Source organism: Canis lupus, chromosome 1 (genome assembly GCF_003254725.2).
Source record: "Canis lupus dingo isolate Sandy chromosome 1, ASM325472v2, whole genome shotgun sequence".
NCBI lineage: Eukaryota > Metazoa > Chordata > Mammalia > Carnivora > Canidae > Canis > Canis lupus.
The window spans coordinates 18,660,864-19,237,579 of NC_064243.1; the positions used below are offsets into that span (position 1 = coordinate 18,660,864).

The window sequence follows — 576,716 nt, forward strand, 5'->3', positions numbered from 1 at the left end:
TGTCTCATGAATAAATAAAGAAAATCTTAAAACAAAAAAGAAAGAAAACAACTTTACAAGTAAAAAAAATCAATGTGTGTCAAACAACCACCACTGTGATCATTATAGGCAGGAATCATCAACGGATGGTAAAGTTAGTAGGTAAAAATACAGGAACAGCAAATTTGCATAATCCCAAAGCATCTCCCCACAAAATACTTACTACTTACAAAATAATAGTTCCATAGATCACAGTGGAGAAGCCTGGCAGACATGCCTTATTCTGGTGACCCAAGTGGACATCACCAGGGATGGCGCAGTGACTTCATGCATGTGCTGACACCAGGCGCTGAGAAGGACGCAACATCACTATTGGGATATTCTTGCAGAAAGGTACAGTATGAATCTAATTATGGGGAAACATCAGGCAAACCCAAATTTGGGACAGTCTAGGAGATACCTAGCCTGTACTTTTCAAAAGTATCAAGGTCATGGGGGCGTCTGGGTGACTCAGTCCATTAAGCACCCAGCTCTCGGTTTTGGCTCAGGTCAGGATCTCAGGGTGGTGAGACCGAGCCCCTCATGGGCCTCCACGCCAGGTGTGCAGTCTGCCTGAGACCCTCCCTCTCCCCCTACCCTTCCCCCCTACTCACATGGTCTCTCTCTCAAATAAAAAAATAAATCTGAAAAAAAAAAGTGTCAAGGTCATGAAAGACAATGGAAAACCGAGGACCTATTACAGATTAGAAAAACAGAAAGAGGCAGGACGACCAAAGAAAACTGGACCAGATCCTGGACAAAAACAAAACAAAACAAAACAAAAAAACCCCACAAAACACCAGTTAGGACGTTTTGTGAAATTCAAGGTCTGTGGCTTAGTTTGATAGTGTTGCTCAGTGTTGACCTACTGATCCCGGTCGCCGGGCTGTGATTAGGTCAGATGTCAATATCTGGAGATGCTAAGGGCACATGGGAATTCTATTTTTGTAACTTGTTTGGAAGCCTGAAATTATTTCAAAGTAAAGAGGTAAAAAAAAAAAACAAAAACCTTCATAGTTTGCTAAATACTTTCATACTATGGACTTGATTTGATCCTAATCATAGCCTCCAAGGATGGTAGTATCTAAATTTCCTGAGGAGGAAACTGGGGATTGAGAGGTAAGTGACTTGTCCAAGGTCACCAGCTGGTGAGTGGTGTGTGACCAGGAGATGATCCTCAATTTCCTATTCCTATTTCCAAATCCTGCTTGCTTTTCCCATTAAGATAAATTGCATTTTACTTAATATCAGACACTATCACTCCTTAATAACCAGCAGGCAGCTGTGGGGAGCCCTGGTCCTAACCAGGATGTAGTGGACAGTCATGCTCCAGGGGCTCTCTCATTTCATCTCCCTCCCCCCCAGTCCTCCGCCCCCCTGCACACAGGGCATCATCAATGACCAGAGACAGACAGGCCTGCATTCGCCAGTGACCCCGGCCTTCCAAGGGCTGAAACGGCCTCCTCTGCCACCTGCAAATAGTGTCACACAAGCAGTGAGGGAAAACAAGAATGCACTGGGAGCACAATGAATGCCTGCAATGTTCTTAGTGAGCTGGGAGTTGAATTCCCTGGGTGCCTTGGATCCATGCCATCCTGGTTACAAATCAGTTGACTGTAGGTCCCAGGCCATATGGGAACTGTAGAGAGCTGGGCCACTGGACTGGGGGTGGGTCTGGAGCAGAGACTTCCAGGGATTGTAGTCCTGGTTGCCAAGACTGACTTGGTTTACTCCTGTTGTCCGGGTGGAATTCCTGGTTGTTCCTCCTTTCACTCTCAAGAGTGTCCTGGTTAGGACAATCACCTAGATGGTTCTCCCGTTTAGAGAATATCTGGTTGAAACTCTTCATCTTCAAGAAAAAAATGGAGGCCCAGAGAGGTGAGTGAAGTAGCTCGGGCCCACACAGCATTTAGTGGCAGTGTCTCATGAGGCTGCGGTATTACTCCCACGGGTGACCCAATTTCAGCCATTTGGGTTGAGGCTTTGGTGGTGGCACCTTCCGTAGAGTCAGTTCTCAGTCCACCTGTTCTCAGTCCACTTCCTCTGGGGCTCGGCCTCTTTCTTCCCACGGGGAAGGAGTGGCCTGATCTTGGTCGTCTGTCTCAGGATGGCTGCGGTGGCCGTCGAGGTGGTCTTGCTATGCCCCTTCTCATCCTCCCCCATGTCACGTGCCAGCCAGTGGGCTCTTCAAGGTTGAAATCTGACCATGTCCTCAGCCTGCTAAGCACGGCCCCCCTGGCCACCCCAGCTAGCGCGAGGCCCTTGCTGAGCCGACCCCTCTCGCAGACCGCCCCCCAGCCTCCCCTCCACTCCCCACCCGCCACCTGGACCCTCAGCCATCCCGGCTTCTGGTTCTACATGTTCCTCAAAATAGCCGCGCTCCCTCCTGGCACAGGGGCTTCGCACATGCTTTTCTCCCAGCCTGGAACATTCTTCCGTCATTTCCCCTTTTGCCTAAAGGCCCGACTTTAGGGCCTGTATGTCTTGCTCAGTGGAGTGCAAGCTCCAGGAGGGCAGGGCTGGGCCTGTCGCGCTCCACACCACGGCTCCGGTGCCTCGGGACGCCAGCCACAGGAGGGTGCTCCAGAAGGTGACCTGCGCCAGTGCAGCCGGCGCACCCGACCAGCTCTCGCGGCGGAGTCGGTCAGGAGCCATCGGGGCCGGGGACCCCGGGCGCGGCTGATCCCCTAGCATTTTCTTGTTCTGAGGAGAACTAGAAAGAATGACCTCACGGAAGACGCTCCCTGTAAAATGAAACACGAATCCAGCGACTTAACCCATCGCTCTCATCTGGAAGCTGCACGATCCTTTGTCCTTTTTCATTCTGACCAACTGTATTCGCAGAACCGATGACCTTGTCACCCCCCCCCCCCCCCCGCCCAACAAAAACAAGAAGAAATAAACAGAAAGAGACACAGAACAAGGCCATCTGGCAGAGCCGCCCCGGCCTTCTGCTGTCAGCTCTTCAAGTCCCTTCCCTATACAGATGGGAAGCCAGAGTCTCGGACAAGCTAGAGGCGGCCCTTGAGGACTGGGGCGTGGAGCCCCCGCCTCCTGCGTGCCAGGCCTTTGACCCTTTGACGCCCGGCCCTGGGACGTTTCCTGGGAGAGCAGCACCCCCAGCGTGGGACACTGGGCCTCGGCCGGGACACACACCGGGTGCAAGTGCCCATCCCCGCGCTGGGACCCACCGAAGCTATTAACACTGGTGACAGTCCCACGACGGCTAGGAATGCTTCTCAAACGGAACATGCACGCGTGCCAGGCGGGGGCTTGTCAAAACGCAGACTCCGGGGCGGGGGCTGGGGGGCCCGAGGCTCTGCATTCCCAGCTCGCTGCCGGGGACACCATTGCTGCTGCTGCCGAGCACCCCGAGGGGTACGGCTCCCGCTCCGCCGTCAGCCACCTTCCCCTGCAAAGGGCCAGACAGGAAATCTTTTAGGTTTTGTGGGCCAAGAAGCAAAATAGAGACTATCACCCGGGTACTTCTATAACAAAAGAGAAAACAAAATTCCACAGATTTTTCTTATTGATAGCATTCAAAATATAATTATGAAACGGAATACAATTTTGTTTCTGTTCTGGTTTTGGTTTTGGTTGGGTGGGTGGGTGGGAATACAGGTCTGCTAATGAAAAGACAGATTCTTTTTTGGGAAAGATAACACTTCATTTGAATGGGGCTCAGAGCCAGATGATGCTCCCTATCATCCTGTCCACTGCAGATGTTGATCTGTTAAAACCACTTTTAGCTCAAGGGCCACACACAAAAAAAACGGGTGGCAGGCTGGATTTGGCCCACAGGCCTTAGTTCACCAACCGTGGCTCCGGCCCAGTGGTCAAAACCATCCAGGGAGATTTTTTCATCTCTGTCCCCATCTTGGACAAAGAACAGAGATTCGGGGGCCTGGCTGCATGGGGAGTTGTATCAGCCTGTCAACAGTTCTGATGCCTTCTCATACCTCAGTTTACCTAAGGAAGCTCTGGGCAAGGTTGCACACCTGAAACAAATATACTGCCTTTGCCTCTGAATTAACTTTTTTTTTCTTAAAGATTTTATTTATTTATTTATTTTTTTTTTTTTTAATTTTTATTTATTTATGATAGTCACAGAGAGAGAGAGAGAGAGGCAGAGACTCAGGCAGAGGGAGAAGCAGGCTCCATGCACCGGGAGCCCGATGTGGGATTCGATCCCGGGTCTCCAGGATCGCGCCCTGGGCCAAAGGCAGGCGCCAAACCGCTGCGCCACCCAGGGATCCCAGATTTTATTTATTTATTCACGAGAGACACACAGAGAGAGGCAGAGACACAGGCAAAGGGAGAAGCAGGCTCCACGCAGGGAGCCCGACGTGGGATTCGATCCTGGGTCTCCGGGATCACGCCCAGGGCCGAAGGCAGTGTTCAACCGCTGGGCCACCCATGCTGCCCTGAATTAACTTTTGCTTCGAAGTTTGCAGTCAGTCCATGCGAGCCCAGTTCCCTAGAGTTGGTTGTCCTCAAGGCCACCCGCATGTTCCCCGGGGTGATGCATGCTCACAGAAGGGGCGATGACGCTGCCATCTGACTTGTTCATCTTTCTGTCCCATCAACTGTGAGCTCTCAGACTGGAGTGATCCCGGGTCAGCCCGGAGGCCCGGTGCTCACAGGCCACGACAGGGCAGTAGAGGCGGTGGTGGTCGAGGCTCAGGTTTACACAGGTGTCTCTACCGTCTCACGCTCTGCCAGTGGTGCTTTTTCTGGTCGTTTCCAACAGTGTCCCCTTAGTCTCTGTCCTCTTCCTTATGTGGGTCGGGGATGGGTAGAGGTCACCTCCTCTGGTCCAGCTTTGGCCCCAAGCGATGAGTTAGGGGAGATCCCGGCCCTCCCGGCCCACAGCTGACAAGTCAGACGGCCACCAGCTGGCTGTCCACTCCCTCCATCACTTACGCTTCTCATCATTCAGCACCAGCTCCCGGGGACGCGTGACTTGACCAGCCGGAGCCCCTCGCCCACTGTCAAGCAAGACTCTTCAGCTGAATTCAAAATGTTGCCAGGAGTGAGAGAACAGTCATGAGAGCTGCTGCCGAGCGGGAAAGCGACCGTAAGCAGGTTTCAGGGTGAGGCCCCTGCGCTCCACTCTCCCACGCCAGCCCCCTCCTCGCTATCTGATACTGTATTTTACGGAAAACAAGGACTATGAGCCTTGGGAGGTGAAACACAAGTGTTGTTCCAGGTGCACCTCGGAACTGGCGCTGAAGGTCAGGCAGCCTTTGTCTTCGAGAAATAGACCCAGCGGGAGCCGGTAGCTTTATATTCTTTGGCCAAGTGGATTCCCCCAGTGGGTTGAGGACGGGATGGCGGTGTTCGGAGCGTCTTCTGAATACGGTTTGTGCGGGTGTTTCTCCCTCCTGGGGCTTCTGCTCCGGATCCACGTCCTGCAAGCCCAGTGCTGTCAGTGCCATCGGATTCCCCTACAGCAGCAACGCTGTGGTGTGGGATCGTGCGAGTGGAAGGCCCCACGGGGGAGACAACAGTAGGAATAAAGGCATCGAGGTGTGAACATGGTGGTATTTTCCAGGAACGGTGAGTCGTCTGGGTGGGTGGAGCTGTTGGCCACAGTCTCCCCCTCATTCCTGACATTTAAGCTCATTAAATCCTCCAGCTTCTGCCTGGAAACATCCCTCAGACCTTCCTCTCCGTATCCCCTGAGCCGCTGGCTGTCGTTCCGGGTCTGAGTCTCCTGATCAGGCTCGCAGTCATCACCCCCCTGGGCTTCTGGTCTCAGTTCCCTCCTGTCTCTGATCTACTCACCACCGGCCACCAGGACCAGCCAAGAAACAGGACTGTGCCCTCCCTTAAGGTTAGAGATCTCGCCAGACCTCACGGCTAAGAGCTGAACCCCTTGGCACTGGCGTGAGGGTCTTCACGCTGGCCTCGGCCCGCAGGCCTGCTGTCATTCCCTGCCATGTCATGGGACATTGTGCGGTCTGTTTTCAAGCTTCAGGGGCAGATGGTGTGACCTGTGGGGGGAGGTCAGTTATATCAGACAGTGAGCGTCAGAGATGGACAACTACAGGATTGGCCACTTCTAGAAGCCCAGGGGTGTCTCCCAAGGCTCCGGTGTTCTCCAGCTTTCTGCTCTGCCGTCCCCAGTGGGTTGGCTTGGGCCTTCGTTGGGTTCCAGTGTAGACACAAGATGGTTCGTGTGGCCTCAAGTATCACAAACTCACCCATATATGCTCACACATGGGAACTTCTACTTGGATGTTTCCTTTCTGTCCAGGAGGAAAACCTTTCTCAAGAGCACCACCTCCCGAACATCCCCCTCACGTCTCGCTGTCCAGAATGGCATTAAGGGCTTTACCCAACCACCACTAGGAACTGAATTAGCATTATTGGCTTAAAATAATCAAGCATCAATCCCCAGGGCTGATGAGAGATTCCACCCTGAGCGCACGGTCACGTGGCATGATGAACAGGATCAGATCCAGTTGTATTACCAGGTAAGAAGGGGGAGACTGGCTTTCGGGCGAGCTGTCGGCCGCACCTGCTGTTCTGGAAAACACCAGCTCTTCACACCTCCATGCCTTCACTCACCATCTCCCTTTGCCCACATGTTCCTCCACCACGGGCGACTCCGATTAATCTCTCAAGGTCTAGCCACGAAGCCCCCATCGGAGCAGGTGGCTGTTGGGAGATACCCTGCCCCTCATGGCAGAGAACTGGATGAAGCCTGCCAGGGCCTCCAGCGACAGTGAGCAAGGAGACGGGGCCTCAGTCCTACAACCAGAAGGAATGGATTTCTGTCAACTGCATGAGCTTGGAAGTGATTCTTCCCTAGAAGGGCTCAGATGAGAGCACTGTCCCAGCCAACACCTGTGAGAGGCCCACGGCAGAGGTTCTGGGGAAGCCATGCCGGACGCGGGGCCCACAGGAACTAGGTAAGCTCCATGAACGTGCACAGCCTTGTACCGCTGAGACTACTGATATTGTTGAACAACTTAGATAATCCGCCATCTTGCTCCCTGACCTGCCCCAACCTATTCTCCACGTGGCAGCTGAATGTTCTCTAGCTAAATCACGTCAAACCTCCCCACTGAAACCCTTTAAATGGCTGCTGAGTCCCCGACAACACCTCTGACCATTGCCTGTGTGTTCTGGAACAATCCGGACTCCCTGCTCTTGCCACCACTGCCTGCAGAACCACTCCACAGTGTGCTACTTCCTTACCTAGAACGTCTCCCTGTTCCCGAATGCCCCACAGTCCCCAGATCCTGCTCTTCCCTTAGAGCCCTCCTGTGGACCCTGCCACCACCACCATCCCCTTCCCGGGCTATTAGGTGTTAGGCCCTTCCTTCCCTAGCTCCTTCTGGAGTCTGTGCTTGGTTTACCCTCTTGCCCCATGGCCCCCATCCAGCCCCTGGACAGGCAGATACCAGGATTGCTCCACTTGCCACTATAATCCCAATACCCCATCCGCTGCCTGACACACAGTAGATCTCCAAGATTCACCAACTGCATGAATGATTTTCAATCAAATATGCCAGAACGTATATATTCAAGTAGATGTTTATCTCAAGGGTTCACTATCACTAGTGTCATTCTATAGTCAAAGGACACACTAGCAGGGCCAGATGTGTTTCTCTTTTCCTTCTTCCTTTGAGCTCCCATTGGGTCACTGTATCCTGGGGACGAGGCTCTGGAGACATGGGCTGGAAGAGGAAAGGAAAAGAGATGAAGTCAGGGACCAGAGGGGCTTGGGTAGCTGGGATCCAGGGGAGCACAGTCTGAAGCATGTCAGAAAGCAGACGGAGTCCCGGTGGGAGAGGGGAGGCCACCCAGGACCCGGGGCCTGGGAATGTACACCCTGGGGACCCTGGCTGAGCAGTCAGGGAGGGCTGCTCTAAGTTAAATCACCCAAAGGAAGGGGCTCTGTGTGTGTGTGTGTGTGTGTGTGTGTGTGTGTGCGCGCGCACAGGCATGCAGGTGTGCAGGCATGCAGGTGTGTAGGCACGCAGGCACACAGCATGTTGGGCTTCACAAATACACCACGTTAGCTACATAGCTTTTCAGATGCATAAGCGACGTGAGTGCCCGGGCCATATTCATTTAGGCTTCTCTAGAAATGCCTGGAAAATAATAGGCATTCGATGAGTCATTGTGGAATAAATGAAGATCAAATTTTGCGGTCCTTGGTTCTTTACTGAGGTCAGTATGAGAATGAAGCATGTCCCTTTAGCTACTATAAGACTCGCCTTGAAGATACCATCCGTCCGTGGGGGGAAGAGCACTTGGATCTGAACCCTGGCTCCTCCTCTAACCGGCTGCGTGGGGCAGCCAGCTACTGCACCTGCCCGTAGGTGTTTCTAACCTATAGCCTAGAGATTAACTCTTCGGAGTTTTGAGAGCCTTAAATGAAATCATATATGTCAAATGCCTAACGTGGTCTCCATAAACATTACTTCTCCCTTCAAGTTCTTTTATCGAAAGATCTGGGCAATACATTTCACTCTGAGTCTGAGGGTAAGAAGCTGGTCTTTCCTTAGGCCCCGTAGGGGTCCTCCTTCTATCAGTTCGGATGATCTAATTCACCTCCCCTTTAGCTAAGAAATCTAGCCCTGGGCTGAATGGTGAGTTGTAGTTCATCATTTGTCGATGCTTTCTGGAAGCCTCACCTATCCCGGCCCCTGAAACGTTTGGAAGCAACAAGCAGAAAGAGAAACATGGGGAGAAAGCGGATGATACAGGAGCAGATGTTCCACCAGTAACGGGACAGGCGAAGCACATCTGGACCCTATTAGGAAAGACACCAAAGATTTGTGTGTCATGGAGTCAGGGTCTGGCATGTGCTCTAGGGCCAAGCTTGAGGCTCATGGATGTGTGAGCATGATGGTGGGTTCTGGTTTGCTCTAGAAAATTCTGATACATTCTAATATTTCCCAGAACAAGATCACCAGAGACAGGAGAGCCTAGGCTATGAACACCCAGTCTGTGGCAACAGAGGCCGGAATGGCCCCTTGTCCTGTCAGGGAGTCCTCTTTGGTGAGTGCTGGCCATGCGGTGTATTTAAGCTTTGTACTTCTGGTGTCTAGAAGGGAGTTCAAGTCACCCAGGAGGCGTGTCCTAAAAACTTGAGTTTTTGTTCCATTCTTATAACCTGAAGTTTGTGTAGCATGTTGTATATATGTCCGTGACTCTCAGCTTGTTAGAAAATGCTTGACGGGAGAAGAGGATCCTAAGGAAGAAAAAATGCCAGCAAATCAACGGGGAGCCGAGGTCAGAGAGACGTGGCCCCGAGGAGGCAAGGAGAGAGAGCAGATCACCGAGCATTCACCGTGGCACCAGGTGCTACGAAGTCATCAGTGGGAATGAGGACCCTTTTCCGTAAGTCCGAGTCTACTCTCCAAATATACCCACGTCACGGGAGAACACACTTGTACCCGGTTGTAACACAATCACTCCGTGGAACGAAGCACATTATAAAGCTCACGCATCGCAGCCCAGCCTTTCCACGGTGGGAGTTGTCCCATTGTTCCCAGCCAAGAGTCGACGTGATTCCTGTCCTTTGCGAATTTGGCACAGTGGCCATAACTCCAAAGGGGAAAGGTAATGGCTTTAGTGGCTTCAATGAGCGAAAGCCGTTTTGCGATCTACTACGTTGCCTTTCAGGAGTGGCCGGTGGCCACCGACGGCTGCCTGCTCGTCTCACCCCTCGAGGGACTGGAAGCGCAGAGACGCCTGGGCTTTGGTGACAGAGTCTGGGACTCAACTGCTAAATACGCCTTTTATTAGCTGTGTGATCTCGGTCATTTATCTCATGTGACCGGCAATTTTTTCATCTGGGAAAGGAAGGTAATCCGTGGCTTTTAGGATTAAGAATTAAGCAGAATAATGAACGGGGCTAGTAGAGTGCGTGGCACAAACGAAGTAGTCAGAAATGCCCGCCCCCTTCCCCTTCCCTCCTTACTTTCTAAAAGCAAGCACTTTGATCTGGGTTGAGGGAAGGAATGAAACCCAGGAGAACAAGGACAAGTGGATCCTCCTGCAAGACGTGTGCAGGACATGAGGTAGGAGACCTGGACATCCCATACCTACCCCTGACGATGAGAACAGAGGCATCGTTACCATTTACTGAATAGTTACCTCGTGCCCGACCCCGTTCTAAGTGCTCTACGTGTGTTGGCTCTTCTTTTAACAAGCCCGTGAGGTCGGTCTGATCATTATTCCCATTTTGCATATGAGGAAATGGGGGCCCATAGAGAAGTATGGGGTTAATAAAGTGGCCGAGTCAGAGTTGGCCATAGGCAGGTTCATTTCTTGGGAAGGAGACCCTGAGATGGACGTCCGAGAAGGTTCTGGAGATACACCTAGGGGCAGGAGGCTCGAGGGGGCGGAAGGAGAAGCTGGGCCGCAATGCAGTGGCAACAGAGGTCTCGGCCAATTCCCGGGACCAGGAAGCTGGCCTGGCCCTTTGGAGATGTCCCAGTGGAGGCAGGAGGGTGGCGTCTTTGTACCCCTTGAGCGTTACTGGGTGCAGCTGCCTGCTGGGAGGAGAGCGGGGCCACGAGAAAAGCGGCTGGCTCAGGCCCGGGCGCTTCCTGCACATGGATGCCATTGACAGATGTCAACTGCCCGCGCCCCGGAGCCGGGCCCCTGGCATCCACGACGGTCCCCTGTGCCCCCCGAAGATGAACTTGCTTTGATTCAGCGCTGGGAGCAGCTCTCGCAGGATGTTGGAGGGAACTTATAAAGCAAGGAGCAGTGGAACAAGCACGGCCGTGACGGCGCCACTGGCCTCGTGGGCACCGCTGACACACGCTGGCCCCCTCCTCCCCCAGCGCCCCCGCCCCCCGCAAGAGCCCGTGCGAGTCTTGCCCGACTGGCTGCCTCGCTCCCCGGCCCGGGGGCACGAACCCCTCCTACCCGCACCCTCCAGGTGCCAACCAGGCCGGTGCCTCCAGCCTCCTGCTACGCCTCCCGAGTCCTGCGGCGTCGGTCGAGCCCTTGCTGGCTGCCCGGGGGATGACAGGCTCCATCGATCCCGACCGAAGACCCCCCAGGTCAGGCCCTCCGGCTCCCGGCCCCCCTGGGTCCCCAGCACCCTGCCCGGTTACCGGGCGCAGCTGTTACAGGCCTCTCCCCTCGGCCCTGGACACAAGGTGCCCTGTGGCCTCTCTTGGTCTGGGGGCTTCTGACCTCACGCATCCGCTCCCCCACTGGGCTCTGTGGTTTTCTCCTCCGCCACCTGCCACGGCCGTCTGGCTTCCCTTCCTGGCTCAGGTCAGCCCCCAGTTCCCCCCGGCCGGGCCGCACCTGAATGCCTCGTCCCCGACTCCCGGCCGGGCCACAGCGGAGCAGCGGAGTGCCTCGTCCCCAATGCCCTGGCTGGGTCGCACCTGAGTGCCTCGTCCCCGATCCCCCGGCCGTCCGTTCCAGCCTGGCCAATAGGCTCTTCTGGTCTCGCTTTCTCTTCCCTCTCCCTTGGCCCAGCCCTGGAATCTGCCCCAGTTCCTGCAGCCCCTTTGGGATTCGCTTCTTTTCCAGTCTTAGCGGAGCCAGAGTCCCGCGTGGTGGCGTCAAGGGAGAGGCCTGCATCATCCGCAGCGAAGGGGAAGCACTTGCTCCAAGCAGCGAGGGGCGGGACGCTTAGGCGGGTCTGGGGACAGTTGCCCAGAGTCTGAGGACTCAAGGCTGTTCAAGTGCCTCGACCCAGGTAGCCCCAACCATCCCGATTAGGGGTCTGCCCTTGGGGTAGCAGACCTTGGGAGGCCAGGCTCCCTTTGGATCCTGCCAAGGGGTCTCTCTGGCTTTCAGGCTTAGCCTTTAGTTGGTGATTAATCCCACTCGGCTTTTCATTGTGCCTCTCCCGCATGTCCGGCACAGCCCCCCAAGTCCTCTGCCTTTATAGTTCTCTTTTCCCTTGTGGACTGGCGCCCACACTCCCATCGGCAAGTGGTCCGGCCACCCCCGGGCCAAGTTGAACGGCTGCATTCCATGATCACCTGCTGCCCGGGACTTTCCTCCTTGGCAAGGCTCAGTGAGTGACCCGGCTCCCAAACTACGCCTCGGATTTCCAAGATCCTGTTTCTGGGGACCACCCCTGGGGGTGGGAAGCTGACCCGGGCTCCAGCCCATCATCCCAAGGGGAGGGCTGGAGCCCGATGGCCCTTCAAAGTTGTTCTCAAGTGGAGCCAGGGGGCTGGGCCTTTGCAGCTCCTCCTGGACCCATCTGGAGACGTGGTCGCCCCCAGGAAGGAGAGCAGGACCTTGGAAGAAAGGACTCCCTGACTGCAGGCAGTCCCCAGGGCTCCCTGGAGGCTGGAGGATAAAGGCTCCAGGACCGGTGTGGGGCGCCTGCGACAGGCCTCCCCTCCCCGTGCTCCCAGCAGAGCAGCACACACCATAAGGAGCATGGGTAGTAGATTTTTAAAACAAAAAAAATATATATTTTTTTTTAACAGAAAATGAGATTTGGAGAACTAGTAAAAGAGAAATCTTTTATTAGGGTTTTGCAGACACTTTTTTTTTTTTTTTAAAGAATTTTTGCCTTCCAGCTCTCAAATGTCCTTTGGCTGAGAAATCTCGTTTCCTGTAGGTGCAGTAACAGTTGCAGGTGAAGGGCACTGCCCACCTGTGCCTGTCGGGTTGTACGTTTGAAGTACTTTATATCCATCAGATCACATAACAGCTTGGACTTCTGTAAATTCCTACCTTAAAACATCCCTTCATCCATCCTAATTAATTTGTATTTATTCCTCAGGGCTCAGCCCAAGGCCTTCCTCTCTAACTAGGAGAATGAATCACTTCCAATGTTCTCATCGCTCTCTGCCACCTGTTTTTGGCACTTACTCCATCGGTGTTGTGGCCCTTGGCTCACCAGCCAGGATGCTAGAATACGGGACGTATGCTGGGCATATACTAAGGTTCAATAGATACTTGCAAACTGAATAAAAATGTTTCTTCGTATTATCTATTTGAATTAAAATTCAAAAATTTTCACTGAAACCTTACGTGCCACTGGGTGGGTCAAATGTTAGGCCAGACATTTCACATTTGGGTAAAGTGAGGCGCTACGTCATTTTGATACCAGTCAAGACAAGAAGAGGTTGGCAATAGAACCTCCAACATTCAATTTCCCGTGCTTTTGGGATTCCACGAAACCTCCTCTATGATACTTTGTATAGTTTGAAGACAGTCACTCATATTAGTAAGCCAAAACCAACCCTGATGCTACTGTGAGTCCTAAATTTAGTATGAACTACTCTCTTTCGGAAGAATCAGTTATAACTTCAATAGCTGTAAATCAAGCGGGCCCATCCGCCGGCATGTATTTTGGCATTTCTCAGGGTCCACAAGTTTTGACAAGAAGACAGTCGCACACAGCAATGTGGTGAATCCAGGGAGAACCACAGACTCCCCTTTGGTAAATGTCCAGACCTCTTACTGGAGTCTATTTTTTTTTTTTAAGATTTTATTTATTTATTCATGAGAGAGAGAGAGAGAGAGACAGAGACACAGGCAGAGGGAGAAGCAGGCTCCATGCTGGGAGCCCGACGCGGGACGACTCCAGGATCACGCCCTGGGCCCAAGGCAGGTGCTAAACCGCTGAGCCACCCCGGGATCCTCTTACTGGAGTCTAGATAGAGATAAAAACACAAAATGAAAATCCAACGTTTTCCAAAGAGCACAAATAATTCACGACCTTGTTGACGCACGTTCAGTGAGGCCTTCTAAACATCTACTAAACACTCTCAGCTCACACGCACTGGATGCGTACTTTGTGCCACTCTTAACAAGCATTCTATAGGCGTCGTCTCACGGATTTAACAAATGCAGTACATATTTACTTGATACCTACTACAAACCGGCCATGTGTTAGGTTCTTGTCCTTCTCCGAGAGACTGAAGAATACAAAGGGGCTCTTGGTTTTTTGTGTCCTCCTTTTGAAACAAATACGATTTGAAATCCCCAGCCAGATCTATCTTCTCAGAGTAGAGTGTAATTTTTTAATGAGAAGGAAGGCATCCACATTAAGGCTCTATTTTTTTTTTCCACTGTTATCTTAATACTCACATAATTAGCCTATGTTGACAGCACGCCTGACGGGGCACGTCCGGGAGAAAACAGGGTCAGATACTTAGAGTTACTCCAGATTCCTTTGTCCTGAGCTTGGCTGCAAGGGATGGGCACCATCTGACTTCGTTTTCTTATCTGTGGAAAGAAAAGAATCTATATCCGTTTGACGGAGGAATCTGTCCCCAGAATGAATGGATCTAATCTTGCTGGTAAGAGTGGAGCGAATTGCTTACCTTCTTCCTAGAGATGCATCAGCCTCTCACTCAGCGGGGCACTAATTACAATACTTTTATGAGTAATTTGCTTAAAGGGACTCGGGAAACTAGAGACAATTCAAGTTCGGTAGGTACCGAACTCTCTTCTCCTGCAAATGAATGAACCAAATATGAAGGGGGCCTTAAGGCTTATGGAGCCTCCTGGCAGGACCAGCGTGAATCGAAAAACAAGATGCTGGGATGGGAGCACAAAACGATGTAACTGCTCAGAAAACAGTTCACGTCCTTAAAAAAGAAATGTACAGAACCACAAAGTCTAAACACCCTTTTAGGCATTCACTATTTATCGTGCTGCCTCCAGAAACGTAAGGTTTGATTAAAGGGGGATGATAACCTCCAAACACGCATTGTGGGCTTGGTTCATTTAAACAATTACAGGCACACACCTCTCTGCAGTCTTTTTTTTTTTTTTTTTTAGTTTGTAAACAGCAAAAAGAACCGAACATCTAATTTTTGAAATTCTTCTGGCTTTTCTTTTTGACCTTTGGTATTTGTATGTATTGACAATCTCTAAACCATCGTACAAAAACACCTTGAAGTGTCAAGCTTTAAAAATGAGTCTTCTTTTCTCTTTCTCCTGTGCAGCTTGGATTATCTTGGCCTTGTCAAAATACATTCTCTAGTTAGAGGTTGGAAATATTTCCCTCCTGGCTCCAAAGTATTGATTTTCTCCAACACTCAGCTCTGTCAGTCAGCTGAAGGGGTGAAAGGTGAAAGTTCACCCAGCACTGCTTGGCTTTACCTTCCTATTAATGTCATGCCCTTTCCACATTTGATCAGTTTATGTGATCACCAATCATACAGGACCGGAACGGCCCCTACTCTCCCTATAAGGACACACTGCAGTCACCAGGAGACGCTAAAGCAATTCCCCGGATGGACACTGGGCCTCTGAATAGGGCCGAAGATGTGGCCGGCAGTTCCTTTAATGTTTACCCTTTTTTGAAAGAAAATCACAGTTACATGACGGCTGGCTCGGTGTAGGCCGTTCTACATTCTTATGTGAAAATTAAAGACGCACATTCGCCACTTAATGAGCCCTCAGCGATGACCTATTTTGTTCGTCTTGCTTCTCCTGGAAACCAATGGCACCCATTACCTCAGGGATTCACATTCAGCTCCAAACTGAGTCCTAAATGAAATGAATCTAATGATCTCCGCCCGGTACCCCCGCCCCCCGACTCCGGGGCAGCCAACCCACCTCAAGAAGTCTGACAGGATGGAATCCGGTACAACGAAGCCTATTTAGGAGCAAGTTTGGGCGGAGATGGAGCGACACGCGTGCAGTTCCCTTGCCCAAACCACAGAGGGTGCTGTTGAGTTGCTTGCAGGAGTCGGGTCACACTTGGGCTGCGTCTTCCGGGTCTTCTGTCCCGCTGTCCTTTGTGACAAGTTTGCCTTTCCTGAAGCTAGCTCTCCTCGGGGGAAATGAGGAATTGTGCACAGACAGAAGGCTTACTTTGGTACCGAAGGGAGGCGGGGGAGAAAGCATATGGATTTCAACTGAGAATGTTTACGAAGAGTGAACAATGTTTTTAATGAGAAAAACAATCTTCAGAACAATTCCGTTTTATTTAACACACGTATGTACACAGGGACATTCAGCACATATAGAATCTATTAAGTGGAAATGTCTTGAGAGGCAGACATTTTAATTCAGTCGCTGCACACAGCGAGCTCAATCATCACATTTTCATACAGGTGTCACGTCATGTCATCTTCTGCTTGTAAATCACCACGGAAGCCACATATGTCTCTACGTTTACAAGGATAGGTCCAAATACGGTGCCGACGAAATCAATAAGACACTAAAAGCATACACTGGGATGACAATACAAAGTTTACCTCAGTGCTGAGAAGTCTAAGCTGTGATCAAGTCTGGGACAGTAGTTGTCAAAAGAGCCAAGGGGAGATTTGTGGTAACAAGAAGGCAAATGCTCATTTAGCGGTTAGAGACGTCTAACCCTCAGGTATCATCCGCCCCATGTGTATGGTAGGGCTATCCTACTGGCCAATGACAGCATGTGGGATGGGCTGGCCTGTGGCCACTGCCCCGATGTCTGGCCCCTGGGCCCCACGCTTGTTCGAGGCCTCCGTGGTGCGGGCCACGGTGTGTCTGTGGTGGCCTGCCACTGTCTCACACCTTTTTCCTGATGCATCTTGTTTTAAAAAACTCTCTAAGGTATACTTTTGCATCATCATTCCGAAACAACTTTGTAGTCTAGAATAAATTAATCCCTATTTAAGTTCATAAAGTAAACATGTGCTGGGTATCGAGAAGACTCGGGAGCCCACTGGAAAAAACCAAGCGCGTCTTTTGTTAACCGCAAGTTTCTTTACCTATATTGAACACAACAGGCATGTTCACCAAATGAATACATCTACACTGTATAGTTCTTTGTTTCTTCCTTGGAAACTACATATATAATCTTTATAAATACAATGTACATGCATGTGGCATAAATTCACTTTTAAAAGAACACTCAAAGTCTTAAAACCAAGAAACAGTACAGGTTCGCCATCAATGCAAATAACATACTTCATATCAACAGGAAAGAGACGTTCCAGTGCTCTTAATTTCTTAACATGTTCTTTAAAAATCTGTTTCAATAAAATGACACATGTATTTGTTCCTGGACTGTGATCCTTTTTTTTTTTTTTTTTGTATATTACATGAACTCTGACAGTCTATGCTTTTCCAATTAAATGTTCCCATTATCATTTTGGTTCCTCTGTAAACTTCATATTTGCTCTGAATTTAAGAAGTCATTTTGTTTTGGTATTTAATAAACCATTGTGCCTAGCCAACCAATCGACTAACCAAACCACCAAATCCCCAACTATGTACAGATCAAGATTTGTTAGGAGGAGCAATTCATACAAAATGTTATTTTATGGATTTTTTTTTCCATCACCATGAGCAAGAACCAGCATAATTTGACAGAAGGAGAAGAAAGCGACCTAGTTAAAGCTTCCTTTGAAGTATGATGAACACCCTCCTTGCAGTGTTGGCTCAAATAACTTGAGAGCCCTCACGTTTTATACGTACTCCTGAAGGCTTGTGCCGTAGTTACTAATTTTCTAGGATACTTGTGTAAAAGGGATGCTTTGTTTTTAATTGATCAGTTCGAAGGCTGAACTGTAGCTATTACATAACTGACGTAGGTCGTACATGTGGGGACTACAGGTCTGTGAGGTTTCTGGAGGGATGGGATAAGGTCTTTTTTAAAAGGACCTGTAGCAACAGACATAGAATCTTATTTAGTATATATGCTATGCTTCCAAACTCAGTTCTCTATTATAAAAGCCCATTTAAGAGATTATACTGACTGGATAATTACATTAACTAGATCATAAATAGTGATGATTTTTATTTCAAACTACTAAATATACTATTGAGCAGGATATGAGCATTTTAGAAGGCTAGGTGTCTGGGAAACTGTATTCTCTTGTGAGGAGGAACTTTTTTTTTTTTTTTTTTGGTCTATTTTCTCATTAATCTCAAATCTGTTAGGTGTTAATAAAGCAGTAGTGGCTAAACCCTAGGAAATTGTAGTGAGTAGTTTCCTAGCAATCATAGGGCAGGGGGGGGGGGGGTGGGGACCAACCATGTAAACACCGAATCTTTTTGGTAAACAATAATGTATTTCAGGAAATCCAAAGGAAAATAACTTTGCTAATTAGGACTGCCACATGACCTCCAAACCCAATGTCAACACCACCAGGTTCAAGCAGCAGTTCGGGGGGCGGGGGGGGCGGGGGTAGCTCTATGAAAATGCTGATCCGGGCTGGGAATGCAATCACAGTGTTTACTGAATTTGAGGCTTCTGGTGCACCAAGCAACAGGGGTGCTCCTAGGGACCGGACACCCCCCCACCCCGGCCGGGGGAACAAAATGACCTAGTGTCACGGACAGGCCCCATCCTGCAGCGCGGCGTGTGCAGGCCTCGGCGTCAGACAGGGGACACGAGCGGGAGTGTGCCCCGAGAGCCATGCAGGGGTGACAGGGCCTCGGCCGCACCCCGGGTGACGCGGGCGGGCACTGAGGAACGATCCGCGCGGGGAAGGACAGAGCAACCCGGCAGGCGGCCGCGTCAGACCATGAAGCGATGCTCCCGCCCGTCGTGGGCCATGAGGATGACGTTGCGGTTGGAGGTCCAGATGAGCCGGGCCAGCCGGAGCGCGCCGTGGGAGCCGGGCGAGGCGGGCTGCACGGGCGGCACCTGGTACGTCTTGATGCAGCGCAGCTGCGGCGCCGAGTTGAGCATGCCGATGCTCCCCAGCAGCGAGGTGTTCATCTGCGGGGACAGGGGACGGGGGCACACGTGTCACTGGAAGGACGCTGCTGCGGCCGCGAGCTCTGCCTGGGCTTCCCCTGGGCAGCAGTCCGAGCCCGGCCCGGAGGGGCGCCCGGCGGGGCGGGAGGCCGCTCGGGGCTGTTACAAGGACGCAGCACCCATCCGGAGAATCCTACCCTGGGCAGGCCCTGCCACGCGGGAGGCACCCGTCTGTGGGAAGGGGGCTGAGATGCCAACGCCCCTTCGGCCGGACGGTGTCTGGCCGCGCCGGCTCCCGCGATCGGGGCGCCGTCGGGACACCCCTGGGCCCTTCCCGACCACCCAGGGAAGCAAAGCCACGCGGGGTCCGCCCCGGGTCGGGGCTCAAACCTCCCCCCTTCCCGCCTCACCTGCTTTTTACAGAATTCAGTCTCGGGAAAGCTCTGGTTCATTCTGAAGGGGAAAGCCAGAGCCAACCGCATCTCAGCACGGTTATCTGTGGCTGTTTTGCTGCCTCGCTGAACAGAGAGCACCTGAGTGCTTTCCTGGGAGTGTATTTTTATCAGCTGATTTCTGCTTTTTTGGTGGCTTTTCGGGATTTGATTTGAATTTTAAGTTCTCTTAATCCATTCACGGTAGTGAAAAATAACGTGGAAACTATGGCTGGTGAACGACCATGCATTCGGCCCAAGGGCTACACACCAAGTGCAGGGCAGTTATCTCAGTGAACTGTTACCTGAGCAACGGGGTCGGAAGAATCCTGCAGATTCTAAATGTTACTCAACAATGTGTTTCAATAGATACCTTTTGTGCTATTGCAAATCACATGGAAAACATACTGAAAATCAGAAAAGAGGTCTCAGAAATACTATTTTTCTTTACGCTAATTTTCATTTCCAATTCTCTTCTTCAGTATAGCCCCCATCTAAATTCATATGACTCTAGGGTTTTGCGTAAAGCATGCAGATTATGATTCAATGTATACAAATGGTTGACACATAAAACCTTGGCAAATCCTGTAAGATGTGTTATTGCTGGTATCATGCTCTGCATTTGGATCAGTGCAAAATATAAGCCATTCTTTTTTCTGGCCCTTCTCAGCAGCACGATGGTGTCAGAGGGCGTAAATCATGGCATCTCTAGCAGGATGCGTGCAGGCTCCACTGACATTTTCACAATTTAAATCATCTTGAGTAATAACCCTTTTAAGATGACTAATGTTACTGATTTTCCTGCATTAATAATAGTGCCGAACACAACACAGAGGTGAAAAAAAATCACTAGTGTACGAGGTCACATTTTAAAACCAAATGTATGGTTATCATTAACTCTTTCTGTTAAAGTTAACATTTAAAACTAGACAGTACTTTACTGTCATCCTCCAAAAACTTCTTTCCCTGCTTCTTTCTCCCCTTTTTCCAAAAACGCCATAAAAGACAAAAATCAATGTCTTGTTGCTTTCTGAAGGTTCCCAAATAGCTTAAATATAAATAGTGGTGGTGAGCTTGATTTGATAGTTCTCACTTGAACAAAAAGTAACAGTACATAATAATTTAGTTCTCTAACAGAACAGATCCAAATGATCCAGAAAATTGGTGGTTAAAATTAACTGGCACCAATAGGCATACTGTGCTTTAAAAACAACAACAACAACAACAACTCATTTCTCAGTTGATAAATAACTACAAAGTGTTTTTCATTCTTTATGGATTTTCTATGAAAATATGTATGAAGCCTGAGTTCTGCTGGTGGCTCCAAGTGCTAAGGGTATCCAACATGCTCAGCCACTTCCTTATTTTTAATTATTTCCTGCAAAATTTAGCCACATAAAAGACATGGGGTGAGGGCCAAGGGGAGACAGGGAGAGAGTACGTTACTGGAATGCTACAGATGGAAAAACGATACCAAGAAGCCCATCATTCCGTTTGGGTTCTCCATATAAGCTGAGCCAGCTCATGAATGATTGATACAACATTTGATGATCTGATAAATACCCCTGGAAGGGTTGCACAGCCTCTCCGCCTCAGAACAGGGCTAGTGAGGTTCTAGGCGGGACTGCACTGCTACACTTGCGTACAGCTGAAACGATGAAGACCCTCGGGTGACAATAACGTGATGCTCCTCAGACCATGCTTTCCCCGTGACCTCTTCAGTTTAGAGATAATCTGACATAGTAAGGGTGAGTATTCCTTTTCCCAAAAAGCTCAGCCAAAGAACACTCACCGAAACTACAAACCGTGCTGTTACTCGATATTCATGTTTTCCTGACCAGTGACCGACTTACAAACAACGTGAAAGGGCAGTCTGAGCTTTGAATGAGTACGAGCTACCTGGAGTTTGAGTATTTGGTAACCTTACATTTTTTTCTTGATAACAAAGATAATACTCATTATGGAACATTTAAATAATAAAGAGAAGTATAAAAGGAAGAGCAAAAGTCCCCTGAAATCTTACTTCCCAAGGACAATCACTAACATTTTGGTGAACTTCTTCCCAGACCTCCAAGTATAGGTCTGTATAAGGAGAAGCGAGTTTAAGGGTTTTTACATAAAACAGGCTCATATTAGAAGGCAGTTTTACAATCTGCCTTTTTCATTCGACAAAATGTTGAGAACCATCTTTTCATGTTAATGGCCACAGATTTACAGTATCCTTTCTAAAGGGCTGAATAGGATTCTACTTCGTGATGGAATACACAGCCATAAGCGATACCAGTGTCCATCTAATTTACTTTCAGCATTTCTGAGGAAGGATACTCACTAGTCGGACGGTAGTGGGTAAAATTTAGATGAAAGAATCATGGCTGTATTTGATTTCGTTGCTCAACTCCCCTCGTTCAAATACCAATGGCATGATACTCTGATGTGAAATATTCAACTAATAGGAATATGTTGTCAGAGGATCAAAGGGCTTGGAAGATTGCTGAGTGATGTCATTCCATAGCTGAATTTGTAAATAACTAAAAGGCAACTTTGGTTTTTCCCTTCCCTTTAAAAATAATGCTTCACAAAATCAGTTCTGTGAAGATTATTTTCTGAACACACAGAAACACATACAGATGTAATTCATCAAAACAGGAAGTGTTTTAATGCAATTCTCAGTGTAAGTAATGCTGCACACAAGCCTTTTACTAAGTCTCACTTGAGTAATTATCCAACCAATATTTCTCATTAACACTCATTTCTCAGCAAAGATTTTAATAGCTCATAGCTTTTGTAAGGTCCTGTATTAATAAGACTTCATTAAGTTTTCAAAATATATTACAGTACATTTACTGGAATAATATAAAAGTATTATCATACATCATTAGAACAAAACAATATGTATCTAAATAAATCAGCAAAGCCCATTTTGAGAGAGCAGCAGGAGATCCAGCATTGCTTTCTGGACTCTCTTTAATTCAAATCAACCTCCCACCCCCAACCTCTGGAAGAGGTTGTATTGTATTTTCTTGATGAAGCTGAAATGCTACTGTGCCTTCCACTTAAATTTCAACACCTAACAGGGTACAATTTAAGAAATGGGCTGTGTTTTACATCCTGACATTGGGTTTGGGGGCAAAAAGACTTGGTGTCGTCTGGGCTGCCCCTGTGCTCTGTGCACTGCCCACCCACAAGTGCGGATGGCACGAGGTGCCCTGGGAGCGGAGAGTGTGTGCGCCAAGGAAGCCTGCTGTGGCTCCAGTGTGCACGGACACACGTACAGGTGCACAGGTTCAAGTGTGCTTGGCAAAGCCCAGATGCAGCAGCAGGAGCCTGAAGAGGGGAACTGGAAGATGAGAAGTATCTCGAAAAGCTACCATCTATCTAATGAACGATCTTGAGCTCTGAGGTAAGAAAGGATGCTAACCGTAATTCCCTCAATGTGCTGTGCAGGAACTCTGATAAAGATAGAAAAAAAAAATTCAAGGAAGGGATGAATATATCGAAACAGTACCCTGAACACCGAGGTAAGGGGAAAAAGCTTTATCACAGAAAACATCAGGAAACTACTGGAAACAGTTTCATATTAGGAGGCATTCCTTTATAAAACAAATTTTCTGAGAAAGTCAAATTGGACAAAAAACCAAAAAGATTTGTTTTTGCTTATTCCACAGAAGGAAGCATGGACCAAGCCAAGCTCTTGAAGCAGGGACTGTGGTTGCTGACTTGGGATCCTGAAGGCAGAGGCCAGCATCTGGCTCTTCAACGCCCAATGAGTACCAAATGAACGTGGAGCTTTATATAAACACTTCTCTGGGATTCCAAGAGCACAGGAAACAGCAAAAATCTGTATCAGAGTACATTTCGTGCAGAGAGGCCACTGTGTAGAAACACTAGTTGGCGGGAAAACCCTTTAGAGCAGCGCTGTTGCGAGGGTCTGCTTTGTGGACCCCTAACGGGCTGGTGGTGGGACTGTTGGGGGTGAGTGCAAACCTCAGGCCCCCGGTGGCCTGCTGTGGAAACGGGCACTGGTGAGACTTCCAAAGAAGAGAGTTTAATATAAGCCAATTAAGATGCTCAGAGATATATTCTGGGAGAAAAGATAATGAGAAAATAAACTGGAAAACTAAATTAGAGGAAGGGCAGGAAAAGTCTGTGACAGATTTGGAAGTTGTCATGCTTTAATAGCATGTTGTTAATTAAGCAATTTATTGTATCTGTTTTACATTTTATTAGCTATTGATTTTTTTTTAAAACCATCATCAAGTTGTGCTGAAGTCTTATTTAAATTTTCATTCTTTTTTTTTAAGCTTTCAAGGCAATAAACTGAATCTCATAAAACATACTTGCATTCTAGGAAAGTAAAGGTAACAACCTAATTTTAAATTGGCTTTTCATGAGGGAGGGAGTTGATCATGTTTAATATTTTTTAATAATTATCAGGAGGAAGAGAATGAAAAAGATGGGATGGAGATTAATCACTGAGGATACAACAAGTTCTATTGTAAAAATTAGGCGCTCAAAGATAATATGCATTTTAATTAGAATTAAATACAGGCATTGTCATGAACTGCCATTCAATGATACTCGGGTTTTTGAAAAGGTTTTGATAGTTTGGGAAGGAAAAGCATTATATGGGGAATTCAGAATGCAAACAGAAGTGAGATAATATAAAAGGGGATCTGAGGGTGATATGTGGCTGCCTTTTCCCTGTGCCCTCTGCCGTGCTGGGGTTGCCTGCAGCCTTCGGCAGTGCCTCCCTGGCCAGGCCCTGAGGCATGCTGTGCCCTTGCTTACCACTGAAAGGCTGCTCCCTTTCCCTACACACCCGCTCGGCCCTACCCTTACCATCTGGCCCTTCCTCAGCATTACCCTGTCTCGGTTCAGACGTCACTTCCTCTTGTGAATCAGCCCCACCACCTTATTCTCAGGCTCCCCTTCTGTATCATGATTGCTTGCTTATTTACACGTGTCTCCCTCAGACTGCAAGCGCGGGGAGAGCAGACCCCACTCTCTCCAGATGGCTAAATATTCTCAGTGCACCCTGCATGCTAGCATGTGGCACACAATCAATCATAATAAATACCTGATATTTGTTGAAAGGAGAGAGGAGGGCAGGAGGAAGGGCTGGTGGGCAGGCATAACAGGAAGTCTTTCCAGCAACAGCAAATCATGCAGCATACTTCAAGACCCTGTAGCATCAACGCTTACCTGCCAGAAAGAAATGTGGCTGTCCGTATTTGAGTAGGTGGCAAGGTATCGTCCATCAGGAGCAAAGGCCACTGCAGTGATTGGTCCCTTGTGTCCATGGATTGTCTAAAATAAAATTCAGTCATTAATGGTCTGCATGCCACAGAACTATTACACACACACATGCTAATGCATTCAGTGCTGAACAAGTTATGCCATGGAGATTAGCAACCCTTATGTTCTTTACTTATAAAATCAGATTAGAAAGAGGGGAAAAGCAACCGAAGTTCTCTCAATGATATAGCCAAGGGCTTTATTTAATCTTGTTCTGAAGAATCTACCTGTATCTGAGTTGGGAGAACAGCATGAGTCCAAAGGGAAAAGCATAGATTACTGGGTAAACCAATGTGTTAATTCATTTATTTCCATTAGAAGGAAGAACTTTACAATTAATAAGGAAGGTAAGCAAGTGATCACCAAGTCTATGTAGGAGCCTCACTCATCTGAAATGAAAAACAAAGCTGTATCATAACATCCCTGTTCTGGAAAGAGTTAAAAACTATAATTTCAGCCCTTAATAATTATACATTTTTCATGTTTTATGCTTCATTTCCAACCAATAACACTGTGTTTAAATGCATATGGCTGCAATTAGTAAACACATAAGGGTACCTGCTGGAGGCTTGAGCACATATAAATCAAATACTATTAAAAACAAGTTAACGGGGATAATTTTGGACTTTTGCCAAATAGCTATCATTGATTTAACCATGAATTGAAAAAAGGGAGTTGTATTTTAGACTAGGTCTATGATAAAAGGTCTTTACTAATAAAAAATAATACTCCAGTTTAATCATATTAAGTTCTCAAAAATACTGGCACACTAAGCAAATTAGCATAATACTGTATTAATATCCTTTTACTCAACTATTTAAGATCATACCTCTATCACATTAGCCAACATGCAGGGTGCTTATAAGTTATGGGTTGGTCTCCTTCCTTTGTCTGAAAGGAGTGGAGAAATACGTTCTCTTAGACTAGGACACTAGGAAGGTTCATTTCCATCTGCTATTTTTTGATGAACAGTTGTGAACCTTGAGTCTTGGTGGGAACATCAGGCTCATTATGTGACTCAGCCCCATACACACCGTAAATTTCAGGAAGAATATTCTCATGATTCAGAGCTGAGTGATTAAAATGAGGTAGAGACGGAGGAGAGAGGGATGGGTATACAGCCTGTTTTCTCAGTGCTCTTTGGATTTTGTTCTTTTCTGTCATTAGACTCTCAGGGCACTGTGAGATCCAAAACAATGCCTACTTTTCCACACTCAGAGAAAACATGTTATACTGGTAAAAACACGAGGCCTTGGGCTGGCAGAGAACACTGCTCTGAGTCAGGCTGCCTGGCTTGCATTTGGGCTCTACTATTTGCTGAAGGACCGAGGGCAAATGATGGGAGTTATTTAACCTCAGAGCACCCATGTCTAGAAAGCAGGAATGATGAGGAGGGGGATATTGATAATACCTGCCTCAAAGAGCTTTGTGAAGATTAAATGAGCTACTATATATATATATGTAGCACTCTGCATGATGGCACATAAGAACCCAATAAGTAATATTAATGCTTGTATTTCTCCTCCTTTCTTAAAGATGGCCAGATATATATATATTTGAAAGGTGCTAAGAGAGTAGATCTTAAATGTTCTCAGCAACAAAAAAGAAATGTAATTATGTGACAAGATAGAAGTGATAGCTAATGCTATGGTGGTAATCATTTTTTAATATATAAGTTTATCAAACCATCACATGTATACCTTAAACATATATAATATGTCAACTGTATCTCAATAAAACTGGGAAAAAATGATCAAATGTAAACAATCACAAAATTCGATTACTTGAGTATACAATTTAAGGGGAAAAAAATGCCCTAATCACATATCCCAGAATCAGTGTCAGCAAGCATACTAGGTAGTCTAAAAACAGATTTCATTAAACCTGTCATTAAACAGATATGGTAACTATCCATGGTGCTAGGCACTAATGTGCTAAATCAAGCAACAGGGTGAGTGTGGAGAATAATTATTCGGCCAACCACACTAAAGGGAAAATATTGTGGATGAGGGTAAAGAGCTTAACCAATTAAAAGGGGAAAACTGACAATTCCCACTTATTAGGTCAATTTAATGAGCTCATTGGAAAGTATCTTTAATTGTTTTTTAAAATCAAGATTCATTTCTGCTAAAAGTCTGAAAGCTTATGGGGCCAATTTAAAGCTATGTAATGGTTAAGACAGTTGATTGGTAAGGCCTTGCTTTAAAACAGAGGTTGCAAACTGAAGACCCATAAGCTGAAACCAGATTGTAGATGTGTTTGGTTTGGCCTGAAAAATGTTTTAAAAAATGTTTTCTGGGTCCATACTCTAATTCGTCAGATATCACGTAAAATTAAGATTTCTTGCCTCTCCTGAAAGACTGGAAGCTCTGGGCAATCCTGGACCTTTGTTTGTACATGGCCACAACAGCCAGGGATGAGCAGAGGCGGCCCCTTTGGGCTGGACACTTGCCCTCCAATTTCCCACACACGAGGGGGCCTGCGCAACTAACACCCGCTGCCTGGCTCCCTTATTTTCTGCTGGTCTCTCCTGGCATTTAATGCAACCCTTCCATTAATAATACTTGATTCAAAATATTTTCTTCTGCAGGAAATAAAAAGTGTTAGTGAGGATGTGGAGAAAAAGGAACCCTCACTACAGTGTTGGTAGGAATACAAATTGGTGTAGCCATTGTGGAAAACAGAATGGTGGCTCCTCAAAAAATTAAAAACAGAAATACCATATGACCCAGTAATTCTACTACTGAGCATTTACCCAAAGAAAATGAAAATACTAATTTGAAAAGATATATGCACCCCTATGTTTACTGTAGCATTATTTACAATAGCCAAGATATGGAAGCAACCTAAGTCCTTCAGTAAATGAATGGATAAGATGTGGTGTACATGCACATGCATGCGTGCAAATGCACAAATATTACACAGCCATAAAAAAAAAGATGAGAACATGTCACCTGTGACAACATGGACAGACCTAGAGGGCATATGCTAAATGAATTAAGTTAGACTGAAAAAGACAAATATCATATGATTTCACTTATATGCGGAATCTAAAAAATATATGAACAATGAAAAAGCAGAATCAGACCTATAAACACGGAGAACAAACTGATGCCAGAAGACAGAGGGGCGGGGAGGCCTGAAGGGAGGAGGGAATGGGTAAAATGGGTAAAAGGGAATGGGACATCTAAGCTTCCAGTTACTGAATATGTCATGGGAATAAAAGGCATAGCATAAGAAGTACAGTCAATGATATTAAAATAGTGTTGTATGGTGACAGGTACTCACTTGTGGGGAGTACAGCATATGCATAAATTTGTGGAATCACTGTGGTACACCCAAAACTAATGTAACATTGTATGTCAACTGTACTCAGAAAATCCAAAAAAAAAAAAACCCCAAAATAGTTTCTTCCATGCTCTGGGGTCCTGGTGTGCATCTAAAAGTGTCAGTAGACTAAAAGCTCCCCTAAGAAAAGCTGGCCCTTCTTGCAAGCCCCCCGAAGCCCAACTCTGTGTAAAGTGGATGATTCTGGTGTTTGGGCTCCTTAAATCTCAAAACAGAATGCTAAACCTGCCCTCTTTCACATTAGTATCCCTCCTTAATCAGCAGCCAGGATGTGCTTCCGACAATAAGAATGCAACAGTGAGTTGGCCGTAAACCAGCAGGTCCAGAAAAGTCTTCAAGAAATATTTTCATATTACGCCTTCATCTTTTACAGAGGGTGGGTATTTAAAACATCCACTTGACGATTACTTCTGGGTCGGCTGAGGACATCATCATTATGCTATCCAGTGCCTCTAACAGTAGACCCTGTGAATTAGATGTCATCTTGGACTTTTCTGGCAATACTATGTTTACCTTTCCAGATAAATGTCGTTGCTTTATCATGTAACAATAATTTCATAATCTTAACATGTGCTTGCTTTACTGCCAGGAGACCCAGAACTAAATGCATGCTCCTTCTAGGTGTGCAGTGGTCAGTACTTTCTCACTTCACAATCATTGTTCTGCTTCCACTTGTTGTGACGTCCCATTAGATACTGAACTTCATTTGTGAGTTTCTTTCAAGTCTGTTTTGGGCAAAGGGGGACTACTCTTAAGATCAGAACACACATGTGCACGTGCACACATGCTTAGATACTGCTAGGCACCCCACAGGGCATCTTAAAGCGGCCTAGAGAAAACCCTGGAACACTGACTGCAGCGTCCGCTCAGAGACCTGTTGTCTTGTAAGAAAGCAAGTACCACTCATGGTAGCTCAGGGAAGCTCACTGTTTTCAATGGTTTGCTACATCTGGTGAGTTCATTAAAATCTCAGCCTAAGAGGTGCTTCAGAACACAGTGTAATGGAAATGTGGCCATTGTCTTTTGTTCAGAATCTCTGAACTTCTCAGATCTGTGCAGGCACCACCTGAACAGACTTTAACCTCGCTTCGGCATTAGAGATGCAGCTGTGCGCGGATCACAGCGAACCTGTAAGCGCTCTGGATGGGCGAACCCCATGGCTGGCATCTGAAATGCTGAACTGTAAAGAACAGTTCCCAGGACAACAGGTTTCAAAATAAAAGAAGGTGTGGTCTGATATTTATATGCGAGTAAGCATCATGTCTTGTTATAGTTGTCGTCAAAGTAATTGCTATCTTGGAAAGACAGAAATGGAATATAAAGAAATTATTCTAATTCAAGAAGTGCTATGAACAATAAAAAGAATCAAGCAATTACCCTTCGCAGAAGACAGAGTGTTGAACTGTTAAACATCCCTTCCTGTTTTTCTTACCAAAGAAAAGGAACTGAAAGGCAGGATTAATAATGAGCAATACTTGCACTTGCCAAGCAGTTTTTAACAGGCACTTTCCACGTGCTTGGCAAAGAAATAAAATTAACCTTCCTGTACAGAGAAGGAATTTCTGTACACGGATTTTCAACAATGATATGGCCGGCGCCGTTGGAAACTAGGACTGTTGAGGATATCGTCTTTAAAACGGCTCTTTACGTGGCCTCTCCCTTGATACTCGCCTTCCAAATGACAAGTCTGAGAACTGAAACCAAATCGTTGGACTCTATTACACCTACTTTATAAGACTGAATGAGATCAAAGAGAACATTTTATATTTACTTGTAGGTCTCACTACTTCTTGAAAGGGGAGGAAAAAAACCCCAACCAAACAAAATACTTTACCACTTTTGACAGAAATTATGAAGAAAAGTACCTTACTCAAGTACTCAAGTAGGTAAGGTTTTACCATCCTGCGCACCATCCCAAGGGGAAGGTTTATAAACCATGGGCCTTGTATTTTATAGGACACGTGCTAAAACAACCTGGGAAATAAAAAGAGCTTGGACTGCACTGCCCTGGCCTCACCCGAGGTGTACAGGGGCTGAGAGAGAAGAAGGCCATGTCGACCGTAGGCCTTCTCAGGAAGCAGCATGGCTAGCTTAGGATTCAGACAGGCAGCTGTGATTTGGGGGTGCTTGAAAGGTCTGCTGAGCTGCAGATATGTCCCCACTTGGCTGCACATGGTCTCTGACATTTCTAGAAATACAATGAAGCTATTGGCTGAGCTCTGTTCTCTAGAATGTGTTCTGATGGAGACCACAAAGGGGATAAACATGCCTTCATGAAGCACAAGCATGGCCGGTGTCCTCAGTTCAAGGAGAGCCTGAATGAAGGGCGCCTACAGAGACAGCACACAGGTTGGAGGTGGGCCAGATAATCCGGGAAGCGAGTGCCTAGGTAGTTGGATGAGCCCGGAGGAGAAAAGGAGACTAATACCAAACGCCTACCAAGACCGACCTTTCCTAGTGCTGGTTCCTCTCAAAGATAACAGGCAACGCCATGGGAGGTTGAGGACATGCTCACCTCTGCCCCTCGGGCACCAACCATACATTCGACATCTCTCACAGATCGTGCCAAAGTCAGAGAAGGGCCGATGAGGACAGGGAGCCAGGCTGACGGGCATGCCTTCCTGACATCCCAGGAGCGAGGCCACTGATTTCATGGCTGGCTGGCAGGGAGGCAACCGCTCAGGGCAGAGACACGACAAAGACATCGCTCTGACAGCTCTGTTTGTCAGGCGATGCAGAGACTCATCAAAAAAGAGCCGTTTCAAAAGAGTTGAAAAGTTAAGAATTAATTACATTCCAGGAAAAAAACCCGCCTCCTTTCTTTTCTTTGAAGCAACCGATTTGTGAAACTTTATTATATATTCAAGGTTCAACTGCTCAAAAAACAATAATTTAGGCAGATAATGGTATTAAAAAAAAAAAAGTTTCACTTATGGGCGATTAGAAGACCCAAGTAAAATGTAATTACTGCTACGAACTAAGTCTTTTCCAGCCTTTTAGCACGTGGGCCCTTAAGGCCATATGACGTTGCTGAGAATGCTGAAAGGTCACCTATTCTCTTCTGTACGTGAACAGGGCTCCTTAAAGCAGGCCAGATGGATGAAAATCTATTCTGTTTTCAATATCTCTAGAGAGGATTCTAAAACCTCTCCTGAGAACCCTTTTCTGTGTTAAACAGTGTATGTTGTCGGGAAATTTTTCCTTGTATCAAATCTAAATCCAAAATGCTACGGTGTAAGCCTGCTTCCTCTTGCTCTAGCCTCAGCAGAGATGGGGAGCACCCAGTCACCTATCAGCACCATAACCTTTTATAGACTGGAGGACTGTTAGCGCAACTTGCGCCCCCCCCCCCACTTTTTTGAAAACTTATTTTGTATTTTCAGGATTAAAAAAAAAAATCTCAGTGACTAGAATATTTCAAGTCTTATTTTCCAACTTTTTAATCACATCTGTGGCTTTTCCTTAAACTCTCTCCAAGCTTTCCCGATCATGCCATCTTAGAGTTGGATGGTACCTGAAAGCCACCTTATTTAACCACGTCTGAAAATGTGGAAGTTCAAACTGACTGAGCTGGCACTAGCAACTGGGTGTCTTCGTAGTTTCTCAGGACACCATGCAGGAAGACCCACACTGGGCTTATTTTACCAGAGCACTGCAACTGTGGCTGGTGAAAGCTTTGGTAAAGTTGCTGGCGTGCAGATGGCTGCCATGCAGAGTACCCCCAGTCATCCCTAGGAAAGCGAGGTGGGGACACCTGCGCCCAGTGGGTGGCCCTGGCTTGGGCCATATGCCGTGAGGGGGTTCCTCTGACAAGACCACATATTGCCAGTCCCTGTTTTCAATCCTTTTCCTCTCCGCTTTCCAAAAGTCATTTGTCCTAATTTTTGCTTCTGGCTCTTTATTTTCTTTCTTTCTTCTTTTTTCTTTTTCTGGCTCTTTATTTTCATTTAAAAATGTATTCCCACTCAATTATTGTCCAATGAGCCTATGCTGTTATTTGCTCTCTACAAATGTCTTGACACTTAAAACTATCTCTTTGGTGCTTAGAGAACACAGCTTCTAGCTTATGACTGTGATCACTGATAAGAATGATTTCTACAACTTGATACCTTAATTTAAAACAAAAAAAAGTTGGATTTATCAAAGGCCAACTGCAAAGCAGCTTTTGTCATCCTTCAAACAGATTCTAAAATTGTGCACCAAAAGGTACATACGTGTGCACTGCTGTGCTAGGCACTGCAGGGGATCCAAAAAGCATAAGGAGAAACGTTCACAGCACATGTCCCATACTTTTATATAAACTTCTTTGTCCTTACAGATTAACCCTATAAGAACACTACATTATCTCCCACCTTAAGAATGAAGAAACTGAGGTACAGAGAAGTGGAGTAACCGATTTTGCTTAGAATCCATGCAGTCTGGCTCAGCAGTCTGTTGCCTCACAGAATACCAGGTAAAAGAGAACTAACTATAAGCTGCCACGCTTCAATATCTATACACCTGATTTTCATATAACTGGTATTAGGTACATTACATTATACACCAATATTTCTTTTTTTTTTTTTTTTAAGACTATTTAGTTTGGGGGGGAGGGAAGGAGGGAGAGAGAGAGAGAGAACAGAGAGAGAGACAGAGAGAACGCACAAACGAGGGCAAGGGGCAGAGGGAGAAGGGCAGAGGGAGAAGCAGGCTCCCTGCTGAGCAGGGACCCCCGCCCCCCACCCCCCCCCCCCGATGTGGGGCTTGATTCCAGGACCCTGGGATCATGATCTGAGCCACCCAGGTGCCCGTATACACCAATATTTTGACATGACTTTCCTGGGCCTGGCAACACAGATTTGGGGGGCTGTGTGGTGGTAACAGCAGGCTGCCTGAGAGCAGGGGCCACAGTGGAGCTAGGCCTTGCCTGGAAAGTGCCCACCGTCCCCAACACCAGGGGACAGGTGGCTTCCATATCCAGGGGTCCGGAGGAACATCCCTGGACTGCTGCAATCTCCCCTGCCCTCCGAGGACTGTGGACTGACAGCACTGCCTGGCAGCAAAAGGCCAGGTCTCCCAAGGGACATCATTCACCCGGGTGGTCCTACACAAGTGGGAAGAAGCACGTTCCTTGGCCCCCATACCAGTGGTAGGTGAAGAGAAACTCGTTCCTTGACCCAGTTCCCAGCAGTTTAAACATCTGAAGCAGAGGCTGAAAGACTAGAAGCTGCCATCTTTCTTCACTGGCTGGGAAGGAAGAGGATGGCCTGTGCTGGCTCCCCCGGGACACGCAGGCCACAGAATTTGATGGTCTCATCTCTCTCATCAGCAGCCTCCCTCCCTGGCCCTGGGTCCCATTCGCTCGACTGTGCCCCAAGGAATCACTATAAAATTAGGGGCCTCTTTCTCACTTGGGACACAAACCACAGAAACTGAAAGTACTGACCAGTAGGAAAGTAGGTGGTAAATATATCCTTTAAACTCTCTAGTATAAGAGAGACCAGTGTTTCTTATTGGCCGTACTATCTCCTACAGTGTAAGCACATAAGCCTAGATGCTGCCCTTTGGCAATTTTATAATGATTTTGAACAGAGATTCGAGGGTTGAAAATGGGTTGTTTATCTCTATAATTTCTTTCCTTGATGGAGGGCTGAGGCAATACTTGTTATTCACATTATGCCAACTCTATGATACAGACTCAACCCGTAGTGGCGGCTTCCCAGCCAAAGGGTATTGAAGCTATTCGACGAATTGAGTTTTCTATCACTATCTAATTGAAAAGAATATACATTCAGGGTGAAAGACAAGTAGATTTGGTATCATTTTAACATCTAAATGGAAAATAGATTTAAGGATAAATGTAATAAAGCGAGCTACCTTAAGTCTGATTATAAGATATAGTGTCTTTATTCCTAAACAGAGCTGCAGCATATACTGTCCATCTTCACGGACTCAAAGCTCCTTAACAGCCATTTGGGGATAAGCTAACTGACATAGATGAATTAAAGGAGCTTTTCAATATCTACATATTGGTAATCCTTATGACACAAGCAATAGTTTTTGAAATTTCTTTTGTGGAGGATTATACACCAACAAGCACATGCATGCATGTGCGTGTGTGCACACGCGCGCGCACACACACACACACACACACACAAACACCTTACCCAAGAACAGTAAAAATCAACATAAATGCTCAAGATGGTTTTACTATTGTAATCTAGGCATTAGTAATAATTTCAGATTTTTATGATATGGAAGCTTCGATTTTCACCAATATCAATTATAAATGACCAAATTTGGGGATCCCTGGGTGGCTCAACAATTTAAGCACCTGCCTTCAGCCCAGGGCATGATCCTGGAGTTCTGGGATTGAGTTCCCACATTGGGCTCCCTGCATGGAGCCTGCTTCTCCCTCTGCCTATGTCTCTCTCTCTCTCTGTGTCTCATGAATAAATAACTAAAATCTTTAAAAATAAATAAATGACCAAACTTGACTTCTATTTTTTAAGATTTTTTATTTATGAGACAGCGAGAGAGAGAAAGAGAGAGAGAGAGAGAGAGAGAGAATGCGTGAGCATAAGCAGGGATGAGGGGCAGAGGGAGACAGAGGGAGAAGCAGCCCCCCCTGGAGCAGGGAGCCTGATGTGAGGCTCCATCCCAGGACCCCAGGATCATGACCTGAGCTGAAGGCAGACGCTTAACCAACTAAACCACGCAGGCACCCCCAAAATTCACTTTAAAAAGGAATAAGCAGGGGGGCACTTGACGGGATGAGCACTGGGTGTTATTCTGTATGTTGGTAAATTGAACACCAATAAAAAATTAATTTATTAAGAAATAGAAAAATAAAAAATGCTAAAAAAATAAAAAATAAAAAGGAATAAGCAAATAGAGAATAAACATTTAAGCTTTAGTTGCTTTCCAATCTTAAAATGTTATGGTCATCAAAACAACAGTCTTATAGTTAAATATATGTACTGGTTTTAGGGGTTTCACCCCCCCTTCTATTCAATTGAGGAACTTTTTCAGACTCAAAGAATAAATTTTCCATAATTCTCACTTATTAATATTTAGGCGCTTCTTCCATCTCACACATGTTCATATGCACGCATGCACACACCCACCCCTCTTCTGCTTTAGTAGACCAAATAGTTTCAGGATGAAGTAACTATAAAATTTCCAATTAAGCTATACATAACTGATATGTTCTTTCTCTGCATGCTGAAATGATCAATTTTATATAGTCATACTTTGAAATGACATTTGCCAAAAACCCCAGACATCACAAACTTCCAATTATTTTAAAACATAATTATCACTAATTTTGGCTGATGAAATGACAGTAGTGCATCAGTATTGTGAGACGCTCAAGCTCAATAATGATATATCACACTAAAAAGTCTAAAGATGTAACTCAAACCATAACATTTTCATCAACATTTAAAAATAATTAGTCATATTTAAAGATGATTCATGGATACTGAAATATGGAATGCTGATGTGATTTAGATTAATGTGGTTCAGTTTTAAATAAAAAGAGTGAATAAACTGTCAAATATTCACATTATTGGTATAAAATAATTATAAAATGATTAAAGTGTATGACTCACATATGCTTCAAAAGTTACAGAAAATGTTTTCTTCAGATTTGGACAGACCCAGAGCTAAATGTTTTTTAAATCAGTATTTCTAATATAAACCTATTCAAACACAAGCTAGAAATCTTCAAATGAACAAAGTTTTGTTTTTATATTCCCAGACTGAAAACTGTGTTGTTAAATATTCAAAGGATTCTTAAGAATTGAACATAAAATGGTTAGATGATTTTTCAAAGAAGCTTGGAGAAAGTATATTTTTTTTAATAGATATTAATTTTTTAAAAGATTTTATTTATCCATGAGAGACACAGAGAGAGGCAGAGACACAGGTGGAAGGAGAAGCAGACTCTCTGAGGGGAGCCCAATGTGGGACTCGATTCTGGGACCCTGAGATCATGACCTGAGCCAAAGGCATATGCTCAACCACAGAGCCACCCAGGTGCCCCTAGGAGAATGTATCGTTAAAGGTAATACTGGGCCACAAAAGGAAAACCCAGTTGCTTTCGCTTGGAGCTCCCTAGAACAGGCAACTGTGCTGTTCATCTCGATCTCCTCTCAAATCCCTGTTGGCCCTCACACAGCAGGCCTGAAGCAGACACGTGCCCACTGTTAACTGGCGAACTCAGCACTTTTCGTGGGTTCTGATCTGGGACAAGGTAAACAGAAGATGGCTTTTGGCCTGAGTAGCAGGACACGGCCTTCACACATGTGCTCTCTTACCTCTCTTGCCAGGTATATACTGCCTGGTGATGCAAAACTGTCTTACATAGATTGTACTAAAGCTACGGAATTTATATTATTCAAAAACACATTTCGTATAGATTGACTTTCTTACCATTCCAAAAAAAGAAATCACCTAAGAAGTGTTCTAGGGGGTACCTGGTTGTCTCAGTCAGTTGAACGTTTGACTCTTTTTTTTTTTTTTTAATTTTTATTTATTTATGATAGTCACAGAGAGAGAGAGAGAGAGAGGCAGAGACACAGGCAGAGGGAGAAGCAGGTTCCATGCACCCGGAGCCCGATGTGGGATTCAATCCCAGGTCTCCAGGATCGCACCTTGGGCCAAAGGCAGGCGCCAAACCGCTGCGCCACCCAGGGATCCCGAACGTTTGACTCTTGATTTGGGCTCAGGTCATGATCTCGGGGGTCCCATGTCAGGTTCCACACTTACCATGAGGTCCGCCTGAAATTCTCTCTCCCCCTCTGTTCTATCCTCACAATTGAATAACATGAATATACTTAAAAATGTTTACTAGGAGTTTATGACATCCTAGGGCTGTGTCGGAGTATAAAGATGAGGAACAACACCTGCCAGTGAATCTGGGAAAGGAGAGAGACTGACAATAAGCAGCTAATGTATAGTGTAATTAATGGCATAACAGACATGTGCGTAGGGTGTCAGGGAGAGAGAGAGAGAAGCAGGCCCCCCCGGGGCAGGGAGCCTTATGTGAGGCTCCATCCCAGGATCCCAGGATCATGACACCCCAGTAGGGTGTCAGGCACTATTTGCTGTTCAGGGTAGGATTTGTCAGAACAAGGTACAGAGTTAAGGTGGTGCTTGAGTTGAGCTCTAGAGGAGAACAGAAATTGGCCAGAAACAGAAGGCCATCCTATGTGGAGAGATGAGTCTAGCAAACACGAAAGAGGTGTCCAGGAGAGCAGCGGGCGTTCCTGTGTCTCTCTGCCAACACAAGTGCAGGGGTCAGGGACACTAGGGAGAGACAGGGTTTGCAGATAAGACAAAAAGGCAGCTATGGCCAGGCTACATACCACCTTTTTGTTGTGCCAAGAAGTCTGGACTTAAGTTCACAGTCAACAGGGAGTTTCCTGAAGTTTTTAAAGAGAATGGTCAGATCAAATCTGTTCTAAGACAATGCTGGTAGAGGGAAAAGGGGAAAGGAACTAGGAGAGAAAACGACAAGGTAACAGTAGATGTAGTGGGTCAGTTAGGAATCGAATGAGGAACTGGATGCGGACACACACTGGGTACACAGGGATACCAGGACCTGGAAGGGAGGGTGTAAGAGAAAGAACATGTTTCTAGGTTGGGAGGACAAGAGAGAGCAGGTGGGAAACTGTAATGAGCTAGGTTTGGGATAGGCAGACAGTAGCTTGAGCAAGTAGTTGGAAATATGTCAGCAAGTTAGAAAGACGAATGTGGAACTCAGGAACAGGCTTAGGGAAGGAAAGACAGACTTGGGACTTACTAGCACACAGGGAGACGCTGTGGCACTGACCTGGCACTTGCCACTGGGCCTGGTGCCCAGCAGCCTCTCCGTGAGTATCTGTGAAATCACATATAAGTGACTAAGGGAACCCATGAGGAGCAGATGGCGAAAAGACAAAGATGAAAAGGACAAAGATGAAAAGGTAGAGGTCCCTACCACTGGAAGGGCCGGGCAGAGAAGAAAGAGCTAAATGAAACGGTTTTGGACTATGATAACATTTTATCTTTTAAATAACAATCCTTTATCAAGTAGTAATTATCCAAGTTGGAGATCAGGAAATAAATTAATAAACGGTCAAATTTCTAGAATCAAACACAGGTATGTGAATTAGAATTAAATTTGTAATTAACTACCAATACTAGTTAGTTGCCCAAACTGATAGTCTAATTTCTCTAATTTTAACTTTGCTTATTAATTTCATCAGTTCTCCACAGCTTTCAATATTTTAGAAAGATCATTAAATGAAAGATGTCTCCAAATATAATTACAAAGAGACAAAAAAGATACATTATTAAAAAGCTAGGAAAGACACAGGAACTTGTCTGAAAAATGGAACTTGTACATATTGGTGTGTATGTGCCCATGTTTATGCACACATGTACTTTGGTTGCTCCTTTTGATTTACAGATCTTTTTCAAAAGGAGAAATAGCTTAACCAAATTAGTGATTTGATAAAGACTAGTATTAATGATCACAATCACTAAGTTTGTTCTGATAGAAATTTCAATGATTCACTAGATTCATAAATCAATCTATGCAAGATATCAATGCAAGACATACTGTATACTTTATTACTAAATATAGTCATACAATGCATACTAAACAAGCTTTCCCTACCTATAGTTTGGCTAAGAGCAGTTAACTTAAATGCAAAGGAAAATGAATTAAATATCTCACCGCCGAGATTAAATTCTATGGGAATACCTGTTTGACGTTCTTAGAGTAGATGATACGTTGGCTTAAACCTCTGCATCTTTTAATGCAGTCATACTGCCTAATGATAAGCAAAACTAAAAGTCCAATTCACTACAGGATTCAATATTGGGACCATCGAACTCTTTAGCACTTAAATAAGCAATTAATATTTGTCAATGAAAAATGTTTTAGTAACAGGTGAAAATCCATTAACACTGGCCCACTTGTTGCACTCCAGCACTGACAAGGTATCCAACAATCCTTAAGGGAAAATAACTGCTTTGATGTTTTAATTTACGTTCTTCCCAAGCAAACATGAATCCTTCTTGGAAAATATTTTTGTTTCTAACTCAGAATGCACATTGCTAGCATAATGTCTATAACTGCTATCATGTATGTAACACGCAGCGTGCCTTAAAATAACATTCTATGCCTTACTACAGGTACAGTTTTTATAAAAACATACTTAATACTATACATACTAATTTTATTCACTTTTAAGCAAAAGCCTTCTATTTAATATTTCCCTTTAGGAGTATGTATGTGTATTTAAAAAGACAGTTTGGACACATTTCTGAAGGCTTAAGAGATTTTGTTTTTAAAAGATTTTATTTATTAATTCATGAGACACACAGAGAAAGAGAGACAGAGACACAGACAGAACTTGATCCCAGAACCCTGGGATCACGACCTGAGCCAAAGGCATATGCTCAACCACTGAGCCACCCAGGTATCCCAGGCTTAATAGATTTTATAAGTGAACTTCATATTAGCAAAAATGATTTTTAACAGAAGCATGATTTTTATTTTGGAGGGTATTTTTTTAAAGTTTATTTATTTTTAAATTATTTTTTAGTAACTTCTACACCCAAGATGGGGCTTAAACTCACAATCCAGCAATCAAGAGTCACATGCTCTTCTGACTGAGCCAGCCAGGCACCCCTTTGTTTAATGTTACTATTATTTTAATATAGAGAACAACTCCAAAAAGGAAACTGAAAATTACCTAAAATCCCACAACTTTTTTTGAAGTACCTATAATAAAATTGGGATACCCAACTATTCTTACTCATCAAATCCCAAGCCTTATAGGAACCACCATAAATCTTTTGCCATTTACCTGTCCGGACTTTCTATTGATTTGTCTTTGAAATCATTACAGTTGATCAGTTTTTCCTAGTGTGAACAATCTGGTATGCCTCTGCATTATTTTCTTTTTTCATAAATATATTTTATTTGCTCAGAGAGGAGATTCACCATTATCAGATCATTTTATTTTATTACTTTATTTTTTTATCAGATTATTTTAAATGTTAAAATAAAAATTGTGCATTCCATAGTAAGTGCATATACCCCCCAAATTTGCTTCTACTTAAGAAAAAGAACCATTACTTAACAAAGAAAGATTTTTGCCACATATTTAGTTGCTGGTACAAACTGGAAATGATAGAGACTCGCTAACCATTTCTGTAAAACAAAAGGCAGGTGTGCTCTTTTAAAGGGGAAGGTTCTTTCAAAAAGAATAATACAGCTGAGGAAATTTATCTTTTTAATAATATGATAAAAGCTTCATTGTAAACATTCTGCACGTTAGGATGGTCTTGCTAAGGCACTATGAACTACTTGCACTTACAGGCTTTAAATCTATAATTATCCAGGTGTCAGAGTTTATAAGTGCTTTAACAAGGGACCTAAACTAAAAAGCAAACAATTGGTAAACCTAAGAGTACTCCTTAAAACCCCTGCAAATCTTCACACTCAAGGTTTGAGTACAATTTAATATAGAACAGAAAATACCGGGATCCCTGGGTGGCGCAGCGGTTTGGCGCCTGCCTTTGGCCCAGGGCGCGATCCTGGAGACCCAGGATCGAATCCCACATCGGGCTCCCGGTGCACGGAGCCTGCTTCTCCCTCTGCCTATTTCTCTGACTATCATAAATAAGTAAAAATTAAAAAAAAAAAAAAAAGAAAATACCATTTCTGGATCTTTGGAAAGTTTAAAATTTAATGAGAACTCTGATTCATACTTCCTGTTATACCTATGACAAAGTCAGAGTCCAAAGTCAGAGCTCACAGAAAGGCAAGTGATGCATGTGAAGTTCAAACAAGATCAATGCTATAAGAACTTTTTTTGTTTTTTAAATTCTTTTTTTTTTAAAAAGGATTTATTTATTTATTCATGAGAGACACAGAGAGGGAGAGAGGAGAGACACAGGCAAAGGGAGGAGAAGCAGGGTCCCTGCCGGGAGCCTGCTGAGGGACTCGATCCCAGACCCTGGGATCAGGACCTGAGCCAAAGGCAGACGCTCAACCACTAAGCCACCCAGGCGTCCCTGTTTTTTAAATTCTTAATCATTTTTATTACATATAAAAAATATGAAACCATTCTATTTGTGGTTCTGTGTATTCACAACAGACAGTGTTCCGCAGGCACCCAGTAATGTCACAGGCACACACCAGTGACACTTTCCCAGTGGGATGATGAGGTGCTTCCACAGAGGCAGTCGTCAAATAAGAGGTCTGTCTGGAGTTCAGTTGCTTGGACCTCTGAACACATCTATTCAGTGAAACAATCCCACAAATAGCAGTTAGATTTCCAGGCCAGCTCTCAAAAGCCTCTAGAACTCTTAATGTTTCAGAATTTATAGTGCCAGTTCAATCTCCCAAGCACTATTTATAACAGTTTCTATGGGGAAAAGCATTTTGAGGTCCAAGTCAGGCCCTAGGAACCTAATTATCTGCTGTAGATGCCAGAAACTTCTCTGAGCCCTAGCATCTTTAGGTGTATGGGGGGCATATACATGTGTTACCACATCAGTGGGAATGTGTGTGGGATGTCGGAGGGAAGCATGCAATTACTGGTCTTGGACCCTTACACTATGGATTCACTAAAGTTCTAAGCTAAAGCGGGGGAAGACACTAATTTTCCTGCCTTTACATGTACACCTTCGGGTAGAAATTAAATTGTGGGAATACTGTAGGAATGCACAGCGATCTTTTGGGTAACAGTCACCAGTGGCCACATACGGCGCTGCGTGTGTGTGCACTGCAGTCAAGTGGGGAACCGCAAGACCTAAGGCGTGTCCCGTGTAGAGGCTGCATTATGATCAAAGGCCCAGAGAAAGAGAAAGTACCCCCTGAGCAGAAAAACTAACTTTCAAAATGACTGGATTTATGGTGAAGGGATGAAGTGGAGAAAAGTAAAGGTGGATGGAGAATTAGATGCAGGTAGATCACAAGAGCCTTGTGATTTTTCAGGGCATATATACTAACTGGAAACACATTTTGTGACGAGGACTTTAGGACCCAATAATATTTTTAAAAATATTTACTGAAAGACATTGTGCAACCCAAACCATCGCATTTTCCATATAATTTAACTTTTAAAATAACTTTTAAGATCAGATTCCTATCTAAATCTTTCACTCTATATGGCAATTTTAAAAGTTGGGTAACAGGGACGGCTCAGTGGATTAAGTGTCTGCCTTCAGCTCAGGTCATGATCCTGGGGTCCTGGGACTGAGCTCTGCAATGGGCTCCCCGCTCAGTGGGGAGTCTGCTTCTCTGTCTGCCTGTCACTCCCCCTGCCTGTGTTCACTCTCTGTGTCAAATGAATAAAAATTTAAAAAAGAAAGTTGGATAATAATAGTTTTGGTCATTTAATATTTAGATAAGTATGGTTCAGTTTTGAATAAAACCGGGTGAATAACCTGATCACTTTTTCTCCAAATAATTAGAGTCCATGTTCAAAAAGTTAGTAATTACATTTTCTTTGGATTGGGGTAGGTCTAAAAGCAAAATATTTATAGTATTTTTAATATGAAATCTACTTCAAACATACAGTACAAGTCTTAAAATGAAGGTAGTTTTGTTTTGGAATTCTAAAATTATAAGTTCTTTAAATTTTTAAAAACTGAAGAACCACAAAACAAAGAAGAACTGATTACTGGGGCTTCTCCACATTCAAGTTTGGCTTCTGTGAACACTATAATAAATCTATAGATATATACCTCACAACTACTCACAAATTTATGTATTCTTTGGTTTCTGGTCAACTTTCAACAAAAGCAAGATAAAACCACAGTGAAAATATAAAGATGTTTAATTTATCTAAGTGCTGTATAAAATTAATGGCTGATTTTTTTTTAAGTAAGGCATCTTGGCTCTGATGATCAGAACTGTTTAGAATGTGAATTGCATGATTTTTGGTGGCTGCACACTCAAGGATAACAGTGAATGACCTTGAACAGCAGTGTATAAAAATACATTTATCACTGAAATGGCATGCTGGCTGCCAGTCAATATATGCCTCTCATTTGTTAGGAGGTTCTCCTGCTGTGATTCCCTCATTACAATTTGCTTTTACTTCCTGGGCAAATGACAACTAGAAAATGAGGCAGCTTCTTTCTTGACCAAACTTAATCCAGAAGAAATGAGATGACAGCTGCAGCCACTGAAGTGTTACAGGACATTTTACACAGGTTTGTAAAAGGCGTGATGATATATTCTAAATATTACATCACCTATTGCCACAGCCAACAAGTCATCCCGCTTGCTTAGTCTATTTCATTTGTGGGAAGAGAGGTTTCATTTCTGCCTATAAAATAACTTCTTGCATCCTATCCAATCTATTTTTCTAAATAAATAATTTGAGGTGCAGGACGCAGATAAACGCTCAATTTAGAGGCACGCTATAGAAAACATTCTCAGAGAACTTAAAAAAAAAAAAAGATCCAGTTGAAAAGTCTGACTGTGGGAATAACTAACTTCTGGGAAGCCATAAAGGGTACATTTGCTTAGATAATTCACTTGTACTAGAAAAATATTCCTAGCTGTAAAGAAAATTATAGTACAGTCACATATACGTTTAAGTTGTATTTAATTTAGTTTTTCATATAAGAATTTTCTGACCCACTGATTTCTAGTCATGAGTTGAGATACCTCAGGGCACACAGTACATTACTACAAGAGCTGTGAAATTATCACAAAATGCTGAAAACAAAAACAATTTTTCCTTTTAATTTAAAAATACAGATACCAGAAAGCACCCAAGGAGTCAGAAGACAGCGGCAATAAAAATCCCAATGACAAGTCAGAGGGACTAGAAAATCAACTTCAAAAATAAAGACTGCTCCAGGAATTGTTTTTGTTTTTTTTTCCTCTATTTAATGTGGCTGAACAATTTCTGTTCCCATACAGACGGACCCCTGGTCTTGTAGCTGGGGTTCATACTTGGCCTCTGTATCGAGAAGTTTAGCATTAGTGCTTAGTAAAGAAAAACAGACTAGAAGCACGGTGAGGTCAATGAAAATAAAAATGATGCTAAGTGAACTAGGCCAGACACAAAAACCACATACCGTATGAGATTCACCTTATGAAATTCTCAGTAAGGCAAAGCGACAGTGACAGAAAGAGCAGTGATGACGAGAAGGAAACTTCTTGGGGTGGTAGATATGTTCTCATCCTGATAACAGCGGTGGTGAGAAGACTGGACGCATTTGCTGTCACTCGTCGAACTGTGCATTTACCATGGGTACAGTCCCTACATGTAAACTGTACCTCATTAAATCAGCTACAGGTATGTGTATATAGGAAAATAGATCTATTACGAAAAGGTGTGTAGTGTAGTGACTGATGCTTTTGTCGCTGTTGTCTGGAAACCCCCAGGCCCGGACATGCAAAAAGCTAATTACTTACAGCACGAAGCTACAGCCGTTCCCTGGAATGCATTTCCTAGCTGTTCATCAGATCTCAGTGGAGGGTGCGCCCACACTCTCCCTTGGGGAACCTTAACCACAACCTATCATTTCTCAGTAAGGACACTTTTCCTGTAAATCCACAAGACGCGATCTTTAACTTGAATTCTTGTGCATCACTCTAGTACATCTTTGTATGCCAAAGGCAACATTTCTTCCTTTTGAATACCAGCTCTACCTTCTTTTTTTTTGGTTCACGATACTGGCGATTGATTCAGGATTTCTGATCCAAACAATTCTTAAATTCTTTTTTTTAGAAAGTCCTAAACCCACATTTACATCTGTTATTGTTCATAAATATTTATATTACTTTCAAAAGATGAAGGATTTAGTAAAGTATTTTAGAAATTTTAGAATCTGCAAATATAGACTTTTATGCTAAATATTCTGTCAGAAATCTATTAATTTATATTTAATAAATGGCATAATACTGAAACAGCCTAGCTTTTACATGAGGAAAACTTTTGAATGTTGTCTAGAAGTACCACCAATCTATAAAAAAAGAAAAAAAAGCTGCACACATCACATGTGTGTCACGATGCAGTTCTAGAAGGGCTTTCCACTTTTCCATGGCTGTGTGAGAGTGACAGACCAAAGGACCTGCTGCTGGAGTTTATCAATTTTCAACACACAATCCTTTCCCAAAAAAGTTAGATTAAAAAACACTAAAAAACAAAAATGCTTACGGTTTATTTGGTCAATTTGAAAAAAATCAATCTGTCTACAGAATACGGGGCATACAATTAAGATAACACTCAAGAAAGGGGTGTGGAAAACACAATATTCAATGAAAGAAGGAAAACAAATCAGTGTTTTTGAATCATTCTTCATTCACACTTTCTTAATTAAGAAACACAGGAAATGAAACAATACAGGATCTGTGAAATCAAATACGAAAAAGCTGGAATAATATTTTTAAGACTTTTCTTCTTGGCCACTGAAGAAATTCTGGTTTATGATAGGCTTTTAAAAATATAAATGTGATTCTGGCTAATTAAATAAAAACACAAATAAATCTCTTTAAAACTACTTTATAAACTACAGGATCATACTGTCAGGATTTTAGCTTACTGACATTTTTCTGTGTCCATACTATATTTGTTAATGTAGGGCTCTCTAAATAGTTTGGTACTCTCAGTTCTTCACGTCGAGATGGTTGCCAAACACAGGAAATGGTGGTCTGCCAACCAGCTGTAGCACTATTCCACGTCCTGATTACAGAAATCTGCTGCAGGGAATTCGGCCCCAAATCTAAAGCAGTACAAGGAATGCTGCCAAAGGACAAGAGAGAAGCTCATGGTGGCCAGAGGGAGACAGAGATCCCTTCTTTTTAGGAAATTGTTGTGGCAAAGCCAGGGAACGGTTCATGCTCTAGGAAGGGTTTCTGGAGTCCTACTTCTGCCCTAGTTAGGTAGTTGATTTGCGGTTTTCTATTTTTCTTTCCATCTTCTCTTCTATCTGTCTGTATTGTTAAATTTATTGGATAAGATCATAGCGCAAAAGCATTAAATTCTTCTCATTAGTCTTGGTCATTTTTCCTTGATTGTTTTCTCTGCCATAATGTATCTCTATCTCTTCTTGGCTGTCAACACAAAGAAAACCTTTGCTATTTTTTTTCCTGGCCTACATTTTTTCTGAACACTTTTTCTTCTTCTGAGCCCTTTGCCAGATATTTTTCAAGGACTCTGATGCCCCAAACTAATATAGGGGCTGATCTCATGGAAAAGGTTTAAAAGAATTCTTACTTTCCTTTCTCATTATTTTAGTCATCTCAGAACAACTGGTTTAAAAGAATTCTGTGGGTTACTCTTCCTGCCCAACTGAGGCCATATATATATTTAATATAAACATATTAAAAATATATAAATATAAAATTCATCACCATTTCATATGACTATTTCCTAATATTTATTATTGAAATATTTATCTCTATTATCTCCACTTATCTAATGGACTTAGCTTTTTTTATACTTCTGGAATCACAAACATTCTCCCCACCCTAAATCCTTAATTGGGTTTCTTCCTACACAAAGACGGGTATTGTAGAATATGGGGAGATTTAGAACTCTGCTGTTATTTGTCATTAAGTCTTACATTAAACTAAAGGATTTCACTGTCAGGATTTTATTTCACTGACATTCTCTGTAAACTTTTTCATACTGTGTTTTCTAACAGAAGACTCTATAAGTATTCCCATAACTCTGATTGCTTCATGAACAGGCTATCCCCAGATATTTGAAAGTACAGAATAAATTATTATGCCTCCTATATGACACATTATCCACACTAGTATTGGGTGGGATATTGTTGCTAAAAGCTTATTTTTCTGGGCTACTAAGTACTATCAAGAACTCAGAACAATTAAGAATAAGGCCTACAATTTCTCAACTACTCAATATTTATAAATTTTTTAAAGATATTTTCTTATTCTGTAACTAGAATATGCTCATTTATTGCTTCTGGGTAAACAGCCACTTAAACCACATTCATATCTACAAAATTTGCTCTTCTTTGGGTAAAAAAAATGATGATTTTCTATGTGCACAACTTACTGTATTTTTGTGTGTGTGTGTGTGTGTGAGACTTGCTTTTAATAATGACATTTTACAGCTGTATCATTTGATGATTAGCTCCCTGAAATGGACCTCCCAGCTTCAAATCATCCTTCCTTAATAGAATTCTATATGGGAGGAGTTACAAAGGCAAGCAGCATAATAAAGGAGTGTAGAAGTGATTAATTCAAAGCTGCTGAAGGCCATGCTGACTTCAAGTATGCTGACAACACAACCCTTTCCCTGTAGACCATTTTGTCCCATGAAATACGCCTGCCTCCATGTTCTAAGGGAGTCTACGCCAACCTGATTTTAGTAAGTAGGACCCATTAGAAACCTGCATTATGCCTACAATGTAGCGTCAAACATACATGTTGAGAGATGGCACACTTGACCTCTGCCTCTCTGAGGCCCAGTGAAAGAGTTCCAGGAACATGCACAGCTCCTGAGAGGCGGGAGGTTTAAACCCAGTCTCTCGTAGGTCTGGGGTGGGGCAGGGAGGCCCACGAAATGCCAGAATAAGGGGGTTTTCACTACATAAACACTGGGGCTTTAGATATCAGACTGTTCTTTTCAGGAACACCCTGGGACCTTGGCACCCTCCTGCCCACCTCTTTGGACAGGTCCTTTGGTGCAGGATGCCCAAAGGTACACCTCATTTGCCTTCATTCCTTTGTTTTTGTTTTCCACAGAACATAAGAAAGCAACACCATAATGAGGAGGAGGACTTTCTCCCCTGCTCTTCGCTCTTCCTGTAAAGATCATCAGGAAAAGCAGCTTCTCTAAAACTAGAGTTAGAGGAAAGTGAGTTCTAAAACGCACATCACGCACACATTCATTATTTAATTAGTATTTATTCAGTGCAACTAAGAGAACACACTGAAAACCAGGCTGGTCTCCTTCCCCACTCACTTGGCTCCTGCTAGCAACACCGCACATCCCACTGGCACCAGCAGCTGTTTGGTCCTGTGCTTATAACCTACGTAATTTACTCATCTTCCTTCTGAAAAGGCTGGGCTCTAGGGACCAGCCCGAGAGCCAAAAAATATCCTAAGATGAATTAGGAAATATTTTTTTTACAAGGAGTGGAATGGGTTTTAAAGGCTTGATTGTATTTGTTTGTTTTTAAGAAGCCACAAAAGGCAACTTTCCCCTAGCTCCCTCTGGTTGCCAAGATCTGTGTTATCTGTCCATATGGAAATGAAACACCCTTTGGACAATTCAGCAAAGTTCCTTATTTCACTTTGCCAGGAAACACACAGATATTTATGATAAAAATGAATTGTTAGTTTAATTTCCGGTTTTAGTCATTAATACTCAGCCTTACAGATCTAACAGTAAATGCCCCCCAACCCCCGCCCAGATCTGACCCATGGGGAAATTCAAGAATGGATGTTGTCTTTTCAGTAAATACTTCAGCTTTGCCTCAGATGTTTACAAGTGTGATAAACATTTATTCTTTTCTATATCTGCCACTACTGTGAGGTTATTGATCAAATCATACTTGAAAACACTCTGCCAGAGACCATGGAGAAGGATGTATGTTGTTTCTGAAAAGTAATTGCTTCTTTTCCTCTGAACAATTCATTGTTTAATCCAGGTTTGTTTTAAATCTGATTTTTTTTAAAGGCCTCATGCAAGTCACAGTTTCTTATAAAATGCTCAAGCAATTAAGTATTTACATACATAACTTTCATTCATATTAATCTCATATGACAGCGCTTATGGTTTAGAAATGTGATTCTTTCTGTATTAGGTCTAGAAAAGATCCAGTTTCTTTTTTTAAGGCTATTTGCAGGCAATTTAAAAAAAAATATTATATGCTCTTTACCTCTCAGGTGAAATATTAAAGAAGCTTTTAAAAATAAGCTTAAATGCTTACATGGCCATTGTAGGGTGCAAAGAATAAAGAATATTATATAACAGTCTGCTGATTCCTGAAGCCTCAGATTTTGAGCACCATTTTGTACTGGTTGACAAAGCAGAAGGAATAAATGAGGCTGTTTCCCCTGCCCTCTTCTAAATAGTTCTGGTCATTTCTAATTCCCTTGGGGTTCTCCCCTCTACTGGACCAACTGCCTCAAAGTTGAAAGGAACACAAAATTTTTATCAGGGACCAACTAATTCTACAGAACTTTCTAACCTACCAAGTAGCCTAATTTTATTTATATACCAGCTTATACATTTTTGGTTGCATCTATCGGTCAAACTGCTATAATTTTCCATTTTCAGCTTAAGGTAAATTTGGTTATAAGAGCATTTTAACTTTTTTTCCTGAAAATTTAATTTTTAAATATTTTCAGTAATTTGTGAACTATTAAACTATCTCTTTCAAAGCCCCAGAATTTAAGAGAAGTAGCCATATATCTTCTCTAAAGTACATGTGCAAAGAAAATCCAAGCTTTCCTTTTAATTTAGATGCACCTGAAAAAGAGCAGTGACCAGCCCTTGTGCAGTGTGCAGAAGCTGGGGACCAGCTCCTTAAGAGAAGAAACAGATTCTCAATTGATTTGTATTAGAAAATAATATTTAATACATGGATGAATAAATGAGAATGGGAAGGGATTACAGTCAGCCTCTTATGAACTACTTGTGGACTCACTTTAAACAGCAGACATGCGGATGCTCCCACCCCTCTGGCAGTCCTCTCAATTTATTGCTCTATTCTTTGATTTGAAATTAGTAGGCCTCAAAGCAGTAAGTGGCCCAGTTACCGAATGTGTGTTAATTCCAACTGCCTCTATGTCTGTATGAGACAAAATATCTCGTTGGACAGAATATCCTTTCACTAGCAGACCAGGTTGTATCCCCATGACGATGTGCTGCGGAGGGAATCCCCAGATGTGTGCACATCACACCTGCTAAGGCAGCTGACACTGTGAACCCAGGGATCGGGAAGAAAGAGGATGTAGGGGGAGGAGGGGGTCAGAAATTCAAAGTATCCAGGTGGATTCTAGAAGTTCTCATGAACCCAAGTGAAGGAACTTTGTTATATTTTCTGGCAAAGAAGAATACATTTTAGGATTTTGAGGTGAATGCCTAGAGGCAGCAGGAGAGGAAAGAAGGACAAATCTGTGAATGCTGGAAGAACTGGGCATGGTGTACAAACAGACAACTTGGGCGTGATTTAGAAGAAAGCTGTAATTCATATAATCCCAGTGGCGTTTATTGTAGACAGAATGAGTTATGCTGGAATATACTTTTAGTATATGACAGAGCTAGTTCCAGGAGGATGCAGTCCTTATCCGTCAGGTTTTTTTCCCTTAAGAAATAAATGCTATAATTCAGTAATTACTTATACTATGCTTTAAAAAAAAATCACAAATTTTATACCTTTAAACTTGTTTTTGCCAGGAAATACCCATTATGAAAAGGAACCCATCCTCTGAACTAAAATGTGGGTTTCTGAGGAAACTGGCAGGATTTTTGCAAAGGCAGTTTTCTCAAGGTCCTTTTCTATTCCCATTTATCCTACAACTACAGGCAGATGGTAGGCACACCAGCCATCACCTTCAGATTTTTATATCCTTAGCATTATACCAACTTTGAGAATTTAATTCATCTGAGTTATGTACCATTGTTTCTCAAAATAACTGTTTAATGAATTAATAAATGACTAGCTACCTCCTAGAGATTTAACACTGTCTAGCAGGTGATCAGTTTGGTAAAATTCCCTGCTTATGATCCTGAAGTCTAGAACTTTTTGGATGCTAGAATGAGGGGAGGCTACGCTATTATGAGACTTGAAAGTTTAAATATGTTCTAGAGTGGCATGCAATTGGATTTTTTTCTTTAATATAATGGGCACTATGGGGGTATGGCTGATAAATAGTCTATCAACAAAGGATACTGAGAATCTTGCTACTCTTTATTTTAAAATCACAGAGTCCATTAAACAATGCTCTTGCAAATGTAAACATACTTATCCAGTATCATGAGAGTTTATAATTATTCTGGGAAAACTTTAGAAAAACAACAACACAAAAGAGGTAAAAAAAAAAAAAATTCCCAGTATGGAACAAATTCTTATTCCCAGTAAGATGAGAAACTACATTTAGTCATCAAAAATTAACAGAATAGTTGAGAAAGAAGGAACTCAGAAATGCCATAAGCATAACAAAAGTCATGGGTTTCCCAGGATTTCCATCCACTTACTTCAACAGAGGATAAAGACAGATGTAGAATGCAGTGAGATGCCCCTTAAATAGTAACGAATGAACAGTCTTACAGGTTCCATTGTAATCAACAAAAAATGTAAAGTAGGTGACATACTAGCAACAAGGTCTGTTTCCCTCGGCAATTGCCATATAATTGATTGACAGCAATTTACCTCCCCAATCACGGCCAAATATGTATCCAGTAATCAGAAGATTATCCTGGGAAATGACTGATCCCTTTACAGGAAAATGCCATTCCTGTGAAAGGGTTTCCTATAAATTATGGTGAACAGGAAAAACATACCCCCCCCCCATCCCACCAACATCCCTAGACAGAAGCTCCGTTTGACAGCCTCAACAAAAGTGCTTTGCTAACACTTTTAAAATGGAGCGTTTACAGAGTTAAGAGCTGAAAAGGCCTATCCAGGGAGACAGAGGTAAATTACATACATTTCTGCATTTCTTTTGATACAAATTCAATTTTTTAAGAGCCTTTACTCAGACACGACGTCACACTTTTTACAATAAAAATTTAAAATCATGGCATGGGGCTTCACAGAGTGGTCAGCAGGTTTACTATTTTTCCAGGCAGCCCCATCTCATTATAGCAAATGGCATTATTCCAAAAGAAATAAAAGAAAAAAATTAAATTGATTACTAGTCAAACTTGGCATCCATATGCCAAACTTGATAAGAGTTAAGCATTAGAAACTTGAGAAAAACTGTCTCCTTTACTGAATTCCAAATTCTTGTTATCAGATACAACTTCCGAAGCTCATGAATGTCTATTTAAACAATTTGAGTATTTCCAAAATAACTCCAGAGGTTTTTCTACTTTGCTTCTTAGGAAGTCAATTTATTAGCCTGCTAAGTATGTCTCCTTCCCTCTCCCCCCCAAATTACTCTATATCATTCAAACTATTTGACAAATATGTAAACATAGATATACTATGTAGTCAACTACCAGCAACATTACTATGATATAGATTTGAGTTTTGGAGGTACATAAAATTCCACAAAATACGAGGCAATTATTATAGTAGTGAGGGAGCTTGCAGTTTGGACCGGCATGAAGGAGAGGTGAGTCATAGCTGTAACACCAGCTGTGGTTTAGCTTTCTCTCATTCAAGCTCCAAATAAAGGACAAACAACTGTCCAGAGCTGGGACATGTCCCTTTAATGACAACTTTACCCAAGGGATGCTGCAGGTTCCCTTGACATACTATCCTTGAACTCCTGGTCCAGGGGAATATTTGGGGATAGGTTGGACTGGCTTTGAGAACTCACAGCAGGATTGGGGAATACAATGCAACCAGGAAAAGTCACTTGATTATGTTTACACATTAATTACATTGTTTTCTTTTTTTGAAATATTTATTTTTTTAAATAAATTTATTTTTTATTGGTGTTCAATTTGCCAACATAGAGAATAACACCCAGTGCTCATCCCATCAAGTGCCCCCCTCAGTGCCCATCACCCAGTCACCCCCACCCAATTACACTGTTTTTCAAAAAAAATTACCACCTATTACTTGGAATAGTTCTCTGTTACCATCCTCTGCTCCATATGGCCCTAACCACAAAACTTTTCATTTCTACTCTTCAGACCTTTTCAGAGCTACTTATTACTTAATATGCTCAATATTGTTAGAAATATATTATTTTCTACTTTTAGATAAAACTCAATTTTAATTTTAAAATTTGCATAAGAAAATTCACTCCTTTGGGAATAATCTCTGTGTGTAAAGGCCCACTCAATCTCATATTTGTCTTGATCCTAGGTCTATCATTTTTGAGATACCTTAGTTTATTAAGAAACATTCCACACAGACTTCTCTTTATAAAGATATTCTATAATCTCTTCCAACAGATAGACTTTTTAAATTGAAGTATCATTGACACACAATATCCTATTAGTTTCAGATATACATCACAGTGATCTGATATTTTTATGCATTATGAATTGAACCCCATGATGAGTCTAGTTACCATCTGTCACCCAAGTTATCACAATATTATTGACTATATTTCCTATGTGTACCTTATATCCCCATGACTTATTTATTTTGTAACAGGAAGTTTATACCTCTTAATGCCCTTCACCTACTCTGCCAATCCCCACCCCCACAAACTCTAATTTACAAGATGCTGAGCTGCTATGTAGTGTTGCTTGTTCCACAAAGAAGGCAAGCATCCCCATCTTCCTGGCTCTAAAGCAGTCATGTTAATGCACTTTTGCTACTGACGCATGTCTAGCTTGGAATGGATTCTCAGGCTGCAGGAATGATTCCAGAAGACCGGCTGCCTTAATCAAGATAGGTAAGGAGAAAGGAAGTTGTTATTTGATTAGCTGAATTATTCTTTTTCATTATGGGTGCTTTATAAAATTAAACAACATGGGCTTGAGGTTACTTTACACTGAGCAGGCCTCATGGCTTCAGTTTTAATTGATTAATATGATTAATTAGAAGAAGAAATGGAGAATGTTAAAAATCTGGCAAGATATATTTATAACATAAATAATAATATGTTTTGAAAGGCATGAATAGTCTGAACATTGCATTAAATTATACCTGAACTCATAAAGAGCAAGTGAACTAAAACGTGGGGGTCTTTTCTCTCATTAACATTTTATTCCTCTGAAAGTTTTGTGGAATCACATTTTAAAGCAGGGTACTGGTATTCATAGTTTAAATAATATTTTGGACTGCTATTAATAAACCATATTTTATTTTATTTTTTTAAGATTTTATTTATTTATTCATGGGAGAGAGAGGCAGAGACACAGGCAGAGGGAGAAGCAGGCTCCATGCAGGGAGCCCGATGCAGGACTTGATCCCGGGACTCCAGGATCATGCCCTGGGCCAAAGGCAGGTGCTAAACCGCTGAGCCACCCAGGGATCCCAATAAACCATATTTTAGATAGAGGTATAAGATACTGAGAGTTCTACAGAAACAGATTTTTCTTTTTTACCCCATAATTACTCATGCTTTTATCCACATCTGTAGATTGCCTGCAGGCCCAGGGTGGCCTGCAAACTTGCTATGTTTGGTCCATGTGATACCTAAAATTTTTAGAGTTCTTCACCCTTGCTCTTCAGGGAAGCTGGTATTTTCCCACTTTACCATGGTCTTTCGTCTCTCTCAAGATTAAGCCAAATCTCATTTGACCAGTTTCCCCCCGTTATTTATAAAACAGAGGAGGACGACTAGGGTAACAAGTGAGGAGAGGTACAATCTTCATATGTTGTATCCAAAGCTGAGAAAGGCATCTGTCCTGATTTTAATCACAAGATAACAGAAGGTGAGCAACTGGGCTTCTGGATGGGTACCGGGCTGAATGAGAATCCGTCTAGTCCCCAATAGTACAGTTGTTGTATCAGTGACCACTGGGTTTAGGAACAAGTGAGGACTTGTTTCTAAACCCATTGCTCATTTAGAGCCGTTAATTTAAGTGAGGGAGGGTGATGGGATATGTCAGCCAGAGAAGAGAGGAAAAATTATGTGCAAAGGTTCTGGGTGTGAGAGAGGAGGAGACACTGGAGTACTCCCTTTCCCCTCCCCACAAAAACAGTTTGGTCTAAGCAAAGAAATTGAAGGGTAGCCTTCAAGAAGGATGAGGGTGAGCAACAGCAAGAGTTTAAAGGAGAATGACTATGAAATGAGTATATATTACCACACAAGTATTATTATCAGGGATATTAATATTTACACTAACCCAATATATAGTTGTTTATATTTAAAATTGTTATGGAAAATTTCAACATGCACAAAAGCAGACAGAAGAGTATAATGTACTCTATATACCCTTCACCAACCTTAACAATGATCAATTCATCGTTATTTTTGCTTCAATCAGACCTATCTTCTCTTCCCCTTCCCATGTAGTTTTCAAGAAAATCTTAGAAATCATAATATTTCATCAGTAGCATATTTTATTTTAAGATAACTTCCTACTGGGATGCCTGGATGACTAAGCATATGACTCTTGGTTTCAGCTCAGGTCATGATCTCAGGGTTCTGAGATCAAATCCCATTTACGGTTCTACTCATCGAGGAGTCCGCTTGAGATTCTTTCCCCTTCCTCTGCTCTCTCCTTAGCTCCACACCCCTGCTTGAGCTCTCTAAAAATAAATCTTTAAAAGAACTTCCTACCGCTATCTTAAAAACAAACACCCCCCCCCCCAAAAAAAAAACAAAAACCTTGCTTAAAATTAGACATAAAGGTGGAGTATGGTGGTTCTTATTAGGAATCCAGAAATGCAAAAGGATTCCCAAATGTGCTTTTTGCGCACAGATCAGCCCCTCCAATCCTCTGACTGCCACATGTAAAAGGAGGAAACGCTTCCTTCCCTCTGGACTGTAATGGCAGCAGCTTCTACTGCTACTCACTGCTATTCACCCAAAGAACTATCTAGAACTTTGTTTCAAATATAGTTTTATTTGCCATGAATGGCAATGCAATTCATATAATGAAAGAGGGCTCCCTCCCTCACACACCCTTTGATTTCATGGATTTATACTAAATGCATTGGCAATTTTGTTTACAGTTGTCTCCCTGGCATGCTCTAATCATATTTTTAAAGACTAATGAATAAAAATACAAAATACCAACAAAAATAGTAATTATATCAGCCTATGCTTTAAGAAATGTTTATTTTCCACTTAAAGAAAGACACTAGTTTTACATGTTCCTGTTTGCTCATTTAGAGGACATTCACCTACAGACTGGGGCTTGGTAAATATTTTAGCTTAAAAGTCAAAGGTGGTTTTAGGAATGAACAAACTAAGCTATGGAAATGAGAAAGCCTGGACTCACCAACAGAGTTTTTGAGGTTTAAATAATATTCTTGACCTTTTCAAAATAGGAAACTGTACCTATAAGAAAAAAGGCAGGCTTGGACATTCGAATTCTAATTAAGAAAAAAAAAACATTTTCTTTCTACGTGATAAATAAATAAAACTACATGGTATGATCAAAGATTAGGTCTTTTAATAAAGAGGCACAAAAAGTCCCAGCATTTTGGTTGGCAGAAATTCTTCCTAAAGTGTTTCACTTTGCCAGGGAAGCTATTACTTTAATTTTGCAACTAGTTTAATTGTTTGAACATGCATCAAAAACTTAACTACTGGTCAGGAACTTCTTTTGTGTTTTTTTTTTTGGAGGGTTTTTTTTTGTTTTGTTTTGAAGATTTTATTTATTCAGGAGAGAGAGAGAGAAAGAGAAAGAGGCAGAGAGAGAAGCAGGCTCCATGCAGGGAGCCTGATGTGGGACTCGATCCCAGGACCTAGGATCATGCCCTGGGCTGAAGGCAGGCGCTCAACTGCTGAGCCACCCAGGTGTCCCTGGACAGGAACTTCTGAAAAACTGAATATGAATTAGAATAGAAGTTCTGCTGAGGAGAATTTTAGGCCTTGTAAAACTTAGACATTTTCAGTTTTTACTTAAACATTATAATTTTAAAAATTATAAAACAGACTAATTCCTTGGAAAATACTCTTTTAGGCCACAAAGTCATTCATTTCTCAGTAATTTTCTAAGAGGAGCTCAAGAAAGACAAACTTTCAGGGATTTTCTTTTTTACTTGAGAACTAAGCTATTCAATATATTAGTCATCAGCCAAATGCACCTTTAAATTTAATTAAATATAATAAGAAATTCAGGTCTTCAGTATCATTAGCTATAGGTGCTTAATGTCTACTGTATTGGAAAACATTGATATAGATCATTTTCTTCATCACAAAAGAGTTCTAGCGAGTAGTTTTGTTTTAGAATGCATGATTAACTTAAATTCATACTGAAAATATTCCAAAGTTAGCCATGATATTTTCAATATTTCCCCTTTTTCAAACAAAAGTATGTATACACACACATTCCTGAGAAGGTAGATCATTTAAAAGGTGGTCTCTTTTTCCCTTTCACATGTCAATGCTACTGTCGATAATCCCATTTTTCCTTTTAGATACCAAATTAGGGCCTATGCAAGAAAATAAAAATTATTTTTCCCTGAAATATTACCAATTCACCAGACATCTGAACTAAAATAAAATTCTGAAACTGCTATTTTCTCTTCTCCCTGCACTGGTCTATTTTTAACTGTGACAGTTACAAGTGATAAGGTGAAAGAGATTTTCTAAACCAAAATTCCAATTAATATTTCCTAGAGAACTTTCAACTATTTAGTATCTTCATTTACATGAAAGCACATGCATGTCTAATCCTTAAGCGCTTCTTGGTATGGTGTCCACTAACTGCTCAAAATTACAACATCAAAAAATATCTTTGCTTTCCATGCAGCCTTTCTTCTGAAGAAACTTTACCTTTAAAAAAAAATCAATTTATATTTTATTCAAAGATGTACTTGCAAGTCAACTGAAACTACTTAAATAATAAAAGCTTATGGGCTCACATTTTTGGTTTATAAGTCTGAGATCTGAACCAATCATTTTATAAAATCAACAATTTGAATGGGTAAGAAGGTGGGCAAGAAAGTGTCAATTTTATCCCAACTCCAGCCATGCGTATATGCAACGATGGTATCAATGAGCAGCAACGTGGCATGTTTATCATGAGATAATCACACCCCTAGAGGTTTAGAAGCACTCAGCTGAACCTTGTGCCTCACAACACACTTGGGGTGTCATTATCTCATGATAACCATACTCGCTGTCAAGCCTTATTGCTTAATTAAGGGTTACGGAGGTGATAAGACTAAAAGAAATCGGATGAACAGTACCTAAGATGAATGATACCTTAATCAACTTAAACCTGGTGACGGAAGGGAGCACGATGAACATACTATGAGTTAGATTTTATTTTTAGAGAAATTTGTTAATAATAAATGAGAAGCCCAACCTGCATTCACAGATTTGAATTGTGTTTGCCATGAGACATGATGTTTACGATCAATAATTTAAATTGTGTTTTCATACAGCATGTAAAATGTTCACGAAATTAATGATAACATGAAATTTAACTTTGACCTATGATACCAGGTTTATGCATGACAGTGATTCATCATAATCCAAACACAGAATTTAGGTATTAAGTCTGCAAGGGAGCTGATCAATAACACCCATGCCATGTCAGATTTTTAACAATCTAACCTGAAACCCAAGAGGAAAAATAACATGATATGCCCCTTCCAGTACCCCTACCCAGTAAAACTTAAAATAATCAAACATGAAAAACAAAAGAATGAAAAAAAACCAGCACAAAATGCTCTACAAATGCCATGTCCAAATATTTAATTTTAGTTCTTTTGTTCTATTTTTATAAACAACTGCCATATTTGTGGATAGAATGTAGCTCCAAATATGGTGCACTTGAAGCTGCTTTCCAATTCACTGTGAAACATCAATTATCTTTATCAAATAACAGTATCTCATCTCAGTCCATTATCAAGATGGAGTCTTATTTTAGCTGGACTGCAGCCCTATCTGTATATCAGGGCTGGCCGCAGTGGCAGAGCGTGAGTGAAAGGCTGTGAAATAATCAATAATAATCATCAAATTGTGGTCGAAAGGTTGTGAGGATGGAAGTTTTTGATGAAACCTCACCTTTTTTTTTTTGGTGCAGATGATAAGGCTTAACCTTTGCAGTACCTGATAACTATGACTTGGTTAGAGGAAGCCTTCAGTATACCTTAAAGTGCTCTGAATGCCCAAAGACTACCCTGAAATACTTATGCTTAAGTGGAACACAAACCTCAAGCTATCAGAAATCATCAGGTGGGAGGGCTCAAAACCACTGTGACCAAGGTTTACTGTAAACTTGGTACTTGACTTCAACACAGGGAATTCAAACTTGACATACTGTGGGTGTAAAATCCACATAGGTTGGCTCTGGAAGAAAGCTGCTTGCATAACAAGGGGTCCCATGTACCTGGTTACTTCCTCCAGAGGTGAATGAAATGTTGCCCAAGCCTGGGTACCCAGATTTGAAAAAGGCCTCAAAGAGTTGAGAGATTTTGTCAGGTTCATCCTTATCACATGTCCCAAGCTTTCTGAGGTATGGCATGAAGAATCATGGGGAATTAATTTTAATTTTAAAGTACACCACTAATTTGGAGGGATGAGAAATGGGACACCCTTCCTCTGACTCTCTGTCATTGGCTCCTATTTACATCAATGGACGTAAACCCAAAATGAATTAATTGAGAAACAAACCAACTTGAATTAGAGACAACTTAGCTGCTTGGGGTTTTGTGTGAATCTGTTGGAGGCAGTCTACTAAGTCTATGCTATATCCCTCCACCAGCCCCAAACAATACTTGCTAAAAACTTTAGTTAAAAAGCTCTTAAAAAAAAAAAAGCTCTTATTTTATGACAATTTTATATTTTAAAAAAGCATATGTTTAGATTAGATAAAACAAGAAAATACACACTAAGTCCTCCAATGCAAATGAATTACGCTTTCAAAAATGTTCAAAAATTCATTGGCAAAGTTCACTGATAAAAATCGTCAAACAATTAACATGTTTCCAGTGGTGAGGTACTATTAATTTAAACATACTGCTAAGCAGTTTTATAGCAAACAGTTTTGAACCAGACCTTAGTTAGGGAATTTGTGAAATTTGACATGTACTAATAGAAATGAGCCTAATTATAATTCCCCAAATCTGAATTTATTAAAAATAGGCTATTAAAGAAATTTTAGTTTGCTCTTTCTAATGAAAACTCTCTTAAAACAACTTAAATAAAAAGTAACCAACAATATTAACCTAACCTATAACTCTTGCTTTTTGACTTATCTTTTCTATAAAAATATCCAGATACTTCTAGAAAGAATAATTACTTTCTTTTAAACTATTTTACCACTTATACTCATACCAGTACTTATAGTGGGTTAAAATATTTAAAGTATTTTTATGAAACACATTCATTTTTATCCTCTCCATACCAGCAGAATCAAAACCTATTTCTCAGGATCCCTGAGATTTTTTTCTTTTTTTGGAAACCTACACTATGAATCAACACTAAGGATACAAAGGAATTACAAATGCTGATTGCAGATTAGGAAAAAAATGGGAAATAAAAATTAAAATAATCTGATATTTCAAAAAATAAGAAGCCTCCAAAAGAACACACACAAAAAATATGCTCAAAGAAATCCACTGTCTACTAATTACAGCTTAAATTTTAAAAAGTCTTCCAACATAACTAAGAAAGGGTGTCAAGGTATAAGAAATGACATAATACCTATTAGAAGTCAAAATGTATTTTGGAGAACACATTGGAAATAGCAAACTAGAAGCATTTTATTCAAATACAATCAGAAATCTGAAAAAGCTATCATTTACTATACAGTACAAGTCATAGCATAATCCTCATATTTCAAAATTTAGCTTTGAAAATGAATATTCTAGCAACATGTCAAGCCTAATGTTAAAACATAATATTCCTTTTATTATCTCAATGCTCTAAAATTAATTTTGTACTAATAATATAAAACGTCACGTTAACAATATATGCAAAGCCGGTATTGGCTTTTTTAAAACAACAAAAATGTAATAGTGTGTGTGAAAATCTTGCTATAGAGGTAGCTATTAAAACTATACAACACGGAATCCTAAAATTGCTACAACACTTTATCCCATATACAATAAATGTTCTCCAGAAACACTGTGATCTTCTAAGGCTGAATCAGTAGGCTTCCGAGCTGAGTTGCAATAAGATAGTATGTTTTATTATGAGTGTCATGGAGACGGTGTGAAAAATCAAGAGCCACAGGCAGTCAGCGGCAATGGGTCAATAATGCTCCCAGAGACACTGTGTAGATAATCAACAACAAGGCCCGAGGTTCTCTCTGCATTGCACACAGCTGAAGGGCAAATCAATACAGCCAGGGGAAGGACACTGCCCTGCTCCACTTCCCACAATACACCATGGCTACTCTAGGAAAAACACCCCCAAAATGGAAATAAAGCAAACTTGCTGTGCAACTAACAATCAACTAACCTTTAATGTATTCACAAATTCACCCTTCAAATAAGCTTCCAGAAAATCCAAACAGAATTCACTGTAAAGATTGCCTAAAAATGAAATCAGAGGAAGGGAAAAAAACACTACCCAAACAGGGGCTAGGGGGAACCACTTGGGTATAAAATGGGCAAACCTGATCTTAGGACTATCTCAGTTTATAATCCTAAAATTAAAGTTTAACCAAAATTTTTATGAGCAAACTATATATCAGGAGCTTTCATTTGCTTAACTCTAGACTCTAATATTGATGGTGTTTGAGCAGATCATGTCCATGGTTATGATGGAATAAAAACAAGGAATAAAACTACTCATTTCAGAAAATTGTAAATTATATTTGAATCACTTTAATTGTTATATAAAAAGAATGTAACATTTTAATGCAGTCTACTGGTTATAAGGGCAACATTCTGTCGACAGCTTTTGTATCTGACATCTCGTTAAATATATGCTGCTAATATTTCACATTTTTCAGTAAAAATTTATGGGTAGGAATATGTTGATTTATTATTTCTCAAGAAAAAGGTGATTCATCACATCCATCATTCTGTTAATCATTAGGTGTTATTTCTAAGTTACTATGTAAAGCCATCTTTCTTGAAACATGGAGAAAATATGCTGGAAGAAAAAAAGAACAGTGGAAAGCATTTTGAGGTTTATTTCTTATTTTATTATTACTTGGCAATTAATGCTTCTTTTTCCCCCCAACAGTTAAAATAACATCTTTAAGCATTAAAATGTGCACTAGATCAAGCGTGAAATACTGTAAGCATTCCTCCAACATATTGTCATAGGAAGGACCGCAATATGTTTCTATTGTTATAACATCAAAAGAATATTAAAAAAGAAAAACAACAATTGTGTAAAATGCCTTGTGAGTGAATTTAGGAAACAAAGCACTGATCTCTTACAGGATTTTCATCACACTTTAAAAGAATGTTATTTTTGCAGCCTATTGACATGAGACTTTCCTGTTGTCTTTTTCTTTATTCATGGGCAATTATTTATAGGTATTGAAGAAAACAGTACTATATTGTTCAGTAAGGCGATGCCATAATACTCCAAAATTATGATGATTCTGGGGACACATGATTTTTAACTAGAGAGAATATGAATTCAAAAACAACAATTCCTTTGTTGGTGCTTACTATGTTTTCCTATTAGGGGACTGACAGAGAGTTTACTCTGTGTGTGTGTGTGTGTGTGTGTGTAATTATTGAAATCCGATGTCTATCAATTAAATTTAGAGTTTAGGTAGGAGAATAAGCATAAATTGTCTACTCTAAACTCTACATTTATGACTACTTTGTTGGAAGACTATGGTTAAAAGCAGGTTTTCATTTTGGAAAAGTTATATTATATAGTCACCATGACAACAAAATTGAGGTACTACAGCAAGCCTTAGAAGAATACCTGCCTTAAGAAAAGTTGGATTCTTAAAGTAGTTGGAATCTTTATAAATATTTACTTTGTTAAAGCCCTAATCTTATAATCTAAAGAGTAATTAACAAAAAATAGGAAGTGTTTCATCCTCAAATAAGCAGGTTCAGACACAGATGCCACTGATGATGGGAAATCTGAAATGAAAAGCAGTAATATCAGCAGTCTTTAAAAAGCAGTTTTCCTATGGGATCCCTCTTTGTCCTTTCACATCTACCTATTATTAAAGAATTTGTGTTGACCTATTTAATTTTAGACCTTCCACCTCTTTGTCAAATCTGGTTGAGATCAGCTTGCCTAAGTCCTGCTGTTGTCCTGTGAACGAGGAGTGTGTGACATGACAGCTGGCTGGTTTGCATAGTGTCCTCTCATTGGCTGAGGAAACTGCCTAGGCAGTGAAACACTCCAAGAAGGCCGAGATCTTAGCTGCTTCCTCATTTTGAAAACTAGGAACATTTCTACGTGCTTAAGAGCATTTACAAAACCCCAGACACTATGCATTAGGACAGTGCTTTTTCCCACCTGACATGAGCAGAAGGTTCAAGATAATCTAAAATGTACTCCTATAGACATTATGCTGGCAGATTAAAAACCCCTCAATTCTAATTGTGTTCAGAGGCTTTGGTGTTTGGTGGGATTTTTTAAAGTCCCATAACCACATGATCAATCCAGGTGATTTAAAATCAATGCCAAAGCCAGACAAAGGCTGTTGTAAACAGCTCTCTATTTGCTTTATGGAAAAGGTGAAAAATCTGAGTTGCACTGAAGCTTTCTTCAGTAAGATGGCTAAACCATAAGAGAATAGCTCAAGCCTGTGAGGCCACTTGCATTCCCTTGGTGGAAATTCAGAAATGCAAACTGAACCCTGAGACTACCTCTCTCTTGTCCAGAGAAAATTAAGAGAAAACCTTTATAAATTGTGCTTATCAGAAGCTGTTTCTCTTTCTTGCTACTTTGAAAAGAATGCTTTGGCCATGCGTATTTATATTTATATATTTGAGAAGTCAAATACATAGCCAAATAGAGCTCTATCTGTGGAAAAAAAGATAAGCCCTTTAATCTTAGAAGCAGAGGATTATTTGTAATTTCACTTAAGAATACTCAGAAGTGGAGCGCTTTTGAAATCCACCAAATTTTAAAGTAACACATCTTTGAAATCCCTGGACACATGTCCCTCATTAAAGTTAGATATGAAGGTATTGCTCTTTATCTTGGTCTGTGATTTCAAAGGTCTCTTAGTGGTCTTTCATTACTTACTCTCCTTAGCATAGATATCATGCCATTTGTATTCTCTAGATTGGCATTAAATTGATATTAAAATGACTCAGAATAATAGTTTTAACATATATCAGGATATAGACAATGTACAGGAATGTTTTTTTCATAGCCCATCCAAAACAGTATCTTTCAAATCTGTTTAAAAATCTTTCCAACTGCAAAATGTTTTAGTTCTGTGAACCATGGGACAGGCGAATATTCCCCTTAAGCAGTCAAATATTCTATGGCATGGTAAGAGTGTGTGTGTGTGTGTGTGTGTATTCATTCACATATATCTTAAAAAGTGAAACTCTCATGATGCCACATTTACTCTTAGCTGTGTCTCTTCTCTTATTTTTCCAACCAAGCTTCTTGAAGGAGTGGTCTACACAAGTCTGCCTGCCCATGGCTTCACTGCTGCGAGGCTTCCATCCCCACTACACCAAGACTTTTTTTTTTTTTTTTTTTTTAGTCATCCACTGATGACTCCTTCTGTTGACAAATCCGATGGACTTCTTTTAATTTTTATCTTACTTGACCTTTCAGCAGCATTTCTCCATGAGACCCTCTCCTCTTTTGGAATCTAAGGCACCTGAGTCTTCTGATTTTCTTCATGCCCTCCAGCCATCCATTCTCACACTTTTGCCAGATGCATCTCTTCCATCTCACCCTAAATGGTAAATTTTTTGTAGGGCTTTGTCCCAGCCCTTCTCACTCTATCTGACCTTCTCTTCTCGCTATATACTCATCCACAGCTATGGCTCTCAACACACCAACATGTCAATGACAATGACGTCTGTTTATCTCTAAAGCTATTCGATAGCACCACATGAACATTTACCACCAGGCTTATCAAAGTTAACACCAACAGCTAAGTGAGTAACTTTCTACCACTCCTTATTCCACGAATCTGCTTCTCTTCCAATGTTCCTCACTTACTGACTTGCTAAAACCAAAAACCTAGAAATCATCCTCAGTACCTCAGTCTCTCAATGACCATACCACCACATTCATCATGAGTTCACCTTCCAACTTATCTCAAATTGGTCCATTTCTTTCTATCTTCACTATTCTTGTTCCAGTTTAGACTGCAGTCATCTCTAGCCCGAAATACTTCTAGAATAGCCTTGTAAGTGGTCTTCCCATTTCCACTTTTGTCTTCTTTCAATCCATTCCCTGTACAGTAGTTAAGTCAGATCAAGTCACTTGCTTAGAATGCTTACTAGTTTCCCACTGCATGTAGGATAATATAAAATTTTTCATCAATGACTTTCATCAATGGCTTCTGTGACCTAGCTCCGGCCCATCTCTCCAGCCTTGTTGCTCTGCCATCAAATCTCCTTGGTGTATATTTTTTTGTATATTATTAAGGATGTATTGATACAGTACAGTGCTTAGTGTTTTTCCCAAATATGGAAGTGATTCATATCCTGGGGATTTCACCGGATTCACCATTTAGAAAAGCAAGGTAGCTAAGAATGCTCCTGCAGTTATGTTTCTGGAGGAGGCATTAGTTTCCTCATAACCATTAAATAGAAATATATTATTTTAGTAGTTTGTAGCACTAGCATAGTAGCTAGTACATAGTAAATACTTAATACTTGTTAAATTAATAAATTATTTGAATGGATGCTGCAGCAAGAGAAAAGATCCTACCATATTGTGAGAGATATTCAGAGATAGAAAAGTCTTGAATTGTGTGTTGTATCGGAGTAGCTGCAGAAATCTCCCAATTAGAGACAAAGCTCTAAGGAGTTAACAAGATATTGGTGACTTCTGTAAGCACATTTTCACTTAGTGATTTTATCTGGTAAGGCTCCCTCTTGTTGTAATTTGAAGAACAGAAAATCATCAGAAAGGGGACTCTGGAGAGAAAAGGAGACTGACTATACATGCACCCAACAATAGCTGCTTAATGCTCTGTCAGGGTGGGCTGGCCTAACCCAATGGGAGAATTCTCAAATGCAATATGAAAATTGAGAATTCTGGTCTCAGCTCAGGACAGTAAGAGAAATTTCTGCACAGAAAGAAGTAACTAAAATCTCATAAACTGTTATGATTTTATGTAATATTTCAAAGCAAATGTAGGGATATGTAGGCCATGACTACAAAAACCTACAAGTAGCTATACCCATGAAATAGCAGCATATAAACATAAAATCTGTGTGGCGTGTGTGTACGTGTGTGCGCGTGTGTGTGTGCGCATGCACACGGGGTGCAGGTGGAGGGACTGTGACGGATTTTTCTCCTCTAAACCTTTCTTCAATATTGCTACATTGCCTTCTCAATGGTGATACCTCCCCACCTAAATCAAATTCCACTAAGGCCATCCTAAAGTTCCATTTTAGTCTATAGGATTCTAGATCTAATGCAAGCTATTCTTCTTTATTTTTAAATGACTTGATTTTACAGAGCATGGGAACTTCAATATAAATTCACAGATTATTTGTGCTTCTTATTATCTGCCATTTTATTCAGTAAACCCAGAGTTTCTCAACTCCCGGCCGCCTTAGAATTACCTGGCAGCGCCCTATAAAAATGTAGATATCTGGGTCTCGGACTCAGAGATTCTTGTTCAGAGGTCTGAGGTACTAAAATTCCATTCTGAAATTTCCCACATGATTCTGACAGGTCACCTGGCTTAGAAAGAACAATGCTAAGTGGCAGCACCCGGTGAAGTTATACGAGAGGAAGGAACTCCTAGTCCTAGGCAGGTGGAAGCACCAGGACTAAGCACATACACCATCATATAAAGGAAATGTTGGCTTTGTATTACAATCAAAATTATTTCCCCTTGTATGCACTTCACAATTTTCAAAAATCCTTTCACACACTCTGTAAAGTACCTCATCTTTCTGGCCTCACTTTGCTTTCTAGCAAAAATATGGATGTTATTAGCCTCAATTATTTCTTTCAGCCTGAAAAAATAATGTGTGCCTGACATACAGTAGGCACTCAATAAATATTTGTTCAACAAATGAATGAATGCATGGCTACCTCACAAAAACCACGCAGTGTGTGCCGAGGGTGGCATTAACAGGTTTTGGAAAATCCAGTCTGCAACCTAGTAAACTTATGCTTGGAAAAGTTCAGTGACAGAGTTAGTAACTGGAGGTAAGACTAAGTTTCAGCATTCTTGCTGAAATTTGCCGATTAGACTGTGTTGGGTGAAGGACGGTCCACCTGCTGTATTTCGTATTCCGCCCACTACTGATGAATGACAAACTGCTGTATATGTATAATAGCATGTAAGTTGTTACCTTCTTCTTTAACCTCTGTCTACCATAGAGGCAGTAATTCCAGAGGCTTGATATATGTATCTACAAGTGATAAATCTGTGTGAGTTACAGCTGTGTCCTTGTAGATTTACAACTGTACGTTTTAATTCATCTCTGACAACGCATTTACATAAATTACAGCAACACAGTAACAATGCCATATGCTGGGATGTTCGCCCAGAGAAATGCAGGAGGCTTATGGGAGCTGGCTTTCTTCTCTTACAAAGGGCCACTTTCGGTATATATGAGAAAGCAGCTTCTAGTTGGTGTGGTGGGCATTATATGGATGTCTTCTTGCTCCTGACATTCCTTTGAAAGTAAACTATGTTTCAACACTTTTCAACAGATTAAGGAATTTTCCACATTAAGTTGTTATTTTAGGGAATGGAAAATTACCTAAGTAGTTAAACATTCAAAGGAATGAATGTGAATCATTTCTGAGCATCTACTCTGTCTTCCAGTGTGGCTGCTCAGCAGTAGTCTGAAGCAGGTGCCCCTGTCAGCTGAGGTGGGACTGAAGAGGGACAGAGTGAGGTAATCTAGGGTGAACCTCTCCTTCTGGTGCAATGAAGGGAAAGGCTCTTGGATTCAGACAGGACAGAACAGAACCAGACCTCTGGAGGCTTATCCTGTACTATTCCATCCCAGCTCACTATTCCTACAGGTATAAAAGGACAAGTTGATTCTTTGAGTAACTTTATATTAGTCTACTTAGTTTTAAAATGTTTCCTTTAAGAGTTTTACTCCTTAATTTTTTTCCCAAAATTTTATTTATTTTTTTAATTTTATTTTTTTTTATTGGTGTTCAATTTACTAACATACAGAATAACCCCCAGTGCCCGTCACCCATTCACTCCCACCCCCCGCCCTCCTCCCCTTCCAACATCCCTAGTTCGTTTCCCAGAGTTAGCAGTCTTTACGTTCTGTCTCCCTTTCTGATATTTCCCACACATTTCTTCCCCCTTCCCTTATATTCCCTTTCACTATTATTTATATTCCCCAAATGAATGAGAACATATAATGTTTGTCCTTCTCCGACTGGCTTACTTCACTCAGCATAATACCCTCCAGTTCCATCCACGTTGAAGCAAATGGTGGGTATTTGTCATTTCTAATAGCTGAGTAATATTCCATTGTATACATAAACCACATCTTCTTTATCCATTCATCTTTCGTTGGACACCGAGGCTCCTTCCACAGTTTGGCTATCGTGGCCATTGCTGCTATAAACATCGGGGTGCAGGTGTCCCGGCGTTTCACTGCATCTGTATCTTTGGGGTAAATCCCCAGCAGTGCAATTGCTGGGTCGTAGGGCAGGTCTATTTTTAACTCTTTGAGGAACCTCCACACAGTTTTCCAGAGTGGCTGCACCAGTTCACATTCCCACCAACAGTGTATGAGGGTTCCCTTTTCTCCACATCCTCTCCAACATTTGTTGTTTCCTGCCTTGTTAATTTTCCCCATTCTCACTGGTGTGAGGTGGTATCTCATTGTGGTTTTGATTTGTATTTCCCTGATGGCAAGTGATGCAGAGCATTTTCTCATGTGCATGTTGGCCATGTCTATGTCTTCCTCTGTGAGATTTCTGTTCATGTCTTTTGCCCATTTCATGATTGGATTGTTTGTTTCTTTGGTGTTGAGTTTAATAAGTTCTTTATAGATCTTGGAAACTAGCCCTTTATCTGATATGTCATTTGCAAATATCTTCTCCCATTCTGTAAGTCTCCACCCCAAGATTGCTAGAACTCATACAGCAATTCGGTAGCGTGGCAGGATACAAAATCAATGTCCAGAAGTCAGTGGCATTTCTATACACTAACAATGAGACTGAAGAAAGAGAAATTAAGGAGTCAATCCCATTTACAATTGCACCCAAAAGCATAAGATACCTAGGAATAAACCTAACCAAAGAGGTAAAGGATCTATACCCTCAAAACTATAGAACACTTCTGAAAGAAATTGAGGAAGACACAAAGAGATGGAAAAATATTCCATGCTCATGGATTGGCAGAACTAATATTGTGAAAATGTCAATGTTACCCAGGGCAATATACACGTTTAATGCAATCCCTATCAAAATACCATGGACTTTCTTCAGAGAGTTAGAACAAATTATTTTAAGATTTGTGTGGAATCAGAAAAGACCCCGAATAGCCAGGGGAATTTTAAACAAGAAAACCATATCTGGGGGCATCACAATGCCAGATTTCAGGTTGTACTACAAAGCTGTGGTCATCAAGACAGTGTGGTACTGGCACAAAAACAGACACATAGATCAGTGGAACAGAATAGAGAATCCAGAAGTGGACCCTGAACTTTATGGGCAACTAATATTCGATAAAGGAGGAAAGACTATCCATTGGAAGAAGACAGTCTCTTCAATAAATGGTGCTGGGAAAATTGGACATCCACATGCAGAAGAATGAAACTAGACCACTCTCTTTCACCATACACAAAGATAAACTCAAAATGGATGAAAGATCTAAATGTGAGACAAGATTCCATCAAAATCCTAGAGAAGAACACAGGCAACACCCTTTTTGAACTCAGCCATAGTAACTTCTTGCAAGATACATCCACGAAGGCAAAAGAAACAAAAGCAAAAATGAACTATTGGGACTTAATCAAGATAAGAAGCTTTTGCACAGCAAAGGATACAGTCAACAAAACTCAAAGACAACCTATTTATTTATTTTTTAAGTAAACTCTACGTCCAACATAGGGCTCAAACTCATGACTCCAAGATCAAGAAGAGTCACATGCCCTACTGACTGAGCCAGCCAGGTGACTCAAGAGTTCTATTCTTAAACCAAGACTAAAGTCTCTTTCAAGTTCAGAAACTCAAAACTTTAAAGATGACTATCAATCAACCTAACTACCATTTACTGAACACTTAAAATGTAATAGTCATGACAGTAAATATCTTATATATGTTAGCTCAACTAATCTTCAAGAAGACCTAAAATTACTCCCATTTTACAGGTGCTCAGGGAAGAGGACAGCTTTTGCTATTCTCAGGGATGAATTTCAATTAGTCACTCGTGATTATTCCATTCTTTTTGCCAACAATAGGTTGCAAAATGTGATGTAATTCTGGTCAATTGAGACACAGAGAACAAAGCTTTCTCAAATGGTGTATTTGCTTTAAAAACTTCTCCTTCCTGTCTCTGGATGGATCCTGTGCATCAGAGGCTATACATTATCATGGTGGTCCAGCCTGAGACCAACTACTAAAGGTAGCAAAACAGAGAGATGGACAGATGGCTCCTCAACCATACCACTGAGTCACTCACTTTACCATCTACCTCTGGATGTCTTGTTATACAAAATAATAAATTTCAACTTAAGACTCTTTTGTAGCCTCTATTACTTTGTAGATGAAATATCCTATTAAATCTTTCCATAGATTTCACAATTCTTTTCAAAATTCCTCTCTATGCCTAACCTAAATCGTTTGTTCTTTAAGATTTTAAAGTAATCTCCACACCCAACGTGAGACGTGAACCCATAACTCCAAGAGCAAGAGCTGCACACTCCACCAACTAAGCCAGCTAGATGCCCCCTAAATCTTTCTTTTTATGTGACTAACTTCTCTACTGGTTTATACATAGCCCGTCCCCGCTCCTCAATTTTTTTTCATAAAATATTGTTTTTACTTTTTCATTATGGCATCACTTTACATTTTAATTTAGTATATACATCTGAGATACTAAGTTTTGAGGCTTATCAGAGTCTACTTGTTCTCTATTATGCTTTCTACCTCTTTTCTTCACTCAGCCACCACAGATTCCTTCTGAGCCACATCAACTGTTGCCTGGACCACCATCACCAAAGCCTCACAGAGCAACTTTCCTCAATTCATCCTCTGTAGCCCTGACCTTCTAAAATGGAAGATCTGATCCTGTTGCTTCCCTGCTTAAGACTCCTCAAATGGTCTCTGAATGTACCACTACACATTCAGCATAGTACTGATTTATGCACTTTAAAAAATTTTAAATCCATCACTAGCACTGAAAGACTAGGAAGCTTAAAAACAAAAACCCAGATTTTCAGCAATCTTGTAAAGTCAGATTAGGCAACACCAGGTCTGTAATTCCACGTGGCATCGGCTGGCAGGATCTGAGCTGTGATGACCCCACTACAAGGAGTGCATGCTGTCCAGTCGGCCACAGCTCCTTGGGCTCCCCAGTTCCATCCCTGCCGCTCCAGTCGGCCACAGCCCCCTGGGCTCCCCAGTTCCATCCCTGCCGCTCCAGTCGGCCACAACCCCCTGGACTCCCCAGGTCCATCCCTGCCTCTCCAGTTGGATACAAACCCCGCAGGCTTCCTAGTTCCATCCCTGACACTCAAGGACAGTAGCATGCTGCGTTTTACTAAAGGCTTAAGCTGCTGGTTTTTAGAGAGCAGTGTTAAAAAGATAAACATTTCTTGGAAGGTGTTACCAAAAATGGAAAAATGACAGATAAACCAAGAGGGTATACCTTGTTCTATTAATTAATTCATGCCACCTGCTTCATCCATGTAGGTGTCTGAGTTTGTCTCTGCTGACCTATGAGACAGACTATGAAACAATCCATCTAGGAAAGGCCTACCATGATCTTGCTCCTCCTAACCACTGGCTTTCTCTCTCTTCTTTTCTCACTTCCACACTCCTTTGCAACCTCTGCTCCCAGCAGAGCCAAACCCTAACAGTTTCTGGAATGCACTATAAGCTAAGTGATGCCTTTATGCCTTTGTGGATGCTTCATCCTCTCTCTGATGAGACTCAGCTCAAATGTAACCCTCTTTATGAACCTTTTCCTGTTCTTGTCTCTTACCTCCACAGGATTCACCCTTTCCTACCTTGTGGCTGTCACGCTCCGTTGTGGCACCGAAACACTTTATGGCACTCACTTGTTTCATCTTTGTTACCCCTGCTGGATTGCAAATACCTAGCCCACATAAGTGGTCATTCTCTTCTGTATTTCATAGTGTCATGTAAATACTTCTGGGCACCATGCAACACAATCTCTCTTAGCAGACTTTGATTTTACTGACACTGGGTGTTAACCAATGCTCTCTATTCCCTCTGTAAGGCATCCTGGCTGATGCCCACCACCTGAGGAATGCCAGTGGCTAACAGGCCCACTCACTACTGCCCCCACCAGGTAAGCACTCTGACCTAGACAGAGTTAACCAAAGCCATGCTGGCTGTGTTTGTCAATGTGAATATGTACTTGAATTAAATATCAAATGAAATTATTAAATAAGAGCAGGAAGATGGCTTTAGAAAGACATATATATATATATACACACACACTCGTGGAATTAGGTGTGAGACTGGGCAAAATGTAAATATCTAGGATTATACTCTGAGCCTGCTTTGTATGTATCTTTAATTTCCCAATGCACTTAAACAGAAGATGGTGCAGTTTAGGAAGAAAAATGTTCTACAACTATAATCAATGGACCAATTATAGAAAGAAAGGCCCTGGTCTCACATCAAGAGATGAAAAATAAAATTATTTTGATAGGATTTAAATTAAAATGAAATGTTTAAGATACCTATCATCTTACATGATGCCACACTTGAGCAACATTTTTGAGTAACTGAGCAATTTCTGGGGCTGACTGTATCAGATCCAGGTGCTTTTATGATGCCTCCTTCCACCTCTTCCTCCACCAGATGTGAACTCCATGAGGAGTTCTATTTAGGATAGGAGTTACCAAATTTTAACAGCAAACTCATTTAAATCATCAACATCTCTTTAAAACCTATCATGAGCTATAGACTCACGTCCTCATTATATGTGTTTTAGAGTACTTATGAATCACATTTATTGAATGACTACTACATGCCAGCCCTGATTCGAAGTACCTTTTATATCAAGAGTGGATATAAAGACTACAAGGCAGTGAATCCAGAACAAATTCAATATACCGTGACTCTCCTAACATTTTCTAATTTTATAGACTAATATACATGGGATTTCTAAATATATGAACACACTCATACATATACACGTGTACTTTCATTTATTTTTAATGTGTAGAGAGGAAAAAGAGAATGGCTAGGAAGGAAACTGAATGGCATTTAGAAATGTATATAAAATGTGAATTTTGAAAATCAAAATAAATTTTAGTCTACCTAATGCTTTTGGCAAGGATGCTGAAATGCTTGTAGTAACTGATGGGTCTGTAAACAGTAGAGTCCTCTGACTCATGTATTTCCAATTACAGATATTGCCAAATATTTTAATTTTCTTTATTGGTGAAAAAATCTTGACTACCACCATTGCAAAGTAAAACACAAATGCAAGAAATATGCAATGAGTGATAGAGTAGATAAACAACAGAAAAATACGCAGTCAGTTCAAAATATTCTTTAAAAATGTTTAAACTTTCAGAATAAATGATGGTCTGATTTCAAGGACTGTTCTAGATATCTGTTTCTCTTCCTAGAAATTCCTTTCTAAAAAGCATTTCACTTTCAAAGCAGGAAGCTTGTTAGGTAATTCTTCAACACAGTGTCAGGAAGCCATTGTCTTCCCCAACCATTCATCTTATTATCACCCCCGATGCCATATTTCTGGTTGGTGCTCCAGAATGTCATAGGAAGCACCTGCCATAAAACCAGCTGCTGAAAAGAGCAGGAGGAAAATACCTAAAATGTCACAGTCTGACTAAGTACTGTAGTCAATTCTCACTGCAATTTTTGCAATCACCACATAAGTGCCCTTGATGTATAAGCGTTATAGACTTCTGCTCAGTGAAAACTGTGCCTGAAGCTTCAAAACTCTGCCTTAAAGAAACATCAATCTTACTGTCCACCAGATCCCTAAGGTCCATTGCTCCTTCTAACTACAAGTAAAACCTTTGTTATTTTTAGAGAGAAGAACACATTGTTTTCCAAACTTCTATTAATATAGGTGTGTTTGCTGACATTTCTGTTGAATCTTGAATATTAGCTTTCTTTTGATATATAGTAGCCTCAGAGTGCTTGCCAGAATTAAATGTATTATAGAAAATTAAATTGGTTTATGTTTATTAGAGTGCTTTAAATCTCATGCTGAAAACATTTTCATATCTTACCAAGCCAGTAGTATTTTTCCTAAAAATATTATTTATGGAAAATGCCAGCATTCAGTTGTTTAACACTCTGCTAACACCCTGCAACTTTATTTACAAAATTAGTTACTTAGAATTTAATAAGTCACAGATAAGAGGGTGTCTCTATGTCTCTATTGGAATAACTGTTTTTCATCTAAGATTTGTGCAATTCCAGGTGTTATGCTAATTTGAAAACTGCTATAAATGAACCATTCACGTATGCCCAGGAAAACAGCTGTTAGTTTTGGGTAAAGATTCTTCCCCTATGCTTTCTGGCTCCTCTGCCCTTTGCAGATGTTAAACCTTCTGCTTGGCATAACGTCCCTTGCCCTTCTCCTTCTTTGCCTAACTCTTAATTACTGATGGCTCAGTTCAGATGTCTTCCCTTAGAGAACCCTTCCAGACCATAGTCCCTGGACTCCTAGGCAAGTCTGGGCTAGTGCGTCTCCTGTGTTCTCTCACAGCGTTGTAGAACGCGCTGCTGGCAAAGGATGATCACAGTATTTCAGCCACCAGTTTATGTCTTGTCTTTCATACCCGATTATAAATTCCTTGAGTGTAGGAACAGTTCATATTTATTTTTTAATGTCCTGTATATAATATGATGTCTGAAACAGAGAAGACCCTTCATAAAATTTTTTAATTTTTATTTTTCTGTGTTTAAAAAAAGAAAATGATTACTCCTGAATAAATAAATAAACAGTCTGTTGCATAAGATGACAAATACAGGAGGCAAAATAGAGCAACTGTGGGGTTTTACTTTTTATGAGAATAATTGCAGTTCAAGAGTCATTCTGTTATTCACAGGAATGCTGGGGAGGGTTTGAAGAAACATAAACTGTGGGGAAATGGTCTCAGAGCATTCTGGCAATCAAATGCACAAATCTTCTGACCTACCACTGTACAACCAGGAATTTACCCCCCAAATCAGATAGGCATAACAAGTTACATAAAATCAGGCTATTCAACGTGACACTGTTTATTATGGTGAGAGGTGGCGGGGGGGGGGGGGGTCTTCAGTGTTGATTGATAGAAGACTGGTTAATGAATTGTCCTACTTCTGTGTTTCAGAATACTATGTAGTCTTCCAAACAGTTTAAAATAGCCCTTCGCATTTAATATGTACAAGGTGGTGGAGTCCTGAACTTTATCCCTACTCCTTGCCTGCTTTTCTCCCTGTTGTTAGGGCATCAAAATCCATCTGAATCACCCCTGAAATCTCTCTCTCACTACCGCCTCCCCCTTAACTGTCCCACACACTGCATCTACATCTGAACAATCATTAAGACCTGTTGGCTCTCCGTCATCTGTCTGCTTTTCTCTGTCTTTACTGCAACAATCCTAGTCGCAGTTCAGCAGCAAGCAGTTTTTAAAAAATAAAAACGGGTCAAACCAATTCTGATTTTTAGACTCTATCCTACAGAGAAAAAAAAGCACTGGTATATAAAGACATATATTCCAAGATGTTTACTGCAGCCTTGTTTGTAAGAAGGTAAAGCTGGATTCAACTTGAATATTTCATCAAGAGGAAAATAGTTTTATAAAGTAGCTTATGTGTTATAAGGAACATGCTAGATTAATGGTTTTCAACTGGGAGGTGGAGCTATGATACGCAATTAAGATTTTAACTCTTATGGTGGTGTGTTTGTTAGGATTCCAACATTGTGAAATAAAGAACAAAAGCCTTCCAAGACCGACAAATAAAAAATATGTTGAAAAACCAGACCATATAATTTCCCTACTGAAAATTCGTTAATGGCATCCCATCACACTCGAATAAAATCTGAGATCCCCACCCTGGCCTTCTGGATCAGACCCTTGCCTTCCTATCCAGCTCCACCTCAAACCTATCTTCTGCTTGCTCACAAAATCAGTGCCCTCTGCATTTACCTTTTTTTCTGTTTCCCAAACTTTTCTTTTCTTTTAAAGATTTTATTTATTTATTCATAGGCACAGAGAGAGAGAGGCAGAGACACAGGCAGAGGGAGAAGCAGGCTCCATGCAGGGAACCCGATGTGGGACTCGATCCCAGGTCTCCAGGATCACACCCCAGGCTGCAGGTGGCGCCAAACCGCTGTGCCACCAGGGCTGCCCTGTTTCCCAAACTTTTCAGGGACATTCCAATCTTACTCTTTGTACCACCAGCTCCCTATAGCATCCTTCTTCTAGATGGTGGCGCAGTCTGAGGTTAAGTGCCATGCCCTCAGTGTGTTCACCCCTGAGTGCTCAAAGCAGCTATCCAGTCATTCCCCTGTATTTTCCTACCACCACCTGACATTTCCTTGTTTAGTTTGTCTCCTCTCACTAGGACAGAAGCTCTTTGAGGACAAGATCCATGCCTGTTTTATTTGCAGCTCCTAGTAGGCATTCATCACATACCTGCCATTATTGAATGAGATAGATGGACTCACAGGAAGAGATAATACATTGCTAGTAAAAATACAAACATGTTGTAGAAGACAATTCTACTGAGGAAGAGGGAGGGGATAGTATTATTTGTATATTACAGAAACATGACTCAAAGGATTTGCAACAAACAGCTAAATAGGCATTAACTCTAAGGGACAGGTAACGGTGGACTTTAACTTTCCACTTTAAATATTTTGTTACCATTTGAGGTTATGTTTAAAATGAGCACGAATTACATTTATAATCAAAGGAAGCAATCAATATAATTCATTTTGGGAAAAAATGGAATGCCAAAGAAAGAAGCAGGTAGGCTTCCTCCTTCACCAGCTGCTCCATATTTTCCTCTTCTCTTGTTCTCATGTAAATGCTAATCATTCAAACATTATATCTAGACTTCTCATGGGGAGGATGGAAATCACACAAATTACTCAATTCTGACTGGCTAGGCATCAGTAGATCATTACTGTCAAAGATGACAAAACACTTCTGTCAGAAAACAGTAACAACACAACTGTTACAGGAAGCTTCCTGTTGACAAGAAGAAGAAAATGAACTGGGCACTGGCCATAGCTGCCAGATGCAGAGATGAAACAGAATAAAAAATTTTAGACCAAATCCACACCTAATAAAAATCAAGTAACAACAAACCTTAAGATGCTAACTACAGTTTTCTTTGGATAATAAAAGTAGCCACCTACCTATGCAACATAAAAAGGGCTTCTAATTTACATAAAAAGTTCATAAATAGGGATCCCTGGGTAGCGCAGCAGTTTAGCGCCTGCCTTTGGCCCAGGGCGCGATCCTGGAGACTGCTGGATCGAATCCCACGTCGGGCTCCCGGTGCATGGAGCCTGCTTCTCCCTCTGCCTATGTCTCTGCCTCTCTCTCTCTCACTGTGACTATCATAAATAAATAAAAATTAAAAAAAAAAAGTTCATAAATAAGGTAGACTGAATTTCAATAGATAAGTAATGAAGGGATAAGTAATACATGATATGCAAATGAGGGAGAATGAGAACACTCACAACTATTCCAGTTGAAATCAAGAGAAACTACAAAAAATTATGCTAATACATGCGAAACTGAAAATAAGAATAATAATAAAAGGGTTGAATTATTGATTTAATCTTTTATATTTTAAAAAGAAGAAAACAGATGTAGAAAATTACATAGGGGATCCCTGGGTGGCGCAGCGGTTTAGCGCCTGCCTTTGGCCCAGGGCGCGATCCTGGAGACCCGGGATCGGGTCCCACGTCGGGCTCCCGGTGCATGGAGCCTGCTTCTCCCTCTGCCTGTGTCTCTGCCTCTCTCTCTCTCACTGTGTGCCTATCATAAATAAATAAAAAAAAAAAATTTAAAAAAAAAAAAAAAAAAAAAAAGAAAATTACATAGTAATAAAGTGGTTTTTTTTTGTTTTGTTTTTTTTGTTTTTTTTTTTTACAATTTTATTTACTTATTCATGAGAGACACAGAGAGAGGCAGAGACACAGGCAGAGGGAGAAGCAGGCTCCCTGAGGGGAGCCCAATGCGAGACTCATCCTGGGACCCCACGACCACGACCTGAGCCGAAGGCAGACGCTCAACCACTGAGCCACCCAGGTGTTCCAGTAATAAAGTTCTTTAAAAAAAATCCAGTGGTAGTTAATATAAGACTGAATATATGCAAACAGGTGGGCCAAAAATCAGACATACTGGCAGCTTAGAATATGATATTACTTTACACAGAAAGATTCCAATATAGTAGCAACACTAAATGTAACATTTGTGATGATTTCAAAAAAAATCATTGAAGGGAAACCTATCAGGACAACAGATTAAAGGTACGAAAAATTAGGATAAAAAAATATAACTAGATGAGGACAGATCAGTATGTATAATCTTGAAATCTGCTAATTACTTGGTTTGATATTCTATTCATTCTACTTATAAGATTAATCAAGTAGTCTGGAAATAAGAGCAGCAAAGAAAATCGTAAGAAAGAAATTGTGATAGATCTACCTGGTATGAAGGTTAACATATAACAGCAAGAGTGAACAGAATAAGGTTGACTGATTTTGTCTAATTTAACCAGTGCCTAAATAATCACCATGATGTCTAAGAGTTTTCAACCCTTACTATAGGCTGACATTTGCTTTATATTTATTCTTTTAATCTTTACAACATAATGTTATGAGAGTTATTGAGCCTGTTTTATAGATGAATAAACTAAAGCATCAAGAATTTAAGGTCCTTGCTCAGGCCACAAGGCTAATAAGGGCTGAGCAAGGATTCAAAACCAAGTCATTTGGGTTCTGGAATCTGGTCTAATACTGCCTTTTCTAATAAGTAAGAGAAAATATATAACTTGGTAATTAATTTTAATATCAAATATGGTATGTTGCAAATACTATCAAAGAAATAAGCGTAATTTATCTGAGCCAGATACATGGGTCCAAGTGAAGAATTTGAGAGGGCCATAGAACTGACAGTGGATGTAAGGTAACCAAACGAAGGTCAAAGGAGAATTAATTCAAAGGAAAATAAGTTTCAATAGAACTGTTAATGAAAATAGGGCCAATTTTCATTATTTTAATGTGGATTATCCGCAGCATTTTTGTTAATCAGGAGTGCTTCCCCTACGAGTATAGCAACTGTATATATTCAGTGAAGTCAGACATTTCAATATAATCTAAAGACGAATGTAATTGGAAAGGGGCCTTTCTTGAAATCTTCACTGTGTTTGCAACAAATCATCCAACAGATATTTCTGAATGCTTCCTATGTGTACACTGGGAGAGGACCATGATAGGGACAAGAGAGGATAGTATTATTGAATAAAATGGAGCTCAGAGGAGGAGAGGATTATGTATGATGATCAAAGCCAGAATCTCAAAGTCCCTGAAGCACAGGTCCAGGGCCGAATTTAGGTTGTTAGTAGAGGACAAGGCAGATTTAGGTACATTGTTAAAGAAAGTTGACTGAACTGTGACTGGGTATAGATGGGTAAAGGACAAGGAGTAAGAATTGTGATATAAATAAATAAATAAATAAATGAATGAATGAAAGAAAGAAAGAAAGAAAGAAAGAAAGAAAGAAAGAAAGAAAGAAAGAAGGAAGAAAGAATTGTGATGTCATTTTTGCACCATTAACTGAAAAAGGTAGGTTAGGAAAAAGACACTGGTAGAATGTAAGCTTAGATTTTCTAAATCATTGAATTTGAAATAATGACAGGATAGTGAAATGTAAATGTCTAGGAGATAAAAGCCTTAAGGCTGGAGTTTAGGCTGAGCCCAGGGCTATAGGCCTGATTTGTCTCACTGGCTAAGAGGAATAAACAGGATCAATTATAATGTATGGATTCTTAGTCAAAGTCAGGAAAAAGAACAGATGAGTGAAGGAACTTGTGCTCTGGACAGCACAGTAGTAAGAATTAACATTAGGATACCCCAAGAAATTAAGAAAACCATCAAAGGTTTCAGTAAAATGAGAAATCAAGACAAGTGATAGAACTATGGAAGTTAAGAGAAGACAAAATTTGAGAAGACCCCTTGCTAGTAGTGTGGCCAGAGAATTCTAGTGATGTCCGTATGTGGGATTTCAGTTGCTCTGTGAAAGTGGAAGCTAGAAGGTGTGGGGCAGAGGGGGGGCTACAGACCACTTGTTCAATACGTACAACAGTAAGAGAAAGGACAGGAGCAAAATGGTAGCAACAGAAAGGATTATGAAATGCATTTTTTAAAAGGAGCCAGTAAAGATGGATTTACCATGAAGGTGTGTGCATGTGCACGTGTGTGTCTCTCTACACACACAAACACACACACACACAATCCCCCAGGCCTCTGATTTTTTTTCTTCAATAGAAGTTCCCCAAATTATATATGCTCCAAGCCCCAAGACCTGGAGGCCTAATGAATGAAGCAGAGATATATGCTCCCCACAAGCTAGTAAGTCTAGTTTTCAAAATTACTTTGCTCTTGAGGACAAATGGGAACAAGAAAGGAAGGGAGCTGGATAGGAAAACAATGAAGCAATTTTCCTTATATTCCATATTCGTTTTATTGCACTTATTCAGGCTTTCTCGTTAGTTTATTAGAGGCCTAGCAGATGTCAGTACCTAACACCACAGCGGAAGAATGAAGGGAAGCCAGGCTGGACCATGATAAAACAAATCAAGGTATAAAGACTGGTAAAAGTGGAACAAAGTTCACGGTTGTTTTCACTTCAATACCACTGAATTAGCAAAAGAGCAGAGTGTTTAGGAGATAAGGATAAAATAAGTGGATGAAGCACCCTGTGGCCTCCTTCCCTGAGTTTAGACGGGGCCCAGGCTGTAGACCTGATTTGTACCCCCTGCTCAGAGGGAATAGTTGGGGTATAATTATAAGGTGACATCTGAAGTTCAATGCATCTATCCCACATAGAGTAAGGACCAGAGTAAGGCCAGAGGAACTCAACATGCAGGCTCATTACTTCTTATAGCATTAAGCAAGATGATGGGTCACACATCGGCATTCCAGAATTTACCTTCTGCTCTAGAATGGATTACAGCTAGACTTCAGTTGTCACAGTACTATGAATACAATCAATCTTTGCTTCTATTTTTTCTTTCATTATCTGGCCTATGGCAGGCTTGGTCATGGTCCACTACAGAAATATAGGTACCTTTCATGACTCATAAGAAAGAGGTTCTCCATGCTATTTCTAAAAAGATATAAGATATCCCTTAGAAACAACAACTTGACAAGGTGTTTCTGGCAAATCAAAGTATAGCTATGCCCAAAATTACACATATATTTTTGATATAATTAAGGTAATACTTTGTTTTCATTTACCATGTTATATAATGTTCATTATATGTTTTACTCCAAAGACCTACAAAGAGGTGTTTTATTTGATCAACATGTATTGTATTATGCGTCCAACCATGTTCTAGGCACTAAAACAAAAATTTTTAAAGGAACTTACTTAAAATTTTCAATAATAAAGTCCTTTTAAATAATTTAAGACCTAGGCAAGACTTCTGCTACACTTTTTTGTCATACATCACTGTGTTTTTTGGAGCACTATGAAAAAGGAAGTAAGTATCCAGATTTACCAAAGTGGATCAGATACCTCCAAGGGACACAGTACAAACTTCAAGAAGAAAACTAGCGGGATCCCCTGGGTGGCGCAGTGGTTTAGCACCTGCCTTTGGCCCAGGGCGCGATCCTGGAGACCCGGGATCGAATCCCACATCAGGCTCCCGGTGCATGGAGCCTGCTTCTCCCTCTGCCTGTGTCTCTGCCTCTCTCTCTCTCTCTGTGATTATCATAAAAAAAAAAAATTAAAAAAAAAAAGAAGAAGAAAACTAGCTAACATGAGCCCAAGAGAATCATGCACAGAGCTAGCAGTTAATCTATTACAAAGAATGTGTTTCAAAAAGATTGGAAAATCAGTGAGACATAATATCAAGTCTGCCAAACCAAAGGCAAATATTGCTAGAGGGAGGATTTTCATTGCTGATTGAACCACACACAAACCTGTAGCTATAAGGATTCATGGAACTTAATTAGCCTGCTTATCAAGAACACTGCCTACCAACAAAATTTAAGTACTTCACAGGGAGTTACTTTTCTTTTTTCTTTTTTTTTTTTTAATTAAGCAAAATGTGAGTTAGGTATATTCTTAAATTGTTGGCAGTTGCTGGGTAAAAGAGAAGTCAGAGGCACAGCTGGATTTTTAACTACTGAGCTGCATCAAAGTTCTGATTTCCATAATTAGAGTCAGCCCAATACCACGGGCAAGAGCTGCCTTTAGGAAGGAAATCTACATGGCCCAAGGCAGCCCTGCTTAACTTGTCCCCCAAAGTGCTCCCCACTAAGGACCCTGAACTAGCCCCAGAGGCTACAAACACCCTGGTGTCTCAAGTGTGACCTTTCACGTTCTCTAAAATTAATGTAACTCAATTGCAATGTGATGTTTTTCCAAGTTTGTTTGAACGAAACAACAACCAGGGCTTACTGAAGACTGTTCAGCAGGCACTGTGCTAAGAATTTCACATCAATTATCTTATTTACTTCACAAGCAAGAACTGGCATTAATTCTATCTCCATTTACAGTAGGGAAACCAGCTCAGACAGGTTGAGAAACTTCTCCAAGGTTATGAAATCCACAATCGGTGGAGAAGGGATGCAGGCACAGTTTCTAATTTGTCTTCTCAGATACATTACGCTGCAATGTTTTTTGTTTAAAGATTTTATTTGAGACAGAAAGAGAGCGCGTCATAGAGATGGCACAAGCAGGGTGGAGGGGCAGAGGGAGAGGGAGAAGCAGACTCCTCATTGAGCAGGGAGCCCAATGCGGGGCTCAATCCCAGGACCCTGAGATCATGACCTGAGCCGAAGGCAGATCAACTAACTCAGCCACTCAGGCGCCCTCACTGCAGTGTTTTAAGGGACTTTGCAGTTAAATTTGCTGACTCTTCCTCCTCGGTGAGGTAAGGCATGGGTCAGCAAACTTTTTCTGTAAAGGGACATAGTAAATATTTTTGCCTTTGCAGACCATGTACTGTCTGTGATAGCTACAACGACTCAATCCTGCTGTATCAGTGTGACAGCACCACACGCAATTCCGCTATTGTAGTGTGACAGTACCACGCACAGCCCTCAAAGCAACGAGCATGGCTGTGTTCCAGTAGAACTTCATTTGCTGAAATGGGCAGCAGGCAGATCTGGGTAAGAGTTTGCAAATGCTCAAGTAAAATTCATGTTCTGGGCAGATACGCGTATTTTTCCTGTGGCTTTGTATAATCCCCCACTATGATTGGGAATAACAAGTAGAAAGAAAATGGATTTTAAAAAATTTTAAAAGCAGCAGCCAATGCCAAAAAGTAAGGGAAAGGGAATTAGTATTTATACTCTATCCTTTATCAACCAATCAGGTTAACAACAGCAGGGAATCTACATGCCCTCCCTCTACTCCTTCAGTCAAGGCAGTCTGCTTCCCCTGGGACCATGGATATTCTAAGCCTCTGGCATCCTGGAAAGGCCTCAGCATATTTTCCCATCAGCTGTGGCTCTCTCTTATGGTGGTTATGCCTTATCTTTCCACCTAATTCGAACTCTAGCCCCTAGAGTCCAGTGAATTTACTAATTATCCTCTCTACATGTTTTATGTCCTGTATCTGTGTCTTTGCTCATGCTAGGAAAACACTCTCTCTGTTAACCGATTCCAATAGCTGATTCAGGAAATGTATGACTGCATTCCCAGTTCAAAATTCCTAGTCCTTGGATTCACCTGTAACACATCATTTCTGTGCTCACTTCGGCAGCACATATAATAAGACATCATTCCTGAACATGCCAATTATACTTATGTATTCTGTTTCAGCTGTTGACTTACTTATTTCAAATACTACAACACTGACCCCCCCAAAAAGAGTTAAGAGAATCCCCGGAGTGTCATTGTCACTAAATATGACTGGAAACTGGCAAAAGTAGTTAAGACTGAGTTTAGAGATTTAGCTTCATTTTCTTGTTCTGAATGATTAGAATAAAAGGTAACCTTTACTTTCATATAGAGCTGGAAGGTCAAAGTTATTCAATCACATAACAATAACGGTAATTTGGGATATCAAAATCAAGAAGCTGAAGTAGAAAAAAAACATGGGGCACTAAAATGTCTAAATGTACTAAAATGATGTACAGAAAGTAAAACGGAATATGAATGACATTACAAATTCCTGTTAAGAAGGAATGCCTTTGATTAATAAGTGTCTCAATAATTTAATTAAAAAGAATAAAATATTCAAATTATTATGTTTTTTGCATGTTCCCAAGACCTTCATTGAGAACACTTAGGAGGAAGAAAACCGTCAAGAACATATAGTTCAGGACAGGTCCTTAATCCTTAACTGCTTTTCTTCCTTCACTCGGACTGCTTCACTGTACCCACAGGACATCACGTTTCTGTTTCTCTCTGCTGGTGGCAACTGTGTCTTGTCCAATAGCAGAGTCTTCTGATTCCTGTATTTCAGTTTTAAAGAAGCTTGAAAAAGTCCCTGTGTTTTTTTTTTTTTAATGTGTTTACCTTGTAGATGTTTGTGATTTATTTCTCTTAAGTCTGCTAGTAATAATATACTCCAATTTTTTTGTATATATTTTTATTGGAGTTCGATATGCCAACATATAGCATAACACCCAGTGCTCATCCCGTCAAGTGCCCCCCTCAGTATAACTCCAATTTTTAAAAACAGCCTTACTAAAATAGATTCTGGAAATGCTATCTGAAGAATATGTCTCTCTTAGGAGAGAATCTTATAAATAACATGGATCTTAGTTTTTAAACAAGTATTTAGAGTGATTTCACTGTTCCAAGTCAGAGTTCAGAGTAAAAAAACAAAAAATACAGCCACTGAGGAGTTATGTCTTAAAAAAATTCACAGAAACAAAATTCAACACTTACACAAGTAAGGCAAATGGTGATCCTCTACGCACACACAAGAAATGTGCATTTACACATTAGAGACAGAGTAGGTCTGCGTAAAGAAACGTGTTTAATATTACAACAGTACTTCCTAAGCTTGTCTGACCCCTGAGATTTTTACCCCCAACATCTGTTACTAGCTCTGAGAACTACTGTTTTCACAGAAAGCAGCCAGGGAAGCTTTTGGAGAATTAACAGCTTATTATATTTAAGGGGCTGTTTAAAATTTTAGCTATGTCCTTATGATTTCTTCATATTCTTTCTGATACAACTGAATATATACTTATCTAATACAGTCAAAACATAATTCCTAATGTGGTTGAATAGATCAGCATTGATAAATGCTGTAATGAAACCTAAGAAGTTATGGCTTGGAACTATTTATCAATGAACACCATAAATTCACCATGATCACAGGGGAGCTTAGCCCTGGTTTTGCCATTTGTTAACAGTATGACCTCTGGGATAAAGAGATTTCAGGTCTCGGAGTTTTGATTCACATATATCTAAAGTGGGGCCAGACTTGCCCTAACCAACCAACATTTTGAGAATCAAGTGGTCAATTTGAAAATCAAAATCAAGAACAATTCTTCATAAATAATAAAGTGTTAAAAAACATAAAAAGAGTTATAACAGTGGGATGCCTAGGTGGCTCAGTGAATTGAGCAGCTGCCTTCAGCTCAGGTCATGATCCCAGGGTGCCCAGATCGAGCCCCATGTTGGGCTCCCTGCTCAGCAGAGAGCCTGCTTCTCCCTCTGCCTCTCACCCTGCTCGTGGCTTTCTCTCTCAAATAAATTTTAAAAGAATCTTTAAAAAAAAAAAGTTATAAAAGTATAAAAATAATACATGATTTCATTAGCTTCTTTTTTATACAGCCATGCTAAATGCTCTTATTTTCTCCTCTTGAACTCTGGCTAGAATGCTTAGAATTGCCAAATCCCTCATTTTACTTAGAAAATTAATTTTTGATTAGTCATCAATCATAATAATGTATCATCAAACTTTTTTTCAGAAAATGTATGGCAGGGGTGCCTGAGTGGCTCAGTCAGTTAAGCATCTGCCTTGGGCTCAAGCCATGATCCCAGGGTCATGGGACTGAGCCCCATGTCGGGCTCCCTGCTCAGCGAGAAGCCTGCTTCTCTCTCTCCCTCTGCCCTCCCCCTGCTTGTGCGCTCTGTCTCAAATAAATAAAATCTCAAAAAAAAAAAAAAAAAAGAAAGAAAATACACAGCAAAAATAGGAGAATCAGAAAAAACTGTTTAAAAGAAGAAGAGATTTATTGCAAAGTAGTTGGTGAGCAGAACCACCTTTCTCTGGGCTCTATTATGAACCCATCTGTGGCTGCCCTTCGATGCCAGTGAATAAAGACAGTAGGGCTCTATATTCTTTGAGTCCTTCATTAAACTATTGATCCCTTTAGCATTATCCATAATGTTCCAGCAGCTCAGCATGTCAACTGGTGAAGTGCTAGTCTCTCACTCCTTTCAATAACTTCCACACTTTATGGAGAGGAAGTCACAATGATTTATTTACCTGACATTTTCCAGTCCGGATGTCGTACAGGGCCACTGAACCATGGCGAGCTCCAACTGCTATTCTGTGATTCCGCTCATAATAGCTGACCATGTAGAACCTGAATTGAACATTTTAACAACAACAAAAACAAAACAAAACAAAACAAAAAACCCAGGTGAGATGACCTGCACATGGAAGTGGATACAATATATTTCAAAGATGGAAGTCAGCTCTATATTTTTAAATAAATATTTCTAGAATTAATACATTGAGATTTTTCAAAACTGTTTCATTTTAGTAACTCTTAAAATCAACTGAAAGAAAAATGATGCAGAATACCACTTTGGCCTGTTAATAATTATTTTCAGTAGAAAACAACTTCATCATTACAAACACTTTTGAATTTTCAAGCAAGAAATACAGTCAAATACAAAAAAGATTTAATATGAAAACTCAGTTTTACTTAGTATTATGCAAATGCTTCTATTTGAACAGAATGGAAAAGATGAAAAGGCTTACGTATTTAACCTACTTATATTCTCACATTTTATTATAGTATTAAGGAGTGAAACATACTTTCTAGCAGAACAATCATAAAAAAGCTACATTAATGTTATGCTTAAGTTCATATCAATAATTTATCTAAAAGAAAAAAGTTATCTGGCAAATTCCATAGATTTTTCACATTCACCAGTTTAAACAATAGCTGTGACTATCAGTATAAGTAAGAACATTTGGTTTTTATTTGGCAATACATGTAAAGAAAACTTAGGATGATTCGAAGGTTTTAAGAGGTTGATTTCTTTTTTTCCTAAGGTAATTTACATGAATAGATTGTGTATCTGAATTCCTGATGTATATTTTGCCATAATGATTTCATGGTCACATGATTAAAGCCTGGGAAGATATGAATAAACATTATTAGAAGTGTAAATAAGGTATGATTTTATATCCCCAAAGAATTTTGAATATATCTTCCCATTATCTAGTGCTATTGTCTCTGTGTGAGTTGCCCAGATGCACAAGTGGCCTACCCTAAATATTTACAAGGATATTACATCAACTCTACCGCATGTTCCTTGCCTTTTTACTCTGAGGTGTGTTGTACTACCAACCTAACTTTTCTGTTGTTATCTTTATTTTTTTATTTTATCTTTTTACAGATGGAAAGGGGAGATGACAGCAAGAAAATATTTCTCTAATGCCGTCTTGAGTTGGCTTAAAAAAACTACTAGGTCATATGACAACATTTCTGAAATTCTGGTAAGAGAGGCTGAGAGAGAAAGAGAGAGAGACAAGAGGTTTGAATGTGTGCATCTGGAACCCAGAGACACTGTGATAAAGCCATCTGGGCATGAGATGACATTATGACATTCATACACATTTCATAAATCTGGAAAATGAAATAATTCAGTTTCAAGACTTTTTGTTACTTATTAGCAAGTGGTGGATTCAATAATACTTCTATCCTGTCCCTAAGCCTTACCCATCAGTGCAATGCCTTTCCCTTCAGTGAAAGATTAATGCTTCATTGTTTAGTCACATGAGACACACTAACGTAGGATGTACTGCTAGTTTTGCTGTGCTCAGGCATGGGATATCCTCTTTGTATGCTGGTTTGAGGGCAGGAAAAGGTACTAAAGGCTCCTGACATGTATGAAACTTCTCCACTATTAAGTGGTTAGTAAAAGTTTGATTTCTTAAAGCTTTTCCTGTCTGAATCATCATATTACTCTATCTCAATAGAGAAGGTAGGGATTAGCATTCAAAATCCAATGTTCCTATAATTGAAAATAAAAAATGATCTAGAAGAGTTTAGAAACTTTTACTATTTTGTTATTCAATAATTATAGTGGTTTAACTATTGAGCATCACTATATATCTACACCTACATCTATATACACATATACACACACAATTTATTCCTAATTGTAGTTGCATGGAACATAATACTGAACAAATGCTTTAACAAATATTCTGTTCATATTAACAGGCACAGGAAAATAAAACTTCCAGAAGTATGTATTTTTAAAATCTGTTATTGAACTTTGCACAGGTGTAGCAGTGATGTTGCCTTAATCTTTCTGCAAAACCTATTATTATCTGTCAAAATAATCCTCTTCAAAACACATCTGTGGTAAAATATATTTAATGTGGACAAAATTTACTTAAACTAGAATCTTAAAATTTTTTTGTTATACTGGCCATATTCTATGCTCTAGATATCAACCTCATCCTTCTATATCATCTATAAACACTGTAATTTATGAAAGAAAAAAGATCGAATCTATTCTTGGTATCAAATCTTTAGTTTTCCTGAAAGGACCATAGGCCTGCATTTATCATTCTTTGCAATTTACTGCTAGAGTAATACTTCTAAACAAGATCTTAAACAATTCTGGGCAGTGAAGGTCTTATGGCGTATTTTTATCTTTGGATTTCTTGTTAGACTTTTTATTCCTTTAGCAGTGTCTCTTTCAACAGAAGAAATCCGTGGTATGAAAAAAAAAATTAAAAAAAAAAAAAAAAAGAAAGAAAGAAATCCGTGGTATGTATGCAGTCACAAGTATCCACTCTGGGGAGACTGGCTGCAGTGAGCCTACCTCTGCCAAGGGTTTCCAGAACCCACCGTACCCCTAAACTACTCTTCTCCTAGAACTAGTTCTCCATTGAGGGATTGTCAAGACCAAAGATAGTGAGATATGCATTATTTGCCAATACCCCCAAAGGTATCAATGGATTGAAGAGGAAGATTCACTACAGTTTTAAAGATTTGGGGGGGGGTTGTTCTCAGAGTAAAGACTGAGGTGCGCGGAGTCTTCCGAAATGCTATTTCAGTCCCCACCCAGTTCACTACGTTGATAACATGTCACTTGGGCAGCTTTCTTGGGTAACAACCTGACAAGAATCCTTTCATTATATTCAAATCAAAACAAGGATCTCCTCTACTTGGCATATCACAAGGAGACTCTGCTAAGTTAGAGAGAACACTACCACCCAAGTGTGTGGAAGAATAAACTGGAACTGAGTCATGTTACAAAATATATTTCTTACTGGGGTTGGGGTGGTCATCATCCAAGAAATTTAGTCAGATCCCACACTTTCATTACTACCCACATGCAGCCAGGGTGATACTCTTCAACCATAAATCAAATCACCTTTCTCTTAGGTTCACAACCATCCTTCAAGACCCTACATGATGATGTAGCTCCATTTCTCACACTTCATATTCTTTCCTCCTGCTCACTCTGCTTTAGTCATATCGATCTCCTTGTACTTTCTCGAATATGCCAAGAATGTTTCTACTTTGGAGCTTCAACACTTGCTGTTTCCTCTGCCTAAAAACCTCATCTGCCGGCTATCTCCATGGCTCATACTCTCACTTCATTTAGGTCTCTGTTCCAAGGTGATTTTGACAAAGGAGATCTTCGTGGGCCATCTTATCCAATACAGCAGCCCTTCCTCATTATTCTGTAGCCTCTTATCCTTTTTTCCTTATTGTACTCAATCATCTCTGATATTAAACAATATTTTGTTTATAGCTTATTTCTCTCTACCAGAGACTCTTTTGTTGAATGTATGAGAACATAAATGTGGTCCAAGTGAGCAGTAAAAAGTAATGCAGTAAGAAGTTCAAACACTATGCCTATCCTTCAGTGGCTAGTGTATAAACCATGCTAAACATATTGATTTTTAAGACATATGAATATTTTATAGGATCTAAAATAATAATTGAGATGAGGAAAGGAAACAAAAACTGTCCAAAACAGGCAGAAGTCAAGAAACAAAGAACTGCTCATGATCTCTCTAAAAATTTATTTTTAATTGAGACAAACAACTGGAGATTTATATGAAATTCTCTGTAAAGGTCCTTGTGACCTGAGTATGTTAGTATGCGGGTGACAGTGGCTTAATGGAAACTACTGAATTATTCCCAAGATTACTTGAGCTGAAATTAAAAAAGGCAAATATAGTCTAAATAATGAAGTATACAAGAAATTATGTATTTTTGATAGATATTATTATGGAAATAAAAATGCTAAGAATTTGATAGATGTATCACCACACATAAACGTCCATGAATATAATACTATTACACAACACATAATTAAAAGAAATAACTATCAATCATCAGTAAACTGGAATAGGTTATTTCTCCAAAGCCCAATGTGTAACTTCATCTCTTTAGGACTAAGTCACAATGGGGTGTCATCCACCCCACAATGGGTGTGAAACATGAAACGTAAATGTGAATTGACTGGAGGATCCTGGAGCAAATCACTTTGCTTATGAGTCTGTCAAGCACCCAGTGCCCAAGTCTCTAAATAACTTTGGTACTCTCTATTTATAGTCTCCTTTGAATTGATGACCTTTTTATCTTTATTAAAAACGGCCTTCAAAAACAAACAAACAAACAAAAAAACGGCCTTCAAATAAGAAAAAACTGATGTGAAATTTAAAAGTCAATTTGGAAACACACAGGAAAAGGAAACATCCAACTCTAGGCAAAAATATGATTTGGGAGGAAAACAGAAACCTGCAAAATCACTTTCTTAACTACGACTTCAGTAATCTCCAGTGACCTCAGGATGTTAAGTTACTACTGTCTATCATATCCTTGAGCATTAAAAACAACAGGAAACATTCTTCAATAATCTAAAATGAATCTCCAGCTTAACATGAAGCCCTCTAAAATCTAAGAATGTAGGACAGAATGTATGGAATAGAACCACTTACAATGTAGAACTATCTACAGTTCACTAACTACACGACCTCAGCTAACATTTACTGAGGACTGGCTGTGTATCAGGCATTGTCCCAAGTACTTGGCACATGTATTCTCACAAGCAGTTGAAGTATTAGGATTATTGAGTGGCTTTTAGACATTCTTGATATTGATTTACAATGGTTCACAAACTTTTGACTCTGTTTGTTAAAAAGGTATTAAGGCAATGTGTACTTGGAATAAACTCAAACACTGCCAATGTGTATATAGTAAAAAGTAAATCCTCCCCCTCACACCCTTCCCCCACCTCTCACCAAGGATTAACTACCGTTAACAACTTGGTGGACCTTCTGAGAGGTTTTTCAATTTTGATTACACAAATGTTATCATATTATACGTGTTATTCTGCAACTTTCTTTTCTTCTTTCAACCCTTCATGGAATATCCCTCCATGTCAGTAGACATGATCCCATGTCATTCTTTCTCATCCCTACATCGTACTCCTGTGTATGTATATTCCATTATTTATTCCCATTCTGACAGTTAAGTTATATTGCATATGGATCTTATATATATAGATGACCGTTTTTGTAGGATAGAATCCCCAAAGCAAGATTCTGGATTAAAGTATACACACATTTTTCATTTGATAGGCAATGTCAATTTACTTTCAATTCCCACTGTGCCCCCAGTTAGTACTACCAAACTTTCTACCTTTTTCACCAACACAAGGGAAAAAATTGTTATCACATTTTTACTTTAATTTGCATGAAATAACTTTTTAGATTGATTCATTCAGTTGCATTCTGCTGGATATGCATGAAGGTTTCTTTATTAATGTAAACAAAAATTATTTAAAAACTAATCAACACTGTGCTTCCCTGTACTCATCGTGCATTCTAAATGAGGGCTGAGACTCCTCAACATCCACAACATGTTCCCAACAACCAACAAAAAAGATTGGAGCCCAAAAAAGATTGGAGCAGGCAGACCTGCTCTGTGGGAAAGAGTAGGTGGGCCGCCTGCAGTGGAGCAAAGTACAGTCCCACTGACCACAGGAGGTCCCACTGCCAACACCTGTCCCAATCCCTTCTGTCCAGTATGAGATGCCAAAGAGCTCTTCTGAGGGGCACCATATGAGGGCTAAGGAAATAATACGGAGGAGGTTTTCAAAGCACAGGCTGAGGGCTCTGACAGATGCACAACTGCAATCAAAGGCAGGGGCCACTCTGTAAATCAGGAGGTATTTTAGAGAACATGTTCCTACACAGACCCCAGAACTCCAGGCTGCTAATGTGTTTGAAAAATCTACGGACGTGAAAAGTGACTGGCGAAGGCACCAGTTCAGGGGGACCTGTGTTAGTTTTGGCGGGGGGTAGGTGGGGGATGTCTTCTAGAAGTGGTTCTTTCCAGCACAAGGTACCAGTTCAAAAGACAAAAAGGAAAAATCCCTCATTCTGGGATGGTGATGGATACTGGTGAATTCCATCTAAAAGTCCCCAGAAGGGAGCCTGATGCAGACTCAATCCCAGGATCCTGGGATCACGCCCTGAGCCAAAGGCAGATGCTCAACCACTGAGCCACCCAGGCATCCCACATCAGCTCCCTGCATGGAGCCTGCTTCTCCCTCTCCCTGTGTCTCTCTGCCTCTTTCTGTGCACCTCTCATGAAAAAATGAAATCTTAAAAAAAAAAAAACTTCCTTATATCGTTTCAAACAGTCTGAAAAGTAAATATTCTTTCTGTTATACAGTGAAATGGAATACTCCTGGAAGCTTTAGAGTTTTGTTTTGTTTTATGAAGAAATTTAATATTGAAAGACTGTTGTAGAGTTTTCAGGAGTAGAGAAATGGACTAAAATGGTTTTAGAGTGACTTCTACTCACCTGAGTACAGGAGTAACATCTGTAATTATTTATTACCGAAAGTAGACTATAATATGGTAACCAATTTAAGAATCTTCCTGGAAGTTAGGATAGAAGCTGTTTTATATCCTATTACTGTTATCACCATATGGGATAAGAACAAACCACAGGTTTGAGGAGTTTTTTAAAAAATGAGCTCATGCACTGTTCTAAAGTAGACGGTGTTCATTTCCTTACTGGATTTTAAGTGCCCATTTAGGACGAACAGAGCTGATTCAGCTATTCACTTGAAAAGCAGAATCAATCAGTCTGTCTACATAATAACAAAGTTTAAGAAAAGGTAAACTGGCTCTGAAAATACAGACTTTTTAACTCTTCTTTCTAGATTTTTTTTATCCTATTCAGTTCAAAAGTTTACTTATTTTACCTTGAGTTTTTGTATCTTATCTATGTTATAGTGTTAATGTTTTCCCAGTGATCACTTTATTATTTATTTGACTTTTTAAATACATATCCAATTTAAAATAAATACATGCTTGTAAAAAAGCAACACAGAAAATATAGAAAAATAAAGTTAAGGAAGGAAAGTTACCCTTTACTACCAATCCCCTCCAACACCCCAGGTAATCATGAGAAATACTTTGTGGTATGTCCTTTCTAGATGTTTTTCCTCTTCATATATATGCACATACATGCATGAATATTGATTCTGACATATAGTTTTCTCCTTCAAAAATGATTTTATTTTACATGCTCTTCTGAAACTCTGCTAATTTCTCCTTAAGTTTCTTTTCTACTGCCATCTTCCCTTATCATTAGTAACAGAGTAACCTTAATCTTTTTAATGGCTGTATGGTGTACTGCAGTTCTAGTATCATTTAATGGAAATAACTGTTGGGAAACAGTAATTACCTTTAGAGGACATGAGTAAATCAAAGTGTTTTAATATAAAGTAAATTTTCTATATAAAATCATACTAAGAGATTCCCAACAAAGGTCAGCTGAGAGATAATCAGTTAAATCCAGCAAAACCATAAAATGTTTTAAATTTCTATGTCAATACTACTAAAATGCAGGTGACTTATCCATTTACAGTAAATTAGAGAAATTTATATCCTGAGCCCTTTAGTTTCCTCCATGCCACTACTACTATCTTTTTAGTATCTACCAAGAAGTCCAAGTATTGAGCCATTAAATATGTTTAGGCCTCTGCATAGACTGAGAACTTCATTCTTGGTAATGAAATATACAATGTAAAAGAATACAATTTACAATTTTTGCAAAGTGATTGTTGACTTATTAGTCAGAGATTCACAATTGCATTTGACATATTTCATTCAATGACAGCTAATTCTACATTTGGAAGTAGCTCAGATTTTGGGATCCCTGGGTGGCGCAGCGGTTTGGTGCCTGCCTTTGGCCCAGGGCGCGATCCTGGAGACCCGGGATCAAATCCCACATCGGGCTCCCGGCGCATGGAGCCTGCTTCTCCCTCTGCCTGTGTCTCTGCCTCTCTCTCTCTCTCTGTAACTATCATAAATAAATAAAAATTAAAAAAAAAAAAAAAAGGAAGTAGCTCAGATTTTGGAGTCAGAAGGATCTGTCTGCCTGATAAACATTTATTCATCTTCTTAAATTCGGCTAAAACATCACCAATTCTCCTTTTTCCTCCTGTACAGTATTACCTGGTCCCTCCTTTGTGTCCTGGAGACCCCTTTATTGTTGCATTATGACATTTTTCTGATTTACCATTCTGTCTCTGCCAAACCAACTTTAATATTTTGGAGAATAGTGTGGTGCCTGATTGACCAGATGTAGCTGAGCAGCCCACACTGGCCAAGCACTGCACCATACACAGAGCAGACACACATTAAATGTCTGCTGAATAAGTGAATAAATTCTAAAACCACTTTCAGAAAATTTTAATCAAGAAAAACCACACAATTGCTTAAAAATTATTTTACTTTGTTAAATCACCTAAAATCCATTTATTGATTCTTATTTCTTCAATGACTTTTTTTCTTCTAATTTTGGAATTAGGTACTGTGATTTATCGTTATTTGGCAAAATCCAGTCAATTAAAATATTTTCTTTTCATATCAATTTTTAATTCTAACAATAAACACCATCTAGCATTATTTAAAATAATCGGATGATATAAACCATAATAGAGTGACTAATTAATTAAAATTTCTCATCACTGAGTGATTGAAAATGATATGCTGTCATCAAAAATAATTACTGAATGTTCACCATTACACATGACTTAAGTTCATATTGATTTCTTGACTTTTTATAATAGATTATATATTTTTTTAAAAATGGACTTTACGGGCAGCCCCGGTGGCTCAGCGGTTTAGCGCCGCCTTCAGCCCAGGCATGATCCTGGAGACCCGGGACGAGTCCCACGTTGGGCTCCCTGCATGGAGCCTGCTTCTCCCTCCGCCTGTGTCTCTGCCTCTCTCTCTTTCTCTCTCTCTCTCTCTGTCTCTCATGAATAAATAAATAAAATCTTAAATAAAATAAAAAAATAAAATTAGGTTCATAGTCTAAATTTATTAAAAAAAAAAAAAAAAAGGACTTTGCAGAGTCCCCACTGAGCAGGGATCCTGATGCCCCACCCAACACAGGGCTTGATCATCCCAGGACACTGAGATCATGAGCTGAGCCAAAATTGAGTCCAACAGTTAACTAAGCCATCCAGGCACCTCCAAAATGGACTTTACTTTTTAAAGCAGTTTAAGATTCACAGCAAAACTGAGCAAAAAGTACAGAGTTTTCCCAAATACTCGTGGGCCCCCAACATGCACAAACTCCTCAATTATCAACACCCTCCTCCCAAGAGTGGTGCATTTGTTACAGCTGATGAATTTACATTGACACATTACTATCACCCAGTGTCTGTAGATTACATTAGGATTTACTCTTAGTGTTGTACATTCTATGGATTTGGACAAACACACAAGGACACATTCACTGTTCTAGCATCATACAGAATAGTTTCTCTGCCCTAGAAATCCTCTGTACGCCACCTATTCATCCTCTCTTCCCCACTAATTCTGGTAACCACTGATCCTTTTATTGACTCCACAGCTTTGCCTTTTCCAGAATGTCATATGGCTGGAATCAAACAGTATGTTAGCCTTTTCAGATTGGCTTCTTTTACTTGGTAATAAGTATGTAAGGTTCCATCCTTCTCATGGCTTGATAGCTTATTTTTTTTTAGTGCTGAATAACACTTTATTATCTGGGTATAACACAAATAATATGCTTTTAAAAGCACAGTGGTGATACTATGTTAAAATTATGCTCTGATTTCTACCTAATTGACAGGTTAAAAAAACAGCATAATAAAATAGGTACTTCTTGTTTTTTCTTTTTACAACATTTAACTTACATTTCATATTGAGCATTTTGTTCATTAAATAATCTAGTGTCAGTTCAGCTTTACTAGTTAATTACTTCAAAGAATATTAGGGAAAGCACTAAAGAAGCTGTGGCATTCCTATATTGTGAGCCTATGTTATAACATGTTTCAGAACTTATGATGAGATAGAATGATTAGTAATCATATATCAATAAATTAGCAATGGGGAGAGGTTTTAACATCTTTGAGCTGTATCTTGCCCCAGGTTATCAGGGACTGGAAGCCCCTCATTTCGCAGAGGAGGAGACAGAAGCCTCCTCAATCTAGAATTCATCTGCCACTGCAGGTAGTCCCACAGTCATGCTTAGAGCAGGAGTTCATAAAGCATGCTCTGCATCAGATCCGCTTTCATAGGAACACTAAAATGCTATGTTCTCTTTTCACTCTCATTTTCTCATGAGTGTGTAGCTGACGTCCAGATTCTACATGATGTGAGCTACCACAAGCAGAAACAGATAGGAGATTCTGGGGGACTTCTACTGCAGACATGGTAGATTGAAAAAAAACATAAAACAAAACAAAGGCATTCTTCTAATTTTCTCTGTTTTGGAAAATATAATTTTTCATTAAAATATTATTTATGTGAACAATTAATAGGCTACTTTTAAATTTCTTAATTCTAATTTCTAATATGGGGAGGGAGGAAGGAAAAAATAATTTCTAGTATGGCAAATATTGACAGTTATAATCCATATAAATATTCTTTGGGGTCCTTGGATGGCACAGTCCATTAAGTGTCCGACTCTGATTTGGCTCAGGTCATGATCTCAGGGTCATGGGATCAAGCCAAAACAGAGTCATGCTCAAAAGAGTCTGTTTTAGATTCTCTCTCCCTCTGCCCCCTCTCGCTCATGCTCTCTCTCAAATAAATAAATTAATTTAAAAAAATTCTTGTGGCCTTCAATAACTTTTAAGTATAAAGGGGTCCTGAGACCAAGAGGGTTGAGAATTGTTGACTCCTATTTCAAAAACAGGAGACTCAGTCTCTCATTCTCTCTCTCTATATATGGTACATATGTGTATGTGTGTGTTGGGGGGGTATATAAAATACGTATCTTAAAGATTTCATATACATTCTATACCTTTTGAGAATCTGGTTTCAATGAAATAAAAGCAAGCTAAACACTTAATAGTGCTCAGGCTTCCAAGAAGAGGCTACATGATAACTCTGGAATCAATAGGATGAGATGAGATTTAGGATTAGGAAGAGGTAGCTGATGGGACGCCTGAGCAGTTTAGCATCTTCCTTCAGCCCAGGGTGTGATCCTGGAGTCCAGGGATCAAGTCCCACATCTGGCTCCCTGCATGGAGCCTGCTTCTCCCTTTGCCTGTGTCTCTGCACGCCCGCCCCCCACCCCCCGCCATCTCTCATGAATACATAAATAAAATCTTAAAAAAAAAAAAAAAGGGAAGAGGCAGCTGAGAAAGAGAGAAGGGGAGGCTCTGGCGGCAGAGGTGAGAGAGGGTGAAGGGCAGGCCTGAATGTGCCTGCCCTGTCAGATCCTCTGAAGCCTTGCTGCAGGCAGAGGGTCTCTGAGTGCATTTTTTCAACAGCTTGGGTTGCTGGAAACCTAACAGGAAAGCAACCAGACAGGGTCCCTGTTCTTAAGCACCTCATGAGGAAGTGCAAATATGAACAAGGTGACTTCAGATGACATACACGCTATGAAGATAAAATGGCAATGGGGTAGTGGTGGTGAGGGGGCTGTGTGAGACAGGGAAGTAGAGGGAGTGGACCTGAATGAGGAGACCAGATGGGCCATGTCAAGATCTAAAGGGAGTGTTCCTGGCAGAAGGAAGAGAGGGAACAAAAGTCCTAAGGAGAAATAAGTGTGGCTCTATTCAAGGAACAGAAAAAAGACCAGTGTCTTCAGCACAGTGAATGTTGAGATTGGGATTTGAAGAATGCAGGTCTAACCCATTTCATATAATACCATCTGTAACGTGAGTCCTAAACGATGGGCAGTTTTGCTGCCAGGTATGATATATTGCAGTGCATTGTATAACACGCAAAGTCCAGGGTTAAGTAGGCCCCCTTCCCGGAGCAGCAGCACCGGACTGTAGGGAGAGCCAGGAATCCCTAGAAAAGCAAAGGGTCCTTTAAAGTAAGTAGAATCGATTTCAGGATTTGTACTGAGCCTCAGAAAAACTAATCCCTGGTATTCCTGAAGTCTAGCCTACCTCCTCCCTGGGCACTGGATCCCAGGAATGGTTATGATGTAACCTATCTATCAATCTTTGGGATTTAAAGGGTGCAGAAAGCAGAAGAGCTTTAATTAAGAAGAAAAATGTTTCACATTTCATTGCAACCAAAAGCTCTGCTAAATGAGTGGTTCTCAAAGGGTGATCTGCAGACACCCTGGGGGCCTCAGGCTCCTGTTCGGAAGTTTGTGAGATCAAAACTACTTTTGTGAGATACTGAGACAGACATTGCTTGATCTGTTATTTGTGTTGACCTTGCACTGATGGTGTAAAAGCAACGACAGGTAAAGCTGCCAGGGTGTCGGCCTGGAGCACAGCCGGGGCACCGCACTCTACCAGCAGTCATTATGTCTTCATGGCCATGCCCTAGTGAGTAAACAGAACTAAATAAACCACAAGGCATTTTCACTTAAGAATCTCCCTGATGTGGCAATAAAAATTATTAACTTTACTTACATTTTGACCCTTGAGTACATGTCATTTTAACAATCAGTATGACAAAATGGGAAGTGCACATAAATAAAGCATTTCTACTGTACACTGAAATCTGATGGTTGTCTCAGGGAAAAAGAGTTGTGGGATCCAGGTGCAAGCTAAACCAGCTGGGTTTTTTGATTTTTGTTTTTTGTTTTTTCATATGATACCATCTGTACTTGAAAGTATAACCCAGAGACAAACTGCAGTTATGTGGACTTGGGTATCTGGCAGACGTTTTCTTGAAAATCAACTATTTTATTCCTCAGAACATAACTGACAGAACTTGTTGACAATAATAAAATTCAAGCTTTCAGGTACAAATCAGAATTCTGGCCTCCCAATACTCACTGACTTTTTGATATCATCAGTAATATTAGCAAAAAGTGATTTTTTATATCATATGTTACAAAGTGACAATATATGGACAACCCACATAACTCAGTGACCAATATTTTCCAAAGATAAATGCATAATGTTACAAAGTTACACATGGGAAAAAGACCTACTCAAAGTGCAAACTATACCAAGGGATTAAATACGATAGTATGAAAATCAGTTCGTTATGATTACATACTCTACGTTGTGGCTAACCTTTAAAAAGGGCCACATGTTAATGTTTTGGTGAACTATTAAAGAAGATGCAACAGGATTTTAAAAGGCTATTGAAACACTCCTCCTATTTGCAACTCTAAGTGAGGCCAGATTTTTCACCACATACCCAATTAAAACAACATTCCAGGGCTGCCTGGGTGGCTCAGTAGGTTAAGTAGTCTGCCTTTGGCTCAGGTCATGATCTCCTGGTCCTAGGGTTGAGCCTCACATCAGGCTTCCTGCACAGCATCCCTGCTTCTCTTTCTCTGCTTCTCTTTCTCTCCCTCTGCTTCTCCCCACTGCTCATTTTCTCTTTATCTCAAATAAATAAAATCTTAAAAAAAAAAAAAACATACGGCAAAGATTAAAGACGGGCACAGATATGAAAAACCACCTGTCTCCTATTAAGTCAGACATTAAAGAAAAATCTGCAAAAAATGTTAAAGAATGCTTCTTTCTCAGTATTTTTTTTTGTTTTGGCAAAGTAGTTATTTTTCATAAAAATATGTTTTTATATCAGGACACCTGGGTGGCTCAGCGGTTGGGTGTCTGCCTTTGGTTCAGGGTGTGATCCCAGATTCCCAGGATTGAGTCCTGCATCAGGGTCCTTGCGTGGAGCCTGCTTCTCCTCTCTCTGCCTGTGTCTCTGCCTCTCTTTGTCTTTCATGAGTAAATAAACAAAATCTTTAAAAAATATGTTTTAATATCAACATGAACTGTATTTAGTATTTCATTTTTTTAAAAGATTTTATTTATTATTCATGAGAGACTCAGAGAGAGAGAGAGAGGCAGAGACACAGGCAGAGGGAGAAGCAGGCTCAATGCAGGGAGCCCAACATGGGTCTTGATCCTGGGACTCCAGGAACATGCTTTGGGCTGAAGACGGGCGCTAAACTGCTGAGCCACCCAGGGATCCCCTGTAGTTAGTATTTCAAATAACTTTTGGGTCTTTAAGTTTTAAGGAGTTCTGAGACCAAAAAGTTTGAGAATCACTAAAGACTGAAAAACACTGGACAATCAAAAAAAATTGTAACCAGAGGGGGAGGGAGGGAAAGAGAGAGAAGGGGAGAGAGAGAGAGATGAGCAAAATAGTGGGAGAAAAGATCAAAGTAGGTCGAGAGGACACAAGAGGTGACAAAATGGACAGAGTGCTGACTCCTTCTCCTGTAGGAGAAGAGATGAGAGACCAGGAAATAGAGGAGATGTAGAGGTAAGGGAGGTTTGTCCAGTGAGACACAACAGAGCCCACTTTCAGGCTGAGGATGAGGTGCCAGAGAGAAGAGAGGATAATGGGATAGCAGGTCCTCTGGAGAGCAGAGTGCAACAGGAGGGGAGAGAGGATGGAAGGAAGAATGCAGCAGCAAGAGCCTGGGGCCTGGAACATAACAGGAGCCATCCTGTGCACTGACGGGATGACACAGCTGTGTGTGTTGCCTCGCACGTCCACGCCTGTGGACTCTTCCCGGGCAGCACACAGAGCAGGTGTGAGATCTGTTCAGCAGAGCTGGGCTTCATGGTCATCTATCAACATAAAAATGTTCTTAAGTTTGTCCATTTGGTAAATGAAGGACAGGAATACATGATGCTTACACTGCTTAAGTGAAATAATTGGTGCCATTTATTTATTTTACAAAATAAGGCCTGAACATATGAAGTGGCATAGCTGGTATTATTATTAAACCTCAGTTCTGGGATCCCTGGGTGGCGCAGCGGTTTAGCGCCTGCCTTTGGCCCGGGGCGCGATCCTGGAGACCCGGGATCGAATCCCACATCGGGCTCCCGGTGCATGGAGCCTGCTTCTCCCTCTGCCTGTGTCTCTGCCTCTCTCTCTCTCTGTGTGACTATCATAAATAAATAAAAATTAAAAAAAAAGTTAAAAAAAAAAAAAAAAAAAACCTCAGTTCTTGAGTGTCTATACCAAATGTTCATACCTTCTTAACTAAAAATTGGGACAGAGCCCACCAAAGGATTTCTTTTGAATCTGTGAGTTTAGTTGACAAGTCTTTAGAAGGCATAAAAATTAAATCACTCTTAGTGATATGTCAAATCAATTGCCTCAACTTAAAAGAATAAAAATGCATGAAATAAGGACCTATCTGGGAATTCTGGGGCATATGGTTTTTGGCCAGAGAAGCCCTCTCCTACTTGCTAAAGGGCACCATACAGGAAGTGGATATAAAAGCCCCTTCAAGCTACTGATAATCTGCATAACTGAGGAGTCATAAGTAACTAAAAATTGCATTTAGAGGCATATGTATCTAACTCTTGCTATAAAAAAATCCTGAAACCTTTATATCTCTAAATATAATCATATTTTCCTATCAACCTACAACTTCATTACTCAATCCCTAATCTTTCATTTGCTGTGCATTATGTCACTCCTAGTCCACAAGAACATAATAAAATAGCCTCAAATTTAAAAATTACATTATAATTTCATTCTACTTCTGGAGGTATTTAATCTTCCTTTCTAACTGAGTTTTGATAGGCGGTAGCTTACAAGAACTTAAATTTTTTATTCTGAGACTAGCAAAAGAATATTTTTACAAACTCATAAGAAACCTATATTCATTTTAGAACAAGTATATGACACATATATGTGTTCTATACTGCTTTTCCTTTAGTTCAGTAACATCTGTGTATTTCTACACTTTGATTTTTTTATGCTGCTGTAACAAATATAGTCATGTAAAGTGAGTCAGTGTTTACAAGGTGACCAAAAGAGGAAAATTATTCAAACCAAGTCAGGTATGGCATGTTCAGTGTTGACTGGTCTGTTGTTGGCGGGGGGGGGGGGGGGGGGGGGTTCACAAGGATATCCAAGTTCAGCAACACGGCACTTGGTAACCACGTATTAACAAGGAATTCTGAGAAAACTCCATTGAAGTTTATCTTCCACTCCTTGAAAAAAGTTAGTTCTACTCTCTTAATGTCTAGGGTACGTTTAACTAAGGACACTGTATTATTTATAAACTGGCAATTAAATGTGGAGTCTTCTGTACTTTGCCTCCAACAATTATCTATAGAGTGCCAGATGAGGCCTCTTTGAAGATCATTCCTCTGTGGAGGAATTCATTTCTTCAACAAGTTACCTGATTGTACCTCTGTAATTCAATGTTTCAAGAATCCTACTGCTAATGTATCTGTGCTTACTTCCTCTAACATAACAATATAGCCTTATTTGTTATAGTGATGAAAAAATCTGGCAGCAGAACTATTTTGTCAATTAGTTTTTTGAAGGATATATGTTCTACAGTCTCTTGAGGGCACTGAAATTTAAGGAATTTTCTTTTATTATTAATAGATGCTTCTATATTATTAATAATATCCCTGGACCTAAAATGTAAAGTATTAGGAAATATTTAAATCTATGACTATAGAGTTTATACAGCAGTTAAAATGACGTGATTTTTGTATCTTTCAGTAAATATATAAAGAAAAATATCTAGATATATAAACTACTCCGGGAACATCTAGGATACTTAAAAGAAGGACTTTTAAAAATAGTTTTTAGAAAATAATTATAGTTGGTATTCTGTGTACAATTATTTTTGTTTCCATAGCTTTTGAAATAAGTTTTAAAATATGTATCCATTTCACATACACACATACATAGATATATATTCACATATTACATAAAGGACTTAGAGAAACTTCTAGAACACAATACAGTAAAAAGATGGAAAAGAAAGAGTGGTCTGAGGTGTGATGGTAGGGGAAGGACAATGGGGGTCTAAGACATGACTTTCTGAGAGTCAGGCAGAGATCTGGCTTTGAGCTGCCTAAGATTTGGCTTTGAGCCACACCAAAATTTTTAGATTAACCCCCCGGTTATGTGGAAGAAAAAACAAACAAAAACCAAAACACATACTAGCTCCTTAAGACAAAATAAACAAAAAAATTCTTGTTATCTGTGTTCAAGAGAAATGTCTTGAGTCTTCACAGAAGGGACACTAAGCTAAGTGCTACATGGCATCAGCAACATGAGCCCTACAATAAATGCACTGGCAATATTCCCACGACACTCTCTCAGAAGATGCCTTAATGCAAATTGCAGGCGCAATCCTGACAAGGAGCTTCAGGGACAGAACTGCAAAGGAGACCAGGCACTGTGGTCCGAGCAAGGCAGCTCCCCTGATGTAATTCACTCTCGGGATAGAAACTCAAACATGTAGAGGAATAAATGGACCATGTGTTTTGGGTTGTTGGTTTTTTTTTTTTTTTAAATCATGAATAGTATATTCTCCCCCCCCCCTTTTTTTTTATTGGTGTTGAATTTACCAACATACAGAATAACCCCCAGTGCCCATCACCCAATCACTCCCACCCCCCGCCCTCCTCCCCTTCTACCACCCCTAGTTCGTTTCCCAGAGTTAGGAGTCTCTCACGTTCTGTCTCCCTTTCTGATATTTCCTACCCATTTCTTCTCCCTTCCCTTATATTCCCTTTCACTATTATTTATATTCCCACATGAATGAGAACATATAATGTTTGTCCTTCTCCGACTGACTTACTTCACTCAGCTGGGTTGTTGGTTTTATTTTTTGATGGACTATGTGTTTTTTTTATTTTTACTTATATATTTTTAAAGGCTTTGGACTTATTTATTTATTTTTAAAGACTTATTCATTCATTCATTCATTCATTCATTCATTCATTCATTCATTCGAGAGGGAGCGAGAGAAGGCACAAGAACCAAGAAAGGGCAGAGGGAGAGGGAGAGACAGACTCCCTGCTGAGTGGGGAACCCGATTGGGGCTGGATCCCAGGATCCCAGGACCATGATGTGAGCTTTAGGACAGACCACATGTTTTTCAAACAAGCTCTTTAGTGTTCTGTTTCTCCCAAATGAGTTTTAGACAAAAGCCAATCGATGACCAGTTTGAAGTTAAAACTAATGGTGCATCACTGGAACGGAGGCAGTGAAGCAATGTCTTCAGGTGTTTCCTTGGCCTTCCTCTGAGTTTAGTCCATATAGAAACATGTATTCAAGGATCCAAGGTTTTATATAACAGGACATGGTCACCAAGAACAATGACTCAGGTTTTGTGTTTCTCAGTTTTGGATTATTAGAGTATTCATTTTCATACTTCAGTGTACTTAAAAATCACCAGGGAAGGCTGCTAAATGCAGCTTCCCAGGCTTCGTAATCGTCTGAGGTAGAATCTCTGCAGGGGAGCCTATAAATCAGGTAATTCTCTTAAAGATGGTCTAGGAACTGCACTTAGAGATCATTATTCCTCATAGGGCCTACCTGGGAGAGAACGAACCCTCAATACCAGTTTTTAAACTTCACCTTCTTATCTGTGTCCTTAGTTCTCTCAACTGTCTGTGCTTTAATATTCAGTTGTGTGAGCATCCTTCTAACATGCCCTTGAGAGCCACAAAATCTCTAAAATTCTAGCGTCTACAAACTACGTACACATTTTATTATGTCTTTTATATGAGGACCCTCAATTACATGTTGATCTCAGGCTATGAACAGGAATGTTCTTCTGAACTACTGTTCTACCCTATGAACACTGTGACTTAGGTACTGATGGTCTGTGCCTCTTTGCATGCTAGCTGCTACATTTAGATTTGAACGGCCTACTTCTGGCAAATTATGCATTTATGCTTTGCTGTAACCTCATGTTTTACTATCAGTAAGTGAGCTTTGGTCAGTGATAAGAAAGAATGTCTATCAAATTTTACTGGCATGTGTTCTAATGCATCCCTACTTTCAAGCAGAAGATATTAAAAGAAGTTTTAACAGTTGAAAGAAAAGCTATTATATAAACCAAATTAGATAAATCAAACTTTTTGTATTACTCTTCGTTTCTTTCAATGAATTTACAATTTATAGCTTAAACTTTAAATATGTTTTGAATAAAGATGTCAGAGGACAAAAATTCAGTTAACAACATAGTAGATGAATCCACCACTCATTAAATTATTTATGGAGTCATATAATCATGAAATAAACCTGAATAGATAAATGAATAAATAAGCAAACCTGAATAAAATGGACTCTTGGTATATAACAACACACAGAGGTCAGACTAAGTTAAAACCCTTGACTTTCATTACAACAGTAAAATGGAAATTTTATTGTAATATGCAATCTGAGAAATAGCTGCCAAATTACCAACAATAAAGAAAATCTTAGAGAAACTACCAAATGAATATTTGTTAAAGCTTTAAAATCCTGAACTGAAAATTCAAAATGTAGATGCATATCAGAATCATTAAGCCCAGTGGTCAAGGTTAAAAAACTAAGCAAAACAAAACACCAAGAAAACCAATCTCAGGATTATTCAGCATTCAAGGATGCTACTTTGTCTTGGTACTCACAGAAAACTGTGAATTTTATGTATAACCCAACTCAAGAGTACTTTTGATTTTTAAATACTTGATGACTTCTGGATACCATATTAGCTCCTAATTGAATTAATACAACTTTAGATGTGAAGATCACCTTTATAACATTGACTAAAAATTAGTTAATATTTTGAGAAGTAAACCAACTTTTTCACATCTATGAAAATAATGCCATTTTGTAGTCTGTATGTATATAAAATACTTTCAAATTTTCATTAATTTCTTATATACATTTCCATTTTCCACATTATTATTAAGATAGACCCACAGGAAACTAACATTCTCTGAACATCTAAATCATGAGCATTCTGCTGGGTGCTTTGACAAATATTTCCTTTAAAATCAATACTTAAAAAAAAAATAAAACGAATACTTAATGAAGTTTTTTTAAATATATTTTTATGATCTGATCTACCAACCGTAACAATTGAGTATTGGTATACAGCAACATTACACAGTTTCGCCTAAGTTAAAACCCACAGCATCTTTAAAATAGTATAAGGGAATAAATAAAAATAAAAGAAATAAAAAAATAGGGTAAAAAAAAAAAGAAAAATTAACAACAAGACTACAATATTATATAAAGATTGTAAAAACAAATGCCACATGACCAGACCGCAGATACGTACGTCCTGACTTTGACTAGAGTTTGATATCTAGTGAAAGGCATTTATAAGTAGAGAGCTCACAAGTGCTGTAAGGCACCCAGGACAATGGCACAGACATGGCAGATATTCAATAAAATAATTTTAGCTTCTGTTGATATGTTGGTATCCTTGTTGTTGTTCATTTATCAGCCTAGTACAAATCAGCTAATAGGTAGCATGGCATCGACCAGTAAAACTTCTGAGGCCCCATCTAAGTTTAATGTTCTCTGACATTCTCCATAACTTACTGCCTGTTCCAACTAACATTTAGCATAAGCAACAACCTTATAGTGCTAATCACCCTTCTATGCTTATGGACTAATTCTTACATAAATGGGCCTCTGTGACTTATATTCTCACAGTTGTATAACATCTAACCTAATCTCATAGTGAACTGTTATAAATCTGAAGTTTCATTAGATTAGGTCTTACCAACTATGTCCTGGCCAAAGAATTACATGCTTTTGCTTAAACACTGCTGATTCTCCATTGTTTACAGAATAATGGCCAAAATCCTTTGTATGGAATTCAAAGCCCTATCCCTCTGACACTGTATCAGATTCCCATCCTCAGCCTACATTCTAGCCACTACCACAGGAATTTGCCAAGCTCACCATATACTTTTGTGTCTCTAGACATTTGCTGATCTGGTTCTTTCTGTAATTTCAGATGTTACACACCGGTTCATTCTGCAAATCTTGCTCCATCAACTCTTCTGTGAGGCTCTTCTAGAATCCACCACCACCAACCCAAAACCTTGTGGGGGACAGATCCTTCACTCTGATTAGCGGTCACTTTTATTAAAACATGTTCCTCTTTGGGATCCCTGGGTGGCACAGCGGTTTGGCGCCTGCCTTTGGCCCAGGGCGCGATCCTGGAGACCCGGGATCGAATCCCACGTCGGGCTCCCCGTGCATGGAGCCTGCTTCTCCCTCTGCCTATGTTTCTGCCTCCCTCTCTCTCTCTCTGTGTGACTATCATAAATAAATAAAAATTAAAAAAAAATGTTCTTCTTTTAATAAAAGGAGATTATTATTAGTCTGCCTTCTCTTCTGTGAAACTTTCTAAGAATCTATTATTACTATTATTATTATTATTATTATTACTTCTCCTTTATGAAGCTTTCTAAGCCTCCTCCACCCAGAGTTAAGCACCGCCATTTATTGCCCAACCTTGTCTCTGGTATGTTATTCTCCTCCAGCATAGAACATAGCACCCTGGAATTATTTATCTTAATAATCACCTACCCTATCAGACCCTGTGTGCTCCTCAAGGAAATCATCTTATCCCCATCATTGTTCCCTAAGGCCTAGCTAGTACTTGATGCACACAGTAGGTGTACAATAGGTGTTATTAAATTAATAAACAAAATACAATCGCTTTCGGTCAAATCAGAAAAATCTGGTAGTGAGCATGCCTCTTAGCATCCGAGCAGAATCCTTAGCCTCTGGCGAAGAAACAACAGCAAACAAAAGTGTACACCAGCAGACTAGGGTAACTTAAGGAACTGAGGGTGCCACTGGGTGGCAGGCAGGCTTCCAGCAAGGGCAAAGACAGGCCCTTGAAACACTCGACCATTTCCTCACATTAACTTCCAGGAAGCTTAGTTTATATTGCCAAGACTGGTGCTGTAAGGAATCCTTTGCTAACACTCAGCTCTGTGATAATCATCGCCTCTATAAAGTCACAACCCAATGTCCATTTTCACATAGGCATTTCCTTAGAGAAGGACTGACTAGGAATACAGCAGCTACATGTACTCTCATCAGTTAACTGCATAAAAAGATGTTATATGTACAAGTTTTAACAAAAAAGAACACAAACCAGACAATGTGGCATGATGTTAAAAAAAAAAAAAATGACTGGATTCTAACACACCTAATCTGTACCACAAGAAAATACATCTGTGCACATGTATATTTTAGCATAATCTTTTCCTTTTGGGTATTCAGGGTGGCATGACTCAGCAGCAGCAAAAACGAAGAGGTTACAATATGAAGCCTACTGTAAATATGGAAAAAGATACTGGAAGACTCATGGAGTACAAGTAATTCAGCAAACACCTGCTGAAATGCCAGGAGATACAGAAGACAACGATGCGTCATATACCATCACTGCTCTCGGGAAGCTTATAGTCTAAAATAAAGCTTTTTTCTACTGTATGTGCGTAGAACTGAGAAAACATAAGTAAGGAGGTCACGGAATTTGTCTTAAAAAGAAAACTGTTATGTAGCTATGACTAACTGGTTGTTCTGTTTTCTTAAAAACAATGATTTTCAATAGATTTAAGCACTATTTCCACTGACCACTTGGAGGTAAAACATTTCCTAACAAAATGTTCCCCAAGCTATACACATTTTAAGAACCATAAACTACTTTAAAGGGAAAATAAACACTACTACATTTGACATTTAAAAAAAAACCCTTCATTTCATAACAATTACATGCTATACATGTTTAAAATTATTGGTTATGCTTAACATATGCAACATTATTTATGTCAATTCTAACTGCTCTTGGCCAGCCTTCTCATAGGGAAAACACCTACACTTAGTAAGACAATATGAAAAATGCTTTTAAATTAAAAATAAAACTTAAAATGTGAAAATGTGGTAGGAAAGGTTCCTTTGACTGAATAGTATACTTTCTAAGTCAGAAGCTTCCTAAACTCTTCCTTTTATAATGTAAATGCTAATTTCAGTGATGAATATATGAACACACACATACTAAACAGATGCTATCTCTTACTCATTTTTTTAAGTTTTGAAAAAAATTTCATCAGTACCCAGTTTCAAATACTAGTTCTATTATACCTGTGCTTTTTACTATGATCTGCCTAAATTGTTTTCAGAAAGTAAGCAGATATTAATTTATAACCGGTTTTCTAACTAACAAAACTACTAACTCATCCTGCTAAAAATTTTTTCAAAATTGTTAGTAAAAATTATTTATTTTGCATGCTATTGAAGGCTTCTTTACCTGCAGATGGCTGGGAAACATTCTTGAAGACCTTTCTTTTTAACTAAAGATCCTTCAAGGCAGTACATAATGATGTCCATTACCTTTATAGAAAAGATGTAAATCCAAAATTAATTTCAAATACTTAATTTTCCAAACTACAAATTATTTAAGGCCTCAGCTGCATGAAAATTCTAGATGGTTTGATCACAATATTTACAACTATAGCATATTTATTGAAGTTACAATATAGTTACTCTATAAGATATTCTCTCTCTTATCTGTGAAAATTATAAAAAAAGAGCAGTAACATACAGAAACAAAACTTGTTGACTTCAAAGCCAATGCATATTTATGTACAATATAGGTACCTTTTATTCACGCACACTACAAGTTTTTGTTTAGTTATAATGCAAGAACATACCCTTTAAAAAGTACTCCAATACAGACTACTTCCCTATGAATGATAAGTACACAGTTATCATTTTGACTTTTAATGAAATTTAAGTAAGGTCCCTAGAAATGGTACAAAAGTTAATTCATTTAATTATCTCCCTCTCTTTCTTTAGATAATTCTATTAAGGCTCTCTTTTTATTTCCTTGGAAATAAAAATGCTGATTTATATTACTACATGGACATTAAATATCGGCTGTGCTGTCACATTTAAAGCAGGATATCTTACCTCCACAAGAAGATCCACAACATCTGTGGGCATCTTTTCAATAAGAATCTCAATGACTCTCAGAATTTCCCCTTTAGCTCGTGCAAGAGTTGTCGTGTGCATGTTCTGTTGTGACTGGGTATTTGCTGCAAGAGCCGTATGTCTGTGTACCTGTGAAGACATAACCATGCTATAGACATGGCTGATACTTGATTCAGTTATGCATTTCTAGCCAGTGGTTTATTTTTCACTTGTTAATACAACTGGGGAAGAAAAAGAGAATCAACAAAAACAAATCTCTTGGGGTGGGTCAGGAAACACTTGATTGCAAAAAACAAAAAACAAAAACAAAAAAAACCTAAAATATAGTTTTTAGTAAAATAAAAACTAAGTATTCTCTAATAAAATCCTGTAAGTTCTTGGGTATAATAGGAGACTTTAATATAATACTATCATGACATTTTTCAAAAGACACACTGAAGGTTTGTGGATTTGGCATATCTGATGCTGAAGTCAAGACAGCAGTTAGAAGACACCAGCAAGTGAGAGACATGAGACTTGCTCTCAAGTAATAACAGTAAATGATGCTTACATAAGACTTCTGTGTCCCAGGTACCATTCTTGGTGCCATATAATTAAGTTGAGAAATTCAAATGAACATGCCTCCAAAAATAATAAGCATTGTAAATATAAGTTCACTGTGATTTTTCTTCCCTGTACAAATTGTAAGTCTTAATCATTCAGAGGAGAAAGAACACTGGTAGGTGCTGGGCTAGCCATGGAGGAGTGGGCATGACAGGGGAGGAGGGGGGGAGAAGAGGACAGAAACAGTGAGAAATAGAAATACTTTAGGATCTAAATCTAAAACTCTAAGTGGAAAATTTATTTTTACAAGATAATAAATGTGAACTATCACATTGAAATATTAGAACACTAAGAATGTGGAAATCAACTGGCAATTAGTAAAACATTAACATTAAAAAATATTTTTTAAAGATTTTATTTATTTATTCGTGAGAGACACAGAGAGAGAGAGGCAGACACATAGACAGAAGGAGAGGCAGGTTCCTCACTGGGAGCCGTATGTGAGACTCGATCCCGGGACTCCAGGATCATGCCCTGAGCCAAAGGCAGACGCTCAACCACTAAGCCACCCAGGCGTCCCTAAAATATTTTTAAAATACCTTACTAGCCAAATGTTGGAGTAGAATAAATCAAAAGCATGGCTATTCTAACAGTTCATTTAAAAATACTCATATTAGAGCCTGCTTCTCTCTCTACCTATGTCTCTGCCTCTTTCTCTCTGTGTCTCTCATGAATAAATTTAAAAAAAACTGATGTAGAAGGTGAAAATTAAGTTCAAAAACATAATCAACACAGATACTTGCTTACTCTTTAAAGAGGCAGTTTTATGCCTGGTACTTTTAGGACCTTGTATATGAGACCAGACTTATTCAATATATTCAATATTACTGTCTATGCATACTCAACTGATAAGAAAAACTGGTAAGAAATTCCAGGCTAATAAATCTGCTCATTTATAAATATATACTTCATATAAATATTAATATCTACAAATCATAGATCTATAACATACACATGCATATTTTAAACACAATGCAACCTTTCTGTAACACTATGCACTAACAGCAGAACACACCCCCTTTACTCTACAAATTTATTTTAGGTATGAATTCAAAGTCCCACCACCTCATATAAACCCATACAATCTGCTATTAACAAGACCTTCCTTCCTCCCTTCTAAAGCTACTTTCACGTCACAAATACTTGCTGCATGCCTATTAAGAATGGCTCTAGGTAGACACGGGCCCAGCAGGCTTCAGGTCATCAGGGTAGACTCAGAGGTATTCATTTAGTATTTTAAAAATTCATCATAGCTACAGGAAAAACAACTCGGACAGAGTTCATACCCCATGGACACCAAGTGTGCACATTATTTATGCTGAAATGGAACAAACCTTTAAGAAAAAATGTAGGGGCTTATCATCCTTTGCTTTCTCTCCCACTACTAAGACCTACAGGAAAGATTCTATAATTGGTTCATTGTTCTTTACTAGTTTTTCAGTTAGATGTGGGCAATTAGTTAGAACACTAAGAATGTGGGAATCAATTGGCATTCAAGTCTTTATCTGTGACATGTAATAGGAAAAACAATTAGCAAGTTTATGACTTACATTTTTGTTTACAGTTGAAGAGCCAATGTTAAATAAGTTCAGTGTTGATTACGGGAAGATATTTACACTTATAAAATGTGAATATCTTTAGTATATTTTAATTTGAATAAGCCTGTTATATTTCAGATTGAAAAATTGATTTCAAATATTTGCAAGAGAGTTAACTTTGAGAACAGAAATGAATACAAAAAGCACAAGTAAGGAATGCGTTGCTGTGGAATTCAGGGTACATGCATACAGGTACGCATGTATTCATTTTAGCACTAAATTATTAACTTGCACTGTTGTAGAACAAATTGGAAGGATTATTTGTGGATACGGACCCTCAGCTCACAGTACGTAATAATTCCTTTAAATGAGAAGATGGAGCACACAGAGAGGCTCTGCTCACCTCTTTGGCTATAGTTGTGATGAAGGCGGGTGGTCTGGCAGTGGCGATGAGCGAGAGGGCATGCCTTGCGGAGCGGGCGGAGTCAGCTGCAGGGCTAAGAGGCAGCCCCATTGTGATGCTAAACAGGGATCAGGAAAAAAAGGAAAAAAGAAAAGAAGCATTTGAAATATAGACTGAAAAGATTAGACACAGCTTATAATGTCAGTTCAAGGTCAATGGGAGCACTCAAACAGTTAGAATATAATGGACTTGCAACAATGAGCAGTGATTAGGAGTCAGGGTGTTCTGGCATCAAATACAAAATCGAATAATTAACCGTGAAGATTGAAAACAGTATGTGCATCTGTCCAAAGTGTTAAAAACGCCTTGTTAACAAATTATCAAGAACTAGTACTGAATGCATATCACAAAGCTCAGAATCAGGCAAGAAAGAAGACTGTGCTGGGTATTTTCAAATTTTTTGCCAAAAAAGAAAAAAAAATTAGAGGTAATAATTTGTTTATAAGGCCACAGAAAAAGGCTTCATTTAAGGACGTGTACCTGAAAGGAAGCAAAATTCACTTCCATCCATATAATTATCAAAAGAACTCAAAACTGCAAAATTATTTTTAGTTTTTAATATTATTTTTAGTTTAAAATATCCTCAGTACTGTTAATTTACCCCATGCTCAATACTTTTAGAACCAATCTACAATGTTCTGCCAATAGTTATTTTGTGTTGATGCAAAAATTATTAATGGACACTTATTTTCTCTCTATAAAGATCATGGGCAGGGCATTGTCCAGGTTATTTTTAAGAGTATGTACATGACAAAATAAATCTTTCCAACTGTGAGAACATCCTGATCAGGATAGTGATGTTATATTCTTTTGCTACCCACCCCTAAAACATAAAAATGATATTCTGTTTGTAAGCTTCCTGTATATTTTATATAATAGACTCCTGTGAAAACTAGTAAGACTCTTCATTAAAATGTGGAATGTGATCTACTCGTCAACTATACACAAGGAGCGTTTTGCTACTCAGTACGTGATCCATTATAGTTTCTCCCTCTAGTCACATAATCTTCATTCTTAAATATCCATATGAAATTATATGAAGATCTGTACTGCTCTAATTATGTAAGTCTGTATACCTCGTGTAAACTGGATTGTTTACTAAAAATTCTCAAAATGTTTACAAATGTTTTTACAGATTCGTCTAAGAATCATTATTTTAACTTTTAGATGAAAGTAAGTACGCATTACATGGACATTCTTATCACTGTTTAAAGAAGGTGAGTTGATTCTAGGAAATTCTGCCTATAATTTCTTAGTGACTGCTACATTGACTGATAATAACTGAGAGTAGATACAAAGCAGGAACTCAGGAGGATGGAGGGGGGTCCTCTGATATTCACCACTAAAAAGGAAGATGTTAGGTGACAAAACACACACATTCTGAACAAGAAACAGAAAGGACGCCGTCGGTGCCCACATCACCTCCACAGAAGATCTTGATGCTCGAGATCCAGTAGGGGACTGGAAAAGGGGCCTTCAGCGGTATAGCAGGGCGGAGTAGGTAGCCAGGTTCTTTTCAGGATTAAACATTACTACTGAGATCCCACAAAGGCATGAGCATGCTGACCTAGATTGCTTAATTATTATAGAGTTTAGATCATAGTTTAAGTTTTAAAAAATTCAAAAGCTAATTACATTTTTAAGATATTCTATGTTTCTTTCGTCAGCATGAAAAGGTGTTGGTAATACTGAAAGGCTGAAACTCAAATGGTATGTTAACTAAATTCTGAGCAAACCTAAATCAAATTTCCTAAGATCAATAAAATCACAGAATGCTGGGAGTTGGAAAAGATCCCCAGGCAACCTCCCTGCCCAACAGCCAGCCATCCAGCAGGAATGTCTACCTCCTGGGCAGCCTGACCTACGCGTGGAAGGTGTGACAGAGAAGAGAAAGAACTGGAGGTGGAACTGAGGGTCTAGGTTTGAAATTGAGCTTTCCTGTGCTGTTTCATGTCTTCCTGCACCTGCCCAGAACATCCCTAAAGAGGGCAATGGTACCAGCATTTTTATGAAGGAGAAAACTGGGTCCAGAGTTCATCGAGGTGCCAAGGTATGATGTCTTCTCGGACAGCTGAATGGTGGTATAAATAAAGGGGAGGGGGCTCGCCCACATTATGGTTAACTGGATTAATGAAATGGTAACATGACTAAACTCAGCGACTTTGGGTGAGTAGCTAGATGGCATCCCTGGGTGAGGTTTCCAGTGGTCCATTGTGACACGCGGACTTCATCTCTGTTCTTTCCAATGTCAATTGTGAATAACTGAAGATACAGTTGCACGGTTATCAATTGGTGTGGAAATAAAATTGTAAGGGAAAGTAACTATACTAAGTGGCAGAACTGGGATTCAAAAGTCAGAAAGATCAAATTCAAATTGGGCTCAAGAAAGAAGTCTTTAAAGTATTTCTTTTAAAGATTTTATTTATTTATTCATGAGAGACACACAGAGAGAGGCAGAGACACAGGCAGAGGGAGAAGCAGGGTCCTCACAGGGAGCCCAATGTGGGACTTGATCCCCAGGCTGGGACGATCCCCAGACTGCCTTTGGCTCACGCCCTAACCATGGAGCCACCCAGGCGTCCCAAGAAAGAAGTCTTATTGTGTGGGTTCAAATGACCAATTTTAAGGGAATGGGGCAGGCAATATACTGCTTGACCAAGTTTAGGGAATGGCACTGAGGGCTGTAGCTGAACCACACCGATGTGTTAATAATGTGGCTTCCCTAAAGGGCTAGGTTGTAACAAGGGAAATAGGGTGAAAGACAACATGTTGACCCTGCTGAGCTTCATGGTTCTGGCTGCCTGTCCACACTCCCTATGGGTGGCTATACTATCTCCCGAGTTTCTAAGAGATGGGATCTCCCTTTTGCAGACCAAGTGTTAGAGCATCTCCTGGAGTCCAGAAAAGTCCCGTCCATTCCCTGCTGTGTGCTGTTGTGATGGCTTGCAGTTGGAAACCAGAGTTCTACTCACACAAACAGAATCCTACCAACTGCACCACCCACCTCTCTTCCAGACCTTCTTTGTTCCTTCAGGAGTAAAAAGTTTAATGGGAAGCCAAGAAGGGAGTGGAGGGAGAGAAAGAGAAGGAAAGAATGAGAATGAATGACTCTGCATGTATGTGTTCACCTAAGGATGACAAATGGCTATTGTCCCCCGATCCTTATGCTGTGCCCTGTGGCCAACCTGGCCTGAGTAAAGCACAACATCTGTAAAATGGGTCTATTAAAATAACAACTTCCAAGGCTGACGAGATGATTAAATGAGCAGGCAAATGTAAAAACCTCAGTCCTATGTCTCACCTATATGTATTATACAGACAATAGATGTTTGTTGTGCCCAAGATGACTCTCATAAATAGAAACAAAGTGAAAAGAAAATGAGATCAACTTGCAGCAGGTCACTGGTTTCAAGTTAAAGGCATCATACAATACCCTTAATCCATCTCAGCAAACGATCTTGTGAATTTGGGAAATAGGCACACTTCTTGTGGTAGGAAAAATGGTAAAAGTTTGGCGTCTGGAAGAGAAGCTGCAGCAAGTAACCAAAGACAGTAAAAGTATTGCTCATGAATTCAGTGGAAGTTGGAACATCCAACAATTCGTAAGAGGCATCAAGAGGGTACATTTGAGTGATTCTCTTGATCAGCGTCTGATGGCTGCAGTGCAGGACTTCAGGATGCAGACACATCTATTGCTCTGAGGTCAGTCGTCTGCACAGGTTCATTCAGCACATCCATGGTACACAGGCAGGGGGGCTGGGAGTGTGGGAACAGAGAGGATTTGCCAAGGCACAGGGGAAGACTCCCCTCTGTAGCCTATTTAATGCATCACATCAGAGTAATCTTCCAAAAGCACTAACTTTACTTCATGGTTAAAGTGCTTAAAAACCTCAGTGGGGACCAGTGCTTCTAAGAAAAATCTTAAAACCTTGGCTTGAGGTTCTAGGCCGTCCATAATCTAGTTTCACTAATTTATGACTCCGTCTTTGCAACACACCTCTGTTCCTGAGGCCAGGCTAAGTTCAAAGCTGGTCCCTAGAATTCCATTCCTCTTCTGACTAGAGTACACGGCTTACGCTCCTCCACTACCACTGCCCCCATTAGCATGCTCTCCTCACCCCTCTGTTCAGTTCTTGTGGAAGCCAAGAGTTGTTCTGCAATTGCTAGAGCATTCAATTACAATCTATTGAAACAAAACCAACAACAAAACCCGTTTATCCTAGGCTCTTAGCACTAGATCTGCTTCTGCCAAGCATTATGAATTAGTTTTGTATCATGAACTCTATGCAGACTGGTACTATGCCTTCTAATCCTGTGATCCCCCCAAAGTGCCCAGCGCAGCCCCTTGGACGTAGTGGTAGCTTGAGAGTTATGCGCTAAATGAAGTTACCTGGAAAATCCAGGAGGAAAAAAAAAAATCGCTTAAGCCAGTTATTTGACTGAACTGACCAGGCAATGAAGTCAAAGTAATTGATCTAGTCGTCCCAACAGGCAAAGTCTAATTCTACACGTAGTTATCTTCAAAGTCAAAGGTGCGCTGTGTATGTGATATATTTTAATGTGGGATTCTAACTGAATGAAGGAGGATTCTACTATCAGAGGTGTGAAATTAAAGGGGTGTCTGTCTTATTCTGGGATCTTCATCGCATCCTGCTTATTTGGCTGTTATGCAATTCATTGGTTATATAGGGTTTTAAGATGGGTCTTTAGTTAAAAAAATAGGATAGGACATACTCTCTATTTTACTCAGCATTTCAGTATACCCGTCCCACATGAAACGCGAGTGATGACAGATACTGTAAATAAAAATCATGAATAGAGAAACAGTCCACTCAGGCTGAGCTCATTCCTCACGTGACTGCTCATTAATCTGCTCTAACCCTTACTCCATCGTGGTAAAAGCATTTTAGAAGTCACACGTCAGACCACTATAGTTAAATGTCACCATCTACAATTGTCAGACTTCCCCATCTGTCAAATTCAGGAATACTGTAAGAGAATATTCAGGGGGAAGAACCACTTAATCTTTCATAGAATAACCCACAAATCATGGCCAAACAGTATTACGAACTAAATGTTTGTGTCCCCTGAAAATTTGCTGTGACAGTATTTGGAGATGGAACCTCAGGGAGGTACTTAGGGTCAGAGGAGCCAGGTGGGTGAGGCCCTCATGATGGGATCCCTGCCGTATAACAGACCAGAAAACGTGCTCTGGCTCACTCCCAAAGGAGTTGCGTGAGCACGCAGCGGCACAGCGGCCATCTACAGGCCCAGAGAAGAGGCCTCAGAATGAAACTCACCTTGTGAGCACCTCCTTCCCGGAATTCCCAGCTTCTAGAACTCTAACAAGTAAGATTCTGTTGTGGAAGCCCCTAGTCTGTGCTATTTTGTTACAGTAACCCAAACCAACGAAGATACACAGTAACAGGGCACGGAAAACATTCCTCATGGAAAACAGGGACCAGAATTATTTTGGAAATGCATACTTTGTTTCATAACTGAGAATTCCATCTTACCCCTTCCAGACACTTACTAGCAAGTGTCTTTAATGTATCAAGGAATCATCAATTCTTGTCTGTTATATTAAACCTTAATTTGATAACTCAAATGTAGCATTAGTCTCCTAAACACAAATGTGATTCCCCCAACAAGTGCCCAGCTTTTATATCTATTTCCTATATGTTGTATACATTTACAACTATGAGTTGTAAAAACTATGCTAACATAATTTAGTTAAGTGGTTTCCTCAGATTATACATTTCCTATTAAAAATAAATGTCTGGGGCACCTGGGTGGTTCAGGCAGTTAAGCGTCTGACTCTTAGTTTTGGCTCAGGTCATGATCTCAGGGTCCTGAGACTGAGCCCTGCATTGGGCTCTGCACTGGGCATGGAGACTGCTTCAGATTCTCTTTCTCCCTCTTCCTCTCCCTCTGCTCCTCCCTCCCCCTCCACACACTCTGTTAAAAAAAAAAAATTAATAAAAAAATTTAAATAAATAAAGGTGAATAGGAAACATAGTTTAAATATAAAATCCTAAAAATACCTTAGTGTTTATATGATATATTCTCTACCCCCTGTCTTATAGTTAAAAAGTATGGTTAAAATTTGAGTTAAAATGTCAATTCTTTTTCTCCAAGTATATGGTTCAAAAATAACATTTCTTTCTAACATATGGGGTTTATCTGTATGTTAATCAAAGCACGGGGTTTCTAGTTGACTATATGTTTCTCTTTTAAAGTTTGGTAAAGGGATGCTTGGGTGGCTCAGTGGTTGAGCGTCTGCCTTCAGCCCAGTACGTGACCCCACAGTCCCGGGATCAAGTCCCCCATTGGGCTCAATGCAGGGAGCCTGCTTCTCCCTCTGCCTGTGTCTCTGCCTCTCTCTCTCTCTCTGTCTCTCAAGAATAAATAACATCTTAAAAAAAAAAAAAAAAGTTTGGTAAACTGAATATTGCAGAAAAGCAGTGGGCTTTTGGTAATTCATTAATATTCTTCCATCATAGCCATAGGAGATGAGAGATTGCCCCCCTCAGCAATGGTAGCCAGCACAGCTCTGCTGTTCTCTTTGAGAGCAAAGGCCCTGCAATATGAACTAGGAAAACAGAATCAGAATTAGACCACAACATGTACAGAAGGGAGTTAGTCTTTAAAAAGCACAAGGATTTTTCTGTTCTTTTACAGGGTAGGATTTTCTATTGTTTCTAACATTTTATCCATATGTACATAACCATGGTGACCAAAAAAAGGAAGGATCTATAAAATTCATAATACTGCATGTTTCTTTTTTTCTCACAATTAGCTAGGAATGGTTCTATCTAGGATTTCAATGAGAGCAGTCTGCATTCTCTATTAAACAGTCCATCAAAAAACAAAAACAAAAACAGTCCATCACAAATGAGCAGCCCATAATCATTAATTTAAAAAATTCCTCCGAGAGTCTCCCTGTGGATCACTTGTCACATAAAGGGTGGCATGACAATACAGGTATGGGAGAAGCAAAATGGGAGTCGGGAGACCTGGGTGATCGTTTTAGCTTTTCTAGTACTGGTGAGATCTCAGGTAAGTTGCATCATCTCTCTAAACCTTGTTTTTATTGGATAGCATACTGAAAGCACTGGATTGAATACTGTTGAAGATGCTCATCTCTAAAATTCTTTGACATTATTAAATGTTTATTAAATGCAAATCATGTGACAGGTGTTATGAATAAATATGAATAAATGCATAATACATGAACCAGGCACTCAAGGAGCTTAATGATATTTAAATAGGCTATTAATTTCTAGAAGGTACAAAATTTGTCATGGAAATGATTTCATTCAGTATACTTTTAAAATCTGAAAGTACACTGACAATTGAGTTGGCAGCTTTTATATCCTTTGAATAGGCTGTTTTATGCTTAATATTCTCTTGATCTGTAGCTGTGTGGGTGCAAGATGCCACAGGGGTAGGAGCAGAGCTCTTGGGGTCAGTGAGACCTAGGTCTGAAGCTCACCTTTTCCAATGACCAGTATTTCTGTGGACAAGAGACAGAACCTCTTTCAGATTCATTTTATAAACTTCTATTATCATTTTATAATCATTTTATAAGATAAAAGAGAAAATCCTCTCTTTAACCCTGATTCTATTCCCCTGAGATAACTGGGAAAGAACTTATGTTCAACTTTTAGATGGGCACTCCCCACAGTTTAAGTTCTGCAAGGAATGAATAAAATAAAATTGGTTAAAAACCATGTTTACAGTCATTTGCCATATGTTTTAAAGAGCTCTTCGGCATCTGTGGGGCATGCTCATACATTTCCACCTCTGTCCTTTTGCCTTTCCTCAAAATTATTCAAATGGGAGATGCAAATAAAACTCTTCCTGGCATCCTTTCTGAGCACCCAGCTGTGACTCACCTCCCCATCTTCTGAGTGTCCCTACCTTTTACTCTCCTTCTCTTTTTGCATCATCAGATCTTATCCTTCCTTCAGATTGCAAGTACCTTGGAGACAGAATCTTTGTCTGATGCAACTTTGTAACTAAATATAATACCCAATATTGTACCTTCCATATATTAACTACTGAATAAAAGCTTGCTTAGTTAATAAACATAGTTTAAAATCTGGTAAAATAGCTAAACACATTAGAAAACTGGCATTATTTTGATTTCAAAGATGTAAAATTCTCAGTCCTATTTCTAAAATAAAGGCATTTTAATTCTGGAAAAATGCCCTATCAATTAAGCCATCTATAGTTTCTCAGGAGACCTCTCAGGAATAATCTCTGACAGAGGTTGTCAATACATGGGAGAGAGAGGAAGAAAGAAACTCTGCTATCATATGTGTCTTACAGAACTAGGTAGCAGTCTGAGTTAGCTCCCCCTTCAATCCCCTTTTTCATAAACTCACAAGAACAGTATTAAAGAGGGAAGGACTCTGTACGTTTTTTCTTTTCCTTCCCTTTTTTTATTTTTTTAAGACTGGATTTATTTATTTGAGAGAGAGAACACAAAAGAGTGAGTGAGTGAGCGAGTGCATGGGGAGAGGAGGGGCAGAGAGAGAGCAAGAAGCAGACTCCCCACCCAGCAGGGAGCCTGACTCAGAACTCGATCCCAGGACCTTGGGATCATGACTTGAGCTGAGGGCAGATGCTTACTCAACTGAGCCACTCAGGTGCTCCTGTTTTTTCTTTTCCAGTTAACATGAACTGAAATTTTAAAAAGCACAAGCCTAACATAAAAGCTTCTTCATAAAGCGAGCCTAACGCAGCAGTTAGAGGCAAGGTGGCTGAGCACTGTCATCACATACAGAGTAAATCAGGCACAAAGGGGAGGCACAGTAGGCACCATCATGTGGGTAGGAGGCACACATCCCTGCTCTGTTTCACCCTGTCTCAGTCCTTCTACAGCCTGTACCAATGGTGTCACGGATGTAACAGGCCATTTTCAATCTACATCTTGTTATAGATTAATAAGCAAACATTTTCTTGCTTATTATGCAATTTATCATGATGAAAATTACATTGGACTCCTCAAGGCTACATGCTGATACATTCATTTATTTAGAGCTGTGTATAGAGTTATACTAATCTTCATGACAGAAAAGGATGTAATAGCAGGATTTAAATTATCTACTGAAGAACTAAAGTGTCTATGGACATACTACATGTAGATAAAGCACAGTATATCTTTATGTTTGCTGATATAAGCTTCATGTAAACTGATTTAAAAACAAAATAAAACAAAATATTAAATACTATGTCTAAAATAAAGCCTATCACTTCTCCTAGGCAACAAAACAAGACTGCATACTATTGAAATGGTGTTTAGATCAGCTTTGAAAATAGACTATAAAATTAGGTCAAAACAAAATTGGAAGGTATACAGGCAGTTGCAGAAGAAGGCAGAGGGTTGAAAATATGTTCTGGGCTTTGCACAAAGGCCAGTTGCCTCTTACTATTGCTTCAAACTCACAGGCTCAGTTTCCTCCGAATTCTTAAAGTCAATCAAGAACCTTCAGGCCTTCTGCATCCAAAAACTATCCTGGCTGCCATTATGTCAAACTATTCATTCTAGAACCAGGCAGCTCTTGATCTGCTGACTCTGAAACAAGGACAATGGCATCACCACTTTTACTACCACCATACAGGGAATTCCCATTTAATCTTTTAGTATGTGCTAAGTATTCTTCCAAGTGCTTTGCAAACAGAAACACATTTAATATCAACTTTATGAGGTAGGTATTTAATTAGCCCCAACTTGTAGATGGAACTGAGGTAAGAGGTGAAATGACTTGCTGAAAAGCAAACAGCTAGGAAGACACAGAGTAAATGTTTAGGAAATGTGGCAGTATGATAGGAGGTAGGGGGCGGGCAGCTGCCTAAATTGGAAATAAATACCACCTTCTACCAATCCATCTTGGGACTTTGGGCTGAGAATGTCCAATCTGTAGACAAAGCCACAGCATCCCAGTCTAGCCTTTTAATAACTTCTTTGATCTCTACTCCCTGAGCCTAGAGCCATGATGGATCATAAGAGAACTATGGGATATAAGAAAGACAACCATGAAGAAAAGGACAAAAAAAAAAAAAAAAAAGAAAAGAAAAGAAAAGAGCAGAGAATTCTAGTTTTTTCCAAGGTCAACAAAGATAAGATGAAATGCCATTCAATGAGAAAATCAGAGGTGATAACATTTACATTTAGAGAGGCACCATGGGCCAGTTCAAAGATTCCTAACACTAGGATGGCGATACTGAAAAAACAAAAACAGGGGCACCTGAGTCATGAAAAAACAAAAACAGGGGCGCCTGAGTGACTCAGTTGGCTAGGTGTCTGACTCTTGATTTTTGGTTCAGGTCATGATCTCACAGTAGGGGGACTGAGCACTGCATTGAGCCCCAGCCTCCGGCTCTATGCTCACCACAGAGTCTGCTTGTCTCTCTTTCTCTGTTTCTCCCCCTATTCTCTCTTTCTCTAAAATAAATAAAATCTTTTAAAAAATAAAATCGCTGGGATCCCTGGGTGGCGCAGTGGTTTAGCGCCTGCCTTTGGCCCAGGGCGCGATCCTGGAGACCCGGGATCGAATCCCATGTCGGGCTCCCAGTGCATGGAGCCTGCTTCTCCCTCTGCCTATGTCTCTGCCTCTCTCTCTCTCTCTATCATAAATAAATAAAAATTAAAAAAATTTTAAAAATAAAATCGCAAAATTAAAATAAACAAAAACCTTCCTCCAAGAATTAGGAAGCTGAGTTCTCAAGTCAACATGAACCTCTATCATCACACCCCCAACTGCCTTCCCATCATTCTTGGCCACTTGGCTACCAAGGGCTTCCCACTTACTTCATTTCAGCAGCTCCCTCAGCTCATCTGCCTTTCCCTCTACTCTCATCACTCCTTCTCTGGATCTCTGCAACCTCCTACAGCTGGTCCTTGGCTGTGTGCAAGTGAAACCTCAATAAATTTAATTTAAAAATTACTATGAGTGTGAAGGAATAATTCCCCAAACTATCTGTCATGTATTCTATGAGTAAATGTTTGAGCAGGTATATACACAATTTTCCTTGTAAGTGATATGTTTACACTATTATTAGATAATAATATGTCAAGGCACAATAAGCACAATTTAGAAACTATGTCACAGATCAGCCATTCACTGGCTCAATGCTAAATCTTAAGTGTGCCCAAATTACATAAATAGATTTCCCTTTCCTTATCTATAACCAAAATTTCATATATTGAGATATGTGGGGTTTCATTATCTACTAAAAACACATAATCTATCAAGGGCAATCAATGACCTCAAACAAAAATAAAATACCAACTGACAGAACACAAACAAAATCTCCACAAATTAACTGGAATTGAGCACGTACTTGGCGAGCTGTTTCTCGGCATCAGCACAAAGTTCAAGAAGCCCCATGAGGACAGCAGACACATCCATGTAAGGCTCCCAGACCGTGAAACCACGTCCAATTAGATCAATGGCTGTTCTTCGGATCGTACTGTGTGGAGGAAGTTTGGGGCTGGGGGGCTGCAGCAGAAGAAATGTCAGTGCCTTACCTAAAATTACAAAATAAGAAGCAAAGCAATAAAGTAATTTTACTTTTGTGATTTTTTTCGAAGACATTTTCAAAGTATAAATCACTTTTGATTTTTTCTCTTTAACTAAAAGGGGTTTTTGAGCAGTAAGACTATAAAAGATCTCAAGTTTACAGTTCGCTCAGCCACATACTTTAAAGAAGATAAGTTAGGTTACAATATTTTATACCATATTCTAAAATGCTTTAATTTCATAAGAATTATGTATAAATAAGTATATATAATTTCAAAATATATCAGTGATCCTAAATTCCAAACAAGGTCTCTTCCTACTCAGCATTCTGTAAAATGGAGATGGTTTCAAATAATGTTATATTTGTTATATCCCAACAGGGATCAGGGATGAAGGCACAGATATAGTTTTAAAAAGTTTCCCCCACAAGCATCTATGTTTCTCCATATTCTGCTATGCTGATCCAGTACAATGATGTGAAGTATGTGGTAAATTCTTCACACAAGTTTGGTAAAGAAATGAAAAGACAGTTTGATATTACTTTTAAATCTGATGAAATCATCTAGATTCTAATTAACATGTATTTCTTTATGTCGAAGATAATGCTAACAATTTGTATACATAAGCCTAATGGCCGTCAAGCTGTAAAAGCTCACCTATTTCAAAAGGCATTTTGACATTTAGAAAACAGGGACTGTGAAGAGCAAATATCAATTTAGAAGAGGCTGTTTGTTTCTTGAGGGGAAGAAACAAAACTGTTTACACATCATAGAACAGTATAGCGGACTGCTTAAGGGATACACAGGCTTCAGATTTAAGACAGGGAAGTAACCAGTTTCATAACTTAGTAGGGGCAGGCCGAAGAAGTTATCATGAGCTTCAGTTTCCTTGTCTGTAAAATGAGAAAACAGCTCACTCTCACAGAGCAAGAGTGTTGGGCTGATCAGACAAAGTGCACTGCCATGTGCCTAGCACCCGGGAGGGCTCCTCAAACGGCAGTCACGAAAAGCATGTTGAACTTGCCTGTTTTCAAAATTGAGAACGTGGCATATAAACTTTAATGCAGTTAACAAATAAAGGCATTTACTCATTTTTATGTTCTAGCCAATTGTTAAACGAGAATGGATTGAACTGGAGGTGAAGAGACATGAAGGATGCTGTAAAGCCCAGACTCTTGTCTGCCAATGCACTGTTTGTTCGTGGTTCAGAATACCTGCTGCTGTAGAACCCTTGAAAAATCGGTTGAAAACCATTGGTCTTTTCCCCAGGAAACTACATATAATACATGTACATATCCATCAAATGACACACACAAAAAAATTTCCAGGAGGCCACGGTTCTTGGGTTAACAAGTCTTGCAGGAAGCTGAAAAGGTACGTATACGTGGAAAGCCTCCTGGAGGAGACATCTTGATATTCATGACTTCATTCATACACGTATTTGAAAATTTTACTCTCCCACTTAGCCATGTCCTACATTAGCTTCAAGTTTTGTGGATCATAAAAATATAAACCCCTTTTAAAAATCGTGACCCACTGTTTTATATTTTCTGCCAGCACTTACTCATCCCTTACCACACGATATTTTTAAATATAAGCCTTTCTGTGAATTTCCCTTTTCCTCATCAAGTTTGTTGCTCCTGGAGGGTAGGAACTATGGTGCATGTAACTTTACATCTCCCAGATCACCAAGCACAGCACTCTGCACACATTACAGACCTAAGATGGAAATACATCTGCCTTTACTGCATGTACATCTCTAATGCAGTTCCCTGCTCCAGTTTGTCAGAATGGTATTTCAAAATGTCAAGAGATCCACCACTTTTCTGTCAGTCTTTACTTCTAGGAAGTTTTAAGAGCTGCAGAGAAAACCCCAGTGCTGCTCTCTGCAGACATCCTGAAGCACAAGCAGCAATGGCTCCAGTCTAAGGGACAGGGCTCCCTGAAGCTGTGTCCTTGGGAAGCAGTTTTGTGAAGGGGCAAAGGTTTCCTAAGTACAATGTTTTATAGCATTTCAATCATCATTTCCCTTAACTGCACTCCACTATTCCTGTATTCATTACAGGCAGGAGCATTCTGGCAATCCCAGGGAGGGCTGATTTCTTGCAGCCTCTGTGTGGGAACTCTGGAGGCAGCTTCCTCACCACTCTGACAATTTTATCTTGAAAGCAAAAGTAAACCATTAAGTGGCCAGTTTCTTGATGTTTTCCATCATTTTTCTAACAAAGTAGGAAGGACAGCATAGGGGCTGTGATCACTCACCTTGCAACGAAATGACAGAAAAGGAAGACTCAGTAGGCAGACTTCAAAAGACCCCTGGCCTTGCAATGGTCCTCGGGGTATCTTCTGCTCCCCTGCAAAGTATGGTCTACCCTCACAGTGAGGATGCCACCCAGCTCAGCAGGAAATGCAGGTTCCTTCTGGCATGCCATCGCCTCTCTTAAATCACTATTTCATTCAGTGATCTTATAAGTAAAATTCTCCTATAGCACCTCTCCTTCTTTAGTTCAGATCACAGTCTCTGGGTAACATATAGTAAAAACCCCCACAGTTCTGGCAGGCGATGTAGGGGGCACCAAGAAAAGCCAAGAGAAGAATGGTCTGTTTAACACACACATTTTAAATCCACTAACTAGAGTCTGATTATTTTTCACTGGTCTGTTTTGGAATTATAAAGACAGAAGAATGCTATATAATTCCACACCTGACAACTTATTCCAAGCAAAATGTGTAAATAAGAGAAGATGAAGAGGCTTTTCAAGTAAACATTTTGATTTCTAGCCTTGTTGATTAATAAGATGCTTATGACTTTAATGCTACCAGGAATAATGACACTGATGTTCTGGAGGAGCACTCTCGGATGCCTAAGGGTTCAAACTTCCTAATCACAGATTCCTTCTGATGATATAAAGGAATGAGCCTTTAAGAAATAGTTGTTACAATAATAAAAAGGGATAGGTAAATTTAAGATTCCTTTTTTGACTTATACTGTATTCTCTACTTCAGGGTTTATCTGACTTATGATTCCATAACAGATAGCAGCTCTGCAACATGGACCAAGGTGATAAAAAAAAAAAAGCTAAAATTAAGATACCTACGTACTTCTCTTTTGCCAGAAAAAGTCTCATGACAATTTTATGAATTTTCTCTCTCAGAATTTTCCTTAAACCTTTGGTACCCAATAATAGTTATATTTTAATCTGTGCAAGAGGAAATCTAATTTTGTACCAAAATAAATAGTAAGCAAGGCACAGAATGATGCTCTCATCTGACACCATGACTGATTGTATCATAAAAGGCTCCCTAGTAGCAGTATGAAAAAGTTCAACAAACTGGACTGACATTCTTCAAAGTCTTCCACAATTTGGTTCCAACCTAGCCATCCAAAGATTCCTGTGATAACTATATATAAAATAAATATAATAAAAAGTTCAAGGACACGGATTCTAGTTCAGGAGATGGTTGAGCAAACAGGTCATTTCAATATATTCCGAGTATTGTTAGAGCATTTAAAAGCATAAGGTATCCAGAGAGAACTTAATAGGGGCACTTAACTCCACCAGAGAGTATGAGAAGGCTTCCAGGGAAAGGTGACTTCTATACCCAAACCTAAAGAGTACGTAGGAGTCAACTACTCAAAGGAGAGGACTATGGAAAGAAAGCATTCCAGACAGAGAAAGAGTACGTCTCATGATGAGGAAATGAGAAAGAACAGGGTCAGATCAAGGGATTACACATAGCTCAACATGGCTGGTGATCTTGTTGGGGAAAAAAAGAAGAGGTTGAGGTGATGGGCAAGGGAGAAAAGAGGACAAGTTGGATGAACCAGAACAGTGAGACATGAGGCAGGACAGGTTACTAGAGCCCAATCACAAAGGGCCTCATATGTCATGCCAGAAGTTTGTTTATTCTGGTGACAATGGGGAACTACTGAAAGTTTTAAGCAAAGGAGGTTTGATTAGATTTTCATTTAGAAAGATCAACACTTGGGTTGTCTTATGCTAGAAAGGGTAAGACCTATTACCTGTTTAATTCTGATCTGTTCATCCCCAGCCAAATGGATTAATTAGAATCCTAGAATTTTCAGACTGAAAGGACTTTAGAACAATAGCATCCCTTCCTGTGCTTCACATGAGATAACTGAGAACTGTAGAAGGCAAGGGGTGAGCTGCAGGCCTGGGAAAGGAGTCCAGGCCTCTGTGGCCCAGGCCATGTGTCATAGGGCCAGTACAGGTCTGAACACAACTTGCTTCTTTATTCATGACACTCTACCCAACTAGGGATTCAAAACTATAACCTTCCACCTTCTGAATTAAGGCATGATTTCAACTGCAGTTACTAGTGTCTCCCGCAAACAGAAGATTAAATGAATTAAATGCTTCATCTTTTCTTGTATAATGAGAAAGTTGCTGTCACTGGATCGACATCTAAATATAACCATAGTAAGATCCTCGCAATCATCTTGGCTCTAACTTAGTTGCACCGTGGTCACAAAACAGTCTACTGCACATCTAGCACTGCACTCACCTTGCAGGCAGGAAGTGGTAGAAAGCTGACGGTATAGAATTCAGCATTATTCAAATAATTCTGGGGCCATATTCAAAGTCCATTTATCAAATTACTAGTGTTTCTCACCCATGAGATAAGTAATACATACTGTGGCAGCTTTATAGTGGGAATCTAGCATATAGCACACCACCATCACCATACGGATGTCTAGCCAAAAGTATAAATGAACTACCAAAAATGCACACATGCTCAGAACAGTAGAAAACAAATCAAAATACAACAAAACGCTTTGAAAAGCAGAAAGCACTAAAATCTAGCATTGGATAAATCACAATTAACTTAGGCCCTCTGGCTGTTTGAATTCTGTTGTCGGGCAGTCAAGAGTAATAACAAAAGCTCATATATTAGTGCCATCTTATCTCAAGCTTTTTAACTCAAGCAATTTTTTGAAAACGGTTCCAACTTTATTCTTACTGTTTTTTTAAAAGTGCTACATAAAAGCAAAGTGGCAAGAAAATATTTATGCTTTGCTGTAACAGCAAAACACTAAAAACGAGAAAGGATTGAGACAGAGCAAAATAAAGCCTACGAGAGCAGTGATTAAAGAGCTGACGGTTTTCTACCATGACTAAGTTGTTGCTTTTGCAAAATAAATATTGTCTCATCATGAAATGACCAGTGAAGACCCCAATTCAAAACATTTTTGTTTTATCTGCCTGGTAATGATGACTAGCTCTTTCAAAAGATTAGCAAACAAGCCATCTCTTTCTCCCCCCCCCCCCCAACGCAATTACTTAGGTAATAACGAATTTGTCTTCTGGGGCATTTATTCATCCTTACCACAAAGTGTAGACTTACTTTATTAATGTACCCTAAGCATTATGGAATACTTATTCTACGAAAATATTAACCATAAAAAACTATAGTTATATATTTCTATAAGCACTGGGTATTATTTTAAGCACCATTTGATAACAGATAACTTTTATATTGTTATCTCACTTTTTTCCCCTTCTTGCCTTTCTAACGAAGGTAGGGACTGAGCCTGATAGGAGTACCTTGAGTTCTCTACAGCCTATTAGACTGTCTTTATTTACACACACACACACACACACACACACACACGATCAACGGCCAGTTACATACACCAATATTAACACTTGCAATACTAACTCAAACCTTTATTTTTATACAACCACAGATCCTACTAACATGACATGCTCATGACATGAACTTGAATCATGCAGTAGTAATTTTTACTCAGTTCCTAATTGTCCTGCAATAGCACTAAATAGGAAAGGATCACCTAAAAAGTTGTAAAATTGGTACTTTTTCCCAGCTTTCCATTTGTAATTTTTATTTCCTTTAGGGGAAGGCTGTTTCCTCTCATGCTTCCCTTGAAGCTTGAAGACCTCATAGGCAGATTCCAGAACGAGCTATTACAAGCCCTCTAGCAACCAGTATGTCCCTGTACAAGGAAATAGCACTGGATAAATGAAAGCACTGGAACAACTGAGTGTAAGGACAGAAATGGGGACCTACTTTATGGAGTGTCTCCTTGCTGCAGGCAGGGGAACTTGGATTTTATGGCAGCCAATGCTTTCAGAAAACTAGTGGCCATAGGAAGGAGTTTTAAGAACTGGAAACTAAAACAGAAGCTAGAGTCATACCATATTTATCAAAGGAGAATGAAATTTTCTTACTGGAATTACTACAAAACCATAGCATTTCAAAGAATTTTTCAGAGTCCTCGGAGGTCCTTCATAATTATTATGGCTATCCCATTGGTAGGTTATATATAAACTATTTTCTTGAGCTCTGTCTGGTCCCTCCTAGGCCAGTCATCGGGCCTAGTTAGACCTTTGTTCCTTTTACTTAAGAAATATCATAAATGAAGAAATGGCCACTAATCACCCTTAGCTCTGAATAGCACAGGAGGGGGAAAAAAGGTCATATTAAAAAAAATGCATTAATTAATAGTTCAATTACAAGGAAATTCCTATGGGAGAACACATTATATGCACTTTAAACCAAATGAATTTATGATGATTTATGCCATTACAATGAGTGCAAAATGAATTAATAATGATTGGCCACTTATTTCAAAGTGTAACCAAGTGAAGGAAGCCTTTTCCCACTTGTTAATGTCCATCAAAGAACAAGGATGGCAGAGTGCCATCTGGAATTCCACTCCTTTGCTTTATACAGAAACCTGACTTAATTAAAAATAATTCCAATGTTGTGTGCGTTATTCATGGATATGGACTAATTAACAAACACTTCTATAACTAAATGCCTTGTATTAATGCAGTTGTTAAAACTGCTTGTTAAACAGTTTACATCCTTCATTGCACAGAAGCTTAATTTTTTAAATAAAAAGTGTAAAGTAACTCTGAAATTAGGAAGCCAATTTAACAAAGATATTTAAAAACTCATTCATCTATCAGTTTTATCAAAAACAGTCCTATTTCAATGTAATTCACTGTTTCTTGTTCTAGAATCAGAAGACTCTAAAATGCAAACATTCTTTGATTCAAAGTATGTTTTTTGTCGGTTTTACTGAACTTCAAATTATGTCATACAATGATATTTAAAGTCATTTTGGCTTTTTTAGTATTTTATATATTTTGGATGGCAAACTAAAATTAGGGAATCTTACCTTCCTATAAAGAAAGAGATATTACTTACTGCATATAGTCTTTTTCTGCCTCGTGAATGTAAAAAGTCCTGACTTTTGGACAGTTTGAGGGTCAGTAATAAAGAAGTAAAATAATAGAAGTGGGTGTTTATGATATCAAAGAAGTAAAATTTTAAAATCCATTAATCTAGGGAATCTTTAATTAAATCTTTAAATCTTTAATTAATAGAGGTCCAAATACCTCTATGTCCTGATCCTAAAAGGTGTAGGATGGTTAAACAGCATGAATCAGTGGGTTGGCGGCCATATGGGTGGGTGGCAAAAGTACTCTAGGGTTGAAGTTCTAGCTCTAGTGCCTACTAGCTAAGTGATTACCTATTCATTCAAAATTTACTAGTACTTGCTATGTTCCAGGCATTGTTTTTAAGCACAGGTCAACAAAATCTGTGCTCTCACAGAACTTACATTCCAGTTGAGCCAGACAGACTAGAAGAACAAATAGATATGTCAAGCAGAACTAAGTCCTGTAAAGAAAAAGCAAGAGTAAAAGCCTAAAAACTGACAAGAGGAAAGGACTCTGCAGAAGGTAACATTTGAACAAAGGCCTGAGTGAAATGAAAGAGAGGCATGGGGGCACCAGTGGGAGAAGCATTCTAGGCTAAGAGAACAGCACCAAAGGCCCTGTGGTTGGACGGGATATCTTCGGGCCAGCAAAAGTCCAGAGTGGTTAGATGGCAGTGGACAAGGACAAAAGTGGAAGGATATACAATAAGAGAGGCAGCTGTGGGATGGATCACATGAGCATTTCTCCTGTGGGGTTTTAAGTATTATGAGAAATTCATGGAAGTTACACGGAGGAGAGTGACATGACCCGCTGTCAACCAGGAAGTATCAGGATGCTGTATACAGAATAGACGGTCACATCAGGAAGGCCAACTGGGAGGTTCTTAAAATGGTTCAAGCAAGAGATAATAAAGGCCTGGACTAAAACGGTAGTGACACAGTTCTTACACCCTGTAAATTCTAGATTTTTGAAGTAACTTCAGTAGAGCAGACAAGATTCATTTAGGGATTGGATGTGAATATATGATATAGAGAGAAGTAAAACGGATTCCAGGCATTTGGGCAGGAATGGCTATGTTAATGACGGTGGCACTCACTAAAATGAGTAGCAACAGGAGACAAGGAAGTTTTTTATTTGTTTTTGAAGTGGAAGCAATAATCTAAATTTTAGTTTTAGGCATTTCCAATTTGAGATACATCTGAAGGTAGAGTTCAAATAAGCAACTGGACATATGCGTCTGGAGATTGGCATGGAAACCAGGGTTGGAATCAGAAAGTTAAAAATCATCTGTATATGCTGCACTGAAGCCACGGGACTGGCAGTAATTGGTAAAGAATGAGGGTAGGTACAGAAGAAAGAGGGGGAACACCAAGTCTGGGTACAAGTGGCTAATGAGGTGGGAGAAACAGGAAAGAACAACGTCACAGAAACTAAGCAGAGTCGCAGGTTTCAACATAGCTGGAATTACTGGCTACCAAGAGAAAGAGACAAGAGCTGTGACTTGGGCAACACATGAAGTCCCTGGTTACCTTACTGAAAAGGTTTCAGGAGAGTGAAAGTCAGAAAAGCCGGACCGAAGCAGATTCAGGGAAAAAAAAAAGGCTAAGAAAGCCAAGAATGTAAACATAATCAGAGTATTTAGTGCAGAATGTGTACAATTATGTAGACTAGACTATTTATAATTTCCGGACTTCTGAATACCTACTGATAATAATGCAGCGTTCATGTAACCTTCTGTAGATACAGACAATGGAGGAAACAGATAGGAGTATCTGGTTTATGGGACATACTTCTCAACGTGTTCCATGCATAGCTTCTACAGCCTTCTCTGGATCTGATCACTTCCAGGAACCAACCAATGGTCTTTCCAGAGACGAACCCCCTCCCCCCATGACGGCAGCTTCATTCATGTCTGAACAGGAATGCATCGTAACCTTTCCTGGTCATCTGTACACCATTAAACATCCTGTGAGAGGGGCTCACCAGATGGATTACAGGGTTCTGAAGGTGCTGATGTACCTCTCCAAAGTAACTGACTTACTGCTCGATCAAAGACTCATGCTCAGTTATTTTACCCATTTGTCTAGGGCTTTTAGAATTATTAAAAAAAATACATGAAATAAAAAACAATGACATTTTCCCAAAAATACCATTAAAGTTAATCAAAACTATGGCAAAAACTGAAATGCTTCATGGTAATTTCATAATTGCATACTCTTTTTAAATAATTCACACAATTAAGTTAATTAAGTTAGCATAATCTCAAAGTAATTTTATAAGTAGTCTAGTGGAGATGAAAATCACAGGCAGGATTAGTTAATTTCTTTTCTAATAACGACAGTAAAGCGTTCACCTGAACATGGAACTGCTGAATGTTTAACCCTTCACAGATAGATCATCAAAGATGAGAATCAGTTGTCCTTAGTGGACACTAAATATTAAGTAAACTGTGAGATGAAGACTAGAGTAACCCTAGGAGAAATTAATTCAGAATTGCTTTACATGCAAGCAAATAAACAAATGCCAACATTCTCACTGCGAGCACGCTAAATGCTTCCTTTCTACACATTTATTTTATTGAAGTTGAGTAAGGGAGGAAAAAAAAGATGAGCAAACAAAAGTCACTCTGCTGCCCGTTTCTCAGTCTGGACATCTTTGTTTAAGCTTTGACTTGGCTTAAATGAACGAATTAATATTGACAAAAACATCAACTAAGCTAATGAGTTGTTAGTTAAGGCAATAAACATGTCACATTAGAGTCAGCGCAGTAAAGAGGTAATTAGCCCTGGAAAAGCCCTGCTGATTGGAGCTGTTGAGATCCTCTGCTCTTAACCTTTGAGTCCATTATCCAGCCCAGGAGTGGTGGCTATGTTAATGGGAACTCGCTAGTAAACAGCAGCCAGGCTACAGCAGCTAGACCTGCGTCAGAGTTCTGGGATTCAAGGGGCGCCAGGAGGAGGGAGGCTTACAAAAGCCAACAACAGAGCCCTGGGAAAAGCGGAAACCGAGCTCTTTGAGGAATAGAAATTAATGTCCAACGGAGGAGGCAAATATATTTCCAAAGAAATATCTATTTCCAAATAAAATATTTTTTTAGCAACAACAAAAAACTTTGCAATATACTAAGTAACATACGATGAGACAAAGGAAAACTCACTCTAATCACAAAATATGCTCCCATCTGCAAAATAAGGATGCCCCGACCCTTTCAAGATAAAGCGCAAGACACTGTAATATGATGAGTTCCTAAGCTGTAGAGGCAATCGTGGTCACAATTAAAAATCATAGCAAATAATTTACATTAAGACAAAAAAAGAAGCACACATGCTATTACACTTCTAAAATATACATGTTTAGGGGCGCCTGGGTGGCTCAGTGGGTGAAGCATCTGCCTTTGGCTCTGGTCATGATCTCAGGGTCCCAGGATCAAGCTCCGCATTGGGCTCCATGCTGAGCAGGGAGTCTCCTTCTCCCTCTCCCTTTGCCCTTCCCCCTCGCTCGTGCTCTCTCGCGGATAAATAAAGTAAAATCTTAAATAAAATACATACATTTACATGAGTAATTATAAATTGTCCTTCAGAGGGCAGCCCGGGTGGCTCGGTGGTTTAGCGCCTGTATTTGGCCCAGGGCGTGATCCTGGAGACCCGGGATGGGGTCCCACGTCGGGCTCCCTGCATGGAGCCTGCTTCTCCCTCTGCCAGTGTCTCTGCCCATGCCGCCCCGCCCCCACCCCGTCTCTCATTAATAAGGAAAATCTTTAAAAAAAAAAAAAAAAAGGCCGTTTGCTCTGTAAGTTCTTCTGTGTGTGTTCTTTTTTAAACTTCTCACTAAAAAAAATAAAAAGAAAAAAGAAAAAAATAAACTTCTCACTAATTTACTGATTTGGCTTTGGGACAATCAACACTATCATTTCAAAGTCTATTCTGAAAAAGAAATCAGATTCTTATAGAAAAATCACAAATAGCAGGACAGAACCTACACAGGAGTTAAAACACAACATATATAAATAAAATGCCCATTCTCTCAATTAGTGGATCATTTCTGAAATAAAGCAAAAGACCATGTTGGAGAGTATAATGTGAATTTGTATAATCTTCATAACTTCCCAAAAAATTGTCAAATGGGCTAAGTTTTAACACTGCTTCTAAAACTCTACATGCCTATAAATGTATTAATTGGTACTAGTATTTGCACAGAAGTAGGTTAGACTGAGACCATATTACCAGAAAATACATTTTCCTTTGGAAACTTGCTTTCTTTTAAGCTTAAAAGCAAACACATTCAAGATAAATACTACACTGCCATTCATTTTACGTGCTTTAATAATTTTATGCTATTGTGTTTTACAAAGGAAGAAAATGTTCTATCCCAATTCTTCATTACGTAAGTTTGATGGTAGAGGTGGTTAGATATGCAGTTCCTTGCCACTCCTGTTGTGTGCATATGTGCAGTATGTGTCTGGGTGTTAGAGGAGGAGAGACATGGGACATTTACTATATACAGTAAATCAATATGTGCTCTCTTTTCTCAGGCTGAGTAATTTCGAAAGGGACAGGAAGCAATTAGCTTCCTCATACCTTATTGGGCAGTGTATGGTTTAATATTTTTCCCCCCATACAGCTTTCTACTAAATTTGCAAAACAGCTGTATACGGCTTAATTTTCCTTAGTTAATTCTTCTACATAATTAGGTTTAGATCGAAAAGCACTATAAACCAGTTTTCATTTTCAATGAAAGATGAACCAAGAAGTAATGCTGCAAACTAAAATAAGAAATACATGTTTTTGTTATTTTATTGTCACTGACAGGTAAGTGTAACCTGAAAAAAATATACAGTATTTACTACTTCTTTTATACAGAGAACATATAAAGACGTCCAAATATTTCTAAATTGTCTAGAAGCAGTAAAGAAAAATAAGGTGGTCAGAATATTTTTAGGACTACATCCATACATTAAATCCATACTTGTAATTATGTATATAATTTCATATCTAGGCAGTGTATCACAAGACAATAGTGTTCAATCTTTTTTCTTTCATTTATCATTCATTCATTCATTCATTCATTCATTCATGAGAGACACAGAGAGAGAGAGAAGCAGGCTCCATGCAGGGAGCCTGATATGGAACTCGATCCCGGGTCTCTAGGATCACGCCCTGGGCTGAAGGCAGGCACTAAACCGCTGAGCTATCTGGGCTGCCCCTCAATCTTTTTTCTACCCCAACATACTTGCAGAATGTGACATATTACCAAACCATTTCTTACTGTGATGGAATGGGGGTAGCAAAATTAGAGGGAAGCAGAGTGCCATAAGCATAATTTGAAGATGCCCTCCAGGTGATTCAGATGTGTTACCCCACTTCATACCTTGCCCTTGCCACTTCCAGGCAGGAGGCCAAAGTCAACCCTATCCCACCCCTCACACCGTCCCATGACTGAAAATCCATGGAAAGTAATACAGAGCTATGAAGTATGATCTGGATTCTAATCCTACACCTACAAACTCAAATAACATGAACTGGGTATTAGTTTCCTCATCTGAGATCAAATGAGATGGAGAAAAGACCTATTTTTGAGTTGACAGGAATACTAAATGACAGAACATGCATCATGCCTGGAATGAGGGAAGCTCATGATAAATTCTTCCTCCATCTTCCTGAATATAATTACACAGAAATTAATTATTTTCCTTAATCACAGATATTTATTTCTATATTATCCTAAGACTACAAAAAATGGACTTTTTTAAAAGAGGAAAACTAGTGGGACTCTAGTCCTTTTAAAAATATGTAATATCAAGGGGCACCTAGGTGGCTCAGTCAGTAAAATGTCTGACTTTGGCTCAGGTCATGATCTCAGGGTCATAAGATCGAGCATGGCATTGGGCTCTAAGCTCAGCGTGGAGTATGCTTCAGAATCTCTCTCCTTCTCCCTCTGTCCTTCTCCCCCATTTAAACTGTCTCTCAAATATGTAAAATCCTAAAAAAATTTTAAATATATGTAATATCAAGCATTTTACCCAACAGAAAAACCAATAAAATGAATGAATGAATGAATGAATGAATGAAAGCAAGGAAAGGGGTAAGAAGGGAAATTATATTCATGGTCTGGTGGGTGGCATGTACTGTTTTGAATGCTTTACCTACAGGACTTCATTTAATTCTGAAAATAACCCTGAGAGGAATATATTAGTTTCAGTTTTGAAGATGAGGCAAACCGTTTCTCAGAAACCTTAAATAACTTATTCTAGATCGTACTATGAATAATGCCAAAATAGGGTTTACCTGACATAAAATCCTCTATTCTGTCCATTATATTCCATACAATTATTACAAAAATAATAGGCTATGCCATATTTCAGACTTAAGATGATATCTGCAAATGATTTTGTTTAATATTGCAAATGAAATACACCATATTATTTCTTGCCTGGTAATCCCAGAAACCATAAATTGGCTTCATGATGATGCAGCAACCACTGAATCCTTTTAACATGTATGGAAAGTGAAAAGCCTAACTGGCAGAGCCACTTAAGGAATGCTGAAATTGTTTATCTGAGTAATCTGCATATATTAACACATAACAAGATGAGAAAGGCAAACAAGTATTATAACACTAGTTTTCTAACCTTTTCCCTGTTAACTCTGGGCTAGTTAAACTGGGCCAGCAATGCTATTTTTCTTCCTCTCAAAATCTATAGAGGGTGAATCAAATGTGAAAGCAAGATCAATTCTGTCCTAAGACAGTAAATGAGTTTAAGATCAGACCTGTTTCAGTTTATGGAGAGAATCTAATTATGCTAGCTTAACTATATGTTCACAGAACTATATTACAGAGTCAGGAAAAAGAGAAAATACCCTCACTCACCCCACTAACAAGCAAATTTCATGGGCACTAATAGGGTTAAAAAAAGAAAAAAGAGTCTCACAGACCTCACCATCTACACATAAAGTGAAAGCTACAGAGCAAAATACCTTCACCCATCACATTTTCATAAAAGTCACGAGCTGGAATGGTCCAACCTCATTATGATAGATCAGAAAAGAGAAGCTCAGAGAGGTTGTGTGGCTTCCTTTACATTACAGAGCAAGTGCTATGGCCTGTCCAGAAGCTAAAGTTCCAGCTTCAAAAACCAGTATTCCCTCTAGGGTAACAGAAGATCTCTACAACAAATGAGGTTCAAAATGATCATCATCGTAACTGCATCAATCACAACCATATCTCAGCGCCTGGCATACTACATTGTCTGGCACTGAAGGAGCATTAAAAATATTTGTGGAATGAATGGACCTAATTCACACTCCACTATCCACATTTCAACTACTTTTCAAAGTCTCCTTTATTTACCAAGCTTTGCTGGTCACTCCTAACTACTGTGTCCCTGAGTTTCTTGAGTACATCTTATTGATACCATTCCAAGAAATACTAGACTTAGAAAGCTCAGAATTAGATGAGACTTCAAAGATAGTCTGGCCCTGAAGTGTCCAATCCTGATATTTAGGATCACTTGATGAACTTAAGGAAAACCCAAATTTGTGGCCTCATGGAGACCTACAAATTTAGAACGCAGAGTCAGATGGCATGGAATTCACTACTCTGTGGGGCAGTCAATTCCACTGTGACACATCTTGTTTATTACGTAAAATTTCAAACATATACAAGAAGAATATAGTAAACCTTGTTGTAACCATCATTCAGCTTCCAGAATTGTTAAGTCCTGGCCAATCTTGTTTGCATCTATACCCTCACTCACTCTCCCCAGCACCCTGAATGACTTTGTAGTAAATCTCATCTACAAATACTTCATATATATGTCTAAAAGATTGGCACTTATAATAAACATAATCACAATACTATTATCACAGATAAACAAAATTATCAATAATTCCATTATCATCAAATAGTCTATCAGCTTTCACATTTTATTGATTTTCTGATTTTCTCTTCCCTATTTCTCATCTTTTCCCCTTCCTTCACTTATCTACATTTCTCTCTCCAATCATAATCCAAATATGTCTCTTAAATCTCAATCTAGGGGCACCTCAGTGGCTGAGCTGGTTAAGTGTATGACTCTGGATTTAGACTCAGGTCTAAATCGGGGTCATGAGATGGAGCCCTGCATGCCCCTACCCACCCCTTTGCGTGCAGGCACACACCTTCTTTCTCCTCCTTTAAAAAAAAAAAATCTATAGGTTACCTCCCAACTCCTGCTTTTCTAGAAGAAATCAGTTCTTTTGTCCCACAGAGTTTTCTAAAATCTGGATCCTACACATTATTCCTTTAATTTCCATATTCGTCTAACCTCTGTATGTCCTATAAACTGGCTAAACAGATTCAGGTTTGAATTTTTATTTTTACTATTTCTTAGATGTTATGCACTTCCATCCAGAAGTATACAACATGTGACTGTCTCTTTTTGAGGGTCATTAGGAGTGATTGTTCAGGCCCATTAACTGATCAGGGTGGCAAAGTGGTGATATTCTATAACCCCTTTTTCATGTATTGGCTAGAACACTGTTCTCTCGTCAACCATTTAGATTATGCTGAGTTATATCTGCACAGAAAACATAGGATAAATATTTCTCTTTATTTACCAAAATTTTCAAAATTATAAGCTAATTCTCTTGCATCATTCAAAAGTGACACGGAAGTTTGCGTGATTCCTCCCCCTCAGGATCATTTTGAACTCTTGAATCAAAATAAATCTATGTGTTTCTCTGTTTCAATCCAATGCTGCTATTTTTGTTGCTTCTTAACTTTGTTTATGGTATCTTATACAAATACATAAATACAGAATATGTTTTTGGATTCTGAATCATTGTGTACAGAGGTATTTCCACATCAGATTAGTTTTCTGTGAGCACTTGTATGATTTCACAACAAATATAAATAAAATCTCAAGTAGTTAGCATTAACACTAAATAGAAAATAGCTTGCATGTCTTAAATTCTAAGTTCTTAGGGACTAACATCTGTATTTTTATATCCATCAGAATAAAAGTTGTTAGAAACAAAACAGAAATCCTAATACCACCTCCTAAAAATTATCTATAGTCAAAAAGGGAATTAATACATCATAAAAGTTTCTCAATTGTTTTAGATATTTCTTAGATTTTAGGCTTAATTTTAACTTTCAGTCTTTTTTCTGCACTCAGAATATTTGCCCTCTTCAACCTGTTTCATCCCTTCCAATCTTCTCAATGTTCTACAAAACAAGTTAAAAAAAATTTTAATGACCATACCACAAAGATTCTTGCATTTTGAGGTAAAAAGCCAAAGAAAAGGATACTTGAAAATGAAGTTTCCTCAGTATGATAATGCATTTAAACATGAATTTCCACAGTCATTTAAAAATTACAATTGAGAGAAAAAGATTCTGCATACTAGATTCCTTTCTCCTAGTAATGAACTTAACTTGATTTCCACATGGGGAAGCCAAGAATAACTGCCAATCTCTAATTTCCACATGGGCATGTTTTGTGAAAATTATGATAATGCTCCGTGTTAAATCATTTGAGTATCTTGGAATCAAAAGGCCATGAAACATACATAATTGCCAAAAAAGTTAGGCAAATGTCGTTACCAAGTCTGAAAGCGATTAAGGGCAAAACACTTCTAATTAATAGCTTCATTAACAGCTGAGGTTTTGAAATATAATACTGCATTAAAAGTTAGTCTTTGCATTTTCATACTCAAGATAAAAGTTCTACAAATTTATCAACCCATTAACTTACAAACATTGCATTAACTGCACATTAAATGGAAAACTGTGAATCATTACAAAGGAGTTCTCTGGATAGCTCACTGTAATTTAAATATATTGTGAACTATTGTAAGATTGAATCAGACTAGGTCCCAATAAAAATTTTTAAATAAATTACTTTCTGGACACTAAGAAAAAGTGACTGCTCATTGCCAGTGAGAGGGCAGTTGGGCCTAACGCTGTCTGTAGCACTTTTCTTGAAGTTGACAGAACCCCAAAGCCACCTTCTATAAAAAATGGCCAAAAAAAAAAAAAAAAAAAAAAAGGCAAACCGCCCCCCCCCCCCCCACACACACACAAAAACAACAAAAAAGGCAAAACAAAGGGCATCTGGGTGGCTTAGTCTTCTGTCTTGGGCTCAAGTCATGATCCCAGGGTCATAGGATCTGCCTAGACCACATGGTCTGTGCTCGGGGCGGGGGTTGGGGGGTGCAGTGTCAGTCTTCTCCCTCTCCCCCTGCCCTTCCCCCTACTCTTGCATGCGCTCTCGTTCTCAAATAAAATTTTTTTTTTTAATGGAAAAACAAATATGTCAACTGGTCACTGTTTTACTACTGGCCATACCAGTATGGCCATTTACTATCCATAGTTCAATTCTTCAAATTCTACATCTCACCACAAGAATGAAGATTATTGAAAATTTCAAACTAATTTCAGTTTCATTCACATAACTAAAAGACCCCACTGACTCTCATCATTAGAAAATATCAGGAGATAAAATCAGACCATCAGAAAATCCACAGCCTCAAAAGTGGATGAGGTACTTTCCACTGGCATCTTTTCAGGTAAGACTGTCATTAACTACACAAGTACCACCTGAGGCACTAATATACAATACCACCAAAGGGCAATCACCTTGGTATATAAGTCAGAAAGACAACAAAGAGTACAGAAATAAATATCTGCTGGTAGGTATGTCAAGATGGCAGCCACGTAAGCAAATGTGAAATAACTTATGTGCAAGGATTTGCATAATCCTAGACATAAGACACATTGTTCAGAGACTGAAAAATCTGTTGACCAAAATATTTTCTGCCAATATAGTGATGAGGATCACACTTCAGTTCTGCACCGTGGTACAGGACTGTCATAAACTACTTGTTAGCTGTATTTTCCTTTATATCATTTCTGTCTCTTGTCCAGTTGTTAATTTGGGTTCCAGCTTATATAATTTGCTTTAATAACTTGGTGCTCTTCTATATCATAGCAGAGTTGATACTTTATTAGGATGAACCAGGTGAAATTGCCAATATCTTACCTCTTTGACTTCAGAGTCAATTTTAAGGAATGGCAACTTCATGTGATACAAGCTAACACTTGGTACTGCACAGTCCTCACTATCACTACACCAGCCAACACATACATTTAAAGAGAATAATCAAATGAAACTTCCTTTTGTTTGCATTTCAGTGACTATAAGATTTAAGGGTGCAGTAAGTCTGAAAGGCAGTAACTTTTAAAGCTTTCACATCCATGAAGAAAGCATATTATATAAACATACATACATACATACATATATATATATATATATATATATATATATATATATATATCCTATGTATAAATGTCCACAAAGGCAAATTCTACCTTGCAGTTCCCAAAATTAACTTGATTGACAACCTATAGGTTCAGCATAACGATTTCTGGGCAATGAAAACAGCTTGAATGACATACTGTATATAACCCATATAACACTGCTATACTTGCGGAGTGGTCACATCAATATTTTAGGACTCGCGCGGAACTCTTCCTTCCCAGAAGCAGAGTGTCCTGCTCTACTCAAGCTAGCTGCTGCAGGAAGCTCTGGGAGGTCACAGAAGCAACACTGGATATGTTCTGAACAGACTGTTCTGTAATGTGATGGCTGGTCAGACAAAGCAGAATTTTAAATGAGCTTGGGCTTAATACACTACTTTCTGTTGGCCCCAAATTATTTTCTAGTGTGAAAAAGTCCAAAGAATTCTCTCTTCATCTGTCCATAGAATTCCCCCTTTAGGCCACTTGACACGAAAACACTAGTAAATCCCCTGCTTGCCATTTTTATTTATTTATTTTTTGCAAGTCACAGAATGCTGTCCCAGTGAATAGACAACTGCTGCTAAAATGGATGGCACTGCAACATTTCACCACATATAATGGGACTGGGCTGCCTTTTCTGTTTTGGAGAAAATACACTGTAATGTCCACTGGGTCTGAGGATGAGAGATTATAGGAACCATGTCTTCAGTCTGATAAAGTAGCTAGCAGAAAGCCCGGAAATCCATAGCAATTAAAAGGCAAATAAAAGTTAAATATAGAATTTGTACATCTATTGTACATAATTATCAAAGATCTGATCTTGTTAGTAAATCATTAGTTATTCCTTATCACTAACATCCTGTGCCTTGGTTGGTAAGTGATGGGACATTACTGGGCCATTGAAATGCAAATCTGGGACAATAGTCACCAACCATCATTTATTTATCTGTAAATGCAAAATGGGGTTAGTCCAGTTACCCACCCACAGGCGGGGCTCAGGGTTCAGAGGCCTGGTCTAGTTCTCCGTTTTAAACCTGCTCCTTCCAGCTCTATGATATTGCCTAGAGATCTATACAGCAATGATAAGGGTCCCTCTCTGAAAGAAGAAAGGAGAACAATTCCTTTGTTGCTCTAACAGAACTTAAAATACTACAGTATTGAGGGGGGCTGCATTTTGCTATCTTAAAGTTTACATTTCTACAACTTAGAAGCTATGTGCTTTTCTGAACATAAAAATATATGAATAATGTTTGAGTGTAGGAAAGTATTAAATATATTTACAGAGGACATAATAACCTCGTTATAAAGAACCGAGCAGAGAATGGCATTTTAGAAATTTGACTGTCCTGACTTAGGAGACTATATCTTAGAATTATGATAAATGATTCCTTCTGGGTCAGTTTTCAATTTGTAGTAACAGCTAAAAACCCATTGTTTTCATCCACTGCTTCGTAATACTAGAGCTGGCCTCTGAAAACACCTCCTTTGTCAGTTAGTGCAAAATGTTAAGCTTTGGCAGTGGAGGTCAACAGTGATCCTGCAAGGGCACAGACACTTCCCTGTCTGTGAAAATGGCAGACTGCTCCTACAGGCTAACTTAGATCAGCTCCTGCCCTCCAGCTAGGCTGCCTCTGGGCCCCCATGCCTCCAGCAAGGTCAGGACCAGCTCTAAGCTGCTCCCTCCACTGCCCCTGAGGCAACAGTAGGCCATTCTCGACCAGGACCATTGGCAAGTTTCTCCACCTCCCGTAGGCCAGGTGCTTCCCTCTTTGAAGAAGTCTAATCTTGGAGAAGAGGCCTTAGTTCCTTTGTTATCTATTTTCACCTCTCCATAGACTAAGATAGTAGCTGCTGTCTCACATGTGCTACTCCCAGCAGTTTACCACTTTCTACCAGGAAGCAATTCTTTATGATTTTCTTGTTCAGATAAATGACTGATGTATTTCTTCTTTGTCTTCAAGAGTTGTCAGGAAAGAACACCATACTATCCCAAAGTGTCTGCTTTTACTGCTGCATATGGAGACAATTATACAACTTCCCTGGTCTTCAAGATGGTTCTACTTCTTCCTTTCTTCACACAATCTAGAAGTAGCACATTTTAGACACTATGAAAATTCTCCAAAATGTCTAGCTCAATTTAACTTACAGATGACAAAACGAAATTTCTGGTAACAATGAAAATTTACTAAAATTTACTAGATGCCTAAATCACAGTCCCATTCACAAAACTGAATGATGTTCTTTTATACATACATATACACACACACACACATATATATACACACACACACATACATACATACAGGGATGAGTTTCACTATGTACATATATATGTATAAAAGAACATATAAAACATAATTTGTATATATAAATATATAAAACATCATATATATATGAGTCTGAATTCTCACCATTATTTCCCAATATATTTGTTTCTTAACATGTTAACACTTTGACAATGGAAATGAAACACTCCTTGTTTTTGGATATTATATGATGATTTAGAAACTTAACATAAAATCCATCTAGTTATTACACGTTAGGTATGGTTCAAGATCAGTTTCTCACCTGTATAATTTAGAATGGTCTTTTTTCCATTTTTAATAAGTTTTTAATTTTAATTCCAGTGTAGTTAACATAGAGTTTTACAGTAGTTTCAGATGTACTAGAATAATTTTTTTAATAGTAAAATAAAAAGTGACAATAAAAGAGAAGCATACTGTACTGGGACCTATTTTCACAGGCAATCCTTCATGAAGGATTCAAGAAGCACAACAATTAATCGAACAGGCTCAAGTGGAAGAAAAACTTGTAAATATAAAACAAAAGGTGCCTTAAAATGTTCAGAAATTGGGATGCCTGGCTGGTTCAGCGGTTGAGTGTGTGCCTTTGGCTCAGGGCGTGATCCCCGGAGCCCAGGGATGAGTCCCACATCGGGCTCCTTTCAGAGAGCCTGCTTTTCTCTCTGCCTCTCTCTCTCTCTCTGCCCGCCCCCCTCCTCTGTCTCTCATGAATAAATAATCTTTTTAAAATTTTTTCAGAAATTTAGGGTCATATCTTAGAAGCACACCATTATAACTCTAATAAAAGACCCTAAAAACTTTATTGAGAATAGCATGAAAGATTTTTTGTTTTCCTTATGACTAGCTATAAACAAAATTCAGCTATGGAAATATTTATTCGATACTTTCTTTCAAGTTAATTGCATATAATACTCCAGGGACAAACACATCTAGCTAAACAATGAGTTATAGGTAAGAAGCACTGAGATTTAATGAACATAGAATAAAACTGAATGTGAAAAAAAATCTGTTTTGCCTTCCAAAGCTTATCTATTAATATAATGATATATGCTAATAAGAATCTCTAATCCTTATGCTTTTATTTTTAAATCTATAAATAAAACCGTACTAAACTTTCTGCCCAAGAGCTGTATAACACTCGGAACCTGGGGAAGGAGGGATATTGAAAATGAAAGCCAGAAAAAATAAAATTGCGATTTCCAATTCTGAACATCCTCAGCTAATTTAAAATACTGTATTACTTATACCACTATAAAACATAAATCTATCTTTATACTACCTCCTAAGAACAGCTTCTTAAAAACTTCCTAGTTTGAAATAATATTTTTAGACCTATAGAAAAGATGCATACATAGGACAGAGAATTCATATAAATCCTTCACCCAGCTATTCTCTAAGGTCAACAATTTACATAAGCATCCAATGGAGGACAGTCTGAGGAAAGCAAGCAGGGACAATCCCTGCTTGGGGATTGTCCAAAGAGGAATCTACCCTTAAAAGGAAAAGGAACCTGTCCTGTTATTCTTCACCACCTCTAAAGGAAGGAGCCCTCTACCCTTTCCTATGTCAGCAACTACCTGGTAGGTAGATGAACACACAGACAAAAACTTGGAAGACAGGTGCAGGGAGGGTTAATCAAATTAAAACAGCCCGGCAACAATCTCATAAAAACCCTAGACTGAGAAACTCTGACACCAACCCTCTTGGGTCCCCTCCCTCTTCAGGAGCTTTGCACTATTGCCCAATAAACTTTGCTTTGCTGTCACCCCTCTTTGTCTGATCTACCTCTTCTTTCTTCGAAGCGGCTAAACAAAAACCACGAGCACGAAAGGAAAAGGAATCCTGAAACAATCATATGGTTATCAAAACTGGGAAATTCACACTGGTAGACTGACTACAGACCTTATCTGAATTTTGATCATGTCCTTTTTCTGTTCCAGGACCCACTTCAGGATCTTGCATGTATTTATTTAGCTGTCATGTCTGTAGCCTCCTCCAATCTGTGACTGGTCCTTCCACTTGTCTTTCATGACTTTGACACTTTTGATGAATGCTGGTCAGTTATTTTGTAGACTTGTCGCTTACCTGAGGTTCATCTGATCTTTTCTGATAATTACACCAAGGCTATGCATTTTTGGCCAGAAGACCACACAAGTGATGTTGAGTCCTTCTCAGTGTGTTATATCAGGATGAGCATCTTATTACTGATGTTAACTTTCATCACTTAGTGAAGGTAACCAATTACAGTGGAGTTCCAATTTCCCTTTCTAATTGATAAATATCTTGAGAGGAGATAGTTTAAGGCTGTGTTAATATAGTGATTTTAGCACCTACTAGTGGATCTGGTCTGCGACAATTATTACTATGGTCTTTGCCTAATGGAGATTTAGTATTTTCCTCATTACTTCTGTATTTCTTAACTAAAATTCTTCTGCAAGAGCTGTCTCTTCTTTCTTGATCAAGTTACATTAGTATGGATGCATTTATTTTGTTCTATGGGTTATAATCCCATAAAATATATCATTTATTTTATTGCCTAAATTATTCTAGTTTTGGCTACTGAAAGCACCTTCCAGTTGGCTCCCATGTCCTTATGACATGCCTCCATCTATTTTAAGCCCTTTCTTAATTTTTTTTTAAGATTATTTATTTATTTATTCACTCATGAGAGACACAGAGAGAAAGAGAGGCAGAGACACAGGCAGAGGGAGAAGCAGGCTCCACCACAGGGAGTCCGATGTGGGACTCGATGCCGGGACTCCAGAATCACGCCCTGAGCCAAAGGCAGATGCTCAACCGTTGAGCCACCCAGGTGTCCCCCTTTCTTAATTTTTGACATCATAGATGTTTCAGGGTCAATTTGTACCTTCCCTGTGCCAGCCCTGGAACCACCACTTCCCCAAGGAGTCCTGGGTCTTTTTATTCGAGAGTGGTATTTAAAAATCAATTATCTGAGCTCTGGGTATACATACACTGTTACTGCTCCCAGGCCCTTTCAGTGACCAGAGCTAGGAAATCTATGTATACATAGTAACCAACATATACACACATATCTATATTTCTGTATTTATCTTCATGCATACCAAAATCCATGAGTTCAACTGCTATCGCAAGGTTTATTCTAGTATTTTCCCTTACTTGTAACTGGGAAAACCACTTTTATTACCTTGGTCGCTATTATCCCACACTTATATATAAGTAATATATATTACTTACTACCAAATTGAACAAAAATGTATATACTTATGTCCCTTATTTTTTTTGGTTCAATATAAAAGTAAAAATCCGGGTACATAAAAATTATAAATGTCTATACAAAGAATCAGAAAATGTAAATAACTGAAAAAATATTTGCAATATAGATAATACAAAAGTAAAGAATGATATAAAAAAAACATGAGGGATGAAGGATGGGCAAATGGTGAAGGGGGTCAAAATATTCAAAATTCAGCTATAAAATAAGTTATGGGGATGTGATGTATAGCATGGTGACTATTGTTAATAATACTGTATTGCAAATTTGGAAGTCGCTAAGAGAATAGATCTTAAAAGTTCACATCACAAGGAAAAATATAATTTAATAACTGTGTGTGATGGGATCCCTGGGTGGCGCAGCGGTTTGGCGCCTGCCTTTGGCCCAGGGCGCGATCCTGGAGACCCGGGATCGAATCCCACGTCAGGCTCCCGGTGCATGGAGCCTGCTTCTCCCTCTGCCTGTCTCTCTCTCTCTCTCTGTATGACTATCATAAAAAAAAATTAAAAAAATAACTGTGTGATGTGTTAATTAGGCTTACTGTGATGATCATTTAGCAATATATAAATATAAAAAATCATGTTATACACCTGAATCTAATATAATGTTGTATACCCATTATATCTCAGTTAAAAAAAACAACAACAGAATAAGCAATTCACAACTAAAAAATGGTAAACACGAAACAAGAAAATCAACCTAAAAGGTCTAAAATGCAAATTAAAGTAAAAATAGATATCATTTCTTATCAATCATATTGGCAGACAAGGAAAATAATACCCTCAGAGTTAAAAAGGTATAGAGACACAGCAGAAGAGTAAACTGATACAACTCAATTGGAGGACAACCTGGCATAAGTATCCAGATTAGGGCAGGGTTAAACTTTCACATGGGGATTTACATCTAGGAAGTTATCACACCCACAAGCACAAACACAGAAGTGGCAATTGTAACAGGGCATCTCTAATTGTAAAAACTGGAAACAAGTTGCACATTATAACGTTTCCCAGTACGACTGTCTTAAAGTTTGCTTAACTTATTAAATCTCTAAATTTACATATTTCAGCAAATTTGGGAAAGTTTCAGCCATTACTTCTTCAAATGTATTTGGTGTACTAGCCATTTTTTTTTGACCATTCTGTTTTCTCTTCTACTGAGATTCCTAAAGGTCTCACAGAGAATTAACCACAGAAAATACTACTGAGAGGAATAAAAAAAGGTATAAATGGTGCAATACACCACATTCACACATTGGAAGATAATATTGTTAACATGTCAATTCTCCCCAGATTCATCTAAAGATTTAAGGCAATTCCAATCAAAATTCCCTATAGGCTTTTTGCTTTCTTAAACAAAAGTAACAAGTAGATTCCAAAATTGTTATCAAACCACAAATGACCTAGGCTGGCCAAACTAATTTAACAATAGAAGAACTCAATTGGAGAACCTATGCTACCTAATTTCAGTACTTAACTCTAAAGCTAAAGCCATCAAGACAGTGTAATAGTAATGAATAAACAAGGATTAATGAAAGGGGATAGAGGATCTAGAAATAGACCCAAACACCCAGGATTAAGTGATTCTCAAAAAAAAACTAATTTAATGGGAGCAAAAAAAAAGAACAATGCTTTCAATAAATGTTCCTGGAACAACCGAATTTCCGTACATATGTTTAAAAAATATTTTAAAATATTTACTTCACATCATACTCAAAAATGAATTCAAACAGCATACACTTAAATGCCAAAGCTAAAACTGCCAGAAGAAAACACGGGGGAGTGGGAGGGAATCCTTGAGACTTTGGAGTACGCAAATACTTCTTAGAATACAAAAAGCATGAACTACAAAATAACTGATAAACTATACTTCATTGAAATCAGAGAACTGTGTTATTTGAAACACACTGGTAAGGTAACCAAAAGGCAATCCACAGGAGATTTCTTATTTCACAGGTGGAGTGGTTTCACACACTCTTTTCACAGGTAGAAAGGTTTCTCTACAAGAAGTAAAGAGCAGACCCACAGGGATAGTACACCAAATTGTTTTCCAAAGCTTAAGCCAATTTGCACTCCACGGTAGGTGTAAAAAAACAAAAAACAAAAAACAAAAAACAAAAAACAAAAAAACCCTTCTATTTGCTTCAAATCCTCACCAAAATTTGGTAACATCAGACTAAGCTTTCAGTTTGGTAGATAAGAAATGATAGTTCATTTTGCTTTTAATTTGCATTTCCCTGATTACAAGGCTTGGCATCTTCTCATAGGTTTATTAGCCATTCTAATTTTGACTGTAAAGTGCTTTTCCAATCTTTATGCATTTTTCTTCTCTATATTTTTTTCCTAATATAAATGTATTTAAGAAGCTCTTGTCAGTTACCTGTGCTAAAAAAAGACCTTTCGACCTTTCCCTTTATGTGGCTTTACTTTTCACTTTTGTAAAGGTATTTTTGGTTATAGAAATTTGTAATTTTAATGTACTTCAATTAGTCACCTTTTCTGTTTGGTTACACTATCACCTGTTTACAGAATGATGCCCCATTCCGAGGTCATGTTTTCCTGTGCAATCATTTTAAAGTAGTATGGTTCTAGCACTCATATTTAACTCTTTCAATCCACATAGTTTTGTGGGGTTTTGCTGTTGTTTGTTTTTGGGAGGCTGGCTATAATGGGCATTAGGGATCCAATTTTATTATTCTTCCTAGGGTACCTCTACCATTTATCAAAAATTCTATTCTTTATTTCACTGATCTACAATGCTAGGTCTGTATGAAATCAAATTCCTATGTCGACTTAGAACCATTTCTGTGCTATTCTGTTTTATAGATTAAGTTTTTGGTCTGTTCTGCACCAAGATAATACCATATTAAGTACTATAAATTTATAATAACTTTTGATATAAAGTAAAGGAAATCTCTCCACCTTGCTCTTCTTTAGAAGTGTTCTGGTTTGGGGAGCCTAGGTGGTGTAGTCAGCTGTCTAACTCTTGGTTTCAGCTCAGGTTGTGATCTCCCAGTTCTGGGACTGAGTGCCGAGACAGGCTCCACACACTCAGCATGGAATCTATTTGGGATTCTCTCTCTCTCTGCCTCTGTCCCTCCTCTTTGCTGGCTCTCTCAAATAAATCTTAAAAAAAAAAAAAAAAAAAAATGTCCTGGTTTTTATTAGCTCACTGCTCTATCCCATAAACTGGAGAGTCAGCTTGTCAAGTTCAATAATGAAAACAACAAAGATCCTGTTGGTGTTTTGTTTGGAATGGTACTGAATACATAAAAATTCCCATTCTGATTATACTCCAATCCATAAAACTGTCTATCTCCCTATTTATTTAGGTCTTTAAAAATGCTTTTAAACGTGCAGCCCCCATGGCTCAGCTGTTTACCACTGCCTTCAGCCTGAGGTGTGATCCTGGAGACCCGGGATCAGGTCCCACGTCAGCCTCCCTGCATGGACCCTGCTTCTCCCTTTGCCTGTGTCTCTGCCTCTCTCTCTCTTTCTCTGTCTCTCATGAATAAATAAACAAAATCTTTAAAAAAAATGCTTTTAAACAAAATCAATTTTTTTCTATAACAGTCTTACATATTAAGTTAATGCCTAGTATTTTATATTTTTACAGTACTTCACTTTTTAAATATAATTTTAAACTTCAAAGGATTATAAATGAGATTTAAGAGTTAATTTATTTGTAAAGTCTAAAATAGTGACTGGTATACATGTGTTTATTGAATAAAACAAAATAAATCAAATAATTGCAATTATTTCTGGTATGTTAATTTTAGGATAATTTTGATTACTAAAAAAATGATGTTGAGATTTTTTACTGTGTTTGTGTAAAATTTACACATTAATTTGGGAATAGCTGAGATATTCACCACATGGATTCACCCATCAAAGAACTACATGCTTTCCTATTTACTCAAATTTTATTTCCCTCAGTAAATTATTATAATTTCTTCTATATTTCTTAAATTTATTCTTAGTTATGGGGCTTCTTTTAAAGGACATAATTATTGAGATTTTAATTTGAAATATAAGCATTTATCATCTTCATTATATCAATATCCACTTACTGTTAAAATTCTTTTAAACAAACAAGTGAAAAAAAATAAAAAAATAAACAAACAAGTGTTTCTAGCAAATTCTTTCTATCCCCCAATTCCTTTAATTATTGGGTAAGTTGGCTATTTTTTTGGCATCTACATTCTTTCCATGCTAAATGCCTAACAGTAGTCTTACTCCAGTTTGTTTGTTTCTCTTGGTTTTAGGGTCTTATTAGTTCGACGTGTCTTTCAAAAAATCATTGTTTTCTACATTTTCTATTTTGTTCACTAGTAGATTAAAAACCTACTGATATTTGAGTATTTGTCTTGCTGATTAGTCATCTGGATACCCGTGAGTGAGAAGACCTACTTTTGGTTTTAAAAGCATTACTACTGGGTCACCACAGTGGCTCTGTCAGTTAAACGTCTGACTTTAGCTCAGGTCATGATCTCAGGGTCCTAGGATTGAGTCCTGTCCTGCCTGAGTCATGCTCAGCAGGGAGTATGCTTGTCCCTCTGCCCCTCCCTTCACTCCTGTTCTCCCCCTCTCTCTCTCAGATAAACAAATAAAATCTTTTTAAAAAAGTAAAGCATTACTACCATGTTTACTATGTTAAAAAGCTAGTACTATAAGGGAGATAAGGGTAGTTGCTGGAAGGCTTGGCAGTAATGGTGAAAAATGAAGTTAGCCAACCAAGGTGACAGCAGTGAAGGTAGTAAGCTGAATGTTTGCTGTATTTTGAAGATAGAGCCACTAACACTTACTGATGGATTTGATGTTTCTCTGTTTGGTAGAGTCTAACCCTGCCTTTGACAGTTTCTCTTTGCAGGTACAAACTTCAACTTCTAAATCACTGTACTTTAAGTAGTGTTAAAAGCCCAGACAGCCACCAAGCCTCCTCTGTGGAGCCCTAGGGCTCTGCAGAACATAATTTGAAAACCCAAAGTATCAGGAAAGAACTTTACATGTATCGATTTCATACAAGCATTCAGGTCTCCTCTAGTGGCCTGGGTGGCAGCAAGATGTTCACCAGCTCCTGCCATATGATCACAGAGGCCAGAGTGGAAAGCAGTAACATACATCTGTGCATCTGACCATTTACTAGAGTCCTAGAAATGGTGTCTTCTAAGGATATGGCAAATAAGTTCATAAAATGTTCCTGTTCACTTCTTACTGAAAGGCTTTTGTTTAAGGGGAGAGGGCAGAGGGGAGAGAAAGAATCTTAAGTAGGCTCTAACCCAGGCACAAGGCTCTATCTCGAGACCCTGAGATCATGACCTGAGGTGAAATCAAGAATCTGACACTTAACTGACAAACCTATCTGCCCCTTATAGAAAGGCTTTATACCAGAAAAAAAAAAAAAAAAAAAAAAAAGAAAGGCTTTATAAGAGAACTATCAAAACTTCTACAGCTTGTGTGTATGTGCATGCATTCACTATTTTTTTTTTAAGTAATCTTTATGTCCAGTGTGGGGCTCAAACTCATGAACCTGAGATTAAGAGTCACATGCTCTGTTGACTGAGCTAGCCAGGCACCCCAAGTTCTACAACTTTTGAAGAGATTAGACTAGATGTTCTCCATTGTCCCTTTCTGATTTAAAATTGTTTGAACCTATAGAATTAAATATATTAATTACAGTGACACTGGAACACACATAGTAAGACACACAGATGTGAAAAAACCATTCTGCAGAGCTATCAGAAAACTTCAGATCAGGATTATTTAAAAACTACAATGTCCCGTGCAAAACTAAAAAAAAAGACAGGAAAAAAAAAAAAAAGACAGGGGCTTGCCACTGGCAATAATGCTAAGACTTGTCACTGAATCTACAATTCAGCCAGTGCAGTGATAAGAAATCAAGAAAATTAAAAATTGAAATAAAATTGAAAACTCAATTCAGGTAACTAGTATATACATTAGATGGTTGGCAGAGTTTTATGCCAATGTCACATCACATTCTAGACCAAAAAATTATTGTAATGTCTTTGTACTATATTTCTATAAGGTTATAGATCTCAAACTACAACAGATGTTACATTTATCTACTGAAATAAATTCAACACAACACATGTCCAAAAAGCTGGATATGTGTAGAGAATGAATTTTACAGAAACAACTGTGGCCTGTAAGTTGATACGAGGCACCCATAAAGAAGGATGGTAGAAAAATACTCTAAAGATGCTCAGCTTCAATGGTGTGGCTGTTGACTACTGGAGCCTAGATAAAAAACTGGTACAAAGCAATCAAAATAAGATAGTCAAATTCACATGTCAGCAATAAAAACAAGCACTCTATATAATAATAATGCAGTAATAATTTCATGGAACCCTATAATTTTGGGAGAAATAGGGGATCCCCGGGTGGCTCAGTGGCTTAGCGCCTGCCTTTGGCCCAGGGCATGATCCTGGAGTTCCAGGATCGAGTCCGAGTCGGGCTCCCTGCATGGGGCCTGCTTCCCCCTCCTCCTGTGTCTCTGCCTCTCTCTCTCACTCTCTATCATGAATAAATAAATAAAATATTTTTCAAAATTAAAAAAAAAAAGAAATAACCTTGTCCAACTTCCTTGTTCTATGGTAGAGGAATCTAAAATAGTTAATTAACAACAACAAAAACAACTGCAAATTAAAGTTATTTTTGGGGGATCCCTGGGTGGCGCAGCGGTTTGGCGCCTGCCTTTGGCCCAGGGCGTGATCCTGGAGACCGGGGATCGAATCCCACGTCGGGCTCCCGGTGCATGGAGCCTGCTTCTCTCTCTGCCTGTATCTCTGCCTCTCTCTCTCTCTCTGTGTGTGATTATCATAAATAAATAAATAATTAAAAAAAATAAAGTTATTTTTGGACAACAAGGATAGGATTACATCACTGACCAGAGTCTATAATTCAAGTGTCAGATCTCAATTAAAAAAATGATAAAGCTGTTATGCAACATAAATTATTTACAAGAAAAACAATGGAGAAATGAAAATTTCCATTTGATCTTAGTTCACTGATGTGGTTAAAATAGGAAACAAAGTGATAAGCATTAGGAAACTTATCCCATTACACATAAATAATTACAAAAATACTCAGTGTTTTATTTAAACATGTATATAATAATATGACCCCAAAAAATGTATTTTTACATAAATCCTCTAGGAACTAATAGGCTTTTACACCAACAGAATCAGCATGTGTTGTATAAAAGGATTTCCTGGACCCTTTGTGGGAAAAAAAAATGCATCTGGATTCAAATCCCTTACAAGACAGATAATTTAGAGGAATTTGCTAATTTTTTTTAACAGTTCATTCATATAGAAAATGTTGATAGTAATACCTTTACCAAAAGGTCCTTAGGAAGATTTTTTTAAAGTAGTATGAACACTATAAATGTCCTAGCAAAGAGCTGTTAAACAGAGTTATTTCCCTTCTTTATTCTTCGATAGGCATTTCTTTTAACATTAACATGTACTAATTTTTGGCTAAAGCTTAAATGCCAGGCACTTTAGGTGCTTTACATGCACTAATTTACCTGATCCTCACAATAAGTCTGTGAGGTAGGTGCTATTGTTATCACCATGTTTAGTTAAAGAAACTCAGCCATGAAGCAATTAAGGCAACACAGCTACTGAGTGGTGTTGAGATTCAACCCCAAGCAATCCAGAATAATAAAATTCCAATAAAAAAGCCGAACTACCTGAAGAATTAGCTTTGAGAGTGATATAAATGTCATTTATTCACTCAGATTAGTTCCCATTATCTCTTCCATTTTAAATATAAAGAAAATTACAATATATATTGTGCATTAAGGTAGTTTAATGACCAGAACTACCAGAGAACACTCAATTTAAAAGAACTAAAGGATTCCATATTCTCTGGGTGTCTCTACTCTGGCTATACATGAAAATTACATGTGAAATTTTAAAATCAAATAGATACCCAAACCTCATTTCTGACTTTTTGAATAAGAACTTCAGGGTAAGGCTCATTTTTAAAACACTGTACATAAGATTTTAGTGCACAGGCAAAGCGATGACTTACTTTTCCTAACAGAGAAGGTGTACTAGCAATGCAAGACAAGTGGCATCTGATGATTTCAAAGGTAAAATTCCAAATGAGAAGTGGTGGTGAGGAACAAGACACTAAGTTCATGCAATGAGAGGAATGAATGAATCAGGTGGATAGTGCAGTAAGAACACAGAAGGCAGGATTACTCCCCAGGGCTAGGAAGCCCAGTTTAACAACAGAACGGAAAGCAAACACAAAGACAGTCTCTGTGGCGCAGCAGCAGTTTAGGAACACAATCTGATGACTTGTTGGTGAACAGTGAAAATACCCATTTTTGTCACTGTTTTTCCTTGTAAATGGCATGATGCGTTCTTCATCTTTGTCGCTACTTTTATTCATTATGTGAAAATACCACTAGTTTTGCTCTTAATTGCATTCAGTGATTTTGTCCTAATCTTGACAAAACATCTGAGATTTGGCCTAACTTTCTTACCTTAAAATTTAGGAAATAAGTTCATTATAAAATCAACCTCAACCAGTATTAATATAGTCATTAAATAAAACATGCATGGTTAGAAAACATATGAAATACTGGAGACACATTTTCATGATGTAGATTATAACAAAGCAAAATCAAACATAGTAATAGTACTAGAGTATAAAAGTCTAAATATAAGTTTCATAGAATTAAAATATTCCTATGGTAGTGTCTGAGGCGTCCTTCCATTTGGTGGTATTATAAACTAATCAAGATGAATATAATTCTGTTGTTTAAAAGATTCATTTTCTCTAATTGAAATATTTCACACTATAGATGTAAGCCATTGCATTAAGTATAGAGATGAAAATTTTGTGCATTTTTATCTCCAGAATATCAGCACATCCCCAACGAATGAGTCAACAGATGTCCCTATTTACAAGTGACCTGGTACTTGCTGACTTCCCTCTCTTTTTAGCAGCACTGCTTCTGAGTCTTATTTGCTTATAACATAAGACAACTATGTGAAATGATGATAATGCTTTGATTTAAAGTTGCAAAATATGTGTTTAACTCCAGGTTCAGCAGGATTTTTTTTAAAGATTTTATTTATTTATTTATTCATGAGAGGGGGAGGGGCAGAGACATAGGCAGAGGGAGAAGCAGGCTCCATGCAGGGAGCCTGATACAGGACTCAATCCAGGAATTCCAGGATCATGCGCTGAGCTAAAAGCATATGCTTAACCAGGCTTCCCTCAGCAGTAGGATCTTAACATATTTAACCTACGCCCTCATTTAGTGTCTACATGAAGACAGTTTAATCCAATCTCACAAAGCTTTGGTGAGTACTGGGCAAAGGTTCAGGTTCCTCCTCTGCTAAATGTTAACAGTAACAGTATCCATTTGATAGGATTAGAAGATTAAATAAGATACTATATGTAAAGTGCATAACAAAATGCCTGGCACAGAGTAAATGTTCAATAATCAGCTATTATTAATGGGCCTCCTATTGTGCTAGGAGTTTAACAGCTGTCTTGCAGGGTTATAAGAGATACATTAAGAGTTAAAGTAAAAAGCATGTTCAAAGGTAGTCCCTCTTTCCATTTCTGATGATAGAAGAGAGAACTGGGATGCACATAAGTCAGTAACATGCTGAGTGGAAGTCTGGAGAGGCTGTTCATCTCCTCTCCTCCACAACTGAAGTACTCACTCTGTCCCCAAGTTCTTGGCAGTGTCAGTGGCTGGTAAGCTTCAGCTGAGTTCCCCCTGTAGGATTTGTGCTAAGATGAAGAAAGCTACCTCATCCAAGGTCACACTCCCTTCCCAGGACACCCCAGATCCACAGATTGAATATGGGGATATGAAGGCCAAGCCCTTTGCTCCAATTCAAGGACAACTTTGAAGGGCCATCTCAGTTCCAGAGTTCCCTGGGATGAGCTGAAGCTTTCTAAGTAACTGAAATACTATTCAATGTTTTCCTCTACCCAGTCCTTCTTCCACTTCCTAAAACTACTGATCCCGAGAGTATTCCTGCACACAAATCTGTCTCAGAATCCACTGCCTGGGGAAATGACTTATGCTACTTGTCCAAGGTCAAAAAGGTAATGAGGATTCAAAATGGGATTCACTACACATGTGCCAGCATAATTCCACAATTATAGAATAAAGAAGAAGAGGCCAAATGAAAGAATGAACCAGGGGTACTGGGTGGTGCAGTCGGTCAAGCAACCAACTCTTGGTTTCTGCTCAGGTCATGATCTCAGGATCATGAGATTGAGCCTCAAGTCGGATTCTGCACTCAGCACAGAGCCTGCTTAAGATTCTCTCTCCCTCTCCCCCTCTTGCTCTCTTTCCTCCAAAATAAGTAATTTCTTTTTTAAAGAATGAACTAAAAGACCTATAGGCAACATTTTAAGTGCTACCCTAAAATATCCCAACAGTGACTCATTTTTTGATCAAAATAAAAATGAAAAGTGATCTCTACTGAAGTTGAGTTGAAATAAGTGTGTCTATCCCTATAAGAAGGGGAAAATGAGAAGGTCATGAAGGTAAATTTCCTGAGATCCTCTCTATTTCACTTCAGAAGCAGAGACTAACTGGACCAAAAGGGGCTTTGAAGACAGAACAGTTCTGTCCTTTATTTTATACAAGAGGAAACTGCAACTCCCACCAAGGAAAGAGTGGCCTAGTTTAGGCTTTTCTTTTTCTTTTTTTAAGATTTTATTTATTTATTCATGAGAGACAGTGAGAGAGAGAGAGGCAGAGACACAGGCAGAGGGAGAAGCAAGCTCCATGCAGGGAGCCTGATGTGGGACTTGATCCTGGGTTTCCAGGATTACAACCCAGGCTGAAGGCAGTGCTAAAACGCTGAGCCACCCGGGCTGCCCTCTAATCTAGGCTGAAATTCCAGAGTCCTTCAGCTTGGGCTTCAATATGTGATTTTGATATTTTATACAAAGTGTAATTTTGCAGTGTGAAACTTCTGCAAAATATTTATATATATTCAGGGCAGCCCGGGTGGCTCATCGGTATAGCGCCACCTTCAGCCCAGGGCCTGATCCTGGAGACCTGGGATCAAGTCCCATGTTGGGGCTCCCTGCATGGAGCCTGCTTCTCCCTCTGCCTGTGTCTCTGCCTCTCTCTCTCTCTCTCTCTCTCTCTCTCTCATGAATAAATAAATAAAATCTTTTTTTTTTAAAAGACAAGATTTATATATATTCAAATATAAGTATGAGATGCATTATAAAACAAAGTATGACTTTTGAATTAGGCATCAGTGTAGTATCATCTTCCCTCCTATTAAGGTGGGTAATTGGGAATTGACTACATTAAAAGTATTCACAGAACAGAATGGTTTTACAAGGAAGGTTAGAATTCACTATCTATACACCTCTAGCTACATTAGCAATTAAAATTCATCAAATATTGTGTCTTAATGGCCTTATCTCAAAATGAGGATAATAATTATTATCTCATTCAATAGGATGCCATGAAGACTAAATATTTAATGGTTGCAATGCATTCTAAATGTCACATAAATAACATAGCAATACATATAGTGACTTCTATCAGGTGAACATTGTAACAAGTTAATATTATACATAACTGATCAAAAAGAGCCAAGAAGGCACAAGAATATTTAAGACCTCTGATTGCTTCCAATCATGAGAGCAAGATTTAAACTGATAAATATTTTATAATTATTAAAATAAAATAGAGCAGTCAGGCTCACTAATCAGTGGGGAATCTGCTTCTCCTTCTCCCTCTGCTCCTCCCTCACTGTTCATGTATTCTCTCTTTCAAAATAAATAAAATCTTTATAAATAAATAAATGAAAAAATAAATTAAATTAAAATTAGGGCAACTATAATAAGGACATTTTACACATTTTAAACTGGTTCTTTATAGGTATTCATTTGTTTTTAAATTAAAAAAAAATTTTTTTTCAAGCAGGCTCCATGACATGGGGCTCAAACTCATGATCCTGAGATCCATACCTGAGCGGAGATCAAGAGTCAGACATTTAACTGACTGAGCCACCTTGGTGCCCCATATCATTCACTTTTATTCTTATAATCTTTTTTAAAGATTTATTTATTTGAGAGAGAGAGAGAGAGCACATGTTGGGGATGGTGGAGAGAGGGAGAGAAAGAATCCTCAAGCCAACTCCCTACAAAGCACAGAGCCTGATGATCCCAGGACCCCAAGATCACAACCCACACTGAAATTAAGAATCAGACACCCAACCGACTAAGCCATCCAGGCGCCCCTCATTCATTTTTATATACTGTTTCTCACTGGCTGGAAATCTCTCAGAATCTTTTATTTCAATAAAATAATTGTAAATAATATTTGCTAAAGAAGCATTACCATCTGCCCTTCCCACATCTAGTTCTTTGAATAAAGAGTTTTATTTTGAATAAAATACTCAAGAAACAAACGTGGCTTTAAAATACTTAAATATTTTCAATGTTTGGGTAAATTCTATTTATTTTGCTTGGGAAAGCTAAGATGTCATTATGCAAAAGTACCTCCTTGTAGAAAATCCCAGGGTTTCCCTTCTGTCAGAAATAGCCTTTGGGATCTCCTTATATGTAGTTCAGCTCCCCGTCCCCTAACAAACCCAAAGAGTAGAACACTGACACCCTATCATTTTTTTAAAATCAATTTCCAAGGCTTCTTTGAAAAATCTCTATTTCTATGTTGCCACACCTTTTTAAATTCCTGCTTTTCTACTAACCTGTTTCCTCTTTTTGTAGTTACAGTAGACACAATTTGCAAGTGAAATTATTACAGTTAAAAGAAAACTCTGGGATGCCTGCGTTACTCAGCAGTTTAAAACCTGCCTTTGGCCCAGGGTGTGATCCTGGAATCCTGGGATCCAGTCCCACATGGGGCTCCCTGCTTCTCTCTCTGCCTGTGTCTCTGCCTCTCTCTCTCTCTGTGTCTCTCATGAATAAATAAAATCTTTAAAAATAAATAAATAAAAAGAAAATTCATGAATATCAGAATTTTGCATAAAGATGAATTGTAGTTAGAAAAGGATGGTAACAGTACTGGCCTAGATAACTAAGAGAAAGTGATGTAGACCAATCTGCCCAGCAACTAGCCAATGACTTAGGTGGAGTCAGTCAGCAATTTATTAATTTATGATGTTTCTATATTTATGTATAAGTACTTCTATTGAGCTATGTGAAAATTCCTGAGAAACAGCATTTATGTCCATTTTCCTTTTCCATTTATGTCCAGGAAAATACAAAACACACAAAAAAACCTCTTAAGATATTATACCACAAAGGTTGGACTAATTTGTAGTCTTCAAAATAAGGAATGTAACCCCTGAAATGAGGGCATTGTAAGATTTTTCAAGAATACATGGTTTTAAAAGCACAAATAGTTTTAAGATCTGTTAGTTTGAAGGAACTGATTTTTGGATGCTAAATATGCAAATAAATACCTTTCCTAAAACTGCGAGTGCGTAGGGCAGAACTTTTCTAAGGAAAATAATCAAGGATGTAGGATTTGACTTTTTTGAGAGAGAGAGAGGGAGCAAGTGTGTGCACAGGTACATGCAAGAGCAGGGAATAGCAGAAAGAGAGGGAAAGAGAATCACAAATAGGCTTCACTCTCAGTGTGGAGCCAGATGTGGCACTTGATCTCATGCCCCTAAGATCATGGCCTGAGCCAAAATCAAGAGTCAGATGCTGACTGACTGAGCCACCCAGGCACTGGGATTTCTGACTTTTAAAGGTAAGTCTGTCACATTTTTTTTTTTAAACATGAATGATGATGGTTAACAAATAGTTATGGTAAATATTCTATTGAATATAAAAATAGTATTTTATTTTTAAATGTCAATATTCACACTACCCTCAAAATAACATCTTTTGCAAACGCTTAACTTTATTGTTGGAAAGTTTCAGCTGTCAACATAAAAACATGCATGGAATCAGACATTTCTTGATCCTCATTAGAGAGATGGTGAGTGGGGGGAAAAAAGTTTGAAAGCCACCAGACTAACTCGGGCCAAAGTTTCATTAACCTCTAATATTCTAGTGTCAATACTCCAAGTAAGAAGCTATACACATAAATTTTATATACATAAATCCTGGAATGACATAGAGAGGTGAACCTTTTGTAGAGTGGGTGAGATTTGAGCAGGGTTTTATGAATTAAAAGCAGAGAACCTGCAGAACTTGAGAAAAGATAAAGATGCTAGAGCTGAGAGGGAGGGGCCCACAGCTGGCAGGACCACAGGAGAGAGGCAGAGCAGATGTGTGCAGGTGGAAAATGCAAAGGGCCTGGGTTTTTAAGTCCCAAGAAGCTTGAGTTAAATTGAGATTGTACCACCTTTTGGCTGAGCTACTTTGAAGAAGATTAAACGAGGGGATGGAAAACTCTTCTTGTATTTTGGAGTAACAGCACAGGTTGGTCAGTAAGCCCTTCTCAACGAGGAGCCATTGAACAGCAGCAGTGTGCATTAACAGTCAAAGCACCAGCTCTGGGCCCAACAGATTGTGCTGAAACAAAAAGTGCCATTTCCTAGAAGTATGTTCTCAGCCTGGATGACTAACTCTCTGTGCCCAGTTAGCCTTATGTGTCAAGTAGAGGTAATTGAGGTGCCCACTTAACAGGGATATTATGAAGATTAAGTGAGTTAATGTATATAAACGAGCTTAAAATCATGTTCAAAGCATTAGTTGCTTTATTGGTGGTGGTGGTGGTATTGTCATGATTACTCTCTGATTCTGAATATCAAACAGGGATCAGGAGAATACCAACCACTAATAAGTCTTTGTTGTATTAAGAATCTTAAAAAAAAAAAAAAAAAAAAAAAAAAGGAGGTGGGCAAGGACAGGCAGCTAAATCTATAGGAGGGTTTTAATAATAAAAGCTTAGTATGGCTCCATGATTTTGTGGCATAAGTACAGGACAACAATCCAGGGAAGTTTTCTGGTTTTCTGCTGTTGTAACTAACAAAGTAACAAATATCTTTTTCCTTTCCTTAAAGGGCCCAAACCCCAAAGCACACTGCAATTTGTTCTATAAAGAATACCTGCAATATATTCAGTAGGACTATATTTGGTTCTTACAATGACACAATTTGTTAGAAATAATTCTGCAATATGGTAGGAATATTTTGACCTTACCTAAAGGAGTTCCAACACTGAAGTACCAAAAGACATTTTAAAATATCTTTAACCTGTTATTAAACACCCCAACCACAGAATACAAGGTAGCAGTACCATACAAGCTATTTGAGCTCTAATTGTAACTAATCCATCCCTACTCCTGACTTTTCAAACCTCATTAAGGACATATTGCATAGTTTTATAGAAATTATTTTAGAAATGAGAAGTTTAGGTTAAAATCTTAACCAAAATATGCAAACACAAAGATCAGAAATGTGTTTTTTAAGAAAAGCATTTTCAAGACCATGTTTTAAATTTTAAAAGGAAGCTTGGATAACTACAACCAAAGGGTAATGTGCCAAACAGATTGTACTGCTTTCTGATTTTGTCGGCATCCTATTGAAGTTAAAACTCAGAATATGCATTCTGAGGTTTTGTTAACAAAACATATATATTGAAACTAATAGATCAGCATTAGGAATTTTATAACTTACAAGTATGTCTGGCCAGTGAGTAGTTGGATCCACCACTAGTCAAGCCAAATCCCTCAGGAATTTGACTAGAGCTTCGAGGTCTGGTCAACAATTTAGGAGGTTCAATTTCAGCACCAAATTCAGCTCCTATTACTCCTAGTAAAACAATAGCAGTAGCCTGCTTCCGTCTTTCTTCATAAGATGTGGAAATCTTCTTCATTTGTGGAATACTTGACAAGCAACCTGAAAACAAAGTTAAAAATATCAATACACAAAAGACATGTAATAATAAAAAAATTCAAGATTACTCTTTCAGGAAAGAATACCATTCGACAAAGGGTACTGAGATGACTTGTTATCCATCTGCAAAAGAATTAATTTGGGCTTCCACCTTTCACTACACAAAAAATCAACTCAAAATAGATGCACAGTACTAAATATAAGAGCCCAAACAAAATAAGTTGCAAAAGAAAACAGCTGTACCTTCATGATCTTCAATAATTTCTTTAAAAAAAAAAAAAGATTTTATTTATTTATTCCTGAGAGACACAGAGAGAGGGAGAGGGAGAGGGGGAGAGAGAGAGAGAGGCAGAGACACAGGCAGAGGGAGAAGCAGGACCCATGCAGGGAGCCTGACATGGGACTCGATCTCAGGATTCCAGGATCACACCTTGGGCCAAAGGCAGGTTTTAAACCGCTGAGTAACCCAGGGATTCCCGATCTCCAATAATTTCTTAAATATAATACAAAAAGCACAAGTAATTTTTAAAATTTCTTTAACTAGATTTCATCAATATGACAAATTTTTACACTTGAATGACAGAATCAAGAAAGTAAAAAGACAACACACAGACTGAGAGAAAGTACTGTCAATTAAGTATCTATAAGGGATTGTATCCAGAATATACAACAAACTCCTACAACTTTTAAAATGGGTAAACAATTTGAATAGATATTTGAAATACAATGATATATGAGTGGCCAATGTGCATATCAAAGATGCTTAACATCACTGGTCATTAGGAAAATGCAAATCAAAACCACGATGAGATACCATTTCACATCTACTAGAATAGCTGCAATAAAAAGGATTCTAAGAGGTGCTGTCAAGTATGAACAAAATGAATGGACTGCAGGTGAAAATGTAAAAAGGTACTTTAGAAAAGTTTGGCAGTTACTTATTCAGTTTGGCTTTCTATTTCTTCTTGAGTCATTTTTGATAGCTTGCACTTTTAAAGGAATTACTTATTTGATGTGAGATTATCTGTAGTATTCTCTATAATGAAAATATTTCAAATGTATCATTCCTATGGATCCCTTTAACTATTTTTTTTTAATTTTTATTTATTTATGGTAGTCACACAGAGAGAGAGAGAGAGGCAGAGACACAGGCAGAGGGAGAAGCAGGCTCCATGCACCAGGAACCCGACGTGGGATTCGATCCTGGGTCTCCAGGATCGCGCCCTGGGCCAAAGGCAGGCGCCAAACTGCTGCGCCACCCAGGGATCCCTCCCTTTAACTATTTATGCCTTCTCTAACACTTGTTATGCTTTCCTTGATCAGTTTTGCTAGAAATATATATTTTACTAGATTTTCAAAAAATACTTTGGTGGGGTGTCTGGTGGCTCAGACTGTTGATCATCCAGCTCTTAGATGATGCCTTCAGTTCAGATCATGATCTCAGGGTCATGAGATCAAGCCCCTGTGTTGGGCTCCTCACTTAACAGGGAGTCTGCATGAGCTTCTCTCTCTCTCTCTCTCTCTCTCTTTCTGCCTATGCCCACCCACTCATATGCTCTTTCTTTCTCAAAAAATTTTACAAATATTCCAGTTTTGATCTTAATATTTCATTTCTTTTATTTCACCAATTTCTGTTGTTATTTTTATTATTCCTCCTTCATGTTTTCTCTGTCGGTTCTTTTTTTTAAGATTTATTTGACACACAGAGAGAAAGAGAGAGAGCACACACACAAGTGTGGGGTGGGAAGCAGAGGGAGAAGCAGACTCTCTGCTGAGCAGGGAGCCCAATGTAGGGTTTGACCCAGGATTCTGGGATCATGACCTGAGCTGAAGGCAGAGGCTTAACCAACTGAGCCATTCAGGAATCCCTCTAGGTTCTTTTTAAAAATCTACTTTTAAAGTAAATTCTACACCCAACATGGGGCTTGAATTTACAACCCCGAGATCAAGAGTCACAAGCTCCACCCACTTAGCCAGCCAAGCACCCGTTTTGTTTCCGGGTTCTTAGGATAAACACAATTCACTTATTTTCATAACCTATTATGGTTAATGTTCCCAATCACAGTATCAACATTCATTTTCCTCTCCTTTAATAATACAACTTCAATTTTTACTGAGTAGTGATATGTTTACATCTTCTCAGGGTCCTTCCAAGAACTGGCAAATCTACAGCCTAGATCCTGGCTTTAAGCTTTACTCATGATATATCTTAAGTCCTTTTTAGCTCACAGGAGCCAAAAGCCTGCTTCTGGAAAGCAGCTAGGGGTTTCAGCCCAGATCATTTCTATTTTATTACTTGTCCACAGAGATATCTATCTTTCTGGAGACTAGTTATGTCTTTTTGATTTTCTGTTTGTATATCTTATCCATCATCGCTATATATTTGGTACAGAAAAATTTTAAAAAGTGAACTTCTGGAGACACCTTCACTGGAGGTCAGCTTTCTACTCTTTTCAGCCATCCATCCAGCTTTTCTGACCCCTTTCAAGTAGCCTGTCTCTATATTAATAAAATCAATATAACAAAGGGCCCTCAGAGCTCAGAATGCCAAATAGGAAATTAACAGCAGGAACCTCTGAATGCTTTTAGATGTTATTTTATTTTGTCTCTTCATTTACTTTTTCAATGTAAACTAACTGGAGGTAAGGCAAGGGAATGACAATATGAGAGGCTATAGGTAGACCAACCAAATCAAGAGAGACTTTTGCAGGGCAAGCTGAAGACTTTTAACTTTTGGTTAGTGGAAAGGTGTTGAATAATTTCATATAAGGTGGTGATATCAGATTTATTCATTGTTAGAAAGATCATGATAGTGGCAGGTGGGAGGCAGATTATGAGGTAAAATAAGACATGTCCAGTAGAACCAAAAGAAGACTCCTGCAACGATCAGGTTAAAAATAGTAAGTACCAGTAGTAGTAGGAATTCATTAATTCCATCAGTTACTCAGTCTCAATATAAGAACTGAAGATCTGGTGTATTCGTGGCATCATGCTTGCTGTGAAAAGACATGTGAAAAGCAAGTTCACTGTCCTCTTTGAACTTAAAGGCTACTAAATAAGAATAAGAAATAGGTTACAGAATCAATGAGAACATTATGAACTGAGAGAATAGTATGTTTAAGAACCTAAAAAAGGAAGCAATTTGTTGACTTCTATTTCAAGAAGCAGTAGTTGGGTTGCAAGCCTATGAGACAAGAGAAAGACAGAAAATGGGCAAGGGAGGCAGGCAAGGGCCAGACCACAGATGGCATCATAGATATTCACATTTTAATTCTTATTCTATAAACAACAGGAAGGAAGATACCCAAGGTAGGATTTAAGCCACAGAGTGATGTAATTAGATCTAGGGGTTCAGAGGATATTGTGGAAATCAAAGTGAGAGATTAAGAATAGTTTGGTCTTGGGATGTCAAATAATGCTAAGTAAATAGGAGATGCAGAGAAGTGGGTATCTTTAAGATCCACGGTGAGTCCTGAGTAAGTTGGTGAAAACACTGCAGATTTTAGATGTCATGCCTTAAGTTCTTTTAAAAATCTAAATTAAGACAATTAACAAAATTAATTAAAACAAAATTAGAACAAAAAGTAAAATATTTAGTAAGAATTTTGGCAAAAGTTAATTAAAACAAGAGTAAAAGCAAAGCAAAAGAAATCCTTTCAAGATAAGTAGGTATGGCCTTTCCAGAAGCTTAATAAAAAAACCACCTAGAGCACAAAGTTCTTTAATATAAACTTTAAATTGCATTTATTTAGCCGTGCTGAAAGGCAGAATGGGTGTGAGCGAGCAGACCTAGTTGAGCCTTAGAAAAGGAAGTGGCAGATATTACAAAGAATTTAATAGTTGGAAAAGAGTAATTGTGTAAGAAAGTGGCATTAAAGTACTTATAAAAAAAACTAAGAAAATTAAGATGGTAACATCAAAGAGTGGTTACTGTTTATCTGGAAAATAAGAAGAGTTTGGTTCATCGGAGTACAAAGAAAGATTTGTTGTTCCTGTTGTAGTTTCTTAGCTTCTGCATGTCACTTTTGCTTAAAAAAAAGTTCTGAAAATTTGCCATTAGTTTTCACGCACTGTATTAGAAAGACAAAAGCCAAAATGAGTCCAGAGAATACACTGATCTTTAAAAATATTGTAATTCTTTCATGTAAAACCTTAGTTATTATTCATTACTCTAATTTGTTAAATTTTTTTGTAGTCTATTTCAAACCACTTGTAGGCTACAAGAATATTCCTTCCAGCCTTATAATATTACTTTATCACTTCCAAGGTCATGATCACTCTTATTTCATGAATTCACATTTCTCATAAAAAAGGCTCAATTAACATTTCAAAAATATTTAAGTAATATTCAGAAATATCTTCTAAACAGATACCACTGATTCTCTCTCTTGATGGTTTTCTTCTAGTTTTTTAAAGGTAAAAAAGTGTTAGTAAGAGTGTTAGTTCTTATGGGCAATGACAGATTCCAAGTGTGCCACTGATCTGTCACAGTTCCAATAACGAAAGTAGGGGAGAAAGCTAAAAGCTTACCCATACTAAGAAGAAACAAAATCAATAACCACTGCCCCTGTGTTTAGGAGGGTGAAAACGAACCCAAATTCTAGAGAAAGGAATATCTAACAGATTGATAATTTGTATCTCAGTACATGCATTTAAAACCAACTTTGTTTGAGTACAAGCACACACACACACACACACACACACACACACACACGAGTGAGAGCTCGGCGCAACTGCATCTAGCTTCATGTAGTAGATATTTCACTCTTTCCATAGTAGTCTTGAAACAGGAAGCAAATCGAGTTCCCCTCCCCCCATGTCTCAGCAAGAGCATGCTCCATAACAATAGTTCAAAGGAAAGCTCTATTCTGCAGTTGCACTGATTGTTCTGTCAGCTGACCTCTGCAGAAGGGAATTGCTAACCGCTGCCTTGCTCCTTAGCTGACAAATGAATGATCGCAGCTCCATCTATTTTCACTATGGCTGCCTCTAGCCCAGGTGCTCAGACAGAGAGCCCGGTGTGACATCTTAGATCAAGATGAATTGGCACAAACTCCTGATCCAAGATTGTTTTATACCATTTAATTTAGTTTCTTCCCCTGCTTGGATGAGCACAGCTCTGGTTATGGATTTCTATTCTAATGTACTGAAGCAGGCCCTGAAAGAAGCCAATGAAGCAGCTGCTGGAGCAAGGGACTGCAGGGATACTGATCAATAGGCAAGGCATTGACCCCAGCCGTTCAGCCTGTGCAACGGCCACTGCTTGAAGGGGGAGGGGGCCCCAGAAGCACACATGGGCTGCTTCCAGTAGGAAATTAAACAACAGGGGCATTTGGACAGCTCCGCCTCCACTCTGGTCTCCTACCTTCCCTATGTTCCTTTTGTTTAATTACCTCAATCTTGTCTTAACTCCCACTTCTCGGGAAGGAATTAAGACTTTAGGGAAGTTTAAACAATGTGCTTTAAAACAGCCATTTCTAAATTTTATCCTGAAGCTAATAGAAAGTACCATAACAGGTGCTCTCTGCTAAGTGGCCAAAATATGAAATCTTAATTAGCTGTCAAGCACATCACTTGGTGTAATTTAAAGTTTGGCATGCGCACAGGCTCAGAAGAACACTGTCCAACTGGCTATTAATACTACTGATGGTGAAATTCTCTGGTATGTAATTTTTATCAGTACTCAGATCTGAAAATATGATAGTTCTTTGTTAACAAGGAAAAAAGAGCAAGAAAAGGATCACCTAAAAAGAGACACTGACTGATTAGTGATTATATAAGGTATAGATGCCCATCCTACTACTATTCCAACAGCAACATATAGCAATTTCTGATTCTTTGATTTTTCAGATTTGGAAACATTTAAAATTATTGGCTTTGCCTGGGTTTGCTCTTAAATAATACAAGACACAGGCAATTAGCTGCAATGTTTTCCTATAAATAAATTGACACAACCAAATGGGAGATTTTGAGATATTAAAAATAAAATAATTCTGTAAAAGTAGACCTTTCTACAATTTCATTTGTCTCATGAAAATTTGGTATTTTTTCACAGAGACATGCCTCCATTTAATCATGCTAAAGGGTGACATGGAGATCCATTTTCTTGACAGGACGGTTGATCACCCTATCACAGTAAGAAAATTAATACCTTCGACTAGCCCTGTGTGGAAAACAGAAGCTGGATGCAGTGGTAAAGGACAAAAATGTTCTACATTTTAAGTTGCAAATAGGATACCTGTTCCGTGTAAAAATAGCAGCTTTCTTCATTATTGGGTTTCTTTAAACAAAATATGAGCCTTTGATTTTTATTAAAACAACCATTTAATTCATACAGTGTTCCTCAAAAGTACTTAATTGTCTTTAGATTTAGCATAATTGACTCTACATTTACACGAATAGGAGTAAACACTTTACTTACAGCTTAACTAGAACACAGGTAAAATATTTGAGAAGTTTAAGCTATTTAAAGGGCTGTGAGATATTGATTGCCTCATTTAAAAAGCAGTCAGAGAGTGCAACCAAGAGGTCAAGATAAATTTAACAGTTTGAAGCACTTTACTAAATAACTCTAAAGATCATGTTAATTGGCTTTGTGCAGTTCCAGGGTAAAATTAATTTTATCCTAGCTTACAATAAAAGGATTAAAAGACATATTAAGTTCTTCAGTTTTAACTGGAATAGGAATCAATGGATTTGAATTAAGGCTAACGGCGGTTTTATGAGAGATGGACTACCAGCAGATACTTTATATCTGCGATTAGCCATATATTGATGGAGCTCTGTTATTGTATTAGGTATTAAGCCTTAGATAAGAAGATACTACCAATTTACTACTCTGAGAATATAGTGTAAGAACGGTGAGGTTTGACCTGGAAAAACCATTATCAAAAATTTGATTCTTTGTTTAGATAGAGTATCAGAATGCTTTCCATAGACGACTTACATATGTTTGATATTTAAAACTCTAATAAAAATTAATGAAATAATGTGTTTGAATTCAGGCATAATTCACTTCATGATCATGACTATACTTAAAACTGTATCACAAACACATCACTAGGGTTTTTAAAATCAAAACATTACATTCAGATTGGCTTAGCATACTAATTTTATGCCAGAAATTTCTGCTATATGATACAGTCCAAGTGACATTCACAATGATATCAACGTTTTCTAAATTTGGTATAAATTTTAATATACTCCAAAACACCCCTTTGGAATTTCAGTAATATCTATTTATTCATGATAAATGAGAATAAAAATTTAAATACTTTTCTTTACTCTTTCAGTATTTAATCTATTTTAGAATTTTATGTATAGAAAAACTGCTGTTACTATGTACTGCCTCAGAAAGCAAAAAAATTGTATTCAATAAGGTATATATCTTATATATTAATAACTGTGACTTTGTAGGATTCTATATGAATGATCAGAGAATATGTTGCAATATCTTACAGCAGAGAACTAAAGGGCAGCATGTAAAGACTATTTAAAATAGTAAGTTGGATTAAGCTAGATAATAGTCTCTATTATGATTCTTTATAACTTTGTTTTATTTGCCATAAAGCATATTTCCTAATATTAGGTTTTGATTATTAAAAAATAAATTTAATAAAGTGAACTTTGTTAATATTGGCAATCTTGAGTACAGAGAAACTCTTTTTTTTTTTTTTAAGATTTTATTTATTTATTTATGAGAGACACACAGAGAGAGAGGCAGAGCCACAGGCAGAGGGAAAAGCAGACTCCGTGCAGAGAGCCCCACGTGGGACTCGATCCAGGGACTCCAGGATCACACCCTGGGCCGAAGGCAAGGCTAAACCGCTGAGCCACCCAGGGATCCCTGGAAACTTTCATAATTAGGACATGATTTACTATTTACAAAGATTGCATACAGCTAGAATAGTCAGCATATATATATTCAAAGCTCTTATAAATGTCAATAAAACTATAAAAATTTTTAAGACTGGTGAAATATTCTTCCAAATTTTTATTTTTATCTATTTCTCTTTTCCTAGCCCTAAGGATACTTTATGTGGCATTATAAACTGATACTATGAAAAACATTAAGATGACTTTACAATAGTATGATGGTGAAATATGTCCAAAATATATTTTAATACATTACTGAACATAAACAGAAGTATCTAAAAGAAATTAGATCTTCAAAAGCAAACTGAGTTCAAATTGTTTTCTAGATGTACTTTAAACAAAATAACTTCAACTGTCTCCTGTTATTGAAATTGATAAATGTGGTTGCCTAATGGAATAGTATTTTTAAGATATGCCTTTTTAATAATCATTATAAGGTGCTAACCAAATATGCTTTTACATATACAAGACATTAGAATTTAAATCTGAGTGAGCTACAACTGTATTTCTGAGATATTAAAATGTGTTATCCAAGTTTTAGAATCATAATGAGAAAAATGACCCTCAGTGGAGTTTCCACAGTGTAAACTGTTTCCACATATATTTGGCCTGAACATTTTCTATACCTACTTGATATTTTTTTAAGATTATTTATTTATTTATTCATAGAGACACAGAGAGAGAGAGAGGCAGAGACACAGGCAGAGGGAAAAGCAGGCTCCATGCACGGACCCTGACGTGGGACTCGATCCAGGGTCTCCAGGATCATGCCCTAGACTGCAGGTGGCGCTAAACCGCTGCGCCACCGGGGCTGCCCCCTACTTGATATTCTTAAGTATAAGACTGATAAAGTACAATGCCATAAAGATGTCAACTCTTAACCAAATAGGTAACAGTAATCTTCCAAGAAAGTATTAACAATAGGGTGTGAGGAGGAAGTCTTTAAGCAAAAATCTTTTCATATTAATATATTTTAGAAATAATTTTTAAAAGAATTTAAAATGCTACAGTATTCTAACCAAATTTCAGTTATCCATTATATCCCAATTCTTAGTCAAATACTTTAAAGAAGAATCTGTTAAATGGAAACATAAAAAGACATTGATTGGTACAATCTAATGGGTGAAAAAGGACTCAAAGACTTCAGTCTCTTCGTGGTGAATCTGGGTTTCATAAGCTCATAAGGAGAATCTATGGGTCAACACCATTGTAAACGTAATTAAGTTCCTTTTTTCTCCAGCCAAGTGCTTTTATATGAATATTGCATAGTATTTTCATTTGTTGACACAACTTAGAGCACTGCAAATCCTGCAATTTTTATACATAATAAGGTGCATAAATTCCAATGATATGTGGAAAAAAAACTGCAGATTGGTTATATGGCCAACATGTAAATTTCTGCTGCACCATTGAGTAAATAAAACGTGAAAGTTTTCTGAATCTTCCAATCTACCTCTTTGGGAAGAAAGATAAATTGATTAAAAATGACAATCACGAGGCACCTGAACATTTACTTCCAAACTTTCACATTACCACCAATGCAGGTGCATGTACATAGACTACTTTCAGAATTCACCTCTCTTACCAACATAGGTTTCCTCTGGTACTTTAAAAACATTTTAGTTTACTTTTTGACCCATCTGTCAGTGTTTTCCTCATACCTACTGGGGTTAGGGATATGGAAGCTGCTCCCCCAAGTCTATGAGGCTTTCCCTGTTTTTGCTGCTGCTGCTGCACTATGTCCTGCCCCCCTCCCTTGAAAGCTGAAGTAAACAAACAAGCTCTTCATTTGTATGTATGCACGATAGCCCCCTGCTGGAACACAACAGGTTCTGCAAACGCGTATCTCCTGTTGCTGCCGATTAAGCCATTTTAAAATAATGTCTCTTGCAAATATATATGTGCATGAGCACTTGACAAAATATATCAAATCCATTATTCACAAAATCAGATAAATAAACACTCCAAAATGATTTTCCTTTAAAAGGCAACTTAATCACGATACTGCTTGCAGGTTATGTTGATAATTTTGATAAGCAGAAACTTTAAACTTTGAAGGCAACTTGTATTTTCAAGTAATTCTTGTAACAGTTTCTTATTCTTCACACTGACAAGTTCTTTATCCTTTCCCCCCATGATCTGCATTATTTTGTTCCCCCCCCCATTCTCTACTTAAACATCTGCAAGCCAATTTGTTTTTACTTTTAGTGCAAATACTCTGAGAGAAAATTGCGATTCAAAAAATTCCAAAGATCTATCATATCCATGCACTCAGAAATCCTGTAGTTAATAATTACCAAAAATAATGTTCAAGTTCACTTTACCTTTCAAAGCTGAATCTGAGATAACACGTCAAGTCTTAAAAACTATGAATTGTAACATTAAGACCATTTTAGCTTTTTCATGAAGAAAGAAATATTTCAAAAACAGTGGTTAGTGGCATATAAAGTCATAGAAATTTGAAAATATGACAAATAATTCTCATAAATTCTCATACAGGTAATGTGCAGAATAAAACACCTGCGGTGAGATTCACCTATAAAAATACCGGAGTAGATATGATGTGTTTCTTTAAGAGATCAAATGGGACACATGAGACTTAACATTTGGGGCACTGTTAGGGTGGATCCATGACAATTTCACACCCGGGCATTATGGACAGTGAGAAATAGACTGTTACATCTGAGGTCACTGTTATTCATAAAATGACAAACCATTTATTAGATTCTTAAACTTAAAAACTATTTTCACCTAAGTTATTATCTTTATCAACTTGTTAATACAAAACCAGATAAAAGGGGATCCTTGTTCTACTGAGAAGTAGAACATCAGCTCATTTATAGGAAGTATTTGTAGTATTCGTTTTTCTGAATTATTATACATTTGGTCACAATAATGAAACAATGCCATGTAACCCAAAGTTACCATTTTTAACAGGTTTGTTTGCAGTAAGTTAGAACCTGTATGGTATTTCTTGCTTTTATTTTCTTAGTAGATTATAATATTATCTCTGATTTTGAAAAATGATCACCTTATTTCACAGGTTATTTTTTCTTCTGCTTTCTTTTTATAGGGTAAGTTAAGTAAAAATAATGGAGCATGAGGGGCAACAGAATTCCAATATTGTGGAAATTAATGGCCAGGCCTTTGAAGTAGTAATAGATCTGGAAAAAAAGTTGTGGTGGTTAATCCCAAAACGTTTTATAGCAAAGATTTTAATAAAACAGTTGACAACTAGCAGAAAAACATCAGATTTATCTCTTTTATGCATCCTGTGAGTTATTAAAACTTGATGTAGATTAACATATGGTACAGTTCTTAAAAACTAAAAAAAAATAATAAAAATTAAGGAAAATTGTTTAAATTTAAAGAAGAAAAAATGAGAAAAGAAGTAAGGAGAAATAAATTTACAGGAGAAATAAAAAGGTCATTGACAACTCTGACTTAATTTACTAATCATATTAACAGATGAGCAAGAAAGTAAAACTTTGAAAAAGAAAAAGACAAATAAGCAAAGACAAACTGAGCACTTGCGCTAAAAGTCTAAAAGCCAATGACAAAATAAACCACAGCCTCAAACCATTAAAGGTACACTTGTTATTAGCCTAGAACCTATAGAAAAAGTAGTCCATTTATACAGCCTAAAATACACATGTGTAAAAGACATTTTAATTTTAGCTCATTTTCAAAGAGATTTCTAAATAGCTCCAGAGAGCTTAAAAACATAGAAAGCTTGAATTTATCAGATAGTTAAACAGGATTGCCATTTCTGATCTTGTTACACATTCAGGCTTTTATCATATTTTTTTTTTTTTTTGATAGAGAGAGAGAGAGAGAGAGGGGCAGAGACACAGGCAGAGGGAGAAGCAAGCTCCATGCATCGGGAGCCCGACGTGGGATTTGATCCCGGGTCTCCAGGATCACGCCCTTGGGCCAAAGGCAGGCGCTAAACCGCTGCACCACCCAGGGATCCCCGGCTTTTATCATTTTTAAGCTCCATGAAGAGAGAACTATGTGCCTTTGAAATTATTATAGATTAGTTTATTATAGATGATTTTAAAATTTTTACATTTCCTCATTTTATGAAGAGGATAACTAGTCTATCAAATTGCAGTTATTTAGCAAATTTATTTTTCTCAGACCTTTTTTTCTGGTTATATGACATATTCTCAGGTATCAAATATATTGATATTAAAATTCCATGTAGTTATTTCATATGATTTCCTATTAACTAGTAAATTCCATTTATAACTTGGATCTGAGTTGCCTAACCTGTATGTATCAAATCGAAACAGTCCTTGAGCCTTGAATTTTTACATAATCCTTCCAGTGTTTAACCCAAGAAAGCTAAGTACATATGCCTACAGATCCTGAAAATCGGTCATTGATTTGTTACTACTGTGGATTTGGAAAAGCCACTACTCTTGAAATGAACACTAAGAGAAAAATTTCATATTTTAACCTCTTTATGCATGTAGTCAGATACTCTGGTTTGTAAGATGTCATACTATATGAAAAGACTGGTTTTCAAAAAATCTGTTTCTTCTCTAACACATAATCATCTCCTCAAAATTTTTCCCAATTAGCTAGTCATTAGGTTACTCAGGAGTTACAAAGAGATAGTTTTATAGTCTTATCTTATTCATCTTTATTAAGACTAGGGAGATACTGGGGTGCCTGGGTGGCTCAGTCGGTTAGGTGTCTGCCTTTGAGTCAGGTCATGATCTCAGGGTCCTGGGATCAAGCTTTATGTCATGCTTCCTACTCAGCAGGGAGTGCTTCTCTCTCTCCCTCTGCTCACTGCACCACTCATTGTCTCTCACTCTTTCTCTCTCAAGTAAAATCTTAAAAAAAAAAAAAAAAAAAAAAAGACTAGAGAGATACTTTCACATGTAAAAACCTGGAAATACATGCAAATAAATAAAAGAGGGACACATATATCCAGGATGGCTCTTATTGTACTTAATTGCTCTGAGACTTTTTGGCAGAAGAAAAAAAGGAGAATAAAATCAAAAGACAGTAACATTTACTGAGAACTCCTCCCACCACCACTCCCACACCATGAGTACCGATATCAAGGTCATAACATAGCACAGAAGAGTTGAACACAGGCAGATGAAAACAATCCTAAGCAAGAATTATTATTATTATTATTATTATTATTATTATTATTATTATTTTAGATTTTATTTATTCATGAGAGACACAGAGAGAGAGACAGAGACACAGGCAGAGGGAGAAGCAGGCTCCCTGCAGGGATCCTGATGTGGGACTCGATCCAGGGACTCCAGGATCACACTCTGAGCCAAAGGCAGGCACTCAACCGCTGAGCCACCCAGGTGACCCCCTATGCAAGAATTTAACATGCTTATCATTTTTCTCAAGACAGTTTCTCTTACTAGCAAAAGAAAAAAACTGAATAATATCTCTAACACTTTATCCTCTGTTTTTGATTTTTACAAAATACTCAATAAGAAACAGCATTTACTCATGTATGAAAAAAAAATGTCCAAGGTAAAAGATTCCCCATTTAGAAAACATAAAGCAACAGAAAACCTGAAGCCTATCCTTAAATAATCAAAAGAATGTTAGGTCCATACAAATTCCACCTGCTTACTTAGGGTGTTTCACATATCCACTGATACTCTTATTTGTTATAATGACATAGTTATGTGTCTACAACACTTTCTAAATTCTTTCACAAAAAAAGATATACCATTAAAAAGGAAAAGAAAACAAATCAGAAATGTGTAAAACATTTCCTAGGTCCAAGACTAGATAACTGTTAGGACATTTTGGAATTTTAGAGAAAAAGGGTATTACAGAACTCTTTTAACCAAACCAATATTTTTATTTTATAGATAAGGAAGGTCAGGTAGGCTACGTGTTCAAGTGACAAGGTGAAGGGCACGATGAGAGTGGGCACTCATAGCAACACCATCCCAGATCGATCTCTAGAATCTTCATTGGTCTCTAAGTCAGCATATGTTGCATAGAAACTAGCTACTATTTGACACCAACTCCAAGATGAATCTTTATTAGGTATCTCCAAATCTTGTATAATTAAAAATGTTTCTCAAAGAAGATAACAAACAAACAAAATTTATAATTAAAAAAAGTTTAAGTTTTGGTCTGTACTATCTAATAATATTACATATATTTCCTACTTGGGCAATCTAGAACAAATAAAAAACTAGGGGGAGATATTCTATCAAGCATATGAAGTTAACTAGTTTCAAGTGGGTTTTATGTGGGGAAAAAATACATGAAATAAGCAAATAGACAAAAAAATACAAAGTACTAAGCATAAACATTATTACCATTCAGAGACCAAAAACTTAAATAATGTATTATCTAACAGGATAATAAAATTGGCATAATATCCACAGAAACATCAACGATTTCCAAAGAAAAACTCTTCAAATACTACAAAGGAAAACATTAATTGAAAATATAACTTTAGGTTTAGTTACCTCTCCATAAGTCTCAGTAAAAGTTAATACCTGCTATAAGCTCCCATGAACAAAGGTTTTCCAAACTCAGATACCAAACTCCAAATATTGCAAATAAATTCATGATCATTTCCGAAGTTCATGTTGTAATATCAGAGAATAGCTTAGAGTCACCATAAGGGTTAAGACAATCATTTTCTACTGCATACTAGTGCTATTCTAAGCCGATAGTGTGTTTAAATCCACACCAATGAAATCAATACAGCACTGTTCTATTCAAGGTGAGACCAAATAAACCTGTCTGAAGCTTTGAGAAATAGGCTTTGCAGTATACTTTGAGTGCTAAATGCCTTTCAGTCCAGAGATCTGTCATTAAATAATCATTAGCCATCATTCACTCTTCCTAAAAAGCTTAACATCTAAACTTGTTCAGCATCCACTAAAGCATTAGTATAGACTACCAAGTAAGTACTCATTAGCACTTAGGGATGTTTCAACCACTCTGTTTAACTGGGCACTGTCTTATCAAAAAAAAAATACCCCCAAATATTAACCTATAATTTGCCACTAGATTAGAGGGCAGTTTATATAAATGATTAGTAAAAAGGACATTAACATAATGATCGGTCTCTTTTGGATAACATGGCATAATTCATAAAGTTACAATAAACTCTTTCCTGTTTGATCTATCCAAATAAAACCTGATGTCTTTCCTACCATTCAGCATCATATATAATTCAGCATCACATATAAGCCAAATAAAATCAAGTTAATCACAATAGAGAATTCATCAGGAAGTCATCTTGGCTTTGATCCTGAATGTATTTTAAAATAATGCTTCTTCTATCAATGCTATTCATGTTTCACTTTCAATATATGATCATCTCAGCTGCTGAATATCTACTATAATGCACCATGTATTATTTTAGATATCACTAAGTAGAGAGAGAAAATTCAGATACATTTATCTTCTATTACCTGGAAGATTAAGTAAATAATATAGAATGATCCATATTTAGTAATGTTATTGGGTCATATGCATAAATTTGATGGTCAAAGTAATTTTCTCTAAATTTATCAGAAGTTAATCCTTGTAGGCATTACAGTAATCCTCTCAATTTCAAGCTAATACTAATGAAGATGTCATTTCTGAAGACATTAATTCATTCTTCATTTTTAAAAGCTCAAATAAAAATATACGGCCAGATACTTAGGATCTCATCTCCAGTTTTACAACTTATCACTTTCAATTTTAATATAGATTTCAACCTAAATGAGAGTCATGATATTATATGGACATTTTATTTAACTGGATGACCTCTGATATTTTCCCAGAAGTATTTGGGTAACTACATACAAAACAAAAATATTCTTTCAGCTATTAGGTACTTTAAAATACACTGAATACAACCTGTTATATTTAGAAACTTTATAGTATTCTAATTATCATTTTATTTGATCTATAATGTTTTTATTTTTTATTTAATCAATACCCCAACATAAAATTTCAATCGCTAAGATCAAACAAGTACAATATTACTTGGATAGTTAGGTAAATGTAGTATCATACTATATCATACTATATTCTAATTATAAAACATTTCAAGACTCAGAAATTAAAGAAGGTAATATAAAACCAAATCTCACCACAGATGGTCAAATTTTCACTTACATGCTGCACTGAATTGAGACACATTTTCAATATACTCTCGAATATTAAATGGGACATTCCTTTTCACTGGTTAAAGTACAACAATAATTATACCAAACAATCAAATAGTTAACTAAAAACAAAGTAAGAGTTTACTAATTTTATAAAGGAGACAGTTTTTTTGGGAAAATGTAAGAAAAATAGTAAAACTAAAACTCACTTACTTATGTAAAAATATAATTGCAAATAACAAGAAAAACGGGGAATATCCAAAGTTAGCATGAATATCATGAATGCAAGTTAGTCACACGTTCCTAAGAAAGCCTTGAATTTCAAAAAATTGAAAATAGTGTTTTGGAATAAATAAAAATCCAAAGTTTTGCAATTATCATCATTTGCCAGAAAATGCAGTATTTTTTTTAAAAAATGCATCATATACAAAATTCGCACCACTGTACTTGACACTGATCTAGTCCTCCTCAAAACTGGTAAACTCTTTCAGAACCTCAGGTAAATTCTCCCTTTTTCAGCTATAAAACAATGCTGGCAAAGTCAGTAAGGCCTGACAAAATGCTTTCATTCCCTGCAGAATCTGTACCAAGAATTTCTTACTGCTAATCTCTTACTGACTAAGGAATCAATATTTCAACATACCATACTATCTTTCTGAAATTTTAAGTAATAAGTTTTGCTTTATAATCATTACAATTACTTAAAACAAAGTAGACTTACTATCTTTATGATTAAATTTAGCCTCTTTTTTTTAAAGGTAAAAATAAGAAAAGGAATTTATTTGCTCTTCATAACAATTGTTTTGTATATACTAAACTGCATTATGAAAAAGAAACAAAATGTTTTCAAATCATGCCTTTAAAGATATGTTAGATTAACTGTTAATACAAAAACATGATCAATAAAAGCGATTCATTCTTAACTGTCAAATCTCACTGGGTATAGGTAAAACTTCAATAAAACCAGTACTCTTCTGGATTTTATATTTTGAAGCATGATTACTATTTTATTGTAAAGTATACAGGAGTAACACACTATTTTAAATTATAGTCATTTTGAAACTAAGTTGCAACTTATCCTGATTCTTTATGAATAGACTAGATTCTTATTGGAAATCAATTGGAAGGCAGGTAAAATTAGATAGTCATGGTTACCAGAATATCAATAAGAGATACAGCAATATTCAGTTCTAACTCTGATGCTAAAATAAAAAGATATTAAAATAAAAAAGACAATATTTCTGCAGGACAATATTTAAGACGCAGAATATATTTTAATGCCATTATATTGAACCTGAAACACAATGAAAAAAATTTTCATTATTTCCAACAATATTATTGAAATTGGATTTTATTTTATATTTGTCATTTGAATGTCCTAAAAACAAACAAAAACCTATACTAAATTGTAAGGATATAAAATAGGCAATTTAAGCTTTATCACATTTCAAATATTTATTAACATAGACATTTGGTAAATGAGAATATTTTGAAAAAAAAAAAGTACCAAATTTGCTATGCTGAATTTAAGAGTTGACTGTAGAAAATTAAGAAAAAGTAGGGGAAAAAAGGAAGCAAAAAATAGAGTGCATCACAAACATAAATACATTGCACACAGATCCAGAAAAGTCAAACTTAAGCATAAGCATTACTTGTGAAATATCTTCAAACCACATTACATGGCAAACTTACATCTTTAAGTTATTAAATAAGTATCAGATCAAATGCCTCACATTTAAAAAAAAAAAGCCTACAGAGTTCCAAGATATATAAACATAATAATAGATGACAATAGTAAAGTGCTTCTGAAAACTGTTTAAGCTCTGCTTCTAAATTTTTCATTATTGGTTAATGCATATTTACATGCAAACTGTCTTGTACTTCTATACAACTGCATCTACAAACGCTTTTACAAAGGCATAACTATGGAAATTATAAAATATACTAATATACTAATAATCCATCTCATTTATTCCTTAAATATCAATTTTTTAAAAAGAAATGCAGCTACCTAAAAGATACAATAATCACTGAAATATTTTTGGTATGGAAGTATTGAAAGCATCTGACAGTGTAATTGTTGCTGTAATGTAATAGTTTACATTACACACTTGAGGCTATTAAGCATGCATTCCTTATCCTAATTAAATGCTCAAAATGGCTAGATTTAATTTTCATAAGAGAGACAAATCAATATCATACTTGTCTTTCTTAAAATATTTTTCAAAATGCCTAAACCTACATACCCTGCTCTTTCCTAAAATGACAAATACAGAAAATCAGTAGCTTCTAGAAATATGCTACAAACAGTCCTGTTCAGAAATGAAAGGCCAATACTATATTAAAGGGAAAAAAATGAAACCACAAATAAGTAACAGAATTACAGCAAGCCCCACTGTATTGTAGAAGCTCAATACTGGACTGCTCTGCTGCTGGAGGAACTCCAGAGAGAGTTAACCTGGTGTGATAAAAGACTTGACAAAGCAATTCTGACTGTGTAGCAATGCTAAGTTGTGGACTAATACAAGAACAGGGGGCCCAATCGCTGTCTTTCACCACGCGCAATTTACACATGGCTTTATCAATAGCCCTAGTGCTGAATACAGAACACACTCTATTTGGCTTTCAGTCAATTAAGCTTTAAGCTGTCAGCAAACAAGACTTTTAAGTTAATTTTGAATCACCACGAATCAAGTTGAAGGTTGTGAAAGGGCGGCACACATGCCGGCATGAAAAAAGGCAGTTTAATTGCCTCTGAATAGCTATTATATGCTGCAATTGGCCTATTGAATCTTAGATGATCTATTTATTTATCCAAGTGCAACCATCAAAGATTAGTGAAAGAGTGAATAATAAAAAAGTGTATATTCCCTATTTTGCATAAGCAATTGATGTGTTTGCAAAGGTATAAAGAATTCAAATTTGAAACATATTTTATTTTCTAATGTAAAAAGTTCATGAAATAGAAAATTACTAACTCTAAGTAGGCAGCAGCAAAATAGAGCAAGTATATTTCTAGGAAAATAAAGATAAACTTTTCTAAAAAAAAATATGCTGTCACCATAAAATATTTTCATTTATTATTTGAAATGAAAGTGATAATTTAGAATGCAAATATTCCTTTATAAATTCATCAAATACAGAAAGCCAGAAAAACAATTATAAAACTGAATTGCATCAGAAATTTTAAAACATCTTAATTTAGAATTCTTTAGATTAACTGCATTATCAATTGTATGAAGGGAAAGAACACCATACATCATTTTAATAAAGATTTTAATTAGGATTAGGAGTTTCTCAAAATGGTATAATCAAATTAAGAGGATTATTATAGGGATCCCTGGGTGGCGCAGCGGTTTGGCGCCTGCCTTTGGCCCAGGGCGCGATCCTGGAGACCCGGGATCGAATTCCACATCAGGCTCCCAGTGCATGGAGCCTGCTTCTCCCTCTGCCTGTGTCTCTGCCTCTCTCTCTCTCTCTCTGTGACTATCATAAATAAATAAAAAAATAAAAAAAAGAGGATTATTATATTCCTAACACTGCATAACCTCTATTTTTAAGAAAGACTGTGGTTGAACACAATCCTAATCAGTTTTTTCCTGAAATTACTTTTTTTCAATTGCATGTACTCTGTTTATTATTATAGGGTTACTCATGAGTGCTGGATGCATATATTGATTTTTTTATTAGAAGAGAGCACTGAAGCATTAGGTCGAGGGGGGAAATGCTCAGATTTTATAAACAGATGTAAACATAGATCAAATTTAGGGATAGTAAAACTGAACCATTTTGTTTTGGCCAGAATGACCTATGACTCTTTTTACATGTTAGTCTTTCAATAGTAAATGTACTGAACTATGCATCCATGGTTGATTTACATAGAGGAATCATATGGAGATTAGTGGTTATAAAGTATTAATGGTTTATAAGAATTTGGATAGAATACAAGCTAATTTTAGTATTCCCTCAAGGACAGTCACATATTCTTGGAAGCCTGGACCCATCACTCTGTATTTCCAGTCAGCAAGGGCAATGGGCTTGGGGAGGAGTCCTGACTAACCATCATTCCAGGAATTACCACATAGTCAAGGGGCTGAAATTCAATGCAAGTATGGAAACTCTTTCTCTTTCTCTCTTCTCCATTCCATTATTATAAATTACATTTTTGCCTTTATAATCACAAAATACCTTATAATCATTTACTAGTTACTTCTAACAAAAATCAATGTAACTAACACCATGAAGACATTAATGTAGAGAATGCCTCTATGACTTTTATGAGCAATAGGAGAAGGAAAAAGATTAAGTGGAAGAACCAAGACTTCCCAACATAAAACAAAGTAGAAGTTATGTGAAGAAGGGATATTATTTTTCTTCATTACTGAGTATTGTAAAAGACTTCTTTGTGTTCAATGGTCCCGAATGCTCACTGCACATCTCCTACCATATCTGTGGGTTTTATATATTGATGTAAAATACACAGTGTTCCAACACTTTCATATTACTCCTGCAAACATGCACGGCTTCCCAGTGAGAGGGCAACATAACAGAGAACAAGACAGCCAGCGTTCTCTCCGTTTTGCCGCAGCTTACATTCAGGGAACGGAGGCAAACACATGGACAGGTGACTACAAATTGCAAAGTGTGATAATGTAAGAGACAAACAAGAGACCGAGCTAGGAAATCAGGCAGACAACAATCAACCTGAGACAGAGGGCTCAGAGAGAAGGAAGCCGAGGCAACGAGCTGGAATAAGCTGCCCGGGTCTCACTAGTAAGCGATGGAGCCAGGATGCAAACTGGTGTTTTTAACCCTACCTTAAAGAAACAATAAAAGCTAGGTATCAGATCCCCTTTCTTCAGAGACCTCCGCACTTAATAGGGAAACAAAGATAAACTAACAAAAAACGCAAGCAGAAGGAAGAAAACAATACTTGTCATTAAGCAAGGGCAATCGCAATATGAAGTTATGGACCTTCAGAGGAAGTTGACCTCTGCTGGAAGGACAGTATGCCTCCCAGAGGAGGTGCCATTAAAACAGGTACCCAAATCCATTTGGATTTGCTAAGAAGAAACGGGCGGCACAGTAAAAGAATAAGAAACTATACAGAAGTAGGCCTGGCCCAACCACTGCTCCATCTCACCCCCTCTTGCTAATGGCCTCCCACTTATTCCCCTTTATTTATTCTGCTCTATTTTCTCCATAGTACCTACTATCTTCTAGCATACTATAAAACATACTCATTTCTTATGTTTATTGCATCCTGCCCTCTGCAACCCCCACTCCCTGTTAAAATGTAAGCTGCCTGCAGACAGGAATTGAGATTTCTGTCATTTTATTTATGGATGTTACTCAAGGGACTAGCACAATGCCCAGCATATAGATGCTTAAAAAATATTTGTTGAATTAACAAAGAACACAAGCAGAACAGTTCTAGTCACACATGGGAAACAGGAACCAGTTTGCTTTTGGCCCAAGATCATAAAAGTAGTAAGTGGGACCTAAGCCTAGAATGTTAAATAGTTTTAGAATAGAGGCTATGAATCTAGGCTAAGACAATTAAATTATATCCTAAAAGCAATGAAAAGCCAGTGAAAATTTTCACATTGTGATTATTAGGAAGATCCACTGACAAATGCACATTTAAGAGATCTGAGAGGTATGTGAGACAATAGACAGTAAAGGCTACAAAGTAGGATAGTGGCAGTGAAAATGTAAAAGAAAAGATACTAATTAATGCAGCAATAGATAAAAACTTTATATTGTATCTCTGTGTTTAATAGAATTAAGAGGCACAAGTGGGTAGAGAGTCAAACAATTTTAAGGTTTCAACTCTGATTGAATGGTGTCATTAATAAAAATATGCTCATTTTAAACACAATGAAATTTAAAATATCTTATGGGTATTTAGGGAAGCACCCAAAAATAACAGCCTAGATGGAACTCAGCAAAGATGAGTTGTGGAGAGAGAACACTGCACACCACTCCTGGGCAGGTAGTAAGTAATGTGGTGAGGCGAGTGGAGCTTACTGGAAATAAGGACAGAGATGTGGACTGAGCAGAGAGAACTCTGGGAAAAACCTAATTACTATTACACTTTAGAAGACAGAAAAGGAACATAGAGAATGTGGGAGAGGAAGATCCCTTTCCTACTCTCTTATTCTGACAAATCTTTACATAGCCTTTCTTTTTTTTTTTTTTTTTTTTTTACTTTTTTTTTACTTTTTTTTTTTTTACATAGCCTTTCAAGCTGCACCTGAAAAGTCAGGTCTGGTAGCTGGCCCGACCTCTGCGCTCCCACACTGCTTAGTGCAAAGCCCCATGGTAATATTAAAAGGCCTTTCTGTGATTTGCCAGAGCCTACTGCAGAAGCCCCCAAGGTGTGTGCATGTGCACACACATCTGTGTGTGTGTGTGTGTGTGTGTGTGTGTAAATGAGTATAGAAATGTCTGAGTGTGTGTAAAAGATCTGGTGTTGCCAATATGTATTTATTTTTGTATGTGTGTCTGAATATGTGCACAAGAGTTTTCTGCTGCCAAAATGTCTCTAGTTTCCATGGAGGACCATGTTCCAAGGGAAATACATATCAGAAAGCACTATTTAATACTTCCTTTTCTCTCTAGTATAAAAGAACCAAGAGGGCAGCCCGGGTGGCTCAGCAGTTTAGCGCCTGCCTTCAGCACAGGGCCTGATCCTGGAGTCCCGGGATTGAGTCCCACATCAGGCTTCCTGAATGGAGCCTGCTTCTCCCTCTGCCTCTGTGTGTGTGTGTGTGTGTGTGTGTCTCATAAATAAACAAAATCTTTAAAAAAAAAAAAAAAAAAAGAACCAAGAAGCTCTACATATTGCCTGAAAGGAAGATAATTATTCTTGAATTTTGGTAATGAACCAGTAGAGGATTTTACAATTATAAAGCCAACACTACCCACAGAATTTGTCTCCTTCCCGGGAGATTCTAGACATATTTTCATAGGGTCCTCAGTGCTAACTTAAGCTGACAAAGAAGTACTTACAAGGTATAAAGGCAGACATCTCCTTCATATGACATAACTTTCTCCTTCTAGGTTACAAAAAGAATTACATGATGGGGAAAGACAGCCATAAGCAAAATTCTAGAATAGCTCTGGTCTCAGCTAATAATCTCTACTTCTCAAAAATGTACCAGGGAAGCGTGAGGAAGAACAGTAAAATGCCATTAACCTCTGGCTTTAAAGTAGTGTTTTTTTTTTTTTCTTAAATTTTAGGAAGTACAGAACGCTATTCAGTACTTTGTTATATGTCATAGGTATCAATATGGAAAGCCTTAGTAATTATAGGTTAACAGTCTAGAAATATAAACTAACAATAAATCTTCTACTTAAGTAAAATGTGGATATTCCTATTTAAATCAAGGAAGATGTTATAGAAGTTACAAGATCCTCACCAAAATGGAAGTTCATTTCTTCAGTATAACAAATACACATAACGGGCCAATAGCTATAAGCCAGAGAGGTCAGAATATGTCAGGGCACAGTGATTATTTCCACAGAGTCAGTCTTAGAAATGTTAGGAAATTATTAGAAATTAGGGGGAAGTCTTACCCACCACTTCTCTAGTTTCATTCAAGAGATTTTCCCTAAGCTCCTCACAGCTTGCTGGTCCATCCTTAACTCAGTGCTCCCAGGTACTAAGATGACTTTTCTGGGATGCCTGGGTGGCTCAACAGTTGAGTGTCTGCCTCTGGCTCAGGGTGTGATCCTGGAGTCCTGAGATGGAATCCCACATTGGGCTCCCCGCATGAAACCTGCTGCTCCCTCTGCCTGTGTCTCTGCCTCTCTCTCTCTCTCTCTCATGAATAAATAAAATCTTTAAAAAAATAAAAAATAAAAATAAAATTATTTTTCTGATGGATGAGTCTAGGACATGGAATTTGTCTTAAGGAGTTTAGCTCCTTCCACTCTCTTTGGGATATCTTGTAAAGAGAGGGCATTCGGCTCTGTTCTCCAACTTATGAGTTTTACAGAAGCAGGTGCACAAAGGCAAAAGGCAGAGGTTTTTCAGCATAGGCTGTGATGAATAATTAATTTCACTGTAAAATGTACTATGAAAGAACAAAGGGCCAAGAATAACGAAGACACTTCTGAAGAAGAAATTGAACGAAGATATGTCCTATTGGATATAAAGACTAGTTATAAAATTAGAGTAACTAAAACAGCATGGTATTAGTGCAAGGATAAATTTACAAACAGAATAAAATAAGGAGCCAAAAAGCAGAATCCGAAAAAAAAAAAAAAAAAAAAAAAAGCAGAATCCGGATAACATACACAAATATCACGTGAAAGAAAGGGTTATTTATATGAGTAAAAATAAAAGTGGAACTCTACCTAAACCAGACACAAAAATCAACTACAGGTGGATTAAAAATTTACATGTCAGTAGCAAAAGTTTAAAACTTTTGGACAAAAACACAGATGATGATATAGGGAAGAATTTATTAAGTTTCTAAAAACACTAGTCAAAAAAGGAAAGAAGGATGAATTTTATTACATAAAATTAAGAATTTTTCATCAAAGCACCTTATAGAAGTGAAAATATAATACACAAGCCAAAGGAAGATACATGCCGTGAATAAAGTTACAAAAGATTAGTATTCTAACCATATAAAGACCTCTATTAATTGAAAGACAATGACCAATTAAAAGAAATGGGCAAAAGACTTGAACAGGCATTTCATGGAAAAGGAAACATATGCTTAAACTCATTAGTAAGCAAGGACACCAAGGCCATGGTAAGATACCATTTCATAAAGTTGATCATTTACATAACTTAAGACATAGCAATTATAGCCCTAGGAATACACTCAAGAGAAAATCGTATGAATGTGTATAAAATACATGGATAAGGATGTTCATAACAGCACTGTTTATAATACTAAAACCAAACATAAAACCCTAATACCTCAAATGCCCACTCACAGAAAACTATTATTTTTTTCCAATTTACTATTAGTAAGTAGCAAAGATGACTGAACTGCAGCTGCATACAACATAAATGACTCTTTGTAACACAATGTTAAGTGAAAAAAAGCAAGTACCAAAGATTATATATACTGAAACAGCTTTCTATAACATTTAAAACAAGTGAAACTAAACAATATATTGAGGCAACTCTGCATGAGACAAACAGAAAGCAAGGAAACAATACATATGAAATTCTAAAGAATGGTTACCTCTAAAAGCAGGCAGGAGGATGGGACAGGGCAAGAACACACATGTAGGTATAATTGATTGGTAATATTTTGAGTGGTGTGGTGGGTTCAGGTGTGACAGAGTGATTAAAATTAGCTAATTGATAAATAGAAAACTATATTTTAAGTTAGATCAATGAAACAGGCCCTTTAATTTAATGCCCCAATGATGATGGTTTCTGTTGCATTTGGGTGTCTGAGTTAAATAGGGAAAACATCCTGAAAGAAAACAGGAAATGAAAGGCAAATTATTTACATACACCATATACAACCTTTTAAAAACATTAAAATCAAAGTTAAGAATAATGCTTATGATACAAAGTTAAGTAGGGGATAAAACATTAGGACACAGAATTATAAATTCCCTATAATAACTTTAAAAATACATAGGAAAGAAGATGGGGAAATTTATCACTATGTTAACAGTTATTGTGTTGAGACAATAGTATTCCATATTTCTTTATCTTTTCTGTTTTCTAAAATTTCTGCAAGGTAATTTACATTCCTTTTGTAATTTTAAGAAGTATTTAAAACTTCATACACACAAAGGGAAAACTTTTTAAGGAAATTTCATATTTTGCCCAAGTCCTTCATTTTCCCATAAACCAGTAACTAACATCTACAACTTCACTAATAATTCAATGAATTTAAATCTACTTGCATATTTAAGGAGCAAACAAACTGTGTGACCATGATAACTTAATGTTAGAACCTGCCAACACGTATAATCCAAAGTGCAGAATGTTAACTGGAACTAAAATTTTAAAAAACCCACACACAATAAAGTATAGAAAACTTTTTGAAAAATACAATCATACTAAGGTACTTATTAGTTGAAGCCTTAAGATCATCCGCAAACGTGTTTACACTTTTATTTCAAATGAATGTAAATATCCACAGATATTCAGTAAGCTAAATACTCTAGTACAAATGTACATATATGAATATGTACATATGTATTTTTCATAAACTACATGAACTACATTTATACTTGCAATATACTTGTTTAAGCCACTACATCAATGTGCCCCCAGAATGGCCTAAAAATTTAAGGATTATTCTGGTAATAGTAAAAGTAATGCTAACTTCTTGATATTTAGGTGAATATTAAAATGTAGTAAATATCTAAGATGGCACTAAAACAGACAGTAATTGTTATTTACTATAAAGGAGGTACCCTGGACGCCTTCTTATAGGATACAATGAATGAACCAACAGGATAAGAAACTTCTAATCTGGGCAGCCCGGGGTGGGGGCTCAATGGTTTAGCGCCACCTTCAGTCCAGGGTATGATCCTGGAGACTCCCTCTACCTGTGTCTCTGCCCCCACTCTGTGTCTCTCATGAATAAATAAATAAAATCTTAAAGAAAAGAAAAGAAAAGAAAAGAAAAGAAAAGAAAAGAAAAGAAAAGAAAAGAAAAGAAAAGAGAAAAGAAAAGAAAAGAAAAGAAAAGAAAAGAAAAGAAAAGAAAAGAAAAGAAAAGAAAAGAAAAGAAAAGAAAAACTTCTAATCCAAGCTCTCTTGCCAGCTGAGGCCCCAACTGTCTAGAAAGAGGCTACAAGTATTTCTGTGCCATTCCAGGGTTACTTAAGTGAACATGAGTCTGTTTGTATGAGAACTTAGATCAGTTTCTCCACCATTGGTGGAGAAAGAAAAGTCTTTTTTGAACTAGCTACCATGTCCTAGGCTCTATATCAGGTATTTTACACATATTAGCTGCTATGGCATAGAGTCCAAGCCCTGGCATTGCCAGCCCAAATCTGAATTACAGCCTTGCTGCATACAAGCTCAGTGAACTTGAGTAACATACTTAAACCCTCTGACCTTGAGATTCCTCATCACTCAAATGTGGACAACATATATCTGATTAGTTTGTTAGGATTAAAGAGACAAGCAACTAGTTCATCATACTGAAGATATAATAAATGGTAACCATTATTATTTTATCAGCAAATCAAAAAGACTGCCCCCTATATTCAGAGTTTTTAGAACATTAACAAAATCAAACAAACAAAAAGATTACTGGCAGAATTAAGTTCTATTTAAATCTTTAAAAGTGGGCAGCCCGGGTGTCTCAGTGGTTTAGCGCTGCCTTCAGCCCAGGGTGTGATCCTGGAGACCCGGGATTGAGTCCCATGTCGGGCTCCCTGCATGGAGCCTGCTTCTCCCTCTGCCTGTATCTCTGTCTCTGTGTGTGTGTGTGTGTGTGTGTGTGTGTGTGTCTCATGAATAAATAAATAAAATCTTAAAAAAAATTAAATCATTAAAAGTGATAAGCTTCATTTAGTTTAAGTATAGGTAAAGATTTGTTTTTCCCCAAATGAGAAGAGCAACACTGCTTATAATCCTAAAAGGTTTAAGCTGGTGTTTTGTCAGCATAGAGTTTCCTAATGCACACATTACAGTTATGCTGTCATGCAGTCAGACACAACAATTGTTTTCCAGCAAACTCAAATATCAAAATGAAGACAAAAATTCCTTTTCTGCCCTGTTTAGGAATGACATAGTTTTGTTTTTTTTTTTTTTCTAATACCATCATATGGCAGGACTTCACAGTCATAATTCTGATGAAAGCAGAAACTAATGCCAAATTTTGAAGTAATGACCAAGTTTCCTTTGGCTTGGACCTTCCTCAACTTTTGAGCCCCAGTGAACTTAGAGACATTGAGTAGTTAAGTCATGAAGTTCGATTGTTGAGGTACCCATCTGGTGATTACCTGGAGGTAGAACTCCTGTTTGTAGTCTTACAAAAAATGTTTTCCTGTGGTGCCTGGGTGGTTCAGTCAGTTAAGCGTCCAACTCCTGGTTTCAGCTCAGGTCATGATCTCAGGGTCCTGAGCATCCTCACATTGGGCTCTGCAGTCACCAGGGAGTCGGCCTGAGATTCTCCCACCACCCCTTGCCCTTCCTCCACTTACTTTCACACACTCTCTCTCAAATAAATAATTTAGAAAGATGTTTTCTCTGTGAAGATGACTGGCAATAACAGGAACTAAAGTCATAGCCTGGAGCCCTTCAGTAGGTCCACTTTTAGAGCATTGGTTTAAAAGATTTTTTTTCTCCTTTCCACCTTTCTCTCTCTTGATCATTGTGGTTCACTCATTATTTTCTATACTTCTCCACTGCACTTCCATTTTAGAATTATTCATTTCTCCAGAGAAACCCACTAATCCAGTGTCACAGACACTTCTCTTTTCACAATCCCTCATTGTCCTCTTTGTCTCTGTCTTGGGCTAACCCCCTTCTCCTCTTGGCTCCTGACCTGGTAGCAATGGTACACAGCTTCCTTTCTTGCCATCACAAATTCTTTTGTTGTTGTTCTTTTTTTTTTTTTTTTCTTTTAGTCTTCTATTTCCATATGTTCACCTCATCATTTAAAAATACTTCATATGGAGAAAACCGTATCATACCAGGGGCATCCAATCATATGTCATAAACAGTTTGTCAACCTCAAAAGTAAGTGGCTAATTATCATAGCTTTAGCTTTTTGCTTTTTATTGTTATTTTCTTCTTTAATGAGATTTTTCAGGTACAGAAGAATCTAGATTACTACAGTTTGACTTATTCTGCAAAATTTGGCCAACTCTATGACTAGGTTTTAGATAATATTAAAGAAAGAATAATTCTAAATAACCCCATTGTGAGTGAGGGTTATTATGAGCAGGAGGTACATACAGAAGTATTAATGATAAAACAGTATGACGTCTGAAGTTTGTATTAAAATAGTCCAGTGGTGGAAAGAATAAATAAAACTGGCTACAGGTTGACAATCATCGGAGTAGGTAATCAGTAAAAGGACATTCATTACACTATTCCAATTTTATATGCTTAAAGATTTATATAATAAAAATACTTTATGCTGAATTAAACTGGGTTTCTGTGTGTTTAGCTTCATTAAATAAGCATAAACAAGATAGGGAATAAATATATGCCAATTACAGAGAAACCTTATAACCTTTAAAAATAAGTGTATACAGTCTTTGCATGAAAATAATAAAAGTCTGACTTTAATATATTCCAAATTTTAGATATTGCTAGATTTTTTACTTAATCTGGGTATCTCACTATAAAATAAAAATTTAAAGCTGATGAAATAAAATTTCAAACCATTAAAGTGATGTTTATGGTTAACATGTGGTTCTACATATCGAATATGCAAAATAATGAGAATCTGTGCATCTGACCTTAAAACAAAGCCTATATCTCATCTTTTTCCAATTTTGAGTACATGCACCAAAACGGAAATTAGCACCAAATAATTTAATCAGTGAAAACTTTTAAAAGATTTCTGCGATGGGGACAATTTTGTTGTTCAAAATGATGAGTATGCACTGGAATCAAAATAAATAAATAAATATAAATTATAAACTCAGAAGCAGATACATATTTAGTCATTAAAATTCTTGTATTCATACCCCACCAGTAGATATCCAAAACTGTCAAAAGAAAATCTACACTTACCTTCCTCATGTCATTTAATTATTCAAAGGTGGTAGGTCCAGTATGGTACAACCACCATATACTATTCAATAAACATCAGAGAATCTTAACTCTGAGCAGTACACTCATGCTTAAGAATAAAGTGCCTAACGATCAAAGAACATGCTTTTGGGTATAAAAAAGTAAAAGGCAGGCAAAATAAAGCTGTGTTGATACAGAAATTTTAACATATACTCCCCACACTGTTTGCTGAGTTCCTTAAAATTCATGCAAACCTAGATTTTCTTTTGTACATCATCATCATTGCACAGTGTTTTGAAATAACCTTATTTTTGTTTGTAACATTGGTAATTAGGATGCAAATGCTTAAATATCTTTCTCTAAATTTTGCCTGAATAGAAATGTTCTAGTTTTTTCATTTTACAGATATACATCCATATCAGTATGCCAGCTTGTCTTTCTATTCTTAAAAATGAATCATATTTTTCACTTTAAAATGGTTAATTTGTGTTACATGAATTTCACCTATTTAAAAAATTTAAATCTTCCAATATCTAAACTTATTCCCAAGTTATTTTTTTTCACTTATTTTTCCCATATGTTTTTCTTAAGTCTATTAGTAATGATCTGATAAAGGTAGAATTTTTAATATACTAATCAAAATTAGAGGTTATAAAACTTGTTTAAAATTTTACAATAGTAAATTGTTAAACAGATTCAGTTTGTGACATTTTTACTTAAATTTGTTGGTGATTACAGCTGATGAGAAACATTAATAAATCCAATAACATTTTTCTACACGGCCATTTTGAAATGTCAGCCATTGCTAATCGATAGACTTCTTTTCTCACTGGTCACAATGGCTCACAAAATGGTCACAATGACTAACTCTGAGATCCCTTAATTTATAGGCCATACCCACAAAAGGCTTGACCCAGATAGTTACTAGTGTTGTGTGTTTATGCTTCTTTACTAAGGAATCAATTACATTAACGGCAATAGCTGCATGTTTTTAAGATGCAAATGACTAAAATGTGAGCCTCTTTTAGATTAATGCCCCCAAATTAAACTGCATCTTAACTGCTCTGACATCTGTCATTCAAGCAGATGTCAACTCATAAACCTGACAAAGTACAAGCTGCTTATATAAGTTTGTGATGTGACAGATGTTTATCAGTCACAGCTCTGAGCAGTCACCTCTGATTAGAAGATACTTTGTAATTTTTATTAAGCTGTAAAAATTCACAAAAGAATACACAAAGAAAAATTATAACCCTATTAAAATTCCAATGAATAGTCTCATGAAAATGTTATTAATTTTTTCTAATTTGAAATTATATGTTGGTATAAAAATTCCCTTTGACAAACAGGCGAGGCTAAACTATCTTCTTAGAGGTTTTATTTGAAAGATCTTTCTCAAAGAAATGAAAATTATTACAAAGCATTAATCACCTAAAATTAATCCTTTCTCTTCATATTATCTTACTATTTTCTTTTATTTATAATTTTATTAAGATTAAGAAAGATGCAAGGAAGAATATATTCATATTTCATATTTTTAGAGGTTAAGTCTATTTCAGATATCAATAAAAGTACATATTTGTGTGGTTTTTTATACCATAGCTATTGCTGGATATGATGGATAGTTTCTCAAGGAATAGACGCAAATTAAAAGCTTCTTTGAGGTCTAACTGGCTGGTGAGGGAATCACGTCCCAAAATGTGTGCTGACAGGATCTGCCCTAACCCCCTGAAATAAGGCCCAGCAGGAGCCTGTCCATGGGCTGACTCATGTGGCACCAGCATTGTCCCCAACAGTGGGCTAGGGTCTAGTTGGCTGGGAGAGGCAGATGGTTTCATTTGTTCTATATTTTCACTCTTCACTAAAGTTTAGGTGAATACTGGCCAGTGAGAAGAGGAAAATACTGTTACTGCACCTGTCACTTTTATTTCAAAAACAACCAACTCCAGTTGGAAGAGAATAAGGAAAAATCTGCTAAGTTCGGCTTTACTGTGTCAATAAAATGTAGGTTATCTGACGACTTTATAAATGACTATATAAAGCTTTCTATTAGTCTTCATGCTTTTCTTTCCAGTTAAACTCATAAAGCTTTAAAAATATACCTCATATTTAAAGAAAATATTCTCAACCAGTATATGGTATATTTACAAATATATAAGCTCCTTTACATATTTCATGAATCATATGCCGTCAACTGCAAATATTTAAATATTAAAAAGAAACAACATATTAACACCAAAGGGCCTGGATTCTTTTTTTTTTTTTTTAAGATTTTATTTATTTATTCATGAGAGACACAGAGAGAGACACACACACAGGCAGAGAGAGAAGCAGGATCCATGCAGGGAGCCTGACGTGGGACTTGATCCTGGAGCTCCAGGATCACACCCAGGGCTGAAGGCGGCGCTAAACCTCTGAGCCACCCGGGCTGCCCAGGCTTGGATTCTTTTCTTCCTTTCCCAAACCAAGTTTTCTTAAAGTGGTATTTTAATACAGTACATGAATAATCTTACAACTATTTGAATTACTGGGGATCCCTGGGTGGCTCAGTGGTTTAGCACCAGCCTTTGGCCCAGGGCGCGATCCTGGAGTCCCGGGATCGAGTCCCGCATCGGGCTCCCGGCATGGAGCTTGCTTCTCCCTCCTCCTGTGTCTCTGCCTCTCTCTCTGTGTCTCTATCTCTATCATGAATAAATAAATAAATCTTAAAAAAAAAAAAAAAAACCAACTATCTGAATTACTAAGCCTTTTTGCTAACTTTAAAAACAGTAAGATCTAAGCTTTAAATCGAGCAAATCAAGCATTTGCACATTCTTATACATACCCCATCAATAAATATTTGTCATGACAATCACAACATATGCAAAGTCAGAAATACTTTTTACATATTGTTGAGATATATATAAAATTTCTTGATATCTATGGAAGATCGCTATCTCTGCTCTGTCCATGACAATCATCCAGTCAATAATGCTTGAGATGACTCTTAAAGATCTAGAGGATGGTCATGCTGTTGGTTGCTAATTAAATAATTATATAACTCCAATGTCATTGCAACTCAGTGCATTTCAAGAATGATTTAAAATCACTTTAAATGCTTCTAAGTTGACTCACTACCACATTACTTAAAACCGATTCTGTCCATAAAAGCAAGTACTCTGACATCAGCAGGGCATATGAAGAAACTCTTGGAGTATTCTCTTTTTTTAAGGATTTTATTTATTTATTCATGAGAGACACAGAGAGAGGCAGAGAAATAGGCAGAGAGACATAGCATAGATGCCCTCTTGGAGTATTCTCAAGAACAAGATGGAGAGGAGCACTTGGGTGGCTCAGTCGGTTAAGTGCTTGCCTTTGGCTCTCATCATGATCTCAGGGTCCTGGGATCAAGCCCCATGTCAGGTTTCCTGCTTAGCAGAGAATGTGCTTCTCCCTCTGTACCCCATCCCCTGCTCATACCTTCTGTCTCTCAAATAAATAAAATTAAAAAATAAAAATCTTTTTTAAAAAAGGAGCAAGAGGGAGAAATCTGAGTTAGGTGATACCACAAAAGTCATGTATTGAGTTAAAAAAACTGAAGCTATATAGTAATGTTAGGGTTGGTAATTAGGTAGACTAGCTCCTAGCCATGTGCAGCAGCAGTCTCACTAGGGTGTGGTGCACAATGAATTACTTGGCATTAGGACAACACAGAAGTTTGTTCAGCACAGTTATGGAGGATATAAAGCTGGAGTAATAATTAATCCACTGGACAGCAAAGAATCTTTGTTGGGACGATGGCTGAAGCCAACAAGAAACAAATCAAAAAGGATAAACATCAATTCCTGTTTTTACATTGTAAAGACTTGAATTAACATCACTTTATGTAAGAAGAGTTTAGGTGATTTCCTACTTAGTAGAAGCCAAAAATGTGGACATTTTCTGAAGAAAACCAACTTACTTTCAGAATTACAGGACCCAGATAAAGGAAAGCAACAGTCCCATAATACTTATACTAGTCTGCTAGTACCAAGATCTAAGGAGTATCACTGATAAACCAGAGAAGGTACAGACAACTAGAAGAGGGAAGGGTCTAGAAATTGTATCATCTGAGAAGTTGCTGAAGGAAAAAGACGACACAGGAGGAGAAATGCTTTCCCACATACATGTACACACACAAACAAAACAAGTGAAAGATGGGAGGAATGAAAGTGTAAGCAGTAAGTCCCACAACTGCAAAAGTGTGTGTGGTGGGAGCAACCAAAGGTGACTCACACCCTTGTATCATTCCCACCCTCTGAGTGTGGGTGGGATCTGGGACGTGCTTCTAACCAATAGAATACAGCAAAGTGATGGGATGTTAATCTCATTAATTTGGTTATGTTGTATGAGCACTCTCATAATTAGGTTACGATAAGCATGCACAAACTCACCTGGTGACTTTGAGGAAGTAAGCTGCTATGATAGGAAATGCCCATGGAGGGCCATGTGGCAGGGAACCATGACAGCCTCTAGAAACTGAACGCCTCAGCCCTACACCTGCAAGTAACTGAATTCTCCCAATAGACTGAGAGACTGGAAGAGGACCCCAAGCCTCATATTAGACCCAGCCGCAGCCAACACCTTGACCGCAGCCTTGTGAGACCCAGAGCAGCAGATATAGCTAAACTGTGCCTGGACCCCCTGACCTTTGGAAACAGTGAGATTATTTTAAACCATTGTATTGGTGGTAATTTATCATGTAGCAATTGAAAAGCAATACAGGGTATAAGCAGAGGTTGGATACCCTTTGTGACCAGTGATGTAGTACGAGGAATTCCTTGCACTAGGCAAAAGACTGGTCTAGAATCTAGCTACTAGATTATAAATTAGGTCTTTCCAATCCTGTGAAAATGTAGCAAAAATGAGGCAGGGGGAGATTTTTATATGGCACATGGAGGACACTAATATCTCTATACTAAATTCATAATAAGCACTTACACAACAACAGGAATCCCTTTACTTCAGCTGACATTTGTAAATATTAGCATTCTTTTTATTGGACTGTGTTAATATTAAGGAACAATTAACTTATTTTAATTATAAACCTAGAGGAATTTAAATAACCAGAATGTCTTAAATAAATTTAAATACCATTGCAAGAAAAGCAGCTTAGAGTGTTCAGTTTAGATCTTCATATTCTATATACGCATCTATTGAGCTGCTGCTGCACTGCCTTAGCTCAGGCCCACATCAGCTGGCTGGAGGACGACTGCAACATTCTCCTCCTAACTGGTCTCCCTGTTCTCATTAAGAGTATACCCCCCCCTCGCTGCAGCACTGATCTTCAATATATTCAGCACTACAGCCATAGTGCTTTGACTAATGGAAAATCAGATTACACCTTTACCTGGCTTAAAACTCCTCAATGGTTTCTAATTGTCCCCTGAACAAAGAGAAAGCAGCTCAGCATGATGCACAAAGCCTTTCATCATCTAGCCTCCCATTCAGTCCTTCATGAAGTCCCTTTAGTCTTTGGTCAGTCCTGGCCCTGCCCCACTCTACAGGCATTCAGACTGAACCACTGACACTTCCACCAAAATGCTACACCACCTCTGGCTCTCTCCCTCCCAAGTCCTGGCTCCAGCTTGGAAAATCTCCCTGCCCATGCTTTCTGCCTGTTTCAAACTGAAGGTCAAAGATGCTCAACTAGTGTGTCATGAAGCCCTCGTGGGGACTGACTCCGCCAGACCTATGGGGCCACCCTGAAGACCACCTGCTTCTTCAGGTGCAGACATTGGCCAGACACGCCACAATGCTGCAAAGAATAAATGCCACTTTCTGCACCTTTTAGAGTAAAAACTCTGCTTTGACATCAAACTAGCTCCTTTTAAATAACATGTGTTTACTGGAATGTGCCAAGATTTCCACATGAATACAAGTCAGACATACATCTTGGTATCACAAGTACCAAAGATGCCAAGTCCAGAGGTGACGATCTGGATGTGACACTGGCAGTGATTCCTACTACTGATATGGATGTCTACTGTGCTGCTGTTTCTTGGGCTGTAATCCTAGGACCTCCTTTATAGATTATTTTTTATTTTGCAGAAGTTCTCTTCCCTATCCCTAAGTCAGTCAATAATTTCTCATTTCATGAGAAAATAATGAGTAAAGCATTAATAGCAGAAATACTTGTGCAAATAGTAACAAATAATATCAAACCAAATTCTAAAAATCCCAAATTTATCATGAGAAATAGCTTCCCATGAACAGGAAAATGACTCATTTCATTGTGGTGTATGCAGTGAAAACCCACAGAAGAGTATAAATGTCATTGTACGATGAATTGTTTACATCTTACTCCAAAACATCAAAATTGTTTTAGGTGATAGATGGTAACAAAACTACTACAACAGAAACACGGGGATAAAATTCAAGGGTGTGGGGAAGCTCGGGGCATCTGTACAGATTCTCACTTTTTCTTCTAAGTGTCCCCAAATTGTATTTAAAATCCATCACATTCAAAATAAATAAAATAAAATAAAATAAAATAAAAAAATAAAATAAAATAAAATAAAATAAAATAAATAAAATAAAACAAAACAAACAAAACAAAACAAAACAAAACAAAATAAAATAAAATAAAATAAAATAAAATAAAATAAAATAAAATCCATCGCAGATTTTTGGTATATCTGAACAGTACACTAACCTGCTCAGAGTTTCTTAGATGTTTATTTATCTTCATTTTTAATTTTTATTTATTTAAAGATTATTTAAATAAAGATTATTTAAAGATTCTATTTATTTATTTTATTTATTTATTCGTGAGAGACCCAAAGAGAGAGAGGCAGAGACCCAGGCAGAGGGAGAAGCAGGCTCCATGCAGGGAGCCTGACGTCGGACTAGATCTCCGGGACCCTGGGGTCATGACCTGAGTCACCTAGTTGCTTTCATTATCTGATGTCCTCCTAGCAATGGACCGATTAACTATAGGAGCAGGGCCAATACCGAAGTCCTACACTGTGCCCCCCCACCCCCACCCTGGGCGGACAGGAAGATCCAGTCTTTCATCCCTGTATCCAACAGTCCTAACACTCAAGCTGCCACCCCTTCTCAGCCCTTTTGCTGCCTTCCCAGATAGGACATCTAACAATCCCTGGATGTTTTGGGGGGCATCCCTGAACTCACACACTGGACTGAAATGCTCAAAATACCTGCCCAAGTCACCTCACCCCTTCTATCACCTTTTGTTATATGCTTCCTTGTTCTATTTTTTAGAAATTTAGTGCTTTTAAATTTAGTTTTATGAAACTACACACTGTTTAAAGAGTCAAACAGTTCTATAAGTTAGTACAAAAGCAGTAGTTCCCTCAACCTCATCCCCATTTTCCACTCTGCAAAAACAACCACTTTTGGCTCACTGAGAAAATCCTACATTGCCACTTTCTTTCTTTTCTTTTCTTTTTCTTTTTTTTTTTTTTTTTTTTACATTGCTACTTTCTAATTTTTTTTCCTTTTTAGGCTTATCTTTAAGCTTAAAATTCCTTATTACAGTCAATGAAAATTGAGTTCTCCCTCACATATATGCAACTTACTCGCACACATCACACACACACCCATGTCCACTCACACACATTCATGTACATAGTCTGCCTTCTTTCTCTGCTTATTCACCACAGTTATTATATAATAAACATTTAGTATATTTTCACCATAATGTGCATGCTACTCAGAGCTCAACCACGTGACTTATCATGGTTAAGTTTTTCAATACTACTTTCCCCCCCTGCCCTATATATAGATAATAATTATCTCTTGTTGGTGATGGTTTTCTGTATTTTTCAATAATTTACCTAATTGTATAAATCTGGAACACAGGGAAGGAAGTAAGCTACAGAGCAGAACAGAGCCCAGAGCCCAGCCTGGGAAGTGAAACAGTCAGATGTTGCAAAATATCTGGAACATGGTTTGATACATTCAAAGAAACCTTAGTGAATTTAATCCAGTCACTGATTAAGATGCTTCTCATAAAGGAAGGGCTACCACACCTTGAAACACAAAAGCCAGTCTCCCAGAATTCTCTTCTCCATGCAATCCACAGGGTGGCTAGGTGCCTGAGGTTACATTCCTAAGAGGTACCAGCTCATGAAAAAGTGGGACAGGGTTTGTAAGCATCGATCAGGGGCCAAACCTTATAAGGCATGTTATCTGGATCCCTGGATCCCAGTCTGCCTTCTTCTTAGTTTACCCCCTTATTTTAGGGGAACACATCTAGAGGAAGCTCTGGTTCCTGATAAAAGAGAATGGAAGGTACATTTTTTGGAGATCTTGAATCTCTGAAAATGTCTTTATTATACTCTCATAGTGAATTTATATTTTTGTGTGGTATACCTTATTCTATTTTTGAACACAGTCTTTTAAAAACTGAACTAATGAGTAAGCATCCCTTGCAAGTCTGAGGGCTGTGAATTTTTCTCCTCCTTGGGCACCTCGATGGCTCAGTCAGGCATCTGCCTTCAGCTCAGGTCATGATCTCAGAGTCCTGGGATCAAGACCCGCATCACGCTCCCTGTTCAACAGGGCCTACTTCTCCCTCTCCCGCTGCCCCTCCCCCCAAACTTGTGTAATGTCACTCAAGTAAATTAAAAAAAAAATTCTCCTCTTCTTCCTTGGCAAGACTTTTAATGACACTGCAATGGAAGTTTTCTTTTATTCTTTAGATTCATTTTTAAAATATGCTTTTCTAAGTCTAGTAGTGACTCTCAACTGAATGGCTATATCAGAGTCTTCAGACAGCTTTTCTTTTTTTTTTCAGACAGCTTTTTTATATCATTATATCCTTCCCATGATACACTGATCACCATTGGCCAAACATAGGTATAATGTGCAAATTAACTCTCCTTCAGCTACTATAAGCATAAATTAGTATTTTCTTTTAAGGCTGTCCTTTCCTATTCATTAAATGATTCACTCTTCTTGGTAAGATTCAATTCAGACAATAAATGTGGTAAAAAAAAAAATAAGTCAAATATAAAAGCGCTTAAGAAATTAGAATAATTTGAGATGCCTAGGTGGTTCAGTGGTTGAGCATGCCTTCAGCCCAGGGCATGATCCCGGGATCGAGTCCCACATCGGGCTTCCTGCATGGAGCCTGCTTCTCCCTCTGCCTGTGTCTCTGCCTCTCTCTCTCTGTGTTTCTCATGAATAAATAAAATCTTAAAAGAAAAAAAAAAAGAAATTAGAATAATTCATCAATATTTCCTGAGGCAGCTTTTAGAAACTTCTGAAAACTTGCATGGAAGTTTGGATGTATCTTTTATCTATACATAGAGTATAAATTTGTCTAGTAAATTTGTATCTCTTGGAGTGTTCAACTACACAGAATAATTATTAAGTCATCTAAAAGAACTGATTTATAAATGATTTCTAAGTTAGTTTCAGATCGTTTATTCTACTTACTAAAGCAAATCACTTAGTGGTGGCAATGAGGGGTCAGGAAGCAAGGAAGGGGGACATACAATACTTCTCAAGCACTTAATATGGGCCAGTTCCTCTGCTAAGATGGTTGGAAGCATTATCCCATTTAAACTTCACAACAATCTTACTATCCTCATATTTCAGGCGAAAAAACAGGCTTCTCACCATAAAGTATCTCTCACAGACACACAGTTGAATAAGCAGGGAAGCTGAGATTTGAACACAGACAATGAGACATGAAAGCCTGTGCCACAACCGTATTTCTTCTAAAATATTCTAAATATATACTTATTATTGCAGACCAACTTGTCAATTCAATTGACTCGACTGTGTTCCATTTTATTTTTCTGATTGCATGAAATCAATAGATTCGCTCGTAGACAAACATGAAGTGTTAAGTTCTACATCATGGTAACATGGATTTATGAAACCTTCAATGATTAAGAGTGTTCTTCAGGGAAAATTTTCCCAACAAAGATAACATAGCCTGTCATCAGTCTTGCCATCTGGAGCATGAACTTCACTCTACCCCCCGTGTCTGCTAAGTGCTCAATGCCTAGTAGGTGCTCAAAAATACCAGCCGAACTGTTCTCAGCCTCACTCTCAAGAGTCTTCATTTTGAAGTCTCTACACTGCCTATCCACCCCTGGCACAACTGCCATGATCTACCTCATATGTAAATCCTAACCCTAACTCATCCCTGGTGCCTGGAATTCTCCTACCTAAAGTCTATCTCATGTACATGTATGGAGTGTGTGTGTGTGTGTGTGTGTGTGTACCGTGCATATATATACAGCCTCTCTTTCAACTAAAGTCATCAGCTTCTCAACTAGCTGCTTACTTTATCAAATCTTCCCTAGAATGTGACAGAAAAATACAAGGTGCATATTAATGTTTTTGTGGAGTAAAACTGAGTATTCCTTATACTTCTTTTAGGTTGTATCAGCGACACTGAAAAAAAAATGTATATAAAGGGCAAACAGAGTAGCTGGTTTAGTTTCCCAGAATCCTTTTAAATTACGTTTACTCCATTTTGTAAACAAAAATACATAGTTGTTGCTACTGTTTTTTTTAAGATGAAATATTCTCATTCGATTTTTATCCTATCTATCTATGAGTGAGGACTCCTCTTTCTATATATCTACATGAGGACAAATATATACAGGTTCATGACTGTCTTCACCTCAAATACTTACATTTGTGATTAAAAATTTCAAAGTAAGAGTAAAAAGCCTTTATGCTTCACAATTTTAATCTCAGAAATCATGGGGAAACTCAAGAATGCTAGTCAATTTAATTATCCTTTTGTGTAGTAAAAATGATTATAAAGTATCATGAAGAACTCTTCCAAACTCCACATCCATTTTAAAACCTGTTTTCCCCCTTTAACGTGGTTTGCACAGTAAAAGTAATCATTCACAGGTATGACATAAAGTCTGTGAATTATGAGACATTGTTGTCATTACTTTTGTGAATTACAACTTTTGGTCATATGGGTTTGATATCAATTATAAGGGCAATTTATGTAATATACAGATATATAATAATGTGCCACAATCTAATGCAATTCATTATCTGAGAGGTATTATTACATAGCTCACAAAAAGGCCAAACTGGAAGTTCATCCTGAAGGTTATTCACTCATACGGAAGGCTTAAAACAACAAACAAACAACAGTTCCTACATTCTTATCCAACTAAGTATGTCTCCTTTTTCCTATTCAGTATAAATTTATCAAAAAGAATATATAATATTAAATTGAAATGTGTATATGTACTGGTGTATTAATGTGTGTGGATTTATATGACTGTAAAATAATTTTTACTTTATCTAGAAAATATGTAAAATTGCCTTCCTATACTAATTGTCTATGGGTGGGTTTTTTTTTAAGATTTTATTTATTTATTTATTTACTTATTTATTTATTTGAGAGAGACAGATCGGGCACAGGGAGGAGGGCAGAGGGAGAAGCAGACTTCCTGCTGAGCACAGAGCCAGCCAGCCATGGGGCCAACTCCAGGACCCTGATATGATGACCTGAGTAGAAGTCAGATGCTTAATTGACTGAGCTACCCAAGCACCTCTTATGTTTATTTTTTTAAGAAAACAGGAAGTCTTTTCTTCACATATTAAATATTTCTTTGCACTATATAAAATAAACTATATCACAAATTAAAATAGAAGTATCTATATTTCAAAGAGAAAATGATGTTTCACAATAAATATATGTTTCCTTTTTTTCTTATGAGATTTTTTTTTTCAGTGACTTGGTTTTACATAAATTACTTCTATTTAAGAGCACAAGATATAGAGGCAAACCGCCTGGATTCAAATCCTAACTCTGCCATTTCCTATGAGCTTTATGTGGAAGGTTACTTACTTTCCTCTCTCATAAAATGGAATTGATAATGAGGATTTATTACAATTAGTTGTGAGGATTAAAAAGAGCCTAGAGTACAGCCTGACATATCAGGTACTCAATAAATACTAGTGAGGTGTGATACTTACTACTTTAAGTCCCTGATTTTTCTTTTTTTTAAGATTTTAAGTACTCTCTACACCTAACATGGGGCTCAAACTCACAATCTCGAGATTGAGAGTCACAGGCCCTACTGACTGAGCCAGCCAAGCACCCTAGTCTGATTTTTTACATGTATTCTTTTAGATGAGTTTGTTTAAATGTTAAAATGATGTCATGGAACAGCAGGGTACTCTGGGGAAACAAAGTTCAGTGTTACCATAGCAGCCAGGCAAGCTCGAGATAGGAGTGTCTTTGTGCCCTTTGTAGGGCCTTAGACACCTCGTTAAGGTGTTTGGATTTTGTGCTATAATAAATGGGAGGCTATTAAACAGCACTTAATGAGGGTGAAGGTTGATGGCTTCCAACACTGAGCAATGGAAGGCATAAACTAAAAAGGAAAGCAAGGGAATGAAGATAGGGAGATGGTTGCAGGAGAAAATAATAATCAGACATAGAAAAAATGAAAGTCTGGATCTATGCATTCTTTATGGAAATGGAGAACAAGGAAATCACCAGAAGATATTTAAGAGATGCATTTTACAAGAACTGGCACTAACTACATGTGGACATTGTTGGAAAATGGGAAAGCCAGGATTATCTCTTAATTTGTAGTTTAGGATGGTGGGTGGTTGATGGTACCCATAGTGACGCCTTTAAATGAGATATTAATATAAAATGAGATAAAAATGTAAAAGGAGATGAGTTTTAGTAAAAAGTAGGGCTCATCTGAGACCATACCTAGTATGTATACCTTCTAAGCTCAGCAGGTATGTCAAGTATAACAAAATAGGAGTTTAGTATAATAAAGACTTTGGATAATTGTAAATTAATATACAATAGGTATCTATAGGACAGTCCAGCAGGTGATATGTTAATATGATATGTAGAAGAAAAGCCTCGGTTGGAGACACAGATTTGATAGTTATTAACATAAGTGGTAGTTAAAAAACAAAGAAAAGGGAAATCCAATCATCCAGAAGGGAAGTATGAGAAAACAAATGACTAAAGGCTATAATTTGGCTGTATTTTAATATTCTTATCAGAAACTCTCAAATACTATATTTAGGAATGTTCTATTTAACACCCTAACAACATACAACTAAAGCCAAGTGTTAAATACCATACAAAATTTTAATTCACATTTTCTTCCCCCTGATTAAAGGTACAGAAATGTAAATTATTTGGAGTGGTGTATTTCACTCAGAAATCTACACTTTTGTTTTTCTTGATATCTGTTTTCATGAGAACAGCATGGTAAATAAACCTGAGTGTTAGTAATTTACACTCATTCAAAGACCTTAATATAGTAAACTGATTTTGTAGCAGGTAACATTCTGAAGTCAAAAGCAAGGGCAGTGGTAACAATTTAGAATAAATGACTTAAAATTCACATAGATCTAGTACTGTTTTTCAGACCATAAATTATAAATTAAAGAATGAGAAAGGAAAAGGGTGCAATGCAGAAGGTTATTCTAGTTTAATAATCATAAGGCCTCTGGCTCTGTGTTGGAAAGTACTTCGGATTTCTAAATTCATAATGCCCCAAATTTTGTTCTTTGGAACTTTTGTGTATTTTAACAGGATGAATTTCCCATCTTTCAGTCAAAATAAATGTATAGATATTTTATGAATAAGACCCTTAGTAAAATGCACAAACCAATATTTAGTCTCAGACTAGATGTCCTTTTCAGCTCTATTTCAATATACTAGAGATGTTGACTTTAGTGTATGAAGACGTGTTAATGTGTCAGCTTTATATTGATGACTTCAAAAAGCTAGACAGAACAATAAATATCGCATTTTACATGTATGCAATGTTTAGTTATAAACACTACTTATATTTAAGTAGTAAGCAGTTAATATATAAATATAAGTATTACTTATATTTACTTATACTTAATTATTATACTTATTATACTTATAAATAATTATTATAAGTAATACTTAAGCACTTATATTTAAGTAGCCTTATGTTGCAGTAGTCCTACATAATTTAAAGAACAAATTTAAAAAGAACATTTAAAGAATATGTGATGATTTTTCCTAAAGGAGATAATCTTTTGGTCTAAAATTAGAATAACACATTTATATTTTAAATAATAAGGGCAGCCCCAGTGGCACAGCGGTTTAGTGCCGCCTGCAGCCCGGGGTGTGATCCTGGGGACCCGGGATCGAGTCCCACATCGGGCTTCCTGCAAGGAGCCTGCTTCTCCCTCTGCCTGTGTCTCTGCCTCTCAGACTCTGGCTCTGTGTCTCTCATGAATAAATAAAAAATAAAATCTATAAAAAATAAATATAAATATAAATAGACATCCAGCAATTATCAGGCTTATGTCTGATATCAAAAGCTTTATAAAAGGTAGACTGTGACATCATCTCACATTTGAAAAGAAAGAGATGCTGAAGTTCAATGAGTTTAAGAACAGGGCAGCCCGGGTGGCTCAGCGGTTTAGCACTGCCTTTGGCCCAGGGTGTGATCCTGGAGACCCGGGATCGAGCCCCACGACGGGCTCCCTGCATGGAGCCCTCTGCCTATGTCTCTGCCTCACTCTCTGTTTCTCATGAATAAAAAATAAATAAAAATTTAAAAACCTTTAAAAGAACAGTAAGCAGTGTGGATTGGAGTTTTGAAGTCAGGCAGGACTCATTTTACATCCCAGACCTACCATTTCTTAAAAATGTGATGCTGCACAAGTGACCTCTCTGACTTTGTTTCCTCATCTATATATCTGGAAAAGTATCAGTATCCACTTCAAAGACGGTTGTTAGGGTCAAGTGTAAAATGCTTGGTACGTAGTAAATTTCCAATGAATGTTATTTTCCATTTCCTTTACCTTCTCTATTTTGTCTTTTTTCCATGGCATTTCTCATTCCTTTTTTTTTTTTTTACAAATTTCATTTATTTTTTATGAGAAATATAACAAATACAGTCAACGCACCCATTCAAATCCACATATCATTGCTGTTTTTGTTGTAAGCGGCTGAATGTGTCAACTGTCCTGCTGATCTACTATCAAGCAATCTCTTTTTGACAATGTCAGTGACTTCTGACCCTTTATCACTGGTATATGGACAGTGTGTCCTGCTGTATTGAACAAGGCATGGGATACTGCAGTTTGACCCTCAGAAGAATTTAGCGACTTTCTTAAAGGGATTCATGCAGGTTTGTGAATACAATCTTTCCAAAATTCTTTTCAACTACAATGAGGGGTAGGTTTTAAACCGCAATATTTAAGGGACACACAGCTTCACTGTCACTCAGAATGCCACCTTTTAAAACCGTTTTTAAAACGCAATATTTAAGGGACACACAGCTTCACTGTCACTCAGAATGCCACCTTTTACCATGATAAAAACTACATAAAGATAATTAAGTCCACTAAAAGGTCTATCTTAAAAAAAGATTATAACTTATGTAAAATTTTTTCTATATGTCATTTTTTAGTGAGATTTACTCTATTAATATAATTATGACCTATTTAAATATTGTAAGGAAAACAAGAACATATCATTTACAAATGACCATATATCTAAATAAACATTTAAGCTATACTACTAAAAATAAAATTATACTGTACAAACAAAACAATCACACATATACAGCATATTTGTGTGATGCTGAAATTATAAGCTAAAAAAAATCAATGCCATTCTTTTTTGCTGTAAAAAAATACCATTATTGTTGTTAAAACAGATTTTTATAGAGTATTGCAAAACCTGAAGCAATTCCAATGAAAAAGTACATTTCCCATGCATACTATACTATAATATATAAAAAATTACACGAAATAGGTTTTAATATTTTTTCTTCATAAAAACAATATTAATCTATGAAAATGGCTCATATAGGCTTTGATCTGTAATTGAAAACATTTGGTTAAAGGAAAGAATCTGATGAACCTTAAGATAGAATGCTGAGTAAAACTGAGTGTGTGTGTTGACCAAGGCACACTGCCTTCCTTACTTTGTAGAGCCGATCAATAGATATTAGCTTTAAAAAGAAAGATATAGAAAGAAGCTGCCGCATATTTTTTAAATGACAAGGTGAAGGTTTAAATTGTCTCAATCAAGACTCAATTTTTTCTTCCCAGTTTTTCCAGCTGTTCTCTTCCAGTTAAGACACTTCATTTCAAATAAATTTAATTAGTTCCAATTGATCATAGCTAACACTTACATAGCTTTATCCATGCTTCTCTACTTTTATAAAGCAAACACTAACAAAGCCTGCTAGGCTCAGATCCCTGTCATAAGACAACGTTCATACCTCATTCTTTCTTACTCAAACAGAAAAATTTCAAAAATAATTATTCTGTCTAAAGCACTAAATTATATTTCATATTTAATTGGTATCTTGGTCAGTTGTTTAATTAAGGTAATTGAAGAACTAAGCCCCAGACTGCTACAAATATAAAATTAATATAACTATGTATATTAGCCTACCTAGAGATTCCAAATAAGAATGCATTCAAAATATAGGCAAATATGTTGCCATGATAGGATTTCTATTTATTTAAGAGAAGATATTAGTGGAGCAATTTCTTTTAAGTAACCAAAGAAACCCCAGATTTTTCAAAGTGAATGGCTAACTAACCTGCCCAGATCTCCCTTCTGTAGTACACTTGTGCTCTACAATGGTGGAGATCCCAAAATAGGATTATTGTGCCTGAAACAGGCTTCTCTCAAAGCACCTACCATATTTTTCATAATGTAATTTATATAGAATTCTAGTCAATAAAAAGAAATATGGTTTTCTTCTAAACCCTCACAAAAATCTATACCACATCTTAATCAAGTCACACAATTCAAAGGTAACCTAAACGATCTACAGACTGCATGCTAGTTGCTTTGACAACATGTTAAGGAAGGCTTTTTTAGTTATCTAAATTCTTTGAACATTCTTGCCTCTAGTAGCCATGGCATGAAATGAATAAATCAACTGATCAAAGCCATTCACCACATATGTTTAACTTAAGTTCGTACAAATTAAAATACAGTTTATGTAGCATTGATTCTCCAAACTAGATTTTCATTTTTAAGCTTCTTGATTTTTTTAACAATAAAATAAAAGCACAGTCCTGTGCTATTTGCAGTCTTATGACTTTGGTAGTGCATAATTCAAAATTCCAATGTACTGACTTAAAAGTGCTTGAGGACTCAAAAATTTAGCTTTTATTCCAGAATGCAAATTGAGTTATTCTACTGTTTCAAAGGCAACTTTGTTTCCCCTGTGAATAAACCAGTCTTTATTAGAGGGCCTTAAAATTAACAGGGAATTAAAAGATATCTACAACATTTAAAAAAGCAATGGAAAAAAAAAAAGACAAAAGCAATGAAAACAGAATAAAGAACTAGTTTTAAAAGATCCACAAGTGAAATAATTTCCTCTAATAGCTACTGATGCAATTCCATAATTGCGAAGTGATAAATTACTTTCAGAAAAGTTGGAAATTTCTGGAATCATTTCTATTTATACTGAAGTTAAATTTTTTTAAATCACTGAACTGACACATTAAAAGGATTAAAAAGTAGCAAGTAATAAGCACCACCATTTTTACTGAAAACCAGATGCTCCCCACTTTAGTCAACAAGTTATTTGCAGCAGTAGCACAAGGCTCCAGGTTTTTTATTACATGCTTTGTAAATTTTCAAGAGAGATCATTAGGCTCCCTCAACTTCCTTCCAGTGAAAAAAACAGTAAAGAACCTGCCACACAGAGCTTTAGAAGAAAAAAAATCAACAAATTGTACTGATGTTTTCTAGGCATGCTTCTTTTCAAATTATTGATTAAGTTACTATTTGTTGCTTCACAATAATTATAGATTTATATGGCCAGATTTTATATAATAACCATCCATACAAAAAAGTGTATCTTTCTTAATACCAATAAAAATATTTATAGTGGGTTGTTTTTAATCCTCTGTACATTAAAAGAAATTGAGCTGAATACATTTGGAGATCTGGTAACTGAAACTGATGTAGGTCTACAAAAAGATAGGCCGAGCATATATGAACATAAAACATATGGAATATGGAACATATTTGGTATATGGCTAAATTTCATTTTATGTCTTTATTTACGTAATAAATAATACAGGTAAGAATGGTCAATATCTACACAACATAAATAACTTTAAAAAGCAGCAGTCACCTGTATACCTAAGCTATAGGTAAAGAGAGTATCTGTAGGTTTCCCTACACAGCCTATATTGCATATATTGCCATTAGGACTGCAGTATTCTGCAGCTTACCCTATAATTGCAAAACCTTTCATAACATAATAGGTGTATTCCTCTACACGTTTCAAGGCTTTAGTAATGATCCTAGCCTCTGAATTAGAAGGTCTTCAGGAAATCAAATGCACAGCTAGCAGGTTCATTGTTATAGCAACAATGAGCAAACCTAGACCAAATAAACAGTTCTGCTTTTTTCCACTTCAAGATCAAAAAGGACATTAAGGAGTCTCATAAAACTAAACACTCCATCAATACAAGTTTCCATCTTTCCCATCAACATATTAAATTCCCTTATAAATGATCTAAAAGCATTTTCCAACATTGGACAAAGCTTGTCTATGTTAAAGATGTCCCTACTTACCAGTTGTGATGTCATCATCTGCAAGGTCATGCTCTTCCTCCTGGACTTTGGCTTCTGGCCCCAGGGCATCAGGAGCAGTGCTGATAGTCTGCATGGCTTCTGCTGAGACTCCAGCTAGAACAAATGGAATCACAAGGTTTAGTCTGAAAAAACTAAAAGGAAGGTGGACCAAAACTCTTAAAGCTTTTTAATTACTTACTGGGTACAAATGCAATACATTAAAAAAAAAAAAAAACTATGTTCACTGCAATCAGGTGGAGACCTAAATTAACAAAATATTCATGTGTACTCTATTTCTTTATATGTATATATGTATATGGGTACAAACTTTACCAACTTACCCGCGATCTAGGAAAAACAGAAGAAGAATGCTTCAGTAAATTACATTTTACTTAATTCCTTTCAACATCTTTGCTTCAGTTACTTTAGGTGATCTAGACATGATTATGCTGCACAGAGAAAAGAAAACCTAAAACCTAAAAAACCAAGACCATTTTAAAAGTTTACTTCTTTGGGGGTGCCTGGGTGGCTCAGCTGGTTAGGCACCTGCCTTCAGCTCAAGTCATGATCCCAGGGTCCTGGGATCTGGCCCCAGCATCAGGCTTCCTGCTGAGCGTGGAGCCTGCTTCTCCCTCTGCCTGCCACTCTCCCTGCTTGTACTCTCTCTTTCTCTCTGTCAAATAAATAAATAAAATCTTCTAAAAAATAAAAAATTTTTAAAAATAAAGGTATACTTCTTTTTAAAATGTTTGTTTATAATTGGGGGGCCAGAAGGAGGGATGATGACAAGTGCTCTGGGTCTCTGTAAGAGTCCTAAAATGCACTGTCCAACTATATCTCTGTCTATGGAGGAATTAAATACAAGATTTGATAATTATCACACTGAAAGAATCTTATTGAAGCAGATGGCTGCACCAGATCAGGGGCCAGAAGCTTCCATTCTGTAAATCACCTGAGAACTTGCCAACTGATACAAGTATCTGTTCATATACTATTTTCTGCCCTTGAAGGTGTACTTTGTTGTCTACTACATTATTTCTAATTTGGTAATGGATAGTAGAATGTTTTTATATTTTTCATACAGTTATCAACAGGTATTACTAAAACACAAAATACAGAAATTTCACCATTGGAAGTTACTTTAGAAATTAAGCCTTCTAATCAATCTTTTAAATAAGTACTTCAATAACTGCATACACAGTACCTGTCAAAATATTTTAAAAATCAAAAGCTATAAATATTCAAGGACTTCTTTTTTCCCCAAGGTGTATTAACTTAAACATTTCTATGTGAAATTCAGTCTTGCTGCCTCAGGTTTACCAAAGACATCAAGAGAGGAAAATCTTCATCTTGAACCATTTGAAAAACCCAGAACTAGATCTACCAGTAGATAGTTCCAAGGCCTATTGACCTCAATTTGGGGAGGAGGACACACTATGCTAGTATCACCACTTTCTTCAGATTTCCTCTGACAAAAAAATGAACAGTGCTAAATCAATAGTCGCTGATGAATGCTAAATGGCAAAGCCATCCCTCTGCAGTATCATCTTGTTGGGTTTTCAGGATAAAACTTCTAAAAAAGGAGGGAGATTACTAAAACTATATTATAAAGTTAATTACTTAATTAAAGATGGCTTTCAGTAAAATAACCGCAAGGGGCAGAAAATTAGGTAAATGCCACATTTCTAAAGATTTATTGTTTAAACACAAAATCAAAGATTATGTCATATTAAAATACAAATCTCTGAAACCTCTCAGTCTTGTTTCTTAATACTTGATAATTTTGAAAATGATCAGAGAAATGGGGAAAAGCTGTTAAGGAACAGTTTATTTATTTTTTTTTTTTATGATAGTCACACAGAGAGAGAGAGAGAGAGAGAGGCAGAGACACAGGCAGAGGGAGAAGCAGGCTCCATGCACCGGGAGCCCGACGTGGGATTTGATCCCGGGTCTCCAGGATCACGCCCTGGGCCAAAGGCAGGCGCCAAACCGCTGCGCCACCCAGGGATCCCGGAACAGTTTAGATAGTACCAATCTTTTATTAGTATTTTCCTTTCCTAAAAAATTAAAGGATTCAATAAAAAGAAAGCTAGTATGTATGCAGCAACAAGTTTATGAATCCATTTTTTAAAAATTTTTATATTTTTTTAAGAAATTTTTTTAAAAGATTTATTTACTTGACAGAGAGAGAGACACCATAACCAGGGGGAGCAGCAGGTAGAGGGAGAAGGAGAAGAAGGCTCCCTCCTCATCCTGGGCCATGACCTGAGCCCAAAGCAGACGCTTAACTGACTGAGCCACCTAGGTGCCCCTGTAAATCCATTTATATTAATCTCATTTAATCAGAGAGGTTAAGTATTCGACATAACACAGCTACTGAATTTGGGAACCGGTACTGACACATAGGTCTTTCGATTTCAAACCCCCAAATCCTTTCACCATGAAGTTCTTCCAAGGACTGAGTTGCCCAGGGCAGGGTAGGAGGCATGACACAATATCACAGCATAGCATGAAAATTCACGGACTCACACAATACTGAGTACCAACGTTGTCAAAGCCCTGGACGAAGTTCTTGTGCTGCACCTGGTGACTAGTCAGCTGTGGGTAGTCAACACTTGGGACAGAGCTTTTTTTTTTTTTTTTTTTTTTTTTTTGGGACAGAGCTTTAAGAACAAACATGCACTTCTCAAAGTAACCAAGGTTTAAGGAAAATGCAAAAAAAAAAAAAAAAGAAAGAAAACTACAGATCAATATTGCTTAGTCCCAAAAGTCCCAGCAAAAAGTTAAGGAAATCATATTCAACAACATAGACAAGGAATTATACACTGTGACCAACTGAGATTTATTCCAGGGATGCAAGTGTGGTTCTATGTTCAAAGATCAATCACCCTAACCCAAAATATTAACATGCTAAAGAAGAAAAAGACCATATGATCATGTCCATTATTTGACAAAATTCAACACCAGCCCATAATTAAAAAAAGAAAACTCTCAGAAAAGTAGAAATAGAAGGGAACTTCCTCACTTAATAAAGAGCACCTGTTAAAAATCTATAACATTGTACTTAATGGTGATAGATTGCCTTCCTCCTATTATTAGAAATGAAGCAAAGATGTCCATATTCACCACTCTTATTTAACACAGTACTGGAACTTCTAGCCAGTGTAATAAAGTATGAAAAGAAAATGGATACTGTTTGGAATGGGTAAGATAAACTGACCCTATTTAAGGATAAAATATCTACACAGAAAATCCAAAGGAATATACGAACCCCCCCAAAAAACAAAACAAAACAACCCAAACCTGAATAGGTGAGCTCAGTAAGTTTGCAGAATACAAGAAAATATGTTTTATCAATTATATTTTATATGCTGGCAATGACACTACATTAAAAAATACTAATAATAAAGGTTCAAAAAGCTGAAATAAATGTAAATCTAAAAGGAACACATATAGGAGTGCCTGAGTGGCTGGCATTAAGCCTCCAATTTTGACTGTGGATCCGGTCTTGATCTCAGGTTGTGAGATCAAGCCCCACATTGGGCTTTGTGTTCAGCGAGAAGTCTACTTGAAATTCTCTCTCTTCCTCTCCCCCTACCCCTTTCTCCCTGCATACTTGTTCTCTCTCTCTTTCAAATAAATAAATCTGAAACAAAATAACAAAACAGGAATTGTATGCTGAGACTTACAAAATACTGATGAAAAAAAAATCAAAGACGACCTGAATAAATGAAATGGAAAGACATAACACGTTTATATACTGGAAGATTCAATAAACAGTAAAGATGTCAATTCTCCACAAGCTGATATATAGGTTTAATGCAACCTGTATCAAAATCCTTGCACAATTTTTTTGTGGATACAGGCAAAATTATTCTAAAATTATATGGAAAGACAAACTAGAATAGCTAGGAGAACTTAGCGGGAGGGGGAGGGTAGTAGGAAAAAAACCCATCTACTCTATTTCCAGACTGATTATATAAGTTTATTAAAACTATGTGTTTTCAGGTAAATGGAACAAAAGAGAGAACCAAGAAAAAGATACATGCAAATATGTGCAATTGATTTTTGACAGAGGTGCAAAAACAATTCAATGGAGGAAGGATAATCTCTTCAACAAGTGGCCTATTATAACTGGACATCCATAGACAAAAATATGAACCTCGACCTAAGACTCACACCTTACATAAAAATTAAAATGGATCATGGACTTAAATGTAGAACATAAAATTATAAACTTTTAGGAAAAAAAAAGAAAAGTCTTTGAGATCTAAAGCTGGACATGACATCAAAAGTACAATCTATAAAAGAAAAAAATAGCAAAGTGGACTTCATTGAAATTAAAAATTCTTGCCCAACAAAAGACCCCATATTAAGAGGATTAAAAAGCAAGCTACAGACTAGTACAAAAGATACATAAATCACATATCCAACAAGGTAGTAGTAAACTATATAAAAGGAACTTTTTATTTTTTTTTAATTGTTAAAGATTTTTAAGTAATCTCCACACCCAATGTGGGGCTTGAACTCACAAGCCCAAGATCAAGATTCACATGCTCTATGGACTGAGCCAGCAAGGCATCCCTCTATAAGGAATTCTGAAAACTCTACAGTAAACAGGCTGGCAGTTCTTCAAAAGGTTAAACAGTGTTATCATATAACCTAGCAATTGTACTCCCAGGGAATGAAAACTATGTTCAGAGACTTGTACATGAATGTTCACAGCAGCACTATTCATAAAAGCCAAAGAGTTTAACAATCTGAATTGTTCATCAAATGGTAAATGTATGAATGTGATATATTCATACAATAGAATATTTAATAGCAATACAAGGAAATGAAGTATTAATACAAGAAGCCAGTCACAAAACAACACATGTTGTATGATTTCGTTTACATGAAATGTCCCAAATAGGCAAATCTACAGAAATAAAGTACCTCTGTGGTTGTTTAGGGCTTAGAGGACTGGGGTAAATGAGGAATGATATAGTATGGGGTATAGAATTTCTTTTGGGGGTAATGAAAATGTTTAAAAATGAATTGTGGTGAGGGTTACACAATGTGAATATACTAAAAAACCCCGAATTACAAACTTTCAACGGTAAATTTAATGACATGTGAATTATGCTCAAGAAAGTTATTTTTAAAAAGTCTGCCTTCTAACATTCTAGATGAACCACAGAAACCAAGCTACTTCTGTGTACTCTCTTGGTACATTTTCCACCACACAGCTGAAGAAAAAAGGAGGGAAAAAGAGTCACAGAGAACATTTATGCAGTAAGAAAACAAAATTTGCCATGAATATTTTGTGTTAGGAAGCAGTAATGTTCCATTCTTAATTTTTAAAAGATTTTATTTATTTATTTGACACAGAAAGTACACAACAGGGAGAGCGGCAGGCAGTGGGAGAGGGAGAAGCAGTCTCCCTGCTGAACAGGGAATCCAAGCAGGGGCTTAATCCCAGGACTCTGAGCCAAAGGCAGACACTTAACCAACTGAGCCACTCAGGCACCTCCCATTTTTAATTTTTTAAAAAATTAGATCATATTCTTAATTTTGACCATTTGTATACCTCAGTCTATTAGTCTTCACAGTCAAAATACTGAGCTATTTTGGTACCAATCAATAAGAGATATTGATTTGGTTATTTCAAAATTATACAGATTTCACTTTTTAAAGATCAGATAACTATCCTAACTTCAAACTGGGCACTGGGTTGGTAACAAAATACCTAAGATCCCTAACTTGTTAGGAGATCACAAGGGAAGAGATGATGGGAATGGGGGGAGGGGAACCACAATACTACCATCAACTCTCAAATCCAAATGTTACAGATCACTAAAAACTAAGTTTAACAGTTCACTTTGAGGGAATGATAGAAGTGCCTTCTGAACTTTCAGACCACACAGCTACGGCAAAAGACAAGCAAAACTATTATTTAATTCCTCTAAGCATGGTAATCATCATCTGCAAAAAAAGGAATAACATTAAAAAAAAAGTCCCAGTCATATCTTCTCTATTTCTAATCTCCACAGTATTTAATTACATACTATATTACCATCTTATGTTAGCAGACTGACATTAGAGCAGACATTCTGTAAAAGGCAAAACTGCAGGACTGAAATCAACCCAATGACTGCTGGAGGCTAGGGGTATGGGTAAGAGACTGACTACAAAGTGGTATTAGCAAATATTTTAGAGTAATGAAAACAATCTATATGGGTTATTTTTTTATTGGAGTTCAATTTGCCAGCATACAGCATAACACCCAGTGCTCATCCCGTCAAGTGCCCTCCTTAGTACCCGTCACCCAGTCACCCCAACGCCCCTCCTACCTCCCTTCCCACCATCCCTTGTTTGTTTCCCAGAGTTAGGAGTCTCTCATGCTCTGTCACCCTCACTGATATTTCCCACTCATTTTCTCTTTCCCCTTTATTCCCTTTCACTATTTTTTATATTCCCCAAATGAATGAGACCATATGTTTGTCCCTCTCCAATTGACTTACTTCACTCAGCATCATACCCTCCAGTTCTATCCACATTGAAGCAAATGGTGGGTATCCATCGTTTCTAATGGCTGAGTAATATTCCGCTGTATACAAAGACCACATCTTCTTTATCCATCATCTGTCGATGGACACCAAGACTCCTCCCACAGTTTGGATGGTGTGGCCATTGCTGCTATAAACATTGGGGTGCAGGTGTCCTGCTGTTTCACTGCATCTGTATCTTTGGGGTAAATCCCCAGCAGTGCAATTGCTGGGTCGTAGGGCAGGTCTAGTTTTAACTCTTTGAGGAACCTCCAGGCAGTTTTCCAGAGTAGCTGCACCAGTTCACACTCCCACCAACAGTGCAAGAGGGTTCCCCTTTCTCCACATCCTCTCCAACATTTGTGGTTTCCTGTCTTGTTAATTTTCCCCATTCTCGCTGGGGTGAGGTGGGATCTCATTGTGGTTTTGATGTGTATTTCCCTGATGGCAAGCGATGCGGAGCATTTTCTCATGTGCTTGTTGGTCATGTCTATGTCTTCCTCTGTGAGATCTCTGTTCATGTCTTCTGCCCATTTCATGATTGGATTGTTTGTTTCTTCGCTGTTGAGTTTAATACGTTCTTTATAGATCTTGGTTATTAGCCCTTTATCTGATATGTTATTTGCAAGTATCTTCTCCCATTCTGTAGGGTGTCTTTTAGTTTTGTTGACTGTTTCTTTTGCTGTGCAGAAGCTTTTTATCCTGATTAAGTCCCAATAGTTCATTTTTGCTTTTGTTTCCCTTGCCTTCATAGATGCGTCTTGCAAGAAGTTGCTGTGGCCAAGTTCAAAAAGGGTATTGCCTGTGTTCTCCTCTAGGATTTTGATGGAATCTTGTCTCACATTTAGATCTTTCATCCATTTTGAGTTTATCTTTGTGTATGGTGTAAGAGAATGGTTCTAGTTTCATTCTTCTGCACCATTGGCTGTCCAATTTTCCCAGCACCATTTAGTGAAGAGACTGTCCTTTTTCCAATGGATAGTCTTTCCTGCTTTGTTGAATATTAGTTGACCATAGAGTTGAGGGCCCATTTCTGGGTTCTCTATTCTGTTCCACTGATCTATGTGTCTGTTTTTGTACCAGTACCACACTGTCTTGATGATCACATCTTTGTAGTACAACCTGAAATCTGGCATTGTGATGCCCCCAACTCTGGTTTTCTTTGTTTAGGTTTTTTTTTTAAGATTTTATTTTTTAAGTAATCTCTCCACCCAATGTAGGGCTTGAACTCACAATCAAGAATTGCACACTCTACCAACTGAGCCAGCCAGGTGCCCCGAAATAATCTATATGTTGATTGTGAAAGTGAGGACAAGACTATTCACATTTGCTTAAAACCCAAAGAACAATAAAATTCCCGAAAAAGGGTAAATTTTACTATATATACTTTAAACCTCAATATACCTCCCCTAAAAAAGAAACAGATACAATAGAAAGTACTACATCACTGTCACTAAAGAGAACAGAGGATTAAGCCAGAATATAATGCTGCTTTCCATGAAACACAAGGACTAGAGAAAATTGTTTTACTTTCTTCTTGGTATAGAAAACTAAATTTTTGAAGCATAAAAGTCAGTTCATCACTGTCCACTGTCAAATAAGATGATGAACTATTCCTGAGAAATATGAAGTCCACTTAGAAAATACTTATACAGGGATGTGTGGGTGGCTCAGTGGTTGAGTATCTGCTGTCAGCTCAGAGCGTGATCCCAGGTCCAGGGATCAAGTCCCACATCAGGCTCCCAGCGAGCAGCCTACTTCTCCCTCTGTCCATGTCTCTGCCTCTCTCTCTGTGTCTCTTATGAATAAATAAAATATTTTTAAAAATACTCATATGGAAAGCCTCAGTTTCTTGCATATTAATAAGAAAGATTACAAAGGTTGTCAATTAATTATATGGTGGTATTTTGCTATTTTCTTATACATGTGATGTAAGTGAGCTTATTTGTCAAACCACACCATAAAATTTAAGACTTAGTTACTTCCCAAATATCCCCAAAATATGCGGCAATAATGAACATAAATACATCTTGAATAGAACTGAATACTTTCAGTCCCATGACACAAATTGTGTTATTTAAATATACTAAGAAAATAGGAGTTAAGTAGTAAGCTTTGGGGGAAGATATACAGTAAAAAGGTACAATAAAGAGATGATGATGATGAAATAAAGTAAAGAGATACCATAACAAAGGAGATAGAATAGAAAGACACGAGATACTTAAAAAACCAACTAGTCCCTAAATCCAGATTTCACAAAATAAAATACATGAATGTATATTATTGCTGGACAATAGGTGCCTATAAATGGATCCTATGCTGTGAATTGGCAGGAAAACAAGGGAAGAATGGGATGGAACAGAAAACAGGTCTGAGTAAGTTTGGACCCACAGTGAAAGGGGCAGAGTAGCGCTGAGCCTGGGAGCAAGAAGTAAGAAACAGAGGATAGAGAAGACCTCCATATCTTCTGGATTCTAAACACTGAGATCACTTTCACTGTGAGATCATATATACATGTGAACACACATGCTCCCACACACACACACTCTTTCATATTTGTAAGCAGTATTTTTAATCACTTTAGAAAAAACAATTTTTAAAATGTAAATATGGAATACAGTTTTCAAAATCAATGGAATAAAACACTTGTCTCTCCACATCAGCAAAATCAGGTACCTTATTCTAAAATTTCTCTTTCAAAGGCTTATAAATTACCTTCAAAATATTTTTCATCCTCCTGGCTAATGCCATCTGAGTAGGGGGTAAATAATACGAACCCAGAAGATCTGTGTCATGTGATTAACTTAATAATCAAAGATTAAATACTAAATTTTAATTGAGTAACATTTAAAATACAGCACCTTAATCCATATTGGGATATAAAACCATTTGAGTTCATTATAATTTTATTATTTTATTGAAGACTGGATGGATGAAAGTGATAAATAACATTGTTAGGATTCAAGAAAATATATACCACAATATTTATAAATATTAACAAAAATGCAATTTCTCATTCCCGTAGTGATATAGATTTGCACTGAGGGTGAAAAACAGATCTAAAAGAATAGCTGGTATATTTAGTTCATCACTTTCTCACAACTGTGGCTTTCCAGTGGTCCAATTAAAGTATACCAGAGGCGATAATCTGATAGGAGCATTTACTTTGAATAAAGTACAATTTAACAATAAGGAAAGGAGTATGTGTGCACCTAGAGTTTCTTTTCAGGCAGAAGGCTCGAATTTATTGGAAGCAGATCTCTGCAGTGACTGACCACACTGCCCCACATTCCCCACAATCCTTATGACAGACAGACGGCCTGCCTCGCATTAATTCACTTCACACCACTTCTATCGATCCACAGCGGGTTCCCTAGTCTCTCTGCACACATTGCCTGTCTGGCTGCCTACATCCACATCAGCACATACACACAAAGGCCAGAGAAAGATAACCTTTTGCTTTCCATTAAAGACACAGTATCCACTTTTCCTTCTGCAATAACATCAAAAATATAAAATATAACAGCACAGATGTCTCAAAGAAAAGTCTTCCTATAAGAAATTTTGAGAGTATTTACCCCTTATTCTAAATAGAGATCATTTCAATTTATCAAAAACAAGCTAGTTTATTAAAGGCCAGAAAGTAATTAGATGAAAAAATATAGATAAAATAAGCAAAATGTCTTCAAGCCTGAATAAGAATATAATAATCATTTGGTAACATGAGTTTTGATAGTTATTTCTGAGGAAATGAAATACATTCTTCCTATTGGCATTTTGATTTTTTTTTTTTTTTTTTAGAAAATTGTTCTTACACGAAATGTAATTATAAACAATTCTGGAAGCAACAAAAGAAACACTTACTGAAATATACACAAGGAATAGAAAACACAGGAATTGTATCAGCAGAATAATGATATGAGTATAAAGCTTTATTGTTCCTCTTTCCCAACAAGAACCTGAAAATGATCCACAGTAAAAATCACACCTAATACTTTTAATTCATTGCATGTACTTTTTCAAAGATTTCTGTTTGATTTGCAGGCTATGAGCTGACTCAACACCAATTTTGGTTTCAGAAGACACAATAAAACAAAGATTTATTGTTCAACCTACAACGTATTGAGAAACAAAGGCAAATCTGTCTTGACACACAACTGTACTAAAGTATAAACTTAAAATTACGACCTTGAATGATTTAGAAACCTAAATTATAAGCAGAATTCTGTATATTAGAACTGGGCAAGATATATTCTTGTGGAGAAGAAACTATCTTTGAAACCTTTTATGAATTTTCACTCTTCTGCTAGGATTACCCAGGCAGAGAGGTTATACCACCAAGTGGTAATAACACAGTGTACTAAATACAGTACAATAAATATGCTGTTCTTTTTAATAACAGCATGCTGCTTTAGAAACCAAAGAATGGGAAACTGATGAATGCTGCAAAAGCTAAGGAGAGCTTTAAAATAAGGAAGATTTGCCTGGCCCTGAATACTGGGAAAGATCTGAATGAGAGAACTGGTGGTACTGCCAGTATGAGTAAAGCAAAGCCATTAGAATGATGAAGATAGGTAACCATGCAAAGTTCCTTCCATTCTTTTAAATAATGATGGAGCACCCAGGCTACAGGGTACCTAATCCAGAGTAGGCACTGAGACATGGAGGTGAGAGAGACATAGCATTCGCTCCCAAGCACCTCACATGTTAGGTGAGCCTATGGGACTCATTAAAGAAATATAAGCATTAGAAATAATTTTATTTGTGTTTTAGAAAGATCCCTCTTAAGGCAATGTGAACAACGATTTGGAAGAACTCAAAAGCAGAGGCCAATAATTTAAAAACTATACTGCTTGGAGCTCCATGAGTTCTCTAGCCCCCCATCTTTGCCTTTTAATATGTGGGTATATGTGTACAAGCACATACATATACGTATTTTATAAAAGTTTCATTTGTAGAATGACCACCACTGGAAAAAAAAAAAAAAAAAGAAAACCACTGATGTAGATTTTTTTTAAAAAATACAGTATAAATGGGGAGAAAATCAAGGTTGTTTCACATAAAACATATTGGAAGGAGAAGGGGCTCTGAATATAGGGAAGGACCGACCAGGAAGATTCACTCATCAACTTTTTTTTTGAATGATGGTTCTGCTGGACAAAGGGAATAAAATGAAGGTGGGGGGACAAAGGACTTCACACTAGAGAAACTTATAGTCATGTGGAAAATAAAGATTTATAAGTGCGTAGTGAAAACCGTGTCCATCTTAAAAAAAAAAAAATCAATTAACTCTGTTTGGGAAGAAGTGAGGAAAAGACTACACGTCAAAAACAACCTTATGGGGAGGAAGCATTTGAGTTGAGTCTTGAAGTATGTATGAGAATTTATCATGGAATGATACTAAGTGAAGAAAACTCCAGGGTAGACAGGACAATGTTAGAGGACCCTGATGTTTCTACAGAACTGGGCAGCAGAAGTGTAGGAAGTGTGAGGAGACGCAAAAATTAGGCAAAAAAGGACATTTAAGGTCAGGCCTAAAGGCAGTGAGAAATAGGGTGCCATGAGAAAATATCAAGCAGGAAAGAAGTATGTTTTTATTCTTTAAAGCTTCATCGTGCTATGTAGAAAGAACAGGTCACCAGGTAGTAAACATAATCACAAGATTGCCAGGATTGGTAGCTATGTAATGACAATAAAAGAAACTTACATATTTGAGATTTTAGGATAGGTAAGGATAACCCTATAACTTCTGTTTCTTATCATCAGAGTAGACTATGAATTCAGTTGGTGCAGAGCCAGAAGTAGCTGTTTGAAGAAATTATGAAGGCAGAGAGTTTGATCTATACTGGCAGACAGTCTCAGAGAGGCAACCAATGAAAAGCAGTAACTTCTGCAACCTAGCCAAGATGCTTTGTATCCTTGTTTACAAGCCAATGAATACAGGATAAAACACCATGGTGTGTTATCTACTAAATTCAATGACAAATATTAAGGGGCATAAGTTAGCCCAACACCTAGGATATAGAAGTGCTCAATAATAGCACCATAATTAATATTACTATTACTTTGTTATTTTTATTTAATTTTTATCTAGAAGTACTTTAATACCATCAGTATTCAATATTCAACCTTTTTTCTCTTTGATGAACCCATTTATTTATATCTATTTTTAACTTGATTAAGGATCACTTTCCAGCTTTTAGAGATATATTTCCAGACCTCATATGACATCTGTTTAAATATAAGCCATTTGTAGCCAAGAACAGAATATTTACATTTCAAAGAACCAACTTATCTTATGATTACTTGTTACCGCCAAATCGTTATTTTCAAGTATCTACATACACATAGGAGTAGGAAAGCTTTTGACCTCTTAATGTCTTAACACACAATGATTAATGGATTTGAAAATAAAGACATAGGTATCTTGTTTTAATATCCTAGTGGGTGACACACTTAATTGGCAGCAATATGCTATAAGATCATACTGTAAGGCTTTTGTGAAATGTCAATACTTACTCAAAATAATAACTAAACATTGTGATGTGCTGGTCTGACTTCATTATTTGAGAATATTAAGTTCTCCTTAGATAACAAGAAAAACATTCAGATGGATGAAACTTGTAAGACCTATTAAGTCTAGAAAATAAATAAATAAGTAGCTTGTAAGACTAGGCTAACTCTTAAGATGTGTTAAGTACAGATAGTAAGTCAATGACCTAAAAGATACATTGTGTGTTTAAAAGGATGAAGAAAGAATGCTACTTACAGAGAGAAATCAATATAAAAACCAAGTCATAAATAAATATAAAGCTATGTATCGCTTCTACAAGAAAATCTGCATGGCCTTGGGTTTGCCAATGAATTTTTAGATACCAAAAACATGAATTATGAAAGAAACTGATAAATTGGACTTTACAAAAAACTTTTGTTCTGTAAATGACAAGTCACAGACTGAAAGAAAATATTTGAAAATTACACATCTGTCAAAGGACTTGTACCTAGTATATATAAAGATCTCCTAAGACTCAACTGTAAGAAAAAAAGCAACCTAATAAAAAAAATAAGGTAGGCAAAAGGCATAATCAGATATTTTACCAAAGAGGATATAAAGATGGAAAATAGGGGAGTTTGGATAGCTCAGTCAGGTAAGCGTCCAACTCTTGATTTCGGCTCAGGTCATGATCACAGGGTCCAGAGGTCAGGCAGGGGCAGTTGTCCCTCCTCCCACTCACTCACTAAGATAATATGTGTTTTAAAAAAAGATGGAAAATAATCATGTGAAAACTTGCTCGACATCATTACTAAGGAAATGCAAATTAAAATCACAGTTGAGATATCACTACACACAACATAAAATGGCTAAAGAAAAAGAAACCTGACAACATCAAATTCTGGTAAGGATACAGAGCATCAGGAAATACCTACTGCTCGCTGCTAGTGGGAATGTAAAATGTTTCAGCTACTTTGGAAAAACAGTAAGGCAGGGGTTTTTTTGTTTTTTCTTTTAGAATTACACTCACATTTACCATATGATCTAACAATTCCAATCCTAGATATTTGTTGACCTGAAAGAAAATCTCACGATAATGAAAAATCCTGAACATGAAAACTATTGCAGTTTATTCATAATTACCAAAATCTGGAAACAACCCAGAAGTCCAGAAACAGGTGAGTAAACTGGTGCATCCATATAACAGTACACTATTTAGCAATAAAAAGAAATGAACTACTGATCCATGCAACAGTATGCATGAATCTTAAACATATGTTGCTAAGTGAAAGAAAACAAACCCAAAAGGCTACATGCTGTATGATTTCATTTATGCAGTATTTTGGAAAAGGCAAAACCATAAGGATCGAAAACAGATTAGTGGTTGCCAAGGGTGGGTGGGTGGGACTGATTGCACAGGGGCTACAAAAGGTAATTTCCAAGGTGTTAAGAATGTTCTGTATGGTACTGTGATGGTAGATACCTGACTTTACTCATTTGTCAAAATCCAAAAACCTATACACCCAAAGAGTAAACTTCACTGCATGCATATGAAAAAATAATAATAATAATGGATTAACCAGAATACCAGAGAACTCAGAAAGAACTGCAGGATGAATATAACTATATTATAGATGTATGACATAACCTCACTGAAGGCTATAAAGGAAAAAGGAGTTGACCTGGGTAGCTGGAAAATAGGCCAAAACACTGCTTACAGTGAAGCTAACTAAAGACAAAAAGAATTGTACAAAAATCCTGTGTTCCAGTTGGTAAACTGGTTTTTCACAGAGGTACAGGTTAGCAATTCTAAATTATTCTTCATATCCACCAGGGTTGAAAAAACAAGGAAGTCTATTGTAAATAATGAGAGTCCGGTTTTCTCACGTTCAGAGAATAAAATTATCCATAAGCTAAATGGAAGAGGACTGAATCCAGTGTCACTGGATTAAAACGGAAGATACAAGGGTGAATTCATATCAGCTTGAGTATATAGACAAATACAGAAATCATTACAGATGTGGGTATACATGTGTGGGTATACATGTGTGGGTATACATGTGTTAGTAGTCTGCACATATACATCTTCCAGTTCTGTCCTGTGAGAGGACCTGGCAGCAGCGAAAGTAAAACAAGCACACCCAGCACCAGGATCTTAGTTTCTAATACTTCTATTACAGGGAACCAGGGTGCCCTCAGGGAAGGAGCTGAGTCTAGGATTTGGGCAGGGAAAATACAAGTTGAATGAGGTGCTCTAAGCCAGAAAATAAGGAAGTACTTTTAAAAAGACAAGACCGTATCATATCGACACTTAAGCCAACTTAAGAGAGCTCCCTTCGGCCAATGATGGAATAATCTGAGCAACCACTGGTATTATAAAGTCTATTCCTCGGGGAAGTGTCTGCCAAGGGCTTGGTGCTGGGTCATGTGGAGACCAAAAATAAGGCTGTGGACCTTGACCCCAAGATCTCAGCAAAGTACATACTACTGTATAGAGTACAGTACGTAGATTCATTTTTTGAAGGTTGTGTAGCTTCATGATCACAATGAAATACAAATTATGTCTGAAAATATAAATATATATTCATATGTGGAATATAAAGAAGTAGAATGGTAATGCTCAAAGAAAACTAAGTAAGCAGGTACATGAAATATAGTACTTATTTCAGCCTGGAAACATGACAAAATGGTATCAAATTGCTGAAGATATACGTATTCATACACTGTAATGAGCATAATGCATCTATAGAAGCACATCATTATTCCACTACATTACGCTGATTAAATCTCACAATTCATTTTAAAGACTATTCATATCTAACCAATGATTTAGAAGTGGATGGAAAGTTGAATTAACTAAAAGAGCACCAATCATTGCCTCTGGCAGAGCTTTTAAAGAATTAATTTGCAAACAAAGTTATAAAAAGAATGAAAAATGAGTCAGAGGAAGACTAAGATAGTGGAGAAATTAATTACATTGTGTAGAGAATAAAAATTTTCATTTTCTAACCTAATCCCACAAATAGAAACAAAATTTTAACTATGTTTTTAAATTAGGCAGTCACTTCTGGATTAGACCTTGAAAATTTTCCCCTTGGTTTGGTGGTGGGAGGTGGCCAGGAATGGGGAAGCACCAGGAAAAGTAACCCAGAATCACTGAAAATAAACCTATCATTAAAGAAACTTGAGAGGATTAACAAAAATAGATCAACTACTCTTACAGAGAATGCCAACAAAAAATAACCATGCTCCAGACAGGTTAAAGGAATGATTCAAATCCACTTGGCGTTCATGAGAATGCAGGATATCTGATTTTGCAACCACTCCACCTCCCAACACTTAATTTCCCTTGGAGGGTTTCACAGCACATCTTAAAAATAAGTTTAATTCTTTCAGCATAAATACATATATAGCGACATGTTATCAGGCTGGCATTCTTTTCAAATGTTCTTCAGTCATGGGCCAAATTTCGTCATCTTTGATCCATCAATCACCATGTAATAGGTTATAGAAACATTTCCAAAATTGTGTATATTTATTTCCCTGGGACATATAAATAATAAAAGTGATGGCAGTGCCAGGAAGTGGTAGAAGAAAAACAGAGAAAAGAATTTATTGGTAAAGATGATAGGTTTGAAGTGCCTATAAACATCCAAGTGGAGATGGAGACTACTGAATTAAATGGGATGTTAAAAAAAATTTTTTTCCCAGTATCTGGAACAATGCCATACTCTGAGTATGTGCACATTGCAATTTGGTCAAATGACCTAACGCTGTTTTATGTTTTAGCTGACATGTTTTTTAGATAAATTAATAAAACTTTATTCTGATGAATCCACAAGATGGGATAGTTTCTTTGGAAATGGGGAAGTCTATTACTCTAATCAAGAGATACAGTACTCTGAGAATAATCACCAACCTGGTAAAGAAATTTGAAATGAGAACATTTTAATGAATTTGGTCTTCAATCAGAATTCCTTCTTCTCATTTCCTATATGTCCTGTTTATATCTGCTTTACGGCAATTATGTTTTTAAAACTATGTGGAACTAATTCCAATCAGAAAATGAACCTCTAAGTTTTCCACTTATCTTCAATAAAACCAGTAGAGAACAATTTTTTTTCTCCCTGTAAGATTCTATTTAGGTTCAAGCAAAGTGAAGACTATATAATCTTTGGGGGTTCAGTTGCAGTTTTCTTTCTTTCCTCTTTTTATAATTAAAAACAAAATAACAAAACATTTGAAACAAATAATTCTAATAGAAAATTTGAAGATGATGTTCACTTTTTACCTTTTAATTTGCATTCCATGTATTTTCTTCTAGATCACTCATTAGCACACTTTACTTATATGAGAGAGACAGCATGCATGTGCATGTGGGCAGGGATAAGGAGAGGGAGAGAGAGAGATGATCCTAAGCAGTTTCCACACCTAGCATAGAGCCAGATGCAGGGCTTGAACTCCTGACTAGAGACCATGACCTGAGTCAAAATCAAGAGTCAGACATTTAACTGACTAAGCCACCCAGTGACCCTAGATGACTCATTAGGACACTTTTATCTAAAAAAATTAATGAGAATGTATAAAGCATCTGCCACATTGCATGGATTTAGTAAGTATTCTTTTTTTTCTCTCCTTTTATATTATTCAATCTAATTACTGAGACAAAGCTATCCTCCAGCAAGAGGACATACCAGATAAATTCTATCAAATTTTTAGTAGTAAAACACTATAAAGTATTTTAGTAGAGAATAAAATCTTAGAAAGATTAGCATACTTTGAGTAAAATCCCACCATATTATCAGTGTAGAAATCTCTCTATATCAGCTGAGTCTTTGTTGAATTTTCTAAAAAAGATGAGTTTAAAATCAGTAGTTTTGAGTAACCATGTATATAGTCAATAGATCTGTGGTTCCAGGTACTCTGTTTTTAAATAAAAATAACAATATTTACACTTCCCCAAAGTCATGAGACCATTTGAGTAGAGGGAAATGGGTTAAATGGTGAGGTAATAAAGAAATTTTCAAGTGGAGATCAAATTAGATACTCTCCCAGTAAAGTCCCTAAGTAGAGACGACTTTTTTAGTTGTACTGTGTGTATTGGTGTCTTATGAACCCCACCAACTGGGAAAACTATAGATAACAAATTATAATTACATTTAATTTTAATTAAATTTACAATGTAAATGTAAATTTACATTGTAATAAATTCTTATTTATTGTAAATTTACATTGTAAATGTTAATTCTATATCTACAAAGTACATTGTTATATAGTATATCCTATAATCTGTATGATTCTTGTTATAAATATCCTCAATGAGTTAGCCAAATGGTAGTTTTAACTTCAAACTGAAAAATTTTACCTTCAAAATACATTCATAAGTATTACATGATAAAGTTTTTGTTATATTCATAGTTTCTATTTAACACTGTGTTGGAGGTATTAGCTAATCCAATTGCATACAAGAAAGCAGCCAGATGCATAGTAATTGAAAAAGAAAAGGTAAGATTGTCTCTATTTCCAAATAATATGATTACGTATATCTGAGAAACCCCAAAGAATCAATGGAAAAACGCAATTAATATATATATATATATCTTATATATATATATAAGAAAATATAATAATTTTCTTATTATATACATCAGGCTATATAATTAACAAACATCAATGGCATTCTATACAAATAAAAACCAGTTAAAGGATGTAATGGAAGAACAATAAAATTAACAACTTAAACAGAAATATAACAGATGTCCAAAATTATATGAGGGAAATTTAAAATCTCCTAAATAACAAAAGAGTAGACCTGAACAAATGAAAAGACATTACTATGTTCCTGGATGGGATCCAACTTAAAGATGCCAGTTCTCCCTAAGTTGGTTTCTAAATTAAATAGAATTCCAATAAAAACACCATCACATTTTTCTGTTCCTGGAACTAAACAAGTTGATTATAAAGGTCATTTGGAAAAACAAGCAATAGTCAAGAGAACTTTCAAAAAGGGGGCTAGAACCTTCATGACTATGAAAATGTAAATTAGCCACAGGCCAAAGGAACAAAATAGAAGATAGACAAAACTACAGAAACTTAGTGTATAGTAAGTGCTCTGGAGACAAGTATATAGCTATCTAGGGAAAGATAATATCCATTCTTCACACCATTGAGCAGGACCAATTTCAACTGACATGTATGAGGAACAATACTGGAAATGATGGAAAATATGGAGAATTCCTACAGCAAGGTAAACTCCCAAAATTTTGTCATAAAATCATGCAACTATAAGACAAAAAGGGTCAGTAATTGGGTTGTGAGAAAAATAAGAAACACATAAGCATAATAAGAAGAAAAATAACCAAAAAACATCTGAACCTTATAGATAGATAAAGGTTTAATCAAACCATCCCATATAAAAGTAAGCCAGAGATATGAACTGTTAGTTTCAAAGAATTACAAAAGATACTTAGGTGAAAAGATGCAAAACCCATTCCTAACAAGAAAAATACAAAATAAGACAATTTCATTTCTTATTTATCTGAGTGACAAAATTCCAAAAGTATGACATATGCTCTATTGGAAATGATGTAAAGAAACAGGTCATCATATACATAGTTGCTAAGAATGCAAAATGGTACAATTCCTATGGCAAATAACTTGGCAATCTCTGACAAAACTAGACATACATTTATACTTGGACTCAGCAATCCCACCTTTTGAAATGTATCCAAGATATACTGTCAACAAATGAAAAGACATATACACAAGTCTATTCACAGCAGCCCTATCCATAATATAAAAAAATTGGAAACAACCTAAATATCCATCAGTAGGAAACTTGTTGGAAAAAACATGATCTGCCCACAAAATGGAATACCACACAACCAATAAGAGGAAGAGGGGATGTCCCTAGTACATGATCTCCACGATATGTTCTTAAGTGAGAAAACACAGGTGAAGATATGTGTAAGTACGTCATCATTTAGGAAAGGGGGTATATGGATAAATATATGTATTTGCTTATGTTAAAAAAGTGAAGAAGAGTCTTTTCAATAAAAGCTGATGGGAGATCTGAATATCTACGTGCAAAAGAATGAAACTGACCCTTACCCCACATAAAAAAGTAACTCGAAACGGTTCGATGGCCTAAATATAATACCCAAAACTACGAAATTTTTAGAGAAAACCTACAAGGAAAGCTTCATGATATTGGATTTGATAGTAATTTCTTAGGACACACAAAAAAACAGGCAAGTAAAAATAAATTGGACTATATCAAACTTAAAAACTTCTATGTGTCAAAGAACACAATCAACACAGTAAAAAGGCAACCGATAAAATGGGAGATAATAATTATAAACCATTTATCTAATAAGGGGTTAATGTTCAGGCTACGTAAGGACCTCCCACAACTCAACAACAGTAAACACAAATAATCTAATCAAAAATTGACAAAGGACTTAAACAGATATTTCTCCAAAGAAGACATACAAATGGTCAGCAAGCATATGAAAAGATAGTCAACATCACTAATTATCAGGAAAATGCAAACCAAAACCACAAAGAGATAGTATTTCACACCTCTCAAGATGGCTCCTATCAGTAAAACAAAAAACTACAAGTGTTGGTGAGGATGTGGACAAATTGGAACCCTGTGTACTGTGATAGGAATGTAAAAGGATGCAGCTGCTGTGAAAAACAGCATGGTAGTTTCTCAAAAAAAATTAAAAACTGAATTACCATATGATTCAGGAATTCCATTTCTGGGTATATATCCCAGAAAAAAATGAAAACAAGGTCTTGAAAAAGTACCTGTGCTCTCATGTTTATAACAGGATCATTTGTAAACAAGTGGAAGAAGTGACCTAAGTGACCACTGACAGATAAGTGGATAAACAAAATGTGGTCTGTACATAAAATGGAGTATTATTCAGCCTTAAAATGGAAAGCAATTCTGACAATTGCTATAACATGGTTGAACCTGGAGGATACTATGCTAAGTGAAATAGGACAGGCACAAATACTGTATGATTCGGGCCGTATGATGTATCAGAGTGGTCAACCTCAGAGACAGAAAGAGAATGGGGTGGGGGAGAGATGGGGAGTTTCCGTTTCACTCTCACAAGATGTAGATGTTCTAGCAATTGGTTTCACAACAATGTAAACATATTAAACACTACTGAATTGCACACTTGGAAATGGTCAAGATGGTAAATTTATGTCCTATTTATTTTATCATAATTATAAATACTACAAATGGGAGGTAAGGAGAATAACCCCTACACTAAAATGAAATGACTATCTTCAGAAAGAAAGGAAATAGAATAAAGGGCAAAGGAAAGAAAAGAAGCTAAATTTCTCTGAATGTATTTTGTTCTTTGACTTGGGAATTAAGTAAATGTTTCATATCGCCATAAAAAATACATTTTTTTAAAAAGTCAACCTAAAAATTGACCTATATAATTAAGACTAGAAAACATTCTTGAAAGACATAAATATTTGAAAAACCAAAATAAAATAAAATTGAAAGTAAAAAATAAATAATTGAAAATGAAATGAAACAAATGAACCTAAATGTGTATCACATGGATAGTATAATCAGCATAATTCATCTATTCTTCTTTAATGAATTACACACTAGGGAAAAGAACTGCAAAATAAATATAAAAACACCACACAATGTTTATGGTAACCATATTGTGGTAGTGGTGACAATATTCTGAACTGCTGTGTGCTTACTGTGGAGGAAAAGCAGATTAATGATTACACAGACGTCATCTAGAGACTATATTGTAAAAACTGGGTAAGTAGACACAGGTGTAACCTTAAGAAATTAAGTAAAAAATCTGTAATACTAAATTTAATAGGAAGTATCAATATACACTCATGATATTATATACATTTTAAATCCAAACAGAAATACGTAGATATGTCCACCAAAATGACCAAATAGCAAAGAGCACCTCTAGCACTCAGTTTGTGAGTTAAAATACCATTTCCCACTAAAAGGATGAGGGCTCCTACATGCTGACTCAAGTATGAGTCAGGAAATGCACACAGTGAATCTAGAAATCCTATCAGCAAGTCACCCATAAAGAGTACTGTGGTCAACTCAAAAGGATTCGGAAGTTAACTACAGAGGCTCCCAATGACCAAAGACAGAAAAATTCGAATACTCGTTAAAAAAATAACTAAATGGATCACAACATAAATATGTTTCACTCCATGAATTCATAATACTGCTAAAAAATAAAACAAATCACCTCAAGCATTTATCCTGTCATTCCTGAAGGGAAGCTCGGGGTATCAACCAGTTAAGGGCGTAAAATTCTCCTTACAGAAGTACTCTGGCTAACAAATGAAAAAGGCATGTTAGAATTCAGAAAATCGGGATTCATCACTCTAATGAAAACAAAGTACAAACTTTAATGAAAATAATACAAACTTCCAATTTATACCACAAACATATCACGAGGACGAGCACAGGAAAGAGGTGGCCAGAGACAAGTAGATAGATGGATTGTTTGTTAGGAATCCAATGAATTAAAAGAAATATAAACGACATATAAACCAACTACTGCAATATATGGACTTTTATTTGACCCTAAAACAAATGAATTGTAAAAAAGCAATTATGAGACTACGAGGGAAGTACAAATACTGAGTTATCAGATAATATTAAGAAATATGTTTTAATTATTTTTGGCATTCTAATGGTATTGCATTCGTGTGTGTGTGTGTATACACATATATAAAAAGAGCCCTTGCTTTTATTTTTATTTTTTTTTAAGATTTTATTTATTTATTCATGAGAGACACAGAGAGAGAGAGAGAGAGAGAGAGAGAGAGAGAGAAAGGCAGAGACACAGGCAGAGGGAGAAGCAGGCTCCATATGCAGGGAGCCCGATGTGGGACTCGATCCCGGGACTGCAGGATCAGGCCCTGGACTGAAGGCGGCACTAAACGGCTGAGCCACCTGGGCTGCCCTAGCCCTTACTTTTAAGATACAAACTGAGATATTTACAGATAAGGGGATATTGTATCTGAGAACTGTTTAAAATGGGGGGACAAGTGTTTGGAGGGGTACAGATAAAAGAAGACTGTCCATGAGTTAGTAACTGTTGAAGCTAGGCACCAGGTATACGGAGGTTCATTATATTACTCTCAACTTTTATGCATGTTTGAAATATTCCAAACTACAAAGTTTTTAATACTGAATAGGAAAACACATATATATTTTATCCAAAACTAATCAATAAAGTTATGCTTGGCATTCAAACAGATCATTTCACAACCCATCATGACATCTCTAGGCAGCGATTCCAAGAGGAATTAAGAAAAAAAGATTTACTGATTAGTGGTAAAGGTTAATACAATTCCTTTAAAACAATCCCTATTTGATGTATTTTCTCCCCTCTACCACTCAACTAAAGATTCTAGGCACATAATTTAAAAAAAAAGGAAAATGGTAAGCCTGCTTTTAAGAAGCATTTAAATATGCTTTGGCCAAAAGCGAACAAACAAAAAACTCATCTCTGTTATCCTGCTCATATGACTGAATGGTTAACTTCAAGAATGAATATTCCTGTTGTGCATCATGATCATCCCATGCAAGTCACAGGGCCACAGGCCATGTGGAGCCAATGTTTTTTAAAAAATAAAATTAAATTAAAAAGGCAAGAATGTAAAGAATTACATAAGAATTCCTTAACCAAAAATTCAATCTAAAACAAAATCTCTTGTAAATGGGTCTTTAAATATTCAGCATGAATGAAAAAAAAATCAAAACTCAAATAACATGCTTAAGAAGGTATACAAGTAAATTTACTGATTACATACACTTATATAGAAACATTACTGCATTTATGCCTGGGGGAGGGGAAAAAGGCTATCTAAATTAACATACTGAGCCTCATCCAATGACTATTCATTAAGGGACATGGGCAAAAAGTGATTACGATAGAGGTTTGTCAAGCAGATCACAGCTATTAAAAGATGACTGAAAAAAAAAAAAGATGACTGAATATATATAAATCCATACTCACATTATACAGATACGTTCTAAAACCAGACAGTTGGCCAATCATATCTGAAAGATTAGCACATTTTAAATCAAAATAATAAAGTACGTATCAAACATTAATGTCGTATATTCAAAATTATTTCTGTGCTTCCAGGAGACAACTATTTCAGGCAATACGTTGAAAGCACATACTATGCTAGCACTCCCCTAGGTACAAGTGCAATGAAGCTCCGTGAAACCCCAAGCATTTGCTGGAGAAGCAGCAAGACTATTCTTCACAGGTTGCCATACAGAATCCTAAGAGTTCTATAGAAACTAAAGGTTGTCCCGCATAATAACAAATTTTAGGAATTGCCAATATATGAGGGAAAGTTTGTAACCCCGCCCTGTATCACTGTGTATGGTGTGGGGGGAGGGGGGAGTACGATAGGGGTGTCATTTGTTAGAAGCGTTTAGAGAACAGATAGTGAACCAGTGTTTGGCTGTGCTAGGGAGAACCTCAGCAGTCAAGAGAACAACACGAAGGTTTCCATGTACAAATTACTTCTTTTTCACTTAAACCATCCCCCACCGAAGATTTAAACTGCCTAAAGAAACTATTTATCTGTTTTATAGACTGTGACTGTGGTTAAGATTTCATATATAAATTTACTATCTGAAAAGCTTGAGAAACATAGATTTGTTCATTCCCCTCCTTTTGCATAAAAAGTGACTGAATTAGGTAAGGATGTACAGAAGCTTATGATCTCTCTGGCCCTCATACAGCTCTCACAGGGTGAAGCAGGACAGTGGGCCAGATCTTCTGATACCCCTTTCCATTGGACTTCCCAGCTAGTAATCTGATTCAGTAAATTAGTTGCTTATCTGTCATTAGAAAAATCATCTGAAAAAACAGGGATCCCTGGGTGGCGCAGCGGTTTGGCGCCTGCCTTTGGCCCAGGGCGCGATCCTGGAGACCCGGGATCGAATCCCATGTCGGGCTCCCGGTGCATGGAGCCTGCTTCTCCCTCTGCCTGTGTCTCTGCCTCTCTCTCTCTCTCTCTCTCTCTCTCTCTGTGACTATCATAAATAAATTAAAAAATTAAAAAAAAAAAAAAAAAAAAAAAAAAAAAAAAAGAAAAATCATCTGAAAAAACAGTATTTTTCTCCCTAATTATTGTCATCTGACTGAGAAACTATGAAATGAATGCATACAGATCCTCAGTTGAGGAGAGAGTAATGTTTGGGATAATCACCTTTTGAATTTCACCTCTCCTGTCTCTCACCCTTCCATCTGAGAATCACTACGCTGGAATCTCTTCTCTACAGCAGTGGCAGGTGATGAAAGGAATGGGAAAGGCTTCCAGCTTCCAAGTGCTCAACCAACTTCTATACAGGGAAATCTTGGGATGGTCTTGGAATCCTGAACACATCTTAAAATAGGTCACATCTGAGATTATGTGGTCACTTAAAACCCTACATAGATATGTTTTAAGAAGCACCACAATGCTTCAGGTTAAGACTACAAATGCTCAATCTTCTACCTCTCACCCAGAATTCAGGTGAGAGAATTCATTTCTAGTTCACTTCCTCTGACTTTGATATTATTTGTTCTGAAGACTAAGCTTTGCTTTAGGGGAAAGAGCAAACAAGCAAAAATCAAAACCAAGCCAAACCGGAGTAAGACCAGCCAGCCACCCTCTAGCAGAGAATAAAGAAAAAGCCTTCTTCACTTCACATGTGAGATAGAAAAATGTCTCAAGAATAAGCTAATTTATGTCTCTGCCCCCATGAGCTATGCCAGAATTTAATATTGTTTAACTATTAGAGGGATATTATTTAATTAGACATCTTAAAATCAGCAGGAATACTTGTGTAGTACGAACAATGCCCATCCCTTCCATTTCCATTCCCTACAGCTGAGTGTTCTTTAGTACAAGTACATACTTCAGACAGAAGTCTCATCATCATTTCTCAGTAAAATGTAAAGTCCTTTCATAAGGCTTCGAGAAACAGAACTGTGATTACAGCGCAGACACTAACTATAAGCAACAATTTTTTAAAACAACAAGCAATAAAATTGGTGGTTGCAGCTGTTTTCATCTCTAAATCAAGCAAGGCAAACCTTTTCAAGTGATGGGTAAGTTGTATAGAACAAACACAGAAAATATGTACAGAAAAATTACAAAAATACTAAGTATTGTTACAGATGACTGGATTGGCATTTAACAGGCTGAAAGAAACCAGATCAATCTCAATCTTGCTGGGGTCAATTCGGGTGCTCAAACCAATAAAACAAAAATTTTTTTCTTTATGTTTGTGTACTAGAAGTGCTAAAATATTAACCAAGTCTGCAAATGTCATGCACAATAAAACCATTTATAAATATTAAAACACTTACTTGTATCAAAATCTGCTTAACAAAAAATAGATAGCAAAAGTAATAAATCATTAGGACAATATTAAAAAAAAATAAAATATAAAATACCATACTTCCCCCCCAAAAAAAGCAGGAAAAGGAAGGGAAGAATGGATTTAGCAGACATTTTAATATACTTTGATCATTTTAATCCCAGAACTTAAAGGCAACACTTCTAATCTAACAAAATCTACAATTAGCTATTAAAATCAAAATATCACAGGTAAAATAAGTTCACATAATTTTCTTGCAATACCTAAATTAGTTTCCTTCCAAACTATAAACTATTCTGTTACATGCAGATCACAACAAAGCTTCGAACTAAAATATTAAAACAACGCGCTTACATATAATATTCAGTCAATATAAAGAGATAATAAAATTAGAAATACGGCATAAAATTATAAATGTCTCACAATCCAATCAAAATTGGATTTGTGCATGCACATTAGGTGACTGGAATTTAAAACATCATAGGGTAATCAACTCTGCTTTTTGTTCTGTAAAAACAAATTGAACAGGACTCTGAGCTCCTCTACAGGCATAATCTGTACTAGAATAAGGAAAATTTATATTTGAAAGCTTACTAGACACTAGTTCTATTACAAAGACATGTTCCGGTATTCATGGGCAGTGTTTTGTAAAGTACTTTATTTCCATTAGCATTATAAATTTTTTGTTCCTCAGCAAATCAGCAAGAGACTAATGGCACAAATCAATATCATACTCTTCACAGCAACTAATATTAGGTCATTTATTATAGCAAAGGCCACTAGAAACTCAGCTAAAGGTATATCAGGCATTTCAATTTGAACACCATCTTTTTTTTAACAGTGTGTCACAGGTTCAATGAGTTTCTCTTTTATAAAGTAGTCTTCATAGGCTTAAGAGCCTTTGACTCCTTAAAGCAGGTAGTGAGTGCACAAATACCCCAAAGAAAGTCAGCCATGCCTCCTAGGGGTCTTGCTACCAACTGCAACTCCTGGAGAGGTAACCAATTTCCGCACTGAAGGGAGGAGGAGGAGGAGGTGAGAGAGAAAAAGAAAGAAAGGGGTGTGAGAAAATGACTAAAACTTATTGCAAATCCTTTGGGCTCCAGAAGCTTTTCTACAGCGGCCAGTGGGATGAGACAAAGAAGAGGGCAAGGAGTGCCACACTTAATGCAAACCCCCAATTCCTGTTATTTATGCAAGGAAGAAATTAACTCAATTTCCTTACACTCACTCTGGCTTTGTTCCACAGGCTGGAGGCTGTCCTGGGGCTCCCAGTTAACTGGAAACCAGGTTGCTGGCTACATTAGCATACAGAGGACTTTCCTAGCAGCATAAAGTTCCTGTGGAGTTCCTAACCTACAGCATTACCTGATAACAGAGTTCTGTTTACTTAGAGGTAAAGTCCAAATAGCCAATTGATCCAGTAATGCTTTCATTTTTAATTTGCCATTTTACTACCCTAATTTCCAAGACTTGTAAAGGATTTAAGGAAAATTGTAAGGATGTTACATATCACCTCCAAGAACTCAAGTCACATGGAACTAAAGGATTTTCCTTGAAATAGTTGTTACTAAGAAGAAATTTTGTTTTCTATTAGGTTAGTAGCCAAATACAGATAAGTACAGACAGTTTTGTGCTGTTAAATACATGATGAGTTTAGAGTGCTTACACTTAAGCCCCATAGCTCTGACACTCTAGAAGAAAAAAGAGAAACAAATCCCTTAGGTCCCGACTTAACACTGCAAACAGATACGCATAGATATAGCGCACTTTGCATAATAGTTTGTCTTAGGACAAACCCTTCTGCCTCTCAATACAAAAATTTCCACAGAACATCAAGTACTTTTTCTATAGATCACTTAGTCATAATTTAATACTTTCCCTTCTTAATGACAATGCACAATCACTTCCAACCGGCTCTGTGAACATGACAAGGTAACAACCACAGATATTTCTGAGGAAACATCATCCTTTCGTTTCAGTGGATGCGCAAAGTAGGCATTAATTACACAAGGACTATTTTAGAATTCTTTGTTCTTTGTGAGCAACCAAATGATTTTCCCTTTCTTTCCCCAAATTTAATTAGAATATTTCTTCTGAAAAAGAAAGATACACCCAGAATGCAACAAAAGACCTGAGAAAGTAGTCAAGTAAGCACAATGTGAGGAGCCAAGAGAAACACCACAAAGTGCTTACACTAAAGCTCAGGGATTTGTTTCCCATCAGAGAGCTCTTATTCTTAGCCAATTTACTCTTATTTTATATTTAACTCCAATAAGTTTGGCTGCCTGGCGTCCACACTCCCGAAACACTGATAACAATAAATTAGAAACCAGGGGCAGAAGCTCCTAGGGGTGAGACATAACAGCCCACCAGCAAAAACTGGTAACAATTCCTAGACAATAAAAAGAGGAAGAAGGAAAGTTATCTTTTAAAAATAAGAAACGTGAGAGGCATTTCAGTCTGGGCCCTTTTATGTTTAGATAAACAGGTCTGCACTCTTCAATAAGCAAATGATGGTAATTTTACAGCATGGACCAAAACAGCAACTGGCTATCGAGGAGATGTTTAAAAAGCCAGAGATATTTTGAAATATTTCAACAGGAAGGGTTAACATTTTTCAGAAATCCAAGCATTTAGTAACTTTTAAACACTCAGTTATCTAGAAAATCATCCCTGAGAAAGCTGTTAGAGAGTTCCAAATAACTGAGGCATATATACAAAAGAAAGAAGGAAGGAATTCTGTGTTGATTAAGGCCTTTTGGGGGGTGGGGGGGGACTCACTTAAATCATATTTAGCAAACCCCATTCCTAGCCTTTCCCCATCCTTTGCCCAGCAAACCCTGAAAATATCTGCCTAACACAGAAGGCATTAATATTTAAATTTTTCTAGCTACAAGAGACTTATCCACTACCTCTATAATATATAGTTCCATCTTACCTTCTTGTATATTGTTGGTCCGTCCATATTTGTGCTCAGAATGACCACTACCTTATAATCATCAGAAAGTGACTTCAATTCCAGGTTAAAATAGGTACTACAGTGTGGCTTGTTGAAAGTCAAACCCAAAACATTTACTAGGAGTGTCTTTCACTGAACAAAGAAATCCTATTCTGTTTCCAAGGGGGATAAAAAAGAGGAGCCTAACCCTGGTAACCTTAGCACAAAAGGAAGCTAAAAAGGCAGGGACTCGATAAGAACAAAGGATTGTTCTTTCTGATGACATCAATACATATTAAACACGATGTGTTACACATCCTTCTATCAATATCTGAGATGATAAATTTGCAAATTAATACTACATTGGTCATAACTGCATAAAATTACAATAGCACCCTCTTTAGAAGAGATTTTGATTTATACAATGGTAGTAACTTTTATGTGTTTAATGTTTCTGAAATTAAAGGAGAAGATGAGCCACAGTGCGCAAGCAGAATACAACGTTCGAGAAATAATTACGCTTGCGACCTTATGCCCTGTAAGGTCACTCTGCATCACAGGCCAAACGAAATCAGGAACCATCAGCATTTACCTCCGAGTAGTCACTGCCTGGAATGAAGGGCAAGCGCGGGTATATTTCATAAACTAGCAGGAGCCTGACCTCATAAAAAAGTCAATTATCAAAATGCTACATGTAGAATGTCACAAAAAGAAATATATAAGTCGGTTCTACAAAACATCTTCCCTTCAAAATAAATCTGAGACAACTTAAACATTTCATTTTCATCTGAATTATAACACATTTCACAAAATAAAATTAACCCTTCCTTGGTAAAAATAGTCCAAAGAATTTCTAAAAAGTATTTTGTAACATAAAAGTGATTATAAATACATGAGAAAGACGGTGACTCAGAAAACATTTACACTATTTATATAAGTCACTATCATAAGAATGTATGCAATATTTATAATTCTGGTCCTGTTACCATTACAGTAAGAATCACAATGCATCTATCCTCAAATTTTCTATCAGAAATTAGGCATCAAAAGTTTACATACGACCTGCATTTGTAAGGAATAAAATGTTTTCCTAACATGTTCTGGGATAGAACTCCATTACCTGAAGCAAAATTCTCATATCACTCCAAGAGGACTTGGTTTTTAAGAAAATTTGTGAACCGGCTTTTCAGTTAAGGCAGACTATTGCTCCTTTTTCCTCCCTAGTGATTTCTGGTCTACTGCCAGAATCTCTGAGCAATATAAATTTAAGTGAACTCTGAGGCAGTGACAATAAGGAGAACAGAACTGCAGATACCAGCACAGCAAAGGCAAGGGGACAGTTAGCCAACATTCACTACGCGTATAATACGCCGTGCCGGATGCTATACAGGAAGCTTCTCCTTTATTTTACTCAGGACTGCTCTTTACAGTCCTAAGAAAAGCAACCTGGCTTCTGGCCCATTGTTTTCCTTAGGCTCTCAGACAAACCCACAAAAGGCTTTTATTACATAATGTATCTAAATAAAATTCCAGAAGACCCCAGTCAGTAGGATCAGTTGACTTGAGTCATCATCCTAGCCCCAGCTCACCTACTGGCTGTGAAGTCAGAGGAAGGTACTTTAAACCTCAGGTTCCAGATCCCTACGATGAAGGGCTATCACACCCCATCAGCCTAGGAGGGCATTCTGCTCCTCAAGCAAAAGCATTTTCTGAGTCTCAAATATCTAACAAAGGGACTCTTAGATCAAGCTCAGTCGTAACTTAGGAGCTGTCAATATTGCTTAGGCAATTACTGCACATGTTTAAATGCTTAGGCGGATTAAATTGTTAGAAAATATCTGATGAATGGTGTATTTAACATAGTGCTTAATATTTTACCTAATTTACTAAGAAGATTCCTATGCTGAAAATGGGTTTTAAGTTCCTAAGAGAATGTTTTATGCTGTTAACTTGCTACGATAATCATCTCTTCAAACATTTAATGACCATGGTAGAAGCGATTCCACTACAAGCACGTTATGGCAGGTGTGGGCTGTCCACCAGCTGGCTCCATAACCTTTTGATCCCTTTGGACAGCAAATCTGTTCAATAGCCCTATGTGGTCATTTCTTATTTGTTGTATGCTTTCTTCTCCTTTCACACATTCAGAATCCTTACTCCTTCAGTTTGACATTCTTTTATTAAAGTAGAAAGCTCTCAGTAAAGCAAACTAAAACTAATTTTACTCAGGCAATGTAAAAGTTCCAGGATAGATTAACATACTATAGAAAGAGTTCTTAGTGTAAACTCTTTTAGTTATGTGTAGATGGATGTTTATTCTTTCACTAAAATACAGTAACAGGAAATGATAAGATTAAAATTTTAAGTAAGCCAACATCCAGTTAATTTATAAGGTACTCCAAGATACTATAACTAAATGCCAGGGACATTATGTTATACAAATAGAAAGGTTTAAATCTGACCCAAGAACAACCTAGTTCATGTTTACTTAAACAATGAAAAGAGGGGATGCCTGGGTGGCTCAGAGGTTGAGCCTCTGCCTTTGCCCCAGAGCGGGATCTTGGAGTCCCAGGATTGAGTCCCACATCGGGCTCCCTGAATGGAGCCTGCTTCTCTCTGCACGTATGTCTCTGCCCCTCTCTCTGTCTCTCATGAATAAATAAATAAAATATTTTTAAAAAAATAAACAATGACAAGAACCATTTTCTGACAAGAGTAATTTTCTTACAGTTACACATTTCTGCTCCAACATGTTGCTGTTAAATTTAATACGGCGAAGAAATGACATTGTGGGAAAACAGGATTAGCTCAAATATCTACTCATTCCTCTACCCCCAACACCATTTTAAGATCTAAGTATGCTGGAGGAAGCAAGACGGAATAAATGGTGGTTAAGAAAATAAGTGTTGTAGTCTGACAGTCACTTAGTAATTGAGGGGACCTTAAGAAAGTTCTTTAATCTCTCTTGGCCTCAACTAACTCATCTGGGGGGGAAAGGGAGAGGGTAGTGACACTAGTGCCTACTTTACAGGCTTATTGCAGTGGCTTAATGAAATAACACAGACCAGGCACTTAGCAAAAGCCTGACAGAGAGAGTGTTCAATTAATGGTAGGTATTGTCATTATTTTACTTATACTGTATCCTCTCTGGGCCCTCTAATAGACCTCTCATCTAGCAACATATACATTTTCATCATTGCTTCAGGGAGTAATCTGAGACCACATTACACCTTTAACTTGTAGCTAACTCATTCCCTTCTTTCCAGGAAGAAATCAAATAAAACGGCATTCACCACCATTGCTGATGATTCCTTTCTTTCCAAACTGTCAAGAATACAATGCTGTACACATCTTTGGTGTTTTCCTAAAGCTTTTACATGTAATCTATAATCAAGCCTGAGAAATACCTTTCATTCCACTCTATCTACATTCAGGCCTGGGTCCTACATCCCCTCTGTAGTAACTTCCCAGCTACTTATTCTACTTCAGTCCACTTTCCCACTGTGGTCCATTTTAAGTAACAGTGTCCTGAAACAGTTTCTTATACTTTCATAGCAGTGTTGTCCTTTCAAAAGGATCTCTAATGATTTGCTATTGTTTCACCTTCAATCTAGTCTGCAATATTTTACTCATAGTTTGTCCTTAAATTGAGAGTATCCTTTATTCAATAAGGTTATGATGAACTGATGAGCTAATTCTGTTTTTCAGAATATGATGAAGCTAAGAGCCACAAGTGACTAAACAAATAGCACTGTTCAAAGTTCTTCAAATACTCAAAAGCAAAGCTTTCTTCATCCTAGTCTTATGCCTTCAAGCATTTTTTTTACATTGTAGAAGATATTAAAACCTATGCACATTTAAGAACTTTAAGCCTAATACCTTTCAGAGTCCATGTTTAAAGACTCTGGTTTTTAAATTTCCTTTTATTAAAATGGAAAAACTCCCAGTAAGCAAATAAAAATCAGTATTATCTCAGGAAATTCTGTAACCTACACAGACTAAAGAATTTTAATTAGAGTTGTTAATGTGTGATGCTATGGTTATATGTAAAACCCATATTTGCATTTTTACAGATTATGAATGTATTTAACATAAAGTGCTTACCACAGCCTAGGCATTGTTCCATGTGCTTACCAAAAATTACCTTATTCCAAAGTCAGAATAACCCTACAGTCTACCATATTTATTTCATCTGTGATAAAGTGAAGCTGAGAAACATTGAGTGTCCAAGGTCATATACACCTATAAACAACCACTAGAGTCACCAATGACAAACACTTGGGAGACTGCTACCAGGTATAACAATTATAGTCCTTTCTGAATCTTGTTTTCATATCCTTATTGTATAATCATGTATTGTCTTGACATGTATAGTATCTTCTTACCAAGAATTTGCTATTGGCAAAAATCATTTAAAACGAATCCATCTAGGGCAGCCCGGTGGCGCAGCGGTTTAGCGCCGCCTGCAGCCTGGGGTGTGATCCTGGAGACCTGGGATCAAGTCCCATGTCGGGCTCCCTGCATGGAGCCTGCTTCTTCCTCTGCCTGTGTCTCTGCCTCTCTCTCTCTCTCTCTCTCTGAATAAATAAATAAACAAATAAATAAATCTTTAAAAAAATAAAATAAAATGAATCCATCTAAAATCTAGACCAAATTTTCAATAGTAAAAAGTTTTAAGTTTCATTGAGAATTTAACTTAAAAAGTAAAATTGATTTTACCATATACTCAATAAAACAGTTTAAAACTTTAATTCTGAATTCTTTGTTAGAAGAATAATCAAACGAATTGGGATGAAGTATATTTTTCTAAAAAGAAAAAACTACAATAGCATAATACAACTTTTTTTTAATGACCATCTAACCTAGCAGCAGGATCACTAAGGTTTGATTCTGCAAAAAAGCCTCAAGCACTTCAACAAATTTTCTCAAGCCTTTCCCAATCCATTCAAATTATATTCTTTTGAAAGATCTGTCCATCAAAACCTTGCTAATTTTCTTTTCCAATAGTACATTGTTCTAACTCTACCCAATATTTACCACTTAAGGATCCAGAATTCCAACTTCAACATGGAAATTATCTGCTTTATACTACACTTGCCCATCATCAGATCACGGTCTACAAGTTGGCATCCACAAGCATAATCATGCCAAAAAGACAAATGCTACTGTTAAACATGGTAAGATTTTCTTATTGAGGATTAATTTTATAAGGGGTCAGTCCATCAGAGTATTTAGATATATTTTTTTATTTTTTATTTTCTTTAAGATTATTATTTATGTATTTATTCACAAGACACACAGAAGGACAGAGAGGCAGAGACACAGGCAGAGGGAGAAGCAGGCTCCATGCAGGGAACCTGACATGGGACTCGTTCCCAGGTCTCCAGGATCACCCCCCCGGGCTGAAGGCGGCACTAAACCGCTGAGCCACCAGGGCTGCCCTAGATATATATTTTTAAACCAAATTCCAAACCACATAGATTTGGAAAATGAATGCAAAGAATTCAAGGATTCCCTTATTTTCACTTTAATTTTTTTTTTTTTTTTTTAAGATTTTATTTACTTGACAGAGCATGAGACAAGTGAGGGCAGGGGCAGCAGGAGAGGGAGAAGCAGACTCCCCACTGAGCAGGGAGCCCCAGTAAGGGCTCTATCCCAGAACCCTGAGATCATGACCTGAGTCAAAGGCAGACACTTAAATGAATGAGCCACCCAGGCATCCTTTATCTTCACTTCAAGTGACTCACTTTTGTTGAGAGGTAGTAGCAAGCATATCTGGGAGTTTTAAAACTTTTGTATGTAAGCATGGAAAGCTCTGTAGAGAACACTTACGTGATATGACGTGGTCCATATACTGTGGTAAATAAGGGGCCCAGGCATCGATGGCTTCTTTCCTCCCAGCCTGCTCAATTCTTCTCAATTCAGCTAGAAGCAGGGCCTGTGCAGCTTCCCTGACCTGAGAAGGAAACGGATCCAAACCAAAAAAACAGAAAGCAGATCAGTTGGTGAGGTGTTTAAAAACTAGAAAGTTCATCATAAAATAAAATTAGAAAATATACAAGCCACATTTATTTACAGGAGAAACACTACAAACCAAGTAATGAATTAAGTACCGAATAAACCGGCTGTGAGCAAAATCAAAGACATTTAATGAATGATTGCACTGAAAATTTTAACACTAACAGACAAAATTATGTTTGTAGATTTATGCAGTGTTGGGTTTAAAACTTTATTTTCCAAAGCTTTTAATATTCTTGCACTTTAATTTTCACTTTAAAATTTTCACATATGGGACGCCTGGGTGGCTCAGCAGTTGAGCGTCTGCCTTTGGCTCAGGGTGTGATCCCAGAGTCCCAGGATGGAGTCCCACATCAGGCTCCCCCCATGGAGCCTGCTTCTCCCTCACCTGTGCCTCTGCCTCTGCCTCTCTCTCATGAATAAATAAAATCTTAAAAATAAATAAAAATAAAATTTCCATATAATTGTTACTGTTAGAAGTCACTGTTAGAACTGTTATATTTGTCTTCTCTTTTAGCCTGAAAAAACCTTATCCAGTGAATTTCTTTATATACTAAATAGGTATTTGCACAAACATTATGTATAAATCTGCACGATACCTAAGACACATTTAAACAATTTGTTTGAAAACAAATAGGCAAAATACATTCCTCTGTAATGGCATTAATTCTATAGAAAGAAAACAGTTTTCAAAGTTACATCACTTCAGTTTGTCTTTCAATGCAGCACATGTTTATTTTGCAGTTTTTGTGGAATTTTATTTTAGCAAATTACCACAAGCATGGGGTCAAAGAAGTTAGTTAATTGTCAAGTGGTGTTATCAATTTATTAACTCTTTATCATTGAAAAGGATATGATAAGCAATGCCTGATATGAGTTTGAATGAAAATTGTTTTTAATTATAACTGACTTTTGAAGTGAATTCAAATACAATTCAATGCAAAACCATGAAAATTTTAGTATGCTACAATTCCATTTATAGTTGAGGGAAGGGAAACGGGATGAGGGAAATATTTATATTTGATAAATTTAAAATCTTGAATAATACAAACTGCTATAGCTAGACAGGTCAAATGCCATAATAAAGGAAATCTCTATCTATAAAACATTTCCAGTCCCTGGTGATATTATACTCCAAGCAACGTCTAATACAGCATAAGTCCATTAACACAAAATAATAGCTACCATTTATTGAGCTCCTACCATGTGTCAGGCTCTGTACTCTTTTACTTGCATTATCTGATTTGATCCTGACAGCAATCCCATGAGGAATATATTATTATCCTCACTTTACAAATGAGCTTCAAACAGGTTAAGTAAATTGCCCAGGGTCACAAAGTTAATAATTGGCAGAAATGATATTTAAACCCGAGTCTCTTTGAATTCTAAAGACTTTCTCTTATTATAACACAGTATCTTCCATTGGACAATGGCTATTCACTTAGAATTTGATTGATGTGATTATACCTCAGTGTGTTATTTTGGAGAAAGTGGGTGTATGTATGTGAACATGCATGTATGTTAATCTATATAGAACAATCTATACAGAAACCAATACTCAAAGAAATAGTCCCATAAGTATATGAAACCTTGGGTCAGATACTCACCAGATTAAAAAGTAAGCAAATATGCAGCTGGAACATTACTGTTCAGTATATAAAGTGAAAAAAAATCATGAATCCATATTTTCTATGACATACAAACAGGTGAAAAAAATTAGATAAACATTAACTATTTCGTTTCAAATTTACACTTGCCTATTGCTTTCATGTTTTTGTTTTTTATCCATATCACATTAATATTACCTCCAAGCATCGATCTTGCCATCTCCGAGCCAGCATCTCTAGAAGTGGAGGCCTAAATTTGTCTAATCCCAGCAGGTCTGGCAGCATAACACAATGCATAGCAGCTAACTGACTCCATCCTGTTGAAATGTAATATATTACAAATACTTTAAACATTTTGGCATTTCCTAATTCAAAGATTTTTCTTTAAATATATTAAAAACCAAAGGATTTCCATTAGATATTTTATACAAATAACTCTATCAGATGTATTTCATCTCTAAATCATGTAACTGGTACTCATAAAGAACTCTTTTAAAGTCTTAAATAAACTTTCACATGAAGTATATACAAAGTCTATAGGGAAAACATATTTCTAAATAATCCCTCTAAAATAAAACATACTCAGGGATGAGAACACAGAAATAAACATGCATTAGAGTTATAGATTTGAAACCAGTTAAAAGGGCATTCACACAGATATCCAAAGATAAGCTCCTGTCACTTCAGGTCTGGCCATCTGTGTATGACCATCTTTGTCAGTCAACAGACAGGTCCTTCCCTTGTCTGTCACAGAGCCTTTCATTAATACTTATTGATCTCTTTTCTTACAAAATGAATCAGATATTTAATCGCAATCATAACTAAGTAACATAACATCACCTTTGAGAGGAAAAATACATGCAGACATTTCATAAAATAAAAACCAGATAATCCAAAATTTACAAAATCTTCAGTACCATTAACTTTAAATCTATGGGAATAAAAGTTATTTTTTTCCAAAATTCTAATCCATAGTTTGGAATTTGATTATGTAAAGAAAACAAACTGCAAGCCACTGCAATATCTAAAAGTAACTGTATTCAGATAATAATTATTTCAACCCTGTTTTAAAGGTGTCAGAAAAATATAAGCATAATAAATGCCTCACTCTTTCCAAATCATGTATGAAGCCACTATTAATCCACAATAACTACCATTACCTTCTGGGGACAACACTTAAAGACAAATAATCAGGATGAATGCAAAAAAAAAATCCCAATTATCTACTATTATATACAAGATTGAGTTATCTGTGATCACAGAATTTTAACAAATCACTGTCCTGAAATAATCTAAACTGCAATCTTCTAAAACAACAAAAACCCTATCATAAAATTCAAAATAATTACTGAGATCAAAAGAAAAAAAAGAGAGAATGAGTGAAAGACAAGCCACCTATCTAAAGATTCATCCTTTCAGTAAGGAAATTCTCATCAAATGAGAATACATAATTAAATAATTAAGGTATGAGCAAACACATTTTAGATTTCAATTTATTTTCAATAGAGGATATATATACTTATATAGAGGATATATATACATATATACTTATACACACACAAATATATATATAAATGAAAATTACAACCTAGGAATTTCTTAAAGTGCTTTAACATCTCTTAAAAGTTTGAAATGTATTTATGAGCTGAATTTTAATAGGATGATGATTCTCACCATGGGCCAAAGTCAACAGCCTTTTTTTAACTAACAAATTCCTATCTTTCACAGTAGCTTAACAAATTTGTCCCTAATTATAATGTTCAGTCTTAGTATATTAACCTTAGTATCTGTCTATGACAGGGAAACCAAACAAAAAATGAGCTATACTTTCGTGCTCCCACATTTTCTTTCCAAACATGGTTTCTGTACTTTACAGATACTGTACCATTCTTTCTTTTTGAATGGACTGGTAATACTGCTTTTTAGTGAAGAGTCAAAATCAATCTGATTACATTTTAGATTCTGTAAATTTCTTCCCTTTTTATATTATACATACTGGTGAAGACGGAACCCACAATGAAGACAGTGGATATAATGCAGAGCTCACGTTAGGCTTCCAGGCAGAATAAATAATCATATAATGGCTCTTGGGGAAAAAAGATTTGTGGATTCCATTCACATTTTCAGAGTTCCAAAAATACTTTCAACTAGTGTAACTCCATAGGGATAATATGATAGCCTAACTACATCTTAAAAACCAAAAAAATAGATTTTTGCCTCCTCCAAAAACACAGAAATAGTAAGGAGAATAAACAGGTGAATTCCTCTCATTCTATAATCACTGGTGCTAATCAACATTCTGAAGACTTTTCAAATGATTATGTCAAGGGACCCCTCACATCTCCCTCTAATCTCAGAGTAATGATACATATAAAACAGATTCATTAGTTCTAACACCAGAGATCACATGGCAAATATCATTATGAAAACCAATCCACCTTTTAATACCTACTTCACATCAAAGAGTATCCTCTTTGCACTACTTTAATGACATTCTAGATTACAAGGAACAGTTTATACCAGCTAGGAGTAGCATTCCATTTTCATAACTGGCCCTTATCATTGATATTAGCAGAAAAAGTTTAAAAATGGAAAATTTAGGATCTCATATATAACAAAGCAGATAAATGTATAAATTGGATAAAAAGAACATGTCATACCAGAATAAAGCACAGATTGAAAGGGAGTTGTTAGAAAGTTGAGAGAGAATACCTTCATTTACTAAGAAACAGGTATGTAAAGCAGGAGTAGAAGCAGAGTCAGAGCCAGAGTGATCAGCATCAGACCGAGCGGAAATGACAGGAGCAGGAACTTGCAGAGAAAACAGAAGAAATAAAGAGAAGAGAATTGAGGTACAGCAGCTTCTGAAAAAAAGCTCAGTATTAGTGAAGAATGAAAAACAAAGTTGGCAAAATATAGTAAATGGAGAACTGAAAAATGATGTTTTAATCAAAAGGGCATGATCATTGAGGATTACAGCAAAGAAATGATAAATTTTACTGAACAGCAATCACCGTGTAGTTCAAATTCCTCTTAAAACCAAAATATATTTAATAATCTAATTTATCGATGTACCAATTAATACAGAAAACAGTTCTAAAACAAGGAAGGCTATAAGGAAAGAATGACATATTCAGAATTAGCAAAATGTAATTCAATTTTTAAAATGTATCATATACTAAAAACTTTATATTGGTCTTCATATTGCCAATTACGTTTTTCTAATAATTTATTTCCTAATCTTATGTGTAAATTATTTTTTAATATCTCAGACCAACATCCACTGAGATCATTTCAATTTTCCATACTTGTTTTATAAAAACACAATTTAAAATCTGTCAACTTATAAAGTATATACTAAACTTATGTGAGAAGAACCTTAACATAGCTTCTTTCTTAGAACTTTAAAAAAGTACTTTTATGATACCAGTGTTTTATATTATAAAATTATTGTGAACGTTCTAATCCTCATAAAATATATGCAACAACTCCACCCCACCCCCAAAAAAGTTACGTTACCAGGAAAATGTTTCGGCTTAAATTATCATATGAAAAGCCAAAAAGACCGTATGGCACACACATTCTACAACTGGAGGTCAATGTTAAGATTTAGAGGTCACCATTTGACACTTCCTTCCTATGGAGAAATTACCATATGTCATGCACAAGCATCTTCAAATTAATCCCTCTCCTTTCTTCTGTCATTGAACAGCAATAGGTTTGGGCTCCTGAACAGATTAAGCATTGTCCACTGAATGATATGTTTGTTTTTCATGCAGTGAAGTTCCTTTGTAACTACAGGACAGCTGCATGAAAACAACTTTTCATAATTTCCACACGAATGCATCATAATGTCAATCAGGCACGTGTGAGGCAGTAAACAGTAGAACTAAAAGAAGTACATGAGCAGCAATAAAAAATAGAAAATCCAACTCCATAAACTCTAAGAAGCACATCTTTGCACACATGAAAGTCTCATCTGGGAAATTATAATTGCTTTTATTATCACAGATCTGTTTTTTGTTCCTTATAAAATTACAATGATTTTATAATAATATGTTTATGAAAGAAACAGAGCTTTTCTTAACTGCACATTTTCTAAGATACAGGAATTCTACTGTAATCTTGGAAAGAAATCTCAAATATTTTTAAGTTCCACTAAATAAATTTATTTTAAAAATCATCTTTAATTACAAATTCAATTATTATGGCCTATAAAATATTCACTTCCTCATGCAAAAAAAAGTTGGTAAGCCTGGATGTCACAGAGTAAATTTTCAGGTTTTAGCTTTCATGCCAACAAAATTGTTCATAAAGTTCCTCTGGTGGTTTCCAAGAACTGGAACTTTTCTATAATTTCACTTTAAAAAAAAAAAGGAGAAATTACTATTATTGAAATTACCGAAAAGGCTGTGGTACCTGTATCTGATTTTACTCTTCGATGAGAGAACAGTAGAGTGAAAGGTGAGGAAATTCAATACAAATGAATAAAAGTTCAGGACTGAGTAATCATTACCCTACAGGTCAAGTAAGTAGTGGGATTAAACTCCATCTTCTGTGAGTCACAAGCACAAAAGAAACTAGAAATGCTACTAAAAGAACTGCTAGAATAAGCGTAATAGGTCTTAATAGAATAATGTTCAAAATATGTAAACTAATTTTTAATGAGAGAAATAAACAGTCTCTGTTTTGGAGTCCTGTTTAAATAAGAAAAAAAGCTATTTAGGGATCCCTGGGTGGCTCAGCAGTTTGGTGCCTGCCTTCAACCCAGGGCGTGATCCTGGAGTCCCAGGATCGAGTCCTGAATCAGGCTCCCTACATGGAGCCTCCTTCTCTCTCTGCCTGCCTGTCTCTCTCTCTCTCTCTCTCTCTCTACCTCATGAATAAATAAAATCTTAAAAAAAAATTTTACATTTTCCTTTAATAAGTTCTGCGAGAAAAAAAATCAAGACTACTATAAGATCAAGGAATCAGATTTACTATGCTTTAAAAATCTTGGCATCACCACCAAAAAATACTTCATTCAGACTACCTCATAGCTGAGATGGGAGAATCTGGAACTACTTTTTTTTTTTTTTTTTTAAAGATTTTATTTATTTATTCATGAGAGAGACAAAGAGAGAGGCAGAGACACAGGCAGAGGGAGAAGCAGGCTCCATGCAAGGGAGCCTGACGTGGGACTGGATCCCAGGTCTCCAGGTCGATCCCGGGTCTCCAGGATCACGCCCTGGGCCGAAGGCAGGCGCTAAACCGCTGAGCCCCCCAGGCGTCCCTAGAACTACTTTCATAATTAACTGAGAATATTCAAATTAAACTCTCATTGAGCTTTTAAAACTTTCCACATATAGAGAAATCAGCAAAAGAAATTTAAAAAGTACTACTTCCAAATCAAAAAGCTCAAGACTTAATGACAATAAACCTGAAAGAAGCCACACGTAGCACTGAATATTAAAAAATTTACATCATAAAGCATAAGTGAGCATTTGGTTTTTAAAACAGAAAAGCTGCAATGTCAATTATCAATTGGCTTATCTTATTAAGGATTAGTAAAACATAAGGGCAAAAGTCTCAGCATAGCTTCAAGTGATGACAAACGTGGCACAAGTTCTATTATTTAACCTAGAAAAGTAAACTTTGCAGCTAAGAGTCTCTTCAACTACTTACTATCACATGAAAAGACAAAGACAAACGAACCTGTGTGACAACATATACCTGCACATATCTGCTCTGGCCTCCCCCTTAATAGCATATATTTAGCATTCAATGTTACAACATCCATGGTTTTCAGTTTTTTAATAGGTCTCTTTCAGTCTTCATTTGAAATGTGATTCTGAACTCCTTTGTTCCCTACTGCCATTTTGACATGAAAAATATATAAAGCACAAAAAGTGAACGTACTTTAGGTAGCAAGTTATTGGTCTAAACCTCATTAGCCTCCTGGTACATGAACACAAACAGCCTTTTCAATACATTTTTCAGAAAGGAATAATGAAAATCTAGAAAACTTTCTGTAAAACCAAATGTAACGCTTAAAGAAGTTTTTCCAAAGCTTAACACTAGTAAATAAATAAAACTATTTAATAATGAATCATTTTATCTGAAGCATTACAGGATAATCACAAAGCTTCAAGAGGGGAAGACAGAGGAGGCATTCCACACTAGGTCTGCCATTCAGTATAGAGATCTTAGAGAGCAACGTCTGCCTTTTTATAAACTTTATGTCTATACTATCATGTCTTGGGGAGATGAGCATTCTCGTCATCTTTTAAGTCAACATTAAGCATTAGGATAAATCATTAATCAAACATTCTAAGGAAAAAGGATATCCTTAAAATGCTATGAAGGAAGAGCACAAAATGTCGAAGGGCAATAGGGAAGTAATAAGGTTCCAGGAAATAGAAAGGATAAGGACTTACTGTGAAGCAGAATGAATTAACAGCCCAAGATGGCATTCTGATAGACATACATTAAGGCAAAATACAAAAATGCTAATAATGTTTGAAAAATACAGTAACTATTTACCCTCCAGATCAGAATTGGAATAAGTTGAGATGCAATGAGAATTTTACCTTGGCCTATAACTCTAGCTAGAATCCAAATATTAAAATTAAAAAATTTTTAAATCTTGCTTCTGTAAAAGGTCTCCTTCATTACTAACATCTAAAATAAATAAATGAGCCAAGACCAAGTACCATGGGGGAAGAGTTTATTATAGTGAAAGATAAAGTGATAACATACTAACTTGAATTAGACATTTGAAGGCTATTACAATTTTTTATTTCATTTAATTAACAATAAGCACCTACTATGTGCCAGATGTTGGGCTAAGTATATAAAACGTAGTAAAGACCAAAGATGCTGCTTTCAGTTACTGAGTCTGGTAGGAAAAACAAATAATTAATTAAAATATTATAAACTGCACTCCTCTGGATCTATTCCACTAGACATAAACTCCTTGAAGGCAGAGAACTGTTTTGTCAGCCTTATAGTCTCAGCACCTACTTACTGACATATTAACACTAGAAGCATAAAAAGAAGGTATCTACAGATTCATTCAACCAAATATTTACTGAGTGTATTCTATAGATCAGCTACTGTTCTAAGAACTTGTGCTAAATCAGTGAATAAAACAGAATAGAACAAATGCTTGCCCTTTGAGCTTCCAAAGACCAAAGTCATAAGCCAATTTTTTAAAAGGCATAAAAGTTCAAACACAAAATTTTAAGGAGTTTTGAGGTCCATCCATTGACCTGATATATGTACTCCATATTTCTTGCTATAGACTCTGGAAAAGGATGGTGAGAAACTACTGATTAGTTAATTGATTAAACTCTTAATTTAATAATGACTACCTCCTACTTCTAAATCCATTTCTGAAAAATAAAATAGCAAATACTGTAACATAACCTTATATATTTAAATTGCTGAGACTGGTTTCCAAACCTACCACTGAGTAAAGATGCTACTAACATAGATATAGGGTCAAGAGAACACTAAAGACATAGACCAAAGGCTTATGCCATAACATTACTGAATTGATCAAGAAAAGTATGGTATGTCAGAATGTAAAAAAGCCTACAGCTATGGGCGGATTTAGGGCTGTATAAGCATGAACAAAAACCCAGTTTGATATTTCTGATCTCTTTCTCAAGTGAGATGTTTTATAAAGTACACAATCATGTATTTAATAAGTAAAAACTATCTCTATCAAAAAGTACATGACTGTCATAAATGTTAATTATTGGCAAACACTGCATTAACAAGCCCACTGCTAGACAAAATTAAGCTCTTGTGAAGAAATTATTTTCCAATGAAATACCCTGATAATGTGTATGAGAAATCATGTTATCTGAACTATCTATATTATCTTTATTCTTAGACCCAAATGTCTATGAAAGGTCCAATCCCCAGCTAAAGTCTTTACTCCATATAGATTATTTTGCAGCTGAACGAGTATTAGCCAACATATAAGTGACAGTTTATCGAAAAGGAGCATATTCATGTTTGCAGTCCAGCTTGAAAAATGGATTGTGAGTCAATGTGCACTGCAGTGGGAGTCAGGAAAAGAAAGCATAAGAGGAAAATGTTTACAAGGCAAGGAAACCAATATAAGAGAAGTCAGAGCAGAAGGACAAAAATATAATATCCTAACCACTGAAGTGTAATCAGAGAACTCAGAGCTTTTGTCCATTCTCTTACCCATTTCTTACCCTAAACCAGTTGTTTATGTTCATGAGTTATCTGCTAGATATAAGTAAACTACTCAAGAAAGTATACATCAGACTAATCTTTCTAACCTCCTAACTAGAGTTGTTTAGAGGGGAAAAAAGGCTTAACAAATATTTGTTAAAGAGGTAATTATTCCATATTTTCAATATTCAAATACAAAGTGGGTTTCATGATGCCATCCTATAGTATTTTACCACGTAACTCTCACTACAGACTGCTAACTTCTACTTACTTTAAAAGATAAGCAGCTGTGCTATTTCAAATGAAAATTCCTAACTCTACTGCCTTAAATAAATGCACTGGAAAAGACTCAATCCTCAGTGCCTTCTTCACTGCTCTCAAAACATGATGTTTTAGGAGAGGAGCAACGTTAAAGCATTCTAACTGTAACATCCTCAGACTTGACCAGGTGAGTATATTCAATATCATAATGGTGGTGAAGTACACAGTGCATCATGCCAATGTCACCAATTAAAGTGGATCACTTCTATCTGCTAAGATTACAGAGGGAGAAAAATGTAATCCGAGAAGAAACATCAACTATACAGAATGATAATGAAGATGGTAATGATGATGACAACAAATAATATCTCTAACAAGAACTGATCTTTTTTTTTTTAAGATTTTATTTTATTTATTCATGAGAGACACAGAAAGAGAGAGAAAGAGAGGTAGAGACACAGGCAGAGGGAGAAGCAGGCTCCACGCAGGGAGGCTGATGCGGAACTCGATCCCAGGACCCTGGGATCATGCCCTGAGCTGAAGGCAGATGCTCAACCGCTGAGCCACCCAGGCATCCCAGGAACTGATCTTAAATGAAACTTTGAACTAACTAAATGGAGGAGAGTATGCCCTGCCACTGATTTTGTATTATATAAGCTGGAAGGTATTTTCAGCAGATTTAGGATATATATACATCTTATTGTAGAAAAAGCACAGATCTAGAGTTAAAAGGTGCTGTTGTAGCCTAATCATACCACCACAACTAACCATATTTTAAACAAGTCTCTTACTCTTGTGAAGCTGTTTGTTTCTCTCTTTAGTAATGGCTCTAAAAATACTAAAACTCTATACAACATAAAGAATTTTTAATTTATGAAGTAATAGTATATTTAGAACATTTTTTAAAAGTAAAGAGAGAGGAACTTCCACTTCTGGCCAAGATGGAGTAACACGAAACAGATTCATAATCCCATCTAAAACAACTTGCCCACTACCATCTAAGCACATAAAACAATGGTCTCAAGCCACTGGACATCAAATGATGCTGAACTGAGAGTCAGGAGTTGGCACACAAACAGCAATATGATTGCCCCAGTTTATTGTTTGGTGGGAGTTTCTAGACCAAAATACAGCAAGAGGGATTAAGGAAGAGCCCCCACAGTTTCCCTGAGTTGAGAAGACAGAGCTGAGAGTTTTAGGAAGCAGAGCAGAAAGAATCCATAGGACAGAAAAAAGATCAAAGTTCTTCAGACATTCCCCTTGAATATTCAGAGCACTGATCAGTTCAGGTGTGTGAGGAAACTATTAAGGGCCAGAGACCGTGTTGCTCCCACCAGCCAGACTGGAAAATTCATAATTCATGGGACACTAGACAGAGTACTCAGGAAGGTCTGGCTCAGTAATGGGAAATTAGCCTTAGACAGAGCATGACTCCAAACTCACCGAACAAATCATAGAAGCAAGACCAGAAAAAGATCAAACTGTTTCCAAGCATCTTAACTGCATCCAGAATATAGCTTTAAAGAAAAAAAAAAAAAGATTTACAATAATATAAAAATCTTCAGATCTTTAGTACCCAACCAGGTAAAATTCAAATATCTGCCATTTAACAATGATCACCAGGCATGCAAAGAAGTAGGAAAGCACAGTCCATAATGAGGGGGAAGAAATCAACCCCAAACTGACAGATGTCAAAATTATCAAATAAGGGTATTAAAACAGTTTGTTTTTTAAAAGATTTTAGTTATTTATTCATGAGAGACAGAGAGAGAGAGAGAGAGAAAGGCAGAGACATAGGCAGAGAGAGAAGCAGGTTCCATGCAGGGAGCCCAATGTGGGACTTGATCCCGAGACTCCGGGACCACGCCTTGGGCCAAAGGCAGGCACTAAACCACTGAGCCATCCAGGGATCCCCTAAAACAGCTTTTATAACTGTAACTCATATATTGAAAAAAGTTACATAGAGACAATGAGGAAATAAAAAAGACCCAAATCAAAATTGTAGACATGTAAATCATTATGTGTGAGATGAAAGATACACTGGTTGGGCTTAATAGCAGATTGGATATTTCCAGGAAAAGATGAATGAACTTGAAGACATGGCAACATAAACTACCTAATGAAAACACAGAGAGGGAAAAAAATTCCAAAAATAAAGCACCAGTGTTCTATGAAACAACTTCAAGTGGCAAATATGTATAATTTGAGTTCACTAAAGAGAGAAGAGAGGAAAAGAGAATATTGGGAGACTGACAGATTCAAACCTAACCATGTCAACAACCACATTAAATGTAAATGGTTTAAATACTACAGTAAAAAAGCAGGCCATATTACCTATAAGAAACACACTTAAAATATAAAACCCAAAATGGGTAAAAAGAAAACAGGAAAATATATATCATGCTAATAACAATAACCAAAAATGCTGAAATGGCTATATTATTATAAACAAAATAGATTTTTTTTCTAAAAAATATTTATTTATTCATGAGACACACACAGAGAGAGAGGCAGACACAGGCAGAGGGAGAACCAGGCTCCCCATAAAAAGCCTGATGTGAGACTCGATCCCAGGACCCTGGGACTATGACCCAAGCCAAAGGCAGATTCTCAACCACTGAGCTACCCAGATGCCCCAACAAAGTAGATTTTCAAAGCAAAAGATATTATCAAATATAAGAAGTCATTTCATATGACAAAAATTTTTAAAAATCAGTAAGAAATAACAATTCTAAAGGTTTATGTACCTAGTAGGAGAATTTTATAACACATGAAGCAAAAACTAATAAAAAGGGCAGCCCCCGTGGCCCAGCAGTTTAGTGCTGCCTTCATCCTAGGGCATGATCCTGGAGATCTGGGATCGAATCCCACATCAGGCTTCCTGCATGGAGCCTTCTTGTGTCTCTGCCTCTCTCTCTCTCTCTCTGTCTCTCATGAATAAATAAAATCTTTAATAAAAAAAACTAATAAAAATGCAAGGAGGAATAATTACATCCACAATCATTGGCAGACTACTCAGGAGAAAAGAAAAATCACAAACTAAGTAACAGAAATGAGAGAAGGATACCATTTCAAATCCTACAGACATGATATTAAAAGAAAAGAGAATATTAAATTTTGCCAATAACTTTGACACAAACTTCCAAAATTCACCCAAGATGTAATAATAAAACATCTAAATAACCCTGTATCTATTAAAACATCTAAATTTGTAGTTAAAACCCTTCCCATAAAGAAAATTCCATACCCATATACTTTCACTAGTGAATTAGATCAATAAGGAATAATATCAATTCTACACAAACCTTTCCAGAAAATATTAAAAAAAAACAAAAAACAAAAACAAAAACAGGATAACATCCTAACTCCTGTGAGACCAGCATTATTCTGTTACCAAAACTGAACAAATAACATTAACAGATATGAAAACTGTAGACCAAAATCCTTCATAAACAAAACATAAACTCTTAACAAATTTTAGCAAATTACATTCAACAATCTATAAGAATAAATTCAACATGATGAAGTGTGGTCTACTCTAGGATCTCAAGATTGTTTTAAAATTCAAAAGTTCACAAAAAAATAAAATAAAATAAAATTCAAAAGTTCATGTATTTTGTCTTAAGAAAATAAAGGAGAAAAATCATCAACTAATTTCAACAGATACAGAAAAATTATCTGACGAAATCTAACATCCATTCATAGTAAAAAAAAAAAAAAAAAACTCAGCAAACTAGGAATACAGGAGAACTCTCTTAACATCCATCTCCTAAGAAAAACCTACAGCTAACATCAAACTTAAATAAAGACTGGATGCTTTATCCCATGGATTGAGAATGAAGCAAGGATGTCTGCTCTAACTTCTTCAATTCAACATTATTCTCTAACTCCTTACCTGTGCAATAAGGTAAGAAAAATAAAATGGAAACTGACTGAAAAGAAGAAAAACTGTCTTTATTCACAGATAACATATTTTGGACATATACTCCAAAGGAAGAAGGGCTAAAAACTGGCAAGCAACCATCCATCTTAGAAAGTTAAAAATAAATAGCTTATTAACTCCAAAAAAACACAGGAGGAGACTTCAGTGAAATAGGAAAAAATATGCACTAGAAAGGATAAAAAGCCACAAAGGATTCATTAAAATAACTAATAATATTCATAAGTCACTGATGAGACTGATCAAGAAAATATAAAGAGAAGACACAAATCACAAATGATTAACATAAGGAATAAAAATGGTGGTACCAATACAGATATTAAATAAATTTAAAAGATAATATATTTTCAAATGACAAATTTAAAAGAATAAAATTGCTAAATATGTACTATGTAGTGAAATTGACACAAGAAGAAACAGAAAAACTGAAGTGTCAGATGACAGTGAAAGAGATTAAACCTATAATTTAAAAACTTTCTACAAAGAAACCTCTAGATCTAAATCCAGCAAATTCCACTGCACATTTATGGAAGAAATAATGCCAATCTTGTATAAATTCTACCTGAAACAGAAAAAGAGAAAAGATTCCTTAATCCTAACACTTTATACATTAGAAGAAAGGAAAACTAGGGCATTTGGGTGGTTCAGTTAGGCATCTAACTCTTGATCTCAGGGTTATGAGCTCAAGCCCTGCACTGGGTTCCATGTCAGGCATGGAGCCAAAGGAAAAGACAAAAAAAAAAAAAAAGGAACAGGAAGAGGAAGAAGAGAAAACTTTTTCCTGAATAAAAAATATTAAACCAAATTCAACAACATATAAGGTGATAATACATCACAACAGAGTAAAAGGAAAAATTACATTATCATCTTGATGCAGAAAAAGCATGCTAAAACTCAACAGACTTTGATAATAAACATTTAGCAAAGGAATAATGGAGAGTTAATTTCTTAAAATTCAGAGAAAGACAATTATCTTATGATCTAAGTCATCTATGGAATTTCAAAAGCAGAACAGAGGATGATAGGGGAAGATAGGGAAAAAATAAAAAGACGAAATCTGAGAGAGAGACAAACCAAAGAGGCTTTTTTTTTTTTAATTTTTATTTATTTATGATAGTCACACGGGCGGGGGGGGGGGGGAGAGACATAGGCAGAGGGAGAAGCAGGCTCCATGCACCAGGAGCCCGACATGGGATTCGATCCCGGGTCTCCAGGATCGCGCCCTGGGCCAAAGGCAGGCGCTAAACCCCTGCGCCACCCAGGGATCCCCCAAAGAGGCTTTTAATCATAGGAAACAAACCAAGGGTCATTGGAGGGGAGGGGGGTGGGGGGATGAGGGGATAGGATAACTGGGTGATGGACATCAAGGAGGCCACATGATTTAATGAGCACTGAGTATTATATAAGATTGATGAATCACTGACCTCTATTTCTGAAACCAATAATACATTATATGTTAATTAACTGAATTTAAATAAAATTTAAAAATTATCTGCAAAAAGCATACAGGAAAATATAATAATTATGAAAGCTTTCCCTTTCCAAAGGGAAAATGTTGGGAATATAAAAAGTAGCCTACATGATTGTCCATATAGTCAAAGTAATCCACAAATAAAGTATTACAAATAATGGGTGAATTTTAGCATGACTGCTAAAGGTCACCATACAAAAATCATCTGCATTTCTTTGCCAGAGGCACAGAAAACAAAATCCAATACCAGTTACAAGAATATTTTTTAAATCTCTAAGAAAAAAATCTAAATAAAACGTATATAAGGCATCTTAACAGAAAACTATAAAGGAGTTACAACAGCTAAATAAGATCTAAATAAAGGAATATACTGAGTTGAATACATTGAGTATATTGAATGAATGAATGCCACAAAGATATTAATTCTCCCCAAACTCACCTATAAATTCAATAAAACTGCAGTTGAAATCACAATAGGTTCTTCTAACAATTGAGAAACTGGTTCTAAACTGATGATTGAGAAATTCAAAGAAACAAGAATAGCCATGACATTTTTTTTAAGAATAAATTGGGAAGACTTGATCTACTGAATACCAAGTCTTACCATTAAGCTACAGTAATTAAGGCACATGGAAACACAAGCAAATCAATGGGCTCAAACAGCCCCAGAAACAGATCACGTAGAAGAACATTTTATTTATGACAAGGATAGCACTGCAAAGCAGTGGGGAATGACTCATCTTTTTAATAAATCATGCTGGACCAATCTGGTATTGTGTGGAGGGGAAAAAAAAAAAGTAAACAGGACCCCTGCTTCCCATTATACCCAAAAATGAATTCTAGGCAGATTATAGATCTAAATAAAAAGGGCAAAACAATAAAGCTTCTAAAATAGAAGACTATCCCCATGATATCAGGGTAGGGATATCAGGGTAATTTCTTAAACAGGACACAAAAATATTAATCATAAATGAAAAATTGATATATTAGATTCCATTGAAATTGAAAGATGCTGAATTTCAAAGATAGTGAAAGGCAAATAAATATTTGCAATACATAAGACAAAAGGTTCATATCAAGGACAGTCACAGATCAACCCTTAGAAGTCATTTTTTTTTAAAAGACAACCTAATAGACAGAAGAGTTGAATACGCACGTCACAGAAGAACATAGAGAAAAGAACAATAAACATACCAAAAAAGCATTCAACCGTAATGGGAAATGGGGAATGTAAATTAAGCACATGAGAGAAAACTACATATACATCAAAATGGCTAAAGTGAAAGAGATGGTAAATATTCAGGGTTGGCTGGCCCATCTCATCAGTGGTGTATCAGAGTTCTTCCCATTCTATATCCCAGCCAACCCAGTATTTTCCATCTTTTTTACTTTAGCCATTTTGATAAATATTAAGTCACTCAGGAAAATATGATAGTATTATCTGCTTAGGTTTAAGATAAACATATGCAGAAATTCCCCTTTTAGTTAAAGACACAACAGAAATACTTATAATGTACACAAAGATTCAAATGCAAGAACATTTGCAGAATTATGAAAAACACTGGAAATAATTCAAATGTCTACTGATAGGAAAATGGATGAAGAAACTGTGGTCTCCTCATTCCACAGAATACTATACAGCAATAAATGAACAATGAAAATGAGTAAACTTCAGTCAAATGCAACATCGTCAATAAATCTCACAAGAGAAGCCAAACACAAAAGAACACATACTCCATGACTGACTGAATTCATATAAAATTCAAAGCACAGAAAAACTAAACTATAGTATTTAGGAATTTAAACTTAGATGGTGTAACTATAAAGTAAAGAAAGGAAGTGATTTTCCAAAAGTCAAGAGAGTAGTTACCTTTGGAAGGAGGCATACAATGATTGGGAAGAACACACTGGCAACTTCCGGCAGGATAACAATGTTCGAATTCTTATCCAAGGACATAGTTACAAGGAAGGTAGGCATGTAAAAGTCACTGAGCTACATTTTTCTGTTTTGCGCCCTTTTCTATAAATATATTTCACACGTACACAAGTATAAAAAGTTATCTAACCAAACCTTTTCTGTAACATACAATCATTTCATAATAGTTTATATAAATTTCAATCAGAGGAAGGGTAACAAAGGGGTGAGCATGTGGGGTTAGATGAATGATGGGAGTGGGGTAGAGAATGTGGGAGCTTATCTTCCATAATGAGAAGCCAAAAGACAGTGCCTAAAACTGAAAATCAGGCATATATTTAAAGATATTAAAGTAAATACCAAATAATAAGCTAAGAAAGAGAAAAGGACTTGTTCTAGGGAAGAGATAAATTGTAAAAAGCAAAACAATTTTAAAACTTAAAACAAAAACAAAAACCTATGGAAAAAAGAAGACCCTAAAGTCATCACCTACAAGCAAAACCTTCAGCATCCCTTCTCTTGCTCATTTCTTCATTTCTATCACATTCTGAGAGAGTCAGCATTAACTCTCCACCTGAAGGAAAGCTCTCTAAGCAGAAATGACCCCCCACCCTCCAACTCTGGTTGCTTCATTTGCCACTCTTGTAATGAATATAAAAGATAATAATGGAAGAAAAAATCAACTTTCTCTTATATCCGCTAATGAAAAAGAAAGCTGTAGACAAAAATTAAGGTATATAATGATGTAAATAAAGGAAAGATTTCCACTTGTGGATTACAAGGCATGAACTACTGGCAAACAGTAGAATAGCTACAGTATGAAAATATGAATTTAAACATTTCTAAATGTAGTTTAAAACAGGTATAACTTTTAGACTCAAGATACACACAATTAACGCACTAGTGTTGTCGAGTTAAGGTGCCCTAATGCATAAAAATTAGGTCAAAGACAGTACAATAAAATTATGTGAAATATGTTCATTTATCAATTTCTAAATAAATCTGATTTATTTTTAACTGACATCTTAATTATCCATATTTACATCTGGAATATAACAACTTTTCTCTCTTTTAACAATCTGAGACAAACAAATGTTATGATTATACATTAGCTAAGCCTCTTCAGTTTCTACAGCTGAAATGTCAGGTCAATTACTTAATAAGATTTAATTTTACCTTGTTTAATCTGTCCTTGTACAACATTACTGGATGTTGGAGGGGAACCCCTTGCCTTAGAAAGGTCTGGGGTGCTTGGTCGAGGTGGCCTTTAAAAAGAAGAAAATACACGTATATATACATTCATACTTTCAAGAACCATTTAAAATATTAAACTTTCTAGTTCCAAATGAACTGCAAAAGAAACACGTATGGAACATTTTCAATTTACTATTCCAAAAAGATCTTTTTTTCCCTCTTTTTCATCTATTAACATTTTCCTTTCCTATTTTTAATATATTAAATGATTAGCAAACATCAAGTAAAAATTTTACATCTATAATTTGTGCTTTATACTAATTTAAGAAATATTTCTGAGCAGTTTAATATACTACCACTTGACAAATATCATAATTAGTCCTTCATTCTTCAATATTAGCATGCTGAGATTTCGGCCCTCCCTATATCATTAGTCCAAATGAATTCATGAATACACTGAGCCTAAAAGAATTCATCCTTAAAATCTGAAAAAGGTAATAAGGCATCAGGAATCTTGGACTCCAGAGGCAATGTGCCTCATTTTGAATTCTACTGATACCACTTAACTACACCTGTGTGATCTTGGGCACATTACTTAATCTCTGTGTCTCAATTTTCTAATCTGTAGTAAAAAGATAATAACAGTATCTATCTCATAGGGTTAAGAGCATTAATGAAATACTATCTATAAAGTACTTACAAACAGAACCAGATACAAGGTAAGTACTACTTAAGTATTTGATTATTTAAAATTTCTCAAAATGACCAACTCTCAATAAAGTATAATAAAATCACAGTTTAAAAAGTTGTCTTGGGATCCCTGGGTGGCGCAGCGGTTTGGCGCCTGCCTTTGGCCCAGGGCGCAATCCTGGAGACCCAGTATCGAATCCCACATCGGGCTCCCGGTGCATGGAGCCTGCTTCTCCCTCTGCCTGTGTCTCTGCCTCTCTCTCTCTCTCTCTCTCTCTCTCTCTCTGTGACTATCATAAATAAATTAATTAATTAATTAAAAAAAATTAAAAAAAATAAAAAAGTTGTCTTCATGACTTCTGAAAATAGGTAATAACAAATCAGGTTAGATATTCCTGAAATATTAAAATGTACTCTCCTACAATTAAAAAAATTGTTTTCTCTCTTCCAATTGAAATTTTCTGATCACACTTTTCACAAAATTCTAATCACTGAACACCTATCATTCATTACATATAAACCATAAAGTATTTCAACCAAATATACATTTTGAATGAAATGTCAATGCAAACTTTAAGTATACAATTCTAAGATTCTATTTACTGAAGAGTTAGTCTATAATTCACTTATTTTTCTTAAGATTTTTAATTTATTTATTCATGAGACACAGAGAAAGAAAGGCAGAGACAGAGGGAAAAGTAGGCTCTATGCCGGGAGCCTGACGTGGGACTCGATCCCAGAACTCCAGGATCTTGCCCTGGGCAGAAGCCAGGCACTCAACCATTGAGCCACCCAGGCATCTCTATTAATTCACTTGTTAAGCTTAACTGGTATCTATGCCCTCATTCCAAAATTGTTTTTAAATAGCTAAGTAGTATGTTTGAGTAAAGATTAAACTATATAATTTTATCATGCTTTAAATCATGCACGTTGTGTTTTAAAATTTCAAGGGGAAACACTGAGATGACACAAAAACGCTAAGGTGGGCAGAGCCAAAAAAAAAAAAAAAACAGTGAGAAAAATAAAACAGGTTTTATTCTTTTTAAAAAAAAAAATGTGAGAATAAAATCAAATCACACCTGGTAGGACCCTTCTTCATATGATCACCAATAAAAGTTGCATTGGTCATGCTCATTAACGTATTTGCCAAAGATATGATAGACAGGAGATGTTGTGTGGTGACAGCTCGGGATACTCCGTAAGTTCCCTTTCCTACGCTCTCAGTTGCTGGCAGCTTCCTTCCTATTTCTGCTTTCTCATGTGACAGTTTACAAGTGGGCTGATTATAGCCAGGAAGCATCAGGGACATATGACCTCCTCTTGATAGGAGACCAAAAGATACTGTACAATGCGGTTTCAGCATGCCAAGGCGATCAAGACAAACTTCATCCAGAACTTCATTTAAACCCCAGGCATGAAGACAGGACATGAACAATTTTGCCGTGTCCATCGTTAAATTATATTCTAATAGGGTTAATGGTTTAGATTTGCTGGCCCGATACTCTGGATCACTCTCTTCTCTTCTCTGCCTCATCATCTCCTCGTCCTCCTCTTCATCATCAAGGAGATGTTCCTTTATGTTCTCTTTGATAGTTTCTTTCACTTGTTGGAAGAGAACTGCTGCTCGTTTTCCAGTTAGAAAAGAGCCCCCTTTGTCTGAACTGCCAGATGCTTTTTGCAAATTCTCTGGGGAAATAAGCGCAGTATTCGGCCTAGAGGCTTCTTCAGTCAGGAGTTGAATAATCAACGCTTCCACATCAAAGAAAAGCACATGTATGTCCGGGTCTGTTAGGTTTGTCTTTATTGCTTGAACCATCAGGGAGTTATGAGAATATTTAGGCAAATTTCCCTGTAATAAACATTTTTAAAAAATGGTTATAATATGAAGTGTTTAATTGCATACATTCATTAATGAGTAATAGAGGAATTTGAATGCTTATTAGACTGTCTTTTTAGGTACCTCTATCTTTAAAAGTAACACGTGAACTTTGCCACGTAGCAGCACATAAAAGATATGAATTTATACAAGAACTTTATACTGAAACAATTATAAAACGGTCAATTTTTAAAAAACAAGAAAAATGTTTTATTGAAGCAGGTAGTCTTTTTTACTCATAGAAGAGATTAAAGTGTGTTTCAAACACCTGTAAGCAAATTCTCTTTCTGCGAATGAACTACTGGTCCATCTGAAAGAATCCACTTATCATGGCTACTCACCCCTTTAAGTTGCTGTACCATCAAATTCCTCCTTTTTCTACTTTACCTTCACTCTCTGTTGACAGATTCTTTTCCCTCAATAGAGAACATGCTCAAGTTTACATAAATTCTAACAAGAAGTGTTATCCTTTAACCATGCTCCCTCTTCTACTGACCTCTCTCCCCCCACCTCTACTGCCCCTTTTAACCAAATGTACAGAAAGTAGTAAGCTAATCCAAGGAAACACTCTTTGCAGTATCTGACATTCTTATTTTTGTTGGGTGAGTGAGAGAAAACCCTAAGTGGAAAAAAAAGTTAAAAGCCACCTCTCTGGGCTTCCCTTCCCAGTGAACCTTCTAATTCTGACCATTCTACTCAGCAGTCAGCAAACCTGAAAAGTCATCCTACTCCCACATTAAGACTAACACCTGTGGCTCCCTAATTTCCATCATCAGAAGGACCAACCTCCTGGAGTTTCAATCCTCTACTTAAAACAGCTTGTATCTAGATGTCCCATAGCACCTCACAGTCTAAATGTCCTTATGTCCACGATGCCACTGAACCCGCTGTGCCTCCCAGACCATCAGTGGAGAATCATTCCTCTTCCATTCTATCCCCACTATCACTGTACCACATTTGGATACTTATTTTCTCCTCTCACTAGTGTTCACTGCCTCTAGTCTCTACTCCAACACAACTCCACAGAGCCACAAAAGCACAAATCCAACCACATCACTCTTCTGCCAAAAAGCTGCCATTCTCACGGGTTATGAAGAGAAATGGAGAATACAAATTAAAAGCTAAATCAAAATATAGGTGAATATATCTGATCTCAAGATGAGAAAGCTTTTGAAACTCTTAAACTCTTAAATTTAAAATTCACTACTATAAAAATATTAAAAAGAAATCAGAAAATGTCCCAGAAATAAGACTGAAAGAGTTACAATCTATATAAATATTTCTTAAAATCGGCAAGAAAAATACTAATGCCCAAGTAAGAGGGAGAATACCATAAAGATCAAGGACAATTCACAGTAAAAGAAACAGAGAGTCAATAAATATAGGGAAAAACCAGCTCAAACTAGTTGTCAAGGAAATAACTGTTAAAATAACTACAAGATATCATTTATAAAATTAGCACACAGTAACACTAAAAACTACTTAGATCAGGAGTACAATGAAAATCAAACCCACACACTGCTGGCGTGAATTTAAATAGCAGCCTTTTAGAAGAGCAGTGTGGCAAAATACATTGCAAGGCTTTAGTCAGTTTGATCCAGTGCATTTATTTCTAGAACTCTCTCCTAAATAATCAGAAATACTGACATGGATTTATGTACAAAGATGTTCAGTGAAATGGTAGCCATTATTTTAAATTGAAGCCTAAATAATCTAACAATAAGGAAAGATAAATAATTTAAGTGTAGCCATATAGTAGAATAAATACTGCAATCACTACAAATCATGCTTTCTGGGCACATTTAACCACATGGCAAAATTTCCTGTTCCAATTTTTTATATATATATTTTATTTATTTGAAAGAGAGGGAGAGAATGTATGCACAAATACGTGCAAAAGGAGGGGAGCAGAGAGGAGCAGAGGGAGAGAAAGAGGCACACTCCTCACTGAGCAGGGACCAACTCGAGGCTGGATCCCAGGACCCTGAGCTGAAGCAAATGCTTAACCGACTGAGCGAATGAGGAACCCCTCCTGTTCGAATTTTAAGTGAGATAAAATTACACACACACACACACACACACACACACACACACAGAGTGTGGCTCTGATTTCATTTATTTAATGCTTAAGTATGTATATGACCATGGTGAGAAACACTGGGAAGAAATACATGAATATATTTGTAATTATATTTTGTGATGGAATTATAGAATATTTTTTTCTTTATATTTCCCTATATTTCTTATGGTATACAGTCAATATATATTATTTTCATAATCAGAAAATATGACTCCAGGATAAAATACAAAATCCTTCAGCACAACATTCAAGGCCCTTTACAGTCTGATACCAAATATTTTTCCAGCTTTAACAAACAAGCTCTCATACCATAACCACAGTCCCCTATCCATTAATCGTTTTACATATTCCTTTGCGCAAAATATTCTTCTTTGTTCTGTTCTCATCCCTTCTCTTCCACCAAGACCCTAATTCTTCCAAGGAAAATTAGTCCACAATGAATCCAGCTCCCATAACATTTTATATCTACTATACATCACAAACACATATGCCTTGGCTATGTTGATATAGTTAGGTATTTTATATATTTACATTTTCCTGTACTCTATGGGAACTAACTATGTAACTAACTATGTCTTACTCGTCTTATGTAAGACAGAATACCTGGCAGAATGAACAAAGGACATCATTAAAAATTTATAAAATTATTTTAAATTGTTAATCAACTCTTCCACCATAAAATTATAACCAATTCCCGTAACTGGTTTTTCTTCTGTCTCAATCTTCGTCCCATCTGACTATGTTTCTTCCTAGCTGAAGAGGCTTCAATAGCACTTTCTAATCCAAGGATACAATCTCTGCAAAGCAAACACTTCTCTGCAAAGCCCAAAATATCCTCTAAAATATATTGCTGCCTACTCCTCCAATTTCATCTCTACCCACAACACCTATATCTTCTACTACAGCCCAATTAAATCACTTGTATCTTTTTTCTTTTGGATTTTTTAAAATTTATTTGAGAGTGCAAGCATGAGGAAGAGGAGGAAGAGGAGGAGGAGGAAAGGGAGAAGCAGACTCCCGGCTGAGCAGAGAGTTCGATGTAGGGCTTGATCCCAAGACCCCAGGATAATGTCCTAAGTCAATGGCAGATGTCTAAATGACCGAGCCACCCAGGCGCCCCTAAACCACTTGTATCTTCCAGAACCATGCAGTGTCACATGTTTATGCTTTTGCTTATGCCAGGATGATGCTCCTTTCTCATTCTCCTTACAACCGCTTAAGTCAAATTTTACCCATCCTTCAAGAGGCATTTCCCAAATGTTAACTAGATTTCCCATGGTGATCATTCTACAATATATACAAATACCGAATCATCACGTTGTAAACCTGAAACTAATGTAATGTTGTACGTCAATTATATCTCAATTAAAGAAAAATGTAAAAAAAGTCTCAAGTGGCTGCTCTTTCAAAAATTATTTCCATAATTATTATTAATTCTGCCTCCTTTGCTTAAACCTCTGCTCTGAACTGAATCAGTTTAAAGGAAAGTGGGAAATAATTTCTATACCACAGCTGAAGAATCTAAAGAGTATAATATAAATTTATAGTATATAAAATATGACTTAAAAAAAATCCAAGACCTGCATTTTATTCCCATATTTAATTCATTTGTTAGGCATTCGCCTGTGTTTGTGCAAGATACTGGAGATACAAAGGCAAATAAGATGACTTTCTAGTCATGGAATTCAAACCTCACAAATAATGAATGACATGTAAAGACACTATGACAACACAGTAGGAATGGTCCTCTAAAGAGAGGAGGATTGCAAGGTACAATAAGGGACACAACAGAGAAAGCACCAACTCCACCTTGGGTGACCAGGGAGAGCTTCTCTGAAGGGGTAACTATGAAAGGGCAGAAAGATAGCAAAACGTAAAAAAGGATTAAGGCAGGAGACATGACAGGATGGATGTTGATGAAGCCACAGATGACCAAGAGAAAGAATGCTGACGAAGGGTCGGTTCACTGAGAGCACAGAGGTTCACACAAAGGCTTCTGAACTTCATCTTGGAGGCTCGGGAGCCATTAAAGCAGTGCTTCTCTCAGAATCATCAGGGCTATTTGTTAAAATACAGGTTCCTGGGCCTGATACCAAGCCTGGATCAGTACGAATAGACCTGGATGGATCAGAATCTGCCTAATGAGAACTCAAACAATGTCATGCAGTAAAGTTTGAGAACTATCACCTAAAAGCCTTAAGAGAGTGGAAGGACATGATCAAATTTAATTTAATAGATGTTTATCCACCAGCAATGTTGGCTGAAAAGAAGATCAGAGTCATGAATATGAATTGGGAGGAAACAGAAGCCATCCAGATGAGGGAAGATAAAAGTATGCAACAGTACTGAGAATGTAGAAGATGGGAAGGGGTGAAGAATGCGTACATTACTCTTTTATTTCTAACACCACTGTGCTTCGTATCTGTTTTTTCAAACGCTGAAGGTGTAATACAAAAATTGACGTTAATCTGAATGATAAGTTATTTATAATACATTATATCTAAAATATTATTGATATAAAAATTATTAATATTGATAGCTAAGTTGCTGCTATAGCCCCAGCACTATGCTGGGGAATACAGTTCATTATATCACAGAAAAAGATAAAACATTCTCTTACATCAACTTTAGGTAGACAGACATGTCACTATGTATGAGGGAACATCACATAAAATTGAGAGCCCACCACAGTACATTAGTAAATACTGTCTTTCCAGTAAAGATCTACAAAATTCTATTAGGAGAAAGGGAGATCATTACTACCAAAAAATGTAAGATCAAACATGTTTGGTAAGGAACTTATTGAGGCAGCAAGTGTGGCCTGAAGAAAAAAGAATGCAAGAGTGAGGATACAAGGTCGGCTTTTAATCTCTCTCCTCTGATGTCAACCACATCTGGGCCCCTTTCAGCACCCCGAGATCTGCTCTGGTACTGTCTCTTTCCGGAGGTGCACCAGAAGAAAGCCCATGTGTGTGGACAACTGAAAGGTTATCTAGTGTCTGGTACCAAGATATCTGGATGTGATTGTGTGCAACTCCTCTTATCACAACCTCTCCGTGCTGATTGTGTCACTGTGGCAAAAATTACCTACAATTTACTAATTCTGCCTCCTTTGCTTAAACCTCTGCTCTGAACTGAATCAGTTTAAAGGAAAGTGGGAAATAATTTCTATACCACAGCTGAAGAATCTAAAGAGTATAATATAAATTTATAGTATAGCAAGCCACAGTCTGAAAAAGAGAATGAAAACAGAAAGCAATAATAAAAGCAGGTGAAAATAGAGGGAGACTGAAGGGAAAAAGGAGAAAATGACTCATCCCCCCAAGCCCTGCATATGACCTCAAGTACCGGACAATGGATTTTACTGACTTACAGGCTTATTACAATAAAATGTAGATAACCAGCAAAGTTGTAAGGCAAGACTTTAGCTAAATGCATGGAGATGGCAGTTGATCACAGATACACTTGATATTCTAATATTTCACACTAAGATTAGCTACAGGCAAATGAGCAGAAATATCTATCAAACTGCAAGGATCTCTTAGCTTAATCATAAGATACACAAATCCAGAGCAAATGAATTTATTCAAATCATCTTACAGTTAACAATTTCACATATAGGCTACCTAATCCTGGAAAGTCTTTAAAAGGAATGTTAATATGCTTGTTAATATGTTTCAAATGTTAAGAACATTTGAAATGTATGCTTGCAAATTCCCTTTTACATCATCACAGCAGAAGACTAAATTCAACGAATATTTGTGGAGTGTCTATTATATGTAAGATGCTTGTAAGAAAATAAAGCCTTTGTACTTACTTGAGAAAGGGCAACAAGAAAAGCTAAATTATAAAATATATACAAATGAAACAGTCTCATTTGCTAGTAAATTTGCTAGTAAAATTCAATAGTAAGTGCAAAAGACATACAACGTACTTAAAAAGCTAGTAAGACAGATGTATCTGACATTTTCATTTTAAGGGCTAAGCCCATTACAGCGTTATATTTTCTGTATAGAGGAAAATACAGATTTAGCCATTTCAAATACTAAATAAAGAACTTGACTTAAAATATTACATAAATGCAACAATAGAAAAAAAATTGTTGGATTGCTTGTTCAGCACTGCAAGTGAACCTGTAGCAATCACATTAAGAGTAGCAAGTAAAATTGTACTGCAAGTGAAAAACCCAAGGAAAATGACAGAACTATGAACAGGAGATGAATCTTTATTCAAGCCCAGCATTTTTCAGCATATCCACACACATGCATACCATAAACAGCACCCCAGCAACAAGAAAACAACAACTTACAATCTGCAGAGGAGAAAATGATGCATCCTTGTTATAACATTTATTATTATTATGTATGTGAATATATGCTAGGTTAAATCATGTCTGCTGAAACACCTGGTAGCTTTGTCCCCTAAAACCAACATTAAAATTATATTTTAAGCATATGTCATTTTATCTGATGATTTAGAAAAATTTAGAATGTTGGCAATAATTTTACTCTTGCATCATTCACTTCAGCGATTCTGATTTTTAAACTTATTTATTTCTGAATCATTTTCTAAAGTCACAGTTTTCAGGACTATTTCTAAAGTTACCTAGTAAGATAATTACTTTTCCTGAAAAAGTGTGGAGTCCAACCTATAGTACCAAATAGTACAGATTTCTACCTAAAGTTGATTTATACCAGTGAGCATTAAGCATCAGCTGATTTTGATGCTGTGTGAAGCAGATGAGTAAATAATTAAAAAAAAAAAAAAAAAACTAATTCTAAATCTGCTTTGAAACCAGAGATCAAGGATACTAAGACTAGGAAATGTTATATATATAATCTAACACACAGAGGTACATGCGTCTATAAATAGCAACCAAGCCCTAAAATAGAATATAGGAAAAATATGTACTTGACAAATAATAATATAGCGTTTTATAAAGTAATGATTGAGGTGTCATATTTCTAATGCATGGTCTAAATAATTTTTGATTTCTTAAGTATAGTATAAAGAACTGGTTTATCACCTAAGAATATTTTGGTAGGAAAAATTAAAAATTTTATTCTTGATTATAGATAGGATATTCTACTGAATAAAGATCTTTAAAAGAATTTGATACATAATGTTAAATGCAAAAGGTTTGAATAAAAAAACACACTGATATCTTAATGTGCTTTTAAAATGTTCTAAAATTAGCCAAGGGAAAAATCCCACCATTTACTACAAAAATATATGGTTTAAATATTAATAATTTTAAGTACAGTTGACACTTGAACAACATGAAGGTGAGGGGCACAGAGTCCCCTTTTCTCCTCATGTAGCAGAAAATCTCAGTATACTTCTGATCCCCAAGAACTTAACAATTAACAAATATATTGTATGCTATATGTATTACTGTATTCTTGCAATAAAGCTAGAAAAAAATCATAAAGAAGAAAAAACATTTATAATATTGTACCATACTGGAAAAAAAACACATATAAATTGACACAAACAGTTCAAACTCTTGCAGTTCAAGGGTCCGTTGTATTAGAAAAACGGAAGGGAGGGAGGAAGAAAGGGAAGCGATCAAGAAAATGTGTTAAGACTGAAATGGATATTTGGTGCCCTCTGCTGTTGTACTGCTGTTACTTAATACTCACAGGTTAATAAGAGTTCTTTCTCAGAAAGTTAAAATTAGACCACATTAAAAAAAAATTAGACCACATATTTATCTTAAATATTTGATTTGGAATAGGAGATTTTATGAATTGGCATGGATGACAATATACTCATTGATGTTATTTGACTTTCATGTGTTTTCATTAAAAAGCATAAACCAAAAAGGGATATTTAACCTGTTGAGAGGTTTTAAGATTTGATACTATACAATAATTTATGTCACATGACATAAATAAAATGTAAATTACCCAAAAGTTAAATATATGTATTAATATAAACACTTAGATCGTATCTTTTATAAAGATAATATCTTCTAAAGGTATTTGTATAGGTCATCGCTTACTAAATAATGTTTGAATAACAATAATATCCAAATGGTATTAATATATTAACAGATTAGAAGATTAATATATTAAAGTTCCATAACACCAGCACAAGAGAGTAAGCCGCAACTCGTCCCAAATGGCCAAGTCACCAAAGTCACAAGACCAGGAGCCATGGGGGCTGGGGCACCCCCCTCCTTCATTAGAGAAGTCTTTGTATGATTCACGTAACATCCCCTGCACCAATTCTTCTGTCTCCTAAACAGAGGAGAGAGGCTACAAACAGAGAACAGGTAACACAACAGTATTCCCTTCATTGGTAAAACAGGGACAATAAAACCCAGCTCATTTTATCTCAAATGGATGTTAAAGACACATGTGAAAGTAACTGGAGTAAAGAAACTGTAAAAAAAAAAAAGAAAGAAAAGAAAGAAAGAAAAAAACAAGCAAGCAAGCTGTCAAAAAAAAAAATGCTCCTAGGCTAATTATCCTCCTGGGTATTCCAAATCCTTAACACATTTGTGAATGACTGAAACGAGAGGATATTCTGGAAAGCCAACTTGCTAAGAAAAAAGCTAAGACTAATAACGGCAAAATGTACAGGAGAAAAAGAAAACAGCTTTAATCCACCCACAGTCACGGTGGTGAGCAATCTCAAATTTCAAAAATACACCCAAGCAGATTCTTACCTGTTTTTCACCCTCTTCTCTCATGGCTGCCAGCCTGGCATACATCTCCCCATGCTCTCTCTGGGCACTCACTGCTCCCACCCACAGGGCACAGCGTCTTCTCTGCCTGGGATGCTCTTCTACACTTTGCCTTTTGAAACCAAGCCTCTACACAAATGACTCTCTTCAGAGAAGCCTTCCCAACATCTCATCAGGTCAGTCTTCTCCCAAGGGCTCTCTCCCACTTGGCTCATACCTTAGGTAATATAAAGCTCATCACAATTCTGCTCATGAGAGCAGGAACTCCTCAACACCAGGACCTGCTGGGTGTGGAAGTGATTCATGCCTCTCCAGCTGTTCCAGCTCAGGGACCAGCTTATACTACACACTCAAGTTGTGCAGAATGAATGAAACAATCACTCAATCAAGAGTATTAAACTAGTGCGTGCTGAATACATATTGTGCTAAATGTGTGAAAACATGTTGCCCATTTGACTTCATTACAACCTTCTTGCCTCCACTTTAATGGAAGCCAAGAGGCAAGCCAGTCCATCACACAGGTTGCAGAGCTAGTAGAGGGTTAGGATGTAGGAAGTCAGGATCCTCTGGTATCTGCCAGAAATGTATTTCTAGGTATCAAGGGCTTCTCAGCATTAGTTCTGCAGAGATTTTAGTGATGGAGGTGAGGAGAGATGAATCCACTCCATATTAATCAACCTTCAAATTCTGGGTTATTCACAGTGATTGAATGAACAGTTTGTGCCAGGCACTGGAAATATAAGGAACAATATCAAACAGTCCTCCGAGATCTCAGCCAGAGATGACTTACCCCTCGTCCTCAAGGGACATCTGGCAACGTCTGGAAACATCACTGTCAGTCACAACTGGGAGAGGGTGCTAGAGGCATCTAGTGGGTAGAGGCTGGGGATGCTGCTCAACATGCCACAGGGTACAAGACAGCTCCCAGAAAAAGAATTATCCAGCCACAAACGCCAACAGTGTTGAACTTAAGAAACCCTGACGCAGAAACAGATGTGTAAACAAACTGATCTTGTTTCAGGTACTGGTAAAAAGAATTAATACTGGGACAGAGATGTAAAGCACATGCCAGATGATCAGAGAAGATCCGAATGACTGCTAGACATGGTGGCATTACCTGAAAACTTCAGGCCTCTTTCCAGAGACAGTGGTCACAGAACTGAGGCCTGTGGGAGCACAAGGAGGTAGCCAGGTGAGTGGGAGCTAGCCAGGGGAAGCTTCCCAGGTGAAGGTGGTGGAGGAGGCACCGATATTCCAGGCCCAGCAATTGGCAAGTACTACATTTATCAAAATACAGACCAGGGAACCAAATTACAGGGCACTGTGGAAAACTGAAATCCCAATTTATGCTGACAAATCCCCTCCTTTCTTCTTTTTCCTACCTCTTTCTTCACACCCATCCACTGCCATGAGAAAACAGCACTCTCACCCAAGGCTGACTACTTCCGAGTATGAGTGTAATTATGAAAAAATGGGCATCTTCATACAAACTCAGAGAAAGATGTGTGGAAGATCACAGAAAGACCCCTGGATACATTGCCAATTCCAGGCTACTGAGAGCACAGTATGGAATTTCAACCACAACCACTACAACTAACCATACTTCCTATCCTTGGACACTGCAATGAACCGCCTCCCTGAGATGACTGTCTGATTAATATATTTCTATCCAAGGTTAACTGTAGGGCCTGCAACCCCAAGTCAGTGATTTTCAACTTATGGTCTGGATCCATGGGTGGGCAAGGGGCTTCCTAATGGATTTAAGGAGAATTCCAAGTCCAAGGGCAAATGACACAATGTTAAACATGGAAGAACCACTTAGTAAAAAAAAGTGACTTACTACAGTTACATGTGCTAATTATGCTACAGGTGCTATTTTTATAGTTTACTATTTATAATTTGAAATTAGTAGAGGACTACAGCTTTCTAGACTTTCAGTACTAAATTCAGATGTCACACAGTCACAAGATGCAGAGCACTGGTACAAAGATTCTACTGCATATGAACATACGAAGTGCCCATAAAGGGACATTTTGATATCAGCACATCATAAGTGCTGGTTTTCGACTGCTGTTATTCTTGCTTCTAGATAAGTTCTCATTAGCTTCATTACTTTGTGGGGTTTTTTTATTTGCATCAAAGATGTTTTGCACTATTAATTTCTAAAAACAAGAATAAGACATGTTTGTCTTATTATTAAATCAGATCCTCAATCCCTGTTCCCCAATCAGCAGGCCAGAGGGCACTGCCCTCTCTTCTCACAGAGTCCTCACCCACTGAAAAGCAAGTAGTACTGGGAAAGTGGGCTTCAGGGTCTTCCGGGCTGAAGACGGAGACCATACTTGCCCTCCCAACTCCATGGCTGTCTCAACTCCAGTCCACTTCAGCTGAATGTGTCCTCACCTCAGAAATCTTGAGTGTTAGTATCTCCACACTGAGCACAATCTTCTCTCGTTCCAGATCTTCCACCTTACCTGCTCTTCCACCTTCCAGAGCAGTGGTTCACATACTGCTGCATGTTAGAGTCACATTCCCAATGTGCAGGCTGCATGAACACCAATTCAATTACAAAGCTCGTAAGGAAGAGCCAGGCACCAGTAGTTTTTAAAGATCCTCAGATGATTGCAATTTGCAACAGTTTGGGAACATTATCATAGTGGCATTCAGTTCTCGGATTCCACAATTTTTTCAAAAACTATCATCAGCCTCATCCTCTTTCACTAACAGTCCCAGAACCTCTGGTTAATCATACCAATCTCTTACAACTACCCTCAATGCCCTTTAACCTCTGAATTACAGAACTGCAATTCAGGAGCAGTAAAATTACCTTCGACTTTTTCCTGTATCTTTTGCTATAGCTAATTACAGCCCGTTACAACTACAAATTCACAGTCAATCCTCCTACTCATCCCTAGCTTCCCCTCTCCTTTCCTCATCTCCTCCTCTCTTGTCAAGTCCCTACTTGGGTTCTTACTTCCTCCCCACAAACAATCTTACCTATAACTTCTTGGAGAAATGTGAAGGTTTTAGGAATATTCTCTCTTCAACTCCCAACCCCTATGCACAGAAATATATACCCACAGAAATATATACCCACTCAGACATCCAGTCTGCCCTCCCTCTCTTCATTTCAGAAAATAAAGTTTTTCTACTCCAGGTCAAAGCCAATTGCCTTCCCTCAGCCTTTGCAATCTGCCACTCTCTCGTCCCCTGGGAAGCTATCGTCATCAATTACCTCCTCTCCTTCCTAATCCAGATGTTCCTCTCTCTACTGTCTCTTTAACCCGAATCCACAAATATTCTCACCCCTTCCAAACTGCATTTTCCTCTAGCTATTCTTTCTCCTTTCCTGATCAAACTTTTCAAAAGTATCCTACATGTGCTATTTCTATTTCCACACTTCCCATTCACTCCCAAACCCACCACACTCAAGTTTCTGCCCCCAACACCCTGAAGAGATGTTCCTGGAAAAGAGTACTGATGACCCCATTGACAAACACATTTCAGTCCTTCCAATACTGAACATTTATTGCATTTGATACAGTAATCACTCTCTACCCTTCTCAAAACTCTGGATCCCCTCAGTCTGCAAGTCAGCACCTTCTCTCGACTCTTCTCAAACTCTTCACCCTTCTCCAAATCGTTTCCACTTTCTCCCCTTAAGGTTAGTATCCCAAGAGTCTACCTCAGCCCATTTGCTACCTCTGAATAATCTCATGGGCTTCCACGGTCTTAAGTACCAAGTGTCCATTGGAGATTCCAACACCACATCCTTCCATCATATACAAAGTAACTCATCATCATACCCCACAAAACCTGTTTCTACATTCAATATTACACTCAATAGACTCAAATCCTATTTAATCACCCAGTCAGAAAACCTGTGAGTCAACCTCATCACCTGTACCTACTCACCAGGTGCTGTCAAATATCACTCCCAAACAATTCTTGAATTTATATTATTCTACATTCTCTACTATCTGTTGCACATACTTGCTCTCATTTAAATTTTGAAGGAAGGATTCTAATGCTCTTTTGTTTTTTTAAAGTATGAAAGCCAGTGAGGTAAAAAATAAAGTTTAAGCACCTTCGCATGGTAAGCATGGATCGGCCTCATTTCACACCACTTCCTGTCTCTCCTCTCTTCAATCCTCCAGCATTGCTGAACATACATGATATTCTCCACTTCTCTCTTTGCATCTGCCATCCCAGAACATATTGCAAACCCACCTCCATCCATCACCTGACTACATTCTACTCATTCTTCAACGTCCCCGCCTCCAAGAAGCCAATCCTGATCACCTCAGCAAGTCCAGGTCTCTGCAATATTTTCTGCATTTCTCACAGCTATCTCACTTACTCCACTGCATTGTATTCATCTATTTATATTTCCTGAGGGTAAGTATCATGTCTTATTCATTTTGGCTCTCCAGGGCCAAACACAGTACCTAGTAGTCAATAAATGTTTACTGAACTAGACTGATTCAATTATTTTCTAACAGAGGCTATAAAAGTCAAGAAGTTTGAAAATCTTTTATATAGTCTAATAAAGAACAGATATTTCAAGTATATTAGAAGAAATTATCTCTTACCCAAGGTACTAACACATTAATATGTAGCTACAAATATTTATATTTCTAACAAATTACTTCAAAATACCTTCAAGTTCCCAAATAAGAGTTAAATATAAAGTATCATACACAAGGGCTGGAAAGATCTGGCTATTGAAAAGGTCATAGGGTTAAATCTATCTAGTGTTCCTATTCTCTCAGCAGTCTGCCATTTGATTTATTATGTGAGATGGTAAAAGGAATTTCTCCTTCGCTGTATCTCACATACATTGCACAACAATCTAAATTTCTTCTCGAGTACAGTGTGGTTTGTTAATGTACTTCCAAGGAGAAACAAAAGTGTTCTGAAATTAAAACCATCATAGAAAAGATCATTTATTTCTTGGTTCAGAATAATATGATGAATTACACTTAATATGAACTATGAATTCCACCCATAAATCCATTGAACACCTATCACGCACAAGGCAGAGGGCCAACAAGGCACTAGAGCCACAGGGCTTGTTAAGTTTCAGTAAACGGGGGTTCCCTTATATATGTCATATTTGATGGTATTATGCAATGGTCACAGTAAATTTGGTCCTAATATATGGATCCTTAAAAAAAGGGAAGAGAACTAAAAATCCTATAATCACCAAAAAGTAAGTTCAATTAATTTGTTCAATTAAAGAATGTAGTTAGTTTTGAAAGTTTACTTTTATTCCTTAAGGTATTCATAGTAACAAACTTTGTTACCACTCAACTGGAGAAAAAGTTGGAAAAATAACCTGAGTTGGAAATCTTCAAAGCATTCATTCCAAACTCTAGGAAATATCCACACAAGATGCAAGTGCACATGGGTGCGTGCGTGTGTGCGCACGCACGCACACACACACAACCTACATGTAGCATACATTCTACACATGAGAGTCCCATGAATGTGGGGTAAATATGGAGAGAGAATAAGGGACAACAGAATCAGGACAGAAATACGTGAACCACCTGTACAGAGAAGAGGAGAGGAGGAAGGATTAACGTAATATGATGGATGGATTGTGGAAGGAGGATAGAGAAGAAAGAAAAGAAAGGAGGAGATAGAGCCAGGACAGCTGGATTTTGCTAACTTTCTTGACTTACTGGTGCCTGTGATAACAGCAATGTAATAACACATGTTCAGAAACTGATCCCAATTACCTTACCTATATGCCTGTGCCTAATCAATAGCCTTAAATCTTTTATATCTGTGGTTCCAAAAAAATTTTTAAGCTTATTATTCCTTAAGGAATCTCTTTCCCAAAAGCCTCACATTAAATTCTAAAATTTCATTCTAGAAATGTTTAGATACCAACTGACAACACAGAGGGAAGAAGTGGGGGAAAAAAAGTCACTAACTGTTCACTGTAAAGTCTGAAGTCCTTCTCCCTAACTACTATGTTGTGAGACTGTGGGCACAGGCAGTAGGTGAGGCAATAATGAGGAAATCTCTAGGCTAGAGTGTGTCACCTGCTGGCAGGCTAAGGATGTTCTCACATATACACTCCCTTAAATTCAAACCCACAACTGATCCAGATGGGAGTAAACATATTCACAGATATGCCTCATCTAGTTCAATTATAAATACACAATTAAAATTTAAAAACGAATGCTTAATATAATTTCTCCTTAACTAATTTATTACTGAATTTTACAATTAACATCAAGAATATAGAAGCTCTAAGGGATTCTGGAAAGATCATGACGCTGATGGCAACACGGTTACTGTATTTTTCCAAATCCTCACATAGAGAGAAAAAAGCAATTATAATAATTCAAACATATGGAGAATATTTTCAATCAAATGAGGTGACAAAATGTATCCACCAATCCCAAAATTCAAGCAGATGGAAAACAGCTACAAGACCTATCTGGTGGGCAGCCCGGGGGGCTCAGCGGTTTAGCGCCGCCTTCAACCCAGGGTGGGATCCTGGAGACCCAGGATCAAGTCCCCCATTGGGCTCCCTGCTCAGCAGGAAGCCTGCTTCAGCCTCTCCCTCTTCCTCTCCCCTTCTCCCCTGCTCGTGCTCGCTCGCTCTCCCTCTGTCAAATAAATAATCTTTAAAAAAAATATTCAGCAACAGAAAAGTACTGAGGTCAAATTATTATAATTAAAAAGAATAAGAATGAGAAGGAAAACAACAGACTTGCTAAAAGAGCATGAATATGCTGATTTCAAAACAAGCTGAAGAACATTTTTAAAATGATAGTCAACATGAAAGAACAGCATAAACGAGCATTAGAAAATTCAGAAATAAAATGACAATTCAAAAAGAATTAGAAATAAAATATCACATTAGCAATGAAGCCTCAACTGAAAGAAACACAAGAATGAATCCACACAAGCAATAATATCTCAAGAGAAGCAGAAGGTGAAAAGAAGAACAATGTTAAGGACACAAAAGAAATGATGCTCTTTCCCTTTGAAAAAAAGGTGCTAGCACACCTAAGGGGGCTTGAGGTGTGTAGGAAATTATTTACATAAAGGGTGAATTGAGCAAATACAATGGCCCCTGTCTTACAATTCTTTGACTTTATGATAGAGTGAAAGTGATACTACTCAGTGGAAACTGTACTTGGAAGTTTGACTTGTGATCTCGCCCTGGGCCAGCGACATGGGGTGGGACTCTCTCTGGTGACGGGAGAGACGACCTGGCTCCCACTCAGCCAGTGGGCATGAGGGTCAGTGGCTGACATGCTGCCAACGACCTGCGCCCATCAGCACTCTGTTTTTCATGTTCAGTGCAATATTCAATATGTTACATGAGATAAATTTAATAGTTATAAATAACCTTTGTGTGAGATGATTTTGTCCAACCGCAGGTGAATTTAAGTGTTCTGAGCACAGGTAAGGGTGGCTAAGCTAAGCTACGATGGATGTCTGGTGGGCCACATTAAATGCATTTTCAATTTAAGAGGTTTTCAATTTACAGTGGGTTTATTGGAATGTAACCCCATTGTGAGTCAAGGGACAGTAAACACTCTGAAACAATGAGAATGAGGTTTCTCACAGCTGGAGAAGAGAGTAACAGTGTATCAAGAAGGGAAGCTAGAACAAACACTGTGGTGTCTGATTAGACGTGGAAGTAACAGTGTTAACTGATGGTATTTAATATATCTAGGAAAACAGAGGAACACAGATGTGTGCAGATAAACAGACATATTATCTAGCTCCGTCTCCTAAGATGGCTTGGATGCAATGTCATCCCGGGAGCAATGAATGCATGCGGCATCCAGATTTGGTTTCTAATTATTATTCCCATTAAAAGAGAATCACCCATCACACAGGCACTCAATGAAGTTTATTCTCCTCTTACAGAGACATTTACCACTTTGTTTTCTTTTTTGTTGTTGTTTTTAAGATTTTACTAATTTATTTGAAAGAGACAGTGAGAGAAAGAGAGAGAGAGAGAGCATGAGCAGGGGGAAGGGGAGGGGCAGAGAGAGAGAGGGAGAAGTAGACTCCCCACTGAGCAGGGAACCTGATGTGGGACATCATCCCAGGACCCTAGCTAGAATCATGACCTGAGCCGAAGGCAGACACTTTAACCAACTGAAATACCCAGGCACCCTTACCCCTTTGTTTTCTTAAGACTAGACAGCTCACTAAGGTTCCTTTATTTATTAAAGACTTGACAACAATTAGTATAATGTGAAATTTTTATTCTAATAACCACTTAAAACAACCAAAAACTAAGTCTATATATACTTCTAAAATAAACAATCAACATATTCTTATTTCCTATTAAAATATTCTTTAAAGTTTTGGAGTAGAATGTTAAGCAAGTTTAATTGATTCTTCAAAGGTCAGACATATCATAAGAATTTTTCTAAGGCCATAAATGGTTCAACAGACAAGGCCTGGTATCCTGTATATAACGTCATACGGCTTGTCCCTGTCCGTACCTTACAGTGCCCTTTTCACAATGAATCATAAAGTCAATTCAATCAGTATAAAATTTTTTTAGAGTGAATTTTGTAAGCAAAAAACACGGAGCATGTTCTCAGTAGGTTAGATTTGACTTCTAAATTCCATTCTCTCACCTAGTTACACAGAATACAAAGCTACTGACCTTTGCAAATATAGCCCATGCATTTTTTTTTCAGGCTTTTGACTAATTAGACAACAGAGAAAAATGTAACATAAAAGATAAATCATCCTGGTCATTTTTCAATTTCTTCAACCTCGTAATTTTTCAATGTAAATAGGGTGACTCTGATTGGTACACAATGCCTAAGATACAAAGGCACCATATAGAAAATTGTACACACTAGGCCTAAGAAATGAATTTCATGGCAGTAAAGGCTTTCTAGCTTCACTAGTAAAATTCCATTGACCCAAGGCATCCTTCAAGATCTCCCCACCAAATACCAGTGTTTGTGGCAAATGCTTGATGAGAAAGTTCATCAAAAAGATCACCTGATGTGCTCAAACCATCTCTTTAACGTATTTCTTTATGTGTTCATCAAATATTACCACGTGCTATCTATGATTTACTAGTTATTCATAGTTTACAAATCTTGTAACTCCCAGTACAGGACATGACTTATATTGGGTGTTACAGGGCATTAAAATAAAGATGACTCTGCCTTCAAGGGATTAAAAACTACTTACTTCCTTTTAGTAGATACTACAGCCCACTTTTCTCCTCTTCCACTGAATATCACTTGGTTATAATTCACCTCCATCTCTTTCATCAATACCAATTAAAAGGAAGCAATATCTAGTCAGAGTAAATTCTTCAGTTAACTCTATCATCAACACATGTCCTTCTGATATGGCTCTACCAACTACCTCCTCCACTAACGTAAATGTTCAGTGAGCTCCTAACAAAGTAAAACTCAGCTCTTACCCTGTAGCCAATGAAGCTACTACTCTTTTTTTTCCCCTCCAAAAGAAACATCTTGCACCTCTCCACTTCTACTTTAGCTCATCCTCACTCTTACCTCATTGTACCATGATTTCTGACCTAACTAAATCTGCCAAAGCAGCTCTTCTAATGATCACCAATGACATCCCTAACTACTAACCACTCTTTTTTATTCCCCAAGTCTTAATGATATTTCACATCTCTGATCAACTGATAACCCTTTGCTTCCTTTACAAAGATTCATTTTCAGTTATATGTGTGACCTTGGCTATTGCAGGTTACTTGCCCAAGGTCACCCACAGGCAGCAAGTTACAGAGATGTAATTTAAACACAGATATGCCTATCACTGGAACCCAGGTTCTTAACCACTCCTTTGAACTGGTTTTCAAAAATGAAGCAAAGGCTATTCCATGGAAGAACTTATCCACAGCCTTGTGGATAAGACAATCTCTGATGCAGGGTTCAGCAAGCTATGACCCAGAAGCCAATCCAGCCCATTGCCTATTTATGTAAACAAAGTTTTACTGGAAGTCAGTTATACTCATTCTTTTACCTATTGTCTGTAGCTGCTATCACACTCTAATGGCAGAGTTGAATCTGTGGTTCAGAGATTGTGTGTTCACAAAGCCTAACATTTTTATTATCTAGTGCTTTACAGAAAAAGTTTGCAATGCCTGTTCTATCTGTTTTTTTAGGTTTATCATCTGAAGATGATAATAACTAACTCACCTATCTGTAGTAAGAATTAAGGAAGACCCCATATCTGGAATATCCTAATGAAAGCACACACACCCAAAAGGTTACCTATTGTGTAACCCATGCTCTATAATCCAGCATTTATTTTTTTTTTTGGGGGGGGGGGAGAAATCCCACCCCGCCTCTATCTCATTATCATGCCCCTTCTTTACTGGAGGAATTTTGCTCTCCTTGTACTCCATCTCCCAACACTATAAGAGGCAGATGTCTCCTATTACAAACAATCGCAAAGCCTATTCTGTGAGTTGTTTGTATCTGTTAACATCTCTGCCATTCTCCCTTCAACCAGGGAAATCATCTTGTCTCTGAAATCATCTTGTCTCAACTCTTCTCTTGCTCATCAGTCCTATTTATTCAACCCACAAAATAGCTTCGAAGCCATTCCCTCTTCAACATTTCCTCTCCCTACTCCTACCCTGGGCCCCACTGATTCCATCAACCCAACAGCCTCACAATTCATTTCCCAAACAATATATGTATGTGTCCTGCATACAAATGTCAGATGTGGCAAAATATTTCTTGAACAAATATCTCCTTTTAGGACTCTTCAATATCATATTGCTGCCCACTGAGGTAAGTCCTTAGCTTTGCATTCTAACAGACTCCACAACATGATTCCAAGCTACACCTCCTCACTAACTTCACACTACATTTCCTGGGTATTTTCTATGCTTCATGTACTACGTAAAGCACTGAAAATAAAAATATGAGAAACTCAGCTCCTGTCCTCAAAAAACTCAAAATCCAATAGGGAAGACAGTCCTTAAACCTAATGAAAGGGAAAAAAATTACCCATACAAAGTAAAGTGATTTAAGGAGCACAAAGAGAATGCAAGAACTAATTCTGCCACAGGAGGCAGAGAGGCTAAGGTTTAGGGGTGGCTTCCTTAACCTCAGAGGAGAGGGATTAAAGAAGAAAGGGTAACGACAGGAAAGGAAACATAGGATATGGGATGTAGGATCTCTACCATTTCTGTCTACATTTCTCAACCTTTTTTTTCTAGAACAGTGGTTTTAAACCAGAGGCACTTCTTCCCTACACAGGGCATTTGGCCATTACTGAGAGCCTATTTGATGGTCATGCCTGGGCAAGAGAGGCAACTACTGATATACAGCGGGTAAAGGAAAAATGATTCTCAACATCCTACAATACACAGGACAGCCCCTCACAACAAAGAATTATCCAGCCCAAAATGTCAGTAGAGCTGAAGCCGAGCAACCCTGCTCTACAGCCTAAAGGAGAGGGCCTCGCGGACATAATTGCAAGATGTGTTGGACTGCTGACAATACAGAGATAGCAAAGGAGGATGAGTTATGCCTGGACAACCTCGCTCACCAAAACCAAAGGGGAGAATGCAAAGCTGAATGGAGGGCAAAAGGTGATTAATAAATGTTCCACATCTAAGGCCTCGTGAACAGGAATAGATCTGATCATCAGGCCAAGACAATCAACTGTGAAGGAAGGGAAAAGACCCGGGCAAAGAGGCTGAAGCAGAGGCCATCAGCGCTTTCTGTTACACATCATCCAATTCAATGCATATTTATTGCACAGCTGCTACTAGATGTCATGAGGGAAACAGCAATAAATAAGTCACAATCCCTGCCTGCAAGAAGGCTGAATTTCAGTAGGAAGACTCAGAAAAGTATGTAAGTTAATACAGTACAAGAGAAATTAACATACTTGTCCTAAGAGAAACACACAGGGGTTCAGATACACACATCTTGCAAGGATTCAGTGCAGTCGTAAAGAATAATTCCACTGAACATCCTCTAGATCTTCCAGTGAAAGAGAAAAATCAGAGGAAAGTAAATCCCCTATCTTTGTTTGCAAGGCTCTACATGCCTGGCATAATTAACAAAATTAGCAATATACAATATGTGTTACTCCCAAATAGTCCAACTGTTAACATTAGTCTAACAAAGAAAAGGTAGGATTCTTTCTATAAAGTACTCCCATGGAGATTTTACTTTTTATTGAGAAACCCATGAAAAAACTTAGTTCCAATATCCTAGAGGCAATCCTACAGCACTGAGAGGCTCTTAGTTATGTTTTGTTTTGTTTGTTTTAACTTTGGGTGGGTTTTATTTCTGAGGTTAAAAAGCCGTCCAGAGGACAGCTCTTTAAATATTCCCCTCAAAAGGAGTCTCAAATCCAACATGAGAAAATAGAGAAATCCCTAATGGTCCAGCCAACATACATTTTTCATAAAGTGATTACCCTCTGCAGCCTCAGCTTCCTAAGCCTTCCCCCTTCTATAATTGTTTTCCTTGTAGGCCAGGCAACAATTACCACTGCTACAAGACTGAGGAGGTTCACAGACAATATATTTTACAATACATAAGTGTAGTGTCTCTGATATCTGGTGCTTTTATCACTAATTGCACTATAAAATGCGCTATTAAAACAGGGACAAACAAGATTGTAAAAATCACATAATGGACCATGACCACTTACAAAAGCCATTCATAAACGTTACTGTACCACTTATTTTTCTTTAATTTTTCAGTTGTATAATTATTTTTCCAAATTTCTATTTCTAGGGGATACCAGCAAGAAAAAACATATATTTGAAAATTATATAACATACATACTTGCCCTTGCATATATTATTTTATAAATGGGCAAATAATTAAAAATTTTGGAATATCAGACAATGTGCTATGAATAGTGAATTCCTAGGGATAACTATGCGATCTCTTGAAAGAAATTATAAGCACAGCAAATGCATTTAAGCCATGGTTTCTATTCAAACTTCAGAACATAGGACAGAAAATATGAAAGAAAATGCAGAAGGATTTCATAATTCTAATCTATGAAACATATAATACAGCAAAGCCAATAATGCATTTAATATCTTGGGGAAAGATAGAATGATCAAATATTACTGCCAATTACTAGAAGACATGGGTCACTGGAACCACCAAGAGCATTTTATGTCATCAGCTCTCAGCATTAATTCGCAAGCAAATTTTCAAGTTTGTAGATAAGCCTTTCAAGTTGTTCGTTATGTAGCCACATGTCTACATTTAAAAAAAAGGGGGGGGGGGGATTCCGGAATAAGAGAATGAAAATAACAGTATTTGTGTTACCCACTAATAAATTCTAATGAATACTTGGATGCACCTGGGAATTTTAAGGTGTGACTCAGATGAAATGTTGGGACTCTCTGTAAGTTTCATGTAGCCATTACCAGAGACAAGCGAGTTCTAACCACAGAACATAAATGCCACAAACCAAATAGTGGCTAGCCTCTATAAAACTAACGGCAAGTAACCCATTAATGAATTGAGATTGTTCTTCTTTTCATAGGATAATCTTCTGTTAACTGAAGAGATAACTGCTGCCATAATGTGAATATCAGAGGGAAAGTGTGATTGATCTCAGGTCCCAGAGCACTTGCACAAGTCTACCGTACCTCAAATATCCTCCCTAAATCCTTATAATGGCCTAAACTTACTAAAATCAGAATCTTTTGCTTTTAAAACAAATGAGCAGTCACAATTAGAAACATCTTAATTGTACTTAAATTATTGTTTTCTTTCTAGAAATAAAAGTTAGTGCTCAATCTTTCAACGGGAAGAGAAAACAGCAAAAGGACAGATAAGAGAAATATTTGCTCTCATTTAAGAAATGGAAGTCACCTGACTCCAGAATCATTTTTTTTTTAATAAATTTTTATTTATTTATGATAGTCACAGAGAGAGAGAGAGAGAGAGAGAGAGAGAGAGAGGCAGAGACACAGGCAGAGGGAGAAGCAGGCTCCATGCACCGGGAGCCCGATGTGGGATTCGATCCCGGGTCTCCAGGATCGCGCCCTGGGCCAAAGGCAGGCACCAAACCGCTGCGCCACCCAGGGATCCCCAAGAATCATTTTTAAATATTTTAAGTGGTAAGTATACTTACTTTTTCAAAAAAAAAAAAAGAAAAAAGTCAAATACTTGAAATAGCAAGAACGATGTTGAATAGATAAAAATCAGAAGCTTGTTTTTCAATGTCCTCTCCCAAAAGGTATTCCTTAAGACATGCCAAACTGTGTTATAAAATGGAGTGGAATGGGGACTATACACATGAACCTACATACACAACTTACTTTGTCAGACGCCTCAGAAGCCAAGAGGTTAGTTGCAAGAGTCTGCAGCTTATGATGGGCCATGTTTTTAAGAGCGGCGAGGCTACGCCGTGTCATGGCTTGCTTTAGGTTGACCGCCGGATGACTGAGAGAGTCCACTGCAGCAGGAACGGCTTCATCGCAAGCATTCAGTATCTCCACTGCTGTGATCCCCATCACACAGCGATCCAAAGCACCTGGAAGACGTATACATTCACAGTCAGTGCACATAACACTATAACTGCTTCTGGCCATTTTTTAGGAAAAGAAAATGCTTTGTCTTTTTTTATGTGTCAATACTTTCCTCAGGGCTTCCCTCCTCTGATGACCTTCTATGCAGCATTATCTTAATCATTTCTCCTGTAATGCCCCAACCACAACTTCACAAGAAAGCCAAGTTTATTTTTTTAAAGATTTATTTACTTATTTATTTATTCATGATAGACACAGAGAGAGAGAGAGAGAGAGAGGCAGAGACACAGGAGGAGGGAGAAGCAGGCCCCATGCCAGGGAGCCCGACATGGGACTCGATCCCGGGGCTCCAGGATCATGCCCAGGGCCAAAAGCAGGCACCAAACCGAAGAAAGCCAAGTTTAAAGCCGAGACCTCAACAACTTCCCCTAAATTTTCCCACTGTCAACTTCCAAGACGGTCTTCTTGATACTCCACATCATTACTCTACTATATCAATTTCTATGACTTCAACTTCCCCTAAGTTGTCTATCAATCCCAAACAAAAGAGGTAAATTTTGCTATTCTCATTTTTTCTACCTTAATAATTCCCGGAGCTTCTCTTTCTCTAGGAAATCTCTGTAAAACAAGGAAAAATTATAATTTCTCATTCTGTCTGCAAATGTCTTGACTTTTATTGTTTATACCCATTCAAATGTTTCTCTGTATATTTGTGAAAATAACTACTATTCCAACTTATAACCACTTCACAGCTTCTTCATTTGGCCATTGTTTCCATTGATCTCTATCTATGCATTTCATGTCTAAGTTAGGCACAACTCCTTCCTATAACGCAGACAGCTTTTCTGTACACTTTGTTTTCTACAGTACACAGCCATCACACCAGGCAGAGAAGGGTCTATTCTATGGATTTGTACATAATCTTCTGAAGATTATAATAAGAACAGTGAAATAATGATTAAGTTTACTTTAATTCACTGGGCATTCCTCCAGAGTCATTCTAAAAGAGGACAAATCAATTTTGAAAAATAACCATAGAGAACACCAGAAACTTAAATGTCAACAAAATACAAGAGTTTTATTGTGTCTTTGAGCTAGTATCCAAACATATATTATTCCCGATGCTGAGTATTTATATACATGCCACTCAAGTTTGCCCTTCCACTTCCTTAAAGGGCTTAACTTTGGACTCACTGTCCCCTTTCCAATAGTAGTCCTGGAATTAATTCATGGTGATTTTAGTATTAACACAAATCACTGTTTTACTAACCAGTTCATTGAATCTTGACCAATATATTTTGGAAGGCAAAGCACAGAAAGGACTTGTGACCTGAAACTTTTTGTGTATGTATGAAAAGGAGAGTATGTATACTCTAACAGGATTTATAAGTTCAAAAGTGTTCAAAAATCACCAGCACATATGATTCTTCCACACATCCTGATCTCTTGGCTCTTTGAGTTCCTCTACTCCAATAAATTTTGCCCTACACTTGACCCCAGCCAATGGCCACATTATAATCTTCTTGTTACCAATAACTAAATCCCATTATGATCCCAACTTCAAAAATGCCACTCTCTGATAGTGGCTTCCATTCTTTACTTCAATCCTCTGATACAATAATTCCTCATTCAGCCCTGACTCCTTAACAGTTCATTAGCCTATCATGCTTGCCCTGTCCCTCACTTCCCTATGTCCCATAAACTAAAATTCCATCATCCATCCTCATAACTGCAGCTCTGTTCTTATCTCGCTTCCTTGCACCAGCCAAGCAAATTCCAACCTTGGTTTGTTTTTTTTTTTTTTCCAACCTTGGTTAAATCCAACTTTCCACCTATGCCAAACCTGTACAATGAAGATGAATATGAATGAAGAACATGCTAAAAGATCCACTTGAAATTCATGACCACTGATCTCAAGGGGTCCTTAATAGTGACCACATTTCCACAGATCTTTCATTTTCCTACTCTCCTAATTATTTTATACCTTTTCTCTCCTCCAATCTCCAACACTCCATTTTCCACCCTCACCTGGCTGAAAAGTTGTTTCCTAGCTCATTTAGAAAGAAGCAATTAAAAAGAAGTCCTACCAGCTCCCACTACCATATCTCCACTCATATTACTCTATAATTACACGTGAACTATCCAAACACCTAATCTAACACACTTGTAGCTTAAACCTGATCCCTCTCATCTGCCCACAGATATCATTTCAGCAATTCTCCCCTTTTTCATCATCTATTTCCCATACCTACTTGATCATTCCCACCAGCACATGATCATTTCCATCAGCATATAAACATGCAATTATTTCACCTGTTAAAAAAAAAACAACACAGACCAATAACAACAACACACTTGACCCAATATCTCTTTCCAGCTGGTATCCCATTTTTTATATCATCCTCTGTATTTGCTACCTACAAATTTTTCTCCTCCCATTTTTCCTTAAACTTACTCAAATCAGATTTCACCCAAATATGCAGAGAACCTCCTCTCCATGTTGCTAAATCCAATGTTTAGTTCCCAGTCCTCATTTTACTATCATTCAGAATCAGCAATACTTGTTCTTCCTCTCTACTCCTTGAAACACTTTTTTTTTTTTCACTTGGTTTCTAGGCAATCACACTCTTCATTTTCTTTTTCCTGGCAAGTCCATTTTAGTCTCCTTTGCTGATTTCTTTCACATCACAGAAATATATCTAAGCCCTGGAGTGCCCCAATTATTATCTACTTGTATCCTCTTTATAATGTATCTAATGTCATGACTTTGAGTATCTTCTCTGTGCTAAGAATTCCCATATTTACATCACCTGCTCTGATATCCCCAACTCAACCCCTGACTTCTATATACAATTCACTAATCAACACCTCTACTTGAATGTCTAATACTCAACTCAATATAAAAAAAAATTTAATTCTTCTTTCCAAAATCTACTCTTCCCATTGTCTTCTCAATGTCCAGAAATGAATTCCATCCTTTGAGTTGCTCATGATTAAAACCTTGGATCATCTTTAACCCATCTCATTCTTTTATGCCCCTTATCCAACTATCAGCAAATCCTGTTCACTCTCCCTTCAAAATATACTGAGTTCAATCACTTTTCACCAGCTCCACAGCTACCACTCTGGTGTAACAATCCATCATCTCTTATTGGCTAGAGGAAATAGCATAAAAGCTAATCTCAATGCCTCTACTCTTTAACCACTTTCAGGCTATTCTGGAAAAAAGCAGGAAAATAATAATTGATAGGACAAAATTCAAATCAATAAAAATCAAACCAGAACTGCCACAGAATTTTTAAATAGCAAACGAGGACACCGAAACTTATTATAAATGTATTCCAGATGTTCAAAAGTTTGAATAAAGAGACATGGAAGATACCAAATGACCAAAATCACACTTAAGGAGATGAAAACTACAATGTCTGAGATGAAAAATACACTAAATGGGAACAATGGCAGATTACACATTGTTAAAAAAAAATAAATAAAAGACTAATAAACTTGAAGACTGAGAATAGCAACTATATAAAATAAAACACAGAGGAAAAATAACTTTAAAATGAAAAGACAATCTGGAATCTGCGGGCAATTTTAAATAGCTTAGTAAACACATAACTATAGCCTCTAAAGAGAGGAAAGACAGGGAAGGATTGAAAACATATTTGAATAGAGAATGGCGAAAAAGTTTCCAAATTTGTTGAAAACCACACACCCACATATCCAAGAAGTATGACAAACCCTTGGCAAAAATGATATGAAAAAAACTATATTCAACTTCTCAAAATAAATAATAAAGAATAAAAGAAAAAGCCTAAAACTGTTGGGAAAAAACAGACATAGCACATACAGAGGAACAAAGCTAAGAGTGACAGCAGATATCTCATTGGAAATAATGTTAGCAAGAAGACAGTGGAGTATTAAAAGGAAAAGAAAAAAAAAAAAAACTATCAATCTAGAATTTTCCAACCAGAAAAAAAAATCTTAAAAATGAAGATGAAACAAAGAGTTTTATAGACACAAAGAAGTTGAAAGAATTCACCATGCCTAGACCTGCACTACAAGAGATATTATATATTAGGCAAAAAGAAAATCATTCCAGATAGAAATTTGGATCTATGCAAAGCAACAAAGAGCAATAGAATGGTAACTACACAGCTAAATATACAAGATTTTGTTATTATTATTCAAATTTTCTTAAAGAGACTATTTAAACAAATAAGCAAATAAAAAGAAATAACGTTCCAGGGCATTGTCTGGCTTAGTTATGGGAGTATGCAACTCTTGATCTCAGGGTTGTGACTTTGAGCCCCATTCTGGGTATGATTACTTAAAAATAAAATCTTAAAAAAAAAAAAAAAAAAAAGGAAAGAAAAAATAATCAAAGGATGTTCCAAATGAGTGAAAACCCCGAGCAACATAGGGATAATATAAAAGATAAGAAGTAGTAGAGAACAGCCCAATTATTCTTGAATAGAATTATTCTTTGCAAAAAAAAAAAAAAAAAAAGAACTGTTCTTCACACAGAGCAACTGGTCTATGTAAAAGAAACAAGGACAAAGGTAGGAAGATACCACACTGCTAAGGGCCTTGTCATAAAAGCTATAGGGAAGAATTTTTTTTCTTTAATTAAAACAGTACATGAACCAAAGGTTGTTGCTGTTGTTGTTACACTTCCTAAGATTAATTTGCCAGCACAGTACAGGATGGATTAGAAGGTAGATAAAGAAGACAGGAAAACCAATAAAGATAGCCTACATGTGAAAAAATAAAGTCCTGAGTTAGGATAATACTATGGAAACCAAAAAGGAAACTGATGGGTACCTAACTGGAGGGACAATTCTATAGGGAGCTCCTGGTGGGGAGACAGTCATATTTCCACTATAAGAACCTCTTCCTTCAAAATTCCAGAGTGAATCATCCATAGGGAAAAAAGAAACTGATTATACTGGTTTTACCATGATTTTGGAAAGGTATCATTTTTTCTTAATCATTTCATCCTCTGTGCCTTTGCCTGTCCAATGGTATATTTTTGTAATAAAATACAAAACAAAAATGTAGGAGATATGGAAAAGCTGATGATAATGCCATACAATGTGAAACAGAAACATAAAATCAAATCTCCACTGTATTAATACTGCAGGCAAAGGGTCAAAATGTGAAGAAAATACTTGCTACTAAACTCTTCCTCTAATACCAAAAGATTGGGCTGAAGTGCCACTTCCTGATTCTCTTTGGTAATTTTAGTAACAAGACAAAATTATCAGTTTAAATAAGTAAAAATGTTTAAAAAGGAAAATATTTATAAAACTTACAGACTAAACTACACAAATTGCACTTATAAATCCATTAAAGATACCATCAATTGACTAACAGGCAAATGTTTTGCATAGGATTGAAGTATACATTACCAAGGACTTTCAGAAAATTTATGCCATCTTATATAATCAATAAAATGAATTGACAATTTCAAATAAAGTATTAAGCAAGAATAACACATACTAAGGCTTTACTTGCGTGAAAAATCCAATTGACACTTATGCTTTTGATTATCCAGTTTTACATGTTTTTAGCAGACATGAATACCCTTTGGTTCACAATTCTCTGCTACCTTTTATTAGATAATTAAGTTTTTACAAAATGACTTTAATGCATATTTCATAAAGGAAACGTAAAAACAAGAGTATTTCAGAAAACTCAGAGACAGAAAACAAACAAACAAACAAAAAAGATAACACAGCAAAGTGACAGGACTTCCTACACTAATTTCTAATATATATGGCAAGCACTATTGGCATTTGCATCTGTATGAGAACACCTAGTGACTGTCTCTGCATGATGTCTTTGATGTGAGAATCACTTTTGTTCTGTAACAAACATGATAAAAATAGACACATGAAAATGCTATTTTAGCTTGGTAATGGTGAGATAAGAGCATCTTATATAATCAGTCATTACTAACAGCATGCCACTGTTTCCCAAACAGACCGGATTTTGACCTTGTCAAAGGCCTATGGGAAGGACTCTACTCTCCTACTGGGAATGTCAAATATGAAGAAGGAGAGGAGAGAGCTGGTCCCTGAAGCACATCAACAGCTCCATGCAAAAGCAGCCACCACCTAGGTCAGTGGGCCACCTGTAATAAGTTCCTAAGTAAAAGTCAAGAGGTCCAGCCGGCCAATCTTTGTTGCTAGTTATTTGACTAATTTTCTAAGTACCCAAGAAGTGAAAGAATAAGAATTTTCCTGGCCTCCACATCACTATTAATTGTTATTACATATAATAAAGACGACATAGGTAAAGAGCAAAAGATTCTGGACTTCTGTCTTTCTAATGAAATTTTGTTTTACTAGCTTCAACTTCATTTTGTTGGAAAATAAATACTGGAAATAAAAACTACCCATTTGAAGGGGAAAATAACTAAATGAAAATGCTGCATAAAAGTACAAAGACATTTTTAAGTGTTTATAAGCTAGAAACATCAGTAAAATTCAAAATAGCAAACAGAAAATTGCACACCATGCATGAGTTGTTTTAGTGTATCATTTGTAAAAATACATCCCCAAAATGTTAAGAAGAGAGATAAAGTGTCTCCTCAGAGTTTAAATACATTTCATACATCAAACCTTGGCTGAATCTGATTTATTTGGCTTCATTTTTTATTTATTTAATAAATAAATAAATTTAATAAATAAATAATGTCAATACCTTCAGGATGTGCCTTACTCACTCCCCAGGGGCCTTTATATCACTAGCTAAAGCCTGAGCAGCAAGGAGGAAAAAGGAATGTACACCTCACCTCCTATTATGGTTAAATCCAAAACAAATTCTGCTTCTTTATCTTTTGATTTAAGAATACCACACTGACTGATTGTTTACCTAAATCCTCTTGAAGGTAAGATAATTGTGAAATTTCAATATATATATTGTGTTTAATAAGAACGGGCTTAATTACACTAAACTGGTTATAAGAGTAATATCCTCCAGTACACCTATAGTTAAGAGGTATTTGTCATCTCCTACTAGGGAAATTACTAGAAAAGTAACTTTGCCTTTCAGTAACAGCTCATTTGTAAAGAATTTCATATTCATATTCTTTACAAATGTATTTAAAGCACCTGAAGTATTCAAATAAAAATTATTTAAGTACTGAAAAATTCAGAAAAAATGATATTCTCTTTTACAGTATTTTAATTTTTAAAAGTCCTAGACAAGTTTACCATATTCTAGTATTTGTGCTACAACGGTTAATATTTATAGTATTTTAAAATAGTGCTTTCTGAACATTACTGCTGTAAAAACTTATTTTAATATTAATCAGTGTAAATATTTCTAAATGTAAGATCACATTCCCAAGTTCAACAAAGTAACAAGGAAAGCAGGATTCTTGTTATTACTGTTATTAATAACATTATTAGCCAATATGAACACGCACAAATTTCAATTTCACATACACACATTTACATATGTCTACTATACAGCAGGTAAGTATCTCATTTTATTCTCCCAGCACTACCATAAGATAGGAACTATTATAATCTCCATTTTACAGAGGAGTAAGTTGAGAGACAAAAGTCCAGTAAGTTACAGCAGATCTCATTACTAGCAAATAAATGGTCAATCCTAAATCAAAACCAAGTAGTCTGACTCCAGAGCCCAACACAAACTCAGTATATTTAGTTCATGGGGCAGACAAAACCACCAAATATGAAACAGTGCTGCCCACCAGAGGGAATACCACAATATCACTGAGTAATGAGATTTCAGTTCATCTCTCTTTTCTAATACACTTGTGATTTAAATTTTGACAGAAAGTATGACCTCAATCAGACAACAAAAAGAAAAATTAAATATAAAAGTAAAGAAGTCTGACACTCTCCAAGATGTTCCCTCTTGGCAAGATTGCCTATGCACTACCAGCTAAAACAAGGACCATAAATAACATCCCTGAAGAAGACTGCGACTATTTTTACAGAAGGACTTAGCAGAACTCCCTATTGCACCACAGTCCAAGCAGAAATATGTTTATAGCCTGATTTGGAAAAGGACTATTTAAAACAAAGAAAGATGAAGAAAAGAAAATTTGGTAGAAGTATTCTATAGTACAACTAGGTATATAAGGGCTTTAATCACTGATAGAAGATGACTTAAAAGAGTAAAAGTAGAATAAAATGTGTTTTTAAAAGTCTAAAGCAGAAAATGTTTAGTTACACACTTAAAAATTTCCCACGGAAAATCTTAAGATTCTGTGTATAAACATTACACATAATTGCGTGTGTACTTCTGAGCTACACATGACTTGTTCTATATTATGCCCCATATGTAAAATTTCTGAAACTTGAAATTTTAAATGTTCTCTCTAGATCTTGAAACGTTTGTTTCAATTACCTCCTCTAATTAACTACTTCATACTGCTTTCCTGCTGTTTAAATAAAAGAATTTTTTCTTCTTCCACTGTTTCTGAACTTGATACAAAATGGGTTCCTTAATCTCGCTCACATTTTCCATCTTGAATTCTATAGAAATCACTTATTTTTTAGTCTGTTGCCTTTGTCTTGTTGTAGTCTGTATATTGTCTTCAACTGCATTCCTTTGAAGATCAGTGAGCTACCCTAAAGTATTTGGCATAGTACAACAAATGAGAGGAAAATTTAAATAGTTCTTTGTTGACAATGATGATAACACTCAGAAGTAAATGCAGCAACCATTTTTACATCTTAAGGCTATTTTCCTCACATAAAAGACTTTTTAATTTCCAGGAAATCAAATTAATTTTCCATTTAATTTTCTAGTCTATCTCTTAACACTTGTTCTTACCAGTGTCCATTTGCCAGACGTATACAGAGCCATCTGAACATCCCACTACTAGGTAATCATCAGAAGGCCTCCACTTGATTACTTGAATAGGGAAAAGATGACGAGATGCCAGCATAATGCATTTCTTCTCTCGCAGACTTAGGAGTCCCACTGAGTGGTCACTGGCTACAGAGCAGATGCAGTGCTGCACTCTTGCCTAAAAAGAAGAATGATTATATTTTAGATTAAATTCAGAATAAAATGGATCTGGCCCTCAATAACATAAACCAAAATTAATTATACATTCATCACTGCTGAAAACCCACCACAGTATTACGTTGTGTCAAGAAATGTGCTCCTTCACATTATACATGAAACACCCAGTTCAATCATGACAACACTTTAAAAAATGCTAAATTAATCCCAGATTAAAGATGGAAAAGATGCCTTGGAAAATCTGCTGTTCAAATCGGAAGATGACCTTACTAAAACGATCGCCATACAGGGGGCAGGCGAAGCTGGAAAAAAATTGATCTGTTATTATGCGTTCTGCTTCCACTGGTACGAACTTTCCTTTGTTAGCTGCTAGAGCGGGCTTTCTGCAGTGCTTCCTTCTGTTTGTGACTGTCATTTTGGACCTATGTTCTTCCCTGCTTCTTGGCTCAAAAACAATACCCTCCTGGTCCCTCAGCTACAATCATGCCTTTCAAGAGCCACAGATATTTTGTATTATGTGTAGATGTGCTTCACAGCTTGTCTGTAATGTCAGCAGGTGCACCCCCTCAATGAACACACAATAGCCAATTAAACATTCTGCTGTGTATTCTCTGCTCATCTCTAGTTTTCTGCCTTTCAATTCCTTTTAAAACAAGATGGAATATAAATAACCAAAGAACGTAAAGATGTTCACTAGCAACAGAAAACTGAATTCACGATCTGGACAATTAAAAAATTAAGGTATTTAAATTTTTAAGACAATTTATAAGCTATTTAAAACAGAACCTTATAGTGATTTAATAGACTATGCTTTCAGTTAGTTCTGAGGTGAAACCATATGAAAACAGCCACACATCGCTATATATATATTGTGAATAATATTGAGGATGAGGCCCATTGCACTACATATATATGGCTCATCCCTTCAGTGGTATCCAAAGGAGAAACTTTTCAAATCTCATTGGGCTGGGCTTCACCAAAGCAAACATTTTTAGCTAAAGAACAATGCCACGTTGATTGCTACATCTCAACGCCGCACTGAATGGGAAATGTTGACAGGTATCAAATCAAAAGAGGTAGGGGTGGCCAAATGTGCTGAGAAAACTCAAGTTACAGTTGTTGATTTTACCACAGAACTTCAAAGAACCTGTAACAGGCTGATGTGAATAGAATTATCTCTATGAGGGGAACACAGTTATCACTCATCTCAAAGTTTATTTTCCACGGTAGTCTTAGAAGACTGAGTTTTGGAGGAACACACTTTGGAGAAAACTGCTGTAGCTGATTCCTTTCACATTCTGGCTACTAAGACACCTAGGCCTGAATTTTCTACTCATCACAGTGGGGGTGAGGAGGACACGCACTTCTGCAGGAGGACTCTTGGCCTCCTCTTCCTTCTCCTCTCAGTTTCTCTTCATCATTTAGCTTCATTTTTATCTTACTGAATAATGTTTATTTTTGTAAACAACATAAAATCAATTTTTGAATGAAGCAGAGCATGAATAAAGCAAAGACAGTAAGATTTAACTATCTACTTTGTTCTCAAATTCAGGTATGTTAATCTTTTATTCCGTGTTAGCTTTATTTGTATTTTTTGTTATACAATGATTTAAATACTATAACCAGCAACCAGCATAGCAGGTATTTACTAATTTTAAGTTAAAAAACCAACTTCAGAAAAATCATGTTATAAACCTTTATTAAAACATCATATAGAATTTTCCTAAACAAGCATTTTTTAAGCTTAATCTCGTTCTCTGATAAGCATTCAACTGTAACATAAAACATGATTTCTTCCTTTATTTTTTTTTAATTTTTTTTTAATTTTTATTTATTTATGATAGTCACAGAGAGAGAGAGAGAGAGGCAGAGACACAGGCAGAGGGAGAAGCAGGCTCCATGCACCGGGAGCCCGACGTGGGATTCGATCCCGGGTCTCCAGGATCGTGCCCCGGGCCAAAGGCAGGCGCCAAACCGCTGCGCCACCCAGGGATCCCGATTTCTTCCTTTAAAAAGACATAAGGACTGAGGGGTAGCTGACTATGGCATACAAAAATTAGCTTTATAATTAAATAATAAATCAAAATAAAGTGGCAAACTACAAAAAAATAATTTAAATATGGCAAAGTTAGGATAAAACAGGGCAAAGATATTTCAGACCACATAAAATGAGTTCCACCAGATATACATTGCTAACCAAAGATAACAGTTTGATACATGGATTCTTTTGCATTTCTACAGATTACCGTTAGTAACAACTTTGTATTTATCAAATATATCCATCCTTCAATTCACAAAAAGGGATGGTTGCCACATTAATGGTTAACTACTATTACTATTTAGCAACATCAAATTGCCAAAAAGGAATCATTTTATTTCTCTCATATAGGAAATAAATGTTTGCAGGGATCTTTTCCTCTATGTATGATTTACTAAAAAGAATGCCTTCTGGAGAACATTTCTTTTCATCTGTCCACGCCCTTTAATCAGTTACCGATCTGCCACAGTGCACACGACACCGGCCACTGCTTGTGACTCTGCTACTTTGACTCACAAGCTCCTCATCTTTAAATGAACTACTGTGGGCCCCTGGGTGGCTCAGTGGGTGAAGCGTCTGCCTTCAGCTCCAGTCATGATCTCGGGGTCCTGGAATCAGCCCCCACTGGGGCTTCTGCCTCTCCCTCTGCCCCTCCCCCTGCTCGTGTGCTCTCACCCCTTCCCTCTCTCTAAGATGAATAAAATCTTTTTAAAAAATAAAAAATGTTTAAAAATGAGCTAATGCTTCACTGATGCCATATACCTCACTAGCTGACTCGCTGGCCCCCAAGTCCACAGTCATCTCATCTGAGTCCAGGTGCACTCTTGGCATTCCATTTCAAACAGAGGCAGCAGTTGGGGTGAAGTTTCCAACAACAGGTGAATTTTCACCAAGATTCTTTACTATGTTTTGTGCTCCTCAAGCTATGATCTACGGGTAGATCTTAACATCCAAGGGGATACAGAAGTACTGGCAACTATTGACCAACACATTCTCTCTGCCAAATGTCTTATGGTAGGATGGTTTATAACTTAGCAGAGAGAGGACTGCAGACACTTAGTAAACAAACAAAAAAACGCTTCCCCATTCCTATGAGGAACTTAATCTCCAGGCATCAACTCCCCAAGAGAAGTTTCAATTTTCACCCTCCCCATTTATATACAAGTGGGAAAATTTAAAAATTCAAGAAAATGTAATCCACCCTCAAGAAAAGACTTAAAAACTCTACATCATCTTATCACTGTTATTAGTAAAAATAAAGGACAAAAGAAATACTAAATAACAGCAAAGGATCTTCTTTTAAAAAGTAGCACTGGGTGTTATTCTATATGTTGACAAATTGAACACCAAAAATAAATAAATTTATAACAAAAAAAGTAGATTAAATCATATTCTGAAGGGGAAAAAATAAACTTAATTCAAAAAACTCTAGCTTTTCATTACCACACGAAAAACTAGTACCTCAGTACCACATATACACTTACACAAACATGCTTTGAAGAACAGTTCTGTTCCTCTTTCACACAGTGCAATAATGATGAAAATAGGAAAATGACATGCCCCACCCCCCACACACAAAAAAATGTGTGGTCCAAACTAAAAATGACATACCATCCCTGTAAATGAAAATAAGCATCTGAAGAGTTAACTCTAGCTTTACTGTAATAAGCAACAGTCTGGAAATAGCCAAAATAATCAAGACTGAAAACAAAACAAAACAAAAAAATCAATACTGCTAAGCCCAAGAAAGCATAGTTATTAGAGGTACTTAACTCACAAGAAAAGATGGTTCTCTGCTTTTTAAATATGGATTAAAATAAATCTAATTTTTCTTCTTTCAAAAAAATGCTAGTCCAACTCGTGTGAAGAAAACTGGCCTATAGTGGAAATAGCCCAATACAGTAAAACCTCATTAATTTTGATTCCACTAATTAATTGTGGGTTGATGGTTACCTTCACAGGCTGTGTGAAAACAAATTAATGGTATAAACAAAGCAAATGTCTAGCCTATTTAAATGTAAAAGGAAAAAAGTCCATTCTCAAGCACCACTTTGGTATTAATTTTAATTCAAACAATGAACAGAGTAATGATAAATAATTCTCAGCTATCTGTTAAATGAAAGCACTTAAAAGATTTGCTAAAATGCAATTAACTTGGTTTCTTATCTGTCCTCAAAATTACTAAAGAAGCACTTCTTAAATAATATTTAGTAACTCCTATCTCTGATTTAGACCCAGCTTCCCCACAAATGAACTGAATTACCACAATTCTTTTATTATTAAATTATTAAATTCCAGAGATCTTGGTTCTTGAACATCTACTTCACCTACAATGACTCATTCCATAATTCAATTAATTTCATTCTACTTAACTTTGTTCCACTTTAACCTGGAAAAGTCACCTAAATGTGACTTAACGTCAAGGACACTGTATGGGGATTATGCATAAGACATTTAAATTGTGTAATTAAAATAATACAACTAAAAAATGTGAACCTCATGCATCTATGCTACTTTTTTGGTCACATTTCCATTCATTAAAAAAAACTTTGTAATGTATTCCCATTGTATGTATATTTAAAAATTATATATGTGCTCCTGTGCCAATATACCATGTACATTGTAAACCACACACAAAAAATAGGTTTTAAAAGAATGACTCAGAGGTACACCTGGGTGGCTCAGCTGGTTAAGGGTCAGTCTGCCTTTAGCTCAGATCATGATCTCAGATCCCGGGATCCAGCTCCCATGTTAGGCTTCAGCTCAACGGGGAGCCTGCTTCTCCCTCTCCTGCTACCACTCCCCACTGCTCATGCTCTCTCAAATAAATAGGATCTTTAAAATATATATAACAAAAAATGACTCGGGGCACCTGGGTGGCTCAGTTAAGCACCTGACTTCAGCTCAGGTCATGATCTCCGAGTCCTGGGATGGAGCCCCACTACCCCGTCCCTGTCTGGCTCCTTGCTCCATGGGAGTCTGCTTGTCCCTCCCTGCTCATGTGCTCACTCTCTCTCTCTCAAAAAAATAAAATTTAAAAAATAAAAAATAAAACATTTTTATTATAAAAACATAAAAAATAAAACATAAATATAAACATAAATTGTAAAAACATAAATAAAATATTTAAATAAACAAATCTGAGATGAAAGGAGACACCTTCTTGAGTGTCTAAGGTTAATTATGTCAGCACTAACCAACACCTCAAAATATAATATACAGCTTTAGAAGGATTTCATTGCTAATGATTGTTGGATGTAAACACAAACATTATATAAATACACATTTTCTGGCCACCCTCCCACCAAACTGACCAAATGATCGCTGCCTTAAACCATAAAGTTGCTGATGAAAAGATACTGAAGTTTCATCGGAAATATGTTCCATCATTTTCTGTGCCCATTTTGTGGTAGCCGGGTGAGGAACCAGACAAGCACACCTTGCAAGAGCAATGCTGTTGCCTCCTCTCAGTAGCAGGTCTGCTCTTCCCCCAGGTAATATGTGCCCACAGAATGTAAGAAGTAAGTGAGATACCAGTTTCCTTCCATCTACTAAATGTTCAGAAGCTCAATTTCTTAAAGTTAAAAAAAAAGGATATAAGCAAGAGCTTTAGTATTTTATTCCCTTACGCCAGTTAAATGTCTCACAAAAGACACTCCACAACCACTGCTAGGACAGACTTACAGAGTGTGACTCATGAGCACCATGTACATTTTTTCACTGTTTTGACACTCAAAACTTGTACAGCATGGACTGAGCATTCTATCAACTTGGCCAGTACTTTATAGGTGATTGCATCAACATGATTATTCATGTTGAATCTGAATAATTCTGCACTATACTATTTTTTGCCCAAATACTATTAATTCTGCCCTAGAAGCAATACATACCAATGACATCAAAAGCTAATTAAAAGCAAAGGCTAACAATAATAAACAGAATGTTTAATGAAAACTGTATTTTTATTTGATGAAAAAAATTAAGATAACTGGACAAGGAAATGGAGGGAGATACTGGACCAAAACATATATATTGCAGGGCTAATTTTTCTTTCTAGATAATTTTGATCCTCAACCAAGGTCTCATTGAGTTTGCCAGTAAATAATCCTCACAATACATTAGTGCTGAGCAGCAGAATGCCACAAACTATCACAGAATCTGATAGAGTCAGAATATACCACCTAGGTCATCCAACCTGACCTTATGCATTTTACAAGACTTCATTTTAAACCATTCCCAGAAACCTCTTATGTAACCAGTTCCTAAACATCTGCCGTGAATTACAGAAATTAGAGACAGCTAGTTTATCCCTTCCACTAGCTCTCTGGGGAGATGATTCTGCATTCTAACAGTTCCCAATATAAATTACATACATATATTTTTCCTACTTTTACTAATTTATTTTCTAAATTATTCTTTTTCATTTTGTGAGCAATCACTTAACTCCTCCCCAATTTTACTGAGTATTCTCTAAATATATGATAGCTACTGTCTTTCCTTTTAAATATGCCCATCATTAGACAAGCTATAAATGACCAGCTTCTTTTAGTCATAAATCAATCTCGCTATTCTCTTAATCATTATTTCTCATACTTCCCAGAACTCTTTATATGGAACATAAATGTGCAGTTAAGATGCATCATTTATCACTTTTAAATATTCTACCTGAAGGAAAAAAAGGGCCTAGAAGTATTCATCTCATTTCCATATTTTCATGAAACTAGTTTAAAAATTTTTTTTTTTTTTTTTTTTTTAAGGAAAAAGAAAGGTAGAGAGCTTTTTCTTTGATAGCTGTTGTGGAAAATAAAGACCAGTAATCCAACCAAAACAGTGACTAACCATCTCATGTTTATGTTCTATATGAAAATAAGACTTCAATATTTTTTAAAGATTTGTGAGAGAGAGGAGTGCATGAGAGATCATGAGCAGGGGGAGGAGCAGAAGGCAAAGCAGACAATCCGCTGAGCAGGGAGGCCAACACAGGGCTTGATCTCAAGACCCTGGGATCACGACCTGAGCTGAAGACAGATACTTAACTGAGCCACCTAGGAGCCCCAAAAATAAAGCTTTTAGAAACAAGTTTTAATTTCCTCATTCACTATATACAATTGGTAATAGTGGGCTAATCTGAATTCCATCTTTCTTCAACTGCTTCCTTATTAATTAAACAGCCAAAAAAAAATGAATTTAATGTAAGATGGGGCACCTAGGTGGTCCAGTGGGTTAAACATCTGACTCTTGACTTCGGCTCAGATCAAGATCTGAGAGTCATGAGATTCAGCTCTGTACTGGACTCCACGCTAGGTATGGAGCCTGCTGAAGATTCTCTCTTTCCCTCTGCCTCTCACTTTGGCCCTTCCCTCATCTCTCTCCCTCCCTCTCTTAAAAAAAAAAAAAAAAAAAAAAGTCCATCAGCCTTCTTTTCTCACCCCATAATTTCTGATAAAGTATTTGATGTTTGTTCTTAGTCCAGTCATTGTTTTTAAATCAAATTTCATCACATTTCTGGAAGGGAAAGATTCCAAGCTTCAAAAATATGCAAGAAGCTACACAGAAAAAGGATAGATTATGTAAGAACAGGAGAAAATTTGAATAGAAAGCACATATGCTTAACATTTCAATTAAGTTAAGCATTCATACAAGCACTAAAATCCCCAAGAAAAACAAATAAGCAAAGGACAAAAAATGTCTCAAAAAATCATTAAAATCTTCATAGAGAAATTTCAATATCTCAAGTAACCAAAAAAATGCAAATTGAAACAAGATATTCTTTCCACCTATCCATTTAGCCAAAGATTTTAGAAATTATAATAGCAAACAACCAGCATTTATTGGGTTCTTACTTTGTACTGGGTATTATTCTAAATAGTTGGCTAAATTCCAAATGTTATAATTCATCAGTCTCACTACAACCCTCTGAGGTAGGTATAATTATTATTTCCACTTTACAGGTATGGCAACTGAAGCATCGAAGTAAATACAAACATTTTATGCTGGTAAGAGACAATGAAGTGGGCATGGGGGTAGAAAATAATTTGCTACTATACCTCAGTCACCTTAAAAACACGAAAATTCTGAGGTTCTAATCTTAAAAAAATTCATGGAATCTATCCAAGGGAACAACCATAATTTTAATTTAAAAAGATGGTATAATACATATGTTCAAGTTAGGAACAATCTACATATCGAAAGTTGGAGAACTGCTAAGTAAATATGGTATCCTCACATAAATATGGTAGGTTATACAATCATTAAAAATTACTTTCATGAATAAGTATAACTTGGAAAAGTTAACATTAAATGAAGATGCAATGTGCTCAGATAACTATATCTACAATATAATCACAAGTATACAGTAGGCAGATTTCAAAAGGCCACAGGGAAAGCTATCAAAATGTTCATTGTGATTCTCTTATATGTACAAGGATAATAGGTGACCTTTTACCTTCTTAGCTATTTCTTCTGTGTCAAACATTTTCAGTGTTGTGTTAAACATGTAAAATTGCAGTTAAAACATGTTTTTTTTTTTTTTAAAGATTTTATTTATTTATGAAAGACACAGAGAGAGAGAGGCAGAGACACAGGCTAAGGGAGGAGCAGGTTCCATGCAGGGAGCCTGATGTGGAACTTGATCCCGGGTCTCCAGGATCAGGCCCTGGACCAAAGGCAGCACTAAACCGCTGAGCCACCGGGCTGCCCCTAAAACATGTTTTTAAAAAGCAAATAATGTATTATAAATAATAGGAGGCAAAAGGAGTTTAAAAAACTCCAAAGCTGAATGATCAAAGATGAAAACTAAAGGGTAAATACAAGAGAAGTAGGCAATCCACAGTTCTCTAAAAGAAAAGTAGGATATAGGAATTTGAAAGAACGGCTGTTTATTTTTATTTATTTATTTATTTTATTATTATGGAATTTTATTATTTACTTATTTTATTTATTTATGTTTATTATTATTTATTATTTATTTTCTGAAGGAGTTGCCAATGTTTAGGCATCTACCAGGAAACAGAAAGATATTTATAATTCTTCAATATATTAGTTTTCCTCTTCTGTATTTTCTCTTCATATTAGTATCTCTGCTTTAATCTAATCTGTATAGTTCTACCTGCATAATCATCACTGTCACTCAAATACTACCTTAAAATTACATTAACAAAGTTTTTAGCACTTTTAACAATGTAAGTCAATATAAGTATTCAATCCAACAACTCAATGATCACCTTCCACTGTTCCTGAATGTTTCCTCACACTGTTTTGAATTTACTTTATAACTTTTCACTTCATGTCTTTAAAATGTTAACAAGCTTCCTTTAACTTCACTTACATATTGTTGGGTCTTAAGAGACTGAGAAAGTCAACACTGCAGACTGAAAATAATCAAAATTCCTTTTTTTTTTTTAAGATTTATTTATTTGAGAGAGTGAGCAAAAGAGCACACATACAAGCAGGGAGAGAAGCCAACTCCCTGCTGAGCTGGAGCCCAACCCCTTGGCTGGATCCCAGGACCCTGAGATCATGACCTAAGCCAAAGACAGACGCATCACCCACTAAGCCACCCACGAGCCCAAACTTTGGGTTACACACATTCAAGAGTTAAAGTCTCCTGTCACAAAGGGCCCCCCTTCTCAGAGGTCAGGGACTTTCGACTCCTAGTGGCTGTTGGTCCTGGCCTTCCATTTTCTGATGTCTCATTCAGAAAGGTGAAAGGCACTAATCTATCTCACCTAGTGACTGTGAATCTGTTGGCTCAGCCTCAACCTATTTACCCCAATTACACCTGCATCCTTACAAGAAATAAACACTGAATTTATGCCTCTGATGTAATTATGGAATATCTTTTTACCTTCTCATGAAAATAAGTGGGTTCATAGATACTGACTCCATTTTTAAAACTGGAGATACTAAAAGAATATGTGTACCTCCTACCAGTAAACTACTAAAAATATATATACTAAAAATACTTTTTTGTTTCTGGCTTGCTTTTTAAGTCTCTATCAAAGAACACTAGAGAAACCTGACCTTCAGTGTCCACAATTAAGCAAGAAATTTGTGCCTCGCCGATAATTTATGCCTAAGTAAAGCAGTAAATTAGGGTCAAACGTCCCCCTTGAACATCTGGGGTCAAGCTGCCAAAGGCTTCGCAAGGGTAATAGTCAAGCTCTTCTGTAATCTGCCCACAAATTTCCATTAGAAATGAGACAGTTGGGGCCACTCAGACAAGAACACTAATGTTCGGGTAGTGAGCAGGCAAAGCACAATACTCGAGTGCAATTTCTAGGAATTAATTGCTAATCTCCTGAAAGTTCTGTCTCATGCAACAAAAAGATGCAGTTACACTGAGAGAGAAAGGGAACTCATCCCTCATTTGGGCAGATCCTAAAACCACCTGGCCATCAAGGAAACGAGGAAATGAAAAGCCGTTCCTGATACAGGAACAAAGTGTATCTATAATGAAGTCATTATAAAGCTGGAAATGAATGCATTCCCCAGATTTAGACCTTTATCATCCAAATGAGAATGTAGGTAACTGCAAATAGAAATAATAAAATGGGGTGTCTGGGTGGCTCAGTCCATAAGTGTCTGCCTTTGCTCTAGCAACACTTTCTGTAAAGTGTTTGGAATTAATGCCCAGCCTATGATAGGAACTCATTAAATTATTATTATTCTGTTATTATTATTATTATTTTTAAAGATTTTATTTGGGCAGCCCGGGTGGCTCAGTGGTTTGGTGCCTGCCTTCAACCCAGGGCATGATCCTGGAGACCCAGGATCGAGTCCCACTTCGGGCTCCCTGCAGGGAGCCTGCTTCTCTCTCTGCCTGTGTCTCTGCCTCTCTCTCTCTGTATGTCTCTCATGAATAAATTTTTTAAAAAAGATTTTATTTACTAGAGAGAGAGTGTGTACATGAGCCGGGGGGAGGGGCAGAGGCAGAGGGAGAAGCAGACTAGCCACTGAGCAGGGAGCCTCATGCAGGCTCAATCCTAGGACCCCAGGATCATGCCTTGGGCTGAAAGCAGGCACTAAACCGCTGAGCCACCCAGGGATCTCCAATTTCTGCCATTTTAAGATAGATTTTAACTCATTTTAAAATTACGTTATGATTAAGTTACTCAAGAAAAATTAGTCTTTATGTCATACTGTATCTTCAGCTCAAAATAAAAATTCAAATTAATCAACCACTTCATTCACAAAGCTTAGCATCAAATGACTTCTATTATTAAAACTAATCATGCCCGATACAATCTTCTCTACTCCAAAAAAATATGACTTAAAAGCTAAAAAAAGCCTTTCTAAGATCAAGGGAAACTAAATTTCTAGAGTGTTTAGCACAATATAAGCATAGCCTGAATAGAAGCATGCAATTTTTGTCATTACTATCAAAAAGACCACACACTAACAGTCTCTTACTAATTTTCTCAGCTTCCTACATAACAGGGTGTATTATATCTGAATACATAAATATTATAATATGAAAAATTATTTATCTTGAATAAAATAATATGCTAGCAGTAAAAATCTGGAAAACATGAAGTTATAAAGAATAATAAGCTAATCAGAATGGATAGCCAAATAGTACTGATATATACATTACTGCATTTGTGTCTTCAAAATGAGAATTGGTGCTATTCATGTATACATACTCTGCATACATCCACTTAAAAGCCTGAATATTAGCAAGGCTTAAAAGATAACAAGGATGATGGAAAGTAAGGAGGGTTAATAGGTGGTAAAAACCTATCCCTAAGATTTTAAGGGATAATTTAGCAATACCTATTTAAAAGACTTTAAAAAATCAATATGCCCTTTTATACAGAAATTCCACATCTACAAATGTATCTTAAGAAATCATCTCAGATGTGCAAAAATATTTAGGTATACTATTTTGTATTCTCACTGTTGACCAGAGAAAAATTTTTTCAAGCAGCATTCTAAAATTTCTGATAAACTTAATTAACCAAATATTAAATATGATGTTGGAATACACTTTGTGACACAGAAAGATGAACAGAACATCTCTTGAAAACATTTGTATTCTAACATTTAATTTAAAAAAATAAAAATTAATTTCAAAAAGACAGGTTGCATGCATAAAAATGTGAAAAATGGTATCAAAATCTAAGAGAAGTAAATGTTAAAGGAAAAAAGATTGTTACAGCACATTATGTGCCTTGCGATATATTTCAGAAAAAATGTTATTTCGGCCTCTTCATTTTGTTTAATTTGTACTACCAAAGTTTACTCTGCTTGGCTTTAGAGACCATGTCATAAACACTGCTTTTTAAATGTAACACTCAAATTAATGACAAAAGCCTAAATTCAAAAAGGTGATAAGAGCTAATTCAGGCAAAAGCTCTTTAAAAAGGACATTAAAAAGAAACCTAATTTGTTCATTGTTAATGGCTGTGAACATCAGCTATGCTAGCATACGTATAGTCACATACACCATTCATGTTATCATATCTCTGTCTCTAAAAGCGGGGGATTTTAACGTTGCCAAACAGAGGCACAAACAGGTTAATGCCTGACATTCCAGTTTTCACAAACCCATGCTGCCCCCTTCTGGATACTTTTGGAGATTATGGGACAATACAAATTTATTAAGATAAATGAAATGTAATCATTTTTAAGTAATCTATTAAAGAAGTTAGCCTATATATTCATATAAAGAAACATATATATATATATATATATATATATATATATATATATATATATATTTATATTTTACCGGTACAATATTTATTTGGAAACATTTTCCAAAAATTCCATTTTGGATAAAGTTCTGCTAGAAGCACACAGCTTATAATCCAATCATCCATGCCAATGACGTAAATAAGTATTATATATTAAAAGTAAATAAAATATAATACTTAACAAAGTCACTTTTTTTGTTCTCTTCCATATGCATTCCTCTCACACCCAAAGCAAAGCAGAATGTGAATTTGGAACTTACTTTTTCAGTTCAATTTGATAATTTTATTGCCTATGCATGTAACCATAAGTACATAGTTTGGACTTGTGTGGTTTTTAAATGTAAATAGTATCTCACTGTATCACACACACAGATGTTCCATGTCACAGGGTGTACTTCGAAATGCAGCCACTCCCTCTAAGTACAGATTAATGAGGAAATATGGAGAGCTCCATGCAAAGATGTTGGTACCATTCTACAGGTAAGAAATATTCTACTGGGTCACTAGTGTTATTTTTTAATTTCTGCGTTTTCATGCCTATCAATAATCTTGGCCTGGCTTACTAGGGAAAATGTTTTTTAAAGCTTTCCTGACATCTTAAAATTATTTTCTTAGTACTTTATTTTTATTTTTTTAAGTACTTTTTTTTTTTAAAGTCTAGTTCCTTTCTCTGAAATTAAAATATGTGGAAATAAAATATACCTGGATCTTGGAGAGTAGAATCCTTTATACTAGAAGCTATAGTGTAAAAAAAAAAAAAAAAAAAAAAAAAACAACAACAACAACAAAAGATGAATAAGAGGGGAAGCTGGTTGGCAGGGAGGTGAAGGAAAGAGGTCAAATCATGCTTACCTAGGTTACTAATCCTAAAGCCAGAGACTTGGAAGGAGTTTCCTGCTGCAGCATACCAGAATCCTTAAGAAAGCTGCCCTCCCTTTCAAGAGCTCTCCTCCTCAAACTCCCTGGGAATTTGATGTATTCTTTGGCCTCCTCTAGCCTACAGTTCAGATATTGGAAATTCACCCAAGCCTACCTCTGACAACTACCCAAACCTGGAAAGCATTCTATCTCTAACCACTCTATGTTGCTTAAATTTCTCAGTTATTAGAATAAATTGATCTAAAGTGCTACATTTCTAAAGCATTAAAACATTCTAGCATTGAAAACCTCTGAAGGGTTGTAAGATACTACACTCCAAGTTAAGGGAATCACACAGTTGGAGAACGGGTGGGGGGAGGGGAGAGACTTGCATTTCATTAATAAGCTTTAATACATTTTGTATTCTATATAGCTATTTATAAAATATTTTAAGATACTACAATAAGTAATATTCTCAGTGCAAATGAAAAGTCAAAATTAAAACCTCAAAATTTTAGCAAGCCTATTTTTAAAAGATTTTCCTAAAAAGTCTTCTATATGAGTAAAGTTGCAATCTAATTTTTTAATAATTTAAGAGTTCCACTTTAAATTTGAATCCTATTAAAACTGCCTCAGAGCTTTAACTTCTGAACAGCAACATACAAGGTGAAAACCACTCTTTTAAAAACAATAAACACTGGGCAGCCCAGGTGGCTCAGTGGTTTAGCACCGCCTTCCGCCCAGGGCGTGATCCTGGAGACCCGGGATCGAGTCCCACGTCGGGCTCCCTGCATGGAGCCTGCTCTTCCCTTTGCCTGTGTCTCTGCCTCTCTCTCTCTCTGTCATAAATAAATAAATTAAAAATCTTAAAAAAAAAAAAACAATAAACACAACTTGGAATGACTAACAAAAATGGTGTAAGATCATATGCTATGTTATAGAATTCAGATACTAGTTAAGTCATTTCAGTTTCCTTCCAGATGTATCTTTCATATGCATAAATAGCACACACGTTATCTTTCAAATATACACAGTGCATGTACATGTACCTTTCCTGTGTACTCACAGCACATGTATATATACCTTTCTTGTATACTCACAGCATGTGCATATGTATCTTGCACATGTACACACAGCACATGTGTATGTACCATTCATGTGTTCTCAAAGCACATGCATATGGACCTTTTGCATGTAGATACAGCATGTGTACATGTATCTTTTGTATGAACAGCAAATGTGTATATATCTTTCTTATGTACATATAGCACATGTATATGTTTCATTCACATGCATATACAGTACAGGTACATGTATTGTTCATCTGTATATATGATACATTTTGTTTCATTAAGAAACCAAACCACCAAAAAGAAAAACCACCTCAAACTGAAGTTTTTCCCTTTATATTCAATAACCTTAAAAAGAAATAGAAGTGATAACCTAATATTAAAGATCTCAAAACTACCAATTCCATCATCACTCCCAAAGTTGAAACAGTCAAAGCTCACAGCATTGAGTAGTTTCCCAAAGCTACCCATTTCTCTGAGTACCTAAAATACTCCCCTCACCTTACCCTTCACTGCACTTTGTTAGTATCTCCCCTTTACCATTTATATAGTAGACCTTGTAGGAGACTTAAAATGCAAAGCTATATTTCTGGGAACACTTAAATACATTACATGGCAGATAGTAACACTGCCCCCAGAAGCTTTATGAATTGTTCTCAGTAACCCTTTAACACTATACAATCCTAAAGTATTTCAATATTTCATGTCTCAAAGGATACCTTCAGTAAAATTTTAACTTTCTTACTATATTATAATTATTTAAAATAATCTATATCATATACAGAAGTTAAATCTCAGTTATCTGGACTATCTGATGAATCAAACTCAATTTCAAAGCACTCCACCTACCAAACAAATTTTTACTATTTTGGGAAAAAATTTAAATCCCTTTAAAAAATGAAAAACAAAAAATCTTCAAAGTAAAATAAAAAAAAAAAAATCTATTCAATTTAAGTACTCCGCATAATCAATACTTGTAATTAGGCCATATTTATCACCTATGAACATGTCAAATTTTTAAATAAACTCCCATCATCATTAAAAAATAGAGAAATCATTTATTAAAAATAAAGTATACACAGGCACTGAGCCTGGCATCAAATTAACGCTAATTTAAAACAAGAATATGGAAAGGTTTTTTGGTTAAAAAGATGCTCAATGGGACAAAAATGATGATGGGGAACAGGGGAAGAAAGGATGATAAAGAAATAGCTAGAGAGTAGGAAAGAAAGTACATGTCATTGGTCTGCTAAGGCATGTATGTAGAGTTATGAAGGAGCATACAGTCCACCTCAGAGCAGCCTGCAGCTTTTTCTACCTGGTAGACAGGATCTCATTCCTTCTTCACCATCTTCCTAAACTAAGAAATGATGATTTGCTTCTATATATTGGTAAACACGAAATGACTATAAAATAAAGGAAAAATCATCAACTTTATATATTCTTGATTATAATTTAAGTAAATTTTAAAACACAGTTAATATTCCTCTGTTTTAGGACAGCTTTTCCTGGGAAAAAAAAATTGCAAGAAAAAAAAAATTGCAAGAAGTCAAAACTCAACTTTCTGATTCTACCTACGGTAAAAAAAAAAAAAAAAAAAATACAGCTCTATTCTAATCTAAAAAGCAGATGACAAACTTTTTATCTTTAGTCATTATGTTTGTCTCCCAAGGACCAGATACAACTCTAAAATAAAAATATTTTCTGCTAAAAGAAAATGACACGAGATCAATTTTTGCAAGGGACAACTCAAGCACTGACCCCTCATTATGTCATCAACTCTAACTTCAGCGAGATAGTCATTTGCTAAATATGTAGCAAATATCAAATTCTTAGTTTATTAATCATTTAGGCTCTTTGACCTGTAGACATATTACTTCACGTCCTAAAGCCATCAGCTAATTGAAAAAATTATTAACCAGGTAGTCACTACTTGTTAAATTATCACAAAGCTAAAAGCAAAGTCTGTCTTAATTGGTACTTTTGAATGTCAATTAAAAATAAGAGAATTTCTGTTAAGTCTATAAACAAATTATGAGTCATACGTTATCTTCCCAGTACCAAATTTCCTGGTCTGTGTCCTTCTTCCTCCAATTAGTGAGGCACCTGGGCCAGCCTCTTGTCTAGTAAGGAGCCCATTTCCTATGTAGTTTGCATGTGTCTACTAGGTACCGTTCTACTCACTGACAATTATTTCTAAAAGCAACTGGTCAAAAACAATTTCTTTTTTAAATATCCACTTGGAGTTTTTTTAAAACAAAACAATGCTCTCATACAAAATACAACCTAAAAATAGTTATATATTAATATAGGTTCAAACAGAAAATGTGATCTTATATAAACCACTCCAAATTCTTTTAATTATATTTGTAATTTAAAATATATATTTCTCTTATATTTTAAATGTTTTATTCTTATAACAACAGAAGTCCTCCAAATCAGAACTGATTGTTCTAACCTGGTATAATATAAATAATCAACTTCAGCATCAAAAAATTAGTTTAACAGATTTGCAGTCAGGGATGAAAATTCTCATGTTTCACTATAGGGCCTAATTACTGCAAAATGAAGTTTAGGACAGGGGTAACAGTGCTACAACTCACAGTGCAATTATGATGATATCTTTTTTACTAAAATAGACATAAGATTAGTCATTTAAATAAACACATAGCAACTGTTTACAGTGATGGAGATAAGAAACTAACAACCGGGACACTTGGGTAGTTCAGTGGTTGAGCAGCTGCCTTCGGCTCAGGGAGTGATCCAGGGGGTCCTGGGATCGAGTCCCGCATCAGGCTCCCATGTTTCTCCCTCTGTCTTCTCCCTCTGTCTATGTCTCTGCCTCTCTCTCTGTGTGTCTATCATGAATAAATAAATAAAATCTATTTAAAAAAAAAAAAGAAACTAACAACCAATTTGAAAAGAAAGAAAAAGGCAGGAAGAAGAAAGAAGGAAAAAAATGATTAAGAACCTGAATTTGAGGGTGTCTAGGTAGCTCAGTTGGTTAAGTGGCCAGCTCTCGATTTTGGCTCTGGTCATGATCTCAGGGGTCCTGGGATTGAGCCCCACGTCCAACTCCACATTCAGCTGGGAAGTCAGCTTGAGGATTCTCTAATAAATTAATAAATCTTTAAAAAAAGAACCTGAATCTCCAAGTCTGACAGAAAAAAAAAGAAAAAAAAAAAAAAAGACAACTGGCAATAGGACTTCCTACATCACCAATATCAAATCAAAACAAATCTAGCTCTGGCGGGCGGGGGTGGACGTGAGTGGGTGACGGGCACTGAGGGGGACACTTGATGGGATGAGCACTGGGTGTTATTCTGTATGTTGGTAAATTGAACACCAATAAAAATTATTTTATTAAAAAAAAATCTAGCTCTGGCAAAAAAAGAGGAGATAAAATATATTATTGGGAAGATTAAGTAAGCAGAAAGGCCATGGAAAATTTCTTGGGTTTTGAAATGAAACATCTGGGGAACTCTGCGTCAGATACGCAAGTAAAATGCTTTTCCATCTCAGTAAAAGCATAACTTGTGAGGCTGAATGGTTTTGATAAACATGAAGCCCGTGTGTAAGACAACAGCATGTGTGCATGCACACATATGTGGATGCTGGGGAATGGTGAGTGCACACACAAAGGGAGCTAATCACAAGAAAAAGTTCACGATTAACAAAAAGTAAAATTATGAAGAAAAATTATGAGTCTGTTATTTATCAGTCCTAAAGTCTCCTCAGACCTCATTACTAAAATTATTAGGTTTTTTGACATCACTACACACCCAGCAGTAAGAAAGCAATCTGCTTTCACAAAAATGGGTACAAAATCTTCCAAAATCATTATCAGTGACTTTCTCTTGTCACAATAAGTGTTTTTTTAAACAAATGCTATTAATAAGTGTTGATAAATATTTACCTCTACAAAGTATGCACTCACCATCCTTTTGCTCAGATAGAGCTGAAAATAAGAAGAATCCAGAACATCTTTATGAATATTTAAATTACTTTAAAATGGAAAATTGAAACTTCAATAAACATATTCTAAACTGCTACTATGTTCCAGAGATAAGCCATCCTATTTAGAAGAGAGTAACACAAAAAAACACTAATGTGCATCTTCTATTTCTGTACCCAACAGCAAATAAGTATAATTTTGTTTAAATATTATATATTAACATTATCTAGTTTTAAAATTGAAAGGGTTTTAATATTTTCATCATATTTTAAATTACTCTAAATTCCATTTATATCATGCCTGGTAGCAATATAACTCAGGGCTACCACAATAAAATAATCTTTTATGATCAACTTACACTACAGTTTTCGGGTGGAACTAGAAGTTGAGTAATCTCGCCACCATGCACACAGAAGATATGTTTCATTTCTCCAGAAAATATGTCCCAAATTATGACTGAAAAATCCACACCTCCAGAAATCAGATATCTTTGATCATAACGAGCTGAGACCTGATGAGGATATAGCAAACATGTGACTTTGTTCCGATGACCGCGGAGTGTTCTGTGAGGTGGCCAACCTGTGAATGAGGTTTTGGATTTAAAATGGGAAAACAAAAGTCTTACAAGGCTTCAACAAATAAATGTAAACATGAATTATCAGAAGAGATATAAATTTTATCATAGAAAAAACTTCTAATTTTATCTTGTAAAATAACTGTAATACACTAGCTACTAGCCACATGAGATCACTGAGCATTTGATGTAGCTAGTCCAGACTCATACGTGCTATAAAATATACAGGAGATTTCAGAAATTTAGCACAAAAAAGTAATGTAAAATATCTCCTTTGTAATATTTTATAGTGATTGCAACTGATTTTATATTATAAAATTGAAATTTTATTCAATTTTTATGAGTTGAAAATAGTTTTGCTATATTAGGTTAAAACATTATTAAAATTAATTTCATCTGCTCCATTTTTACTTTATTAACATGAATATAGAAAATCATGCATTGTTACATATACATATTTCTACTGAACAGCACTATTCTAAAAGATTGGCAGTATTGTTAATATAGTTACTTAGTAAGCTATAGAGATAACTAGTGATAAATGAAGCTGTTAACATATACCAAGAGGTAAACTCAGACTCTTTTACATGTAGTCATCACATGGTATATATCCCAATAGGTACTAACTGTGTCTTACCCACACATCAAAAAATTCTACCAACTTCTAGCAGGCTAACAACTAAGCTGATGCATTGTACTTGTTACAAACAAAAAGGGCAAATACTAGCAGTATCACAATTATAGGTTACAGAGTTCTCTAAACACTTTAGACATCTTCAGCATACCTCTTCGGAGCATGTGTTCCCCCTGCAGCAGCTGTACTATGGCTGTCTGTGTGGCAGGTACAATAATGATGCTTCCGTCCTCACGGCCACAGACAAGTCGTCCATGTGCTGGTATGTACACACTTGCAGTTACTTTAAGAGGCTCATTACTATTGGGAATCACACTCAGCTGATCTATAATTCCAGCAGGACAAGGATTCAGTTTATCAAATGCTTCTTGCAAACTAATAGAAGTTGTCATTTTCAGTTCTGTGGAGGTTTTGTTTTGTATTAGAAAAAAAAATTGTTCATGTTAGAAAAAAATTAAACATTTAATGTTTAATTAAATACATTATTATACATTAAAATTTTAATGTATTAACACATTAAAATAAATGTACTTATGGTTGATTCAGTCATACTAGAGAATAACTGTCACAAACTATAATTCTAAGAATAAAATGACATATGTACATTATGGATTTATTATGCAGTGGTTAGTATTTAGGTTGCTAAATTAAAAGAATTAAGAAATTGCTGCACATGATTTATTACTATCTTCTTTACCTTCCTGTTTATCAGGTGTGTCTGACAGGTTCCAAATATTCAATCTTCCTGAAGAATCACCTTGAATTAATAGTTTATGGAGGTGTTCCTTGCATCCATAGAAGAACCGAGTAACAGGAGGACAAATAAGCAACTGCAAAAAAAAAAAAAAAAAAAAAAAAGGTTCAAATATTTTTAGCTGTCCTATTTGGTTTTTTTTTTTTTTTTTTGTAGGTAATCTCTACACCCAACATGGAGCGTGAACACATGATCCCAAAATCAAGAATCACATGCTCTACCAATTGAGCCAGCCAGGAGCCCCCATGCTGTCTTTTTAATCAAAATATTTCACATATTAACATTTTTTTCAGATAAGGATGTTAAGTACTTTGTCTCAGTATCAGAATAAAAAACAATATTTTAATGTAATTGTATAGCATTAATTACATTAATGTCAACTAACATTCAAATCCAGTAAAATACAAACATGCAACAAAATGAAAACTATATTATATAGTCCTTCTCTGGAATTAGTATTTATATTCTTTTTTCTCTACTTCAGAAAAACTGACTATTCATCACAACCATTCTTTACCAAAAAGAAGTCTCCACTTTAAAGGTCAAAAGTAGAGAACTCACTAATCCTAGTTTTTTGCCCATTCCTGCTTAGTCACTAAGAGTAGCAGCAAATTAAACTACCAAGATTGTCCAAGACTCCATTTTTTAAGTAGTATATTTTCAACTAATAGCATATTTTACTTGGTCACATTTACATAATCAATTTGAACCTAGCCTGATATGTTAACTATAAACCACTAGGAACAAAAAACCATTCATTAGCCTCTTGTGTATACTTTTTTTAAAACAAATGATTTTTCTGCTTAAGATCTTATGCCTTCAATATCACTTATTTGAAAATACTGAATAGGGGTGGGCTCATAAAATTAAAGGTTTTTTTTTTCTTTTTTAAAAATTTCTTTATTTATTTATGACAGACACAGAGAGAAAGAGAGGCAGAGATACAGGAGGAGGGAGAAGCAGGCTCCATGCCGGGAGCCTGACGCGGGACTCGATCCCGGGACTCCAGGATCGCGCCCTGGGCCAAAGGCAGGCGCTAAACCGCTGCGCCACCCAGGGATCCCCAAAATTAAAGTTTAGATTATCAATTCACAAATACTTGAATATTAAAGCATAGAATCTTATCCTGAAAAGTAATAAAAAATAATATCAGTTTTGACAATTATAATTAACAAGTAATTGGGACACCTGGGTGGCTCAGCGTTTGGGTGCTTGCCTTTGGCTCAGGACATGATCCTGGGGTCTAGAATCGAGTCCCACATCGGGCTCCTTGTGGGATGTCTGCTTCTTGCTCTGCCTGTGTCTCTGCCTCTGTGTCTCTCATGATTAAATAAATAAAATCTTTAAAAAATAATAATAATCTAATTACTGTATTTGGTGGTGTTTCTGAAAAATCACTCACCTATAGAAACTATATACATTATGCATAATCAATTTTGTGATTTAACTGAAGTCAGAATATTACTGAATATTGTAACTGATAACCAATATGCTTAACATGAAAAAGTTGCTACAGCAGCTATAATAGCCAATATTCCATATTCCAAAGTGTATCTCACACCACATAATACATGTATGTATCTTAACTTAAAACATAGTGGGGAACTGGTATTTTAAAAACATAATATGTACTTTGTTTTATCTAAGATTTTTTTTTAAGATTTTTAAAATTTAATTATTCATGAGAGACACAGAGAGAGAGAGAGAGAGAGAGAGAGGCAGAGACACAGCCAGAGGGAGAAGCAGGCTCCATCCATGGAGCCTGACGTGGGACTCGATCCTGGGTCTCCAGGATCGTGCCCTGGGCTGAAGGCAGGCACTAAACCGCTGAGCCACCCGGGCTGCCCCTTATCTATGTTTTTTATACCAGTCATCACCCTTTAGTTTACCTGGAAATGACTGGTTGGAGAGAAGTATATGTTCAAGTTAGGAAAATAAAGAACAGGTTACAGAGCATCTTAACCATACATAAATGTATAAATTCTGTAAATTCAAAATATTAAAAAAAAAAACTCTCTTTCCCTCATCATCCCTTCACATAAAGATGGAACAAAATGTTCAAAATGAAAAAGCTGTGCAAACCCAGAATATAAGTAAAGGAAATTTAGTCCTTAATGTTCAAAAAATATAGAGGTAAAAACCTAGTACTCACAGTGCCATTATATTTCAACTCTAAATTGATATTAAGTAGGTTTTTAGAAGTCATAATAAACTTTGGTTTTTATATAGGAAATATTTTTATTATTTTTAATGCCTAAACATTTAAAATACTGTATGATCTTGAGGAGATACTGTAATGCCTTATCCAAGTAATGAACTACTATCATTCAGCAGTATTCTATGATTATCTTTGTCCTCCTAAAATTATACCATGTCACTAGGAATAAACCTAACCAAAGATGTAAAGGATCTATACCCTCAAAACTATAGAACACTTCTGAAAGAAATTGAGGAAGACACAAAGAGATGGAAAAATATTCCATGCTCATGGATTGGCAGAATTAATATTGTGAAAATGTCAATGTTACCCAGGGCAATATACACGTTTAATGCAATCCCTATCAAAATACCATGGACTTTCTTCAGAGAGTTAGAACAAATTATTTTAAGATTTGTGTGGAATCAGAAAAGACCCCGAATAGCCAGGGGAATTTTAAAAAAGAAAACCATATCTGGGGGCATCACAATGCCAGATTTCAGGTTGTACTACAAAGCTGTGGTCATCAAGACAGTGTGGTACTGGCACAAAAACAGACACATAGATCAGTGGAACAGAATAGAGAATCCAGAAGTGGACCCTGAACTTTATGGGCAACTAATATTCGATAAAGGAGGAAAGACTATCCATTGGAAGAAAGACAGTCTCTTCAATAAATGGTGCTGGGAAAATTGGACATCCACATGCAGAAGAATGAAACTAGACCACTCTCTTTCACCATACACAAAGATAAACTCAAAATGGATGAAAGATCTAAATGTGAGACAAGATTCCATCCAAATCCTAGAGAAGAACACAGGCAACACCCTTTTTGAACTCGGCCATAGTAACTTCTTGCAAGATACATCCACGAAGGCAAAAGAAACAAAAGCAAAAATGAACTATTGGGACTTCATCAAGATAAGAAGCTTTTGCACAGCAAAGGATACAGTCAACAAAACTAAAAGACAACCTACAGAATGGGAGAAGATATTTGCAAATGACGTATCAGATAAAGGGCTAGTTTCCAAGATCTATAAAGAACTTCTTAAACTCAACACCAAAGAAACAAACAATCCAATCATGAAATGGGCAAAAGACATGAACAGAAATCTCACAGAGGAAGACATAGACATGGCCAACATGCATATGAGAAAATGCTCTGCATCACTTGCCATCAGGGAAATACAAATCAAAACCACAATGAGATACCACCTCACACCAGTGAGAATGGGGCAAATTAACAAGGCAGGAAACAACAAATGTTGGAGAGGATGCGGAGAAAAGGGAACCCTTTTACACTGTTGGTGGGAATGTGAACTGGTGCAGCCACTCTGGAAAACTGTGTGGAGGTTCCTCAGTTAAAAATATACCTGCCCTACGACCCAGCAATTGAACTGTTGGGGATTTACCCCAAAGATACAAATGCAATGAAACGCCGGGACACCTGCACCCCGATGTTTATAGCAGCAATGGCCAGGATAGCCAAACTGTGGAAGGAGCCTCGGTGTCCAACGAAAGATGAATGGATAAAGAAGATGTGGTTTATGTATCCAATGGAATATTACTCAGCTATTAGAAATGACAAATACCCACCATTTGCTTCAACGTGGATGGAACTGGAGGGTATTATGCTGAGTGAAGTAAGCCAGTCGGAGAAGGACAAACATTATATGTTCTCATTCATTTGGGGAATATAAATAATAGTGAAAGGGAATATAAGGGGAGGGGGAAGAAATGTGTGGGAAATATCAGAAAGGGAGACAGAACGTAAAGACTGCTAACTCTGGGAAACGAACTAGGGGTGGTAGAAGGGGAGGAGGGCGGGGGGTGGGAGTGAATGGGTGACGGGCACTGGGGGTTATTCTGTATGTTAGTAAATTGAACACCAATAAAAAATAAATTCAAAAAAAAAAAAGAACAATGGGAGAAAAATGAGATTTTAATAAATGCAAGCGCTAAAAAAAAAAAAAAAAAAAAACTAAAATTATACCATGTCACTATGTTTATAATCACATGATAGCATAAATCAATACCATTAAATTATACCATCAATATGAATTCTATCAAAAAGTCATTCCCACTATGTAATCAGTAAAAGATCATCTATATCCTCAGAGAAACGAGAACACTCAAAGTATATGATTAAGATATGTACATTTTACAATTGTGCTTATAACTAACCATGTCAAATTATTTTATGACATTTAACAGAGCAACCTGAATCTTTCAAATTCTTAGCTAAGAAGAGCCACCGATAAATGTAGTTGTGAAAAAATTTTCAATGTCACTATCAATTATAAATAATACCTGAAGAAGTTTACCTCTTTATCTGTTCGATCCAAGAGGCTATGTTGTACAGGAGGAATTAAATTTTCAACCGCTTTCCCTACATCACTGCGGAATGAATCACTAGCTGGGAGGCAACTGAAAATGAGAAAAATATAACATTCAATTAAAATACTGGCATTAAATATTTTACCTGATGAGGATTTTTAGACAATGGACAAAATATGGATTTTCAAATTACAGTTAATTTAATTTAGGCATTAATGTCATAAAAATGCCCCACTTCAAATAAAGATCCACCTAATTTTTGTACTTGGTAGTTAAAATGGAATTATAAATCTAACTTAAGAAATTCTAAAGTTTTTTTTATGTAAATCATTTATAGTTCAAACATCATCATACATTCAAGTCATACTCTGAATTCAGACTCTTGCTTTATTTAAAGTCTTAACTTATTATTGACTGAATACCTGGCAGGTAGTTTGTAAATATAACTTTGCCCATTTTCAGTCCAAATGATTACTTTATCTGCTGATACAAAGTCACCTCCAGTCCACGTCTGTCCATTTTCACTAGGACCTGAACACAGCAAGGAATAGTCTCCAGCATCAAATACCTACAAGGAACAAGAAATTCACAATCTAATCCATGCTGGTGTCATTTAAATAAGATACAGTGACATTTAAACTAAAAACAAGGGGACCCTGGGTGGCTCAGTCAGTTAAGCATCTACCTTTGGCTCAGGTCATGATTCCAGGGTCCTGAGAGCGAGTCCCACATCAGGCTCTCTGCTCTGCAGGGAGTCTGCTTCTCCCCCTCCCCCCTGCTCGTGCTCCCTCTCTTGCTCTCTCTCTCTGAAATAAATAAAATCTTAAAAAAAAATAAACTAAAAACAATACAAAACTCTGGGAATATATTTAACAAACTCAGGCCTTTAAAATTCACTACGTCAAGTTAAAGGCATTGTGTCAGTGAGCCTTGGGGCACAGTCACTTTCACCAGGGAAAACACAACTAGGTCCCCAGCTGTGTGCCTCTCAACAGTCAGACATATGACAAGCGGAGCAGGCGTACTGCCTTGCATAGAGCCAGGGAATCTTTAGCCTTTCTTATCTAAAGGTAGGAATGTTCCATTATGGAATTCCAAGTAATAGGGAACCAGCCTCTAGAATGCATGGTTAGGACTCCTGTTTTATTTCTGTGTTCAGTAACAATATTTCTAATACACTAAGATATCAGAGTATCTCTCTATTAATACAGGAGTTACCTTACTTTATTTCATCTAGGGGATGAAGTAGCATAAATAGGAAGTTAAAAGACTCAGCTTTATTATTTAATAATTCTCACATATAAAAGTCAAGTCCTTCACCACACACACACACACACACACACACACACACACACAAGTCCCTAAAATTTCATCAGCAACCCAGGCCATCTGGAACTTTTGCATTTGTAAGGCACACTAAAGTTTACAAAGTGCCTTTACATCATTATCTCATATAAGTCTCAGAAGGACTGCAGGAGGCAGGCATTGCTGTTCCATTTTACAGACAGCAAACTGACACAAATACAGGTTACACCACCAGCTCAAGGTTGTATGTCCAGCAAGCACTAGAGCTAGGACTAAAAACCCTGACCTAATAATTCCTATAAGAATTTCAACCATTTTCAATAATTGGTAAAAGTATATTCTACAGTGCTAAAAAATTTCCCCAGGAGGAATGAGTAAATCAGTGGCCCAGATTTTTTATTTCAGTTTTTTTTTTAAAGATTTTATTTATTTATTCATAGAGATGCAGAGAGAGAGAGGCAGAGACACAGGCAGAGGGAGAAGCAGGCTCCATGCAGAGAGCCTGATGTGGGACTCGATCCCGGGACTCCAGGATCACGCCCTGGGCCGAAGGCAGGCGCTAAACCTCTGAGCCAGCTGAGCTGTCCAATTATTCATAGTTTTGAATAATAATATTCAATAGATAATAAGTCTGGAGGGTGGTCTCCATTCTTTCTTAGACTTGTCTTGACTATTCTTGTAGTGTTAATGTTGTAAATAATAAATATAGCAATCATGGTAAATTCGACTAGGATTTGTTTTAATTTCAGAAAGGCTTTGTATAAGCAATTTGATTGCCTTTTATTTAAAAAAAAAAAAACAGATTCCAGTAATTATAGGAACACAACATATGATAAAGGCACAACAATAAAAAAAAGGAATTATTCAACAAATGGCATCAGGAACTGGGGTCCTTCTGGAATAAAAATAACACTGGATCTACATCTTGCAATTTATACAAAATAAATTCCAGAGTAAATATTCAAAGGTATATAAAGCACAATTATACAAATATTAGGAAAAATGAAATTTTTTAAAAATCTCAGCTTGTGATGAGCCCTTTACAACATGTCACAAACTGTCAGAAACCATAAAAGATAACCACATTAGAATAAAAAACTTTTCAGCAGTATTTGGAGAAATCATTCTATTGAGTTACTATCTTAGTGTTGTTTTACGATGCATTTCCATGATGATTAATGAAGCTGAGCACCTTTCTATACATTTATCAGCCACTGGCTTTCTTCTTTCGTGAAACATTTTTGTCCATTTCCCTACTAGACAGACTTATTGTTCTGTTCTCACATGAATACCAAATGCTTATTATGAACACACAAGAAACTGGTATTAAATAGTGCCCCTGGAGAGGGGAAGAAAAAAACCAGGGGGAAAAAAAGATGCATACTTTTCACTGTGTCCTCTTGCACTCTGATTTTATTACTATTTTCATGTACTTCAAATTTTAAGACAAAGGAAGGATCGTACATGGCTCACTGTTAACAGGAGCTGCTAGTGTCTCCTCTCTAATCTTATTCCAAAACAGCAACAGTGGCAAGGATAAGGTTTAAGGTGTCCCCCGGTCCGCCTGTCACTACAAAGCCCATCCCCTTTGAGGTGGTATCAGGTGGAAGTACAGAGCATAGCTGCTGCAGTCAGGATGCCAGAGCTGTAGCCCAGCAACTCCACTACACCCTGGAGAACTTCAGTGGAGCTTTCCGTGTCCCCTATAGTACAGATGTCTCATCTGCAAAATGAGGAAAGTAATAGCTCCTACTTCGGCCGGCAGCTTCAAAGACTATTCCTTCTTTAACCCTGTCCCCTGAATATGGTGGGATGTTGTGACTTTCTAGACTAAGAAATACGGGAGAAGTGATGAGATTGCAGTCCCAAGAGTAGGTGGGCCTTGGCTACAACTTCTCTTGCTCACTTACTACTCTAAGGGAACACAGTTTCCATGCTGTGAGAGGCCCACATGACAAGGAACTAATTCTCCAGCCAAGAGTCACCTGCCAACCACCGACCGAGTGAGCCTGCACGCAGAAACACCCTAGGTGACCCCAACCAGAGTCCTGGCTCACATCTTGACAGTAACCTGTGGGAGACCTTGGGCCAGAGGTGCCCCACTAGGCCATGCCCGGATGCCCCACAGCTGAGCTTGTGGTACAGGAACCAGAGAGGAACTGATTCATGTTTATTGTTTTAAACTGCTCAATTTTGGAGTAATCTATTATGCAGGATTAGGTAACTAATATATCTCCCCTCAGAGAGTGGTGAGGATTAAAAGAAATAATACATAGAAAGCTTTGAAATATATTCTAAGAACAAGTGGTAAAAACATGCTGGTTCTTTTTTGTGTTATGGAAACACTGAAGTCTGGCAATGTGGAAGTAATATACTCCTTCCGTCATTAGCTTTAAAATGATGTAGGAAGACCTTCCCAAATCCAAGAACTCAGAACAGAATGGCAATTGGGAATAACAACAAGCTACAAGGACAATCAGCCTGCAGAAAACTCACCACCTCTGCTTATGTTGTACTGAGGAAATGATGACTGAAACAGCAGCAAAGGGAGAAATTAAGATAATGGACTAATATTCATTAACTAAATCATTCCATAACCCAGAACAGAAAAGGATAACTATACAGCCAAATCCCAACACCTAAAAATTTGATATCAAAATCACACATGAATTCCAAAGTGTTAAATATTCTTGCACCAAGCTCTTCCTTACAATTATCTTTGGAAGTGTGATAAACCACCACCTTAAAGGGTAAAAATACAACTTCTTACTTAGGTAGTTATCTTACCCTCCAATATTTGGAGCACACAACCAAAAGTGACCTTTGTGTGAATGCACAAAAAGAAATGCTTTGGCAATTCTGACAATAAATTGGTTTGGACTCCTCCTCAAATATTGGCTCAGTATCCTGAAAAGAGAAAGATTTATGAAATTTTAGGAATGGCTTGGTTGTTGATTAAAATTATCATACAATGATTAAAAAAATAAAATGAAAAACATCACTTGATACATTCATCCTTTTAGCATATCATATGAGAACCAAGGTAATAAAAAGCAGCAAAAAAAAAAAAAATTCTAAAAACAGGGCAGCCCCGGTGGCGCAGCAGTTTGGCGCCGCCTGCAGCCAGGGGCGTGATCCTGGAGACCTGGGATTGAGTCCCACATCGGGCTCCCTGCATGGAGCCTGCTTCTCCCTCTGCCTGTGTCTCTGCCTCTCTCTCTGTCTCTCTCTCTCTGTGTGGCTCATGAATAAATAAATAAAATATTTAAAAAATAAAAATTAAAAATAAAAATTAAAGATAAAAATGAAATAAATAAATTAAATAAAATAAATAAAATAAAATCAAATAAAATCAAATCAAATAAAATCAAATAAAATCATCCTGGCACAATGTCTTTGCTACAAAGCTACTCAATAGTAAAATGCTGATGAGAATCAGTGTCAACACTGTGGCAGTAACAGATGATAAAAGTTTGAGTCAATCCTAAATTCTGTATCTGTATGTTCTTTTAGGTAAAAAAAAAAAAAAAAAAAAAAAACCTGATCAATTCCTCCAGGTCCTCCCAAATTCAGTATGTAAAAATTCACTAGCTGAAGAGATTAGCATCAATACTGTCAGAATATTGATCTGCTGTTCCTATCGACAGAGTTACAAGGAATTCGAGCACAAAGAAAAGAGAGAGAACTAAAATTGGCTTTATATACTTTTTGTGTTGGTCTGTGTTGGTTTTCTTTTCCCTCAAGCAAACTATCTTTTAACTTTAATAGAGGCAACTGAGGAAAATCCCAGCTCTTCTGTTTCTCTACTTTACATCCTGTACAGCATGTTTCTCTATTTCCTATCCTCGACAGAGCAGATGTCTGCTATCAAAAGTGAAAAACATAATGCACTTACAGAGACAACATACCAGGGGATGTTCTAATACTATGTCAGTAAGGCTCTCGAAAAAGAAGAGATTTCTCCAGATCTTTAGGAAAAAAGAGGAGGGGGGGCTATCATCACTAAAATTTAAGACTCTAAGAACAGAACATTTGTCTCACCTGCATTCCACTTATTTCAGAGGTAACAATCCACACCTTCAAGATGCCCGTCACTGAGAGTGCTACCACAGTGTCCTCTAAGTCGAAAGGGACCAAGAAGCCAAGGTTACAAACATAATACTTTCTTTCTAAATAGTAACATGGCTTGCATTAGTGAAATTAATAGTTTTTCAACTGGCATAAAAGCATAATTCTAAATTTCATGAAATAATAGAAACCAGGTTTTGAAAAGTAATAGGCCACAAATTTGAAATTCAAGGAAAAGTTGTTTGCAGCTACTTGAATTTATTGCTAATCAACGAGTTTTTAATAATTTCAAATGTTCCTGGATCACTATGATTACATGACGATTTAACAAAGAATTTTTATTCTTCAAAATTCACAACTTTTATTATCATGGATGAGCACACTCTATCTCTCGAAGACACTCATTTCCCCACTGTTCCACCTACCCTGCCAGCCTTCTAGACATTTTATGGCACATTACACCTTCTATAGACTGATCAAGAGAAAACATGATATTAAAACTGAATTCATTAGCCCACTTCGGGGAGCTACCAAAAAAAAAAAAAAAAAAATGAATTCATAAGCTTCAGGTAAGGAAGCAGTCACAGCTCCATGGCAACATACATGAAACTTTGGGAGGCGAGACATTGGAAACAGTCTAATGCAGGCTCCAGAGTGAGGGTAATACATGTGAAAATTGCAATTTCTTTACTAGCAGGAAACAGTGGATACCTGCCTTAAATTCAATTTTCTTATCTGTACACAAATACAAAAGAGTAAGAACAGTACCTAGCCCAATGGGTTGCTATGATAATTAAGACACACCACAAGGATAGCACTCAGCATGTCAATCAAGATGGGTTATTACTATTATTAAAAAGAACCATTTGCTGTAAGTAAAAACCTCATCATGTTATCTATTTCTCTAGGCAACGAAGGCACTGGAATGCAGGAATTACAAGTCATGACCCTGTATGGAGACACTAACGACTGTTCACAAATCTGTTAATTTATAATAAAAGTGGAACATACCAATATATCCAAAATTCTCAAATACCCCAAAGACCAGAATATGGTAACTGCAGATTAAAAGTTACATACGTTTACAACATTATAAACTGATAACATTTAGAACTGCATGCACAGCACAAAAGGTTCCATCAGTGACAATCTACCCTGTTTATTAGACCAGAGTGAGTACTGGTATATTTCATATGGAAATAGTGTAAAAGTTCAAAATGTGCACACTACTTGTTACAAATATATTTTAAAGAAAACATTAACTATAACTACAATTACAGGTGAACAAACTAATAATGAGTTCCCGCCCGGAAAATGAATCTCATTTTCACTGCTATGCTCTGGAATAAAGCAGTAATTCTCGAATAGGCATTAAAAAGCCTCTACTTAAAGATTAAAGAAGCCTGCTCAATTTTATTTGACTGAACATCTCCCAAATATATTTGACCAAAGACCCCTCCTTTTGCACTAATATCTATCAACAAACTTCAGAACCAATACTTTGAAGATGGGCCCTTGGGAAGTACTGCAAACCCATCCACTCTGTTTCCACAGCGAGTGCTGGACTTCAGACCTGCACCACTCTTACCTGGAGTATTAAAATCATCTCCCATCTAAACCATTCTCAACAAAGCCACCAAAGTGATGCTTAAAACCTAAGTCCCAGGGTGCCTGGGTGGCTCAGGTCAGGATCTCAGGGTCCTGGGATCGAGCCCCACATCAGACTCCTTGTTCAGTAGGAAGTCTGCTTCTCCCTCTCCCTCTGCCCGCCTCCGTCCCCCTGGCTCATGGTCACTGTCTGTCTCTCTCAAATAAATAAATACAATCTTTAAAAAATAAAATAAAACAGAAGTCCTTTCAAGCATTCTTACCAGAGACTGTCCAACATCTATAGGAAGGGCCAGAAAGCTACAGCTCACAGATCAAATCCAGCCCATTGCTTGGTTTTTGTAAATACCGTTTTATTAGAACAGACAAATTCACTTCCGCGCTATGTGCTTTTGTGCCGCACTGACAGAACTGAGTAGTTGAAACACGTATCACATGGACTACAAAACCTAAAATATTTAGTATGTGGTCCTTTACAATACAAGTCTACCAACCCCTGATCTACAGGATGAAACCCAAGTTCCGTAGCTACTACTCAGGCCCTTCCTGATATGCCTCCCACCAATGGTGCCAACCTCAGAGGTCCCCACTCCTTCCCTCAAACTTCTGTTTTATGTTTATGAAATATGTCATATATGATACAGAACTCTACAGTAAACTACCCATCACATTAGGGCGCCAAAGTCCTTAAAGGGCATCACACACTGACCTTGTGTTCGGTGAGATCGGATAATACTCATGGAGCTAATCCAGTCTGGAGAGATCTTTGATACTAAGGAGTATAACACCTCAAGGCTGGTGGCATCCACAACGAGGATTTCAGGATAGTGGCCATGGCATAAAAGCCTTCCTTCTCTCTGATTTCCAACAGAAAATTGGTAGAACTAAAAGGAAAAAGAGTTTTAAATGTTCTCCTTGTGAGACTTGATTCAAAGGCACTCATCACGCTTACTGCACTCATTTCTTCGGTAGTATTTCCAGACAGGTTCTATATGGTACCTATTAGAGGTGTCTATGTATGTATATATAGTTTATGTCTGTATAGACATCCAACAAGTTACATTAAAATTTCAAAATATCTAACAAAACTTATTCTTTTCCTAACATCCTCCCTTTTGAATAATTTTGGAGAAGTTATAATAATTCTTCCTTAATTTTCCATAGATCTAAAACAGATTGTTGACTGAATTCATAAAACACCTCAGTAAAATCAGCTTCACAAATCAGCTTCACAAATCAAAGCAAAAGTAATCTTTTCGCAAAACATATCAATTTTAGATGAATGGGAATAGGTGGGTAGAAGTTTATAATTACTAGTTATGACGAAATAAAATTTAGAAGATGACTGCTGTTCAAGCATATTATAATTAGTGGTAAATTCTGATTAATCCAAGTGTGTTATTTCAGACTGAAGTGTGAGACAACTATGTAAATCATCCTCATAATGCACATTTATACTTTGCGGAAGAAACACAGAAGAACCAATACAATCATGATCTACATGTTACTCATCCCAAGAGCAGCTCAAAAGGAAATGATGGGTTTCCACCAACCAAAGAGCAAAGGAAAAATAACTATCAAAACAAAACTAACAAAACTTCTAAAAGGACCTGTCTCTCATCAGCCTCAAAAAAAAGTGACTCTCCTAGTAGAATGATTCTCTGAGGGGATTACAAGAAGGTGAAGACATCTCATATCCAGACTACTACTTCCCAAAAAACTGGACTCTATATGAATATGAGGGCAATATGAGGGCAAGCTAGACAGTGCAAAGCATATTGTAAGCACTCCACAGCTGGGTAAAAAAACTAAGGAATCTTGATCCAGTCTGTCTGCTCCCACACTCCTCAGTCCTGCCCTCAGGCTCAACATCGTGTGTGAAGGAATATGATCTTCTCTCAACTACGGAGTACCCTGGATATGAAGGATTACAACTTCCTAAACACAGATCACAGAGCACATTAACTATGGGCAAGGTAACACCACTAAGATTCCAAGGGGAGAGGGTGTCTAATAAAACGCAGGCAACCACAGAGGAGGGCATCTCTAGATCTTAGACGGTTGATCCAAAAAATATGACACACAACCTAGAGGTCCCAGGGACTGTTAGGCACTCTCATGATAATGTGACCATAAGCAACTGTAAGCCATCAAGGAGGAGGAGGGTCAAGGAGGAAAAAATGGGTGCAGAGAAGCCAACTTTGTCAGTATCCACCAACACCAGCCAGGAGACACACGTACACTGTAGTCACTGGAGTAGAGCTCTCCTGGGGACAGGGATATTTTATTAGCCTTGCCTGACTAGCTGCCTCCCACCTTTTACTTTATACTCCCAAATTACCTTCTGACCACGAAATTTAGTCTCCTAGACACCTTCATACTAGCAAAGAAAGTATCCTGAATGGCTGGGACGCCTGAGTAGGTTCAGCAGTTGAGCATCTGTGTTTGGCTCAGGGCATGATCCTGGAGTCCCAGGACCGAGTCCTATTACAGGCCTCCTGCCTGTGTCTCTGCCTCTCTGCGTATCTCTCATGAATAATAAAAAAGAAAAAAGGGAAAGGAAAGGAAAGGAAAGGAAAGGAAAGGAAAGGAAAGGAAAGGAAAGGAAAGGAAAGGAAAGGAAAGGAAAGGAAAGGAAAAAGGAAAGGAAAGGAAAGAAAATGAAGGAAAGAAAAGAAAGAAAGAAAAGAAAAAAGAAAAGAAAGAAAAGAAAAGAAAAGAAAAGAAAAGAAAAGAAAAGAAAAGAAAGAATGAATCTTGAATGGAGAAACAAGTTTTCCAAATATTAAAAAGGGATCTCCCACATGATAATTCAGTAAGTTGGCATCTCCTTGTAATTTCTGTAAGTACCAGTCTTATCAAGGTTTATCATTTCTGCTTATATAAACAACTTGCTCTTGGACCTGAGAGAGTGAAGATCACACAGGAAACAACTGTCACACACTAGTGCATCTGTCAAAAAGCATCTTCTACTTAGAGATCGCTGTCAATTTAAATGCAAGACCTAATACAGGATCTGAGAAAGAACAGGCACTAAAAATATGTTGAATAAACAAAGATAATTTTTCCTAAAATTTTAACCAAAAGTTTTTAAATCATGGAATTAAACAATCAAGATATGTTTACATCTAAGGAGTCCAAGACATTTATATGTAATTTTTCAATAAAAATAATCTACAAAGTCACTGTCTACCATTTATTATCTCTTTCTCTCTATAAACCCTGATTCTTCATGTGACAAAAAATATATAATATATACCCCTTAAATAAAAAGCATATACCCTAACAACACTAAAGAAGCAATTTTTAAAAGGCCCTCACCAGGGCAAGAAATAGTAAAAACAACAACAACAAAAAACCTTTATTACACAAACCACTACCTCACTCCCATTTTCCACTGCTTTTCTAATTTGTGTTGCCACAAGATTTCTTTCCCAACAAATGACTCCATTTGCTTAAGCGAGGCAGTATGATGTAACCGAAAGAATAGAAAGATAAACCTGATTTGGATCCTGGCGCCAGGAATGACTCACTGTGAGCCTGGGACAAGTCATTTAATCATTCCTGGTCTCAGCTTCTTTCTGAGTATACTAAAATAGTATACTCCTACTTAATTTGTAAGGATGTGGGGAAGACTAGATGAGATGCCTATACAATATGTGCTCAGTAAAAGCTAGTTTTCTTCTCTTCCCTCTCCTGCCCCATCAAGAACATAAATCATATTTTCTATATAGACTTGTGATTTTCCCAATACTCAATAGAGTAAATGATGCATAAATTGAAGCACAAAGAAACTATTATGAGAGAATAAGAACACCAGGGTGTTCGCAACCGCCGCTGCGCCACCATTGCTCGCCAACGCCAGCGCCGCCTCTAGCTCACCGAGCTCCAGCCAAGGAGAAGGGGGGTAAGTAAGGAGGTCTCTGTACCATGGCTCGTACAAAGCAGACTGCCCACAAATCGACAGGTGGTAAAGCACCGAGGAAGCAACTGGCTACAAAAGCCGCTCGCAAGAGTGCACCCTCTACTGGAGGGGTGAAGAAACCTCATCGTTACAGGCCTGGTACTGTGGCACTCCATGAAATTAGACACTATCAGAAGTCCACTGAACTTCTGATCCGCAAATTTCCTTTCCAGCGTCTGGTGCGAGAAATTGCTCAGGACTTCAAAACAGATCTGCGCTTCCAGAGTGCAGCTACTGGTGCTTTGCAGGAGGCAAGTGAGGCCTATCTGGTGGGCCTCTTTGAAGACACCAACCTGTGTGCTATCCATGTCAAACGTGTCACAATTATGCCAAAAGACATCCAGCTAGCACGCCACATACGTGGAGAACGTGCTTAAGAATCCACTATGATGGAAAACATTTCATTCTTTAAAAAAAAAAAAAAAATTTTTTTTTCTTTTCTCTTCTTCCTGTTATTGGTGGTAGTTCTCTGAACGTTAGATATTTTTTTTCCATGGGGTCAAAAGGTACCTAAGTATATGATTGCAAGTGGAAAAATAGGGGACAGAAATTAGGTATTGGCGGTTTTTCCATTTTCATTTGTGTGTGAATTTTTAATATAAATGCGGGGACATAAAGTATTAATGCAAGTCAAAATGTTTCAGTGAACACGTTTCAGCAGTTCAACTTTATAACAATTATAAATAAACCTGTTAAATTTTTCTGGACAATGCCAGCATTTGGATTTTTTAAAAACAAGTATATTTCTTATTGATGGCAAAAAAAAAAAAAAAAAGAAAAAAAGAAAAGAAAGAACACCAGGAATATCAGTCAGAAACTATACATTCCTATGTAAATTCTTGTATAAGGCAGGCATATGAAATAGGCATTTCTTCAACAGTTAGAAAGTCAAAAAAGTGTAACCAAGGACCAATTGCACAAGTAATAAACAGGATATGATCTACAAAGTGGATCCATTTGTGTTAATCATGAATGGAATCATAAAGGCTTTAGCATGAAAGATTCCATTATTTAGGATCTAGAGGACTGACCCAACTAGTAAAGGGGCTCTCGCCTAGTTAATCAAAGTGGCCAGAAAAAGAAGTGGCACGGGCAACTGGCTTACCTTTCACCTTTCCTCATTAGTCCCTTCTACTTAATAAGTCCCCCACTATACCATCTGATGAGGAACACTTTTACTATCCCAATTGTACTCTTCTTGTCCTATTACTTCCACCCCATTTTTCATATAAAAATATGGGCTCAATGTTTAAAAAACATTTAATTGTACACCTGTAGTAAGTTATGCTGACTTGAACTGTTATGGAAATAGATACCAACCTGTATGCCTGTATGTGTGCAGGCTAACTTTGTAAACTCAATACATCTGCCATCATTCACATCCCAGAGACACATCTCTCTATAAAACAAAAATAATATCTAACTTTAAATCTGATTTTTAAAAGCATTGTTCAATTTTGTCACAGTGCTTTAAAGTGAATCTTCCATTAAAACTGATATATTTCAGGAAAAGTAGTGTATAGTCATTACTGTGTCTGTGAAAAATTCTGGTCCTCACTCACCATCCCAATCTCCCCTTCAACCTACACCCCCACCTGGATGCACATTCTTTCTGGGCACAGGGTAGGACTGCACTTCCCAGCTTCCTTTTGGTTCTGAAGTCTCACGAGTAGTTCTGGCCACAACTGATGCAAGGACCTCAAGAACTTTCTTTCTTCTCTGCCTCCATTCCAGACAGTGGCTACTCCTGTTAGTAGTGCTCCCTCCCCCTCAACCTCAAAATAAGGATGGTAATGAAGCAAAGTCCCAAATGATATACCAGGGCCAACTGACAAAACCAAGAAATAGACTTTTAATTTAAACCACTGGGATTTTCCATTAGTTACCGGCATAGCTAGAAAATTTAGCACAAAATAAAAATTAAAGTCAACTTAATTCTAAATTTTGCAAATTATATGTAATATTCCAATTATAATTCTGTTTATTACATAAGTTTATCAAGTGCATAACATAAAAAGCTTCTTTCTCAAACTACAGACATGACATACAAAATTAGAAATATCAGCATGTCTTTGTCTCTTAAAGAAATAAGTTCTATTTAATGAAAGACATTAATAAAATGCAGTGACACTAATATTCTCAAGGCTTTCTTCAAGGTGCCCTTTCTTATACCTCACATGGTATGAAACAATTTTTCAAAGAATGTTCAGTCTTATTTAGAATATGCATGCTAATACGAATTATCCTTTAATTGACCAAAAGGGACTATACTTTTACCTGGTACTGCCTCTACTTGTTACAGTTACATAAGGTTCTTTTCAAATTCATAAATTATGGGAGGGGAAAGGGGAGAGAAGACCTTTTTAAATAATTCTTTCCAAGTCCCCAACTCTCTTTAATAACATATTATTTTCTATGCATCAAAAAAGTTTAAAAGTTTAAAAACTCCTCACTCTGAAACCTATGACTACTACCTAATGATCTAAAAACAAATTATGTTCTAAGACTCAAGAATATATACAATTACATTAGTGTATTAACAAATATGAATACAACATCATGACATCTGCATGGCTTCATCTTCCAAATTTATGCTAGCCTAGCCATCATTCAGGTTTTTTTAAAACTCTCAAAATGGTCTGCCAACTTAAAAAAATAGAGATTAATGATCAGGCTTTAACCTGTAAGGTCTTTTGAGTTTCTCAAAAGCAAGGCAAAAACATAATCATAAATTACGATAAAAGTATTACAAAAAATCATTAACAAAAATTCACATTTAGAAAACCATATTTCAAGTATCTTTAAGTTTAGATAACTGAAGCATTTACTTAAAAGATACTTCAAAAGAAAAAAATTCCCTACTTACTAATACACTGGTACTATTTGCAATAAAGACGAGGAAAAAAGTAAATAAGAAAATACTTACCCACTTTCAGATGCACTCACAATATACTGTTTGTCACTAGAAGCACAAGCTTTAGACAAACAGGTGATTGAGGCTGTGTGACCAAACAACAGTGCTCGAGGATTAACCTAGAAATACACATATATGTTGATATAAGTACCAAATTTTTAAAAACTAATTTTTAGGAATCCTGTTAATTTTCAATATAAATATATAGACAGATTTGAGAAGAACTGCTCAGAACACCAAAAACTGAGCAACACAACAGCGATCCCCATCCATTTAATGTTCATAATCACATACCAGATAGATAGTTCTGAAGTCAAAATTGGAAAAGCAACAGGTAACACTATTTGCCCAACACATACAGAGAGTCACAGAAGTCAAACGAGGGCAGTCTTCAGCACTAAACTACAGTGTACAGAAGAATCAGATTAAGAACGACAGTTACAAAACAATTTAACACCACTTATTTTTTAAATAACATGTTCATTGACCTGAAAACATATCTAGAGTCTAGATTAACACACTCAAAACTCAAAAAAAAGAGAGGACGGGCACCCTCCCAAATGCTGATAGCAACATTAACTATCAAGAATGAAGAATGAGGGCAGCCCCAGTGGCGCAGCGGTTTAGCGCCGCCTGCAGCCCAGGGTGTGATCCTGGAGACCCGGGATCGAGTCCCACGTCAGGCTCTCTGCATGGTGCCCGCTTCTCCCTCTGCCTGTGTCTTGCCTCTCTCTCTAGCTGTGTCTCTATGAATAACTAAATAAAATCTTTAAAAAAAAAAAAAAAAAGAATGAAGAATGACCTTCACAGATTAATGATTTAGTAACACAGTGCCTTAAAGAATGGCAATATACCCACTATTCTAAAATAGTCTGGCAATCAGCCCCCAAATTTATCTACTTTGTACCAAATGGCATGTTATTACTTCAGGCTTCAGGGTCTTAGGTTATTTCAGGATATATTTTTCAATTAAAAATTTAATACACACAAATAAAATTTATAATATATGTATAAGATATAAAGAATATATTAAATAGCCACATACTCAATATCCAGTTAAGAGAATAGAATATGACAAAGTCCCCTTATACCTATCCTGGTGCCCATTTTGCAAACAATTTATCCCAATTTATTAGTAAAGCTAAACTGCTCAAAATTAAATGTTCCATGAAAGAGTACTACTGGTATTGTTCTACAGTTCTGGTATGTAACAACTGAAAAGATTTTCCAAATAAAATGCATTTTAGTAATCTTTTACGTAATCACAATTAAGAAAATTTCAATCTTTTTTTTTTTTTTTGCTTAGTTACATAATATGCATTTTTTCCCTCAAAGGCTAAATTTTTATTCTAATTATTTAAGAATCAATCAGTTTATAGTTAGAATGGGCTTGGAAAGTTTTCCCATGCAGCCAAAATTTTCTCATACACCTAACTCCACCTCCATATAGAGATTCAATAATCTTCCACTTAAAACTATGCTCTTGGTCAGTTATGTAATTTCTTCCAAGAAAATCAACTTTACCAATAGTTTTACTTCAAATGTATATAACTTTGTTGGAAAATTCCACTTTCAGCCATTACAACTAGAACTAGACTTTACTTCCACCATAATCTAGAAAAATAAAAATATTTGAATGAAGTATAAACAGCACATGATCATCTTAATAGAGGCAATAAAACTTTTGACAAAATTCAGTATCCTTCCATAATTAAAAACTCTCAACAAAATGAATATAGAAGGAATATATCCCAACTTTATAAAGACTATATATGACAAGCTCACAGCTAAAATCATACTCAACAGGGAAAAGCTAAAAGCCTTTCCTCTAAGATCAGGAATAAGACAGGAATATTCACTCCTGCTACTGCTATTCAACATAGTATTGAAAGTCTAAGCCAGAGCAATTAGGCAAGAAAAATAAATAAAAGGCATCCAAATCAGAAAGGCAAAAGTAAAATTTTCTCTGTTTACAGATGACATGATCCTATATATCTATATATCCTAAAGATTCCACCGAGAGACTGCTAGAACTAATAACAAATTCAGTAAAGTTGCAGGATGTAAAATAAACATACAAAATTCAATTGCATTTCTATACACTAACAACAAAATACACTAACAACAAAATATCCACACAAAATACGCTAAACAACAAAATGTCTAAAGGAGAAATTGAGAAAATCACACAATAGAATCAAAAAGAATAAAATACAGTTGACCCTTGAACACAAGAAATCTAGAAAAATCTAGAAAAAGACTCTACTGGAGCCAAAAGTAAATACAGCAGTCACAGTAAACAAGTCAAAATACTAAAAGCAATTGTTTTTCTAAGTATGTTTTTTATTGTTTTTTTTTTTAAACAATCCTTTAATAAACAAAATTAGTCCATCTGAAACTCCTCAATCTGTAGGGTCCTAGTCTTGGATGGGGATAGCTGCAAAATTCCAGTTCCGAAGCTGTCGGAGGCTCAGTGCAGATGGGGACTGCACTGAACATGTTTCAAAGAACATTTGTAAAATAAAACTAGAATATATGGCTTTGCCACCCACCGTCAGATAAAAGAAAAAATTATGTAAATGAAACTGTATTTTTTACCGTATCTTCATAAGTACAAAGTTAGCTAAAAAGAAAAGTTTAAGATATTTTCATAAATCAACATGTTCCTTTAATGAACAGAAACTTATTCATTAAATAGAAGTTTTCTAGAGTTTAAAGAAAGAAAAAGATGGCTTTAAGAAATTGTTCTGAATGACCACTAAATGCCAAGCAGAGCAACCAAAAATATATCTATGCCTATTATCAATGCTAAATCACAACTATAAAGACTTAGCATCAGGAAACTACAAAAGAAAATAAGTATTAATATAATCAAAGAGAAAATATATGGTAAATTATATTTATATTTCTTTATATCTCTTTATATTTCACCATATTCCACAAAAATTTGTTACATCACAGTTATTAACTAGACATTTTACACATAATCAGTACAAAGAAATAATCATAAAATAATCTGTTCAAGGCAGCCCGGGTGGCTCAGCGGTTTAGCGCCACCTTCAGCCCAGGGCCTGATCCTGGAGACCCAGGATCAAGTCTGACATCAGGCTCCCCACAGGGAGCCTGCTTCTCCCTCTGCCTGTGTCTCTGCCTCTCTCTTTCTCTCTGTGTCTCTCATGAATAAATAATCTTTAAAAAAAATAAATAAAACAAAAATAATCTGTTCAACCAATTCATGAAGACCATCCCTCCCCTCAAGACCACAGAGTTCAAAAGTGACAATTACCAAGTTATCAGAGGCAAGGCAAGATGATCATAATGAAAATATGTGATGTGTCAGTTCTAAAGTGTAAATAGTAACACCCACATTCTAACCTGGGACCTTGAGACTAGTTCATTCTATAGTCAGCCATCATTCAACACTTTTTTTTTTTTAATCTCCTTGTACCTTTTTTTCCCTTTCTACACCAGAGATTTGTTCATTAAATAAATCGTTATGTGCAAGCACTGTGATAACTGCTTAATATGCATTCCTTCACAGAATCCTTACCACAAGCTTGGGTGGTACACCATATTTTAAATGTGGCAGGACCTAGACACAAAATGGTTAAGTAAACTGCCCAAAGTCACACAGCTGGATACTAGAACAGCCAAGATTCAAGCCAAGTTTTGCCCATCTCCAAAGGTCAAGCTCTTACTTTTACTTCTTTCTTCAATAGCATGGCTGATACTATTCTCTGCATAGATCTGTTTCCCTGATAGAAGGAAAGTTTCAAGAAGATAGGAACCAGTCTCATTATATCCTGTAAATTTGTGGGTAATGGAAGCTTTTTACAAACATTGCTTGTAAGAGATGGTGTCTGCATCGATAAGTTCCTCCTCTACTCTTATCACCATCTAAGTGCTCACTAGGTTGTATACATTACCTCTGCAATTTCCTCCGGACATTTTACTACCATGTTAGACCAGGGTGCCCTTTTGCATAGAATAAAGGAAATCAAGATATGGATGGCAAAAATTTTAGCTACAGTTTTTAATCCTTTTCTAACAAAGGAAAAGAAGATACCAGAACTTCAGAAAAAGGTCTTATTGGTCCTTCATAGGCATAAATAGCTACTACAAAGTATAATACTAAAGACACTCCACATATTCCAAAGACAATAACCAAGCCAACTTTTATTTAGCTTTCTTTCCCAATGGATAAATAGTCCAATTCTCTTAATATCTTTCAAAAGATCTATTTCTCTCCTAGCCCCACTACCACCTCCCCAATACTTCTCACTCTCCCCAGTTTTATCCCTCTTACTTGAACTTAAATAAATATAACACTCTAGTAAAATCTATGCAACATAGTGAAAAAATTGTTTCTAAGCTCTCCTGAGTCTTATTGTTTATAATCACTTGTGATATTTTATATAATATATTTGATATAACAACATGTGATTTTTTTTTTTTTTCTCGTCATGGCTACACTGCTGATTTACATTTAGTTCGCTATCAATCCTCAGGGTGTATCACATTCTATGGCACTTCTTTCCAGCCACTTTCCAACATGTATACCCAGGCCTTACATGTCATTCAAGTGTCATTTTTCCCATTCTAGCTGTTCCATGCCTAGGTGTATACCAAAGAGCAACAAACACAGATGTCCACACTAAAACTCAAACACAAATATGCGTAGCAGCATGATTCTGTATGGCCAAAGTACAAACAACCAAATGACCAAATGCCCATTAATTGATAAATTTAGTATACCCATATAAAGGAATAGTATTTGGCCATGTAAAAAAATGAAGTATTGTTACATGCTACAATACAGATGAACTTTGAAAATATTATAATAAGTAAAAAGAGCCAGCCACAAAAAACCAACATATCATTCCATAAATATGAAATGCCCAGAACAGCCCAACCTATAGAGGAGTTATATTTGGGATATTAATTTGATATATTTATCATATCAAATTAACATCCACACATATATTGCACATTGTAAAAAGAAATAGAAAACAGATTAGTGGTTGCCTTGGGAGGAAATGGGGGTATTGGGAATGATAGCTAAAGAGTACAGGGGGTATTTCTGATGTAATGAAAATGTTATAAATTTGACTATGGTAATGTACACTTTATTTTTTAAATTCAACTAACTTAAACTAAAAACAAAAAACAAAAACAGCTCAACCATTTCTCCCAATCCCACCCCCACCTCTGGCAACACCAATCTGTTCACTATGAGCTTCATTTTTTTAAAATATATGTACATATTTTTAGATTCAATATATATGGATATATATACATGCGTATATATATAGTCGCACACAATTTCTTTAAATGAGCAAATCATATAGTATGTGAATTTTATCTCAATAAGGCTGTAACAACAAAAAAAATACTTAAAAAATCAATTTGCTTGTCCTATATTCTAGCTACCACCCCATTTTCTGTTACCCTTTACAGAATAATCCCTGGGGAAAATATCAGAGAGGAAGATTAAAAATATGGGGGGAAAAGGAGAATAAACCCTGAGGTGTTGTGTTAGAATTGGAGGTCTTAGTGTGTAGTGCGTGTATGTGTGTATGTGTGTCTGTGTGTATTCCCAATTCCTATTTCCCTAGTTTGTCCACTGAGAAGGCCTAACAGCACAACACACTGTGCACTCCACATTCGGCAATAAACACAATCAAATTTATGCTTTATAAAAAGTTTTGCCCTCTTCAAGACATTCACATTAGCAGGTATAAATATTCAAAACTATTTTTAATACCTTTGGAAACTTCCTTCAGTCTGGATAAACTTCTTTTGAAAAACCTTAAGTGTAAGGGTAGATATAACCACTGAAAATAGCCAAAAACCAGCAGAAGACAATCCTGATGAATAATACAAATTATCAACCTGCGTAATAGTAATTTGACTCAAAACAGATTTCACAGAAAATATATTATGACGCCAAGTGTTACTCTGGGACTACTGTTTTCTATTAAGAAGCTCTTTGTAGCTAAAAAATACAATAGGCATTTCAGATACTCACTTCCAATTCTACTGAAAGATCCCAGAGGCATATTTGTCCATCATGACATCCAGTTACAATCGTGGTCCCATCATCTGTTAAAAGTACTGTTGAGATGCAGTGTGTTGGTGCTTTGCGACCCCAAAGAACAATGGGTAGGACAAGGCTATTTCCTGCCATTGTGTTTTCAAACCTGGAAATGTTATAAGAATAAGGTCAAATATTACATTTCCTTCTAAAACATACATTTGTATTATGAATCCAACTTAAACTTCCTGAGTACCAAGAATTCTCCCGAACATTATATATGACACCCATATATGTAAATACCTAAAATCTCATTTTATATATGTAAAATCTAATTAAAATCTTAATTCTCATAATAAATCACGCAGTAAGTACTATGGTCACACCTCTCTCACAGATAAAGACTGTGAGTCAGAAAGTCACAAGGTGAAAAGTGAAATAATGGAATCCAATCAAACCCGGGCAGCCTGACTACAGAACCTATTTTATTCACTCTGCTATGCTACCAATGACAAGTAAGGTCTATAAATTTGTTAGGTCTCCAAAACAATAACAGATGGCAATGTCCAAGAAAAACTCAGCATAGTGTGCTAAACATTAAAAAGAGTATGTTCAGTGGGAAACTCATTCAACTATATTTACCACAACCTATAATGTCTCAAGATCATGAATGTCTTTTATTGTAAATTCTGAAACTTGAGGGGAAAAGGATTTCTCTTTAAGTGTATATGGGAGTACACCTTTTGCAGGAGAGAACAAATACAAGGAATTATTCCTTCATATGACAAAAGCAAGATCTAGTTGGTGAAACAACCAGATTTAAGTGTTATAAACTGTGTGGCTAAAAACTAAATATAGGTTCAGAGAAGTCAGAGAGAAATGAAGACTGGAATAATCAAAGGGTTCCACAGAGACTGCCAGAACTTTTTGGTTTTTAAAGATTTTATTTATTTAATCATGAGAGACACAGAGAGAGAAGCAGAGACACAGACAGAGGGAGAAGCAGGCTCCATGCAGGGAGCCCAATGTGGGACTCAATCCTGGGACCCTATGATCATGCCCCGAGCCAAAGGCAGATGCTCAACCATTGAGCCATCCATTGTCCCGAGACTACCAGATCTTATGCGACACTACAGGGTCACCTATAGGCTTGACATGGTCAATCAGTAATGGTCACTGTAGTGATTTTTTTCTGCCCCAAATTTTTAAGTGACAACAAATGATATGTGTATACCTATAGACTCTTTAGGATGCTAAGACTGTCCCATAAAGTTTCCAGAAACACTTAAAGAAAAAACCATTTTCTATGAAGGAAACTAGTCTAATAGCCATGGTCTTATTGCTAGCTGCTTCCAGCAAGACTCTTCTTTAAACTATTACCTACACTTAAAAAAAAAAAAAAAAACAACAAAAACCACTAAAATCGCTTTTAAAGAATAGTCACTGAATGGGGTGCCTGGGTGGCTCAGCCAGTTAAACGTCCCACTCTTCGTTTTGGCTCAGGTCATGATCTCAGGGTCCTGAGATGGAGCCTTGCTCTGCCATGGAGCCTGCTTAGGATTCTCTCTCTCCCTCCTCCTCAGCTCCTTCCCTCCCTCATGGATGTGTGCTCTCTCTTGCTTAAAAACAAACAAACAAAAAGTCACTGGAAAGAAAATGAGGCAAGTAAAAAAATCTAAAAATCTATACTAAAATTTTTTTATAAGACTACATGACTTTCATCAGTTTATATCCCCCAAAACTTCATCTTTTGCCTACTAGTATAAAGTATGCATTTAAAGAAAAAAATTCCAAGTTCACTTTCTATTTATCATGTTCACTATTTTATAGGCTACCATGACACAATTATTTCCATATTTCTTTTCTGCATATTTCTATTTGATATTAGGAAATGAAGCAAAACACTAAAGCAATTTTAATAAATCTGGTAGAACATGTTCCTGGCTAAAAAAAGATACCCAACAATGACTTTTTCTAAAAAGCAATCTGGAAGTAGTTCATTTTTTCATGGTGACAACATTCAGTATTAAATTAGGGATGCGTGGGTGGCTCAGTGGTTCAGCATCACCCTTTGGCTCAGGGTGTGATCCCAGTCCCAGGATCGAGTCCCACATCGGGCTACCTGCGAGGAGCCTGCTTCTCTCTCTGCCTCTCTCTCTCTCTGTGTCTCTCATGAATAAATACATAAAATATTTAAATAAATAAATCATATCACCCCAAGACTTCTCTCAATTAAGTAAGATCACAGCATTGAAGACAGTATGATGAAATCTGGAAAGAACACTATTTCTCTAGATATTTGAGGACTCATATTCAATGCATACTGGATTTGCTTAAAGAAAATGCAAATATAGAGATTCAGTACTAAGGAATATGCGTGCTATGTGGAGATGAGCCAACTCTGGTGCAACACGAAAAAACATTCTGATATTCGAGTGACAAGGCTACTCAAGAAAACCTAGAAAAAGAATGCATTTTACGGCCCTTAAAACATGAGAAAATAATCATCCATAACATGATAAAGGTATATACTACATCATTAGAAAACACATCATCAGTCTCTAATTCAACTTCTCCAGAAGCTAAAATAATTACAAAGATTTAGATAAAAAACAAATCCCCAGCATCCTCCCCAAAATCAAGAACAGTCAACCAGAACCTGAGAGGAATTCTCATTAAGGGCAATGAAGGATTTTCATAAAGAACTGTATTAGTTTCCTAGGGTTGCAGTGCACACAAACTGAAGAGCTTAAACAACAGAATATATTGTCTCACAGTTCTTGAAGCTAAAAATCGGAAGTCAGGTATAGGTAGGATTGGCTATGAAGGGAAGGATCTATTCCAGGCCCCTCTCCTTGACTGTAGAAGGCCATCTCCATCCATGCTCACATGGCATTCCCCCGTGTGCACATCTGTCTCTGCACATCCGTCTCCAAGTTTCCCCTTTTTAATAAGGACATCAGTTATACTGGATTAGAACCTACCCTGATGACCTCATTTTAACTTGAATACCTCCATAAAAAACCCTATTTCCAAATGAGGTCACATTCTGAGGTCCTGAAAATCAAAATTTCAACATACGATTTTTAGGGGAATACAATTCAATCCATAACAGGAACGTATGCTTTTAAAAGAACATAACCTGGGGCACCTGGGTGGCTCAGGTCATGATCCTGAGACCCTGGGATCAAGGCCTGCGTGGGCTCCCTGATCGGCATGGAGTTTGTTTCTCCTCCTTCTGCTCCCTCCCCCACTCACTCACACTCACTCTCTCAAATAAGTAAATAAAATCTTTACAAAAAATAAAAAATAAAAGAACATAACCTAAAATTAACTCATTACCCAAAAAGCAATTCTCCCTTAGGAAATAATGGTAAAGTGGGGGTCCCCAGGTGGCTCAGCGGTTTAGCACCTGCCTTTGGCCCAGGGCGTGATCCTGGGGACCCGGGATTGAGTCCCACGTTGGGCTCCCTGCATGGAGCCTACTTCTCTCTCTGCCTCTTTATCTCTCTCTCTCTCTCTCTCTCTCTCTCTGTCTCATGAATAAATAAATAAAATCTTAAAAAAAAAAAAGGAAATAATGGTAAAGAACTTCACTATATCTTTTCCAGGAGACATTACATCAGCTAGTTAACTGCTTATCTAAGGAATATGTGAGAAGTCAGTCTAACCAAGGTAAGAAGTCACCATCTTATGTCTTATGTTGGGGGCGGGGGTGGCAGAAACCAGATTCCAAAATTCACTGCTGTATTTCAAAGGAAAGTAGATGGTAAAAACTAATCTGTCCTGACCTATAGATATACATACCCTTGTCAATGGTCTTTATTCACAGTGCTACTTCTTGATTGGTATATAAAAAAATCTAAATAGAAAGTATTTGTTAAGTGAAATATTTCAAAGATAAATAATCATAAAGAATACCTGAAATGAAACATGAAACTGTAGTGAGAATCACAATCAGTAGTTGTTATTGATGTGTCTTGCTGCTGGGATTAGGGTAGTTCCATCAAATGCAGAATAAGCAGAATCAATTTCTAAATAAACAATAATTAATCAAAATGGCTTGGTGACCAACAGGAAGATGGTATCGAAAAAAAAAAAGGAAAATATACTTTCAGATCATGGCTGGGGCAACTGGAGTGGAGGGAGGCAGTCTTATTTATAGGATTCAGGCGAAGAAGTAGATTTGTACTCCTGGGTCTCAGAACACACTTGATATTAAAACCTCCTAGATAGGAGAGTATTAAATCAAAGTTGGGGGAAGACTGTGGAGAAATGGGCTTGGGGAAATGTTCAAAAGTTGGAGGCAGAAAAGACTGTCAAGGACATTTTGACAGTGGCTCTGCTATCTCTTGCCAGGAGACATCCTTACTGTGTGAGTTCAAAAATAGGAGAGCTAAGCCTTTCCAACACTTCTCTAACTCTACACTAGACATTTTGTTATGTAGGGAAAATAAACTTCTACAACTTTAAGGCCACAATTTCTAAGTTTTATTACACATAAATATATGATCTTCCTCACTGCACACTCAGGTAACTACTCCCCCAAGTTTGTAAGAATAACTCCCTGGAATACATGACGTAGTAAGAAGAATGACAAACAATTACATAAAGGAAAAATGTTAAGACTCCTAGAAAGGAAGGGGGGCTTTGTTGGAGGTGAGATGAAGACAAGGAAATAAATACAACCATCATCTATGGCCAGACTCCTTCCAACACCAGCAGAAGATAATTAAAATTCATCTTAGCTAAACAACATGTGAAAGATGAACCTAGATGGTTTAGATAGCTCACTGTACAATGTATGTATAGTTCAGTTTTATATAAATCCAATATATAAAAACTAGTCTTGCTTAATTTATGAGAATTCAAGAAATTTCCTCACCAGAAGAAAATACCAGTATTTCTTTTCAGCACTGAAATATGCTTCTTCTTACTCTGAAGATTCCTTTGGATATTCTAGGTTCTCTTAACTTCCATACAAATTTAAAAATCAGCTTGTAAATGTCTGCAAAAAAGCCTGATGAGATTGTGACTAGAGCTGCATCAAATTCATTTATCAATTTGGGGATCACTGAGCTATCTAGTTTCAATGAAATATTACTAATGCAAAAGTGTACTCTAAAAGCAATCTTACTTGGGGCACCTGGGCGGCTCAGTCAGTTAAGCATCTGCCTTCAGCTCAGGTTATGACTCTGGGGGTCTTGGGATCAAACCCCACACTCAGCAGGGAGCCTGCTTCTCCCTCTCCCTCTGCCTCTGCCTCTCCCCCCACTTGTGCTCTCTTGCTATCTCTCAAATAAAATCTTTTAAAAAAGTAAATAAAAGTAATCTTACTTCTTAAAAGTATCTGAGGTCAAAATAGCACACGTAGCTTCTTAATGAGATGTCACACTCTTATTTCATAAAATAAATCAATATAACCTGGTCCAACAAAGTTAACCAACAGAGAAAAATCAAATCAAAATCAAATAATTTTGTGGCTCTCTCCAGAAAGGTTCTGAATTCTTCCTATCACTTTTCTAAGAGAGTAACACTTTTCTTCTAGAAAACAAAAAGTTTAATAGAGAACAAACTGATGGTTATCAGACAGGGGCAGGTGGAGAGATGGGTGAAATAGCTGATGGGAACTAAGGACCATATTTGTGATGAGCACTGGGTGATACTGGGAAGTGTTGGATCACTATATTGTATATCTGAAACTAACATTACACTGTATGTTAACTGACATTTAAATAAAAACTTTTTTTTAAAAAGTGAATTACTAGGAAAACAAAAAAAAGTAGTTTATGTTAAAAATACTAACATATCTACTCATGCAAGGAGGAAGAAACACTGTAAGGTGTATTATATACATATATATATAAATAAAACTAAAAGCCATATATGCTAAAGTGGACATGTGCCTAATGTATGAACATCTTTAACTTTGAAAAACTTTTTTAGGGGATAGTAACATATTCTCTATTGAAACAAATTATTATAAGATCATATTAATTTTTCTTAAGAGCTTACAATCGCCTGTAGCATACACAACAAACACATTCTATTCATGATAGTTTGAGACTATAAAATCCTAACTTGAATTTCAGAATTAAAAAAAAAAAAAAAAAAAGATGTAGGGGTGCCTGGGTTGCTCAGCGGTTGAGCATCTATCTTCGGCTCTGGTCTTGGTCCCAGGTGTCCACCTTCAGCTCAGGGTGTGATCCCAGGCCAGGGATCCAGTCCCAGATCTGGGTCCCTTAGAGGAGCCTGCTTTTCCCTCTGTCTATGTCTCTGCCTCTCTCTGTCTCTCATGAATAAATAAATAAAATCTTTAAAAAAACAAAATCTGGCTTAAAATTACATGTAGAGGGGATCCCCAGGTGGCTCAGCGGTTTAGCGCCTGCCTTTGGCCCAGGGCGTGATCCTGGAGACCCGGGATCGACTCCCACATCAGGCTCTCAGCATGGAGCCTGCTTCTCCATCTGCTTCTCTCTCTCTGTGTGTGCCTCTCATGAATAAATAAATAAAACCTTTAAAAAAAAAATTACATATAGAGACTGGCTATTAAATTAAAAAAAGAATTTTTAAGATTTTATTTATCCATGAGACACACACACACACACAGAGGCAGAGACACAGACAGAGGGACAGAGGGAGAAGCAGGCTCCCTGCAGGGAGCCAGATGTGGGACTCGATCCGGGAACTCCAGGATCACATCCTAAGCTGAAGGCAGGCACTCAACCACTGAGTCCACCCAGCCGTCCCTAAATAAAAATTTTTAACTGATCAAGCTTTACAGTCAAATATCAGGAGTTCTAGATTCTACTTCTCATTTTGCCAATAATCATGTCTTTGATCATATCATTTTTAAGGCTTAGTTTTCACCCCAAGAGTTATTTATAAAATTAATTCTGAATCCTTCTGAAGTCAAAAAATAAAAATAAAAATAAAATCGTAAGAGCAGAGCTCTTGGGGCACCTGGGAGGCTCAGTGGTTGAGCGTCTGTCTGCTTTGGCTCAGGGTACGATCCTGGGGTCCTGGGATCGAGTCCCACATCGGGCTCCCTGCATGGAGCCTGCTTCTCCCTCTGCCTGTGTCTCTGCCTCTCTCTCTGTGTCTCTCATGGATAAATAAGTAAAATCTCTAAAAATAAATTTAAAAGGGCAGGGTTCTTATTTTTTACCTCTAAGTCATCTCTTTTGGTTGCTTTAATTTCATGTATTTCTCTATTTCACTGAACTTCCCGTATTTCTCAGTTCTGTAGAGAAATACAATTATACTTCAGTCAACAACAATAAAAATAATCATAATTGAAAGAACACTGAACTCACAATCAGAAGAACTGTATTCAAATCCTGGCTCTTCTATGGAATCTTGACAAAGTTGCCCCTCTGGGTCTCGGCTTCCCCATCTGTAAATGATGGACAATAATATCCTCTTTTAAGAAAGCTGTGCTAATAACAGAGAGAAACCATACATGTAATACAACTAGTGCAATACCTGCACATGACAGATGCTTGTAAATATTTTTTAAAAACACAGACTTTGCTACTTCTTCACATTCTGCTTCCACATTCACTGGCTTCTTCCAGCACTGCCATTTCATATTTAATAAACTTGGATTTTTAATAAGGTTATGATCTTTCAATGACTTTCTGCTATAACATAAAAAAACTATTGTATATGCTTGTCAGACACAATTCTATTATCTGCAAATATGATAATTCAGTTCTGCACGACTTTATTAGAAGTAATGCTACAAATTCCTACATGATACTAAAATAGCTTTCAAATTAAATTCTGTCTCATAATAACAATTATTAGTATACATTTTAAACAGCATTTCCCAAGTTTTCATTCTGTGCTCATAGCATTACAGCAGTAGATAAAATAGACACAACTCAACTACCTAGTGGGACTTACACACATGGAAGCAAACAATTAATTACTACAGAGTGTGATAGAGGAAAAATCTCAAGACCTGTGGAGACACAAACGATAGATATCCTAACCTGTACTTTCACAGATCCAGGAAGGATTCTTGGAAGAAATAATGGTGAGACTCAGTAGGAATTAACCCAGGAAGAGGTTCAGGAAATCACATGTTTTAAATCCCATAGGTAAGGGAGCTCAATTCTTTCTCGACAGTGAAAATAGTAGAGTTGGCATTCAGAGCACAAAGGTTGAATGAAGAGACAAGAAATAACAGGTAAATATGCACCAAATCATAAAGGACTTGATAAGCCGTATGAAGGAATTTGGAGTTAAATTGACAGAAATAGGAAAAAGGTCAAGTGTTTTAAAGCTGTATTTGTTTTTCAGATCACTGTAGCTGCAATACAATGGCTAGGGATAAAACTCTGGGTTTGATGACCAGCGGGGCTACCACAGTATTGCTGGTAAGCAATGATGGTACTGAGGAGCACCTGGGTAGGCTCAGTAGGTTAAATGCCTGCTTTCGGCTCAGGTCACAATCCCAGGGTCCTCTGCCCCTTGCCCCTACTCATGCTCTCTCTCTCTCTCAAATAAATAAATCTTAAAAAAAAAAAAAGAGAGAGAGAAAGAGAGAGAGAGAGAGAGAGAGAAGGAAGGAAACGATAGTACTAAAATTTATCACAATCTCTCATCACTTAATTTCTGTGCTTTTTTGTTTAATGAACAAACAACTACTACTCTGCCCTGCTACTCTATATGCTCGTGTTCCCTAAGATCAAGAGCCACAACTGTGTATTCACCACATAATGTTTATTAGCATAATGTCTGCCATATAGGATATCTTTAATAAATATATAATACAAGGTAGTAGTGGTGAAAATGGCAATAATGAGATGAGTATGAGAGTTCTTTTAGAGATACGATAGATAGGTTTCGGTGTTCAGCACACAAAGTTGATAAAGATGCAATATGGATTTTGATATAGGTTTTACACAAAGTTACTATAAGGACAATAGAAAAAAGGCATTTTGAAATATTAAAAGCCCTCTATAAAGGATTAGCACTATTATGATACAGATACCCAGTGAAGTCATCAATTCAGATTCTAATAAATGAGACAAATTATTTCACACTTAACTAGAATTTACTAACTATAGGTTTTGAGAAGGGAGAAGATACTACAAGGTTTCACATTAGTCTTGAGCAGGATCAGACTAAAGAGACTTAGTGGTCTCATAAGTAGATCTCTAAATAGAGAAGTGACATGCTAAAACTGTGGCATTGTATAAAGTTCGGATTAACATGGACAACACACTGCAGACAGGGAAACAAATATGATGCTACCACAATTAGCCTGGGTGCACAGAGATAAGAAGCTTAACTAAAATTATGAGTTTTAAAAGAAAAAGAAAATACAAGACAATGAAGAAAAATAGTAAATCATGGAGTTTAACGCAATGTGTAAGGGCAGAGGCAAGAAAAAGACATGTGACTATTACTTTCTAAAACAGTGAGAAGAGGGAGGAAACAAGCATAAGAGGAGGAAGGGAAGTGATAGCATAAATGAAGCAAAAGGGGAACAGATGCATCATCTGGTCTCAGAGAAATTAGAACTCAGAAAACATTTTCATAAAATGGCAGCAGAGAATTCAACAGAACGTGTCCACAGGAGCAGTAAAAATGAAATCACCCTTTGCCTGTATCAGTAAACCAAGTCACTGAAAGTTCATGAAATGGGGGTCTATCTCCTGGCTTTGCTTGTTTTTGATGTTGAAGCTACCGTAAAAGAAAGGCTTTTATAGTTGACAAAAAAAAAAAAAAAAGAAGAAGAAGAAAAAGGCTTCCTAATTTAAAAATGGAGAGGATATAGCCGATTTACCATCTAACAGTTTGTATTTTGGTGGTATTTAGGTCATTGGTAATTCTCTCAAAATCACATGGCAAACTGATCTCAAAGCTCAAAGGCATATACAGACCTCCTGATTCCTAATAAAATACTCTTCACTTTTTTTTTATAGATTTTATTTATTTATTCACGAGACACAGAGAGAAAGAGGCAGAGACACAGGCAGTGGGAAAAGCAGGCTCCATGCAGGGAGCCCGATGTGGGACTCGATCCCAGGACTCCAGGATCACGCCCTGGGCAGAAGGCAGGCTCTAAACCACTGAGCCACCCAGGGATCCTACATTTGTTTAAGTAGGCTCTATGCCCAACATAGGCTTGAACTCAACTCTGAGATCAAGAGTTGCATGCTCTATCTACTTAGCCAACCAAGCGCCCCTACTCTTTCTTCCCTATTCTCTATGATCTTCATTTACTGCAAACTTCCCTATACCAGAAAACATCATTCTCCAGTAGCCTGGTTAATCAACGTGTTTTACTAAATCAGGTTACTCAAAGAGAACTGTGGTATTCATAAAATGATATGATGTCTGGGCCCAGCAGAACACAGGGGAGAGAGAAAGGAAATGGGGCATATAAGTAAGATGTTTAAAGGGATGAAGATGAAACAGGATCATAAGTGTGAGGGATGGGTTTGTGGGGTTGCTTTCACTTTTTGTGTGTAGTTTTTGGGTTTGTTTTTGAGGGAGGGAGAAAGCACAAATGTGAGCTGGAGTAGCATGGGGTGGCTGGGGAGGGGGGAGGAATCCCAAGCTGACTCCCTACTGAGCATGTAGCCTGAGATCATGACCTGAGCCGAAATTGACTTGGAATCTTAACCATCTGAGCAACCCAGGCACCCCTCCTGGGTTGTTGATACCAAAGTACTCCCTAATAAACCGGAGTACTTATCTCCATCTCCAAGTCTGCTCATCAGAGAACTCAGGCTATAAAAATAAGGGCTGAAGCTCTTTTTAGCATTAAGACGATTCATTACATTATTCTACTTGTGTGTGTTTACAATTTTCTATAATTTTTAAAGGATACATAGAAAAAACTTTAATATTCATCAATTAGAGATTAAATATGATAGAGCCTTACAATGAAACACTGCTGTATGAGATATAAAATAATCTCCAAAATACATAGTGGAGAAAAAGGTGTGGTGCAGTGTATAAAATACACTCCAATTGTGGGCTTCACAAGGAGGCTATATATGTATCTATATATACATTTTGAAACCTATGGTCTTTGACTATTTCCATTTCCTTACTACAAAAGCCCTCGTGTAATTGAGTCTCTATCCTCAAACAAGATCTAAGAATCTTAAGATCTCCCTCTGCAGGAAGAGATCAACAATTTCTCTAATGTGACACTCCAGGGCAGAACTCTTCAGCACTAGAGAGAAGCGATGCCCTGGAAAGACCTGAGGAAAGAGAGAATGCTTTGACATTAATGGACTGTTGACACCTATTCTTTCCATTCTCTCTAAATCCAACCATCTTATTCAGTCCTTACAGTCTAATAAGGCTGCTAGTTTGACATGGCTGATCACTTGCTAATCGATTACTCAACCCTCTCCCTTCAGCTTCTGGCTCAGTTCTCTTGCAATTATTCTCTTCCTTTTTTTTCAGCTTTCCGCTGCTTAATATATATAAGATCCTAGAAAGCCAAAGAAGAATTCAAGGAACAAGGGAAGATCTTACATCCCTGTGTTTAATTAGATCTGGACTATTTAATTTGTTCTTTTAATAAAAAATTTAGGACAAAATTTATTTTCGTCCTCTTATGACTCCCAACTTTTTATTATGAAAAATTTCAAATGTATAAAAGGTTCAAAAATAGTATAAAGATCACTCAACAAATGCCATACTTCCCTTGTTATTTGTATATACATATACATATATACATACTATTTTGCTAATCCACTTGAAAATAACCTATGCACATGACAATTTGCCACTGAATAAAATATAGAGCTGAAAAATAAAGAGCATTTTTCTTCATAAACACAATACCATTATCACAATCACCATTATCAACACCATAATAATTCTCTAATAGCACCTACTATCCAGTCCACATTCAAATTACTTCAACTGTCTAAAAATGTCTTTTGTAACTTGATACCAAGTTACTGTTTTAAACCAGTAAACATTCAAGTTGTATGCATCAACTGTGGTTATGTCTCTTTAGTCTTTAGTTCTAGAGTAGTCCCAACTTTTTTTTTTTCATTTTAACTTTAAAAAACAAAACAAAATCAATTACTTATAAAATGTTACACGTTTTAGATTTATGTGATTTTTTTATGATATCATTTACCTTGTTTCTCTATCTCTAATGTGCCAGTAAACTGGTATTTGGATCTAAAGGCATCATTAGGCTCACATAAAACTTTTGGTGAGAATACCTCATAAGTGATCTTGTATGCCTCACACTACATCACCACAGGAGGAATGTACATCACACTGTCCTATACCATTTGATTAAGGTACTGACTGCCAGATATTTCCACTCTATTTTTTCCCCGTTTAAGCTATCAATAACCTATGTAGTGATTCTGATAAGACCATCCTATTCTACAATATCCCAGGTGACATTAGTATCATATCCCATGTGGTTTCTAAAAGCTATAAAACAGGATAATGCATGAAAACCTAGTATGAGATCACTGTTAATTTCCCAGCATCACTTTTTAAACTCTCAAATGCAAAAGGCAAGATGTATTTCTATCCCAGGAATACAGGCATTTTCATAAGAGTCAATGTCATCTCACTATGTGTACTTCCTGTGCCCCTGAGACTTAAAGACAACAACAAACTCAAATCCTCTCTCAAGAGAATGGGCACACATAAACAAGAGTAGGGCTACACTACCCACCTTCCCACGGGGAATGTGAGTAACAGAGACTACATGCTAAGTAGTCCCTTGTCACAGTTACAATAAAAGAAAGAAGAGTCTGTAAAGATTCTCAGAATATTCCTCCATCATTTGTCAGAAGAGGGTGTGTTCAAGTCAAATTCACAATATAACATGACGAAGGAAGTGATCATTAAGATTATGAATTTTCGTTGTGCTATGCTTTGTTACCAATTTACTAAAGACTGGAAAAAACTGAATCCGATCATAAAGACTATTTACTGTAATGCAGTAAGATAGCGAGGCCATAAAATGTACTGAAGAAATCACTGAGCTGCTCACTCAGAACAAAAGGTCTCCGGAATTAAAGAGTTGTGAGGGACATGACCTTCTGAACATTAAGCTTGTCCCTCACTTGACAAGATCACACGTTATTATCTGAGTGGCAAGAAAATCCCCAATGAACAGGACACTTAAGGACCGCTTTTTTAAGGGGAATTCCAATATACTCTTTCAAAAGGACATGTGCAATGAGCAGATGGCAACAGAAGACTACACTTATTTCTTATTGCAAAACAGCCCTGAGCACATGAGAGTCAGGTTTTGAAGAACTGTAAAGCTATCTGGTCAAAAAATATATCACAATTTTTTAAATGATTCATAGACTTTGAGGCATGAGTCATGTTCTAAATTTCTACAGCTGCCATCAGGATGTCTGAATTCAACTTATGCTCTATCACCAACCGGCCTCAGTTTCAAGTGTTAATGATTAAGCTGAAAGCAAACAATGCCCAAGGAGCCCATACATTTCAGGGAAAACAGGCCCCATTTGGTAGAATCAACTTCGACCTACACACCTCGAATCTTTTTTTTTTTTTTTTTTTTAATTTTTATTTATTTATGATAGTCACACACAGAGAGAGAGAGAGAGGGGGGCAGAGACATAGGCCGAGGGAGAAGCAGGCTCCATGCACTGGGAGCCCGACATGGGACTCGATCCCGGGTCTCCAGGATCGTGCCCTGGGCCAAAGGCAGGCACCAAACCGCTGCGCCACCCAGGGATCCCCACACCTCGAATCTCATCTGCATCTCCCATTATTCCGACTTGTTTCCCTCACTTTGCTGTCAAAACTAAATTGAGCACTGAAGTTTCTCATTGCTCATAAATTAACTACCCAGAAATAGAAACAAACATGTTTTCCTGTACTGGAAGTTGGAATGTCACAGTATTCTGGGGATCCGTAAGGTAGGCTGGGTAAGTACAAAGATTCAACAGTCCTACTGCGTAGGGACTAACCCAGCCCCTCCATTTACTGGTTGCAAAGCTCAAGGAAGTATGTAACCTCCTTCCAAGTCAGAATGTCCTCCTCTGTAACATCCCCCTTCTCGAGAGGCTACAGCAAAGTGTTGTGCCTGTCAAAAAATGCTCCTGACAAGGTCACCAGGACTTCCCCATTACCAAATCCAGTGTCAAGTCCTAACCCTCATCTTTCTACCAGGAGCATTTGGCACAGTTCATACTTCTTCCCGGAGATACTTCTCTTGCCCCCCAGATCTTCACGCTTTCCTGATATATCTGTAGCTTCAGTCTCCATCTTTAGCTTTAGCCTTCCTCGTTTTCAACCTTTAAATGTTGGCAAACCAAGAGCTTTGTCCTTAGGCTTCTTTCCTGGCAACTCTCCTTCCCTTCCTTTTACCAAGCCTCATAGCTTAAATACCAACTAGATGTTAACAATCCCAATTTTTTTTAAAGATTTTATTTATTCATGAGAGACTCAGAGAGACACAGGCAAGGGAGAAGCAGGCTCCGCGCAGAAGTCCGATGCAGGATTCGATCCTGGGACCCCAGGATCACACCCCGAGCCAAAGGCAGACATTCAACCGCTGAGCCACCCAGGCGTCCCAACAATTCCCAATTTATAGCTTGGGGCTCTCTTCTGACTTCAAACTCACCAATCCAGCTTCCTACTCAACACGTCCCTCCAGATAGCTAATCAGCTTCTCAAACTTGACCTGTTCAAGGGCGAGTCCCTGGTCTTCTTCCCCAAACCTGCCTCTCCATCTTCACAATCTCAGTTAACAGTGACTCCATTCTTCACCAATCTTCACCATCTCAGTTAACAGTGACTCCATTCTTACAGCTTCACAGGCCAAAATCCTAGAATCATTTTTGATTCTTCTCTCACACACATCCCATATCCCAATCCATCAGAAAACTCTACTGACAATAATACCTCTGAAGAATATTATATCCAGAACCCAAAGACTCCTCCACACCTCGACAATAACCACCCCATTCCAAATCGCCAGCAACTCCCAGCATGGACAATACAACAGCCTCTTAACTGGTCTCCGTTTCTAACCTCGCCCCCTTACAACCTCAACGAAGCATGCAAAATGACACTATTTTAAAAGAATAATAATAACATCATAACACAAAGCTACTCAGAATTCTTCCTGTGACTTACTGTCTCACCCATTGTAAAAGCCAAACTACACAACTGCCTAGCCAACACAAGTGAGGCTGCTGTCGCCCTTGCTTTCTTTTCCTCCACTATGATTCTTGGTTTTCTTCATCAGGCAGTCTTATCTCAGTGTCCCACAGGTCTTCATTGTGCACTCCCTCACCCCCTTCAGATTTCTGCTATAATTTCTTCTTCGTCTCAGGGAGGCCTTTCCTGACCACCATAAATCGCAAAATCGACCACCCCCACCATATTCTATTGCATTTCTCCAGAGTACTTAAAACCCTTTAACACACCAACTGTTTTGCTTATTTCTCATCTGGTTTTCCCACTATTAACACAAGCTCCATGAAGGTGATGATTTAGCTTTATTTTGTTCTAAACTGTATTTCCAGTGCCTAGAATTTCTCCCACAGAGCAGGCACCCAACTATTAGTTGAATAAGTGAACAAAGTACTGAATAATGTACGTTTATTTTGGTTGTTTAAAAAGCTGCAAATTAAAATCCATCTTGATTTTACATGCTTTGGATTTCACAAAAGAGCTGCTTATAAATTACTTTTTCTATAATAATGTCGACAAGTCTCCCTAATCAAATCCCTAACACAGTTTTTTGCCAGCTGCAAATTGTTCCTATGCTGTAGCCTCTTTTATCCTATCTGTGATATATACGAAGCCAGACATACCATAGAACCTATGCAGCTAATTAGCTGACATGGTTTACTTTAATCATTACTACACTCACAAAGGCCTGTTAATGAGTCACAAAACTGTTTCTTAAACTAAGTAAAGTGATATTTTATTAGTGTGAACTTTTCACTCCCCCTAATGGTGATTTTTATTGTTTGTTTGTATTTGAAATGTTTAGAGAAAAGAAGAGCCCTTAAGGAAGACAGCCAAATAAATAACTTGAATGTGAGAACAGAAGGTAACTGGCACACTCTTATCAATCTGTTATCACTGACATATATTAACTACCAACATTTAGGGAGAAATATGAATGTGCAAAACACTAGTAAAATACCTTCGGTAAGCTTGAAAGGTCATAAGTTACAACTGCTAAGCTGAATGAAAGACTGGTTTAAAAAGCCACGTATTTCCAGTAATTTTCTATTTTAAAAGAGCCTACAAAAAAAAACCCTTGGCACTTCAGAAATTTCTTCTGCCCTCAACTACTCACTACTGCCCTAACATTTTGTCCTTCCATCATTTTCTGACTCCCACCAACCTAAGAAACTTTAGCGGGGGCGAGAGGACCCTACCTGTTCATTAAACATCACCAACACATTTTGGAAAAGATGCCTAATTTTATTTAAAGTATTTAATATTTCATCAATATAGTATATATGTTAGTAGAAAAATTCCACTTGGACAGGACTTTCTAAATGCAGTCATGATGTAGGGCTTTTCCTTCCAACAAAATGTTTTGTGCTCTCACCAGCAAAGTAGCTTTAAGTAATTAGATGAACCACATGCACAGAGTTCAGATTCTAAATTGACATCATAATCATAGTATCTGTAAGTAGGAACATAAGGTGTCCTCTTATTGATGACAGGATTTCTCTGGGCCATAAGAAAACTCTCAGTAGGTTCTGTCTACGATCACTGGCATACATATAGCTAAGACTATAAACTCTGTATAAAGTGAAATAATGAAGGGGACAAAATGGAAACAGAACCTATGAACCTCACTAACCCCATACTTTAATCATTTGTCCCAAAAAAGAGACAAGTGTCACAGAGAAACGTAACAGATAAACCAGGAATAAAGGTGCTATCTAGTTCCAAGCCTAATGCTACAAATACTAAAATTATTTCCAGATTTATACTATGAATTTTATCTCTGTCTAGCAGAACAAAACAAAGATAAAATCAATATATGGAAATCGGTTGCACTTTCTTTTATCTACAATAATTTACTTTAAAATATCTAGTCACCGTATTTTTTCAAAGATTTTATTTATTTATTCATGATAGAGAGAGAGAGAGAGGCAGAGACACAGGCAGAGGGAGAAGCAGGCTCTATGCAGGAAACCCGATGTGGGACTCGATTCTGGGACTCTGGGATCACGCCATGGCCGAAGGCAGATGTTAACCGCCAAGCCACACAGGTGTCCCCGTCACAGTATTTTTTTAAATGACAAAAAAATTCTGCTCAATCATAAACAGAGGACCATTTAATGTTCTTGGATAAGATCACCTAGTATTATATGGATGTCAGTTCTCCCCAAAATAAATCTATATATTCAATGCATCCTCTATCGAAATTCTAGTTGTGTTGTTTTTAGAAACTCTAGCTCTAAAACATATAGAAAAGAGTAAAAATCTACAAATAGCTAAACCAATTATACTACAGTTTGGCAAACTGAATTTAATTAAAAAAAAAAAAAAGGAAACAAATAGCTAAACCAACTTTGAAAATGGGCAAAGAATGGAGAACTTGCCCTACCAGATACTTAACATTAGTAGCCTTTGGGGGAGTGGGGGGCAAATTAAGACCACAATGAGATATCACTACACACCTAAACAGCTAAAATAAAAATACAGTGATAATACCAAATGCTGGCAAGGATACAAAGAAACTCAATCTCTCATTGCTGGTGGGAATGTAAAATGATGCAGCCACTCTAGAAAACAGTTTGGCAGTTTCTTCACAAAGTAAACCTACACTTATCATACCACCCAGCAATCCCGTTCCAAGGCATTTATCCCAGAAAATGTGAAACTTTGTATCCACACATACACAAAAATTATACAAGAATGTTCATTGCAGCTTTACTTGTAATAGCCAAAAACTAGAAAGAGCCTAGCCTCAATGTCCCAGTGAATGGTTACACAAACTGCAGTATACATATACCATGGAATACTACCCAAATTATGCAACAATTTGGATGAATCTCAAAAATCATCTCATGCAACAATTTGGATGAATCTCAATCTCAAAAAAGTCATATGTTGTGTAATTCCATTTATACAGCACTCCTGTACAGATAGAATTCTAGAGATGGAAAACTGATTAGTGAGCAGAGGTTAGGGATTGAAGGGAGATGGATGTGACTAAAAAGGTATAGTAGGAAGGAGATCTTCGCAATGATGTAACAGTTCTCTATCTTGACTGCAGTGATGATTACAGGTATCTATCTACACAGATGCTAAAATGCCATGGAGCCACACTCAGGCATTGTACCAAAAGTCAATTTCTGGGTTTAGCTATTGCACTGCACGTAATTGGATAAAACGTAACCATTGGAGGAAACTGGGTGACGTTATTAAAAATGTACCCCTTGTACCTCTTGGGGGAAACCAGGCCTCTCTGCAGATCTTTGCGACTTCCTGTGATCTATAATTATTTCAAACTCCGGCTAAAATAAAATGGGGAACACCAATAAAAAATAAATTTATTTAAAAAAAAAAGAAAAAAATAAATAAAATAAAATGGGAAGAATTAGTCACACAGGGAAAAAATTAATACAAAGCCATTGTGTGAAAACCACATGGTATTAAAGCAAGAGCAAACAAATAAACCAAAGGAACAGAATACAGTCCTCAGAGTATGAGAACTTGATACACAATAAGTGTAGCATCTTACCTAAGGGGAAAGGAGAGAATGCCACTAGGAAAACGGGAACGCTACATGGAAAATAAACTGAATCTCTTCCCTGTGACATATAAAAAGACTCTGGATACACTAAAGCCCTATACATTTCAAGGAAAACCATGAAGTTAGTAAAACACAAAAGTAACGTTATGACATAGAATTTGAGGAAAGACTTCTGACAACCCCCAAAGCACAAACCATATGGCAATTTTTTTAATCTGACTGCATCAAAATTGAAGATCTCTGTTCAATGAAGCACATCATGAAAAATGTTACAGACAAATGACAGAATAGAAACAGGGATACTTACATATTTAAAAGACTAGTATCTAGGAAATACAGACTGACTGCAGATCAAGCAGAAATGAAACCTCAAAAATGGGCAAAGGATGAACAGTTTTACAAGAGGGAAAACCAAAAAGATAAAATGTACACGAAGAAATGCTCAAACTCCTAATAGTGAAATGCCATTTAAAAAGAGATTTTACTTTGTATCAATTAGTGTGGAAAAACTAGGACACTAGATAATACGAAATAACAATGAAGATGCAAGGACATAGAAACCCCCCAAGAATTGCCTGCAGGAGTACAGACCATAGCAATTTGTTCTAGAACACAATCTAGCAGTTCTTCAATAAAATATATGAACGCCCTATGATCCAGAAGTCACATTTCTGGATATATATCTCAAAGAAAGCATCACAGAGGTCTTGGAGGTGTATTTGTTATACCATCATCTGTAGCAGTAGGAAAATAAAGGTAAAATAGGCATCCGCAAATAGGAGAGTAGATGGAAACCCATAACAGATATACTCTCTGAAACACTGTGCAGCAGTCAGATCTTTAAAACATGGTAGGGAGAGAAACAAAATTCAATATACAATATTATATAACATAGGTAGTATATAATATACAACATATAAAATACAGCCTATCTCTAAAAATAAAAAACGTGGGTACCCAAAACAATATACATTTAATAACACACAACACACACATAAAGGCTACACATCACACATGTTAAACTGTTTTTTTCCCATGTATTGATCAAAGGAATGGAGTGGGAATTGGAAATAAAACACAATGAATACAAAACAAAAAACAACAAAAACCAGGAGACACACCCTGAATGGCCAATAATGACCACTGAACTGAGGAAAAATTAATTCAATCCTCTTCACCTGAGGTCCAAAACAAACTTTAAGGACTCCCACCTAACACAGAGCACACTACTGAAGCTAAATGTCATCCTATCCTTATCGTGACAAAGGCACAAAAATTAGCTCAGTGCTTTTAAGGTTTTCAATGCTAAGCCTGTTACGTAGATAAACCACCCCCACTTACTTTGCTTCAAAATAGAACTTATATCCCAGATCAAAACAGAAGGAAATCATAAGATAAAAAACTTAACCATTTGAAATGTCAAGTGCCCACAATGATACTCAAGATAAAGCAGAGCCCAGTCCCTCTGATGTACGGAATCATCAACATCTTTTGAGGTCGAGCTGCATACAGGTGGCAATAAGAAAAACTAACAGGCATGGCCTAGTTTTGTTGAGTAGAGCTCTGCAGTATTTAAAAAAAAAAAATAAAGACAGATCTCTAAGCAAATAAATTCCCAATAATAATCGCGGGTCAAAAATAAACGAGGCATTGTGCTATCTTTTTGTATTTGTTGGGTTTCCCGGTTGGAAATGACTAAGATCTGTGCACGTCGATGCAAAAATCCAGGCGGCTTGGGCTTCGTCGAAAAAGGCATTTCAATTTTTTTTGAATCTTTAAACTGCTCTCCACGTCCACTGTCACCGGTAGCTCATTTTTGGCCAGACCAAAAATGTCAAAGACCCCGATTTCTCTTATGTCCCCTGCGATCCTTGCCCATCTTATGCACAACGACCTGAGTAATAATAAGCATCCGAAAGGGTCGGACAGAGCCCGTGGCAAAGGGTCACCAGGTGAGCAGGCGGCCCCTGCCCCTGGATCCCCAAGCCCGCAGCATCCACGCTGCCCAGGCTGAGATGCAACCGTACCTGCCAATAATTTCAGAATGTTGGGAACCAACAGATAATGCCTAGGACCTGCGGAAAAAAAAAAAAAAAAGAAAAAGAAAAAAAGAAAGAAAAAGAAAAAAAAAGTGACAAGGCGAGTGAATGAAAACATAGAAGGAAATTGTTAAATCGCGGGCAGGGCAGTGCGGGCTCCAAGCGGGCGCTTCCCGGGCGCGGGGGCCGCGAGGCGGGGGAGGAGCAGGTGTCCTTACCCAAGTGCTAGGGCGGCGGGGCGGCGGGGGCACCGCGCAGGTGAGGCTCCACACCTTAAGCAAGGGCGCACAGGTAAGGAGAGGCCCCCCCGCCCCGCCCCCAGCGCTGCCCCAACCACCCACTCATCACACACCACCTCGCTCCTTGGGCGAGCCCGTCTCCAGCCCAAAGCCGGGGTCACCCGAACCGAGGACCCGCGAGCACCCCCAGGGCTGAACCCCGTGACCCCTGACCCCCGACCCCGACCCCCGCCGCGGGAGCCCCGCTCACCTGTCACAGCTTCATCTCAAGCCGCGATGCTGTCCGCGCCACCACCCGCGGGCGCCCCGCCGAAGACCAGCAGGCGAGGACGCACGGCGCGGACGACCCGCGGTGCTCCAATCCCCGGCGGGCGAACCCCTGGGGCGACCGCCCCCCCGCGAGCCCGGCCGGCGGCGTCTCCCCCGCGAGCCTGCTTCAAGGTGCCGTTGCCGCCGCGGCAGTAAATCAGCTGACACCCGACTGCCGTGACTTCCGCGGCAACTGTCGCAAAAACGAGGGGGCGGGAAATGAGCCCCGTGGCCAGACTCGCCGGGCCTCGGCTAGGAGCCGGGGAAGCCAGCCGCGTTACCAAGGAGACCGATCGCAGGCGAGGGTGTCGACTGTGGGCAACGGGCGCGCGGTCGCCATCTTTGTTGTGGGAAACGCGGTCTAGGCTCGCGTCCCGCCTCCAATGCCCAGGCTGGGAGGACCAAGATGGAGGGAAGAGCGAAAGGGCAAGTGGAGGAGGTGTCCCCAGGATGTTGCAGGTTCACGCTTCTGCCCCGGGACTCGGTCCAGACCCTTGCAAAGTGTGAGCTCTGGAACTTGGTGGCTGTTTGCTTCTGACCTCGACGGAGACAGCCAGAAGAGGAACTCGGCTTGTAGGCTGCAGGACGCCTGACCTTGTGCAACATTCCTGCAGAGGAGAGGGGATGAATGTACGCTCAGTGTGGGCGGCAGAGCCCGGTGCAGCCGGAGACCCGCCTTCAGAGAGGCCTGTGTTGGGATGCCAGCGCCTCCCCTGCGCCCTGTCATTGCCATCTGGGGCCTGATGCTTCTTCTCTTCATTCTCCCCAACTCCCCGTGTAAAAAAAATAATGACCTCGTGGGTATCTAGGAGGCTGAACGAGCTCAATAAACAGCAATCGCTCATTATGCTTGCCCATCTTCCTCCCAAATATTTGTCGAGTGAATGCATAGCAGCCAAGGGAGAAACTTGGGGCGATGCTGGTGGCCAATGGTCAGTTCTGCTAACAAGATAGGAAGGACAAGCATTCCAGAGCTTTGTCTTTCCTTCATAAGCTCCCTAACAGACTCCCAGGGCAAGGACTCTAAGAGGAAACTATGTATTGAGGTCACCCGGCAGAGCTTGTCAAAATGAAGTTTCTGACCCAGTAGGTCTGCAGAGGGCTTCGGAAAAACCCTCCATTTCTAACAAGCTCCCTTTGCTGCTGGCTCTTAGACCTGAGTCTTGGGTAGCAAAATCCTATTGGATGGGTCTGAAGCAGGAGATTAAGGGATTAGAACAGGGCACAAACAAGTCCTTGAGACAGGATCACTTCCTTACTAATATGTCAAAAGAGACCTAAGAATTGGTTAGGTCAAAGGGTTTCTTGGCAATTTATGATTCCTGCAAATGATAAACTTCTCCTTCCTCTCCTTTCCAGTTTAGACAGTCCTCCTCCCTCTAACACCGTGCAGACCCATCAGTGTCCTGGGGGGCACACCCCCTTTTCCCTCACTAGGCTATTTAGCATTCTTTATGTCTCAGGTCTTGTTTCCTCTAGGCTATTTATTTGTAGAGACCAGTTCTGCTCTGCTGCCACCATGAGAATAATTAATCATAATGTTGACCAAGGAAGTCAATACAACAACCTGAAAGTCAGCAATTCTAAAGTTGTCTTACACTGTAAATTGGGATTCTATGATTTTCTTCAACTTTTGACTAACAGCCTTGTAGTCACATGGGGCAAGAAAAGCAGGAAAATGATGTTAAATAGAAGAAATTAATTCCTTGGACAGCTGGGTTCAATATACTCATTCACTCCGTTATAATGATGAACACATTTAAATTGTTAAGTTCATAATCCCCTTTACAATCTACAAGAACTTTTTGGAAATATGGGAAGTGCAGAGTGGTTACCATGGGATAGTCTTAGGCTTCATTAAAGCTTGTTTGGTTTGTAAAGGTAATCTATAAAATATCCCTCCTAGGTAAAGTTGACTTTTATTAAACAAATATGAATTGAACTTACTATTTCAAATACCTTCCTAGGAATACAAGGTTAATAGGAAGATTAATGAGAAACCTTCAGACTGCTAGCACTCTGGCCCCTCTCTACCAAGTTCACAAAACATATTGCCAAAGCCTACATATAAATGCATGTAATTTCCTGAGCTACAGGACTAAAATAAAGATTCAAATATGAATGAATAACATGTTTCCATTTCAGAAATATTCACACATTTTTATATGTACATATATATGTTTTACATGTTAACCTTCCTGAAAATTAAAATTTATAACTTCAGTAAGCTAATCCTAAGTATATTTTTTTAGTAAATCATTTATTTATTCCTGTTATCTAGAGGAATTATACAAAAATCTTAGAGATTTACAGAACCAAAAAAAAATCAGTTCAACATATATTTATGGAAACTTAACAGAAAACAAAGCCAAGGAAGAAGAGGAAGAAGAAGAGGAAGAAGAAGAAGAAGAAGAAGAAGAAGAAGAAGAAGAAGAAGAAGAAGAAGAAGAAGAAGAAGAAGAAGAGAAGAAGGAGAATAAGAATAAGAATTTGGTATGTTCAGTTCTATAGAGGAAAGCTGGCTCTGCTTCCCACCAAGGCTCAGAAAATGAGGACTTCTGTAAACATTGGAAGGTATTTGGGCAGCTAAAAAGAATGGCAAATTTCCCCAAGGTATATGGCTGTAATGTAGCACAGTGTGAGAAAAAAAAAGCATACTAAGGAGTAATGGAGAAGAGATGACTTACTTGTAGACTGAGATGAGGAAGGATATTCACGTTAAATTTCATGAAGGTCTACAAAAATGGATAGGATTTGGAATAGGAAGAACTGGGAAAGGAGAACAATATTGTTGCTAGTTTTGAAATGTAATACACAAGTATGTATATACACATAACATATGACATAAAACATGAATATATAAACACATATATAATAAAGTTAAATTGGAAGTGAAGTACAGGGGACATAAAGCAGATGAATAGGGAAACTGTGGTATTAAGACTTAGTTATTTCTTCCCCCTGAGAGACTCCTTCAATGGGCAATCTTTGCCCTGGAACTCTCTCTTAGGTTGATAGAGTCTCAGATTGGGCCTAAACCCAGTAATAAAAAATAACATGGGGATCCCTGGGTGGCACAGCGGTTTGGCGCCTGCCTTTGGCCCAGGGCACGATCCTGGAGACCCCGGATCAAATCCCACGTCGGGCTCCCGGTGCATGGAGCCTGCTTCTCCCTCTGCCTATGTCTCTGCACCCACCCCTCTCTCTCTCTGTGTGTGTGACTATCATAAAATAAAAAAATAAAAAATAAAAAAATAAAAAAATAAAAATAACATGGGAAAAAGGGAATAAGGCCAGATAAGAAGAGGCCTTGAATGCCCTTCTAAGCTTTCAGAACTTGATTCCAAAGGAAGTGAAAAGCCATTGTAGACTTTTGACCAATACGTAGAGTGGTGTTTTCCTAATTACATTGTTTTTATTGCCTTATAACAAATTACCATGAGTTTAGTGGCTTTGAGCAATGCACATCCATTGCCTCATAGTTTCCATGGAAAAGGAGCTCAGGCACAGCTTCTGATCACACCAGGTGACAGTTGAGATGTCAGACTACAATCTCATCTGGAGACTCAACCAGGGAAGAATCTGAATCCAATTCATGTCCTTGTGGATAAATGACTAAGGACCCTCTGGTCCTACAACCACCTGCAGTTCCTCCTCACCTACGCTTTACCAAAAGGCCTATCATATGGAAGCTTACTTCTTCAAAGCCAGCAAAGAGCACCTCTCTAGTGGGTGCAAGAAAGATCGAGTTATATAGCTGGAGATACAGATAGAATAGATCAATCTGTAACCTAACGAAGCGAGTGACAGCCCATCATCATTGCCATGTTCTACTGGTTAGAAGCAAGTCACAGGTTTCACATGCATTCAAGGAGAGAGACTTGTACAGAGTGTGGCTCGCTGGGCAATCACTGTAGGGTGTGTCAGCCACAAAAAAAAAAAAAAAAAAAAAAATCAGCCAAGCAATGCATCAGATACACTAGGTGGAAAAGACAGAGAGGCACAGAGACAAATGAGAAGTTTTCATCATCATTGTCTTAGCCAAAAATGTATAATTATTACCAGAAAAGAACCATAAATGGAACCCATGGGGTAAGGGTAAAAAATGTGAACCTGCTATGTTTTAATGATCCGAGCATTAAACAAAAGTTAAGTATTATCCTGTCTTTAGGATTTAGTAGCAATTACCCTGCAACACACCAATTCTTCCTGGAATTCATAGGTTCCAAGTTAGTTCTCCAAAAGGCAAGGAGGTTTGTTCCTCCATTTTACAAATCTCTGCCTGGTGGTCTCCCTGGCCTCATTACTACTGTCATTTCCAGAAGATTTCACATGTGCTATTATTTTTTTCCTATGGATTGTTAATTTGTGGTTTGGTGTTCCCCACAAGGGCCTAATATTTTGCTAATTCTGTCCTTTCCTTAGTGGACCCTATTCGCCTAAAAGTCATGTCATGGTAGGAGGCTTCATGTTAGTACTGGGGGTCTTCACACTTTATCATGTCATAGCAGAGTAGTAAGTGATCTCGGCATCGTTTTGTGTAATTATAACTGTGTATGAGTTTCCGTTTGTACTTTCTCACGTGATTTGAAAGTCAACTCGGGTGATACTTCTCTTTTTTTCCTATCTCACGACTTCCACTAAATCAAATTATTTCTTCTAAGTAACAGAATGTCTTTATCTTTTTTTTTTTTAGTTAGTTATTTATTTTGAGAGAGAGAGAAAGCAAGTGAGCACACAGAAGGAGAGGGAGAGGGGGAAGCAGACTCCTTGCCAAGCGGGGAGCCTGTTGTGTGGCTCTATCTTAGGACCCTGGGGTCATGACCGAGTTGAAGGAAGACACCCAACCAACTGAGCCACCCGGGCCCCCCCAGAATGTCTTTTTCTAGAAATATCTCTATTTGTTCCATACTTACACCTTTTAGGAAGGAGTAAAGATGTTAAAGTTGGGAGTGCTTGAGCTCCTTACGTGTAAGGATGTGGGGGCCCCTCACCAAGCTACTAAGATCAGCAAGAGGATATTAGGATAATAAAGAAGGAAGACAGGGGCACCTGGGTGGTGCAGTTGGCTGAACAGCTGACTCTTTGTTTTAGCTCAGGTTGTGATCTCAGGGTCCTGGGACTGAGTCCCGCATCAAACTCAGCACTCAGCACAGAGTCTGCTTGAAACTCTTTCTCTCTCTCACTCTGAGACTCTCCCCTGCTCTCTCTCGCTCTCTATCTCTCAAATAAATTAATAAAATATCTAAAAGAGGAAGAAGAAGAAGAACAACAACAACGTGATGAGTGACTTATAGCCATGTCACCAGCTGCAGCAACAAGGGTTATAGTTTGTCCTACTAATCTCTCTCTTCTTTCTCCTGGCAGGATGACAGGCCCACCAGAGACTTGGGAGAGCTGGTCCTCAATCCTGTGCCAAGAAGAGGATCCATGTGTCACAAAATGGGCCATGGAAGACACAAAGATGCACTGCCCAGATTTTCCTTCCGGGAGAATGTACTTCTTAGCTCTATGGAGAGGACTTGCTTACTGTTCCTGTTATATGCTTCTTTGGGGTCCCTTCAGCTTTCCAGCTGGGATTACCTATTCTTGGGGCAGCCCTGCAAATATCTGAGCATAGCAAAGTTATTCATGAGCACACTCTTCTCAGGGAGTCCCCAGTGAATGGCTAGTAAGAAAGGGTACCCTCCTTCTCACTGTCCCACCTTCTTCTCCCTCCTTCCACTTCTACTTCCGTTGCTGCTGCTGTGACTTTTCTGTCCATTTGAATAATTTCAAATAAAATTTCAGAAAAAAAGAAAGTTTTAATAAAAATGAGATGAAGCCGATATCAACCAATGCAATGTATATACCTTACCTTGATATTGATTCAAATAAGTCATAAATAAATTAGGAGAAAATAGAGAATTTTAACATTAGGTGGAGAGTTGATGATACTAAGGAAGCATTGTTAACATTTTAGGTGTGATAATGGCATTTTGGTTATGAAGGTTATTTTTAAAGGAATCCTTATCTTCTAGACATGCAGGCTAAAATACTACAGATGAAATTGTGTCATGGCCTGGCATTTGCTCCACAATAATCTGGGTTGGGTGAGGGGTAGTGGCGATGAGTACTTTATTTCTATTTTCATGAAATAGTACTTTCTTTTACTTGTCCTGAATATAATTTGGCAAAGTGGAAAGCATCATTCTTCAGCATCTAGTGGTATTGGGCGCTCTGCTGAGCTGGACATGCAGATAGTGCAAAAACCTGTTTTTGTGGTCAAATTGTTCACAGTCTGGCAGGGAGACAGATACATCTACTATGAGTGCAATGCAGTGTGAGAAGTGGTTTGCTTTGGTACTTTCTACCAGGTAGGTCTGATTCTCCTAATTTTCTTCTGATTCTAATATTCTGAATGTTGGTGGGAAATACTGTTTTTAACATTGTGTAAGTAACCACTTCCTTACTGGAAGGAGCTAACATACATTTTATCGATATTGAATGTGTTCAGTGCCTGGCCCTCAGGGGTACGGAGAGTATGTACATACTGCTCCTCAGGAACGTGATGACTGATGAGCTTGTGTATGTTTGGCGAATGTGTTTGCTCAAGAGCATGCCTGAGAGAGAGCTTTGGACACAGCAAAGTCTTTATTGGGAGGCATTTCTTCCCTACCTGTACATTCTAGTCAGGCAGTATCTACTACACTACCATAGACAACAAAGAGCTCTCTTTATGATTGATTAAATGAAAATATAGTTAGGTGTAGGCATGTGTAGTTTTCGGTTTCAAAGGGTTAATTGTAACCCCCAACACACTCTTTAAAAAATTATAATATGAATTTTTATCTCAGAGACTGAAGTGATAGAATTATTTATCTATCTGGCCTTCTTAACAGCAGCTCTCGGCAGTTTAATGACTTCTGAACCTCAGATATAAATTTCAGAATAAAAACCTATTTTACATTTCTGGGAAACACCCAACACTGACTCAGAATTGCTAGCAAGTTTCTTCAGCATGTTCTAGGAGGAGGAGTTTTATGACAGAGATGGGTCACTCCGTGAATTCCTAGAAAACTCTCTTCAAAGACACTGCCTAGCATCCAAAGCTAAGGAATATGGTGTTAGTGGGACAAATGGTCCGTCTGGGGACCCTTGACAGCATTATTTAAGGAACCATTTAATACCCAACTGGGAATCCTACTCCTTGGACTGAAAGACATTGCACCACCTAGGGACAGCCATGGGAAATGGTATTTAATTTTCAAACTCCATATGACCTACAACTAGAAAAGGTTTGCGAATTATGAAGCGGGATGTCCTTTCTATTTAATATTTATATTACATGAATTACATATTTTCCCCTCAAGATTTTAAGAATAAAACAAACCTTTTCTAAAATTATTTTTTATATAAATTACCCAGTTGATGGAAAAATTAAACGAATACACAATACTACAAGTTTTCTATTCTGGAATAAGGTAACAATAAGCTATTAAGGAGAAGTTTTTTTTTAAAGATTTATTTATTTATTTGAGAGAGAGAGTGCGTAGGAGCGGGGGTAGGGGGGTGGGGGGTCGGGGAAGGGACAGGGGAGGAGATTGAGGGAGAGAAGACTCCTTCCTGAGCCCAGAGACCTGCATGGGGCTCTGTCTCACAGCCCTGAGATCATGACCTGAATTGAAATCAAGACTCGGACACTTTACCGACCAGACCACCCAGATGCCCCAAGCAGAAGTTATTTTTATGTAAATTTTGGGGTGGTTGTAATTTTGATAAGTTAGTGGGGGGATTTCATACGGTTTATGGAATTCATCAATAAATCCATATCCTTGGTCTTCTGCAAGCACAAATCCAGTTATTTAAAGAGGTATTTTATATCTCAGAGAAATTTATGAGGATTTTTGTTGCAGAATAAACGTCTTTTCTTCATTATATTCTTGCTATTGCTCTTCAAAAACTCCAAGTGGCATTTGCTCCACTTTTTACAAGAGGAGTACATTTAAAGAAAAACTTACAGCAAAACTTTATGTACTGGACACTGCCTCCCCAAATACTCAAATATATATGAAATTGGAAAATCGTGCCTTTCTTTTCTATCATGGGAATATTTTTAAATGATTAGAATCATATTGACTCAAAAAAGGTGGATGTGGATCAAATAAACTTAAAGGCTGAAACTATACAACTCTTAATGAAAATGAGGAAAAATCTTTATGGAGGGAGAAGGGAAGAAGCAAACACTTGGGGAGAAATGGCAGCCTGGTGCGTCTAGGCAAAGGGTCCACAGGCAGCTTGAATCAAGGGGTCCCAATTCCTGAGTCACATGAAGCAGAAAGGGCTAGATTTCAAGATGGTGTGTAGGAAGAGACAGTGCTCCTAGACATCTACACTCCAATGCCCCACTTCTACTCTAAACTCAGAAATTTGGTATAATTTCTGAAGCAGGCAGAGGAGGAGAACAAGGTTGTTTTTGTTCTAGTTGGATACAGGAGAAGGGTGAGGGTTCAGAGTCAAAATGAAATTGAGTTATACAACAATTCTTGTACCCCTACATTTTGTGAACTGAGAGTCATACTCATTATGCCTCCCAGCCATTCATTTATTCAACCTATACTTATTTTGTATCTACCATATGCAAAGGGCTATGAGAGAGATAAAGCCATGGATGACGTGTCTCTAACATATCTGTTTGTAAAGTCAGCAAAGTGAACCCATGGCGGCTACAAGTCATGATAGAAAGCATTCCTCCAGTGACTGGCTGAGCTTGATAAAAATGGGTGAATCTAAAGCGAACTATATTCTTGGTGAGTTAAGAGGAAAGTCAGGAGTCATTTCTTATTTTTATCTAGGCCTGAATTTTAGAACATATTCCTTCATAAAGCATTCTCTGCTCATTCTAGCTGGAAACATTCTCTTCTTTTTCTCAACCACTAGGGTATGTTATTTACAGCTCTATTATGGCACTTACCACATTTTACCTTGTATTATTAGCTTTTGTAGAAGTATCTTATCTCCCTTTTGATGTCCCTGGAGGAAAGGTGTTTTAAAGCATTATCATAGCACCTTGTGCATATTAAATGCATAGTAAATGCTACATGAGAGTAGACAAGTAGCATCAAATAATGTCTCTCAAAATATGGACTCCTTGCATCAGCTAACCCTTGATGCTTATTAAAGTTCAGACTTTTTTTTTAAATTTTATTTATTTATTCATGAGAGACACAGAGAGAGAGAGAGAGGCAAAGATACAGGCAGAGGGAGAAGCAGGCTCCATGCAGGGAGCCGGACGTGAGACTCGATCCGGGATCTCCAGGATCATACCTGGCACTAAGCCGCTGAGCTACCAGGAGCTGCCCTAAAGTTCAGATTCTTGAGCCATGTACCAACACTACTGAATTAGAATTTCTGGGTGTGAAACTGGAAACTCACATTTTAATGAGCTCACTACAGCTTGAGACCTATGGATTTCAGAATATAACAAGTTATAGTAAGACGTGAGGGATGGGGTGGAGCTGGGGTTTATGTGCAGTGTATTTTGCGTTTCTGAATATGTTCATCTCAGGAATGGGGAAGGTGTATCATCCTCTTAAGAATAACCACAAGTCATCTCTGCAGAAGCTTAATGGTAAGTTTTTTTCTAAAATTTTCATGGAAAATTCTAGTAAATGGGTTTTTTAGGGTGGTATATACAAATTAAGAAAAAAAATAACATTTTGGGGGGAAATTGCACCCACCAAAAGCTTACTTTACTTAATGATATAAAGTTCACAGGAGACCAATTAACTGTGAATATTATATTTGTTCTAGTTACTACTAATAGGGTAAGGAAGAAACTTGGGCCTTCTTTGTAGAATTGTTGTGCAGTACTTTTCCCCCAGCTGCACCTTTTTTCTTTCTTCTCCTTCTTCTTCTTCATATATATATATATATATACACACACACACACACACACACGATATAGAACATATTCTTTTTTTTGAACATATTCTATATACATATAAAATATAGCTATATATAGAATATTAAATATATATTAAATATATACAATATAGAACATCTATATATATGTATATACTATTTATAATTTTTGAAGATATTTGTAATATATATAGAAAAATACTCTGTAGAGCATCACCTTGCAATAATGTCTGCGAGAAGGTTCTATGCACATACATAAAGTCTGTTTCAATATAATGTTGGGTGCAATGATGAGGTATAAGCAGCTGTACTACTGTATAACTGAATGAGTTACATGCTTGTCTGAAAGTCAACCTTGTCATCAGTAGAACAGGGACAATTGTCATGACCTCCAAATTGTGTAATTGTGTTCTTGGGCTTCAGTTTTCACCCTTAAAACTAATAAATCTCAAATCTGCAACTTTAGCTTACTCTTTTTTCTTTAGTTCCAGACTCAACCTTCCAACTACCTGCTATACTCATTACCTAGGTATCCTACTGGCATCTTAACAAAGAGCCACAAGACTGAGATATTTGCACCATCCCCTCCTTCTTCCATCATTGCAGTAAATTGGTCACTAAATCTTGTGATTTTTATCTAATGGTTTCTCAAATATATCTTGTCCTCTTCATTACCACTTCAGCTACTCCCATAACTCACTTCCTGGATTACTTTAGTAACATCAATTTGTCTCACTACCTTCTATCCTCCTCACTGCCACCTGAGGGCTTTTGCTAAAGGCACTTTTTTTTTTTGTAATTAAAAAAAAATTGCCCTGCAGTGATTACTCCATTGCATTCCTGTTAAAATACAAAAATTCCTTAGCTAGTCCTGATCATACCTGCACTTTCCTCCTCAGTTTCATCACCTCAGCTAAATCCAAAAGCAAATCATACATCACCTAGCCTGACACTTAAAAGAACACGCTGATGTTAGATTACCTCAACTCGATTGCTGATTTGACATCGTACTAGGAGTGCGAACTAGGGAGAACCAGTCTATGGGCGAAATAATAATAGAACCTACTTCCCAGGGTGGTTGTGAGAATTACATGAGCTAATATACACAAAGAGCACATATCTTATCTAATGCACACATTGTTAGCTATTTATTATCATTATTTATCATCAGCTCTCCCAAACCACAAATTGGTACTGTTGGTTCTTTTTCCTGTAATACCTTTGTCACCTCTCACCATCTGGCTACCTTCTTTTTTTTTTTTGGCTACCTTCTTCTATCAAAATTCAGCTCAAGCCCCACAATTTCTAGCAAGTTTACCTGCTCCATTTGTCCCCTGTGTCATTCATCCCCACCGTTTCCTTTGCAAACTTGTTAGGGTAACTATTGTGGGCCCCTATCACGAGACTGTGATCATCTAGAGGAAGATGTGATCATTCTATTTTTTATTATTATTTTTTATTGGAGTTCAATTTGCCAACATACAGCATAACACCCAGTGCTCATCCCGTCAAGGGCCCCCCTCAGTGCCCATCACCCAGTCACCCCCACCCCCCACCCACCTCCCCTTCTACCATTCCTAGTGCATTTCCCAGAGTTATGAGTCTCTCATATTCTGTCTCCCTGATATTTCCCACTCATTTTTCTCTCCTTTCCCCTTTATTCCCTTTCACTATTTTTTATATTCCCCAAATGAATGAGACCATATGATGATTGTCCTTCTTGGACTTATTTCACTCAGCATAATTCCCTCCAGTTCCATCCACGTCGAAGCAAATGGTGGGTATTTGTCATTTCCAATGGCTGAGGAATATTCCATTGTGTACACAGACCACATCTTCTCTATCCATCATCTGTCGATGGACACTGAGGCTCCTTCCACGGTTTGGCTATTGTGGACATTGCTGCTGTGAACATCGGGGTGCAGGTGTCCTGCCGTTTCACTGCATCTGTATCTTTGGGGTAAATCCCCAGCAGTGCAATTGCTGGGTCGTACGGGAGCTCTATTTTAAACTCTTATTTTATTTTATTTTTTTATTTTATTTATTTTTTTTGTATTTTTTAATTGGAGTTCGACTTGCCAACATATAGTATAACACCCAGTGCTCATCCCATCAAGTGCCCCCCTCAGTGCCCATCACCCAGTCACCCCATCCTCCCGCCCTCCTCCCCTTCCACTACCCCTTGTTCATTTCCCAGAGTTAGGAGCCTCTCATGGTCTGTCTCCCTTTGGTATTTCCCATTCATTTTCTTTCCTTTCCCTTTATTCCTTTTCACTATTTCTTACATACCCCGTATGAGTGAAACCATATAACTGATTGTCCTCCTCCGATTGACTTACTTCACTCAGCATCATGCCCTCCACTTCCACCCACGTCGAAGCAAATGGTGGGTATTTGTCGTTTCTTTTCTTTTTGTATTTGTCGTTTCCAATGGCTGAGGAATATCCCACTGTACACATAGACCACATCTTCTTCATTCATCATCTGTCGATGAACACCGAGGCTCCCCCCACAGTTTGGCTATTGTGGACATTGCTGCTGTGAACATCGGGGTGCAGGTGTCCCGGCCTTTCATTGCATCTGTATCTTTGGGGTAAATCCCCAACAGTGCAATTGCGGGTCGTAGGGCAGGTCTATTTTTTAACTCTTTTATTTTATTTTATTTTTTATTTATTTTATTTTATTATTTATTTTGTTTTATTTATTTTATTTTTTATTATTTTATTTTATTTATTTTTTCTTTGCATTTTTTATTGGAGTTCCATTTGCCAACACACAGTAGGACACCCAGTGCTCTCCCCCACTCCTCCCGCCCCCTGCCCCTTTCCCAGTTAGGACCCTCTCCTGCTCCGCGTCCCTCTGCTATTTCCCACTCGTTTTCTCAAGGCAGACGGGGTCCTAAAGGAAGGACGATGCTTTCGTTTCTTTAAGGCACAACTTAAAGGCAGGTGCGTGGCAGCTTGTGGATGACAGCACAAGGCCCGTGAGCCACGGGATCCCTAAATCAAGGTGCCTAAAGTCCCTTTATGTCTAGTGGGCGGCTTGCAGCCCCAACAGGAGACCAAAGTACTTCTTCCAGCACTTCGGGGGTTCAGATCTTCGCCCCGAACCAACCTGGGGCGCGGGGCGGGATACGGGGTTCCCTTTTTACTCCCCCACCGAGCGGACCCGCTGGAAGCCCACGGTCCCGGCCGCGCGGAGGACCCCACGGGCCCCTCTCCCCCTCCTTTCCCCCTTCCTTTCCCCTCCCCCACTGCCGCTCTTCTGCGCCTGCGCCGCTCCAGCCGGCGCGGGGCTCCTCCCCCGGGGGCGGGGCCAGCGGCGCGTCATAGGATTGGGCGGCGGGAAGCAAACCGAACGACGCGGAAGTGACGTCGCGGCGCGCAGGCGCCGAGGGCTCCGCCGCGCGGTGGCTGCCGGGCGCCGCAGGCCTCCCCTTCCCCCGCCTCCCGCGCCCGCGCCCGCCCCCTCGGCCGCCCCGCTCCCGGGCGTGACTCGGCACTGAGAGCCCCGGAGACGCCGCCGCGGTCGCCGCCGCCTGCGCCCGGGCCTCGGCCTTCCGGAGCGTCGCCCCCGCCCCCGCCCGGCCTTCGCCTTCACTTCGGAAGCCGGTGGCGTCGCGGCCGCCCTGCCGGGCCGAGAATGGTGGGCGTGAAGCCGGTCGGGAGCGACCCGGACTTCCAGCCGGAGCTGAGCGGCGCGGGCTCCAGACTCGCCGTGGTCAAGTTCACCATGCGCGGGTGAGGCCGGGCGCGAGCTGCGGGCCCTGCGTGGCGCCGCCTGCTGCCCCACCTGCCCCGGGCCCCGGGCCCCGGGCCCCGCTTCCCGCTCCCCGCTCCCTAGCGGCCGCGGCCCCAGCCCCAGCCCCAGGCCGCCGCCCGGGGAGGCCTCGGCTCCCGCGCCGGAGCCCGCGGGGTGCACCGGGGACGCCCGGACGGTGCGGGGCCTGGCCCTGCGGCTCCCCGGCCCGGGAGGCCCCGGCGGCCCTCTTGCACCCGGGACCGGCTCGGGCCGTGGAGCTCCCCGCCCCCCCCCCCCCCCCGGGTCCCCCCGGGCCGCCCCCGCTTTCGCCCGTCCGCTCCGCTCCTGGGAGCCAGCTGTCACTTGCATCTTAGCAATCCTAAAACCTTGATTCGCCCAACACCTTGGCTTTCTTCCCTACCTGCAATTCTTTACAAAAAAAAAATTCAGCTGGGGCTGTATCCAACTTACACTGCGTAGCGCTTAGTCGTGAGGCTTCCTGGATGCATCTTAAACCCACCTGGGCCCGCGTGCTCTTTACTTTTCTTAATGGTTTGGCGACTGGCTTGGCCGGTACCTTAGTGACTTCGGCTCCCCGGTGTGCGCGGCTGCATCTGGTCACCGAAGTTGCTGGAGTGAGTGAGTGGATGCACCGTGTATGCAGGTCTCCAGACACCCGGATTTGAGCTTGATGGTGTGTGGACTCCCATTGTTGATCCGATGGTTTAAAGAGGACAGAGATCTCGAAAGTAGCCCAACCGGCTTTGGTGACCCCCAGCGTAGTTTAATATAGGTCGCAGACAGAGCTGGAGTTGCTGGAGTTTCCGTTCTGAGTGCGCAGTGCACCTGTGTGAGCGTGACGTGTTGGCAGCAGGCCTGCAGAGCCAGGGTTTCAGAGGGCGTGTTTACCGACCTCCGCTTGTGCAGGCCACTACCTCCTAACTCCAGAAGGATCAAACTCCGTTTATCTTGATCCCTCGGGTTAGTCACGCTTACACCAAGCTGGAGAAATCCACGACAGCTATCACTGCTCAGGTGGCACATCTCATTGTCCAGGTAACTATAGACACCTAAGGCAGGATTTTTTTCTTTAAGATTTTATTTATTCATTCATGAGAGACACACAGAGAGAGAGAGAGAGGCAGAGACACAGGCAGAGGGAGAAGCAGGCTCCACGCAAGGAGCCCGATGCGGGACTCGATCCGGGGACTCCGGGGTCACGCCCTGGTCCGAAGGCAGATGCTCAACCACTGAGCCACCAGGGCTGCCCAAGGATTTTTGAATCAGGGTAAAAGGTGATTCGTGGCTGCTGAATTTAAGTGTTGCGTGTGTAAGCGGTGGCATTAGGATTAGGTAGTTTTAGCGCTGGGGGAGGGGTGCAGATAGGAAGACAATTAAGGACTTATTCCTGTGCCAGTCTCTCTCCTACAGAATTGAAAGGGGACATTATACTGCATTTCATAGGGCAGCATGGAGTCCCAGTTTGACATGCGGACTTTCGCATTTACCAAATTGAGGAAGATAAAGATTTCATTATAAAGACGTGGATAAAAGGAGTGTCCGAATTGTATGAATGTGTCTTCCCAGCGTTAAGTGAGTTTTGTAGTGTCTGTGTTGTGGAGTATGGAGGGACCCCCTGTACGATTGTGAAGTGCCTAGGACCAAGTTGGAACAGGGAAGAGATGACTTTTAATGATGAATCTCCTTTTTAGTTTACTTTTCTAATTCTCATCCACAGGAGTGAATAATTTTCATCCCCCAATAATTAATCCTCTCTTTTTCCTTTACCGTAGCGGAAAAAATGACAGTGATAATTTATTAATCGAAGTGAGGAAAGTTGGGAAACTTGCTATTAAGGAAACACTTCCATTAACAATGAGGCAACATTTAACCATAAACAACTGCAGACATTGATTGGCAAAGGACTGTGTGATATGCTTTTAAAAAGGTATTTTGATGCAATGAAAATTTACTTTATTAAAAAAAAAACTGAGCACAAAGAAAATGCTTGGATTTAGAGAACTTCTCTATTTATAGGTGATATTTATAAATCTAGTAAGATTGTTTTTGCCTTAAAGTTCTATAACATTTTGGCCATTAGTATTCTTACACAAACTGTGTGTCAGTGTGACACAACTGAGGTAACTGTCCATCCAGTATTAGACCCTCCAACGACTCTATCCAGTAGATCGTGTAAAAAGCCTCTTAGATCAAAGTTAATGTCCCATTTTAGACCAAGAACATAGTTTTCTCCAGCACCTATTTATTTCTTTTCCTACCCTACTTTAAGCCTTATTCCTTTTTCTCCACTTTCACGTTGTATCTAACCTAGTAATTTCATAAAATATTACGCAGATTGTCGCTCTTCTGTTGAAGAATCTTCAAGGGGTATCCAGTATTTTCTTTTCTTTTCTTTTCTTTTCTTTTCTTTTCTTTTCTTTTCTTTTCTTTTCTTTTCTTCTTCTTCTTTCTTTCTTTCTTTCTTTCTTTTTTTCTTTCTTTCAATATGGAATGCTTCATGAATTTGCATGTCATCTTTGTTCAGGGGCCATGCTAATCTCCATATCATTCCAATTTTAATATATATGCTGCCAAAGTGAGCACTCAAGTTTTTTAATTGTAAAATATATGTAACATGACATTTACCATTTAGCCATTTTTAAATGTACAAATCAATGGCATTAACATTCACAATGTTGTACCAACATCATCATTGTTTCCTAGAATTTTTTCATTATCTTGGATAAAAGCATTAACTGATGACTGTACCCATTACCCCCAACCTCCCACCCCTAGTAACTTCTTTTTGTATTTATGAATTTGCCTATTCTTGTATACCTCATATAAGTGGAATTATATAATATTTGTCCTTTGGTTTCTGGCTTACTTCACGTAACATGTTTTCAAGGTTCTGACACATGTTGCAGCATGTGTCAGAACTTCCTTTTTGAAGCAAAATATTAATCATTGTATTTTTATATCATATATTGCTTATTCATTTTTTGATAGACGTTTTGGTTGTTTGCACCTTTTGGCTATTGTGAGTAATACTGCTTTCAACATTGGTGTGCAAGGATTTCTTTGAGTCCCTGCTTTCAGTTCTTTTTCTTTTTCTACCTGGAGTAGAATGTGGTTGCACCGTTTTTGCATTCCCGCCAGCAGTGCAGGAGAGTTCCAATTTTCTACATACCTGCAAACATTTTTTATATTTTAATAGGCATCCTAAATGTGTGTGAAGTGGTCTGGTGGTTTTGGTTTGCATTTCTTTAATGACTAATGAAGTTGAGCATATTTCCTAGTGTTTATTGGTCATTTATCTTCCTTGGAGAAATGTCTTTTCAAATCCTTTGCTCATTTTGAATGAAATGAAAAAAACTTTGGTTTTCTTGTTACTGAATTGTAGGAGCTCTTTACATATTTTGGTTGTTAGTTCTTACATATGATTTATAAATATTTTCTCCTACTAGTTACCTTTCACTTCCTTGGTAGTGTCCTTTGATGCACAAGTCTTTAAATTTTGGTGAAGTCCAATTTATCTTTTGTTGCTTGTGCTTTTAGTGTCATATTCCAGAAATCATTGTCAAGTCCAGTGTCATGAAGATTTAACCCCTATGTTTTCATCAAAGGATTTTGTAATTTTAGCTCTCAAGTTTAGATCTTTTACCCATTTTGAGTTAATTTTTGTATATGGTATAAAGATCCGGGATGCCTGGGTGGCTCAGTGGTGAAGTGTCTCTGCCTTCGGCTCAGGGTGTGATCCAGGATCTGGGATTGAGTCCCACATCGGGCTCCTTGCAGGGAACCTGCTTCTCCCTCTGCCTATATCTCTGCTTTTCTCTCTCTGTCTCTCTCATGAAAAAATAAATAAATTTTTTTAAAAAACGACCAAAGATCTACCTTCATTCTTTTATATGTTGATATCCAGGTTTCTGATATCCAGGTTTCCCAGAACTGTTTGTTGAAAAAACTCTTTTCCCCAGTGAATGGTCTTGGCACCCTTCTCCAGTATTTTTTTTTTTTAGACGACAAGTCATATATGTGTATTATTTTACATATTTACATATTATTTACTTTCACAAGAGACTTGTTTAAATATTTATATGGACTCACTGAATCCTTAAAATGATCTTTGAAATTATTCCCCATTTTACAAAGGAGGATTTGAGTCACAGGTTAAATAACCTAAGGTTCCATTGCTGAATGCAGTTTGGATTGTAAAGTGTTGTCCTTGTTCTTCTAGCCTAAGTAGAAATGAAATGCAGATTCATCTCTGTATTGCACAGAGCCTGATGTATTTTAGTAAATATTGCCTCGAATTATTTAGTTACAGTTCTGCTTGCAAACTAGTCTTATGACTTCAGGACATTTCAGTTCACTCTCTGATGTTCTACTTTCTACTCTAGCTGTAGAATGGGAATAGTAACGTGTAACCTAACAGTATTGTTTTAGAGGATAAAATTATATATGTGAATCATATACTGTGGTAACATGTTTTTGTAACTTTTATTTCCAAACTGTTACTCATTTTGAATATACTTGGATACATTTGGTGATTTTAAGCAGTGCCAGTTTTGTTATGACTGATGGGTAAGCCCCAGTGCTAAAAGAAAATACATTTTCTTTGCATAAAACTTAGTATGAATGATTTTTTTTTTTTTTTTTTTTTTTTATTGAAGTCTACTTGGCATACGGTATTACATTAGTTTCGGGTGTACAACATAGTGATTTAACATATACTTTACAAAACGCTTACCATAAGCATAGTTACTATCTCTTACCATACAAAGTTATTACAGTATTATTGATCATATTCCCTATGCTGTACTTTTCATCCCCATGACTACATAACTGGAAGTTTGTACTCCTTGATCCCTTCACCAATCCCCTCCCACCACCACCAGTGTGTTTTCTGTATTTCTGAATCTGTTTCCGATTTTTTTCATTTGTTTATTTGTTTTCTAGATTCCACAGATAAAGTGAAATGATATGGAGTATGAATGATTCTTATCTTGAATTTGTGAATGTATCATTTTTATAGATGTATTTACCATATATTGAGTTTTGCTAAATTAGGTCATACTTTGTAGTTGGTTAGGTGTTACTGTTACCATTTGGGAAGAATGTTAATGTGTATTAGGATGTTGAGTTCTAATGGTTATGGTATCTTGTCCATAATACATCTTTCACACACACATACACAGGCACACACGATATTAATTATATGTTGCAAAATTGCTGCAGACTGAATTACAGAGATAGCAGCCTCAGTAGTCCATAGGGACCAGGCAGATAATGAGGTAGGTAGCTTTAAGATAACTAGGGCATGGTGAAGCCTCAGAGAAGAGAATTTTTCTTAAAAGTATACTTTTTAATTGAAGTATAACATGCATGCAAAAATGTACACAAATCATCTATACTTTGATAAGTTTTAACTAACGTGTACATGAAAAACCTCCGCCCCATGCCCCTCCCACCACCATACTTTCTTCTCATTCTTGAATTCTAACACTACAAATTAGTTTTGCCTGGATTTGAACTTTGCAAAATGGTATCTGTCTGGATTTTTGTAAAGAGTGTATAGTTTTAATCTTGGCGGTTAATTTAGAAATCACAAAAAGCAGTGTGTAGGCCACTGTTTGGGGCTTGGGAAATACCTCCTTAGAGTTGGATTTTGTGATCACATTCTAGCACAGTATTTAATTGTTCTTGACTTTGAAATGAGGAATTGTAGAGCTTAAATGAATTTAAAGCTTTTGTAAATTGTATAGCATACGGTAAATGCTCCATGAATGCTAACCATTTTGTGTTATTAATAGGACCAATTATGATTATGCCTGCCCTAATTAAAATATAATTAATCTAGATATTACCTACTTTAAAGTTGTGCCCTACAGAAAAATACTTTTAAAATTTCTCTTCAGAAAGCACATACGTTTTCCTTACCATTTATCAGCAGTGTGTTTACACATGTTATTGCTCAAGGCAGAGCACTGACTACTTTAACAAATAGTGAAGTGTCAAATTCATGAAGTAGAATTATTTGATTATTTGTATTATGACTATAAACAAAAATCTTGCTTATGAAACTAACTTGGTGCTTTCAAAGAAAACTGATTTTGGATTGGATTAGGAGTTAACTGTTCCGTTGTGGCCCTGCCGTTGACTAGCGTGTCTGATCTTGGGCAAGTCGTTTAACTTTTCTGATCTTCAGTTCTTACTTCTCCGATAATTGTGTTAGGTTAGGCAGTTTTAAGGTTTTAGCTTTGTGGCTTTGGTTTTTTTTTTGTTTTGGAGAAAGAGTTGTCTGCTGTGTTCTTTTTCCCCCAAAAAACGTGTGGCGCAGCGGTTTAGCGCCTGCCTTTGGCCCAGGGCGCGATCCTGGAGACCCGGGATCGAATCCCACGTCGGGCTCCTGGTGCATGGAGCCTGCTTCCCCTCTGCCTATGTCTCTGCCTCTCTCTCGCTCTCTGTGACTATCATAAATAAATAAAAATTAAAAAAAAAAAAGTAAGTCAAAATTCTTCTTCTTATTCTTTTTTTTTTTTTTAAAGATTTTATTTATTTATTTATTTGAGAGAGAGAGAGGGGCAAAGACACAGGAAGAGGGAGAAGCAGGCTTCATGCACATCAAGCCTGATGTGAGACTCAATCCCCGGACTCCAGGATCACACCCTGGGCTGAAGGTGGCGCTAAACCGCTGAGCCACCAGGGCTACCCCCAGAATCCTTCTTACATACCCATTTTACTTACTATTTTTTATTTTTTTAAGATCTTATTTATTCACGAGAGAGACACAAAGAGGCAGAGACACAGGCAGAGGGAAAAGCAGGCTCCACGCAGGGAGCCCGACATGGGACTTGATCCTGGATCTCCAGGATCACGTCCTGGGCTGAAGGTGTTGCTAAACCGCTGAGCCACTGAGGCTGCCCCCATTTTACATATTAGATTTAACAGATAATCTTTCTGTCAAAGAGAGGTTCAGAGGTAGAAAAGGAACTTTTTTTTTTCTGTTTTAAACCCCTGGATTAGATGATCTCTAGTCACTTTTAGAAGTTCAGAGGCTCTGTGACTATATATTATTTAAGGCTGTGAATTAATGGCTACACAAGAGAAGAAAGTATGAGCCTGAAATTCAGGCATATTTGGGGCATAATATTTTAAAGATTGATTGATTTTAGGGGAGGCGAAGGGGCAGAAGGAGAGAGAGTCTCAAGCAAACTCCTTGCTGAATGTGGAGCCCGACATGGAGCTCAGTCTGACAACCCTGAAATCACGACCTAAGTCAAAAACCAAGAGTTGGACACTTAACTGACTGTACCACCCAGGTGCCCCGGGACATAATATTTTAGATATGAGAAAGGTCCTAGACAATCTAGTTCCTTCTCATTTTACATGGAGAAATTGAGTGACTTGCTCATGAGTTCAGGTAATAATGGAAATTTGAGTTTATTCTTAAATGCTAATATTAAGCAGGCTAACATCTTGCTTAAAATAAGCAGTCAATTCACTTGAATGATTATAGTGTGAAAGTATGCCATTGTATTTATTTCTGCTTCTGTGTTCTATGACTTATTTTGATTTTTGACTGAAGTTACAACCTGTGATGGCTAACTAAAACAGAGGATTTAGATATGGTTAAACTTTGAAAAGGAAAAGTTATCTTAGTACAGTTATTTTACCTACAAGAAGTGTAGATAGAAGTGGGGTTGTTTTGTTTCATTTTGTTATTTTAACACTAGTTAGCTCATACATGCCGAGTGAATAGAGTGATGATGTCAGTATAATGTGGAAATTGTGGTGGTTTGTATTTTATTTTTCCTAGGTAGCGAGGAATAGAACTAGAACCTTAGATAGGAAGGAGGCAAGCCCTCAGCTATACAGGTAAGCTTCCTGAAAGGTTTATTTTAAGAAACTTAAGTAAATGAACATGAACATGAACACTTGTACTCAGCACTTACTCCCTCAAGGGGTTATTTCTCAGTATTGCACTTCCTCCTGCAGCCCCACTGGCTTAGAGCTCCACTTCCACCTGGAGGACTGTTATAGCCCCTGAAACGGGTACTTCCATTGTTTTTGTTTATTTAAAAAAAAATTATTTTTTTTTAGATTTTATTTATTCATGAGAGACACACACACAGAGAGGGAGAGAGGCAGAGACCCAGGCAAAGGGAGAAGCAGGCTCCATGCAGGGAGCCCAATGTGGGACTCGATCCCGGTGGTACTCCAGGATCATGCCCTGTGTGGAAGGCAGATGCAGATGCACTTAACCGCTGAGCCACCCAGGCGTCCTGTTTTTGTTTATTTTAAATATTCTCTGGGGTAGCCTCTAGGTCTGAGCCACCTACCTAACTGTCCCAAGTATCTCTTGAGTACAGTACTATTTTTTGTTAGGGATGTTTTTACAAAGTTGAGTGGGTTAAATGGTTTGCCTCAGTCCTATTTTTCCCATACATTTCCTTACTTTGAATACATGCATTTGCAGAAGGGAGATTTTTTTTCAGGAATGATATATTGTGGTGTAGCATAAATAGGTGTGCTTCATTTGGGACACTTGTTTAAATGCAGTTAATGTTAAATCCTCTAGTCTCAGGTTGTTTAATATTTTAAAATAAAGGTACCAGTCATCCTAAAATAACAAAGGATACAGAAGGATGAATAATTAAAAAAATCTCCACTAAACTATCTTCCTTTTCCAGTCATACTTTGCAGAAGTAATTAACTGATTATTGGGGGATGAACCTAATGTGTGTGTATACACACATCTTTATAATGTGGTAATAGAGAATTTTATTATGAGACTTAGTTTCCTTTTAAGCAGTACAGATTTACAAATTATCCTTATCTCCTGGTATTAATGTGTCAGTAACATTTTAAATTATTTTGCTGTTGATTGTCATTTAGATTATTTCTAATTTTTTGTTGTTATAAACATTGCATTGAACTTTGTTACTCATACTGTGAGAATGAGTGTTAGGGTAGGATATGATGTATAGAAATGAGATTGTTGAATCTTGAGTTGTGTTCATTTAAGATTGACAGATAATGATTAATGGCAAAAAGGATCTAACTGTTGGTACTCCTATCCGTAATGTTTAAGACTTACTGATAACTGGAAGTATTTTGCTAAACTAAACATAGATATAGTTACTGTAAATGTTTATTTCTTTATAATTTGGTCTCAGGACCTATTTGAGGTTTGTTAGATCTAAAAATCTACTTTCAGAAGCACAAGGTTTAATATTTAAGAATTTAATTGGTTATTTTCTTAGCTTTTTTGGTGTGAGGCTTAACGATGGCACGGGATGAAAATACTGATTAAAATTTTAAGACTAGAGAGATAATCACAGCTTGAGGATGAACATTTGTGAGTTTGAACATTTTGTGCTTCAGAATTTGCTTCTCCTTGTGTTCTTATCTGCTCTTCCCAAGATTTTTTCTCTAAACTTTTATTGAGATGCAACATAGTACACAATTATAAATGTTTAGCTTAATGAATTTTCATAAATTGAACACACATGCCCATGTAATCAGCTTCTGGACAGAGCATCACTAGCCTTTTGAAATCTCTCTCATGACCTAATCCTGTCATTAACTCTCAGAAAGGTAACCTTTGTCCTGATTTATAGTACCATTGATTTGTTTTGCCTGTATTTGAACTGGTGCATAAGTGGAATCATACAATGTACTACTTTTCTCAGTATTATTTGTGAGGTTGATCCATGTTTCTGCATGACATTTTACATCACTCATTTTCATTGTTGCTTAGTATTCAACTGTATGAGTAACTGAAATTAATTTACACATTCTATGTTGATAGGAATTTGAGTATCTTCCACTTTGGGCTATTAGAAATATTAATACTATCAATATTTTTTCAAATGCCCCGAGACAAACATATCTAGACAGTTCTGTTGTTTATATACCTCAGAAATGCTCAGTAGGGAGGCATAAATCTTGGTGTAGCAGATACTGCCAGTTTTCTTTACCCCTTTGTTATACCAGTTTTCACAGTCACTAACAGTTCAGTTGCTCCACATTCTTGGTAATACTTTATTCTTTTTTGTGTTAGCTATTTTGGTGGGAGTAGTTTTAATTTGCATTTCCTTGGTTTCCCTAGTGACTAATGAAATGAGGTGTCTTTTCATATTTATTGACTGTTATGATAACCTCATTTGTCAAGTACTGGTTTAAGAGTTTACCCATTTTCCTTTTGGGTGTCAGTCTTGTTCTTACTGATTTGTAGGAATTCTTTACATATTAGCAGTGTAAGCCTTTTGATATGTTTTACAGATTTTTTTAAACCACTCTGTGGGGTCTTTTCACTCTCTAAATGGTATCTTGATAAAGGTAGGTCTTCTATTTTCCAGTTTATCAAGTATATTCCAGTTTATCAGTTATTTCCTTTTTTCTTTGGTGCTTTTTGCGTTTTAAGATATCTTTGCTTATTCCAAAGTTTTGAAAGTATCATTTGTATTTTTTCTTAAAACTTATGTTTTTTTTTTTGTTTTTGTTTTTTTATTTATTTATGATAGTCAGAGAGAGAGAGAGAGAGGCGCAGAGACACAGGCAGAGGGAGAAGCAGGCTCCATGCACCGGGAGCCCGACGTGGGATTCGATCCCGGGTCTCCAGGATCGCGCCCTGGGCCAAAGGCAGGCACCAAACCGCTGTGCCACCCAGGGATCCCCCCCCTTTTTTTTTTTTTTTAAACTTATGTTTTACCTTTCACATTTAGATCTGTAATCCATCTGGAATTGGTTTTGTGTGTGGTGTGAGGTATAGGGGCCAATATTCATTTATTTTTCCCATATGAGTATCCAGTTGACCCAGCACTGCTTATTGAAAAGACCATTCTTTCCCTACTGCAGTGCTGTGTCATATTTTTGATAAATCAGGTTACTCTGTGTAGGATGAGTTTGTTTCTCTACCTCTTCTTTTACATTGGTCAGTTTGTTCTTGTATCAATACCGTACATCCTTAATATATTAAACTTTGTGATGGTTCTTAATATCCAGTAATGTAATTTTCTCAGCTTTGGACCTCTGCAGAAAAACCTACTGGGATTTTACATTGACTGTAAAGATCGAATTTAGGAGAATTGACATCTTGACACTATTGAGTTTTCCAATTTATAAGCGTAGTATATTCCTCCTTTTATTTCCATCTTTAATTTCTTTCGGTGAGAACAAAGCTATAAGACAACATCATTAGACTTTAAAACTATATCTGGGGGTAGTTCGGGGGGCTCAGTGGTTTAGCGCTGCCTTTGGCCCAGGGCTTGATCCTAGAGACCCGGGATCAAGTCCCGTGTGGGGCTCCCTGCAGGAATCCTGCTTCTCCCTCTGCCTGTCTCTCTCTCTCTCTCTCTCTCATGAATAAATAAAATCTTAAAAAAAAAAAACTGTATCTGTAGTCATTAAGACAATGTGGTATTGATGCCAGTGTATCCAAATAATCTAGTGGAAAAGACTGGAAAGACTAAAGCCAGGATGATCAGATTTTGTTTGATTTCATATTTTAATAACAAACTCTTTAGAGCAGAAATTAATACAGTCTTTGGTGGGGTTTTTGTTTTGTTTTGTTCTTTTACCAAGCATGTATTTTACCTTTCTCACAGGTGTGGACCATGTTTAAGGATTGCCCCAGCATTCAGTTCTATGAGTAATAAGTATCCACAGGCAGTTTTCTTGGAAGTAGATGTACATCAGTGTCAGGTAAGGGAAAGGAGTCCTTTAAAAAAAATTTTACATTGGTTTGAAATTCAACATTGTTATCGTCCTTTGTTTCTCTCTGCACATAGTACTTATTTGAATATATTCAAATCTTATACAGACATGAATTATTACAATGTCATTTTGGTGTATTAAGAAGGATAGTCCAATATTAATTGTTTCTGGGTTTATATTAATATCTTTCTGATATAAAACTAGTAAGCTGTTCAACTAATCAGTCATCTCGAAGTCCTTTGTTTTACATTTTTTATCTTTTGCAAATCGAGAATAGTAACTTTTATTCCTGAGGCATTGCTTGATTCCAAAGCCATGGCAGAGAATTCTTGGTTATAGTTTGATTTGAATTGATCAATTTGGAAGTTTCAAAGCTGCATACTCAGCAGAAACTGTGAAAGTGTTAATTACTGTTGATTGAGCCACAGTGTTACGGGGAGATTGCCCTGATTACTTAGTTGGAATGGCTCTGTGACAATTCTCTGTTTGCAAATGTGGAAATATGGAGGAGGAGTTATGGGAAAAAATTTTGAAGTTTCCTTCCAACACTAAAAATGTAGTCTTTAGTTCTAAGGAATAGTTGTGTAGCTCCTCTTTTTGGTGAGGTTTTGTCTTTAATACATTTCTGAGTATGAAAATATTTTTAAATATTGTAATAGTATAAAATATTTTTAAATATTATAATAGCTTAAATATAAAATAATATATATAATTATATAATATTAAATATAATATAATATATAATACATTAAATATAAAAATTAAGTTTAAATATAATAGCTTAAATAATATTCAATTATAATATAATTAAATATAATAAAATATGGTTAATATGATATATTTATAATAAAAATATTTTTAAATATTATAATATATAAATATAATATATAATATGTAATATATTAAAATGTAATAGTTTATAATATAAATATTATAATAGAGGTTTTGTCTTTAATACATTTCTGAGTATGAAAATATTTTTAAATACTGTAATAGTTTTTAAGTATATTTTAAAATATTATAATTATATAATTATATAATCTTAAAAATTATAATAGTTTATATATAGTTTAAAAGATAGAAAATATTTTAAATATATATTTATGTTGTAAGTAATTTTATAATTAAATATTATAATAAATGTATAATATATAATATAATTATAATAATATAATTAAAAATTATAATAGTAGTTTGGGGTTTGGTTTAAACCCTATAATACTGCTGTCAGCACTGGCCCTTATTTCAGTATTCACTCTCTCTACTCTGGAAGTGCTGTGTTCTGGAGCTTTGTTGTCCAGTATGGTAGCCACTAGCTACATGTGCTTATTGCGCACTTGAAGTGTGGCAAATCCAAAAGTGCTGTTAAGTGTAAAATACACAGAGGATTTTGAAGGCTTAATTTGAAAAACATGTAAAATATGTCATTAATTTTTTACATTGACCACGTTGAAAATGCAGATATTGGATTCATTAAAAATATTATTAAAATTGATTTCGTTTCCCAGTACTTTTTTCTTGTGGATACTGGCAACTTATAATTTGGTGTATAGCCCACATTTGTGTCTTACATTTCTTTTGGACAATACTGTTTTAAAATGTCAGTCATGTTTTTTGTTTTTCAATTTTTGAGGTTTAGAGAAGACATCTCTATGTAAATTTTGTGCTTTTTTTCTTTAAACAATGTAGTAGTACCTCTTCATAGTTTTTGAATATGCAAGATGACAAATTTGCTTTACTATTTCCTTTATACTTATGAAAAGTAAGTCATAAGTTAGGGGTTAATTAGCTAATTTCCACTCAGTTTTATAATATTGTGGAGTTAGAGCAGAATTTTAAAAGATAGATGTTGCATTGCATTTGATGGGAGGCCAAAAGTCATTTCTGTAAGTAGAGTTGAGTGAGGATGTTACTTCATTTTCATGGAGAGATGGGCTACTGGTCTTTAGTCTGTACTTTTTCCTAGTAACAGTGGTTTGTGTTGACATATCAATACTCTTTTTGGCTTCTCCATTTAAGAGACAGCACGTAGTTATAAAAGAGCTAGCTGATGTGTGAAGCATAATTTCTGTACTGGAAGCTAATTGTTCTACTGGAGGATGAAGTGTTTAACACTAAAACTGATAAAAATGCATGTTCTTCATTGGGAACGTAAGGGTAATATAGCTATGCCCTCAGTAATAGGTCTACTTTTTCTTAAACAATTGGGAATAAATTATTTTATGTGGTTTTTGTTCATGCTTGTGATAACTTCCATAGGGATGTAGAATGAAAAATTAAAGTGGTTTAAGATAAATTTTAATTCATTAATGGCATCTCACTTGCCAATTCTAGGGAACAGCTGCCACCAACAATATATCAGCAACACCTACATTTCTGTTTTTTCGAAACAAAGTGAGAATTGATCAATATCAAGGAGCAGATGCTGTTGGATTAGAAGAAAAAATCAAGCAGCACTTAGAAAATGACCCTGGAAGCAATGAGGACACAGATATTCCCAAAGGCTATGTAGGTAGACTTAAAAGTGAAATCATGATATATCTCTTGTCATTATTTGGTTAAAATGAAATTGACTTATCTTTTGCTAGTTAAGAATACTTTTAAAGAAGATCTTTAAAAGTAATTCCATTAGCTTACTATTGGGGTTTTTGTTTCTCTTGTATGTATTACAATCTTAAGCCCTCATCACAAACTATTTTTCCTAAATAATTTTCTTTGCGACTTTTTAAGAAAATCTTTCTGCATTGTCTTAATAGCCAGTTTTAAACACTTAATCATTTTATATATATACACACACACATTTAATTTTCATCTTATTATTATATATAATATGGATGTTTTACTTATGTGTAATTTAAAAACTGTATCTATGTATTTTTTCCCCAAAAATGTGAAGAAATGTACATTGGAAAATTTTTCAGTTTTAGACAATTGTGTAAAATAATATGTAAATTTTAATGTGTGACTTTTATATGCTGAACTCCCATTTCCTGCCACTTCCTATAGTTTTCTCTCTCTTTTTAATTTTTTTTCTCTTTTTTAATGTATCCTCTCTTGCTCCTCTTTTTTTCTGCTTAAGAAAAAAATCTACTTACTTTGTTGTAGGGTCCTATCCTTTGCTATTGGATATGTTTTTCTGAGTTTTAAGAATAAGTTGTTGCTCAAATGATAACCTGAAGACTTAGGAACTTAAAAATGTTTGAAAATTACATAATACAAATAGTTATAATTCAGTATCTTTATTATTTGAAAACTATTCAGGAAGGAACCAAATTCAGAAGTAGCCCTTCATGGTAACCGACTCATTTATGCAAATTAGTTAATCCTCCATACCAAAATATATATTTGCATATATCTTTCCTATTTTTATTGTTGTAAAAATGTTTTAGAATATTGTTTTATTGTTCTAAAGTTAATGGTGATAACAGATCAAAAATGAACTTTTAAAAAAATGTTACCTCAAGTTAAAGCTAATATATGAAAGAATGTGTATCAAGTATAATACAGCAGATCTGTGTCATGGGCTACAAGTCCTTTCTGTAAAGTCCCTTAAATTCATACTGAATAAAGAGACTCTCTAGTCAGATAAATATGAGAGATTTGTGTGTTGGGGACTGAGTGCTCTGTCTTCAAAAAGTGTCTTTAACATGTGGTACTAGCATTAATTAAGTTAGGCACAATTAACATGTTTAAAACAAAAGTGTTAGGTAAAAATTTGAAATTGTAATACCCAGTTAGAAAGTATGAACATGTTGTATAAGTTAGGGTTGTGACACCGTTTGGAAAATTTTGGAAATTATTTGACTTACATAAGTCAATTATTTGACTTACATAAGTCAATTATTTGACTTATGTAACTGTTGTGGTTACATCTTTGTGAATTTTTTTCCTTTACTTACTAAGGGTTTTTGCGTGAAAAGGTCTTATGAGCACAGCAGTCCTGCTGCTTTTAGCTGGAGGGATACTTCTTTACACATCAGTTAAGTGTGATTATTAGTGTTTTGGCTGCAGGTAGGAAATAAGCAGGAAAAAATGAAGTTTTAAGAAAGTTAAAAAATTTAGTTTTCATGCAAATGTTATGAATATGGTGTGAAAACCTATTAAAAGCACTTTCAAAAAAATAAATTAATTAAAATACTTTCATTTTTTCCATCAGGTGTCAATCCAGACATTAAAAATTTTGAACTATACATCTATAAGATTATTAAATATTTAAGATTGGTAATGTGTTTCTAAGAATGTCATTCTCACAACACAGATAGAAACTTAATGGGAGTAAGAGTCAATGAGTGAAAGCCTGTATCTTAAGTAAATTTAAGTATAAGCATTGCAAAAATGTATTGACAATTTTAAAATAAAATTTTGGTTTTAAAGACTTTCAGTTATGTTGTAACACTGAGAGGCTATACAGTTATCGATTTTATACATCTGTAGTTTTAGAACTCCTAATTTGAAGCCAGAGTAAGAGGGATAGGCTTATCTTTTTTAGAGGGGTTTGAAATACTGCCATAGATGTAAGCATGATATAACATTAAGAATCATGACAGTTCTTATTCAGAAGTAAGAGTGTTTCTGTGAATATAATGACTTTGAGTTTTTAAAACATTGATTAAAGCATTGGGAAAATTGAAAACATTCTTTTCTCCCATATTTGTTAAGTGTACCCAGTGTGACTTCAGATGCAACGAGAGGGCCTCAATATCAAGTCTCCTACCCCGCCCAGAAGTTTGAGTTCTGAGTGCTCTGGAATTGAACTTGCTTGGATTTGCATATGTTCTGAATCTTGAGGCTTACTCCTCTATTTTAGTATTCTGATCTCTGAACTATAGATTTTAGACTACAAATTTTTTCATCGTTCATCAAAATGAAATGAAACCTTAAGTGACTCTAATTTGTATAGTAAGACAGATCTTTCATTAACCCAAACTGGAAGCATGGAAAGGTTTTTCTGACTTCCTGTGTGTGTCTTATGTTAGATTTTCCCCCTCCAAAAAAGAACAATGAAATTTATTAAAACACACTTGACAGAGCAGTAGTACAACAAACACATATGCCATTCACCTGTGTTTCATCAGTTGTGAATATTTTGCTATTTTTGCTTTCTTAATATTTACTTATACACTTTTACCTTCTGCAGAATCATTTAAAAGAAACTGTGGACAAAATATGTTGGTTCATCTCTAAATATTTTATTAGCCTGTAGCTTCTAAGAACAAGAACATTCATTTACATGACCATGATAGCATTGTCACTCCTAAGGAATTTAACAGTGGTACAGAATACTTATAGCCTATGTTTACATTTTCTTAATTATCTCTGGAATATTCTTTTTTTTATTTTAAGATTTTATTTATTTGAGAGGGAGAGAGAGAGAGAGCGAGAACACAAGTGGAGAGAGGGGCAGAGGGAGAGGGAGAAGCAGACTCACCGCTGAGCAGGGAGCCCCTATAAGTGATCCAGGACCCCTGGATCATGACCTGAGCTGAAGGCAAGAGCTTAACTGACTGAGGCACCGAGGTGCTCCTCCAGAATATTTTTTATACCTCTTTTTCCTCCATCTAGGATCAAGTCAAGGATCATTCATTGCACTTAAGTTGTTCTCTTTAGTGTTCTGGAAACTTCTGTCTCCTTTTTTTTTTCTTTTGTTCATGACTGCCTTTTTTTGAAAGTTTAAACCAATACCACTCTAATAGAGTAGCCACTAGGTACATGTCTCTATTATGCATTTGTTACATGCCTAGTGCAACTGAGACCCCAAATTTTAACTTTTATCTATTTTTAATTAATTTAATTTTAAATTGCCACATGTGGCTAATGGCTATCTTATTGTACAGCGCAGGTTGAGACCATCTGTCTTCTAGAATGTCCCACAATCTGGATTTGTCTGATTGTTTTCTCATTATTTTCTCATTGGCAAGCTGATTCCATAGGTAGTGTATTTATTTATTTCCAATGGCATATTTCTAGAATATGTCAATTTGCAGTTAGGTCAGATATAATGCCAGTTTGTCCCAGAGAGTGTTGTATAACAAAGCACTTTAATGCATGTGTTGGTGATACTTGTTTTGTGTGTCCCACGATAAGTAAATGTTAAAACAACTTTAAGTCACCTAGTTTATTTTTCATCATTAAGATACTATGACTGCAATGTTGTCTTCATGCTTGGGGTCTTAATCCTAGATATAATATTGAAGAGGTATCTTGGTAGAATGGAAAATGTGTTTAAAAGATTTGTCTAAACTACCCTTTCAAGGCAAATGTTCTTAAAGTTTAGAGTAATTCTAGAATGGCACTTTGCTTTACAGTGCTACTTTATCCCTCCACTGCTCCTCCACCCCGCTGCTTTTAAATTGGCTACAGTGCGTTACCCTGAGCAATAGGGTTAACATCTACAGCGTAACATTTAATAAATTCAAAATAACATTTTGGCTTTAAAAGCATTTAGGTCACTCCATGAATAATTAAGGATCTATACTAATGGATTCTTACCATATTGATAATAATGACCTGACATAATTATTTGACATTAAAAAGCTTTCCTTAGAATGGTATACACTCTTTCAGAATGATATACATATGCATTAGTATCTGTATAAAAAAATAGAGCACTCGTTGTGATAGGTGAATGTGTAAATGATAATCTGTAGTACTTGGTAAACTTCAAAATTCGTCCTTGTTTAGTAGATGAAATGGATACTTTTCTAGAAAAAAGGGTTTATCAAAATCAGTTCCATTATAAGCAGAACTCCTAAATAGACCAATCACCATAGAGGAAATAGAGAAAGTAGTTAGAGACCTCTACCATCAGGGTCAAGGGAACTTCATAGGGAAATTTTACCAAATCTTTAAAGATCAGATAGTCTAGTGTTATTCCAACTTTCGAAGACTATATATAAAGAGGGAAAACTTTTAAATTTTTTTAAATAAATATGACATTGATCCCAGAATTTGACGTTTGCACCAAAAAAAGCTACCGATGAGTTACAATTAGGAACAGTTGTTTTGAAGTTCTGAAAATATTAGTAAACAAAATTCAGTGATCTAGAGAAAGATTCTGATCTCCTAATATGCAGAAAAAGCATTTGACAGAATTCATTACCCATTTATTCCAAAAGCAATCAATAAAATCTTCATGAGAGAGCACCAGAGGCACACTCATTAAAGCCAGGAGAAGGGATGACCACTGTCAGAACTCCGGTGTGGTGTAGGACTACCCACCAACACATACGCGGGAGATAGGAAAATGTTAAATGATGCCATGGGGAAGCAGTCAGCACAATCCAGAATATTAGAAATCTATAGATGCTAAATGACCATAGATGAAAGGAGATTTGAGAGACATTAACCAAATACAGTGTACGTTTTTTGAACTCTTATTTCCAACTGTAAAACATTTATGAGACAACTGAAGAAATGTGAACATGGAAATCTGTTAATGACTAAAGTATTAACTCGGTTTAGTTATAATAATATTGAGGATTTGTTTTAGAGTCCTTATCTCTTAGAAATGTTCATGAATACACTGAAATGTTCATGAATGAAATGAAGACATGTCTAAGATTTATTTGAAAATGGGAGGAGGGGATAGGGCCTGCTTGCGGTGTAAAGATGAAATATGAGTGGCCATGAGTTGATTATTGTAACTGGGAGGTGAGTACGAGAGGTTCACTGTGTTATTTATTTATATATGTTTGAAATTTTCCATAATAACAAGTGTTCTAATCCTTATTTGTTATTTATCTTAAATGTAAACTGTTTATGGATATAGGTTTAAGGAGTACATGACCACTAGAAGAGGGAGGTCGGCTTTCTTTGGATCTTATGGATATTTTAATTTGCATATTTTGCACAGCAAATCACTGTTAATAAAAAAGTACAAGCCAACATTTTATAATCTTCATGTTAAAAACTTAGTTTTTGATACTTTATCAAGTGGGCTAAACCTAGATTTGGCTTTAATAGTGATAGAAATGAATAATCCCTTCATTTCAGAATTTGAAATGAAGGGATTATTGTAAAAATTTTAGTAACTATTTTAAAAGAGAAATTTTCTTTAAAATTGCCTACTCTAGAGAGAATCGTGTATTTACATTTTGGTTAGATTGTTAGACCAAATCCAAGTGCTTTGCCTAAAGTCTTGGTTTACTTTTTTCAGATGGATTTAATGCCTTTTATTAACAAAGCTGGCTGTGAATGCCTTAATGAAAGTGATGAGCATGGATTTGACAACTGTTTACGAAAAGATATGACCTTCTTGGAATCTGATTGTGATGAACAGGTAATTGAATACTTAAATTAAAGCTTGTAGGGATCATCAATATTTATGCCTGCTCTGGGTTCTTTATTATGTTTCCATCTCATTGTTTTGTGTTTCTCCTCAGATGACCACTTCTTTTCCTTTTTGTAAGTTTCCGTTTCTTTGATGGTGTAGACCCACCTCCTTTCTCTGTTCTATGCAAACTGCCAGGTGCATTACACAGAATCTCAGAATTTTGGAATGGCCCCACTAATGAATTGAGCGTTCACCACCTTAAGTCCTTATATTCATTCTTGACCTGTCTTCCATATTTTGTTTTTTACCCCACCCAAATGAATTTGTACCTGAGAAATAGAGACTAATTAGAGGAGCACTCCCTGTGTATCTGGTCCTCGCTCCTAGATGTAAATCTCTGTGTACTTCCCAGTACTTCCCTGTGTTGTCACAGAGGAAGTAGCGTAGTACTACCTTGATCAAGCCATCATTATCTTCATCTTGAGTGTTACTTTCCTTAATTTACTTTCTAATCCACTGTCTCTGCTTTGTCTCCATTTCAGTTTATCTTCCACATGCTCATGAAAGTTATTCCTCTGAAATATAAATCTGGGGGCACCTGGGTGGCTCAGTTGGTTAAGTTTCTGACTTTGGCTTAGGTTGCGATCTCAGGGTCCTGGATCAAGCTTTTCGTCAGGCTCCCTGCTCAGCAGGGAGTCTGCTTCTCCCTCTCCATCTCGCCTGCCCCACAGCTTGTGTGCGCTCTCTTTCTCTCAAATAAATAAGTAAAATCTTAAAAAAAAAAAAAAAAAGAAACATGAATCTGATCATGCTTCTCTTAAAAGAGTTAAATGATTCTTGTTCACAAACTTCAGGAAGAGGATATCAGATTCTTGCTGACTTGATCTATTTCTAGCTTTCCATTCTCTTTTCTTCACCTATAGTTCAAATTTCTATATGTGTCATGCTTATTATTTTTTGACACACTATTATAGGTAAGTATAAAAAGCATTTATATAACCAAAGGAAGTAGTCTGGGTATTTTCTTAGGCAAACAGACCACAATGATCCTGAAATCATAAATTCAGATTCCATGTTTGCTCTAACCATAGCTACCTTACTGAACAGCTTTAGGAATGTTGTTTACACTTGTGTTCCTTGTCAGTGGTGCCCTGAATATAATGTGATGATGCATATCAGAACTGACCACAGCCTCCCTGAGATCTTCCTGCCAGGAAAATCTTCCTTCTAGTGTAGAAGCATAGATATGTACATCAGGCACAATTTCAGCTAGAAAGAAGATTGAGCAAATGACTCACGGTTTCTGAGAGAGGCATCCTGACAGTGTTTCATTATCCCAGCTCCCTTGTGTGGCCTTCTACATTCAGTTAGTCTGTAGAGCTATTAAAGGTCTTATTGTCTTGAGTTTTGGATAATAGAATGCATCTAAGGGGTAGTTTCTTCTCATAACCTGTGCATTGTCTCCAAATTTTCAAGTGATGTGGGTAGATGCTTGACAAACCATCCTATAAAACGTTAAACTTATACACTAAAATACATAGTTTAAATTTTATTTTAATTTGAAATTGTTTGATTTTTTTTTTTGAAGATTGCTTATCAGTTTACAGGTCACAAGACCTTAGGTTCTTATGCATATTCTGACCCCTCCCCCCACCTTTTTTTAGTGGGCTCTACCGCCAATGATGGGCTCAAACTCAACCCCTAGGTTAGGTGTTGCATGCTCTACTGACTAAGCTAGCAGGTGCCTCCCCTTATGCATATTTTTAATTTAATTTATTCCATTAAATTTTGTTGTCATTCCCTTATGTGAATAATAGATGATTGTATTTCTCAAATGTCAGTCTAATCAAGTTACTTTAAACTTTGATTTTTTGTATTATGTTGGTTTTATGAAATGAATTAAATATTTTCTGTCATTGAATTAGAAGTCCAATGTGCTATCCATTGCGCTACGGAGCCACCTTCTGCCATTGAATTAATAAATCTAAGTACTTAGATGTTGTATGTATTCAGGGTGTTCCAAGAGTCCTTTTAAAATGAAACTTTTTATTTTCTTTACAGCTACTTATTACTGTGGCATTTAATCAGCCTGTTAAGCTTTATTCAATGAAATTTCAAGGGCCTGATAATGGTGAGTAATGGACAGCTTTTCTTTTAATTTTCTGCTCTGTGGACCTGTTAGCACATATGTAAAACTTTTTATTAAATAATAGAGGTAGGGGCGTCAAGATGGCTCACTCAGTTAGGCATCTGCTTTGGGCTCAGGTTGTGATCCCAGGGTCCTGGGATCAAATCCTGTAGGTGGTGGTGGTGGGGTCCTTGCTTAATGCGGAGTCTGCTTCTCCCTCTCCTCTCTCTCCTATTCCCCCTGCTTGTGCTCTCTCTCTCAGATAGATGGTTAAAGTAGATTGATATTCCTTGTTTGAGGAAAGATGAAATTTGCTTTGTTTCTAGAACAAAGCAAAGAGATTAATGAATGCAAATAATGTGAGGTTATTAGGAACTAAAATGAAAATTAAAAAAAATTTATTTTAATCTAAAAACAAAGCACCTCTTTCTTCCAACTGTTGTTCTAAATCAGGATCAGAACTGGGAGAGATTTATATTTCACACTCCTTCTATCATTATATATAATATGTGGGGTTCTAGATCTTCCTATTTATGCTGTTAGTAGTTTCATCTTCTTTACGTATATTATATGTAAACAGGATTGTACAGGTAGTGGGGAGGTGGGGACTAGGATTTTGTTTTGTTTTGTTTTCTTCATAATTGGGAGAAATAGCAAACATCCTATTTACCAGATAGCATTCCCTTCTCATTTGTTATTTTAAATTTTTATAAATGTTTCTCATTAATAAATTGTATCTTTAGTCTGAAAATACAAAGTATTTGTAAAAGCAGTTGCTTTAGAGATGAGTAAGCAATATGGATATCTCAAGATTCCTTAATCAGCCACAAAATACGGGTTTTGGATTGTACCCTGAAGTTAAAGTGACTAAGGCATTCTCTAAATGTGATCTAACCACTTAACATATCTTAATCCCTAAGATGAAATTTGGCAATTGTATAGTTAATTTCCTTTTAGCTAAATGTTGTCACTGGTACCGCTTTTCTCCTAAATAACAAATAGACAGTTGTTGCCAACTGCAAGACCCAGCGCAAATGTTAATTTCTTTTATGAAACTTTTTGTTAACCTGCATACATTGTCAGACTATATTTCCACCTTCCCTCTACCTCCTCTCTACCTCCTCGCTAGTAGTATTATAAGTATCATAGTATATTTTTTATAGCTGAGGACAAGGAGTCTGTGTTCGTATATTTGTATGCATATGTACATATGTGTTTCAATGTAGTATTCCTAGGACTTAGTATATACTACTAGCAGGCATTTAAAAAATGTCTATAAAAAAAAGAATGGCTATGAAAATACTCAGAATTTCTTAAAGTTGCTAAAGATTTAAGTAGATATGTGCATATGTTTGGATGTGTGTCTGGTTGTATAGTGTGAATGTAATGGTGAAGGAAGGAAAGTATTGCAAGTTTGGTTTAACATTTAATTTTATTCTACCATTTTATAGGTCAGGGTCCTAAATATGTAAAAATTTTTATCAATCTGCCCCGATCTATGGATTTTGAAGAAGCGGAAAGAAGTGAACCAACTCAAGCTCTGGAACTAACAGAGGATGATATTAAAGAAGATGGCATTGTCCCACTTCGTTATGTTAAGTTTCAGAATGTTAACAGTGTAACTGTGAGTATTTTAACTATATTTAATGCGTTTCTGGGTGACAGTTCATGCTATTATCTTCAGTATCCTAGGTGATTCTAAATGGTCCTTTACAGTAGGTTTTTGTCCACTTGATTTGAAATGAGTAAAAGTATATAATTAACTAATTAAATTTTCTTTTTTTTAATTGATATGCCCTAAAGAGGAAGCATAGGTTGATTTTTTGAAAAATTTGTGAATTTGTCAGTTTACTTACTTTATACATATTAGGCAGCTTCTATGAACAATTTAATCTAGAACATTCTTTATACTTAAACTGAAGGTATTTGTAGATTATCCTTCATATCGGGTGATGAGTGATAATTGTAAAATCCAATTTATTTTTCTAGAATGTACAGTTTTTAATAGTGTAGTGGTTATGAGCTCAATAAAAATGACTTTTTAAAAGAATACGTTTACATTATCTTAATTTGCATTAAGAAGTCAGCTGCTTCTTAGCAGTTATTAATTGCTTTTGTGAGTTTTAGTAATGAAACCCAGCATATGCTCTCCAAACCACCACCTCCTCCCTTCCATCCCTCCCATTCCAGTCCTTCAGAGGAGGGCATAGGAGATAGTGGAACACCTAGAAAAAATGTGAGAACGAGCACAGAGACCTTGAGAACAGTCCTTCCAAACTAATGAAATGATTCTGGTTTTTGTAAATTAGAGGGTGCTATGTGTTTACTTTAGGAGATTTTCACTGTAATTTCACAGGATACATTTAGTAGGAAGATGAAGGATTATAATTGAGATTTCAGTATTTGAAATATTCTACCCAAATGAAATGGATGAAAATGGTTAGATTAAACTAGATATTGGTTATCAGATATTTTCCTGACTTTTGTTTGTACCTTATCCTCAATTGATGCCAGTTGATATATTTAGTGATGGAAGGAAGGCATTTATGGGGAAAAAAAGCCCTTTCAACCCAAACATCTTGATATAATCTCCATCACTGAGAATCACTGTACATGGTTATCTTGAGATAGGCCCAAGTCTATGTGTACTGTGTCCTATCTCAAACTATTTTATTTTAGTCCGTGACCTAGTCACAGGAAGTATGATTATCAGTTTTTTGGTGATAAAATTGAAATCAAAATGACAGTTTTGATCAGAAAGTCTAATCAAAGTAAGTAGATGAATTTTAAAAGCTGTAAATATAAACTTGTGTTAATTTTCAAAGAGCATTACAAATAAATGGAGAGCTGGTTCTACCTATTACAGACTCGGAAATTTTAGTAAGCTTAGTTTGAGGTGAATCTGTGCTTACCTATAAAAACACCAAAAACTGATTTAATGCAATCAGAGAACAAAAAGAAGTATGTCTTCTAAATCAAGAGAGGCAGTATTCTTAAATTAACAGCATCTAGAGTATTGCATTGTTGTTTTTTAAAGCATATAAAAAATCCAGTATATTGAAAAAGGATCTGTAAGTAAGCTGTTGTCTACTAACATGTGAGCAGAGTTTCTACCTAGAAAGTATAGAGTCAAGCTTAAAGAAATATGCCGGCTATGATATAGTTTTAGGAGCTGATTTCCAATACTATTTTTTCTTTTAGTATTTTAGGAAATTGAATGAATGAATGATTATCAGAAACAAAGAAGTGCAGAGGCTTTCTTCTGTCAAAAACCAATTATAATAAAATTTCAGCAGTGGTCTGCCCACTGTAATGAATTTCATACTTGTTCAGCATTCTTTGTAAGGAATTTAGTTGTGACCCCTCCACACCCTCACACTGAATTATCCTGAACTTGTGTTGGTGGGTGTCTTGCCATGACATCCTGGAGAATGTGAAGACAGCAGGGCCCACAGTGGAATTAATAGTCCTATAGCAGTGGTAGACTAAATGTAGTTTGGGTTAATCCTTACAAAGAATGGAAGACATTTTTATTAATAATCTAACAAAATCAGTTTATGAAAAAAAGAACAATCATTAATGTAAAAATTCTTTCTTTCTTTCTTTTTTTTCTTTTGATGGGGGGGGGGGTATAGATATTTGTTCAGTCCAATCAAGGTGAAGAAGAAACAACAAGAATTTCATATTTTACTTTTATTGGTACTCCAGTCCAGGCAACCAATATGAATGACTTCAAACGAGTAAGTTTGTTTTAAATGGTATTTAGGGAAAGTAAAAATATAATTTTAAAGAAATAATTTCTTAAAAATCAAAATCATACCATGTCATGAAATTTTAGGTTCAACTAGGGCAATAGTTCTCCTAATAATATTTTTAGATGTCCAACGAAAGACAGTTTCTAATAAAAATAAGTACTGGTACAGTGTCTATTAATAAATGGTATCCAAATAACAGGGTAAAAATATTTACTTGGTGAGCACAGTATAATGCCCAGAATTGTTGAATCAGTATGTTGTACAACTGGAACTAATATAACATTGTATGTCAGTTGTACTTCAATTAAAAAAAAAAAAAATCCTTGCCTATAGTGAAGTGAAAGATAGATAAAAGGAAAGTAATTTAACTAAATAATTGTTTGGTTATAGAAAGCAGTTAGGAATAATGTCAAAATAGGAATAAGTTAAAATCATTACTATTAATGAATTTTAAGAATTTTGCTGATATTAAGATTTTGATTGTTTCCAAGGAAAACATTTAAAATCACACGAATAATTTTAAATCAAAATGAATGGGTTCAGTTTTACTGCACTGAGATGCCTTTAAACCATGTCTGTGTGCTTAAGGACCACGTTGCACATTTTCAGTGAACAGGTGGATTATGTATATGTATGTATATGTACGTTTTTGTTTTGTTTTGTAGACACAGTCCTAAGGGTTGCAGAGAATTTATAAGATCAAAGAGAACCTTAGAAATGAGGACATTTTGTACCTTCATGGAACAGCTGCTCCTTGGTCACAGTTCCTTAGGGAGACTTGTAAAGTAGTGCAACCACAGATCATGGAAATGTTAGCAGGAGCTTCCCCCATGCAGAACCCAGTTGCTGTACCCAGGTTAAACATGCAGCAGCACGGGGAATGTAGGTGTGGCTGTGTTTCTGATGGCTGCCTTTGGCAGTCAGTCTAAAACTGGAGATGATTATTTGGGAGAAAGTTTCCTTAGGGTCTGGAGGAAGAGGCACCCAGCTGAACAGTTAGACCCCTGCTTGGTAGGAAACTGAAGCCATGGAGCATCCTGAAAACTCTTTATTCTTTTTGGTAGTATCTACAGATCTCATTATAATTCAGTTACAAAAAAATTCATAAAATTGCATAACCGTGGATGAGCTTATAAAATTGTATGCTGGCTTTTAGCAGAATTGATAACCTTGACTATAGGTATTTTAACTGCTCATTTTTGAACTACAGTGACTTCCTGTCTCATTCTTAACTTTTGGGAACTGTAGGACAATTACGTATTTAGATTTGTTTTGTCAAATATCTGACATGTATAATGACAGGTCAGAAGAAACAGAGATTAAACATCTACATTTTTATGTAATGGGATATGCTGTACCGGGCAACTGTGTGAGCACCAAAGAAGTTTGGGCTGCCTGCTTTGTTATATTACCTGTTTGAATTAAATGTCATTGGATTTGGCTTCAACTGCCTTGCATAGTTTGTTTTTAGCTGAATTCCTTCATAGGATCTACTCTAAGCTCTATACCATTCATTAATTTCAGCTCAGGTTCCCTGCTTCTCACCTCTGCTCGTGCTATTTGGTTTCCATTTTTCTCTATGACCACTGCTCCATCTTGGCCATTTTCTTACCAGCCTGCCATTCAGTCAGCTTTTCTAATATGCATTAATGATCATCCATCGAAGAATCTGTCTCCACCTTTTTGGTTTTAACATCCTCCCTTTCCTATGCCTTCTGGCCTAGTTTCTCTCTCTTTTACTTACCAAACTACCTTTCCTGGACTATCTTTAGGTTAGCAGAGATGTTAGACTTTTCTTGCTTGGGAATATTTGTGTTTGTTTAGTACATTGGCTATGTATCATTTAACTAAATACTTTTTAAATTTTAGTTAACACTGCTATAGAGCAATAGTTCTCAAACTTTTTAGTTTTAGGACCCTTTTACACTATTTAATATTATTGAGGGCAAAAAAGAGATTTTGTTAATGTAGGGTATATTTATTTAATATTTACCCTTTAAGAAACTGAAACCGAAAAATTTCAAATTATTTATAAATAATAAACTCATTATATGTTAACATAGATAATATTTTTAAATTAAAATACATATTTCCCCCACATCAAGACCAATTTATCAAGAAGAGCATTGTTTTTGCTTTACAAATTGTTATGCTCTCTAACTTAATAGAACCCTCTCATTCTCATGCCTGCTTCTACATTCAGTCAAATTTGCTATCACAGATCATGTAGCCTCTGGAAAACTCCATTGAACACCTGTGAGATAGTGAGAGTTAAGAAATAGCAATTTAGCATTATTATGAAAAGAGTTTTGAATACTCCCAGAAAGGACCTCAAGGACCCCTGGCCTAGACCACACTGAGAAGCGCTTTGGGAATAATTTAATACTATCATGGACTCCTTTCTTGGTGCTAGTCCCTTGCTTTTAATGTTTGATAAATTTGAATGGGTTCAATGATTTTTTTGGGGGGGGGGTTTCAGAGATTTTATGTATGTTAATATTACATTGCATTTCTTTTTAATTTACATTTAATTTCTTTTTAATGAGACTTATGTCATTCATTGATTGAATTGTTCCTCAAAAGTAAGCTAAAAACAAAAAAACCCCTAATACTTCAGTGCTTTTTGCATTCAGCTAAGTCAACAACATCAGTGTAGGCAAATTGCAATAAAAAATTTTTTATGTTTAACTGAAATTGGCCAGTTTAGATTTTGTATAGATAGAGTCGCTTATTAAAAATTATAAATGAATTTGGTTTCTAAAAAAGGAAATAATAGTTACATGGTGTGGTACTTGTTGTCTCTGTAGTATTATGCTAGATGTATAATCCCTTTGTATAGCAAGTTTATATTCTTAAAAGATAATATATAAACATATGGAAAGTTGATCAAAGTTTAGTTAAAGTCTCTTCCTCTAGAGGGTATTTTCATGCTTTCCTAGCCCAGCAATAGATACTTAATTCTTCCCAAAAATGGCTGGGAGAGGACGAGAATGTTTTGGGGAGGGTCTTGAACTAAACTTTGGGAGTCGAAATGGATAGCAGTGAAGGAAAAGATAGCAGTGGGCACTCCAGGTAGAAGGGAAAATAGGAATTTTCCATAGGCATGAAATGGGAAGGTGCAGGACTTTATTTAATCAGTCTGAATTTCAAAGGAATTAGAATTTAAAATTTCAAAATAGATTTGGCATGTATTTTATCAGCTCAGAGGGCAATGCTTTGATACCTCGTTGTGTAATGAAGAAAGCTGTAAAAAATGGTTTAAAGAATGATAAAATAGAATTGTTTTGCATTTTCAGTTCACATTTTTATATTGTGTGAGTTGTTTCTAGATAATTTTAGTTTTCAGAGTATCATTGATCTTCTCCTTATGTCACTAAGATGACAGAAGCTAAGGTAATGCTAATGAACCTTGGATGTGGATAGAAATCTTAGACCTCCGTGCATGCTATTCTAACTTTAAAGGTTATACTTTTAAGACCTCGTAGACCAGAACACACCTCCCACTTGTCTGTTCTTGCCTATTATAGGTGTTGTGCACAGATTATAATATACATTTAGGCTCTTTGTTGTTGTAAATGGAGTCTTTGTGTTGCAGCATGAAAAGCTTGCCATCTTAATTGGAAGTCGATATTTTCTTTGCTAAAATGTGCTCTTTATATGGATTGCTTTATTTTAATAAAAAAGTAATAACCTACAAGTATACACATATGAGCCAAATTGAAGAGGCTCTTGCTTCTTGGGGAATGAGGTGCATGTGAAAAGCAGAGCAGATTTTCATCACTGTAATAAAAACAGACTTTTCTAAACTGGCCATTCACCGTATCAGCTATTTTTGTAACATTTCTGTCTGTTTATTTTTCAGCTTTTTTAATGCAACTCAAATGAACTAAAAACAGAAGATTTTTTAAAATGAAGTAATATAAAGATTGACCTTATCTCACTCTACTCCCCTCCTTGCTTCTCTGCTCATCTAGCACCTGTCTGCTCTCACCCTTCCCATGTTCTCGCCATTGTTGGTGCAAGATGTCTCCAGCTTCTATCATCTGGATCAGCCTTGTTACCTAGATTTCCTCAACCATCTCTTTCTTCAGATCTTATTCTAGCTGTGTGTCTCGGTTGGCATTTTGTTTTGGTTTGCTTTTTATTTTGGGCTTGCAACTAGGTGCTTTAATTTCATTATCAGACCATGTTGCTCCCTGACTTTTATTTTCTCACTTTCTCCTATCTCATGTTTCATTTTTGGTACTATATTTTGAGAAATCATATTGCAATAAAATGTTGTTGTAAATGCTTTTAGACTTAACTAGTTGGATGTTTTAATCCAATCTAAAGTTTAAATTTTATTTTTTGGGAATTACAGAATCATTTTGGAAATCATATATGAACAATTTCATCAACGTCTTTTATACTAGAACTAGTATGGTATATTGATTAGGCCGCAGTTAAGAGACATGGATTTTCTTTTCTCAATGGAACTGCAGCCCCAGAGTCTTTTTTTTTTTTTTTTTAAGATTTTATTTATTTGAGAGCACGAAAGAGTGTGTACGAGCAGGGGGGAGGGGTGGAGGGAGAAGCAGACTCCCTGCTGAGCTGGGAGCCTGATGCAGGACTCCATCCCAGAACCCTGAGATCATGACCTGAACCGAAGGCAGATGCTTAACCAACTGAGCCACCCAGGTGCCCACCCCAAAGTCTTTTTGCTGATTAATTATGGGCACGTCCTCTGCTTTGCCTACCCAAGTGAGCTCAAGGCATTGAAAGACGGACTGAATGTTAGGTTGGGTTAAACTCTTAACATGGAAGATCAATGGACTCTTTACTGAATAAATATTTTTGACACCTAATTTTGATGTACCTAGACTATTGTTTGAGGTGTAATATAAACACTTAAAAATGAATAAAATAGTTTCTTTAAAATGTTTGGGATGAGAACATCCATATTGGAATGCTGAATTTCTTCTTTTTTACAGAGAGTACACATTGGAAAGTTGAGAGTTATCAACCTGTGAAACAGTATGCAGACTTGTGTCTTCTGTATCACATCTGCTAAAATTTTAATTTTTAATATTAGTTTTTGTTTTTTGCTTTATCTAATAGCTCTGTGTTTTGTGTGTTCCCAAGTGATAATAATGATCAATAATGCTTTCAATCTGTATCTGCTTAAATTCATTAGTGATACAAATACTACTGCCTCCCCTTCTTTCTTAAGAAGGCTCTTAAGCCCTGAATATTTTACTCTTATTTGTATATTTTTATGAAACTATCTCTTTAGCAACTTTCTGGCTTTTGGGGCTTTCTAACACATAGTTTCTGTAGAGTAGAGAGGAGATCTTTTAAAGTAATGAAACTGGTTTTCCTCAAGGTTGGGAAAACAGCATGCCTGACATGTGATTGGGAATTAAGTGGAAGGGTTTTTATAATCTTCTCTCATGAATGATGTTGACCCGGCCATGTTCTGTTTTAGACCCGACATGTACTGAAGACCTTTATGAGTTTTGTTTGATTCAGACTACCATTTGGAACAGAATCTGTTAAAATATGAAAGTTACATTTACAAATGTACATAGAAGTCTTTTTGTATACAAATATATATTCTATAGCTTGCAGGTAGATTTCTTTAGAGGCATTTCTGCTGTGAGAATATATTGTCTAATGATAAACGTCAGGTTTTAGTAAATTATTTGCTTAAAACATAGTTGTAGAACCTTCCTACAGAGGATTTGTTTTCTAGCACTGTTGGTAGAAACCAAGTGTATTCTTACATTTTTATGCTGCCACGTTTATACCAAGTAGGACATTTTTAAAGCCCTCCAATGGAGAATATTTCTAATCGTTGACAGAAACAAGATTTATTCTTTATGTTTTTTTAAAAAAGAAAATACGCAAAATTAGTCATTTTTAATCTCTTTTCATTACATATCTGCATATTGAGAGAAAAGTCTAGAAACCTGTCATCTTGGGCATTTAGACATAAGTTTAGCATTCTCTTTTAATTCTAGGGTATTTTGTGATCGACATTTGATTTCTAATTGCCTAAAAATAGTTTGCCAAATATATTTCACTCATATAGCATCATCCTTTTATTAACTTCTCTAAACTGTCAACCTTGTTTTGAAAAATTGCATTACTTTTCCTTTAAACAGTGTGGGAAACCAAAAATAGCCTGCATGTGTTTTATTTTTAATTCCTTGAGGCTGGGAGGAAAGGGAAGGTCACAGTTAGTTTCAACAGTGAAAATATATACTGCATGCCCAAAAAAAAGGGGGGGGGGGATAAAAATTAATGCCAGGCTTTAAAGATGATTACCAATTAATAATATTATTTTGAAAGTAACACATATTTCTAAATAAATAAGATGTACATGTAAAGTTATTTTTGTTTTTCTAGGTAGTTGGCAAAAAAGGAGAAAGCCACTAAGGTACAAAAGACACTGGAAGACCATAATGCAATCAGATCTACAGCTCCTGGATAATTGCTTGATTCTCATCAGAGACTGTCAATATTCCATTCATTGCCATTACCAATAAATCATTGCTTTTGTTCGGATGGTATCACTAGTGTTTTTATTGTAATCTTGATACATGCAGTTGTAAATAAAAGTCACTACTTTTGCCAAGCTTAAATTTTGTCATTCTAATAACTATTTTCTCTTCTTCATTTATTTGAAAATTGGCCCACTTCTGATTTTAGAAGAGACTTATGTGTCTGGTAGCATATTAAAAGCCAGTTTTTCTCTTTAGGGGAGCAAGACTGTTTTAGGGAATTAAGAAGTGCGTGTGTGCTCTATACACACACAGAAATGGACTTGGAACAGCTAAGTATGTTAAGATGAGTGCTAACCCATATGTTTATTAAACATTTGGGTATCTGGGCTATAGAAATTACTCAAATTATAATCTACCAGAAATAAACAAGTTTAATGAGAATTTAACTGTTCTCACTTAAAACTGTTAATGGAACCACAGATTTTAATTCCTTCTGGATGACCTTTAAAAAATTGAGTCTGCTGTTTTCTTTACTGTTGAAATCTGACCATGGGGGAAAAGACAGTATTGTGAATTAATGCAGCAATAGTAATTAACATTTTTTAATCAAGTATTTATTAACTACCAAAAGATGCAACGTTAATATTACAGAGAACATGATTTAAGGTTAAAAATGAATTGGCCAAATTATATGATGAAAGGTATTTCACAAAAGGCTAGCAAAACAAAATATTCATTATTAGTTTTTTAAATATTAAAAGTAATCTAGAAAGTATTGGTAAATTTAATTTTTTCATTTTTCTATTTTTAAAATTTAATTTTAATTTCTCTGAATATTAGAAATTCAGTGTTTGAAAAGAGTACACAGACTATTAGTTTTGATTCACTTAACACCTTTGAGGGCATTTTTGTCTAGGAATATGGTTGAGATAGCATTTTTGCCTTTGGGAGACCAATACATTTGTACATGTTTATGGGAAAAAATTATGCAGAAGTATTTGTGTTAAAATAGTCACTTTCTAAAACCCTTAGTGTCAATACATGGTGTTTAGTTCCTTTCTATGTGAGCACATTAACTAGCCTGTGATGATGTCTATATACTTACGTATTTCATAGTTACTTGCCTTGGGTCAAATGGAGGGGGAAGGGCAAGAAATAAGAGTTCATAACATTCCTTAATATAGACCATCTCAGATTAATCACGTCTGAAGTTAGGGGTATGATTAATATCAAGAGTTTTGTTTTACACTTTTGTACACTTAACCTTTTTGGGTAATTGTTAAAGTGCCTCATCTCAAGTATTGCTGACCTTATCCTATTTATACTTGACAGTTTGAAAACCAAGTGAAAGTAATTTCGTATGTATAAAGGATTGGGTATCAGATTTATATTGTTTATGTGACTTTTCTATAACAACTGGTTGCATTATACAAACATTCCATGATTACTCAAAATTGTAAATAGTGAAAGTGAATGTTTATAGGTAACTATAACATGTTTCACTATGGGAAATTTTACAAATAAACATACATAGTTGATATTACTTAAATCACCAAGCTGAAATGCTGTTTTCTCCTAAAACAGTGTATGTGTGTGTAGGTATACACACACACACACACACACACACACACACGGAATATATATATATGTATGCTGAATTTTCCAGGTGAATAAAAAAGAACATTTGAAAACACCCAGTTATTTTAACCAAAACCATTCCTGAGATAGTGTTTTCTAGAAAACTAATACTATGTTATTTGTTTTGTCAGACATAGCAGGGAAAAAAAAAAGCACCCCACAAAACTTTTCCCTCAATTTACATATTTTGTCATATTTCACATCAGGATGCATTATCTGATTTGAAACAATAATGAAATAACCCATAGTAGAAACAAGAGTATTTGAGTACAGAGCTTTGCAAGAGAAGGCTGAGGTCAAGGGTAACACATGCTCTTTTGCCCATGGCAGACCTTTATGATCTATTTTGGCCAAATTATCCCCCAGTCTCATAATGGAAGTAGCTACATCATCTATTGGAGTTGACATGTGAGTTGAAACCTGTGTGCCACTTGGAGATGTATATTGTATTTTTTTGCAGCTTTTGCAGGGCAGTGCAGGTATTGCACACTTGGCCCCAGCGTTTTATGAATGGCTGCTATTAATTCAATGAAAAAAACATATACTTAATGTTGAGGGTGGAGGGCTTTTACACCTAAATAGTTCAGATCTTCCTGTGCCCCTCTTAATGTCTACAATAAATCTTTAATTCTGAAGTAAGAAAGCACTGGAATTGAGTTAGGCAACTTAAACCATCTCCTTTGTCATACATTAGAGAACAAAAGAACTTTGGGGCTTCCATGTTGCTTGTATTAATATTCAGATACTTCAAATTGGTAGATTGGGTTTTGTGTGATATACATGGAATTGGTCTTTTCTAACCTTAGATAATTTTCTTTGAAAGAAAAGTAACTTAGAATAAGAAATCCATTCACTGATCACTGAAGGGAAACCTTGAAGGAACATTGCATTATGTTCTCTTAGCTTAACACCATTATTAGATGTATTATTCTGCATGTTTAAAAGTTTTCCAAACACGTCTGTTTTTTAACATATAGCATGTTAAAATGAACAGGCAAATGAAATTTAAAATAATGTTTATTTCCCAATGAAGCCTATATTGCTTAAGAATAGTGATGTCATTTAAAACATACTTTATTTTTAGATCAATACTTTTTTTACATGCCCAGCACTATTAGCTGGCAGAGTGGAGATTTTACAGGCTAGTAAGATTACTTTTAGACTTTGTGGCCCATGCAAAATTATTACTTGGGAGAATGTAACCAAATTTGTCCATTAAAGTAACTTTGGAATTTGGATATACTACTAAAATTACAGAGAGCCTAGAATACTATTAAAAGCTTACCATCTATAACCCTAAACCTGCTAAGGTCTTTCTCCTTCCTCTACACTTGCGAGGCTTATAGATGGGAAAAAAAAGTTTATTTAGGAATTAATTCTGGTAAGTCGAACAGACCAGAATTAGTTGTGAAAACATGATTTGTTGATTTATACTTGGACATGCATTTGAGATATTGGCACATTATGTTACTTGAGCATGATCTTTGAAGTTTGAATCTGCTCTTCCTGCTTGTAAGCTGTGTTATCTTGAGCACGTAACATACTAGGAGTTTGAGTCCACTTGTGTAAAAATAGAAACATTACCTTTTAGGTTTAATGAAGGTTAAATGTGTTACTTTGTATCTGCAAGAAGGGTGCTTCTCCTGTACCCTTAGTCCCATCTCACTGCTGTTTTAAAAGGCTACGGTTTCTGCCGGACATAATGCAGTAGCCTCCAAACTGTCTCCTTCCTTCTGACCTCGCCTCTATAACGTGCCCTCCATATGGCTGCTAGTCATCTTGCCTTTCTGAGGTCTTCATAATGCCATTCCCTCCAGGCCTCTACCTTACTCCTTCACTGTCAGCACTAGCAGTTCTCAGAATGTACCTTGGTATCTAAGGCCTTCCTCTGACCTAACTGGTCTACCTGACAAATTCCTACTTACCTACCCGTCTCAGTCCAAGCAAAACCAGTAATGCTAACACACAATGATTGTATGCCTCTTGCTGCCGTAGCGCCTGTGGTTGTTTCATCCTGGCACTTAGCAAACAGTACCATAATTATTTGTAGTTTTATTTGCTTTACTAGTTTATGAGGAGTAATGCAAGGATTTTCCCCTACTACCAAACCAAAGTTGCTTATAACTCTATCATCAATATTGAACAAATTGTCAGGTTCCGAGAAGAGAGATACTTAAGGCCTAAGAGATGTAGAATTTGCAGTTTAGGAAGGTGAGGAAGATAACTTAGCAGTAGTAAAGGAAAAGTGCATGTTGTGTTCATAGAATGACAAATAGAGGGTTTCTTAGGGAGGTGAAGGAGCTGGAGCTGGAGCTGGAAGAGCAAGTAGACACTGACTGGAAGCTGCTATTGCCACGTGAAAGAGATCAGACTATTCTTAGTTTTTGGGAGGGGGAAAGTAGTAGAAGAGCCCACACTGACTCACAAGTGTGTCACTTTTACAATTGGATGTAGAAATCTTGGTTCCAAGGAAAAGCAGCAAGTCCAGAGGGGACAATGAGTATGGTTTTGTCTTGAGCGGTATATCTGAAACGCTTTTTTGGCTTTCTGGTGGGGATGTGTCATAGGTACATAGGCAGGAATGTGGTTTTAGAGCCTAGGGCTAGCCATAGGGAACTAGGAGTCATTTAGGTGATGAAAATAAAAATAGATACATGAATGGGAGTCTCTAGAGGGAATGTAAAGGGGAAGAAGGAAACTAAGGAACAAATGCTAGGGAATATGAATAAATACCAAGGAATTAGAAGACGAGCCTAAAAAGAATGTTCACCAGGAATGGTTAGAAGGGAAAACAGGAGGATTGGTATCGTGAATGTTAAAAAGAGAGTAGTCATCATCATGTGTAGAAATATTGAAATTAGTAGACATATCCAATTGTCAACCCATTAAGTTGTGGAAACAATTTTGTAGCGCTTAATTATTAGAATCATTGATTATATTAATAATCCTATGGTTGAAGGGGGCGTCAGCAGACAGAATGATTCTGAAACCCTCTGGCAAAGAAATTTAGAAGCTTCATAGTCTACCATTGAACACAGTTTTACATGACAATTAGCAAGGCGTGGAGATGATGGCAACATTCCATAAGAATATGAAACACTGCTTTGAAGTTGTCATTAAAGGCTTTAGTACTTCCTTATAATCAGGTGCCTTTTTTCCTGTGTTTTGTTTGTAATTATAAATTTTGTCCCATCTGTCATTCTAGAACATTCTTTCATGACTGCTTTTATTCTCTTAAAAGTTGCTTATTTCACAAAGATAATTCCTCAGTCAGATAATTCCTGGATGGGTCATTTAAGTTTCTTAGTAATTAAGGTTTGTATTTTTATAGGGTAGTATTGAATGCGTAAGTCATTTTATCGCTGTTTTGAGTTTCTGAGTAACAGTCTCTTCACTAGATCCCTATAGTCTTCCTGTGACCAAGGATAGTAAAATTAGTGTAACAGTTTCGTTTCCCTGGCCACATAATTCTCTCAGGAATCAGCGCACTGACAGCATTAGGAATGCTTATGCATTGGTTCAGCTTTAACTGCAGAGGACTTTTTCAATGTAAAGATGGGCATTATTAACTCAAAAAGGACAATGGCAGGGAGCCTGGATATAAGTGGATAGGCCAACTCAAATCCCTGGGATAGCCTTGTACGGAAGTAAATAGGAGTGACCTCATCTGATTTTTTTGACTGAATCTAGCAACTGCAAAGGAAAGGTGTTTGGATCTTCACATTTTGGCTTACTTAATATTTTTTTCTGGAAAAAAAGAAATTATTTGAGACCGTGAGAGAGAGAAAGAGCACAAGCAGAGGAGTGGCAGAGAGAGAGGGAGAAGCAGGTTCCCTGCTGAACAGGGAGCCCCATGCTGCGCTCCATCCCAGGACCCTGAGATCATGACCTGGGCTGAAGGCAGATGCTTAACCGACTGAGCCATTCAGGTGCCCCTAGAAGTTAAAAATTCTTAATCCAGAATTTAACAGGAAGCTTTGTTGCTTACTCATCAAAATATGGAACCCACTGAATTTGGGAAATGCTGAAAACTTTGGTCCAACATACTTGGTGTAAGAGCACCCTAATGCAATTGTCACTGGGACTCTAATATATGTATGCCACTTCAGGAATTAGCTGTTTTTACGGTTATAAAGCTCTGTCATTCTTTAAATTTTTTTTTCTTTTATTTATTATTTATGATAGTCACAGAGAGAGAGAGAGAGAGGCAGAGACACAGGCAGAGGGAGAAGCAGGCTCCAAGCACCGGGAGCCCGATGTGAGATTCGATCCCGGGTTTCCAGGATCACGCCCTGGGGCAAAGGCAGGCGCCAAACCGCTGCGCCACCCAGGGATCCCATGCTCTGTCATTCTTGTTGAGAAGAATGAACCTATTTCTGGACTCTCCATTCTATTCCATAGATCTGTTTGTCTGCTATTATGTGAATAGTATTGTCTTGATTACTTGAGCTTTGTAGTATGTCTCCAAGTCAGGTAGTATAATTTCTCCAACTTTCTTCTTAACTAAGATTTTTTGTTGTTATTCTGGATCCTTTGCATTTTCACTTTAGAATCAGCTCATCAATTTCTAAACAAACCAATGCTTTATGGTTGGATTGCCTAGAATATAATGTCTTAATATTGAGTCTTCCAATTTATGAACAGTATATATATATTATACATAATATATACATGCATATATACACATATACACACAATCTCCGTGTACTTAGATCTTCTTTACTTTCTCAAGCCAATGATTTATAGTTCTCTGTGTAGTGGCGCTTCTTTCATTAGATTTACTCTCAGCTATTTGATGTTTGTTGACATTATTGCAAATGGAATTTTAAACATTTCATTTTCCTGGGTATTCAGAATGATTTGATATTTATCTAGCTGGGTTAGAGAGACAATGCAAGCTTAGGGTTCCCCTATTCCTCTGCCATCTTAGCTCCTCCTCTTAAACGTCTTATTTTCCAATTGTTTGTTATTACTGTATAGTAGAACAGTTAATTTTTGTATATTGACCCTGTAATCTTGGCACTTTCCCAAACTCCTTATCAGTTTTAGTAATTTTTAAATGGATTTTTTATGACTTCCTATGTAAATGATCATTATGTGCAAATTGAGTCTGTTTAAACTATTCCTTTCCAGACTGTATCTTTTATTTATTTATTTATTCTTTCTTTCTTTCTTTTTTTTTTTTTTCTTTTGCCTTATTGAATGGCCTAGGGATTTTAGTACAATGTTGAATAGAGGTAGTGAGAATAAACATCTTTGCTTAGTTCTTGGTCTTAGAAGGATAACATTTAGTGTTCACTATTAATTATTAGTTGTAGATTTTTGAACAATGTCCATTATTAAATTGATGAAGTTGCTATTTCTAATTTGCTTGAATTAAAAAAAAATTAAGTGGTGATAAATCTTGCCAAATACTTTTTCTGCATCTATTGAGATGATTATGTGTATTGCCTTCTTTATTCTGTTAATATGGTGAATAATATAGATTTTCAAATGTTAAACCAACCTTGTTTTCTTTGGATTAACTGCATGTGGTCTTGAGGTATTATTATTTTCATGTATTGCTGGATTAAATTAGCTAAATTAGTTTGCTGAGGATTTTTTGTGTCTATACTTATGAAGGATATTATTCTATACTCTTTTTTTTTTTTTAAGGTCTATTTCTTTTCTTTTTTTTAATTTTTTTTTATGATAGTCACAGAGAGAGAGAGAGAGGCAGAGACACAGGCAGGGGGAGAAGCAGGCTCCATGCACCGGGAGCCCGATGTGGGATTCGATACCTGGGTCTCCAGGATCGCGCCCTGGGCCAAAGGCAGGCGCTAAACTGCTGCGCCACCCAGGGATCCCTATTATTCTATACTCTTATGTTGTCATTTCTTTGTTAGGTTTTAATATCAGGATTATACTGTCTATTGTTTAAATGTGACAACTCACCAGTTTTTTTGTGGAATATTTTTTTTGAAGATTTTTAATTTATTTTTGAGAGAGAGAGAGACGTGCAGGAGCACCGACGAGAGTTGGGGGGAGGGGCAGGGGAAAAGGGAGAAGCAGACTCCCTCCTGAGCTGAGACCCAGATGCAGCGCTCCATCCCAGGACCCCAAGATCATGACTGGAGCAGAAGGCAGATGCTTAACCCACTGAGCCACCCAGGCGTCCCTTGGTGGAATATTCTTAAATATGTATTTGATAGATATTAGAATTATTGAGATTTTCTATATCACTGTGTCCACTGTGGTGAATTTTATTCCAAGGAATTTGTCTTTCATTTAAGTTGTGAAATTTAGCAGCATAAAAATGTTCATTATATCCCCTTATTACCCTATAATGACTGAAAGATCATTTCATTTCCATTATTGGTAATTTTCTCTTTTGTAAATCAATGTTGCATAGAGGTGATATATTTTATTATTCTTACCAAGAATGGACATCTAGCTTTGTTATTTTTTTATTTTATTAATATATTCATTTCTCTTTTTTTTCTTGTTTTCTACTTAATTTGTGTTTAATTTGTTCTTTTTCTACCTTATTAATATAAAACTTGGATCATAAACTCCTATAAAATAGGAGTTTTTCTTCTTTTCTAATATAAGCATTTAAAATTATAAACTTCCTTCTGAGCTATGCTTCAGGTAAATACCAAAATTTTTGACAAATTGTTTTTAATTTAAGTCATTCAATTAAAAATATTTGAAAGTTCTCTAATAATTTATTATTTGATTCACTTAGAGTAATTTAGAAATATATTGCTTAATTTCCAAATATTTGGGGATTTTCTAAATATCTTTAAAATTTTTTTAATTTAATTTTATTTTTGTAAGAGAATATACTCTAAGATTTCAATCATTTGGAGTTTTCTGAGATCTGTTTTTTGTCCCAGCATAATTATCTTGATTAATATTCCATGTACACTTAAAAATATATATATTCTTCAGTTGTGAGTTTGGTATTTTTTAGAAATATCAATGAAATCAAGATGCTTGGCAATCTTGTTCATCTACATCCTTACAATTTTATTGTTTGTTATTTTATTAATTACTGAGGAAATAGTGTTGCAAACTCCAACTATGATTGTATATTTGTCTTAAGCACATATATATAATGTCTTTCTGATGAATTGACCCTTTAATCATAAATGTTTCTGTATATCTCTGGTTATACTCCCTGTCTTGAGGTTTATTTATTTTGTCTGAAGATCTAGTCACTCCGGTTTTCCTCTTATTGTTTGAATAGCATAGCTTTTTAACTTTCACTATATCTATTTCTGTATTCAAAATATTTTTCTTCTAGAAAGCATTGAGTTGGGTCTTTTAAAATCCAGTCTGACAATCTCTGCCTTTTAATTGGAATTATTCTATTTACATTTAGATTGATGATTGATATGATTTATTTAGTCTGCCATTTTGTTATTTGTTTTCTAGTTGTCCCGTCTATGTTTAGTTCTTTTGTGTTTCTTTGTTTTTTTTGTTTTTTGTTTTTACTTGCCTCTTTATGTGTCAATCAAAATTTCATAATTCAATTTAAATTTCTCTTTCTTGGGCAGCCCAGGTGGCTCAAGGTTTAGCACCGCCTTCGGCCCAGGACCTGAGCCTAGAAACTCGGGATCGAGTCCCACATCAGGCTTCCTGCATGGAGCCTGCTTCTCCCTCTCTCTTTGTGTGTGTCTCTCATACATAAATAAGTAAATAAGTAAAAAAGTAAGTAAGTAAGTAAATAAATAAATAAATAAATATTTTTAAAAAATAATAAATTTCTCTTTCTTTAGTGGCTACTCTAGGGAATGCATTATATATGCCTAATGTATCACTTAGATTTAACATACTATTTCACAAAACACAGGAAAGTTGAATCACGAAGGTTCTCTTTAGCTTCCATCATGTGTGGTAGTGTTGTCACATTGTATTTACAAGTTATAAACCCCATAATATGCTACTACAACTTCTACTTAACTTCTACTTAATGTCTTTTAACAGTTGTAAACATTATTTGCCATTATCTCTTCAAATATTACTTCTCTCCCATTTTTTCTCTCCTGTTCTTGAATTCCAGTTCCAGGCATACCAACCCTTGCCATTTCTTCTGCATTTACTTTCTGTATGCATATTTTCTACTGATAACCTCTTCTAGTTATCTTATCCTTTCTTCTGCTATCTTACATTAAGCCTACCCAGGTCTTAATTTCAGTATGTATATTTTTCATCCTTGGAATTTTTATTGGATTTTTCTCAAAAGATACTAAATTGTTGGTGATATTGTCTGTTTTTTCCATCTCATTAAAAACATTTTCCTTTTTCCCTCCAACATAAAAATTGTATTTATTTTAAAGTCCTTTTCTGCTAACTCCAATACCTGAATCATTTGTCAGTTTCTTTCTATTTATCTTTTTTCTCTTGGATTTCAGTCATTTGGTCCTATCTCTTGAGAAACTTGATACTATTTTATTGATGATTATTTAACACCTAATGCATATGAGACATTTTGTATGAACAGTTAGGAAAGCCTCTGGCTTATACTGTCATCCTTCAGAGTGAGTTTACAATTTCCTCCGTTAGGCAGACACAGTGAGGCCGATTACTCTAACCATGGGCTTATCCAATAAGCTGAATGCAGGCAGCCGGATGTATTCACTGAGACCTCTCCCCTTGGAAGATTTGAACCTTAATTCTTACCTCCTTAACACCATGAGACTAATGAGCACTCTGCTTTCAGAAATTCTCTCACTTCTTATCTCTAGTTCCATGTAGCTTCATACTTTGGCTAAAGTCTTAAGGGAAATATCAGCTGTATGTCAGATTGGCTTTCTGTTCTTCCCTTCTCGATGGGATCCTGGGTCCTTAAATCTTCAGTTTTTGCCTGTCTGGTTCTGGGAGATGGCTAAAGCTATTCTGGTTTCTCTGCTTCCCAGCAAGAACCTTTGCCTGTAGCCTGTTCGGACTTGTAGGCTCATGAAGCAATTAAAAATGTGACTATAGGATGTTGACACTCTTTTCAGTAGTTCCTCCCTCTGTGACCTTAACCTCTCAAGTCTTATATGTGTATTATAATATATACATTATAATACAATTATTCATTGTGTCTTTTATGGTTCCTGCTCAGGTCTATGGATGGTTTCTTATCGTTATCCCTGATATGCCCCAAACTTGGTTTCTACTTCCCCAGGAGGGTGCAAAAATGCAGCTAAGTTACATAGCTTCTTCCCCACGGTTGAGAAATAACCTCAGGGAAAATTAGCCTTGTTGATTTTGGCTAAACTCTTTGATGTTTGGCTACACTCTTTGATGTTTTCAAGAAGATTCTAAACATCTTGTGCAGCGTATTTAGTTGTCACCAGTGGATGGTTAATCTGAATCACCTATGGAGTCATTATAAGAAGTAGAAGTTTCAGATGAATGCAATTTTATTTGTATATTGTGCCTGAGATTGTTCAATCCATAGTAAAAAATAATTTTGTGTCTAAAGTCAGGTCCCGCTATGCTAGCTATTTTAGCCATCATTTAGGTTGATAAAAATATATGTTCATGAAAAATAAGGTTTTAAAATATTACAGGGGTGCCTGAATGGCTCAGTCGGTTAAGCAGCCGACTCTTGATTTCTCCTTGGGTCATGAACTCAGGCTCCTGGGATCAAGCCATGCATCAACACCCGCCTCTCCCTATGGGCTCTGTGCTCAAGGGGGAGTCGACTTCAGGATTCTCTCTTCCTCTGCCCCCTTCCTCCCCACCCCATCTAAAATAAATACATCTTTAAAAAATATTTCAAGAAAATGTAAATATTCAAATAAGAAAGCTACATATTAGTGATAGAATGGATTAGGATAGGAGAATTTTTTAAAAAGATTTTATTTATTTATTTGACAGAATGAGAGCATAAGTAGGTGGAGTGGCAGACAGAGGGAAAGAGAGAAGCAGGCTCCCCCCCGCTGATTGAAGAGCTTGACTTGGGGCTTGATCCCAAGAGCCCAGGATCATGACCTGAGCCAAAGGCAGATGCTTAATCAACTAAGCCACCCAGGCACCCCCAGATAGGAGGAATTTTTAGAGATCCTCCCATTCCCTTTGGCTATCAGCCTCCTATCCCTCCATTACCCCTACACCTACATAACTATTAATTCACATTCTGTCTCTGTAGATTCTATTCTGGATATTTCATATAAGTGAAATCACATGATATGTGCTCTTTGTGACAGACTTCTTTCACTTAACATCTTTTGAAGGTGCATCCATATATATCGTTTTTTTTATTCTTTTTTTCCCTATTATTATTATTATTTTTCATCATGATAAGTATACTCTTTAATCTCCATTACCTATTTTACTCATCCTCCCACCCACCTTCCCTCTGGTAACCATCAGCTTATTCTCTATAGTTAAGAGTCTGTTCCTTGGCTTGTCTCTCTCTTTTTTTCATTTTGCTCATTTGTTTTGTTTCTTAAATTTATACATAGGAATGAGATCATATAGTGTTTGTTTTTCTCCAACTGACTTATTTTGCTTAGCATTATTCTCTCTAGCCCCATCTGTGTTGTTGCAAATGAATGATTTCATTCTTTTTTTATGGATGAATAATATTCCATTCCATTACATACACACACACACAGACACACACACACACACACACACACCCCATATCTTCTTTATCCATTCTATTGATGGACATTTGGGGCTGCTTCCATACTTTGGCTGTTGTAAATTATGCTGCCATAAACATAGGGGTGCATGTATCCCTTTGAATCAGTGTTTTTATATTTTTTGGGGTAAATATTCAGTAGGATGATTACTGGATCATATGGTATTTCTATTTTTAATTTTTGAGGAACTTCCATACTGTCTTCCACAGACTGTGGGTTTTTCATATAAGGCCTTTGTTATGTTGAGGTATGTTCTCATTGGACCTGCTGCACAGAGAGGATTTTTTTTTTATCATGAATGGATATCGTACTTTGATGAATGCTTTTTCTGCATCTATTGAAATGATCATGTGATCTTTAGCCTTTCTCTTATTGATGTGACATATCACAATGATTGTTTTGCAGATACTGAACCACACTTGCATCCTGGGAATATCTCACTTGATTGTGGTATATGATTTTTTAAAAACGTATTCTTGAATTTGGCTTGCTAATATTTTGTTGAGGATTTTTACTTTGATATCCGTGAGAGATATTGGCTTGTAGTTCTCTCTTCTGTGGTGTGTTTATCTGGTTTTGGTATCAGGGTGATATTGGCCTCATAGAACGAATTTGGAAGTTTTTTTTCTTCTTCTAAGTTTTGGAATAGTTTGAGAAGGATAAATCAACTCTTCTTTAAATGTTTGGTAGAATTTGCCTGTGAAGCCATCTTGTCCTAGAAACTTCTTTTTTGGGAGTTTTTTGATTACTGATTCAATTCCATTGCTGGTAATTGGTCTGACAGATTTTCTATTTCTTCCTGTTTTAGCTTTGGTAGGTTACATATTCCTAGGAATTTATTCATTTCTAAGTCGTCCAGTTCGTTAGCATATAGGTTCTTGTAACATTCTGTCACAGTGTATTTCTGTGGTGCTGGTTGTTATTTCTTCTCTTTCATTAGTGATTTTGTTTATTTGAATCTTCCCTATCTCTCTCTTATTTATTTATCTATATTTTTTAAAGATTTTATTTATTTATTCATGTGAGACACAGAGAGAGAGAGAGAGAGAGAGAGAGAAGCAGAGACACAGGCAGAGGGAGAAGCAGGCTCTATGCAGGGAGCCTGACTTGGGACTTGATCCTGGGACTCCAGGATCAGGCCCTGGGCCGAAGGCAGGCACTAAACCGCTGAGCCACCCAGGCATCCCTATTTATCTGTTTTTGATGAATTTTTATGTATTTATCCATTTTTGATAGGCGTCCCTATTTCTTATCAATTTTGTTGATTTTTTTTAAAGAAACAGGTCCAGGGGCACCTGGGTGGCTCGGTAGGTTAAACCTCCAACTCTTGATTTTGGGTCAGGTCATGATCCCAGGGGTGTGAAATCAAGCCCCACATCAGGTTCTGCATTCTGTGTGGCATCTGCTTGAGATTCTCCCTCTCTCTTTCTCTCTTTCTCTCCCTCTGTCCCTCCCCTTGGTCGTCCTCTCTCTAAATTAATTTTTAAAATATCTTTAAAGAACCAAATCCTGGTTTCATTGATCTGTTCTAATTCTTAAAAATATTTTATTTCATTTATTTCTACTCTAATCTTTATTGTTTCCTTCCTTTTGAGGGGTTTGAGTTTTGTTTGTTCTTTTTCTAGCTCCTTTAGATGTAAGATTAAGATGTTTATCTGAGATTTTTCTTGCCTTTTGAGGTAGGCCTGTATTGCTATAACTTCCCACTTAGAACCACTTTTGCTGTCCAAAGACTTTGGACCATTGTGTTTTCATTTTCATTTGTTTCCATGTAATTTTTTATTTCTTCTTTGATTTCTTGGTTGACGCATTCACTGTTCAGTAGTATGTTTTTTAACCTCCATGTATTGGTGCTCTTTCCAGTTTTTCCTGTGATTCATTTCTAGTTTCATAGTGTCGTGATCAAAAAAGACGTATGATATGACAGTGGCTACATCATTTTACAACCCTACAAGCAGTGTATGAGGGTTCTTGTTTCTCCATTTCCTCACCAAAACTTGTTTTTATATGACTTTTTGATTCTAGTTATCCTAGTAGTTATGAAGTGATGTCTCATTGTGGTTTTGATTTGCATTTTTTGATGACTAATGAGGTTTAGCATCTTTTTATGTGCTTATCAGCCAGTTCACAGAAGAAATGTCTTTAGTATAAGATCCTTTGTCCATTTAAAAAATTAGGTTATTTGCATTTTTATTATTGAGTTGTAAGTGTTCTATATGGGAGCTAGAGTGACATTAGCAAAATGATGGCATAGAGATTCCTAGTATTCATCATCCCCCAGAAATGTCAGTCTGAACAAGCATCCACATTCAAAAATACTTTCACAAGAGCCAAGGGTTATAGGTGAGGGATTATAGCACCTGGGTGAAGTACAGACATAAGAAAACATCCACTGAGGAGTGTAGGAAAAATTGATGCTACTTCATCCTGCCTCCCTCAGGCCTGGGCAGCCCAGTGTAGAGAGAGACACCCTCCTTGTGGGAGAAAGAGAATGAAGTGAGTATGGGAGCCCCAGAGCCGGCCTGTCCTAGCCCCAGGTCCACTCCGGTGACTCACATCTCCAGCCCACTCCAGTGCCAATCTTGCTCCATGGACCCAAGCTATAGACCTATGCTCCAGCACCAGCCAGCACCCACAGATGCAGGCTCTTGGGCCATGCCAGTACCAAAACAGCCCATGCAGGCCCAAATCCAGGCTGGCCTCTGAGGCCCAGGTTATAGAGGCCAATGCCCGAAGCCCCAGGCTCTGGGGTCACCCTGGCAGCAGGCTGGCCCCTGTGGACTCAGCCTCCAGCACTGAGTGAAACCATTCCAGTATCAGGCTGCCCCCACACCCCCCAGATGCTGGCCTATCCCAGTGGCCCCAGTGCCTGGTTGGCTCTGTGGACTGAGGATCCAAGTTTACCCCCATATACCCAGGCTCCAGGCTCTTCATCATCAGCTCAAGCACCAGGCCTGACCTAGTGAACCCAGCTGTAGGCCTGACCTGTGGACTCAGGCACTGGACCTCCTACCTGCTGAGCCAGGCACCAGCCCTGTCTACCCAAGTGCTCTAGCGGTAAGTCCCTAACAGAACAACTACAGACAGCCCACCCGGAATGTCTGGAAGAGCTGACTGAGAAAAGGCTTTGTTATTGACTTAAATACTTATTTTTAATTTAAAAAATATTAAATATTTATTTAAATTCAACAGAAACCAGAATAAGTAAATCCTCTGTGATATTGAGGTAGTGACTAGATATACTTTGTCGTGATTACTTTCCTGTTTATCAGAACCAAGAGGTGAGTACAGTCAGTTGGAATTTTGCCTTTCTTGCCAGGGTGAGGATGTATTTCCATCTTACAGGGGGTCTTGTAGGTAAAGAGCCACAGTCCTGATGCTAACGGTGCTTACGTCAAAGCCTCAGGCTGCCAGTGTGTTGTCGCTGGCATGACCCGGCCCCCATGGCCGGGAAGCCAGCACTGAGCTGGGATTAGAATGCCAGCATCTGATGCACAGGGCTGCTTCCTGCTCCCCCTTGGAGTGCTCACAAGAAATGACCTTGTTCAATCCTGCTGAGCTTCCTAGATTTACTGGGCTTATAGCAACACATGGGAAGGAGATTATGTTTATTTTTAAAACGTAAAAAAATGCAACCTTCCCAAGGCCTTTGTAGTGTCTGTGGGCAACAACACACACACACACATGCAATGTATGTATAATCACTTCTAATTAACTTCAACTCTTCCTGCAAAACTAAGTGTGAAGTCTTAAAGACTTGTCAGCTTCTCTGCCTGTGAAATTTATCTACTTCTAATTGTGAATAACAATACATTCAAGGTTAGCTATAAATGACTCAGATTTCACAGGAATCCAAAGTCTTAAAACCACATTTGAAGATGAATACATTTACACAAAACATTTTTGTAGTATGCTTCTAGATCAAAATTTAATTATTTATGCTGATCCAAAATGCCTTCTTTTTCTAAAGGAGGATGGTGTGTTTTTTACTATCTGTGAAGAGACTGGATTGATTTCACAGTAAGCTCAGATGTAAAAGGTATAAAGCAGTAAAGATGCCCAAAATAAGGAATGAGGATATCATTACAGTGGGTTGAAAAATGAATTCAGTTTACAATTTCACAAAATAAAATATCCAAAGGGCAAATATCAAATAAGATTAATATTTTTCCCCCATAGTAGCTTTGAGTACTGTAGACTCTTCCAGCCTTTACCACTAGATGTCATGAAGAGCCCAGAGAAATATAATAGACAGTCTTCCTGAGTACGGTCTGTCACAGAAGCTTTACAAGGTTCCCTCAATTTTATACTTAATTTGGATAGGAAGTAATTTCCTTTGGGGTTGTGTGTCAAAATATTCATAGTGGATTAATCTTAAGTAAGATGTTAGAAATTATTACAAAATGTGATCTGTTATCAGATGCTGGGAAGCACACCTATTAAAGCATTGGGAGCACCTCCAGGGAGAATGTTGTCTGCCCTGTGGAGTATCCGAGCTGTGCTCAAGGTCTGCTCTGGGCCACCGTTCACTTAGGATTCCCAGCTTTCCCTTCCTTTTGAAATAGGCATGGGCTTGTCACATGTGCCATCACTAAGACTTCATAGGATTTTTGGTAAAATCAGGTCAGTTAAAGGAACAATAAATGATGATCAGGTGAGATGTTTGAATTCTTTTTTTAAAGTTTTTTTTAAAAAGATTTTTTTATTTATTCAGGAGAGACACACAGAGAGAGGCAGAGACACAGGCAGAGGGAGAAGCAGGCTCCCTGTGGGGAGCCTGACGCGGGACTCGATTCCAGGACCCGGGATCACGATCTGAGCCAAAGGAAGATGCTCAACCACTGAGCCACCCAGTGCCCCAGGATGTTTGAATTTAGACTTTGAGATCCACGAATCAGCGTGATTCTGGAGGATGACAAGTGGGCGGGTGGAAGTTTAGAGAGAGAGAGAGAATTTGACTCAATATAAAGGAGAACTTTCTAAATATAAAATAGCCCGTCATTTAAACCCAGTGCTCCATGAAGCAGTGGTGTCTCTTGTCACTGGAAAGATTTCAGCACCAAGAGAGTGGCACTCAGTGGGCCAGAAAGAATATTTGTTTGGGTAGAAAGTTGGACGCAGTGACCTGTAAGATTCTCTAGGAGCCACAGTTCTATCCTCAGCGATGTTCATCATTTAACAACCAAGAAGGCAGCAGGGAAATGGCTGAACATGTGCCCTTAGGTAAATACAAATATATATTTGAGTTTACTTAACCAGGGAAAATTGGGGCCTCGAAACCACACAGGGGAATTGCAATGGGGCTGCCTGGGAAAAACTGCAAGAAGGCTCCGTTGGACTTGGCTGTTTGCAGCCTCCGCTTCCTGAGCCTCTCTGTCCCTAAGGCCCATCTCTTCTCTCCCAAGAAAACATGCTCTACTTGCTCTTCTTCTAGGCCAAAGCTGATCTGACTTGGTCTTCAAGAAGTAAATCTGGGAGTAACTTCAGTGACAATCTTTTTAATGTGTTTCGTTTTCTTAGGGACCAATGCCTCAAGGCTAAGCTCAAGGAATAAAAGTCAGTCTGGAAACGGAAGGTGTCTGCTGGCCTGCAGGGGGGGAAATGGGCCCTGGTTTGACCTCCTAACAGTTGCCTTTTCTGCCAAGACCATAAGCCCCAGAGTATGGCTGGCCCTGGAAGTTATATCACGTGAGCTCCAGAGATTGATAAAAAACAAAACAAAACAAAATATTTCCATATATTCTTTGCTCTAAAAAACAAAACAAATTACAGCTGAGCTATGACTTAAGCCCACCCAAGGCCTCGAGGTCTAGCATATGACCACAATGTATTTCAGGAGTATGACTTGACTGTCTATCAAATTCATTCAATAAAAGGCAGGTTTTATGACATCTTTCTGGACTGAGAGTTTGGTCAAACATCACATGGCTAGCCTGTAAGACAGATTTAAAATATGCTTCTGCGAAAGATTTACACATGCTCACATTTTCTTAGGTGCACAAAAGAGTTAAGTGCTGCACTGTTTACCTGGATTCCAGACCAGATGTTAAATGAAATCCTTTCTCTTCCACTCCCCATGGACAGAGACCACCCACAGGATCACAGACCCTTAGAATGGAGGTGGGCCACAGAGATCATTTAGCTTAATTCTTAATTCCACAGATGAGGAAACTGAGGCCCAGAAGTCTCTTGCCCTGACTGGCAGCATGCTGTGCCTCCATCACCCTGTCTCCTTCGCAGAGGGTGTGTGCTAGACACGCAGACCCACATGCTGCCCTAGGCACGCGCCTTCGTCTGCCCCAGACCCCCTGAGCCCCGGGGAATCAAGAACAGGGAAGCCGAGATAGCTGGGGGGATGCGGGGTGGAAATGGGATCCACTGCCATCAGTACCCTAATGGTGCTTCCCGTTTTATCACCAAGAAATGAACGTATTAACTGCCACCTACAGTGGGCCCCACGCTTTGAAAAAGTATGTCTACAAAACAAACCCCGTTTGTTAAATATTCACTTACTCTCCTACTAAAAAGAAGCATTACAGGCTGGCACAGCGTCCTGCTCAGCGTAGAGCCAGGGCGCTGCAGACCCGGCTTGCTGCGAAGAGCCCCGCCGTGCCAGCCGCAGCAACCCCCCAGGCCACCTCCTTTCGGAGCCCTGGAACACAGGGGCCAGTGGGGACCCCCAAAGTCGGGGAGCTCGGGCTGGTAACACCGGCCCAAAGACACTGCCCCGATTCCTCGGCCTCTTAGCTGGGGTGCCCCTGGTTGGCGCACAGCGAGCCACCGTCCTCCTGCACCCGGATTATTGGCCGGCCCCTCACCTGTCCCTGCCGGCACCCTGCCCGCTCCCTCCCGGCTGTGCTCGGCTGGGGCACGGCTTAACCCTCCACCGTGCGCACCCCACGTGGCCCTGAGGTCCTGGAGCCCGAGCCAAGGCTCGACAGGGACCCGCTGGGTGGCACCTGCCCCTGCCCGCCCCTTGCCCCTCTGCCGCTGCCTCCCACTCCTGTCCCCCTCCACAGCCTGCTGTTCTGCAGTTGCCCCAGCGGGAGCCCCGGCTCTGGGCCTGCTGCGCGGGCCCTTGGCACTTCCAGAACTCTCTTCTCCTGCAGAGCTGCAGGCCAGCCTCACCTGCCCCGTGTCCACTAGAGCACCCCCAGGTCCTGGTGCTCCTGGCCGCCCCCCTCACTTCCCCCCTCCTGCTTGCCCTCTCTCCTTCTCAGCTAGCGAGCCGGTTCCCGGCCTGCGGGCCGCCTCTCCCAGAACAGGGTAGACGTGGCCAGAGCAGAGGGTCAGGTCCACTTCCTGCGGGCCTGGCACCTGAGCCTGTGCCCGGCACATGCTGGCACTCGGGAGCCCTCGCGGGGGGCCCGGCTGGGAGCTCTGCGGCAGTGGTGTGGGGCCTGGGGGTCCCCGTGGGCCTCAAGGCCGCTTGTCGGGGCCACCTGGACCTCACTGTTCCTCCTTCGCCCCTGAGAAAGCGAGCACCCCTCTCGACTCTGTCACACCAATAAAGCGAGACCAGGCCCACAAGCACTTGGAAAAGGCAGGCAGCCCACTCAGCGGTAAGAGATTATTTTTTAAAGATCTTATTTATTTATTAGTGAGACACAGAGAGAAAGAGAGGCAGAGACACAGGCTGAGGGAGATTTAGGCTCCGTGCAGGGAGCCCGACGCGAGACTCGATCCCAGGACTCTGGGGTCACGACCTGGGCCGAAGGCAGGCGCTCAACCGCTGCGCCACCGGGGGAGCCCAAGAGATCACTTTTCTTTCAAAGATTCCTGCATGTTCAAGAGGGAAAGCTTGACCAGAGCTTCCGGATCTGGTGTTGGGGGGGGGGATCTGAAAAGTGGCGAGGACAGGGGCAGGGGATGCTCAGTAGTGTGACATCCCGCACAGAAATAATCTGGGGGAAGAGGGTGCTGGAGGCCTGGCCTCTGATCCCGGCCGGGGGTGGGCAGCAGGGCCGGGGCCAGGGTGCCCCCAGGCCAGAGCACCCTGGGCCACGCGATGACATGGGTCCGTTCGGGCTGTGACAGGGGCCAGTCACTGCACCTTCCCTGTGCGCCCCAGGCCTCTTTAAACGGCTTGGAATTGCCCACGGCACCGACACACACGGGTCCCTAATTCCACGGGACCTGACATTTCCCGTAGCACCCACCATGCTCGACTGCTTGTTGGCGTAAGTGAATTCGGCTTTCTGAATGCGAGTGAACAACCACATGGCCATTTCTGGGAGTCTTCTTAGTCCCCATCCCTCAGCCCCCCAAAAGGAAATGGATCTTCAATTAGAGAAGTCGGTGAGGTAGAGACGGTTCCATTTAAGGATTTCTATAAGTGTCAGTTGATGGTGGTGGTCTTGACTTTTACCTGTACATCTAGACAGACTCAGGAAACGTAGACATTTTCACCCAAAACACACTGATGTATCAATTCATTCTTGCACTTTCCAGCTTAGAAAGGGGAAGTGATTCATTTTCCAAAATACGAACAATATATAAAAAAAGAAGTTGATCTAATTTTCCACCCAATTGTTTAATTTTGGGATCTTCATGGTTTAAGGCACCGAAAATGCACTTGAGCTCTGGAAAAAGAGAAGCCAACTTTCAGAGAACTGATGTGTTTTCTTTTCTTCCGCAGGATTGTGTTGGGAAACCACCGCAGACTATTATAGTCTGAATTACTGCTTAACCTAAAGACTTTTTAACTGACTTACAAAAAGACTGCCCACAACTTGGCAATCAGAAGCCCGAAACCACAGCGGACGTAGCTAAAAAAAAAAAAAAAAAAGAAAAAGAAAGAGGAAAACACATGTAATGAAGATGTTTATATTCATTCAAAAGTCTACATATATATTTAAACAGAAGTTTTAAGCCAAGCCTGCCTTTCAAGAGGTCCTGAGGAAGTTTTTTTTTTTTTTTTTGAAGGGAGAGGAGCAGGGACAAACTATGTTTTTCTACACCTAAAACAACCTCTGGTGTATTCTCCAACTCCACGGGAGACAGAATTTAATTTAGATGTATTTTATACCAAAGGACATACTATAGACATTGCAAATCAATCTCACATTTCTTCCTGATTTTTTTTTTTTTTTTTGCTATACACAATGGAAACAACATGTTCTTTATTTTTCTACAGGTGGAGAGGAAGGAAGCTGTCTGTAGATGTATGTATACATGGAGATATAGATATATTCTCTTTCTTTCTCGTTTTAACTTCCTTATAATATGGACATTGGGTGACATCACTAACACTCATGTTGAAGACCAGTTGGATTTTTTTTTTTTAAGATTTTGTTTATTTACTTGACAGAGAGAGAGCACACGAGAGTGAGCACAAGCAGAGGGAGCAGCAGAGGGAGAGGGAGAAGCAGACTCCCCACTGAGCAGGGAGCCCAACGCGGAGCTCGGTCCCAGGATTCCGGGATCATGACCAGACCAGTTGGATTTTAGTAACTGTTTTCTTTTTTTTTTTTTTAGGTCTTGCAGACCTAACTTAACTAACACACATTCTATGTGGTAATAGGTTCCAATTGTGTAAATTAATAAAAGTTCAGGAGTTTAGGTGGTCAGTGTTGCACCATCCCCCTCATCGACATCTGGGATATCTGGACGAAAAATAAAATCACTAGCAAGCTAGATGGAACACAAGGGGAAAAAAGCAAGAGACATTTCCTACTGCCTCCAATTAAAAATTTTTGCAAATCATTGCCTGCACCTTGGGCTGTGCACTGTGCCGTCCACACCACCGGCTTTTATTTTGCTTTCAAGTGCAGTTCGAGGTGTGGATATTGATCTATAAACCCCTGATGGTTGATCCCTGGGTACCCAGCTACATCTCTTTGTTTACCATTGTGACAGCTGAGGTCAATTAGAGTGCTGGCTAACAACCCTCATTCCCAAATACCCTGAAAAGCCGTCCTTGTTTTTTTTTTTTTGTTTTTTTTGTTTTTTTTTTAAATTTATTTATGATAGTCACACAGAGAGAGAGAGAGGCAGAGACACAGGCAGAGGGAGAAGCAGGCTCCATGCATCGGGAGCCTGATGTGGGATTCGATCCCGGGTCTCCAGGATCGTGCCCTGGGCCAAAGGCAGGCGCCAAACCGCTGCGCCACCCAGGGATCCCCTGAAAAGCCGTCCTTGATAAAGCCCCCTCCACCCCAGCTCGCGAATCTCCTTTCCTGGATTTGAAAGAATCGCAGTCAAGTCCATCTAGCCAAAGTCTCCTTTCCACCTACTCACCTCCACTTGGGTCATTTTACCTACAGGTCGGGGTACGAACCCTTTCTTTAAAAGCTTGATGATTTAAAAAAAAAAAAAAAAGCTTGATGATTTTGATTCTGGGCATCGTTAACAGTTCTTGCTGAGCCTGCCTCCTGGTGTCCGTGGAGCACACAGGGTCCAAGCCTGTGCAACTCAAAGTGTGATTCACCGACCAGCGGCAGTACCTGGGGCTGTCGAGCATGCCAATTCTTGGGTCCCGTCCCACATCTAATGAATCAGGAACTCCGGGGATGGGGCCAGCAGTCCGTGGAGTAGCAGGCCCGCCAGGGAATGCTGATCCACGCTCAAGATTAAGAACCACTGGTGTAGGTGATGATTTCAGGAGCTACAGTAACCTCCTCCCTCCCTCCCGCCCGCCTTCCACACTATTCAGATTCCCTCCACCTGTTACACACCTGAACTTTCACTGGACTATCATCTTTTCCGTAGTTTAAAGCTTTGGCTCTTGCAAGACACACATGGCTACGAGCATCTGAAGCTGCCATCAGGTATTTATATCTTAGTATGAACAGTTTCGTATTTTTCTATTTTTGCAGAAAACCAGACTCAAGATGCTGACCTTCAGGTGGGAAGGGATCTCTCCAGCCTTTGAGAGAAAAACAGCACGACCAGGAGGGAGCAGGGGCCTGAGGAAAACTCTCTTTGAGTTGCGATTTCACTCCGCGTGGAGCTTTATGTCTTGATCCTCCGAGACAATTTGCAGAGGAAGCTGAATTCTCCTGGGCAGACAGCAAAACTAGTGAAGGGCCCAACACAGTAAACAGAGAAGAGTCTTTGCTTAGAGGCGAAAGAGGGAAAATCAGCCAGGGTGTGCCCAAAATACTAACGAGGATGAGGGCCTAACGTGGCGAACGGAATGGGACAGATGTCGTTGGGGGAACGATCCTTGCCTAGATGTTCTTGGGAGCCTTCGAAGGCCTCCTCTCCACCGTAGAGCAAATGAGCAAGAGGTCCTAATCGAATTTCACCCAGGACCTCTGCAGCTGGTGTCCGGCACGGAGGCAGAGGGCATTTCTGTCCTCCCCACTGACTGTCCCCGCGCGCCGAGGCGTCCCCGAAGGCCCTGGCTGCCTGGCGGGCTCAGCGCAGAGGCCAGAGGCCGGGAACCCAGACTCCTGGGCCCTAACTCAGGCTGGCCTCCTAACTTCTCCGTAAACCAGGAATGAAATCATCCACCTGCCCCTCAGGGCGGCTCAGGGGGACTGACTCGCAGATGACAGGCTGCCCTTTGTGTCCTCAGCGCCACATGAAAGCCGTTGTGCTGGTTGGGGCGCGCTTTTGTCTGGTTCCTCACAGAGCCACCTTTAATGATGCTTTAGAAAATCAATTGCGTTTGTAGCCTCTCTCAAGCCATCCCGGGAAACTTGGAGCTTTAACTTCTGAAGCTCGAATTGCACAATAGGAAATTGCCAAACGTGCATATTATAGGAATTTGAGCCCGCTGAATGCGGCCTTGCACTGGATAAGGGTGGTATTGAGGAATGTGCAGCTGCTTGTATGGGAGTGAGGAGTCCCGGTCCTCGGAGAGCCGGGATGGCAGGAACTGCCTCTAACTATTGTCATCTACAAGATTATCCCATTAATCATATTCGTCTCTGGGAGTCCCTTCGTTCGAACTCCAAGTGTTGTTTTTCCCTTGGTACGTCACATGCAAGAAAGCTTCTAATTGAAAACATTACAGGGACAAATTTCAAAACGTTCTTAAATACGCGATGAGTTTTAGTTGCCGGTAAAAGTGAACTGCACACATCCAAACCTGGTCTGATTACATTTTGGGGTTTTTCTGTGTCTTTTTTCCCTTTTTTTTTTTTTAAACCTACAACATGTTATCGTTTGTTACAATCTGGAACACTCCAGAGTTTTCCTTAGGCAGCTCGAATGCCTGCTAAGTGCTCCGGGCCTATGGGCCGGCATTGGGGCGGGTGGGGGGGGGGTGGCATGTGACCCATGTCTTGTCTCCTTTGCACCCAGAACTCAACAAAGCCTGGGAGATGCAGATTAGTCTGGGGACGAAAATTAAAAGCACGTTGAAAAAAATGAGATTCAGATGCACAAGAATGGGGTGATAAGACTTTTATTAATGGCACGGTATCGGAGCTGTTGGGCCAATTGCAGCAGTTTCAAAACTCCGGCAGCTTCCTCTTGGGCAGCGGGTGTGACTTCGTGTGCTTTGCACGAGCTTTCCCTCCTGAGAAGCTGTGCAGATTTGAGGGCGTGTGTGCTTCGTCTCACAAGCTGTGTAAGAACGGCGGTGCCGACCCCAGGAGTCACACACAGGCCGTGTGCGTTTGCATGTGTCTGTGCAGTGAATGCGGGCGCTGTGCTATACGGTCACACACAGACACACGTGTGCACACACACACGTGCATGGGCCATTCACACAATAGATTTTCCTATAGGTCAGAGCTAAAGACCGAATGCTGACGGCAAGGGAGAACAAATAATAACTTGATTTGTTAGCCGCCGCTTAAGCTTCAAGCCAGGGAGGTGACTTTTTATTTATCTAACAAGGTCCGCATTGATCACAGGCCCACGATGACCTCTAATGTGTACATGCACGTTAGTAAGTGGGGGGAATATTTAATTTCTTGGGTCATAGACGACTGGGAAACGTGGCTCTGCTGGTTCGTTCAAACTTGAACTCTGCTAGGAGAAAGGACGGAGTGGAGTAGAAGGACACTATTTGTGAACTGAGCTCCAAGCGCAGAAGTAGTTACCTCATGGGGCTGTGGGCTGTTTTTCTTGCTGTCACCATTACCTAATAGTCAAGCCTCAACCGGAATATCTGACTGCTGACTCTACTATCTGCGGCGTGTGTTTAATGGATTTATTCATTCAGCAAATATTTATTGAGTGTCAGTGATGTGTCAAGCACGCGGAGGGCACAGCTCCCCCTGAGGATCAAACGAATGTTAAATTTTCTTTACCATTCCATATTCATTTGTCTGTCTTTACCCCACCCCCCGAACTCCTAAGGATTCGAAAAAATGTAATTGCTCTTAGGGCCGAATATGTGTGTGCATGACACGTGTCTTTTGTTTGACAAACCACAGCCTTTTAGAGTTTCCTCCTTTCAAATGGACCGCCAAGCTCTGGCCCTCCAGTTGGGTGGCAGCTGTACACGCTGCCTGGACCCAGGCGAGGCGGAGCCAGGTCCCAGGCCAGACCATCTCTTTCCTGCTGTGAGATCTTTGCAGTTGGCTTCATGCCCTCAAGGACCCCAGCTCTCAGACCACAAGGGAGCAAGGGCCATCCGTGCCTTGGAAATGGTAAAGCGCTGTGAAGAGTTGCGAGGACTCGGACCCCAAGGGACGCAGGCAGCCGCGGTCCTGAGCTGTCCCATGAGGTGTGGGGCCCGTTGGTTCCAATCCACCTCCTCGCGCCACAGCCTAAAATAGAGCAGCAACATCTGCAGCCCCTGTGGGAGATGTGGGTCTGTCTGGCCAGGGGCCTCGCGGGGGCGGACTGGCTGTGAGGGGCACAGGTAACCACATGGTGGCAATAAGGGGAACTGAGCCTTATCAGGCTGCCTTCCTACTGAAGTCCAGTGGGCTTTGTCAGGTTACCCTGTTTCTTCTTGGTGCACGTGCAACAGACAGTCATGGGTTAGAAATAAGCCCTGGGCCCACCCTCTGCTCTCAGCCGGGAGATGCTGCTGCTTTGCCTTTAGGAGGGGAAGGAGAATGCTGGAGCCTTGAGGGGGCCGGGTAGGCCGTTCCTTGGGCCCTCCTTCCCCTACTGAAATTCCCTCTTGCTGTCACTGTCCCCAGCCACTTCTCCGCTCAAATATGAGAGGGGGTAAGGGTGTGCAAAAAGCCAGAGGGGACGGACAGAGAGTGATGGGCTGGCTAGTTCTGTGTGCTTTTTTTGTTTGTTTGTTTAAAGATTTTATTTATTTATTCATGAGACAGAGAGAGAGAGAGAGAGAGAGAGAGACAGACAGAGAGACAGAGACACAGGCAGAGGGAGAAGCAGGCTCCATGCAGGGAGCCTGACGCAGGACTTGTTCCCGGGACTCCAGGATCACACCCTGGGCTGAAGGTGGGAGCCAAACCGCTGAGCCATCCCGGCTGCCCCTGAATTTTATTTTATTTTTTAAGATTTTATTCATTCGTTAGAGACACAGTGACAGAGACAGAGACACAGGCAGAGGGAGAAGCAGGCTCCATGCAGAGAGCCCGATGCAGGACTGGATCCCGGGTCTCTAGGATCGCGCCGTGGGCTGAAGGCGCTAAACTGCTGAGCCGCCCGGGCTGCCCTGTGTGCTGCTTTCAATCCCAGTTTAGTGATCACCTCCCCCTGGAAGCCTTCCCTGAGCTCCCGAGCCGCCCCCAGATGGCTGTGGCACTTAGGACGAGTCACCGTACTTGCCTGCTTACTCATCTCATCTCTACGCCGAACTAGATTGTAAGTTCCAGATGGGCACGCGCTGGGCCTCTCTTGTTGATCCCAGGATCCTCTACATAACATGTGTGAGTGACCCCAGGCATGAGGAGTCCATGGAGGCTAGAATGCACTAGAAACATGCCGGGAAAGACCTTCCCGCTGCCTCTAGGCCTCTCTTCCCTAGGGTGGGCCGGGGGAACTGAGCGGCGTAGACCCAGCGGGTGCTCTGGCACGGTTGATGGGGTAGCAGCAACAGCAGCGTGCGGGACGGTGTGCCTCAGCAGACAGAGGAGGGCGTCAGGTGAGGAGCATGTGCAAGGAGGGCAAGTGGTGTTGGTGTTAGGGATCGACAGCTTTGTACAAGTTTCTTTAAAAGCAGCGTGGTTAACGTGTCCCCCCAGCAGCCTGCCAGCGGTCCAGGGAGCAGGCCCAAGCAGTCCCACACACGGCGAGGAGTGGCATGAGGTAGGTGGCTCGTCTTTGCCAAAAGGAATCGGGACTCGCCATCCACCCCACAGGTATGTTGTTTTACGTGGAGAATGCTGCAACTCATTGTTCAGTGCCATTGCTCAGTATAACCGCGTCGTGGTTGTAACTTTGCCGTGTCACTCAATCCAACTCCAGTTTAAGAACTGTAAATGGTTGTTTTATTCTTTAAAGAGTCATTTATCTATTTTAGAGCGAGAGGGAGAGAGATCGTGCACGTGGGCAGGTGCGCACACACCTGTGAGGTGGGAGGGGGAGGGTCAGAGGGAGACCTCCTCAAGTAGACTCCTCACTGAGCACTGGGCCCAACGTGGGACTTGGTCCCAGGACCCTGACATCACGACCTGAGCCAAAATCAAGAGTCAGATGCTCAACCAAGTGAGGCACCCAGGTGCCCCTAGTTACTGTTAGAGCAGAAATGCTCAGGCCTGGGCAACAACTAATCATGGTAGCTCCCATTGATGGGGTATTTTCTGCATGGCCCTGTTGTCAGTGCTTCACACACAGTCACTGGAAGAATCTCTCGTTCCAACTGCATGATGTAGACAATACCATTATTTTTATTTCATAGTGGAGGAAACTGAGGCAATTTGCCTCAAGTCACGCAGCTTACGTGCAGGGCTGGGGCTAGCCCATGGGAGCCTGTGCTTGAGCTGCTTCTCATGGGAGGCCCTAGAGATGCTACGGTCACCCCCGAGGTACTCAAGGAAGCCAGGGAGGGGTCTGCTCTCTTCCCACTGCTGGGGCCAGCAGGCAGGAGGGTCGTGACCCAAGTCGGTGGTGTCCTGTCGCTCCGTTCTTTTCTTCTCTCAGTTTCACTGATGGCACTAAATGTACCGGAACTTCCAGGGTACCTTCGAGTGTCTGACCAGCTTCTCTGTTTCTCTGGTTTCCATGGTGGTGACCACAATTTGCCCAAAGTGCGTCATAAATGACCGGCAGCAGGTGAGAAAATCCGAGTTCCAGCCTTCTAACGCTGAAATTTGTTGTCTCATATTTTTAAGTGCAGTGGTGGCATTATAATAGAAAGAATGCTGCTTTTTCCTCCCTACTGCCAAAAAGCTTTCCATAAACGCTCCTGTTTTTCATCTAAGTGATTTTTTAGAGGCCTCCATGATTTAAAACTTTTCTTTAGTCATCTACTGTACAATTTGTATGGCTCTATTCATAGTTTGGAGAATTTATTCTCTCTTTTTAAAGATTTTATTTAATCATCATCATCATTATTTTTTTTTTTTTTTGAGAGAAAGTGCGTGTGCATGAAGGGGTGGGGGACAGAGAGAGAGAGAGAGAATCTCAAGCAGACTCCACACCTAGCATGAGCCCAACAGGGGGCTCCTTCCCACGACCCTGGGATCTTGACCTGAGCCGAAATCAAGAGTCAGATGCTTGGGACGCCCGGGGGGCTCAGCGGTTGAGCATCTGCCTTCGGCCCAGGTCGTGATCCTGGGGTCCTGGGATCGAGTCCTGCATCGGGTTCCCTGCAGGGAGCCTGCTTCTCCCTCTGCCTCTGTCTCTGCCTCTCTCTGTCTCTCATGAATAAATAAATAATGTCTTAAAAAAAAAAAAAAGCCCGATGCTTAATAGACTGAGCCGCCCAGGTGCTCCTGAAGATTTTACTTTTTAGTATTCTCCCCACCCAACGTGGGGCTTGAACTTAACAACCCTGAGATCAAGAATCGCATGCTCTACCGACTGAGCCAGCTGGGAGCCCCTGTGCTCTCTCTCTCTCTTTTTAAAAAAACTTCAAAATAACTGCCTTTTTGGGTTAGGCAAAATCCTAGCTCAGCAGCGCACAATGAAATGACAGCCATCTCTCTAGAAGCAGGATGCTTTTTTTTTTTTTTGCATTTTGGGGAGAAGATGCCCGAGAGTCAGGAGAACTGGAGGGAATTCCGGCCCGGGGCCTGCAGCCACTCTGCCGGGTGAGTCCCTGGAGTCTTCAGGTCTCCGGTTTCCTCATCTATTGAGTGAGAGGGTTGGAATGTGTCAGCAGGTAAACCGTGTTCCAGCTCTGCGAGCTCCTATGAGATGGCAGGGGGTGTGGAAACGCCTGGCGCGCTCCTGCTTTAGCTCTCTTCTCCTTCCCCTGATCTGTGCGCCCAGCCGGGACTCCTCGCTCTCTCCTCTGTCCTCAGGGCCAGGAAAATTTCCCGTGGTCTCCACCGATTCTCTGCCAGGGTCACATGCGCTCCCTTGCTCCCCGAGTCTGTCCCTCATGCCTGCAGATTGCACAGAGCGACCTGGACACATTAAGGGTCAAAATATTTCACGATCACGACAGCACCTTTTCTGAGTGCTGTCACGGACCCTTTATAGACCCTGTGCCACCCACTAATGCAGAGCTTTGTTCTTACTAAGTGTGGGGTGAATAATCAGCAACAATAAGACACATACAGTGACCCCTCTGATCTGACACGTAGGGAAGCTAAGGCAGGAAGGCGTCCTGACTCCTGTGCCAGCCTCCTGGCTCTTCCCAAGTCCGTGCTCGTTCCACTGACCCGCCCCTGGCCTTCCAGCTGCTGCCTTCTAGGTCTTGGTCTCCCATGAGGTGTGTGTGTGTGTGTGTGTGTGTATATGAGTTTTGGTAGAGAGTTGTCCGCCTACCTCTTGTGTTCAAGGAGGACCCCAGGATTCTGGGCTCTTCTGAGATATTTCTCTGACTTGATCCCAGGACCTTGACATCACGACCTGTTGGGTACGGGGCTGCGGGCACACTGTCTGGCACACCTGCTTGCTTGAGAAAGACAGTGGGAGCCGGACGAGCGAATGCGCGCTCTACCCGCAGACGTAGAGTGGAGTCTGGTTGCGAGTCAGGGACGCATCTGTACAACTACTCGTTTGGCTCGGTTCCCTCAGCTCTGCTTCTGATTCACACGCGTTCTGGACTGTCCATGTGTTTTCAAATACCTGCCGCTTCTGGGAACTGATGTCTCTACAGGCTGCCTTCAAGACGAGGCGTCAAACCCACACCCGTCTCGTGAAGCGCCCTGATGCAGGAGGCTGTGGGATCGATCCCGATGTCGTAGTCACCGTTTGCCATACGGAGTCTGGGCTGACGGTAGCAAGAGCAGCATAGGTACCTAAATTCTCCAGCCATCTGCAAATCCTTGTATATTTAGATCTTTCAACTGCTTTTTTCTTCCCCTTCTTCTTAAATATTTTCTCACAACTCCTAACAAGAAGCAACATTAATCAATGTGGTTTTCGATTTCTTTCTTTTCCCTCTTCTTGCTGTACCGTGACAGTAGTCCAAGTAGTTCAAGCAGGGGCTGCGGAAGAGAAAGGGGCGGGCGGAGAGCCGTGTACAGACCACAGGCCGGATTCCCTGCCTTGCTGTGGTCCTGGGATCGAGGAATCCGGCCCTCTCCCGGCAGCCTCTTAACCTGCCCCCTCGCCAGGTTTCTGTATTCTAGTCACTGCCCTGGGCAAGTACAACCCCCTAGTGCCTTTCAAGTGGATCCAGAAGCTATTTTTGAGCATTTTCTATGTTTAGCCAATTCACCCAAGCACAAAGTATGAAATACAAGAAGCTGTGAATTTTGCTTACACCAGAGCGCTGAGGGGTGTGAGATATATGTATGTGTGTGTGTGTGCGTGTGTGTGCGTGTGTATGTATATATGAATGATGCATATCTAATAAATAGGGAAAATGCATATGTAGTATATGAATATTTGTTTTAAAGGGTCCTCACTTTTGCTCACCTATGCACCATGTTTTGCATCTGAGTCATCAGAGCGAGCGTGCCAGCCACCTCACCAACATCCTATTCTAGGGAAACTCCATTACTCCTGCATACATTTTATCCAGGTGAGCAGTGGCTGGGGGCCCTGGGCCGCCTTCCACTGTGCTCTGCTGTGGACGATGGTTCCCACGATGGGACCACTAGAGATGCACATGAGAAAAGAAGCATATGGATGCCTGCAAACAACCCTGAAATTTTAATTCATCCCGTGTTCACAGATGGGTAGCACGAGCTTCAGGGATGCACCCGAATTCATGGAGTTAACTGTGGTAGATAGAGGTAGAAAGGGCCCTGCGGTTTTGATTTCCAAACCCTGGCTGGGCTGTTGAAAATAAACTACATCGATAACATATCTGGTGCTTTCCTCTCTGTCCTGATTGATGCTACCAACCATTTTCCTATCAAAGTGGGACATAAGCAAAACATACCTACGCCACTCCGCCACTCCCAATACTCCTTAGTGTCTTCTATCCATTTGGATTTGAGCTTTTTTCATACAGTATCTGTTGTTCCTACACACACAATATCTCTGCTTCAAGTCTGTAAGTCAAGTAGTGGATGTGTTCCCCAAAGACGGTGGGCCGTCATTTCTTTAAGTTGACTATCTTCTCCCTGAATCATATTTTCTGATGCTATTCTTATTTCTTTTCTTTTTTTTTTTTTTTTTTGCTATTCTTATTTCTGATTGGACTTCAATAAGTAAGGCCTTCTTACCCTCGTCAAATTGATCACCTTTTATCATAAATAAAAAAAAAAAAAAAAAGGGGATCCCTGGGTGGCGCAGCGGTTTGGCGCCTGCCTTTGGCCTAGGGCGCGATCCTGGAGACCCAGGATCGAATCCCACGTCGGGCTCCCGGTGCATGGAGCCTGCTTCTCCCTCTGCCTATGTCTCTGCCTCTCTCTCTCTCTCTCTCTATCATAAATAAAATAAAAAAAAATTGATCACCTTTGTTATTCATTTTTCTAGCATGTCCTTATACCAAGCTTTTCTAGTAAGTGATCAAGAATTAGCAAATGCTCAGTAAATGTTCATTAAATCCTTTTTTTTTTTTTTTTTATAAGGGAGACACAGAATAGTGCAAGGGTCGCAGAATGGGATCTGGAGGCATAAAAGACTTGTTTCAATCCTAGCTCTTACTAGACTACTTGTTTCACCTTATATCAGTTAACTAGTCGCTCTGTAAAATTTGGATGATAATGCTCTTAGGGTTGCTGACGTATAACGTGAGATAATGTACAAGCTCCCAGGACAGTGCCTGACACACAGTAAGGACACACTAAGCTTTGGGTGTCATTATTGAGCTGCGGTGGGCACTGTGCTATGCTCTTGAGGACAAAAAGGAAAACGTGGGAGTAACAGACATGTAGACAAACAATTATAAAACAGTAGGACACATGGCACAGTGGAAAGCTCCAGGTGCTCTGAGGACATGGCAATGCATACCATGCAGTGGTATTTAGTTTTCACAAGTCAGATCAAGCATGGTCTACTTTCTCTCCCTTAAATTTCTTATACAGTCTACCATATACTTACATATTTTATAAATTTATGTCTGTGTCTTATAAAAAGTGAGCTTTACTCACAAAACTCTGCTTACTAAACTTCATGGGACATCTGGGAGATTTTGAGGCATGATTTTAACTACTCGTGATTCCAGCCTTATGAATCTGACCCTTCCCTTCCTTCTGATGCCCCTCACCTGTAACCAGGTTTGCTCTGGGGAGCCGAGAAAGGTCTGCTAGATGGGTTCATGAGTCTAGTGCATTTATTTAGCCAACGGGTCCTGAGCTGATGTCCCAGCCACCCAGTATACCACTTGTTCTCAAGGGGCTTGTATTTGAATGGGGGAGGCAGTCTGGTAAGTCATGCTCTGCAGGTCCCTGGAGGTGGGAGGTGGGTGCGGACGAGGCTGATGAAGCCCAGGGGGGCAGTGGGTGCAGCCGCAAAGGGCTGAGAAAGCCTGCACCTTGCAGGGTGAGTAAGCAATCCCTGGCGATGAGAGCCAGAAAGACCCTGGGAAACCAACAAGGGGTAGTGGAAGGGGAGGTGGACGGGGGTTAGGGTGACTGGGTGACGGGCACGGAGGGGGGCACTTGACAGGATGAGCACTGGGTGTTATGCTCTATGTTGGCAAATTGAATTCCAATAAAAAAAAAAAAAACTTTTCCTTCTTCAGAGAAAAGCACTGTGGGTAACAGCCTGCAGGCAGAGCGCATGAAATGATTATGTCAGACAAATACATCACCAAGTTTCATTTTAAAGGACTTGAGAAGAAGGTGCTGTTCTCAGTGGCAGGGTTTTATCGCAGAGTTCGTGACACCGGTGGGCTCCCAGAGGTCTTCCGTGTGCAGAACTCATCCTTCCAAACTGACTTTCAGGAGAAGTGAATAAGAGGGAGGTGGCGTGAAACATGCTTTAGGGATTCCTTTTTGTGTTTATTTAAAACAGAAATAGATTTAATGATGTGAGTAATTGAACAATATGCACAACTTTATCAGAAATAAGGGGAGAAACCCTTTGTCATCTTGCCCTTCTAGAAATAACTACCACTGGCATCCTAATGACCAATCTTTCAGATTTTCCAATGTGCAAAAAAGAATGAATATGAGGTCAAAGGATACATGTTATTTTGTTGACTCTTCACTCAGGACCATAGTATAAATATCTTCCTATATAAAAATATGCAGCTTATTTTCAAAATATTTTACTATAAATATTCACAAGACAGGATATGTGTTGTGTTATAACATTAGACTTTAACACAAGTCTGTAAGTCTAAGAATGAAAAAATAGCAATAATAGAAAAGTGTTATAATGACTAGTAAGTATAACTTTGGAGTATCTGCTAGACCCTGCAAGTCTATTTAAAAAACAAAGAAACAAAATCACCAAAGAGAGACTAAAAGATAAGGATAGAGCCTGATTCTATAATTGCTATTCTATAAAAGTAGTGAGAATCCTCATACAAGACACTGACTGCATCAACCAGCGTGGAAGATGCTTGTCCGTGTGTGTGAAAGACAACCGAGTGGGCTGTCCCTGAGCCCAAATCACCGACCCCAAGGGAATCCCATCCCACAGCCTGAATCCCCTCATCTCAAAAAGAAGGTCACAGGAGGTCTTCTCCAGCACGTATTTTGGCTCTGTCAATCTACGGCACTGTCTTCTGGGAAGATGGTTTATTTTAGAAGCCTGAAATAACAGTTTAGAAGAAACCTTGCTCTGGAAGGGGCTGCAAGATGCATATTTTTTTGTAAAGTCTGAAAGGAGAACTCATATTCTAGTCCAATTCAAAAATGCCTATTTAGGAGCTCTTGTCTACGAAGAGCAAGCAAATAAGGTCATGTGGCTGGTGGGGCTGATGGCGTTGCCAGCCCCAGTCCAAAGACCCAAGATGAGGCTGGAGAAGCAAAGGGCAGAGGGGGGCTGCGGAGGGAGAGCGGGCCCAGCTTCCCTTCCTTCTCCCCTGGGTGCTGACAGCCGCTCGGGTGTTCCCGGGCAGCTCGAGGCCCTCCCTGATTCACTGTCCACGTCTCCAGGGAGGTGAGATGGCCCATGCACGGTTGGCGGGCCCCCTGGCACCCCTGCTGCCACCTACTCAATGGGAGACTGCCTGGCAAAGATGCCCCCGAGGGACTGGAATGGGCAAAGCCTGGAGAGCTGGGTGCCAGAGAGGGGTCTAAGCATGAACCAGCTCTGCTGCTGCGATACTTAGAATTTCCTGGGTCCTTTCTCTGTCAGGGACTGTGATCTGCACGTCTGTTTCCAATGATCCTAGGAGGTAGACGGTGTCCTAATCTCCACAAGACAGTGGAGACTTTCAAGTTTATATAACTTGAGCGAGGTCGCACAGTACAAGGCAGGGATCGTGTCAGAGTTCCTGCCATTTGGGCACACAGGAGAGGGTGGGAGGACACACCCCAGGGGAATGTGGGGGCAGTGGGTGGGCAGGGACAGGTGTAAATCCACCGACAGAAAGGTCAAGGTCCAGAAAGGAATCCGTTTTGAATAAAGCAATCATTTATTCATAGTCTTCTGATTTCTCAAATGGGTTTGAAGTCATTTAGATCTGATACCCTAATTTCTCAAAATTTTCCTTATGGCCAAAGACCAAATGTCACTAATTTTTACAACCTGGTCCAGTCACAAATTGCATTCCAGTACCTATGACTTTTTTTTTTTTAAAGCATATGACTATTTTTAAGGCTTATTAGGAATCTATTTTATTACTTGGCGATAGGTTCATTTAAGAGTGATTATCATTCCTGATCATATTCAAGTTTCACAAATTTTGCATTTATGCTAAGGGTTCTGAGGTAGGAGACTTGATTAAGCAAATGAGTACTAATGAGAGCAGAAATAAACACAAGTCTGGTTAAGAATAACTAGCAAATGTATCATCTGCTTGGACATCGATTGGTTTTAGCATGAAATTTATGCATTAAAATACACGAACCAAAAATATGGCTTTGTCTTATCATAAGTAGTTAATTATACTTTGACTATTTGAACTTTATTTTTATGCTTTTGCATGTGAAGATGGTCCGTTAACTGGAGTCTCCAGCTGCTAAGCCATAAAATCAGGAATAGTCAAAGAAAGGCTGTGGGGTGCGACTTGCATTTATAAAATAAATAAGTCCTAGGGACGTCGGGTACAGCACGGTGACTATAGTTAACAACACTGTACTGTGTACTTAAAAGTTGCTAGGAGAGTAGATCTAAAAAGTCCTCAACACATGAAAAAAATTGTAACTATGTGAAGTGGTGGACATTAAACTTATTGTGGTGATCATGGCATACACACATCAAATCACTATCTTGTACATCTAAAATAAATACAAAGTTATATGTCAATTGCATCTCAATAATGATAAAAAAAAAGAATAGCTCTGGGATACTGCCTAAGGTTGTGTGCTTTGCCCTCTGGCCATTTTTGTGAGATAGAGAAGAGAAAACAGAATGCCAATCTTAAAGCTGAACAAAGCGGAGCAAGAAGGTGGTGCTCAACCAACCTTGTAGAACCACGATTGAACTGGGTCCAGCGACTCCTGAGCCAGTGCTCTTTCCAGGAGACCCATTCTTCTTTCTTCTCTCATTTTAATAAAATTCGAAGTCTTCTATGAAAGACAGATATTTGAATGGCCAGAATGTACCTGGACAGAACCTCTGGAAACATTGCAAATATGTTATATGGAGAAGGGAGAGCAGGATTACTGGGGGTGCCCACTCACGAGGTCAGGAGTCCAGACTCTTAGCATGGTCGCTAACTAGCTGGGTGACCCTGGGTGTTTAGTATTTCATGACTCTAAGAATGACTAGCTTTAGGTAGTTAGAAAAACACACTGTGACTATAAGTTCGAGCAATTTTTTTTTTTTTTAGGGAAAAATTTCTCCCCTCAGTAGTGAATTTTCCTTCCAGTGGCATAGAAGCTTTTTGGCTTGCTGGTGGCTTCTCTCTAGGTCTGTATGTATGGCTTTTTTGGGCTAAGTTCAGCTGGGTCAACTGTCTGGAAACCAGTTTTTCATTTTGGAGACAGCAGATTATCCGAGGCGATAGTCACAACTACTTCATTCTTTCTTTCCTGGTCTTTGCTTCTAGGTGTCATCTCTTCCTCATGACCCGAAGGGGCCTTAAGTAGAGGGGGAAAACCCAATGTCAGTAAATTTGGCTACTCCTAGATATTACTTTTTTTTTTTTTTTCATGAGTAGAGGTTAAAACAGACAAGGTGAGGTGGATTGGTGAATCTTATTTGTTCAGCCTCTTTCCATTCCTAATTACCAGAGATTACAGCAAGGCTGGCTGAACTTCCCACAGGATTTATGATATTTTTAATGAAAGTGAAGAGAGAATAAATTTGGCCAAAATTTCCTCAGTTCTCGAGGATTCACTTTGCTTTATGTTTTGTCATTTGGTTTTTATTTCAGGGCTTTGGGGGAAATCAAACCCACACTACAGTTTTAAATCACGGTAACAAATTAGAGGACACACACGTATATTCCGCAGTTCCCTTCTATGGAAAGACTTGCAGTTAGTCTTCAAATGATGGGGATTTTGATTAAAGTTATGGACTGCATGATGGAAAACTAGCATCTGAGATAGGGAATTAAGGCATTTTGTCATAATTTAATTTTTATTCATTTCTAGAAAAAAATCGCTCAACATAACATAAGCTGGGCCCACTCAAATGGGGGCATGCATATGTTACCCATTCTGCTAGACTCACAACCAATTGGAGTGTTAGCTATTTATAAATTCAAGGTTGAGTGAAACCATCTCGCCACCACACAGAGCTCCCTCCTTAATAGAAGAAGATCCACTGGTAGGTGTTGGGAGCAAATGTTTAACAAGCATTTTCCGGCCCTGAAATATGGAGGAGGAGAGGAAACGTATGGCAGTAGCAACTGGGGCCATAGACAGCTCTATGAAAGACTGCATGGGAAGGACGGTGTTAGAATCCGTGCACCCATATGGGGACCTTCATTGACTGGGAAGCCACCGGGGGAGGGATGCAGTGTAGAAGCACGAGGAGGAAAGAAGGAGAAATGTGCCTACCCCCCCACCCCCCAAGATGGTGAACAGAAAAGCAGGTGGTTATTCTTGACTCTAGGTGGACTTGTTTCCGATGTGACCTACAGGTGCTCCTCCGGGAAGGGAAGTCTGAGCCATTTGGCAAGCTATTTCTTTGTGTTGCTCTATTGCTGGGAAGGGGGAAGGCAACGAGAAATACTTCTCTTTTCCCACAGAGGAACTTCTATTTGGGAGCCTGCCGTTATTGAAGAGCAGGAGATGGGAAAGAAGACATGCCAGTTAGTGCGCATGGAGTTGCAAGTGCCAGGAAACCTAATCCAAACTGGCATAAAAAAATGGAATTTGTAGGCTCCCTTATGGAAAAGTCCACGGGCAGTCTGGCCACAGGAATAGCTTCAACCAGGACCCCAGTAATGGGTATGGATCTTTCTTTTATCTCTTCTTCTGTCCTCCTCCATGACTACTTCATTCTTGAACTTGACATGTTGGTACAATGGCTATCTGTACCTCCAGGCTAATCTAGGTTTTCTTTCCCTCTTTCTTCTTTTCCTTCCTTCCTTCCTTCCTTCCTTCCTTCCTTCCTTCCTTCCTTCCTTCCTTCCTTCCTTCCTTCCTTCCTTCTTTCTTTCTTTCTTTCTTTCTTTCTTTCTTTCTTTCTTTCTTTCTTTCTTTCTTTCTTTCTTTCTTTCTTTCTTTCTTTCTTTCTTTCTCTTTCTTCTCTTCTTTCCCTCTCCTTCTTACCCTTCCTCTCTCCCTTTCTTTCTGATTTTAATTATTTGTCTTCAAGAGAGAGAGCACAGAGAGGGAGAGGCAGACTCCCTGCTGAGCAAGGAGCCCTAAGTGGGGCTCCATCCCAAGACCCTGAGATCATGGCCTAAGCCCAAGACAGATGCTTAACCCACTGAGCCCCCCAGGCACTCTTCATTCCAGATTTCTATCTGTAAAATACTTGAGCTTCTTTCCCTCCACAAATTGAACACAGAAGTCTTGGGTCTAATTTTCCTTACCCTGAATTAGGTCACATGCTCATCCTTGAACCAATCAGGGCACCCAGGAGAATGAAATTTGCTAATTGGCTTAGGTCTGGGTCAGTGGCTGTGGTGGCGTAGCCAGAAGAGTCAGAGCCAGTGAAACAGAAGGAGTGAGAGCAGACGGGGAATGGTACTGGACAGCAATGCGCACCAGCGTGGGGAACCTACAGTTTTGTAGGTGCCCCATTCTAGGTGCTTTGTTCATGTTCTCATGCATCTTTCCTATGAGAAAGTCATCAATCTCGCCATCCTGTAAATAAGTCAACTTAGACAAGCTAAGTAACATGTGTGAGAATAAACACTAGTGAGTGGCGGAGCTAGGATCTGAACCTGTGCCTACTGACTGTTGGTTTTCTTCATGCATAGCCAACCTCAAAAACCAGGCCCTACTGATCAGCTAACTAAATCGTCCTTCGCTCTTTCCCATTTCCATTTTTTCCCCCTGACCAGGAGGATGCTGAAGCATTTGTCTGTAGGAAGGATGGGGAATATCACTTTTGCTGGCATTAAAACTCTTGCAATTTAGCTCTCTCAAAATAATCTGGGCTGTCTTCCAGGGGTTACTGATGCCAGAGTAAAGGGGAGTGTCTCCATGTGCTCTCCTTCTCCCTTTTATTAGATCATCATCACCTACTTCCACGTGCACCCTGGACTCTCCTCTCTCAGTGGAAACATCCCCACCACACTGTTAGACCAGCTTCCCTCTGCCATCAGGTACCTCAGCAACTCACTACCTATCCTACTCCACCAAACCTTAGTCCTCTGAGCTTGAGAGACCTCTATAATCTGCTCCCTCCTGGCTTTCCCAGGCCACTCTGTCAATCTTGTTTTCTAGTCACACCCTCTGCCGTACTCAGGTTTGACTACTCACTGTCCCATAAGCATGTACGGCCCATTCCCTTCTTTGCACCGCCGCTTCCTGCCTGGACTAACCGTCCTCCCCTCTCCTTCCCTGTCTGGTCAGTGATGTCCCCCTGGACTGCTCCCAGACTCTGGGTCTCTTCTCCTCCAAACAATGTTCCACTTCAGTTCTCATCTGTAGTCCTGAGCACATACGTGTGTATATATGCATAGATGTATGTGCACATACATGTATGTGTGTTCACCTGTGTTCAAATATTGACCCTATGAGAATGTAGCCTTCTTTAAATTAACTTTATTTCTCTATTTCAGGAGTATCTTTATGCTCCACTTAGTTGTATGCTTGTAATAGACTTTATGTGAGTAAAAACATATGGACTGCTTCCAACAATTTATTAAAGAAAAACATGGGTATGAGGATACATCAAATCATGAAAAAGAGCTAATGGCAGAAAGGAACAGTGTCTTGCTCTACTTCTCTTCCTAGTTTCAGCCGTTGGTTCCATTGGTCATTCTCTCAGTAACTGTAGTCTCGAGAGTCTACTTGCACTGCTATTTCTTGATTTCTCATCTTAGGCATTAATACTGACTCTCTATGTGAAAATTGAGAATTTACCTCATTTCTACTAATTCCTTCTTCCCAGTGTTTTATATTTATATGGTTATTTGGTTATTTTTATTCTTTCGCTGTCCTTGTAATTTTGAATGTTATACTTATTTTTCTTTTTTTCTTGCTCCATTAATTTTTAAAAAAGATTTTATTTATTTATTTTAGAGAGAGAGAGGGTGTGTGCAAGCAAGGGGGAGGAGCAGAGGGAGAGGGGGATAGTCTTCAGCAGACTCTGCACTGAGTGCAGAGCCTGATGAGGGACTCGAGCCCACCACCCTGAGACCATGACCTGAGCTGAAACCAACATTTGGACACTTAACTAACTGAGCCGCCCAGGCTTCCCTGCCCCATCAATTTTAAAATATAAATTAGTATATAAATGATTATTGGATAGGAACGAGTTTGAGCTGATAACAACTTGGCTGGGTATTAACAATTCCCTTCCATAATATTATGAAAGAATCAAAGAATGTAATATATATGTGAATATAAAGCCTAGCTCTTGCATGGCCTCTAGAATAATTGGAAAGCAATCAACATCATTACTACAGATTCTTGTGACAGAATTAAAGATGAAATAGTTTTAAACCATATAATGTTTTTCCATTATAGAGACTTATAATTTAGTGTATATTCTTTTATCCCGTTATGCAGTTAAAGAATTATAACACAATATGTTAAACTGAAAGGCGAGTCTTTCGCATGACCCGTTAGTATTGTGTGCTGAATTTAAGTCATTTCACTGAAAGGACTGACCTTATTCCGGAGAGGAGCAGAAGGGATGGGACAGGTCAAGAGTTGAGACTTGGTGGGACAGGATTGTGTCGGTGAGGGACCGGGCCGGAGGACAGGTAGGGGGTTGGAAAGGAAGGCAGGCGGGCAGGCAAAGGGGACGACTTCTGATGGCAAAATTTTTCTTAGGATTAAGGTATTGGGGGCCCGATGTTTTAGTAGGACACAGATTAAAAATACAGGATAGAAAACTAAAGGGGCACAGAAAATTCTAATGAAAAGTGTATGTCCTTTTGATTCCTGTACTCCAGGCATTTGGTTGTCAGTTTGTTGAATTTCTTGCTAGACACGTGTGTGTATACAAAGGTGCAACTATATCTTTATTTCCTCCTGCGTATTGTAGCATTCTGTGAACACCTGCCTGCATCGTGCTGTTTGCCTTCTTACAATTTAATTGGGATAATTTCATAAAAACTCATATAGAGCTACTATTTTTTTCGTTTAACATTCTATAGATATACCCTCGTTTATATAAATTATTATGGAATGATTTCAAAGATATGTTATTTAAATACATTTTCTGAATTTGTTGTTTAAAAGCCCTAAGGATGACTTCTTCCGTGGTTCCCAGTCTTTTGCTATGTTAAGCAATGTTGCAGTGAATATCCTCTTAGATGCCTAATTTTGTACATATGTGAATATATTTGTATTTTCAATTTCTGTAAGATGTTGAGTCAAAGGGTATGTGAATTAAAAATTTTTGTAGGTGTTATACATTTATAAATAGATATCTATATATATAGGTATAAATAGATATTTGCTCAATTTTTCTTCACAGAAGTGGTATCAGTTTACACTCCTACCCTTTTTTTAAAAAAAATTCTGTAAAAATGTTATTGTGGTAAAAAAAAAAGCCCATAAAACTTAATGATCTTAGTCATTTTGAAGTGTACAATACATTATTGTTAAGTATATTCACATTGCTGTGCGGTGACTCTCCAGAACTTCATCTTGCAAAACCAAAACTCTTGATCCATTCAATGTCTCCCCATTGCCCCAGTCCTAAAGAACTACCATCCTTTTTTTTTTTTTTTTTTCCATTTTTAAAAAAAGACTGTATTTATTTGAGAGAGAGTGAGCATGAGAGAGAAAGCACAAGCAGGGGTGGGGGGAAGAGAGAAGCCGACTCCTCCCTAGGCAGGGAGTCGGATCCCAGGACCCTGAGGTCCTGACCAGAGCTGAAGGCAGACGCTTAATCGGCTCAGCCACCCTGGTGCCCAACAGCTGCCATTCTACTTTCTGTTTCTATGAATTTGAATATTCTAGATACTTGGTAGAAGAGTCACCCAGTATTTGTCCTTCTCTGGCTGGCCTGTTCCACTTAGCATAATGTCCTCAAGGTTCATCCATGTTCGAACTCCTTTCTAATGCTCAGTCGTACTCCACGGTACATATAGGCCGCACTGTGTTTACCCATTCATCTGCCAACAAACTGCAGAGTTGCTTGCACCTCTCGGCTGTTGTGAATAATGGTGCTAGGAGTGTAGGTGTGCCAACATCTGTTTGAGATCTTGCTTTCAGTCCTTTTGGATATAGAGGAATTGTTGCATCACGTGGTAATGCTGTTCTTCATTTTGTGAGGAACCACCATCCGGTTTTCCATACCCACCATCGGTGCACATGCCTGCGTCATGAGTGAGAGTGCCTGTGCCCTGACCCCCCCCCAACCATAGTATGTGACCAGGGCTTCACTGTACTGGGCGTTAAACTTTCACCCTTTTCCCTTTTTCTGTTTTTCCCTCTTCATAAGTGCCTTTGAGCACCTTTCCCTCCATCAGTAGGCCTTGCGCATTTCCTCCGTCGTGAACTGTGACAACGTCCTTTGTTCATTTTCTATTGAATTTTTAGCCTTTATATTTATAAAGATTTTTTTCTATATGAAACAAATAAACCTGTTTTCTGTGAAATGTGATTCGAATATTATTTTCCTCCTTATTGTTGTCTTTTGCTTTTTGATCACGGCGATTTTGTTTTCCCCTAGACATGTTCCATCTTGTTCTAGTCGAATTGATCTATTACACTTTATGGCTTCTGTTCTATACTTTCTTTAGAAAGTCCTTCTCCTGCTTCCAGATTATAACAAATTTTCCCATATTTTCTTCAGGTATTTTTATGGTCTCTTTTTAAATGCTTGATTTTTGAGATGTGTGGAATTCATTTCATTCTAGGTGTGAGCTAAGGATCCACCTTTATTTTCTTCCAGATGCCATTCATTGTCTCAGTGACTTTCCAATATCTTTGCATGTGGGAATTATTAAATTTGGAAACCTCCTGCATTTCGGAAACTCACTCTTAAATAAATACTCTTTTCAAATCCATTAGTAATTCTTCCTCTCCCGTACTTTAGTTCCTCCGTAAACTAGAAGATAACCTGCTCTGCTGAGAAATAGAAAAATGAAGAGTTTTATTTCTGCTTAGGCTGGGATTTTCAGGAAAGAGGAGCATACATCTGGAAGTTGTATCAACGGGAGGACTCAAAGGGGGAAAATCCAGAGAATGATGAGGTTATGGAAAGACTTGCTGGACCACTTGCACAGGCTCTCTTTACCCCAAATATTGGGGAACATGGGGCTCCCCCATGTTACTAATCACTGTTACTTTATTGATTATATGATTAGTGCTTTAGTACCTATTTCTTTCGATAGACTGTAAACTCCGGGAGGGCAGGGACATGCTATGTCACTTCTTATCGTATCCATAGCACCCAGGAGAACACCTGCCTCAGCAAGTACATCATGAATGACTGAATTTCTGGAATCCCCAAACGTATCCCTCCCCACCTGCCCCAGCAATCTGTGCACTCTTTAGGGAGAGAAACTACATCTTGATTTTCATCTTTAGGAGCCTTGCTATGGTGAATGTTCATTCTATGCTTTCAGAGCAAGTGAATTCCTGCTGATACCGGTGACAACAGTGTGCCAGTATCAACGGGTGAAGTTCGTGGACTTGGGAGGTGGAGACGTTAGCCCTTCGAGGTTGCAAAGCTCTTGGGAAATCAGGAAGTTGAGGGAAATCTCAAAGTCTCACAGCAGAGCAATTGGAAATGCTTTCATTAATCCTTGCATGCTTCAGAATTTTGACTCTATTTTCTCATTGACAAAGGAAAGGGCAGGATGACAAAAACTGGAACATTCCTACTGCTGATTTCCTCACAGGGCTCTTATGTTGAAAAGACCAGCTTGGAAACATTGACATTTCCACTTGAGTAAGAATGAATTCTATATTATGTATAGTTATAAGTTTATAAAGATAAAAGCAAATAAAAATAAAATTTATTACATGCTACATTTAAGCATGTAATACTTTTTATTTAGAAAAGATTTATTCCCTTCCCAATGAAATAACAGTAGGGTTCCTATCTAGGTTGCTTAAAGATTTTAAAATGCAGCCAGATTGATGCCCACTTTTCAAAAAAACGTGCATTTTGTGAAGTGAAGAATGCAGATTGCTCTTTCATTTCCTTCAAAGACAAAAGGGGAACGGAATTGTTTTCAAGCTTATAAAGAATTTGTTTTTAAGGTAAAGCCTGTGTCATCTCACCCTGGTGAGTTGACAAGAATGCTCAATTTGCAAGGAATTAACTTCCAGGCTGAGAGATCAACAAGAACGTAGTTCCAAAGTTGTCCAATTATGTGATACCACTGAAGGGAGAAGGGGTGCTTTCAAGAGCAAGATTAAAAAAAAAAAAACAAAAACAATCACAGAACTAAAACGTTCTAAAGAACCCACAGTCAGAAGACCACCAAAATAGAGCAGTTGAGAAAGAAACTCATCTGAGACAGAAACACAGAGTAGCTTTTGCTTGGAGAATGTTGTAAAAACGCTGATGATAAATGCACCCTAATTAGGTGGCAAATCAACCTTACAGAAAATGTCTGAGTTACATAACACTCTTAAAATAATTTTGAATCTTTATTGTAGGTTGTACCTGATTGATGAAAAAAATTCCATTAAATGAAAGTACCCAGTATTTGCATCACTTTGTGTATGGTTGCATTTAGCACTATTTTATATTCTGCTCTTTTCACTGGACATGATTTTGTATCCATATTTGCTTGTAGCTACATGGTCCAACACTCATATTCTTTTAGGAGATACATAGTTTATAGAACTTTTAAAAAATTTATTTAGGGAAAGGAGTTTTATGACTTTCAAATGCATGCATAAGTGCTGACAGGACGAGGGGAAGTGGGGAAGTGGGAAGTTGCCTATGCATTTAAGAGAATCCTTTAAGGGCTTTAACAAACAGATAAGATGTGCTTCGAATGAGCTCATCCATCCTTTGAATAAAAACTGCTGGGAAGGTGGCGCTTAAGCAGTTTGTGGTCTTTGATGCAAATGGGGTTGACATTCCTGTTGCTTACCACAATGTTCAAGTTCCCTTTCAAAGCCAGTACCCAAACCTCAGCCCCACCAGTTCAAAGGACTTTGCAGAGCGTGGGTCCACAGCCCCATCTGCACATTAGAATTCCTGGTCAGAATTCCAGACGCCCAGGCCTTATCTCTGACCAGCTACTAAAAGAAGGGGTCTGGACATTGGTATTTTTTCCAAAGCTCCCCAAGTGATTATAATTTGCAGCCAGGCCCAAGCACTACTGGCCAAGAGAAAATATTAACAATTCCATTATCTGGATCCTTTGATTTCTATAATCAAGTAGATGTAGGTCACCAGAAAGTAAAAGGTTTATCTTGATTCCCTACGTAGCATATTTGTCAACACATCCCACCCGCTACAGTGCAAATGGCCCTGCCGGAAATGCAGGTGTTAAGATAGAGAGATTCATTTAACAAATGTTTATTAAGCTTGTAGTATATGCTCTGTTTTAGGCAATATGAGTGATTTAAAAATGGATAAGACCTCTTTCCCCCTGTTTTCATAGCATGATTGGAAAGACAAAAAATGTAAAATAAATAACACTACTATACGGTAAACTCTGCTTGATTCCCCAGAGATGCACAAGCCATCACAGCCAGAGTTTGGCCCTTCTTCCAGTCGGGAGGCCTTGAGGAGGAAGGGATGTTTGAGCTGCTCCGACTGCTGAGATGTAAAAGGAGAAGTAGGGGAAGCCAAACCTGAGAGCCCAGTAGGAGCAGGCAATGGGGGGAGTCCAGTGGAAGCAAGCATTCCTGGGCCCCAGCTTTACGTGCATGGAGCAAAGGGTTAAAGGATCAGCTAACACAGGTCTTGCATTTCATTACAAGGGTCCTACAGTTTGCGTTAATCATGCAAAAGGGGCCTCATGACAGACACATTGCCCCCGGAAAACTTGGGAATGTGCTGATGTAAAAGTCCAAGATTGAAAAATGTTCTATTTTGATAGAAGCCCATAGAGGCAAGGCTGTCTAAATCCATCCCTGTCTGGCCTAAGGTTTCTTAGAATTGTTCATTCTCACAGCGTGGCCTCTGAGAAGTCTGGGGAAAGGCTCTGTGTTTCCCCCCCTGCCACATTCAATAATGGTTAAGGACTTAATTATCTTTTTATGAGTCCAACAGTCCCGGTTTCTGTTGCTCAAACACAAAGACATCATCTGTCTTCCGTAGACATTCGGCTGTTGCATAGGAGCGAAGGAACGGTGGCGGCAGGGGTAGAGGTGTGCAGGGGTAGAGGTGTGCAGTGTGCAGGTGGAGGGGAGTGTGCTCTGGAGACAGGAATCCTGGACGAACTGGCCACGGATGAAATGAGGTAAGGCACACAAGTGTGCCCGGCACTGTGCCCAGCACCTGGTCAGTGTAGAGTAACTGCCGAAGAACCCTTAAAGGATCACTTGAGAAACAGTGACCCCAATGAAGTATGAATCCTGTGCTTTTTTTTTTTATTTTTTTTTGCTGTTGTCATTTTAAGGAATCCTTTCCTTTTATTTCTTACAATATTATCATGAACTATTACAAAGATGAGTATAGAATATTAATGCTAAGCTTTTATGAGAATTGCAGCATTTGGCCACATTTTTTTTAAAGGAATAAGACAAATACAGATGTACCTACAAAAATCTATGCTGCTTATGGTTTTACATGTGGACACAAATAGTGTTTTACTACATACATTGTGTGGCAACTTCCTTTTTTTTTTTTCCCAACATTTTCCTTTGACATTTTTTTCATATTGATTCTTATAGTTTATTCCCTTCCGTGGCTGTTTAAGTGTATCAGGTTGTATGAATGTGCTACAACTTGTTTGTCCATTCACATTGATGGACGTTTGGGTTGTTTCTAAATGTCTACTTTACAAGTCATGCTATAGTGAATCCTTCTGTACGTGATTCCCAGTGCAGCAGTGAGGGAGTCTCCAGGACATGTATCTAACAGGGGAAGTCTTGGGTCATTGGATATAACTGTTTTCAAGTTTATATGGTTGAATTGCTCTTAAAAGTGGTGGCACCAATTTAAATGTCCACCAGCAGTCTAGAAGAGCTCCCAGTTGCTTCAACTAACATTTTCTACTCTGTGATATCTCTGATTGAGCTGTGAGTTTAGTGGTTGAGTGACTAAGATGTCGGCACTGCATAGGAGATCTTTTTGGGATGATAAAAATGTTCTTTTTTTTTTTTTTTAAAGATTTTATTTATTTATTCATAAGAGACACAGAGAGAGGTAGAGACACAGGCAGAGGGAAAAGCAGGCTCCCTGCAGGGAAGCCCGACGTGGGACTCGATCCCAGGACCCCAGGATCACGCCCTGAGCTGAAGGCAGATGCTCAACTGCTGAGCCACCCAGGCGTCCCAATAAAAATGTTCTTAAATTGGATTGTTGTGATCATTGCACATCTATACAAATTTACTTGAAAGATCAGTGAACTGTATGTTTAAAACTGGTGCCTGGGGCACCTGGGTGCTCAGTCAGTTAAGTGTCCTACTCCTGGTTTTGGCTCAGGTCATGATCTTGGGGTCCTGGGATCAAGCCCTGAGTCAGCTTGTCCCTCTCCTTCCTTCTACCTCACTACTACCTTCTCTCTTCTTTTACCCAAATGGAATCAGATCTCCCACTGGAAAAGTTTAGACAGATTAATGCCCAAAGAGTTATTCATGATTGATAATGTTTTGTTTTGTGGGTTTTTTTTTTTTTTCACTTCAAACAGAATCATTGAAAAATAACTGGAGTTAGGAAGGTTGGAAAGATCTTGTATAGTCTGCTAGGGCCTCCCTGACAAAATATCACAAGCAGGGGGCTCAAACAACAGAAATTTCTTTCTTTTTTCTTCACAGTCCTAGAGGCTAAAAGTCCAAGAGCAAGGTGCTGGTGTGGCTGGTTTCTGGTGAGATCTCTCTCCCTGGCTTGCAGATGGCAAACTTCTCCCTGTGTCTTCACATGGCCTTTTCCCTGTGCACCTACACACTTAGTGTCTCTTCCTCTTCATACAGGGAAACAGTTCTTTTGGATTAGGGCCCCACATTTATGATTTTTATTTAACCTTAATTACCTTCTTTTTTTTTTTTTTTTTTTTTTTTAATTTTTATTTATTTATGATAGTCACAGAGAGAGAGAGAGGCAGAGACACAGGCAGAGGGAGAAGCAGGCTCCATGCACCGGGAGCCCGACGTGGGATTCGATCCCGGGTCTCCAGGATCGCGCCCTGGGCCAAAGGCAGGCGCCAAACCGCTGCGCCACCCAGGGATCCCCTTAATTACCTTCTTAAAGGCCCTATTTCCAAACACAGTTATGTTGGGAGTTAGGGCTTCAAGACGTGAATTTTTGGGAACAAAACTCAATCTATAACAGATTTTTCAAATAGGTCATTTGACCTTGTCATTCACAGATGTAGAAGATGCTGATTAAAAAAAAATCTATAGACATATCAAAAGGAAATGATCATTTTACTCATTTGGACTAATCTTTGGAAGAAGCAAAGTCTATTCAGTTCATCAGAATATTTTTTGTTCTGGTTATTTATTGCTGTGCAACAATTTACCCCAAACATTGTGGTTTAAAACAAGAAAGATCATTTTATTATGCTCATGGATTCTCTGGTCAAGAATTTGAGGGGCACCTGGCTGAGTGGTTTGGGCGCTGGGTTGAAAATGTTGCAGATAGGTATGTCTGAGCTGAAGCTGGCAGCAATGCGGTAGCTCTGTCTTCATATAATCTCAGGGCCCCTCCTGTGGCTTCAGGGTAGTCAGACTGCTACATGAGAGCTTCACTCTCCAAAGGCATGGGTCCTAAAGAATAATGTATTACCTTCTGTGACCTAACCTGAGGTCACATAACCTCTCTTCCCCCCAGAGATTCAAGGGGAGGGAACACAGACCCCATCTCTCAATGGGAAGGGGGTCCAAATCACTTGGTAAGTAGAGTACAGGTGATGGAAAGTATCATTCTGGCGACCTTTGGAAAATGCAATTGGCTATAATTTTAGAAAGATTTATTTTTATAATTTTATAATTAACTTATAAATAATATTTTATTGGTATAAAATTTTCTTAGAAGTTTGAAATTTTGCCTTATAATAAAGGTTCTCAATGGGAACAATGAAGTGGCTTTGAGGACACAAGTACTCAGAAACCTATGGCATTTGGTCCAAAGGTGGCCGCCAACCCAACCTGCTGCCTTGTTCACCTGAGAGAGTCTCTTCTTACTACGTCACACTCCGTTTCTCTTGCTCACAAAATCAGCATCATGTATTAGAACAGCACTTCTACCCCCCTCAGGCCAGAAGAATGGAGGTGGACACTTAGCCTGCGGCTCTTCGAAGGCTGATCATCTTCCTCCAAACTACTCATGTCGTCTATGCAAAAGGCCTAGAGGAAGTCCCATCAGAACTGAGCAAGACTGCACAGTAGCAAAGCAGACAGATCTGACACGATCTGCTGACTGTTCATGGCCCAGGGACATAGCTGTGGGCTTTGGAGCCTAATGACCCAACTATTCATCTTGCCTTGACCATTACTAGCCACGGACATGCTGGACATGTCACCTCTCCGAGTCTCAGTTTCCTCATCTGTAATAAGGGGGATTTGAACACCGGCCTTGTGAGTTCTTGTTCAGATTGAATGAAGGAAAATGTGTGTTTACTCAGTGTGGTGCTTTGCATATGGTTCATTAAATATTCATTGTCCTTATCCTCGGAAGAGTAACTGAGGGCTCAGATGAGATCATGTAGACGGAGGTAGTAGAGTAGAAGAGTCACCTCTGTGCCAGTTGGAGTGGTGGTATGGTTTGACAGTGACTCATTCCTGGCTGGATGGGTCTGAAGTCGAGGGATAACTACTTTCTCTTGGGGGACGTGGGTGTGCTGGCCACCGCCACTCATGCAGGCTGCAAAAGCTGATGGGCAGAATGAGTTTTGAAAAGGTTTCTATGAGGCTGTGCGAACTCTTTTGAGTCACCGAATGACCAATTTTATGAAGGATTCTGAAATATAATGGGAAGCTCAAGAGTTCATGCTCTACCCCAAGAGCGATTTATGTCGGAATCTCACCAAATAATTTCCCAGGTCATTAAATTTGCCATTTCGACACCGATGTATTAAATGTTATCAAATAAACTTAGACTATAGTTAAGAGTCTGTTTTATGGATTGGTCACATTAAAATTTTTTTTTTTGTATTGGAAATTGTGTTTAAACCTGCAATGAGTATCGTCGTTGAGATGTAAAGAACAGATGGGTCCGAACGTGGCGGTTTTCCTTGAGCAACCCTGAATTAGCATCCTAGATATTGAAGATGGCATACGCTAATGCTGCCCTCTGCCAAGAGGGACAGCTGTGTCCTCAAGAGCTTTCCGTACCCACCTGGGGACCCCCTCTGCTGTGGGTTGGGCTCCAGTAGTTCATCTTCGCCTCCCCTTTTGCTGATTCTCCCAGTGACGTACCTTCTGGAGTTTGGCTGCGCTTCATGATACACCCCACACCCCAAATCTGTGAAATCGTTCTTTTCTTTAGAGGCACAGTTTTCTCCCCAGTTTCACAATTCATTCTTGCTCTGCCTTCTGAGAAGATTATTCTCTTTCTCCTGTCTGTTAGTTCGTTGGCCCTCAAGTAGTCCCTATCTCTGGGGTATCTGGATAGGAATGAGCTAGTAGAATCAACAGCTGCCTTAAGTAGCTAACTGCTTCTTTGACTTCTATTTATGGGGCTTCGTAGATTTTTCATTCTTTAGCTTTCTCTTATCATGAAACTCCCTTGAGAGCCGATCACCTCACCAACGAATCGTGTCGTAGCCAGCAGCTGCCACGGTAGTGGGCCAGCAAAGCAGAGCAAGCTCCTGGAGGGAACTGGATGGGAATGGAGCTTCTTTAAGCAAAAGGGGGTGGCTGATAGATTCCGAAACATCCTCAGTTTTTCCTAAGTTTTCAGACTGAATCAGAGAGAAGGATTTATAAGTACTCTTTTTTTTTTTAAGATTTTATTTACTTGAGAAAGAGAGAGAACGAGAGAGTTAGAGAGAGAGCATGAGCAAGGGGAGGGGGCAGAGGGAGAAGCAGACTCCCAGCTGAGCAGGGAGCCTGATGAGGGGCTCATCCCAGGACCCCGGGATCATGACCTGAGCCCAAGGCAGATGCTTACCTGACTGGGCCACCCAGCACCCCAGCAAGTGCCTTCTCACGTTTTAAAGGACAAATTGGATCTAACTGGCTCAGAGTGAGAATTAAGAGGGGCGAAAGGCATATCGTTGATTGCCCTTTCAGCTGAAGTGTGTGTGTGTGTGTGTGTGTGTGTGTTTCTGTGCGTGTCCCACGATTACTGATGACAGCTGACATTAGTGATCTGAGAAAGGAGAGGCTGATAAAGGATAGCAAACTGCTTCTGCTTGGTAGCGGGCCAGTGCTTGTCATGGTGGGAGTTGTAGAGATAGGAGACATGATCCCCGCTCTCTAAAAAACTTCCACCTAGTGGAGGATCCAAGACGTTGAAGGAGAAAGGTGACTGCAATAGGAGGCCATGTGCGTTTAGAGCCAAATGAGACACGCCAAGTAGTTTGGAATTCAGAGGCGGCTGGGCAGGTCAGGGGAGGCTTCACAGAGTGGGGGGCCCTTGAAATGTGCCTTGAGGGATGGGGGGATCCTGAGGACAGAGCATTCCAGAGAGGGGAGGGCAGAGGTTTCCAAGCTCTGTCTGGAGGGCAGGAAGGGAGCAGCTTGCTGGCACCCAGGGTTTGTCAAGGAGGAGAGGCTGGGAGAGACAGAAATTCACTGAGGTAGTTTTTGGGGAGACTCTGGAGGAGGAGGCCTGTGAATGTGCAGGGTTGGAATTCAGGGGGAAGGAGGAAGATGTGCCCAGTGGTCACCGGGAGAAGGTGGCATGACTTTGCATGAGGGCCAAGCCTCCGAATCAGACCCCTGATTGAGCTGTAGCTCTGGGGGCAGTGGCGGGGCCAGGGATGCCAGGCAGGGGTGGTGAGGCGGGGGGACTTCACGGACAGTTCATGGAGCTGTCAGGCCAGCACTTGGCTCGGACACCTTAGGGATCAGCACCCACATGACGGTGCTGGAGAGACAAGCAGACTCAGAGACTCTCACGGGTCAGCTTCTTCTCAGCCTCTTCCTTTTCTTTTTCCTTCTCCTCCTTCTTAATATTATCACTTTCAATTTTTTTCTATTTTCTTTACAATAATTTTCACCTTATAAATTGCATGAATAGCATAAAGAGCTTTTTTATTCTGACCCTCTGAGAGCAAGATGCCTGCCCACTTGGCGTCCTATCACTTCTACTTCCGTGTGCAATTCCCACGGACCAGGACGTTCTCCAATGTCGTAGGATACAGCCCCCCCCCCCCAATCAGGGATCTAGCATTGATTCATTACTAGTATCGCATCCTCAGACCTTTTTCAATTTTTTCCAATTGTCCCATCAATGTCCTTGACAGCAAGAGGATCCAGTTCAGAACCACACACGGCATGTATTTGCCAGGTCTTGTTGGTAAGGGGGAAACAAAGGGGGGCAGGGAAGATAGTAGAAGGAAGCAAGCTCGTTTTAGATTTCACAAACCATCAGCCCTGGGAGGGAGTAGCAGCAGAGGGTATTTGATATTTTATGTTCCTTTTACAACCCAGTCAACTTTCAATGATCAGCCCAAATGTGCAGGAGCTTGGACACCTTTTGAATAATTGTGGATTTTTTTTAAAGATCTTTTTTATTTATTCATGAGACACAGAGAGAGAGAGGCAGAGACACAGGCAGAGGGAGAAGCAGGCCCCATGCAGGGATGGTGGGGGACTCGATCCCGGGACCCCAGGTTCGCACCCTGGACCAAAGGCAGATGCTCAACTGCTGAGCCACCCAGGTGGCCCTAATTGTGGATTTTTGAATGCATTCTGCAATAGTCATGTAGTTTTTTTTTTTTTTTTTGGTTTCAGGAGACTCACCCAAGCACATGTGCAAGTCAGAGATGGGCCTGCCGGGTGAGGAGTGGACGCTGATCTGTTAGTACGCCACGAACTGAGTGAAAAACTGAGATTCTTTCATAACTGTGGTTTTTCCTAAAGTGGATCAGCTGAACCTAAGTGCAGCCCCTGAAGGAAGAGACCCTGCTCCAGGCTTGGCCTGAGTAGCTGTGTTTGTCAGGCCCGGCAGATGTTTCTCTAGTCTCATCTTACAGCCCAGAGACTCAGGCCGCCGTAATTGTCTATTTTGTGCGGCTTTCATCTTTCATTTGGCAAAATGATTCATGTGGAGTACAACATGCATTTCTGATTACTTATCCAGAAATGTGTCTTCCTCTGGTAAGACTGCTCCTTCCCTGAACAGACGTGGGGGTTTTCGGATAAGCTACTGAGGTGACCCTTTGCTTCCTTTCCGTTTGAGTTCTTTGGCATCGGCCGTGCATTTCTTCGTTGGGCTTACCCTCAGTGAGCCCCTACTACTGCCGTTCGTGGGTACACACGCCAGAGTCTGAGCATCTCTGCTCTCAAGGAGATCGTTGTGTGACCCGGGGAGAAGGGCAGGCGTGAAAATGGCCTTTGTGGCCGGGCCTGACCGAGGCCAAGGAGAGGCCCTGGGTGGAGATCTCTGGGTCTTGATGATCAGGATAGAGTGTCACGGGGGAGGGGGCCGGCTGGGAACGGGTGGGGGCAGCAGGACTCGGATGCCAAGTCTGGGAGGCTGGTTCACTGCTTGCTCGCAGGGGGCCGGATTCGTTCCTCCAGGGCTGCGTGTTTGCTACTCGCCTTGGCTCTCCAGTGTTAGGTGGGGTACGCCAGGTCATGCTCAAAAGCATGGAACTCATGACATCCTGGCCTCTCAGGGTGGGCTCAGGCCTTCAGGAGTTGTTGAACACCTTCCTTTACAGGCAACGAGACAGACGGCCCAAGAGGTGAGGTTCTCTAGAACCTCAAGAGGTGAGGGACCCCGCTGAGCTGAGAGTAGAGCTCCGCCCGTCCACCCCCCCTCTGCTCCTCCCACCAGCTGCTGAGTCCTCCACAAGGCCTGGGGGCCTGTGGGGCTCGGAGGCTCAGTCAGGGACCTTGGCTCATGAACTAGGAGAAGGCCTGAGACAACTCTCGGAGGTGGCCCTCTGCTGTTCATGGCAACTGACGCATGAAGAGAAGACCCAGAACACTCCGGCCCTACAGCGGTTCACTCTAGACCTGTGCTGGGGCCCTGAAGGCCGTGGCCAGCCCTGTAGGGCCTAGGGAGGGAGGAGACGGTGAGGCCCGCAGCTGGACACCTAGGGGACAGGGGATGTCTCCAGAAGAGTTGGAGAAAGATTTGCCTGGGCCTCTGACCTGGAGGTCGGCTCCTCTGAGCTTTTTACCCTGCCAGTCTCCCCACCTCCCCCCTTCACATCTCCCCTCTTTGACATCTAAACATGCTTTTCTTTTTTTAAACTTTTATTTTTGAATAAGTACTGATTCACAGAATGTTGTGAAAAGAGTACAGAGAGGTCCCCTGGACCCTTTATCTATTTTCCCCAATGGTTATATTTTACACAGCTCTTGTGCATTGCCTACCTGGTCTTCAAAATCTTAAACCCCCATCCCTCTGCGCCCTTGCCCCCAGCGTCCTCAGTCCACCTAGTGTGGTCCTTAGGCTCTTCCTCAGGCAAATGTCTCATATCTGCAACGTGAGAGCAATTCAGTTTTCTGGACCCCAAAGTCCCTCCCTCAGGGAGAAGAGGGGAGGTTATAACTGTCTTAGCCAATTCTAAAGAAAAATACAAGTGCAGACTGTCTGATCCTGAGCCTGTGGAGACACATGGCTGCCATATTTAGTGAGGACTAATGGGCCCCAGGGTTTGGGGGCCGAGACTTGATTTCAGCTTTGGTACCCTGGGGATGTGGTGTGGGGGGTGGCACTTCGGGAAGCCTCTGGACTGTTGAACCGTCCCTGAGTCTGGGGGCCACCCCGTGAAAGGAATAAAGAGGAGGAGCTCCTCAGCTCCTATCTCTTCCTGGCTCTCCACCCTGGTGGTTTCCCCTCAAGCCAGTCCTGCCTATAGCAGCTCCTTCTTCGTGTCTTCAGCATGTCACTGGCATCTAGAACTGGGGCCCCTCTTCCACAGAGAATCTGAGTCGGGTGCTCTTCTTCCCGAAGCACAAGCCCTGTCCCTGCACCCTTAAATTCATGTTGCCTGACGCTGCTCCGTCTTTTGAAATCACTGCTCCCCTCTACGTTGTCCCTGGCTGAATGGCCTTCAGTGGCACCCCCATGGGCATGGGCTTTTCTACCCTGGTGCTGAACCTCTGATTGGCCCTCCCAGGGTCATTCCTGTTCAAAGCAGAGCCCTGGAGCATCCCACGCTCATCCTCATGTGGGCTTCCTGTGATCAGTATAGACCTTGCCTCTCCGAATCCAACATTCACTCCAAGGTGTGATGAAGCCCCAACTTCTTCATCGGGTTCTCCCTGGCTGTTCTAACTCATACAGGAGTTCTACTTTAGAATTCCCACTACCGATTGCTTCTAGTGCCTTCTTGGGATTTAATCATACACAGTGTTTATTGTTAACTTTTGTGCCATCGAATTTTCAGTGCTGCCGTTTAACCAGGCTTTCCACGCTGCCATGGACGCGACTCTACCGCATATGGTGTGAGAACTTCTTCCCTCATTTTACTTTCATATTCCCACTGGGCGACCTTTGCATCTTACACTCAGGCGGCAAGTACTAGAGTTTCCAAACCGACCTGCCACACTCCTGTGCCCTGTGCACCAGTGAGACGAGGAGGAGTATCTGCCTCCGTTGCTTTAATAGGAGCATCAGGAACCACTCGGGGAGGGTCTCTCAGATAGTCCCAAGGCTTGTTTGCCAGGGAGCCAAAAAAGGACAAATGCTCAGCAAATGTTCACAGGACTTATATATGACATATTAAATATTACACTTAATATTTTCCAAATCCCAATATTCCTGTGAACCGAGAATAGTAATATTTACCAAATAAGGCTGTTTTAAGGATTAAATAAGGTGATCTGTGTAGTCACATACTGCCTGACATAAGCTAGCACTTAACAAATGTTGAGCTCCTCTCTCCTACTATTAGTTTCTGAGTCATTTACTGGGACGATTATTTCCCATAATCCTCTAGAGCTACTCATCTGTTATAGCAACCTTAAAGGAAATCTCTAATAATTTCCTCCTCTTTTTTTTTTCTTGTCTATTGAACAATTCCCAACGTTTTTTTTTTTTTTTTCTGCAACAAAAGATTGTGACAGGCTGTTTTTGTTTTATATTATGATATGCCTTCCTTACATAAGAATCATCACTTAAGAAATTTGCTGATTTTTATTTTATTTTATTTCTTCTTGGTGATTCTGAAATTTCTGAGTGGATTTGGCTTTGAGGTTTGGGGCGGCTACTGTCTCACTGCCTCTGGTAATTGGCAGCACCAAAAGGACCCGGGGAACCCTAGCAGGCTCACGATCGATTTGACAGGAGGTGTGGGCGTCATTACGATTGGCCAAGTCATGCGCAGAGTTGAGTTTGTGGTCTCGACTGAGTAACTAGCAGTAAACCAAGAATTGATTCTGTTTTAAGGGTCAAATTCCTCCAAAGGGCGGATTGGAAGTATTCAATTGAGTATCACCTCAGGTCACAAACACTTCTGTGACCCAAGAGTAGCTTCTCCCTTCTATGGTCCCCTATTATCTTGACTCACTTTTGACAAATACCCACTGCGGAGTTGGGGCCCTGCTCCTGTTGTTGTAACCTTTACAATCCAGTCATGCTAAGGAGATGAGTCATTTAATCGTGGTCTGCATGGATCCCACAGCCCAGTCCCAGCCTGTGGGGTCGAGGTGAGATGGGGATGCCAAGGGAGGAAGTAGGGAGCGACTTCCCTCACTCCTCAAGAAAGCTACTTTTTGGGCCGCCATCTGGCAGAAGAAATGACTTCTGCAAAATTGCTAGTATAAGTTAATGGGGCCTAGAGTACAAATAAGGGGCACGTCAGTCACAACCTGGACTGATTTTCTCCTGCCTGTCATGCATCAAGACATGGATCTACTGGATATGGTGTGAGCTCTTCTTCCCCCATTTTTCTTTAATATTCCCATTGGGTGAGTACATAAAAAGTTCGTACGTTCTATAACATGATGCCTCTTTGATGCTTAACTCTTTACATATGACTCCATCAAAGAGGGGTGGGTAGCGCTGCCAAATTCAAAGAGGGGCCACACAGAGAGGAGAGGCTAGAAGACAGCCTGGCTTTATGGGTGTTCCTGTAAAAGCACATCTCCCTTGGGATTTATGGCTCTCATTTTATTCATTTGATTCCTTATTTCTCTCCCTCCTCAGATAATTACTCTACATGCTTCAGCTGTTGGTGCATCAATAAATATTTGCTGAATGAATGAACGAAAAGTACTACTGGCAATATGTATCAACTCTCAGGAGGTGCATGGGTGACAGAAAAGCAGTAGATGTAACTGCCCTTCACCAAGGCATTGGCTCACTCCCTTGGTCAGGCAGACAGGAGGGGTGGCAAAGAAAGAAAAGAAAATGATGAAGACGCTCAGTTTTATCCCATCTGGGGTATTGGGCTTCCTTTGAAAAGAAAGTTCAGGAAATGGAAGCATCGGCTGGTAGGCATGCAAAGAAGAAAATGTGCTTTAGAGCCAAACCTAGTCCCCTGGCTTAGGATGTGATAAATAAAGGACTGATGTAGATGAATGATCCACAGTGAAGTACTAGATGATTCAGAGTTGGGAGCCAGCCACCTGAAGTCCTAGGGGGTTCTCGAGGTAGCTTGCTGTTCTAGAGACTTAATTACCACTGTAACTCATGACACATAATTGCATGTCAGGTAGGCTAGTTTTCATGCTGAATTGCAGCCTTGTGGAAATAAACGATGCTTCTTTCTCCTTCCCCTGCAAACTGACCCACCAGCTTGCTGGTACACATCCTGTTATTTCTGTTTCTTATAGTTCTTAAACGCAAATAGGAGCAGGGACATGATTTCATGTAAAACACATAATGCTCGTAGAATCATAGAATCTAAACACTTTTAGAGTATATATACTTGATTAAAATCAGGACAGAAGTAATTCAAGTTCCAGGGAATTTGGGGTTTAAAATACATTAAATTGAATTTTAATTCAGGAACTTTGAAATCTCTCTCTCTCTCTCTTTTTTTTTCTATCAATAGATACACCCTCCTCCCCTGCCATGTTGAATCCAAATCTCACTACACTGCGAGGATGTGCTAATAGGAAACGGATAGTTTCCTTTGGAATAGAAAGTCAAAGGTAGAACCCAAAACCATGTAGAGAAATCTAGAGGAATTTTACTATCTAATCATGTAATTGTTTGACTGAACAGAGCATGAGTAGTCCTTACATTTTTTTACATGTTTTTTCCAGAGCCAACCTTAACTATCCTGTAGCCATTAATTTAAACGTAAAACCAGAAAATGCTCATGATTGTAAAACTCCTGAATATGAGACTAGATGTTTAGAAACTTATTTCTAATATAGAACTTTCTCACTTTTTCTTGGAGATATTTCTTTTGGTCTCCCACGAACCTGAGAACATCTAAGAGGACCTAAGCAAGGGAGAAGTCTGTAGTTGAAGATTTATATTTATAGCCCTTGATGAACTGAATACATTTACAAGCTGCATTTTGAAATCATAATGATCTAATGTGAAGCAATCAAAATTCCAAAATCATCTAATCAAGAATGACATCAGAAGCAAACAATCTCTAGATGGAGAAGGTATAATTCCCTCTGTAAATCTTCGATTTGGAGCAGATGTTCTAATTCTGTGGATTAAGTTAAGAAGTGTTGAGCTAAGATGTCCAGAAGACGGTTATTTAGAAAAGGTGAATCAATATGAAACAGGTTTTGTTTTTGTTTTTACAGAGGAAGTCATTCATACCTTATGCGTCCAGCGCCTAGCTCCTAAGCATCCTTCCTCCATCCATTGAGGAGGGTCGGGTTGCCAGGCAAAACAGGGAGGTCATTGCCCAGGGAAAAGGGGTGCTTTCAAAGAATAGCCTCAGGGTGGCCCAAGTCCCCGCAGAACTGTGAATATTCTTTCATCTTTGCGAGATTCCCTTCCCATTCTCGTTTCCCAGTCCTTTCCTATAGGACTGAAAACAAAAAAGAACAGCAGCAAGTTCTTACAGCTTTTCAATTCCAAAGAGTAGCTATTTTGGTTCATTGATCAAGTAAGACATATGGATTCAGAAACACAAGATCTATACGTTTTACATCTCATCTTTTGGCATCTTGATTAGGTGGACCTCCTAGCATGGGAGGGCGGCTACGGAATGCATTGATGTGGTCCCATTTACTGCAACATTCGAGCCCTGGCCCCTGATCTAGAAACAGAACTGCCGGCTCCAAAGGTCTGTTGTTAACAGCTTATGCAGTGTTGTCAGAAACTGCATTCATTCTTTACTGTTTTCTTATTGCTTTTATAATAAATATTTACAGATTTATTGCATACTTATTTTCCAAATGGATAGACATTTTTAGAAGTGACATTTCTGAAAGTGCAGAAGCTATCTGGCACATATACAGTGTATCGTACCATGTGTTTTCTGACAAGAGCATCATCGAAACTGTCTCCGTAGTTTATCTGATGAAACTCTATTGCAATACGTTGTATCAAGTTTATGGCCCCATTCTTCTCCTCTATGCTTTTTATTTTTACATCTGACATAGGGAAAATGGCAAGATTTTCTTTATTCCCTAGCAAAAGAATCCATAAAAGCTGCAGGAACTTCTCTCTTCTCACCGGTGTAGTGGGAGATCCTGCATTCTGCAGCTTGTCCCCTCTATTGGAGAATCTATTTCTAGTCATAGGTCAATACATCAAGTCTTTCCTTTTAAGGAGAGAGATGGATGAAAGGAGAAAGTCATGGAGTAAACTGTAAGATGTCTTCATGTTTAAACTCCTCATTATTTTTAATATGCCTTGACATTGGATGAAGGGTGCCACAACAAAGCAATTCTCTGGACCACTTTGGTATCATGGTGTCACTTGAAGCAGTAGACTGGCTATTTCTCTGACAAACTATGGAAGTATTCTAAAATATCTGCATAAAAAAAGGTTCTATGACATTGTTAGAATGATCAGATAATAGGGCGGAATTGGGCAAAGGCTTAATTTGTTGTTAGTTGCCTTGGTTTCAAAAGAATCAGGTGTTTTGGCTGTGGGGCACTTTTTCATTTTCAGTCAAAGGTTCTGGGTTTAACAGAGTACCTATAGAAATACCATGAACGCTAAAGAGTAGCACTATATAGTTTTTATGTGATTTAGACTCTACATTTAAAGAGTAGTTGATTTGAATAGTTTGTGAGAGTAGCCAAGGCGTCTGTGCTTGCAATTATTAGCTCTTGACTTTGAGATGATATAGGAGACCTAGTTTATGGTAATTCTTCTTGACCTGTTTTGTCCCCAAAAGAGTCCCCAATGGCAGGTAATTTGTGTCATTAGAGGAAAAAGAAGATAAAGGACAGGTTACGTGTCTGTTTAAATTGAAACTGCACCTAGGACCGATGGGTGGATGTTTCAAGGAGGGAGGTTTTGATGAACTACAAGGAAAACTTTCAAACCATAGAAGCTTTTAAGAATGTGATGGCCTTCGAAAGGGTGAGCTTCCTGTTAATAGATGTGTTCAGGCAGAGGCTGGCTGATTACCCATCGAGATCAATTTAGGAGGGAGTCCTGCATTGTGGTTTATCTGATGTTTTAGGTGTCAATCTCATCAATTGCAAGCATTCTAAGAATCAGTGTTCTATCAATTTACATATGTAAAATTTCATTAAAGTAAGATTTCACTAATTTGTAATTTGGAATAATTGGGCTGAAGTCTTTCATTACATAGCACATATTTTTTCTTTTTAAAGAGAGTATAAATAAAATTAGAGGAAGATTTTAAAATCACTTAAAATACGCTGCTGTGTTTAAATGCTCTAGAAACACCAATTTATTTAGAAAAATTATATGCTCATTTTAGTCATTTATTAAATATTGATTTCTATTAGATATCTCTTAATATAAACTTGAATGTATTAAAAGCATTACAATTTTCTTTGTACATACTCTAATAAGAAAGATTTTTTTTCCTTCTAGGATAAGTCCAAGTTAATGAAACTTTACATATGTTTATCTACATGTATTAAAAGATTTTCTTTCTTTTTTTTTTAAGATTATTTATTTATTTATTCATGAGACACACAGAGAGAGAGGCAGAGACACAGGCAGAGGGAGAAGCAGGCTCCATGCAGAGATCCTGACGTGGGACTCCATCCTGGGTCTCCAGGATCACGCCCTGGGCTGAAGGCGGCGCTAAACCACTGAGCTACCTGGGCTGCCCAAAGATTTTCTTAAAAGTAAAATCATGACTCATATGAATATAAATGAACACTTGTCAAGGATTTTATTTAACTTTTTAATTAATGAGAGAAGGAGAAAAGTATTATCACTGGTTCAAAATAGACTCCAAAGACCGGATACATTTATAGGTCATTGGGAATGCCAAAATGATTTTGTGTAAATAAATTCAAAACTGACTTCTTTGACAGTGGGAGAGGAGTGTCAGTTAAACCTCCACTGGACAGATTTTTGCATATTTTAAAAATATTTTATTTTTAACTAATTTCTACACCCAACATGGGGCTGGAACTCACAACCCCAAAATCAAGAGTCATATATGCTCTGCTTTATGAGTCAGACAGGTGCCCTCAAATTTTTGCATTTTTATGCATAGGTGTTAGTTGCGTTACTACCAGGTTTCTACAATTTGACTTATATCTTTTCAGAATTGTTAAATAGCCTAATCAAAGACAATGAGAGGCAGAGAAAACCTGAATGAATGAACGAGTCAGGAAAATCCAATTTCAAACTCTCAATTTTTACACACACATAATTTATAGTGATGTTGTTTGGGGCAGAGTATTCTTATCTATTGATATTGAATCAACTATTTCTATGTTCAAGACTCAAGTGAATTCCAGAAATTCAGTTCATCACATTTTCTATTCCCAATAATGGGAGGTGATTATTATATCAAAGAGCACAAGATTTATTAACAAGATGAGTAAGATGGCTGCACGGAGCATGTGAGGTTTACTCATTGTTCTCAGGTGGATGCGTCCAGGTGGTGCTGAACTCCTTCAGCAGTGATGCAGCACCTTTTTGTTTTTTACAGTTTCAGATAAAAGATGCAGGAAAGGTGTCCCAGGAAAAATGATGTCATTGTCAGATAAAAGATGATAAAAATAAGTTGGGAAAAAAAATCCATCTAGATCACACAATAGTCAAATGACATTCTTCTTTTCAAGAGTATCATGTTAGGGGGCTGAGCAGTTAGTGGTCTTAAGAGCTTGGGTACATTTTTTTTGATTATCCTCAAAGATATGATCATCTTTGTGGCAAAGGTGTTGAACTTTCCCTGAGTCCTGTGTTCCCAGAATACAGGGCACTGGTTAAGAAATCTCCCCATCCTTTCGAGTTCCAGGGAGTGGGTAACCACAAAGGACAAGCTTGCTTGATCTATTCTAGAGATACGATCCATTTCCATCCTTCCTTATGACTCCTGTAACTCCTGGCATTAAAGCATAGATGATGATTTTCTTATTTAAGCAAGCCATGAAAAGCAAAAAGTTCAAAAACACAATCCAACAGTGATAGCAATGCTAGCAGAGTATAGCCTCCGAGGTAAATATATTGAGAGGATACCACTAATTATTTTTTTGAAACCACTAGTTATTAAGTATAATTTCTGGTATGTTAGAGGAACCAGAGACATGTACTGCCCTGTGCCTCAGTTTCCTCATTGTAAAACAGAGAGGTTGAGCTAAATGATTGCTAATATTCCCTACCTCTTTAATACTGTGAACTCTGGTCATTTCTGGATTCAGCTTTTTTAGTACAATAGGATCTGTTGTTTCAGAGTTTCCAGGTAGTTAAGCAGTGAAAAAAGTTAAAGAATCGGTCTTCTCTGTAATTCATCTCTGACCTGAAGTCTGGAATGAAACCTATTCTATTATGCACTGTAGTGGCCAGAGTTTTCTAAGAAAAAGTGGGCTTCTATTTATTTTAAACAATCTAATTTCCTCAGTGAGGATCATGAAATGCTAGAATAAGGGCAGGCTGCAGGAGGCCCTGACATCTACTGTCTTTAAACAGTGAAGAGAAATAGTTTGATTCATTTGACTCAAGCTATAGAGTATTAAAGCCAAAGGCTATTTTATAGCACTTTGGGTGTGCCAGGTATTGTTCCAAATGGTTTAAGTCATTAATACACTTAATCCTTTATACCCTATGCAGTAGGACAATTGTTAAATCTTTGCCATTCTACTGTTGCAGACACCGAGATGCAGCAAGTTGGAATGGCCTGTCCAAGGTCATAGAGTTGCATGGGAGAAAGCCAGGCTGTGAGTGGAGCCCTGTCATCTGGGGCTGAGCCCGTGCTCTTGACCACTCTGCTGTAGTGCTTTGGCAGAGTAGCGGTAGTCTTTGGTGGACACTGACAGCCCTATAATCCTACAAAAGTAAAAAGACTCTCTCATGCAGCTGCGCAAACTCACCATTCACAAAGGGAATAAGCCGCCAGTCCCAGCATAGAGACCTTAGATGAATGAAATGCCCTACCCAAGGTTACAAAATGACTTGGCCATGAAACTGAGGAACCCATAGTCTTTCTGTTTCTAACTCTCAACCCCTTGTTCACTGCTAGTTTATTCTTGAGTCTGACATTGTGGAGAAAAATGAGTCTCTTTTCAGAGTTTCTTTCTTAGAGCTTGTCATGCCCCAGAATTCTTTAATGTTTGCAGCTCATGATAATATGTGGTCTTTGCTAGAACTCCTGTGGTTTGACACCAGCCTATACTAGAGATTATGGAAGCTTTTGTTTTCTTAAAAAGCTGGCCGCTCTTCGAATTTAGGCTTGAGAGAACAGAAGTGAGGTTGGTTTGCCTCCAACAAAGCAGTCAAGTGTAACTAATACTGTGTTATTAGCACGGGGTGAAATTTTCAACTTTCAGTATCTTGATGAAACATAGACAATAAAAATTGCTCGGTGACTTTTTCTAACCTTTCTAACCTGTATTTTACTCCCCAAGACCACGATCCACTTTGCATTCTTAGACAATAAGCTAGGAGGGTTCAAAGTGTGCCACTCATGGCGAAGGACGGCTTCCCCCTAAACTAAACAGCTACATTTGGCAAATGTAAGTCTCAAGAAGTCTTAAAATTTTCCAGGTACTGAAATGTTCTTCCTAATGACAGATTGAAATAGTTGTCAAGGCTCCGATGGAGTGAGAATCCTTCATTAAGAGGTTCTGAAGAAATCTAAGGAGCTGAGCTGGTCAAGTCCCCAAGTGTGATAAGAAAACATTTCCTGCATCCCCGTGGATATTTAATTAATCTAATTGTTTTGAGATGTTCTATTTAAAAATACAGTAGGAATCAAACAATACAATGTATTAAAATCACAGTGGTCTTAGTCAAGGCCCATTAACGCTGCAAGTATAGAAATCTATACACATATCTTTGTTGGGGGTTGTCTAGCATTTCTCTCCTTTAGGCACTTTGGAAGGCTTGGAATGTGGTGTATGACTTTGAAATGTATTTTCTAGCTGTCAGGAATTAAATGATCAGGGACCGTGTGTTTTTGCATTATATAAGAAAAAAGGCTGTTTATTGCTCCTTTGAATTCATTCATTGGTAAAAAAAGAAAGCTGTAGGAAGAATCAAGGTTCACCGTCCACTAATGAGACCAATGTGGAGCTAGCCTCTTCCATGGGCTCCTTGGAGTTCTCCTATTCTTCCATTCCATGTCCCACTCTTGTGCTCAGCCCAGGCTGCTCTCCCCCTGGATTTATCCTAAATTCCTGACTCATCAACTGGCTGCTTCCTGATGACAGACACTTGTGGCTTGGCAGGAAAATGTGCATTGGAGTTTGGGGAGGGCACACTCTGGTGTCTGAGAAGATGGTAGAGTTGGTCCTTGGTGGTGGTGGGGAGTGAGTAGTGTGTTGATTAGAAAACTTACAGAAAGAGATTTCAGGAAATACAAATTACAGTTCTGGTCTAGCTCTGGCTCCAGACTTTGAGAAAAATATTTAAAGCCACTGAACACCATTTTTTAATTCCTTGGAAAATAAGAGCATTGGGCTTGTTAGTGATTTGCAAACTTCTAGCCTCAGGATTCATTCTTCAACGGGAAATGTATATGTAAGTATAAGACCAAGTGGAAGGTAGAGTTGCTCTGTTTGAATGGGGCCAGCCTAACCCTGCTCATCCCCTGGGTTCTCCCTGGAGGCATACTCTTCCTTGGCCTCATTTAGCTCTGAAAGGATCCTGAGGGAACATGATTTGAGATCCAGATCAGATACACATGGAAGACTCTAAAGGATTCTGCCCAGTGGGGGATGCAAGCAGAAGTGAAGACCTTTCCTTTCGCATATGAAGACGGAGTGTATATTGGGGGCAAACCTAAGTGAAAGGTGTTAGATAATCAGAGGACAGTTAAGTGTTGCATTGTGAAGTACTCACCAAAGAAAACTGTTAAGTTTGCCTTTTCCTTGGTGAGACTTATTGGGGACCTTGTCCTTAGAATAGGGAGTCTTAACCTTTTTGGTATTTACCCCATTTGAGAAACTGATGAAAAATGCTCATAACAACCACAACATTTTGAAAGTGATTTCAAGGTCTTTTAGATGCCCGAAAGCCCAACCATGGATTGTGGACTAAGAACTCTACCTCAAAGGTCTCTTCCTCACTTTGTTGCAAATTTCTGATTCTCTTGAAGACCTTAGTGGTTTACACTACATCAGTGACAGAGGTGTTTGCATTTGGGGGCAGGGCTTCTGAAGATGATGTAACTCAAAGGCTCTAACACTGGGGATTTGGGGGCTTGCTGGCAGGCCAGTAAGGGGTTCTTGTTAACAGTCGTAGAAAAATGGACAATATTGTTTGCAAGGAAGCAAGCATTATTATTATTATTATTTTCTAATTATGAATGTTATCAAGATCTGTTAAAATCACCCTGTTTTAAATGGGGCATAGTATAGGAGAAGTAGTCTGCTTTCTATCCTGCTCACCTGGGGTAAATTGTCCCCAAAGATGGCCCCAAACTCCATCTATGAACATGTATGTTCCTCCTTCCATCAAGAGGTAGAAGCACTTTCCTCTCCATTCTGATCTGGTCTGGCCTGGATTTGCTTTGACCAACAGACTGTGGCAAAACTGACACTGGGCCAGTTATGGGCCTCATTTTTAAGAGGTCTCTCAGCCTCTACCTTGGCTGCAGCCTCTCTGTGATGCTCTAACTGCTAGATAAAGAAGTTGAGCTCAACCACTAAATGATGAAGAGTCACAGGAGAGGGATTCTGGAAGGTGAGATGCCATCTTGGATGATCCAGCGCCAGCTGAGCTCCCAGGTGAATACCACCATGTGAGTGACCTCAGCTTCTACCTCATGGAGCAGAAGAGCCGAGTGCAGCCAACTCAGAATTGTGAACAATAATGAATTGTTTCAAGCCATTAGGTCTGTTATACAACAATAAATTACTGAAATGTTATCTCTTGGGCATTTATAGGCAAAACAAATTTCTATGCTTTCCCACATGCAACTTGAAATCTTGAAGTTATCTAATTGTTGAGCTATTTTATCACTATCTCTCATTTAATTTGTTGCTCCCACAATGGGTTCTCAGAATCTCACAGAAACACATATGCACTAGTTGACCAGTGAGGGCAGTCCGTGGCCCAAGCACTCATTTTGAGGACTGACTTTCTTGAGGAGACTCCAGGTCTGGAAAGATGTAGACATTTGATTTTTAACTTTATGGTGACCACGTAAATCATTAATTCATTGCCTTTCTCTTACCTCAGATAAATAATGCAGGTTTCTTTTCCAAGGAAAGTGATCCAGAGCGAAAAACACAAATGGCTTTATTGTAAAGGGGTGGTCTAGGTCTTACATTTAAGAAGTTTCAGTGATTTATAGGTTATTTTGTTTTCTAAATGGTCCTGTTTGGACTATGTCGTCACAGTGACCATAAAATGGTTGAGTGAAAAATAAAGTAAAACAATGAAACAGTGATTGCATGCCTAACAGGGTATACTAAAAACCAGAGATTCTTTTTTTCCCCCCTTTTTGCTTTTGTCCTGTTTCTGTTACCAATGACTAGGCGAGAGACCTGGTACTAATGGTCAGGGGCAGCAGTAAAATCACGTCGGTAGCTTTCCCTAACTGGAAATGGTGTTATTTATGTGACTGGAGCTCTTACACGACCCATCCCTGAGCCTCTCCTTTCCCCTACAAGTTATATATTTTTTAGATCCCAGAACACAGGAGAATATAGGTTGGGGCAGAGAGGTAGAGATTATAGTACAAGATGATCATCATTTTTTGATCTTACATAAAAATAAATTTGCTGCTTCTGCTGCTAATGTGTGCATGTGTCTGTAATTCTAACTAAAATGTGTGGCGTAATCCTTGGTAAGAAACAAACAAACAAACAAAAACCCCTTGAAGTTTAACACAAGGAAGGTCCGGGTAAGACACAAAGAAAAAAAGGGGTCTCTAGAAAGGAGAAGGGAGATGAATATGGGGCAGGTGGTCGGAAAGATATGTGTCTTCATCAACCCTTTCTGGCCCAAGTCCCAGAGTAGAAAAGTGTCCTAGAGCACAGAAGGGCTTGTCATATATAATTCAAAAGAAAAAAAAAACAGTTCTATTTATGGAATTTTGTAGAGTTTAAACTATCTACTTAAGAGCAAAATAGTTTCCTCTCTAGCTAGGCCTATGTGTGGCTGAGTTCTGGATTAGATACCTGTGGAGAAGGAAATTCCAAATACAAGAGAGAGAAAGCTGTAGCCGAGCAGGGGCACCTGAGCTGGAGAGGAAGCAGGGCCCAGGTCTGGGACGACAGGACAAGCAATGAGTCAGTGGAGAACTTTAGGCTGAGGGTGAAGTGGAGGAAATAAAGATATAAGAAGGAAGGGAAATGAGCAGGCCAGTAAGAGTTGGAGAAAAGGCAAGATGGCAAATTAGAAGTGGGCATGAGAATCTGGGTAAGCATGTCAAGAACCAGAGGTCTTACAAAAAGGTGGTTTCTCCTACTCATAGAATGTGGCCTTTTGGTCTCTCAAAATCAAATGTGAGTGTTTGACTGACAAGCAGAAAAAGCAATGAGACCAAGGTCACGAGTTTTATATCTATGTGGGTCGCATACTAGCTCTAAACTATATTCCGTACCTTAATTTTGGTTAGACGTTTAATAGTTCATGTCATTGTACCCAAGGGACATGGATGAGGGAGTCTACATGACCTCCAAACAAGCCAGATTTATGACCAGAGAGTGGCGCTTCAATAATTTTATCTTTGTACACCCAACGAGCATAGTGCTGCTTTAATGTTAATTGTATCATCCATCCATTATATCCTTGGTGAAGTACCCATAATTTCCTTTCTCTCATCTTTTGAATAGGTTGATGAAGACAGTAAAGAGGCTATGACTCCTTTCTTGACTAAAGCTAAGTAATCTATTGTGTGTGTGTGTCTGTATATATATAAAATTTTATTTTAATATTGGGGCTTAAATCTGTTAGGATTACTATAATCTTCAAATTTATCTTTCAAAAGATCCGTATTTTCCTTCATGTCTTTATACAGATTGAATTTGTTTTATTGTAATAGGAGTCATATTTTTATTTATTTTTTATTTTTAAAAGATTTTATTCATTTATTCATGAGACACAGAGAGAGGAAGAGACACAGGCAGAGAGAGAAGCAGGTTCCCTACAGGGAGCCTGATGTGGGACTTGATCTCAGGACTCCAGGCTTACACCCTGGGCTGAAGGCAGGTGCTCAACCATGGTGCCACCCAGGCGTCCCAGGAGTTACATTTTTTCATTAAACTGTTTATTCTGAGACACAGATTTACATGGAGTTATAAGAAATAACACAGAGAAGTCCAATGTACCCTTTACCCAGTTACCCCCAATGGTAACATCTTGCAAATACGATTTCACAGGCGGGATATTGACATGGATGCAGTCAAGATCCAGAACATTTCCATCACCACCAGGATCTCTCCTGTTGCCCCCTTTCAGCCACCCCCACCTCCCTTCATAGTGTTTAACTACAGTTTGCATACTTTGGACATCTGGTTGTTCCCAGGTTTGGGCTATTACTAATAAAGCTGCTATAAACATTCGTGTACAGGTTTTTGTGTGAACATAAGTTTTCATTTCTCTGGGATAAATGCCTAGGAGTATAATTGCCGGGTTGTATAGAAGTTGCTAGTTCAGTTTTTACAGAAACTGCCAAGCCGTTTTCCAAAGTTCCAAACTGTTTCCATTTTATATTCCCAGCAGCAATGGAGGAGCCATCCAGTTTCTCCATATCCACGCCAGAATTGGGTATTATCACTATTTTTTGTTTTAGACATTCTGATAGTTGTATAGTGGGATCTCACCGTGGATTTAATTTGCATCTCCCTAATGGCTAATGATGTTAAATATCTATTCATGTGCTTATTTGTGTGTGTGTGTGTGTGTGTGTGAGTGTGTGGTTGTATCTGGGGAAAAAAGCATTTACTTGTTCTTTAATGTTCTCTTCACATACTTTGTTCTCATGTCACACTAGCCTTAGTGTGTGGAGAAAGTCAATGCCAGCCTCAGAGAAGCAGCTCAGGAGAGAGTTCCAGCACACTGGACAAGGAAGAGAAGTAGGAATGTTATTTTGAGCTGAATGTCATTCTCGGCTAAGAGGGGAAAAATTTGTTTTGTGTAAGCGTCGATGTAACACAGTATAACAATAATACCGAGTATTGTAGTATACCCCCTGGCAGGTCCAGGCCTTTTACCTCCAGGAATGTTAGGAGTTTTTGTAGCCACCTTAAAGACGTTGTTATCTTTGGCAGAAGCACGGTGGCTTGGCTCGGGAAGCAGGCAGTAACAATGATATCAGTTCCTTTTTATTTTTTTTTCTTCTCCTGGAACACGATGTTACCTAGAATACATGAGAATCTGGCAGAGGGCTGTATTTTCTTCCCCTGTATTCCTTTCACACCATCTGTTTGGGTGTGCTAGAATCCACTGGAATGTCTTTACAAGGTGTCAAAACTCCGGGAACTCCACTCCATTTGGCAGCAGCGCGAGAAAGGATAAAGTGATCATGGGAGTCATATGGAAGGGAGAACCTGGGGGAGCGTCTGCCACAATTACAAAAGAGACAATTTACGGTGTGATAGAGTCCAAGGTTGGTGTCACTCCTCTCGGATCTATTTCTGATCAAGGTCTCAGGAAGGGATGCCATGTAGGCTCCCTCATCCTTCAATGAGGGAAGTATCACATGAGGCTGCAGACTCTTCCAGAACCATCCCCGTGCTTGCCTGGAATGCCCTCAAAGAGGAAGACGCAGGATGAGCATCCGATGGCTGGAGAAATCCCCACTTTGGTGCAAGTCCATTTTTGTGGTGGGTTAGAAATCCAGCTCGTTTCTTAAGTCATTCCAAAGGCAGGATTTTAATTCTGTTTATCAAAAATATAGAAAAACTAAACAAGACAAAAGCCATCCCTCTGTCCCTGAAATTTGTTTGTAAACTGTTTCATGTGAAAATACAATTTGGAAAGAATCCTACTTCGACTAGAACCCGTTTGTTCACAAGCTCATGGAATAACGTGGTTCTTGGATTCATTAACTCTTATTTATAAACTTCAGGTTGTTTTGGAACAGGAAGCATAACATTTACTGAAAAGAACATTGAAACGTATTTGTCTTTTTAATTAAAAAAATACTAAGAAATGAAGTCTGCAAAACACAAAATCTTAATATTGCAGTAGGATTTTCCCTCATTAAAAATATATATCAAACCATTGTCTGATTGAAACTAAACACAGTTAAACGTATATAGATATAAATTATATAATTTACATTTATTATACTTAATCCAGGTACACATGCAAACACATTTGTATATATAAATTATGTATGAAATACTCATAGCTAAAATTTATGTGGCTATATTTGAAACTCTGACATCAGAGATAGGCTTAAAACACGTTTAATTACATTACCAGCGTGTATAATCAGAGTTAGAACTACTGATAGATTTTGCTGACAAGAATTATGGAAAGTAGCAGCTAATTCAGGATTGTTCTATTACAGATATTACAGGGGAAGCGAGTCTGGAAAGTGGATTTAGAGTCCCACATTGTTCACTTTTTGTGGGAATTTTATTATTTAAAAAAGCAGATTTCTTGAGTAATTTAGGCAAGTAAACTCTAGAACAGTCATCATTTTTTGATAACTTTTTGTGATTTTCTTCTTATATTCCCGGGGCTGAAATTCACTGCAGGCCACATAAAAATGCAAGAAATGTATCATTGGAAATATATAAATACACAATACACCCAATTTCTTGTCTTTCACAGAAAGCTTACAAAAATATGGTATTTTCAATTGATATAAGAAAATGCTAAAAGGTATTCAGTGCAGAGCACTGCAGAGCCCTTTCTCCTTAAAAATCCCCCAGGGCTCTGTGGCCAATATATGTAAGGCCCTGAAATATCCATGTTCATATTTTCTCCAAACTATGCTTTGAAAGTATGGAAAGCAACTTCTTTGAGGTGCCTTAAGTGTCCTTTTAAAAAGTTCACTTCGTTTACAACTTGGAAATATCTTCTGATGAAAACGGGTAGTTTTTTTTACAACCAGAGCAAAAAAGTGACCTTCTTTGACTAGAATCTTTAAAACTTCTCTGACCCAAACCACCTTGCTGAAATACATGTACCTTTTTGGGTTGCATGATCACTCCAAAAAAAAAAAAAAAAAAAAAAAGAGTGAGCACAGTGTTTGAAATGACATTTAGTACATTAACATCATTACCAGCGACTAATAGAAATATCGCATCGGTTGCTTTGAAATGTTCCAAACAATGTAGTATTTTTGACTCACTCATACCCATTTGCACCTTTGAAATTCCCACCGTATAGGCCATCAACACATCTCATCTATCATTAGGGTTTCTGGATCCTTGCGAACGTAAGCCAGAATATGGAGGGATCCTGTTGCTGATCCCAATGCGTGTCTCACGTGGCCTTGGGGTTTCTGGGAAGATCCTGTGTCAGAACCCTGTGGGCATCGCGGACAGCCCATGTTGACGTTGACTAGACGTTGACCCTGGCTCAGGGAAATTTCCCTGCGGGTGGGACTTCTCTGATCCTGGAAGATAAGCTAAGCCAGCCAGACTTTGCAGAAAAAGAGCAAGTGGATTTTCGTGCCCAGGGCTCCTCGGCCTGCATTTCTAGAGTTTAGGTTGGGCTTAGGTTTGCTGTGGGATATACTGCAGTCTGGAGTATGGTCTGGTTTGGGGTTACTCTCAGGGGGTAAGCCCCAGAGAACACATGAAAAGCAGTAGCCGGAAATGAGGAAAACGTTCGAGTTCAGAATCCGTAGTGGCAGTGAAACGTGACTGTTTTGGAAGTCATGGGGAAATGTGAGAGCCCAGTGAGTACAGGAAGTCTCTGCAAATGTGAGCGAATGCATTCCAGTTCTCATGTTATAATCATTGGGGTCTACTTGTAAGCGATTAGTCAAAGGTGGATAACATCATCAAATACATTAACATATTGTAAACAGATCTGGTGGACAGAATGAGAGAGAACAGATGGCCAGAGATCACTTCCAAGCTAACTCCAAAGGCTGGTGGTCCAAGAGGGAAAGATTCTGGGGCTGTCACAGCTGAGCACAACTCATTCATTCATTCGTCGCACCATTTATGGTGAGATACCACGGACCCTGTGCCAGACCCTTGTCCAGGCTCTAGGGATTCCGAGGAAACTATAACACAAGCAGACAAAAATCCCCACCTCGTTGAAATGGTTACTTGAGAACCCAAGCACATTATTAGAACATTTAATACTCATAAGTAAACAAGAAGTTATTTTCAAATTATTAAAATAGTTAATAATAAAAATCAGAAAAATTTCTGTTCAAATATCAAAGCATTTCATTCCTTAATATGTGAGCATAATACTGCTTAATGTATAAAGAGAAAAAGATTTAAAAATAAAGTTTGGCTTTCTGCCTTCAAAAAGGAGCTTAGAAGTGGGGGTTGCAGGTAAGCAACTTTTTAAAACAAATAAATCGAAAAAGCAACTTCCAATAACTTTACTACCAACCTCTTAACTAGGCTTTAATCTCCATGTTTTGCTTTGTTTTTTAATATGCAAGTTAGAGTTTCTTTTTAAATGGGATTGGCAATTTTTGTCTAGTATTTTATTTCTGAGACTCTCATGAACTGGTCAAAACGACACGCAGTGATGGCACATTCAAATACGTAGGATGTCGATTCTTCAGGCAGTTTAAGCGGAAAAACAGCAAAGGAAATCAGAAACAAGTTTATAAATAGCATAGAGATATTATTTGAACTTTTTGCTTTTTTACCTCATAATATTTGTTCCTTCATTTTACCATAAAGGAAGAGAACAGCAGGTTAAGCAATTTCCTCTGAGACAATCTAAGCGCGTAAGTAACGTAGGGAGTTGAGAGCATTCAACTTCATATTATATGAACAAACGTGTGTGTTTTATCCAGTTTGACTCTAATGAAGGAACAGATTTTGCTCACTTTGGCTCCTTTCCTCCGTAACCTCATCTGCTGCTCAGAAAGCCTTAATTGGTGTGCAGTTCAACTAGCACAGAGCAAGGACTCGGTGAGCTGGTGGTTGATACCGCGGCAGAGGTGTTGCAAATGCCAGCTTGTTTTTCACACGTAGACTCCCTCTTTCCTGGATGAATCTGAGGTCATTCCATAAGGGAATCAATCAACACACGACTAAATGAGTGGAGAATAAATAGGGACCGAGGTGCCCCATGTCCTTGCCAGCTCAGGTTCCCAGCCAGCCAGCCTGGCTTCATCTAGCAGCTGGCCACCCACCCTTGCAAAGAGGGGGTCCAGCCCCCAGGTGTCCCCATCTGGTGGGGACAACAGGCAGAGAGGCTGCCCCCCCATCATTCAGAGATGGGAGAGCTCTGCCCCCAGGACCGGTGGCCTTCCAGACACAGCTGAGCTCGCAGGGACAAGAGGGAGTCACAGGCATCTCTGGGCCTCTTCATTCATTTGTGCCGATTCAGCTTTCCACCCGGCATCCCTCTGGTCCCCTCCTGGTTCTGCCTAAAGAGCTTTCTTGAACATCCACGTAATGTAGGGATGCTTGTGGTGAATTCTCTCGGCTTCGGTCTAGCTGAAAAAGTCTGATTTTCACCTTCAGATTTTGAAATGTAGTTTGGGGGTATTGACATTTTTTTCTCCTTTCTTTCAGTCCTTTAAATATGTTTATCCGTTGCCTCGTGGCTTGCATGGATTTTCACAGGAAAATTCTTCTTTGTTTTCTTGGGTATATAATGCATCTACTTCATTTGGCTTCATCTGAAGGTTTTCTTTTTAGCCTCAGCTTGCTGTAATTTAAAAAAAAAAAAAGCTTTGGGGTAGTTTCCTTCATGCTCATTTTGCTTGGGGTTTATCGAGCTTCTTGGATCTGTAAGTCTATTGCTTTCATCAAGTCTGAAAAAACTTTGCTCTTTGTTTCTTCAAATATTTTTTAATTCCCCTCATTTCCCATCCTGATTTCCAAAGTATGTTGGACCCACAGATCGTTAGTACCCTGTTCATTGTCTTTTAACTTTTCTCTCCGTGGTTTATTTTGGATAGTTTCCAAGTCACTGACCGCCTCTTCGGTGCTTTTTTCAACCTCGTGAATTTAAAGTTTTTTTCTGACATTGTAGTTTCCATCTCTATAAGTTTCATTTAATTCCCTTTGTATCTCCCATTTCTCTCCTCCTCATGTTCATGTTTTCTTCTTACCTTGTTGAACATTTATTTTTTATTTTTTCCTTCTTGAACATTTAGAGCATATTTAGGGTACCTGTTTGGACATGCTTATCTCTTAATTGCATCATCTCTGCCACTTCTTGCTCTGTCTCTATTGATTGATCTTTCCCCTGGGTATGGATCATAGTTTCCTGCTTCTTCACATGCCTGGTCATTTCAGATTGGATGATGACATTGTTGCGTGTTAGCTTTTGCTGTGTTTCTTTAAATGTGTTGGGCTTTGTTCTGGCATGCAGTTAAATTACTTGGAATCCATTTGATTCTTTCAATGGTTGTTTTTAAGATTTCTTCATTCAGTTCCAAATCTGTCTTTGGTCAAGGTTATTTGATCTCTATTACTAAATATCCTCTATTACTAACCCTTCTGAGGACACCACCTTATGTCCTATGTGTTACTCGGTTTTTCTCTTGTGGTTTATGGAAACGTTCAGCTGATTGTTTTCCAGTGTTTTCTTCACTGACCCTGGATAGTTTCGTCTCAAGCATGCGATGGGACTCCTTTCCAGATTTCTGGAGCTCTTTCCCATCCTGTCTCTCTTTCTTCCTCCGGCACTTCCTTCTCTGCTCTGCATATATTCTATGGAAAAAGAACTAAGAGAACTCCAACTTTTGTCCTCTCCATTCCAGTGAGGATTCTGGGCTTCATTTGGGTTCTCCCTTTCTGTACTGTCACATGGGAACCAGGCAATACGATGGGGCAATGGTAGGTCCCACTTAGTTTCTTTTCCGTCATGCATTGCCTATTATTCAATGGCTGAAAACAATTGTGTCGTATATATATATTTTTTCCCCTAATTTTTCTAAAGCAAGAGGATAAATCCAGTTTCTGTCTTCCACGTGGTTGGAAACATTATTTTTTTTAAAACTCTTTTTTTTTATTATGGAAAATTTCAAACATACATAGAAGTAGATAGAATGACATAATGAATCCCTGTGTACCCATCATCCAGCCTTAACAAATTATCAACTCATGCCCAAGCTTCTTTCATCTCTACATTGTCCTTCTTCTTTTGGGGCAGATTACTGAGATTTCTTTGAAGCAAATTCTATGTATTTGATAATTTTCTTCATAAATATGTCAGTATGCATTTCTAAAAGATAAGAGCTCTTTTTTTCCCAAAGATTTTATTTATTCATGAGAGACACAGAGAAAGAGAGAGGCAGAGACACGGGCAGAGAGAGAAGCAGGCTCCATGCAGGGAGCCTGATGTGGGACTCGATCCCGGGTCTCCAGGATCACACCCTGGGCCGAAGGTGGTGCCAAACTGCTGAGCCACCCAGGCTACCCCAATAATAGCTCTTTCAAAAGGCATAACCACACCAGCATTATCATGCTTACAAAAAACTAATAAGAATTCCTTAATGCTGTCAATTACTTAGACAACAGAACATTTCATGTTTTCCTACAGGAGGAGGATGCTTCAGTGAAATATTCCCAATGATGATATCCTAAGGTATGGATAAGTTCATATCTGAACTTGATCTCCCTCCTCTATTTCTAAATCCCTTTCTGCTCAAATTTATCCTTCCCCCAGAAAAGACCCATCCTTCTCTTCCTCCTCATTTCCCTACCCAATTCAAGCCCTCTCTCCCCCTCTTGTCTCCTCAACCCCAGGTCCTAGTGCATGGATGACAGATGAATTTCTTTAAAGATAAAGGGAATATCGTAAAGTTGCTTCCAGCTCTGACATAATACGAGAGAAAGTTACAGGCAGTTTTAGAAACAAAATGTAATGCTCACTCTGTATCACGATTCCAAGTGAGAGAAGAGGGTGCAGAAGTATCTCCAATTGCTTCGCTTTGCCCGTAATCTTAATATTTAATTTATTTTGAAATTTCAAATTGCTCAAAGGAAGTCAAGAGACCTTATGTCAAAAACAGGTATGGGTTTGAAAAGTTTGAGCAACACCAGTTCACATCAAGCAAGAATCCCTGCCCCCTTTCTAATACCATTATCAAGACTGGCCTTATTAAGTGTGATTTCAGGGGAACAAAACGGTCCCACTTTTCCCCCATCTACTCTCCACTCCAAACCTTCCTCATCTGTTCTTGGACACTTGACATGTTCTGCATTGGGGAAAAGGACCACGGATAAAAAGAAGTGATTTTTATTTTTTAAAAGATTTTATTTATTTACTCACAAGAGACACAGAAAGAGAGATAGGCAGAGACACAGGCAGAGGGAGAAGCAGGCTCCATGCAGGGAGCCCGATGTGGGACTCGATCCCAGGTCTCCAGGATCAGGGCCTGGGCCAAAGGCAGGTGCTAAACCGCTGAACCACCTGGGCTGCCCAAGAAGTGATTCTTTAAAACAGCGTTATCGATAGACAATCCATATGCTGTACAACTCACCGGTTGGAAGTATACAATCGGGTGGTTTTTAGCATATTTGCAGATATGTGCAACCATCTCCACAGTCGATTTTGGAACGCTCTCATCATCCAGAAAGGAATCTGTGCCCATTAGCAGCGTCCCCCTATTTCCCTCCAGTCCTCCCAGCTCAAGGCAACCACCGGTCTACTTTCTGTTTGTAAGATTTGCAGACTCTGGACATTTCATATAAACGTAATCATACAACATGTGATCTTTTTTTAACTAGAAAGGGACGTGATTGGAAGTGATTTAAATTCATATTAAGGTGGAAAAGAATCCTATCATCTACCTATCTATCTATCTATCTATCTATCTATCTATCTATCTATCATCTATTTATCATCTATGATTTTATTTATTTGAGAGAGAGAGAGAGAGAGAGAGAGAGAGAGCATGAGCCACAGGGGGAGGGAGAAGCAGACTCCCCATTGATCTGGAAGCCCGACCTGGGGCTGGATCCCAGGACCCTGGGATCATGACCTGAGCCAAAGACAGATGCTTAACTACCCGAGCCACCCAGGCACCCCTCGATCTCTTTAAATAGGCCATCGATGGGGTGAGAAATAGACCCATTTGGTCCCAGGAGCTGGTGAGAAGCAGCAAGGCGGAGTGGCCCAGGGGAGTGGCCCTCACCTGTCGCTGCCAGCACTGAACGTCAAAGCTCCCAGGTGATAACTCAGATATTGGCACAAAGAGAGAAAACCTTGCTGAGGCGGCTCCACGTCTGGATGCAGGTAAGCCCCGGTTACCGTCTGTCACCATCATAAATACAGGAACTGAGACTTGTAATTAGACCTCACTTAGCTGACAGCTCACCTTGAGGTTGCGCTGAGCCACTCGGGGCCCAGGTGCCTCCTTCCTGGGCCGCCCGGGATGCCAAGCGCTGGAGCGGGTTGCGCCGGCTACTTGCCCGATCGGGCCAGGTAACGGGGCACCAGGCTGTCATTTTCATCATGAGGAAATAGGTCTTTTGGTGTAATTTTCCTAGAGTAATTAGTCTCTCTGTGATTTTTAGACTTTGTGTCATGGTGTGAAGGCAACATGTTCGACAGCATTCCTGCCGAGGAAATATCTTCTCTGATGGGTAAGCAAATATCATCTTTCATTAAAAACATCAGAAAAATTTCATCTGAAACCTCTGAACAGCCAGGGGGAGGGAACATCCTAATGACAACAAAAAGGCGGCTGCTGCCAAAATCCACGTGCGAGTGGCCCCTGGTGCAGGCCGGGGAGGTGGCCTTCGCGGTGGCTCTGCTGGCCCGCCGGCTTCTGTGTGGGCCAGGACACCTCCTGAGCTCCTGCTTGCCCGTCCCCGATGGTGTTCCTGAACCATGGTATGTAGCAAATTAGAACCCTCTCCTAAGCCAGCAGTTTTAGGCCTCAGGCCTGTGCTCTCCACGGCCTTATTTCTCTCTGTTCCCGTGGAGGCGCACACCTCTTTGGAAGCATCTCAAGGTCTTTGCAGGATGAAGCAGTGAAAAAAAAAATCATCACCTCCTTCTCATTGGTGGGTGAGATAGAATCTTTATATTTTCCTTCTAGAAGACAGATGATATTTGAAAGAAAACCTTGATCCTGAAAAATCTTAGCAAGAATCAACTCAAATTGAACTCCAATTAAAAAAAAAAACTTAGCAAGAAAACCATATACTCTTCTGCTGTAAATGAAATGAAGGTATAGAGGGGATTAAGCCCAAATAACGATGGGTATGCGGATGGGTATGCGGATGGCGAGCATCCTCCAGCAGGGCCGGGGGGAGAATAGACAGGTTTGGCTGCTTTGGAAGGCTCTTCAGCTGTCTCTTACAATGTCACACATGTGCATCCCCTATGACACAGAAATTCTAGTCTCAGATACACACACACACACACACACACACACACGAGAAACAAGTGCATACCGACTAAAGACATGCGTGAGAACGTTCTCACTAGCTTTCTCACAATGGCAAAAAACTGGAAGCAGACCAAATGTCCATCAACGGGAGAATGGATGAATAAATTGTGGCATTTGTACAATGGAATACAACACAGCAATAAGGAGAACAAACCAACGAGACACACGATGATATGAATGAAAAATGAATCTGGCATGATATTAAGAAAAAAGCTAGAGACAACCGAGTGAGTCCACACTAGATGGTTCAATTTAGGCGATTGTGAGTGGGCAACAGTAATCATTGATGGTAGAAGTCAGAGTGGCATTTACTTCGGGGCAGGCTCGGGGGGAGGGTACAATATTGACTGGGGAAGGGCCCATGGGAACCTTCTGGGGGCTGGAATTATTCCATGGTCTTGGTTTGTGTGGTGGCCACATAGTGGATTCACATGTAGAAACCTACCAGTCCGTATCTGTAAGATTAGTGTCCTTTACTGTAAATAAACACGCAGAGCCTGGCCCTAGGAGGCTGTATCACAAAGCCTGGGCTCTAAGAGAGCTGAGGGCTGCGTCCCTGGTGAGATCGGCTTCTTTGGTTTGGTTCCCCTGCCCATGCAATCCAGCCGTCAGGGATCACTGCCGACTCTCCTCTCCTTTTTGGGGTTGCATGAAGTTCACCTTATGTAGAAAGGAAGAAAATATGCAAAGCCTAAGCCAATACACCATCTGAAGTTTGCATTTAAAGTTCGGTTGGCTGTTCGCTACATTTGAAAATAGAGCAACAAGCAGGAAAGCACGTCTGCTGTTGCTTCGCCGTGTAGGTCGCTCTGAAAGACCATTTTGGATTTGACGTTACTGACCACCTGCCTCTCCTTTCACTGCTTTTCAGCAGATGCGGAGGACAAGTTCCAGGTAGCTGGTGGGCTTCCCGGCCAGTGACCTCGGGGTGAAGTTGGACACTGGGGTGAAATATCAGACAGCGATGTGGGTGTCGTCTGTGATGATGTCACAGAGGAAGCCAGAAAAGTGTCGAGAGTGAGGAGGAGAGAGCCAAGGACAGCACATCGGGGATGAGGCTCCCTGTAAGGGAGTGGAGGAGCCAGGACCTCAGGGAGAATCCTGCCTTCCCGTGCAGGTCCCTCGATTCCCGGCGCACGTTTCCAAACTTCCATTCCAGGCTTTTGCTCCTCTCTCTTCAGAGAGCTCATTCGTTTTAATGATCGCAATTTTCTGCTGTCATCTTCCACATCCACACTGCCCCCGTGCCCGCCTTCACCTCCAGACTCGAGCCCGAAACCTTCTTCTCTCGATTGGCAGTTGCTACAAAACGTGTATGGAAGGTGTTGGGCTCCACTGGGTCAGGTGAAATGGAACATCTAAGGGAAAGCCAAGGATCGAAAATGCAAGGGGAGAAGATCCTAGAAGACTTGGAGGGGCTTGGTTTTGTGAAAGTCAAAGAGAAAAGTGATAAATACGGAGACATTTGGAAATAGAAATATGCTTGCCTGTTTTCACTCTCATTTGCTGAGTTCTGCCTAAAACACAACTTTTACCTCGAACTGTGCTGTATGCTTGTGTATATTATCTCATTTAATTCTCCTTAACAGCCCTAAGAGTAGGGTGCTGTCAGTAGCCTAGCTTTTTAGATGGGAAACTGAAGCATAAAATGGTTAAGTAACTTATTTCAGGCATCACAGCTGAGGCATGCTGGGTCCAGGCTGTGGATGCAGTTTACTTGACTCCAGAGTTCACAACCACTCGGCTGCACTGCCTCCTTCTGCACACACGCACACCTGTTCGCATGCCCTCTCGGTACTTCCTGGGGCCCTTCCTCGCCCCACCGTTTGCACAGACTGTATCTACCTCCATGGTCTCTCTGTTTCCTACTTGGTTTTGCAGCCAGGAGGACCACTCCGCAGCCAGACCATCTTGCATGTGGTCAAGCAGGTGGAGCTGGGAAGTGACCCTTGTCTAAACCGTCCTGACTGCAGTCTGAAGACATAGGGTCAAAGGTGGGAAAAGTAAGTTGAGGCTGGAGCTCAGATGGCCTTAAATTCAAGAGGGAGGATTTGAAATATAATTTAATTGGCGGCGAGGAGCCACTGTCTGGGCTTCTGATGAGAGGTGAGCTATAGGGAGATGAGCCTCACAGCTGGTGTGGGGCGGATCCCAGTGGACAGAAGTGAGAGGCCTTTTGCCACAGGCCAGGCGAGGCACCAGCCTGATGGAATGAGCACAAGGAGAGCCGAAGGTGGGGGGGGAGCAGTTTTGAGAGATACTTTCCCCAGAGGTCCTGGTGGGGAATGTATTTATCCAGCTTCCCAGAGAGCTTGTAAGAAAAGAACATCTCGTTCATTTAGTGCTTAATCAAATCTGCATTCCTGAGCTGAGCTTCAGAGGCCCTTCATCTTTTCCTCCCACTACTTCATTCTCCACGCGGTGGGGGTGGCTGGTCCTGCGGTTCCACAGACATGCTGTGACGCTGTGACCGAGGCTGGATTTTATTTTATTTTTATTTTATTTTATTTTATTTTATTTTATTTTATTTTATTTTATTTTATTTTATTTATTTTATTTTATTTTATTTTATTTTTTTAAAGATTTTATTTATTTATTCATGATAGTCACACAGAGAGAGAGAGGCAGAGACACAGGCAGAGGGAGAAGCAGGCTCCATGCAGGGAGCCCGACGTGGGATTCGATCCTGGGTCTCCAGGATCATGCGCTGGGCCAAAGGCAGGCACTAAACCACTGCGCCACTCAGGGATCCCTTTATTTTATTTTATATTTTATATTTTTAAACTTATTTATTTATGATAGTCACACACAGAGAGAGAGAGAGAGAGAGGCAGAGACACAGGCAGAGGGAGAAGCAGGCTCCATATACTGGGAGCCCGATGTGGGATTCGATCCCAGGTCTCCAGGATCACGCCCTGGGCCAAAGGCAGGCACCAAACCTCTACTGACCCATACCATCTAAAATGACTGTTAAGACAGCAAATTGTATGTGTATTGTATCAGAATTTTAAATAATAAAAATAAATTCCCCTACACCTTGATAAATAAGTTTTTTGCTTACAAGAGCAAGCACCAAGCATGGTTAATTCAAACAACCACTGGATGGGGCAGGACAGGAGGTGAACAGATATGCCTTCCTCCAAGCTTTCACCAAGACTAGGACTCCAACCGGACCACCGTGTCATTCCAGGAAAGCCAAAACCCGATGCCATGTGGAACCCTTGGAAACATACCTATTCTCTGTACCAGAACTGAATGCTGCTCTCAGGTGGTAGAAACACAGCTATGGGTCCCACGGTCTCCTCCAGCAGCCTAGTTTGGGGTTGAGCTCCCCGCTCCCAGGACAAGGCAGGCTTCTTCACTTTCTCCCCTACCTGTATAGCATAAAAGCCAGAGGAGTCTGAACCAAGACACTGACTTTTAAGTTGTTTTTTTGTTTGCTTGTTTGTTAATTGTGTTCCTAGAGCCATCCCTGGTTAACCCTTCAGTACCTAGAACCCACGGCATCCTCTATTTTTATTCTGAAGCTCAGGACTTAGTCACAAGTGGAACTAGGATAGAGTCTGATAACATCTCATTACACAATAGGCACAAAAGATCCACACTGGAAGGAGCCCTTGGCCTACCTCCTGGGTGAGGCAGGCCTAAAAAGCCCAGCTGCAGCTAACTGAGAGAAACTTCCATCAGCCAGACAGCATGAAGACAAGTAATAATCTAACCCAGTGCTTCTCAAAGTGCGGATCCCAAACCAGCAGTGTTAGCATTACGTGGGAACTGATTAGAAGTGCACCCTTGGGCCCCATCCCAGATCTGAATCAGGAACTCTGGGAGGAGGCCCAGAAGCCTGTATTATAAGCCCCTCCAGCTGATTCTCATGCTCACCCAAGTTTGAGAGCCTTCAGCACCTGGAACCCATGGCATCCTCTATTTTTATTCTGAAGCCCAGGATTTAGTCACAAGTGAAACTAGGAGAGAGCCTGATAATATCTCATTACACAATAGGCGCAAAAGATCCACATCGGAAGGAGCCCTTGGCCTACCTCCCGGGTGAGGCAGGCCTACACCCACAGATCTCAACCTAAGCGCTAATAAGAAGGCACGTCCCCATGCTCAATTCCAGAAAGTCTGATTTATAAGCTAGAGGCACAGCTGAGAAACAGTGTTAGCAACTAGCAAGTGGTGTGTAAGAACGCTAGCAACAGAAGGTGCTGGTCGGCAGGCAAGCTTAGCAGTGAGGAATCAAGGGACAGACTTTCCTCTCTGGACAGTAGGAAAGTTTGTAGGTGCTGGCGGAGCTCTAGTCCCAGCACACGTTTTAGAGACAGATGCATGTTCCAAGGAGGTGGGGGTAAAGGAAACACGGACAAGGAGAAAGTGGAAAAGATAAGAAAGGCCTAGATAAGGCCTTTAGCCCCGGGGTCAAGGTAGAGATCCAGCCACTAAAACTGGAAACACAGTTCCCCAGTGTGGTGTTAAGAGGACCCACCGATCAGGCCAGGAGCAGATCAAGCCACCCCAGTGAGGAAACCAAATTCCCCCTGAATAAGCTCAGCTGGCCCCTGGAGCAGAGGCAGGGGGACGGCAGGTAGTCGGCCTGGCTCCCCAGCTTGGACCTACCTGGGCCTACAGGGAGCCACGGAGATGCGGAGGGGCCACACCTGAAAGCCGCGAGCTCCAGGGGCTGACAAGTTTTCCAGCTCAGAGGCAGCACCGCGATCGTCATGACGAACGTGTGGCAGCTTCCCCTCCGTCGTAACTTAAATTCATTTATGTTCATGTAAAACATTTTCACCAGGGAAACAACCAAAGTAGTTCATCACACCCGTGAATAAGCAAGTTATCACGCCCGCACAGATAAAATATATGCCCCCTCCACACACCCAAACGCAGAGTTTATATGGCGTTGACAGACGTCGAGTCTTCCAAAGGGAGTTTTGATTCAAATGTGACGGGGATTTTCTTTCTCTCACTTTATTCCCATAGATCTGCCTCTTTCAACTGCATTTCCAGTCAGCGGAGATGCCACGGCAAAAAGTCTTTCTTCTTGGGTCAACTCTCTTTCATGCACATAGACACCCCCCCCTTCCCTCCCAGTGATTGTTTTCAATTCCCACATCCCCTTAAGGGACTGTGGGTCCTAGAATTACCCCGGCTACTTCACAGGTCAGTTATGCATATGACACAAGAACCTTCTCAGGGTCCTTGGATGGAACTCTGATTTCTCTTTAGGACTACGCAGTAATAGTAACGTAGCCATAGATTCTGTATGGTATACAACACACACACACACACACACACGTGCACACACACCCCAGACTCCCACCTGAGCCTCATTTTAAAGGAGGGGACCCCTGAAGTGGTGATGTCTTAACCTAAAGGGTCAGAGCTCCAATGAGAGAAACATGAAATACCCGTCAGCCTAGACGGGTAGAGACTAGGGACAGAGATTTCCACACCCTTCAAATTATATTTAAAAAAAAAAAAAAAAAAAAAAAAAGGAGGCCACCCTGTCTTCCAGGGAATACACCAACCTGAAGCTCCCGAATTTCAGAGAAGCTCCACGAAGGGCTCCGGGCTCTCTGCCCTACCAGGAACAACTACTTTAGGTATCGACCATTTGCCACACAAAATGGCCCCCTCTTGAACCGCCTCAGAGGGAGGAGGGGAGTTGCGAAGTGTCTTCATCAAAGGAACAGCTCTTCCTCTCCAAGACAAACAGAAAATGCTAGTCTGCAAAGAGCTTCGTCACATTAATAGACAGATAATGTCGCTGTGTTTCCACAACTGTGGCGTTAATTTTGACGGAAAATCTGCTCCAAAAACCATCCCAAACGCAGCGCCACAGCTGAAAGACTTCCCTCACAGGCGGCTCCACTCCTGGAAAGCTCAAGTCGTCGAGATTGAAGAGGCAACTGATAAGAGGCCACCCCGGGCCTGCCTCACCCCGGGTTGTCTGCCTGGAGCAGCCGTGAGGGAGTGACATCCATCAAGCCCAAATCGTCCCACAAACTCCATGACAGCGTGATCTTCACGCAGCATCTGTTCCTTCCTGTCAGCGAACAGGGATGATGAACTACCAAGGACAATAATGTCTAATTGCTGCTTTTTAATATCTGGGCTTGGCTCTGAGGATTCCCCAGTCAAAAGTGGGGAAGGATAATGCTACCACCCAGCCAGACCCTGGGCTAATCGTCAAGTAAGGACAGATGTCTTGGCCTCGGACTCTCCTCTGGCGGCCATCATTCCCCACCTCTTCCCTTGCCTGCTCCCTTGCCCAAGGGCCCCAGTGACCCCGACACCCCTCCTGTCTCCAAGCAGCTCAAACATACTCAGCACAAGCAGTGGCTCAAAGAGCACAGAGTGGTGGTGAAGAGCAGAGCCCATGGGGCTCGAATGCCTCTCTACCCTCGGGCCATGTGGACTTGGGCAATCTACCAAAATCTCCAGGCCTCCATCGTCCCATATTAGAAGGGGGACAATGATAGTAGTAGGATCCACCTCAGTGTTTCGAGGACGAGAGGGGCTGACGTTTTTAAACAGGAGCAGTGAGCACTAGGTAAGTGCTCGATGAACAAATAGCAGCACGTGTTACCAATCAAGAAGCACTTAGCCAGCCCCTGAAGTCGCTTCATGGGGAACAGGCGCTGTCCCCGACGCACTGGACTGGCGGTGTTGACGCAGCGTGGGCTCATGCCCAGGGTGGAGCTCTAACACTAGCATGTCTAAGGATGGCAACTTTCCTCACTGCCATCAGCGTCCTGGTCCCGGGCCCTCACGCACATTGTTCCCCTGCTCCGACCCTAGGCATTCACTGCTACTGCTCTCCCTGGGGAGAGCCGGCTGACCTTGGGCCCACTCTTCCCCCAAAGCCAATGAAGAGGCCAGTTAGTCACCTAGGACAGGTGTGCTCCCGGGTTTGAGGGAACAAGGGAAAGCGGGGTGCGGCAAAGCGCGTGCACACCCTCACAGCCAGTGTCCTCCCCAACCTGCCCCGCTCCACACCACCTCACCTCCAATCACCTCTCCTTGCCTTTCACACAAGACCTTTGGCTGAAAGCTGAGCTGTGAGACAGAACTAAGGGCGGCATCAAAACTCCACATGCGAGCTCGATTCCCTACACGTGCACACCCAGCCGATGAGTCTGAAGGCAGGTCCTCTGCTCCAGGCCTTGGGGAGGCCACCAGCCGTTCTCCAAGGAGGGTGGCAAAGCACAAGGCCCAACTCTGTTGAACAGCCTTGAGGGTCTCAGGGAATTCAGAAGAGAGGGAAACACGCAAGTGCAGGATAATCAGCGCGACAGAGGCAGAGGGAGAAGCAGGCTCCATGCACCGGGAGCCCGATGTGGGAATCGATCCCGGGTCTCCAGGATCGCGCCCCGGGCCAAAGGCAGGCACTAAACCGCTGCGCCACCCAGGGATCCCCTGCACATTTAGATTTTTGTGAAGCACAACCACCATCTATCTCCAGGACTGTTTTCATTTTGCAAAACTGCAACTCCCTGCCTGTTCTACAACAGTTCCTCAGTCCTGCCTTCCCTAGTCCCCGGCAACCACCACCATTCTCCTTCCTGACTATACTAAGTACCTCCCATACGTGGAATTATACGGTACTTGTGTTTTGTGATTGACTTGTTTTGCTTGGTATAATATCCTCTAGGTTCATCCTTATTGCAGCAGATGCCAGAATTTCCTTCATTTTGAAGGAAATAACCAAATAATATACTGTGGTATATATATTCCACATTTTGCTTACCCATTCATCTGTCAGTGACCACTTGGGTTGCTCTCATCTATGGCTATTGGGAACAATGCTGCCATGGACACGGATGTAAAAATATCTCTTTGGCTCACTGCTTTCAGATCTTTTGGGTATATCCCTGGAAATGGAATTGTTAGATCATATAGTAATTCTATGTTTAATTTTTTGAGGAAACATTGTGCTGTTTTCTGTAGTGACTACATCATTTTATATTTTCACCAATGGTGTACAAGAATTCCAATAGAGGAATTTAATTTGCTTCTTTGGGTTGACCTGACTTCCTTGAATTCCTGATATAGTCCCTTGTCCTGGAGAAGGCTGAAATGCTGGGACGGGTGGATCCTGGCAGGAAACACATGGCACACTTAAGGGGTAATTGAAAAGAGTTTAATAAGGGATAATGGAACACAGTCAAGAATAGGGTTAAGGAAAGAAATAAAAGATGGTGAAGAAGCCAGGGTCCAGCAAGGGTGGATCAGACCATTTCCATGTCTGAAAAGGTGATTGTTCTTGGAACCCAGAGAGTCCTGTAGCCATGGGCAAAGGGACTCTCAATAGGGGTGTGGCCTTAGATAGGGGAATGTAGCCACCATCAAACTGCTGCAAGGCAAAGAGAAAGCTGGAGGAATAAATGCCCTGATCCTTTTCTTTTCCCATCCTCTGATTGTGTGTTAATTACTTCTACTGGCCAAAGCCCGATGGCAAGGGAGACCAGTGCTATAATCCACAGAGAACCTTCCCATCACTGAGAAGAGCAAAGATGGGGGGAAAAATGACCCAGGAGAGCACAATAGGGAACAATCCATGCGGTTGGTGTTGGGTCTGCTAAAACCGTGTTCACTACAGCTCAGCAGAGCACCATATGTTTGCAGATCTTTGTCTCTGATGTTAGAATGGGGAGCCCGGAACGGGTTCAGAGAGGGGCAGGGGTCCTGCTCTGAGTGGATACTCACTTCTCATTGAATATGTTTTCTGTATTTGCTTCAGATCGTGGCAGGTTGTTTTTCAGGCGGGCCCTCATTCGTTTGTTTCTGACACTGACAAGCAAAAGCCAAGTTTCTGCATTTGTGTGTCACATCACACCTCTCAAATAGCCGAAAGTGAGACATAGTTCAGATAAGTTGTGACTCTGGGAGGGTGGCTAGTATGAGTCTGAGGCATGAGGAAGTAGTGCAGTCATAACAGTTGTTTGGAGTCGGGGAGGGCTTCATTATTCAAATGTATAGGATAAGTATGAGGGTGCTGGATTCCTTGGGTGGAGAGGAGGAGTGTGAAGAAACTGATTGTCAATAGTGAAGAGAAAGAAGAACAAATTGTACTGAAGAAGGAAGGAAAAGTCAGAGGACTCAGAAGACTAACTTGCCTAGTTTACCATTTTGCAGACAGCCAACCATCTGAGATTCTTGTAGTAGGAGAAATGGAGAGCTGCCCAGACCCGTGGTGATGGGCTTCACAGGAAGTGAGAAACCTACCTTTGTAGTATCAGTCACTGGGCTTTTGGGGCTAATTTCTATTTCTTTTTCTTTTCTTTTCTTTTCTTTTCTTTTCTTTTTCTTTTCTTTTCTTTTCTTTTCTTTTCTTTTCTTTTCTTTTCTTTTCTCTTCTCTTCTCTTTTCTTTTTCTCTTTCTTTCTTTCTTTCTTTCTTCTTTCTTTCTTTCTTCTTTCTTTCCTTTTTAAAGATTTTATTTATTTATTTATTCGAGAGAGAGCAGGAGTGAGTGAGGGGAGGGGCAGAAGGAGAAGTAGACTCTCCACTGAGCAAGAAGCTCAGTGTGGGGCTCGATCCCAGGAACCTGAGATCATGACCTGAACCAAAGGCAGACACTTCACCGACTAAACCACCCAGGGGGCCCTTGGTGCTAATTTCTTACTGCAGCATAACTTAACTACCCTGACTGACACGGGGCCCTGTTCAATTGTCACTTCCTCTGAAGCTTTCTTTGCCATGTCACAGAGCGGGTTTCCCATCCTGGTTTCCTTCCAGTATCTTGTCTTGCTTGGACTATAGCACTTATTCTACTGTTTATACAGAAGCCATGTAAGGACAGGCACTGTCTTTTATTCTTTTTTATTTTCTTGGTGCATTTCTCTTTTCCCTCCTCAGTGCTAAACACAGTGGTAGACATCCTGACTTTTGAAAATAAATGACATTCTCAGTGTATGCACTATGATGGGCCTGCGTTAGCCTCTTCTAATAATCCTTTCTAGGCTGGAGCCTCTAGTGTAGAGGCATCGTTACTTTTATTTTTTAAATGTAAAATTTCTTTGATGTTAATGTGTTGAGTAATATTAAAAAATAAAAAAGAATAATTGCCTATAGTTCCACTGTCCACAGAATTCCTGATGATATCAGGGAAAGTAAAAGACATTGCTAGAAGATTCAAATAGTAGAGAAAGGTCCCTCTCCTCAAAGGTAAACATCTAAAATTATTTCTTTTGTATCTTTGCAGAAAAGTATGCAAATATGTATCTTTGTGTGTATACATATACATGTACACAGACATATATATATATGTTAAAAGGATTAAGCTGTACATACTCTTGCATACCTTTTCTTCCCTAAACTAATAATGGTATATCAGGTGCATATTCTCTACACCAGAATAACTACTTCATTTAAAAAAATATGCACATTATCCGTGGAACAGATTTATCGTAATTTAAGTATCATTGGATTTTTAGATGATTTTTAGGAACACTTACAAATGAAGAATGGAAAGTTTCTAGAATGAATGCGGAAGTCCAGGTGGTGCATGAAAAATGAGAAAGAACATTGGAAGGAGTAGAAACACCCTATAAAAATAAAAAAAATTAGAAGAACATAAGTAGTAAACTAACATATTTGAGGGGACACTTTGTTTTCACTCCTGATTGTAGATGTGTTGAATTTTGTGAAAAATGAATACAAAAATGACAGTAGGGATCAGAATGACCAGAGGGAGAGAGAATCTTGGCAGCAGCCTCTAATATTTACTAGACTTGAGAAGCACATAGGGAGACCAGGCCATCTGGACAACAGTTACCCTCGTCAAGTCCAGGAGTGACAAAAATACACGGTGGCATCTTATTGGGGTGTGGGGTGTGGGATAGAGAGAGGCTATATAAGCCTAGAGTGAGAGAGCATGGCTGTGGTGGCAGTCTCAGGCCATGGGTTTAGGGGAGGAGAGAGAGTTCTTCATGGATGGTTGCTTTAAGAAAAGGAAGAAGGAATAGGGTTTATGGCCCAGAGGAGAGACAACTTAATTTGGGGTTAGTCCAGGGAGTTTAGGGTTTAGGTAAATGGCAGTGTGTATGTGTGATTGCGCATGCAACATCAACATTCTATTTTTAAAGAAAAATAGAGAAAGGAATGGTTACAGAACTAGTTTTGAAACACTTGGTGGTACATTTGGTTGAGCGCCTGACTCTTGATTTCCGCTCCGTGAACTCAGGGTCGTGAGATGGAGCCCTGTGGAGCCTGCTTGAAATTCTCTTTCCTTCTCCCTCTGCTCCTCATGCTTGGGCTTCCTCTCTCAATCTCTTTCAAGTGAATAAATAAATCTTTAACACACAACAAACCCCCCCCCCCCCACTTCCTACTATGTGTCAGGCACTATGAGAGGTACTCTGGAGGAGAACTAGCTTTCCTCCTTTTGCTCACCTGCTCTCCTGTGAAGTAGTTTTCATTAATCTCTCGAGATTAGGAAACTGAGGGGCTGTGTATATTTTGAATATATTCTGTAAGCCTCTTAAGATACATGAGTAGAATATTCCGTGGGGGACAAGGCCGAGCATCTAAGGGGGAATGTAGAAAATCATTCTCTCTCTTATTTAGCATGCATGTGTCCAGAAAACAGCCCACAAAGTGTGAGTGCAAGGGCAGCTGGGACGTTAGAGCACATTGTTTGAGCAGTCGCTGAAAAGCAGAGGCAGAGCTATGGTAGAGATTTGCTCTCAGAGAGAGCTATGTCCTGTGTGGTAGGGACACAGCATGAAGATCTATCAGTGATCAGAGGCTATTGTGGTTGATGCATCCAACAGGGTCAGGGAGTCAGATTTGAAAAACAGAACAAAAATGTTGGCCAAAACATGTTTAGGAAAAGGAAGGTACTGTGAGTAAAGGGAAAGGGAAGAGAAGCCCCTCGGGGGACCTGACAGAGTCGGAGGGAGGATGTTGAAACTCCAGAAATAATGCTATCAAGAAAAGCAAATGTTGTTTAGTGCAGAGGAAAAGAGGGCTGGTGCAGAGTGGAGGTCAGTGAGCAACACCACACGGCTGAAAGGGGGCTCGTACTCTAGGATGATGGAGATGCACGCGGTAAATGGGAACCATCCTCTTTTCTATGAGGGCCGCTCTGATTCACCCTGAAACTCTTGTCCACACCTCCCCACATATGGAGAGTCTAGAGAGGAACGCAGAACCTAAAATGTTTGAAGTTTTACAAAATCACTTCCACATGGAAAAGTTAGAAGAATAAATTATTTAAACTTAATGAGACACATCAGAGAGGAGCTTTGACAACCGTTTTCAGCTGTATTAAGGTTTATGAAGTAAGGCATGTTGACAGCACTGGCCATGTCCATTAAGGAGACCTTAGAGAGGAAAGGCCAAACTCCATGTTACCTTGGACTTGATCACACAGAAGATGGTGATCCCTCTTAATGCAAGTGTTTACATCTGAATGAAAGCTTCAGAAACTCATTCTATGCAGAACGCTGTTGTATCAACTATTCAAACGGGAGATGGCTTCAGTCCTCTTGGATCCTACAGGGAAATTAAAAAAATTCTTCTTCTTTCACTTCCTCAGATTTTGGCCAGGTTGGGAAGGTGACAAACCTATGCAACTATATTTAGAAAGAAGGTACTTAGAGCAAGTGAATTCCGCTCACTGAGAATTGATAATTATCAGTAATCTCAAAGGGGAGTCTGTTCATGCAGGGTCTCTCTGGAGGAACTGAAAAACTCTGCAAGTTCATATGAATATTAACTTCTTGTGTGTGCCAATTAGGACAGAGCTTGCTATTCTGAACCAAACCTACAGAGCTCCTCAGGGTTCACCTTCAACTTACATAGATTATTTCTCTCTCACGGTGGCCATTTCCTAGAAGATCTATTTTGCAGGCACAGAGCAATCATGAATATCAGTCAGCACTTTAAGGAAGAGCTTGTATCTGTGTTAATATAAGATATTTACACTCTGTTGCTTCAATATTTTACATTTTTTATAATTAAAAAAATGAAGTTTATTATTTCTACCCTTGTAAGAGTACTGCATGATGATTGAGGTCAGGATAACAATTACTTTAGGGAGCGTCAGTGACTGGGATGGGGCATCGGGGGAGCTTATTGGGAGATGAAAATAGTTATGATTCAGATGGTGGCCACCATTGTGTATACATATGTAAATATTGGTCCAATTGTAAGATTTGTGTACATTATGTATGTTATAGCTCGTTTAAAATTAGCAATACTGGTTCTTATTAAATATTTTAAAAATACAGAGAGATAGAAGAGAAAAAAATAATTTATTGCTCAGTAAATTATTATTAACCTGGTGGACAATTTCAGGAGTTTTTCAATGTATATTCTTTACAAATTGAGATTATAATTAATACACAGTTTATATACCTTCCCCACATTTTTAACACCAGCATTTTCCATGTAATTATAAACTCTTGAAAAATGTCATTTTCTCCAGAGATATTAGAGTTGAGTCGGGGATATTCACAGATATAGGGGATGCAGTGGTGCCAACCTGTAAAATACAGCATCACCTATGTGGGGGACATGTAGTTTTGGGCAAAGGTACAGAAAGATGATATGCTTGAAAACTTTAGGCTGGTGAGAGGAAATTTTGGAAGGTCTGGATTCTGGAAGAATTGATAAGCAATTCAAAAGAGTTGTAGCTTTCTTTACTTTTAGAGAGGGAAAGAGAAAAGGGGGGAGGAGCAGAGGGAGAGGGAGAGAATCTTAAGCAGGCTCCACACCCAGTGCAGAGCCCAACACGGAGCTTGATCTTCTAACCCTGAGATCATGACCTGAGCTGCAATTAGGGATGAGACGCTTAACTGTCTGAGCCACCCAGGCATCCCAAAAGAGTTGTAGCTTTCTAAGAGAGGCTTGTGGTATACCTTGTGGTATACCTAAATCTAGAATGTACTACATTAAGAAACAGAAATGAGGACCTTTACCTCAGAACTTCCCTACTGGGGGTGGGGTGGGGGGGGGTGGGGGGTGGGTCATGAATGGGTTACAAGGGGGCTGAGATATTTATGTTTTAGTCCTTCTGCATATCTGGGTGAAGCTTGAGTGACTGGGGCCCCTGGGCCTCAAGTAGTTTCCTCTGTTTCCCCCAAGCAACAGTCTAAATGTGAGCCACAAAGTGAATGAGGTTTGGAAGCCCAGCTCATGCAACAAGCTATCTCACCTACTGAACCCTTGCTTGCAGCATGAATCTGAACAGATAACATTCAATAAGCTTATACTCTAAACAAAGAGTACAAGTTATTTTGTGGTTTTGGCTGGAAATGTGCAAATCTCTAGTTGAGTAATAGTAGCACATTAAAAATTTCTTTCTGGTCTCATCTCAAGTTTGTCCTGACAAGAACCTACAAGGTAGATGGTATGAATGAATTTATAACTAACGAGCCTGAAGAGCAGCGAGGTTAATGGTTTGCCCAACATCCCATAGTAGGTGATGCAGTTGGGGATCAAACCCAGATTTTTTGATTTCTGGTCTTTCTGCTATTCAGATGGGTTTTAATCCTTGGTACTTTTCAATCCCTTCTTGCCCCCAGAATTCAAAGGGCCAGTTTGAAAATGCTGCACTGGATTGAAATTGAAATTGAAATTGCTTCATCTGGATTAGGTGTAGCAGTTGTGATGATTAAAAGCAAAAAAACAGTTTTTAAAATGTCAATAGTTTTTAGTTTTTTGAGGTTTTCATTTTGGTTCTTATCTTATTCAGTCATAGTGTATCTTTCCTCAAAGGAAGGTAGAGGTTATATTTTCCCGAGCTTGTACATATTTGACACTGTGTTTAGGTTCCTGTCATACAAAGCCAATAACTTGGCTGGGTATAAAAATTCATGTTTACCAACTTTCAACCTCAAAACTCTCTAAATGTTGCTCCATTACCTTCTTGCATTTAATGTTGCAAACAAATTAACAAGCCCACTCTGATTTATGAGCTTTTTTCTGGTTATATTTTTCTGCCTAGATTTTGATAGAATGCTTTTTAAGAAATCCTTGTAATTAAAAAAGTATGACTATCAGTCTAAATATGGTTATTCATGATTTTGCTTGTAATGTAGTGACTCCTTTCAATATTTGTCTTTTCTTGGGTCCAAGAAATTTTCTATACCCCTATCTTCAATTATCTTTTTAGTTTAAATAGTTATTACCTTGTTTTATAAAGATTTTTGCCTCTCAGAGACTGAGAACAAAAGTCAAACCTATTATTTTTCTCCTAATTTTCATCTTTATTTAATCTTTCAAATTCTGGGAAAGTGTATCAGATATGTCTTCTACAGTATTCACTTGATTTCCTGAATTTTAAAACCTTCCTGTGTTGGTTACAGAGCATATTTTAATTTTGCTTTTGCACTTTTTAAAGATAATCATCCTTGCTTGCCTTGCCTGTGTTCACTTTTATTTCATTTTAATTTCTTGTCATCTCAATTTCTCTTTCTTTTCTTTTAAATGACTTTTTTTTTGTTCCTATTTCAATGCTCTGTCTTTTAGTGTTTTCTTGAGGGTGAAATCCATTAAGTTTCTCTGACACTCATTCCATTATCTTGATCTATGTAGATATCAGAATAAACTAGAGTAATGGGTTAAAGAAGAAGGAAGTAAAGGATGGGTCTCGAGGCACCTGGGTGGCTCAGTTAGTTAAGCTTCCAACTCTTGATCTCAGCTCAGGTCTTGATCTCAGGGTCCTGAGTTTAAGCCCCACGTGGGGCTCCACGCTGGGGAGCTTAGTTTATTTATTTACTTATTTATTATTTTTTAAGATTTATTTATTTATAAGAGAGAGAGAGTGAGCGAGAGGGCATGAAAGTGGGGTGAGTGGCAGAGGAAGAGGGAAAGGACAAGAGAAAGGGTGTGGGAGAGAAGACTCCTTGCTGAGCATGGAGACCAATGTGGGGCTTACCCCCATGACCCTGAGATCATGGCTTGAGCCAAAACCAAGAGTCAGACACTCAACTGACTGAGCTATCCAGGTGCCCCTGGGGAGTCTGCTTTTAAAAACAAAAACAAGAAAGGATGGATCTTCATTAGATAATGTTGGATAAACAGTAGAGGAATGTGATACAGCCACAAGAAAGTACTTAGTGCAATACCTAATAATAATAGAAGATGCTCAAAAATAGTAGCTATTGATATTTTTATTTTTCATGTGATTTTGTACATGCAATTTTATTTTGTGACTTAAGAGATTATCATTCTTGATTTATGAGGTTTAGAGAGGTTAATTGATCTTCTCCTGTTCACACTGCTAGTTGATGTTAGAGTTACATCTCCTACCTTTGAGTAATGTAAATAGATCATCTGAGACCTATAAGTTGCATGGAAATGATGTAGTTTAATGTCCTTATGTTCCAAATAAAGAAACTAGCTTTGAGAGGAAGAGGATTGTTAGGATTTTATAACCACTTAGTAGTAGCGTCTGGACTAGAACTCACTGCCCCACACCTCAATTTTTCTTTCCTGTTTACAGAAATTTTATAGAAGTCAATCACATACTATTTGGCTTTATACTTCCTTCCACAGAATCCACCTCCCTCCCCTTCCCCCCTAAACATGCTGGGCTGATGGAGTTTTTGTCTGCACAGCATCCTTTCCTTTGGGAAGCTATCCCTTTTCTATTTTATGTAGTTCTGGCGAGACTATGAGTCATAGTAGCTGCCCATCTGGTTGCATATATAGCATATATAAGGTATCTTATAATGAAGAAAAAACTTCCCATTTGTTTGCAATGACTAAAGTTAATGAGGAAAGGATTAGGTTAGTAATATTATCAGGTATGATCATTGTGTTTACAGGCTAAACAAGTGAAGTATGTCTTTATTGGACAGTGTTGGACGAATAAAGCTATGGAATGTAAAATAGTAAGAAGGGTAGCTAGCTCTTTATTTGCCATTTCTCACCCCCTAAGTGGTTTCCACTAATGTCAGGGAAGGTGAGGTCAACAACATATATACTAGAATATGGGGTGATAAGGTTGTGACTGGGAGCTGTGGCATGCTAACAAAAATGTCATTTCTTCTGTAATATTTTTCTTTATCCTACTTAGGTGAACACCTGCATTTTCTGTGGGTAGAAGTAATGTTTATGCCATTTGTTTTCCTAAGTCCTTGAGTATACTTTCAAGCTGCAAAATAAAAAGAGAATGTACTTTAGAGACAGAAGAAGAAAGAAGAGTCAAATTCAGAAATGGTGCTCTACATAGACTTGACAAATTTAACCGTTGAATCCAAACAAATAAAACCCAATTCCACATGTGAAATAGTCTCCAGAACTCAAGCCAACTTTTGTGTGGCTGTAGCAGTCTAGCAAGCAATTTCAAAAATGGTAACCAAGAGGGAGGACTCTGTATGCAAATTGATGAGATTATCACAGGACTCAGATTGGAGCCCAGAAATTCTGATATGAGCACGTTCCCATGACCCTCTAACAAAAGCCACATTGGCGGTGGGATGGGTGGCACACTAATCAATTCCCCAGGGACAGAGTGCTTTAATGGCATGCCCTTTTGTGTAGTGAAAATTATGCTTCTGAAGCTATAATGGCAGTTTAGTCATTTGGACCCCTGGGGACAAGGGCTACAAGTACATGTTGGCTCTTGGGAGGTTATTCTGAGATCACCACTGACAATGATGGTGTGGAGGAGGTGGAGGAGGAGGAGGAGGGTGGGGAACAATCGGCCTTATCATGCACTGTGCCATTCCCCCCTGCTGGGAAATGGGCTGCCTCAGAGGGCAAGGAGATCCAAACAGACCTTCATCCATGATTCAGAGCTTGCCTTGCCTTTGCTGTGATGGCTTAATTTGCTTGCTGAAGCTTTGGCACCCACCCTCTGTGAGTGTAAGTCCCTTAGTGCAGGGTCTGAAGTCCATGAGAAGTCACTCTCACTCTGTTAGGGCAGTGAAAAGAATGTGTATGGTACCATAATAATATACATGTTATTATACATTTGTCTAAACCCATAGAATGTACAACACCAAAGATGAAGACTAAGGTAAACAGTGGACTTTGGGAAATTATTAAGGGTCTGTGTAGATCCATCACTTGTAACAAATGTACCACTCTGGTGGGGAATGTCAAGGTGGGGGAGGATATGCATGTGTGGGGGAAAGGGGTAGATAAAAAATCATTCCACTTTTCAAGTTTGTTGTTAATTTAAAAATGCTCTAAAAAATAATCTTTAAAAAAGTCTACTCTACCTTGGTAAGAGATCCATGGGGGCTGCCTCTCCTTGCCTACTCTTTCCCTCCCTGTTTCTCATGTACTTTTCCAAAATATAACAAATATCAGATGTGAGGGGCTGAGTTGTGTGACCGCCACTGCCCCCCAAACCCCAGGATATCAGAATGTAACATATTTGAAGTTAGAGTCTTTAAGTAGGTGATTCAGTTAAAATGAGGTTATTAGACTGGATTCTAATCTAATAGGACTAGTGTCCTTATAAGAAAGGGAAGTGGGGATGCAGACATGCACATGTGCAGAGGAAAGACCATGTGAATGCCCAGGGAGAAGGTGCTCGTCTCCCAGCCAAGGAGAGAGGCCTCTGAGGAAACTGACCCTACGGGCCCCTTGATTTGAGACTTCCGGTCTCCATAACAGTGAGACGATAACTTTCTGTTGTTTTCAGCCAGCCAGTCTGTAGTACTTTGTTAGAGCAGCCTCCCCAGACCTAACACCTTGTTTCCTATCTCCCCATCCCCTGCTCACCTGGCTGATGCTGGGAGCAGGCCCACGCCCTGGGGGAGCCTGAATGGTGGACACCAAGACCTCTGGTGCTTGCAGTGAGCTCTGCTGCTCCTTACTTCAGGTCTATACATTTCCAAGCACCAGGCGACAGAGTTATTATTTTTTTCACATTAGAAACGTCAAGCTGATCAAAGAAACAAACACTTTTAATGAAACATATGTGGGACACTTAGAAGGGGAAGATTTACAATGTGTCCGCTGTGAAACCAGAAGGCTTATGGAAAGTGTGAAGTAGGAGGAGAAAGATAACCGGCTATGATGCCAGAGGAGACATGGCCTACATATTAAACAGAAGGGAATATAATTCCCATCCATAAAATCACAATTCATTTCCGTATCTAACATAAATCACTAATACACACATAGGATATTTTCATCTCGCTGCGTTCAGTTCTTTCCACACTGATCACAATAATGTACACTTTGATCTCGGGAAAGGAAATTAAACTCAGACATCGAGATATAAAATTGTCAGAGTTGCTTCAAAACCCAAACTCTAAAAATCCCACCTCCCTTGTGGGAAATGCATTTTGAGAGTTAAGAATAATGTCTGTTTGTCTAGTTTTTGAAAATTAGACAATGTCTTAACTCTCTTTTGCCCCTTTGAATCTAAAATAAAGTCCCAGTTAGGAGTGGGATGGTGTCGTACAAGAAGAGAACAAACGGTTCCACTTTGGGGTGGTGTGTCACCAACACTGCATTTGGGATGATCATGTATCTCAAACAGCATGAAAGCTAGTTTTTAATACCTTGACTGGATATTGAATTAATATTCATTACATTTCTACAGGAGACTGCAAAGTATGTGTGGGTTTGTCAGTTGGTTTCTAGGGAAGGTAATAAGCACATTTGCTCTTGTATACAAATGTGACCAATACATGATTCCCCTCTATCATTTGTCAAAGGGCTCACCAGGCATGCCTTAAAATCAATTTGGAAATACCCATAAATAGGTTGTCCATGCTTTCAAAAATTTAGATATTCCTTTTCTGTTGGCATTTTCAAAGCTTGGGCTAGACTCCAGCTTGCAAAGGAAGGATGAAGCCAGGAAGCAGAGTGCGGCCCACATTTGCCCCTGGCTCGGCCCTCCTCTTCTTTTTCTGTCTCAGGTGGGTCCCCAGGAGAGGAGTCTTTCATCTGATCCCAAAAGAGACTTTTCCTTCCTCTAGAAGGAGTAAGGTCACCAGGGAGTGGGGTCTTGAGTAGAGAGCTGGAGGTGAGGTGTGTGTGGATGTGTGCACATGGGTGTATGTGGGGTGGGGAGAGGACAAGAGAGGAGGTGCCAGTGGGCAGAACCTCCCCATGGGTCCAGACAAGGAGAGCCTGGAAGAAATGGTTGTTTCTGCATCTTCGTAGATCCAGGATGCCAAGTCAAGTCAAGTCTCTTTCTTTACATTTTCATGTTCACCTGAAACTGAGCCAGTTATTGCCAACTCGTGGTCCACATATTCTTGAGGATCATGGAGATACTTAAAAAATGTGTGAAGGCATGGATCTTCAACAGAAAAAAAAGAACCATTTTGACCTGGATATATGTTTGAATGTATCAAATGTATGCAGATTCCCGAGGAAGTAATAAAACTGATTGCAAAGCATTTCTAAATTCAGGGTAATTGGTCATTATTTTCTCTATGTGTAGATCCTAAAACACGACTGGTATGATTTGGAAGTCTGAATTTTTTTTTTTTTTTAACTTCCAAAGAGTACTCTTCCCTGAGGGGATGTTCAGATCCTTCATATGCCCCACTTCTCTAAGCTTATAACATTTTGGTTTTGTGATTATAACTCCAAACCCAACTAGCTGGGTTACCATTTGGTAAGAACATGCCAGTGTCAAAGACATGATGCATTGAACAGTGAAGGAGGTGTTTTTGTTCAGACTACTGCAACCCAGAGTATGTCATTAATAAGGAATGTCTCAGGGAAAAAAAAAAGGCAGGGGATATGGGGTTTTACGGAGGCAAGTAAATAAGGAAGTCATCCATGAATCTTACGGGAATTGTGAGGAAGGATAGAAACATGTTGAATTTTGAACATAAAAGAGAAAAGGGGTTTGTTGCAATTAGCTTTTGCCAGAAACAAAAAAGGGTAAAACAGCCATTGCTGTTTTCAGGAGCACAGGATTCAGGTGAAGTTTAACCTTGTCATTGGCAACATGGTCAGTTGAGTTGGATTAGCCACTTTGGCAGAACTTTTGTTCGGTCTATTTAGTGGGCCTTGATTTTACAGTCACAAAGCTCAGGTGTGCAAAAATTAACCTTCTTCTGTAACTGAATTGAACTAAGATAGGATGTTCTCCTTCCACTGATGCTGGGGCACTATCAGTTATTTCCACATCAACTTAATCAAGTTAGGGTATTGGCTACTTGAGTATTTAAACTCCTTCAATTCAGAACTGGGTCTTCTCTTCTTCTTCAGTATTGATCAAAGTACCAGGGGGTTGGGCATTGTTCTAGCATCAGGGGTAGGCATTTAGTCCCTCCTTGCTCTATTTATTGCTGAAGGATCTTCAGGGTCCCTTATTTCTAGCCAAACAAGTCCCTCTGAGTTCCTGTACATCTGCATGTTTGTCAGTGTGGTTCACTGCAGGCCTCCACAGGTCTGCTGACATCTCCTAGCTCTTCCTGGCTTCTCTTGGGTGCAGCAGGAAAGAACCCAGATTTTGTAGAGATCTAATTTAATTTGGGGAGCTACCTTTAAGAAATAGAACATAAACTTATGATTTTATTGGGTCGAGTACACTGCTGAGTATATTTCCTGGCTGAGAAGAACTTCCATTTTGACTAGGCATCAATGGAAGCTGAGTGCTTCACTTATAATTTCACACTTCTCATGACTAGAAGAAGTTTCCATGGGCTAGCATCTGTTTCTACACATTTAAAACCTTTTCCCTCCACTATCCATGTCGCTCTGGTTCTTGTTGCTGTAGGATATGTTCATATCATATTGTAACTTCTGGCTCTGCAACTTTGTGCCATGACTCTGGGTATTGGCACAGTGGATGCTAGGAGGATTTTTGGCACCCATTTGTATACTTGGATGGCTAGCAAAAACAATTAGACACAGAAATGACTGGGAACCATATAAATATATCTGACTAAACTCAAATATAAGTGTATTCTCAACTCAACTTCCTCTTAGCTGCATCCCAAATATGCCAAAAGCTACTCCAACATTATCTGATGGGGAAGTGTGTCAGGGGAGAAGTTGGAATGGAAGGAGACAATGGTCTCGACCAATTGGTGGTGAAGTTTCCCTTACTGTTGCAAATTTTTAAAAAATATGGGATTATGTGAGCACACTGCTAGGATCCTTTCTGGAGCTTTGTAAGGGGACATGCAAATGAGGGCACTGAAGCTTAAATTTCTTTAGTTTCATGATACATTTTATCTTGTATGCACAGGGAACTTCACATGCCCTTTCTGCTTTACCAGTTCTGTGGAAGATGCAGGGTATTGTTGGAGATCCTCTCTACAGACACATTACAGAGCCACTTCTACTTGACTTTCCCAAAAACAATGGTGGATCAAGGGTCTTCTCCATGAGACTGCTGATTACCTAAGTGTCAGCCTTCGCTTGGAGGACCTCTCTCTAAGCCTTTTTGGGGTTTCTAGAATTTCTTCCCTACCCCAGGGCTTGGCCCAGAGGGAAGAGGCGTGCCATCTAAATCCTCAAACATCTAGACTCTTCTTGGGCCCTTGTTAGCTAGCTTTCTCTTCCCCCTCTGTGCTGTTCAACATCAATCTCTTCTTGAGCCAGAAAACTATTGTCACCTCATTCTCTTCTCCTTTCTGGTTTAGGGGTAATCGCTATGCCCTGAGTTCCTCAGACTGTCAGCTTTTTGAAGATCAAAGCTCCTTTTCTTTTTCAAAAAGCCTTGCTCATGCAATGAAAAGACTCAGTTTTCAAGACTCTTGTCTCCTTTTTAAAATTCAAAACACCTGTCTCCGTCTCCTACTGACTTGTTTTTTGCTGATTCAATGAGTGGAGGACTGTGGGGCTATGAGAGAATTTTAGGAAAAGAAAAACCAGGTATTATCTTCATGTTTTATACTGCCACATTCATTTTGGGGCTTTAGAATTCCTAATTCTTGGTCAACAATTTTCCTAAGAAGACTTATTAAATGAAATTATCAATACTTGTCAGGTTATGGCATTGGTGGCTAATTTTCAGAAACTATATAAAATTCTTTTTCTGTTTATTATTAAAAATGATGTAGTGATTACATAATATATTGAAGCTATCTATATTGCTGCTGTTTTGCTAAGAATGCAGGTGTGAAATGACGGGTATGGTTTCCACCCTCATTTGGCTTCCCCTATGCTGGTTGGGTGAACACAGAACACAGAAGTATATAATTTGTAGGATACTTACTTATAGTATACACTACAAAGAGAAGTACAAACTGCCATGAGAGAGACTAGCAGAGAGATTTGATTTACATAATCTCAAAGTAGTTTGGGATTGTAGTGGTTTTTGTGTAATGAATGTTTGTTGGAAGACCATCCAATTAGACAATTGGATGACAGAAGGAAATGGAGCTCTTCATTCTTCCCTTCATACCAAGGGGCAGAGACAAGTTTTTCTAAACTTTCTCTGTGTGTTTTCTGTTCCAGAGGCCGATTTCTTTTTTCTTTTTGACCTAAAGACCTGGCTGATCCAGAACATTATCAGGATGATAAGGTATTAAACCCAGTTTTGAGAGATAGAATGTTGAGGTTAGTGCCAAGAAATATCTTTAGCTTCCAGACCAGTTTTGTAAGTGGTATTATGATTCCTAATAAGCTCAACTTATCCTATAGAAATTATTTTACAGATGAGGGAAGTGAAAACACAAAGAAGTAAGTTCTCTGTCCTAGTAGTTTTATCCTACAATTCAAGCCATGTCTTTCCTCCCTGACAAAGTGCCTCAGACTGTGCATTGCTGTATCCTGGTTGGACTCTATACTCAATTCATGAATTTTTGAGCAACTTCTTCTGCCGTGAATCCAGGCACCAAGACCATCAGATGGCCCCTCTAGGAATTTACAATTGGTAAGAGAGACTACCACACACACATACACACACACACAAAAAAAGTTAAAATACATTATAAAAAGTATTTCATAGGACAAGGTGCTATAGAAAAACAGAAGGATACATTCCAGTAGGGGAGAGAGATAGAAACAAGATTATATAGCTGTGGTGTCTCATACAATGGCCATAAGCCAAATGTGGCAACTTAAACTTTATTAAAATGAAATAAAGTAGAAATTCAGTTCCTCAGTTGGACTAGTCACATTTAACTTCTCAAATCCACATGTGGCTATTGGCTATCGTACTAGACCGTGCTGATATGCAGCATTTCCATTATCCCAGTAGGTTCTATTGGACATTGCAGGTCTAAAGTTATGTTATGATGATGTGACAAATCCAAGGAGGCCAAGGTAAACTTCTGAGATGACGGACAATATGTTTCTGGAGAGGAATCATCTTGGATAACCTGTACCAGTCAGTTGATAAAAATCACATTACTTATTTTTAACAGAAGAAATTAAATATAAAGAATTGGAGAATCTCCAATATTCTTCAGATATTGGAGAAATAAAAAGGCAAAAGGAACTAATATATCATTTTCAGGGCTTGGGAAACAAAGTTCAACAGTCAGAATGATTAACATGTAGAAGCTTGGAGATGGGTTGGGTGAAGCTAAAATTAAGTCTTTTTAAATTAAGGCTTTTGGAGGGCACCAGCTGGCTGGTTCTAGTGTCTTTGAACTTGGAAGGGAAGTCCTGTGGGGCTGTGACACAGACCTTTGAGGAAGAGATGCCATTCAGCTGGCGTTGGTGCTGCTGAGCTGGGAGGCAGGGCTCCCTGGGTCCTCAAAGTAGGAGAGGGGACACTTGATGGCTGGCTTGCCCTGTTATCTCTCAGAGGGTGTGGAAAGGCTGGTTCTGGGAGTGCTGAAAAACTGAACTCTGGAATCAACTACAGTACTGGAGTGAACTGGAACTGTGGTGGTGGAAAGTGTGCCTGGGGTCATGCTCCCAGAAACAGGAAGAAAACAGGAGGCAAACACAAAGGACTAAATCCCTCTTCCCTCCTTCTGCCTCCTAGTCTTCTTTTAGCAAGCCTTTGGCAAAGCCTAACAGGGAGCTGGCTGGCAAAGGAGAAACGTGGTTTGCAGAGTCCCAGCCCAAACATCACAAAGCAGAATGTGGGGAAGTGCGGGGCGGGGTGTTGTATAATAAAGAATATGACTGGCCTTTGTCCCTGGCTTTTGGAAGGAAGATTTTAAATGCTTGGAAATTCCCAAGTAATAGGAATTTCTTTGTTATTCAAAAGCCACTTGGATCACACGTGAAATTATGCTATCAAGATGACTCAGATGGGGACTGGTCACCAGAAAGACCAACCATGCGATGACAGGGTTGGGACTTGAAGTGAACTTGGCCTCCACAGGAGGGAGAGGGGCTGAAGATTGAGTTCAGTCATGTGGCCAATGATTGAATCCATCAGGTCTAAAAAATGAAACTCCAATAAAAACTAGATGCCAAAGCTCCAAGGAGTTTTCTGGTTAGTGAACACATCAGTGTGCTGGGAGGGTGGTGGGTCCTGATTCCATGGAAAAAGGTACAAAAGCTGTGTGTCTGGGACTCACTCAGACCTTGCCCTCTGTGTCTTTTCATTGGCTGGTTCTGATTTGTATCCTTTATGATAAAACTGTGATCATCAGTATGGTGCTTTCCTGAGTTCTGAATCATTATAGCCAATTATTGAACCTAAGGGGGGTTGTGGGTTTCCTTGGATTTATAGCCAATTGGTCGCAAGTGCAGGTGGCTTGGGCACCCCCAAAGTTGTGACTGGCATCCAAAGTGTGAGCAGTCTTGCTGGGAACTGTGCCCGTGAACTTGTGGAGTCTGACCCTAGTTTGGGGTGGTTTAGTGTCAGAATTGAATTTCACTGCAATGGGGAGGGACAGGGGATGAATTTGAAGCCCTGAAGCAATTATTAAATGAATTAGCCCAGTCTGGAAAACCACTGATTCCTGTGACGGGGTAGTGTTCTCACGATTTATGCCTATGTAACAAACCACCCCAAAACTTACACCCATGGATTTTTGCGAATCAGAGATTCAAGGTAGGCTCTTCTCTGCTCCATGACGTCTGGGGTCACAGCTGGGCTGACAGTTAGTTATGTAACGATAAAGCACAAAGCTTACCTATATGCTAAAATTAAAAGTGAGTCTTCTTAGAGTTTTTTAATCAGAAAATTTGGAGTAAAGTCTTCCAACTTGAACTTTTCTCCTTTCTCAGTTGCCCCTACTTCACCAGTGCTCTTTGCATGAGTTAGCGTGGCCTTTGGGCAATCCAGCTCTGCCTGTCTACAGCGACATGCTGGTCACTCTGCCCACCAGCCAGGCTTGGGAGCTCATAATTTTAGCTGACCTTTTTGGCCTCTGTGATCTTGATTACAGTATTATTATACTCCTCCCTCAAATGATGAGAGCACATCTCTACAAGCCAGGCCCCACATCCTGAAATAGAGCACCAGAGAGTATACGTGGTAGTGTCGAGGAATTTGGAACCAGACTGCTTAATTTATTATATACCAGCTTGGTCACTTACTAGCCTGTGACCTTGGACAAGATGCATAACCCTCCCTGTGCCTCGGTTTCTCCATCTGTAAAATGGGGTCATGATCTCAGTTCTCATCTGACTTTGTCACTAACCAGGTATGTGGCTTTGTTCAGCTCAGTATTGTCATCTGGACTGGATGGTTTGTGACCTCCCCTCCAGCTCTGCATTTCTAGATGGGAGAGTGTTTTGCAAAGGATAAAAGGAATAATACATTATAAGGCACTTGTCATTTGTTTGCTCTCCCCCCAAGTCATTCCAGGACACGGTGGTCCCTCTGTGCTCTGGGTCCTACCTTGCTTGGTGCAGTTGCTGAGCATCATCAGTTGGGGTGGGTTCCTGGTGCAGCAGCAAGAGCTCAAGGTCTCAAGTTAGATGGGATTTGAATTGTAGTTCCATTACCTGTTTGGCAAAATTATCCAGCCTTTTGAACCCTCTGTTTTCTCATATAAAACAACCTTGTGTTACTTGGGATGCATCTGGCTACAAATAGCTGACCGAAAGTGGCTTACAGAGGAAGGCCATCCACACCACATTGGACGAGAAGCCTGGGCATAGCTGGTTTGGGAATTGGTTCAGTGAAACCAGATTGGCTTTTCCCGGCTTTTTCCTTGTGGTCACAAGATGATGGTCATGGAAGGATGTCAGCAGACAGGAAGCAAAGGGTGGGAGCTTCTTGTTGTCTAACTGCTTCTTTGGTAAGGCAGGAAAATCTTTCCAAAAGTCACCCGCAAAAATTTCCTCAGTTTCCATTGGCCATGGTTGGGTTCCATGTTCATGCCTCAGCTGCAAGGAGTGTTGGGAAAGCCTGCATATGGCACTTGCAGCCTCCATCAAGTGGAGGAGAGCCCTGCCCATAGGAAGGGAGAGGAAGAGTGGCTTTCGAGCCAGCAACCAGTGGTGTTTGTGACAAATATCTAGCTTGGACGATTGTGAGGATCAGATGACTTAATTTATTTAATTTGTTTGTTAATTTTTGGCTTACCAATAATGCTTATATAGCAGTTATGCTATGCCAGGCACTCTCTAATATCAACCTATTTACTCCTAACTCCATGAAGGAGGTACTATTATGATCTCCTTTCCCCCCCATTTTCGTTGAGGAAGCTGAGGCCCTGAGAGATTAGAATAACTGGCTGAGGGCTCACAGCTCAGAAGTAAGTGATAAAGGGAGGCTGCAAACCTGGCTCCCGAGCCTGTGCTCCTAACCCCTGCACCACACTGCCTCCCACAACGTGTGTTCTAGCACATTTGGCAAGCTGCCTGGGGAGGCTGGTTCCCATCCCTCCCCTGATTCGGCCGCAAGAGCAGATGGATGCTGAGTGGAAGGGGCAAGAATTAGAGCAGAATGTTCCCCTTCCAATGCCCCCCTTCCTCCATCCGTTCCAGTTTCTTGTGTTTAGTTTTCCTCCTCTGGTGGATTCCTATCTGTTTCACAGGAACTTGTGAAATCTATTCTGAAATTCTCTTTATTTAAGGTACGCAATGGAAAGGGTGACTTTTTTTTTTTCCCTTCTTGGTTTTTGGAAGCTGAGACTAACGGGGAATACATATTTTCTGTTTCTAAGGGTGAACAGAAATGGGCTGATGGAGAGACACAAGGCCTTGTGGGGGGTCGTCTCTGAGAGTTCTCTTTTCCTGCAAAGAGGCAGCTCCCAGTGTAGTGAGAACGCTGGAGTGGCATGGTCTTCCAGCAAGATCCCTTTAAAATAGCGTATTCTCAGTACGCTGTTAATTAACCCGACGGGGATGGCATTGGAAACGGATGAGCCTTGTGGTGGCTCGTGCTGCAGCATGCACACAAAGATGGAGAGGCAGGAGTGGGGGTTGTTTTTGGAGGACCCCCTTCCTAAGGACTTGGAGGAAGTGAGCCAAGCATTTGTGACATAAACCAGTGAGTCAAGAAGGAACAGGAAAGGACTATCACAAGTTTCCTAGCTTGGGACACTGAAAACACAAAAACAAGGTCACGTGTCCACACAGTGAAGAAAGGAGTCTCTGAAAAGAGAGGAAAAAACAGCCAAATATAACTCCACATAAAGACGATCAGAAAAACATCCTTGCTGGTTTGACAACCAACCAAGAATAACATATGAGTTCACTGAGCTCCAAAAATGGGGGGAAAGATAGAAGCATAAGCCAGCTAATTTAAAAATCAAGAAGTACATTTCTCATCTTCATGCAGAGGAATGTTCCGGAGCAGATCCTCATAGAGTAGAGCTAGCCCCTTAAAGCGGGGGTTTCCTGTAGAGATGGAGCAGCTGCACCTTTGATGACTCCTTGGATATTAGCAAAACACTTGCTAAATATAGAGGAACATCAACAAGTCATAAATAAGGGAACAGGAGTGGGAAACTCCATACAAAAGGTGAGTGGGCAAGAACAAAGACATCCTTTTCTGCCAAGGCAATTATCACGTGCAGCATCGAAGCATTAATCACTGAGTCATTTAAAAGTTCAAGTGCCAAATAAGAATAAAAGTCCCATGCAGGAAACTGTCACATATCAGGGCCCTGGAGGCAAAGTACTACCTAGTATCTGTTTCCAGCACTCTGTTCCGTGGAGTGCAAAGGGACCTTGACATTGGCCGGGACTCTGAGGACGTTCCGATGGCCAGGTGGCAAAGAGCTACTCAGGCTGCCAGTCTGGTGTTTTATTTACGTTCATTCTTTCTCTGTTGAAGTTTCCTTGACTCTAAGGGAAGCCATAGAACCTCGATCTTGATTTCCCTCAGGGATGTGGGATATGAGCTACCTAGACCATGAGCGTGAGACGATTGGACCACATTGAGGTGGACCACACTGGGTCAGATAAACGTTGCTGTTTTCTCAAAACAAGCCAAACATGTGCTGATTGATTTCTGCTCTTCCTGTCCACCCAGATTAAATCCATTTAAACTCTGAAGAGTCTTAAGACTTACTAAGTGCCACGTGTAGGTGGTGTGGTGCTTGGATCTACACCATACATCATGTCTACATCATCACACATCAAGCAAAAATAAGCATGGCCCCACTTCCAGTGAGTCTTGGTCTAAGGAGGCTTTGCCATAAGCAAATGGAAAGCTGGCAAAGCTACTCCCACAGTTTAGGTGATTCCTGCTGAACACAGGAAAGCATCTTATCTTGATATTCCGGGGAAAACTGGTGCCCAACCCCATGAACAGAGCATATAATTTCTAAAATTGTAACCTATCAATCAATTCATAGGCCCTCAATGGATCTGTAGAAACAATAACTCTTTTTAGCAACCTTATATAAAAAAATATCTTCCCATTATTTGGTCAGTCTTCCGTCTAGTGCTGTACGTCAATGACCAAGGTATTGAAATAAAACAGTTAAGCCAGAGTGGGGTGACCTAGTGAAAGAGGGAACAAGAGTGGTTCTCAGGTGTGGGTTTTTCCAGACAGTCACTTCTGGTCTCTAGGGAGCGTGCAGTTTTGATTTCTCTGTTCTACGATCTCTGCTTTTCTCCCTCATCTGATGGGAATCCCTGTTGAAACCTGATGTTGTATGTCAGAGGATCTAAGAAGCTGCCACTCTAAAGACAATCCATTATTTTGCGTTCTCAGTGAGAAGAAACTGTCAAACTATGTCATGCCTTTAGACTGTAAATGCATTCTGATTTCAGAGATGTGAAAATAGCAACAAAGAGAATTTATGATTTGAGAGAATACATATTCATCATTTTCTTGGAATGTAAGGAAATTTGGGGTCTAACATGCCTGGACTAAATGAATACACGCAAGGTAAAGATCCTCCTTCGGCAAAAACTTCCTTTAATACCTATTTCCACAAAGGGCTCAACTGAGACTTCAAGACAAGCATCTCTGTGGAGACTTGTTTCAAATGTCAGCCACCAGAGCAATTATTAAAATGCGGCTGGTGAATCAAGTCAACAAACCATCAAACATTTCTGTGGGTTCCAACCTACGACATGGCAGAAAGATGAGCAAAATAGATGAGAGTGGCAAGAACAATAACACGTCCGCCACAGTGAGAAGCGCATATGTGCACCTGGGTATCCAACTGCCTTCTAGGCGCTGCTGTCTGCAGCTCTGTTCTGCTCCGGAAGCCACAAGACTTTGGGAGAACAGCTCTGGAAATGACTATTTAAGACAAACCAGGACAGGGTACGAAGGGATGAGGTCCTTTGTGTTTCTCCTGTAGATTTGGCTCTCGCACATCAAAGTTCTTTGAAAAACTTCAACAAAGATGTTATATCCATAACAAGTACGAGAGAATATGTTCAACATCTATTGTATAATTTCAAAAATGATGACAAAATACACCCAGTAAAAAAAATAGTACTGATACTTTTGAAGCCTTGTGCATGATGTCTCCAAATGGTATTGATCCCTTCTTCTCTCCAGAGATATTGGCCATCCTGAATTTTCTGTGAATCACCTGCTTGTTTTTGAAACAGTATATGACTTCATTTTGCCTGTTTTGGAAATTTAGGGAAATCAAATTACACTGCATGTAGTTTTTTAAAACTTGCTTTATTATTGCTCAGCATTACACATTTTAGATTCAATCGTGTTCCTACGTAGCCATATTGCATTCTGTTGCATGACCGCCATGATTCATTCATACATTCCCCTGTTTGTGGGTGTTTGAGTTGTTTTGCTTCGAAGAACAATGGTACTATGAATATTCTCATACATGTCGCCTGGTAAACATGTACCTGAGTCTAGCTCGGCTACACAGCTGTGAGTGAAGTTGCTGTGCTGTGGGGTGTACACGTGTTTAATTTTACTGTGGGATGCTGAGTAGTATTCCGAAGTGGGAGTAACAAAGTGGCAACGTACTTTCAACAACAGTGCATGAGGGTATCTGGCATTCCGTATATTTGTTCTACATCTTACTAATATTTGATATTGTTAGACTTTAAAATTTTAGGCACGAGATGGGAATGAATGGTGTCTCTTTGTGGTTTCATCATACGTTTTCCTCATTGCTAATGAACATTTCCCTGGATGTAACAGATAGTCATCTCGTCTCATCTATGAAATGCTTCTTCATCTCTTATACCCATGGGTTGTTGGTCCTTTCCTGGGTTGTCTGACTTTTTCTTACTGACATAGGAGTTCTTTATTTTCTGGATATTGATATTTTGTTAATTATAGGTATTGCAGATAATTTCTCCCAGTTTGTATCTTGTTCTTGTTCTTTTTCTTTCTTTTACTCTTTTTTTGGTGTCTTCTGATGAATGGAAGTTAATGTGGTTGATTGAATCACTATTTTTTCCTTACAGTTTGTTCTTTTTGTGAATTGTTTAATAATCTTACCGTATCCTGAGGTCAAACATGTTTTTCTGTCTCTTTCTAAAAGTTGTAAAATTTTCCCTTCCAATCCCGTCTATCTGGGATTGATTTTAATGAATGGTGTAAGGAGTAGATCTGTTTTCTTTTCTTTCTTCTTTTTCATCTTAATTTTTTTTTTTTAATTTCTAACCCATTGTCCCAGCATCATCCCTTAAGAGTTGCTCCTTTTCTACTTATTTGTCTTGTCACTTCTTCCATGTATGTGTGTGCTCTCCTCAGATCTCTCTCTTTAGGCCTGGAGACTATTTTGCTGCCTGTGTACTGATACCACTGTTTTATTTTCTGTGACTTTATAATTCTTGCCTGGTAGGGCACACTATAGTTTTCACGTCTGACTGGAATAGGAATCAGTCTACGCTGATAGATAAATAGAAGATCTCCTTTAAATTCAAAAATCTCAGGAACGTCGACTCTAAAATATGCTGGCATTGAGTATTATAAGAAAATAAAAGGATGAAAAAAAATAAGTCTCTTCCTTCAATAGCTCTATTTGAGCCAAATGTACATTCTTTTGCAAATATACACCAGAAAGCTAGGATACACTTTGCTGAAGACTAGCGGTGTTGCCTATTTTTATCTTTACAAAGGTGTGAAGATACATTTGGGTTCTCTTCTTACAGGATCCAGAAATCAAACAGTTGAAATGGAAAGTGTTGATGACATACACACTTGCACCTTCACGGACTTCTACTCCCAAGGACATTGGTTCCATGCTCCCATCCAGTCACTCAAGGCTAAGAAAGCACACCTGGGTGACCAAGTCCTGCCTCTACAGAGAGCTCTGGTTCATCCAATTTGCTCCCATTTTATTTTAATGAAAAAAAATATATAACGGAATAGATAATAAAGTTCTCCCAAAGATGCCTTCTTTAGAGTTATCTAAAGTTTATCAGCAAAATAACTTTGACTAAGTTAAATGGCGATGTGTCACACACCCAAAACGTGTGAAGCAATTTGAAAAAATATTTTAAATATGCCATGGATTTGTAAATTAATGCAGGGCTCACTGTGCTTGAATTTCCATTTCTAAACTGCTTCATTTGCATGCAAAGAGTGGGCAATTTTTGTGTGTGTGAAAATTTAGCCTTAAGAAATGAAAATCAAAAACTCAGCAACTTGAAAAGAGCTGTTAGGCATAGAAATTGTTTAATCGGTTTCCAGCAGGGCCAATGGTGTTGGCATTTTGAAATACCAGATTGGATTGGCATCCTAGAAAAAAAAATCCTCAGCTCAGAAAAAGTCGCCTAAAAAAGCCACCATCTACAGAGTGGTGAAAGAAGATAGCCGAGATATGACAAATGCCAATGGAACAAATCCTGTGATCGAGAGAGAGCCCGAAGTGTGAAATGAACAAATGTTAGATGTGATAAAATTGCTGTCAGTGCTACCCCAATCATCGCTTCTGACAAATACAATGCCCGATCAGAAAATCAGGTGCTCTCTTCTGAGGGATTGTTCCGCGGGGATCTTGGAGGAGGACCCAACACTGTGGTGTGTCTTCAAGCCCGTGTTCTCATTGTGGAGTACGTTAAAAAGGGGGCTAATAATTCTCTCCATGACAAGGTTGAGATCCTAAGTTAGATTTTCATTCCAGGGTTTTTAAAATGCAAGTTTAAAATAAGATTTCATTTTAAACACAGCTCTACATTTTGTGAGGCTTTTGTAGCGCAGACCTTGAAAATTAGACCAGAATACCACATTTGGTTAGAGACCAAGTTTCTTTATTTACAGTATCCCAAATGAAAGATGGAAGGTTAGATCTACCTGTTTATAATATTGACAATGGTCAAGAGCATAATAGTAATAGGAATAAAGCCCCCAATAATAATCATACACACTATTCATTTATTTCTTACCTTATTTCTTACACACCTCTTTGGGGTGCCTGCTTTGGGTTGGGTATGATCCTAGGTGCTGGGGATGCAAAGTGCACTGCAAAAATGAATAAGAAACAGATCCTGGTGCCCTAAGAAGTTCAGTCTTCTCAGTGAGTCTCTTCCTGGTGCGTTTTACGGAACAGGCTATCTCATTTACTTACCTAATTTTCTCTCAAAGGGTCTGCTGACTACGAAGGGTCTAGATAACAAGGAAGGAAATTCTATCTTTCTTGTTTTCTCTTTAAGACCATATGGAAGAGTAGTGAGCTCAAGGAAAGTGATGCTATTGTCTTACTGTATTTGAGATAGATGCTTTGCCCACGCGGATTCTTCTCTCGACAGGATGGCAGAGAAAACAGGACATCGACAGTTCTGGTTTCCCTTTCCAGGGCTGGGGATGGAATTCTTGGGTAAGAACAAGAGGATATCGTAAGTTCTTCATGCTAAGATCCCCTCTATTTGTTTTGTCACTGAAAAAGAACAAACCTCACGGCCTAACCCTTTCAGATATGAGTCTTGTTTCCTAAGTTCACAGTGCCATGTTCTGCACACGTCATTGTTTGTTGATTGAACACAAGGTTCTGTGTGATTAAAGTATTGTATTGCGTTGTCTTCTGTAGTATAGTCTTAAAAGAGGAGAATCAAACAGCAAATGTTAATTTGTGCCAACCCTGAATGTATTTAAAACCGGTTATAGAATACACTGATGGGGAGATTGGAAGACAAGAACTCTAGATTTTTCAGGGGAAACATTATAAGAATGGGCCCTCTGTAGAGATTCTCAGGCATTGTCCCCTTTCAAAAAATCTTTCTGTGGGCAATCTGTAGACTGAAGTATATATGGTATATATGGTTCAGACTGACTTGAAGGGCTAAGACTTGAGTTCTGTTTAAATCCTTACCAACTTGCTATCGAGTACTGAATAATCTTGTGATTTACCAATGCATGGTGGATATAAAATAATTATTTTTTAAAATCCGGCTACACATATGTGGCATATATGTCCTCAGAGAGTCAGAATTTATTTTCTTTGTTGGCTTGGTCAAAAGCCCATATTTCAAGTGAAAGTAAATTAGTATATGGCAGATGCTTCAAGATTTCTGTTTAATGATATCAAACATAAAACCCACTGTTGGGACACCTGCATGGCTCAGCGGTTGAGTGTCTGCCTTTGCTCAGGGTGTGATCCTGGAGTCCTGGGATCGGTCCCAATCCGGCTCCTTGTATGGAGCCTGCTTCTCCCTCTGCCTGTGTCTCTGCCTCTCTTGTGAACGAATAAATAAAATCTTAAAAAAAAATTAAAAAAATAAAACCCTTGTAAAATCTTGGTGTGGATTCCAGGTAGTATACATTTCACAAAGAAGATGAGGCTCAGCATGGGATTGGGCAGCTCCCTCAAATCACACACCTCAGAGCTAACAGCTCATATCAGTGAGGAATGCTTCTGACTTCCAGGAACAGAAAGTCTGATCAATGGTGGTCGAGGAAATGGACACTGAAGTCTTTGAAATAATGAGGAATGTGGAGGTAGGTACTTTTCAGTTGGTACAATGGATCAGCAATGTCTTCAATGTCTAGGAGCCAGGCTTTTTCTACATCTTGTTCCTCCATCCTCAGTATATTTGTTTTCTGTCCTCATGGTTATCACCTCATGTTTGCAGTGTGGCTGCTGCATCTCCAGGCATCATGGGCTCATGCCAGCATCCTAAGCAGAAACTGAAGGTCAGATAGAGGCTAAGGATCTTATCCTCAGAAGCTCTTTATTTTTGGACAGTGAGAAGAGGCTGGAAAAATCTCACATTCTCTTCTCACTGTTCAGAACAGTATCACACAACAGCCCTACATAGCCACAGGGGCAGGGGAATGGGATCACCATGAGTTGTTAGATCAATTACTACTTACTTCATGGTGCTGGGGAGAGACCCGCCTTTCTTGAGATCTAGTGATACCCGCTTACTACCTGAATTCATTGTCAGAATTCTGTGATCAGGGAAGAAGGTCACGGGCAGTGTCTGTGCAGATTGTGGGATGTGATGGTATTTGGCTTTGAAGAGTTGAGAGAAGCAGTGATAAGAAGTGGGTTGGATCATGAGCTATGGAGACAAAGCTCCCCAGACTGAATTTTGGATTTGGTCCTTCCCAGCTGTATGACCTTGGGCAAGTTACTTAACTTTCTGCTTTGCAGTTGAATTATGTGTAATAATCCCTACTCACAGTGTTGTTATGAGAATTACATGAGATAATATGGGCAGAACACTTAGTGCAGAGCTCTGCATGTGTTTAAGCACAAGTCTCCTTGGCTACGTCAGAGCCTAAAGGAACAGAATGGAGGGCTCTCTGGTGTTAAAGACTTTGGACTTGCTTTGGGGAAAGCACTCTTTTGAGGGGCAAGAGGCCAGGTTTGGGGACTAATGGCTGTGTTGTTAACTTGCTAATTGTTTAAGACTGAGTTCCATTCTAGGGCTCCATTTCCTCAAGTGTAAGATGGGAATCATGGTCTCCAAGTTCCATTGAGTTCCAACATTGGGAGGCATTGGTGACCTTTTGGTAGCAGAGGGCTGGTGGGATGGGTCCTATAGGATCCTTAGGGGCCACTCCCATCACACTCATGGAGGAAACTGGAGACTTCCTGTGCTTTCTCGGATGACACTGTTTGCAGTTGTCCATATGACGATGGAATGTAATGGAGGGACTCGTACCCTCCCGGTGGCCCATATGCTTTTTAAAATTAAAAGTAGCCACCAGAATGAGTTAGATGCTTCATCCTTCAAATGACTAACGGCCTCATCTGAAGTGACTCCGTGGTTCTGAAATCCCCACAGGGCCTCTGCCTCACTGTCTGTCAAGACTTGATTTGATATTTGAACTCAATTTTACATCAATAGGGCATTCAGAAATGTTCTTAGTTAACTTTGTACTTAGTTTCAATAAAAACAAGGCAAATGCATAATTAGCATTTTAACAATAAATAAATTAGAACTTGAGATTGCTGTAACAATATACACTGCTAGAGAAGAATCGAAGAAGGCAGTCTAAAAATAAAGGCGAACTCATAAACACACTCCTCTTTCTCTCTGGAAATCAAAAACACACCAATGGTTTTATGACAAAGGACGAATAATGAAGGGAACTGAGAATGTTTCTTCCCACCTAATAGTGGGAAGGTAGTCGTGTAGAGTTGGATGAGGAACAGTTGTATCCAAAACAATAAGCTTGCCCTAAAAGCCTTGATTATTAGTTCCACTTAAAAAAAGCAACAACAACAAGGATAAATGTAAAACTGATGTTAGGAGATTTTTAAAAAGCTGCAACCCATGAAAACTAAATAGTCATTTGCAAAATACTGTTCCAATCAACAGAATTGTTTCCTTCAGAAGAACTGTCGGATGCTCCCCATACTCCGTCCTGGTACAGCCTGGAAATTGTTCTTCCTAACTGTGGGACATGGAGCTGTTCAAACGCTTCATGGAGTCTGCTGTGCCCTTAAAAATCCTGAGTGTCGTAGTGGAATAATCAGGCTCAGATTTAATGTCACAAATTCTCCAAGGCCTTGTGCAGGTAAGGAGGATTTGGGGCCAGTGACGAAAGCAACCTGTGCTGAGACGAGGAGCAAGTTAGCTACGAGGGCCCCTCGGTAAGGGGGGACCCACGGTTCACACCAGCCCTTGGTGTTGGCTCAGACTTTTGGGACTCTGCTTATTCCAGACACCTTCTGATTTAGGTACAACATAGCATGGGGGCAAGTGTTAACCCGTGTTTTAACTTTCTCTAAATTGCTTTCTGGTGATGTATCCTGAGGCTCATGGGTCTAAGAAACAAACTAACAAAATGCACAAACAGAAATAGGTAAAATAATTCTGTGGAGTGAAGCGATTCATATTCTGAAAAGTATTCTTCTGTGTTAAATAATTTATAGAGGGAAATGGATTCAGAACAGAATCTTGAAAGTATTTTAGAATTTGGAGATACGTGTATGTGTGTATGTGTGTGTATTTGCATATGCACACATTTGAATTTTAACTTCCCTGATCTTGGGGTGAATCTGATAATGACATTTATCCTGGAACGAACTTAATGACTTGCCTCTTTTCTGTGCTCGTTTCTCCCTACCCTAACCCTCTGGGCCTTGGCCTCCACTTTGGGAAGAATTTTAGAAAATGATTTTGCTTGATTAGGATCCATGGGAGGACACTTGGGTATATTTAAAAAGTCCCCATAGCCTGCAGCAAAGTGGAGTTGGGTAAAAGGGTAGAAACAAATTAGTAATGAAAAACTGTTCCCAGAGTGAAAAAGAACCTAGGGACCCAGGCACAGGCCAAGAGGACTGGGAGAGAGGCAGGGTACACTCGGGCCAAAGCTCGTTAAATAGAAATGGATCAGAGGGAGGAAGAAAGCAAGTGGCTTGGAAAGGCAGAGGAGCTGTGCATCCGCAGGGGCAGCGGCTGGCTCTGAGCACTGGGAACCCCATCACAGGGAGTCCGAGCTGGAAGCTGGCTTATAATCACCACCTCCAGACCCATCACATCGCAGATGAGGAAACCAAGGTGGAGCGCATTGCTCAGGGTCCCAGCCAAATCAGAGCAGAACTCCCTGCTCTCAGCCTGAGGCTTCCCCACCACGGGGCAGTGGCCCTTTTTTTTTTAGATTTGGTCTCTCTTGCTTACTGAAATTTCACTAGGAAATTAGAAAGGAAATAGAGGAAAGCACATTTTACTAGCAATTGACAAAATGATGGGGGAATTACAGCAAATAAAGTAAAGGTAACTGTAAGAAGCTAGAATTTCTCTCTCTCTTTTTTAAGGATTTTATTTATTTATTCATGAGAGATCCTGAGAGGCAGAGACACAGGCAGGGGGAGAAGCAGGCTCCATGCAGGAAGCCTGATGCAGGACTCGATCCCAGGCCCCCAGGATCACGACCTGAGCCCAAGGCAGATGCCCAACCGCTGAGCCACCCAGGTACCCTAAGAAGCCAGAGTTTCTTAACACGAGGGGTGCACTGGAATTTCCTAGGAAGCTTAAAAATAAATACAGTGACAGACATCCACATCAGACTAATAAGAACCGGTGTGAGTTAGGCCCTGACACTGATCATTGTAAAAACTCCCAGCTGATTATAATGTGTAGCCAGAGTTGGCATGAGAGATCTGGATTTGAATCCTGTTATTATTAGCTGTGTGATGTGAGGCAAGATACCTAACCTCTCTGAGCTTCATTTGCTCCCGTGTGAGATAGAGCCTTTAGAGCCTGCCTTTTAAGATTGCCGTGAGATTAGGTGAGATAAAGCATACGACTTGCCTGACAGTAGAGTGTTGAGTATTTGCCATTAAAGGTTTGTTTCTTTTACAAGAATCTGAATCTTGATTCAGTGGTTAGAATTAGAGAATCAGTTTTTATTTTGTAAACTATTAGTGGGTTTCCTTTTCTCAGGTCTTCTTACCTCCCCGAGCACATTCTCAATGATTCTCCTCAAAACTTCAAGAGTGGTTTTCAATTTCTAAAATAAGGCAATGGGGCAGAGTATGCAGCCACCAAGAAAGTAATGCTCCCTTCCCTGACAAGTGGGATTCCGGTGGGTTGCCTGGCGGAGGTGAGCTTCTTGGCTGGTAATAGAGGGTAGCGTGGGGCTTTCCAGAATGAAACCACATGGCACCTAATACACAAATACAACACTAATGGCATCAAGTCACATGTTGAGAAAACCTTTGCTTTCTCAATTTTCTTTCAGCGATACTTGTACTATGAAGACATTTTGCTTGGTAATATCACTAATTAAATAGAAGAGATCTCAGAGCCTTTTTACTTAGAATTTATCATTGTTTCACCTTAATTTCATTCCTGTTTGTGTTGCCTTTTATTTATGGTAAGTGGTTTCCATTTAGAATAATCAATGTATGTAAGGAAGAATGTTCCAGAACTCTTCAGTGAGCACTAGAGGAGTGATAAGTGGATGGGAAAAGTTCACGAAGGTGGGAAAGTCCTGGGTTCTCACCAGGGCTCATCTGTGAGCCCTCAGGCTGGAATAGAAACACACTCTTTCTGGGACTCAGTTTCCTCAACCCGAAACTAAAGGTGTTAAGCCTCCACAATGCCTACGATTGCTTCCAATTTAAGCATATCTGATATTCAAATTCCACACAATTTGTGCTTTTAAGGATAATCTTGTTCATTAAACACACACACACACACACACACACACACACAGGAAATGGGATAGAAGAGGAGGGTTTCTCTGCCTCATTTCCCCATAGAATAGCTCATGGGTTACTTGGCTGGGATCTATGCGCTTCTACCAGAGTTTTCTTCTCTTGCTGATAGACCTTAGTCATTAATGTTAAGGACTGTTGTGATCTAGACAATTACCTGCATTCAGGTGTAGCGCCCAAGCCAGGTGTCCTTGTTTGCGTATTTCCTAGGCAACTAGATCTGTGGGTTATTGCTGGGGTAGCGTATTTCCTTCTTTTTAGCCCTCTTGAGAGATCTGAAATGCAGGACAGGTTCTCACGCTGCACAGTGGTAGTAAAATGTTAATTGGTATAAAACGGCATCAGGTTGGTGGTTTGGATAGAAGGTGGCATCAGTGCTCTGCCCGGTGCTATGTGAGTCTTGGTCTGTAGCCCCCAGATGCTGATGGCACGGGGGGCGGGGAGCTGGGCGTGAGGGGTGTGGGACCCTCTCCATCTTCGGTGCTGTTCCCTGAGGTGGGTGCCCACTGGGAAAGGCCAGAACTGGGATGTGTCTCACAACGCAGTGCAGAATTTTATTATTTTTATTTATCATATTTTATTTTTTAAAGATTTTATTTATTTATTCATGAGACACACAGAGAGAGAGAGGCAGAGACACAGGCAGAGGGAGAAGCAGGCTCCCTGCAGGAAGCCCAATGCGGGACTCGATCCCCAGACCCCAGGATCATGCCCTGAGCTGAAGGCAGATGCTCAACCATTGAGCCACCCAGGCGTCCCCAGGGTGCAGAACTTTAATAGGTAGTCCCAGGTTCTGGCAAGTGCTTTCCCCCAAGGCCTGGCCCTCTGAACCCTGGCCGTGTGCAAGCTGGGGTTTTCTCTCAGCACTGCTCTGGGTGGGAGGACAGAAGCAGGAGAGCGACTGGGCCCAAACTGTCCTCCCCACTCTATGCCTTCACTCCTCGACTGCCGGGTCATTGTCAACCTTCATGAAGGCTGAAGTTCCAAGCCCTCCTTTCCTGGTGGTGACTCCTGAATCAGCCCTGTTTTGTGTGGTTCCCTGTATCCCTCTTGTATCCCAGGCACTGTTCTAGACTCTGGTGCACTAATGTATCTAATCCTTTCTACATTATTCCCTCCCTGCAAAGGAGAAGCCAGAGGCTTAGGAAATGACCTGGTTTGTCCCCAGGTGATAATGGGTTCTGAAATAAGCAATTTTACATAACCCAGTCCTGCAGAAAGTTTTTATTTTTGTTTTTGAGAGAGAGAGCATGGGTGGTAGGGGAGGGGCAGAGGAAGAGGAAGAGAGACGCAGGGCTCAATCTCAGGACCTTGAGAACATGACCTGAGTCAAAATCGAGATTTGGATGATCAACCAACTGAGCCACTCAGGCGCCCCCTAAAGAAAGTTGTTTTGGACTTTTCCAGCAGAGGAGCACTGTTTAGGGAATTTCCCAGCAGGCCAAAGTATCTGGGATGGATATGACCTCATTTTGATTAGGGTTGGGAAAATACTAGTGACAAAACGCCATAATTCTTTTGGGGGCAAAGGGCTTGGAAGAATAAGGAGGTGGGTGTCTTGTTGGGAGTCAATTCGGAGGGAGGCGATTCATGGACCACACAGCTGTTGGCAGCCTCATAAAGGGAACAGGAGCCTTGGCTCTGAAGTTGCAGGTGGATCCGTGAATCTTATCGGTGGGTGGCTCTGGGCACGAGACTAAATTGTTTAGAAGTCTGTGGAAATGTGGTGGTAAGGAAATAGAGAGTTTGTCAGCAATGTATTCACTCACAAATACTTGGTGAGCATCTGTTAAGTGCCACACGCGATTCTCAGCGCTGAGGATACAGAAGTAAACCACCAGATGAGAGCCTGGCTCCCTGGAAGCTGTCGAGATATGCCAACATTTGAAGGTTGAGCAGAAAAGGAGCATGCAAGGATGACCGGGGAGGAGGCTGGAAATGGGAGGGAAGGGTATCAGGAAAGGCTACAGAAGAGAGTGTTTCCAGAATAAAGATGGCCCAGAGCTTTATCGGACGGACAGGGAGTCTAAGGTGAGGGGGCTTTGTACACCCTGCAGCCGTACGTCCTGACAACTCACAACTTTTCCTCCTTGGCCTTTTCTTGAGAGGCTCTAATAGTCACAGCCCAAGAGTGCAAATGATGTATGCATTGATGCATATGCTTGCAGTAATGCTGGGCTCGTGCTGCATTCTTCCGGGAGGCAAATTCTGTTGCCTGTGGTGTGCTGTAAAATGCAGCATTTGAAGTGGTATTCTTTTTTGGGGTCAAAACAGATCTGAGCACCATACGTAAGTGTGCCGAGCTGTGAACAGAGCAGCGATTTCCTGAGACGAGGTGTGTGTCTGCCAGGATCAACCACAGGCCTTGCCAGATCCTTGTGGGAGATGAAATGCCAGGGAGCAGCCTGCCACCACAAAGAGAAGCTGAATGGCAGCAACACCTCCAACGACAGAAAATTTAGAAAATGTTCCTTGGAAACCAATGCCTCTTTGTGCAATCATGACAATACCAAGACACCAACCCATTTGCTCCTGAGAATAATTACGCATTCCATTTGCATGATCCTTGAGAGCTTATAGAGTGCTTCCAAGGATGTTATCTTGGAGATTGTGTTGGAACTTGGAGCTTGTGGTCAGCTCAGATGAGGAGCCCTGGTGTGCCAGCTTGCAGAGTCCCTCGTTTCCTTTCCAAAGGGGTGCCATGGAAACCATGGCTGCCCCTTGAGACTGGTGTCCTGCCTTTAAATGACTTGCTTCCCAACAATTTTGGAAATGAGAAATCATGACTCTGAATCATGAGAGTATGGGAGAATTTCTATTTTCTCCTATATGTCTTAGAGTTTTCCAAATTTTTCTGTGAGAAGCGTGGCTACATTTGTAATTAGAAAAGAAAAAGAGTTGTTTAAAAAAATCAGAGGAAGCAAGCTTCTGAAATACACCACGGGATTGGCCGCCTACTTTGATCAAGCTTCCTGGGTCACAAGAGCCTTTGCATTTTTGAAGAGGGGCCTTAGAGGTCATGCAGTCAGACCCACTCATGCACCAGCGTGCAGAGAACACAACCAGCCAGAAGCAGTGTCCTACTTCTTTAAAATAGATACTTGGAAAGCTTTAACACCAGCCAAGCCAAGCCAGAGATATCGATCCTCTTAGATGAAGTGAGATGGATTCTGAATGTGCTATTTTCTCTTTTAAATAAGTTTTTTTTATTAAATAATATGTGCTTTTTAAAGGAAGTGTGGCAAATAAAAAGAAAAAGAATAATATTCTGGTAAAGACCATCTTGAAACTGTTCCCCCAACCTTTATAAATGGAAATGGGTGGATATTTTTTTTGTTTTGTTTTGTGTAATAATATTTATTTTTATTTGAATTTCTGGATTTCTTTTTCCAGAATTCTTAAATCTGAATAGTGAGAGTAACAACTAGGTATAAAAGTGTTTTGAAAAGCTTCATCCAGAGTGAAAGAAAGGCTGCTTTCTACAAGTACATATAGGTGAGATTCTTTGAAGGATATCCCACAAGACAGCTCATCAGTTTTTTGTTTGTTTGTTTGTTTTTTAGGACTTCGCCTGTTTTGGCTTCATTTGAATTTGAATTCTAAATTTTAAAAAAAGGGCAGATAAATGGTATATCACCAGACCCCTTGCCTCTCCAAGACTGGATTTCTGTATCATTGCCCAGAAAGATGACTTGGCAGGGTATAATATGCTTGGTTTACAACTATGTCCTCAAGATGTATTACTCATTGCTTCATTGTTATTTAGCATTTAGTATTAAAAAGTAAGAGACCAGTCAGACTTTCATTTCTTTGTGTATACTGATTTTCTTTCCTGCCTATAAATATGTAATATTTAAAACATTAACCTAGGAGTTACACATGATTGGGTCAGCCTTGGTGGTTTCCCCTACCCCAGTGATTTCCTTGGAACCTGATGAGCTGTTCCAACAACAAACTCTTATTTCTTTTTCTTTTTCCTCTGGAGGAAGATTTTTTTAACTTTGATATGGACATTGTGTGTCGTCCAATTGCTGTACTTTTAAAGTTTGATCTCTATGTATTTTTCTTTAAGATTTATCTATTTATTTTAGAGAGAGAGAGAGAGAGTCTGCGTGTGTGCATGTGTGAGCAGTAGGACAGGCAGAGAGAAAGAGAGGGAGACAGAGAATCTCAAGCAGACTCCTCACTGAGCATAGACCCTGATGCAGGGCTCGATTGCATGACTGTGAGATTATGACCTGAGCTGAAATCAAGAGTCAGATGTTTAACTGACTGTGCCATCCAGTCAGTTATATTTTCTCTGGTTGTTTTAATTTTTGTCTGCATTCTAGGAGAACTACTGGGATTTGTTCTATAATTGATCAATTTTCTACAATGGCAATTATGTCCTTTACTGCCTCCAATACATTCCATTATTGCTTTTCTAATTTTCCTGAAGTCTTTAATATCTGACCTATATCATTTTTGCTGGCTTTTTACCTACATTATTTCTCTTGTAGTGAGTGATGTTCTCTTTTTGCCCCATGGAGAACAGGTTATTCTCTATGTAAATCCTAATCCCAGATCATTTTTTTCCTAATTCCAATTTCTGTAATACATATTTTTCAGAAGTCTGCTCATCCTCTAAATCTTTGTAATGATTTCTTTCACATTTTTTATTCAATTTCCCCTTGTTCTTTATGTTTTAATATTTTTTTCTTTTTGATTTATCCTCAAAGAGAAAGGACATTTCACCTACTCTTGGCCTTGTTCTTTGGTGCTGGTCACATGTCTTTCTTAGAGGTTGAGCTTGATTTGATTTCCAGGGGGACTCTTCAGGACTGAGATGAAAGTTTCTTCCATGTTTCCTGGCTTTAACATCCTGAAAAGATGGAATGCACAGAAGTGAAGCTCCTGTTTCTTCCATGTCTCCTGGCTTTAACATCCTGAAAAGATGGAATGCACAGAAGTATATGCTCATACTAGCATATACTGCTAGTAGAGCTTTCCATGTCTCTGCCCTCCCCCATTTATATTATGTCATCTGGAAAGATGATATCTCCTCTAATACTAGGCATTACTTCCAGCTTCTCTGGATTTCTTGAAAAATATCTAATAGGGGCTGTGGCATAATCTAAAGGGTACTTTCTGAGACATCCTAATCTGAGTATGCATCCCAGTTCTACTTCTGACCAGCTTTGTGATCTTTGCTGTATGACTCTCTATCATTGAACTTTATTTCCTAGAATGAAGATAATGGTATTGCTATTATTTTGTGTTGTGACACTAAAGAGAGAGAATGTTTGGAAAGTGTTTAGCACAGTGCATTGTAAATTTTATATATTAGCTGCTGTTATCATTATTAATATTACTATTCTGTCATTGAATACAGGTCTAAAGAGGCGTTGATTGGAGTGGAGGGTATGAAACTGCACACTGATCTCTTTGAACACAGGCACCTCATGGTGGAAAGGCAGCTGTCCAATTTCGTCATTGACACAGATGTTGAATTCCTGAATCTTGGTGGACAATGGGGGAATATTTTCAATCAGGCACAGAAATGGTGAGTCACAAAATGGGTTTCCAATCTGGTTTGATCTGCTTCTTAAGTAGTAGAATTTCCTTAAGATTCTGATAAGAGTTTGATTGCAAATCACAGTTTTCTTATTGCTGTGATGTTTCATCTTCTGGGTCTTCATAGGTATTTTTGTGGGAAGGTGGTGTGTCCAGAGCTATTATCCAGGTGCAATGTTAAGTTGGAAGTCTGCAGGTGTATTTCTCAGTTAGTTTTCAAATACAAATTACCAAATTTAACTAGTTAGATGCATAAAAACAAAATGTGTTGCATGAGTGATTTTCTTTCATTTCTTGGAGCTCTGTAAGTAATTCTGTTTTTATCTAGATTTTACTTGTTAAATGAGTTCTAAGCCAGGGATGATGGAATCTTCTCTTTTGTTTCATTGTCATGTCGATATTCTATCATTCTCATATCATACCATAATGAAATTACATGTTTTCCATTCTTATGGACCTTTTGTACCACTTATTTGTGTTTCCTATAAGCATTCTTTAGGATCAAAGACAGAGTTGAATTCAGTGCCCTTGGCATTGAGATTCGAATATATTGGAAAAGGATGCTTGAACTTCGCTGTATGATAGAGCACTCCTGCTGAAACCATTGTTATTCTAAAAAATATAAATCTTTGGATGTGGATTATCTCTTTGTGTTGTGGAAAGATAGATATATTTTTAGTTGTAGTGTTTTTGAGATAACCTCGATGTGACTCACCAGCGCTCAGATTCAAAGCTGCTCTGTTTTTCTGTTGGTGGAGAATGCTGGGAGAAGCTTATTTGGTAGTGGTGGAAAGAATATTGTCCCACTGGGTAGGGGTGGTACTGTCCAGTCTGAGTTTTGCAAAGGCTGTGTCCAATTACTCCCTAATAAATTTAGCACCAACATGGCACTTAATTGTAAAATGTTTTCAATTCTCTGAAAAACTCTCCTCAGACGTAGGTCATTACCATTATCACCCCATTGTTCACAAAGTGTAGTGTAATTCCATATGTCCCATGGGTTTTTTGGTTTCTTTAGTCAATTTATTTCCATTACTATTTACTGAGGTGACATTTGGTTGCTTGCCCCATGACAAATGGTGAGGTTAGAATGCCTTGTTCTGTGGTTGGGACATTGGGACATTGGACATGATGCCTTTCTTTTGAGCATAAGAAATACAAGGAAACACAAACCAATTAGCCCTTCAAGTGAGTGCCGAGGATGCCAGGGACATGTGGTTAAGTTACATAATGATGAGAAAGTCAAAAGAAGTACCATTCTGGGGCTGGAGAAAAGAGGTCACTGTTTTGAAGGATTTGGCTTTATCCTCAGGTGTGCTATTGTTCATGGGGCCCCTGGAGGCTCTGATGTGTCAGATATCTGTCCTGATCATAAACAAGTCAGTGGAAAGTTAGGCACTAACTTGAACTAGAAGGACTCAATATGGCCAAAGATTTATCCAGCAATGGAAAGTATCCTGGAAAGTATCAATACCTTTGCCTGCTTGTATCTTTTAGTCTGATCTGCCAGGAATTCCTTCTTGAAAAGTCCATGGTACAAAGCACAATCCTCTCCTAGTTTAAATCAGAGCTATGTCCTTGGAATTAAAGGCTTCACTGACCTGTAATCTTCTAGTCTTAGGGAAAAGGGGAGAGTGGAAAAGGAATGGACATTTACTGTGAAGCCATTTACTGTGAGAAATGAGGCACTAGGTTCTTTTCAAACATTGTTTTGTTTAATCCACACAACAGGCAGCTGGTATGACTCCTCTGGTGTCACCACTCCCCTGATGGTTTTATTGTTATCCCCTTTTTCATAGATGAGGAAACCAAGGGCAGGAGATGTGTTTCACCTACCAAAGATCCCATAGTATGCTTGAGTCTAGGTTCAGTCTTGGTGAGCCAATGGTTCTCAAACTTTAGCAGGTATCAGAATCACCTGGAGGGTTCATTAAACCACAGATTGAGGGGACTCATTCTCAGAGTTGCTAATTAAGTTGATTTGGGGTAGGGGTCAATAATTTGCATTTCTAACAAGTTCCCAAATGATGCTGGTTTTGCTGGTTTAAAGACTATTCTTTGAGAACCTCTGTTCCATACTGTACTGTATCTTTAGAAGCATGAGTCAAACTGGAAGGGTGGGCACAATTGACTAACTTCTTTGATTTTAGCCCTAAACAATAGGCCATGTCCCCTTAAAGGAACCTAGCCTGCTGCCAACGTTCCCTGGGTTCCTGTAAAAACTCTGCCATGGTTTTGGTCTCCATTTCTCAAATTAATCCATTTGGTATTTGATGTTGCCACCAAAGTCTTTGAACTTTTAGTGAATGAGATGCATGGTTGTGGAATATAGTTGGTGACTAGATTTATTTGCTTTATCTGGCCTTGGTTGAGACTTTTATCCTGGCAGTCCTGCCCATCTGATTCATAGCACCTACAGGGCAGTCATGTGAAATTTAGGTATAAGAGCTTAGAGGTGAAATTCCTGGATCATATCCAAATGGGCAAAGGCAAATTCATGATACCAGATAAGGAATCACAGTGGTCCTAGGATGGAAGATCTCCTGTATGTTCCATGATAGTCAATAATTTCTGAATTTACTATGTATTCTTAGTTAATACACATTCTGCATCTCTAAAAGGGAAGAGATTGATCCCAGGAATGGCTCTGACTGTGGCAAAGGGTTAGATTCTGAGTTAAATCTCAGATTCAGGTAGGATAGTGACTCTGGCTTTGTGCCATCAAAATGGACGCCTATTCTTTCTGGATCATCTCACATACTTTTATGGACCAAACTATCACCCACAGAACTTTAGCTCTGGCCTCTCCTATCTAAAGATGTATTAGGTACCTTTTCTGTATTTGTCGCACTGACTGACTTTGTTCTAGTTACTATGACTGTAACAAACAAGCCCGAAGTGTAGTGACTTAAAAAATGTCAACCTTCCTTTTACCCTCAAATCAGCAGTTTGGGTAGGTTTAGCCATGTTGGTTTATTTCTGGGACAGCTCAAAGGTGAGCCACTAAAACCATCTTTCTGGGAGTTGATATTAGTTATTGGTTGAGCCATAACTGGGCCTATCTCACAAGATGGTGGCTAGATTCCCAGGAAACATATGTATAGAGAAAAGGAAATCCAAGAGACGGTCAAAGGAAATCGGAGAGGCAGAAGCCATATCATATCATCTTTTATGACTTAGCCTCAGAAATCCTATAGTATCACTTTCCCCACATTCTATTAATAAAGCAATTAAAACCTGTTAATCAGGTGAGGAGAATAAACTTTGCCTCTCAGTGGGAAGAACTTTTCATACAATGAAAAGAGTGTATGATATGTATATATACATATGTGCATAGTGTATCTGTGTATGTATGCAGCCACCTTCAGAAAATAAAATTTGAAGTGCACTTCTTAGTCACCAGAGATGGTGTTCATGAGCAACAGGATGGTCAATCATTAACATTTTCGCACATATTCTCAGATGCTGAGCACCTATATAGAGGTAGAGAAAATCAAAAGAGAAATAGACTTAGCTCCTGACTTAAGAAAGTATTCAATTTAAATGTCCAAAAGACAAAAGAAGAGAACACAATCCTTTCCATCACAAAACAAAGAAGTAGGAGCAAAACAAGGAATCATATTTATAATAGTACTATGCTTTATCATTTACAAAGAACTTTTATATACATCGTCCAATTACAACTTCACAAATATTTTGTGAGAGTATTTTATCAGTGTATAAAACATATTCTTAACATGTTAGAATTTTGGGAGGATTTTAGGTACTTTGGATAATAGAGTTGAGAATGGTTAACTTAGATTTCATGAGAGAGGATTCCTTCGTAGGATCCCAAAAGAATAAGAAATGACCTAAAGAAGAGGCATTTGACAGTTCTTTTGAAGAAAAGAAATAAGTAAATGCAGAATGGGGCAAATAGTTCAATTCCAGGGAGAAGCAAGAAGATGCAAAATGTAGCCTGTTTTGGGCAGAAAAATGGAGACAATGGGTGAAGAGAGAGGACATTTAAATAGCAGCCTAAATCCCTGATGAGGGCTTTTTTTTTTTTTTTTTTTAAAGATCTATTTATTTATTCAGAGAGAGAGACAGAGGCAGAGACACAGGCAGAGGGAGAAGCAGGCTCCACGCAGTAATCCCGACGTGGGACTCAGGATCCCAGGTCTCCTGGATCACACCCCGGGCTGCAGGTAGCACTAAACCGCTGTGACACAGGGGCTGCCCCCTGATGAGGGCTCTAATTGAACTTCTGAGGCAGCTGGGTGTTGTTATAGGGTCACCCACAGGGCCATGATGTGGTCAGAGTGGTAGCTGTGGGAGGGAGGATTTTTACAGCTGGGTATAGGGCTTGGAAGCCCTTTGTCCCAGATCCACGACTGAGGTAGCAGGGAGGTTAGAGTCCTCAACATGACTGTGGAAATGAAGAAGAAGAGTATTATAACTGAGAAATATGAGGAATCTAGTGAAGGGTGATGAAGGGAATATCCTGTGCTTTCTTGAGCTAACTGAATATTTAGACATCAAGATTCCCTTATGTCCTATGGCAGACACGAGTATGTTACAGATAGTAACACGCATTTGACATTCACTCTTCAATTAGCTGATCAAGCCTGCTCCTTGAGGGCAAAGACCTTATCTTGTACAGCACAGTGTTATGCATGGGAAGAGCTGATAAATGCCTTGGATTGGCTCCCCCGCTAGGAGACTGAGACAAGAATTTGAGTGCAAGTTAAGGGTTTAGGAGGTGGGCCCACTCAACATGGGTGGGAAGTGAGTAATAGGTGTGACTTCAAGCCAGTTTACTTCTGTGGACAGCTGGAGCTCAGTCTTGCTGGGCAATTTTTAGAGATATCAAGAGTTGCCCATATTGAGGGGCAAAGAAGGTGAAAGCATTTATCCCCTTACCTCCATTCATATCGGTGAGAGTTGTTTCTGAGGCATTATCTTTCCCATGTTTCTCATTTTTCTTGCTGCTGTGGCCACAATAAGCCCCCAGAATCCATGACCAAGATTCAGTGTGTGTAGGAGTGAAAGCCACTGAGTGGTACTGGCAGGCATCAACTATGTCTGCTACAATACACACTGAATGAATACATGAAGGAACAGGAGAACACACACACGTGTGTGTGTGTGTATGTGTGTGTGTGTGTGTAGGGCTCTTACTGCTTCTCACCCACCATTTCCTTCTAGAACACACACAGCCTTTTGGCTTTTTTAATTCGGCCCATCCTTCCAGCCTCTCAAGGTGCCTTCATGTTACTTCTCTGTCCTTGAGCGTGTTTACAACATCTCCCAATTTAGTCTCATTTGCAAATTTAATTAACAGGCTATTTACCCCTCTTCCGGATCATTAATGAAGATATTAAATAAGACCAGATCACACATCCATCCCCAAAGCACTCTTCTTTTTCCTCACCCACCAGCCCTTCCCCTTGTATTTTCTCACAACTCAGCGACCATTCACTGTCACGTTGGCCCACAGGGCCTTCAAGCCATTTCTTGGTCCTTGTCATAAGTCATAACCAAGATAATCTGAGTGACTTTATCAAAGAACATTTAATGAGACGCTGTTAGATGTGCCACTCTAATCACACAATATTAGCTGCATTTCCTTCGCCCAACTAATTTTTCAGTTCTCTCAGCAAATAGTTTCCTGAGGCAAGCATTCAGACAAATTTTAATAAGTCCTGGCATTGGCATGGGTGAACTTTATTGTGGGGGAATAAAAAACCTAATTATTTCTTCAAATGTCACTTGCTTTGTAACCACATTTCTATGAGGGGTGTGAAAACACGCAGTTCTATTCTATAGGTGGGATTTAGGACACACAAAACAGTATCAAGTCCTGACTCTATCACTGACTGACTCCCAACCCCCCACATATCTCTGCCATGCTATGAGGCCCCTTAACATCTCTGACTGTGGAACAGCCCCCTTCCCCTAACTGTCCAAACGGCAGTAACATCTTGACTTTGTCATACAGAAGAATGAATCACTCCAGCTTTAATTCAACACACATTTCTTTTTACTCTCATAACAAATGGAACGAGAAATCATGAAAATGATAGTTCATTAAGGCACTCTAGTGCCAACATTTATGGAACTTGTGGAATTATAGAATTTGAGAGTTGGAAAGGACTTTAGAAGTCATGGGCCTGGGACATCTTCCTGGGTTTGTGGCCATCTTGAAAGTGTGTACATGCTTCTGTACAGGGGTCTCAGTCCCCTTTTCTATGTCTTTGCATCTTCTAGCCTCTGTTGAGCATGTTGATTGCTTCTTCCAATATGACCCATTCCATCAGTGGACAGAAGAGATTCTCAGAAAATCTTTTTTTTTTTTTTCTAATTTCAAATTGAAGGTAATCTCTTTGTAACTTTTGCTCATCTGTCCTCTGGTCTCTGGAACTACATGGAAGCCATCTAATCTCTTTTCTACACAACACGATTCTTGGGCAACTTGTCTGTCCTGCCAAGAGACCTTTGGCCTGAGTGTCTGTGATTCTTGCCACAGGTACTCATAGGAGGTGGTTACCATCATTCTACTCACTGGGCTGAGTTCCTCCTGGACACGCTTCAGTTTTCCAACGTCTTCCTTAATGAGTCAGTCACTTGGAACTCTTAAGCCAGGTGTACTCTAATCTGTAAATGTGCAGTTGATTTTTAAAGCCTTTAAAAAATCAATCAAGCAATCAGCAAGAGTTTATATCCCTTAAATGCTTCATATAAATACTTAAATATAAAGTATGAAGGCAAGACAAGCTCTGCAGAAACTGGGGACCTATCAGTATGCATAAGTTTAAGGGGGGAGAAGCAACTTTATTAAATCTTCATCTTGAAGCTCTCATCAAGAAGGGAACATGTGGTTTAAAAAAGTGTGCAGAGACATCTAAAACAATGCATGTCAAGTGTGGGGGATATGCTAACACTCTAGCATAAATCAAGTCAGTGGGACCAAAGGGCACTGGTAGTCATCATATTTGCTGCTGTCACGCATTCATGGGGGAAGATCAGCTAGTTGCACTTAAGGATGTTCTTAATGAAGTAATACAAAATTATGAGATTTTTTGAAGTCTCAGCTCTTGAGTATATCTTAACATTTCATAAGACTTGATGAGAAGGACACAGGAAGCACTTCTGCTAGTTGCTAAAGTATGACGGTCACCTGGAAGAAAAGTACTCATGAGATTGCTTGAGCTGTGAACTGATCTAGCTGCTTTTTCATGGAATACTGTTTTTGCTTGAAAGAATGACTGGCAGAAAAACTAGAGTTATTCAGATTTGTGTATTTGGCAGACACTTTCTCAAAAATGAAAAAAGTGAACCTGTCACTTCAAGGGAAAACAACTGACAGTGTTTCTTGCCTAGGATAAAAATTTAAGCTTTCAAGTGAAAATTAGAATTTTGGAAAACTTCTAACCGCCACCATGAACTTGACAGCTTCACAATACTTAAAGACTTTTGTGATAAGATTGGTGGTGATATTAACAAATGCAATTTTTTGATATTGTATAATTAAATGTGTCAACATTTGGAAGATCTACATAACTTGGGGAACCAATATTTTCCAAATGACTAAAGCTGATAATATAAACTCATGCATGGGTGCTCGATCCATTTAATATGCAAGATAGACCAATTGATTTTAATGTGACTGATTATAAACGTTTGACTGATATGATTTGACATTCCATATTGCAACTGACCTCTAAGAACCTACTCTCTCTTTTTTAAAGATCTTATTTATTTATTCATCAGAGACACAGAGAGAAAGGCAGAGACAAAGGCAGAGGGAGAAACAGGCTCCCCTCAGGTAGCCCAATGTGGGACTTGATCCTGGGACCGGGATCACGCCCTGAGCCAAAGGCAGACACTTAACTGCTGAGCCACCCAGGCGTCCCATAAGAAACTACTCTTGTTGAATGTTGCATAGTGTCAAAGAAGAAAATTCATACCTATCAGAAAAGGCTATGAAAATACTTCTCCATTTTCCAATTGTATTATGAGGGCAGATATCCTTAATTTACCTCAACAAATAGAATGTATCTCAACAAATTGTATGCAGAAGCAGAACTGATAATCCCACTGTCATCCATTACACCAGATGCTAACGAGATTTGTGAAGAAATAAAAAAAAAAGTAACTTTCCCACTACTTTTGTTTTGTTTTGAAAAGCATAGTTAATTTTCACAAAGATATGGTACTTATGTTAACACTTAAAAGGATTATGATTGTTACTTTAAAATGCATTAATAAAGAAATATTTTAAAATTTCTCAACTTTAACTTCAAATATGATATGAACTGATACTCTAACTTACATAAACAAAAGCTCACTGGCATCCTAAATAATTTTTTAAGTGTCAAGGGGTCTTGAGATAGGACAGTTGGAGAACCGCTGAACCTAAACAAGAGTGGATGATGAATGGATAACTGAATAGAAGGAGGGAGTAAATCCCCTGGAAATGATGTGGTCAATGGGCTCATAATTACAGGCAGCTGAGAGGGCTGGGATAGGAGAAGGGGAGGATTAGTGGTGATTGGTCTGTAAGAAGCATGTAGGGAGGACACAGAGGATTTAGGACAAAGTCCAGAAAAGAGATTAGAGGATTGGAAAACAAAATTTATGATAAGAGGCAAAGAACTTGTATTGAGAGCTTCAAAAATGAGAAAATATTAATACAACTGTTAAATTGCTTATGTCCCTTTGGGCTAATGACTGGATTTAAACAGTAGTGACGGGATCAGAGTCACAGAGATGGGATGAAATGAAGATTATTTTTGGACTGTAGAGATATTTATTTAGTAATAATCTCTTTTATTAGGTGTAATCTATGCAAAGTAATATACTAGGTGTCTAATTTCCTTTTTTTTTATTTTTAAAAAAAGGTTTATTTATTTATTTGAGAGGAAGAGAAGAGGGAGAGAAGGAAAGAGACCATGGACATGTGAGCAAGGGGGGAAGGGCAGAAGGAGAGACTCTTAAGCAGACTCCATGCTGAGCACCGAGCCTGATGTGGGGCTCAATCCCACAACCCTGAGATCATGACTTAAGCTGAAACCAAGAGTTAGATGCTTAACTTACTGTGCCACCCAGGCATCCCTTTAATTTTCTTCTTTAAAAATCTTTTCCAGCTTTATTGAGGTATAATTGACAAATAAAATTGTAACATATTTAAAGTATACAAGAAGATAATCTGATACATGTACACGTTGTGAAATGACTACCACAGTCAAGTTAATTAATATTTCCATCATGTCACAGAATTACTATTTGATGTGTGTGTGAAAATGCTGAAGATCTACTCTCAACAAATTTCAAGTATACAATACAGTATTATTAACGATAGGCACTATGCTCTACATTAGATCTTCAGAAATTTGCTTTTTAACTGAAAGTTTATGCCCTTTAATATCTCCCCACTTCCCCCAACGCGTAGTTCCTGGCAACCTATACTCCACTTGTCTTTCTCTGTCTGGCTTATTTCATTCCGTGTAATGCCTTTGAGTTTCATCCATGTTGGCACAAATAGCAGGATTTCCTTCTTTTTTACGGTGGAATAATATTTACATATATACACAAAAATAAATTCAAAATGGATTAAAGTTTTAAACATAAGACATGAAACCATAACATCTTAAAATGAATTTATTTTTGCCTACGTATGATTATTATGGATTTCAACAAACTTTTTTTGAGTGGAGTTCAGTCAAGAAAGGTCAAAGTCTAGTATCTCCTAGACTTGGTCCTAGATATGATGTCATGTTGGGCTTCAAATTGATATGGACACTTGTCCTAAAAAAACTTTTCTCTCTCTGGTTTTAGATACTCTTCCTCAGTTATTTTTTTTGTGTGTGTGATACTGTTTTTTTCAAGCCTTATTCAAATGATGCAGTCCATGTAAAGCATTAGAGAGAATTTTTTCCTGTATATTTTGCTTAGGCATCCCTTGAAGGCATCCTAAGACATCTCTTCACCAAGCCCTCAGTCCTGCTTTTCCTTGACCTGTCTAACATGGAAGCCTTACATGGAGCTTCTCCAACATGACAGCTTTATTTTATTTTATCTATCTATCTATCTATCTATCTATCTATCTATCTATCTATCTATCTATCTATTTATTTAAAATCGGCTCCACACCCAGCATGGAGCCCAGTGCCAGGCTTGAACTCACAACCCTGAGATCAAGGCCTGAGCCAAGACCAAGAGTCAGATATTTAACTGAGCCACCCAGGTGCCCCTGTCATGACAGCTTTATAACTGACTTTTCCTCTGAGCCCTAATTTGACACATGGCCTTCTGTCCTTAAATTAGGAGCATATTTCTTTCATGTTTTTTTTATTTGAGTAAAGCATATGAGAGTTTTGTAAATCTTTATATTTTTATATTTATATCTCTTGATTTGGCTTTTTCCTCCAGCCATTGCTTTGGACCATCATTTCTTCCAGTCTCATCCTTGTCAAAGTATATAAAATAATCTATCTTGGTGAAGAGATTAACTTTCTTTTACTTTCAAAACCAGACACTGAGAATAGATCTGCAAACGTGGTGGTCAGTGGTTGGTCGGGGGGCTGGCTGGGCACACCCAGGAACACTGACAGTGTTCCAAGGCTTCTCAGCAGAAAACACTCATCTGACTCACTACCACTTTTTAAAAACTGTTTATTCCGTACTTCACATAGTTTACCTCATTTAAGTCTTACAATGGCCTTATTTCAATTTTTCAGCTGGAAAAACTAACCCTCTGAGAAATTAACTAACATTGAAAATTCAGAGAGAACCAGTAGCAGAACTGGGATTTGAACCTAGAAATGTCTAACTCCAAACCCTGCGCTCTCCACTCTCTCTACAGATGTTTAAAATATAGAAGCAAATCTCGACTTGTGGCATGTTAGACAAAGTCAGACTAATTTTAGCCTTGTGAATTTTTATGCTAGGAATTTGACATTACATGCAAGAAAATAAGAAACTGCTAATTAAAAATGACGAATAAAAATAAACAGAATCACCCTGCAAATTCTTCTTTTACAGGATTTCTGATTAAATGTTCTAGGTTGCAACTGAATGACTCCAATTCTTCCTCTACTTTCAGCTTTCTGTGAAATGAGACACTTTTATTTTTCTTGGCCCAAGATAGTTTAAGTACATCACCTACTCACTAATATTCCTATTCAGTTACTCCTATGGATTCGAGTTGAAATTATGTCCACATGCTTCAATGGAAGAACCAACTTCTTGATTTGTATTTGATGTTAATGGAGATTGTATAATTCACTTTGCATGTTATCTTCGATCGTAAGTAATAACCAAGCAGAAAATCCTCATTTTCAAAAGCACATATATGGTAAAGAACTTGTAACAAGTTTAAAAAAAAAAAAAAAAAGGAAACAAGAAGAGAGAAACAACTCAAAACTCCACATACCCAAAACCTTCTTTAAGACACACATGGAATCTCTTAAATTACATTTGTATCAAATTAACTTGGGTGGTCTGAGCGTCATCAAGCATGCAGAAAGGGTTCCCATAAAAAGCTAATTTAGGAAAGTCGTTAGGGCATTGACAATAGAAGCAACCTGTTGCCTCCTAGTCAGTGTGTTTTCTTTTAGGGAAACTTGCTTTTTTCCTGCCCATGCTGGAACTATCTACCACTCTCTAAGAGCTCAGCCTTAACATCTTCATGGGTGGCTCCAAATGGTTGCCGTTTTTTACCATGTGCAGAATGATGATTTCTCTTTATGTCTTTTTAAATAGTGTAATGACTAAAATACTGTCAGGTAGACTTGTGTACATTAAAGTCAAGAAGCACTCAAAACTTCCCAAACTTCTTGCATATCAGCAATTCAGTTGTTCATCAGAAAGTGAATGCTAACTCTAGAAAACGTGTTTATCAGGTTGCTATCTAAAATGTCTAAAGGATGGAACTGAATTAGGATAGAAACAGCAGTGGATTGTCAATGCTGCCTGCTGCTGGGTGGGGGAGAGAAAAAACAGGAAAAGGGGTGGGGAACGGTTGCTGAAGTACCTGCTTGCACAGGATAATCACAGCTCAGCAAGGGGAGCCCCTATTTTTGCCTCCAGAAAGGCAAATGGTATTGATCTCAGCTAGAATTTACACGATGGCTTATCAAAACAAAACAAAATTCATAAAATACAGTTTGCCTCTCAGGACATACTTCAGAGGCCTTGGAAATTGGGTTGGTCTGTAGGACTGAAGAACAGATGCTTGATTCCACTAGTTCATTTCTAAATTGTCCATCCAGGTAAAATGTTGGACGTGTTCCATTTTATATACAATGAGTATGTACCGAATACTTACCCTGGCAAATATTTAATTATGGATATCGTGCCAGGTGCTGGAAATCCCATCTTGTGAGCCCCTCTAACGGGCTATTAGCCATTCTTGTCCCTTTAACAAATCTATATAATCAGGAAAGGAAGCTAAAAAGCTAAAACTGTGGTTTTTTTTCCCTTCCCAAACTGAGAAATCCCAGGTCTTCTCTACTGTGAGTTTCTTCCCTATGTGGCCTTTGTACGCTCACACATGATACCCATTCCCATAAAACATTCAGGGAAGGGGGAACACAACAACCTCACATAAAGCCTGCTTACACATTCCAGCTTTCCCAATCCTATCAGTCTTTAGGTTTTTATGTTCTCTCAATCTAATTGTAGCCTGCGTCAGAGCTTCACCAGTGGGTTTTGCTATCACAGTGCATGGGGCTCCTGTATCAAAGAATCCTGGAAACTTCTCTTTTGCATCCATTGACCATTTTGCTCACTTTTGTGGGAAAGGCTTTGGGTCCCCAATGACGGGCTGAGTTGAGGGACCCTGGTCCTTTTGTGGATCTTAAATTTGATGAATTTGCTTAACCAATGCCACAAGCACAGGTTGTTAGCCAGATTTTTCATTGTAATCTTTGCCTTCAGGCTTTTAAAATTTCTCCTGAGATATATAGATGGGACCATTTGGGTCACCTTAATGTTGGGGGACCAGTCGGGGTATCTTGGCCCACCCAACCTTTGGTCATGCTGTATTAAGACCATTGTTTTAACCCCTAATGTCCATTTTAGCTATCCCATTTCTAAATAACCATATAAAAATTTCCACCCTGCTAAACCATTCTCTTTTCTCTCCTCCGCCTTTCCCCATTCTCTTGTTAAGGACACTAATTCTTTATTAACATCTGAAAGGCCTTCCTATGAGAGGAAGCTGAGACGTTCCATAATGTTTCCCAAATTGTCCTTTGGTTCTGTAACAAAATTCTATGGAGTGCCCAAGGAAAAGGCACCCTTCACCAGAACATTTACCATGATAGATGGGGGTAACACTTTGGTCCAGCACAGCAGGCTGGTTCTTCCCTCAGGAATAATACCCCCTCCCACCCCACCATCATGGGGGTCTGGATCACACACCACACACCACACACAGCCATCTTCGGTAGTTCCGTATTGAACTGTGGGTCCTGCATGAACTCAAATATCCTCTTCTACTCTGCTGCATTCAAAACCAAAGACGTAGCCCCCAAAGTCGCCTCTCTCACAATCCACTTCCATAAAGTTCTTTAGGAAGCTGATGATACCGGTCTACAAAATGAAACAACTCCTTGACCTTATACCCTGTGGTTTCAGTAGCTTCTTGATTTTGCCCTCCCCCAACAGGGACTGACTCCTTAGTGACCAGATGTCTTAGAGGTACTTTTTGTTAGCAGATAGCAATAGCCAACATTTTATATCTCACTTTTAACTTACTGGTTTGCATTTCCTTAGGCATCCAATGAATCTACCTGTGGCACTGGCTCCATCTCTAAATAGGTAACTTTTCCCTTCAGTAACTGATTGCCGCACTGCATCTGCTCCATGCCATGGATGACCATGAGTCCACCCAGGAAACCAATGTCTTTCACCACCCCTCACCCCTTTATCCTTTCTCTTCCCAAACCACATATTTCTATGAGCCAGGACCAGATCTTACTGACACTAGCTGTAAAGGGGGGAAAAACTTAGTTTTCCATCTTCCTGTGTAGGGGAAAACCTAGTTCTTCACTATCAAGTCTTTCTTTGTCCTGTGTATATCTTTTACCTTCACAGAGAATACTTCATCTCCGGTCACCAAATGTGGGTTCCCTCCATCTGCTCCTCAGATGTGATTAACTTACTAGAGCAGCTCACAGAACTCAGGAAAACATTTACTTACATTTACCGGTTTATTAAAGGATAGGATATAGAAGATGAATCAACTGCTAGCTGAAGAGATACATAGGACAGATTCTGGGAGGGTCCTGAGTGCAGGAGCCTCTGTCCTCTTAGAGTTGGGGTGCATTACCCTCCAAGTGTAGATGTGTTTCCTAGCCTGGAATGTCTCTGAAACTTCTACTTTTACTTTTAGGATTTTATGGCAGTTTCCTCACCTAGGCATGAATCAATGGTTAATTCCATTTCCAACCCCTCTCCCCTCTCTGGAGGATGAGGGATGGGATGAAAATTTCAATCTTCTAATCATGGCTTGGTTTTTCTGATGACCATCCCTCATTTGAGAGCCATCCAGGAGTCACTTCACTAGAACAAAAGATGGTGCTAGTACTCTTATCACTTAGGAATTTTCAATGGTTTTAGGAGCCCTGTGAAGGGGGCAGGGACCGATACATGTATTTTCTAATTATCTCATAGGAGCCTTTTCTTTATTAACATCCAACACTCATTCAACAATTACTTGGAGCTAGGCACTGTTCTAGAGGCTTTACTTCCACTAAATTAATTTAATCTCACAATCCCATAAAGTATAATAGTAACTATTATGATCTCCATTTTACAGAAGAGGCACAGAGAGGTAAATGACTTGTCCATAGTCACTTGTAAGTGGCAGGATTGGGGTCTGAACCTATGAAGTTTGTTTCTGGTATCCATGCTCTTAAACCCTGAAGGATTTTGTTCATGGGTAAAGCTCCCCTACTACTTGGCTTCAAAGGTTGGTGAGTGGCCCTAGATGCCATCCTCATTCACTGGCTTTCCTCAGAACAAGAGTGCATGCTGACCATGCTTCCCTGTAGCGCTCAGTAAGAAAACTCCTGTCTAAATGGGATTGGCTCTTTCACACACACTTTGCTTCATGTAGGGTGGGTGTGTCAGAATTATGTGGAGGATGCTAGTTAAAATGCAAATCCTGCCCCTGCTTCTGATTGTTATGCTGGGACAAAGCTTGGGAATATGTGTATATGATGTGCGGTCCTCCTGGCTAACTAAGGTAGGTGACCCATGACCACACTGGAGAAATTGATAACACGATAAAGACAAATTCCTAAAGTCTAATTATATTTCTTTTTGTTTTTAAAAATTTATTTATTTTAGAAAGAAAGTGGGAGCAGAGAAAGAGGGAGAGAGATTCTTAAGCAGACCCTGAGATCAGGGCTCTGAGATGGCGATCTGAGCTGAAACCAGGAGTTGGACACTTAACCTATTGCAGGCGCCCCAGCCTGAATATCTTCAAGTACCTTCCAATGGGTTTCCCCAGGGCATCCTGTATACTGCACAGAATGGTTACTTTGTGTGTCCAGAATTGAATTCTTGTTTTGTCTCATTTCTTTAACCCTTCCAAACTCAAGTGTTTTCATGTGCAAAATGGGAAAATAATACCCCTTTTGCCTATCTCAAGAGTGTTATGACAACACTTTGGAAACTCCAAGGTGCTACACAAATATAAGACATTAGTATTCATTGTTGTTTTTCCTGCTTATCACAAGTACTGCCAACTTCACATATGCACTGCTAATAGCTGCTTTCAAATTGTGTTGACATTTTAGGTGATTCTTAATGGACTTTAGTGTATTTCACTTGGGGGCTCCGTGCTGCTGGGTCTGGCTAGCTCTGGGGCACCAAGATGAGGGAGGAAAGAACCCCAAGGAAGAGGGCTGGAAGCTACTCGATAGAGGTCAAGACCAAGGTCTGAGTCAAGGCAGAGTTGGGGGTCAAGTTAGTGAGGTGCTCAGACCAGAGTCTTGGCAACAAGTGGTCCAGGTCTAGAACTAGGGTTTGAGGCTTTGGATGTAGGACAGGAGCCTGGAATTGTTGTGAGGCTGGAGCTTCTTATGCAAACCCTCTGCCCAGAGCCTCTCTTTTTGTTTGCCCATGATGATCCTGTGTCAGCTACCAGGAGAGTGAGGGCCACACGTGGAGGAAAGAAAGGTGGTTCTGGAAGTGTGACTCTGCAAAGGGACTGTTTTTGCCCCTCCCCCCTTTTAATTTAGGCTGTTCAGAAGGAAACCACCACCAGGCTGATTGCAAAAATTCAATTAAATTCTTTTTAAACACCACAAAACCAGGCTAAAAACTGTGTTAAGTAGCCATCATTTAAGGGACTATCAGTGAATACATAAGACTAATCAAACTTGCTCTTATAGTAGTACAACTTGAAGTGAATGAAACTTCTGAATTTCTCTAGGATATTTATAAAGAAATTGTTCTCAAGTACTTTAAAATTTTTAAATATTTTATTTATTTATTTGAGAAAGAGAGTGAGCACAAGCCAGAGGGAGAGTCAGAGGGAGAGGGATAATCAGACTCTTTACTGAGCAGGGAGCCTGATGTGGGTCTTTATCCCAGGACCTTGGGATCATGACCTGAGTTGAAGGCAGCCTTTTAACCTACTGAGTCACCCAGGTGCCCCTGTTCTCAATTATATTAAACAGTTTCTTTATATTCCTATATACTAAGAGAAAAAATAAAGGCTTAATATTAGCCATGATTACATGAGGAGATTTCAGGAGAGTCTTTGTCCAGTTTTTTCCCAAAAAAGCTGATTCCAAACAAGCTGATTTACAATTATTCCTTAAATCAGCCTCTTCTCTGTGATAGCAACAGTTGTATTTGGGTGAGGGAGGGGCTATAGAAGAGTCAATGTCATTATAGTCAAGAGAATGTTTATTTATAAATACATTATTCCATGAAATCCTACACCTTCTTTAAAGAAGCAGAAAATCAACCCAAATTTGGATTTGTGCATGACCACGTGCTTGACAAGTGACAGATTTTTCAGCTTCTTTGAAAGGTCCAAATTGGAGTTATCAACGCTGTAGAGGAAGGGGCTCCAGATGGGTGTCTTCATCTGAAATATTATGCTCCACAGAACCTGACTATTTTAATCTGGCCTGAAACATAGAGTGGTCAAGAGCAGGAGAGAAGTCCATCAGCCCAGGGCTGCCAGGGTGGCTCAGTCAGTTAAGTGTCCAACTCTTGGTTTTGGCTCAGGTCACGATCTCAGGGTTGTGAGGTTGTGCTCTGTGGCGGGCTCTGCACTGGGCATGGAGCCCACTTAAGATTCTCTCTTTCCCTCTGCCTCTGCTCCTCTCCCATCTCTCTCTCTGCCTCTCTAAAGAAAAAAGTCCATCAGCCAGCAGTTTGGACTCAATATGCTTGCTGAGCGCTGCCTGTTTGCAAGGAGGGGACTGAATCCATGGATATCCAAAGCCATGTGGGCAAAGGGCTGTAGAATTGGAGGACAATGACCAATTCCCCTCTTTCTGGTAGTTCTTGGAAACAAAGTCCCTTTGCTACCTCCTGTCAATGGGGGTGGTAAAGGGGAAGGTTGGGGGCACTTTGGCCTAGTAATTTGGCCTAGTAATTGCCAAGTCATTATCAATATTTGTTTCATTGGAGTAAAAACAGTGTACTTGCCCTATAGATGTGTTTCCAGATGAGCCCCTTAAATATCTCTTCCTGCAGAGTTACAACCCTAAGGGTCCCCACATAGACTTAGAAACTTTGGCCTCCGGAGAAGCAGGACAAACTGGAGGTGAAATTGAGAAGGGAATACAGATCATGCTAGTTCCTTTCCCATGTGCTTCCTGTAGCCAGCCACCCTCTCTTGCACAAACTCCCAGTACCAGCCAGCCTTGTCCTTCTTCAAGGGGGACCATTAGCTTTCCCTTCCCCTTAATCATCATTTCTCTTCCTGTTTTCCTACCTTCAGATTGCAGCAATCAGCTAGATGTCTCTAGGGTCAAGGGCATAGAGAATTCACAGGAAAGCAAAATATCTTTTAGCAGGTGAATGTGTGGCTACCCTCCAGAAGAACTTGCTGTTAGAAACAAGATATCCTGGGCAACAACAACAACAACAAAAAAAACCTGCATCCCCAGAGGCAGTGTTTTAGTCATTGCACCTGGCATGTGAGTGTGTGTGTGTGTGTGTGTGTGTGTGTGTGTTTGTGTGGTGGGGGTTGGGAGGAAAGAGAGAGCAGTTAGTTACAGGAAAGCTACTCCTGGAGCCAATAGGTAAGGCTTGCATTAACTCTTGAGTTATTTATTCAACTATTTAATTCATTTTCATATGTTGTGTGTATCCATTCAATGATATCTCCTTTAGATACATCAATTTTGCCTCCTTTGGATGTACCTGAAGTTGAAGTTATATGATGCTACTGGATCAATGATTTTGCACAGGATGCCTTGTCATTTCCATGAAATAACCATGCATTTAAGTCAACAGTTGATTTGACTTCCCTCATAAGGAGATTGTCTTGTGATATAAACAAAGTATGTAGGGCCTAACAAGGCAGTGGCTCCTTCTATAAACTGCTGAGTCCCTAACACAACCCTATGTATAAAGAAGAGCTTAGCTAGCTAAATATATACTTTCTTGATGATGAAAATGACTTTTGAGGCAATTATGTAAAATATTTCAGGTGAAAGAGATTAGTATTATTTTGTATGTATATATGACCTGTGTTTGTAATAGCAAACAGCTCAGAGTTCCTAATCTGTTGGGAAGCCAATCTGTTATGGTACTCAAAGCATATGTTTCTATTTATTTCATTACATTTGCTTACTTGGAACATAGGGTGAAATCAGTAGAATTTAGAAGTGATTATAGAGCTGCATGGTGACAAACTCTATGATTTTAGCTTTTGGTTCTTTCATGTAAAAGTAGTGTATCTGTCAAAGTACCCAAGGGCTTCTCAATGGAATACTTAGTTTATCCATTTACTTCCTCAGTGAAGAGCATTGATTCCCTGGCATTCTTTGTTAGTTTGTTTTTAGTTTTCCAAGACCTGAGACATATTAAGGAATGGACAATTTCTTCACATATTGAAACTTTTTGGTAATTGCTTCTTTTGAACACTTCCATTCAGATGAATATTAAAATCTTAAATGAAAGAAGGGACTAGAGAAGTTATAGGCCAGAGAATTATAGAAGCTAGGGAAAGAGAGAAAGATGCCTGCCATTCCAGAATTCAATAGTCTATAAACTCCAGCCAATCAAATTAATATGAGAGTGCAATGCAGCTAACCTAGATTGCTTACACAACTTTCATCTAGTCAAATTCCTCCCAGAATTCCTGTTTCCATGAACATGTAGCTTTCCTGGACTCAGGAATCAATTTGATTTTTACCTTGAGGAAACACATACCATATATGTCCTGAAAAACACAAATGCAAATTCAATGAAACTCTATAATATTGAACCCAACTATATTGAATCCCTGTATATAGCAATCAAATTGGAAATCCAGGTCTATTACACGCACATGTAATATTTCTAGAGTATATCAAATTCTATCCTATATCAAATTTTTTCCTCGGGTTCCTAGAAATTTAATATAAGCAAGTTTCACTCTATTTGAAAAGGACATGATGCAATATAATGTGTTTTTCAATGAATAGAATTCTTGGTAATTCAATTTATGTTCAGAACTTCTTAAAGGCAACTCACTTCCTAGAGGCCTCACACCAGACTTCAGTTCTGAGAACCTAACTCAGGTAACATTTTTTTTCAGTGTGAAAGACCATGAAGAAAAATAAAAAATCAGAAAGAATTTTGGTGATTCATATACAATGATTTTAAAAATAACCATGGCACACTCTACAGTCAAGTAGAGAGGGGTTATATATTCGAGAGACCATGATAGTTCTTGATACAGGTATATAATGTATGACCATCCTCTGGGACAAAGAGCTTCTCATTGCTGGGTACCTGTGCCTTCTTCCTGCTTATATCTTGAGCACCTATAGTAAGTGCTTAGGAAGACTTGGCTGAATTAATAAGTTATCTGATGACAGGGCCATGGTCACAGGCACAAAGAAAGCTTATAAGTCATTGCCTCCTTCTGCTTGCACGGAGCCAGTTTCTTTTTTTCTTTTTTTGCTCTTTTTTCATCTACACCTGTAATTTGAGGTTTCTTTCCTTCAATAACCCAAAATTGTTAGTTTCTATTGTTTTACATTTTCTGCCAGTGTTTGCTTTTATTTATCTTTCTTAGATAACCAATCTCTGATTCTAATTGGTTCTTATTTTATACACACATCTATATGTCACGTAACTTTGACTTTGGTTATTGTTAAATGAAATATACTGTTACAACCTGTGTTCGGCATCACCTGAGTAGTAAACCTGGCCCATTAAAAATGATATGCACTCATTAAAGAAATTCCATTTAAAATCTTGGAAAGCCTACATTAAGAATACTTTCTTGTATCACTCTGTCAATCTTTCCTGCACCTGTTAGCATGTTTAGAAAATGGCTTTTTATAATTCACTCATCTTGTTGCAAGTGGAAAAAGATTCACAAAAGTAATTCCGATTATTCAAATTGTTTTGTAAAACATAAAATTAAGAACATATCCTATAATAAGCACTAATAAACTCAGCAACTAGATATAAATAAAGTATAGGTTATTAAAGTATTCTAATATGATGGGAAGGAGTTACTGGCTCATATAATTATCCTTGCTGAATGTAAACAGTTACAGAGATAGTTTTAACTATTTTTAGTGCTTGAAATCTTGAAGCTTTCCTGGATAAACCAGTAGGATTGGTACAGTTCCCATCATTACAGTTCTTGTTTTTTAACTCCCCACACATAATAAACCTATGAACTCCATTAACTGTAATCGATACGTGTGCAAGGATGTACAGGCCTTTCCTTGGCCCTCTCGCCGCCTCAGACAAGAAGCCAAAATGAGTATGACGCCAACTCCCATGCAAGTAATCAGGTACGCCATTTTTCATTTGAAAAGAAGTCCTCTCCAATAATAGAAATGCTGAGAGAGGTTATTACAATAATAAATGAGTTGGCAGGGTGATTTATGCCTGAAACAAATGTACCTTCTGATGGAATCCTCTTTAATTCCTTATAAATCCTAGGCTTAGTGGACAGGGTCTGACTCTGGGAATCTGCCAGTTGAATGCCCGCAGTACTTTGGATTCACTTGGTTCATTTCTTGTGGACCAAACAGCTGTTTTCGATAGTCTTCCCGGCAGGTATCTGTTTGGGGATTAGTAATGCTTCACATAGTCATACATCACAAGAAATGGATGTGTAATTACATTAACTATGCTTCATCTCTTTGGACTCACTTATCCCAAATCACTGATACTGGAGCCATTCAATGAGAATTTTCCATAAACTGGTTTACCTTCTTTAATAGCAATGACAGCTTACGTTAACAGAGTGATTTTAACTCTTCAAAAATGCTTCTGAAAGCCTTTCTCCTTAGATTTGTCTTAGAGTGTGCCTAAGTTTGTTCATCTGAATTCAGTGTTCCTGAGCAAGAAGACCCTTCCTGAGTCTACCTCAAAATAGAACCAAGTGTGAACATCTCTAGGATCTGAATTAAGTTCTGAGGAGCATTTGGAACCTGGAAAGGATCTGTGCAGGATCACGGAATTTCAAGCTGTTATAGATCCTAGGCATAGGGTCAGATCACTGGTGGTCACTGAGAAAGGGTCAGGAAAATACTCCACCCTGCAAGGAAAATTGTCATTCATACCTATGAATCTTTGTCATGTTTTCTTTCCTCTTAGAAAATGTGGTTGTTAAATGACAAATGTATCCTAAGTCTAGCTCAAAAACTTTACCCAAATTTTCCCTCAAGAGGGATTTCTTTTAATGTCCTTAGAAATTCTGTAGTATTTTATATCTTTTTAATTGCCTTTCTGTTTTAGTTGTCACATCACCTCTCTGTAGCTTCAAAACACTCAAAATCATAAATTCCATGAAGGTAAACTTTTCATATCCCCACATTACTGCATAGTTCTTACCCTGTCCATTCCCAACAGAGGCAGAGACTGTGATAATATTTTACTCTCATGTCACACAAAACATCTCCCACAGTACCTGTACGTAGTAAGAAGCTTAATAAATTTGTCTTGAATTAAGTTACATTTAATTTAAAGAAATGAATAATTGAAAAAATGACTTTATTGAATCTGAGATAATGGTCATGGTTACAACAGTCATTGCATTATAAAATATTTTGCTTCATTTGTCGATTTCATTCACTCATTCAATTACTGAGTGTGTACTATGTGCCAGGTATAGTTGTAGTGATTGGGGAACACAAATAAGATTGTGACTCTCGTTTTAGTGGGAAAAGATAGAATAAACAAAGAGACAAACAAATATGATAATTTCAGAGAATAATACAGTCCATGAAGAAAATGAAATTAAAAGATTGTGATGGAATATGCCTGGGTTCAGGAGTGAAGGCGGATCTCTTTGAGAAGGTGACATTTAGGCTGAAACCTGAATCATGAGGTGAAGTTGTAGCATGACAACAAGCATAATAAGTTTTTGGAAGCCCTGAGGAAGACCCATGTAACTGGAGCAAAACCAACCAGGGAGAAAAGTGTGGAAAATAAGAATGGAGTAATAGGAGTACCTAACAAGGTGTTCTATGGACTGAAGTGTTCTATGGACACTTCTATGGACTGAAGTGTGATGAGGGCAGGTACAACAGGAGGAAATGAGGATATCACTTCTAAACTGTAGGAAATGGAGTAGTGGGGTTGATGTGGGACTTCCCCTCCCCTCTCTCCTTCCTTCTTTCTTTCTCTCCTTTCTTCTTTTAAGTCGGCAATACTGGAGGTTGTTGGTGTTCTGATGAGGACGAATCATTAGATGGCAGGATAACAATGTAGATGGCAAAGATTACATTCTGGAAGGGTGGCTCATGAGAAGCCAGAGCACAGAGGCTGGCCAGGATGGGGTGTGGACAACTTCTCAAGTGGGGCTCTAATGTTAACTGATGGAACCATGAGGAGCTCCAGGTGGTTTGCATTCATTTTCTCAGAGGCATAGGAGGCATGGCCATTGGCAGAGAGGAGGTGTAGGCAGTTTTAGAAAGGAGAAAATACAAAGTTATGTTTTGGGAGAGTAGGAAGGTCAACCTCCCAGGGAGCTATAGTAGGGTTGTCTGGAATGGTCAACATATGCATTGATCACTGTATGTGGTTCATTTTGAAGTCGGTACATTTTAACAGATATTGGAAGAGTTTTGTAAATGGAACAGGATTAAAGAAAGGTCTGGAGCATGTTCCATTTGAAGAAGGACTAAAGGAATTGGGCTTAAAGTACTTTTGGCTTAAAGAAGAAATATTTAGAAGTAAGGTAGAGCACTTTAAGAGCATGGCTGTGGAATTTGGCAGACTTTGGAGGCCTAGCTCTTTTGTTATTAGTTGTGTGGCCTTGGACAAGTTATCCACACTCTCTGAGCCTCAGTTATTTCATTTGTGGGCAATATAAATAAACTTCCTATATTGGGTTCCACATGAAGGATCCAATGGTATCTGCTATTTATTGTGTTTACGTGTGTGCGTGTGTGTGTGGCAGGGAGATATTTCTCTTTAAATAACGTAGAAGAGACATCAGAGCTTTTTTATGGAGAACTAGAGCACAGATCTAGAACATGGAAATTAGAAAGCATACAGCAAAGTAACTTTCTTGTAGCTGGAAGCTGTTCTAACAAGAAATGGGCTTCCTACCGGTGGAGCTGTTCACACTGTAGCATGGTGACCAAGCTTGGAGGGTTTTGAAGGGACTATTCCTGCCTTAGTGGGAAGGTTGGATTAAAGCACTACAATTTTGTGGTGAATGTATGGATATGCATGAGTGTATTTAGTACATATGCATGTAAAACTTCTCACTGTAATAACCAGCACCACAAGTTTGATTTGTGTGTGCCCAAATACTTGGATTCTTATAAAGCCTGAGAAACCAACAGTATTATATTTCTGCCATGTTATATTACTGGATCATCCATTCTATTCAATCGATCATCCATGTATCAAGAATTCTATTAGGTAGATATATTATTCTATTTTATAACTCGGAATAAACATGAAGAGAGATGAGATTATTTGCCCATGACCTTATAGGATATTATATAAGAATCAAGACCCAGTCCTATGATTTGCCGAAGAATTCCTACCCAGCTCCATCTACTGAGTGTCACAGACTTTACAAGTTAAGTGCTATTCAAAGTTAACTTCTCTTATGAATTATGAAAAAAGGGGAAGACTTACCTTAAAGATGATCTTATATTGAATATTTTTTTATAATGCCTAATTATTTAAGATAATTTATCTCATCAATTCTGTTATGTTGATGAGCAAGCTTAGATTCAATTTGTAGAGTACTATTGTAAATTACTTGTGTCATAGTATTTCCATAACACAGCACTAAGGTATAAAGTATTATTACATCTAAATTTTATGATGAACAGGGAAAATGGCTGGAGACATTCATGAGAGATACTATATGCAGACTTTAAAAAATCATTTTATATTATTAACTCAACAGAAAGACTTCAGCTAATAGAGTCACATAAATCTGAATGGATTAGAGTTTTTGCTGAGAAAAACCACTTCTTATAAGACTTTTTCCATAATTGAAGGCTTTTACCAATTATGTTCAAATATTGTGTAAAAGGAAAAGATTTTCCATCACTATTTCTGGTTCCACGGAGAAAATATTTTACTCTAGTGAGAATCAGAGGAGCATTCAGGTTTTTTTTTCCCTCTAATATTCAATGCAAGCTGGCTAATGCTTCTTTTTAAATTAGAAGGAAATATTACAAAGCTCACTTTCTTAGAGATAGAAAATAATACTATTATTTAGAGGAAAAATGAAGACATTGTTAAGCAGATCAACTTCTGAGTTTTCTGGAAAATTATACAATCTAAGGAAAATAGCTGGAGCCTCAGCAGCATTTGGTAGAAACTGGAATGCAGTCAAAGGTGGTTGAATGGGGGAAATTAGAGGAAATGGATGAGAAAGCCATGCAGTGGATATAATTCAGTTCTGGTGGATTAGATGTGATGGTAACCAGATCTTTCTATTCAGTAATCAGCCTGATACTAAATATCTTCAGAATATAATGACTTACAGAAGAACTCTGTTTTTCTTTTTTCCTCTCCAAGAGTAATAGGAGGTAAAAATAAGGAAATGTTCCTCGCAGTTGTGAACAAGAGTAGAATTTAACCCAGTGATGGAAAAAAACAGCATCTCTGATTATTGGACTATCTCCCAAAGAGAAGGGCTCCATTAAACCATTAAAATGGCTAAAGATTGACTCATGCATATTTGTCTGCTCTCCTTTAACATCTATAAAATGATTACATAAGGGTTTTTGAAAGAAAATCCTAGGGCTGTATTAGTTTCCTAGGGCTGCTGTAACAAAGTACCACATACTGCGTAGCTTAAAATAACAGAAATTTATTGTCTCACAGTTCTGGGACCAAAAGCTCAAAATCAGGGTGTCGGCAGTGACTTGCTTCCTCTGAAGGCACTTGGGAGCCATCAGTTCTAGGTCTCTCTCCTAGCTTCTGGAAGCCTAGCTTCTGGTGTTCCTTGGCTTGAAGGTGCATCATTCCAGTTACATGGCTGTTCTCTCCTTTTGTGTCTTCCCATTATTTTCAATCTGTGTATGTCTGTCGCCCAAATTTGTTCTTTTATAGAGACACAAGTCAGATTAGGATTAGGGCCCACCCTAATCATTCCAGTTACATGGCTGTTCTCTCCTTTTGTGTCTTCCCATTATTTTCAATCTGTGTATGTCTGTCGCCCAAATTTGTTCTTTTATAGAGACACAAGTCAGATTAGGATTAGGGCCCACCCTAATGACCTCATCTTAACTGTATTACTTCTGTGAAGACTATTTCTGAATCAGGTTGCATTCTGAGGCACTGGACTGCTCTAGCTAAATGTGTCTCCCTTAACCTCCCCACCAAGTTCATATATTGAACCTATTTCCAATATGATGGTGTCTGAGGGGATTCTTTGGGAGGTGATTAGGTAGTGAGGCTGGAGCACTCATGAATGGGATTTGTGGCCTTAGAGAAGAAACCAGAGAGTTCTCTGACCTTTCCACTATGTGAGGACACAGTGAGAAGCCAGAATTTAAGAACCAGGAAGCTACATACACCAGACACTGAATCTGTCAGCACCGCAGATCTTGGGCTTAGCTTCCAGAACTGTGAGAAATAAGTTTCAGCTGTTTATCTGTCCCTAGTCTATGGCATTGTTATAGCAGCCCCAAATGACTAAGACAGGGGAGTTTGGACTTCAACATATCTTTTTTTTGAGCAGACACCATTTAACCTACAGCAAGTACCTTAAACAAATATTTTCTTCCTTTTTGAGAAGAGTTGATCATGTGTGAAGAAGGCACAATTCTTTCAATTTCTTATTATAGCATCAGAAAGATAAATTACCATGTTAAGGTGCTTTTTAGGATTATTATAGGACTTTGGCACAAAGTACATCCCAGAATGTATTCTTTGACTGACTAATGTTGTGATCACATGGTGTGCTCATTTTCCAAAGCTCTTTACAACCTTTAACTCACTGTGGCATCATTCAGGGTGTGAAAGATGGCCTTGTTAGCTATAGCCAGAGACCATCTCCTCTAGTGCCCTTGTCACCTTTGACCAATTTGCCGAAAAGCACAACTGAGCAGAGGAAATTTGAAGTGAGAGAATATGGACAAGTGAATTTACATGGGATTTGGAATCTTTGATCCCAGGGCTCTGGAAGAGCTGGAAAGGAACATTAATGATGAATTAACTGGTTTGTTTTTTTCTTGAATCTTCTGAGGTTCCCATGTTTTCCCACTCTTCTGGTCTTTGATCTGAACAGCATGTTTGCTTGACTCACTGTCTGCCCAGGTGGACTGTCTCTCCTCCCTCCCCTCTCTTGGCTCATCCTAACTCCACTTACCTCTATGGACTGTACTTACTCATTTCTGTTGTATGAACTCCTCCTCTTATGATTTCTCAGCTCTGGTTAATGATCTTGTAGCACATCTATTTGCATTTGTCTCAACTTGAGACAAACTTGTTTTATTGTTGTTTAACTCCTGAACACCTTGTGTATATTTATAATATCTCCCCAACCAGATCTGGAACTTCTTTTGGCCAGGGACTGTTTCTTTCTCCAGTACCACAAAGCCTGGTACACAGTGGACACTTAATGAACTGATCGTTGAAACTGCAAAATGCTACTCATTTCCAGGGGGTGGATTTTCCTTGTGATTTAAGCTTCACTTAATGCATGTGTCTCTCAAAATGGAAATGACTATCTTCAAATAATAGGTCACATTTTCAGGGACTCTCATATTACTCCCGTTAATCACACCAAATGAATCCTTAGAAAATTCTACCAATCCAGGAAGAGGGAATGTCAACCTCCCTGATTTTTGTAAATGACAGTATTACGGATTAGATTCCTTGCCAAGATCCTGTGATTATTGAATAAGTATAAAAATAAAACTAGTAGAATACTTGATATGATTGGACGTTTTGTGGAAACCAGTGAAAGAGCTGGTTTTGTATCCAGAGTGCCTTAGGGCTAAAACAGAGCAGCATGAGTAGACAAGTGACTGGCCAGCATCTGGATGGCACACCCTATAGGGCTGTCAAGACGGTTCGATGTAGTAATGTGTATAAAGCTCAGAGGCAAAAATCAATAAGAGCTATCATCTTTGTGATGGAAGTGCCACTTATTGACTGTACATATACCCAAATGCATACATCTATGAAGTGGAATTAGACACCATTGAAATAGATATTTTAATTTCCTGAAGTGTATCTATCCTAAGGCTCACAGAATTGGTAATGTTGGCTTGATAGTCCATAGGAAATTGAAATAATGGAGTCTTTTGGTAGCATATGAGTTGACCCTATGCATAGAGGCTGAACCTAAATGCCAGATTGAGGAATAAATTCTAATTCTTTGATTATAAAAGCCTTTTCCCTGAACACAGCACCTTGCCATCTGTCTTTTTAATCTCTGCAAGGAAAACCTCAGCCTGATTCCAAACTCTCTCTCTTCATAATGGGAAATCTCTCTGTGTTTGATGAACCTAAGTGAAAAATGCAGTCTCATATCCATGTATTTATTAAATCTTTGGTTGCATAAAGGCCTCACTCCAAAGTAATGTTCAAAATAAATTGCTTCTATGATTGTATTGTTAGAATGCACATGTATGATTTCTTCTCTCTGCATTCTAAGATGACAATGTATCTTGGGGAGCGTTAATGATGCAAATTCAAACTACCTGAGCAATCAGCAACAGACAGATCAGAAAATTGTAGCGATTGGCCTGAAGACTCCTTGACTTCTTTTTAGAGCCAGGAGGGCCCAGAGGCCTCTTCCAGGAGTTTGGCTTAACACTTTTTTTTTTTTTTCCGCCTCTGCAGAGACTCTAAATCAGAAAAAATTTTCGCTCAGGACATGATCGTTTTTCCCTGTGTTTAGTGGTTCACCTGAGTGCTTGTTCAAGATGCCAGATCTGCCATCATAGCCAACAAAACTGTCCATGGATCTTATAGCCATGCTAAGTCCCTGACACTTTATCCCTCCCAGCTGTATACGTGAAAGTGTGGCTTCTGTGGCAGGTCATTTTCAGTTGAGTCTGGTGCTTGCTACATGAGCAAACAGGACCTACCCACTAATAGGTTTCAAAATGCTCTTGAGGGCTTCTTGCTACTCTTGGACTGTTCGTATCCAGATGGTCAGAAACCCTCCCCTATATTGCCAATGTTTTTCCATTGCTTAGCAAGCATTAAGAATTTTGCTTTCTTACCTCATTTAGTTTTCATGATGATTATCAGAGGGAGAGATATTTTTTATCCCATTTTATAGATGGAGAAACTAGGGCTCAGCATGATTAAGATATCCACCAATGTTTACATAGCAAGGTAAGTAGTAAGATTGAGATTTGGATTCAGTCGGACTGAATGCTAAAGATTGAAGGCATGATCATCCTGCCATATCTTTGAGGTATGGTAGGGAGCAGTTAGCATTCCTCTTGGCTAGAACCAAAACCCAGCTCTGCTGCGTCCTCCTCATGGGATCTTGTGCAGGTTTCTATACCTCCCTGAGCTGTCCCTTCCTGCTTGTGAAATGAAGCTAACGAGACCCTGCTATCCAGGGCTATTGGGAAAATTAAATGGGATAATGCATGTGACGCATCTGATGCCTAATGTGTCCATAACTGGGAGCTAACGCTATTGTAATGATATATCGCCGTTACATAAGTGCCTGGGTCTAACTCTCTAGTTTAAGGGTGAGCCTTGCTGTTTCTTCCATTCACAGGGGACAGTCACAAACAGAGACTGTGTGAAGGGAATCTATTGGAGATGTCCTACTTTCTTAAATACAGTAATGCGCTAACTGCATGTGGTCATTGGCTTACAAGGTCCAAAAAAAAGGGCTTCATTTCCAAGGATGGTAACTCCAATCATCCTACCTCATAGTGGAGGGACAGTGGAGAGTAGGATTCAGAGTCCTGGTCTGAGAGCAAGGTGACATCGCTTCTAGTACCTAATAGGTCACAGCAAGCAGCGTTTTGTTATAGCTGGACCTCAGAGTTCTCATTTGTAAAATGTGAGAGCAGAACTAGGTAATTTGCTAAGGTTCTATGTACTCTTGATGTATGTGAAGGGAGTCTATATCTTTCCTAAATGTCTCTATCATTTGCTTTTAACAAGAGTGGTGGGATTGGGTTATGGAAGAAGAACAGCAGAAGGAGAGCTATGTAGAAAAAGAGAAAAGTGACAAGAATACAGATATTCATGGGATGGTGGTGGGGGTGGGTTTAGGCTCAGGCCAATAAGTTAGGAAAAATGAAGGAAAGAAGAACCAAAAGAAAAGGCCAGACATAAGAAACAGTTGCAATGCAAACAAGGAAAGGCTTGGGAGATAATAACTCCTATATTTGGTGAAAAACATTGTGATTTGATGCCTTTACTAGAACTTGATAGAAGGACACATTGTATTTGCCTAGTAAAACTGAGAGGACATGGTGCTGGACTTATTTGAGTCAAAAGAAATGCTTGTAACAGATAAGAAGTAAGAATTCTTCAGGTGACTCAATATTCTGACCCAAAAATCAATCTAATAATTGAAGCGTAATGAATGATTTTAAGATGAATTGAAAATGGGGTCAGGAATAAAACCATTAAGCACTTGATCTTAGCCAAAAGGCCAAGAAGCAGAATAAAATCATTAAGAAGTATGTTTAATAAAGCATAAATAGGGATCCCTGGGTGGTGCAGCGGTTTGTCGCCTGCCTTTGGCCCAGGGCACGATCCTGGAGACCCGGGATCGAATCCCACATCAGGTTCCCGGTACATGGAGCCTGCTTCTCCCTCTGCCTATGTCTCTGCCTCTCTCTCTCTCTCTCTCTCTCTCTCTCTCTCTGACTATCATAAGTAAATAAAAATTAAAAAAAAATAAAGCATAAATAGTCCAGAAACAGACTAAATTATATATAAAAGCTATTATATCATGAAGATGGTATTTCAGATCAATGGGGAAATAATGATTTCAGTAATTGACATTGGAACATTAGACCAATTATTAAAGTATTAAAATTTCTAAAACTTAACCTTATTAAAACTAGGTGATCTTAAAAGGTTAAATTTCTAGTTCACGTTTTTCAGCTAGATTAAATTCTAGTTAGATTAAAGATTTTCAATGTAAAAAAATGAAACCATAAATAACCAGAATAAAATTTAAGACAATATTTTAATAATAATGAGGTGGAAAAAGTCTTCATAAATGTAATACCTTGAATAGAAATAATAAAGATAAAAGATTGAAAAGTCAGAACACATGTAGTCAAAGCAAAACTAAGCAAAAATACAAGAAGCAAACTCTTATATGATCAAAAATATCATTGACAAAGAAGGACAGGGTGAGAAGTATATTTGAAGCATACTTGTTAAAGGGATCTTTATCTTTAAGTCATACTGAAGTTTGTCAAGTCATTTAGAAAATGATGAATATTCCATTAAGAAAATGAGAAAAGAGGGACACCTGGGGGCTCAGCGGTTGAGTGCCTGCCTTTGGCCCAGGGCGTGATCCTGGGGTCCTGGGATTGAGTCCCACATCAGGCTCCCCCTGCATGGAGCTGCTTCTACCTCTGCCTATGTCTCTGCCTCTTTCTCTCTCTGTGTCTCTCATGAATAAATACATAAAATCTTTAAAAAAAAAAAAAGAATGGGAAAAGGGCTATAAATGGGAAATTTACAAAAAAATTTATATGGAAACCTCCCCCAAATTAATGAAAAAATATGAAAGAAAATATTGAGATATCATATTGTACAAGATGAAGAAAAGATAAATCCTACTATTTGTGAAGATGTCAGATAATGAACAACCTTCTGCTCTGTTTTGGAGGTATAAATTATGTAGTCATTCTGAATGATAATCAGGCAAAGGTACTGTATCATGTACTGATGTTAATTATAAAATATTTCTTATGAAAGTACTAGAATATATGAAACAAAGACAATTATTTCAGTTACAGGAAGTATAAACCCAAATGACTATCAATAAGGAACTGACTTAAAATATATTATATATCCATATAATCGAATACCATGCAGCCCTTGCAGTGCCCAGGTGGATTTATTTTTAATCATACAGAAAGCTGTCCACAAAGTAAAAAGATACCTCATGAAGCAGTTTGTATAGATATAAGAATTTATCTTTATATGAAGATGTATAAGTTTTCAATAAAGTGATTTTAAAAATAAAATAGGTGAATCACAAAAACATTTAAGTTTGTATACAAAGAGAAAAATGTTAGATGATGTGCACCAACCTATTAAAAATGATAATATCTATGTGATAGATTACATTTTGTCATTTTTGTCATTTTCTGAAATTATTTGTGGTGAGCACACTACTTTTATAACAAACATTAAGGCTATCCCATTTGAAAGATAAATATATGGGAAAACATTTTTAATAAAAAAAAGTAATAGCAATTAATATCAAACATATTTTTGCATGTTTTTGTGAGTTCTAGAACAAGAAAGAAGAAAGTTTCCAAGTTCTGGCACTCTGGCCAGGCCCGGGTGCATCTGAGAGAAAGCTCTCCGGCAGAGCTGCAGGTGCCATAGTGGGATGGTGTGGCTGTATCACGATGGTGACTGGCTAAGGCACGTGAGTAGGACGCTGGTAATGTCTGCTGCAGGGCCTGAGCTAAAGCAGCTAGGGTGAGAATCGGGACTTGAAGTTGCTTTCAGTTTGATATACTCCGAACCAGCAAACCAGCAGTGCAGAGGACGTATGCAAGATCAGGATTTAGGTAAGTGAATGCAGGTATAGTGGATGCCTCCCTGCCAATCCCCCTCTCTAGTTTGTTCTTGACATGGACTTGGAATCCAGTGTTCTTTGCAGCCCCTTGGAGCGAGGTGCTGACTATATAGTTGGAGCCATAGACTCTGCCCAGCTTAAGCCTAGACTGAGGGATGCATTCTGTTAGTCCTCAGGGTTCATTCTATTGTTCTGTATGCCAATTCCTGGACTTTTATATTCTTCTCTGTCTTAATTTTTACTAAGTCATTGGGTTTATAGCATGTCTGGTTCTCACCTAGCATAGAACCAGTGTTAGAGATTGACGTATAATTCATCTTACTCCTAAAATGGATTTAAGAAGGCTAAGAAAAACACACAAGGTGATTTATAAAAATACAGAGATAAATAAATGAGAACACCAGGACAAAGGGAGAATATGAAAACAAAACAATAAATCTAAGAGGTGAGTTAGTGTACAAAGCCCACGACATGTTTACAGTGAGACTTAGATATTTGTGAGAATTGAGCCACACTTTTGGGCTCTGAACATCCTAGTACTCAAAGGAAAATGATCCCTTAAAAAGTGACATAGTGCAAAAAAAAAATGACAGTGTTTTTAAGGTTAAAAACCAAACACACACAAAAATACAAAGCAGAAAACAGTTGACCGGAAGCACAGCATTTCTGAGACTCCAAAGGAGGGCACAATATGATGTAGTAAAATACCATCTTCAACACCAACCTCAGTAAATACCATAATTCAGCAGTGAATTTTTTTCTGTTATCCCCTTGTTCCATTGTTTCGTTGACGATTCTATTTGTGCTGTCAAAGCCAACTTTGGCATGAAGCCAAAGCAAAATTTAATAAAACTATTTTAAGATGCAAATCAATGCAATCCAAGCATGCAGTTTTCTGATGGGCTGGTTTGAACTAAGGGCAAATGTAGATTATCTAGAGAAATCGATAGACTTTATATTCTTCAGGCAATATACTCTGAATATTATTTTTCACAACCAAGCTTTTGATATAACTCTTTGGATAGCAGAGAGTTCAAGGTGATAGTCTCTGGAAAAATCATGCAGTGAGATTGTATGTGTATGTGCGTGCGTGCAGCTGGTTAAGGACAGATTCATATATTCTAGCAATCAATCAACCAAACCAAAGGATAGAGCTGACATTTTCTTAGGAAATTTAAGAAGTATACCTAGGACAGGTGCTCAGTAAATGACTCCTACTATCTATCCATACAGATATTTCCATATTGCCTGTTGGATTGCTAACATTTAAGTAATGTCTATATTGATATTTTTAGTATAGTTAACTCTGTGTCTACTGATTTAGTTTTATTTTATCCTTCTAGTTGCATGGTGTTTTTTTTTTTTAAACTATTGTGGATATTGGTATGCTATTCAAAAGAAAAGTGCCTTGTAACAAAAATGTTTATGAGCATGAACGTTTTGATATCTTTTTGAAACCTGTGCAACGAATTGGCTTCACAGCCTGGCATTTTCAGGGGATGTGTGAGCGAGTAGCCTCATTATTGATAAATATTTTAAAACACGTGGTATTTACCCAGAAGGTCCCAATGGCTCAATGTGCCTCCTGCAGAAATGGCATGTAATAAAAAACTCCAGAATGAAATTTCAGAGGAAAAAAGGATACTGCACTTAAACAAAAATTCAATAAAAGAAATGTTAGAAAATCCCCAAAGCCTTCCAACCAAGTTATGGATTAATTGCTTGGCACGTTTCCTTTTTTAATTCCAAGCTGCCTTTTTGTTAGCTGAGTAAACAAAGCATCTAGAATAAGTCAACTTCAGCCAACGATGACAGCCCATTAACATCATGACTGATAATAATGATAATCCCCAAAGGGCTTGACAAGGTCCACATACAGGCATATTTGACCAGCAAGGACCATGTTGAGAAAGAAGGCAAAAAGAGCTCTTGTTCTTTCTGATAAGAAAAATAGTGATGTGAATGGTCATAATAAAAGAAGGGCCTATCTTTTTCACTGTGTCTGGATGCCTACACAGTAGATCCAGGAACTCTTATGAAAAAGGGTGTAGGATTCGGTTTGGGGCTACAGCTTGCAATCAGTCCTGTGGGGCCGAGGAAAGGGAGGAAGAATTCTTAAATCCTTATTCCAGCAGTCTTTACAAGGCTGTTATACCAGAGGGTTTCAGGGCTGGAAAGGGATTGATTGCTATATCACAGAATTGGTAGTTAGTACACTTGTTCGCGCCTCAAGGAAAATGTTTTCATTAGAGATCATTTTATTTACATAATGTAGATCCTATCTCTCTCTCTCCTCCCTGAATTCTCTCTGATTTCCAAAAGAGCTAGGGCTTTGCCTTGTACATTGTTTGCAGAAGGTGTATAGTGAATATTAAATAATGTTCAGTTGCAAAGAAGAGATATTCAGAGTAGGTTCCTTAAAAAAAAAAAAAGCAAACAAAAGAAACCACAAAGCACTTCTCCCCTCTAAGAAGAAAAAGCTACTTCAAAATGAATCGACATTTAAATTTTGGTTCTAATCCTTGGTGATGCCCTATTATGTACGTTTCCATTCTCACTATGTTCTGACTTTTCCCAAAGATATCATGATGGAGAGATTCATGTAAGAAAGAATTCTCCTAATGGATAGAAAACCATCTCTTGAGCAGAATGGTTTAAGATGAATCAATAGGCAACCAAGCCATAAGCTCTCTGACCTTCAAAGTCTTGATATTGTACTCATATAGTTTAAAAGAAAAACTTTGCCCAGATGAATCAACATTTCATGATTGAGATTGTTGCTTGCTTCTGTGAATGCCTGAAACTAGTGGTGGACGCTTATTTTTCTTTATCCTCCCTGGGTATTGCATTCATACTGAAATCCTGAATTATATCCACCCATCCTATTTCAATCAAGGCAAAAAAGGAGTGCTCTTAAAAAAAAAAAAAAGACACTGGGGTTTTCAAGCTGAAAGAGACAGCAGAGGTTAGTGCAATTTTTTAATTTGGCAAATAAGGAAACTGAGTCCCAGAGGGGCTCAATATGATCCAAGATGATGCAGCTACTCAGTCGCAGAACTTAGACAATCATGTATTTATTAGGCAGCTCATTAAGGCAGTAAAGGATGGAAAAAAAACAGTCATCTTTTATCTTTTGGAAAATAATATACACCCGGATTATGGTCAGGAATTTTTAAAGCTAGATTAACCTAAGGTTTAAGTAAAAGATTCGCCTTTGGTTATTGGTAGAAAACTCATGTTGAAAACTTTTATAACAACATATGGTTCTATTTTCTGGATCTAGAGACAGTTTGATGCACTTCTTTCTTCAGGAAATGTTTGCTGAGAAACTATTATGGCTAAGACACTGTGCTAGGTGCTGGGAGGATCCATACCAGTGCCAGCATCCTAGCCTTGTTCCCCAGAAGTTATAAATTGTTAAACTGATTAAACTAGAGCCCATGAGACTCAGGTGGCTCCAGTGCCTACCTAAGCAAATCAAATCTAAGTCCGTAAATACCTCAAAATGATGCAATTGAAACCTAAGTACAACCATTCACAAACAGCCAACGACGCTTTAAGATGCAGCCAATCAAATAATTCCCTTGTTTCTGCAGTATTTCCCCCGGCGCTTCCAGGCAGAGTACTTCTAACCCCTTCTAGCTTTGTGTTTCCTGATTTGAAACCATTTTTGCTTCAAATAAATGCTTAGGATTTTGGATTTTTTAAAATGCCTCAGTTTATCTTTTTTTTTTTTCTTTGAGAGGGAGATGGGGGGGTAGGGAGGGGGGAGAGAGAGAGAGAGAGAGAGAGAAAATCTTAACAAGCTCCATGCTCCATGCCCAGTTTGGAGCCCCACCTGGGCTCCATCTGATGACCCTGAGGATCACAACATGAGCTGAAACCAAGAGTCCAAGGCTTAACCAACTGAGCCACCCAGGTGCCCCTAAAATGCCACAGTTTATCTTTTTAATAAATTTCAGCATGGGAGATAACAGAAGTGAGTCATTACATAACTCAAATCAGAATGTGACTTCTGACCTCTATGATGACATAAAGTACCATCGCAAGTCTGGGAGAGAAATGAGTAGCTTTTAATTGGGGGAAATTGGAGAAAACTTTCTTAAAAAGATGTGAACTCTGGGTGGCATTGAATGAGAAGATTGGACAGATGGATGTTGGGGAAAATCCTTCCAGAAGGAGGATGCGTGAGGAACAAAGGTGCAGAGCAGGGAAGTTTGAGGTGCATTTGGGGGGAATAGCAAACTAGGTGATTTGAATAACAGAGTAGAAATTTTTATAAGAGGTGGAGATGAGATAGGTATGGGATAGAAAGTAAAGCCTTTGGCCACAAAAATAAAAACCCAATTCAATGTGCTGCTTTTCACTACATTACATTTTAAATACCTTCAGGAAGCGGCGGGTTACACATGTACAGACCCTTTCCTTCTGAAGAATCCTAAGGAATCTGATATCCTGTAAGTTCAAATGTGCCTAGTTGTCTAGTTCTAGAAGGAATTGATCATTTATCTAGTGTAGGACTAGAAGCCCACAGAATCTAATGGGACTACTTGATTGCAGGATGCAGGTTGGACCACGTAGTTCATGGCACCCGTGTAGATTAGGAGATGTTGGGATCCATACACCATGTCTAGTGTGACACAGTGGTCAACTTTGCAACCCTCTGATCAGAGGCTGGAAACAGAAGACATTGTTACCCTGAGTTCAGGTGTTTCTTTCTCCTCCGTCCATTCATTGATTATTCAGTGAACAAAATTTAGTCAGAATTTTTAATGAACCAAGCAGTGTGCTAGAAACTCGAAGGCAATGATTTTTAAAAAAAAGAAAGAAGGGGATCCCTGGGTGGCTCAGTGGTTTAGCGCCTGCCTTCGGCCCAGGGCATGACCCCGGGGTCCTGGGATCGAGTCCCACGTCGGGCTCCCTGCATGGAGCCTGCTTCTCCCTCTGCCTGTGTCTCTGCCTCTCTCTCTCTCTCTCTCTCTCTCTCTCTCTCACTGTGTGCCTATCATGAATACATTTAAAAAAAAAGCTGTAAGTGTGCAGATCTTCTAGTGTATAAATGCCACGCGGAAAGGGAAGTGATGGGTCATGTGGTGGCTTCAGCGGCACACAGTCCAGGTGGTTCTGGCTTCGGGGAGAACTGAAACAATTGCTCATTGGCTGGACCCCGAGCTCTCGGGAATGGGGCGGGGGAGGGTGGGGGGGGGCATCAGGTGGCACAGGGGCCAGGAAACAGGCCATACACCCCTGGCAGTCAGCTTAGGAAACTGGAGCCCAGTCATCTTTCTTCCCTTCTTATTTTCCTTCTTTTTTGTTTCTTTGGACAGCAATGGTATAGTTTTATGTTCAAAGCTAGAAATCCAAACAGCGGTAGTGTTATGGGACAGCTGTGATAAGTACTTTAATTATTTAGAACTGTGCTGTTCTGTGGTAGCCACCAGCTGCCCGTGACTCCTGAGCACATGATAGGTGGCTCATCCAAACTAGGATATGCAGCAAGTGGCAAATACAAAGTTGATTTTGAAGCTGTAGTCCAGTGATGAGGATGTGAAACAGCTCAGCAATATTTATATCGATTATATGCTGAAATGATAATATTTTGGATGCATTGGGTTAGATAAAATGTATTGTTACATTCAATTTTACCTGTTTCTTTTAATTTTCTTCAGTGTGGATATTGGGAAAATTTATTTACTATTTATTTATTTATTTATTTATTTATTTATTTATTTATTTATTTATTTATGATATTGGGAAAATTTAAAATGACATATGTAACTCACATTCTACTCTTGGACGGTGCTGGGTTAAAGTAGCTCTGATGCAGTTTTTAAGAGTGAGCCAACTTATATGTGGTTAAATACTTCACTGAAATGT

The 576,716-nt window shown here is 38.7% G+C and overlaps 3 protein-coding genes, 4 long non-coding RNA genes and 1 other non-coding gene across 16 annotated transcripts; 5 read left to right on the forward strand and 3 right to left on the reverse strand.

Moving 5' to 3' along the window:
- Nucleotides 1-15,898: 15,898 nt before the first annotated feature.
- On the reverse strand, nt 15,899-367,831 carry WDR7 (WD repeat domain 7). 6 transcript variants are annotated; one of them, XM_025422170.3, is made up of 30 exons: nt 367,609-367,828; nt 353,670-353,749; nt 350,275-350,387; nt 346,348-346,519; nt 340,332-340,438; nt 338,726-338,804; nt 334,151-334,325; nt 331,807-331,883; nt 330,553-330,672; nt 326,883-327,028; nt 326,448-326,550; nt 321,870-322,002; nt 321,324-321,572; nt 320,323-320,543; nt 301,152-301,347; nt 292,125-292,339; nt 268,255-269,024; nt 266,468-266,556; nt 252,227-252,325; nt 249,713-249,831; nt 247,722-247,845; nt 212,512-212,625; nt 164,058-164,279; nt 124,208-124,394; nt 112,796-112,913; nt 110,231-110,380; nt 109,569-109,651; nt 86,315-86,414; nt 24,256-24,360; nt 15,899-18,643 (listed from the first exon to the last, which is right to left on the reverse strand). In XM_025422170.3, the coding sequence occupies exons 3-30, from the start codon at nt 350,286-350,288 to the stop codon at nt 18,440-18,442; spliced, it is 4,491 nt and encodes a 1,496-aa protein (XP_025277955.3). In that variant the 5' UTR covers nt 350,289-350,387; nt 353,670-353,749; nt 367,609-367,828; the 3' UTR covers nt 15,899-18,439. The 6 variants fall into 6 exon arrangements, with proteins under 6 accessions (XP_025277955.3, XP_048967778.1, XP_048967781.1 ...); XM_049111821.1 differs by lacking the exon at nt 350,275-350,387; XM_049111824.1 differs by lacking the exon at nt 252,227-252,325.
- On the forward strand, nt 277,557-279,801 carry LOC118350986 (uncharacterized). Its single transcript, XR_004805710.2, has 3 exons — nt 277,557-277,998; nt 278,844-279,014; nt 279,243-279,801. It is a non-coding gene; the product is annotated as an uncharacterized LOC118350986 (long non-coding RNA).
- LOC112644077 (histone H3.3A-like) lies at nt 335,477-338,115 on the forward strand. Its single transcript, XM_049111942.1, has one exon. It carries the CDS (start codon nt 337,372-337,374, stop codon nt 337,780-337,782), a length of 411 nt encoding a protein of 136 aa, XP_048967899.1. The 5' UTR covers nt 335,477-337,371; the 3' UTR covers nt 337,783-338,115.
- Nucleotides 367,832-381,028: 13,197 nt separating the features above from the next.
- On the forward strand, nt 381,029-413,813 carry TXNL1 (thioredoxin like 1). 3 transcript variants are annotated; one of them, XM_025422180.3, is made up of 10 exons: nt 381,040-381,310; nt 383,105-383,259; nt 392,927-393,023; nt 395,370-395,543; nt 401,191-401,313; nt 403,369-403,438; nt 404,887-405,059; nt 407,071-407,175; nt 412,161-412,203; nt 413,578-413,813. In XM_025422180.3, exons 2-9 carry the CDS (start codon nt 383,246-383,248, stop codon nt 412,197-412,199), a joined length of 795 nt encoding a protein of 264 aa, XP_025277965.1. In that variant the 5' UTR covers nt 381,040-381,310; nt 383,105-383,245; the 3' UTR covers nt 412,200-412,203; nt 413,578-413,813. The 3 variants fall into 3 exon arrangements, with proteins under 3 accessions (XP_025277963.1, XP_025277964.1, XP_025277965.1); XM_025422178.3 differs by lacking the exon at nt 383,105-383,259 and having other exon boundaries at nt 381,029-381,310; XM_025422179.3 differs by lacking the exons at nt 383,105-383,259; nt 412,161-412,203 and having other exon boundaries at nt 381,029-381,310.
- Nucleotides 383,812-383,915, reverse strand: LOC112645688 (U6 spliceosomal RNA). The gene has a single exon (XR_003127193.1). It is a non-coding gene; the product is annotated as a U6 spliceosomal RNA (small nuclear RNA).
- Nucleotides 413,814-472,399: 58,586 nt separating the features above from the next.
- LOC112644079 (uncharacterized) lies at nt 472,400-482,490 on the forward strand. The gene is made up of 3 exons (XR_003126107.3): nt 472,400-472,847; nt 473,265-473,375; nt 482,479-482,490. It is a non-coding gene; the product is annotated as an uncharacterized LOC112644079 (long non-coding RNA).
- Nucleotides 482,491-482,497: 7 nt separating this feature from the next.
- LOC112644080 (uncharacterized) lies at nt 482,498-494,684 on the forward strand. 2 transcript variants are annotated; one of them, XR_003126109.3, is made up of 5 exons: nt 482,498-484,470; nt 490,298-490,342; nt 491,806-491,995; nt 492,277-492,345; nt 494,029-494,684. It is a non-coding gene; the product is annotated as an uncharacterized LOC112644080 (long non-coding RNA). The 2 variants fall into 2 exon arrangements; XR_003126110.3 differs by having other exon boundaries at nt 494,032-494,684.
- On the reverse strand, nt 493,335-497,094 carry LOC125755423 (uncharacterized). The gene is made up of 3 exons (XR_007411953.1): nt 497,040-497,094; nt 496,391-496,531; nt 493,335-493,817 (listed from the first exon to the last, which is right to left on the reverse strand). It is a non-coding gene; the product is annotated as an uncharacterized LOC125755423 (long non-coding RNA).
- Between the last annotated feature and the right edge of the window lie 79,622 nt (nt 497,095-576,716).

Bases quoted from the DNA above. Each gene is read 5' to 3' on its own strand.
- TXNL1 (XM_025422178.3), top strand. From the start codon at position 381,213: ATGGTGGGCGTGAAGCCGGTCGGGAGCGACCCGGACTTCCAGCCGGAG. The intron at 395,544-401,190 runs GTAGGTAGACTT...TACTTTTTTCAG, and splicing joins CAGATATTCCCAAAGGCTAT to ATGGATTTAATGCCTTTTAT. The intron at 407,176-412,160 runs GTAAGTTTGTTT...TCTTTTTTACAG, and splicing joins ATATGAATGACTTCAAACGA to AGAGTACACATTGGAAAGTT.
- LOC112644077 (XM_049111942.1), top strand. From the start codon at position 337,372: ATGGCTCGTACAAAGCAGACTGCCCACAAATCGACAGGTGGTAAAGCA.
- WDR7 (XM_025422170.3), bottom strand. The intron at 292,340-301,151 runs GTAAGAACAAGT...TACGTCTTCCAG, and splicing joins CGTCTGGCAAATGGACACTG to GTGCTTTGGATCGCTGTGTG. The intron at 109,652-110,230 runs GTAAGATATCCT...TTTTCTATAAAG, and splicing joins TTGTGGATCTTCTTGTGGAG to GTAATGGACATCATTATGTA.